Source organism: Rana temporaria, chromosome 5 (genome assembly GCF_905171775.1).
Source record: "Rana temporaria chromosome 5, aRanTem1.1, whole genome shotgun sequence".
NCBI lineage: Eukaryota > Metazoa > Chordata > Amphibia > Anura > Ranidae > Rana > Rana temporaria.
The window spans coordinates 325,417,434-325,994,149 of NC_053493.1; the positions used below are offsets into that span (position 1 = coordinate 325,417,434).

Sequence of the window (576,716 nt, forward strand, 5' to 3'; positions counted from 1 at the left end):
TGTCTTCAAATTTATTACCTATATCTAATTACAAACACAGTCTCTCTTGTTTAAACAATGATTGGCAGCTCGGCCGCATTGCTTGTACCAAACATTGATTTGCTAGATGCAGAGCCATTGTTCACATTGCAGTAAATATTTTAAATATAGAAAAATAAACAATGCTTACAAATGACAGTTTTCATCTAGGCACTCTTTCATGTGTAAATCTCATGCCCCTGACAATGGATGACATAAAAGACACTTCCTAATGACCTCTGTACAACCAACACTTGAACAATACTTTGCCTGATCTGAATACACCATTCAAAAACTTGTCAATGAGGTACAGCATTGTTCACATCTCTATTTTGTGAGGTGTCCAAAAGCATTTGTAAACCAAAATAACATTGTGGTACCCCATAGACAGAATAGTTTAAAAAGGGTGCAACCAACAGCCCAAACCCCCATCCCATGTGTCTACATTTTCAAGGCCTCTGCTGATCACATTTTTAATTTCCTTACCTTCCTGTCTCTCGCTCCTCGTTTCTCACGCTCGCCTAATTACCGCGTAAGATGCGTAATCACGGCGTAAACCTTTTAAACACTCCGCGTATTTATTAAACCCCGCCCTCGTCACCTTTGCGAGGCCCCTAATCAATGAGTTTAGGAAATATGGCGTTAACTGTGTATGTTCTGGATGCGCTCGAAGATTCTCCGCGTAACCGACGTAAACACGTTGTTTGCATTCTCTACACTCCGCGTATGTATTAAACGCCGCCCTCTTCTCCGCCCATGGCGTAAGAATTCATCTTTTCCACGCCCATAATCTCTGTGGGAAAGGAAAGATGGCGATGTCACACGAGCGGGCACGATGCTCTCATGCCACAAGTGAAGGGACAGAGGCAGGGACGTCCCGATCAAGGAAAAGAAGATATAAAGCCACTAATATGCGGTTCCAGGAAATGGTGGAGTTAGTTTACATCATGCGAAAGAAGGACTATGATGGTGAATTAGGGCCATACAAGACCCCTAACCGCCGAAAGGCACATATTATGGACAAGGTGGCGAGGAGAATGCAGAGGATGTTTAGGATCACCAGGTCCAAGGAACAGCTGAGGAAACGATGGTCAGACTTAAAATTGAGGGAGCCACATCAGATGAAGAAAATACTTAAAATTCTGCGTAAAAGTAAGTAAATATATATTGGGGTTGGGGGGGGGGGTGATTGTCTGCAATAATGTGTTGCCATGTATATTTCACCATCTGCCTCCTTGGCCTGCTTGTAATTTTAAAGACATGTTGTCATTTATTTTTTAGGACATAAATAACTACATATTTACAAATAGTGTTCTTAGTAAACAACGTAACATCACATAGTTTATCAGAAAGGCTCGGTTATTCCAGGAACAACACACCTGGACATGGCTCACTGGCCAAAAACTTTGTTTGTAAACATTGTGTAAAAGCTAGTTCTAGAAAAAAAAAGTATGAGAATGGGAAAGGCTAACAGGATTCATTCTAAAAACAGTGGTAATAAAGCAGATGTTTTCACATCTGCAATGCAGAGCACCTGTGTCTCCCCAAATCAAAAATGGGTTTTGGTAGGGTCTCCCAGAAATACAGTTTAGGGGGGACATCCATGTGTGTCACTTTGCTAAAAAGGGGCAGGATCAGAGCTTGCCATATAGAAGTAATTGCAAAATGTAGGTTTGGTGAAAGATAAAAGTAACTAAATGAAAGCATCTTCTAAGCAATGTGTGCGATTTATGCTCTCCAATATCTGTGTGCTGATGAGTCTACATTTTTTTTGGTTTATTTCAGGGGAAAGAAGTCGCCAGCATTTGGAGGAGGCAGAGAGGGCCAGACAAGGCCAAAATCTGCCATCTCAACATGTGGAGGAGGAGGAGGATGTGGAAGGAGAAGAGGATGTGGAAGGAGAAGAGGATGTGGAAGGAGAAGAGGATGTGGAAGGAGAAGAGGATGTGGAAGGAGAGGAGGATGTGGAAGGAGAGGAGGATGTGGAAGGAGAGGAGGAAGGAAGAAAGGAGGAAGGAAGAGAGGAGGAAGAAGTAATTTTGGACTTAGAAGTTATAGCAGATGAAGGGCAAGTGGCGGAAGAACAATTTGGCGAATTGAAAGAAGGTGGATTGATGGATGAAGGAGGAGTCCAAGATGATGGGGAAGTGGTGGAAGAAGGAGGAGTGATAGAAGATGATGGGGAGGTGGTGGAAGAAGGAGGAGTGATAGAAGATGTCGAAGAGGTGGAAAGGAGAAGCCCATCAGGTCAGTGTCACCCTAGCTTGATTCAAAAAAACATATGTAGATAGGCCTCATCGAAAAATAATGTTGTAAATGCCATTTTTAATTTTTTTTTTAGGGGAGGAGGATGGTGTGCCAATATTTTCACGTGCAAGTGCTGCTATAATTATTCAGCAGGTAATGGAGTGCAGCACTGAAATGCACAATATGCGTGAAAGGATGTTTCTCATGGAACAGAATGTAACAAATGTCCTTTTGGAATGCAGCACGGAAATGGACAATATGCGGCAAAGAATGATGGTCATCGAATCTAATTTTAAAAACATTATTGACATGATGGGCCGTGTCAAAGACTGAAACACCCCCCGCCCATCCCCCGCCCCCACAAACATTTTTACAGTTTGAATAATGAATACGCCAAAATTTGAAGATACACACACAGTGTGCCAACATGTGCTATCTGCCATCACAGAATATCTAATGTCTGTGCTTTGTGGGTCCAACCCCCTCCTCCATCCTCAAGTAGTTGAGAGGAAGGGTTTGCTCCCACAAAACACAGACATTGATCACCCATGATGTCAGATAGCACATGTGGCCATTTGTCTGTTGAACCAATGACATTTGGCGAGTTTGCACTGAATGTGTGTATCTTCCAATTTTGGCGTGTTCCAGTGTGAAAGCACACCATGACTGACTGCTGTTGTGAGTTTTTAGATTTTTGGAATTGGATTTTGTTACTTTTTGACCATGTTGAACATTTTGGGATACTATAAAGTTTAGACCATAAAGAATAAACAACGCCAAAAAAATTTAAATATATATATATAGAATTATAAATCTCTCTAATCACTGAATTTAGTGAAGTAGAGATTTGACTCCAAAATCTCACCTAAAAATTTACTTTTAGAAAAACACACCAAAAACAAAAAAAATGGTTAAAAAATTATTGTTTTTTGTGCATAAAAAATATGCCCAAAAAAAAAATTAAGGCGGTAAACACCCCACCAAAAATAATCTATATATATATATATATATATGTAAACAATAAATCTAACTATATTTGATAAAAAAAAAGTGAACTTGTTAATAAATGTAGAATCTGCATAATATTTTTGGTTGAATTACCTGAAAAAAAAAAAAAATTATAAAAATATTTTGTAGACTCCTAAGTACAAAAGCAGGGAGTAATGAAAAAACTATAAAATAATTTTTGGGGTCATGAACAAGCAAAAATTAAAATACTTGACCTCAAAATTTACAAATGGAGTTGCTTCTTATTTCTAGACTCAATACCCTGTTTGTAGATGAGTGAATACTGTGCAAAATGTGGTTAGTTACTAAAAGTGGAGAAATCAATTATGCATTACAATTGAAGAAGTTAGTTAGAGAACCAGGAAGACAGAAAAAGAGAAAAAGCATTAATGACAAACAACTGTATAAAGTCCAATGGTCTAATTATTTATTATTTTTTAGAATATTCCTTTCTTTGGGGGCCGAATTAGAAAGAAATATGATCTGGCATAGCAATGGCCCCCCGACCCATGAAGTACTCAACATATTTGTCGCGTACCTCACGAGCTGATTGGGGGGCCAAGCCAGCGCGACCAGTGTCCAGCCCGGGAAGGGGATCTGAGGGTAGTCTTGCCTCAGAACCGATGTCGGGTAGGTACGTCTGGGAGTGCCTGCGTAAAAAGTTGTGCAAAATGCAGCAGGCAAATACAACGGTGTCCAATTTATATTCCGCCAGATGTATCGATGTCCTGAACAGGCGGAACCGGTTGGTGAGTATCCCAAAGGCATTCTCGACTACCCTCCGAGCCCTGCCCAACCGAAAATTAAACACACTCCTCTCTGAGGTGAGGGTCCTCTGGGGAAAAGGCCGCATGAGGTGAGGACCAAGCCCGAAAGCCTCGTCCGCTAGGAACACAAACGGAAGTCCTTCCACATTATCTTCATCTGGTGGCAATGCCAGACCACCAGCTTGGAGACGATCATAGAAATCAGTCCGTGCGAACACTCCCCCATCAGACATCCGGCCGTTCTTCCCCACGTCCACATATAGAAACTCATACTGTGCCGACACCACCGCCATCAACACAATACTATGATAACCCTTGTAATTATAATAGTAGGACCCCGAGCGGGGTGGGGGCACAATGCGGACGTGTTTCCCATCTATTGCTCCACCGCAGTTTGGAAAATCCCACCGCTGGGCAAATTGGGAAGCCACAGACTGCCATTCCTGTGGTGTGGAGGGTAGCTGTGGGGACAAACAAAAATAGAGATTTAGTACTTTGTAACAAAAACATCCTACAAGCATCCTTGTGACAGTTCACAGTATTAAAATTGCATTAGAAAAATGTGCATGGAGAATTTGGGAAATGAAATATATAGGGCCACTTCATTAAGAGACTCCACAGCCCTCTGATGGGGACAATAAAAGTTTGAAGGGGGGGGGGGGGACACAAAAAACAAAAAGTCCTGTTTTAAAAAATGGCAAGGTGGGTTTGTCCCTAGGATAGCATGCTGGACAGGTTAATATTGGGTAAGGGACAAATATGCAGGTAGGCCAAGAATAAAACATGTAAAGCTGATATCAACATGCATAGGGAGAAAAGGTAACGTTAGTTAAACACACAGCATATCTGGGAAAATAAAAATAAAGTTAGTTGGCCACATTATTAGAGCCAGGAAACTTACCTTAATATACTCCTCATGCATAACTTTGATGATGGCAGCACACGTGTCCGGTATGATGACCCCAAGCGCCTGCGGAGAGATGCCTGTCGAGAACTTGAGGTCCTGCAGGCTCCTCCCAGTCGCCAGGTACCGCAACGTGGCAATAAGCCTCTGCTCGGCCGTGATGGCTTGGCGCATCACAGTGTCCTGCCTCGTGATATAGGGGGACAGAAGTTCCAGCAGACTGTTGAATACGGGGTCCGTCATGCGGAGAAAATTCCTAAAGTCATTAGGATTATTCTCCTGGAGTTCCCTAAGCAGAGGCATATGTGAGAACTGGTCACGCTGGCGCAACCAATTCTTGGTCCAGAAACGCCTCCGCCCCCTGTTTCTGGCCAAAGTACTGGACAAATGAACATATCCAGCAGCCATCCCATAAACAGCACCAACTCGCGAAAATTGACGCTGCTGCTCCATCATGGCTTCAAACCGGCCGGCTGGTCAGTCAAGAACACACTGAAACAGAAAGCACTCGCAAATCCAGCACTACCTGCGACAAACGCGTGACAAACAGATACGAGCGCACAGGATGCAACTGCTAAAGCAGAAACAACCTGCTTGCCTATAGCCGAATGACAACTACGTTACCGCAAGCACACGCACTGAACCCGTGAATACACGCTGTCAAAGCCTGGAGACCGAGAAGCGCGAATCAGCTCTAACCAAACCTTCACTAACACGAGCAAACCCGTAACTAGCAAAAGAGGAACAGAGGGCGGCGCCATTAACTTTGGTCTTCCCCTTTATAGTGACGTCGTACGTAGTTTACGTGCACGCGTTCCGGTACGACGGGAATTTGGTCCGCTGGTGTGTACACGCCAGCGGAACAAAACACAAATCAGCCTTGTACGCCGGAAACTGTCGGGCAGACAGTTTCCAGCGCACAGATCCGGTCGTGAGTACAAGGCCTTAAAGTCATCTGCTGGAAAACATGAGAAATCTATTTCACAGTAAACACCTAGAGAGTCTGTGAAAGAAATCAAACAAAGGGTAACATGCATAATCTGCAAAAATAAACATTCAATAATAACACGTGGTTTTATTATAGAAACTCTTATGCTGCGTACACACGATAGGTTAGTCTGAGGCCCCGTACTCACGACCAAACATGTCTGCTGAAACTGGTCCGCAGACCAGTTTCAGCAGACATGTTTGGCCGTGTGTTGGCCCGAGCGGACCATTTTGGGACGGATCGGACAGGTTTCCAGCGGACAACTGTTTCCCGGACTTGTTTTAAAACAGTCCGCTGGAAACCTGTCCGCCCGGACATGTACGGTCGTCTGTACAGACCTACCGTACATGTCCTGCCGCCCGCATCCCTCGCATGCGTCGAATGACTTCGACGCATGCGTGGAAGCATATTTAAGGCGGCCCGCCCACGTCGCCGCGTCATTGTCGCGGCGACACCGCGTCATCGACGCGGCGACACCGCGGACACGCCCCGCGTAATGTTTACGCGCGGGCTTCTGTTCGATGGTGTGTATAGCCATCGAACAGAAGTCCCCGGGCAGTCCCCGGCCAGACATGTCCGATGGAAACGGTCTGCAGACCGTTTTCATCGGACATGTCCTGCCGTGAGTACAAGGCCTGATGAAAACGGTCTGATGGACCGTTTTCATCAGACCAAACCGATTGTGTGTGGGCCCCATTGGTTATTTATCCATAGGTTAAAAAAATAGGAACTTGTTTTAAAATTATCTGATGGATAAAAAACCTATAGAAAAAAAAAACGATTGTCTGTGGGTACGTCCATCGGTTAAAAATCCGCGCATGCTCAGAATCAAGTCGACGCATGCTTGGAAGCATTGAACTTCATTTTTTTCAGCACGTCGTTGTGTTTTACGTCACCGCGTTCTGACACAATCGGTCTTTTAACTGATGGTGTGTAGGCACGACTGATTGTCAGCTTCATCGGATAACTGATGGAAAAATCCATCAGACCGTTTTCATCAGACTAACCTATCGTGTGTACAGGGCATTACATTAATTAGAATTTCCATATACTGTATACATCCCCTGTCCTCAAATTTTTACAATATTAATTTACAAATGAAGATACCCTCAATTGTTATGTCTATCCTTGCAGCTGGTACCCTTCCTAACTGCTGAAATTACAGGATAAAGCACCTAAAGACAGCATTGGTTTCACGTTCTCTGAGAACACAGCATACACATGTAATAAGCAAACATAGCTGCACTTTGGTCATACAGTGTATTATTACAATTAATATTTAAAGTGTTTGTAAAGGAATTTAAAAAACAACAAAAAGAACTGGCTGGTGAGCTGTATTGGATTTCTGCCAGACATATAGTTTGATATTGAGGACAAATAATACATTATTTTGTCTCATTTGACCATAACACCCTTTTCCATGTGGCCTCAAAATGTTCAAGATGCATTTAAGGTGAGACTAAAATGGAATTATTTGGCCTTAACACCAAATATGTCTGGCGGAAATCCAATAGAGCTCACCAGTCAACTAACACCATTCCTACAGTATGGAGGTACAGAGGTGGTAATATCCTGCTATGGGAGTGTTTCTCTGCAGCAGAGACTGGAGCATTTGTCAGGATAGGAGAAAAATGGATGGGGCAAAAATACATCAAACTCTCAAGGAAAATCTACTGCCCTCTGACAGAAAACTGTCAATGGGAAGAAGGTTTCCTTCCAACATGACAATGACCCAAAACACACAGAACAAATTACCACACTGTGGTTGAAGGAGAAAAAGATGAATGTCCTTTCATGACTTAGTCAGAGCCCAGACTTAAAGTGGAGGTTCACCCCAAAAACGATTTTTTTACATTAAAAGTACAATAGTTAGGACATTTCATTTTGGCAGTTTTTTTTTTTGCTCTGTACTTACCTTTATATCCGGATTTTGTCCAGGGCTTCCGCGTTCTGACGACTTCGGGACTGGGCGTTCCTATCCCAGCCTCAGGGTTCCGATGACTGCGGGACTGGGCGTTCCTATCCTCCCGTTCGATGATTGACGTCTTGTGAAACAGGTGACCTGTCGCACAACCCGCGTCACGCGTGTCACCAGATTTCCGGAAATACCCGAGCTAAGAGTCGGCACTATACGGTGCCTGCGCCCGCCGTGTAGAGCTGACTGCGCACGCGCCGTATAGTGCCGACTCGCAGCTCGGCTCTTTCCCGACGTCTGGTGACCCCACAATCCATACCAGACCCGTATCCAAAGCACGCTACCCGGCCAGCCAGGAAAGGAGTGGGGATGAGCAAGCGCCCCCCCCTCCTGAGCCGTACCAGGCCGCATGCCCTCAACATGGGGGGGTTGGGTGCTCTGGGGCAGGGGGGGCCTCTTCCCGACAACACTGGCCGTTGGTTGTCGGGGTCTGCGGGCGGGAGGCTTATCGGAATCTTGGAGCCCCCTTAAATAAGGGGGCCCCCAGATACCGGCCCCCCACCCTAAGTGAATGAATATGGGGTACATCGTACCCTTACCCATTCCCCTGGAGGCAAAGTGTTAAAAAGTAAATAAACACACGACACAGGGGTTTTAAAGTAATTTACTGTATTAGTCTGTTCCGGTGGTCCCCCTGTCTTCTTTAGCTCTTTTAGCAGGGGGGGCTTCTTCTTCATTGCCGTCTTCTTCCGTCTTCTCCGCTCTCCGGGGGGGTTTTCTCCACTCTCCGGGGGGGTCTTCTTCCATCTTCTCCGCTCTTGACTCGGCGCTCCCCGGTTCTTCTCCCGCTCGCTCTCCGGTGCCTTCTCCTTCAGGGCTGGCCGCCGCTATCTTTGTGTGTTAGCTCAATTACTAGCGGCGGCCAGCACGCTCTTCTGTGACACAGTCCCATCATGCTAGTGGGTAGGTACCGGAGCATGATGGGACTGTGACATCATAAGAGAGGCCTATATAAATCGGATGCAAACCGCGCACCCGTCATTGCAGCGAGAAAAGGCGTTGTGTCAACATCAGAAGAAGGCAGAAGAAGAGAAGAAGACGTCACAGAAGAGCGTGCTGGCCGCCACTAGTAATTAAGCTAACACACGAAGATAGCGGCGGCCAGCCCTGAAGGAGAAGGCACCGGAGAGCGAGCGGGAGAAGAACCGGGGAGCGCCGAGTCAAGAGCGGAGAGGATGGAAGAAGACCCCCCCGGAGAGTGGAGAAGACCCCCCCGGAGAGCGGAGAAGACCCCCCGGAGAGCGGAAGAGAACCAGACGGCGGTGAAGAAGAAGCCCCCCTGCTAAAAGAGCTAAAGAAGACAGGGGGGGCCCCCGGAGCAGACGAATAAATTACTTTAAACCCATGTGTCGTGTGTTTATTTACTTTTTAACAGTTGCCTCCAGGTAAATGGGTAGGGGTACGATGTACCCCATATTCATTCACTTAGGGTGGGGGGCCGGTATCTGGGGGCCCCCTTATTTAAGGGGGCTCCAAGATTCCGATAAGCCCCCTGCCCACAGACCCCGACAACCAATGGCCAGGGTTGTCGGGAAGAGGCCCTGTCCTTATCAACATGGGGACAGGGTGCTCTGGGGTGGGGGGGCGCAGTGCGCCCCCTCTGCCCCAGAGCACCCAGCCCCCCATGTTGAGGGCATGCGGCCTAGTACGGCTCAGGAGGGGCGCTCGCTCATCCCCACTCCTTTCCTGGCCGGCCGGGTAGCGTGCTTTGGATACGTGTCTGGTATGGATTGTTGGGGGACCCCCACGTCGGTTTTTCGGCATAGGGGGGGTCTCCTTACAACCCATACCAAACCTAAGGGCCTGGTATGCTCCTGGGGGGGGGGAACTCATGACGTTTTTTTATTTAAAATTTGGCGTGGGAGTTCTCCCTCTCAGGATTCATACCAAACGCTGCAGCTAGAATCTAAGTCGGATCTCCCGTCGCTTCTATGACGGCTTTGTCTCCATCGCGGCAAGCCAGCTAGGCGCTGGCTCCCGCGATGGGGCTCGTAGGTGGTCAATCTCGCCGAGAAAGGGAGCGAGATTGACACAATATCGCGGTCACCTACTGTAGGAGATATGAAAGAATTCAAAGAATCAGATACGCCAGAATTTGTATAAGATACGACCAGCGTAAGTCTCCTACGCCGTTGTATCTTAACTGCATATTTACGCTGGCCGCTAGGGGCGTGTATGCTGAATTACACCTAGAAATATGTAAATCAGCTAGATATGCCTATTCACAAACGTACGCCCGGCCGTCGCAGTACAGATACGCCGTTTACGTAAGGCTTTTTCCGGCGTAAAGTTACCCCTGCTCTATGAGGCGTACCAATGTTAGGTATGGACGTCGGAACAGCGTCAAATTTTTCACGTTTTACGTCGTTTGCGTAAGTCGTTCGCAAATAGGGCTGGGCGTCATTTACGTTCACGTAGAAAGCATTGGCTTTTTGCGGGTTAATTCGGAGCATGCTCGCTGGGATACTTTCACGGACGGCGCATTCGCTGTTCATAAAAAGCGTCATTTACGTGGGGTCACAATAAATTTACAAAACACACGCCCACATCTTCCACATTTGAATTACGCCAGCCTATTTACGCTACTTTGCTTTGTGAATACTGCACTTGCCTGTCAAAGTTGCGGAGGCATAACGTAAATAGGATATGTTACGCCCGCACAAAGATGCGCTCTCCTACGTGAATCTGGCCCTAGATGTGCAAAGTTAGTAGAGACAAATCCCAACTGACTAAAAGCTGTAAAAGTTAAATGTAGTCCAATAAAATACTGACTTAAGGGTGGGATTCTTTTTCAACTCAGTGATTCTGTTTTTAAATTTGTTTTCTTTTTTTTTCTGACCCATTGGTGTTATATCTTTCACTTGGATGTTATAAGTTAAACTAGAATATACAGCTGGATGAACACAAAAACTGGGTCTGTCTTCATTTCAGACTGCAACACAACAAAATGTGATTATTTTAAAGGGGGTGATTCTTTTCTATACCCACTGTATATAGGGGGAGGTGGATCAGTAAAACAAAGTACCTCAATATCAAACATTTCTATGAGGTATCCTTGTGTTCTATGGTCACAGTAGAGCCAGCTGGTAGAGTAGTAAATTGTCAGGATTCTCTATTTCCTGGTGCCGGTGGGTGCAGGCCTCTTCTCTCTTGCCTTGCTTGAGACCTAAACTGATGCTGAGGAAGTATCTGTGTTCAAGGAGCTCCTCTAGAACACATAGGGGGCCTATACAGTTCAACACTGAGATGAGGTCTGTTCTCAAGAACTAGAAGAGCTCTGGTAGTTGGGCTGGGTTTTGGAGCATAAATTGTATCCCTACTTTGATGACAACTAAACATAAGGGGTATACTTTGCTCCATTCCAACAGAGTAAGGCTTCGCCATCTACATCATGTCCAGCGTCAGATGTGTTTAATCAGTCAGGAGAAGGATGGAAGCTCCATCAAGTCTATCATTCCTAACACCACGCTTTCTGCGTAATTTCCTCATTTACCCAGGAGAAGTGACTCCTGCAGAGGATGTCTTGCAGATTTTTTTCAGAGCTCTCTCTGTTGCCTGGAATTCTATATTCATCTATATTTTCAGGAGTTCAGTGGGTGACTACCAGAGGCTCAACTATAACTTTCAGGGCCCCAATGCAAGAAACCATAAAGGCCTCCTAACCCCACCTTCATCTGAGTCCCTGGCATCTAGTTCTAGGTGGTCATCCATGGACCTCCTCCGAGAAACCCTGCCTCCTGCGTTTCACCTGGGGCAGGCATCCATCACGCTCTGTGACTGCTGTGTCCTTTGGAGACAGCTGACCACAGGTCACGACAAAGGCCCATCAGTGCCGCCTATCAGTGCCACCTATTAGTGCTCATCAATGCCCCCTTTCAGTGCTGCCTATCAGTGCCTCCTCAGCAGGACTCTTATATAGCACAGAGCCTGCACTGACCGTTCCCCCCTTCTCGCATGGATGGGAGAGGAGAGAGCTGATCTGTGTGTGCACTGCAGGAAGTATGAAGCCCAGCAGCTGAATGATCAAATTCAGCTGCTTAGCTCCACAATTCCTGTGGTGCACACAGGAGGAGAGGGGTGGGAGGAGAAGAAGAAGATTGTCTCTCTCCTCTCCCATACGTGCGAGGGAGGAAAGAGAGAACACTGTCAGTGGAGGCTGAGAGAGAAGCTCTCAGGTCAGAGCTCTGCAGCCAGCATCACTGGGCCCCCCTGACAGTGGTGGAAAGCCAGGGTCCAGTTGCAAGTGTGACCTTTGCGACACTGGTAGTTACGCCAGTGGTGACTACTCTGTACTATGGTACTGAATATAGGATTGCTGTAACTGTACCATGCAGGTCTTTGCTGGCGGTATGGTTTCAACGTTAGTGCTGCTATTTTTGATTTTCACCATCCTCTATCGCCTGAGAGTGGAGAGTCTCTACTAGTACATCAGCTGTTTCTGTTTGCATGCTATAAGATGGGTCTCGTGTTGCTCAGAGGTGTGTTGGAATTTTGGAATCTGTAATAGAGGCATATTGCCATTTACTTCTGTGGCCCAATCTTTGAAGTCCTCTCAAAAATGAGGGGCTTGTAAAAGCGACCTGAAGTTCTGATTGTGTGCAACGGATGTGGAGTCTGAGGGCCAAGATGTGCTTGAGCTTTCTGAGCTATGCTGGTGAACACTACACAGAGTCTGACGGTATCTCCTGAGTGTCTGTTGATCACCTAGGAGTGCTGGTCAGCTCCTTGTGCAGTTGCAGCTTGCCTCCCATCTTTGTCAGTACCTTGATGGATCTAGATGCAGGAGGTCTGGCCGTAGATGAAACTTTAAAATAACTGCAAGTTGTGCCGGTATTGGATTAGGGTAGGTTCCTGTTGTCTCCTGACCTAGGCATAGATGGTAAAATGATCAGTTGACTCTTTTGAGGTAAGGAGTCATCATACCAGCACAGAGCTCTATCTTGTGCAACCTTTTACCTCCATGGCTTGCGAACCCCCCCATATCTAATGGTTAATCCAACCCAGACCACCAAAAATAATTAGACAAGAATGCATCCCTATTTGTAAAATCTTTTCTAAGGAGAAAGTCAGATCTAGATCCACATTATGATTATTGAGAAACTGGGATCCACAGTTTATCTTGAGTTTAACATTTAGTGTTTTATGTTAGTATTTGTTCGGCTGGACAACACAGTGAATGTTGCAGATTAGCATCTTCTGATTGGCTGCTTGGAATGTGTAATAATACAGTGGCTCTCTATGGAAAATTACATTTTGAAGACTGATATTTCTCTTAGAGCTGAATAGACCTATTATACTGAAGGAAAATATTTGATTGCTTTCAAAACTCAAAGAAGACACAGTTAGGATATATGCTTGCATTCCAAATGCAGTTCTACTGTCTTTTCTAGAAGATGACACTTACTGTGAACTTGAAATGAGAGTCTACATATGGACATGTACACTTTTCGTTACACAGTGCCATGATCTTCACAAATTTGGACAGACAAAAATCAACCAAGACATAGGTCGAAAAAACATCTGCCAGATCTGCATTAAAATCCTTGCCTGTACTTAGCTCTCAAGGGTTTAGATTTGTGCATTCCTAGTCTACATCGACAGTTTTCATTTCCCTGAAAGCCAGTCTGCAGGTAATTCAATATAAGTAATAGTTGTTTATATCTGTGTGTTATCAATGTCTACTGCAACCTGTTGCTAATATGCATTTTCTGCTCAGTTTGCCTCTTTTCAACATCAAGTCTAATATCATTCTTTATCTCAGTTAGATCCTAGTTCTAGAGCTGGGCCTTGTCTTGTAACTGACAGGCTGACAAGTATTGTCCATGTTAATTATGCAGAATTGCATCCATTCTCAGTAACACAGAAAGGTTTCACAGTATGATGTCCTCTCCTCACTGCTGTTGACAGTCAAGTCAATGAATCCACATCAGAATCCAGCATTTTGAAGAAATTCTGTTCATAGTTAATTTGTATGAATTCAACAAACACAGCATTTCAAAATTCCTATTTTTGATTAGTAAACCCCTGTAATGTTTATTGATGGTATCAGCAGGTTTTCTTCATCTTAGAACTGAGATAATTAACAGATAGACAATATAGATGTATTTATTTCCAAAGTAAAACACAGAAAATGCTCTAAAGTTAAGGTAGTATTTTAATAGAAAGCTATTATATTTTCCTTAATGTGTGTCTGTCAGATGTCAGCTAGTACTTTGTTATTCCTCTTATAGACAATTTGTCTGCCTAAATCCTTTCATCTTTTGTGAAGAACTGAAATATCGCTCCAGGCTTTCTCTACAGTAAACTAAGATTCATTTTACAATGTTGTATTTTTTTTTCCATGTGAATAGTGTTCTTAAACTTGTATACTACACATTTTATCACTTTTTCTTTTCATTGTTTAAAACAAATGAATGTCTATATTTACTAAATAGTTCACGTAGTCCAGATTTATAGAACTTGAACAACAACGTCATTTTGATGCTTAATGTATTAAGTTTGTACATATAAAAAAAGATTAATGGAGGTCAAAGGAAACAAATAGTCATACTGTATTTCACACCCCTATAAGTTGTAAAATATTTAACTATACAAGGCAGTAAATATATTGTCCATAGCTTGGCATGTAGATATTTGTACCCATCAATGCATTACATGATGATTTATCAAAATGTCAAATATATTGACATTCATTTGACAATTGATTAGTGGGAGGAGTGGTCTTGGGAGGCAGTGGCATTAGATAAGAGGACTTTGCGCTCCAAAGTGGAGCATTTCCCAAAGTTCCCAAGCAACCAGGTGGTTGTTTCAGTGGAAGATAAGAGTCAATGAAGTACTTAGGAATCAGACTCACATCCGACTTAAACTCCTTGTTCAAAACCAACTTTCTCCCGTTACTAAATTCGATCTCAGGAGACCTAAAGAGGTGGAACCCCAAATTTTTCTCCTGGTTCGGAAGGGCGGCCATATTGAAGATGGTGGTACTTCCACGTTTACTGTACCTCTTCAATGCTCTCCCAATCCACATCCCAAACTCCTTCTTTGCCAAACTACAATCAGCCCAGAGGGGATTTCTCTGGTCACATAAAAAATCTAGAATCTCACTGAAAATTCTTCAATTCCCCAAAAGTAGGGGTGGTTTAGGCCTTCCGGACTACAAAAAGTACCACTTCGCTTCCCACATTACTAGGGTGATAGATTGGCACTGTAACGGCTCAAACAAAGACTGGGTGCAACTGGAACTAGCCTCCTCCCCACAATCTCTCCTTTACTATCCCTGGACCAAACATTCGAAATCCTTCAAAAGCTCCACCAACCCCCTCAAAGCTAACACCCTAAAAATTTGGCACAAACTAGCTAGCCCTTACAATTTAGCATCGATCCCAGGCCCTCTGACACCAATCACGGGGAACCCTGACTTTCCTCCGGGACAGAATCAAAAGTTGCTTCCACTCCCTACCCCTCCCAAAAGATTTCTGGCTACTCACTGCATATCGGGCAATGCGGTTAAATCTTTACCCTCCCTCCAATCCGAATTTGGAGACTCTGCACCGACTCCGTGGTTCTACTTGCAGCTCAGGAGTTTCCTTGTGAACAGCAATCACAAAACCTCCTATATCCGGGGTCTAACACCCCTAGAAGAAATATGTCGCAAAAGATCACCTGTCCTTAAAACTACATCTCTGGCATACAAATGGCTGGTCTCTCGGGACTCACTGGACACAAGTAGACACAGGGAGAGATGGGAAAGAGACCTGGACAGACAAATCAGTGAGCGCCAATGGGAAAGGGCCTGCATATTTGCACACAAGTGTTCTTTAAGCACCAAACACCAGGAGACCTGATATAAGGTTCTTACGCAATGGTACATTACCCCTGTGAAAGCTCATGTATGGTCCCCGGGGATCAATGACACCTGCTGGCGCTGTAAAACAGACCTGGGTACATTCCTACACATTTGGTGGGGATGCCCTCTGATCCGCAGTTTTTGGGATGTTGTATCCACGTGGATCAAGCACATAACCGACACAAAAATCACCCTGGATCCCGCAGCATGTCTCTTACATATTAATTCTTTTTCAATTGAACGCTATAAGACATCCTTAACCAGACATTTGCTCATGGCGGCAAAATCTTTAATCCCACTTTATTGGAAATCAGATAAAGTCCCGGGGGTCAGTGACTGGCTGGGTAGGGTGAGCTACATCTACAAGATGGAGGAATTGGTGGCAATGAAGAACGAACGTAGTTCTGCCTTCATTGAGATCTGGTCCCCCTGGGTAGCTTTCACATACTCAAAAGAGTTTGAATCACTATCTCCCCGTTAACTTAAACATAGCTGGCCTCACCCTTCCTGTCTTGATACTGTAGACTATGTACTATAACCTCTGTATAATGCAATACCTACCGAGAAATCTAATATAAAGTGACAACGTCTGATATGGTACCCCTTTCATTGTTCCCCTTCTCCCCCATTCCCTTCCCCCCCTACCCTTTCCCTTCCCCTCCTAACCACATATTTCCCTCCCTAAATGCCTTTATAATCTGTAATATACAAGTCCTATTATAAGATATTCAGCAATATTTGTTATACCCAAGAACATCTAATGTATACTTCATGTGAATGTTATTATCCATTGATCTTTGTACGATCATTCTTTTGTTCTAATAAACCTTGGATTGTGAAAAAAAAAAAAGATAAGAGGAACAAGATGCCTTTGCATCCTCTTCTCACTTCTTGGGCAGAGCAGTGATGAATACAAAGATTTCCTTTCGGGGTATCGCCTGCAGCATGGATTACCTTACACTGCTACATGTAAGTTTATAAGGGGTGTATTTTGCTGCAGGTAGAATGGTCTTATTAATTTTAATGGGGGTCCGCCATCCTAGGGCTCTGCTCAAAAGTATTTAATCTATACATTATTATTTTTTTCACCTGCTCTTTGCATGCTTGGAAAAAAGGGAATTATCTATATGATATATTTTTTATAGGTGTATGTTGCAGCTGTGTTCTATGTATAATAACATATCTGCATATACAGTCTTGAGAAGGTGGACTTTGTTCCAAGAAGCACCAAAAACAGTATCCATATAATACATGGATGGATAGTCGGCTGCTGGTTTTGCCAGAATGCTCGTCCCAAAGTCGGACGGGCTGCCATACACACAGGCCGAATGTCCGGCGTTTTATTTACCCGGCATTCAGCACATGTGTACGGTTCTTTAGCCCAGAGTTTTTAATTAAGATCAGGATCCTATAGCTTTAATGTGTTTTGGGGAAAAGTTATGTTCTGCAGGATCAGCATCAGCATTCAACAAGGTGTTGGCAATGTTCTTTGGAGATTTTGGTCCATGTGGACAAAACAATGTACTGTAATTTTAATAACCATTTACGCAAAACCTGATGGATCAATGGATGCTTGCGTTCTATGCCACACTGAGTATTTAGTCATCCAGTTGTGATGATACAAATTATTCTGTTGTTTGTTCACAGGAATAGAAGCTAAAATGGGCTTCTGCTGCTTTAAGCCATCCGGTTCAAGGTTAAATGTATTTTAAAGTGGTTGTAAAGGCACAAGGTTTTTTACCTTCATGCATTCTATGCATGAAGGTAAAAAACCTTCTGTTGGCAGCAGCTCCCCTAATACTTACCTGAGCCCCCTCTTGGTCCAGCGATTTCCAGCAAAGCCTGTCTGGGGACACGCATTCCTGATTGGCTTTTGGCAGCAGTGGGAGCCATGGAGATAGAGTGGACATGGCAGAGCCACAGCTCCATGTCTGAATGGACACACAGAGCGGTGACTCAGCACGGGTGACCCCATAACAAGCTGCTTCCTGTGGGGGCACTTGGCAGAAGAGAGGGGCCAGGAGTGCCAACCTGGGACCCGAAAAGAGGAGGATCCAGGCTGCTTTGTGCAAAATCACTGCACAGAGCAGGTATGTATGACATGTTTTTTTTTTTTATCAAAAACATTTGACTTTAATATAACTTTAAATTTATCTCGGAAAAAAAACAAGTGTGAAAGTGACAAACTAAAAAGTTTTGGGCTTCCCGCAAGCTTGAACAGGTCTGGCCCTAATCCAGTGACCTCTTTCATTAACAAGGTGTTTTTTCCTAGTCAACAAATGCTCACTGTGAGTTTAATGTTTTTTAAACTTCTCTCAGTAATTCTAGAGACTGTTGTATGTGGTTTGAACAGTCAATCAGTGACTCTGCCTCACAGAAGGCTACCGCAAATAGGGGGAAACAAAAGGGAAGGTGGTTTGAGCTCACACTGGCTAATAGGTAAAGATGTTAAATGTGCAAGGTAGGAAGGGGGTTAGAACAAATGCACTTTATTTCACAAAAGTTTTATTGAGTTTTTGATTTGTAAAACAACAGGTGATAGTGTAAATCATATGCATACAATTACACTTGGTCAGTTTGAAGGAAAAGGAGGGATACAAAGTAGAGAGAGTAAAGAGCAAAATATAACCTGAAGGTCATTACAGCTTGTGATAACTCTTCATGCTTATCGATGTAGCCAAGGTTGGGAAATATACACCCATGCAAGGAATTCATCTTTAGTAGATCATATAACAATTATGTGTGGAGGGGATGGAGAATATGTTTGTTAGACCACCCCTCCAGGGACTGTACAGTAGAACAGGGGCACTTTAATTACACAAAAATGTAGGTGACTTTACTTTTAAAAGGTTAGACAGTGCATTTTAAAAATGACTTAAATTAAACACACACACTTTAGAATTTAGAATCAAAGAAAAGTGCAGTGCTCCAACACTCCAAGCACTCCCCTCGTATCCTGGAATCAGGTGCTGGCTTGGAGTCCATCATTCCTCTATGATTAAGCCCATTGGATGAAACCTGTCAGAGGAGTGGCCCTGGGGGTAGGACCAAGTTCTGAAGCTTGTTAGCTAAATTACATTTTGCCTGAGAAGACATCATCAGTGTGCAGCTTTTCCTTTTAATTATACTACTGATGAATATGCTTATGTTATTAAAGTGTTCAGATCTTCAAACATTTATAGCTCTGATATAGCTGGTATGAGAAAATTGACTGAAAATCTAACCAACACCAGTAAGCAACGTGTACAGAAATAGGTGATTATTATTTATGTCCTTTTTAAATATTTCTGTCCATAGATAGTGAGAGATTGTTCATTTTTGTAGCCAAGACACCAAGACTGCAATATAGAACCGTTCTCTTTATACAATGGAATTAAAGGCAAGGAAAACAACTGCTTTGCCTGAATATAAACATACAGTTATAAAACAGCAAACACAACTACAAAATAAAGTTAATACATACAGCAAAGCTTGTAACAGGGGACAAAAAAAAGCCCATAGTAATCTGAAAGAGGAATATCTTGTTTAAGCCCTGGTTCACACTGATGCGCTGTGGGAAAGGCACAAGATTCACTGTTTCCCTACATCAAATTGCACTGCGTCCATGCGATCTGCTGCTCGTGTCAATGTTAGAGTAACGACACCCCAAAACAGATCACAAAACACGGTGGGATTGACAGAATTGCATTGCATGGGTGTGAACACCAAACAGACAATGCATGTGATGTGTATATGGCAGGTGATGTGCGATTCACATGTGATGTTCCGCATGTAATAGTGTGAACCCATGCTAAATGCCTATGACTTTATTCCTTCTATAATACAATTATCTGTGAGCATTTTAAAGGCCTAGGATTTATTTTGAAAGATTTGGTTTGTGCTTCTCCTCTATTTGGCTTTCACTTAAAAAGACAATCTGACTGATATGTGGCCTAGGGGAATTCTCCCATTTGTCAAAAGACCTTTCATATTCATGTTAAATACAGCACAAGTAGGGCATTTTCCCTGCCTCATAGTCCTTTCACTAGATCTGATGTGATCATAGGAGCTTATAAGAACAATTTATCACAACCCTGTTGCCAAATTGCATAGCCAAAACCTGATTAAAAACTAGAGGCAGAATTATATCTTTCCAATGCTGTTTACTCGTGGGTCTTTTATGATTTTACTGTACTGTATAAATATAAAGAGTTCCTATATTGTTGTCAATTATAGCATATATTTTACTCATCAGACTTAAATTACAGCTCAAGCAAATATGAAAAAATAATAAAAAGAAAGTTGTTGACCGCTTTTATTTATAGTAGTTTAAAAACGCAAATTTGGTTTTATTTCATGTCACAGTAGAAAGGAAATGTATTCACATGGATTGTGAAACAATATATTTCTTTTCCAGCAAAAAAGTGAAAACATCAAAGAAACATATTTAAAAAGCTAAGAAAATTACTTACAAACACCTAGATTTATTATTTCATAAATAGGCGCAACAGGCTCCATTAATAATAAAAAAAATTAAAAAAACAAAAACAAAATAAAATAAAAAGATTAAATACAGACACAGTATGGAGAAACAATAACACATCGCCAGATATCAAGGTTATAATTTAGCGGTTCCCAATCTGTTTCTGCATCTAGTAAAATAACATGTAAGCATTTGGCAGTCTTTATACATATAGGGACATAATAACATTTACTAACAAATACACAATAAGTGATACAAAAAGCCATTTTAATGTGGTACAAAATAAATGTGTTTGCTTTCAGTAGAGCCCACTGTAGAGTTTGCCAATTTTTTTATTTATTGGGAAGGAATTTTTCCTCTGAGATATTTTTGAAAATATAGACATATTAAGCAATAAAAAAAGAAGCAAAAATATGAATGTCTGCCAATTCTAACCATATTTTTTCCCAAAATTTACCACCTGGAATGTACGATTTTGAAATTTAGTAATTTAGCAACAATAACATCCACATTTTATACTCTAGGAGAAGGGACACTCATGCTATGTACATCCTTGCTATGAGTGCTACATCAAGCCTTTAAGAAAGTCTTTTGTAGATTTTTTATAAATGACCTTTGTGAAAATCATTGTGATCTCCATGAGTTTTTAGTCGAGATGACAGTTGCTAAGGCAGCTTACTAGTTCAGCACTTCACAGCAAAACCGATATATTTGAAGAGTCCAGATTTCTTTAGTAATCGTCTTTCAGTAAAGGGAAAGTAATGTTACATAAAGAAGTTTCAAAAGAGAAGCAAGACTATTTTTCCCAGAGTGGATGGTCCACAAATGCAAAATGTCCTAAGTGCTTAGCAACTTGAATTTTTCTAATAAACTGCAGATCTGCCTTGGTCACGAAATGCAATCCTTGACAAAGGTCGTCCCTGCATTCTTCCTCTGAAAGAAATTCATTTTCTTGGCTTGTGTTTTCAAGTTAGGTACAGTGCCTTGTCTCTTTGCATGTTCCTATAGAAAAAAAAAATGAATTAAGTCTTGGTCAACTAGATGCAACCTTTTTTGTCTGGTAGGTGGCAACAGACAATTGTGAGCTTTATTTATATGTTATATCTAACTGATAAATGGCAAAATTATAAGATATATGATCGTAAAGTGTATGTATAGCTAAAACTTTTTGTTTTGGATAGAATAGGGAAGAGTTAAAACCCTCTATGTTGTTTTTTTTACATCTATGTCTTGTCAGGTAGATATCCCTTTATTACCTGTTATGAAGACGCCTAATCACCCCTCATTGACAGTTGTCATTGAAACAGATATCCCCATTAAAAAAACTCACCTTCACCTCTTGATCTAGTAACAGCTCTAAAACGTTGGATTTTCTGTCACCTTCCAATGATAACTGTCACAGTTGCTTGTACTCTCAGGCCTCGTACACACGACCAGTTTCCTCGGCAGAATTCAGCTTCCGACCGAGATTCTGGCTGAATTCTGCCGAGAAACCCGGCCGTGTGTACACTTTCGGCCGAGGAAGCCGACGAGGAGCTCGGCGAGGAAATAGAGAACATGTTCTCTATTTCCTCGTTGCTCTATGGGAGCTCTCGCCCCGCCGAGCTCCTCGGCGGCTTCAGTGCTGAACTGGCCGAGGAACTCGATGTGTTTGGCACGTCGAGTTCCTCGGCCGTGTGTACGAGGCTTCACACATACTGTCCACCCATTAAATGACTGATATCATAACTGATGACATGTGCAGCACCATGGCAACTACAGATCAAACAGAGGCTAAGATGGAAGCTTCATTGGCTGTAAAGGATAGGAGGGTTTAGTTCCGCTTTAATAAAGTAATAATTAATGCAGGGCTGCATTAATTGCTGTCTTGTATATCTGCCTGTTGTTCAGCTTTAATGACTGTTTAACAAAAACAGATCTATTTACCAGAAAAGTAGATAACTTTGGCATATTAAATAGTCATTGATGGAGATGCAGTCATGGCCAAAAATGTTGGCACCCCTGCATTTCTGTCAGATAAGTGGAGAAACAAAAAGCTAAATCTGACACATTCCATGCAAAACGTTTACAATGGACTGGACAAAATGATTGGCACCTTCTCAAAATTGTAAGCAAAATTGAATCCCAAGTTTGCGATGCTCCTGTAATTTGTAATTAAACTCACCTGTATGAATTAGCAGGTGCTGACAATATAAAAATCACACTAGTAACACATTAAAATTGTGAAAGATGTACTCAACCTTTCTGTTGTGTGTCTCTGTGTGCCATAAGTAGTATGGAGAAGAGAAAGAGCAGCAAAGAACTGTCTGAGGATTTGAGAACAAAAATTGTGTAAAAACATGGACAATCTCCAGGTTACAAGTCCATCTCCAGAGATCTTAATGTTCCTGTGTCCACTGTTCACAACATTGTTAAGAAGTTTACAGCCCATGGCACTGTAGCTAATCTCCCTCAACGTGGATGAAAGAGAAAATTTGTTCAAAGATTGCAACAAAGGATTGTTCGAATGGCGAATAAAGAACCTAGATCAACTTCCAGATAACTTAAAGCTGACCTTAAGGCACAGGGTACAACTGTGCAAGCTCCTACTACACCTCACCATCTGAATGAAAAGAGATGCTATGGTAGGAGACCCAAGAGAACCCTATTGCTGACAGAAAAAGAAAGCCAGATTGGAGTTTTCCAAAATGTATCTGAGGAAGCCAAAATCCTTTAGGAAGAATGTGCTGTGGACAGATGAAACAAAATTACAGTTTTTTGGTCAAGCCCATCATCCTGTTTTCAGAAAAGGAAAGGAGGCCTTTAAAAAAAAGAATACAGACCCTACAGTCAAACATGGTGGAGGTTCACAGCAGTTTTGGAGTTTCTTTGCTGCTTCAGGCCCTAGGTGTCTTGACCATGTGCATGGCATTATGAAATCTGAAGACCACAAAAAGAATTCTAGGGTGCAATGTAGGGCCCTGTGTCAGAAAGTTGGGTCTCTGTCAGAAGTCATGGGTCTTACAGCAGGACAAAGACTCAAAACACACATCAAAAAGCACACAGAAATGGTTTAACACAAAACACTGGTGAGTACTGAACTGGTCGGCAATGAGTCCAGATCTAAATCCCATAGAGCACCTGTGTAGAGATCTCAAAACAGCAGTTGGGAAAAAGAACCCTTCCAATCTGAGAGACCTGGAGCAGTTGGCCAAAGAAGAGTGGTCCAAAATACCAGTAGCTAGGTGTAAGAAACCCATTGATGGTTACAGGAAGTGATTGATTTCAGTTATTTTTTTCCAAGAGGTGTGCTACCAGATATTAAATTGAGGGTGCCAATCATTTTATCTTGTTTGTTTTTTTGTGTGAGTTTTGTGTGGAATGTGTCAGATTTGGCTTTTCGTTTCTCCACTTTTTTTTGTGTCCTACCAATACAAACAGAAAAAATAAATATTTGAATGTCTAAACATTTGTAATTGCAGCCATTTTCTGGGTAAAATGGTGCATTATCTGACAGAAATGCAGTGTTGCCAATATTTTTGACCATCAATGTATGCAGCCATTCTCATTTCTGTTTTTTTTTTGTTGTTGTAGGAAATAACCACTTGGTAAAGTAAGAAACTGATACAAAATGCAAGGTGCAATGAAAAATTATTGTAAATATTCAAAAGCAGGGACTTTACCATCAAAGTCTGATTGGTGAAATAAAAGTGTGGGTCATTTGTTGCAACTCTGGGTTTCCTCATAAAGTGTAAGGCCCATTTCACACGGTCGGACCGTTCAGGTCCGCCTGTCAGTTTTGTCAGTGGACCTGAATGGCCGCTCTATGCAGTCCTATGGAGCGTCGGATGTCAGCGAAGACATGTCCGCTGACATCCAACCCGATCCGCCAAAATCAGACAGATGGCGATACGTCCCCATCCATCCATGGTGGATCGGATCGAGTGAGATCTGATGAAAACGGACATGCTGTCCGTTTTCATCAGATCTCTCCATAGGAGACAGTGGCGATGCACAAGCCCCTCCCCACTCAGTAAGCAGAGAGGGACTTGTCATCCACCGGCTCAGTGGAGATCAGCGGAGAGATCTCCCGCTGAGCCGGCGGGAGCTGGCGGACTCTGTAGCGACGAAGTCCGCCTCGTGTGGAAGTGGACTAAGGCCCCTTTTACACATTTCACACATCCGTTGATGGATGGAAAAGGGACATCAATGCATCTCTATAGAAAAAACAGATGTAAATGGATGATCATCCATTTAAATCCGCTTCTGTCAACATACAATTTTTGGAATGGATCAAAGCTCTATTTTTCTTCCGTTAAAAAAATGGATCAGATAAAAAATGGATGTAAACGGACAAATAGTCAGTATTTTCATTAAAAAAATTGCTCCAGGACTCAAGTGGTTAAGGACTTTAGCTAGTGGATATAAAAAACTGATGTAAAAAACGATGAAAAACATGTAAACTCCATTTGTTTTTTTTCTTTGAAAAAATGTGACTGAACAGATGAAACAAATGTTCCACATGTGTGAAAAGGTCCTCAGGCTCTTTACATCCTTAATGTAAGTACTGGTATTTCAGTGAAATGACTGATTCATACACTAAAGTAGATTGTTTAGTAAAAGTATCCTTCAGTTAAAGTTTAAGTGGAAAGGAAGCATGTGGAGAAAGTACGCATCCCTTACTAAAAATGAACAAAGCTTACTCCTTCCTTTTGTTTTTTGTTAATGCTACTTTTACTTATCTACTAGAAGTATCTGAAGCCAAAATTGTTTTTTTTTCTAGCTTTGGATGGAGTAGCGGTGGATTAGAACTCCTGTCAGGGAGATTCACTCTCTCTTTTTGTCATGGTGTCTACAGGATAGGAAGTCAATAAAACTCTTATCAGTTGGATTTTTGGGCAATTGCATCTATCTATCTATCTATCTATCTATCTATCTATCTATCTATCTATCTATCTATCTATCTATCTATCTATTGTATTAATATTGTTTATATTGTGTCTTTTCTACTATGAAACATTTCTATTTATTATATATTATTTCTATATATTAATGTATAAAAAGTATACTGTAAACCTTTATAAATAAGTTGATCTACAACTAATAACTAGGTTCCTAAGGCATGTGAGTTAGAGAGTGTTGTCAAACATTAATAACATGAATACAACACTAGAGTGTGCTGGTAGCCTGCTCACCCACTACTGCAGTAGTCATTGTTCCATTCTATGGCCTGTCCTGGAGGATTTCGGCATCCTGAGCGGACGTACTCCATTGCTTGAGTAACAACCTGGGCCGCTGTAGATGTTGGGTTGATAAGATTCTGGTATTCTGACTGAAGATTAAATCCCTGAGTGAGAGAGAGAAGGAAAAAAATATTGTATAATTAGTTACAAAGAAAAAAAAATGAATATGCCGTGCACAACATAATGTTCAAGACATAAAAGATTCAATTAAATGTAATTTTACTTTCTGCATTATCAATATATTGGCATCAAAATATACAATGCACAGCAATTATGTCTCTGTATGAAAGAAAAGTTCACATAGAACATAAACTGGTTTGCATAGAAGAAAAACAAAACGTTTTAAAAGAAAAGGAGACAAAACAATCAACACAGCAAATGGAGATATATTCCTCTGAATCTATGTTTTTCACATGAAACTCAAGGATACATTGCTTGTTAATTTTCAAAATATGCAACAGAATCTTTTTGAAAAGAGATTGGCAGCAGGTGGCTGAGTGTTTTATTAGGCTACACCTATTCATGCATTGTTCTGAAAACCCTTTTTCTTCATTCAATCACAAAAGGACCATCTGCTTCCTTTATACTTACACTTCTTTTTCAACTAACAAAAAAAAAGCAAAGCACTATACTAGTTATTTGAATTAATGAGGAGCAAATAATAATAAAACTCCACACTGTGGTGTAAGAAAAATGAATAGCTTGCCTACGGTTTCAAAATAACAATTAATTTTGAATATGTATTTCTGCTGGTCTACGTAATTACTAAATTAGTCCACAAAAACATATATATATATATATATATATATATATATATATATATATATATATATATATATATATATATATATTACAGTATGTAATATATCAAGAGGATATGATAATCAGAAATAGAAATGTATCCATACCCATCACTGTGTGCACTATTATTATCTAGAAAAAATCTAAGGAGGAAAATCATTCAGTGGCTATGGAAAAGTTTAATCTGATAATTTAGACCCCTTGTGAAGCAGCCTACATTGCCACGAAAACTCCCTCTCTTGGTTCGTTTAGCGATTAAACTCTCAAGAGTGATTGACATGCCTCACTTTTCAGAGGGTGTTTGACAGTTGGTGAGAAGGTGTTTTAACCCTTAAAAGCCCGTACCACTATGCCACAACAATGTGTATTGCATGCAGTCATGAGACAGTTGCAATGCTGCCCCATTCACTTGGAACGTGGCGGAGGGAAAAATATTTGCCTTAGCAAAATATGTGTATACCACCATACATCTGCCTATGCAGCTTAGGGCGGGTAGTTGGGGGTGATAAAAATGTAGCCCAGCCACCTTTTATTCTCCCTTTCAACTGCAAGTGTAAGCAAAGTCTTATAATGTTTTTAAAAAAAAATGTAATCTTAGCAATATGTCGTAACATTTAAAAGAAAAAAAAAAACTTGTTCCTATGTTTCTTGATTTTAAAACAAACAGAGAACAGAAAAAGAGGAACATAAATTACAGGTATCTACCAATAACATCATCAGAGGTTCAGTTTATACATTCCCTTCATCATATAACCTTGCCTCTGCAGTCTCATATTTCTTCATATTATTGACCGTCATTGGCCCATCCCTGTTCATATTACTCCAATTCCTAATCCTTAAGTTTACCAAATACACACATTCAGGCATTTAGATATCTAGTCCCCCTCCCCTCAAGGCATCCTCTTGTCCTTGAGCCGGGGGGAGAAACTTTCTATCCCTCTCTTAATCTATCTCGTTCTGTTTCAATTAATCTTTTTACCCCCTATCCCCCCCTCCCAAAAAAAAAAAAGACCAAGCAAAAAAAAAAGGGAGAAAACCCCCAAGCAACCGCTCCCTCTCCTCCGCACCCCCCAGTTCCACTTCCTCCTCTATTCAGATTACGTCTATAATGGTTTTCCCCTCCTCTGAGTATTTGAAACGATTCCATTCCGCCCACGTCTCCATATAGACCCCCCGTTTCTGCCGAGAGGTCCAGACCAAATCCTCCATCCTATTCAAGTCTTCTACTCATTTAAGCCACATCCCTACTGACAAAGGCTGGGTCTGCTTCCACATCACTGCATTCAAGAGATGACAAACTACCGACTTCCTATACCGTCTGACCGAAATATCCGATTCCTGTAGGAGGTAAAATGTCCACTCCTCCAGTAGCTCCTCCTCTCCACTTTTGCGCTATTTTCCGCACCTCCTTCCAGTAACTCTGTATTCTAAGAAGCATGGTTCCTACATTCTATTGCTACACAATGGTTTCTATTCCTTCACATGATGCAAGTCTATGCGTCTAATTTACTAACGAAAATGTGTGTACAACATCATAATCATGTGCCTACAAACCCAGCCAAACCCTCATGCAAAGATGGGAATGAACATATATGATAGCATATATATGGTTAATTCACTGCCAAATGTGGGTTGCTAAGCAGCACACCCTCTGGTGTCTGAATGTATGCTAAGTGGCATATGTACAATAAAAATGTTCTTATCTCTGTTTTTTTTGGGGGGGAGGGGGGGTATTTCTAACATCTGGTAGCAATTTTGCACTTGCATTACATGCAGGAAGTTATTACTGAAAGGTGTGTGTGAAAATCATAGAAGGAAAAGAATCCATAGTGCATGCTTTGTGGTGGGTAACAACGTCTTACATGAATAAATAATAGGTGAATAATACATTTTAGCCCTCGTTCACATTGATGTGGCTTTTAAATCATGCAACTTCATCTGAAAGTGCACAATTTCAAACATGCATGTCAGTGTGACTTCAGGTGTGACTTTGAACATATCTGTGCAGCTTTATGCACAGATATCTATGCAAGTTGCATCCAAAATCACCAAAAGTAGTGCAGGTACTACTTTTTCAAAGCAATGCATCACTGCAAAGTCAGCATCACACTGATTTTAACAGTGCCATTGCTGACAATAGGGTGCAACGTTTCATGCTATTTGACCTGTCAAATTGCATAAGTCTCTCCAATGTGAAAGAGGGCTTAAATTCAAACTTGGTTTATGATAACCCTTAGCATAAAATTATGTAAAGGTAACTAAATTCAATCTTAGATATAATGTCTCTCTATGTCTGCCTATCTAATGTGACATTGTTGGGGACTGTGGCTAGCCCTAGAATTAGAGTACTGTGCGATTGTTTAGTTAGAAGAAGAGTCATTGATGGGCAAGTATTTCTATATGTATGAGCGATTCGAGCTGACAACTTTCAGCAACATAATAGCCCCTTACTACTATGACCCACTATTAGACAGAAAACATCCTACAACTCCTATTTATTAATTAAAGTGGAACCTTGAAAAAATAAATGTTTAGCATGCATGGTTTTGCTAGAATGGCTAGAAAAGACTTAGAAGGAAAAAAATCATATTGTTTTTTTCTGGCAGACCTCTTTTTCCAATGCTGTCGGCAGAACATACACAGTGGCAGTGTACACTCCCAGACTCTGTAAGAGGCTGAAAGATTGTTGTCAGACACCAAAACTTATATCAGACTTCACAAGGACCCGCTGAATGCTAGACATGTGCACACTGAAATATTTTGTTTCGGAATTTCGTTTTCGTCCAAAAAATACATTTATTTAGTTACTCCCGAAATCCGTTTTTATTTATTTAATTTTTGGTAAAAAAAAATGCATTCGCTTGAAAATTTTACGAAATCTTTAAAAAAATAAAAAAAGAAGATTCGACAGAATCTTAAAAAAAAAACAAGATTTGACGGAGCAACGAAACTGTACGATGCCGCAATCATACATTTCCGGTCGAATGTTCCGTCTACAAGCTATAGAAGAATTATAATGTATGACTAATAATAATTATATTTATTATTATCAGTCAACCAACATTAGAATTCTTCTATAGCCTATGGGCAGAGTATTTCATCATAAATGTCCGCTTGCTGCGATCGTATGTTTTTAGCTATTTCGTCGAATCTTGATGTCTCTCCATGTCGAATCTTTTCTCTCTATGTCGAATCTTTTCTCTCTATGTCGACTCTTCTTCATGTCTCTATAATGTCGAATCTTTTCTCTCAATGTCGAATCTTTTCTCTTTATGTAGAATAATATTGGACAAATAGAGTTAGAGTTAGGCACATTCGACTGCAACGAAAGCGAAAATAAAGCATTTGTTTATGTCGGATCTTTCGTTTTTCGTTTTCTGTGCTTTCGTTATCGTTTGTTAAAACAATAACGAAAATACCTGAAATTCGGACGAAAATGCATTCGGACTAAAACTAATGCACATGTCTATTGGATACTTTCAAATACAAATTAAAATCCCTAGTAGACCAGGCATATAGAGATAAGTTCATCAATCCAGGAGAATATCAATTCTTGTATAAGGAACTTTTTTATACATTCATATTTCTACCACCTGCCAAAGGTGCACAATGATCCAATTTGTCCACCTGGGAGGTCAATCTTTGCGGCTATGGATAGCATTTTGAGCGGTCTGTCCTAATATGCAGATTGATTTTTGCAAACTATATTTTATTTTCCTACCATTTTATGTCTGTGATTCCTCCCATCTGTTGGATTCCCTGTTGCACTACACATCTCTTACACTTGGCTCTCTCTCAATGTCACTTTCTTGCCCACATCACTCCAGCATGACGTTGGACTCACGGCATTAGGGCATTTTTTTAGCACCAGAACCTAACCTACATTACCTACAGGCCCAGTTCATCTTGGATTGTACGCAATTATGCTTGGAGCACAACTACTTTAAGCATCTTGGTGGTTATTACTGCCATGGGTGCTTCCTTTGCACCTTGTTATGCCAAATTCAACATGGGTTGGTGGGAGAAGTCATGCATCTGGAGAAGTAACCCCTTTGCTTCTCAGATTGTCTTCTACAGAAGATGTATCGATGATGTGAATGTTATATGGGATGGTCCTCCCTTTTTCATTTCCCCTTTTGTCCAGTACTGTAAGAACAATAACATGGGCATCTCGTTTACTCATGTACATGATACTCAAACTCTTGTGTTTTTGGACATAAAAACATTCCATGCGGAGGGCCGGATTGTGTCTAAGACACATCTTAAGCCCTCAGCAGGAAATTTGTATTTCCATTTAATGAGCTGCCACCACCCCAAATTCTAGCAGAATATCTCAAAGGGACAATTTTATAGACTGAGAAATAACTACACACTAAACAGTGACTACAAGGCACAAGGGCAACTCTTAAAAAAATGTATGGGCAAGGGATATGACTCTGACGTAATTCATAAAGCCTTTTTGGAGTGCTAAGCTCCCATCACCAATTGGGACAAGCTGACAACTTCTGTTACTTGGTCAGAGGTCAAGTTCATTACCCAGTATCACGATCAATACAAAAAAATGGAACACATCATTAGACATCGCTGGGGTATTCTTTTACAAGTTAGGTCCAACCCAAGGGTCATCTATTGCAAAGCTAGAAGTGTAAAAAATATGGTAGCCCCAAGTAGGAGTCCTCACTGTACTACTTCAGTCAGAACATTAACCACCTTTTTCAATCTGATGGGTATGTTTCATTGTAAAAACAAAATCTGATGTAAAATGTGTCGGTTCGTCCTGCCACGCCAGAAGAGTTTTAAAGATAATTCAGGTAAAATCTATCATATCAACCGATTCTACAGTTGCTCAACAGAATATGTTATACAGTATATTGTTTGACATGTCCCTGTGGCCCCCTATATGTAGGCTGCATTATTCAGACAGCAAGGGCCCTATTCGGACAACATCGGAGACTTATTGAAAAGGGATCAGATGAACATAGCGTCCCTAGCCACTTCCTTCATGTCCATAAAGAATACACTGAAGGGTTAAAAGTCTGGGTGTTGGAATCTATCCCTCCTTGTTAGCTGAAAGGTTCCAGAGGTTATGCCGTAGGGAAACCTACTGGATTTTTTTCTCTTGCGCCTCAGGGTTTGAACGAGGAAATAGAAGTCAACAGAATTCTATGATACCTAGAACCTAGATTCCAACTCACAACTAACAGTATGTCTCCTCTTCCCCCTTCCCTTCCTTCTATTCCTTACCGCCCCCTCTTTTTTTTCATTTTGACCAATTACTACCTGTATACTATCATAGATATATCATAGATGCAGGCATACTATCCTGCCCATTTTCCTTTATTCTATTTTATATACTTTTTAGCTTGTTGCTCGCTGTGCTATGGGTACACTTGTGCCATGCTATGACAGCTATCTATACAAGTCGGAGATTGGATTACAGCTATAGATCGCTGCACTAATGTCAGATTGTTAATACAGCAACTCCAACGTGAGCTGTGTACTAATGTTGTGTACCAGGCTTAATACTCAGGTGTAGTTGTTCTGTAATGATATATTGTGTATATGTATATATATATATATATATATTTTTTTTTTTTTTTTATTTATATAAATCTCGAATATATGTTTTGTAATTTTTTTTGGCATAGGCCACTTTTGACAGACGATTGGGTCCGCTTGTCAGTTTTTCAGACAGACCTGATCAGACCATTCATTATTCTCCATGGAGCGGCGGATGTCAACGGACATGTGTTCATTGACACCCGTCGACATCTGATACGATCCTGTCCACTAAAAACAGATTGATGGGAATTTGATTGGATGCCAGTCCGATGGAAATGGACAGGTGGTCCGTTTACATCTGACAACCCATAGAGGACAGTGAGTTGTGTCCGTGTCCACTCTGCATCAGTGGAGTGGACAAGGACCTGTTATCTGCCTGCTCAATGGGGATCAGTGGAGAGATCCCCTGCTGAGCAGGCGGATCTGCTGGCGGACTCCGTCAGTGTTGTTAGGGGGCCTTACATATAAAAATCTGTGGTTTTAGGAGTAAACATCAGTCTTATTGTGTGAACATTTCTCAAACAGATACCATTGGAACAATGTTTGGACATGCTGTCCTCTAATATAATGGGGGAATAAATATTATTGTTATATATTAGGAAATGTATACTATTCAGTGGGCCATGTACGCATTTTTAGCTGCTCCAATTGTTTTCGAGGAGTTCTTGTCAAACACTGCTACGGCTATGGCTACGGCAATAAAAAGTACACACTAGCTTGACCTTTTGGCATATGGCATGTATGATACGACAGTGCTATCTAGAGTTTGAGACCTTAATAACTAAGGAGGAATGTCTTATTTGGTAATGAAGACTGGTGAAAAATCAGAACTTTTTGTTTCTTGTTTTTAAAAACTAAACAAACAGGTTTAGCAGTTGGGGTAAAGGGTAGTGGGGAAGGTGGGTTCTCAGAGAAAAGTTTTAAGATAAGCAAGTAGCTGAAGCAACACATGAGTTTTAACAGGGGTCAAGTCCTGGGGAATAAAGTGTGGGAACTCCCACCCAAGATCCACTCCTCCACCAAAAAAAAATGATATGCTCATATGCATAATTACTAAAACGCATGTTTGTTTTTTTTTAAGCAAGTTCTTTCTAAATCCTGCGATAACTCGCGGCAGACCTCCGCAATGTCTCCTGGGAACAATGACAAAAGCTCCCAGGAGACATTGCGGCATCGAGGAAGTGACGGAATACACGCACACTACCCGATTAATCCATATACAGGAAGCGGGCAGTAACATAAAGGATTACTAAGGTTCACCTGCCCCTGACAGTGAGTCAAGCTGGGCATCGCCGCTCAGTGAAGGATTGGCTCGGGTGGCTCGGCTGCTTTAGTCCTGCGTTCCTGTTGTGAAAAAAGTGCAGGAACTCCGTTCCCACGCATTCCCGCAGGACTTGGGCCCTGAGTTTTAATTTAAAAACATATTTTAAAATGCCAGGCTGATATTCTAAAATAATACATTTGGAGACAACACAGTATGCACTGATCTTCATAGTTTTCCTACTATTATTTGCCCAATACCCTTATTTTGATTCATGTTCTCACATATGTTCTTTGACTTTTACACTTCCACTTTTGAATTGATATACACAATCTACTGTTGAAGTTAAATATTATTTTCAGTCCTTATAAAGCAGTCATGTATATTGCTTTAGTAGCAAAAAATAGCAGTGTTAACGTGTTGGAAATCTGTTGGAAAAAGCAGAACCCCTCAGGTCGAATAATAAGGCACATTTACAGCAGGAGTCAATCCTGTACGGGAGAGATTGCTTTGTCAAGGTCATTGTAAGAAAAAAAAAAAGGCAGAGCTTTACTTTAATTTATCTAGCGTAAAGTAAAAATATTTCCAATATACATTGTTAAATAGAGAGAAAGACTGCATATAGTGACTAAAGAGAAATATGAGATTTGGTCATATAAACATAGCTACATATTTTTAAAGTGTATTGTTGCATTATAAAGGCTATATGTGAGCTCTCTTGTTATTATTGGCCTTGATTCAGTGAATATTTCAACCACTATAGATGGTTTTAACTCTTCTGGTTAAAGTGGAGTTTCCATCCCCAATTTTTTTTTCATTATTGTGCTCATTAGACCTAAAAAAGAATACAAGAAAAAAAAAACATTTTTTTACTCAACTGAAAATGCCTGTTGCTATTCAGTTCCACAAAATCTGCCTTTGGAATCACCTAGGATCCTGCCATCATCTCCCTCTAATGCTCCTGGGAAATGTGTGTCATCATTTCCCAGGATGCAGTGCGCTACCCAATTATCACTCCCCATCCAAGACTTCCAGGAAGTAAGTGCTTGTGGGCTTCACAATGCCCACAAGCAAAATGACAACGGTGTGGACATAGTTTTATAAACTATCTTTTTAGAAAAACTATGCGGAGCGGCGGCGGATTGTAAAATAGTAAGTGACCGGATTTATATTATAAAAACGCATGATGAAAGGACATACATTTAAAAAATGCTAATTGTGGTTGGAACCCCGCTTTAAGTACCACTCTCAACTTTTACAATAGAAATATAACATTACTTTAAAGTAGACTTGGATTTAAAAAAAATCATGTTTCTCACAGCGATGCCCCACTAGGGAGATATTAACCCACAATTTTCAACCAGGCAATTTGAGGGGCTCCAGGGGGCTTGTTTAATTGGGAGGAAACTGGCTTTTCAGTTTCCTCATTGCTCTGAAAAATGCACTTTGGGACTTGAAGCCTGGAGATTTCTTAGAGAACTGGGTGGGATGAAATCTGCAATCCTGGGTCCAGATCTTTAGAACTGCCAACACACTAATTGGTCAGGTGTGTGCTGGTCTTTTTGTAGACACTTGACAATGGTTCTGGGCTCCACCCTCCCAAGGAGTCCAGATGTGCAAGGGAGAAGCCAGAGAGTGCATGTGTGCACTGGGAAAGCCAGAGATCCAAACCTGAGGGTCAGAGCAGTGTGAGGCTGCTATCTATGTGGATAGTGTTGGCAAGGAAATGGTCTGTGGGAGACAGACTAGGACGTAAAGTGGAAGGCCTGAGCATCACTGTGGTATGGGTAAGCCAGGAGTGCTACATGTATGTGAGCCTGGAGGCTGAAAGTGTATTTTCTTTGGATGGAAATCCTAAAAACTCTTGTGAGGGAAATCTGGGCCACTCTGTGAAATTCTGTTGCACAGAGCAGGTAAGCATAACATGTTTGTTATTTAAAAAATAGGTTTACAAACACTTTAAGGAATCAATTAATGTGCCACACTACATTTTTACTAATGAAAGGTGGATTGTGTATAGTTAATCATGATGCCTTACACCAAGACTTAGTCAACTTTAAACCATATGACATCACTTTTCATCAGAAAATTAAGGCATTATACAACATCCAATTTCATTATAGCGAAGCACTCAAAAATAATGTAAAATGCCCAGCAGGCTTGTTTTGTGTTACAAAAAAAAAGGGCTACACATCTTAACATCATATTTTTCAAGAAGTTTAAACCCCACAGCCTAAATGTAACATGCAGGGCATTTTGCATGTTTTTGTTTCCTGGATGCTGCCATTTTGGATTTAGTTTATACCACAATACTTACAGAGGAAAGACACTTTCTGCTCTAATAAGCATGAGCTGAACAATAAAAATCTGCATAATCCCCACAAGCTGAGAATGCTCAGAAGACTGCCTTTACCACCAATCAACTGTCCAACACTGAGGTGAGGTTGGTATGGGGGGGGGGGATTGCAAATCATGCACTCCAGATGGACTCACAGGCTGGAACAGGCTATTATCTGTGGGTAATAAAAGAATGCTACTTCTGTCAAAGTAGAATTTTGCATTTACAGCAACAAGCAGAAAGTGGAGAGGAGAATAAGGCAGATTTCCATATGTATTTATGGGCAGGGAGGGGTCCTAAAAAAACACATAGTACATTTACTTTAAGCTTTAAAGAGGGTGATCACTAGATTAATTGTGCTCTCATTGCTGAACTATGATAAAAAAAATTAAATGGGTAAATGTATCCTGGGGGGGGGGGGGGGGGGGGGGGGGGTGGGTATTGTAATCCCCTTTTTTCACTACAGATATTTGGGTAGATGAATGTGAGAGAAGGTTATGCATAATTCTGAATTTGTATACTGATCAAGGTTCTTTCTCGTCCCCCTAATCAGTACATATCTTTCATTGTGCACATCTAGGTTCAATAAACTGTACAATGTTACCATACTGCAGCGTACGGCACTGGCAAGATGTGAGTTATTTAAGCTAATTCTAGGCAATCAAGCCATTTAAATCTTCCCTCAAACATTCGTCACCTTTGTATCTGTCCTTTGTCAGCTTTTTTATCTACACAGCTGTATTTAATAATGATCAAAACCTTAACAATTTCAAACTGATGCTTGGGGGTCCAATTAGAAGTTCTATCTGCTTTGCATTGTAATTCTGGAGAAATTAGCAATTGTTTTAAACTGGTATAATTAACACAATTCATTTCTGCACTATATGTGAAAACAACTAGTCTTAATGCTTATGTTTTTTTGTGCTGGAAACATGGAATCTGAATACAGAGGGATACATTTAACTATTCTGAATATTGTTTAGCTAGTTGTATATACTACATTACATACTACAATATTGCCCTTAGACCCCATTCACACTGCCAACACCCATAGCGCCAGAGTTGCAGCACTAGCAGTCGAGAAAGGGTTAATACCGCCGGCAATGCGTCGCGTATTGCCGGCGGTACCACGGCGCTGCCCATTGAGTTCACCGCTGCTAATGCGCTCCAAAGAAGCTGCTGGCAGGACTTTTTCTGACACCCTGCCAGCACACCACTCCAGTGTGAAAGCCCTCAGGCTTTCACACTGGAGTGAATAGAGCAGCAGTTTAAGGGCGGATCGCAGGCGCTATTTTTAACGCTATAGTGCCTGCAAAATGCCCTCAGTGTGAAAGGGGTCTTAGGTACCGTAGCTTCCCTGATGATTATGTCAGATTTTTGCGTCTCAAATCGGTACATTGTTTTGCATAGAAATTTGGCGTTTTATATTGTAGGCCTGTAATTCTTATGAATTTTGTACTTTTTGAATTTGCCGCAGGGCTCCGCCCCCGTGCGTCGTGAAGCTCACAGGGAATGGAGCCCGCCACACAGAGGCATCGGGTGGAGGAGACAGCCCGCGGACACAGCGGGGGGGGGGGGCATTGCAGAATCCTGGGGACAAGGTAAGTAACCTGCACCAGGATCCTGCAATGCAATCCCAAATGTGGCTCGGGGGTTACCGCTAATGGTACTGATATTTAACCCCCGAGCCACACTCGGGATTACCGCCAGGGAGGTTAAGAAAAAAACAGCAAATCAACAATTATCTTGGCTTTTATAAGTTATCTAAGTTGAGATAGCTAGTGAGTTTATGGTGAGAAAGGTCAAAGGGAATCAAAAAGCTTTCCACTGAAACATTGTATAGTACATGTCTTATTGTATGATAGTGACAGGACTGGAGCATGCACATTTAAAACCTTTAAAACGTCAGTGATAGCAATAATTAATGCAATACAAACACCTAGAGCTTCTTGTACAAACCTTTTGTTGTGTTTCTAGTCCCCCAGTAGCTCAATTGTGCAAAGCTAATTTTAGCCCTGGCACATCCTCCTGCTTTCCACACCTTACTATTAATCATTGCGGCTCTCTATTGAATTTGGGGTGTCTTGGAAGAAGGAAGGAGGGCAACTTTTTTACATCAGCTTCAGATGTTTCTAAGAACATTTAGAATTCAGTGACAGATTTATTTGACCTGCAGTTGATCTACTACTGACCTGCATTCAACCTGCTTTAAGTTGCTTTTGCATCCCTGTAGGCTTGTATAGGGAAAGAAGCAGTTTTGATGCAAACAAAAGCCCTAGATTGTTCAGCCAGATTTCAGGGTTGATTTACTTAAAGCAAATAGACTTTGTGGGGTTTATTTACTGAACCTGGAGAATGCAAAATCTGGTGCAGCTCTGTAGAGAAACCAAACAGCTTCCATTTTTTTCTTGTCAAAGTTTAATTGACCAAACTGAAGTTAGAAGTTGATTGGCTACCATGCACAGTGGCACCAGACAGTGGCCAGTGGCATCGACTCTCCAGTTTTAGTAAAGCAACCCCTGTCAGTGCAGTTGCTCCAGAAAAAAATAGCCAATCACATGTAAGGAAAAAAAAAACATAATTTTTGCTTGCACATGATTGGATGATGGAAGTCAGAAGAGCTTACCCTAATTTACTGAGCTCTGGAGCAACTGTGCTTGCAGAGTGCACAGTCTATTTGCCTTTATTAAATTATCCCCGATGTCTGTTGCCACAGAGTTGACATTGTCACTCGATTTGGTAAGAAACAGCTGGCTTGAGTGATGATTATCATGTCTCCAACCAGCTTTAGGGCATTCATAGGTTTGAGGGTTACTTGATAGCACAAGTTCAAACAACGACTAAGCAATTAGTCTTACAGCACTGTGTCTATAATATAGGGATTAAACATTCCTGTGCAATTCTTTATGACTACACTGCATTTAAAAAATAAATGTATGGTTGATGCAAAGTAAATGATAATGTTTTATTGTTTTATCACTGCAAATTTGGGGCCAATTACTGGTTCACAGCAATTATGCCATTGAAGAATTTAGCATTTTAAAGTTGGATACACACGATCCGAAAATCCTGCTGAACTCGTCGAGATTTGGACATTTGCTTTACCGGAGAATGACAAGAAAAGTAATGGCATCCATCTACCATTACACTGACAGAGTTCAGAGTATTTTTGCACCTGGAGTCATAGGTGGTTGTGTATAGCCACAACCAGAAGCCTATACAAATCAAAGACAGCCTGACAGATGCCACTGCTGTATGTACACATTTTGCATCCAGGGTTGCTCATCTGTCCCTGTCCACATGTTACTGTTCAGATGTGCATACAGCCATGGTATCAGTCAACCTTTTATTGAAACAGGCTACTGTACATAAACACCTGTGACTCAAGGGCTCAGTAATACAATTGATTGTGTCAGTGTATGGCCACCTGTAACTGCCTTTTTGAGTCCCAAGGCACTCATCTGTAGCTGTTATACAGAAAAGACTACTGCATTGTTGTTATGAAAGAAGTCCCATCATGTTCCCGTGTCTGTGAGCATATGTAGCTTCTTCACTGAGGTTTGACAGGGAAAATCAAGCTGACCATCTCCCATCTAGGCAACCCAACCAAAAAGCTACTGCATGGATAAGTATGCTGCGTTGTCCTAAAGGAAGTCCCATCATGTTCCCATGTCTCTGAGTATATGTTGCTAATTCACTGGGGAATGACAGGGAAACTAAGCCAGCCATCTCCCATCTATGGAATGCAACCTAAAGTTTTTGTATGGAAAAGTCCACTGCATTACCAGCCAATATAGTCCTATGTAATAAAATAAAGGCACTTCCTTAAAGGTAGAACAAGTAGGAAAACCTGTTAAAATTTTAAAACCCCATTAAATAGTAGCTGGCACCAGACCATTTTAATATCCCCAAATGATCACATTACAACAGTAATCAGTACACCAAAGATCCAATCATTAGATAATCATACCAATGTATTAGATAAAACATTTTTTCACTGAACTCATATTTTTCTGCATTACTCATTATTATTTACAATACATCCTGACAATTTCATACTTTTCTTCTGTACTTTACTGTTTACCAGATTGCACACAGTTCATGAACAAATATACAATTCTACAAGAAAATAAATATCACATAACGAAAATTGTTTACTGAAGAGACATATTTGTACATTTCACACTTAAGATGTGATTCCAGCTCTATGTGTCAGATTTAGAATAACAAGCTGCTGGCACAGCAAATAAAGATTGTAATCAACAAGAAAGCAAAAGTCACGGCACAACATTTTTCAGAATGCTATCAATTTTATAAATTCACAGTATGTACAGTAAGCTTTCAGATGCACGATCCACAGAAAAAACACAGGACCATATCCATACATGCTTGAAAGGATAAACAGATATGAACGAACAGGATTGTGCAAATATGTACAAGTTATTTAGGTATATGGCTCCAGGATTAGAGGATTTTCATCACTCCTCAACAAGAACTACAAATTATAATTTGACCAGCTGACTGGTTAAATGATCATTTCTGTACTGTATATCCTTTGTATCTGGGACTTCATTTTGCCAGTAGCAGATAAAAAAAGAGGTTTTAGGTTGAATAAATGTGTCCAGGTATTCAACAGTTACCTTCCATTTTCAGTTAAAATGTGGCGTATAAATACAAGTTTACAAATCAGATTCTATCTTGGTATAAAAACTTACCTAATTAAAGGCATTCCCTATACATTCCTGAATATTCTAGTCATTCTTGATACTTATTTACTGTGGGTGAAGCCAGGCACAGGCAAGTTAACTGATCACAATTTGCTGAAGGAAGAAGCACCCACTATTCGGGTAAGGAGGAGGGGAGAGGTGTAATTTGGTCTTTGGGGATGGTGTAAGCCACCATGGTACATGTTATTGCTTAAGTATGACAGCAACATGAAAGACGGTCTAAAAAGGTGGCCTTTAAGTAAACATTGCATGCAATATTTGAGCAATGTAACATGTCACATTCAAGTAATAGCAATTTAAGTAATAGACATGAGAAGTGCTTGTGATTACTGGCTAATATTTTTCATCCCTATGTCTCCTCATTTTTCAACCCTATGTCTCATCAGAAATTATTCCCTTTTTACTATTTAGCACAGCCAAATGTTAAAAGAGGAAACGGTTTGGACTTCTCACGGCAATGAGAACCCCTAACCTTTTACCCTACTTTTCCTCTGTAATTTCAAATAATATGAGAAAAATGCCTTCTGGTGAAGTGAACATTGTTTTTAAATTTCTAGGAGCAGAACAGTTTTAAAGAAAGTAAAAAGGTACTAACCTGCTGCATTGCTGGTGAATGCAAAGCTGACTGACTCTGCATCTGTAGCTGGTTATTAATTGACTGCTGCATTGACATTGACTGGTGTTGCTGCATGTGCATATGCTGGTGGAGAGGTGGACTCATCTGATGAGATGGAGGGGGAGAAACAGCCATGCTTGCTAGAGAAACAGTCACTGGCATTTGGTTGTTGGGTTTGGGAGCTATATTCCTGTTGATTCCAGGATGCATGTTGGATAAATGTGGGTTCATTGTTGACTGTTGGTGATAAGGGGAACTGAGATACAGTGTAGAGTGTGCCTGTCCGGGTCCATGGAACACGGGAGGCTTTGAATTCATCATCTGAGATGGCTGTGATGTCTTATTATCAATAGGATCGTTGTAGCTCTATTGGGAAAAAAAATTACAATGCTTAAATGACTCAATAACTTTACCGTATTTACAAAGCCAATCACATTAGAGCTAATATTTTTCTAGGAAAGTTTAAAAATGAAGGTACAACTTTAATCACAAATGACCCACAGTTTTCTCTGTATACATAGCATACTTGTAGTACACTGTAAAGAAGTAATTATTTTCACATCTTGTTGGCTAGGGAATAAGAACATTCTCTTTGTGGCCAAAGACTGTATTTTTATGGTTTACAGTATTTCTTAAAAAGCTTGCAGTGATATTTTATTTTTGTTACATGTCATGTTGTATTTAAATTGAAGAGATGGTGATCATAAAAGAAACCGTTACTTGAAGCTATTTACTTTAGAAGAGAAAATCAGGGCAATTATGAAAACAGATGATATCAGCATTTACTGTTCTTGGCCTTGTAATATCCAAGTAATGTTTGGACTGGAATTTTTTTTTACATTTTGGTCTCACCAGTAATATGGAAACTGGACAGAGAATTGTTGGGGGAATTTACTTTTAGCACAACCTACTTGGAAGGTGATATAATAAAGAAGGTAACATATAAAAGAACATAACTCAATGCGCTTTTTCTTGGAAAATAAAACTAACCGTACTTAAAGTTGGGTACAAATTTTTTAAAATGGTTAACTAAAAAGTTGACATAGGCCTGCCCTATGTCTTTACTGAGGCCCCATACACACCATCAGATTATCTGCAGATTTTTGTCTTCAGATTTACCAAAACCATGTAGTACAAGGGCCTGCCTGATTGCATACAAATTGAAACTCTAAAGGTTTGACCTCATATTATATGGTTTTGGTAAATCTGAAGACAAAAATCTGCAGAAAATCTGATGGTGTGTATGGGGCTTTACACTTATTAATTGCCTAGGAAAAATGTCCTCACAGTAAGAATGGTATCCTAATTAGGGATGAGAAAAAAGTACCAAGGTTCGGTTCGAGGCAGGCTTGCAGGAAATTAATGAAGTTTGGGTGCTGATTAACCTCTTCAGTTCTTGAAGATTTACCCCCTTCATAACATGGGCATTTTTTGCGATATGGTACTGCGTTACTTTAACTGACAAATACGCTGTTGTGCGTCGCTGTACCCAGATAAAATGTATGTCCTTTTGGTGGTATTTGATCACCTCTGCGCTTTTTTTATTTTTTACTTTCTGCTATAAAACATACCCAATAAAAGATAAAAAATAAATCCTTCATCAATTTAGACCAGTGGTCCTCAACTCCTGTCCCCAGGACCCACTACCATGCCAGATTTTAAGTTTTACCTTAGGGAGATGCAGACTAGAATACTGCAATCACTGAGCAGGAAATTATATCACCTGTGATGTATTTCAGTTATCTTGCAAACCTGGCCTGTTAGTGGGTCCTGGGGACAGGAGTTGAGAACCACTGATTTAGACCATTGTGTATTCTGCTACATATTTTTGTTAAAAAAATCCCAATTAGCGTATATTGATTGGTTTGCGCAAAAGTTATAGCATCTGAAACTATGGGATATCTTTTTTTTTATTTAATTATTTTTACTAGTAATGGCAGCGATCAGCGACTTATAGCGGGACTGCGATATTGCGGTGGACAAATCGGACACCTAACTGACACGTTTGACACTTTTTGGGGATCAGTGACACTAATCCAGTTATTAGTGCTAAAACATGTGCACTGTCACTGTACCAACAAAACTGACGATCAATAGCAGAAAACAAATACTCTTGCGCACAAGTGTGTGCCTAGCTTGTGCTTACTCACGGTGTGGGAGGTGCTTTGACTATAGGGGAAGACAAAAATCTGTGTTCCTGCTTTGTATAATCAATACCTTCCCTTCTGACAGAATGTTAACCTGCCTTGTTTACATAGGTAGATTGTCATTATGCCTGTGTACTGTGTAATCAGCGGGTGTCGGCAGACATCAAGTCTGCGGTACCTGCCGCTGGGTTCCCGCTGTGTGTGATCACAGCAGGAGCAGGTCGCCAGTGGTGCACGCGCGTGCCCCAGTCCCGCAAGTGTCAGATCACATACTAGGTACTTGATCTAGCACAGAACGGCTGTCCTGCTGTAGTAAATGTAGGGTGGGCGGTCTGCAAGTGGTTAACTGACAATTGCAAGGTTGTGCGATGCTGTACCCAAATAAAATGTATGTACTTTTCCCCCACAAATAGAGCTTTCTTTTGGTGGTATTTGATCACCTCTGTGTTTTTCATTTGTTGCACTTTTTTTTTAACCACTTCCATACCGGGCATTTTCACCCCCTTCCTGCCCAGACCAATTTTTAGTTTTCAGCGCTGTCGTATTTTGAATGACAATTGCGCGGTCGTCTGACGTGGCTCCCGAAAAAAAATTGACAATGTATTTCTCTTCTGCATTTAAATGCCTGCCTGTTTGACCTTTTTTAAGTTTGGCCCAAAGATCCTTTTTAAGGATGGGCAGGATTTAATCAGGCCTAAAATCTCCCTGGTTGATCACTAGTCAATGCTAATCAGTCAGTTATACTTCCAATGTTGCTTTTTTTATATTGAAAGATATTTTATTTTCTGGAAGGTGTAAATGCCTCTTTTGCCTTTGCAAGGATCAAAATGCTGACTAACCCTTTAAAATATAAAATAAACGAAAACTATACCTGTGCAGTTTGCCATGAAATATTTATATGGATTGAAGTTTAGTATAACCACTGAAGTTGTGATGTTTACTTAATGTAAACTGCTAGTTCTGGTTAGTGAAAAGATCATTAGTGTGATAAATTGCATGTTCAGTGGCCGGAATTTTGATTGATCTTCATCTACCCCCTCAAGGGGCTGGCAGCACATTACAAATTCAATTAATGAATGCATTGGACTGGGTCAATTTATGGAGTGGATATACATTATTTCTCAGGAGTAATGTTTCACTAAAGAATGCAGTTTATACATTTCCACAATGTAAACATGCACTGAATAGAACAACATGCCTTCATCAAATCATTTAAAAATGAAATACTGACTTTAATTAAAATAACACTTAACCTCACAGTAATAACTCAAATACCTACAGCCAGCTGTGTATATATTTATATGTATATAATATATATATATATATATATATTTTTGTATAAATATTTTATTATATAGTTTTATGTGACAACACTGAAGAAATGACACTTTGCTACAATGTAAAGTAGTGAGTGTACAGCTTGTATAATAGTATAAATTTGCTGTCCCCTCAAAATAACTCAACACACAGCCATTAATTTCTAAACCGCTGGCAACATAAGTGAGTACTCCCCCAAGTGAAATGGATCATGGTGAGGTGCACATTCATGTGCACCTCACCATGATCACAAAACAGAAGCCAAAACTAGACATGGGTGTCCATAGAAAAGACAGTATGGGGAGTCTTTATCATATGGTTTGTGCTGAAGAATCTCTTCAGTAGTTCTGCACTGAGCTATTTTTTTTCCTATTAATAGGATGACTTGGTATAATAAATACAAAGTTCATATGTACCGTAGTTATAAAGTAAAGTAATATAGGAAGAAAGTCAAAATGTAACATAATAATTAGTGCACTTTAATTTACTGCTTTACTCACACAATGTAATTTGTTTACTTAAAAAAAGTAAAATAAATCTAATCAAAAGGCAGTGTTTAGGTATGAGTTGTGTGTTTGTTCTGAACAGAAGTGGACAAATGTAACAGCTTCTGTTTGTCAGTAATTATTAACAAAGCAGCGGGTTTCTGCACCGTATGTGTCCTTACCAACCACTTGACATCACCTGGCCCATGTATTTATGTGGGCGGGGACAAGGGGATGACATCAATGATTAAGTATGGCCACATGATCATATTTGGGCAATAATGTCATCATTATCCCTGCCCCTTCCTTTAAATTGCTGATGACAGCTCAGGAACCTGTCATTAGGTAACTGACCATCATTGGGTTAGGGTCATCTCTTATTTTCTTTTGGTGGGCATCAGGCATCATGGATGTACATTGTGGGATATTTAATTTTTTTTCAATTTCAGGATTTGTCAAATGCTGTGTCTTTGTTTTTATTTAAACTTTTTTTAGTGAATGAGTAGGAGTACTGTAAATAAATATGTTTTCTCCTTAGAAGAGGATTTCCTGTATATTTCTGTGAAAAACTCCACTAGAGGACTTGTGATAAAACTGCTAAAGCTTGCTTCATGTCTTTGTCGCAATATCCCTAATAGAGTACTCTATAAGGAGAATGTGCTACATATGGGAGTCCCAGCATGTTTGGCAGTTATTATCACCATACTGAAGATGCAAGAGATCAATGACAACCTTAAAGATCAGGAAGAGAACTAATCCTTACACATATCTATTAACCACTTAAGGACCGCCTCCTGCACATATACGTCGGCAGAATGGCACGGCTGGGCACATGTACGTACAGGTACGTCCTGTACTAGTACCCAGACGTGGGTTGTGGGCGCGCACCCGCGACGCATGCCCGCGACCCGGTCCGAAGCTCCGTGACCGGGACCCGCAGACCCGATTGCCGCTGGAGTCCCGCGATCGGTCCCCAGAGCTGAAGGACGGGGAAAGAGCCATGTGTAAACACGGCTTCCCCGTTCTTCACTGTGCCGGCTGCATCGATCATGTCATCCCTTTTATAGGGGGACACAATCGATGACGTCACACCTACAGCCACACCCCCTACAGTTGTAAACACACTTCAGGGAACACATAACCCCATCAGCGCCCCCTTGTGGTTAACTCCCAAACTGCAACTGTCATTTTCACAATAAACAATGCATTTTAAATGCATTTTTTGCTGTGAAAATGACAATGGTCCCAAAAATGTGTCAAAATTGTCCGAAGTGTCCGCTATAATGTTGCAGTCACAAAAAAAAAATCGCTGATCGCCGCTATTTGTAGTAAAAAAAAACTAATAAAAATGCAATAAAACTATTCTCTATTTTTTCAAAGCTATGAATTTTGCGCAAACCAACCGATAAACGCTGATTGCGATTTTTTTACCAAAAATAGGTAGAATACGTATCGGCCTAAACTGAGTAAAACTATTTTTTTTATATATTTTTGGGGGATATTTATTATAGCAAAAAGTAAAAAATATTGAATTTTTTTCAAAATTGTCGCTCTATTTTTGTTTATAGCGCAAAAAATAAAAACCGCAGAGGTGATCAAATACCACCAAAAAAAGCTCTATTTGTGGGAAAAAAAGGACGCCAATTTTGTTTGGGAGCCACATCGCACACTCACATGTACACTCATAATCAGGGCATTGATTATCAGTCTCCTGATTATCAGTGAAGTCCCAACAGTGCTGCCATTCAGTGCCTCCTCATCAGTGTCACCTATCAGTGTTGCCTACCAGTGCCCATCAGTACCACCTATTAGTGCCACCTATCAGTGCCAATCAACACCCATCAGTGCTGCCTCATCAGTGCCTATTAGTGCTGCCGATCAGTACAGCCTAATGAGTTCCCACCAGTTCCTCTTCATCAGTGCCCACCCGTGCCACCCGATCAGTGTCCACCAGTGCAGCTAATCAGTGCCTATCAATGCCCATCAGTGCCTCATATGTTCCGGCTCATCAGTGCTCATTAGTGCCTATCAGTTACCATGAGTGCAACCTCTTTAAAGGGGTTGTAAAGGTAAATGTTTTTTCACCTTAATGCATTCTATGCAAAAAATAAAAATCCAGTGGTGATTAAATACCACCAAAAGAAAGCTCTATTTGTGTGAAAAAAAAAATGATAAAAAATTTGTTTAGGTATAGTGCTGCATGACCACGCAATTGTCATTCAAATTACGACAGAGCTAAAAGCTGAAAATTGACCTGGGCAGGAAGGAGGTAAAAGTTCCCAGTAGACAAGTGGTTAAGCTGTAAGTTAAATATACAATTTATTTCCCTTGCTGCTTATTTTGCATTAGCTGTTATTGTACTGGAACTGTTGCCTACATTGTGGAATCTTCTGACACACAAACTAACACAGAAAAAATCAAGAGAACCCAAATGAATACCAATAGTGATCTGCCCTAAGCTGCTAGGATACATAGGAATAAATGCTCCAATTATCATCCACTCAGAACTAAATTGTTACTTTCATTACACAAACAGCTAAGTTGTAACTTGTTTTGAATCTCAAACAATATTGGTTGTAAAAAATGATTGCAGTAAATGAGTTTCCCATTTTTCGGTTATGGGATGTTACATAATATTGGCAAGCCATTTAAGTAGTACTGGAAGAATGTATGGCATAAATATTTGACATTACCTTGGATACAAGACTTGCTCTATATGCAGCCAACTGCTTCAGATACTCTTTTTTGGCAGATTCAGTTTTCTTCTTATACACCTGCAAATAACACACATTTAAAACATTTAATCATACAAAGCTTTTCAAATATCTTGAAAATCTATTGACTCTTCATTGAGGCATCTTGATGAATAAACCACAAGGATCTTACTAAGTCTAATGCATCTCTAATAAAGCAATATAATCTGGCAATGTTGCAGCATGACATTTGGGGCTTTTCTATAACAAATAGGCCAGTTTCTTAAAAACAGAATTAAGGTTTAGAAATGGATTCTTAGAATTTGATTGGTTTTATGAGAAATGCTGACATTTTTATTCCCCAAATATACTTTATTTTGTCCCCGAGTTTTGTTTGTACTTTGCCCCTAAAAATGCCAATTTTCTTTAGGAGACATTGCTTAATCTGAATGTATAATGTTTTTGCATATTGTTATTGTGCCTAAAAAAAAAAAAATTGGTATCTTATATTCATTATTTTGAACAATGAGGTGGAGATTGAGGCACACTCTGTCCACCTTAGAAATGTTAATCTTAATTTTTTTCAAGCTTATGTCTGGTACATATTAATATAAATACATAGAATGATAGGTTATGAACACCAGAGAATCTCCACTATTCTAGTTACTGTAGATTTCATTCTACCTGTTTTTTTTTTTTACTTCCTACCATCAGCCATATGCATATATGTGTCAGGGAGGGCTTAAATGCTGGCTGCCACATATATTTATACAAATTGGGGCACTGTCCTGTGCTGGAGCCCCAGCACTGTGTGTGGTCACTACTTACAACTGGGAGTTGGGAACGGGATCCCCTGATCACAAGACCACTGTGATAGCCAATAGCAATGATCGCAGCATAATTGGCAGCTCACCTACCAGCTGAAAGGGGTTAATGTTATATAGTGATACCAATGAATACCTTGAAATATCATGTAATTATCTCTATTAGCAGGGGTTTTATTGCTGGATTATTGCACTAGTGAATTAAAGTGTTGCAGTGCTATAAACCATAAGCCCAAAGTTTAATAGTTTGTTGTAACCAGTATAACAAACCTCCAGATGCCAGGCGCTAAAACATTACATTGGGGCAAGCTATCTTTAAAGCCCAAGACATTGGCCATTTATAGAGTGATTAAGCAACGTGACTAGTGAATGTGTGAGCGCCAATAACGTGTAACTGATTTGACTGACATAAAATGAACGGTATTTCTGTGGCTCCAAGAAAAAGACATCAGTTTGTGGGCTCTGAGGATTTGTCAGCTCATAAGTGTAATTCTGCCTCTTCATATCCCTGCTGCTTCTAATTTAGCAGGACAGGCTTATAATTGAAGCAAATTAACTATTTACTCTTGCTACTTCTACCAGGGGAGGGAAGGACATACCAGCAGGACAGAATGCGTGGGAATTAAATCCTTCTCACTTGTGTCAAAATTGCCCTTCTATAACACATTAGCAGTAATTTCATGAGGCAGCAAACATTGGAATAAATACTGAAGAATAAAATAATGAGGTGTTGCTGTTGAGTCAAACAGCTCTAACTAATTTTATGGCATATGGATTATAAAGACTAAAGAGAGGCATATGTTACAATACTCTAACACTGTGCTTACACGTGATACCTGATCATTAAACTCCTGCTAGGATCCCTGAGTCTATATTTTTTTATCAAGATTATAGGTTTAAACATCATTAAATAATTATCCATATATAGGTGTATTTATTACTACAGCACAGAGAGCAGTCAAAATCTGCAAAATGCTATAGCCTATACCAGCCAATCAAATGTTACCTTTAATCAGTTTAGAGCTCTCAGAACAGTTAATCGTGATTGCTAAATGTTTGCTATTGGTTACTGTGTTTGCTACATTGTTTTTTTTTTCTTATGAAATGAACCCGATAATGTTTGCAAAGTAAAATTCTTATGCAATTGCAAATCCTTGCTGATTCACTGATGTAAGTAAATCAATTACAGAGCAAGACACCCAGGGAGTGCAGCACATCAGGCTTTGTTTAACCTAAACTGGAAAGATTTTTGCTCAGTGAAACCCTCACAGCTATTGATAAAAACCTATTGTGTGAACCATTCATAGACTTTCATTTAAATAAGTAAAGAAGTCATCCACAGCCAAAAACTGCATGCAGATATATTGGCTGACATATATATTTAGATAATTAAATGGATGACTTTTATATTATGGCATTTAATCAATATTTCTTGAGTTGACTATACTTACGCACAGACATGCCACACACAAAGACATCAGATTTCTTTTAAATGCTGCATTTAACTCAAAATACAGCATTATGTTTACGCTCTTAGGCCAAACATATGTACATTTGTCTCTTTGGCTAAAGCTTTCAGCTTGTTGATAGTCATGTAAACAAGGCCATTTTGTTTGCAATTTGCCAAATCTACTACAGCCATACTGTGCTTTTAATTAGAAACGCAAAGAGAACATTGTACACTTCCATCTGGTTTAAGTTCAACCTTGCTTTCATTTTTCACTTAACAATAATTTTTACAAAAGGAAAAAGGAAAATGACATTAGTGGTCCCTGTGAAATGTTAGACTGGTCTAAAAGCTAGAGACATGTTAAAACTCCCATGTGTATGCAGCTAATTAATGAATATAGTACGTCTTGTATGTAAGGAACTGCTCAGCAACTGCCTGGTAGTAATTAAACGGCTGGCTGCAGACTACAACTTTGTGTTCCAAATTATGACTACTGTACTGATCTTAATTAAAACTTGATTTCACCTAGACAGGTAACTGTAAATGGTAATGTTAATAAACCTATTAATAATGTCATTTTCAGTGTTAGTTAAGTGTATGCAAAAGCAGAATGTCTGTAAGTGCATTTTAAACAATGCTACTGCATTATTTTTATTCTTATTTGTTAATAATGTGTGTTAAGTAAAGGGGTGATTCTAACAAAGTAAATATTCCAATGTCATCGCCACAGAAACTTTGCAGGGTTTCATAAGAACATACAAATAAAACTGACTGTAATCAGACCTTCAACACAGGCAGGGTTTCTGCTGTATACAAAATCATTTTATTCAAAAAACTTTTTATTTCATTATTACATCTTTATTATATGCCTTAGGAGCCATATAATGCAAGTGAACAGGTAAATGACTGAATAAATCAATTAATTAAATCCACAGTTTAACCACTTAACAACCACCCGCCGTCAAATGACGGCGGGCGGAATGCTCTATTGTTCCGACAGGACGTCATATTTTTAAAAAAAATGGGATATTTATTATAGCAAAAAGTAAAAAATATTGTGTTTTTTTTCAAAATTTACGCTCTTTTTTTGTTTATAGCTCAAAAAATAAAAACCGCACAGGCGATCAAATACCACCAAAAGAAAGCTCTATTTGTGGGGGAAAAAAGGACGTCAATTTTGTTTGGAAGCCATGTCACACAACCGCGCAATTGTCAGTTAAAGCGACGCAGTGCCGGAAGCTAAAATCTTGTCTGGGCAGGAAGGGGGTGTATGTGCACAGTAGGTTAAAGAAAGGGAATATGATCTTTTGATAGCTATTCATATGGAAAATAGCTACCTACTGTATAGGTATGTCCTTATTACATTTTAAGAAATGAAAATCTTCCAGAGCTAAAGTATGGTTTAAAAAGAAAAGTGTATATGTGGCATAGTGGAGCTAGGTCATGATGTAACTGTGGGTATGGTCCAACTGGCTACAGTTATTATAATAAACCTGTCTCAGATCTAGACAATTCAAACTAAACATATGATAAAAACATTCAAAAGAAGGTACACTTAGTAAAAACCATGGGGCAAATTCATGTACCTCGGTGCATATCTCCGCCGGGCGCAGCGTATCTAAGAAACACTACGCCGCCATAACTTATTTTTTTTCGAATCCTCAAAGAATTTGCGCTGTAAGTTACGGCGGCGTAGTGTATCTTTGGCGGCGTAAGGCCGCGGAATTCAAATGGATGTGATAGGGGCGTGTTTTATGTAAATACGTCGTGACCCGACGTAAACAACGTTTTTTTTGAACGGCGCATGCGCCGTCCGTGGAGGTATCCCAGTGCGCATGCTCGAAATTAAACCGGAACAAGCCAATGCTTACGACGGTGACGTCATTCTACGCAAATCCCTATTCGCGAACGACTTGCGCAAACGACGTAAAAAATTCAAAAGGCGACGTGGGAACCACGGCCATACTTAACATTGAGTACGCCTCAGGGGTAATTATACGCTGGAAAAAGCCGAACGCAAACGACGTAAAAAAATGCGCCGGCCGGATGTAAGTTCGTGGATCGCCGTAACAAGCTAATTTGCATACTCGACGCAGAATTCGATGGAAACGCCACCTAGCGGCCGCCGAAAAATTGCACCTAAGATCCGACAGCGTACTAAGACGTACGCCTGTCGGATCGATCCGAGATGCAGTCGTATCTTGTTTTGTAGATACAAAACAAAGATACGACGCGCAAAATTTGAAATTACGCGGCGTATCAAGAGATACGTGGGAGTAATTCTTTTGTGGATCTGCCCCCTTATATCTAAGATGCAATAACTTAAAGCTACCAATCAAATATCAGTTTACTAAAGTCACATCAATGGAAAGTCCTCTGTAAAAAAAAAAAAGAAAATAATAGTACAAATCAAGGTCGGCTGTGTTCGTAATGTGATTGATGTGCGAAAGAAGTCAGTGAGAACCTCAGTATTTTGTATAAGTAGCTAAGCATAAAAAATATTGGGCCAGATTCAATAAATTTGACTTCAAAAATAATTTCTCTAAAATATATCTATTATGTCTTCTTCACAAAAGGGCATCTTCATTATTTGCATCGTTAGCTGTGCATTTGCTTTTATTATAAGATTTCTACTTTGATGACAAAAGAACAATAAAATAAAACCTCATCTAAAGACAGATCAATACTGTAAGGTATCATTCTATTACCACAAATTATGGTTAATTCATCTTTTCAATATAATTATTTTCTTTCTCGCAGTCATTTTCCATAGAACAATGTATTGATCTTACAACAGCATTTGTCTCCTTAAGAAAACCCAACGTTTTGTTATTCAGTAGAATACATCATATATATATATATATATATATATACAGTACAGACCAAAAGTTTGGACACACCTCATTCAAAGAGTTTTCTTTATTTTCATGACTATGAAAATTGTAGATTCACACTGAAGGCATCAAAACTATGAATTAACACATGTGGAATTATACATAACAAAAAAGTGTGAAACAACTAAAAATATATTTCATATTCTAGGTTCTTCAAAGTAGCCACCTTTTGCAGCAGACACATCTCTAGAACTGTTTAGACTGTGTGAATCAGGCCTTCATGGTAGAATATCTGCTAGGAAACCACTGCTAAAGAAAGGCAACAAGCAGAAGAGACTTGTTTGGGCTAAAGAACGCAAGGAATGGACATTAGACCAGTGGAAATCTGTGCTTTGGTCTGATGAGTCCAAACTTGAGATCTTTGGTTCCAACCCCTGTGTCTTTGTGCGGCGCAGAAAAGGTGAACAGATGGACTCTACATGCCTGGTTCCCACCCTGAAGCATGGAGGAGAAGGTGTGATGGTGTGGGGGTGCTTTGCTGGTGACACTGTTGGGGATTTATTCAAAATTGAAGGCATACTGAACCAGCATGGCTACCACAGCATCTTGCAGCGGCATGCTATTCCATCCGGTTTGCGTTTAGTTGGACCATCATTTATTTTTCAACAGGACAATGACCCCAAACACACCTCCAGGCTGTGTAAGGGCTATTTGACCAAGAAGGAGAGTGATGGGGTGCTCATCAAGAGAATGCCAAGAGTGTGCCAAGCAGTAATCAAAGCAAAAGGTGGCTACTTTGAAGAACCTAGAATATGAAATATATTTTCAGTTGTTTCACACTTTTTTGTTATGTATAATTCCACATGTGTTAATTCATAGTTTTGATGCCTTCAGTGTGAATCTACAATTTTCATAGTCATGAAAATAAAGAAAACTCTTTGAATGAGAAGGTGTGTCCAAACTTTTGGTCTGTACTGTATATATATATATATATATATATATATATATATATATATAAATACCATAACCTGCCCAATCAGAAATATGCATTTAACAGGATATAAGGAAATGCAGTTAATGTTAAAGCAATAAAAAAAAAAAAAAAAAAAAAAACATATACTGATTTTATTTAAACTGAATATACTTTGGTTATAAAATGTTTGTGATAACTTATGTTGCAAATTGCATACTAACTTGCTTTTCTGAATAACATAAAAAAAACTCCACCAAAGATAGAATTTAGTTTAGAGTAGTAGTGATGGAGGGACGCACTACTTAAAATGATAAAGCACGTCCAGTGAATAGTCAACTGTGCCGCAGATAAAAATAAAACAAACAAATGTTTTTTCAAAATTTTCAGATTTCATGCCAAAAAGTCACATATGAAATACACATCGAGTCAGCACTTAGCAGCTTAACAATGAAGTGGGCTAAACAAGGTTTGGAGTAGTCAGCCATTGTTTTGTGCTAATGGTGCTTTATAAAGACTTTAGGACATACGGTAGTTATCAAGCGTAAATGTAAAAAGTTATTTCACTTTGCCAGAAATTCACTTTACTTCAAGCCTGGTTTTTAGGATAATTTATTAAATGTTTTTAGATTTTACAATACTGATGTTGTTTTTCAGTGAAGTCTGGCAAATTGTAGGGAAGACAATGACTGTTGTTATTCCTCCATAATTTGAATCCACCAGCATTTTAAATTAAAGTGCAAGTAAACCCTAACAAGGAGCTTCTCTTATTTGATTCCCTTTTGGTCTGTTAAAGCTGAACTTGGGGAAAAACAAAAATCCTCTCCTATTGTGGGGGCTGACCCTCACTGCAAGGATTAAATGCTCACTGATGTTTAGGGTCCTCGAAAAAGCATCTTTGGGCCCCATACACACTAGGCATGCATGCATACTGGTGCAAAAAATATGTCATGTGGTCCCGATATTTGTTATCAGGTGCTTGTCTCCCACCTGGAAGTTCAGGAAAGCGGTACATAGGAAGGAAAATGTGTCTGTAAACAAAAACGGTAGGTGTTTCTGAACTTTGTGGGGAGAAATTGTTCTCCTGTGTTAAACTAATTTCCATTGTGTTGTTAAAAAAAGATGAGGTTACTACTAAGATGAACTACTTTAATTATGGAAACCATAGCTCTCTTGTTCTTTTTTAAGGTGGGACCTTATCCTTAAGGCAATAAGACTAAACAATAATGTATGTAAGTCGCAGAGAAATGGTGGCATGAGAGGCTGGTTCCCCTTCAGGAATAACAACAAGAGATAGTGTTGCTACTGAAAGCAGTGGCTGAGAGGTAAATATGCACAGCATGAACAACATCTGGGTAGTGGTAGTGAAGAGTAATTTCCATCTGGCGTACTGGAGCTGGACAGTGATGGAAGAACAACATGGTTAGGTGGAGGGCTGAAATCTCCTTAAGAAGGAAGGGGGTTCTAGGCCTCAGTGCCACTATATCTTTGTATAAGTTCAATTAGGGTTCTTTACAGGACAAGGTCACCAACTAAAATGCATACCTTACAAAGGTGATTGTAACAAGGAATATAACCTTGTGAGAGTGGACGAAGTATTATCCCTAATAGGTACAAGTGATTTTTTTAAGTATCTAGAAAATCTAAATTAAGGTCCCATGGAGAAAAAGGAAGTTGTACATGAGAAGCAACATGAGAGACACCATATATAAAAGTCTTAACCAATTAATGGTAGATTAGCAGACTTTGAATAAAGATCTGAAGGGCCAAGATTTTGCCTTTATTGATAATCAGGGCCAAATGCTGATTGAGGCAAGATTGTTCAAAGGTTAGGATTCCTCCTACAGAGTATTTACTGGGATGAAATTTGCTTTCCTTACACTGGGCCAAGTCAACAACATTATATATGTGATGGTAGACCTTGTGTGGAGGGTAGACTTTCTAGTTTTTAACAGTGTGGACATTACTGAATCATAGAGACCCCTGTCTCTTAAGACCTGGGTTTTAACAGCTATGAAAGGTAGACAAGGCTAGAATGCTTAGTTTTGTCCAAGTTAGAATCCTTTCTAAGTCTCTTGCCAGAAACAGATGTCTGGTTCTTCTCTGATATTTGATGTATGCCACTGCTATGGAATTGGCTGAATGAATTCTGTTTGATTCCTCTGATGACCATGTCACCTCTAACAACAAGGTATCTAGAACTCCTTTACATTAATTCAGGCTGGAATCTGTTTTTTTTTTTTTTTTTTTTTTTTTTTCACGTCAGACTCTGCTCACGTATGATCGTGGGACAAGCTCACGGTTCGACCGCCCTTAGCGTCTCTCTTGTGGCTTCGCATCATCCGTGGAGTTTAATTTTTTTTTTTTTTTTCCTTTATATTAATTATATATTTAGATTCCTTTTCTATTATACGGTTAGAGATTTGATGTTTTTTGAGCCATTCATTATTCTTTTAGCGATTCATAGGTCTGACGACATTACTTACTATTATATCATAACTAATCCCTTTTTTTTTTTTTTTTTTTTTCCCCCCTTCCCCCCCCCATCCTGGATCTGTGTGTCATGCAATCTTCTATTTGGTTTCTCACCTATCTACTTCTGTCATTCCCCGGACAAACTTCTCTGTAGATTTAAACACTTTCCATTTTTCCCAAATCGCCCTGTATTTGTCCTCTTCTCCTGTCTCTCTACAGGCAAGATACTCCATCTCTTCTATATATTCCATCCTTTCTATCCACTCTTTAATTGATGGCCTCTTTGGAAGTAACCAATTTTTTGGGATCAGGGCCTTTGCTGCGTTTAGCAACACTGGGACCAGAGTTGTTCCATATTGTTTTTTTTTTTTTTCAGTTCCGTGAAACAGACAGGTCAGCGGGCTACAGGGAATCCTTTCTCCTGTTATTTCTACCGTATATTCCACGATTTCTTTCCAGTATTCCTGTATTCTCGGGCAGTCCCACCATATGTGCATATTTGTTCCTTTTTGTTTACAATCTCTCCAACATAACTCTGAGTTATGTGGGTGAATCTTACTCATTCTTGATGGAGTCAAGTGCCATCGAACCATGCATTTATAGTTTGCTTCTATGGTGGTAATATCCGAAGCATAGTTGTATACTGCTCCTATCGTTTGTATTTTATCAATCTTTATGCCCAAGTCGTTTTCCCACTTTTCTAAGAAGGGAAGTGTGTCCTGGGTCTCGAGCTCCGTTAGTATCCCGTATGCTTTTGATATACCATGTTTCAGGGGCTTGTCCATATTGCATATTTTTTCTATTGGGTGTAGTGTCTTGTCTTCCCTAATCGGTTGTGCTAGTGTGCTCACAAAGTGTTTTAGCTGCAAATACTCCCATTCACTCATCCTTTGTTCCCCTTCTCCTATCTTTATATCTTGTCTTAATTTAATTTTTCCCCGTGTGACAATGTCTTTTAATTTTTTCTCCCCCAATAACTTTCCAAAACGTGTTCCATTACCTGGTGGAAAAAAATTTGTGCCTGCTAATGGGATTAATGGGGAATTATACTCCCATTTTTCCCGTCTAAATAGTATATCCCACACTCTAAATACATTCCTTGTTATACTATGTGTATTTGTGCCCAATTCCCTCATTTTTGGTGGTATCCATATATTTCTATTTAATTGTGTGCTACTTAATTTTTCTTCCATTTGTACCCATTTTTTTTTTGTGTGTGTATTTGACCATTCTATCAACCTAGCTAAATTAACTGCGAAATAATATCTTTTTATGTCAGGGAGCCCCAACCCCCCTCCTTTTTTTTTCATGCTCAACAATGAATAGCTTAGTCTAGCCTTTTTACCTGCCCATATGTATTTCAAGATTACTGTTTTGATTACTTAAAAAAAACTTTGTGGTATTTTAATTGGGAGCATTTGAAGTTTGTATGTAATCTTCGGTAATATCATCATTTTAAACGCATTGATCTTACCTATCCAAGAAATGCGTTTTTTTGCTAGATTTTTCAGATCTTGATTAATGTCGTTAATTAAGGGGACAAAGTTAACCGAGTAAAGTTTTTCAAGTGTTGATGTAATTTTTATTCCTAAATATGTTATAGCTTCTTTCTCCCATGTAAATGGAAAATCTTTCTGTAGTTCTTCTGCTTCTTTTTTATCTATCCCCAAATTCAAAATTACTGTTTTAATCGGGTTTATTTTAAAATTTGATAGTTCACCGTATCTTTTTATTTCTTTTATGACATTAGGGAGGGAAACCCTAGGTTTGGTCAGATATAGGAGTATGTCGTCTGCGTACGCCGCCACCTTATGTTCTTCATCTCCCACTCTCACCCCCCCTATATCCGGGTTTTCCCGGATTTTTGCTAACAAAGGTTCCAGAGCTATTACATATAGGAGAGGTGAGAGCGGGCACCCCTGTCTGGTTCCATTTTTCATTTCGAATACAGACGACATACTCCCATTGACCTTCACCCTTGCCGTCGGGTGACTATATAAATTCTTTACCCATTTCATAAACCTTGGTCCCAGGCCTGCGTTCTGTAGAGTTTCCATCATAAACCCCCAGTCGACTCTGTCGAATGCTTTTTCAGCATCTAATGACATGAGTACGACTGGGGGTTTCTTTTTTGGATCGTGTTGTAACACCAACAGGGTCCTTATGCTATTATCTCTCCCTTCTCTGCCTATTACAAAGCCTGCCTGATCTGCGTTTATTAATTGCGGCATTAAACCCTTTATCCTAGTTGCTAATATTTTCGCATATACCTTCAGGTCTGCGTTTAGCAATGCTATTGGTCGATAGTTGGAGCACAGAGTTCCATCTTTTCCTGTTTTAGGGATAATAGAAATATTTGCCAATAGGGATTCTTTTCTCATTTCCTCTTCCTCTCCTATTTTATTAAAATAGTTACACATCTCTGGGACCAGGAGTTCTTTAAATTTTTTGTAATATTTAATCGGCAGGCCATCAGGGCCTGGACTCTTACCACTCGGTGTTTCCTGGAAAGCTCTGTATATCTCATCTTGCGTTATTGGAGCCTCTAGTGATTCAATATCCTTTTGAGGGATTTTAGGTAATTTCACTTCTTTTAGGTATTCCCTAATTTTCGTTTTTCTAGTTTTTTCCTGCTCTTGAGATTCGTTGAGCCTTATTGAATATAATGAGCTGTAATAGGTCCGAAAAGAATCCGCAATTTCAGACGTCTTATATTTCACTAGGCCGTCTTGATTTTTTATTTTTTCTATGTAATTTTTTTTTTTTTTTTCCCTGGATATTTTAGCTAAGTATTTCCCTGGTTTATTCCCCCATTTATACCTCTCTTTTCTAACGTTTTTGAATATGTCCCTTGTTTCAACCTTCATCAAGTCTCTGAGCTGGGCCCTCTTTATAAGAATTTCTTGATATATTTCACTTTCCCCTCGCTCTTTATGCGTTTGCTCCAGTTTAAAAAGCTCATTTGTTAAATTTTCCATATTTAGTTTTCTTATCTTTTTTTTCCCTGCTCCTATCGAAATTAGTTTCCCTCTGATGTATGCCTTGTGGGCCTCCCAAACCGTGGCTACGCTTACTTCGGGAGTGTTATTGAGAGTAAAATATTGATCCAAGTCAGTTCTCACTATGTTATCTACCTCGCTGTCCTCTATAAGTTCTTCATTTAAATTCCATGATCCTTTTCTTTGCTCTATCTCTTTAAATCTAATTGTCAGTGTTACAGGGGCATGGTCTGAGATTGTAGTTACTCCTATTGATATTTTAACTACCTCTTCTAGTAGCTCGTGGTCTACCAATAGATAGTCCAGTCTTGAATATGTTCCATGCACAGAGGAGTAATAAGTATAGTCCCTTTTGTTTGGATATGCAATTCTCCAAGGATCTATTAAACAGCAGCTGTGCATTTTTTTTCCTAGTATTCTTAGCTGTTTAATATTACGCCTCTGTGCCCCGGACGTGCTATCCAGTTGGTAGTCCATTGAAAGGTTGAGGTCTCCTGCTAATATTACATGTCCACATTTAAAATCCATTAAAGCATTCAAAATCCCCCTCAGGTATTTGTGTGGTTGGCTGTTTGGGCAGTATATGTTTGCTAACGTGTATCTTTTTCCTTGGAGTACTCCTTTTAAAAACAAATAACGGCCTTCGGGGTCTACCTTCCTATCTTCTACCGTGAAAGCGATGTTCTTCCCTATTCCTATGGCGACCCCCCTAGCTCTCTTCTTTGGGGAGTCCCCATAGTACCAGGTGGGAACTGCCCGAGAATACAGTCTAACACTAGAATCCAATGTTATGTGGGTCTCTTGTAAAAAAACTATTTCAGCTGAATACCTTTCGACCTCTCTTAATATCATATGCCTTTTTTCCGGGCAATTGAGGCCTCTTACATTATATGTTAAGAAATTTATGTTTGTCATTTCTTTCTTTTTTTTTTTTCCTTCTATCTTTCTCCAATGCTTGTGTTTTTTCCTGTTGCATGACACACAGATCTACGTCCCCTTTCCTAGTCCTCCCCTCCCTTCTCCCACCCGAACCCCCTCTCCCTCCCCTCCCTCCCCTCCTCCCTTCCTCCTCTCCCCGCCACTCCTGCCTTGCCCCTGTGATCTTTGTATGGGGCTTTCTCATCCCCTCCCTCTCCCCCCCTCCCTTCTGATCGATCCTTGACCCTTCGGTCATTTGGAGCTTTTCCTGTTTGGCGCTCTAGGCGCTCTTTTTGCTCCTCCCGCTAAGGTGGAATTCTTTTTGGCCCGGTCTCCTATCCCCCAAAAATGGGAACTCTGGGGAAGGAATACTCTCCAGGGCCCCCCCTCGCCCGCCCAGCTTCCGTTGTTTACTATCTTTGAATCTCCCTTTCCCCCCCCCCCCCCCCCCCCCCCCCCCCCCCCCCTTCCCCATCGCCTCAACATTATTAATCTCTCTTTGGTATTGGGATATCTAGATGCTGACAAAATTCTGGAACTTCCTCTAGGAACCTCAGTCTTGCAGAGATACCATTTTTCCTGCCAATTAGGCAGGCCGGGAATCCCCAATTGTATTGTATATCATGTTCCTGCAGGATTCCCAACAGGGGTTTTAAGCTTCTTCTCCTTTTTAACGTCTCTTGTGACAGGTCTTGGTATATTTGGATATTATGTTGATCATATTCCAATGGCGACTTCCCTCTCAGTTTTCTCCATAGTTGGTTTTTCTCTTCCCAACTTTCAAATCTGACAATAATGTCCCTTGGATAATCTTGTACTCTCTCTCTCGAACTCCTTATCCTATGTGCGCGTTCTATTTTTAGTGGGGAGGTTGTTTCTCTCTCTAATATTGGATTACATACTTTTCTTATTATTTCTGGGAGATCCTCAGCTTGTGTTGTTTCTGGGATTCCACGTATTCTGATGTTCTTCCTTCGATCTCTGTTTTCTTGATCTTCTAATTTATACGCCTGTTCTCGTTGGATTATTTTTAATGCTTTTATTTCATCCTCTAGTTTTTTAACTGAAGTTGCATTACAATCGACTTTTTTCTCCACTTCTTCAACTCTTTCCAGTATATGCCCCATATTTCTCTCCATTTTTTCCATTTGCGATTTAAGTGATCTCTCTAAAGCAGCAAACATTCCCTCCATTTCCCTTTTTGTTGGCAAAAGTGTCATGTCCTGCGTTTCGTCCTTATTTCTTTGTTCGGGGTCTATTTCTTTATCTTTGTCTGTTTCTCTGTCTTGGTCTGTTATAGTCTCTAATAGTGACTCTGAAAGTGATCCTGCGTCCGCCAAGGTACTACCAGTCCCTTTTTTTTTATCTTCTTTTTTTTTTCTTTCCTTTTCTGCTTGAGTTCCTCTAGTGGTTATTGCTTTCTCTATTTGTGGGTTGTCTCCGTTTATCCCATGTGTAACAAATTTACACATCGGGCCTGGACTTTGACTTAAGCGGGGGCCCTTTGGGATTGCCCCGCCTCTCGCTCCTTTTCCCCTAGTGGCCATCCTTCAGCCCTATCTGTCATACAATAGCCCTGGGTGTATATCCTTCTTGCCGCACCTGAGATGTGCCTGCACACTTTACCGGTATTTTATAAAATGTCCGTTTTACGGTAGTGGAGAGTGTATGCTACATGTAACAATACTTATTCAGCTTACAGACAGAGAAAGGAAAAATATTTGCTGCTTTGAGTTATACTGTATACTGTATACAACTTTCTTACATAAATGTTTATCCGTTTTTAGCCCCGTTCTCTACTCGGTCATATATATGCTGTAACCAGTAACACACAATGTGAACTATATAACATTACTGTCTTCTCGTGGAGTTCCACGTATGCTCCACAAAAAAAAACGGATCTCACTGTATCTTAATGAATCCTCACAATAGGAGAGGGAGAGATAGCGGGGGAAGCGGCCGCCAAATCCAAATGATTACAGGTACAGAGAACAACATTAACAGGCATATATCTCTTATGTTACTTATTGTTGTATCTCTGTGTCAGTCCCGGCTGTTGGCCCTCTAATACCAGTGTCCCTTTAAAATCCTCTTTCTTTTCTCTTTTCCTTTTCCCTTTAGTTATTAGATCTTAGTCCGTATTAAAGCCTTGTACTCACCATTCTGATGAATATGAACTACTCACCGTTCTGGTAGTTTTCAAAGGAAATAAAATGCCACATATGAACTGCTGCTGTTTGTTTCGGATCTTACCCTCCTGTTACAGGGATTTGTAGGGCTAGATGTGGGCTCAATCTTTTCTTTGCTTTTGGTGGGGTGGGTTACTTAGGCTGCAAGACAACGTGGTGTTGCTGATGTTAGGTCTCCCTTTCATCTGCCTCTGACCTGCTTGCGGGACCTGTTGATATGCACAGCTTGCCGCTGACCACCCCACTACTGCCCAAGACACATCCCCAGCGTGGGAACCCGCAAACTCTGCAGAATTAAGAGGGCACCATACCCAAAAAAAAAAAAAAAAAAAAAAGAAACTTTCTGTTGCGTCAGGGGGGAGCTCCGGTCCCCATTCGCGTCACTGCATCCTCCCCCCACTCTGCACAGAGTGGCGTAGTATCGTCTCCGAGTACCGCTCTCGCGATACCACACACCCCCGTCGCCGCCGCTGCTCAGGGAGAGAAGCCGCAGCGCACCCGATCGCGCACCTTCCGTGCACCGCGGACGTCCGGGAGATCTCCGGCAGACCTAACCGAGACGATGAGGGCGAGGACTCGGCACAGAGACCGCATTTCCAGGCAGGGGAGAGGGAGGGGGGGCGGTCTATCAGGGAGGGGGAGAGGTCCGGCTCCTATGCATCAGCTGGGCTGGAGAGCGAGGGCTCCCATCTAGCTGCTCTTCCACGCTGACCGCGCCATTCCAAGACTCCTCCCTTTCTGTTGTTAAATACTTGTTGTTAAATACTTCCAAGAAAGCAGGAAGACAAATTTTCCTGACTCCAGAGGTGGATTCTTAAACCTCCAAGCCAGAGGTAACCTGATATCTGTTGTCAGGCAAATCAGCTTGTTCAGGAATTTAACTGATATGTCCTATGATGATGGAAAGTTGTATGGTGGGGCTCTGGAATGAAACTGGGGAGAATTAATCAACCTCAAAGGAGGCTACCATTAAACCCAGAACTCCCATGAAATATAACAGAATTGAACAGCTCCTAAACTTTTGAGTCTGAGTGGTGGAGAAGAGAGTCAACACAGGTCTGGTCTATGTCTAGAATAAATCCAAGATATTCCATGCAATGTGTCAGTTCCAGTGCAGATGTCAGAATCAAACAGAACTTTTTCAAGGTCTGGGCTGTCTGCGAAGAGCAGAGAAGTAGAACTATAGCAAGTAGCCCCTAAATCTTGCCCCACATCCTTTGCCCAGACATCGGAGATGCTTGCCAACCAGGTGTCTCCAAAGACTAACAGACATCCCCCTAATTTGGAATCAGGGGGCGTCCCTAATGCCAAAGAGGACTTGTCTGCAGGTTTGGAAGATTTCAAAAGGCCAAGGTTTGCAACAGAACTGGGCCCTTGTCTTAGGTCTGGCCTTAATGTGTGAAGCCTGAAAGAAATTAAAGGAACACTTTTCAGCTTCAGAGGCAAGAGGAGCTTTGTCAGGTAGGGCTTAGGCTTCCTAAGCTGGGATAAATGAGTACTTATACCACCAGTGAAGTTCTTTAAGACTATGACTCAGTAATCCAAACCCATTTAGATATAAACTGACACATGCAAAAGTACTTACACCTAGAACACTAGTACAGGATCTTTGTAAAGATGTACATGATCTTTGTACTTGCAAACCACTGGCATATGCAGAATTTAGCTTACTATTTTTATTCCTAAAGCCCTGTACACACGATCGGTTTGTTTGATGAAAACGGACCGACGGAATGTTTTCATCAGACAAACCGATCGTGTGTGGGCCCCATCGGGTTGTTTTCCATCGGTGAAAAAAAAATAGAACATGTTTTCAAATTTACCTATGGATAAAAAAACGATAGAAAAAAACGATCGTCTGTCGGTCAAGAATCCACGCATGCTCAGAATCAAGTCGACGCATTCTCGGAAGCATTGAACTTAATTTTTCTCAGCACGTCGTAGTGTTTTATGTCACTGCTTTTGGACACGGTCAGATTTTTGACCGATGGTGTGTAGGCAAGACTGATGAAAGTCAGCTTCATCGGATATCCGACGAAAAAATCAGATATCCGATCGTGTGTACAGGGCTTAACAGTTTCAGACTATCTTCACTATACACCAAATTCAATATCCTTCAAAACACTGATGATATGCAATGTAGAGTAACCCATAACAATCAATTCAATATTAGTTTACTAACTTCAGACCAGTCAGCGGTAAATAATGCTACACTGTAAGCTGTAGGTTACTGCACTATGAACACTGCACTCTCTCTTATTTAATAAACTTGTGTCTTTCCAAGTGTAGAACATATAAATATGCAGTATATTTTTAAAAACATACAACCAAAATAATATCTGCTATTTCAACCCCTTATTAAATCAAACACTTAGCTGAAAGAAAAATAACAAGACTAATTTAGACCAGGTGGTATTAAACTATTTTAATCAATGACTAAAAAAATATGTAGTAAAATGGAAATACTTGCTGTTGTCCATGAAAAACGGCTTTATAACACATTTCATTTTTCTGCTGGCTTTGTCACTTGCTGTCATAATATTTGACTCTGTGTTGAATTAGATTCTCTCTGTGTGTTACCTGCACTCTCAGTGAGTTAATCATAGTTTGCATGCTGTAAATTACTCCGCCATCACATTAGGTTATGCCCTTTCTCTGTTAATTATACTCTCTTTAACCCTTAATCAATATATTCTGAGTACATATTTACTATACACCTAAAGTATTTAGTGGATTAATGTAGTTATATCAAAAGGGTAACCAACTAATAAATAATGGCTGTTTTATTCTAGCACTGGATTGTAGAATTATTATAATTTACTGTATGCTTACATTTGTAGTTTAAAACTATCAATGTGTGCTATTTTTACATTTCTGTATTGCTGTACACTAACTGAATCTTAAGCTATGATATAGGCTTGCTGGCTAACAATAGTCTAGGAAAAAACTGTATATACCCCACTATACTCAAAAGTCACAATTAGTAACTAGATTTTATAATAAACGAAAAAGTCTTCATCTATCATTATGAGTAAAATTAAGAGAGGAACATTGAATGCCCATGTCTTGTATATCAGTGGTCATCAACCCTGTCCTTAGGGCCCAATAACAGGCCAGATTTTATGTATTACCTTGGGGAGATGCAGACTAGAATACTGCAATCACTGAGCAGCAAATGATATCACTGTGATGTATTTCAGTTATCTTGCAAACCTGGCCTGTTAGTGGGCCCTGAGGACAGGGTTGATAACCACTGTTGTATACCATTTATTGTACTGCTGAGCCTCTCAGTCATTAAAGTTAATGTGAACTCAAATGTGAATATTTGCAATCTTATTGAGAACAACTAAAAATGTTAAGTATCTATAAGCAATACTTTGAAAAATCGACACTTTGTCTTGAATTCCTCCTGAAAAATAGCAAAATGCTTCCTGTGCCTTTAGCCTTATATACATATCTCTGCATTATTAATCCATTAGTCCTCAGAAAAAATGTCATCAGAGGGAAGCTCTGACATAAGGAAGCAAAGACATGCCACTACCAAGATGGCTGTCTCTACAGAGAGACTGTATGAAACAAGACATGGTAAGTTAGTAATAGGAAAAAGATAATTTCCAGGGAGACAACAGGCCATACTAGTCAATAGTCCTTTGCCCTTTGCTTGCCTTTTTTGGGCACAACTTTGACAGTGCATGATGAGGTCTTCACTAGGAATGAGCTTGGATTCAGTCCAAACCTGGAAAGTGGTTGTTATTACTAGGCTGCAGGAGGGAGATTTCCTGCCCCACAGCTGCATGTATACAAAGGAATAGGTATGCTTATGACATCATTGACCTAATATTAGTTGTCATTGCTGGGCAGTTTTTTGGCTTCAGGTTTAGACGAATGTGTGTTTGGACTGGACCCAAGCACTAGCTAAAGCTCACCACTAGTCTGCACTTGGTGAAAGTTAAATTTAGGTATAGATTAGAGTTTCATCCCAAAAAAATTGTTATACACATTGTCTGTAACATTTGTACAGCATTACAATTAAGTAAATATTGCATTTACCAGCACATTCAATACAAGAAAGCTATGCAAAATCAACAAACACGTTTTACTGGAAATATTAAACAATAAAAAAGTGATGCTACCTAATCATAATTTCCCATCTAAATGGTGTAAGCAAAAAAAATAAATCTTTGCGATATGTGAGTGTAACTTTCATGGCATTACCCAAATGTAAAAATATAAAATTATATATACATAAATATAAAATTTAAATGCACAATATATATACAGAAGTGTTGTGTGCAGCGTACAAATACAAATGCCACAATAACAACTTTATAAATATGTGCAAATACAAACCATGCCACAATTAGTGAATGAACACTCGTGTATCCATAAATAGTAATGCTGAATAAAGTGCTTTAAAAGTTTATAAAGTGCCAGTCCAGAACCAACGTGTCTCTTCACCAACACTGCCGGTAATTATATGCCGGGGTACCAGGGCATTGAGTAATTATAACATACAGTGTGTTCCTGGATGGATCACCAGGCAAAAATAAAGGAAGTAAAGGCTAAAAAAAAATTATGCAGCCACCACATTTAACCACTTGGGATCCGCCTGCCGTCAATTGACGGCTACAGTGCGGATCCCAATTTCCAAACCGCCGTCAATTGACGGCCGCCCCTTAGGGCGGTCCCCGCGCGCGCTCCAGAGCGCGCTGCGGGGAAAATCTGTGTTGGCCGTGTCCCTCGGACACAGCCAATTACAGATCGCCGCGAACGGCCAATCAGAGTGGCCGTTCGCGAGGCGATCTGTGCGGCCAATGAGAGAGGATCTTATATGTAAACATATGAGATCATCTCTCATTGCCGTTTTACACAGAGACAGCGGTGCTGTCTCTGGAGAGGAGACGGATCTGTGTCCCTTGTACATAGGGACATAGATCGGTCACCCCCCCAGTCACCCCCCCTCCACCTACAGTTAGAACACTAAGCAGGGATACATTTAACCCCTTCCTCACCCCCTAGTGTTAACCCCTTCAATGCCAGTCACATTTATACTGTAATTAGTGCATATTTATAGCACTGATCGCAGTATAAATGTGAATGGCGCCAAAAATGTGTCCGATGTGTCCGCCATAACGTCGCAGTCCATTAAAAATCGCAGATCGCCGCCATTTCTAGTAAAAAAAATAATTAAAAAAAAATAATTCTGTCCCCTATTTTGTAAGCGCTATAACTTTTGCGCAAACCAGTCGCTTATTGCGATTTTTTTTTTTTTTTACCAAAAATATGTAGAAGAATACGTATCGGCCTAAACTGAGAAAAAAAAATGTTATTTTTTTTTAAATTGGGATATTTATTATAGCAAGAAGTAAAAAATATTGTATTTTTTTCAAAATTGTCTCACTTTTTTGTTTATAGCGCAAAAAATAAAAACCGCACAGGCGATCAAATACCACCAAAAGAAAGCTCTACTTGTGGGGAAAAAAGGACGTCAATTTTGTTTGGGAGCCACGTCGCACGACCGCGCAATTGTTAGTTAAAGCGATGCAGTGCCGAAAGCTGAAATTTCACCTGGGCAGGAGGGGGGTATATGTGCCCAGTAAGCAAGTGGTTAAGGATTGGTAATCTGACATATATTATAATTTTGGTTGGTGATATTAATACTACTTTAAGTCAATAAAGTTTCACCTCATTCATATTCAATTAGTTTCTATGACAGATGCACAATCAGTGGGGTTATCACTAGAGGTGTAGAGCATGTCCACTTTGCAAAATGAACATGTACTTACCTTAGTGAATGAGGTCAATGAGGTGCTTTACCTCATTGACTAAACTAAGTAAAAATTCACTTTGCAAAATGGAAATGCTCTACTCCTCCAGTGATAACCCCACTGATTCAATTTGCAGCTGTCAAAGAAACTAAAGTCAGCATATCTGTGTTTTTAGAGCTGTTGCAGAAACACTGAAAGCAGAAAAAAAAAATTGTTCTCAGACAAATTTATTTCCAATTTAACCCTCTATTAACTTCCTGATATACCGTATTTGCCGGCATATTAGACGACCGGGCGTATAAGACGACCCCCTAATTATACATTTTTTTTAACGATTTTTTGCCTGTACTCGCCGTATAAGACGACCCCCATTCCGATGCTTCATATTTCTTTCTTCTGGAGCCATATTCTTCATTCTTGCTGGAGCTGGAGCCAATTACGGCAAGCGGTGTATTCTATTAATGAATACAAAGCCTGCTTGGATTGGCAGAAGCTGTAACATCATCCTCCCATGCCTCTCTGACTCTTAAAGCCAATCTGATCAGGCTACTGTATGTAGGCACTTGGATTGGCAGAGGTTGTTACCCCAATCCATGCAGGCTCTGTATTCATTTGAATACATCGCTCACCAGGATTGGCTAAGCGGTATATACTGTATGTATTCAAAGCGACATACAGTATTACCACACATCCAGCAGGCATCCGAGCAGCTGACCCGGTGCATTGCCATGAAATGAGATTTGCCATGGAATGAGATGGTCCGCCTCCATCTCATCCTATTGGCTCACTCATGTCACGTGACAAAACATCAGTCACAGCTAGGCTATCATAGGGAGAGGATCTCCTCTCCCTGTGATAGCCCGATAGCACTGTCAGCAGCGTGCCTCCCGCCAGCGCTAAGTACACCCCGTGCCCGCAGCTCTACTCCCCGATTAAGTACACCCCGCGCCCGCAGCTCTACTCCCCGATTAAGTACACCGCGCGTCCACTCTACTCCCCGTCCCCCGCACCCCGCGCCCGCAGCTCTACTACGCTACTAACTACGCCAACGCTAGTTCTACACTAATAGCGTAGTTAGTAGCGTAGTAGAGCTGCGGGCGTGGTGTGCGGGGGACGGGGAGTAGAGCGGGCGCGGGGTGTACTTAATCGGGGAGTAGAGCTGCAGGCGCGGGGTGTACTTAATCGGGGAGTAGAGCTGCGGGCGCGGGGTGTACTTAGCGCTGGCGGGAGGCACGCTGCTGACAGTGCTATCGGGCTGGCGGGAGGCACGCTGCTGACAGTGCTATCGGGCTGGCGGGAGGCACGCTGCTGACAGTGCTATCGGGCTGGCGGGAGGCACGCTGCTGACAGTGCTATCGGGCTATCACAGGGAGAAGAGATCCTCTCCCTATGATAGCCTAGCTGTGACTGATGTTTTGTCACGTGACATGAGTGAGCCAATAGGATGAGATGGAGGCGGACCATCTCATTCCATGGCAAATCTCATTTCATGGCAATGCACCGGCGTATAAGACGACCCCTGCTTTTTGGCCAGTTTTTTTTTGGTGTAAAAGGTAGTCTTATACGCCAGCAAATACAGTACATATATATCACTCATTAATTCGTTTCACTTTTACTCTCCTTAGCTTTTGTTTTGCCATGTAAAACAAATACTGCTTTCTGTAGTGTAACTGCTAAAAAAAGTACATACACAAAATGTTGTTTGAATTAAGTTTGCCATGCTTTGTACTAGGAACATTATTTTAGTGTCAAAATAAATAGCAAAGACTAAACTAAAATTAGCACTTTATACCATTTTTTAATAAAATAAAATATTATTTCTGCAATGTTCATGTTTTGGCCTTTTAAAATATATAGGAAATCGAATAAATCCTTTAAAACAATAAAACTTAAAGAAGGCCATTTTGTTCCAAAAATATATGCTTTAACTTCTGTATCATAAGATATTGCTGAATTAATAGGACTATATAGCCAAAACATAATAATGGCCCTTGCAGCCAAACTGGTGAATATTGATCTGGATAATAATGCAAATATTTTAGGGTTAGTTTATTATTTAAAACAGCTTTTCGGTTTGCCAAGAAAAATACAAATGGTGCCATAAAAAGTGGGATTTCAGGCAGTCTTAATGTATGTTTTTTCACCATTTGATATAACTACAATTCCTTAAAGCACAACAGGCATTTTCTTTTCAGAGAACAGAAAGAAACTCGCACAAGTTGGCATAATATTTTGGGGGCTGTTTATGTTCCCACACTCAGTAGATATTCAGTCGTATGCACAGTATGAAAAAATCTTGCATTCAGAGAGTTAAGAAGAAATATGAGCAACCTATAATCAGTTTGTCTTCATAATAGAAAGAGTACACATGGCAGCCAATGGATCACAATGGCTTTTCTGAGAACAGAACTTCTGGATGGCTAAAAACACAATGGTTCTTATGACCATGTTGGGAGTATACCATTATTTTATGAAGCTTAAATCTGTGAGTCTGTAAGACTGTGATAATATTTATTTTACAGAACATTTACCTGTTTCTGTTCCTCTCCGAGTCCATCCCACATTGAGGCTACAATTTTGGATACCTCCCCGAAAGTAGCATTTGGATTTTGGCCTTTTATAGCTGCTTGTGTATCTCGAAAGAATAATGCATAGGCAGACACTGGCTTCTGTGGCTCGTTTGGGTCCTTCTTCTTTTTCTTTTTAGGTGTTTTTGGCTTCTTTCCCATGTCAGGGGCTGGCCGCTTTTCTGCTGCACTGATCTGTGCACATATTAATACAATTTAAGTCCATTAAACAAATATAACAGCATGTAATGTTAAAATTCTATTGCAATAATAGATATCTAAAAAAATAATAATTAAAGTGTATTTAAAACTGAAGTTTTGGGTACAGTGGATATGTTTTAAAACTCTTGTCAGGTTTTTCTCTGTGGGAAATTCACCATCGTGACTGTTGGTACTAAGACAGTAGGCGATGGGAAATCCAAACTACAGTTTTCACAAAACCATTAATAGATGGAAAATCTTTCAGTGGGGGCCCTTGTTCCTTTGAGAACTGTGGCATTTTCTCCCATTATTGTGCCCTTGAAACAGATTGTGAAAGGAAGTCTCTGAAAATGGACACAAACAGCAAAAAAAACAAACAAAAAAAAACTGACAGGGGTCTTACCTATTCTCTAATATATCCAATAAATAATTTTGGCTTAAAAAATAGAATCCTAGGTTTAAGTTCACTTTATATAGTGGGCCAAGGTAGCCCAAATGAACATCCGATATGTGTGCTGTTTTGTATTGTATATACATTGGCTAGATACAGTAAGTGTTCAGTACAGTAAGCACAGTATTCCAGCAGCATGACAGGCAACTTCAACCTGCTACCTGAATTAAAGAGTCAGGTTGAGTGCTTCTCTGCCATTCAGGAGAAGGCTTGTATTTTTATCAGTTAATACAAGACTTTCTGTGATTGTCTGAGGTGAAGAGATGGGCAAATGATGTCATGATTTCCACCCAGACCAATCAGAGAAAGCCATGTATTTACTGAAAAATACAAGACTTCTCTTGAATGGCATAGAAGCATTTAGCCTGACTCTCTAATTGTAGCAGCAGCAGAAGGCATGTTGCCCGTTCTGCTGCTGGAACACAACACTGCTTACTGTATGTAGATAGTGCTACTACAGTATATTACAACACACCCAGTGGCCACATTGTTTAGTAATGGAAAGTTTGTTTGGGCCAAACCGTTAACTAAGCCATAATTTTACTGTTGTAATGAGAAGAAAAGCATCTGACCATGTGGAAGTATATTGGACATATTATCTGTATGAATATTAGGGCCAGCCACAGATGGTTTGAATTCTGCTGAGCCAGCCAAGATTTGTACCATGTATGAGCAGACTGAATGTACCAAGTTGATCGATCAAACAATTGGTACAATTAGCCACATGTGAGTGGCTGCACACAAAGCTGTGTTGGGCACCAGGGGTTCAAGGTTTTGGTTAAAATCAAGGGTTATATTTAGGGGTATATTTGAAATTTAAGGTTAGGTACTTGGTTAATTATTTATTTATGTGTGTCATTTCGTAGCACAGCCCTTGAAATTTAAAAAATACAGGAAAAAAATTACTAAAGAAAATGAATAAACCCATTCTTAAAAACAAGAAAAAGGCAGAAAACAAACCAATGTACACTGAAAATGCAGAGAAAAAAAGTTTGATGCTTTGTAATAACCTCTCAAAGCCATTCAGGTCATTTACCGGAAGGCTGTTTTACTTAATGCCCAACTTTTTTCCTTAAAGTTTTGTGTTTAGGGCTTTATATTTTTGATATGACTATGTGTTTTTTTCTGTCTCTTGTTCTGTTGATTGGAATGATGCATGTACAGTGTGTTTATCAGAATGATGTATGTGTAAGATGCTTATGAAAGATAAATTGTTATGTATTGCAGCACAGCTTGTGTTTGTTTTCTTGTGTTATTGATGGTGTTGTCTTCGCCAACTTCAGGAGATTCAACATACCCTATATTTTTTATTTTATGTTACATGTGTAACAGTGTACTATAACAATCTTAACAATCTTAAAAAAAAGATATATTTCAACAATATGTTAATATTTTTTAAATAATTGTTACTAATTATCAGCATCAAATATCCTTGTAAATGGCATATGGCTCTGGTTGACCTAATGGACAATCTCATTGCAAGCTTCCTAGCTAAATAAGTACTGGAATTGCTTATTTCATATCTTTAGCATAAAGTGTATCTAAATCCAATACTTTTTTAGTTTTGGATAGTGCGGTGATGGGTTAGAATCTCTGCCCAGTTGTCATTGTTGTCTGTGTCCCTGCTGGGGAGAGTCTCTCTCTCCATTTGTTCTGGTGACCAAAATACTGAACAGAAATACATCTAAAAGGGTATCTCCTCCCCACTTTGCAGCAACTTCCTCTTATTTGCCATAGTGTCTACAGACCAGTGACTGAAGGGAAATCTCATCAATAAACATAGATGCCAAAAAAATGGTTCCTAGCTGGTTCCTACCCTTCCTAGCTCTATCAAAAAAGTTTTGTCTTTAGATAGACTTTAGATATCAAACCTGGTTCCTAGCTACCCTTCCTAGCTCTATCAAAAATGTTTTGTCTATAGATGGACTTTAGATATCAAACCTGGTCTCTAACTGTTTCCTAACCTTCCTAGCTCTATCAAAAAAAGTTTTGTCTTTAGATAGACTTTAGATATCAAACCTGGTTCCTAGCTCTATCAAAAAAAGTTTTGTCTTTAGATAGACTTTAGATATCAAACCTGGTTCCTAGCTACCCTTCCTATCTCTATCAAAAAAGTTTTGTCTTTAGATGGACTTTAGATATCAAACCTGGTCCCTAGCTGGTTCCTAACCTTCCTAGCTCTATCAAAAACAGTTTTGTCTTTAGGTAGACTTTAGATATCAAACCTGGTTCCTAGCTACCCTTCCTAGCTCTATCAAAAAAGTTTTGTCTTTAGACAAAGTAAAAGAAAAGTAAAAAACTATTAAAGCATAAGTCAAAAAGACTAAGTTTAGCAAAACATTTGCAAAAGATTTAAATGATTACTGCAACAATGAAACTATTACTCGTGTAAACTGTAAAGCTGTATTTGGTTTCCAAAAAGCAGAAATATTTAGTGACAGCTCTGACAATAATGGATTGAATAGCTATTCCAGAGTTTTAGTTTTACACATGATAACAATTATATTAAAATACTTCATTTACAAGGAAATTGTGATTCTATTGGTAGATACAAAATTGTACTTCTAGTATACACACTGTGCCTGGAAAAATGTGTAATGTAATTACAGGCTATCATTCATAGAAAAATTACAACTTTTTGTTTGCTTTTTGTCTGTGGTCATGTAACACTGTTTTTTTTTAAGTAAAGTTGTGCCAAACTATAATAACGTACGCTAATACAGAAAGCCTATTATGTAAGCACAAGAGGTGAAAATATCAAATATTTCTAATGGTTTACAGATGTCACCAAGATGACATTTCCTAACAGTACCATGTATAATCATGTAATAATAATATTTTCACTACATTAGCATTAGTTGACTTAAATAAAAGGCACAAAATATGAATAAAATATGAATAAACTCAAATGTGTTTAAAATAATATACAACTATTGGTAATTCAATTATATAAACAAACATAATAAAATAAAAAATAATGATTGTCTTTTCAAAAAATACTGAAAAGCACACTCCAGTCAATATAATATTTACCAATTCACCATAAAACAAAAACACTGCTAGAAACCTTTAGATGGGAGTTGACATTTTCTGACTCCTGCACAGCCTGCTAATTTCAGGGCAGTCACATCACTCTCAGAGAAAATGAATATTTTCAGTTGTTCAGCCTTGGAACTATTATGAAGTCAGAGTTCGATAATATCAGTTTCCATCTAATAGTTTTTTTTTTATGCAGGTATTTTGCATTACGAACAGGTCCCTTTTCTTGCATTTATTGCATTCACAATTTCTTAGTTTTAATCTGATCTTTGGTTCTGCCATACTGGATCAATTCAGGCCAAGCAGCCACTGGTTCCCATCTTAAAGTGTTTCCCTACAGCACAGCAGATCCATGCAGAGAACAGTACCTAACTGTTATTTTAAGTATTAATATTTGTTTCTAATCTTTTTATTAATTTTACAATAGAAAAAAACATTACAAGATATAACATTCAAAATCACATATACTTGAAACATTCCTATAATATGCATACCGCAAAAAAAAAATTCTAGCCCATTTTAAGGGCTTGAGCAAGTCAAATGCTGCCTTTTGCAGCATTTATGTTTGTATGTGAAGAGCATTGAACAACAAAAGGCAGCAATTGTATGCATACCCTTAGTCAACCCCTACTGCAGTCTTCTGGAATTAGTGCATACAGAGAAAAGAGAGTTTCGGTCTGTGGTAGATGCTGGGGAGTAAGGCTGGCCATAGATCATTTTTTTTGTTAGCCAGCCGAACTGAATGGATTCAAGTTGGATGAAGGAATCCTCCCCACTATTGCAGTCTGAAGGTGGGGACTCCTACACTCTCAAAATACAGTGATCAGTGCTGCAACCGACTGGACTGAACACACATTTTCCAAAATTCCCATTCAAGAGGAAATGATCGATAGGTTGACTCCTCTCAAATGGGAACAGCCATAGAAGGATCACAATTTAGCCAATCTCTGCTGAACTGGCCAAATTTCAATCCATCTACGGCCACCAGGTAGTTTCCTACATCTCTTAGGGACTCTATTGGTGAGTCTTGTGTACCCTGAATTCCTGGGTCTGTATAATTTATGTGGCCATCAAGAGTGGCTTCTATTCTCCCTGTTTATTTATTTATTTAAAATTATTGCAAATGTTAAGGGAGAGTTATAACACAAAATGTAACATAACCACACACTTACACCCACCAGGGGTTATGGAAGAGAAAGCTCACTGTTCAAAAAACATCAATAAATTATGACTAGGTCTAGAAGGCCCCACATATAACTAAGATATACCTTTTAAGCAGGCAAACTCTTTAAAGTGTTTGTTACCCTAAAGTCCCGTACACACGATCGGACCTTTGTCTGACCAAATTCACATCGGAATTCTGACGGAATTCCATCGGAGTAAAATAGAACATGTTCTCTATCTAAACTCTGATGTAACTCATCGTAATTTTTAATGGAATTACTCCAATGGGGCATACACAAGGTCAGACTTTTTCCATCGGAAATTCCGATCGTGTGTACGGGGCTTAACACTTCCTGATCTGTACCTGCTGTACCATGTACTTTAATGAGAAAGTATCCTGTTCTCTTTGTATTGCTTCCTTTGTGTGAAATCCCTGGTGTTCCTGCCAGTCTCTCTGTTTTCCTATTAAAAACTGACCACACTAAGCAGGCGAGCACATCGTGGTCAGTTCTCTGCTGGGAACTCAGGCTGCTCTCCTCCAATGATCAGACTTGTCCTGACACACCCCCTCAATGAACTGAAGTTTCCCAGTGCCGGCAGCACTAATGCAGCCCCAGACCATGACACTCCCACCACCATGTTTGACTGTAGACAAGACACACTTGTCTTTGTACTCCTCACCTGGTTGCCGCCACACACGCTTGTAACCATCTGAACCAAATAAGTTTATCATCAGATCACAGGACATGGTTCCAATAATCCATGTCCTTAGTCTGCTTGTCAGCAGCAAACTGTTTGTGGGCTTTCTTGTGCATCATCTTTAGAAGAGGCTTCTTTATGGGACGACAGCCATGCAGACCAATTTGATGCAGTGTGTGGCGTATGGTCTAAGCGCTGGCAGGCTGACCCCCCACCCCTTCAACTTCTTCAGCAATACTGGCAGCACTCATACATCTTTTTCCCAAAGACAACCTCTGGATAGGACGCTGAGCATGTGCACTCAACTTTTTTGGCTGACCATGGCGAGGCATGTTCTGAGTGGAACCTGTCCTGTGAAACTGATGTATGGTCTTTGCCACCGTGCTGCAGCTCAGTTTCATGGTCTTGACCATCTTCTTAAAGTCTAGGCCATCTTTATGTAGAGCAACAATTCTTTTTTTCAGATCCTCAGAGAGTTCTTTGCCATGAGGTGCCATGTTGAACTTCCATAATGAGTCACATGACACCGAGGAGGGAAAATGGCTAATTGGGCCCAGTTTGGACATTTTCACTTAGGGGTGTGCTCACTTTTGTTGCCAACGGTTTCGACATTAATTGGTGTGTGTTGAGTTATTTTGAGGGGATAGCAAATGTACACTGTTATACAAGCTGTACACTCACTACTTTACATTGTAGCAAAGAGTAATTTCTTTAGTGTTGTCACATGAAAAGATATAATAAAATATTTACAAAAATATGAGGGGTGTACTCACTTTTGTGAGATACTTTGTATATATATCTATATATACTGTATATAGATAGATATATAGATAGATATCTATATATATATATATATATATATATATATATATATCATCCATGATAGCCAGCAAATTCTGAAAAAGTTGCGAGAACTATCATATTCATGACCCTTGTTTACATGTAGTAAATACTATAAATTTACTGTAAATGCATTTAGTATGTCAGACCCATTGCAACATTATGTTTTAGTTGTGAGAGATGGAGTTCCAATCAACCCTATGGCAACCAACATTCTTTTGACTCCCAGAATGCATACAATATCAAAGCCACCACATCACAGATTAAATTGAGAAAGCAACTTGGAAAAATACTACATTTGTGAGAAGAAAGATTTTTTTATTGCAGAAAAAATTGGTTGATTTATTAAAGGAGTTGAGAATTAATATTCACTTTAATTATTCAGTCATGCATAAGCAGACTCCTATTTCTGTAGTTTATCTGTACATGATTGTGCATGGATTTGCTCTTCATGCAGTTGGATAATAGAAATTAAATTATGCACAATTTATTGTGTGAAGATTATTAGCACAACTATGCCTTTTCTGTAATAAAGGCTTCCTACTATTCTGCAAGATTCTTTCACATGTACACTGATCTGTCAGGTGCTGGAATGAATGAACTCCCATGGATGCATGGAGTTTCATCATTCCTGTCTTGCCAATTAAGATGCGCAAAGATTCTGAAACAAAAGTAGGTGGGGCAAAGATACTAGTGTCCATGATGGAGCTTAAGGATGTTGCAGTATTTGAGAACTTAAGTAAAATTAAAGTCTTGTTTTTTTTGTTTAAAAAATAACAAATATCTTATATACTTACCTGCTTTGTGTAGTGGTTTTGTAGAGAGTAGCCCAGACCCTCCTCTTCTCGGGTCCCTCACCGGCGCTCCTGGCCAAAGACCCCCACAGCAAGCAGCTTGCTATAGGGGCACCCGAGCCAAGTCCCTGCTCTATGAGTCCATTCAGAAATAGAGCTGCTGCTCAGCCCTGCCCCCTATCTCCTCATTGGCTCACTGACTTTGATTGGCTGTGTCTCAGCCAAATATGCCTGAATTCAGACCTGAAATTGAGTCAAAGACGCACAGGACCCCTGTGCTATCGCCCCGGAGATATGTGAACCATCACCATTGAGAGCCGGTCACACTTTCCTGTCATGTGAATCACATAAGTCTGTCTAAACCCAGCCTGAATGAACCAAAACAGGTAAGCACATGGAGAATTCTGACTTTGCCCTGATTTCAACTGCTGCATTCTAATTGTAATTCAGTGATTCAAAGCATTGGTTTCCGGTGATCAGCATTTTCAAACATCCAGGTAATGCCAAGCATCCAGGAACTACTATGTACCTGAGCAGTACGAGTGATAGCTTCCATGTTTTGTAGGAACTGTTTTTCCCCCGTTGCACAAATATATTAAAGACAATCATTAGTAAAAGTATAATTCACTACCAAATAAAATCCACATAGCATTAATTTCTTAACTTGAATCCTCCGACCTAAAGACAAGTGTACAGTACATAGCATGAAAATGGAACATTTCTTCCAATTGAAATTCAGAGTGTTTTATCTGAGGACACAGCATTGCCTCAGGATGTGTGCAAGCTTCAACTTAGTTTTGCATTTACATAGCTCAGAAATTTCTTTGGCACAAAAATCTTGGTAAATACACGCCTAGCTTTGCATTGTTGTGGGAGACATATGTTTTCTCAAGCATATGCATTTAGTTTTTTGCTATGAGGGCCTCAAATCTTGTTACTTTGTACCCTGCAGTCTTTCAATTACTTTCTCAGGTTCTTACAGTCATATTTTTTCTCTCCTATGTTTAATCATAAGCACACACTTCTGTCCTTTACTGAGAAAGCATTCCTGTATGACATATGGCAGAGACATAAGTTATTTACCATAGTAGCATGGGAAGAATGCTATAATTGCAGTGAAAATTAGTGCAATTGTGCATAAAATACTGCAGGGAGGGAAAGCTCATGGAAAATGTCACACTGTTTGCATAGCAGAGAATTAATTAAAAATCTGATATTTTATCACATCATTATAGAAAAACAACAATGATATGACAAATGTTATGTGCTAATGCATAATTAAAAAAAATTAAATGATAGCTGCTTAGCTGTTGTGAAAAAAATGCATAACATTTTATTCCCAGAACTAAAAATAATAAATACCCTAAAGCCAGACCTAAATTTTAAACAGCGCTGCTTCTTTTCATGTTTTTTTTTTTTTACTCTTCCAGTTGTCTCACTGTATTATATACAGTATGATTATTATATTTGGTTTATATATGTGTTTGGGAAAGTTACAGGATGATCATTTGTACAAAAGGAGCCGCTATTACTGTATTTATGACTAGGGCAACAAGCTTCATACCATTCACGAGTCACCCCAAACTTGGTAATGCATTAAATAGGATTCCCTTCAATGAAAAGCCCAGTTAATGATTTCAACAGTGGCGGCTAGTGCTCAACATTTTTGGGGGCGCAAACAAACGAAAAAAAAAAAAAAAAACATCAATTGCAGCCTCACTGTGCCCATCAATTGCCGCTACTGTGCCCATCAATTGCCGCCACTGTGCCCATCAAACGCAGCCACTGTGCCATAAAATTCTCACCACTGTGCCATAAAATTGTGCCATGCCATCAAACACAGCCACTGTGCCATGCCATCAAACGCAGCCACCGTGCCCATCAATTGTCACCACTGTGCCATGCCATCAAACACAGCCACTGTGCCATCAATTGTTGCCAATGTGCCCATCAATTGTCGCCACTGTACCCATTAATTGTCACCACTGTGCCATGCCAAAACGCAGCCACTGTACCATCAATTGTCACCACTGTGCCATGCCAAACACAGCCACTAAGCCATGCCATTGTCGCCACTGTGCCCATCAATTGTCGCCACTGTGCCATGCCATTGTCGCCATTGTGCCCATCAATTGTTGCCACTGTGCCATGCCAAACTCAGCCACTGTGCCATCAATTGTCACCACTGTGTCATGCCATTGTCGCCACTGTGCCCATCGATTGTCACACCCCGTGCGTCCCCTGGTTAACTATTTGGAAGCCGATTACAGCCCCCAGGCTGTAATCGTAAAGCCTATCAGAGTTGCTGGCTCTGATAGACACTTCCAAAGCCAACCAGCTGCCGTTATTCAGATGGCCGGCGCTCACCAGGGGGCCGGCCATCTGAATAGTGGGCAGCGGTGACAATACATAGATTCATGCAATGCATGCATCTGTGTATTGTTTTTCAGTGGCGATGCAGGAGCGAGAGGGGGCGGCGCTCCTGCGCCCTCTATGGACGCACCACCACTGGATTTCAAGTCCTGACTCTATCATGTTGTGGCCTACTGCACTTTTATGCAAGCGGCTGACACAGAATATGTGTTCATGATCCAAAGCTTGTTGAAGGACACTCTAAATCCAGTTGTCATTTTTATTTTTATTTGTACATCTAAGATATCAATTTTTTTTTTCTTCACTTTTTACTTCCTCTATATTGTACACTTGAAGATGCAGAGCAACTGTAGTTATTTGCCTATATAATCTGTTTCAACCAGTGTTTCAAATAGTGTTTGGCCTAGAAACTACACATTTTCTAGATTTAGCAGTAAATGGTAATTACAATGTTAAAAAAATGCACAATCAGTTTAAATGACAACTACATTTTCACTTAAAATTGTACCTTTGTAATACTAGACCCAGCAGCCTCTGAACACATGCCATTGTGTTAGCATAAAGTAGTAGAGTCTAAATGTTTTTTTTTTACTTTAATGCATCCTCTGCCTTAAGGTAGAAATTGCTCCACTACCTGTCCTATCCCTCACCATCCTAAAACACCTACTTGGCTCTATGTCACTTCTCCAACACTGGCTACTGCTCCAGTTTCACTCCCCTCGTTTCCTGCTTTCAGATGAGAAACTGAGGGAAGTGGACCCATAGGATTCTGCTGCTATCAGTCAAACTCTTGTGAGAAGGGAGCAGGGGCATGGCTTACGGCCACTGAATGTGTCACACACACAGCTTGGCACAAGAACCAGCGGGAGCACACATGCATGTTTAAAAACCCCAATCCAGCAATACTGCCTGCAGGTCTCCCATCTCCAAACAGCACCCTCTAGTGGTGCCTAGGAACCACATAGACATGTCATGCTGTTGGAAAACAGGCTACATCTGGAATGTTGCAGGGACAAGTGCAAATTCTTAATATAGTATAGTAATAGTAAGCCTGCAAAAAATTAACTAGCTAAGAAAAGATGAAGAATGCAAATTTGGCAAATATTTACATTAAAGTAACAATCTCAGACAAAAATTCTTCATACCTTTGTTGTATCATCCACTTCATCTTCATGGACTGAGCTAGATGGCGAAGGTGTGGCAGATTTACTCCCTGGTGGGGAAGGAGAATTATGTGCAACGCTGTTTCCTCCAATATTTAAACCAAGCTGAGCACTAAGTTGTGATTGGTTGATGGTAGTCAGCTGACCAGGAGGCATCATAGCCGTTTGTCGCATGTCTTGAGTCTGAACTCTTGGCCTCATATTTGCCATTTGTGAGTGAGAATACTGATTTCTGTCTGAATTCTGCAAATCCTGCATCTGTTCAAAAAGAAGACAATTTCCAAACAATAAATTTAGATGTAAAAAACATGTTTAAGCATAGATATTTATGGGTTACACAATGCATATTTGATTTGTTAGTATAAAAAGCATAGTCATACAAACACAAGGTTGTGAGAGGGAAATTTCAGATAGAGATCTTTCAGATGCATAAATATTTCAGCCATTTTTCTTTCTCTAGTGTTTATAAGCTAAGGTCATCCGTTGATTGTAACAGAAAGGTATACAAATGGATCATGTGATACAAAAATGTCAATCTATGTATGGCTACTTAGAATTTTTGGGATAGCTTTTTTCTTGCCAAAGTTTCCAATTCATGCAACGCTATTATTGTAGTAACTATCCAACGATGTCTTACTATAAAGGTTCTCTACTATTTTTTGACAGTTTTAGATCAGTGTGTATATATATATATATATATATATATATATATATATATATATATATATATATATATATATATATATATATATATATATATAACCAAGAATAGCAAAAGAAGAAAGCTGTAGTTGTTAAACTATTCAAATTCATCTAATGTGAATGATAATAGGTGATTGTGGAAGACACAATAGTAATCTATGGATTGTGCATGATTCAAAACCACATAGAAAGTTTAATGTTTTTCAAATAATTTCCAAGAATGTTTCACCACTAAGCCTATTGCACAAAATACTGCCTCAGAGGAGCCAGTCACATCACTCATGGCCGCTTTCCAGCTCTGATAGATGTCTTGTGATCTCCCTCTGGCATCAGGGGGAGATCATGTGACCACTCGTCTCCTCTGCAGAAGCCAATCATCGGAGCTGGAAAGCGTCCGTGAGTCACGTGCCCAGCCTGAAGACAGCTGATATTCGGTATTTACAGAGCTAATATTTAAATACAACATACACAGTGTGCTATGCCAGCCTCTAATAGGGGGGCTGGCAGTGACAATTTTGATATTTTAATATTAAAATAAACGCAGCGGGGGGTGGTGCCAGCTGGAGACAGACAGAGAGGACGCTGACAGGGAGGAAGGAGGGGGTGAGGGGGAGAGAGGAGAGCAGAGAGCAGGCAGCCAATCACATAGGGAGGCACTTTGACCACGGTGATCAGGGCGGAGCTGCGCTGGTTATTGTGGTCTGTTTAGACAGGCCATACAGGAAGTGGTAGGTTTCACTTTTTTTTTTTTTTACAGTTTAGAGGGGGGCAGATTACATAGCACAAGCGTTGTGCTGTGTAATTTGCTTTAAGGAACCAGAATCTACATTTCTTTTTTTGGGGTTAACAAATGCTTTAAGACAGAGAGTAAAAGAATGCACCCTCCATACACATGACTACAGATGTATGTTGTGATTTATCAAAGTGTGAAGAAAGTGCATTGTACTGAAATAAAATATCTGATTTACTGGACAATTACATATTCTTTCTAGTAGGGTTTATTAACCAACGTTTAACATTTAAAATGAATCTGATCAAAATTATTAACACTCTCGATTCACTGCAAATAAAGAAATTACATACGCCATTATTATCACTTCTGGGGACTTTTTTGTAGTTCTTGGGAACCCTGCTGCAAGTAAAACATTAACTGCAAATACACATTCTAGCTATTTGCCAAGGTGCGGACACTGAATGATGTAAATGCTCTGTGTATGTGATTTAGTTATTATAGCATTTGCCATTTTTTACTGGATATATGCTTTTATTTTTTTGCCCTGTACTAAAGGATGATGATGTCTGGAAGATTTCTGAGGGCAATTACGCTACCTTTCTTTGCTTTTTTATTTTAGTCTTTATACTAAATAAAAGTATCTGTTCTAGAAACTACAGAATACTGCATATTTAGCTACATAAAATGGTATAATAAATGTATATATAATTTTATACAGTTCAAATGCACACATACATAAGATGTACAGTGTGTATGGATATATATATATATATATATATATATATATATATATATATATATATACATACACATATATTGCTGAAAGGAAATCCCTTGACAGAAGCAGCGTTGTTTTCATATATAAGGAGGATCTGCTTTATGGAAGATTACTAAATCCTGTTATGATCTCGATGAAATCACTTTCTTCTCTGTATGTCACTCACCATGTGGGATTACCAGCCTGTACATTTACTGTAGCCTTTCAAAGTAAGTACTGTATAAAAATAAATACGTATACCAGTTTCACTTGCAGTCAAATATGTTCCTTGCAAAGCTATCATTAACTCTGCCTCTAGCAGACAATCTATATCAAAACAGTTGTACACATAAAGCTCTAACTACATCTTGACTGAATCTTTTTTGATCCAGCTGTTTTACTGAATAGCAGTTGGTGAACAGAGAGCAAGAACATGGGTAGCCCTCGGGCCCTGTTTGCTAATGTTACTCACCAGCTGCTGCTTTCTGTGGTGTTAGCAGGCAAGACCTGGATGAATGCCAGTTTCAGCAAGAGCAAGAGACAGTGAAGCATCTTTGAAGCCCTTTCATTTACCCCTGTCTGTCATTGCTTGACACTGAACATTGTTGAGTTCTGTCCCCAAGGCTACTAAAAGATCATGCCGGAGCTGAACTGTGATCAGAGTGGACCCTACTGCAGGAAGAACTTGCTTTGGGGAAAACGCTTTGAAAAAGTACACTGAGAATAAAACACTTTCAAAGACTGTCATTAGATATGTTTTATTATTCAGTATTTTAATGTATGATCCAGTTGTAGATCAGGAGATCCACAAGATGTGTTAAAATACCATCAGCCATTCTGTTACTTGTTGATCATTACTGATTTACAGGAAATAGCCTATACAGCTAACCACTACGTTAAGACAGTGAAGTCAATTTTATAAACGTTGGACATTACGGATTGGCCTAAACCTTTTGGATTGTGGATGAGTAGATCAACAAGGATGTTTATGTCTTGAGTTTATTTATAGGTTGTATTTCCTTTAATCCTTTCCCTTCAACACGGAAGACTATTAGATAAAGAGAACAACACCACATTTAGGGAAAATAGGCTGTGAAAATTAAGATTTTTGCCTAAACTTTTGCTACACTTTCTTTTGCTACACTTGCTAATATTATCCAAATGTAGGAGGAATTTCAGATTAGTTAAAATATACGTAGGGGAAGTAAAACATGTAAACATGGTATCTATTACCAATGTTTTCTACCTCAATGTCCACATTTCAAGTAAAAAATTCAATACCCTCCAAAACCCCAAAGGCTCTAGTCCTAAGCTTTCAAAGAACATAGGTTCTATGTGTACACAATACTTTCCTGACTTCATATATCTAAATCAAACGCCCTCCTTTTCTCCCTCAGTGCGTTCCCATGTCAAAACAGTGTGCCACAAAATACATATGCTACTTAAAAGTATAACTTAAGGTAAAGGTTTTTCTTTCGTTTTGGTTAGAGTAGAGAGGGATTAGAACACCTGTCAGTTTTTATTGCTGTCTGTGTCTCCATTTACCCTCTCTATTTGTTCTGTTTACTATTATCATTGAAAGTGAAAGTAAAAGAAAATCCTACATTTTGGGTTGTCCCCGGAAAAGTAATAGAGTTGAAATCTTCCAAGGGGGACACTAGTTCTGATGGTCTGGGGGTCCCCAAGGAATTGCCCTAATTTGCAGGGATTTCCTCTCACTTCCTGTTTGGATATGGGACAGGATGTGAAGGGAAATCTCAAAAATGGGGCACAGATGGCGAAAAATTATTTTACAGGGGTAATACACCTCACTTGCTCTATCGAAAAAAAAAAAAAAATGTTGCCTATAGTTTTACTTTAAGTATGCTTAGCTTTTTCAGAAATGTCACATTCCTCTATTTGTGCTATGAGAAAATTTACTATTTCATGATAGAAAACACCATGAGGTTGATTTACTAAAGCTGGAAAGTGCAACATCTGGTGCAGCTCTGCATAGAAACCAATCAGCCTCCAGGTTATTTGTCAAAATTTAATTGAACAATCTGAAGTTAAAAGCTGATTGGCTATCATGCACAGCTACACCAGATTTTGCACTTTCCAATTTTAGAAAATCAACAACTATGTGGTTGAATTTTAAGTAGGATATTAGTAATGATAGTCTGCATCCCTGAAAGTTCCAGTGTAAAAACAAAGTCATAAGTAGTCTTGATATATAAGGCTAAAACATAACCCTGCTGTAAAAAAAAAACAGCTTTAAGCCTCGTACACACAATTGGATTTTGCGACGGGAAATGTGTGTTGACAGACTGTTGGCCTAAAATCTGACCATTTGTAACTTCACCGGACAATTGGTGTTGAATTTTCTGCTGACAGATGTTGGATGGCAGGTTTTAAAATTTTCTGCAGACAACGGTCTGTTGTCAGATTTTTCGATCATGTGTACACAAGTCTGTCAGACAAAAGTCCAAAGTACAAACGCGCATGCTTGGAATCAATGTTCACAAACACGACATTAGCAGAAGGTGCCTAAACGATGGCGCTCAAGAGCTGAAAAAACATGTAGTACATCTAGTGCGTCACTACGTTTGTGTTTGTTGGCTGACAATTGTGTGCTGTTTGTATGCCAGACAAGTTCCTGGTCAATGCCCTTCAGACAAAAGTCAGACGCTTTGTCTGTGGAAAATCTGATCGTGTCATAGCTGCTTTAGTCATAGCTGCCTGCTGGATTCTGCCAGATTCCATTAAATGCACACCATAAAGAGAATTTCAGATGACATTAACCAGACATACTTACCTCATAAAAGAGCAGAAAAGCAAGTAAGCAAAAAACAATACATAAAACAAAAAATAACTATTGTTTAAAAGCATATACAGTAAAACCTTGGTTTGAGAGTAACTTGGTTTGAGAGCGTTTTGCAAGACAAGCAAAATGTTTAAATACATTTTGTCTTGATATACAAGCGATGTCTTGATATACAAGTAGCGTCATGTCACAACTGAGTATAAAAGAGAAGAGAGGCGCCTCTAAGTGTAGCAATATGGTTACATTTAATGAAGGTACAACATTTAGCAACATATTCCTACACTTAGAGGCACCTCTCTTCTCTTTTATACTCTGTAGCTCCTGCTGGATTTTGCTTCTAACCCCCTTGTGGAAGCTTCCATTTGTGGATGGACATTTTATGGTTACACAACCTATCACATTGCAATAATCTTTTTAAATGGACTATAAACTGAAGGACCTACAAATAAATGGTTGTGGAACAAATCATTTGAGTTTCCATTATTATATGGGGAAATTTGCTTTGCTATAAGTGCTTTGGATTACAAGCATGTTTCCGGAATAAATTATGCTCGCAATCCAAGGTTTTACTGTAATACAGCTGTCACCCTAAGCAAAGACAGCTAAATCAAAAATCATTTAAGATAACGGTAATTGAGTCCATTGGGTACTCTAGTATGAAGTCGGAAAATTCATTACACTTCACATTCTAACAGAATCTCCTTCTCTTCGATTCATTGTCACTCCCTCTATGCCATGGAAAGAAAAGTGTGGCATATTCCATCCATGTATATCTCTATAATGCTTAGAAGCAATCGATAAATGTTTCGCCTTGGGTATACTGTAGCTCCATCACAATTAGGTTCTACAATTGACTTATATCCCTGTGGGGTGGCAACTTTGAGGTACTGTAAAATGCACAACAGGAACATGTATATATTAGACTGGTGCAAACCATCATTTTATCAGTGTTCTGTCTTTTAAAGGAAAACTTCATTACAGTTTTGTGTCAATTTAGCAAGAAGAGTGGTGACACATTTCAGGTGTTTAATGTCTTCTTCCTGTACAATATGCCCATCCCTATTCCAGAGTTCCTGGCAGAATGAAGATTATACTTTTGGTGCCAAACTTACAGGTTCTAGGGAGGGGGGAAGGGGTTGTCGACTTGTGGACTAAACAGAGCTGGTGTGCGTTCCAATACAGGCTTTGGAATTCAGAGAGCAGATGCCATAACAATAGTATTATGGCTGCAACAAGTAAGGTGATTATGAATGTCAACAGCACTGTGAAAGTGATGCATTGTGGAGACTGTTTTTATGAAAACCCCTATGGCTGTGTTTCATATATGTACTGTACATATACACACACTAATAATGAACCCCATTGAAGTTTATGGGACCCGAATGTGAAAAATCAAAAGTGCCCATTTTGAAGGCTTATATGCAAGTAATTGGGCATACAATGAGGGTCCTGGGGGACATGTATCAATGAATTAAAAGTTTGTAAAAAAAAATCATTTTTAAATGAGCAGTGATTTATTGATGCTTAAAGTGAAAGTATAAAATGGAAAAATTCCTTTCAATATAGTGCCTGGGGGGCTGCCTGTAAATTAGCACATCTGTACTGTGTATAGAAGCTGCTGCAGCAATAATTGCATTTATAAAGCCCAAAAAATGAAATTTTCCCATCAAGCTTTCTTTATTTTGTATGCAACAGCTTGGGGAGCCAGTCTGTATGATGAGGCCACAATGTAGTGCACAGAGAACACGATTAGAGATTTTTTGGATAAATTCTGGTGTCTCTACCACAGACTTTGGATTTCTACTTCTGTAACGGGTGCGGAAAAATTGTTCTTTGGGTATCAGTGGTGCCTTCACACTGTAACCATATAGAGGTACTCTTGATGAAAGCAAGAATTGGCCTTGCTGTCAAAAATTGCAATGATATGCACCTGTCACCAGGTGTGGAAAAATAGTTTGACAGTACATGCCCAACATCTAAATGCAAGCTTGTCAAAGCTGCTGGCTCTACAACTTCTGCCATTCCGCCTGGTGGATTCTGCCCCTTTCAATTTTCAGAATGTGCTGTGCCACAATGGCAGGTTACCAGCCATAACAGCCCTCTACTATCATGTGGAAGGCAATATTGTGGCATCAATGGGAAAGGCAGATGTGACAGAACCCACTGTCACTGTGTGTTTTGGAAGGGACTGGGGGCGGGCCTCTTACCCACAGACTATGGGCCAGAAAATACTGGAGACCTGATGCTAGCATTGAGATAATGTAATGCTACATCCCTTATCCCCCCCCCCTTGTTGCTGTGCCTAATTGTGTTGATTCATGACACATAGACAATGGAGACTGGACTGGAGACATCTCTCCGCAGGGGGGGTGTTTTGAAAGGCTGCCTGCTTATCATAATCTCATTAGGTTTATCTGTAGCCTGTTTCAATGTACACATGTTCAGTTCCCATTGGTTGTTCCTTGCCCCCCTCCCCTCTTAGACAAGGCTAAGGGGAGTGTCCCTAACTGTGTGTAAAACTGTATGTTTTGGATTTAATAAACAGTTTAAGCTCTGCATGTTTAACCCTCAACACCTGTGTGGATTGTCTTGTGATTGAGGTTTTAAGGGCTGGTTATGGCGAATCTACAGGCTGCAGGTGCGTTTGGAGGACAGGAGACACAGGTCTGGCAGATGTGCCCACATGGGGTATCTGAGATCCGTCACAGCAGTCAACTGAAAAGTTCACTTTACGGCTGACACAGTTCACAGCACACTAGGTAACTCTGCTGGCAACTCTGAAGGATGCAGGACAGGGCTCAGTGCTGCAGCTTGTGTACCCATGTCTCAATACAGCTAGTGGTGATGATGCCAGATTGGTCAGCTCTACCCCTTCCTATTACTCCATGCCCTCCTCTGCTGAATTGTCCGATGAACCTCAAGTACCCCCTAAGCCTTCAAAGAGCTATTCAATGAGTCAGGCTAAAAGGTGCCATGCAGTACTTCAGCTAGTGTGTCTAGGGGACAGGAACCACACCAGAGCAGATTCTTGCAGCTCTGCAGGAACAGGCCCAGAGGGAGTTCACGTCACTCCAGCTGGAGCCAGGAATGGTTGTGTGTGATCATGGCACAAACCTCCTGTTCGCCCTTAAACAGGGAAAGTTGACACATGTGCAATGCCTGGCACACATTCTCAATTTGGTGGTGCATCGTTTCCTAAATAAGTACCCAGGGTTGGAAGATCAACTAAAGCAGACCAGAAAAGTCTGTAGCCATTTACTCAATCATACACAGCCAGTGCTTGGCTGAAATTAATCAAGAATTCAACCTGCCTGTAAACCGCCTGATTTGTGACATACAGACCAGGTGAAACTTGACTCTGGCAATGCTGCAGCAGCTACACATGCAGTAGATGGTTGTCAACGAGTACCTGTGTGAGTATGGCACAACAACAGGCTCAGGCCAGCTCAGCTTTTTTCCCCCATGCCAATGGCTGCTCATAAATGATGCATACACTGTACTATCACCATTTGAGGAGGCCACAAGGATGGTAAGCCGTAACAATGCATGTATCAGTGACACAATCCCTGTTGTCCCCGAGATATCTGCTTCTCATGTCTCCACAAATTTGCGATGCATGGGCTCCCTCATGTTTCAAAGCCTGCAAAAAGGACCCAAGAACACGTGGCATAAAGGAAAAGCATCAAAAGTGGTTGGCAACCCTCCTTGACCACCGTTATAAGGGGAAAGTCTAAGGCCCCGTACACGTACGCAAATATTTCTGAACATGTTTTAAAACATGCCCGCTGGAATCCTGCCCGTCGGACATGTTCGGTCGTCTGTACAGACCTACCGTACATGTCCGAGCGGCCGCCATCCCTCGCATGCGTCGAATGACTTCGACGCATGCGTGGAAGCATTGAACTGGCAGGGCCGCGCACGTCGCAGCCTCGTCGCCGCGTATCGAGTACGCGCGGATTTCTGTATGATGGTGAGTACAGCCATCATACAGAAATCCCCGGGCAGACATGTACGCTGAAAACGGTCCGGCGAACCGTTTTCATCGTACATGTTTGCCCATCTGTACAAGGCCTAAGAACTCATTGCGTCCCCACAGAGAGTGCAGAAGATGAAATTACTTAAGGACACCTTTAAATAGGTATTTATCGATAGTTTTTTCCTGACTAGAAGGTTACAGTGTCGTTAAAAATTTAGTTTTGAGGCTTCTGTTGGTCAAGAGAGGAGCAGTGGAGAAGGCGGCTGCCTAATGCCGCGTACACACTGTCGTTTTTTGTCTTGTAAAAAAACGTTGTTTTTTCTCATGGAAAAAAAACAAAGTGTTTCAAACTTCATTTTTAAAAACAACGTTGCCTACACACCATCGTTTTTTCAAAATGCTCTAGCAAAGCGCAGTTACGTTCAGTACGTACGGCGGCACTCTGTTCCATTCAAGCTTGCGTCATAACTTGCTTCTGGGCATGCGCGGGTTTAAAAACATTGTTTTAAACTTCGTTTTAGCCCACATACGATCATTTTTTATGACACAAAAAAACGTCATAAAAAATTGAAGCATGTTCACATTTTTTTTTGTCGTTTTTCAGAAGACATAAAACGACGTTTTCCCCACACACGGTCATTTTAAATGACGTTTTTAAAAATGTCGTTTTTTTTCATCACAAAAAACGACCATGTGTACACGGCATAAGTGATGCATTTCTGAATTGATTTCAGCAGTGTCTGCATTACATGGTGGAGAATTATCTAGGGGTGAAAACAGAGATGAAGAGCTTTTCAGTCAATGATCCAATGGCTTACTGAGTCATGAGACTAGACCACTGGCCAGAACTTGAAGAGTATGCTATTAAGCTGCTGGGCTACCCTGCATCCAGCGTGCTTTCCGAATGGGCATTCAGTGCTGCTGGAGGTTTTGTTACTGATCATAGAACGCGTCTGTCCACAGACTCCCTGGACCATCTGACTTTTATCAACATTAATCAGTCCTGGATTACCAGCAGCTATGAAGTCCCTTGTGCCCATGTCGCAGATTAAGTGTTTTGGGGATGTAGGATCTCTGCAGGACTTATAGACTGCATTGTGTTGTAGGTGTTGATTTTATCTGGAAGAATGTTTTTGGTGTAGGTTTCATGGGCACAATTAACACCTAAAGAGCAATTTTCCACACCTGTTTGACAGGGACTGTATTTTTTTCCCCGCTGCAGCAGATGGGGTAGAGAAATCTGCTGGCTATAATCCACAGCTGGTGGTGTGCTGCTGGCAGATGTGCTGCAAGTACCTGGGAAACTCTGCGCTATACCTTTATCCCTGTCAGTGGAGGCTGCTGAGAGGTCATGAGGTATAGCAGGGAGAGACTGAGGTGAGTAAGGAGGAGGGACATATTTGTGCCCTTTTGTGTGGCTTTTAGGTGCTCTTGCCAACAGGCTGAGGGGTGGGAGGTTAAAAGCCTTGTCAAGCATGTGGTACCCAAATGGTTGGTGCTTTTGCCACGCTTGAGACAAAGTTTGCAAATAGCAACAGTGCGATCGGCTGCACATGTACTAAAAAAGGCCCAGACAGATGAGCTGTGGGAAGTGGGCCGGAGATAACAGCTCCACAATGTGATGGAATAGGGTGGCTGCTCTCTACTCTTCCATGATGACTGCCTCGTTGGGGTTGTGCCTCACCCTTACTTTCCTCCTCTGCTCTATCTGGCACCCAAGTTGAGTCAGTGACCTCATCATCATCTCCTTCATCCTCATTACCACTGGAGACAACTTGGCAATATGCTGCGGCTGGTGGAACATGACTGCCAATTTGTATACCAGTGTTCACCCCTCTCTGTAGGCTCATGTTCCTGCTTTCCATAACCTCAGAGTCGGAACCATCATCTGAATCAAGTAATGGATTGTCAAGGAGCAAGTGGCTGACGCTGTGTTCAAATAACTCCGCGGACTCCTCAATGCCATGCTGTGGAATAGCTGTGGACAAGGAGGCAGATTTTGCCACTCTGGCAACTGCAGGGGACTGCACACTAGTCTCTGCTTGGGTGATGGAGGATGAGGACAGTTTGGTAAGCCAGTCCACCACCTCCTCTGCATGCTGTGGCTGGATAGCATGGGCAACATCACTAAACAGAGGAAATGATGCCTTGCCTGAGGACTCACCATGTCCATCTTTGCCTGTGAACACATACACTGTTGGCATTAGAGTGACATTGGAGGGTTTGCCTCTCCTTGCTGTCCTCCCAGACATAATGAGGGAAGTGGGGGGTACTTATTATCAAAATTTAATAAAAATGTGTAAATGTGTAGGTGAATGCACTTTAATCAGTGGAAAGTGGTGTTTGGTGCACTTTAATTTGAGTATTCACAACACAGACACACTAAACGGATACACTATAATGTACTGTAATATACTGCGTCAAACATTCAGTAACACACAGAACTATATGGCCTTAAAACTTGCAGCAATGCACAGAACTATATGGCGTTAAACTTGCAGTAACACAATGATGAACTATATGGCGTTAAACTTACAGTAACACAATGTAATATACCGAATTAAACTTGCAGTAACGCACAGAACTATATGGCGTTAAACTTGCAGTAACACACAGAAATATATTGTGTTAAATTTGCAGTAGCGCATAGAACTAAATGGCGTCAAACTTGCAGTAACGCACATAACTATATGGTGTCAATCTTACAGTAACGCACATAACTATATGATGTTAAACTTGCAGTAACACACAGAACTTTATTCTGTTGAACTTGCAGTAACGCACATAACTTTATGGCGTTAAACTTGCAGTAACGCAAAGAACTATATGCCGTTAAACTTGCAGTAACAGTTTCTGATCCTACAATCTGAATGTTGCAGCTGAAATCGAGACTCATCAGACTAGGCAACATTTTCCAATCTTCTATTGTCCAATTTTGGTGAGCCTGTGCGAATAGTAGCCTCAGTTTCCTGTTCTAAGCTGGCAGGAGTGACACTAGGTGTGGTCTTCAAGATTCGATGTGTTGTGCATTTAGAGATGCTATTCTGCATACTTTGGTTGTAACGAGTGGTTATTTGAATTACTGTTGCCTTTCTATGATCTCAAACCAGTCTGTCCATTCTCCCCTGACCTCTGGCATCAACAAGGCATTTTAATCCACACAGCTGCCACTCACTGCATATTTTATTTTTTTTGGACCATACTCTGTAAACCCTAGACATGGCTGTGCGTGAAAATCCCAGTAGATCAGCAGTTTTTAAAATACTCTGACCAGCCCATCTGTCACAAACAACCATGCCACGTTCAAAGTCACTTAAATCCCCTTTCTGATGCTCGGTTTGAACTTCAGCAAGTTGTCTTCACCATGTCAAGATGCCCAAATGCATTGAGTTGCTGCCATATGATTGGCTCATTAGCAATGTATGTTACCAAGCAATTGAACACATGTACCTAATAAAGTGACCAGTGAGTATAATGATATTACACTAAGAATTTTTGTTTATGCATTCTTGTGACAGCCCCTTGGGGTGTGTAGGTTGATTCTCTAACCCCTCCCTTTTCCCATCACTTGAGTAATAGAGATTAATAATATGTTCTTTATATATAAGAGATTTGGATGTATATACACCAGGTTTTTTTTTAAGAAGGAGGCATGTCCCCTTAATTGCATCAGTTGTTGTCATGGCATCCATTTGAACCAGATGAGTTGCATGGCATGTTAGATGCTTTGATTCCTTGGTTGATGTACAATGTTGTTACTACCTTTTGTTTTGTGGATATGTACTTTTTTTTTATCCTATAATAAAGTGTTGTGGATACTACACTAGACATTTGCACCCATTTGTTTAATGAGTTTATTATAAGGTGGTAAGGAGAGAGAACATGTGAAAAGTAGCTAAATGCCCAAATTGCTGGCTGCTTAAGAAAATATAAAATAGTCATATACAGTCATATATAGTTAATTAAAAAAGAGAAAAGGGACCACTATACAGTTATTTATGCTAAAAATAATTAAGCTGGCCATATAATAATATAAATAATTTTTTTTATAGTTTTGCACAGTAAATTTAACATAATTTAGTATATAATATTGCATAAAAGAGTCCTGTTAGTCATTTTAATAGTTATTTTAAGCAATTGTAATCAAAGAATTATATTTTTTTATCTATCCATCTATCTATCTATCTATCTATCTATCTATCTATCTATCTATCTATCTATCTATCTATCTATCTATCTATCTATCTATCTATCTATCTATCTATCATCTATTTATTATATCTATCACATAAACACACACATTTTAAAATTAACCACAACCCTCAACATTTAGTGTAAAATGTATTTCATGAATACCAATTTCTAAAATAATATTGTTATTATACTGAGATGTTCTTTGAAAATGTGAGAGGACTTTGATCTCTCGTCATAAAATGTATTTGCTACAGGGGTTTATATTATAAACTCTGAAGTTAGCATACATCTCCTTTTTATACTTAAATATAAATAAAGAGCATACAATGTCATTTTTCCTTACAGTGTCTTTTATGCTTTTATGTTTTATATGAAAGGCCAAAGGTCTAAAAACTAATCAGAAAAGTCCTTGACTGCTATTCACCTTCATTATAATAACATTTTCTTCAAACCAACATAATCATGAGTGGTTATTAAAAGGGTTAAACATATTAAACGTCAAACAATTTCCCTTGATTTAAAGTTCTAAAAAGAAACAGAATAGGCTAACTTTCTGAATTATTTAAATCTTTACTGACTGATCGGTGAACCGTGAAATTAGAAAAATGTCGTTGTTAAAAGGGCTCTTTGCTTCTTATAAAACTTTAGCTTAAAACTATGAACTTAAGGCCATTTGAAGAAATGGGATTTTATCCAGAATACATGCTGTTTAGAGATTAAAGGTTGCCGTAATTAAAACTTTCTTCTGCAAACAGAAGATAGTATATTATTACATGGGGAATCTGTGTGTTTAGCTAAGAAATTAGTACAGTAGCTGGGTCTTAAATTTTCTGATACTGCAGCAAAGTTCACTCATTTAGCTACACTCATCAACTAATTAGCATTTAGAACAATTGTTTTACTCTGAGTAGGTTAATAATGAGCTAATTTTCTCCTACTCTTACACTAATTTTATTAGTCTTTAGAATAGAAGTAAACTGGTCATGGAATATGATGCTGCGTATTAGCTAATTAATTTTCCCATTGTATTGATTTTGAAGTCAGTTTTTTTGTAAAAAGAAAAACAGTAGCTTGCCATATTCTCGTTTTGTAATGTGTGTGGATTATGTATATCTGGATAAAGGACTGATTTATAAGAGAAGATAATTATTTTACCATTATAAACTGATTTTAATCTTTCTGTATATTGAAATCTGCCCATAATAATCAGATTCTACCTAATGGTATAATGCAACCAGTAATAGTTAGCATTTTTGACATATGCACTTTCTATAGCACAAATAGGCACATTTGGTTTTAAGATCATCTGTTTTCAATGGCAACAGAGTTGGAAACTATATAAAAGTATGTATTGTATATGTATTTCTGGTTAAAGTAGTTGTAAACCCTTACATACATTATACCCACTGAAGTGACTGTCCTCAGGTGATACATAGAGATGAAACTATATATAAGGTGTACCTGTTTATCTGCAGTGCTCTCTCTTTTTCAGCCATTCAAAGCATATCATTTACAGGCATACCCCACTTTTAAGTACACAATGGGGTTTATTTACTAAAGCTGGAAAGAGCAAAATCAGGCTCACTTCTGCTTCCAGAAGCAGGGGGTAGGGATATGATGATTAAACTGCACAGCATAGAGCATAGAGCTGAGTGTAATCTGATATCTAATTTGAGGGAAAGGACAACCCTCTCTACACAGTCTAATACAGAAACATGCACATTTGAGGCTGTCAATCACCTTATGACTGAAGGAGGGGAAGCCGGGATTTTCTGGTATCAGCGTAGACTGTCAGAAGTGACTCATGCAGATAGTAGAGGAATGACAGAGCAGGCAGAAATCACACTAGATGCTTAGGATAGAGGCAATTGCATGCTATAGAAGGATATTCTTTGTTCATTTTTAATTTCAGAGGTTTACAAGCGATTTAATCAGGCTACTTTACTAAAGAACTGAGAATGTTCACCCAATAAACTGTGAACATTAACTTAACCATCCAATCACAGGAAAAGTAGGTCCCTTTTTACTTGTTCTATCTGTATATGATTGGATAATTTAATTATGGGAACATTGCCAAGTTCTTCAGTAAATTAGCCTCTATTTGTATCTGAAGACATTTTATTCCACTTAGAGTAGAGAAAGGCTAGACCCTATTTGGGGAGGTTCACCCTCTCTACGTCTCCCCATGATCACTGTCACTGGGATTGAAAGTTAGCATAAATCAGAAATTTTCTTGTCTCAAGGTCAGAAATTGAGAGAAAAACTTTTAAAGGGGATACTATTTCTGTCGATAGCTGTGTAGAAAAAAGCCTTTCCTTACTATGGAGAGATCTCTCACTTCATAGTGTGCTTTGAGATAGGAAGTTAAGGTGAATGTTTCCTATTTGACACAGACAATAAAAGTAAAAATGTGTGTTTGCAGACCAAACATTCACTCTATAAAATGCTGAATTCCTAAAATTCATCCACTTTGTAAAATGTGCTGGATTACTATGGGTAAGGTGCATGTCAGATGTGAACTTACCTCTTTAATTTATAGTTTACATGTTAACTGAGTAACAGGAGCATAGCTATAGCTATACTTCCAGTACTATGATGCTAGACCTTTTGGTCTCAGCTTCTGTAGCTGCAGAGTTGCATGCAGGGACTGTGCCGCCCCTCTCCTCCTCCTGCCCAATAACAAAGAACTTTGTATTTTGTGAACCCATGCACAAAATACAAATCCTTTCGTTAAAGAACAGTGGAGGGGAGGGGTGGGCAGAATTTCTGTGTGTGTGAGAAGACAGTGTCTCTCCTGTCAGTGCGCCAGAAGTATAGTGATAGCTGTACTCCCGAACACTCAGTATTACTGTCAAAAGAACTAATTCCATAAGGTGGCATGCACCTTTTTATACTTAACTCATAGTAGGCCAGCAGATCAATATTTTGGAGTTCAGCTTTAACATTCAACATAGCCATGACTCAGAATCACAAGAATATTTGTTGCTGTACTTTTAAATATTGTATAGTCATATTTGGGAATGCATTCTGGGAAACATCATGGGAAGCATTCAATGCAATTTTAGGAATAATATCAAGGCTGTGATAACTGCTCGAATTACATTGAAATAATGTTACATTCTTCTCACACCTCTCCTCCTTCTGGATAATCTCACATCCCTTCCTCTCTACATCCCACTTCCCCTACTCCCCCTACTTTTTTCTCTCCCTTTTACCACTTGTCTTTATCTCCATTACCATTCTTGGTATTTATAATTTTTTTGTTTACTCCATATGCAATTATCTGCATCAGCTTCATCATTTTATGTCTGGACTGCAAGACTTTTAACTACTAGTAAGCTAATTTGTACTCATACGCATCCTCCCTTCTTTCTGCATTTTGATTCCTATTCTCACAAGATCCTACTGATTACCTACTGGACTCCTAGTTTATTATACTGATGTACCAATGATTCTTACTGGCACTTTCTAAATCATTGTAACTGGATGCTTTCCCAACCTCTGCTGTACCAATATATCTGCTGGTTGTTGCTTGTTCACATCCTATGTTCAAAACAAATAAACATATTTGACAAGGAAATAATGTTACATTCAACAAACAGACCTATATTAGATGAGTACATAACATTAGGGCCATGTTATAATATTCCTGATGTTAGGCACTGTTTTCTAGGCTACCAGTGCCAGATTATGAGCAGCACTGACATATTCACAGAAGCCTCACAGATAGGACAGAGGAAGCAGGTGTAAGTTTTCTTTTGCACACGTGTTCAATTTACTTTCTTAATTGTTTTGATAAAGATGCATCTTGTCCCTTCAGGAATGAAGATTGACATTAGTGCTACAAATTGCCTACTATTAGGCAGGAACAGGTGAGATGAAGGGAAATTTACATATTAATACACACAATTATGCACATTTTCTACAAACAAGACTTTTGAGGAATCAGCTGTTTGTGTAGATAAATATCTCTGATGCCAGATGGAAAAATAAGTCACACTGAAGCCATTAGTGTGTTCACAGCTTATGAAAATGACTAGAGTATAGGCTATAATTTTGACATATATTTTTTTAGTGTATATACCCCCTGCAGAAACTGAAAGGCAGATGTTTTGGACCATTATTTGTTTTGACAAACAGTGACAAACAGCATTATTCACTCACATCACAGCTTTATGAATATTGTTCACATGATTATTGATCAAGAATGGATAATTCTATTTCACTCAAAGGGTGATTACTCAAACAACAGCTATAAAATGAGTGGATTTTCATTTTCAACCAGCTGATGTCTCCCAATTTTTGGCACGTTTGTACCCAGCTTAAGGCTGTAAAATAATTGATATTGTCATATATTAATTCTATTTGTGTTTAAGATCGCCATAAAGATTACGCAAAGCTACCTGTGCAGAAAGCTTGGCGTTTACGGTATACCCTTAACTGCCTAACTTAAAGTGTACTCCCCTTTTTATGGGAAATAATTACAGCAAATAAAAAGATAAAATACATTATATGATTGCTATAGAGCCATATTATAATTTAATGTTATTAAAATTAGCTTTTCAATCTGCAGTGTTATTATTTTCTGTAAAATTCAATTTCATATACAGAACCTCCCCTGAAATGTTGTTTCCTGTTTGTGATTGGTTGGAAGAGATAAGTGAGATTGTAGATATCCCCTGGAATAAACATTTTATTTTGGCACGATACTCCCAAAGGGTTAATCATGTCTAAGGGGATGCTCACACTGCAACTTTCCTCATTAGAATGCTGCAAGTGTATCAGCTGATTAATAATGAAAAAGTCACTCCCATTCAGATTCACTCTACACATAGAAAATAATTTTTTCTTCAGAGCAGCAACAGGTATGAATCTGCAACAAAGTTTCTTAAAATACATGCAATGTAAATTGATCATCCAGAGGGGATTTTGTTTTTATCAACAAAATTGGAGTTACTCTTTAAGGTATTAATGATGCAAGCTTTTGGGGTAACTTAGATCCCTGCTTCAGGCTTTTAAAATCTCATAAATTAATACAAAGTGTTACAAAGAAAAGCAATAAAATACATAATATTTAAAAAATGCAGTTTTTTCTCGACACATGTGAGTGGTAAAGGATATTGTAAAGTGTAATGCCGCGTACACACGACCATTTTTCATGACGAGAAAAATGCAATTTTTTAAATTGGTCATGAAAAACGGTCGGGTGTATGCTCCAGAGCATTCTCGATGAGAAAAATGGGCAATTTTTTTTTAGAACCTGCTCTATATTTTCTCGTCGTTTTTCATGTCGTGAAAAACGGTCATGTAAATGCTTTAACGATGGGGAAAAGAAAATGTGCTTGCTCAGAAGCAAGTTATGAGACAGGGAAATTAGCAAAAGCAGCCCAAAGGGTAGCGCCATTCGTCGTACGTGTTGTCGTACGTGTTGTACATCACCACGCTTTGCTCAAACATTTTTTTTCACAAACGTGTGTGTGCAAGGCAGGCTTGAGAGGAGTCACGACAAATCGCGTCAAGAAAGAACGGTCGTGTGTACACAGCATAAGGCTATACAGATAGGTATGAGTTTAAAGTGTTATTGGGGTAATTGACTCAAAGATAAGAAATTCGACACACTGAGCAAAATTTGGTTGGTCCTTGCTGAACCAGCTGCATTTTGATCAGTGTAAAGCCAAATTTTAGCTTTGATAACTATAGATATATTCTGTTTAAAACAACCAAGTGTGTCACAAACGATAGCTGTATTTTAATACTGGTTGTACTTAGTTACTTCTCTGATGTTTGAACATTTCAAAAGGAGTATCACTTGAGGCGGCAAGTGTGCTTTATTTCTTATCTGTACGTCGCTTACCCCAATAGACCTTCTAAATGGATCCCTGCGTAGTACGGCCTAATGTTTTACAACAGCCTTTACCACTCACATGTGCCAAGAAAACACAGTTTTATTTATTTTTTTATATTTTATATTTTACTGCTCCTCCATCTAACTATGTAGAAATATGTGGGTTTCAGAACCACTTGCTGGAAATGTATAAGGCTTGAAGGAGAGAGTTATCCCAAAAGCTTGCATATTTTACAACTTAAGTTAGCCAATGGCTAACATGATACAATATTCTACTATTGCTCAAAACTACTTATACAAGATTATTAAATCCAAAACAGAAGGTTGCAAAAAACAAATACCAATACTTGCCTTTAGTCTGTAAAAAGGATTGTTCCATAACATTGAAGATGGCGTCTTTTCAAGCAACTAAAAAGTTAAGAAATGGGATACTTATAATGTTGCTAAAAAAACATCAGTTTTATTGTTTAGAACTCATGTTGATCATGGATCTTTTATCAACCATTGAAATTTACTTGCATAATTATGAAATGTAACATGTCAGTGTTTAAAGCTGAATTTTAATATGCTTACTGTATATTTTGCCTTCTCTAGTTCCTCCCTTCCTGCTCATCAACATGCTAAAGAAATTTTCAAATAAAACCTTTCCATTTTAATTAAATATCTTGTTTTATACACAGTAACATCATCATTTGGTCTTTGTGATTCTCTATACATTGCAGACAGATCATGGCTCATGCTGGGCGGGCATAGTGCTGTGTATATTTTCATGAAAACATCTTATCACCATGCCTCAGTAATCCTTTTTAGAGCCCTCAGCTCTGATGCAAGCAGTAAGCTGGCTCCTGATATGCGTTATAAAAACATCACAACTTCTTCATGGGTGGTTGTCAGTCTAGAGGAGTGGGTGTTCCTAGGTTGTCAACAGTTGCATGCAGACTGATCTAAGTAACAGCCACATGTGATGCTGATCGTCTACAATAAATTAAAATGGAGAGCTAGGGACAGTAAAGCTGAGGAGGAAAGTGCTACATACTGATTGTCCTCCAGCCAGGAAATGGGGCGGGCTCTATTTGATTTGCTACATCATCTAATGGACCTTGTGAGAGGCTTGCATTGTGCAGTAAAGTTAGATTAAGTAATTTCTGTACAGAAGATCCTGTGTACATGTGCTACACTGAAGGTAAGGCTGTAGATCAGCATTAACTTAGTTTTCATTACATCCATATATCAGTCTGTGAAGCAGAGTTTTAATACAAGTCAATAGCAGAAATAAATAAAACAATGCCAAATAATGAGGTCCTCTCCCCAAAAACTCACAGTGAACCTTTCATGTACATTGTATATTATATGAAGGTAGAGATTCTGAGTGTAGCTATTACTGTATTGATTTCACTATATCAACAAAAAACAATTCTCAGGGGTCTTCTAACCACAATGCATGTATTAACGCGTGTTGTGTTGGCAGGTCACCATCATCATTCATTCAAGAGGTTTTTAAAGGACTTTGTTGAAATGTATGTGAATTTCAAACTGCATTTCAATGCACCCAAAGTGATGATTTTTTTTTCAATATACTATTGGTGGGAACAGAAATTATTGAAATCCATGGACTTGTTGATGTCATTGGATGCCCTGAAGGTTCAAGGGCTACTATATGCTTCAGCAAAGGTAGAATAAATGCCATATCCACAGTCTCTACAAAAGCCACATAAGTAGTGGTAGGTAGCAGTTGTTATGCCCTTCCAAGAGAGATACACAACATTCTGGTTAATATTATCTTTATGTCAATCATAACATAATCCACACACACACATCTACTGTAATATAGTTTGTACACTTCCATTTGTGAGTTTATCCATGAATAAATACTAGTAACATAAGTAACCAGTAAGCAGCAACATTAAGTTTGAAGCTTAGAGACTTTTATTTTAATGGTTCTTTAGAGAAAGACATTTGTAACCTTTAAAGCTGGAACACTAATTAGATTTGTGTATGCAGAAGCATTCTCCACATAAAGTACATTTCTATAAACTAATGCCAGTCTTTTTATTGTTACTAAGAATTGGACTTCTCTGAATTTAATGTCGTTACACCAGGTTCCAAACCCCTAAATGTTGTAATGTGCTTTTAATCTCTAAAATTGCTATGTTGACAGAAACATTTATAAACATTGGCTATGTGAATTAGGCAAGTAAATTAGATTTCAGAGATGATGATTGGCATGACAAATAGTGGATCTTCAAATAATTCACATTGAAGCAAACAATGAATCTTCTTCTGAGCAAAGATGGTATGAAACTTCATTTATCCTGTGTGACCAGTGAGCAGAGGTTGGACTTTAATGAATGGAAAGTAGCAGCAAGGTCAGTTTTTAAAAGCCTCCCAGGCTGAATATTTGACATCTCAGAACATTAAAACAGCTAGAATGGTAATTATTATTTTGGCAGTCACTCCATGGCTTTGGGAGTTTAAAATTTGCCCTGAATAAAAAAAAGTAGAATACGATTTTATTTACATTATTGTTGCATAGCAAAAATGTAAAACCAACTTGATAATGATGTAATATTTGTAGTGGGATTTTCTGCAGAAAATCCTTATCTGTATACATGATTTTTAAAGCAGTGGTGTAGGAAAATCCCTTTTACCTGAGTTATATATTGTGAATGAGTGATGGTGACGCTCTGTGAAGCTAAAAAATACAACAAGGGAATATTACAAAACCCACCAACTGGGTAAGTGGACCCTTAGGTGCAAAGTTAGATAAGGGTGAAGGTGAATCCAAATAAATAACAAAATATATGGCAACAATGTATCAAAACATATATAGCAAACTATAATAATAATGTGAACTAGTGCAATGGTGTAAATATACAAAACAGCATATAAATAAGTGGACTGCAGTAGAAAGTTCACTACAAACACAAAAGCGTGAGAGAACACCACACGTGTAAATAAAGTACAATAAAGTCCATTTAAATAGTGATTCCAGGGGAAACCAAAATCCAGTGTTTAGGAAGGGCAGACTTCAGTGCAGACACCTCTTGTGGTACTAAATGCTCACCTCAGAGCTATAGCACAGATAGCCCAAAGTACCACAGGTGTATCCTCAAGACTGCAGCAAGACTGATTATAGCTGGGAAGGGACTCCTCATCAAATTGGTGTAAAACAGGGAAAAAGAATAAACGAAAAATAGCGTAATCCTGTGGGGTTGCTTAGAAGAAAGACTGATATATCACATATACACGCACTCACATGGAGGCCATGGATAGTGGGCCTATCTCCACGAACACCGAGTTCGTATCCTGATTTTGTCTGTGTACTGAAGGGTCACTGGATATGTGAAAGGAGTCACTCTTCTAAATCTTCCACCTCCTATCTTGACCCGTGGTATCCGGTATAGTACTCAGAGTGTATGGGTGGAAGAAAGGAGAGGGAGACCCATAGTGCAGTACCGCATATAACATTTATTACAGGCTAGTTGCAAAGTAAAAACTCACATTTAAAAACGGAAGGGCGAAAATCAAAACCCACGAGCAGCGAGCTCGTCTCTCCGCCGTCAGTGCGTGTCGGATGGCGGAGAGACGAGCTCGCTGCTCGTGGGTTTTGGTTTCCGCCCTTTCGTTTTTATCTTGAGGATACACCTGTGGTACTTTGGGCTATCCGTGCTATAGCTCTGAGGTGAGCATTTAGTACCACAAGAGGTGTCTGCACTGAAGTCTGCCCTTCCTAAACACTGGATTTTGGTTTCCCCTGGAATCACTATTTAAATGGACTTTATTGTACTTTATTTACACGTGTGGTGTTCTCTCACGCTTTTGTGTTTGTAGTGGACTTTCTACTGCAGTCCACTTATTTATATGCTTGTTTGTATATTTACACCATTGCACTAGTTCACATTATTATTATAGTTTGCTATATATGTTTTGATACATTGTTGCCATATTTTTTGTTATTTATTTGGATTCACCTTCACCCTTATCTAACTTTGCACCTAAGGGTCCACTTACCCAGTTGGTGGGTTTTGTAATATTCCCTTGTTGTATTTTTTAGCTTCACAGTGCGTCACCATCACTCATTCACATTCCTCCCTTTTCTGTTAAGGACAGACTATCAGGTGATCGCAGCAGTGCCCCCTAGAGTTTAGTATCGATAGCGCAAGAGTTTTACCACTTTCATTTGAGTTATATATTAATTACTTAACTTTATTATTAAATATATTAGCAATACAAATTGGAAGAGGAAGAGGAAAGGAGTAGCACTGTGAGCCAATCAGGTTTCAAAAATCTGTGCAATGTTCCCAGTTTACTATAGGGAGCTTGCTGATTGGAAGCGAGTGAACAGAGAAGATCTCATTAGTGAACTGCTGCTTTTTTCCTATCAAATTACTGTTCTTGATTAAGCTGTATTGGACTGCAATGGACAAAAATAAAAGGTCAAGATCTAAAGAATATCTAGGTTGTAATACTAACTGAACATGATTACGATTTTTTTGACAGGCAAGACACTTTATATATCCTTCAACTGTGTATTCCACTTTTTTGCCTACCTTTATATTTTAAGCCCAGGTCAGATCATTTCTGTGGGCCTGATTCTCAAAAAAGCTGCCTAACTTAACTTTCAGCAGTTAAGTTACACTGACTTAAAATCTCTACCTAAGTGCCCGATCTTCAAAGCACTTACCTAGAAATTTCAGGCCGTGTAACTTAAGTGCCGCCGTCGCAAGGCGGTCCTCCTCTCCGGGGGGCGTTTAAAATTTAAATGAGGCGCGCTCCCGCGCCGGCCGTACTGTGCATGCGTGTGACGTAATTTTCCCGACGTGCAGCGCGCGAACGTAATTGACGCCGGGCGGCTTTGAGAATTGCGACGGGACACTAAAGTTGCGACGGGTGAAAAAAAATATACGCGCCGGGAAAACAAATAATTATAAAAAAAAAATGACAGCGTCGCTCAGCATGCATTCCTGAGAGGGAGAACTCCATGCCAATTTTCAAAGAAAAAACCGGCATGGGTTCCCCCCCCCAGGAGCATACCAGGCCCTTAGGTCTGGTATGGGTTGTAAGGAGACCCCCCCTACGCCGAAAAATCGACGTAGGGGGTCCCCCTACAATCCATACCAGACCCGTATCCAAAGCACGCTACCCGGCCGGTCAGGAAGGGAGTGGGGACGAGCGAGCGCCCCCCCCCCCTCCTGAGCCGTGCCAGGCCGCATGCCCTCAACATGGGGGGGTTGGGTGCTCTGGGGCAGGGGGGCGCACTGCGGGCCCCCCCACCCCAGAGCACCCTGTCCCCATGTTGATGAGGACAGGACCTCTTCCCGACAACCCTTGCCGTTGGTTGTCGGGGTCTGCGGGCGGGGGCTTATCGGAATCTGGGAGTCCCCTCAAATAAGGGGGCCCCCAGATACCGGCCCCCCACCCTAAGTGAATGGATATGGGGTACATCGTACCCCTACCCATTCACCTGGAGGCAAAAAGTAAAAGTTAGTAAACACACAACACAAGGGTTTTTAAAATAATTTATTATTCTGCTCCGGATGCCCCCCCTGTCTTCTTTATTAGCTCTATTACCAGGGGGGGCTTCTTCTTCCACTCTCCGGGGGTCTTCTTCCACTCTCCGGGGGGGGTTTCTTCTTCCGCTCTCCGGGGGGGGCTTCTCCGCTCTCCGGGGGTCTTCTTCTCTCCTCGCCGCTCTCCGCTGTTGACTCGGCGAACCCCGGTTCTTCTGCAGATGTCCGGTGCCTTCTTCTTCAGCGCTGGCTGCCTGCTATCTTTGTGTGTTAGCTCAATTAGTAACAGGCAGCCGGCGCGGTCTTCTGTGACGTCACCTTCTTCTCTTCTGTTCTTCTCCCCTCTTCCGATGTTGCCTCGTCGCCTCTTGTCACTGTAATGATGGAAGCGCGCCTTGCATCCCATTTATATAGGCATCACCGTCCCATCATGCTCCGGTAGGTACCCACGTGGTGGGTGCACGTGGGTAGGCACCCACCACGTGGGTACCTGCCGGAGCATGATGGGACGGTGATGCCTATATAAATGGGATGCAAGGCGCGCTTCCATCATTACAGTGACAACAGGCGACGAGGCAACATCGGAAGAGGGGAGAAGAACAGAAGAGAAGAAGGTGACGTCACAGAAGACCGCGCCGGCTGCCTGTTACTAATTGAGCTAACACACAAAGATAGCAGGCAGCCAGCGCTGAAGAAGAAGGCACCGGACATCTGCAGAAGAACCGGGGTTCACCGAGTCAACAGCGGAGAGCGGCGAAGAGAGAAGACCCCCGGAGAGCGGAGAAGCCCCCCCCGGAGAGCGGAAGAAGAAACCCCCCCCGGAGAGTGGAAGAAGACCCCCGGAGAGTGGAAGAAGACCCCCGGAGAGTGGAAGAAGAAGCCCCCCTGGTAATAGAGCTAATAAAGAAGACAGGGGGGGCATCCGGAGCAGAATAATAAATTATTTTAAAAACCCTTGTGTTGTGTGTTTACTAACTTTTACTTTTTGCCTCCAGGTGAATGGGTAGGGGTACGATGTACCCATATCCATTCACTTAGGGTGGGGGGCCGGTATCTGGGGGCCCCCTTATTTGAGGGGACTCCCAGATTTCGATAAGCCCCCGCCCGCAGACCCCGACAACCAACGGCAAGGGTTGTCGGGAAGAGGTCCTGTCCTCATCAACATGGGGACAGGGTGCTCTGGGGTGGGGGGGCCCGCAGTGCGCCCCCCTGCCCCAGAGCACCCAACCCCCCCATGTTGAGGGCATGCGGCCTGGCACGGCTCAGGAGGGGGGGGGCGCTCGCTCGTCCCCACTCCCTTCCTGACCAGCCGGGTAGCGTGCTTTGGATACGGGTCTGGTATGGATTGTAGGGGGACCCCCTACGTCGATTTTTCGGCGTAGGGGGGGTCTCCTTACAACCCATACCAGACCTAAGGGCCTGGTATGCTCCTGGGGGGGGGAACCCATGCCGGTTTTGAATTTAAAAATTGCCGTGGAGTTCTCCCTCAGGAATGCATACCAAATGCCGTCGCTTGAATGGGCTTTTACAAGGTGTGACTAACTTTACACATTGTAAAACCAGCCCTAGTTTTGCGCAAGCAAATTCGGAACTTACGCAGAAATCACAATGATGAAATGCTTTGAGAATCTGCTTAAGTCCTCATTTGCATACTCAAAGCTGCATTTCAATGAGAAATGCCCCCAGTGGCGGATGCGGTACTGCATCCTAAGATCTGACCGTGTAAGTGTCTTACACATGTCAGATTTTCTGCCTAACTTTGGAAAAAGCCTTTTGAGAATCGTTTCCAAAGTTAGGCACAGACTGAACAGCAGTTAAGTCTGCGTATCTCTTTTGGGAATCAGGCCCTGTATTCTTAACTGTGCAAAACTCATTTAGGAATTAATAGTAGGATACATGAAATCTGAAATGAATGTAGCTCCAGCATCTTATATCAAAAACACTTGGTCTGCAGAACAGGCATGCTCTGTCCATAGCATGGTCCAGCTGCCAACTGTGCCTTCAAAATACAGACTGCTGCAGTATGGGATTTATTTTAAAGAGGTTTTTAAAGATCAATGGTCTGTAGTAGACCACACAAATAATCAGAAACCATGTTTTGTCAGTAACACGGTGTATAACTGCAGAAAGATTTCTGATTGCTTTTTTTACATTTTTACACATAATTGTTTCTTTGTATGTCTAAAGCGACCCATGGCAACATATTCATTTTAATCTTATTCTGTATTACAGACATTTCAGGTTGCTAGTGAAACACCAGACACATAGGGGTTTATTTACTAAAACTGGGGAGCGCAAAATCTGGTGCAGCTGTGCATGGTAGCCAATCAGCTTCTAACTTCAGTTTGCTCAGTTAAGGGTTGACAGTAAAAACCAGACGCTGATTGGTTTGTATGCTGAGCTGCACCTGATTTTGCACTCTGCAGTCTTAGTAAATCAACCCCCCCCCCCCGTTTTAACCTTCCTTTAATGAGAAAACTGCTTTAAATGCCTTGAATGAAAAGCAGAAGATTTAATCATTTAACTGTGGGTACATTTAACCACTTAAGGACCGCCTCATGTAAATATACGTCAGCAGAATGGCACGGACAGGCACATGCACGTACCTATACGTCCTCTGCTTGACGTGGGTCGGGGGTCCGATCGGGACCCCCCCCCGATACATGCGGCGGTCCTTAAGCCTCGGGGAGCGATCCGGGACGACGGCGCTATTCGTTTATAGCTGCCACGTCGCGATCGCTCCCCGGAGCTGAAGAACGGGGAGAGCCGTATGTAAACACGGCTTCCCCGTGCTTCACTATGGCGGCGCATCGATCGAGTGATCCCTTTTATTAGGGAGACTCGATCGATGATGTCAGTCCTACAGCCACACCCCCCTACAGTTGTTAACACACACAAAGTGAACCCTAAATGTTAAAGCGCCCCCTGTGTTTAACTCCCAAACTGCAACTGTCATTTTCACAATAAAGAATGCAATTTAAATGCATTTTTTGCTGTGAAAATTACAATGGTCCCAAAAATGTGTCAAAATTGTCCAAAGTGTCCGCCATAAAAATGCAATAAATGCAATAAAACTATCGCCTATTTTGTAAACGCTATAAATTTTGCGCAAACCAACCGATAAACGATTATTGTGATTTTTTTTACCAAAAATAGGTAGAAGAATACGTATCGGCCTAAACTGAGGAAAAAAAAAATTATATATGTTTTTGGGGGATATTTATTATAGCAAAAAGGAAAAAATATTGAATTTTTTTCAAAATTGTCGCTCTATTTTTGTTTATAGCGCAAAAAATAAAAACCGCAGAGGTGATCAAATACCACCAAAAGAAAGCTCTATTTTTGGGGAAAAAAGGACGCCAATTTTGTTTGGGAGCCACGTCGCACGACCGCGCAATTGTCTGTTAAAGCGACGCAGTCCCGAACTGTAAAAACCCCTTGGGTCTTTAGGCAGCATATTGGTCCGGGGCTTAAGTGGTTAAAGTGTGCAAATAATTGAAACAGATGAAACTAATTATTGTTTTTTTTTTTTACTGAAGAAAAATTGATTGGCCAGGCTGGATCTTATCATTATATATGGTATCTGCATACACCCATCTAAAAATTTCACAATCCCCGCATTATAGTGCACATTTGCCCTGTGAACACCAATGAGTTGACTTACTGAAGGCAAATATACTGTTCACTTTGCAAGCGAAATTGCAAATTTCTCCCAGAGCTTAGTGAATAAGATGAAGCGCATGTGCAGGCAAAAATTATGCTTTTTAATTGTCCTTGCATGTGATTGGGTATACTTTGCAAAATGAAATTTCACCATATTCACCAACACAGGGCAGCCTACTTCAACCTCCTACAGAAAAATCATTCATCAGGTTATGACCTGTATGTTAGATCAGTTAGCTATAGTCCCCACAAGACCTCAAATGTGTATCCTTTTATCCTACATATAAGCATATACACCAACCACCTGCCCAATGCTATTCTCCTATAACCTATCATCAAGGTGCAATGAAGCCTAGGGGAGACTAAGGCATCCACCCTCACAAATCTCAAGTCCAAAGGCACAGTCCCCCTCCTCTTATTGTCCCCATCATGAGTGTCACATGTGAGCTGCATCACAACGTGTTATATTACAGATGTGGAATCAACAATAGCTGTAACATCATTAAGTATACACACCTCAATATACTTAGGCTTGTATAACTAGGAGACAAGAAAACCAGGTACACAATATACAGCAATTTACTAATTTCTCATACTAGCCTCTAGCATCAAACTAAAGGTACAGGTATCTCTACAGGTACAGATATGACAATAGGAATAATCAGATAATAAGAGAAAGATTCATGGCCAGCCCTGGGTGCTCAGGCTTCTCCTTTCTGTTGCCTCTGTGCCTATCACAGGGAAGCTTTGAAGTGACTGCAGCCTGAATGAGCTCACAGCCATGTAAGGCCTTGTACACATGATAGGTTAACCAGAAGACAACGGTCTGAAGTTCCGTTGTCCTAGGTTAACCTATGAAGCTGACTGATGGTCCGTCGTGCATACACACCATCAGTTAAAAAAAGATCGTGTCAGAACGGGGTGACGTAAAACACAACGACGTGCTGAAAAAAAACGAAGTTCAATGCTTCCAAGCATGCGTCGACTTGATTCTGAGCATGCGTGGATTTTTAACCGATGGTTGTGCGTACTAACGATTGGTTTTGACCTATCAGTTAGCAATCCAAAGGTTAAATTTTAAAGCAAGTTGGCATTTTTTTAACCTAAGGTTAAACAACCTATGGGGCCTACACACGATCGGTTTGGACTGGTGAAAACGGTCCATCAGACCGTTGTCCTCTGGTTTACCTATCGTGTGTACGAGGCCTAAGGAGATGATAACAAGTTAATGTAATGACACAGAGAGCACAATATTGTAATTATATACATGTAATTGATATAATTCTATAGTGATTGTAGAGGCAGCTTCAGGTATGGTCCTGAAGAAGTGTAATGTGTTATCTGTGAAATGCACCAAGAAAGATCTTAACTTCATTACCTCATTAAAATAGAAACATTAAAAATGTATGCCTTAAAGCTGGTGCCCATAGTGCTACACCTCCGCCATTAAAAATGCACATGTGTGCAAGTTCACCAGCTAATATATATATATATATATATATATATATATATATATATATATATATATATATATATATATATATATATATATATATATATATATATATATGTGTGTGGGTGTGTATTTACAATTTTGCTGTTTATGATTTTAAACTGTTGGGTGATGTTGTCACAATGCCATGGCTGATTTGTCTTGTGTGCACAACAAATATTTCTCTATGGGACCTTTTTTCCATTGTGTTTCAACCCTAAATATTTGCTCCTATATTTCTGTAATATTGAAGATAAGCCCTATGAATGTTTAATCAAATTTTAAATAATGGTCTTATTTGCAAGTCATCATTACAAATACAAAAAATAAAAAACAAACAAAACTCCTGGGGCTAAAGCTCTTTGCATAAGCACTGATCTTCTATGTAAGGTCATTCATCATTCAGTATTACTGGGCAGTTTTTGTTTTTTACTAAAGACATTCAAGGTCATTAATAACAATAGATACTTGATCATCATTTAAACATGACTTGACAGTGGCTTTGTCCATGAGGAGCTCAGTGCATTGATTTACATGGATCTCATTATATCTGTGATTTGTCATAAGACTCTACTGATCATCTGAAACTGGACAAACATAAATCAGTCTTATTTGGCTAAGAATGAGCAATTGATTGTTAGAGCTGTATCAGTGTGCAACTAATAAAGGCTTACACTATGGTGTATTATCACAAACAAGGTTGTTTATCTGAATGCTGTTTTCACCTATCAGGTAGTATCTGGTTGTATATGGGAAACTAATGAGAAATAGAAGTTGGAGGTTTTGCTGCGCCGGCTATTAATATTTTCGAGCATGAAAGCAGTGGAAAATGTCCATTCAATCTGAAAACAAACATCAGCTTGTTTTGACATCTGATTACAGTGCTGAATGTTCCAATATTGTTTGAACAACTTGTAGTTATTTCATTTTTTTTCTCATTATCTGCCACTATAGATTTCCTGCTATGATGTACCCATGCATCTAATATTTATTACCTCATGTCATTAAATATATACTCATATACCATGCCAGTGTTATGGAAAATCGAATAATGTCCTAGTCAAAATGATATTACCATATCTCAGGGAAAGAGTGTACGGTGCCACATCCCATATATACTAGAACAACGAAAGAGGAAAAACTATTCCCAAAAAATAGGGGACTTTGAAGGCATCTTACTATAACCAATAACACACTGTCAGTAAAAAAAAAAAAATGTTGACAGATTAAAAAGCGGCGGAGGAAGACCCCAATTACCGCATGGAAATGACATACAAGTACGATAAAATTTGTACAAATGCATAAATAGTCTAGATGCTAACACATCCCTCTTGTCTGTGCCGATGCGTTTCACAGTCAAAACTGCTTAATCAGGGACACCGCAGAAGCATCTAAAACAGGGGGAACATGTGCTGAGACTGGCCAACCAGGCACTTCAAAGTCCCCTATGTTTTAGGGAATAGTATTTCCTCTTTCGTTGTTTTAATAATGTCATAGTCATCATTATATAGGCAGCTTTTGTGCATTTTTTTTCTATTCTCTACACAAGCCCAAGTTTAACTTGGGCATTAATAGGGAACTGCAGAATTGACAATACATTATGTCCTATCAGGCCTGTTTCTAAACCTGAAGAAATAAATTACCACCTGATTGCACAATTTCCTAAATTTAGGTACATGATATCAATCAGACTCACAATGAAGGACAACTTGATCAAAGCAATAGATTATAATATACTTTGCCAACCTTAAAATCAGTGTACAACCTAGAAGTATGTGCATACAACTATAACAGCCTTGCAAATGACTGAATCCCAGGCTGCTTTGACAGGTAAAACGTTAACAACAGCGACCTCCTGTACCTTTTCCTATTGGCCACTAAGGCTGTCCATCATAGTGATGAGCCAACGGGAAACTGTAAGCTTGAGGCGAAAGCTGGCCATAGATGGTTTGAATCTCAGCTAGTGCAACAGGGATCAGCTGAGATTTAAACCATACATGGGCAGGCTGAATGTACCCAAGTTGATTGATCGATCAACTTGGGTACAACCAGCCTGTTGGATTTTACATGTGATTATTGCTAGCGGCTATTATAGCCACTAGAAATAATCACTGTGTTCTCCTGGCAGGGACGGCTCACTGTGTCCCCCTGCTAGAGAACACAATGGTTTGGTTGCAGGAAAAAAAATCGTCCATTTTTGGTTGGCTTTAGTGGCAAGTGACCATGCTGCGTAAAAGTGTCAAAGTATAATGGCTTGGTATTGACAGGAAAGTTTGTAAGGCTGCAGCATACATGTTTCCCACTGTGCTGCTCACAATTTTCCTTTTAAAAGCCCTGTTTCTACCAAGATGGCTTCCTCCACACAGAGCATAAGAATAAAAGAAATATCAGCTGCACGGTGACCACAGGTAATACTAGTGACCAATCGTATGCCTTCTGCCTGCTTTTTTCGACACTGCTTCCAATATCAGTTGCATTTCGAGAATGCAATTCTTAACATTTTAGTACAGTAAGATCATGAAGAAGATTAACCCACAGGGAACTCAATGGATAATTATCATCAATGAGTCATTATCATCAGTTGCATTATAGTTGGTACTTAAACAATGCACTGTACACCATGGAAAACATTGTGTTGGGATAAATTATAAGCGGCAAACATAAGAGAAAAATGCATGTAAATGCAAAAACATAGTCACTGACTTTTCAGATAAGGGTCAGTTTCACTTAACAGATTATCACATTCTTGTTTTATTGTTTTATATATGTTAATCAATAGTAAATTAACAAACAATCTATTATAAATTAGTGTGCTTAAATACACTAAAGCCAGCAATTAATTACTAGAATAATCTGACACACATGACTGCAGAGAAATGTGCTCAGGCAGTTAAGCAGTATGTTAAATGGCAAATTATGTTAAGCTAATACAAATGTAATAAATCTTTTTCGTGTTGTTCCAGATGTTCCCAAGAAAAAAACAAATGAGGATCCCAGTCAGCACTGTATGAATTGTACTATACAGGTGTGATCTGTCCTGGAACCTGCACAGATACAGGCTCCATGCACACTGACTTAAAAAATGTTGCTTCTCCAGGAGTTTTGTGTTCTGCCTGTAGAAGCAACTCAATGTTATCCTGTGCGTCCATGTACATTAGGACCATTATGCAGGTTAAGGACTTGCCCCTTTTTGCGATTCCGCTCTGCGTCGCTTTAACTGACAATTGCGCAGTCATGCGACGTGGCTTCCAGACAAAATTGGCGTCCTTTTTTCCCCCCACAAATAGAGCTTTCTTTTGGTGGTATTTGATCACCTCTGCGGTGATCTGCTAATTTTTGCGCTATAAACAAAAATAAAGCTACAATTTTGAAAAAAATTCAATATTTTTTACTTTTTGCTATAATAAATACCCCCCAAAAATATATATAAAAAAAACTATTTTTTTCCTCAGTTTAGGCCGATACGTATTCTTCTACCTATTGTTGGTAAAAAAAATCGCAATAAGCGTTTATCGATTGATTTGCGCAAAATTTATAGCGTTTACAAAATAGGGAATAGTTTTATTGCATTTTTATTAATAATTTTTTTTTACTACTAATGGCGGCAATCAGTGATTTTTTTCATGACTGCGACATTAACGGCGGACACATCGGACAATATTGACACATTTTTGGGACCATTGTCATTTTCACAGCAAAAAGTGCTATACAAATGCACTGTTTACTGTGAAAATTACAATTGCAGTTTAGGAGTTAACCACTAGGTGACACTGTAGGGGTTAAGTGTGACCTCGTTATATAGTCATAGAAACTTTTATCTAAAATGTAAAGGTGTGTCGACTAGTCTGGAAAACTGCGGGGAGAGCTTTGGCCTGGAATCCCGGACATGTCTAACCTTGCAGTGTTTCCCCATAGGAAAACTGCCGTGTTTAAAACCATCCGGAATCCCGACGGGAAAATAGAGAGCAGGTTCTCTATTTTCCCACCGGGATTCCCAGCTATACAAATGCACTGTTTACTGTGAAAATTACAATTGCAGTTTAGGAGTTAACCACTAGGTGACACTGTAGGGGTTAAGTGTGACTTCATATGTGTTTCTAACTGTAGGGGGGTGGGGCTAGACGTGTGACATCAGTGATCGTCTTTCCCTATATCAGGGAACAGACGATCACTGACACTGCCACAATGAAGAACGGGGAAGGTGTGTTTACAAACACCTCTCCCCGTTCTTCAGCTCCGGCGACTGATCGCGGGACACCGGCGGTGATCGGGTCCCCAGGTCCCGCGGGCGCGATCACGGAACTTCGGACCGTGTCACGACCCCTCGACTGGGCTTAAAAAGACACGTACAGGTACGTGATTGTGCCCAGCCGTGCCATTCTGCTGACGTATATCGGCGTGAATGGGTCCTTAAGTGGCTTCTAATGGGCCCTTAAGAGGCATATTTTGAGTTTAACGTTTAGAGGCAAAAAAAACTTCTTGTACACGTCTCTGATTGGATCTTGCAAGCAAAAAACAAACTCTTCTAAACTTGTCTAAACTTTGTACAAAAAATGCTATTTTTTAGGCCCAGTGTGCATGGAGCCTTAAAGGGTGAACTGCTAAAGCCCCGTACACATGACCGGTTTTCCTGCGGGGAAAACTGCGGGGAGAGCTTTCGGCCGGGAATCCCGGCCGTGTGTATGCTTCCTCACAGGAAAACTGCTGGGAATCCTGGTGGGAAAATAGAGAACCTGCTCTCTATTTTCCCGCCGGGATTCCCGATGGTTTTAAACCCGTCAGTTTTCCTATGGGGAAACACTTCATGGTTAGACATGGCCGGGATTCCGGGCCAAAGCTCTCCCGCAGTTTTCCAGACTAGTTGACACACCTTTACATTTTAGATAAAAGATTCTATGACTATATAACATGTTTAAGATTCAATACATTTAAAGGCTACGTTAACCTTTTTGAAGAAAATAGTCAGGTTAAAAAACTCTCATAGATAGATTTCCCCCATCATGTCCTGACACACTAGGATGCTTCAGCCTTTGGGACAAGAGCAAATTCCCTTCCACTGCAACAAAGACTCTCCATTCTCAAATTCCCACCAATATTCTCTTACTGCTGAAGCCCCTTTTCATCTCATTCTAAGCTACAAAAAAATTGCCTCCTTCTTTGAGTTTAGTTGTCCAATTTAGTTGTCCTTGTGATATTCACTATTTATACAGTGTGTGTGTCTGCTACAGATAGGCATCCTGCCCATTCAAACCATTCAAAATGCAGAGATTACAGGGCTAATCAATAATCCTGCTTATGTTTGCTTCTACTTCTTTTGCTAGTGGCAATTTGTATCAAAGGCTTCACATTGGAAAACTGTAGGTCGCACAGGAGGGTTGATTTACCAAAGGCAAAGTGCAGTTGCTCCAGAACTTAGTAAATGAGGTGAAGCTTCACTTTGCAAAGATTATCCAATCACGTACAAGGAAAATAAAAAAACAGCATTTTTGCTTGCACGTGATTGGATGATGGAAGTCAGCAGAGCTTATCCTCATTTACTAAGCTCTGGGGCAATAGCACTTGCAGAGTGCAACTGCACTTGCAAAGTGCCCAGTCTATTTGCCTTTAACCACTTGAGGACCGCCGCACGCCACAAAGTGGCACGGCGACAAAATGGTGGAGTGCTCGCGACCCGGTCCACTTCAGCGGACCCGATCGCCGCTGGTGTCGGTGTTTTTCAAAATTGTCGCTCTATTTTTGTTTATAGCGCAAAAAATAAAAACCGCAGAGGTGATGAAGTACCACCAAAAGAAAGCTCTATTTGTGGGAAAAAAAGGACACCAATTTTGTTTGGGAGCCACGTGCAATTGTCAGTTAAAGCGACGCAGTGCCGAATCGCAAAAAAGGGGCCAGGTCCTTTACCTGCATAATGGCCCGGGTCTTAAGTGGTTAATAAACCTCCCTTTTGATCTGCAAGTTTTAAACAGCATTACCAGAAATATGAAAGGTGCCCATTTCATGATGCTGATCTTATAACAAAAGCACTTCGTAAGTGTGACCAAAACTGGTCCATAGCAGTTCTAAATACAATGCAGTGCAAAGACATTGCTTGAGCTACACGAGGAACTGCACAAAGGCACACACAGACATAAAGATTTAACTACCAAACAATCTTTCTCTCCACTGATCCATGACCTATATTAAAGCTCATATAGGCCAGGCATGTTTATGTAGAGATATTTTCTGCACTGTTTTGCCTAGAAATATGATAAACAACTTGCAGGAAACAGGAAATGTTTGTAACAGTAGCGATCGTGCCCAATCCAAGCATTTTCAGCATATTTGTAAGATTTCCTTATGCAAGAACTGGTTCCAAGGGTAACTATAACTGACAATGTTAGTGGATTAAAGAGGGTCCAATCTTTCCCCATTACTGACTTACTATGCCTTCTTCTGCCCTGTGTCTCTATGTGGAGGTAGGATATTTGGTAGCATTTTGCTTTCTCCTGCCAGAGTCTTTAGCATGGAGAACAGTGAGCACCACAGTAGTGACATCACCAGATTTCACTTCAATTCCCTGACACTAGCAGTCAAAGGCAGCAGTGTCTTAGATCTCACATTACAAAGTTATAGGAATGTAGACATAAATGTACTTTCTACAGGTTCCCTATAATGTAGCATATATCACTTGAGTTTAGGTTCACTTAAATGAGAGGAAAAACCTTGAAACCATGGAACTGTCAGTCACAATGTTCTAAAAATATAGACTTGGGGAAGAAGTGCTTTAAACTCATAACCCATGTCACTATACATTTGTGTGATCCTTAATAGGCAATCGTAATGGAGGCCAAGGATCACAAAAGATTAGATGAAAGCCTTGTAGATGCACTGTCTATAAAGATACTTGCCTAAAAATATTTTTCAATCTCACCTTGTACAATACCTATCGAATGTTAAAATACTCTACCATATATAAAGTATTTACACCTTCTTACTCATTGTGTTAGTCGTAAATGTATCCAATGCTGACCTGGTAACTATGCCAAGTCCTTCAAAAACGTCCCATTAGGGATGCCAAATAGGCAAAAAGACTGTGCAAGTGCGGTTGCACTCATTTTCCCCAGAGCTTAGTGAATGTGGTGAAGCTTAATTTTGCAAAGAATATTTAACCATGTGCAAAAGAAAAAAAACGCTGTCTTGCCTGCACGTGATTGGATGGTGGAAATACAGAATACAGAAATACTTTATTAATCCCAAAGGGAAGCAGAGCAGAGTTTCACTACATTCACTAATCTCTGGGGAAATAAGTGCAACTGTACTTACAAAGTGCACAGTCTATTTGCCTTTAGTAAATCAAATCCACTGGCTTTTAAACACTATATTACCAAAAGTATTGGGGCGCCTGCCTTTATGTGCACATGAACTTTAAAGGCATCCCAGTCTTAGCCCGTAGAGTTCAATTTTGAGTTGCAGCTATAACAGCTTCAACTTTTCTGGAAAGGGTGTCCACATTGTTTAGGGGTGTATCTATGTGAATGTTTGACCATTCTTTCAGAAGTGGGTTAGTGAGGTCAGTAGAGTTTTTGCTCTAATTCATCCCAAAGGTGGAGGGGGGTTATGGTGTGGGGTTATTGTTCAGGGGTTGGGCTTGGCCCCTTAGTTTCAGTGAAGGGAACTCTTAAGGCATCAGCATACCAAGACATTTTGGACAATTTCATTTTGGGAACAGTTTGGGGATGACCCCTTCCTGTTCCAACATGACTGCGCACCAGTGCACAAACAAGGTCAATAATGTATTGGTATGCTAATGCCGATGCTCTAAGAGATCCCTTCGCTGGATCTAAGGGGCTAAGCACAACCCCTGAAAAACAACCCAACACCATAAACCCCCCTCCACCAAATGTTTTGGACCAGTGCACAAAGCAAGGTCCATAAAAACAAATGTGCTTGTCGAAGAATGATCAAACACACAATCCTAAACCTTGTGGACAGCCTTCCCAGCAGAGTTGAAGCTGTTTTAGCTGCAAAGTGTGGGCCAACCCAATATTGAACCCTACGGGCTAAGACATTAAAATTCATGTGTGTGTAAAGGCAGGCGTCCCAATACTTTTGGTAATATAGTGTTATGTTTTTGTAATTTACTTATTATTCTCTTAAATAAACAGAATCTTTCTTCATCAGGGGTATTCTCTGTAAAGCAAAATAAGATAAATATCCTAACAAGGAGAGTAAAAACTACCTGCATATTGCCATAACTAAAAGATTGGTTTTGGGTGGAAGTTTAAGCACTTTGCCTGTAAGTACACAACATTTTTAAATGCAAGATTTAAATTTATGTGCAAATAAACCCTTATGTACACAATGTTGGCTTAATTCATGTGCATTGATGTTGTAAGGTATTAAAAACTTTTACAATTTATATTTTTAAACCTTACTTGTACTGACCATTTCACTGAATTATTCTTGGCACCATTATGTTGGTCTATGCATTTTTTTAAGATTATGCTTCAAAGAGACTTACATAAAAATGTTGATGCCTTTGCTTTGAAGAAAATGTATTTTCTTTTTTTTTTCTTTTAGTACAACACATTAACATCAAATATCTTGTGTAGTAAAATGATTCAAGCCCCTGGAACTCAAATAATTTTCTAATAAAAAATGCATGAGAAAAATAAATGCACTTTATGTTCCACAAGAAAAGGCAGTTTCAACAGACTAATACTCAAAGAAAATTCATTTTATCAACCAGCCATTCCATTCTTTGGTGCTGTTACAAGCTCCTTGCAGTTGCTAAGCAACCATAATTCATAGTACCTTTTAATGGATACTCTGCTACTGGTGAGAACATTAAGGTGAAGAGAATAAATGCCTTGGGTGAATCTTGAAATCTTTCATTATGCATGTCATTCTATTTCTGTAATGCTATAATGCTGAAATGTTTCTGTGGCAGGAAACTGAGTTGTGGTAATTGCATATTCCACTCATATATGTTTTGTAAGCAGAGCAGCACGTACTTGTCTAAAATGAGTTATTTCAAACATGATTGAAATTGGCCTTTTCTACTCCTAAAGGTAGTAAATAAATCTAAAGGGAAAAAAGAAGTAGCTCTAGTATAAAATGATGGAAATTTCTAGAAAGAACAACACAATTTTATAGCATAAATAAAATGTAATTACATGGGACAGTAATCAATCACACAGCAATATATAAAAACGCACAATGGGAAATATAAAAACATAAAACAATGCATAGGGGGTAAAAAGTGAATTATCCTTAACCCCAATTTACCAGCTTTAAGTCCAAATAATAAATAGTTTAATGTTTTAATAATACCAATTTGTCCTCAGAGTATTCCTGCCCATGCTGTTTTTCTATATGCCATATCTTATATTTCTTATAACGATAATAGATTACAGTTCAGTATTTTGTAAAGCAATATAGAGTAAATAATACTGTATGTTCAAATTATATCCTATTATTACAAACAAGGCTGGATTTGTTTATATTGATAAAGCACAAGATGTTTCTATACACTTAACCTAAAATACTGTTATTGAATTAATTGCTATCTCATTAGAAACACAAAGCAAAGCACTATATTTTAGGCTTTACAGTGTGACAAATAAAGCAGATAGACAATATAATTTATCAAAGTAGCAAAAAAAAATGCTAAACGTGACCCACCTAGCAGTAGGTCACAACCAATAACCATTTGTGCAGATGAAAATGGTCTAGCTGTAGCATTAAATGCAAATGACTATTTGCTGGATATTTAAAAGAAAGATTTCAGTCCCATTACAAACATGTTTAATTGTGTTTTTCTTCTCTAATTTTCCTGTTGTAATAACCCTATGCCTTGTTTTACTTGTTTATATTTTGAAAGAATTGTATCTTTAGGAATGTATGTGAAACTAGTATTTTTAATATGCATAAATAGTAGAAGCAATTTCAGCTTTATTGCTTTTTTTTTTACAACGTATAATGTTATATGTATTATTCAACAGCCTTTACTGCTGTTTATTAGGTTAGATGTTTAATAAAATACTTTTTGTGAAGGGCAACAGTTTATAATATTTTCTATATACAATCATAACAGGTATATTATTTTAGCGCCAGTTTATTATGTTCTGTTGCTTGGGTTTTCATATGGGTTTACCAGAGGGGTAGAAAATGTTTAATCTTTAAAGCTTATGTTCACTTAGTTTAGCCATGTTCACTATGAACATTTGATTAAACATTTAAAGTGGTTGTAATTCTCAGACATAAAATATGAACAAAGCACACCCTTCTATATTGTGTAGTTGTCTTAATTCAGAGCACTAAGTGTCACTTATGTCTGCTGCCTCTTTCCTCTGCTATCTTAATGAGTCACTTCTAACAAATTTTTCTGACACCAAGAGAAAAAAGGTGACAAGGGAGGGAACACACAGCCTGTAATTGACAGCCTCAGCTCTGTTCCTGTGCGTTGTCTGAAGGGGGGTGCATCCTTTCCCTCCAATCAGCTCTCACTGATCTCTGCAAAATTAAATTTCAGCTCCATGTCCCTGATTTCTAAAAGCTCAGAAATTATTTACAAATTCTAAATTTTGAACACATGTAGAGGAGAGAAGACTACAGATAAACAGGTACAACGTATGTAGCAAGATTTTTTTAATCTCTGTGTATGACCTGAGGCTAATCATTTCACTTGGTATACGTTAGGGTTTGCAACCACTTAATAAATATATATATACATAGTTAGTCAGGTTGAAAAAAGACACAAGTCCATCAAGTTCAACCATAAGAAATAAAATAATATAATCGTACAATCACATATACCCATTTCTATACCCACAGTTGATATATATATATATATATATATATATACTTTGTGTATATATATATATATATATATATATATTGTGACAGGAAGTCAGGGAAATCTGTGGGTGTTGTCACAAACGGGACATACATTTCTGCCTTGCTTAGACAATACACTAATCATTATTAGGCGTCGGCTGCGAGAAGATCCAGACAAGGTCTAAGGGCGTTGAAAGACTCCAGCTGTTCAGAGTGAGGCAATTAAGGCCTCTATAAGAAGTCCAGAGGGTTACCACTAATTGGCTGCATCACTCCTAAGGCTGTGTGAGTAGGAGAGCAGTGCCAGAAGGTCCTCGGTGGAGGTGAGGAGATGATTGATTTTTCTGTGTGATAAAAATCAAAAGACTATTGTTTTGTGCTGTATGACCAGCACTGTCTACCCAGCAGTAGGCTGTGTTAGACTTCATAGATAGGTTCCTGTGTGGAAGGTAGATGCCCAGAGTGGCTAGGATTTTTTTAATGTTTGATTTTGTTTATGCTGTTTGGATGCTTGCAATTGTTTTCCAGCAAGATGGAAAAATAAACCAGAAACTTTGTTTTCAACCGTCTTCGGCTGCCAGCTAACCCCTCACAATATATATATATCTATATATATATCTATATCTATATATAGATATATATATATATATATATATATATATATATATATATATAAAGATATATCTATATACATATATTATATATATTTCTTTCACTTGCGCTTGACTGGAGGATTACAGTGAACGCAGCTTCACTTTGTTCACTTGCAAAGTGAACAATCTCTAATATGCTAGCAAATATTCACCGTGAAGTGCTATTATATTACCGGTAATACAAATGAGCTATGTGAAATGTCAGATTGTGACTTCCAGCCAACCAAGGAATATGAGGCAGGAACCCCAACATGTTGAAATTCAGTAACCTGAAGGTATTTTATTTTCATGGAAACTATTACAGTACACACAGTACTTTAGGGGTTATACACAGTACTTTAGGGGTGGGCCTTTTGATTTATTTTGTATTACCTCACCATGACCTTAAAGGATAGGTTTACCTGTGGAACATGTTACAGGTACCACCCGTTTTTAGGGTTAAACCTGTAACATGTTCCAACATTTGCAGCCTCTGCCCACCGTATTCCCCCTACCTGCAAATGGTTGTGCTGTCCCCCTGGACAAACCCTACACCATAGGGTCATTAAAGCCACATCCTGTACTGATGAGGGCTAAGAAGCCTCAAATGGCTGTATGCAAGTTGGTGTCAGGAACATGCTGGCCATATCACAGCTGAAATTCCGAGGCACATGGAAATGCACAGATGCGGGTCTGCAGGTGCTTGTCCTGCTGTGCAATAGCCATTGACTCTGGTGCCAAGTGGCCTACATAAGTGCCGCAGCTTCACTAGTCCATTACTGTCTGCTGATCTGCAGCTGTACCCATGTTCCTGTATCTGATCCTGCTGACTTCTGTGTTTGACCTGGCTTCCTCCTGACTTCGCTTGAATGCTACCTGTCCTGACCATGGCTTGTCTCTGAACTTTGCTCTGCCTTCTGCTTATCTGTCTGATCTTGTGTTCCCAACCTTTGCCTGTACCCTGACAATTCCTTACCTGACATCTATGCCTGCATCTGACTGTCTGTTTGCTGAACTGGCTTGCCTGACCTTGCATTCAGTTGTTCTTCTGCCCTGTCTGCACCTGCATTGCTTCCTCTGGATCTTCTTTTGCTGTGGGCCACCAGTCTTCCTGCACCTGCTACCAGTCGCTGTCTCCTGCTGCCTGCTGTCTACCAGTCATGGGCCTGCTGTTCCTGCTGTCATCTATTGTTCCAGCTATCTGGCCAACTCTGGTGACACACCTGCTACACATCACTACTTCCAGTGGAAGACTACACAGGCACCCATACCTCACCGAGTTCTCGCAACCACTGTGGCAACATCAGTGGTTCCTGAGCTGGGGCTGTACGAGAGGCCTCCCTCTGCATGTCAGGCTCAGTCTCAAGGTATGTGACAGTTGGTAATAGTGGCTCTGTACACTTATGACTATATCTGTGCTATAGCTAAACGAGAAAAAGGGAATAATTTGCATAATTGAGACAACTTATCCATAAGCAAAGACTGAGCAAAGACTGAGCTCCTTGTTTTTGGGTCTTGCGCTGGACGTGAGCACATGTAAATATCTTTTAGTATAGGAGTATCTCTATGAAAAGTATGAAAGTCTTTAGATGAAAATTTCACCCAATGATTATGTTTTAGGTTTAGATAAAAGCTGGTTAGTTGGCTTACCCACTGGCTTGTTATGACCTTCTGTTGTGTCCTTATTAATGTAAAAGAAATAGAGAATGCAGTAAAATAATGGAAGATATGCTAAGAGATTCTAAAGGAAGTAAATTACCATAAGTATTCTTAAAGATAAATTATTCCTTCCTGCCAACATGGTTTCCTGAATAACTGATGTCAAACTAAATTGACCAGTTTTATGAAAATCCAACACTACATTAAGGTAAGACAAAAATATGCATATGTTTTTAATCTCACAGCTGGTTATTACAAAAAAAGAGCATGTATGGCATTTTAAAAATGATAAAATAAGTAAAAATAATGTAACCAAGTAGTTGAAGGACAAGGAAGAAAAACATCAATGTTAAAAGCAAATTTCACAACTTGGTCATAAGTTCTAGTGCTCAGCAACATGGATTGGTTATCTCCAATTCTCTTTAACCTGACCCTGTGATTACAGGGTCAATTCTAAAAGGATGCCAGCCTGTAAAATAAGATGTTGTAATACTTACCTTTCCGACAGCCTGTATCTTCACATTCCACTCCTTTGCTAATCCCTGAACACTGCAGGTATTTTACACTTTTGGGTGTATGAATACCTGCTTTTTTCACTGCATGCTTTTGTTCCTTCTGCCAGCCCATATGTCACCACAGAACGTATGAGCTGAAGGGAGGAACCTTAGCGTCTGGTGACAGGGTCCCTTTAATATTTTTGTAAATGTTATTGTTTGTTGGAAAGAAAGGTGTCTAAATGTGCAGAAGACATTATATTAAGCAGGGTCACCTGTGAAGTTGATATTTCACAACAAAGTGGTGTAACAAATCTGGGCAATAATTGTCTAAAAAAATCAATTTATTTAAATGCAAAGTGGGATACATTTAGTGTATTTTGAATTTGAAAACTATCTGAATGTACTTTTAAACAACAAGCTGAAAATCAGATAATATCTACTGCAAAGCCTGGCAATTTAACTGCTTAAGGACCAGCCGCTGCAGTTGTACTGCGGCAATGTGTCTCGATCCCGCAAATTGCCGTCATTGTACATTGGCTTGTACAAGGCGATTTGTGGTCGTCCACTGGACAGCGGGGACGCCAGTCAGAGGGTGGGGAAGACTCGATGTCTGCCACAACCCGCGATCATTTCCTGCAGTGACAAAATAGGGATCTGCCTGTGTAAACAAGGCAAATCTCTGTTCTGACAGGGGAGATCACACAGATCCTGTCTTTCTGCTGTGCAGAAAGATGGATCTGTGTGTTTCCCCAGTCATACAGTCCACCATACAGTTAGTAAACACACCCAGGGAACACATTTAACCCCTTGATCACCCCGGATGGTAACCCCTTCTCTGCCAGTGTCATTAGTACAATAATTGCATATTTTTAGTACTGATTACTGTAATGACACCAGTTCCCAAAAAAGTGTATTAAAAGGTCAGTTAGGTATCTGGTCTGTCTGCCACAATGTCGAAGTCCCAATAAAAACCACTGATCATCGCCATAACTAGTAAAAAAAATAACAAAAAATAAAAACCGCAAAGGTGATAACATACCACCAAAAGAAAGCTCTATTTGTGGGAAGAAAGGACATCAATTTTATTTAGGTACAGCGTCGCTCGACCGTGCAATTGTCAGTTAAAGCAACACAGTGCTGTATCGCAAAAAATGGCCTGTCATTAAGGGGGGAAATCTTCCGGTCCATAAGTGGTTAATGGGCCATATTAATATCAAGTAGAATAAAATAGAAAAAGTACAATTGGACCACTGTTTATTTCCTGATATCATAACTATATGTGAAACGCATGTACAGTTTCGGGCCCCTAAACAAGAACAATAGCAGAACTTGAAAATATTCAAAGATGGCAACTTGGTAAAGTTGCCTATAAATTAGAGATGGTAGTGGGAAGATCCAAATTACATAAGCATGCATTTATTTTTTGGCCAAGGTCACATGTGGCATTGCCCTTATATCACTATAACAATACAATGTGTTGGGCAAATCTAAACAGTTTCATTATTTGCCAATTTAAATGATGATGTTCAACAGTATAAGTGGTGATGGTGTCAAGGTCAATAAATGGGCATCTGCAAAAATGACATTAGTATTAGATTAAGAGAAGGTGTAATGATATTTTATTCTAAATTCTGCTTACCAAGTTACTATTTTCATATGTTATAAGTGTGGTGCAATGGTCAAGGAGTATGGGTAATATCAAGTAGTGTTAATGCCATCTTTTTGGGAGAAATTCAGATTTAGGTGGACCTACTCTATAAATAATTGCTATAATAAAGTGGCACTAAAGAGCAAGGTCTGCTTAATACATCTGGCCACCCCTTTCCAATTCCCTATTACCACTTGCTACCTTATTGTTTGTATGTCCTATTACTACCAGAAATAATGAAAAAGTGCATAAAATATATTTTTTTATGTTGCAGTATCCTATTTATTTTTTTAGTTTTGTCACCTTTGGATGTTTGACAAAGTGAAGAATTTGGATTAACAGTAAACTAAATATTACTTGGAGTAACTGAAGTTCTTACACAATGGTTAACGTAGAAACAGAACTTCTTTGACTGATTTATATGCTCTTAGAGATTCTTCAGTCCCCCAAAATAATTAAAAGTGACCAGCTACAATTTCTGTAATAAAAGAACACTTACCTATCCAGGGATCCAGCGCTGTCTGGACTCGGGCTCATTCTTCAGGTTCCTGGCACCATCATGCTAACTGTAGGAAGCCAACTGTGACTCCTGCAGTTTCATAGCCAGCTCCCCACTGCACATGTGCGAGCCATGCTGCTCTCTCTGATTTGGTCCCACAGCCTCCTGGGACTTATGAAATGTCCCAAGAGGCTGTGGTGATGCCTAGGTGCTGGGCAGAGGTGGGAGTGTGTACCCAGTGTAACCAGGTACCCACTGCCCAAAAAAGTGTTCAAAAGTTGAGGGAGGAGGAGGCTGAAAACGTACCATTAGGAGTGAAGTTCCGCTTTAAGTTGTCATAAGATGGCATGCCATAAATAAACTTTCAATTTTAAATTACGTTTTCTTGCCTAGTTTTTACATAAAAATGTGCCTGTTATATATGTCTTTAGAAAGTTGGTTTTTAAAACCCATAAATAAAATATGTCCTGTTCACTTAGAAGTAATTATACCATATTTGAAAACCTATTAACAGACCACATGATGTGCCATTAGTGCCTAGATTATAACTGTAGTTTTACTATGCAAACTTCAACAAATGAAACAGGTCAGTGAGTCTCTAATGGTGCTTTTTATGATATGATTTGGGATATTGAGTTATTAGTCAAATAGTTTTTACCATTACAAAGACGTGATATATTCATGTGTTAGATCACTACACGAAGTATAATATTTGTCAAATTAGACTAAAATGTTTAAGGGTATTATGCCAATGGGCTGCCCATAACAAATATTGTTAACCAATTTGATATCTTGGGTATTCAAATGTAAGGTGCCCTTACACTTACTATCCAGCTGCTATGTTTTGCTTAACTATGTGAAATAAAGTATACACTAAGTTTTCTCAAACATTTCACTCTTTTTTTTTTTTTTTTACACGTCTTAATGGTTTTTAAACACTGATTTCCAAATTGAACCAACCAATTGTTCTTCTGGTGCCTTTGAACTAAAAATGGGAATATTAGTAAATCAACCCCTATGGTACTGAATTATTTTATATTTGCTTGGTCAATGTGTCTGTGTTCAAGGGCCTCACTTCCTGTACACAGTCTAAAAATAGTGCCCTTGAGCAAGAAACCAAGTTCATTTATGAGTATTGGTAATGTGACAAGTAGCATGAACCTTATTTTTTTGCGATTGTTGGTATATCAACAGGCATACTATGTATTTTTTTGCAGAGCCACTGATTGAGCACAGCGGAACCCTACTCGCCTGATCAATCTTTAGAACAATAATAATCTTTATATTTTAACAAATCTTCTGTCTATATCCTGGAATGGAGGGAGGAAAACAATTTACCAATGACGGAGTAATCTACTAATGCTGCAGTATACAGGCATTTTTCTCTGGCTCATATCATTGCCATGAAAACCTAGTGTCAAACCTAAATCTTCAGTTTCTTGTTGGCTGATCTGTCAAAACCAAATAATCCCTTTACACTGACATTTTTGAGAATGAAAACATTTTTTTTTCCTTCTCAGAATCTGGAATTTGACCACATTACTACTGTAGTAGATTGTATTATTTGTTCCAGCAAATGTTATTTTCTATTAGACATTGTGAGAATACCCACATAATATTTTAGGCAACATAAAAACACATTTTAAAGGCTTTAAAAAAAAGTAATAAGTCGAAAAATGTTAGGCTCTAACTACTGTAAACACTAGGAATGACAAATTAGGGAGATGCTCACGACATGGAAAACCTGAAGAATTACAATTTGTGTTTCGGATGTCATATCAGATATTTTGTACTAAGTTATTGAATAAAATGGAACAATTTCTAAAATAAAAGGCGCGACTGATAAAGCTATGATAAATTGTGCAAAGAATATCTAATTATTCATTGCCTTTATCCCCTGTCACATTGTCTAAAAGCATTTCTTTTTACACAATGTGACATCCATTTCATTTCAGACTAATGCTTGCCTTATTTGATACTGAAGTAATTAGAGTTGACATCATCTATTCTTTACTGTCCTAAAAGAACTTGCAGACGGGTCTGCTGTTATGTTTTATGCATTACGGGAGCAAAATGCCACAATATTTTGGAAATATTTCTTCAGAAAACCGTAATCAAATTGTTTGTAATCAAATTTTCTGCTGAGCTTTGAAAGCTGCATTATTCAATATGCGACTGATTCTTTTTTTCTGTAATAGCAACATACTGTATTAGAAATTCATGCAGCTTTAATGTATCTCCATTTGCTGATTTACAGCATTCCCAGTAGACCCTAGGAAAAAATGCTTTCCTTCCATAGGCACAGCGCAAAACATATGTATGTGTGGGTTGTCAAAGCAGTGATGTTTGAATACAAAGAGAATTGGCTCTGTCAGTGCAGAAATGCAGCAATTAAAACATCTATTTCAGCCCTGTTGTTTTTTGTCTATTTGCTTTTTCTTATTTGTTTTCTATTGTTTTTTAACCATGTGGTAACAGTATGTCTTTTTCTTAACAACATAAAAAAATAGAAGGGAAAATTATGCTACTTTTATTATGTACTTAAAATGATAAATTATTCTGCAGACCACTATTGTAAAACACGTTGTCAGCTTGTTCTGGCTTGATTTGTTACAATGTAGGAACACAGCTATTCTAAAAATTTGTCAAGATAAGGAACATAGGATATATGTTTCAGTTAGGTTTACATACAATTCAGTATGGTCTGATGATGAAGTTTAATATGGAGTTAACAACTTTACAACTAAGGAAGCTGCCATCTTAGCCTCTGTTTGATCTGCATTTGTCATGGATTTGCACATGTGGTCAGCTATAACACCAGCCATTTTATAGGACTAACATAAGCACATGAGAAACTGTTATCATTCAAAGTATGCCTTATGCCCCGTACACACAATCAAAATTTCCGATGGAAAAAGTCAGACGGACTTTTTCCATCGGAAATTCCAACCGTGTGTATGCCTATCAGAGTTTTTCCATTGCATATTCTGAGGAATTCTGCTGGAGTTTAGATAGAGAACATGTTCTCTTTTACTCCGATGGAATTCCGTCGGAATTCCGATGTGAGTTTGGTCGGGCAAAAGCCTGATCGTGTGTATGGGGCAATACATGTGACTGTTTTGTAAAACAGTTAAATTGGTGGGTTAATTCATCTTTAGGTTCACCTCGATCTAAACAGCCAAGAAAGACACTTGATGGTACTTAAAGCGGAGATCCAACCACAATTAGCATTTTTTAAATGTATGTCCTTTCATCCTACGTTTTTATAATATAAATCCGGTCACTTACTATTTTACAATCTGCTGCCGATCCGCATTGATATTCAAAAAAGATAGTTTATAAAACTATGTCTACACCGTTGTAATGTTGCTTGTGGGCATTGTGAAGCCTACAAGCACTTACTTCCTGGAAGTCTTGGATGGGGAGTGATAATTGGACAGCGCACTGCATCCTGGGAAATGACACACATTTCCCAGGAGCATTAGAGGGAGATGATGTCAGAATCCTAGGTGGTTTCAAAGGCAGATTTTGTGGGACCGCATAGCAACAGGCATTTCCAGATGAGTAAAACATTTTTTTTTTTTTTTACTTTTTTAGGTCTAATGAGCACAATAATGAAAAGAAAATTTGGGATGGAAACTCCACTTTAAACGCACCTAAACACAAAAACAAAATATCTAATACTTTGCAGTTTACCTGTGTTTAGATGAGGTCACTGAAATCATTTTTTTTCCAGGCTTTTCTCCTTTATTTTCACATGGTAACCCTATGAGTAACTTTTTTGTCCCTGGGTGGCTATGCTCACTCCTCCATTGTAACAATGTAGGGAACAATGTGGTTGTCACTCAGGCTGGATGTCAAACATGTCTGCCTTGTTTCATCCACATTGCATGGTATATGGGGGAGTGGAAGCTACCAGAAGTAACATAACAATGTTTTATGCTTGCAGTTTGCTTACAGGAAATGACAAGGGCACTTATTTTTGCACGATCAACACAGATTTCTCTATTTGCTGTATTGTTCCAATGCAGTCACCATATTTAAGAACCAGTAAGATTTACTAAAACTGGAGCACTCAGAATCTGTGCATAATAGCCAATCAGCATCTAACTGCAGCTTGTTCAATTAAACTGTGCCAACAAAACCTGGAAGCCGATTGGTTTCTGTGCAGAGCGGCACCAGATTTTGCACTCTCCAGTTATAGCAAATCGTCGCTAATATATTGCAGTTTTGTTCTTGGGTTTAGCTATCCTTTAAAATATACATTTATAGTAACCATCTATCAGCCTGGCAAATTTTGCATTTGCCAGTATTGTTCATAAGGGTAAAGGTTTGGGGTTGGGTTTGGGTAGTTTTTTGAGGTGCTCAATCTCAATTAGCAATATGGTAGGTTTATTTTATAAATAGGTGAAAACTAGCACATGCTCAAGGATCACTTAAGCTGTAAGCCCAACATTAGGCTTTAAAGTAATTAAAAATTGTCTATAGAATCACCAATGGCCTCCCATTTTTTCAATACAGACTAGAAACCAAATATTTTAAAGAGGGAAGTTAGGTTATGTTTTCAGTATTTCACAAACCATCCTTAAAAAAACACAACCTGGGTGGAGGAGTTACATAAATGGCAAAAGAAAGAAGGGTTCTGTTTTTTCTGAACCTATATAGTACAGCTGTGGTCAAAAGTTTTGACAATGACACAAATATGTTTTTAGATCTTTTTATCAGATGCTACTATGGTATACTGAAGTATAATTACAAGCATTTCATAAGTGTCAAATTCATTTGTTGACAATTACATTTATGCAAAGAGTCAACATTTTAAGTGTTGACCTTTCTTTTTCAAGACCTCTGCAATTCGCCCTGGAATGCTGTCAATCAAATTCTGGGCCACATCCTGACTGATGGCAGCCCATTCTTGCATAATTAATGCTTGGAGTTTGTCAGAATTTGTGGAGGCTTTTTATTTTCACCCGCCTCTAAGATTGACCAAGTTCTCAATGGGATTAAGGTATGGGGAGTTTCCTGGCCATGGACCCAAAATGTTGATGTTTTGTTACCCAAGCCACTTAGCTATCACTTTTACCTTATAGCAAGGGGATCCATCATACTGGAAAAGGCATTGTTCCTCACCAAACTGTTCTTGGATGGTTGGGAAAAGTTGCTCTGAGGATATTTTTGTACCATTATTTATTCATGGCTGTAGTCTTAGGCGAATTTGTGGATGAGCTCACTCCCTTGGCTGAGAAGCAACCCCACACGTGAATGGTCTCAGGATGCTATACGGTTGGCATGACACAGGACTCCGATGGTAACGCTCACTTTTTCCTCTTCAGAGAATATTTTTTCTGGATGCCCCAAACAATTGGAAAGGGAATTCATCAGAGAAAGTTACTTTACCCCAGTCCTCAGCAATCTAATCCCTGCACCTTTTTGCAGAATATCAGTCTGTCCTTGATGTTTTTCTCAGAAAGAAGTGGTTGCTTTCTGGACACCAGGCCATCCTCCAAAAGTCTTCACCTCACTGTGCATGCAGATGCACTCACACCTCCCTGCTCCTATTCCTGAGCAAGCTCTGCATTGGTGGTGCCACGATTCCGCAGCTGAATCAACTGTAGTGCCAGAAGGTCCTGGCGCTTGCTGGACTTTCTTGGGTTCCCTGAAATCTTCACAAATGCAGTGGAAATGTTTTTTTTGGGGGATTAAGTTAATTTTCATGGCAAAGAAGGACTTTGCAATTAATTGCAATTCATCTGATGACTCTTTATAATATTCTGGAGTATATGCAAATTGCCATCATAAAAACTGAGACAGCAGGCTTTGTGAAATTTAATATTTGTGTCATTCTCAGAACTTCTGGCCTTGACTGTACAGTGGCTTTTATTTGGAGCATTAAAAGGTAAATACATAACTGTGATTCTTGAAATTCATATATGACATCCCTGACAATCGGCATATACTTGAGAATCATAAATTAGCAACGGGAACAGCCTTTACAATGTCTGACATATTTTGTTATTAACACATACACCATCAAAACATAAACAGATTATCTTACCACTGAAAGGGAGTTTGAAATTAGAGACCCATCCTGACCCAGCATATTTGATACTGTAATTGCTGGCAGATCCATATTTTGAGGGTGAAATTGAAGTAGGCCATTCTGGTTCATGGGATGACACATCGAATGGTATCCTGACTCTGCCTCTGACAATGACACCAGTGAATGCTCTGGCAGTGATGGTGGTGTAATAGGTGGAATGTTAAAATCTTCATTCTCTAGGCTATGTCCAGGGTAAGACTGTAAAAGAGAACATAAAATATATCTGTCACTGTAACCGCAAATACAACAAGTTTTACAAGCTAAGTTATTTTTATTCTAGAAAAGCACATTTTAGACCCTAAAAGATGATTGTGCTGCTGTTTTAATGTTGATTTTGGAACATTATCCCCCCAAAGGCATAACAAAGTCTGGCATTTGTAGAATTTCCATTAGGCACTTTTCTTAAGAACCAAAAATCATTTAATACATTCCTAGGGCACCATTAAGTTGTATTGTTGCTGAATATCTGATCTGAGGAAAACAAATGTAATTTCTTGAATGTACATGTGATCCAAAAAGGTTTTACCTTGTTGCCAGCATATGCAATTAAAAATGGTTCAAGGAAAATTAGCTTGAGGATCCTAGAAATGTTAATAACACAGAAACATTTACTACATACTGTATATACTGTGTTTGTGTATGTATATATATATATATATATATATATATATATATATATATATATATATATATATATATATATACAGGGAGTGCAGAATTATTAGGCAAGTTGTATTTTTGAGGATTAATTTTATTATTGAACAACAACCATGTTCTCAATGAACCCAAAAAACTCATTAATATCAAAGCTGAATATTTTTGGAAGTAGTTTTTTAATTTGTTTTTAGTTTTAGCTATTTTAGGGGGATATCTGTGTGTGCAGGTGACTATTACTGTGCATAATTATTAGGCAACTTAACAAAAAAAAAATATATACCCATTTCAATTATTTATTTTTACCAGTGAAACCAATATAACATCTCAACATTCACAAATATACATTTCTGACATTCAAAAACAAAACAAAAACAAATCAGTGACCAATATAGCCACCTTTCTTTGCAAGGACACTCAAAAGCCTGCCATCCATGGATTCTGTCAGTGTTTTCATCTGTTCACCATCAACATTGCGTGCAGCAGCAACCGCAGCCTCCCAGACACTGTTCAGAGAGGTGTACTGTTTTCCCTCCTTGTAAATCTCACATTTGATGATGGACCACAGGTTCTCAATGGGGTTCAGATCAGGTGAACAAGGAGGCCATGTCATTAGTTTTTCTTCTTTTATACCCTTTCTTGCCAGCCACGCTGTGGAGTACTTGGACGCGTGTGATGGAGCATTGTCCTGCATGAAAATCATGTTTTTCTTGAAGGATGCAGACTTCTTCCTGTACCACTGCTTGAAGAAGGTGTCTTCCAGAAACTGGCAGTAGGACTGGGAGTTGAGCTTGACTCCATCCTCAACCCGAAAAGGCCCCACAAGCTCATCTTTGATGATACCAGCCCAAACCAGTACTCCACCTCCACCTTGCTGGCGTCTGAGTCGGACTGGAGCTCTCTGCCCTTTACCAATCCAGCCACGGGCCCATCCATCTGGCCCATCAAGACTCACTCTCATTTCAGCAGTCCATAAAACCTTAGAAAAATCAGTCTTGAGATATTTCTTGGCCCAGTCTTGACGTTTCAGCTTGTGTGTCTTGTTCAGTGGTGGTCATCTTTCAGCCTTTCTTACCTTGGCCATGTCTCTGAGTATTGCACACCTTGTGCTTTTGGGCACTCCAGTGATGTTGCAGCTCTGAAATATGGCCAAACTGGTCGCAAGTGGCATCTTGGCAGCTGCACGCTTGACTTTTCTCAGTTCATGGGCAGTTATTTTGCGCCTTGGTTTTTCCACACGCTTCTTGCGACCCTGTTGACTATTTTGAATGAAACGCTTGATTGTTCGATGATCACGCTTCAGAAGCATTGCAATTTTAAGAGTGCTGCATCCCTCTACAAGATATCTCACTATTTTTGACTTTTCTGAGCCTGTCAAGTCCTTCTTTTGACCCATTTTGCCAAAGGAAAGGAAGTTGACTAATAATTATGCACACCTGATATATGGTGTTGATGTCATTAGACCACACCCCTTCTCATTACAGAGATGCACATCACCTAATATGCTTAATTTGTAGTAGGCTTTCGAGCCTATACAGCTTGGAGTAAGACAACATGCATAAAGAGGATGATGTGGTCAAAATACTAATTTGCCTAATAATTCTGCACTCCCTGTATATATATATATATATATATATATATATATATATATTAGGGAGCCATTGCTTTGTATAAACGGAGATCCATTTTTACCATAAATATTTAGCTGTATACATAAAAACAAAACAAAAAATACAGCCAAAAGTTGAACTCTAATAAAAAAGAAAATGTCCCAATTATTTTGACATACCCAAAGCACTATTGAAGCAGCAGTAAAACCTTTTTCCACAACATGCACTTTACTTCTGGTGAATGTGGGCAAGCACTCTCCAGTAAAGACATGTAAAGTACTGAGTGTACAGCTTGTACAACAGTGTGTATTTGCTGTTCCCTAAAAATAACTTAACACACAGCCATTAATGTCTAAACCACTGGCAACAAAAGTGAGTACACCCCTCAGTGAAAATGTCCAAATTGGGCCCAAAGTGTCAATATGTTATGTGGCCACCATTATTTTCCAGCACTGCCTTAACCCTCTTGGGCATGGAGTTCACCAGAACTTCACAGGTTGCCACTGGAATCCTCTTTCACTCCTCCATGATGACATCACAGAGTTGGTGGATGTTAGAGACCTTGCACTCCTCCACCTTACATTTGTGGATGCCCCACAGATGCTCAATAGGGTTTAGATCTGGAGACATGCATGGCCAGTCTATCACCTTTACCCTCAGCTTCTTTAGCAAGGCAGTGGTCATCTTTGAGGTGTGTTTGGGGTTGTTATCATGTTGGAATACTGTCCTGTGGCCCAGTCTCCAAAGGGAGGGGATCATGCTCTGCTTCAGTATGTCACAGTACATGTTGGCATTCATGGTTCCTTTAATGAATTGTAACTCCCCAGTACTGGCAGCACTCATGCAGCCCCAGACCATGAAACTCCCACCACCATGCTTAACTGTAGGCAAGACACACTTGTATTTGTACTCCTCATCTGGTTGCCGCCACACACGCTTGATACCATCTGAACAAAATTAGTTTATCTTGGTCTCATCAGACCACCGGACATTGTTCCAGTAACCCACGTCCTTAGTCTGCTTGTCTTCAGCAAACTGTTTGCATGCTTTCTTGTGCCTCATCTTTAGAAGAGGCTTCCTTCAGGGACAACAGCAATTCAGACCAATTTGATGCAGTGTGCGGTGTATGGTCTGTCTACTGACAGGTTGACCACCCACCCCTTCAACCTCTGCAGCAATGCTGGCAGCACTCATATGTCTATTTCCCAAAGACAACCTCTGGATATGACTCTGAACACGTGCACTCAACTTCTTTGGACAACCATGGCGAGGCCTGTTCTGAGTGAAAGATGTCCTGATAAACCACTGTATGGTCTTGGCCACCATTCTGCAGCTAAGTTTCAGGGTCTTGGCAATCTTCTTATAGCCTAGGCCATCTTTATGTATAGCAACAATACCTTTTTCAGATCCTCAGAGAGTTCTTTGCCATGAGGTGCCATGTTGAACTTCCAGTGACCAGTATGAGAGAGTGAGAGCGATAACACCAAATTTAACACACCTGCTCCCCATTCACACCCAATACCTTGTAACACTGAGTCACATGACACAGGAGAGGGAAAATGGCTAATTGGGACCAATTTGGACATTTTCACTTAGGGGTGTACTCACGTTTGTTGCCAGCGGTTTAGAAGTTAATGGCTGTGTTGAGTTATTTTGAGGGGACAGCAAATTTACACTGTTATACAAGCTGTACACTCACTACTTTACATTGTAGCAAAGTGTCATTTCTTCAGTGTTGTCACATGAAAAGATATAATAAAATATTTACAAAAATGTGAGGGGTGTACTCACTTTTGTGAGATACTGTATACTGTCTATGGGCAACTCACTAAGAAGCGTCAATAAACACAACTTTTTCAGTTCAGTGTACAAGTTTCTTTCCCTGTTGTGTATCGAATGAATGACAATGTAAAAAAGTATCTTTTGACATAAAGTGTGGATATTCTCCACATCTTTATTTTTAAAATATGTTTTTATAAAATGTGCAAATCAAAGTAAACCTGCTAAAATCAATGCTATATTAGCAACACAAAATGAGTATTATTAAAATGTAAGTTTCTTAAAATTCTCAATTTTTTTCCAGAATAAACCACATCACAAAAGCAATTACTGAATGTAGATTCAGTCACTGTAAGCTATGGCAGTTCTAATTATTACCCTTCAGGTTTGTTAGTACATTAAATATGACAGCAGCAATTATAATGTTACTATAGAAAGAAAAGTATGTGGCAAAATATTGGAGACTGGCTCCAGTGAGGAGAATAAATACAGTTTTACATCACGCAAAACTTACAGTGCAATCGTGTAAATGCCTCCATTTTTCTTAGGTGGAAGGGGGAAGGGATTATAATGTTCTGCTGTACTTTTCGTTGTGCACTGCTTGCATTAAATTACGATATGACACAAAGTGTCGCTCAGGTATCCCATGACATTGGCCCTCTAAACAGTCAGACAAATAAAGTCTCAGCATGAGTTGAACAAACTTTAAAAATCTGTCCTCTCTTTTATTCAGTCAGGAAGTGTGGATTTCTGTGGATCTGTTCTTATTATTTCTGGATCTTACAAAAAATTTATGATGTTACTATTAAAAATTCCAGTGAAGTGCATCATTAGTCATAGAGACCCTGGTTGTCCTGACATATATACAAATAATGTGTGATGGCATTTTAAAGTGTTACTAAAACCACAACAGTAAAATCAGCCTGTATATGCAGTAAAGCATGCTTGTTGTAATCACTGTGGAACCTAAGGGGGTAATCCTCTGCATTGTGTAAAAAAGCTGTTTGATCCTGTCTTCTCTGATCCTCCCATTTTTCCACTGTTCCCAATCCATCTCCTGATAGAAAAGAGCTGTTGGAGTCACTCTGCACATGCTCAGTTTCGTGTGTATTGCTAAAAAGTTTTTTTTTTCTTGGGAGGGTGCATGTGATCAGCACAAGGCCGAACGGCACTGTCCAGTCAGGGGGTCAGGGGTCCTACAGCCTCAAAGGACAGTCAGAGTAGAATGAAAACACCTCATACAAGCTTTAACCAGATGCGGATAGAAGTCACAAGACTGCTATATACTGCTGATGAGAAAAGATACTGTATTTAGATATTTATATTTACTAAAATAATTGCATTTCCATGTTTTGTGTACTGTGGGAAACCAGATATAGTAAATGTAGTGTTCTGGATTTAGTAACATTTTTAATATAAATATTAGGGTTGTCCCGATACCACTTTTTTAAGACTAAATACAAGTACTGATACTTTTTGTGACAGTGACGCACTGATGGCTGGCACTGATAGATGGAACAGACTGATGGGTACTAAAAGGTGGCACTGACTTGGCTGGCAGTGGCACTGATGGATGGGCACGGATAAGTGGCACGCACTGATGTCTGGCACTGATTGATGAGCACTGATAGGTGTTACTGTTGTAGCAGTGCACTGATAGGTGGCATATATTATGCAGCACAGATATATGGCACACAGTGATGGCTGACAGTGATAGGTGGCACTGACTGATGGCTGTCAATGACACTGATGGGTGGGCACTGACGGATGAGCACTGACGGATGGGCACTGACAAATGAGCACTGACAGATGAGCACTGACTGATGGCTGGCACTGATGGATGACACTCATGGATGGCACTGACTGATGGCTAGCAGTGGCACTGATGGATGGACACTGACGGATGGGCACTGACTGATGAATTGGCACTGACTGATGGCTGGCACAGATGGATGGCACTGATGGCTGGCACTGAATGATGGATGCACCCTGACAGATGGATGAGCACTGACAGATGGCACTGACAGCTGAGCACTGACAGGTGGCTGGTACTGATCGCTGGCACTTATGGGCACTGAAATAAATTACATGAGAGGAAAATAACTAAACTATTTTGCTATACTGCCTCTGATGCCCATCTTGGTACACCCTGCATCTTGTTACATCCGGCCCATATAGTTCGGGCTGGGTGTACCAAGATGTCCGCTGCTGGCTTAATGTGGCCGAGTGCAGGGTGTACCAAGATGGGATTCGGGATGTCCAAGCACTGACGGCAAAACGGAGCATCACTTCAGTTACCGAATGTGACAGCTCCGGTCACCAATCATGATGGATAATGCGGCTGCACCCTGCACCCCTGCCAGGCAAGCTTACCTGCTTGAGGACTCACTCTCCGCTCTGCCCACTGACTCCGCCCCTATTGCACGCCACCTCTCTCTCCCATCCCAGGTATCGGATTAGGCATCGGGAGCATTTGTGCGAGTACAAGTACTCGCAACAAATGCTCGGTATCGGTCCCGATACCGATACTAGTATCAGTATCGGGACAATCCTAATAAATATGCTTCCAGACTCTTCCAGACCATCTTCAACAAATATGTGCCACGTTTCCCCCACACTTAATGCAACATTTTTTATGTTTAGACCTAATTGCTATTTGACATATATGTTATTTGAACAAAAACGTGGAAACATAACTTAATTATATACCAAAAATTGCATATGTTTGGAATTATGGTCAATATAAAAGTGGATATCAAGGCTCAGCACTCTGACAGCCAAAACATACAACTCTGAGATCTGTTAGCCAATGCAAGGTTTCAAAAAGCGAAAAAAGTGGAAAAAAAATGTTTCTTCTTTTTGTTACTGTTAAATGACCACAAACCTTCTTTTTCATCCTCTTTTCTCTGCTGTTGGTGGGCAAGGACTAGCAGTTCATTGATGTCATGGAAGTGATGTTTTACTATGCTAAGCTATATCCAGTAGACTGTCCAATGGAAAGATGTGGAAAGGGTGAATACGCTCTGGTAATTTCAGCAGCAGCAGCAGCCAAAAAGTGTTGTCAGCCCTCTGCTGAAAAAGATGTAATGAAGAATGATTTGGCAAGATCACCGGGTAAATTCAGAGGGACAGAAAGGAAGGAAAACATATAATGAGCATATTGTATTGTGTAATGCACAATTCACAATGATTCTAATATTTGCTGGGGGCTTGTTAATACTTGTGGCTGTCATTGCTGCTACTCTAAAAAAAATATCCATGGTGGATCACTTTTCAGAAGCTTTTGACAGGCAGCTTGGAGGTGATATTTCACCTCCAACACACCTGTTTTAAACTTGAAGGGTCACAACACCACTCCGCAACTGCATGCACTACACACATGGTTGCAGGGTGGTTGTGGCATGGCCCCATTCACTGAAATGTGTCGTATTTGCTGGTGTACTGCCCACCGAAGGCAACCTATGGTATAATTTTTGACACAGCCGTGAAGCAAACCATTGCAACCACAGCATGTATACCACCCCCTCTGGCCACCACTTTCGGTTAAGGGACAGTCAGGGGGTGGAAAACACAAATCAACTGCCTCTTTTTTTTGTCCCCCAGCCGCAAGGGTAAATGAGACCTAAAAGTCCAATCCTTCCAAAAAGAATAGGTCTCTGGGACTATTGATGGCAAAATCTTTATTTCTTGATATTTCAGCTCCTTGGGTAATGCTAATATATATATATATATATATATATATATATATATATATATATATATATATATATATATATATATATATATATATGTGTATATATATGTGTATATATATATGTATATATATATATATATATATATATATATATATATATATATATGCCAGCCACAACAAATAAAATGGCAAAACAAAGCCTAAAAAAAAAATCTTACGGACAAGACACAGCACACTGTTCATGATTGATTCATATTTTATGGTTTTGTATTGTTCATGGACATTTTCTATGTAACAGTTCTATATATTATATTTTAAAGTCATCAATAAAATAATTTTTTATTGAAAAAACATGCTGTGCCTTAAAAGTCGCAGTATGCTAATTAATTGTGTTGTCTATGTTTAAACTATATTATACTTTTTAATTTTTTAAAACAATTTAAAGTGTTATTTTATATCCGTTTTTTATTATTTATATCTACAATATACAAATATTTGATACACAAAGGAATCACAAAGTGCTATGGGTAAGCTAACAAAAGGGCTCAGCAATGGATGCATGCCTTTGTCTCACTTTGTTGACTGAATATTCAATTAGCCATACAATAAGGTATAAGCCATTGCTTATAGGTCATTCACTCCTGTTTTAAATTATAGCTTAATTTATGGAGCCTGCAAACAAAAATAGGGTTTTAACTGGCTTACATTAAGATGTAAAAAGGAACTAAAATCTTCACCTGCTGGTGGGATGAAAGGCTGTATAATAGTTTCATGCAATATTCCAATAATGCAATAGTAGGAGGAGTCTGCGCTGTGATTACACTAGTGACAAACAATATAATTTAATGGACGAGGAAAAAGTGATAGTGGAGGGAGGGGGGTGGATGATGGAATGAAAGGAATAAACGTGTGAAAATGCAGCAACAATATCTTACACAGGGGTGAGACTAATCCTATTGGGACCAAGTGATGAACCACAAGGGGAATAGGTAAGTGAAGGAGTGATCTACCTCATGTGTATTCAAACACATAGGGTGGAATGAGTGAAACTCAAAACAATAATATTCACAGTGAGGTGAGGAAATAACTGATGTAAACAGCAAATGAAATAATGCCAAAAACCAGTCAGTGAAACGGTGCAGCCCAATCTTCAAATCATGCAGCCAACACCATAGAGTGAAGTAACCAGCTTACCTCTTAGTTGATACTCACACGTGAGGCAAATGGCTGATACCTCTGGTTGGTTGGATGTCCTTTTTGACAGATTGCAATGTTGAACCATGCATGTGGAGAAAGAGTGAATGTATATTGTGGGTAGACTTCCTGTCACTCCAAGGACAGACAACGGGAACTCTCTAGGTTGCAGTACACTTACACAACTCACATGGGAGCGGAGCCGGGCGCAGGAGCGGAGTAGAGGAGCCGGGCGGAGGAGCGGAGTAGAGGAGCCGGGCGGAGGAGCGGAGTTGTCACCCATGTGTGTGCTGCACAGTGTGCTGTAAGGGGCTTTGGTGTGAGCGCTTTCTCCGGCTTTCTTCTTTTCTGCTCTTGGACATACTAGCAGGCTGGAGTTTCCTTGATGTGTGCAGTGCAATGGATGTGAGGTTTTATCCAGCACAGGCGGTTGTGTAAGTGTACTGCAACCTAGAGAGTTCCCGTTGTCTGTCCTTGGAGTGACAGGGAGTCTACCCACAATATACATTCACTTTTTCTCCACATGCATGGTTCAACATTGCAATCTGTCAAAAAGGACATCCAACCAACCAGAAGTATCAGCCATTTGCCTCACGTGTGAGTATCAACTAAGAGGTAAGCTGGTTACTTCACTCTATGGTGTTGGCTGCATGATTTGAAGATTGGGCTGCACCGTTTCACTGACTGGTTTTTGGCATTATTTCATTTGCTGTTTACATCAGTTATTTCCTCACCTCACTGTGAATATTATTGTTTTGAGTTTCACTCATTCCACCCTATGTGTTTGAATACACATGAGGTAGATCACTCCTTCACTTACCTATTCCCCTTGTGGTTCATCACTTGGTCCCAATAGGATTAGTCTCACCCCTGTGTAAGATATTGTTGCTGCATTTTCACACGTTTATTCCTTTCATTCCATCATCCACCCCCCTCCCTCCACTATCACTTTTTCCTCGTCCATTAAATTATATTGTTTGTCACTAGTGTAATCACAGCGCAGACTCCTCCTACTATTGCATTTATTTTTTGTCCTTCATTGGAAAGACTCTTTTTTGTCTGCTGCAGTCCCCCACTCCTAGTCCATTTCTCTCCTTCCCCTCTGCCACCCCCCCATCCCCACATTTATCCACTACAGCGCAGGAGTTTCACCTAGAACCATAATATTCCAATAATAATTCCACTGTTTTGGAAATTCAATTCAAAGGAGTAAAGCTACCCAGGGTCATAAGAGAGTGCTTCCCAGACTTGTGAACGATTCATGAATGATCTTTGTACACAGTGAAAGGTTTTACTTTTTTTGATAACCAGTGTGTTTTGATTGCATTTTGTTCTCCCACGTCTAATGTTATTAAATTAAACGCTTGTGAATATGTAATATACCGTATACCGCAGAGCTCATTAAATACATCTTTTACTTTGTAGACATTTCAATATTATGATAATATGTTTCACAGAGAACAGTTTGAGAAGTTTAAAAAGGATGAACCTTATCTTTAATTTCTGAATGGAATACATTGAGAATGAAGAGTCTTTTGTCTCAGCATGACTTAGTCTCAATAGTTTTAGAACTTAATGCATTACTGTGGAAACCTGGAGTCCATTACATAAATCATTTCAACTCTCAGCAAGAATTGTCCAACAGTGCCATTGATATGTTTAAGTCAATGATCCTGAAAACAACTTTTTGTCTTATTTCACATGTTCGACAACACTAATAGATCATCTTCATTTAAAAGCACTCAGCAGGCTAATTTATCAAGCTGCAGTTATCAAAACCATATTATCTTTCAGGGCACAACTTTCCTTTTATCTCTCTCAACTGTTTTGTGCAATCTACCTTGGACACACAAGGCATTTTTCATGTACTGAAATATATACTGTATATATAAAGTGAATGTATTTATCCCATGGCCATAATAGTATTGTCAGATTGTCAGCAAAAAATAAAATGCATTTGAAACACCAATGTTGTGATTTTAGGGGTATTAATAAATAGGCATGGGGTTTTCTATTTAAAGTGAATCATGCAGGTTTGAGATTTAGGGCACCAGACAATATATGTGCAGTTCAGCCCAGGAGAATTTTTTAAACAATAATGCACTGCATGGCGAACATGGGGGGGGGGGTCATAGAGTACTTTTTTAGTGCTAGCGCTTTGAGCAATGAACCCCTTTGCTGTCTTTCGTTCTTATTGGAGGTTTTTTATAGCACTTCATTTTTTGTTTGCTGTCCGATTTACAGTAATCCTTCTTTTTTGCAGGAAGGCTCCCCTTCAAAAAAAAATTGGGCTTTCATTTCATTTATTTTTATGTACTATCTTTTTATGTACTGTATTTAGATTCTTTAGGTCAAATCATTCACTTACTTGTTACTAAGCGTCTGTTCTTGGAGGGGAATTTAGTTCACAGCATGCAGTTGCAAAATTTGAAAGGAAGAAAAATTATGTGCAAGAACAGTGTGCACCTCACTTTATATCACTAAGTAACACCCTACCCTGCACACTTTGGGGCAGATCCACAGACAGAGTACGCCAGCGTATCTACTGATACGCCGGCGTACTTTCAAATTACCCATGTCGTATCTTTGGTTTGAATCCTCAAACCAAGATACGACGGCATCTGGGTTAGATCCGACAGGTATTTGTCCTCGTACGCCTTTCGGATCTAAGATGCAATACTTCGGCGTCCGCTGGGTGGCGTTCACGTCGTTTTCCGCGTCGGGTATGCAAATTAGCTATTTCCATCGATCCACTAACGTACGAGCGGCCGGTGCATTATTTACGGCGTCTTTAGTCGGCTTTTTCCGGCGTATAGTTAAAGCTGGTATTTTGCGGCGTATAGTTAGACTTGCCATGTTTAGTATGGCCGTCGGTGAATCGAGATGGACGGAATTCACGTCTAAGTTAAAAAAAATTACGTCGTTGCAACGTCATTTAGCGCAATGCACGACGGGAAATTTAGAAACGGAGCATGCGCAGTTCATTCGGCGCGGGGACGCGCTTCATTTAAATAAAACACGCCCCCTAATCGCCGATTTGAATTCCGCCGCCAGAGATACACTACACCGCCATAACTTATGGCGCAAAATCTTTAAGGATTCTAAATTACACCAGGTAAGGTACGGCGGCGTAGCGTATCTCTGATATGCTGCGCCAATCTATTTCTATGTGGATCTGGCTCTTTGTCTTTAGTTAATTTAGGCCTAGCATTGCTATCCAAAACTGTCCTGCTGCTGGCCAATTTTATGCTGTTGTATCATCTTCAGTCTCCTAATGCTTGCAGTAAAATACCTGCCTCCACTTTTTTTTCTCTTGTATAATTCAGATAATTCTCCCTCCTTAAAAACATCCTTATGCTGTATCATCTGCAGTCTCTAAATTCTTAGGCTGCATTCACACCTAATCGCTGCGTTTTGTCCCGTGAATTGTGGCGACAAATTGTATCGTTTGGTAGCACGATTTGCGGCGACAAAACGCTACGATTTTAACCCCCATTAACCCCCAGGTCCACATCTCCTATGCCGAACGCCGAAGCCGCCTGAAAAAAAGGGTGCGGGACTTGTTTGGAGCTTCAGGCGTTCGGCGTTTCGGCGTTCAGCGTGGAGATGTGAACCATCTCCATAGAGGGCAATGGTATTTGTCCCCTCCAGCGTATCGAGCATCGGGCGTAAATACACCTAGGTGTGAATGGAGCCTTAATGAGAGCTTTATGGAAATGGGGTAGTGGCAGAAAAGTTTTGTATCAGCAGTAACAGGAACAGCCATGGCAAACTACAGGCTAATTTCTCGTTGCCAGTGAAATTACTTTTCCCTCTAAACTTAAATAATGAATTCCACAGGCATATATGTGCTATTAGTGTACATTGTTGCTGAGCCTGTCTGTGAAAATAACACAGATTTGTAACACTATTCACAGTGTTAAGATATAGCCATGCATGTTATTTAGAAGATTTGCATTTTCAGTGTTGTCCTTAAAGCTACATGAAAAAACCCTCTGCCTGATGTGATATTTAAAAAAAAAAATTGCATTGTATGTGTCCCCCATGGCAGTGCCCAACTCCCCATGCCTTTTTGACATTAGTGACTAATGTATACAAGCCCCATAAATGGCCAGAATTTAGCATCAAGATTCATCCCCTTTAAAAGCATCGCAAATATTGCAAATATTGTGTGACATAACAAATTGCAACTATCACAATTTTATTCCACAGGGTCTCTGCTTAAAAGATTTAATGTTTTGGGATATAAAATGTGTTATTGTGCATTTTAATATGTGCAAAAAAAGGCTCTGGCAATGAAGGTTTAATTATAAACCTAATGATTAAAACTCCATTTAATATTTAATATGTTGGCACTGATGGCATGCATATATGCAGCCTCTTGGCCCCAAGTGGCGCATATTTGTGTATCACATTGCAAACACAGATGTGCTGAGAGCGCACGCCCTGCGCACTCCCATCACAGTTATTGGCTAACGGAAAGCTTTCAGATCATGTGACCGCTGGGGCCGCCAATCACGGTGGTCCCATGATTATAGACCCCACCTCCCCGCATCTGAAAACCCTTAAAGGGTGGGAAGGTTGCTGATGACACTGTCCTTATACTCCCTATGACATTCTAATCAAGAAACCCTTAAGTCAGATGTGCAGGAGCAGACTTCAGAATGTTTTCTGTTAGTCATAGATCTCCTTTACGGGCTGTGCAATAGTCAGAATTTTGTTTAGCTGTCTTAAGCTGGCCATACTTGAATTAAAATCTGTCCGGTTCAGCAGGAATTGGCTGAATTTTGATCTATGTGTGGCAGGCTGGTTGTACTGAAGTCCATCCATCAATCATGGATTTTTTTGTGATCACTGCCAGTGGCTGTAGCTTGAGAGGGACCCCCCCCCCCCCCATCAACACTGACTGTCTTCATGGGGAAAGTGAGCAATTTTATTTCCTTCAGTCCATGGTTTAAGGAAAGAAGATTTGTTTATATATGGCCTGCCTTAGTAGTGTAGATGTATTGCCCTCAGGGCTTCTGGTTGTCCTGACCACCAGCTGAAATGATTCCTGTATGCCTAAACAGGCCATAGATTATGCAGTTTTCTTTCCTTCCACCATGGTTGTAATCCTGTATGCCTAAGGCAGGCCATACTGTAGATTATGAAATTGTCTTTCCTTCCATCCCAGGTGGAAGGAAAGCAATTAGCTACATTTCCCCATCAACACAGTCTTTATTGATAGGGGAATCCCTCTCATAATGTTATTGTGTTCTGCCAGTGGGGAGTGTGGTAGAATACGATGATTAGTGTTGCCCGCTATAGCCAGTGGCACTAATCATTTGGGAAAAAACAGAGAGGCTGGTTGTACACAAGTCGACTGATAGATCGACTTGTGTACAAGCAGAGTGCCCATACATTTATCGAAATTTGGCTGGTCCCTGCTGAATTTCGATCCATGTAGGACTGGCCATACACTGATAGATGTTTTTTCATTCAGCCTGAAAAAACACAATAATACATTTTCTTTACGTTAAGATCAAGGACAGTAGAGAGACCCCATAAAAATGTTGCTATGGGGCCCCATTATCTGTAGTCACACCCCTGCGTATCACTTAAGTATGGACGACACCGCTAACTATATAAATAATGCCTCAATCTATGTTGCGGAGATGCACTCTCTGGACTTGTCATGACCTGTGTCATGATATATATTTCCAAAAATGTATGTGTGTGAATGGCTATATACAGCAGAAGCACTTGATGGTTTTATCTTTCAGAATTGTTATAGAATGTCTGGTTTGCATTTAGGCTTTGACCCATAAAGGAATCTATAGTAGTAGCAGGTTGCCTGTGTTGAGGCTGAGTGTGTTCCATGTTGGGAATCATAACACAAAAGTTCTGCTGCTCTGTTCTTCTTGGCACTCTCATTTTCTCTACCCTTTCAGACCTTGCCACATGGTTCCCATTAGGTTTATATATACAGACAGACAGGCTGGCAGGTAAACAGTTTTACTACATTATTTTTAATGTACACTCCTGGTTGAAAAACTCATGCTAAAAAAATCAACCCTTCCTAGGAATTATCAAAACTCCAACAACATAAACAATAGTAAGTTGTGTACTCAAGTGAAGCATCTTTTTAATTTTGAATAATGAAGATGTCAAGCCAAATGCTAGAGTAGTTTAACTTAATTAGATAGTCTATTTTTACAGGCAGCCTTTTATTTCTCATTGAAAATCTAGCTTCTCTATGCAAGGCAACAAGAGCAATTCTGTCTATAATGAATACCTCTGGGACTATATACACTAATCATTACAATCTTGCACTGAAACTGGTTTAGTAACTAGTTTAGGCTTGCAAGACTTTGTTAGATTAACTCAATCAATCAAAGCATAGCTCTTTTATCACGGAATGTGATCTAAAAAAGAAACCATTTAATTTAAAGATAACATTTACACCTTAGCTGAACACATTTTTACATCTACAGACCAGAAAACCTTCCCAAGTAAAGCTTTAAATGCACAATTTAATAACATTTAACGGTTTAATAGAAATAAATTATTTTGCCATTTTTCTGTGCAGACTGCTTATAAAGAAAAATATAATTTTTACTTAACTGTAAAACCCTTTTCTTGAAGTACATCACAGGACATAGGATTGTCTAATTCTTAGACCAATTAGTTATGCTCCACCTTCAGTTGATTGGAGACTTTGAAAAGCAAGGCTGAAAATCTAGCACTGCATTACCCTTCCTACTCCTAGCATGTCTTTAGTTTTGTAGCAAACAATACAGGAGATTTAAAGACGGTCACACATGTATCAGAATTCAGCAAGGGACTGACGAATTTACTTCTGTTGGACCTCCCCGTCGAATAAAAGCCACTTGATCAGTGCTACAAGCGATAGGCTGCAACACTGATTGACATCAATTGATATAAGAAGAGAAATTGTTTATGGCATCATCACAGTATAATTTTTTGCACATACCAAAATATATCAAAACTTGGCCAAAACATCTTTAAAAGAAAAACCTTACTCCTAAATTTCATCCTTTGAGCTATGTATAAGGCAAAATACTCATACTGAACCAAAAGAAAGACATTTGGAAAATGACACCAACTTATTCCCAAATTTCTTTCTTTTGGTTAATTTCTCGTTAATATAGGTGACACCCACTACGATTTGGGTTAGGCACCGCTGTTTCATGTGGGGAATCCTGGGGCCACCTGAGTAAATTACTCATATCATCGATACATGTACAAAAAAATCCATGCTAATGGGATAACTCATGCTGGATTCCAGCTCAACATAATCAAATGCTATATATTCCTATGGATGGATTTGTAAATAGGTCAAGAAAGTACGGTATATCTAAATAAGTTGTTTGGTATCTTGTTTGAACTTTTGAATCTCTTATGATGAAACAGGCCCAATGGTGTAGGGTGTCTAATGCCGCGTACACACAATAATTTTTCAGCATGAAAAAAACATAGTTTTTCAGCATGTCCAAAAAACAACGTTTCCCCAACTTCATCATTAAACACGACGTTGCCCACACACCATCGTTTTTAAAAAATGATCTAGCAAAGCGCGGTGACGTACAACACGTACGACGGCACTATAAAGGGGAAGTTCCATTCGTCTTTGGGCTGCTTTAGCTGATTCCATGTTAGTAAAAGACGATTCACGCTTTTCTGTCTGTTACAGCGTGATGAATGTGCTTACTCCATTATGAACGGTAGTTTTACCAGAACGAGTGCTCCCGTCTCAGAACTTGCTTCTGAGCATGCGCAGGTTTTTACGTCGTTTTAGCCCACACACGATTATTTTTTACAACCCGAAAAACGACATTGTTTAAAACGACATTAAAAAATGCAGCATGTTCGATCATTTTAAATGACGTTTTTTAAAAACAAAGTTTTTTTCATGCTGAAAAATGATCGTGTGTACTCGGCATTAGATTGCTGGCTGTTCAGAGTTTGGCCCAGATTCCTAAAGCGTCCATTATATCAGTTCAAATACAATTGTTTATTCCACATCTATTATCAACCTTCCAAATAATTTTTTACAAAAATGATTCACCATAGAGGAAAGAACTGTGCAAAGTTCCAATGGAATAATTAGTAAGCATCATAGGCAACAGGCTATTTCATGATGGATATTTTATGAACAGTTCAGTATGTAATTTGCTGTCAATGCATTCCAAAGCCTTGCTCCTTTATATAGACAGCAATGTATAAAAGACACGACAGGGATGCTGTATTTATATACAATGTAAATTAGAGTCCTCGAAATTAGACTTCAGGTAACAAAATTCAAAACAACATCTCTCAACATTGTCTATTTCCTTGTTTGTAGAAAATTTGACGCGGGAACGATGTCCATACTTAACATTGCGTACGCCTCATAGAAGCAGGAGCAAGGTTACGCCAGAAAAGCCTTACGCAAACGACGTAAAAAAAATTCCGCCGGGCGCACGTATGTTTGTGAATCGGCGTATCTAGGTCATTTGCATATTCTACGCTGAAATCTACGGAAGCGCCCCTAGCGGCCAGCGTAAAATTGCACACAATTATACACCGGCGTATTCAAGTTACGTCGGCGGAGGAAGCCTATTTTTTTAACGTATCTGCCTTTAAGAATCGGCGTAAAGATACAACGGCGCAGATTTGAAATTACGGCGGCGTATCTGGAGATACGCCGCGGTATGTTGTTGCTGAATCTTGCCCTATATATTTAATAACAAAAGAGGCTAATAAGATACAATACAGTAAAAATCATATTGACTATATTTTCCAATTCATCTTAGATCCAATATTTTGTCAGCCATGGGTGGACCATGATAACGCTTAGACATCCCAAGGCCATGTGGCTTACACCCGAGAGTCCTCTAAGCATATAGCTAGGTAAGACAGACTGTTATTTAAAAAATGTATGGACAGCTTAAGAAGTGGTCACTGGAATCAGCTGATTGCCATAAGGCCAATGTGGTCCTAATACAGGCATACCCCACTTTTAAGTACACAACGGGACCAGAGCATGGATGTAAAACGAAAATGTACTTAAAGTGAAGCAATGCCTTTTTTCACTTCTAGGCTGTAGTGGGGGTGCCAGGGGCTTTATTGGGGGCATCAGGGGAACACTCACATGTAAATAAGCTCATCTGATGCAAGGGGGGGCCGCTCCAATCCATCCCCCGGACATCGCACTGTGCACAAAGGACAGTGCTATTGAGAGGCTGGATGGCATTCTGTGGCTGACAGGGAAGCCGGAGGGGATGTGATGTCACCGGAGGTGGGGAGGCAGTCAGGATACAGAAAGAGCACACTGGAACTAGGCAGGCTAAGTGCTCAGAACTTCAGTTCCGTCGAATGCGGGTGTACGGCGCAGGAATATTTGTACTTATGAGACACTTAACGTACACTCGCGGGCATGTCCGTACTCGCGAGTGTACGCAAAGTGAGTGTCCGTAAAGCGGGGTATGCCTGTATTTAAAAAAGAGCAAATATATATACCTGGAGACTACAGGATAGTCAGTCTAATATCAATAGTGTGCAAACTATTGGAAGGGATGATAAGGGACTATATCCAAGAATTTGTATATGAAAATAGTCGGCCAGATTTACAGAGCAAGTACGCCGGCGTATCTACTGATACGCCGGCGTACTTTCAAATTTTCCGCGTCGTATCTTTAGCTTGAATCCTCAAACCAAGATACGACGGCATTTGGGTAAGATCCGACAGGCGTACGGCTTCGTACGCCTTCGGATCTTAGATGCAATACTTCGGCGCCCGCTGGGTGGAGTTCATGTCGTTTTCCTCGTCGGGTATGCAAATTAGCGATTTACGACGATCCACAAACGTACGCGCGGCCGTCGCATTTTCTAACGTCGTCTGTAGTCGGCTTTTTCCGGCGTATAGTTAAAGCTGCTATTTTGCGGCGTATAGATAGACGTGCCATGTTAAGTATGGCCGTCGTTCCCGCATCGAAATGTGAATTTTTTTTTGAGTAAGTCGTCCGTGAATAGGGATGGACGTAACTCACGTCTAAGTTCAAAAAATGACGTCGTTGAGACGTCATTTCGCGCAAAGCACGGAGGGAAATTTCTGGACGACGCATGAGCAGTTCATTCGGCGCGGGGACGCGCTTCATTTAAATGAAACCCGCCCCCTGATCGTCGATTTGAATTCCGCCGGCAGAAATACACTACGCCGCCGTAACTTATGGCGCAAAATCGTTGAGGATTCGAAATTCCGCCAGGTAAGGTACGGCGGCGTAGCGTATCTCTGATACGCTGCGCGGATCCAATTCTCTCTGGATCTGGCCCAGTATCATTATAAGTAGTCATTGGACATGCGCACACTGAAATATTTCCTTTTTGTTCCGAAAAATTAATTAATTTAGTTACTCCCAAAATTTGTTTTTATTTTATTTTTTTCGTTAAAAAATGCATTCATCTGAAAATCCGAATTATTTAAGGTCGAATCTGTCCATCGAATGTTCTAAGAACATTCGACAGAGCAGCTAAACTGTACGATGCCGCAATTGTAAATTTCCGGTCGAATATTCCGCCTACAAGCTATAGAAGAATTCTAATGTTGTATAACACTAGTAATAATTATATTTATAAATTATTATTACTAGTCAACCAACATTCAAAATTCTTCTATAGCCTATGGGCCGAGCATTTGACCGCAAATGTATGATTGCGGCGTCGTACAGTTTAGCTGCTTGTCGAATTTTCATAGAACTTTTGACAGACACCATAAGCCTTCAATGACAGATTCGACGTTTGTATGTTTTGCGCTACTTCGTCGAAGCTGCCAACTAGATAAAGGAAAAAGGAAGACCTGTGGACGTGGCGTATTTGTATTTAGCAAAAGCATTTAATACACGTCCGAATAAATGCTTAATTTCCAAATTAAGGTCTGTTGGCTTAGCCCGTAGGGTATATACCTGGGCAGAGAACTGGTTATGGGTAGCAACCAAAGGGTGGTGATAAATAGTGTGTACTCATAATGGTTTAGTGTGGTAGGTGTGGTATCCCAAGGCTTTGACCTTGGACCAATTCTGTTAAATTAATTCATTAAACAAGTAAAAAAGGCACAAAACACAGGTACCTCAAGTAGTGGTACCCAATAGTCCAAGGGCAAAGGTAAGAAGCTGTGTATATACACATATATATGCACACATAGAACTCCATCCTGCATGGATCTGATGTGGTGCCAGCTTTACAGGACTTGCTGTGACTGCAGTCCCACTTTCATCTCTTCAGCCCAGCAACCGGATTTGAATGCAACTTACCTGTTCTCCATGTGAGTGGATGTTGTTGTTTATTAAATTATTCTTATGAAACATACTCAGAGGCGCCCCTCTTCTTGTTTTTTTGTTAAATGTATTCATAAATGTTATAAAGGTTGGTATTAATAGCTTAAATTGCAGTGTTTGTAAAAGATACAAAACTAAGCAGGGCAATTACTTTACAGTAAGATGTAGAAACCTCACAAGAAGACCTTAATAAAATATTGGGATGGGCAAATACATGGCAAATGAGGTTTAATGTTAAGAAGTGTAAGTAAGGCATATGGCCTAAATTTGAGTAACACTAAGAGGAGGGTCAGCATCACTGCGGCGTGCAGTAGATGCAAAGCGTTACTTGGGTTTTTGGTGGGGTGATTTTTTTAAAATGTTTATTACTTACTGGATTGGTGGGTTGGGGGGATAGGGTTTGTCCTGTAGGAGTATAGAGGAGGGAGATCTTGTCAGAGCTCAGTTGGTGCTTGTGCCAGCATCAGACTTTCTCCTGCCCTCCTTCCCTTGTTTTGGTCTGTGAGAGCTTCCTGCCTTTTTTGAGGTGCTTGACTATATTTTGTGGGTTCTCTGAGCCTACACTTTAACTTGTTGTTGTTTTGGTATTTTCTTATATCTTATTATAGCAGCTGTCAGGGGGTCCACTGGGTCTGAGTCCAGAGAAGGGCGACAAAGCTAATAAGGGACTAAAGGAACTCAGTTACGAGGACAAACTATAAGCTCCCTAGAGAAGACACTTGAGAGGATATATGATAGCGATATACAAATACTTTAATGGTAGTTCTAGCATATGGAGGAAACTATTCAGTTTCAGGGAGCTTAAAGGGGTTGTAAAGGTAATTTTTCCCCCTAAATAGCTTTCTTTACCATAGTGCAGTCCTCCTTCATTTACCTCATCCTTCGATTTTGCTTTTAAATGTCCTTATTTCTTCTGAGAAATCCCCACTTCCTGTTCTTCTGTCTGTAACTACACACAGTATTGCAAGGTTTTCTCCCTAGTGTGGAGAAAGCCTCTTGAGGGGGGAGTTGGCGAGCAGGAGTGTCATTAACACAGAGCTCCTTTCTCTATCTGCAAAGTAGAGAGTGTCCTGACTTGCCTGCTCGCCCCCCCCCCCCTCAAGAGGTTTTCTCCACACCAGGGAAGAACAGACAGAAGAACAGGAAGTGAGGATTTCTCAGAAGAAATAAGGACATTTAAAAGCAAAATCGAAGGATGAGGTAAGTGAAGGACTGCACTAAGGTAAAGGAAGCTATTTGGGAAAGAAATACCTTTACAACCCCTTTAAGAAGACACAGGGCCACTCAATGAAATTGGAAGAGAAGTGGTTTAGCCTTAACCACTTGCCTACTGGGCACTTCCTTACCTTTCCTGCCATGGCCAATTTTCATCTTTCAGTGCTGTTGCACTTTGAATGACAATTGCACAGTCATGCAACACTGTACCCATATGAAATTTGTATAATTTTTAAGAGCTTTCTTTTGGCAGTATTTAATCACCAGTGTTTTTTTTTTTTGCAAAACAAAAACAGTTTTTCTTAGTTTCTGTTATAAAATTTTGCAAACAGGTAATTTTTCTCCTTCACTGATGTGCACTGATGAGGCTGCACTGAAGGGCGCTGGTAGGCAGCACTGATGGCCACTGATAGGCATCAATGTTGAGCACGGATAGGCAGCACTGATGGGCACTGATAGGTGGCACTGATGGGCAGTACTGATGGGCACTAATAGATGGCACTGATAGGCGTCAATGATGGGCACTGATAGGTGGCACTGATAGACAGCACTGATAGGCAGCACTGATGGGCACTGACAGATGGCACTGATGGGCAGCACTAATGGAAATTAGTAAATGGTGAGAGAGTGTGTCAGATGCACAAATCACAATACAGTACAATAGACATAACAAGGTAATAATCAGAGAAATCCCATAATAATAATCCCTAAATAATAGAAGGCATCAGCATGTGCTTATACATCATTCCCAGGATAGATGCTTGATGTATGGGTCATCACAGGACAGGGAAGACTGCTAGCTGCTGGGAAAGGTGAGTCATTTACCTAAAATATTTTTTTCCAAAGAAAGTTATAGTCTGCCATGTTGTTATTTGCTTTATTAAAGTAACATTATATAATGGATCTGAATCATGGTCAAAATGGATAACTATGGGCAAAAAAGGCACTCAGTGGCTTTTCTGCTGCCGCACAAGCAACAAGACAGCTTAGCAAAAAGAATTTAGCAACCACTAACACATTCCAATGGTATCAGAGCATGGTGCCAAGCAAATCTTTGGGATAGTCTTGGGAAATATCATTAATTTTCACTGTATGTTCATGTTTATGGCATTATTCCAAAGTTAGCTTTCTCTAAAAATCATTTCAAGAATAGTACTGTATTATTTGCTTGCAGCAACATAAGAGAAACAGTAGTGAACCATATGTTGCTACTTAGCAAATTTCTATGTAACTCCCGAGGCAATGAGTCTAGATGGAAGTTAACCCTTCAGTCTTGAACAGAATGTCCGAAAGTGTTGAATAGGCCTATGCACACAAATAAAGGTTAATAGACTGTACATTAAAAATCTAACAAAGCTCTTATACTGTGCATACACGCAGTGCACTGTTACCTAAGCTGTGGTACTATGGAAGTTATGGTGGTCGTACAATACTGAGATAGCATAAAGTGTATATGTTGACACCTAAAAATGGTCTATAGTAAAAAAAATACTGGAGTGCAGACATTATATATACTTTTCTTGTGGAGCCCCTCCATTTAAGGCTGTTTATTGAACTATGACTTCTGTCCAAAATTATTACTGTACTAGGTCTAATCCCTGGCATTGCCATCCCAAAAATGTTACAGACCATAAAATATGGAATGGACTATTAAATGACATGGGAAACTGGAGCTTGGGCTTAATGCCAATGTTAGTGGCATGTGCATAACCTGAGAATGGAATGCAAAGACTGCACAGGAAAATGCAAATCAATAATGTACATGCAAACACTAAAATGTCCCTTCAGGCCTAATTCTAGGTACGCACACTGTAAGTTTTTTTGTTCAACCCATTGGGCTGAACAAAAAACATACAGATTGCCGTACTAACAAAACCGATATTAATGCAGCGATTTCGCCCGCTGAGCTAATGTGTTCTGAAAGGGACACTGCCTTCCCACCAGAAAACATTGCATGCAAGCGCTGATCAAATGCTGGCCTTACAGCATGCTTATTCAACATAAGTCGGTTGTAAGACCAACCTATGTTGGATGAGGTGCTATACACATGGACTGAAAGTCATCTGGTTCCTGCAGAAATTACATTTTCTTGTCAAATTTTGGCCCGAGTGTAACCAGCTTTAGCAGCTCACTTTAAAGTACAGAGCTAAGTACAAAGAAGTTAGGATTTGCGAATAACTAGTTTAGTCTATTTATCACTGAAAATAACACCTGCTTGCTATTTTTCATCAGATACACAATTTGAATTGCCCGGGTTGGTAACAGTTTTACTTAACCACTTGCATACCGGGCCTATTCTGGCACTCCTCTCCTACATAGAACCCCCATACATTATATATGTTTTTTTTAGCAGACACCCTAGGGAATAAAATGGCGGTCATTGCACAACATTTGCGCAATCATTTTTCAAGCGCCTTTTTTTTGGAAACATTTATAAAAAAAATAACAAAACAGTAAAGTTAGCCCAATTTTTTTGTATAATGTGAAAGATGATGTTACGCTGAGTAAGTAGATACCCAACATGTCATGCTTTAACCACTTAAGGACCGCTCACTGTATATATACGTCATTTTTTAAAAAGATGGATATCTCAGTAACAGCAGCAGCTGCTGCCACAACCGAGATATCCATCTCTTCAGTGAGCGGTCCTGTCAACGATAACGGCGGTTCGGCGCTTACCGGAGCCGTCGGCAGCGGCGAAGGCGATCGCGTCCTCTCCCCTGCTCGGCTGGGATATGAGTAAGGGCAAGATTTCCCCCACTCGTCCCCATAGCATAGCAGGGTGGAAGTGATGTCAAAACGTCACTTCAGTCCATGCTTCTTAAAGCAATATTTTCTGGTTGTCAATTTTTCAAATGACAAATTTTTTTATTTAATTTTTTTGCATTTTAGTCTAAATATGAGATCTATTCACTGCGCCCTGACTGGGAAAAGCTTTGCCCAATTAGGGCTTAGAATGCACTATTTAGCTCACAGTGCATTGCAGTTCATTCGGTGGGAAACAGTTTGAATGGGTGAAAAGGCAATGTTCAGGCCAAACTTTTGCTCGGCCCGAACCGTTCACCCAACTCTATGGATGAGTGAGTGAATAACTTGTATAGCGCTGCAAATGCGAACTAAATCGCCTCAAAGCACTTGTTTCCATCAAGTGTCATCCTGATCCTTCAGAAGAGGTGGGTCTTAAGTTTTTTCCTGAAGGCCTGATGGTTTTCTTACATACGGATGTTTGTGGGTAGAGCGTTCCATAGCCGTGCTCTTTGAATTGCAAATCTTTGTTCTCCCTTCGTTTTGTAGCGGGACTTGGGGATGTGGAGGAGGTTTTGGTTGGTTGATCGAAAAATTGGGGGTGTAGTGTTTTATTTTCTTACACAAGTATTGAGGAGCCTTTCCTTGTGTGCATTTGTGGGTAAGACAGAGGGTCTTGAATGTAACCCGATCCTTTATGGTTAGCCAATGAAGGGCCCTCAGGGAAGGGGTGATGGATTCCCAGGGTTTTTTCCCCATTACCAGTCTGGCTACCGTGTTCTGGATGACTTGTAGGCACTAAATCTGGTATTTAGGTAGTCCTATGTAGAGGGAGTTTGCGTAGTCGAGTCGGGAATTGATGATTGTTCCAACTACTACTGCTATGTCCTCTTCTGGGATGAAGGGGATGAGTCTGTGTAGCAGGCAGAGGAGATGGTGAGATCCACTGACTATTGTTCCTATTTGTGCGTCCATCGACATCTCAGAGTCAAAGATGACTCAGAGACTTTTGACTTTGGTGCTCGAGGGTAATGGTCTGTCCAAGGATGCTGGGTGGTGTCCATGAAGTCTTAGCTTTTGTCTTTGGGTTTGCATGGAGGAGAAGTTTCTGTTTTGGATCCATTGAGTTTGAGGGAGCTCTCAGTCATCCAATCATCGATCAATGTGAGGCATTTTTCTAGTCCATGATATTGGTCTTTTTTCCGGTGATACGAAAGTAGAGTTGAGTGTCGTCAGCATATGAGTGGTAGCACAGGTCCTGTTTGCTGATGATTTTGAGGAGTGGGTGGAGGTAGATGTTAAAGCGCATGGGTGACAGGGGTGATACTTGAGGGACTCCGCAAGAAACTTGCATGAGTTTCAGAGGTGAAGGCTCCTAGTTTTACTGTCTGAGAAGGATTTTCTAGGAAGGATGTGAACCAAGGTAGATCTGAGTCTGTGACTCCTGGTACTTCTTTAAGGCGAATGAGTAGAGTTTTGTGGTCTACAGTGTCAAAAGCTGCACTGAGATCCAGCAGCACCAGGAGACATGATTCTCCGTCATCTGCTGCTTCGAGGGCGTCATCCCATATTTTGAGAAGTGTTGTTTCTGTGCCATAGCCTGGGTGGAAGCCTGATTGTAGTGGGTCCAAGAGTTTGTGGGTGTCCTAATGGAGTTGTAGCTGTTGTACTACTGCTTTCTCCATGAACTTGGAGAAGGTGTTAAGACTTGTTACCGGTCTGCGGTAGTTTGGGTCTTTGGGGTCGAGGTTGGCTTTTTTTAAGAGGGGTTTGATTATGCCTTGCTTGAGGGAGATCGGAACAATACCTTCTTTGAACGATTGGTATACGAGATGTGTTATAGTGGGTGCCAACATGTCGGTACATTCTTTCAGGAGTTTTGTGATTGGTGATGTGCTGTCTCGGAGGCTTCTGATGATGTTTTTGGTGGTATCGATGGTGATCGGCACCAGTGAAAAATGTGTCAATTGTATAATGTTTGTATGCTTTGGTTTAGTGATTGGTATACGAGATGTGTTATGGTGGGTGCCAAGATGTCGGTACATTCTTTCAGGAGTTTTGTAGAAATTATGTCAATTGGTGATGTGCTGTCTCGGAGGCTTCTGATGATGTTTTTAATGGTATCGATGGTGATTGGCACCAGTAAAAAATGTGTCGATTGTATAATGTTTGTATTGATTTCCTCTTCTTGCTTTGGTTGAGTGAGGTTGGTTGTTTTTTTCTGTTAAATAATTTCACGAATGTTTTCGATTTTGTCGATAAAAAAAATCCGATACAGAATTCTTGAGTTTCGTTTGTTGGAGGCTCTAGGCAGGTAGGGTTCATAGTCTGAGTGACTAGTTTGAAACGTTCACAAGGTCAGTTAAGGGCTTTTGAAATGGTGTTTGAGAAATGTTCTTTTTTTTGCTTTGAATATTGCTTTGAATATTGCTTTGTGATATTTATTTGTGAGTGCTTTGTAGTTGGTGTAGTTTTCCTTTGTAGGGTTTCTTCTCCAGGCTCCTTCCGCTCTTCTGCGTTTTTTCTTCAGTAATGTGAGAGTGTCATTAAACCAACCCTGATAATTTAGGCTTGCTATGGTCGGGACTCAACAGGGGGAAGGAGCCAGGAGAACAGGCAGGGGACCCGAGAAGAGAAGGATTGGGGTCGCTCTGTGTAAAACTATTGCACAGAGCAGGTAAGAATAACATGTTTGTTATTTAAAAAATAATATATGGGTTTACAATCACTTGAACATACAGTGCATGAACATGCCACCACACTTTCCTTTATGTAAATGTTTTTAGTATACATAGTGAAAAATTTTCCTATGTATACTAAATTATCTGGAAGGTAACAGTTTGCATTATAATGACGATCACTCACTAAGCTTCCGCGCTTCATAAGTAAGATGACAGTCAAATTCTTTAATACAATCCTCCATCTTAAACAGTTTGAGCCATGTATTTATTAATAATTAGGGAAAATAATAATAATAATAATAATAATAATAATAATAATAATAATAATACTTTAAAGTGTTACTAAACCCATAACGGTAAAATCAGTCTGTATATGCAGTAAAGCATGCTTGTTATACTCACTGTGGAACCTAAGGGGTTAATCCTCCGCATTGTGTAAAAAGACTGTTTGATCCCATCTTCTCTGATTCTCTCCTTCTTCCGCTGTCCCCAATCCATCTCCTGATAAGACAGAGCTTTTGAAGTCACTCTGCACATGCTCAGTTTTGGTGTGTAATGCTAGAGAGTTTCTTTTGTTCTTGGGAGGGTGCATGTGATCAGCACAGGGCCAATCAGCAGATAGAGGGTCAGGGGCCTCATAGGACAGTGTTGAATGAAAAATCCTCCTACAATCTTTAACCAGCCACTGATAGAAGTCACAAGACTGCTAAACACTGCTGATGAGAGAAGGTATTTAGCAGTTTATATTTACTAAAATAATTGTATTTCCATGTTCTGTGGGAGACCAGATATAGTGAATGCAGGGTCCTGGGTTTAGTAACACTTTACCTACTGTTAGTACTAAAGTATGTAAAGGTCAGTAAGTGGATTATGTATAAATGATAAGATAACATGTAATACAGTGGGGATCGAAAGTTTGGGCACCCCAGGTATAAATTTGTATTAATGTGCATAACGAAGCCAAGGAAAGATGGAAAAATCTCCAAAAGGCATCAAAATTACAGATTAGACATTCTTATAATATGTCAAAAAAAGTTAGATTTTATTTCCATCATTTACACTTTCAAAATTATAGAAAACAAAAAAATTACGTCTGCAAAAGTTTGGGCACCCTGCAGAATTTATAGCATGCACTGCCCCCTTTGCAAAGCTGAGACCTGCCAGTGTCATGGATTGTTTTCAATCATCATCTGGGAAGACCAGGTGATGTCAATCTCAAAGGTTTTAAATGCCCAGACTCATCTGACCTTGCCCCAACAATCAGCACCATGGGTTCTTCTAAGCAGTTGTCTAGAAAACTAAAACTGAAAATAGTTGATGCTCACAAAGCTGGAGAAGGCTATAAGAAGATAGCAAAGCATTTTCAGATGTCAATATCCTCTGTTCAGAATGTAATTAAGAAATGGCAGTCATCAGGAACAGTGGAAGTTAAAGCAATATCTGGAAGACCAAGAAAAATATCAGACAGAACAGCTCGCAGGATTGTGAGAAAAGCAATTCAAAACCCATGTTTGACTGCACGATCCCTCCAGAAAGATCTGGCAGACACTGGAGTTGTGGTACACTATTCCACTATAAAGAGATACTTGTACAACTATGGTCTTCATGGAAGAGTCATCAGAAGAAAACCTCTTCTACGTCCTCACCACAAAAATCAGCGTTTGAACTTTGCAAATGAACATATAGACAAGCCTGATGCATTTTGGAAACAAGTTCTGTGGACCGATGAGGTTAAAATAGAACTTGTTGGCCGGAATGAGCAAAGGTATGTTTGGAGAAGAAAGGGCACAGAATTTAATTACAATAACCTATGTCCAACTGTTAAGCATGGGGGTGGATCAATCATGCTTTTGGGTTGTGTTGCAAGGAAAAATGGATTCAATAAAATTTCAGCAAATTTTGGATGGTAACTTGATGCCATCTGTGAAAAAGCTGAAGTTAAAGAGAGAATGGCTTCTACAAATGGATAATGATCCTAAACACACCTCAAAATCCACGGGGGATTACATCAAGAGGCGTAAACTGAAGGTTTTTCCATGGCCTTCACAATCTCCTGACCTCAACATAATTGAAAATCTATGGATAGACCTTAAAAGAGCAGTGCGTGACAGACAGCCCATAAATCTCAAAGAACTGGAGGACTTTTGTAAAGAAGAATGGGCAAAGATACCTCAAACAAGAATTGAAAGACTCTTGGCTGGCTACAAAAAGTGTTTACAAGCTGTGATACTTGCCAATGGGGGCAGTACAAGATATTAACTCTGCAGGGTGCCCATTTTTTTGTTTTCTGTAATTTTAAAGGTGTAAATGATGGAAATAAAATCTAACTTTTTTGACATATTATAAGAATGTCTAATCCAGGGATCTTCAAACTACGGCCCTCCAGCTGTTGCGGAACTACACATCCCATGAGGCATTGCAAGACTCTGACATTCACCGACATGACTAGGCATGATGGGAATTGTAGTTCCTGAACAACTGGAGGGCCATAGTTTGAGGACCCCTGGTCTAATCTGTAATTTGATGCCTTTTGGAGATTTTCTCCATCTTTCCTTGGCTTCGTTATGCACATTAATACAAATTTTTACCTGGGGTGCCCAAACTTCTGATCCCCAATGTAAGGTAACAAGAAAACACTAAAATTAAAAAAAGGCTATTTACTGATGGATTCATATCTAAAAGCCTCATGCAAGTTTGAAAAGGTGTTAAAACTGTATTTACATGCACATGGCTCTCAATCTGTAAAGTAAAGCTACATAATAATTAAATGCTATCATCATACGATTACTGTTTAATAAACAGAGAAATTAGCTGTAACTTCTATAAACACCAATCAGTATATCTGTACATCCAGCAGTAATGGAAATCTAGTTACAATATTTCTGGGTCTGATGTTTTTAGAGGCCAGGTTTTCAGAAAATCCATATGTATGCAAATATATTCTATTATTACTGAAACTGCATAATTGTATGCAAATGTAATACGCACATATGTTGCAAATAAACTGCAAATGCTAAAATAGTTGTGGACAATGTGGAACAAGATTTCCACTATGCATATATAGCAGGCAATAAATATTCCTATGGACAGGCAACCAACTACATACAAATAACTATAAAAATACCTACTTTTATTCAGTTGGCCTGACAATGAGATATTATTTGAAAAAAATCCATACTTGCAGTTTAAAGAATAGTATGCACATATGCAGGTAGAGTTCATATGAATAGTTGCATACATATTTTACTTTATTACTTGCATGCGTGCTGTATATGGATTTAGAACTTAAAATGGCACACTAGTTACATATTACTCGACTACAATATTCTAATGTGTCAGAGTTGTAATATTACCAAATGTAAAAATATTATTTATGTATTGGCATCCTTGCTGGGGAAGGTTTTCTTTCAATCCCATCTTTTAAATCCCAACTCCAGCAAAATCTTTTTAAAGCATTTGAAATAGAGTGTGTAAGAGCTAAAATCTCTGCCATCCTGGGATACTTCTCTTACAGTGAATTTGAATGGTGTCAGGTAAGAAAGTAGGTGTGGGAAAGTCACCTGCCTTCATATACATTTGATATGAATGATAAAGTAAGAGGTGGTAGATCCTCAACACAGGCAGTCATAGAAAAAAAAATGCTGTAGCTGTCTGTGTCCCCATGAAGTTATTTTTTACCCCCTCTACCAGTCTAGGCAATGGGTATCAGACAGAAGAAGAAGAAGCAAAATTTCCTTTGTGGGGACATTGTGCATTAAAAAAATTTAAGTGCAATAAATAATGGATCACTGAAGAAGTAGATTACAAAAATAATTAGGTACAGAAAACCACGTTATATCGAACGTGTTTCAGGGGTCACACAAATGCTCCTTCTTCAGGGTTTTGGCGCATCAGTGTGTTGTCAAGTGTTATTGTGCTATTTAGTGGCACCTAGCCAGGGAAACATCATTGGGTAGGTCATTGTGATTGACGATAAATTTACATCACTGGACATCATGATTGAGGATGAATTTACATCAGGGGACATTGTTTAAATATTTGATGTAATTTTATTAAATGGTGTAGCTGTGTTTAGTCATGGCATAGCTGTGTTTATTTACATTTTTAATTGTTGGGGGGAATAATTAATAATGCATACAAGTTTACCCCTGTATTGCTCTAGAAAGGGGCTGGTATCTGTAGGCTCATTTATTCTAGTGCAACATTGTCGGGTGGCGGGTCATTGCAGCGATGGGTTCCCGTTATCAGGCAGCAGGTCATGAACATGATAAATCATGAGCCATTATTTACATTTTATTTGCAATGAAGGACTTTTTAATGGCGTTAATGGTGTTTTTTTTACGTTTAATGGGCAATGGGTAAGGTGTACTAATATACCTATGCACTCATTTTGTTTGGGGAACGGGTATCTGGGGGGACTCTTATTATAAAGGGAACTTCCAGATTCCTATCAAACTTCCTCCATACCAACCCTCACATCCTCTTGGGGCATTGGATGTGGGGAAGAAGCCCTTGAGTCTTAACACTGTGACAAGGTGCCTTGGAAGGAACCCCACCCCCATGTTGAAAGGTATGTGGCACAGAAAGGAGGGTTTCACACTAAATTCTCTTCCTTTCTAGGTCACCCAAACAAGCTGGATAACTGAATAAGGGTCTGATTAGAATCTTAAAGGGAACCCATTACTTTTTTCCTTTTTTTTTCGTATATTGTCTTTAAAAAAACAGAAAAACGGCATGGAGTCTCCCCTAAAATTTCAACCAGACACTTATTAGATCATACAAGAAAAACAAAATGGAAGGCGCAAGCACCTAGTGCATTACCAATGATAATTTAGTGAATAAAAAAATCATAAAAAGTGGGTACTTATCAGGGCATGCAGCCTGGGTGACAGAGAAAAGGAGGGCATGAAGCATGAACCAAATCATGCCTTTGGGGGCTACCTTGCAAAGGAGAGTGACAAAGCAACCCCCACCTTACAAGGAACCTTGTCCAGGTGTTGAGGGGAAGGGCCTCTTCTCCAAATCCAATAACCCAGGGGTAACACTTACCCATTCCTGCAAAGTGTTAAAAGTAAATAAAGACACAGTGAAAAAGAAGTGTAAAAAAATAAATGTCCCACAGTGTAAATTCATTGCCAATCGCGTCCTCTCTGTAGATCCATCATCAATTATGATAACCACCACTCATTGATATTTCCCTGGTAATCTCCTGTAATGTAGCCTGGTGACCTTGGATGATATTATTGACAATATACGGTCGTGACCCAGGCTTCTTTGTTTACATTCTAACAGCCATGTATTCAAGTAAGTGAACCAGTCAAATACGGTTTGATTCACCAAATTGTGAAAGTTCCACCCAAACCGAATCTAAACCTTCATCCAGAACATTGTTTATATAGGAAGATGAGTGTAACACCACTACATATAACCTTGCAGTGCAGTCTGAAGCATAGGCCTTTTTTTTTACAAGGAAAGGGAACAACTTTACAGAGGGTGATACAAACAGTGCAGAAAATAATTGAAGGGGTTATTTATGGAGTATTGAAGAATTGGGGAAGAGGAGGTGCTTTTGGAGAGCTAATAATATTCTGAAGCATGGCTCCCATTCTGAAAATGCTTTGTTTACAGTATTACCTTCTGGCAGGCGATTTAGGAGCACTTAGGAGCACTTCCACTCATACCACCAGGCTGCAAAAAAGCTTCTTTCCAGAGTCTATATGATTTGTTTGGCTTTTTATGGTTAAATTAAATGTATAGTATGTATATATCATGTTAGTTGTGTGTTGTTTTTAGGCAAATAGTGTTTTATGTGAGATTTAGTATGTGATGTCTTTTATTGTGAGGGGCTGCATTTGCATTTTATTTTATGATGTTTTTTGTAAAATGATAATACATTTTCCTATTCTGATTCAGCTAAAGGAGATATGAGTTTCAGAGTTCATAAAAGTTACCATAGTTTAAGCATTTTGGTCAGGCTAATAATATTGCCAGAAAAAGGATTTGGATAAAGAGTCAGCTAAGCCGTAAATAACCATTGTCAAGTAGCAGTTTCAACATGTAAAAAAAGTTGAAATTCAATCTTAAAATGAAAGACATTGCAAATAAAGTATTGCATTATTATTATTAGTATTATATATTTTTTTAATTATTATTTACTTGTATGGTCACATCTTGAACAAGGAATACAGTTATGGGCTCTATATCGTAAGAAGGACATAGGAAATTTGAAGAGGGCACAAAAGCAATAAGGTTATGGAGAAATAAATCTCCCCTAAACGCACCAGAGGGAAAGAATCAGAAAAGCTCACCTAAACTTCCCCTGATCTCCAGTGTTCTACCATTGAAATCTGGAATGATAGGTGAGGCTTGGCTTATCCAAAGAGGGTAGTGCTTTTTGTCACTTGGCCAGAGGTGCAAAATGGGCCAAGGAATTATGGGGCTCCATAAAGACAAAAATGTATCAGAAATGATGGAGGCTCCGTAAAAGGCAAAACATTTAATTTGAAGATTACAGCTGGCACTTACAAGCACTATAAGGTGCCTGCACTTTAACAGTATTGTTAACCTGCCTACTGACTGCCTGGTCAATAACCATTTGGATTGTATCGGAGAAATGGACAAAGTATATTATGAATATATCCACTTATATGATAGTATAATCATCTGCATTATCTTGAAATTTGGTTTGGGTATGAAACAAATAACATTTTGCTTTGTTCCAATGACCAATGTGGCTAAGCATATCACTAAATATACTTTTCCCTTATTCCCTTTAAACATTCCCTTTAAACATGGAAGCAGCTCTACTACCCCTTTCATTATAAGGAATTTGCTGATCTTATAATGTAGACCTCTTTAAAATTGTGTTAGTTTCCTAATAAGCAATTTGTAACTTGCATCCTGCCGTTCTGTTTTCATGCCGATAAATTCTAGATAAAAATGCTCCACAAAAAAAGTGCACTAGATCCCAGCTTGTTTCTTCTATCTAATTAAAACATTCTGTGACACAAGCAGCTTAAAATGATTAACTCATCTGCAGTTACAAATCCAAATAAGCGGCACCTGTAAAGAGTTTATCCCTAAAGGTAAAAACAACTGTTTAAGGAGGATCATGCTGGCAAAACAGCTGCTTACATGCTGGAGAGGCAACAAGGTAATATTTTACAGCAAACACCAGCTCTGTGTTTTTTTTTTCTTTTCTATCGGTCCTATCTCATTAAGTGGCAAAAAGGCTTAAATGCTTTGTTGATAAATTATGATAATTCCTGATTGCAGCAGTTATGGATAGTGCCACTCATTTGCAATGCAGCTCTTTGAATTTGTTTAATTACAATTTGAAACAAGGCATAGAAGATTAATTAACCCACCTGGCTTGCTGGCACGTAGTCCTGGTTTGGCTCTGACATACTCATGTACATGTTATCACCGTCAAACTGCAATATAAAATAATAGTAAAATGTTTAGCAAATAAACTCCTTTCTTTCTCACTCTCCAACAGTCCAACAAAACACGTCTTACATTTCATTGAAGGCAGTAGCAAAAAAAAAAGTATTATTTTCTAGTTTTGTTTTTGCATTTTATTGTGACACTCATTGAACTGGCATGTCAGTGATTTGCGGTAATTAGTGCAGTAGTAATTATACCAAGCAAGCAATAAATGAATGGTTTCCTTTCATCCACAATCTGTTACCAAACAAAATGGATCAGTGTGTGTATACCATGTATAGATATTGCTGCTGGGCCTAATGAAGTGCTAAATAAATTGCATAGTTTCTCATGGGAGAAGGCAAAGAGTAGATTAGTTACAAAATGCATAATGATGTATTCCACTGTCTTATCTTATTAAAACAATGTATTTCTTAATACCGATTTGTAAATCAAATAAATAGGAGTGTCATGCAAGATTACAGTGAAGGGAGAGGACATTTATTTAGAGAGCCATGCTATTCATCCATGAAGCAAGTCTTTGTCTTATAAGAATAGTGGAACGGGGAACAGAGCTTGCTGTATTGGGCACAGCATGTGACATCAACCTTCCTTGCAATAGAGTGATTATGTATAAATTGTAAAACTGAAACAAAATGAACTAAACAGGGGTGTAACTAAAAGTCACATGGCCATTGTGTAAAAGCTGAACAGAGACCCCTCATTACTCCAACAAAACCTCTTTTAAATAAATTAGGGTGTAGCATGTTTTTCTTTCCATAGAACTAATGGGTCAACCACCAACTATGAACATAAGAAAAAAGTTTTATTCCATAGGAAATAAACTTACAGTAGCTAAGTAGGGAAATTAAAATTGAACTGTATGACCTCATTCACTAAGCTAAGGGAAAATTCTTATGCAAAGTAAAAATTCCAAAAGGAACAGCCAAATGGCCTTAAAGTCTTGATCCAATCTCATGGGCGTACACCGTTTCTTTAGACAGCTGTTGGAATCTAGGAATGGACAATGAAAAACAAAAGGGGGGTGGGGGGTCCTCCACATCATGGCTGAAGCAAGTATGTTTTTCTTTTTACTAAAAACTTTCAAAAGAAAAACTCAACATATTTCTCATACATTCTGTCAACTAAAAATCTATTGTGCACAAAGTTTTGTGCATTAGAGGGAGATACACACATATGTTCTAAAAAGTCTGTTCCATACCCATCCCCAGTCAACCTTCATTCATAAAGAAACAAGGCTTAGTGGTCTCAATTGCATCCCCAGTGGATATCTGTCAAGTCTCTTCTTTGCCTTTGTTCAGCGAAACAAATCACAGATTTGCTAGAGAAGTGACAAACATGAAATAGAGCTCTTCTCCCCTTCAACATGCTTAGTCACTATTGTAACAGAAAGCTTGGGAAAATGCACAGGCCTATTATGCTTTCTATACACACCAGCAAAAAAAATATTGAAAAACTGATGCTTGAAGTGGTGACATCTTTATAGAAAATGTTCTGCCTGAGGTAGTACGGTCATACTGGCATTGATTATACCACTTATTTTAATGTTTCCATCTGTTTAAGTATTATTTGCCATATCACCTGCCAGGAGCTATCAGCAGAGATCCCTTTTCCTGTTCATTATCAATAGAAGATTAAGAAATCCCTGATGGATGCTGAGTGAATGTAGTTAAAGAGGCCAAGCAAACATTTATTCTAACTCTACTTCAGCCTAATAACTTCTAACAGAGCTATTTAATTTACTAGCCCCATTTGCCATTGTTACTAATGATTTAATAATTAGGAAAAAGAAAGTTTAAGCTATGTTTAATTCTTTCATTTGTGCAAATTGAAAATAAGTGATCTGTTTTTGGCACCTATACAGGGTAAAAAGAGCTGTAAAAAGCTGATCAGCAAAGTATTTCAAAGAAAATATCTTTAAATATTGGGAGATATTAGAAAGATGCACAAAAGGGAATCGAATAAGCCTGAAATTACTTATAAGGATTGTTCACAGCTATAATAACAAGATGGACAAAAATTCAGTGGATAGCAAAACACAAGTATATTTACCACAATAACCTTAACCCAAAGAGATATGAATTTGAATGGAAAATATAGTTGGGCAATGTAGGGATTAAAGGGGTTGTAAAGGTAAAAAAAAAAATCCCGAAATAGCTTCCTTTACCTTAGTGCAGTCCTCTTTCACTTACCTCATCCTTCGATTTTTACTTTTAAAAGGACGCCCACTAACACACAGCTCCTTTTTCTATCTGCAAAGTAGAGAGTGTCCTGACACTCTCCACACTTGAGGACAGGAGGGGATACTCCTGCCTGTCCTCAAACATGCCACTACATTTTGTGTTAAAGTTTTCCCTTCCATCTTTGAGAGATTTTTAAGTTCTCTTTTGGAGCACATATAACCATCCTGATGGTTTTAGTTCACTTCAGAACTGCTTCTCTCCCCATACAAGTTCGGAATGTAAAAGCAGATGTAGCACGTCAAATCCAGGTCAACTGCACCTACAATGAATTCTGAATAATATCAGAATCATCTCAAAAGATGTTAAAAGCACAGTTCACTTGCTCATCGAATATCATTGACACAGGCCATGAAGCTTTCTCACATCTTAACGTTTAATATCTTAAAATCCCATACAGGGCTTAAAAAGCAAAACTATGTTGAAAGACATGTGACTTGGTTTGGTACAAGAAGTCTGGTGCATGCTCACTGCCTGTTCTTTTTCCCTTTCTGGCCACTCAGGCTGAACGTGTGGATAACAGTCTGGTTGGAAATGTAGGAGAAATGTAAACCCGCACCCCTACTGAACCAAAAACAGGCTGGGTTTAGAGTTGAAAGTGAACCTAAATCTCATTCCTACCTCCTACCAGAATGGTAAAAAAGCCCTAGTTTATTTCTTGCTGTCCTTAGTTATCATGAAAATGCTCGTAGCTTTTGTTTAAAAAATTTTGTAAGAATTTTTTTTATGAAAAACCCCTCCCACCAGTTCCTCACTACACTTACCACTATGACTGTCAGTGCCCACGCAGCCAGTGCAGCAGTTCGGGTATCTGAAACCCCATGCTTTTCTACCATTTCTTTCTGTAAGGCTTCCAGGATGGATCAGAGCAATGATCTGTTCCCGCACTCACCAATCAGAATCACTCTGCCCTGTCCCAAAAGCACTCCAGAAAGGAGAAGAGCAGAAATTTCAAATCCCTGGATTGCTGCACCAGCTGCGTTAGCAATGGAAAATCATCACCATGGAGTGACCAACAGAGACCAAGGGGGCGGGGTGAGGTGAACTTCAAAGGTGTTTTATATTCACAGCAGACACTTTTGTTTTATCACATCAACATTGTACTACAATACAAACAATTGTTTTTTTCCAATCCAATATAAGCTTACATAAAAAAATATCTCTCTTTGTGTTGTGAGTGCTGTCTGTCTGCTGTCTATCTCTTTCAATAACTTCCTAGATTCTCTGCATGTTTTGTGGCTTCTCCTCCTATACAGGATATCAGATGGTATCTTGCTGCCTTTAAGCAGTGGTTCCTGTACTGATTCTGCCTCCTGAAACACCTTCTCTGAACACCAATGTAGATCAATAGGCAGGCTCTGTGAAAGGTGTGACACAGCAATGACTACTCACAGGGCATTGTGAATACATGTCACAGAATTCAAGGAAGTAAAGTCGCAGTCACAAAAAAAATCGCTGATTGTTGGCATTAGTTGTAAAAAAAAAAAATTATTAAAAAAAATGCCATAAAACTATCCCCTATTTTGTAATTGCTAAAAAAAATTGCGCAAACCAATCAATAAACGCTTATTGTGTTTTTTTAACCAAAAATATGTAGAAGAAAATGTATCGACCTAAACCGAGGAAAAAAAATGTTTTATATATTTTTGGGGATATTTATTATAGCAAAAAGTAAAAAATATTGTTTTTTTTTTTTTAAATTGTCGCTCTATTTTTGTTTATAGCGCAAAAAATAAAAACAGCAGAGGTGATCAAATACCACCAAAAGAAATCTCTATTTGTGGGAAAAAAAGGATGCCAATTTTGTTTGGGAGCCACGTCGCACGACCTCACAATTGTCAGTTAAAGCGACGCTGAATCATAAAAAGGGGCCAGGCCCTTTACCTGCATATTGGTCCGGGTCTTAAGTGGTTAAAGATCATCCAGATTTATATGAGTAAACTAGAAATAATTCAAATACAATGTGAAAATGAATATACTGTATGATTTAAAATTTTGCCCACATACATGCTTTAGGCAAAAGCGAGCTGGAGCAAAAGTGAATTGCCACCAACAAAATGTCAGCTTTCAAATGACACAAGCAGTGATTGGCTGCTAGAGAAAAACAGTTAAATGTATGTTTTTGCTGCTGTCGTTTTTTTAAATACAACCCTGTGGTATTTAAGTGCATTCATTCTGGATACCAATAAGAACTCACTGCATCAAGTAATTATTTATAAGTATCTATCATTTTTTGGGAACTTTGCCAGAATGGTAACAAAACTTCACGGACATAAAAAGAAAGTTTATAATAAATTCTTCAACATATATTGGGATTTATGAGATCCATGGAAGAGAGCTTGCCCTTACTCAAATGTAAATTAAATATAAAAAATAAACAAGCACTCTTTGAAGTTAATGCATTTCACACATCATAAACTATAGTAAATTACATTTTACTAAATTGCAAACAGAACTGGAATGTGAAAGAACAATGTTCTGTTATATTGGATGTGTGAGATGTCATTTGAGCCTTAGCACTTTGCAATGATTCTAAACTGAATATATTAAACATAATGTTTCCATAATAGAGAAAACAATAAACTTTTTATTTTATTTTTTATTCCATTTTACCTTCATAAGATTTAATTTATCCATGTTTTGTGCATGTCTCCTGCAAATTTATGCACAATGCTTTTCAAACTTCTTGTTGATTTATCAGAGTAAAACTGTATTTTTCTTTCTGAGTTACATGGCTCTTCTGTAGGGCAATGTTCAGTACACACCGTGCAACAGAATGATCAAAAATAGTGAATGCCTAGCTAGGCAAACACAACAATGAATATAAAGTAAAAATGTCTGCTAGACTTCATTACTTATAATGAGGGAGCTAAGATGCTAAGATAGAGCTAAGTTCATCTAGTGCACCTAGTAGCCATACACCCATAATTATTTTGTGTCTTGATCAACATAATGAAATCTCTGAAATACATGCGAAGTGGCATTTTGTGATGAATGCTGGGTGAAAAGTACAACTAAGACATGTGTCTAGACTTAGTTGTGTTACCATGGGTTATATAACAGATATGCAGAGTCCTCGGCACTCAGTACACGAAAAATGAATGCTTCTATTGAAACAAGATAAAAAAAAAAATTCTCAGCTTAAAGTTTATCTATATCTAAAACATTTTTCTTTGTTTTGGAGTAGGAAAGGATTAGATCTCCTGTCTAGTCTTAGATCCCTTTCACACTGGGGCGGTTTGCAGGTGCTATTGCGCTAAAAATAGCGCCTGCAAACCGACCACCTGCAACAGCGGCTGCTGTTTCTCCAGTGTGAAAGCCGCGGTGTGCTAGCAGGACCGCTCCAAAAGTCCTGCTAGCCGCATCTTTGAAGCGGTGAAGGAGCGGTGTGTTTGCCGATTCCTCCACCGCTTCTTCCCATTGAATGCAATGGGAAACCGCGGCAGAAGCGCTGGCAATGCGCCTCTGCAGAGGGAGATGTCCTTTCCCTCCACTCATGGCTCTGATTACACTGAGCTCTGTGCTCTATGCTGTGCAATATGTGACATCAGATGCCCACCTGCTGCTTTCTGTAAGCTGAAAAATACTTTGTAAATTGTGGCTTTAGGAGGCTGTAGAGAAGAGAAGTCAGCAGATAAACAGGTACAACTTATGTAGGAGGGTTTTTCCATCTCTGTATAACCTGAGGCTAGTCATTTCAGTGGGTAAATGTAAGGGTTTACAACCACTTTCAGTTAAGTAGATGAATGCTAGCAATTTTGGCAGCGTTTTATTGTTGTTTGTTCCTTGCTTCTTGTCTAGTAAAAAGATGTCTCCAGAACAGAAAGTGAGGGAACATTTCTGTAATGGAGCACCACATAGAAGTAAAACCTGACAGGGTTTTTACCTTCCACCATTCTATCCAAAATAGAAAATAAAAGGTTTGAGAATAAATACACCCTAATATTAGCCATGGTAGATGTTCAGTTGGGAAAAATAGTGTATGTCAAGTTAAACAGAACCATCTATAAAGATACAATAAAATTGTCCACCACGCATTACTACTTAAAGCCACATTCAGTCAAACTGCTAAATACACAATTTAGAATTCACAAATAAGAGCTGTTATACAAGCCAAAAGATTTGTAATTTCATCCATCAATTTGGGGGATTTGCTGTCAGACAGCAGAGTCAGGTTGATGACCTGATTGTCTCTACTGCATTTCAGTAATGCACCTTGGAGACCACCCCGTCCTTGTGCCTGTGACCAAAAAGTAAAGGAGCAGCAGCAGATAGATGAGGTTGTGCCACTGCTCTATCCTCCTGTTAATCCCCTGAACAGCTTGATTGGCTCATATTGCTGCCCCTCTCTCTCCAAGTCTGAGAACAGCTGTAGAGAGAAATACAACGAGGAGAACTAAGCAATTAAAGGGGTTGTAAAGGTAAACATTTTTTTCCTAAATAGCTTCCTTTACCTTAGTGCAGTCCTCCTTCACTTACCTCATCCTTTCATTTTGCTTTTAAATGTCCTTATTTCTTCTGAGAAATCCTCACTTCCTGTTCTTCTGTCTGTAACTCCACACAGTAATGCAAGGCATTCTCCCTGGTGTGGAGTGTCGTGCTCGACCCCTCCCCTAGAATACAGGAGAGTCAGGACGCTCTCTACGTTGCAGATAGAGAAAGGAGCTGTGTGTTAGTGGGCGTCCTGACTCTCCTGTAGTCCAAGGGAGGGGGCGAGTACCACACTCCACACCAGGGAGAAAGCCTTGCATTACTGTGTTGAGTTACAGACAGAAGAACAGGAAGTGAAGATTTCTCAGAAGAATTAAGGACATTTAAAAGCAAAATCGAAGGATGAGGTATGTGAAGGAGGACTGCACTAAGGTAAAGGAAGCTATTTAGGAAATAGTTTTTTACCTTTACAACCCCTTTAATTGCTTAGTTCTCCTCGTTGTATTTCTCTCTACAGCTGTTCTCAGACTTGGAGAGAGAGCAGCTTCTTAGTGCTTATTATCAAATACCAGCACATGCTAATAATCTACCTTTGAGATCACTTAGAAAATCACTGAAGTACCTTTCAGATGATACCAACATCCAGGAATTACCTACGCACAAGAATAGGGGCAGAAGAAGTTTAAAGGTTCACCTTACATTTAAAATAGGGTGAAACATGTTCCAATACCTACCCCACTCAACCCAGATCCCCCACCATAACAGCAGGCAGGGGTTCCTCTCCCCTATGGCCAATGTCATATTCAAAATAGATGAGGCTCCACCCACATAGCCACATCATTCTCTCACAGCAATCTGTGAATGAAGAAACGACAGCCACCACAGCAGATGGCTTGAAGTTCTCAATGTTCTCAATGTTCTCATAGTCCATTTACACTTCCTCCAGCTTTCAAACAGGAAGCCCATACAAAGGTATGGGCAGAATGCTGGAGTAAGTGTCTACAGGAGCCTGATATTACACCCATGACCAACTGATAGCAGGTGCATTGCTTTGCAGGTTCCTGTAAGAAAAATAATAAATGCACAATTTTTTTTTTTTTTAAATATGCACATTTATTATTTTTTCCACAAGGGTGAACTTAGCCTTTAACAGGTTTTGTGTTTATGAAAGCCCTGAACTTGAAAGAGACATTGTCCCCAGACCATTCATTTTAACAAATATTCTCCCTTAAGGTTATATGTGCTTTGAATCTATTTTTACATGTTATTTACCTGTGAATACCTCCCTCAAGCTTGGAGCTTCTGGGTGCCACCTTATTGGATGTAAAGTCAGCAAATCCAGCAAACTCAGAGCTGTCACTTACGTAAAATTCTATAATATTCCTCTTGCCCCAGCAGCTACATAAATCGTCATGTAGGGAGGGACGGACATCCTGCACCAGCACAGAGTTTACTTAGACACTCCCATGGGGGGGAGGGCTTTGATGTGCAAGGAGGGAGGGGGCTATGCTAAGGAATTGACTGGTCAATTTTTCTATCAAGTTTACAAGGCACATTGCATGTGAGTAAAAAAAAATTTATGAAAAGAAAAAATGCAAACAAGTAATAAAATACTTGATTGTTCCGTTGTTTTACCTGCAAGTTTTAAAGTTAGTGACAAGGTATCTTTAAGGAGCAAATCCAGGCAAAAAGGGAAATGCTATCTAGTAATTGCAGTATGTTTTCTAAATGGGGAAAGTTCTCTCATTTTACTTTGAGTTAAGCCAGCCATACATGGATTGAACTTCGGGCGGTTCAGCAGGGACCGAGCGAACTTCGATCCACGTATGGGCAGCAAGGTTGAAAGAAAAAAAATACTCATCTATAGGCTGCCAGGCTGCCTTATGTGTAACCCCTCCACAATATAAACACACACAGGTCCATAGAGAGTCAATAAGAATGTAACAATTGAGGTCAGTGTTGTGTAACTCCTTTCTCTCTGCAACCTGCATCACATTCAAACTTCCTAGGCAGGTTTAAATAGGTTGAAGGATTTGGGTGGAAAATTGTCAGCCCAAGAGCACTGGCTGTCAAAATACAATAGCCATGGTGAGAGATTTGTCTATCTGTGCTTTGTAACATGGATGGAGAAATCTATAAAATTTTCCCCATTCAGCCTGCAGATTGCAGTAGCTTGCATACTACTCAAATGAAATTGTAAATGCAGCCTTTGGGCAAAGAAAGGAGACCTGTTGGACATGGTGGTCTTAAACCTCAACTTAAAGTTACTGGTTGCTTCAAAATGCAGCTGTTTACCTTAAAAAGGCACCAATCAATCAGTCTATACCCCAGCTCTAGTACCATTCAAGTCTGATTTTAACCAGGCCCCTTCATTCCACTTATAAGTTGCTGCTGTAATGGCTTATGTAAGAAATAGCTATAAAGTGCCATATGACACCTGAGGCTCCATGCACTCTGGACGTTAAAATAACGTTCTAAAAATGCAAGTAGCTTTGCAGTGAGTCTTTCAAAGTCTTTTAACGTTTTTGCAATAGTTTTTATTAGCATTTATTGGAATTTTTTTATTTTTTTCCCTTTTTTTTCAATGGATCAAAAACATTAAAAACGCAGCTGAGCTATTTTTTTGAACGTTTATCAAACTTTATCAGTGTTTAGCGTTTTTAGCATTCTTTGTGGTCAGAAAAATGACTCCTGATCGCGTTTAGGGTGTTCAGAAAACATTCCATGAACTTCACTGCTGATAAACGTTAAAAAACTTCCATGTGTGCATGGACACGTAGGATAACATAGAGGGGAGCTTCAGTATGCATGGAGCCTGACCGTTCTAAAAACTATCCTTCAGGTTGTGCCATGGCAAGTGGAAAACTGTATGGGGTAACACAAATATGGAGTAGGCATTAAGCAAGTCACATAATTATTGAAATAACTAAGAATATTATCTATCTTCTCTGCATCTCTCCTTCGCAGTATTATTTTCATTGCTATAGCACAGCTCTTGGGTCATGCAAGTAATAGTACATACAATGGCATATTTAATTAGAGCAACCCTGTTCTATGCTGTCCCCTTCCTGCAATCACAAAATGCAAAAATGTAACTATAAATCAGGTAACTTTCCTCTTTACTGTGATTGGTATATAAAAGTCTAACAATACAGATATGGAATATAGTATATTGTAACATATATACAATAGTCCTCCTAGAAAAGCATTGTATTTATACTGTAGAAGCTTAATACCAGATTTTACCAAGAGCTGCATGTGAAATCTGCAAACCACATCTCTATTGCTAGGAAAACCTTAGACTCTAGGGTCTTCCTAGACTAATAGTTACTTCTCAAATAGTTCCCCCAAAAAACAAAGCATTCCCTTTAAGTTCCTATCAAAGCATATTCCATTCTACATGTCTGTTTCTCTGCATATACAGTAACTGAAAGCTGTATCATAAAATTTCATGCTGAATTAAATTGTTGCTCATGCTAACTGATCTTTATTGTAAACCTGTCATATAAGGTACGCACTGAAATGGTTACAGGTTCTACAGCAGAGACCCTGCAGAGATCACTTTTTTAAATCCAAACTGCCATTGCTAAGCAATCAGTAGTGGAATGCAAGTGATTTCAGCCTTTTATTTAAATCTCTTAGGCAGAAAGCTGTAAAGAAGCTTTCTATTTGTATACTTTTTTTATTTGCTGTTGTCCAATTGGATTTTAGAAAATCGAACCCATTGACTCAAAGCCAGGATAATTGTGTTGGTAACATTGTTTCTGGTAAACATACAAAACCCATATGTATTTGAGCAGGTTTTGTAGGAATACAGTGCTGTAAAATTAGCAGGCTGGATTCTGCTTTACCATGAAATTCAGTGTCTTTGACAGGATTATTCAACAGATTTATCAAGTAGCCTCAGGAGAAATCAGTGCTCATCTGAGCTCATCAATAATACATAAAGAAACGAAACAATTAACTACAAATAGGTTATCCTACTAGGAAACATATTAACTAATATAGAATTCTTTTATGTGACCACTTGTAACAAAGGAAAGAAAAAGCTTTAGGATTAAAGGAACAAATGCTTTAATACAGCACACAAAATATGTTTCTAATTACTGGTATATGTACTGAGCATTTTAATGTCATTTTCAAATGTCATATTGTAACTAGTACATGTAATAAAAATTACTTGGTAATGTTGGAAACATGACATAACCCATGGTTATCAAGAAGACATCTGGTCTTTATTTTATCTCTTCTACACTAAGTTTGTAATTAATCTCAAAGTAATGGTCATACAGGGAAACCAAGTTTTTCTAAAATAAGACATATGTTAGCTATGAATTGTAAGTAAGTATGAACTGCCATAGGCTGTGAACTGTGAAACCAGACTTATCCTAGCCCTTATGGTGGTATAAACAATTAACCAAACAGGCTGGAAATTCTCCCTGTACAATAATGCACACTTCCAGCTACCAGAAGTGTAGATTATCATTTTGTGGCTTTAGCACAACAATAAAAGCCTGATGCCTGATATTGTGATTATTATCTGCTTTGATTAAGTCATATAAAGTAATTCTAAACCCAAGAACAAAAATTTGTTATACTGCAGCTTACCAGTTCTTAGCAGATCTAGTGGCTGCATTTGTTTTCTTTTGTTACGCCCACTACACACAGGCAGAATGTCGGGAGACATTTGTCGTTCCAAAAAAAAAAGTCTGACATTCTACCCATGTGTATGTCGGTCTGTCTGTTTGGACGTGCATGCTGGAAAAACCAGCGGCCGACTGGCTATGGCTATGCTGATCTGAGTGTTCTGGCAGGGGGGCTGTCCCCCTGTCAGAACACAAAAGCTTAGCAGAGGAGATCACTGGACTAACCTGGCATGGTTAGTACAGTGGCTCCAACAGGAGTTGACAACCCGCTGGGTTACATGAAAATAAACTGTAGTATGTACCCATTTTTAGTCTAAGCACATTTTCTGCAAATACAGAAAAATACCAGTTGATCCTACCAGGATCCTTCCAGGAATCAAGTATTATGTGCACTGAACTGGAATCTCAAACAAATCAGCTTTCCCAGTTCTATTCTGTGGACTACTTATGTTATGGCATTCAGAAGGGGGTGTTTGTGGTCTAAATCAGGAGCGCAGCTTCAGATAAAAACATTGGGCCAGATTCACATAGAACTGCGGCGGCGTAACGTATCGTAGAGTTTTCATCGCAAGTGCCTGATTCACAAAGCACTTGCGATGAAAACTACGCCGGCGGCCTCCGGCGCAAGGCGGGCCAATTCAAATGGGCGTGTGCCATTTAAATTAGGTGCGCTCCCGCGCCGGACCTACTGCGCATGCTCCGTTTCCTAACTCCCGCCGTGCTTTGCGCGCCGTGACGTCATTTTTTCGAACGGCGACGCGCGTATTCCCGGACGTGTTACGCAAACGACGTTAAATTTTAAATTTCGACGCATGAACGACGACCATACTTTAGACAGCAATACCATTGCTGACTAAAGTTAGGGCAGGTCAAACGACGACTAACTTTGCGACGGGAAACTAGACTAGCAGCGACGTAGCGAACGCGAAAATCCATCGGGGATCCGCCGTAACTGCTAATTTGCATACCCAACGCTGGTTTACGACGCAAACTCCACCCAGCGGCGGCCGCGGTATTGAATCCTAAGATCCGACAGTGTAAAACAATTACACCTGTCGGATCTTATGGATATCTATGCGTAACTGATTCTATGAATCAGTCGCATAGATAGAAACAGAGATACGATGGCGTATCAGGAGAAACGCCGTCGTATCTCTTTGGTGAATCTGGCCCATTGTTCCTCTATTGACGTCATATAGCAAGTGATCATTTTTACCATGGCAAAGCAAGTGTGTTATTGGTAAGATTTCCAGGTAAAAATAAAATAAAAAAGACCAGAAAAAAAGAAAAGGAATGAAGCCACCACATCTAAGGACTGGTAAAGCCGTAATATATAACATTTTGGTTGTTGGGCTTAGATACACATTAAATTTATTATTTTGTAAATAAATATTACTCACATTTGATATGTAAGTAAAACTAGACAATAAAAAAAACTTCACAACCTCAACAAAGCCTCTCTTGGACCTGCAGCACAAGCTTGCTTTTCCAAGCATTTGTAATGGTGAACAGAATGTCTTTCAATGTTATTAGGGTTTAACATTTATATGTGGACTTTGACTGTGGACATTTATATGCAGACTATTTTATTTTCCCAAATCTGGTTTTATCTCAAAGATCTGGTTATGTATATACATTTTCTGTTTCAATGGTTTTATTGAAATTTTACAGAGAAAAAAAAAGGAATACAATCTCGAATTCAAAAACAAGTACAGTATAACAAGGTTTACAAAATCCAGAGTCATCCGAACATTGAGTTAACATCCCAACAGTGCAGTGAACAGTGTTACAGGTTCCCTCATTCCCATGATGTTATCTCAGAGCCTCTTGGAGATTTAGATAGATGTATATACATTTTCAACTTTGATTCACTAAATACTGAGTTTGACATAAGGGGGTAGATTTACTAAAATTGGTGCACACAGAATCTAGTGCAGCAATGCAACAAAAAAACAATCAGCCTCCAGTTAAGCTTAATTGAACAGGCTGAAGTTAGAAGCTAAATGGTTACAATAAGCAGCTTCACCAAATTCTTTGTGCACCAGTTTTAATAAATCTCCCCCAATGCAACTTTGCAGTAAGGTGTAAAACAATAATAAACCAAATATATAATAAATATACCAAGTATGTTTTATTCAGTAGCCTTTGTATGTAGTGCAAGAGAAGCACCCGCAAATCCCAGAAGGCTTCCTGTGTCAATGTACATATCTATGATTTAGATAGTGCTAATGGATTTTACAGTGTAATCAATGAAGCCATGAGGCTCCACACAATCTATGGTCTTTTATAAATTTTCCTAGACTATCACCACTAAAGATCACAGTACTGGCAAGAGTTTACTGTATGATGGAGAAGCCGGGAACATTTGTTATGATTTTTATGCCTGGCAGGCTTTGTTGTGTTCTATAAAGATAAGATAAGAACTTTCAGGTCTACCTTGGGCTATCTAGTCTTGCTGTGTTAACCATTATCTGTGGGTTTTTAACTTGTGTTAAAGAAGCTGTTTTGTGGAAATTAAATCAGATGTTAATGGTGGTTTACAGCTGTTGAAAGGCTGCAATATGAACATAGAAAGTGTTGTTGACTACAGAAAATTCCACCTTTTTCATACCAAAGAAGCTTATTTTAAGATAATTAAACCATATGATGCAGTAACCTTAAATCTAGCAGTCATGTCACGTTTCTAGTGCAAGATTATGTATTATTTTACACTACTGTGCTTTTTTTTTTTAATCAACCAGTTATTTTTCTAATTAACATGACAGTCACATTTATGCCTCGTACACGCGATCAGTTTTTCCGACAGGAAAACCGCGGTTTGTTTTCAGTAGGAAAATGGGTGAAATTTGTCTTGCATTCACACGGTCACACTATCCTTGTCTGAAATTCCGAACGTCAAGATCGTGGTGACGTACGACGAGCCTAGATCAATGAAATTCAATAGGCAGTTCTGCTCTTCTGCTTGATTCTGAGCATGCACGTTTTTTCTCCCCTTGTAATTGCATACAGACGACCGCGATTCGCGATAGGAATTTTTCCTGTCATGAAAATTAAGTTAAATTAAATGCTCTCAATCTTTTCTTGGCAGGGAAACTGACAGAAAAGTGTGATGGAGCATATACACGGTCGCAATTCCTGACAAATACCTCACATCGTAATTTTCTTGTCAGGAAAACTGATCGTGTGTACGAGGCATTACAATTCACAATCAATGCTGTACCAACCAAGGGGTTCAATTTTATAGACTGATAAACTCTCTCTACTGTATAGGTATACGGTATGGGGTGACAATGCAGTCCATTAGTGTAGCATGTACAGGCCACAATTTGATGCTCCAATCTTCTGCACCCCATAATAATTTTATGCCCCAGCATTACTATGGTAATGAAAATGTAATTACATAGAATTCACTAGAGGAGAGTTGCTCACAGAAGATTCTTTGGGATCAGTCACAGAAGCTGTTGAAGACCAGCACAACTGCTCTACTCCGAAGAGCAGCACAATTGCTCTACTCCTCGTGTCACCAGCATTTACTATATAGTGTGCTCTACTTAATTGTAAGTCTAGCTACTTTATTAATGTGGGACAGTAGAGAACAGGAGAGGGACCACCTGGATCAGGGGCCAACTGCAACTGAGGCAACTGTAGTCTATATACCATTGCAACAGACCTAATTGTGACTCTCATAGGCTCCCCAAGACAATTGGCCTTCCATAAAGCTAGAGGAAGTTTACAGTAAAGGTAGCTACTATGGAAGGGACCTGTGGAAGTGACTAGAACTCTAACTGCGCATGCAAGTAATGGTATTACTGATGGCTGTTATAAAATAGGGAGCTGGCGAAGTACTTCCTCTAAACCTACTAAATCAAGAAAAGGGAGTCATTTCTCCATCCAGAACAATGTAAATGGTTTTTATTCTCCTGCACATGTTTTACGTTATTTAATCGTTACAATTTCATAAAAAAAAAAAGCTGACATGCAGCAGTGCTGGATATGTTAAACACACAAAGATGACAAAAACATTCAAAGAGAATTTATTTCTGTGACTTGAGAAACTACACAACTTGTAAATCTTGGCATTCATGTTATGTATTTTATGTGGGTTAATGAACTGAAGATAAAAGTAGAAATAGAATAAATACATGATTAATTTACCAACAAGTTAATGAAGACTTTATTAAATAATCCATGAACCTCTACAAATGATTAATAAGCTTACTCTACTCAATATCTATATAGAGTTTCATTAGTGAAAATAAAGCTGCACACATTTATAACATGAATTCAATATGTACATCTATATAAATAAATTTTTCTTAATTAAAAAAATAAATACATTGTAGGTTAGTTGTATATTGTCACAAATGTGTTTGTTGGAAACAACTGATGACATATTATGAGCATTAATAAGGTTGTAGGGGTAGCATTTCAGAAAACACCATTCTGACACACAGAAGACTTAGAAATGGGAGTAGAAGTGAAAAATACCCTACCCAGGTCTGTGGTACTTGGGGAACCCCAGACCTGGCCCTGATTCAAGTTTAGTTGCCTGTTTCCCAAGCACAGGCCTAGCTCTCTGGATACTGCCTGTAAACCTTTTATATGAAAAATATGAAAAAGCAGTGCATGTCATTAAAGGTTCTTTTTTTCTAAATAGGTTCCTTTAAGCTAGTGCATTGTTGGTTTACTTACCTTTTCCTTCGATTTCCTTTCTAAATGTTTTTTTTCTTTGTCCATCATCCGAGCAGTTCTGGCTGGGGGTTAGTCTGTGTGCTCGCCCCCTCCCTTGGCACTACACGCTGACTAACCCCCAGCCAGAATGGCTTGGATGATGTGGGCAAGCTTACTGAGGAGAAACAGGAAGTGGGAAATTCAGACAAAGAAAAAAAAATATTTAGAAGGGGAATTGAAGGAAAATGTAAGTGAACCAACAATGCACTAGCTTAAAGGAACCTATTTAGAAAATAAAAAACAAACATTTACAACCCCTTTAAGTCCTATATGAGAGAACTGACAGTTAGCCGTAAATGAAGATGTCACTGCTTATATGTTTCTGGCAGGGAATGACTGGGAAACATTCTCATGGGGAAGACCACTACAAAGCTGTTGTTTTTTTAATCAATTTCCGTGGGCTAAAGAAAGTATATCACACAAAGGTTATGTTATAGTGCTGCAGAGATTGGTGCGCATGGTCAAAAGTGACACAAATTTTCACGCCTTCCAGAATCAGCTTCCTATGGTGCTTAGTATTTAGTCACATGACAACTCAGACTTGGGAAGGAAGTTGGCAGTGGTGATTGCAGGTCAGATTGGAGAGCAGGTAGCTATGCAATGCCCACAATGTGCCACTGAATGTGGGTCCTGGTAGGATCAATGCCTCAATGGTGAGTTTGGCCTTTCATGAGATACATCCTCACCCTTCATCAAGCACTCCTCTGATTGCTATGCTTGCTGTTTAGGTGTTGTATCAGCCCAGAGTACCAAGCTTCAAGAATTAGAAAAGATGAATTAACACTGCATAGGCTTTCAGTTGGTGGCTTCAGAGTTCAGAGTGAGCACATTCCATAGTTCTGTTTTTTTTTTGTATTTTCCCTTCATTGATAATTATGATGATCTCCATGACATGACAAGGTTATTCCGACACTTGTTATGTAATTTTAAATATTTTTGTGTATAATAACTGTTAGAAGAATTAGGTTATAGGGCCTTGATTCATTTGACAGCATTTGAAAGCTATACTATATAGGTAGTACATATTAGTAATAATAAGAAAATGAGAGGACACCATTTTCATTGTAAAGCTGATATATTTTCCTTTTGATATTTTTGAAAAAGTATATGTACATATAAAATATATATAATGCAAATATATATAATGCAAAGGAAAAAAACTTTTTTTTGGTAACAATCAGATCCACAGAAAAAATTGTATATCTGTTTTATTACCAAAAAATGAAAAACTGTCTAAAAAATTGGTAATGCGTTTGTGTTTTTATATAAAGCCAGTCTCCCAAACTACTCTGCTTAATGCTACAGGCCAAAACTGTAGCAGTTGTCCCTCATCCTATATTAGGCCTATAGCTAAAGAGTTTAGCAAAATACTGGCAGCATTTACACAATTGGGGCATGGAAGGGAATGTATTCATTGTTTTTGGTCACATATCTTCTGCCCCAGTCTTTCCTACATTTATTTGTTACCCAACCCCTATCAGACTCACATAATTTCAACAAAATAGTCTTTCTTATTAGGGCATCTTTCATGGTCTACAGGTTCTATTTCGTTTTCTAATTGTCAATAAAAATGTTGTTGTGGTTCATTTATAATTATATAACTATAAAAACATGTTCACCTCATTAACATGACAAAACTCTGACTAATTTTAAATAATAAGAGCTATTAGACAAACAATCTAAGAGTGAAAACGCCAACAAGTAATAGTAATCTGAAACAAAACCATAACTATTTTTTACATTTATGTAACCTTCTTTATGAAATACCCACATTCTATTCCATCAGTATGTTTGCAATTGAACAAGATTAGCATTAATTTAAGTCAAAGTGCAACACTGCTAAAAAAATACCGGCAAGAAATAGAACAGCTATTTGGACTAGCCATTTAAAATATATGTGACATTTTTCTTTTATGAATCACTGTATAATTACTTTACAAAAGACATCTGCAGGTGGAATTAAACTGGCAAGCAGCAATAAATCATTCCTGTCTTAGATTTTAAAGACAAGAGTTGTAGTTTTTATGAAACACTGGTCTTGTCAAGCTTTCTCTGTATATTAATCATAACAGTGTTTCTTGTACATTGATACCTACCAGGTGAGGATATGTCATGAAACAACTGTGTCTTGTCACCTCAGCTTAGTAATGTCATTTAGCTGATTACTGTCAAAATTGTAGAATACTGTAGCTGCTAAGCAATTAAGAAACAACTTGCTGAAAAAAACATTATATTCTTTTAGATTAAAAAGTTGGTAATTCATCAATAGGGATGAGTTCAGCAATGTTCTGATTCCTAGCCTAAACCTGCCCTCGGCTATCCTGCTATCAGCTTTCTGTTGGGATTGTCCTGCTTGGTTCGGACTAGGATCCAAACATGCCTGAGCTAAACATGCCTGAGCTTATCCCTGATCTTCAAATATACTTAACTAAGATGTTTACCTATTTTCATCGTAATGGGAGAGAAGCTAATATGCTATTCCAGCATATGAAATATTGCCAAACTATCAGTCTAATTTAAAGAGGAACTGCAGTCTGCTCACATATTTTGTAATAAAAACATCTTTGCCATTCGGGAGCTTCCCTCCAACCACTTTGCAAATTATTTTATATATACTGTGATTCTGTACTTGCCAAATATGTTGCAGAAATCTCCCTTCACTAAGTCTGTCTGCATTCATTTTAACTGTGGGCAGCTGAAGCTGCTGCCTGTTAACTTCACACCTCCAGCTCTGCTGCCCTGCAGCTCTGATTGGCCCTCTTATGACTCATCCCCCTCCCTTCCTGGCAAAATTTCACGAGAGTGAGAGAGAGCTGTGCATGATGTCATAAGCCTAGGCTAATGACCAGACAAGAAACAGACAAGAAACAGGAAGTGGGTTCTATAAGGTATTTACTGGCAGAATTTTTTTTACTATCCAAAGTTAAAACAACAAGGGCAGAATATTTAATAGATGGAAAGTTGAAAAAAATTACTGAAGAACCACTTTAACCTCCTGGGCGGTGTTCCCGAGTCTGACTCGGGGTGAGATTTTTGGGCTAGGATCGGTAACCCCGAGTCAGACTCGGGCTCGCCTCACTGGATGTACAGGGAGTTTTACTTACCTTGTCCCTGGATCCAGCGATGCCACCGCGCTGTGTGAGCGAGCGGGACCTCGCTCGATTCACACAGTGCCTCCGTGTGACGCCGATCTCCGTTCCCTGCGACGTTACGACGCACAGGAGCGGAGAACGGCGCCAAATTCAAAAAAGTAAACAAACACTATACATACAGTATACTGTAATCTTATAGATTACAGTACTGTATGTAAAAAAAACACACCCCCCTTGTCCCTAGTGGTCTGCCCTGTGTCATGCATGTCATTTTATATAATAAAAACGTTTCTTTCTCCCTGCAAACTGTAGATTGTCCATAGCAACCAAAAGTGTCCCTTTATGTCAAAAATAGTTTTAGATCAGCTAAAAAACAGCGATAATAAATTATAATCACTTGCAGAATTGTGCGATAGCGATTTGTGGGGAAATTCGTCATAAAAAAAAAAAAAATAATGACAGCAACAATTCTGCAACTGAGCAAATTTCAGTGATTTTGATTTGATTACATTATTGAATAATTTTTATTATAATTATATTATTATTTGTTATAATTATTTATAATTATTTATTATATTATAATTTATAATTTTGTTTTTAAAAAAATGTCATACCCGGGATGCCTATTAGAAGCTTGTTTGGTCAGATTTAAGTGAGTTATTTATAAAAATGACAGACCTACAATATAAAACGCCAAATTTCCTTGCAAATAATGGTACCGCTTTTAGCATGTTTTTTCTGAAAGAATCATACCGCCAGGGAGGTTAAAGACAAACCCCAGCCAAAACATTGTGGGGCAGATCCACAAAGAAATTACGCCGGCGTATCTACTGATACTCCGGCGTAATTTCAAAATTCCCGCGTCGTATATTTGTTTTGAATCCTAAAAACAAGATACAACGGCATCTGGGCTAGATCCGACAGGTGTACGTCTTCGTATGCCGTCGGATCTAAGCTGCAATTTTTCGGCGGCCGCTAGGTGGCGTTCCAGTCGAAATCCGCGTCGAGTATGCAAATGAGCTATTTACGGCGATCCACGAACGTACGTCCGGCCGGCGCATTTTTTCCATCGTTTGCGTTCATTTTTTTCCGGCGTATAGATAAAGCTGCTATACTGAGCCGTACTCAATGTTAAGTATGGCCGTCCTTCCCGCATACAATTTTGAATTTTTTACGTCGTTTGCGTAAGTCGTTCGCGAATAGGAATTTACGTAGAATGACGTCACCGTCGTAAGCATTGGCGGGTTCCGGTTTAATTTCGAGCATGCGCACTGGGATACCCCCAGGGATGGCGCATGCGCAGTTCCAAAAAAACGTTGTTTACGTCGGGTCACACCCCCATTAGATCCATTTGAATTCCGCGCCCTTACGCCGCGAGAAATACACTACACCGCCGTAACTTATGGCGCGGATTCGTTGTGGATTCAAATTTAAAAAGATAAGTTACGGCGGCGTAGCGTATATTAGATACGCTGCGCCCGGCACAGATGTATATGGATCTGCCCCTATATTTTTTGTTGTAGATTACAGTACGGATTGACCACACTCCCTATTAAGGTGTATTACCTACAGAATGTTCAGGGTTATCGACACAATAGGGACACATACATAAGATTATAGTGTACTGTATGTGTTATGAATTTTGAACATTTTGAATTTGCCACTGAGCTCCGCCCCCATGCATCGCAATGCTCGCAGCCCGGCACACAGAGCATCAGGCAGAGGACACATCCCGCAGACACAGCGGGGGGACATTGCAGGATCCTCGTGACAAGGTAAGTACACTGCACCAGAATCCTGAGATGCAATCTCAAGTGTGGCTCTGGGTAACCACTAATGGTAGTGAAATTTTACCCTGAGCCACACTCGAGAATACCGCCAGGGAGGTTAAGTAATTTAAAGCTGAACTGGGCACAAAGACCAACTGGTCCACTCACTATAGGATGCCTGCAGAAATATACAGGAGGAGGTGTATACCCAGACACCCAGCACAAGGAGAGGGATCAGTAGTGACCAGTCTTTATTACAGGAAGCACCTGTTAAAAAGGAAAAGTTTCCCACTGGAATACTGCATAGATCTGGAAAAAAATACACAAAACACACCAGGGTTCAGGTAAGAAAGCCCATGCATCTTTTGCTTAATTTTTTTTTTATCCTATTGAACATATTTACTAAGTAGGTATGAATCAGTAAGAGCTAACTAATTAAGATATAGGTAGTCACAGTGTTATGGCTAGCACCACTAACTAAAAGTGTCAGGTAAGCTGTCTTGGTGTTAGGATGCCAACACTCACAAAGAGTTAGCGCTTTTTTTTACACTATATACAGAGTTGAATCAAAACCCACTGCTTATGTAACTGGTTGTCAAACAATACAAATGTTAATTTATTGAGGCAAAAAGCTGGGTACAGATTCATATACTGTATGTACAGCATGTGAGCTGTTATATATAACAAAAGTTTTTTTAATGCTGGTGGACCAGTCTTCTAACTTAGCCATTCCTATCAGAGAGAACATGAGGTTCTCTCATTTTGACAGCAAGCTCTCTACGTTAGATTGACAGCACAATGCAATGCATTAGGGTCCAACTGGCTCCTAGTGCAGGGTTTTGACAGAATCTAATATAAAGACAGATTAAGGTATTTGTACTGGCAATACTTGTAATGATTTTAAAGAATACCCAATTGGATTATATTTTTTATTTGCCTGGAGCATAACTTGAAGTAGCATATAGTGCTGGGAAAAATATGGAGGACACTGAAAATACCAGTTTCCTGGCTATATCTGGCTTCAGAACTTTCTAAGTCGCTAGAGTCAATAACTGAGAAGATATTAAAGTCGCTTTTAGAATGGGAGGTATTCAATGGTATTCTATGTATTTGCCTTATAAACTTCGGTCAAATGAGGAAAGTGCTTGAATCTATTTAGTTGCTAAGCATCCTACATAACCAATGAACTTTTAACTACTTTAATACTGAAATTAATATTTAATACAAAATATTTCTATAAGTATTTTTCTAATAGAAAATATTTTTTTCTGAGTTAACTGTGTGGTTACTTTACAGTATGCAATAGTTTTAAGAAACACAGAGATTAATACAGTGTGTACTTTTTTTTGACCACTTTAAGACCAGGCCTTTTCTGACACCTTTTTTTACTAGAAACCTACTTAGAACCCCTGATCGCTGTTTACGTATGCATGTGGGACAATGGCGGTTGTTTGTCTTTGTGTGCAAGCACGGGGGGAGGCATTAAATTTTCATTTTGATGTTTTTGGGGCTTTTTAACACTGTTTCCTTAAAAATAAATATAACAAATTTACTTTTTATTGTTGTCACAAGGAATGTAAACATCCCTTGTGACAGCAATAGACAGTGATGGGCACTCTTTATGGAGAGATCTGGGGTCTATTAAACCCCAGATGTCTTCTCTGCCCTTAAAAACATCTTATCACAAGATTGGTGTGATCAGATGTCTTCACTATTTAAAAATGATGCAGTGAAGTGAAGTGAAGTGAAGTGATTAAAATTCTTGCTTCTGGGATCCTAGACCATAGTGGTGATCAGAGACAAACTGGTCTCCGATTACCTCTTTTGTAACCTGCCACAACCACCAGATCAGATGACTGAGAGACACCGCTGGGACGCAGACAGCGCACAGCGCCGCAGCCAATTACTGTCGACAATCACCGCCGCCAATCATAGACACAGAGAGCTCTGCAGCTGCTGCAGGGAAATTGCTCAGTGTCTGCTATTGGCGCCGCACGTCAGCTGTGTTTGGAACATGCCCCACAGCAACATGCCCCAGCCTGTATGTCTGTCTAATCGTGGGGATTAGAGAACATCTATTTTTTTTTCGGAAATCTTGCGCTTGTCCTTGCCTGGGGGGCCAAATTGCCAACTGAGATGGGGGCCGTATAGAACCGGACCGCGGGCCGCAACTGGCCCGCGGGCCGGACTTTGGACATGTCTGGCTTATACAATATATTTGAAAATGTATAAATATTGATGCGCTGACTTCTTGAGGCCCTAAAATGCCAGGGTATTTAGTAAAAGGCATGGTGAGTTTATTGAAATTGCAATTTTTTGCTACAATCTCTTAGGGAAAATTAAGAAAATAAATAAAATGTTTTTTTTTTTTTTTTTACAAAGTTGCCATTAACATATTATTTCTAACACTTAGCATAGGCATACTTAGAAATACACCCCAAAACACATTTTTCTTTGCCTCCAGAGCATGGGGATACTATATGTGTGAGACTTTTCAAAGCCTAAATGCAGAGAGGGGCCCGCAGTCCAAGGACAGCACATTTGGGCTTTCAAGGAGCATAAATTACACCTAAATTACACAATATTTTCCTTACTACCTATCACATTTTTGGAGGTCCCAATGACCCCATTTTGAAAAACAAACACTCCAAGTTAAATGTCATTGTTTGCCACAAGTTTTTGGAAGATGCAGGAAAGAAAATGAAAATGCATTTTTTTACACAAAGTTTTCAATTAATAAGATATTTCTAGCACACATCACAGGAATACTTAGAATTACACCCCAAAACACATTCACATGTTCTTCATACGCCTCTTGAGTGTGGCAATACCACATATGTAAGACTTTTTTACCTTTTGGGCTGATTATATACTGATTATATACTGGACATTGTATTTGGTGTATCACAACGTGGCTTATGCCGCGTACACACGACCGTTTTTAATGTCATGGAAAAAAAAGTTTTTCTCGACGTGATTCTTGTCAAGCCTGCCTTGCATACACACGATCATGAGAAAAAATGCTATAGGAAAGCGCAGTGACGTACAACACGTACAACTATAAAGGAGAAGTTCCATTCTAATTGTGCCACCCTTTGGGCTGATTATGCAAATTTCCCTTCTTATAACTTGCTTCTGAGTATGCACGTTTTCCCCGTCGTTAAAGCGTACACAGAAAAAAGAGAGCAGGTTCTACATTTTTAATGGTAATTTTTTTCGTTGAGAAAAATGCTCTGGAGCCTACACATGATCGTTTTTAATGACCAATTTAAAAAATTGCATTTTTCTTGTCATGAAAAATGGTCGTGTGTACGTGGCATTAGGCACAGCACTACCACCACCTTCTGTTGCCAAAATTCCTCCAAATTAAACCAATTTTATCAGCTTAATCTGACCAGAATGCCTTGGCTTTCGTTAGATGAGAAATAATGGGTTTACCCAGTATGATACATCTGAAATAAGATCTGCCAAAAAGCATTCAGAACCCTTGCTGCAAACATTTCCATCCCCTTTATTGTTTTTCATTTTGTAACTGAACCCTACAGGCTGTATACATACTGAGCATCTGGTAAAGGTGCAAGTTTTTTTTCCTAAATTGCTACGACTCAGTGGTGAAAATATAAAATAACAATAAAAATGTGCAGTTCCCTGTTTACTATCTAGGAAAATAATAAAAATATTATTAGATATTAAATAGAAACAATCTTGCATGTTTTCGATCTGAGGTGATTGAAGGATTTCTATTTAAATGCAAATTTGAATTTGAAAAAGGGTCACTATTTAGTGCAGTGAGGAGAGAAAGAGCTAGAAAATAAACTCTGGGCACAAAAGTGTTTTCAGGTAAGAACATTGCGGTTTATTTAGTTTAATACTGAAAGCAATAACCACAATCTATTTTCTTTGATCAGTCCACAGCGGTTTATGAATCAGTGCAATGCCTGTATTTATGTAGCACTATGCTACTTTGGCGAAGCCTATATTTCTCAGAGTAGATGTTTAACCTCCATACCCTTTTCTTTTACAACAACAGCAAACTCATAGCATGTATAGAGGGAAAAAGATATCAAATAATATCTGTTGAAAAAAGAAATAAACAATACTGGATTATTCAACCCAAATTCCACTGGGATCCTAAATGCAAGTATTACAATGTAACAATATGAAAGGAAAGAACGGTACAAAATATCAGTTGTATAGATTTTTATATGGTTGTATGTAATATGTATTATATATTTTGAGTGTTTGGAAACTATAGCTTTATTCAAGGGGAGACATAATACAGAACATAAAGAAACAACATTTTTTTTTACAGTTTTTATTAAATACACTGTTTCACAGTATCAATAAAATGACTGAAATATGGTGCGTATTATGTCGGAAACAGTCTTCGAAGAAATGGAAATGACTGCATTCTATTGATTCAGGCATGGGATCTTTAGACATAAGTCATCAGAACTGACACTTTCCAATACATAAAATGTGACATCTGGTCTTACAAATGCACTATCCCAGCTGTAAATCATCATAGAGGAAAACAGTTCAATGTCATTCCAGCCAGTGTAAGCCATGGTTTACAACGGAGAGATAAAAATAGTCATACAATTACCATGACACCTAAACCACTTTTCTACTGCAGTATTCTATGTTCTAATTCATCTTGGGGGACATACAATCAATTCTAAACAACTGCTGCAGTTTCCTAATCAAATAAGCAGTCTTTTTATCATTCCCCTATTTTATTTTACAATGCGTTTCCTAGCTCCTATTGACACAACTTCTTATGCAATTGCCACACAAACCCACTAATTTACCATGTTCTTAGAATACTTATCTAGAAATAATATCATCATAATGATGTGTATTTAATGAGCCTAAAATGCTTGGAAGACATATGCAATTTATCATACTCTGCATGTGTACTGAAGAATGTGTTGGATATTTTTTTATTTTGTTTTAACAGGCTTCTGTTGTATATTATAACTAATGTTTGTTGTATGGAAGATGTAAGATCTACAAATACCTTTGATTACAAAGGATATCTGTGAATCAAACTGCCGGTGTGTGCTTTGAATGTAGCATGGGATAATATCCTCTTTTTGATATTCTAATTAGTTAAGCCTTTATTAATTTTTAATGACGTGTCCAAAAAGAATTTTAAATACTGTTCAATGATTAATTTCATGTTTATTAAAGAGTGAACAGTTTACGAATAACATACTTAGCCCTAATTGCCTGCTCAAATACTACTACAGAATATTTTTCTTCATGTTTTGTGCTGTTGGATTACATTGCTAGAAATAAGATGCAGTAGTATCATTTGATCTATGGTTTATATAAGAAAAGATAATCATGGTCATGGAAATGTAAAAGTTTACAGGTTTTCAGAAACAGAGTTCCATAGGAGGTAGCATTGTAATGTTGAGCAGACTAATACATTACAGAAATTGCTTTTACGTTTTTTATTTTAATTTATACAAGCAACCTTTGTTGAATAAATACTAGTAGAAAATCAAACACATAAAAAATGCATAAAAACCACAGAGTCAGAACTGTCCATGTCGCTTAGTACACAAATGATAATCACTAAGCATAAAACACAGAATACCACGAGCAGTAAACATCAGTGGTGCAGTTCAAGTGACTGCTTTAGGGACTTGGGTAGAGAAGTGCCTAGTGTGAAATGCACTGCAACTCCTTTACATGATTGTATAGATCCTTACTATGTAAAAGGAAATGGTGACAGACAAGACCATGCATGCCCCACTGAGTATTAAGAGTAGAAAGGGGAGGGACATGTTCCCCAAACTGTAAAAATGCATAAAATCCCTGAGCTCCAGCCTTTTCTGACATCTATTCCAATACCTACCATCTCTATATAGTGTTCTTAAGCTGGCCATACAGTAGGGACTGATCGCGTTTCGATCCATGTATGGGCTAGCTAGCTCTACACAAGTCGATTTATCTATTGATTTGTGTACAACCAGCCTGTCGGTGCCGCTGGGCGCATTTGCCGCTTCCATTGATTTTCTATGCACATATGCAAATGAGGGAGATACACCGATTCACGAACGGCGCATAATACACAGTTTGCGTAAGTCGTACGTCCGACGTAAAGTTTTTCCCCAAATAGGAGGCGCAACTCATGCAAAGGTATGGACCAGGGAACAGAGCCGTCGTATTTTACGTTGTTTATGTAGTACGTGAATAGGGCTGGGCGTAGGTTACGTTCACATCGTAGGGCAGTGATCCGTCGTATCTTAGGGAGTAGTTCTGACGTGATTCTGAGCATGCGCACAGGGATGCGGCCACGGGACGGCGCATGCGCCGTTCATTTTAAGTTCCGACGTGATTTTGAGCATGCGCACAGGGATGCGGCCACGGGACGGCGCATGCGCCGTTCATTTTAAGTACTTCTATGGCGCTTGCCCCATCATTTGCATGGGGTCACGCCTCATTAGCATGGCTCACGCCCACGTCCACCTACGCTGGCTTATGCCGAGGAAACCCAGCGTATCTGTCACGGAAGCATGAATCAGACGTACAACAATAGATAAATGAAATAGGAAGGCTTTATTGAAAACCAAACAGCAAGGTAAAAGTCCAAACGGATGATCAAACAGTGCAGAGTCTTCCACCGGAGCCAGGGATCAGGAGCCAGAAGGATAGTCCGAACGAAGCCAGGGATCAGGAGCCAGAAGGGTAGTCTGAACAAAGCCAGGAATCAGGAGCCAGAAGGGTAGTCCGTGGAAGCCGGGTCGGTAACCAAAAGCAGCAGCACAATCTCAGGAGCATGTGAATACAAGAGGACCAAGCACGGAACTGAAGCAACAGACCTCCTATATATATGCAAGGCATCCAGCTCCTCCCAGTGGGAAGGAGGAGCCGCAGGGTGTGGTAAGTTATAAGAAGCCCAGAAACCAACATGGCCGCCAGCACATGTCAGATGAAAGAAGCCAGCAAGAGGTAAGACCATGACAGTATCTTTAAGAGCGAGTGCTTTGTGAACCCAGTGCTCGCCTCTGTGCGCTGCGTCGGCGTAGCGTATATTAGATACGCTACACCCGCATAAATATGCGCCGATGTATGTGAATACGGGCCTACAAGTTTGGAGGGGGTCCAATATGCTATCAAAATGCATATACAATTAATATTATAAACTACTATAAATAGGATTTCCCTTTCCAAGTTAATATAAAAACTATAATAATTGAAGCCAAACCCCAGAAATCTAAAAAAAAAAAAAACTAAAGTGGTTTCCCAAACATTTCAAGGGGTTAATGTTTATTATTGCCTAGGGTACCAGGAAAAATAGGAATTCCGACCTACTGATAGGGAAAGAAGGACGTTTGCCTATGCCCAGGAACTGAATTGCCTGATCCACCTAACAATGGTGGAACAGGAAGCAGGATGCCCTCCACTAGGGCACACAGGTAGAACAAAGAGGGATTAGGGAATATGAAAGGGTTTCTTAAAGAAAAGAGCTGCCAACTCAGAAAAACACCTAACAAATGTAAGAAAACTTCATATGAAGCACAGATATTACCAGGTTGAAATCCCAAGGTGTCACATGAGGTTGATTTGGGGGATTTATAGGAGCAACTCCCTGAAGAAAGGACTTGACTAGGGAGTGTGAGTCAAGAGATTTTTAAAAAACAATGATTAAAGAATATGTCCATTTAGGGTTCTCATGGCTTCAGTCTGGTCAAGGCCAGGCTGGTTAAAAACCTAAATATGAGTGATAGAGTATTCCCTGGGACTTAGCTTCCTGTTCTCGCACCAGGCAATGTAAGTCTTCTATGTGCAATATTAGATGTTTTAATGGGAGTTGAATTTTCTTGCTCTGAGTAAGGTGGAAATAACTGTAAGAACAGATAAATCATTAACTCCAGAAATTGAGAAGCATGATGGAATGGGGGCCTTGAGCCAGTAAGTACAGTCTGTTTGAAAGAGGGCACAGGTTGTTCGTCAGAAGTATGAGCATGTCTGTGTACCATGGTATTTGGCTAATGTGATGTGATGAGAATGAGAATCACCGGAACTCTCTCCTCCTCTATCTTCCAAAGCAGTTGAGGGTGGATGTTCATTGGAGGAAAGGAATAAATTAGCTTAAATTGAGTCCAAGGAATTACCAAAGCATTGTCGTTGAACCTGGAGGCTAAGGATGTCCACAAATGTTTTAGACATTGGTTGCTTAGGAAGTCTGCCTGCCAATAATGCAGATGGCGGAGAGAACTGGAATGTTAGATATGAATTTCCATCAGACTTGTTTCTTTATGGCAGCCTGACTTCTGTTGACCCCCTGATTGTTTATGTAGGCCACTGCTGTGGCATTGTCTAACTGCACCCTGGCTTAGTAACCTTGCAGAAGGGAGGTCTAGTGTTGTAGAGACAATCAGATGGTTTTAAATCAGGCCATACATGATTTATTTTTTCTGGTTTAACCAGCGGGTTGAAAAAATAAAACAAGCCAATTCCTTCCCACTGAGCTATTGTATTCTGCCGTGGGGAGCCTTCCCCACTGGCAGAATACAAAGATCAGTGCTGCCTGCTATAGCCGGCGACAAAGATCATTCGGGAAAAATTCAACAATATAAATACATTTACTTGTGTACAATCAGCTAGCCCATAGCTCCTAGCTTTTGGATATCCTGTACTGACATTTTACTATACACAAAAGAAACATAAAAAAAAATCTGCTGCATGTTGTGTGCCTGAAAGGAAGCCAGTGTCAGATAATGGGAGCCATGTCATAATAGAACATTGCACCAGGACAAGAGACTGCAGCCTTACTGCAAATCTCTAAAAACTCTTAAAAGACCCTTATTAGGCATGCAGCTTGGCTGGTCAGGAAAGCGGGTACAACTAGCATGCAACACTGAGATGGTACCTTGCAAGGGGAGGTAGTCAAGCCCCCCATTGCAAGGCACCTCTCCTCATGTCCTGCATCCAACTCACATGAATGGGTAAGGGGTACAAAGTGCCTCTTGTTATTTATTCACAAACACAAAGTGTAAATAGTCAATAAAACACCCACTCTGTTGAAAAAAGTACTTTATCAGAAACTAAAAAGAAATTCACTGGATGTGTCATGACCATATTTGGTCAATGATGTAATCTAGGATCCCCAGCGCTGCTGTGTACACCACAGCAGCATCAACGATCTGTCATGTCATTTAGCGGCTGTATGAGTATAGCCAAAAAAATTACAGATTTCTGGCTGATGTTTGCTTACAAAACATGCTCAGTTTGTTTACTCGTTTGGCGAACTGTGGACAGGTTTGGTTTCGATTCAACCTGAAACGAAGCTTATCTCTACTCTGAATTTCTTAAAACAGAACTCCAGGCAAAAATAGTCCATTAACCACTTCCCGACGGCCGTCCGACTATTGACGGCCGCAGGGTGGTTCTACTTCTTCGGAGCGCCGTCAATTGACGTCCGCCCCTTTCCGCGTTCCCCGTGCGCGATCCCGAGCATGCAGCGGGGAACTTCTGTTCTGGCCGTGTCCCTTGGACACAGCCAACAACAGATCGCGGTAAATAGCCAATCTCAGCGGCTATTTACAGCGCGATCTGTGCGGCCAATGAGAGATGATCTCAAATGTAAACATATGAGATCATCTCTCATTGCCGACTCTCCCTCCTCACACAGACAGCGCGTGTGAGGAGAGAGAGAGAATCTGTGAGTGATACAAAAACGTTACAAAGTTACAGTTACAAATCGGTCCCCAATCAGTGCCCAATCAGTCCCCAATCAGTGCCACCAGTGCTACCTGTGCCACCAGTGCTACCTGTGCCACCAGTGCTACCTGTGCCACCAGTGCCCACCTGTGCCATCTGTGCCCACCTGTGCCACCAGTGCCCACCTGTGATCAGTGCCGCCTCAGTGCACATCAGTGCGTATCAGTGCCCACCTGTACCACCAGTGCCACCTGTACCACCTGTGCCCACCTATGATCATTGCCCACCTGTGATCAGTGCCCACCTGCCGCCTCAGTGCACATCAGTGCGTATCAGTGCGTATCAGTGTCCACCTGTGCCACCAGTGCCACCTGTACCACCAGTGCCCACCTGTGATCAGTGCCCACCTGCCGCCTCAGTGCGTATCAGTGCCCACCAGTGCCACCAGTACCACCAGTGCCCACCTGTGATCAGTGCCCACCTGTGATCAGTGGCCTCCTGCCGCCTCAGTGCACATCAGTGCGTATCAGTGCACATCAGTGCGTATCAATGCCACCAGTACCACCTGTGCCACCAGTGCCCATCTGTGATCAGTGCCCACCTGTGATCAGTGCCCACCTGCCGCCTCAGTGCACATCTGTGCCACACACCTGTGAAGTCGCCAGCAACAATGTCAAAACGTCTCTTTTCCGCCGAGCAGGCATATGCAATTATTTCCGCGGCTGACGAGAGCAACGGGGAGCTCTCGTCTTCCGATTCCCAATTGGATTCCGATTCGGACGTAGACTATGAACCAGTTTACACCAGTGGAACAGCGACAGGCTCAGAGGGGGAAGATGGTCAGCCCGCCAAAAGAAGGCGCTCTGGTGAGGAGGCAGTGGCATCCACCAGCACCGTCATTCCATCCACCAGCACCGTCATTCCATCCACCAGCACCGTCATTCCATCCACCAGCACCATCATTCCATCCACCAGCACCGTCATGCCATCTACCAGGACCGTCGTGCCATCCACAAATACCGAAGTGCCATCCACAAATACCGAAGTGCCATCCACCAGCAGCGAAGTGCCATCCACAAATACCAAAGTGCCATCCACCAGCACCGCAGTACCTCGGCAGCAAAGGCCAAGGACCCATGCAAGCCTTCCCTATGCCCTTCAGTACCCCTTGTGGCTTTCTCCAAATTCCGGAGAAGCCAACATTCCCCCTTTCACTGCCCAGCCAGGAGTCCAGGTGGACACGGAAAATTTTTCCCCAATTCATTTTTTTGATTTATTTTTAACTGAGGAACTGCTATCTAGCATTGTGGCCCAGTGCAACTTATATGCCCAACAATTCATTTCCAACAATCCGACATCGTATTATGCCCGTCCCTTCGAGTGGAGAGACCTAACAGTGGAGGAGTTCAGGATTTTTTTAGGCCTCACCTTTTGCATGGGACTCAACCCAAAAAATGAGAAGCATTCCTTTTGGTCCAAACGCCCCATTTATCACATGCCAATCTTTTCGGCAACAATGCCCAGATCCCGATATTTCATGATCATGAGGTTCCTCCACTTCAACGATAACACCCAGTGCCTTCCCCGAAATCATCCAAATTTTGACAGGCTTTTCAAAATTCACCCCTTTTTTAATTATTTTTCTGAATTATTCCCCCAAATATATACCCCGGAACAACACATATGTGTAGACGAGTCCCTCGTTAAATTTTGTGGCCGACTGAAAATAAAACAGTTTATTCCCAGCAAAAGAGCCCGCTATGGGGTGAAGATTTATAAACTTTGTGAATGAGCCACAGGGTACCTGTATTCCTTCTTGGTCTTCGAAGGGAAGGACACCCAGCTGAATCCCCCCGATTGCCCAGACTACTTGGGAACAAGTGGAAAAGTGGTTTGGCAACTTATCACCCCCCTCCTGGATAAAGGATACCACCTGTACGTGGACAACTTTTATACATCTCTTCCCCTGTTCCACAACCTTCATCGGAAGCAGACCCCGGCTTGTGGCACGGCAAGAAAGAACAGGAAAGGCTTTCCTCAAAGCCTTGTGAATAAGAAGCTGAGGAAAGGGGAATCGGCAAGTCTGCGCAACAAGGAGGTTCTTGCAGTGAAGTGGAGGGACAGAAGAGACGTATACATGTTGTCCTCCATCCACAACGATTCCTTTGTAGAAACCCGCAGAAGGCGTGGCACCACCATCCAAAAGCCAACATGTATCCGGGACTACAATTCATTCATGGGGGGGGTCGATTTTAACGACCAAATGTTGGAACCATACCTTGCCACAACGCACGTACCATTGGTACAAAAAAGTAGCTATTTATTTTTTTCAATTGGCCGTCTACAATTCCTATATCATTTATCGTAAGTCCACCCAAAACCCCCTACCCTTCCTTGGCTACCAGGAGGAAATCACCACTTCCCTGATATTCCCGAACGACCTACCCCAAAACATTCGATCAGATATTCTAAGTAGACTCTCCGAACGACATTTCCCAGATAAGGTCCCTCCCACAGCATTAGGCCGACAAGCTCAAAAAAGATGCAAGGTGTGTGCCAGTGAAGGAGTCAGACGAGACTCAGCTTACTATTGTGCCGATTGTCCTTCCCAACCAGGCCTCTATGTAACTGAGTGTTTTCGACGTTACCATACCAAACTAAATTATTAATCCTCCATTCCTGCCTTTACTCACCTATACACCCCTTATGCCAATGCCTGCCCTGTAACTGACCCCGGCTTGTTTTTCGACCATGATTCTGCCTAACGATTTTGTAATACCTCTGCCTGATTTGGAATTGATCCTGGACTGTTTTTCGACCATTCTTCTGCCTAACGATTCTGTAATGCCTCTACCTGATCTGGAACTGACCTTGGACTGTTTGACCATGTTTTTGCCTGCCTCATGGACTGATCTTGTACCCTGCTACTGGACTAGTGGGAACACAGGGGTCTCACATATGTGAGGGGCTCCAAAAAAGTTTTTCTGGATGAAGAAAACTTTTTTGTTTTCTCATCCTAGATTAGGGTCTGGTTGCCTGGAGGCTTCAAAGAGATTTGGGTGGGAGAAGCCTCTACCCCTGTCCCCATTCTGTCCTGAACGAGGCCCTACTTCTGCCTGCTGCCTGTAGGACCTATGCCATCATGCCTCTGCCTGTTACATGAACTGACCACCTGCACTAACCCTGACGTGACAGTATCCCTGCCTGGACGTTGCTGACCAAGTCCCTGCCTGGACCAGTGCTATCCTGCTGTGTAGAACTGCGCCACTATTACCACAGGTAATCTTTTGTTTTTTACACTTTGCTCAGCATAATGTATTTTGGGATGCAATTCTTGGTATGTGCATGCTATGTGTCTCTGGAACACCTGACGGTGTTCCTTACATGTTGGATCTCTGTATGTGGTCAGGTTGTGTAGAAGTCTCACACATGTGGTATCGTTGTACTCAGGAGGAGTAGCAGAATTTATTTTGGGGTGTAATTTTTGCTATCTAAATGCTATGTGTTGGAAATATCTTATAAATTGACAGCTTTGTGTAAAAAAAATGTGTTTTCATTTTTTTTCCACATATTCCAAAAACTGCTGGAAAAAAATAAACCGTTCAAAAGACTCATTATGCCTTTATAGATTATACGTTGGGGTGTTAGCTTATAGGTAGTCAACTAGTTAGATGTGCAATTTATGCTCCTAAAACCCCTGATGGCGCTCCCTGCATGTTGGGCCTCCGTATGTGGCCAGGCAGTAAAAAAGTCTCACACATGGGGTATCGTTTTACTCAGGAGAAGTAGCAGAATGTATTTTGGGGTGTCATTTTTGCTATGTACATGCTATGTGTTGGAAATATCTTATCAAAGGACAACTTTGTGTAAAAAAAATGCGTTTTCATTTTTTTTCCACATATTCCAAAAACTGCTGGAAAAAAAATAAACCGTTCAAAAGACCCATTATGCCTCATAGATTATACGTTGGGGTGTTAGCTTTCCAAAATGGGGTCACTTTGTGGGTAATTCCATTGTCCTGGTGTTCCAGGGCCTTCAAAAGTGTAATAGGTAGATAGTGCAATTTATGCTCCTAAAACCCCTGATGGCGCTCCCTGCATGTTGGGCCTCCGTATGTAGCCAGGCAGTGAAAAAGTCTCACACATGGGGTATCGTTTTACTCAGGAGGAGTAGCAGAATGTATTTTGGGGTGTCATTTGTGGTATGCACATGCCATGTGAGAGAAATAAGCTATTTTTAAATGAAAAATACAAATCTTAATTTTGCAAAGTATTCTGGGAAAAAATTACAACTTCAAATAACTCACCATGCCTCCTACTAAATACCTTGGAATGTCTACTTTCCAAAAAGGGGTTATTTGGGGGGCATTTGTACTTTCCTGGCTTGTTAGGGTCTCAAGAAATGAGATAGGCCTTCAGTACATCAGGTCTGATCAGATGTGACAATTTTTTATGATTTGCACTATAGCTTGTAGACTCTAAAACTTTCACACAGACCAAATAATTTCCAAAAAAATTGGGTTATTTTTATCAAAGACATGTAGCAGTATAAATTGTGGCCAAAATGTATGAAGAAAAATTAATAATTAGCAAAATTTTATCACAGAAACTAAGAATAAAATCTTTTTTTTTTCAAAATTTTCGGTCTTTTTTCATTAATAGCGCAAAAAATAAAAAACCCAGAGGTGATCAAATACCACCAAAAGAAATCTCTATTTGTATGAAAAAAAGGACAAAAAAATCATTTGGGTACAGTGTTGCATGACTGAGTAATTCTCATTCAAAGTGTGAGAGCGCTTAAAGCTGAAAATTGGTCTGGTCAGGAGGGGTGTTTAAGTGCCCAGTAAGGAAGTGGTTAAAAGATAAACAACAAAAACTGTTTTTAATACAATTTTCACATTTACTCAGGAAATTTTCTATGCAGCCTCTTTTTATGTTCAGCCTTCCTCAGCATTTTCTAATGCCAGCATTTTTTAACTAATTACATCTGTGCTCGGGTCATCTTAGAGCCAGTGTGGAGCCTGTGAGTGAACAGTGAATGAAGAAGCAGCACAGCGATTCTCTCATCTTTCTGTTATTCTGCTTTCTCCTCCTATCAGTAATTAATACAGTATGCTTCTTGTTAGCATATACACTAATTGGCTCCTTGTTCTGCTTGTTCGTTTCACACTACAACCCTGCTATACAGAAACTGCAAGAGGCTGATACCAGTTCCACTTACACTAAGAAAATACATTTAATGATGATATTAATTATTAAAGAACTGCATTCATGTGTGTCTTTTGTTTCTGCATAGAGTTCATCACAAAATGCATATATTTACAGTATATATATATAAATGAAAAGCTTTTCAAAATTCATTATTATTCAACATTTATTTTACTAAATTTTAAATTTGACCTTACTTCTTAAAAGCATATTTACAGCCCAAGTAATCCTTTCTGTAATAAAAATAGTTCTTACTATTTTAATCATCCTCTGATATAAAAAGCATTTAAGAACTACAGATGCACAATACCGGTTACAAGGTTATCATATATCGTGGATACACACTGAGCCCTCGTTTTTCCCTTGCTAAAATGTATCACATACTCCATGTTTACAGAAGCCATATTAAAGTAAGATTAAATAACAAACAGAAACAAAGCATTGATCTTGGATTGATTCTCACTGTTGGAACGCCAGAGGGCATCATGTCACAAGCCCCTATGGGCAGCAAATTGTTTTATTTGTTACGCACTAGCAATACATAAGGATAACCTGAATAGAGAATTCAGCTTACTATTTAGCAGTTTCTGACTAATTTTATTAACCTGTACATCAGAAAGGATCAACCCCCTTTGGGTTTAATTAGAAGAAAATTCAATTTAAATCTAAATGTCAACAGTGGTTACTAATTATGGCAAGGCTCTGGTCGAGACATCCCGTCTGCAATCAGGCAGTTCCCTGGTAACAATTAACAGCTCTTTTTGACTTAAGTGTGCAACAGATTTTTTTTCTTCTAAATAAACGTAATTCAACATGGGACACTGCTAATATTACCGAGCACCTACTGCTAGGTGCAGACATGCAGAAGAATATGCCAAATTAAATTACACCAATTCCTCAAACATATAGCTGAATAATAAGCAGCTAAAAAACTAGGTCAGGGTCCCAAGCAATAGGCCACATCCCCTCCCCCAACATGCAAAATAAATATCCTCACAGTCTCTGAGAGAAAATCATTCTTTTGTTATGCCCTTTGTCAAGAATACATTATTACAAGATGATATTTATTTCTACAATCTTTGCAGCTGTGAGCAGAACCAAATTAATCTTTCCAGAGCCGATTTCATTTGCAGTTTCAAGATTATGATTATAAAATGTAAATTAATGATTAAAAAATGGTAAATGCAAAGAAATAAAAATGCAATCTTTTGTGTATTCAGATTTTCTAAAGTAAACAGCTTAGATCATTTAAAATATAATAAGATCCTCGATATATGCAGATTTAAAAACTGAAGGTCATATGAGAACATACAAATTTATTAGAGAAACAAGATAATAATAAAGAAAACTTTACATATAGTGTAATAGCTCTTTAACAGAACTGTGTAACAAAAGTCATAACACACAAAATTCTGCAAAGTATATATATATATATCTATATCTGTACACACACACACACACACACACACATACATATATATATATATATATATATATATATATATATATATATATATATATCATATTATCATATGTTATGCTATGAACATTTAAATAAAAACATGTAATCTGCAAATACATGTTTTAAACAAATAACTAAATAAGAAATTATAACTTTTCTTATCCTTAAATTTTCTAACACTAATAATTTAACAAAGTTGAATTGTATAATAAATACTAATTTTAATTAAAAATAAAACATAACCTCTAATTGCACAGTATCAACATAAACGCGCAAAGAGAATCATAAACATTAATGTACTAAATGTGATTAATAAAACATTTCTTCTCTGCATATGATGTATCTGAAGTAAACCATAACTAATTGACTAGTCTAAGCTAATTTTGCAGTTTGTCAAAGATTTTACACTTTATATGGTTTAATCTCTATTTCACTTGGACTAATCTAGCAAATCATGCAAATAAGAATCCCCCTTCTACTGTGCCTTGAGTGTCCTCTTTTAAAAATGGAAATTAACATTTATTTTCTCTAAATTATTTTAGTACATTCTAGTTCTATTCAAATAAATTGTTCTCACTTTTTATTGATAATTATTAAACTAATAACACAGATTTGATTATAGAATGAGGTGTAAGTATTTTTTCTTAAAAAATATCTTAACAAAAGCCATTCTTTAAAAACCACTTCCAGCCCAAGGCCGTCATATGATGTCCTTGACTTTCAGTGGGGATATCTGAATGATGCCTGCAGCTACAGGCATCATTCAGATATCCTCTTTTTCAACTGGCGATTCTGTGCACCATAAGAATGATCATAGCGGCAGTTCCACCACTTGATCATTCTTACAAGGGACGGGAGGGAAAACAACGCCCCTCCAGCCGCCATCCTGTGCTTCTCTGGGCTCTCCCGTGCCATCGGGGACTCAGAGAAAGAATCGGCAGCTGCCAAATGATGACCATAGAGATTTCTGACCCTGACCCTCGGAGGCCCGGCGCAACTTTATGACGTCGGGTCCTGGCTGCAATTGTAAACAAAGCCGCAATCGCTGGTGGTAAGCATGGGTTTGTGAATTTTTTTTCATCTCATGCTTGCCAGCCTGGAGGAGAGATGTGGGGTATTATTGACCCTGCATCTCTCCATAAAGAGGACCTGTCACAAATAATTTCTATTACAAGGGATGTTTATATTCCTTGTAATAGGAATAAAAGTGATAAAAAAATGACTTGTTCCCCCGGCATTTCTTTTTTCTGTTTTAATTTTTTTTTTATTGAAAATTTGCAATAATGGACAAACAAGTCCAGAACAAATTGGTGTACAAAAGACACTGACCATTAGGTGACAATACATTTCACACATTAACAACGGATTATCTAGTGGTTTCCATCCCCTTCACCTCCCGCACCCCATCCGGGATCAATCTGTGCAGGAAGTAGCCAGGTCGGTTCACCCAAAGAGTAAAAAACATTAGCAGAGATTCCCAAAGAGTAAAAAAAATTAGCAGAGATGTGGGCAGGGAGTCAGGCACTTGTAAAACGGAGCTCTGCACCATCAATGCTGAAAGCTTAAAAACAAGCTACCCTGTGAGCCCAGGTAGGAGAGAAAAATCAATCCTACTCTGGCTCAAGTGGTCAATTTTGTGGTAAAAAACAAAAGAACCCCAGCCAAGGAACAATGTATTAAATGCCTGTGGGGGTTCGTGCCTGCACCAGATGCAGGTAAAGGCCAAAAATAAGAAAGGAGGAGATAGAGAAGGAAGGAGGCAAGGGGGGGATAACTGAAAAGAAGAAGAGGGGCAGGGGAGGAGGAGGTACATGGAAGGCTAGTGACAAAGGGAAGCACGGACATGGCATTGGATTGGTAGGTGTCCTGCATTCAACATACCAGGATCAAATAGGAACTCTGATTTGTGTGGCCCAGGGTTTCCAGGTGAGTTTAAATTTGTCAATCAGATGGTGTTGGAAATTTCTCTCGTGGACATCATCCATGAGATTTTTTTGTTTAATTAATCGATAGGAAACTGTCGGAGATTTCCAGACCCGGGCAATAGTCATTTTGGCCCCTAAAAGAATGAAGCGAATCAGAGTCTGAGTTGGTTTGGGGGTTTTAGGGTTTAGATGGTTGAGCAAAGCAATTGTAGGGTCTTGCTTAATCGCAATTCCAATGGTTTTTGCAAATTAGATTAAACATTTTGTTCCAGTAAACTCTGATTCTGGGGCATTCCCACAAGATATGAAGGAGAGCCGGCATTTCCTTCTATCAATCAACTTCTCATGAACCGTCCTGCTGGATAATGTTGGCTTGATCAGTGCATGCAGCCAATAAGCCCGCTGTCACAAAACAATGACACAGAGGGGAAGATTCCTCCATCCACCTCCAATGTGTGGAAAGGGAATTAGGTACAGGACTTTCATTCATCTTGCTAGCTGACCAAAAATAAATGGTACCATGTAATGCAAACATAGGTCACCTTCTCCCATACCCAGAAGTACTTGTTATTTCTCTTTGTAACTGAACAAAGCATTGGGGGAGTGAAGGGGAGTTAAAGGGGTTATAAAGTCATAATGTTGTTTATCTTAATGCATTCTATGCATTAAGATAACATGTCTTCTGTGTGTAGCAGCCCTGCTCAGCCCCCTAATACTTACCTGAGTCCCCTCTCTATCCAGCAATGTCCACGCATCCCTTGGCCATCTGCCTCCTGAATGGTTGAGACACAGCAGTGGCGCAATTGGCTCCCGCTGCTGTCAGTCAAGCTCAGTTAGCCAATCAGGAAAGAGAGGGGACAGGGCCAAACTGCAGCTTTGTGTCTGAATGGACACTGAGCTGCAGCTTGGCCCGGGTGCCCCCATAGCAAGCTGCTTGCTGTCGGGGCACTCAACAGGAGGGAAGGGCCATGAGCTCCAGTCAGGGACCTGAGAAGAGGAGGACCTGGGCTTCTCTGTGCAAAGCCACTGCGCACTTCACTTCAAGTATGTACAGATGGAGAGCACAGTTGGTAAACTAACCTGTTGCTTTGCCCTGGATAGGCAAAGCACATATCTACTTTGAATTTAAGTGATGATTCAATGCATTTATTTGGCATAGACAATATATCACATACACATATTTCCCTTCATTGTCATTAAGCAGCCTTCCCAAGACTACAATACATAACAAAGTATTAAAATTGTTTTACGCATCAATGACTTTAGACTAAAAGGGGAAGTACAACTTTCCTGCACATATCAGCTTATATGTGTGTTTATATGGTTAGCTTTGACAGTCACGGGGGAACTGAACCAAAGAGGGGAGGGTGTGATTGAAAGGATGTTGGAGAAAAGGTTTAACATGACTGTTTCCCATCCAATCTCTTCTTGACATTTTTTATCCTGGAATGCTCCATTGTTTACAGTCTTTACATAATGTCACAAAAGATTATTTCAATACAGCTGCCTGCAATTTATTGTAAAGTGTTGGTGTAATTCCTTAACTGTGGTTTTGTTTAAATGTGTGCAACTATCTTACATCAGGCATTCTAATGTATAGAGCTACATCAATTCTCCAGTTTATTTTTCTGACAATACTTATATAAATATAACAAATATAAAAGCTCATATGGTATTTAAGAAAATCACATCTTAGTTTTGCAACTATCATCACAGTTATATTTCCAGGCTTATATTCACAAAATGTATATTTAAATTATCCTTTAAGAAATCTTAAACTTTTTTTGAAGTTCATAATTTTCACTGCTCCATGAAATAAAAGTGTGAACTCTCAAAAAGACTGTGCACCCATATTGGTACATACCACTGAAAAAAATATTCTCCTTTATACCACAAATAAATCAATGATGAAATGAGAAAAAAAATGAAGAAAGCGCTATTAAAGCATGTGAACATTCATACATTCACATGCATAAATATAAAGATGATATAAAGGTCCACTAATAAGAGTATTGTGATCGTAATTATCTTTCCATAAATCACCACCAGCTTTCCAAGCAGAGGTATATTATGTGTTGGGAAAATCAAGTACATGGCCGTGCTCAAATTTTTGTGTGTGCACATAGTGCAGATTGTGGACCAGTGCACAGAATCAGGGCTGTGCATGCATCTGAGTGTGCTGGTAATGCACATGAGCACAAATTTACATGTTCGTTCAGCACTGGCATTTAGCACCCAGTAGCCTAGTTAAAGGGGTTGTAAATCTTTGTGTTATTTCACCTTAATGCAACACCTTGCAATGTCCGACCCCCCAGCCCCCCATTTTACTTACCTTATCCCCGAGTTTGCATGGGCGGGTCCCCACTGTCGCTCTCTCCACAGGTTCCCAGCTGTTGATTGGATAGATTGACAGCAGCGCAGCCATTGGCTCCCGCTGCTGTCAATAACATCCAATGATGTGATGAGTCTCGGGGGGTGGGGCCGAGTCTGGCATTCAACATTGGATGCTGAATGCTGGACTCTGGAGCGCGCCTGCAAGGTAACCCCCTCGGGAGAGAGCTTCCCAGAGGGGGTTATCTAATGTGGGGAGGAGCCACGAGAGCCACAGTGGGAACCCAGAACAGGTGGATCGGGGCCACTCTGTGCAAAATGAACTGTACAGTGGAGTATGACATACTTGTTATTAATAAAAAACCTTTAGTGTCACTTTAAAGCTCTATAGAACTAATAAGATCTGCTGAGTAGTCATCAGCTTCAATGACTTGTCACCAGACCTGCATCCTGATTATCTTGTGCTTAGATCCAGCTTGCCTCCTGGCTCCACTTGATACTGATCTCCTGTTTCTGACCTTGGCTCATACTGTTACTTCATCCTCTGCCTGCTGTTTTTGTACCTCTTCTACCCATCAAGCCATGACTAAGCACTGACGCCAGTTGGCCATACTGATTTTTGTGGGCTTGCAGTGACTGTATGCACAGTTGAAAATAAAGACATCTCTTTTAAAGAAAATTTTGGAGAGCGGCTGTCCAGCTTTTGTTCTTTTATTTTTGCTACCCATCAACCCTGGCCTGCCTTCTCACCCTGCTTCCACTTTCCAAATGGGTGCCTCATCTGTCCGGTTGTTTCTGACTCAGGCTTGTCTTGACCCTGGCTTTGATACCTGCATCTGGATGTTTCTGTTCTCCATCTGTGTTACTGTATTCTGCAAAAGTTCCAGTCTAGCATTTACAACATCTCAGCAGGATCCATGCTGTCTTCTGACTGTTCACAGTGTCAGGACCTACCACAGACACCTGTGCCACTTCTTGTCGTGCTACACACTGCTACACACTGTAAGGGAAGCCCTCTCCTCAGCTTTGCCTCTACCAGGTACTCGACATTATGGTTATAGTTCAAGCTTTTTTAAATGTTATCACACATTTATATGATTATTTACACAAAGCTGAACTCTTTTAGATGAGTATTTAAAAAACATTAAAAAGACTATAATGTTATCTTTTACCTTATCTAGGGGCTTAGTTCTAGTTTATGTAAAGCCAATCCTACATATGTAACTGATCATAATGTGACAGCATACAGATAATATTATGTCATTATAGACTTATAGCTGCTCTGAGTATGCTAGCCACTTCTCAAACCCTAAGTTGTTCAGCAGTTTATAATCCTGCTTTTTAATGACAAAAAGAATTGCAATATTCTTATAAATTTCAGATGTATCATTTTAAAATAATATTGGAAAAGTTACTGTATTTCTATTGGGCCACTGGCAACTTGCTAGCCAAAAAAAGTCAAAAAAGCAGTCACATAATTTTTCTATAAAGTTTCTATTAAATATTAATTATGTAGCAGCAGACTTTACCTTAATTCACAGGAATGTATTAAGTATTCTCTCTGTATTAAGTACACTCTAAAACAAATATACTTCACTAAAATAACTTCTAAACTGCAAGGTATGCATATAAGTACAACATTAAATTTCATCCCACATTACCCAACAACATCTAAAGTTTCTGCTCACCTATTGGTAGTCATTATGTAGAAATAATATAATAAATATCTGACACTGTCTTCTGGCCCCATTTCATATTCAAGCACGCAAAAAACATTGTCAAAGATTGTAATGTCGCGTACACACGATTGGTTCGTCTGATGAAAACGTTCTGATGGACCGTTTTCATCAGACGAACTGATCGTGTGTGGCCCCCATCAGTTTTTTTCCCATCGGTGAAAAAACTTAAGCCTCGTACACACGGCCGAGGAACTCGACGTGCCAAACACATCGAGTTCCTCGGCCAGTTCAGCCCTGAAGCCGCCGAGGACCTCGGCGGGACGAGAGCTCCCATAGAACAACGAGGAAATAGAGAACATGTTCTCTATTTCCTCGCCGAGGTCCTCGTCGGCTTCCTCGGCCGAAAGTGTACACACGACCAGTTTCCTCGGCAGAATTCAGCCAGAAACTCGGTCGGAAGCTGAATTCTGCCGAGGAAACTGGTCGTGTGTACGGGGCCTTAGAACCTGTTTTAAAATGATCTGATGGTTAAAAAAACGATAGAAAAAAACGATCGTCTGTGGGGAAATCCATCGGTTAAAAATCAACGCATGCTCAGAATCAAGTCGACGCATGATCAGACGCATTGAACTTCATTTTTCTCAGCACGTCGTTGTGTTTTACGTCACCGCGTTCTGACACGATTGTTTTTTTAACTGATGGTGTGTAGGTAAGACTGATGAAAGTCAGCTTCATCAGATATCTGATGAAAAAATCCATCAGACCATTTTCATCGGATGAACCGATCGTGTGTACAGGGCATAAGGCTACATGTAACATGGAAAACTTTATAGGGCCCAGTCTTACTTAAAGCGTAACTCCACTTTTGTAGAGAAAAACACATCCCCCCCTGGGTGACCTATGTACATTAGACTGATTACAACAAACTGTGTTGCAGATTCCTACCTTTTGTTTTTCTGAAGACATCCCTGTTTTTTCTTCTGTGCCCATTTACTGAGTGAGTCTAATGCAAATGTAGGTAACCTCAGCCCTCCAGTCCAATGAGACATTGCAAGACCCTGACAATCACAGGCATGGCTCCTAGAGGCAGAGGCATGATGGAATTTGTAGTTTCACCACAGCTGGAGGGCCAAGGTTGCCTACCCCTGGTCTAATGGTAGTGGTTTCATAATTATCAACCAGCCGTGCACTTGTAGGGCATGAATGAGGAAAGCTGCAGGACCTGAATCCCTTTAGACAAGTTCCTATTGGGAGTATCTCACCAAAAAATATTTTTTTCCCCAGGGGATGCCGGAAATCTGACTTATATCTAAGTGTAGACTTCTAGGAAAATCAGTGAGCCAATCGCACAAACAGGAAATTATGTTTTTGGGGGTAGTCAGTACACATTCGGTGTACAGAACAACTCCAGGTAGCCATATTGCATTGCATTTTCAGAAAAATTGCAACGGCTGCAGTTTGAAAAGGAAAGATAATTTTTTTATTCATTCAATTACAAAAATAGTTGTGTTGCAATTGTATACGCTATAATATTTTTTCTTTATTTGCAATTTGTTTCCCCTTGAAAGTGGAGTTACCCTTTAAGCATTCTGTTCAGCCGTCACTATAAAAAATTATACCCATAATGCAAGGATTACATTTTTTTTTCAGGGGAAAAAAATAGGCAATACAATTTAATTTATTGCTTGCTTTTACAGGCTTCACTCCTGCCCTACAACCAATCCCTTTCCACTGCCTATCCACTCACGGCCTCTGATGTCATTATGCACAATGCAAAATAAGCAAGATACAACATAGAATTGCACACATTTTATTAGCCCTGACCGAAGTTCAGCTTTAAATTTAACTTCAGTCTAACTTAAAGTGATAGTAAAGCTTTGTTTTTTTAAATAACAAGCATGTCATAATTACCTGCTCTGTGCAATGGTTTTGCACAGAGCAGCCCCAATCCTCCTATTCTTGGGTCCCCCACTGGCGCTCCTGTCTCCTCCTCTGCAGTGGGTGCCTCCATAGAAAGCTGCTTTCTATGGGGGCACTCCTGCGGGCTTACTTCTCTTTACATGATTTGATTGATAGCAGCAGGAGCCAATGGTTTTTGCTGCTATCAATATGCCCAGTGGGGAGGGAGAGAGCAGGAAGAGCCGCTGCTCCCATGAACAATACTGGATCGAGAATGGGTTTAGGTAAGTATAAAGGGGGCTGGGGGAAAGCATTCTGTGACACAGAAGTTCTTTTGCATAGAATACTATATGGTAAAAAAAAACCTTTAGACTTTAGGAACACTTTAACCACTAGCCGACCGCGCACCGTCATTATACGGCGGCAGGTCGGCTCTCCTGGGCGAGAGCCCGTAGCTATACGGCGGCTCTTTGAGCCGCCACTAGGGGGCGCGTGCGCGCCGCCGGAGGCGCGCACGCGCGCCCCCGCTCGCCCCCAACTCCCGTGCGTGTGCCCGGCGGGCGCGATCGCCGCCGGGCACACGCGATCGCTCGTTACAGAGCGGGGACCGGGAGCTGCGTGTGTAAACACACAGCTCTCGGTCCTGTCAGCGGGGGAAACGCTGATCTTCTGTTCATACAATGTATAAACAGATGATCAGTGTTTCCCCTAGTACGGCCCCCCCCCCCCCCACAGTAAGAACACACAGGGACATACTTAACCCCTTCCCCGCCCCCTAGTGTTAACCCCTTCACTGCCAGTGGCATTTTTATAGTAATCCAATGCATTTTTATAGCACGGATCGCTATAAAAATGCCAATGGTCCCAAAAATGTGTCAAAAGTGTCCGAAGTGTCCGCCATAATGTCGCAGTACCGAAAAAAAAATCGCTGATCGCCGCCATTACTAGTAAAAAAATATATTAATAAAAATGCCATAAAAATACCCCCTATTTTGTAAACGCTATAACTTTTGCGCAAACCAATCAATAAACGCTTATTGCGATTTTTTTTTACGAAAAATATGTAGACGAATACGTATCGGCCTAAACTGAGGAAAAAAAAGTTTTTTTATATATTTTTGGGGGATATTTATTATAGCAAAAAGTAAAAAATATTCATTTTTTTCAAAATTGTCGTTCTATTTTTGTTTATAGCGCAAAAAATAAAAACCGCAGAGGTGATCAAATACCACCAAAAGAAAGCTCTATTTGTGGGAAAAAAAGGACGCCAATTTTGTTTGGGAGCCACGTCGCACGACCGCGCAATTGTCAGTTAAAGCGGCGCAGTCCCGAATCGCAAAAAGTCTTCTGGTCTTTGGGCAGCAATATGGTCCGGGGGTTAAGTGGTTAAAAGTTAAGTATAGATTTGCATATATGACACTGCCTACATACTCAGGGCTTTTGTGTTTCACATAGATATTGCTTGAGTAAACACTGCTGACTACGGTGCAAAATCCTTTTCTTGCCAGTAAACTGTTCCTCTAGGAACACTAAATTCTGAGCCTGTGATTTTTTAGGTCAGAGATATTCAACTCAGACCATTGGAGTTTTTCTGCATTATGTTGATCTTTTATGCAGCAAATGTATGCATATCTCCAATCAGTCAGTGAGCTAATCTTCAGTTTGGCTTATGATGTCAAAGTTTTATATTACCAGAAATGTAACATGTATGGTATCCAGTAATATATAAAACATGATAAGCAATTATTACATACATTATAAAATGGATTTTACTATTAAATGATCACTGCCAGGCTGAGAAATATCTGTTGATGATTGTTAAAGTTGTGTAAACCCTAACAGAAATGTCTCTTATTTGCTTTTGGGTGTACAGTTGAAATTATTTTGTTATGTCTGTTTGACCACTCCAAACAGATAACTGTTGATCGTATTAGAAATTTACATCTGTACTGTACATATCTTTGTTCTTATCACAAGCAGTGTAATTAGCCCTTCTAGCTGTTGGGACTACAGAATGGGTACAGAATAAAGCCCCGTGGGCCGAATGCCGGGCAACATTGGCCGGTTCAATAGGAATCGGCCGACATTTGGCCCGTGTGTATGCCAGCTGATCTGACAGAAGCCAGCCAATTGGCCAGCTTCTGTTGGGCAAGCATGCTGGAAAACCAGCAACCAACAAGCTCCCGATTAGCGCACTCAGCCAATGGCGTTGATCGGAGTGTTTTGGGGTTGGGCCGTCTCCCTGTCAGAACACAACATCTCAACGGGGGAGATTGATGTACTAATGTTGGATCATTAGTATAGCATCTACGATTGGAGATAACGTTTTTTTTTTTTTTTCGTTCAACCCGCTGGGTTTTAGTTTTGGACAAAATAAGAAGCTATATAATCTTTCTCAGGATTTTATGTTTCTATCTAAATCCTGAGTCAAAACACTTACAAAGGTTACTGTTACTGACTGGACTTTTTGGCCTAGTGATAACCGCTCTCCTCACTTCTTGTTTTGATGCAACAAGGACAGGAAAGTAGCTGAACTCCATTAGGACAGCAAAAAACACGACGGAGGCATTCTATTTTTAAATCAAAGAAAAGGTTTTAGTTGGAGCTATACCTAAATTCAATAGCTAGGCCTCAATACTGTTTACTAATTTATCTTTCTCCCTCATATTCCTATGCAGAATCAGTATGCAAAGCTGTCCCCTCCCCAAACTTGTATTTGCCCGTCGACCCTTTTATAAGTCTACTAATCACTAGAATATGGCACTGGGAAAGCATTGTGAAAATTGGTGTTCTTTAAACACGCAAAAATGTAGATTTCCAATGGGCCATGTATTCAGTGGAAGCAGAACTAAAAGAGCAAATTCAAGCACTATATTGAGCTTTAAAACTACATTAGCTGAAAGTGCTGATATTCTTTAATAATGTTTCTCACAACTATTGCTGTGAATCAGCATAAATGCTTTACTCCTGTGTATAGGCTGGCAACTGATGGTATAGGGCAGGGATCCTCAAACTACGGCCCTCCAGCTGTTGTAGAACTACACATCCCATGAGGCATTGTAACACACTGACATTCACAGACATGACTAGGCATGATGGGAATTGTAGTTCCTGAACAACTGGAGGGCCATAGTTTGAAGACCCATGGTATAGGGCAAATTTGTAAAATACAGTAAAGTGAAAGAATTCTTACATCTTTTCTGGCTCACTGACCAGTTTTGCTCTCTGAAATTAGAAATTGTATGCCTTTGTACATAAGTATATTTTACCACTTGCTGACTGCAATACGTATACATACATTTCTGTATAAAAGTGGTTTACCAGGATAATGGCTGAAGCTGTCAGCCATGCCCTGGTATCTTTTTTTTCAGCAGGCGGCTGGCCTTCTCTCGAAAGCATTACAAGTGGCTCATGAACCGCTGGAACACTTTCAAAAGTGGTGGGAGGAGACGTCACCCCCTCCTGCAGCTCGCCAGCTGGTCACAGAGGCGGTATAATACGAGATCATCTTCGATTGTCTTTATGGCCTTGGAGGACCAGAGCAACTGCCACTCCTGGTCCAGGGTGGAAGTAAACTTTTTTTTAAGCAAAAGATAATTTTGTTTTTTAAATATGCGTTTAAAGGTAAAGAAGAGATTTGGGGTCTTTTTGATCCCAGATATTTCCACAAAGAGGACCTATTATCCTTATTTCTATTACAAGGGGACAGTGTAAAAATAAAAAAATATGAAAAATATAATGTGAAAGCGCCCCCATCCCTCCGTGCTTGCACTCAGAAGTATTTTATAAATTTTTATTTTTTTTAACTTAATGCTACTTATTTATTTACCTATATATTGCTATATTTGTCCCATAGTTAGGAAAATAAGATAGTTTGGCATTTATGAACCATACATATCAGGGGGATGGCAGTGTGACTGACCAATTTATGCAACTAAAAAAGCTCTGCTTTTTACCCCAGTAGTTTAAACTAATTAGGTAAAAAAATAATTCTGCTGGCTATCATGAAAGTGTGCTGGGCACCCCTTTGTACTGTTTTATTTATAAAATAGAGTTGGTGATTGCAGAGTTCTTAATATCTCATAGAGCGAGAGACACACTGATATAAATAAAATAAATTCAAAAATTTAAATTGCTAATGTGACATCACCAACAAATAGACAGTAGCTCATATACTGTAGTAATGTGTACAATATAAAATTGGGGGGAAAATGTAACTTATCTACAACTACAAAAATAATAAATCGCAATGATGCAATGTTCTGGTACCAGCTCTCAGATGTACAGATGTTAAAGAAGAGAAGCCTTTGGCAAATACTGTATAAACGTTTATTATCACCCAGAAACAAGTATCTGAGCTGAAACTTGAATCTGGATCATATTAAAAAGCCTTATTGTCTAAGCAAATGCATCCAATAGATGGCAGAGAGAATAGGAATACAAGAATATGGTAATGCAAACAGACAGATATAGGCCAGTCATTCTACCTTTTTAGTGCTTGGTATAAAAGAATTGTCAGCAGTGCACAACCTTAAAATCACAGTACCAAAATAACACTCAAATACACACCATTGACTAAAACACCTTGCTCAAAGCGTATGATATATTGTTAATACTGTAAAACAAAATAGTTAATTTAATGGGAAATATTTAAAAAAAATCAGACTCGGCCAATAAACTGTACTTAAAGCCAGTTGGCTACTTTGGAACTTGGACCATTCACAAAATGTAAATAATGACATAATTGTATGCATCCATAATGCTACTGTGCAAGCTGACTTCCAATCAGATATAAAGCTACACAAAAATGCAGCTCTGTAATCATTAAAAGAGAAGTATGGAGGTTTTTTTCAGAATCATGCTTACCTAGGTGGATGCAGCATCAGTTCGATATTGCGTCTGTCCCCCCTGCCGACTCTAACACTGAGAACCGAGTGATCAAACACCCCCGATTGCTCAGTTACCAGAGCTCCCTGAGCAGAGAGTCTCTCTGCTCTGCTTCCACCGGCGCTCACTGGAGCGCTGGGCTGTGGAGGGGGTGGGAGCGGCTAACCCAGGCTCTTTCAGTGGCTGACTGAGAGGCTAAGCCGGGTACAGGTCCAGGCATATGGGTGAATAACAACTTGACTATTGCGATCTTACCCGAGTCTGGACCAGCTTTGTGACGTCAGCTGACAGTGGGCTTCAGCCTGCTGAAAACACGTCACAGGAGTGCAGAAATAACTTTTGCTGTACTTCTCCTTTAAATGCAAGCCATGTAAGTACCTGAACTTGACTGGATATCATCTTACAACCTGTATAGAAGATCTAACACAGGGGAGGAGAAACAGAACAAGAATCCAATTAGGTGTACAGCAGTGTAAGGAGCATGCTGATATGAGGAGAGACCAGAGTGACACTGGAGAGGACCTGTTAGTGAAAGAGAAATTGCAGCAGAGCTGTGTAATCCTCTGGACTAGATATGCATAAATACAAATGTTTTGGCAGTGAAAACAGATTTGCTTGTACGTTTTTCATCTGTGTATGTAACTTTTTGCATGGAGTTTAGCTTTAAATTAGAAAAAATGTTCTGGACCTTTAAATTATTTACCCAACTGTCTGTTAAATGATTGGTGCTTGCCCCTCTAAGCATTTTAATGCTGTGCTGAAAGTAGTACTGCCTTGTAATATCAATGCCCCATGCTCCAATTTCTTCTGCACATAAAGGCTTCACTCCTTGGATGTAAAATATAAAGAGTGATTGATCCATTTATCTTAGCACTCCTATTTTTTCTGGTTTGGGTTCTTCAGGAATTGCAGGGCCGAACAACGCACACAGGTACACATCTGGTGTGCACCACATACACAGCGCTCCTCACAATGTAATAATGACCATCATTTCGTGTATACAGCAGTCCCAATCAAAGAAGAAGAGGGCACAAAAAGATCCGAAAACTCCAGCTGCTCCGATAACAGATCTGGGAAGGATCCACTCACATGTAGAAGAAAGCACAAGCAGGGCACTGGAGTTAGTAGAATCAAAGCAACACTATTTATTAAACAATAGCAGACTTATATTTTAAAAGCACTTTATCCAGCCTGAGGTGGAACATGGAGGAATCATCAAACAGCAAAGTGCATAGAAACTATGGTCGATTATGCAGTAGCAATTGCCAATGGAGACACCAAGGTGGGCAGACTGGCGGCATCTATGGCCACAAGCGAAGGAGGCTAGCTGTCAGATGCACTGGTTGATGTCTGATGTGGGTGGGCCACTATGCATTTCAGGGGCCCTGCCCACTTTGTTAAGCACTTGAGCAGCGGCCCACCACCCTCAGACTTCACGCAGTGCATCTGACAGCTAGCGCCAATGGAGGCACCAAGACGGACAGACTGGCGGAGTCTATGACTGCAAACAAAGGCCGCTAGATGTCAGATGCACTGGGTGATGTCTGATGTTGGCAGGCCACTATGCATTTAAGGGGCCCTGCCCCCTTTGTTGAGCACTTGAGTAGCAGCCCGCTGCCCCCAGATATCACACAGTGCATCTGACAGCTAGCGCCTTGGTCTGGTCACCTTGGTGTCTCCATTGGCGCTGTACTATCAATTGCTACTGCATGATTGGCCAAAATTTCTAAATGCTTTTGCTGTTTGATGATTATTCCATGTTCCACCTCAGGCTGAATAAAGTGCTTTTAATGTGCAAGTGTGCTATTGTTTAAAGCGGTAGTTCACCCTCTCTGACTTGATTTTACCATCGAGACAGGCATTGTAGCGCGAGCTACAGTATGCCTGTCCCGATTTTTTTAACCCCGGACTCACCTTGTAATTGTAGATTGTAGATTTCGGCTCCCGCGGGGAATGGGCGTGCCTATGGAGAGGGAGGATGATTGACGGCCGGCCCTGGCACGTCACTCTCCCCGAAGACAGCCGGAGTAGGTCTCGGCTCTTCACGGCGCCTGCGCACAGGCTATGCGCAGGCGCCGTGAAGAGCCAAGCCTATTTCGGCTATTTCCGGAGAAGCGTGACGCGCCAGAGCCGGCCGTCAATCATCCTCCGTCTCCATAGGCACGCCCATTCCCCGGTATCTTCGATCTACGAGTACAAGGTGAGTACGGGGGTAAAAAAATCGGGACAGGCATACTGTAACTCGCGCTACAATGCCTGATTTTATGGTAAAAGAAAAAAAAAAAATTTGCGTTGATAGGGTGAACCCCCGCTTTAATAAATGGTGTTGCTTTAATTCTACTAACTCCAGTGCCCTGCTTGGGCTTTCTTCTAATTGGCAGGGCCAGAATGATGTAATCCCTGTGTAAGCGCACATGCAAGTTCATTCATTCCAGCATGGTAGGCCAGCCCAGTATGTACCCTGAGCTGTGAAGTACATTGTAAATAAGACAGTGAACAGGCAGGTAAGTTTGTGTTATTGCAGAACAAACATAGCTTGCCTCTTCCACAATATAGAGCCTTTCTTTTGGCAAGTTCTTTAAATGTTTATCTCCTCATTAAATACAATATCAAGCACTTGCAGTTTCCCCTAACATAACTGTCAATCTTATGACTACATGGTAGAAACAACTATAATTCTGCACATTTTAACATATGCAAGATATGTTTTAAAAAAAAAAAAAGTAATTTTTACTCTTTTTCGCTGTGAGCTCCATTAATGCCAATCTCAAGTAAAGTGGACAAGCGCACAGCACACTATGTACTGTGTGTAGCTCATTTTGTACAGTGGCAGTCAATTATTTCCAAACATCTGCCTGTGCTTATCATTCAAACTGGTAAGTGCTATCCAGCGGAATAAGAAAAATGTAATAACCTGTATAAACACATTATATAGTTCACATAAGTGGGCAGATCAAATATTTAACTTGAGATCATTTAGAAAATTTTAAGCCATGGGCATGCTGCATTGACTTGAGAAAATAATAACGTAAATAATGATACTTTTTTTTAAATACTTCTTATACTTTTAAAAAAAAATGTTTTTCATGTTAATTGCTTTATTGGGCATACTTAAAAATGTCTTAATAAAAATAACTATAGATATAAATATTAAACCCCAACTGTCTATAATATATCCCTCCATCAAACCCATCTACTGTCTTGATTTACAATTTAGATCTCCTGGGTAAGCATGCCTTTACATCATGCCTTTTTTAGTCTGCTGATACTACTGAGAGTTAGCCTCTGCCCTACTGAGATATTTTGTCTGTACACTTATGTTTTACTATGTCCTGCTGAGCACTCCTGAGTGAACTTTACATAATGTGACACTATGTGCATTACCCCTACTATACAAGTGTTCATAGCATCTCGCTAAGTTCTGTTTCCCACTGTGTATGTGTTTGATATGCCCTCCTTTGTTACCGACTCCACCATTTGTTTCTGCTGACTGTACTATATATGTCCAACAATCTGCTTGATGTATTAATGCATGCCAAATTAAAACCGTTGTCGTTTTTGTTTTCCTTTGTTGTTCAGATTCTAACTTAAAAATATGTCATGTAAAACGTGCTATAACTATAATAGGGAGGTGATAAAAGCAGGCATGTAGAGGTGTATATTAAACAAGGGATCTTCTATTGATTTGTATTAAAAAAAAGAGCAGAGGGTCAGTGCAGACACAGTGTTCGCATCCATGGGCTGACTCCCTGTTCTGTGCCAATGGGGCAGTAATTGATCTTTTACAGTCATAGTAATAGCTGGTGGCTTGTGCTGTTGGCATTCCATTGTTGTGAATAATGAGTACCACTATTCACAACAACCCAAGCTACTAGCTATTACTATGACTGTAAAAGGTCAATCACCACCATGCCAACACTAGGTTGGAAGTCAGCCCATGGATGCACCTATAGAAGATAACAGGCATCCTACCTGCCTGTTATCCAGGTTACTCTTCACACCCAGCCAGCAACATTCAACATATAACTACAACACATTATAATTGTTGACCTACTCTAATTTTAGGGAAGTCATGGGAATCTGGTGAGTTTTCCTGAATGATGGTGGAGCACTGTGATGATATGAAGCACAGAAGATACAACACTGCTGCATATTACATGCACAAAGTACTTTGGTTTATTTACAGAGCACAGTTTTTAAATATAATGCACATTTTTTCTATTTTAAGGAGAAGTCCAGCCTGAGTTATTTTAGTCTGGGCTTCTCCTTTGGGTCACAGGAGTGCAATTTGTTTTCAGTGGAGAGCGGTGTCTAAAGTCCGCTCTCCACTGATGTCACTGCCATCAGTCGGGGCAGCGTGTCATCCCGACTTCCAAGTCTGGATCCGTTAGCTGCCTTGATTGATGGCAGTCTCAGCGTCTCAGCAAGTGGCTGAGACGGCTTCCCCCCCACCCCTCCAATGCTCAGCTCTCCAATAAGTGTAGAGAAATAGAGCAGAAGCAATGCTGACTGACAGTCAGAGCACGGTCTTGAATTTAAGGGACCATCAGAGTATGGATATTTCTTTATGGATACTTTATTTAAAAAGGATGTTTACAATAGTAATAATGCTACACAAAACACTGTGATTATTAATTAATTTTAGTTTGTGATTATTACATTATGGTTTATGAGCGCTGTACATTGCAACACTTTATTCAACATAGTGAAAGCAAATTCAAAGCAAATCCAGCTCAGACCCTGAGTATAGCCCCATCTAGTATTATCACCCTCCTACGTCTGTGTGCCACTCAGTCGCTGCCCACTCTCCTGTGTGCCTGGCTGTTACTTCCTCTCTATGCCTGTCACTCAGTCCTAATTATATATTTTTCACCTTCCTAGCAGCGAGGTTGGATAGAGGTAGGGTAGGTGTCAGCATGGGTCAAAATCAGACCAAGTGATCAATGCATTAGGTACTCTTAAGGATTTCATAATGATTTAAAATTTGTAGAGATTAATTTTTTTAGGCCTATTAAGTCTACAATGGCACCTAGATTATATTTTATAATTGCATAATTTTACATTTATCTGGCATTTAAAACTCACTGAGCCTTATTTGCCATATAGCTACCCAGTCAGCCAGTCTGTCTAGGTGTGTTTGTAAGTTGGACTTCTTGCAGGGACTATATTTAGCTACATGGCTGTGTGTCATGTTCAAACACAGAAACCATACTCTGAACCCCATGGTAAAAAGTAAAACACAATTTACAACCTAAGACCTTTCAGAATTTCAATCACTGATGCCAATTTCTTACATGCAGAATCAGTTTTCACTTAATTTACAAACTAAGTGTTGTAAACCAACAAGCTGAATTTACAAATACACCATCCTCCATATTCATATGCCTAACATAACAGCTATACAAATATTCATGAACATATTTCTTTATAAAAGAAGGTCAGAATAAATTATATTTTTTTCATCATGATCAAAAAAAATCAAGTAAAAAACATAAGAAATTAAAACATCAAGCTACTGGCTAGAAAAAAAAGAGAATAATTGCGTTCACACCATCCTAAAAATATAATTATTTTTTCATTGAAAGCAAAAATTTCAGCTAACTGTAAATTGGAATGCTTTACAGCTGCCATCTGTGACAGCTCAAAGCTGTTGGGTTCTGGTGATTTCTATTTAGATTTGTTTTGGAATGTTGACAAAATGGCTGCCAAATTCAATATACCATAATAGTCTAAATGACTGATTGTTTATAGGAAAAAAAAACTAAATGGAAAATGCCTTTATAGGGTCTTCTTCTAGCAGGCAAATTATTTTGTTCTCCAAATGTAAAATGTTATGGATAAAACAATTTATATTGAAACGATTGCTGTTTTCAGAATGAAGCCATGTTGATAGAGTTTCATAAAAATTACCTGGCTGGCATATGAAACATATCATAGATTATTATCTTACCGATATGCTAGTGAAAGATTTTAAGACAGATTCACAAATGTACTTTTGTAAGGCACTAGAATAAGGGTTGGACGGGTGGGGTGAGCACACTTTCCATAAAGCACACAAAGACAAGTATTATTATGACTTGAATTTCCAACTCTCACAGGACTCTAAAAATAAATACCTTTTTTGAGAAAAAAAAAATACTAGCTGTGAACTGAGCCTATTGACTGTTATTGACATGATTATTGGTATGAAGCAGGAAGACGATAAAACAGGGGTATGGTAGTGGAGGGAGCTGAGTATGGTGTGGAACACATGTAAATGAGTCATTATGAACTTTGTTGGATCCTTTTTATTTTGGAACTTTGGGAATGTGTAGTGGTGTCGTGAATCATTTATTTCCCTATGTATTATGGTCATACTTATAAAAATAATTCATTTTTTTTATTTTTCTGTTAGTTAAAATATATCAAATAATAATTCTCATTTTGAGCTAGGGATGAAGATTTGGGCACCTTTTCTCATTTTACAGGTTTTTGGTCTGCTGCTTCCAAAAGTTATTGTACATTCCCATTAATGTATTTTGATTTTCAAATTTTGTAAATGTTTTTCATCTTTGACGTCTAGACATGCTAATACTTTTTTTATTGTCATGTTAATACAACTAATAATGGAAGGGGAAAAAAATATTATATTAATTTATAAGCCTCATTTACTGTAGTGCAATAAGCAACTTGAAAATAAACATGTCACGTTTCCCTCTGCAAGATTTACAAAATATGTCATTCTCTGCATGTCATTTTTCAGACATTTAAAATACTTTGAAGAACAAGTTTGTCATGTTCACAATAGTCCAAAATTCTGTTTGCTCTATTATAATTTTGTTAGAAAATGGTTGACTATATACTATATAGATAACATACAGGTAAAATGGCAAACATGAGTAAAATGCAAAAAACAACCATACGTTTCTGGTAAGCAACCACTTTAAATCCTTGCCGTATACATGGCCTTTTAATCTAAGAAAGGGTAGATCTTCAAACAAAAGTTTAAATCCAGCATATATGTGAACAGGAAACAGAATTATTTGACAAACTAAATTCTCTCAATAAACATTAAAGACCAAGTTTACCTTTACAAGTAAATAATAAATGCACATATTTTTGCAGGTAAAAAGCAGATAGGTGCAATATCAGGCTCCTGCCGAGACTCCTACAGCTATCTGCCCACACCTATGTACAGGCTTTCTGTTTGAAAGCTGTAGGAAGTGTCAATGAACTATGAGAGTGCTCACCAGAGTCCTTGCAGTTCATTGACAGCCAGTCAATGCATCAGTGGGTTCAGGGAAAAGATCCCCTGCCCGCTGTCATGGGGGGGATGCGGGGTGCAGGCAGGTGTTGTACAGTAACATGCTACATGATACACCCTTAACACGTGTGTAACAAAATGTGAGCTTAGCCTTTAAATATTTTTATTTCTTATGCTGCTGGGATTAGTAAATAGATAGGAAGTTATATTACATTTACTTGTTTTAGACATTGTTTTTTGTTTTTTACATCTCTTAGGTGGTTATTAGACTCTGCCAAAATGATGTCATACATCCCATGAGTCCTCATGGCATTTTTCTCTTTCATCTGGAGGAGAGGAGAAGATGCTTTCTCTTCTAAGCACACTCATGTGCCTGCATACCTGAGATAAGGGCATATGGATTCCATGAAGCAAATGCTACATGAATTATCTGCCCCTACTCAAGATGGCCATGGCTAGATAAATGGATGGGTGGGTTTTCGTTAAATATCAAAAATGAATTAAATAGCATTTTCAATTTGTGATTCTCAGATACAGTCAAGTTCTACTTTAAGATACAAGCTCCCGGAGTACAAATAAAATACTGATAAATATTAAAACGTAATATATTTTCAGAAGGTTTTTTATCTTAATGCATTCTAATACTTACGTGAGCCCATCTCAATACAGAAAAATGTGTACAAGTGTCTCGGCTGTCCGGGACTCTTCCTCCTCAATGGCTGAGAGAGCACCTGGGTTGCCATTGGCTCTGCTCAGGTGCCCCCATAGCAAGCTGCTTGCCGTGGGGGCACTCGGCAGGAAGGAAGGGCCAGGAGCACCGAAAAGGGACCCGAGAAGAGGAGGATCTAAGTTGCTCTATGCAACCACTGTACAGACAATATGACATGTCTGTTTTTTTTAAACCCACAAAATTAGACTTTAGCATCAATTCAATACATTAATTAACCGCTCAAGGACCGGGTCACGCATATATACGTCGACACAATGCCTCCTGTGGGCAGATCCACATATATATACGCCTCCTTTAAGATGTGGCATTGTGGGCACGCGCCCGCCGCAAGCTCCACGAGTCCGACCGCGGACCATTTGTTTCACAGAGAGGAAGAATGGGGGAAATGCTGATGTAAACAAGGACAGGACACTGATAACAGCTCCCTGTAATCCGGAGCAGTGATCAGTGTCGTGTCTCACACAGCCCATCCCCCCTACAGTTAGAAGCATTCCCTAGTACACACTTAACCCCTTCAGCGCCATCTACTGGTTAACCCTTTCACTGCCAGTGTAATTTTTACAGTAATCAGTGCATTTTATAGCACTGATCGATCGCTGTATCAATGACAATGGTCCCAAAATGGCGTTAAAAGGGTCTGAAGTGTCTGCCATAATGTCGCAGTCACGATATAAATTGCTGATCGCCACTATTACTAGTAAAAAATAATCGTAGACGCTATAACTTTTACGCAAACCAATCAATAAACACTTATAGTGATTTTTTTTACCAAAAATATGTAGAAGAATACATATCAGCCTAAACTGAGGAAAACAAATGTTTTTTTTATATTTTTGGGGGGCTATTTATTATAGCAAAAAGTAAAAAATATAGCTTTTTTTGAAAATTGTCGCTCTATTTTTGTTTATAGCGCAAAAAATAAAAACCGCAGAGGTGATCAAATACCACCAAAAGAAAGCTCTATTTGTGGAAAAAAAAGGATGTCAATTTTGTTTTAGAGCCACGTTGCACGATCGCGCAATTGTCAGTTAAAGCGACGCAGTGCCGAATCGCAAAAAGTTCTGTGGTCTTTGGCCGACCAAATGGTTCGGGGCTTAAAGGGGTTGAAAAGGTAAAAAAAAATCCCCTAAATAGCTTCCTTTACCTTAGTGCAGTCCTCCTTCACTTACCTTATCCTTCGATTTTGCTTTTGAATGTCCTTATTTCTTCTGAGAAATCCTCACTTCCTGTTCTTCACTCTACACAGTAATGCAAGGCTTTCTCCCTGGTGTGGAGTGTTGTGCTTGCCCCCTCCCTTGAGGGGGTGAGCAGGAGCGTCAGGACACCCACTAACACACAGCTCCTTTCTCTATCTGCAACATTGAGAGCGGCCTGACTCTCCTGTAGTCCAAGGGAGGGGGCGAGCATGGCACTCCACACCAGGGAGAAAGCCTTGCATTACTGTGAAGAAATAAGGACATTTAAAAGCAAAATCAAAGGATGAGGTAAGTGAAGGAGAACTGCACTAATGTAAAGGAAGCTATTTAGGGGAAACATTTTTTGATAAACAATGTTTTTTTTTATATTTCCTTACACCTTTTCCATTTGAGAAAGCATTTATTTATTTTGGATAATACTACTTTTTTTTGCTATACCTGCCCAAGGAATAATGTAATTTATTACAATCAAAAACAAGCCTGTGGTATCATTTTGTTACTCTTACCATTAGTGGAAAATCTTGTAAACAAAATGTGCCCATTTGCATCATCAATAACTGTCAAGTTTTATGTTGTTTATGAATCTGCTTCTTGTCTACAGAATCTCTTTACTCAGGGGCATATAGACAGTGCAACCTGTTGCATTCTCCATACAGAAGAATCACATTACAACTCAGAGTGGGATTTGTTATACAATTACATTCTTTTGTAGCTCAAATCTGCCATATGGATCTGACAGATAAAAACATTGCTTGTATAATGTTACTGTTGTGTTTATACAGCTAGGACTTTGGTAATTAATTTTTGTTCCTATACAAGTACTCATGTCTCTACATGTTTTATATACCATCTCAAATTAATTATTTTGTACTTTTGTAAAGCCGTATGTGTTTTAATATTTATACATTTTATCCCTACAAATGTACAAATGTAACCGCACATATCCTAGCACAGGTAAGCTTAAAGGTGTTGTAAACCCTCATTTAAAATAAATAAATAAATACCAAATACGTCTGTACTTACCTGCTCTGTGCAATTGTTTTGCACAGAGCAGCCATGATTCTCTTCTTCTGGGGTGCCCCACCACTGCTCCAGGCCCCTCCTCTTCATCGGGTGCCCCCACAGAAAGCCTCTTTCCATTGGGGCACCCATGCAGCCCCACCCCCCTTCAGTGTCACTGGGTTTGATTGACAGCAGTGGGAGCCAATTGCTCCCACTGCTATCAATCTGTCTAATGAGGAGAGAGACAGTGGCTGGAGCTGATGTGGTCATGCACATCGATGGATTGGATTGGGCTAAAACAAGTATAAGTGGGGTCTGGGGGGCAGCTGGAGCACCAAAGTTTTTTCACCTTAATGCATAGAATGTATTAAGGTGAAAAACCTTGAGGCTTTGCAACCTCTTTAAATGCATTCCAGATCATTTTAACAAGCAAATGTCAATGTAGTTTAAAACCATACGTATATGTATATTAAAATGTTCAAGTAAAAAAAATAATGACAAGAATTGTAATAGGTATAATAAAAATGAATGGCAACAAAATGCTAAAATAGAAATACACTTAAAGCAGAACTCCAGGCGAACATTTTTATAAAATCTGCTTGGAAAAAAAAGGTCACATGCCATCATGTCGATGAGGAAAGGGGTCTCTGCCCCACAACCCTGGGCTGCGGTTGTGGGGGTCTGCAGGCAGGGAGCTTATCGGAATGTGGAAGCGTCCTTTAAAAAAAAAAGCCCCCAGATCCCAGCCCCCTATGTGAATGAGTATGGGGTACATAGTACCGCTACCCACTCAACTAAAAGAACAGTTTAGTGTAACAAAAAATATGAGGAAGTTCTTGGCAAGTCCTTTATTAAAAATTAATAATGTCCCCCAATGTAGATCCAATGCTCCTCTCCCGACTAATGCTCCTATCTCCAGCTCCCATATATGACATTTCTTATATAGCTATGAGGCGTGACCATGCAGTGATGTAATCCAGAGACCCCACCCCCTTGTGATGTTACCACCCCAGGCATGATGGGTATGTGATGTCACAAGGTGGTGGGGTCTCTGGCTGACATCACAGATGGCTATGCCCCAAAGTTATATAAGAACTATCTGAGCTGACAGCATGGTGGGAGCTAATGTAGGAGGAGGAGCGTTTTTTTTCCGTGGGTCGGCACTGACGGAAGACATCGTAATTGACGTTGGAACTACCACGGGGGATATTAGTGATTTTTAATAAAGGACTTGTCAAAAAACGTCTCATGTTTTTATTACACTACATTGTTTTGTTTTTTTGAGTGAATGGGTGGGGTACCCCATACTCATTCACATGGGGGCTTCCAAATTCGGATAAGCCCCCCACCCACAGACCCCCACAACCACAGCCCAGGGTTGTAGGGAATAGGCCCTTGTCCCCATCAACATTAAGAGAAAGTGCTTTGGGGTGGGGGACCCCAACACACCCAGCCCCCCTAGTTGAGGGCATGTGACCTGGTATGGTTCAGGAGGAGGGGGGCACTCTAGTTTTCCCTCCCTCCCCCTTTCCCCCTTTCCTGACCTGCCAGACTGCATGCTCTGGTATGGATTTTGGGGGGACCCAAAAAAGAAAACAAAAAAAGATAAGACAATCAAACTTCCTATTAAAATTATGTTGGTCATGAAAGCAAATAAGGCTAAATCAGTCACAGTGCTGCACCACAATTTCACATGAAAATGCTCTTCAACAAGTTTTTCTAGATAGATCGAGTGCAGATATATTTTCCTCCCCTTTGGCATCCATGGGCATTAAACGTATTCACAGGCTTTACAGTAATTAACAGCCCTTCACTGGAAAACTGCCAACAAGTCCAACACCCTTCCTTTGAACACTAACAAAGTGCATAAGTAATTTATGTTGGATTAAATATCCCTAACAGGGACCCTTAAGTAACACAATCATTTTAAACAAGCACCACATGTATGATCTTGCCAAATGAAAATGTCAAACGGTGATACAACCTACTAATAGCACAACGTCCCTTCTTCTGTGTTTTATGACATTAAATATTATTAAACATGGCATGTAAAAAAGTTCTTAGATTGTGGCATATGGGAGAAAAATTATTATGTATTTCCAATGAATTCACTTTTTTTAATCATTGTAATGTTCGAATAATTTATAACTAGGCTTTCACAATTTAATTGTATGCTGTGCCTTACTTGCATTATAATACACAATGGGGATGATTTACCAAAGGCAAATAGAATTCTGCAAGTGCAGTTGCTCCAGATCTTAGTAAATGAGGTAAAGCTTCACTTTGCAAAGAATACCTAATCACACGCAAGGAAGGAAAAAAACATAATTTTGCTTGCACATGACTGGATGATGAAAATCAGCAGAGCGTCCGCTCATTTACTAAGCTCTGGAGCCAATGCTCTTGCAGAGTGCAACTGCACTTTGCAAATTGCACAGTCTATTTGTATTTAGTAAATAAACTCCATTATGTCTATACAATGAAGTTATATTGTAAACGTTGATCTGTATTTTCAATGTGCTTATGTTAGACCGTGCAGTCAGTATCTCTCCTGAGTAATCAAGTCAAAAAATAAATGACAGGATAAAGACGCTAAAGACTGTGGGGTTGATTTACTAAGGGCAAAATGACTGTTCACTTTGCAAGTGCAGTTGCACTCATTTTCCACCAAAGCTTGGTGAATGTGGTGGAGCTCTGCTGATTTCCATCATCCAATCATGTAAAAGCAAAAATTCTGTTTTTGTTTTATTTTCTTTGCACCTGATTGGGTATCCCTTACAAAGTGAAGCTTTGCAGCTTTACCACATTCACTAAGGCTGGCCAATGGAATAAGAAAAAATTATAGTGTATGGCCAACCTAAGTTCTTGGTAAAATTAGCACAACTGCAGTTGCAAAGTGCACAGTCTATTTGCCTTTAGTAAATCAACTTCTATATTTCCCTTTCTGAAAATCTTTTGGCAGAGCTCTATCCATACACATATGCTGAGAGAGGATGAACAGCAAAGCACAGTCACTGGGTGATGTTACTGAATTGAAAGCATAGAATGCATACCATGGCTACACCCATGTTCATATGCTGTATAACCCAAACATAAAAAACAAGGTATTTAAAACATTAACAAATGTTTTTAGGATTATTTATGCTAACTTTTTTTTTATATTAGGATACATATTTTGAAAAGTAAAAAAAATAATGGGAAAAATTACTTGTAAAAAGTTATGGGAAAAAAGTAAAAAACAGACAGGTGTCCGTCCTTTGTACTCATTTCCCCCCACTCGCAGGATTAACATTTTTTTCTAATGTTACAATTTTGTGTTTGTACCTTTGTTTGTTGTAAAAAGAAAACAATAACGGCTTAAAGGCTACAAGGGCCTAAGTGGAATGTAGCCAAGAGCCAAAGAAAAGAATGGTACACGGAGCCATTGTACTCTCTCCTTCAGCACTGTGCCAACTCATCTTCCAGCCCATTATATGAAATTTAATTTAACCTGCTATGCAATTAATTCAGATGTTCAGCCTATTTTTCTCATGGCAGAATCACTCACACAATGCCTTATTTAAATATTAATCAGTCCTCTTTCAATTAGGACTAATTTGCTTCACAGGGTTTCTCTCATCTTCTGATTGCAGGAAAATGGAGGTAACTTGCAACGTTTGAGTATAATTAACATGGTATTTTTATAATACTGATACATCAAATAGGACCTTAATGAACCCCGCTGATTCCATTTAGTAAAGCATGCCTCAAAGTTATAATCAGGAGAAAAGCCACTGCCATCTGTTTAAAATACTAAAGAGCAGGATTTAAGCAGAATTGTTTCTCATAACTGCCTACTACACAGGTCTAAAAAGTCACTCCTAATACTGACTAATTGCTGTTAAATTGAAATGTATTTCTTGTGTATGTAAACAGACATATTATTTTATTTGCATCGCCTTCTTATTCTGCTTTGCTGTGGATATGTAAAATGATCAACTCATTTAACTATATTTTTTTTCCAATGCAAACAAGGAAATTTGATCCTCAGTGCACCCAGCCAGGTTTTTTATACATCTGCCATGTGGATAACCTCTTTTTAATGTTTGCAGAACATGTAGAATTAAATCGCAATAAAAGCAGATAACATGCAAGTACATTGGCATATGCTGTCCGTTTGTTAGTCACTGTATGCAAAAGGTAAACAACTTAACATTTACACAAGGATAATTGTTCTCAAAATGTTCCATCTGCTCTGGAGAAGGTTAAAGTTCATTTGTGTGTTTTGTGCTGGTGTAGCTAGGGAGCAGTAGTAAAGCCTGCTTATTCATGTGGCTAAAAGTGGCCAATCAGACTTTGAAGTGGGGTTTCAGATACTTTTTTTTATATTTAGCCCCCCTTCCCTGTACTTAAAATGTTTTATTTTTTTTACTTATCCTTCCTACGCTCCAATGCTGTCCCCAACTTTCTTCTTGAACCAATGTCCGCAGTCCTTTTTGGACAGAACAGCCATTTCATTCTGACAATTTTCTGTGAGTCTATCAATCACACATCCCCATACAGGTTGGATTGACAGTAATCTAGAACTACAACCCCAATTTCAAAAAAGTTGGGATGCTGTGTAAAGTCGACATAAAAACAGAATGCAATGATTTTCAAATCTCATGAACTGATATTTTATTCACAATAGAAATTAGAATACATATTTTAGACTGAGAAAATACCATAAAAAAAAAAAAAAACATAGGGTAATTTTAAAATGAATGAAATACGTCTCAAAAAAAGTTGGGTCAGGGAAAAAAAAAGCTGGCAAAGTAAGAGGTACTAATAAGAAAAAGCTGGAAGAACATTTTGCAACTAATTAGGTTAATTGGCAAAAGATCAATAACTTTGAAATCTGGAAATATATGTGTTACACAGGGTGGCACCGTGAGCACATCAAAAATATATCATGCCACATCCTCACTATGACCCAAAATTGAAAAATGCAAGAAAATATAGACTTTTTAGACACAGAAGCTACAAACTAAATATATTAAAAATGCATAATTTTACTGAAAATACATAAAATCACAATTTAAAGGTTAATAGTATTAACAACAAAAACAGATGCTATGATTTTGCTCAGTAGATTATTACTTTCCAAGGGTTTGGTGAAACATCCCAAACTCTCTTTTTAGAGGTAATATACAAAGTGTAACCTAGTAATAACACTTCTAAGTCAGGGATTGCCACAACCCAGGATAGCTATATCTGGCTCTACATGTTTCGCGACTATGCGCTTCTTCTGGAGCTTTAGTACAACTGAAGAGATAACATAGAAGAAATCCAACATGATAAATTTAGAAAAACACACTTCACTTGTAATAGTTTAACATTTTTGTACCACTTACAGAATTACAGATATGAGAATTAGTACAGGTGGATGGATACGAGGAACGGTCAGTGGAGCAATGGGTCCTAAAAGTGGATGCGGGGGCACATCTAAAGGCAACAAACAAGGATGCGTCACTGAGGTACATGAACAGAGGTATATACTAATTATACTAAATTACAATGATTTTAACTGAGCACTTTCATGATATGCTCTGTGTTCTTTTAAGAAAGTTAAATTGTAAGGTAGATAGTGATACTCCACTAATATATTAGGGATTCATTATAAAAGCCCAGAGACAAATCTGCAATGTAAAAACGAAAGACTAATACATTTAAGGGATATAGATGTGTCACATTGTCCATAACCTATGTGTCTCCAAAACCTGGGAGGTTGCTGCCATCGATTTCAAAATTACCTTATTTTTTTCCTTTCAGTTTAAATATATCACATGTGGCCCTTATTTCTTTACGCCTATACCAATCCAACTGTTTTCAAATCCGACATTTTGGTTGCCAAGTGAATAGTTGATAGTTTTGTTTCTGATTTTTATGTCTTTTGTTTGATCTTATACGCCTGGGTATGCCCAATAGGCTTTGCTTTGTACCTTAACCTCAAAATACTTTAAAAAAGAGTATCTTTAATATTTTTATATATATATATATATATATATATATATATATATATATATATATAAAATATGTTTATGGGTTTATGAGATTTGTAAATCATTGCATTCTGTTTTTATGTCGATTTTATACAGTGTCCCAACTTTTGTGGAATTGAGATTGTATTATGTGAGCGCTGCTTAATTTAGCAAGAATGCCCCCCCCGACACTGTCAAAGGAAGACAAGGAAGCTGTTGTGATGTCAATAGACGCTAGAAGACTGCAGGAAAAGGTATGTATACCTTTTATAATAAATAAATAAATACGTAGGGGGGGGTAAATACTTAGTTATGCCTTCAGACAGTATCCACGTGTCTTATATTTTTATTTTTTACTACAGTAGCTACTTCAGCAGTTACAACGCATTTCAACTTGCCATCAAAATTAATTGGGTAGTCAAGCAAAATGTTTATTAATTAATGTCACATTTAGGAGACAGTGCCATAATTCTGTGTGACAACAGACATTGTTTACCCAAAATTAAACTTAAATAAAAGTATACCTGTTTAGTAGTCAAATGTAAATTTCTTGAGATCTATGCAGGTATCCCTAAAATCAAGATGATATAAACTGCAAGGAAACAGTGTGGGCCTCAAAGTAGCTCCTATCAATATTATGATATATTATGGCTAATATATCCATGAGAAACTCAAATGGAACCTGTAACATGTGGTGTCTGTAACCACAACTACTGTTTTGTCTTACCTCTCTGGTACATCTGCCACCTTTTACCCCATTAGCTCCAGCTGCAACCTCAATGGTATTCTCAAAACACCAACATAACTTTCTGTGACTGATGCTATCTACTCATCTCTCCACATAAGGCCAATGAAACTCCCCAATAACTCTTCCTGGTCTGTGTGGATCATCTCACACTACAAGGAATGTGATAAGAAGTGTAAGAACAAAATCAGGGTGGCTAAAAAAAAAGACTACGAGAGACACATAGCAGAGGAGAGTAAAAAAAATCCCAAGGAATTTTTTTGATATTTTAACAGTAAAAAAGCAAGATCAGAGCACATTTCCCACATAAAAGATGATGGTGGGGGGGATGGTTATAGACAATGCAGAGAAGGCAACTGTACTAAATGCTTTCTTTGACTCTTTTATGCAGGAAAAAGATGGGTATACCGACCACACAAGTATTGTTAGTAGCACATCACAGGGCATAAAGTCATGGCTAACAGAGGCCGGAGTCAAGAAAAGACTAGATAAGCTTAACACAAATAAATCACCAGGACCAGATGGCTTACACCTGAGAGTCCTCAAAGAACTCAGTCGGGTTATAGGCGGACCACTATTCCTAATCTTTGTGGACAGCATACTGACAGAAATTGTACCAACTGATTGGAGAAAAGCCAATGTGGTACCAATATTCAAAAAAGGGCAGATACATATTCCCGGTAACTAAAGACCAGTCAGCCTAACATCAATAGTAGGTAAATTATTGGAGGGGATGATAAGGGACTATATTCAAGAATTTGCAGAAGAAAACAGTATTATTAGTAGTAATCAACATGGAACTATAAAGGGTAATTCCTGCCAGACCAATCTGCTAACATTCTATAAGGAAGTAAGCTGCCATTTAGATAGAGGGAGGCCTGTGGATCTGTGTATTTAATACAGTTCCCCATAAACACTTAATCTACAAGCTGAGATCTGGGAAGAAATCTGTTTAATTTATTTATAAATTATATAGAGCACAGGTGTCAAACACAAGGCCCGCAGGCCAAATCTGGCCCATCAGGCCATTTCAATGTGACCCTCGCACCTCTCCTGCAGCTGCAAAAGAGCTCCAGCCCTCCGCTGGTCCTCCTCCAGACCCTTACTTTCTGCTTTAAAGCAATTCATCCAGCTTCTTCCCAGAAGAAGCATAAGGAAAGGGGTATACACTATGATGTAAGGGAGAGTGGAGGACTCAACTTCTAAAGATGGGGTGGCTCTTGACATCTAATGTAAGGGGAGGGGATGCACTGGACATCTAATCTTACAGATACAACCAACCCTTTTTGAGGGCAATCATAATGCTGATGCGGCCGACGATGAAATTGAGTTTGACAAGTCTGATATAAGGATGGGATAAATGGGGGGCACTGTGGTGTAGTGGATAGAACTTTCACCTAGCAACAAAAGGGTCGCTGGTTCGAATCCCAACCATGACAACACCTGCCTGGAGTGTGAAGGCTCTCCCTGTGCTTGCATGGGTTTCCTCTGGTGTGGGGGCACTTAGGAGGGAAGGGCACCTGAGAAGAGGAGGATCAGGGCTGCTCTGGGCAAAACCACTGCACAGAGCAGGTAAGTATGACATCCGACTTTCCAATCACTTTAAGCTGCGCATGGGGTTATTTACTGTCAGGGCAATACAGGAGTGGAACTCTCTTCCACAAGTTTTGGCATCAGCAGGGAGTATTGATATTTTTAAGACATGCATTTTAAAGAACACAACATACAGGGATGTGGGAAATTATTATAGACACTGCCACACGTACACACACACATGTTGAACTGGATGGACAATTGTCTTTATTCAACCTTACCTACTATGTAGCTATGTAAAAAAACAGCCTGTTCTGACATACCAACATTTTTGCACATTATAGTTGAATTGCCCATGCACACCATCCCTGCTGATCAGCTGTCGCAGAGAGTGAAAAAGCACTTTTTCATGTCAAAGAAGATATTAGGAATGACAGGAAGGTCTGCAAACATCACAACAGATGTAAATTGACTATGAGCATTGAGAACTGGTCTGCTTTGAACTCTCTCCTGGGCAGATCATTTTGCTTATCCATAGTAGCCATGACTGTCTACAGTCATCCATAGATATCCACAAATAACAATGAAATATTCACACAGATACCTCTTTTCATATGTCTAAAATTACAATGCAGTGAATGGCAAAGCTTAGACATTCCTGCTGGGCAAAATAGATACTTCAAAGACCCATACAGAGATAACAAAACAAGTTAAGAAATGAATACACACTACAAAGTTGATAACTTTACCACCCTGCATCACAATATCAAATTTTGCAGAAAGTTGACAAAAGTGCTGGAGATAGGTGTCCTTATATCAACATAGTATTGAGTTTTTGGGTTATATATCATCACAGATGCACTTCATTATTTCCAGAAATAACATTTTGTAAATTGTTTACAGATATTTATATAAACTGATATAAATATTAGACATATTACCAGTTTGTAATTTTTTTTTTTTTTTACTGTAGTGTACTTTGGTACTGGAGTTCACAAGGCCACATTTTTAGTTCTTTAGGAGGTAGTGGACCTCCTAGATGTCTTCCCATACCTTTACAAACAATTGCACAGTTTATATTAGCCTTTGAAATCCATTCCTTCATCTACTGTTCACTCCACCATTTGTGCCTCCTCCATCTCCTATACCAATTTCCTTTATCCCACATGCCCTAATCCAAACCCCCAGACCGTATCTGTACCATGTTGTTAAACAAACATCTGCACCACCAAATATTAAATTTAAAATAACAGACATGAAGCTGTAAACAGTGTTTTCACGTCTTTAATTGTCTGGCTGAGCTGAGACAAGCTCTTACCTCTGACACTTCTCACTTTCATTTTGCAAGTGAAGTTGTGCTTTGGAAGGAAAAGCTTGCTCTTCCCACAGTTCAAAGCTATAAAAAAAAATGTTAAACAGCTTATACCATCTTCATGTGCATAATAGGCTGGTAAAGTAAATTTGCACTTTGCAAGAAATCGTTCCCTGAGGCTGGGTTCACACTGGTACGATAAACACTCCAACGTTGGGAGCTCATGTCGCATGACGTGTGCAAATCAATGTTTCCCTATGAGAGCCTTCTTAACTGGTCCGACGCAAGTCGGTCCGACTTTGAAAAGGCTTCCTGCACTGCTTTGGTCCGACTTTGGTCCTACTTTAGCCCATTAAATATTATTGAAGTCAGATCAAAGTAGGATGCTTGTCCTAACCATCTGACTTGTGACATCCGACATGATTACAGCAGCAGTAAAAGGAATTTATGTCACTCTGGGATGGTTTTGATTGGTCAAAGGACAAGTCGTACCATCTCAAAGTCGGAGCAAAATCTTATCTTGTTCATTTAAGTCAGATGGAAGTAGGACCGACGTAGAACTGATGTAGGACAGATGCAGAAGGCAAAGTAGGATGATAGTCGTACAACAGTCGTCTCGTATCAGTGTTAACCCAGCCTTAGTGTAGTGAATGTGGTGAAGCTCTGCTGGCTTTCATTATCCAATCATGTACAAAAATGCTATTATTTGTCTTGCAAATGATTGGGTGTTCTTTGTAAAGTGAAACTTCACCACATTCACTAATTTATGGGGCAAATTCCCTTGCAAAGCTCATATTCCCTTATAATATGAAAAACCTATGTTCCTTTAGTAAATCAACTCCTTTGTTTCATTCTCCTAACTGGCTAGTGAGAAAGAGCATTTGAATGTTGGGCCTCCCATACATTTTGTCACGAAAAAGCAGAAATAGTCATTCTCTGTGGCATTATTACCATGCATACAGTGAGGTTGATTAAAAGTGTATCTAAACACAAAAGCAAAAGTTTAACATATTGCAGAAAACCAGTCCTTCAATGTGGTAGCTGCATTTGTTTTCGCTTGGTAATTCTGCACATAACACACTTCATGTCCTTGGGTGGCAATGATTAGTCTCTTCACTATATCTATTGAGGGAGCCAAGGTTGTCACTAAGCTGCTGGTTGATTTGGATCACTAACCACCCATTCACCCCTCATTTCCATTGAATAGAATGACTTATTATGTCATTTACAGAAAGTAGCTGGGAAAACTGATAATATTGTTTTATCAGTTCAGTGTGCAGAAAGGTGCAGTTATATTTCTGCACACTTGAAAATGTACTTATCCTGAAAAAAGTAAACTACAACAGCAACCACTACATCTAAGACCTGCTTGGCTGCAATATATTATACCTTAGTTTTAAAATTTAGATAGCTCTATGTTTCAATCAAATTATACAAAGTTCCTATAAACCTAGCTGGTCCAAAAAAAACGATTTACTTTACTAGCAATTCCAGTAGCTGTGTGCATTGCATAATGTGTTTGCAGCCTTAGCTACACCCAGTATACAGCACTATGTTCTGGTAGTGGGACAAGAACTTCCCATTATATTCTATGAATGCATACAAAGCTTCCTCTGATTGTATGAGGCAGAGAGGTGGGATGATGAAGTCACAAACTCCACCACAGCCAATCAGAGGAAGCTTTGTATTCATTTACAGAATGCAAAGCTTCTTCTGAATGGCTGAGCAGTGCTCAGCCTGACTCGGGATGGAAAGTCCTCGTCCCACTGCCTGAACACAGCTCTGTACACTGTATGTAGATGAGGCTACATACAGTTTATGCAGCACACACAGCCACCACAACTGTTAATGTAAAGTAAATAGTTCATTTGGACCAGCTTGATTAAAACAAAAACTATTAAGGGTTAAGTGAAACATGGAAACAATTAAATACAGGGTCTAATATAAAATGCATTTCTTGTATTGCCTCTCCTACATATAATGAGTGAAACTCATAAAAGCAGTTGGAACTCTGATAACATGTTTACTTGGTTGCCAATTATGTAGTAAAAGTAATTTTGATGGCTGAGAAAGCCATTCAGTCACATCTATATGTGAATGAAGGTGCTGTTATCACATCTAAATGTAAATGAAGGTGCTTTTACAGCCTCCTTCAGCTGACATTCCTACGTCATATATCCTGGATTTACTTGTCCCTCCCTGGTGCCTGGAACCACCATGTGGGGTATCCAAATGGTTAAGTATGCACCTGAAAGCACTTAGCTATGAACACCTCTAGGTTCACAGCTATCAGAGTTTAGATGCTAAAGTCTGTGCTTGATCAGCTACAACTGTGTGCAGAGGTGACATTGGGGATCTAATAGACCCCGGATGTCTCCTTATAGAGAACGATTCATCTGCACCAAGCTATCACATATGCTGTGACCCCCCTTGCGACAGCAATATAATTAATTGAAAAAAAAACTCCCCCCACTTTTACTGATATGCTGTAAAGGCTTTTAAAGCATCAACAAGTTTGGGTGCTGCAGTTTCTCACCATTTCATGGCCACGCACCATTTTGAGGCTTGGCATATTCTATTTACTTGATGCAACCTCTTCTTTTATATTTTATTAAAAAACTGGTATTTTTTTGTGTTTATGTGTACTACAATTATTTGGAGTGTATTCTTCATGAAATTTTAGATTTGATAAGATAAACAGTAGTGCAATTATGGTGTGACATAAATAATTGAAACTACAGCCTTTTAATTCTACAGGGTCTCTGCTTTTAGAAAATATATAATGTGTAATATAATCTGTAGGCCTAAAATGTGTATTTTAAACATGTGTGCAAAAAAATTGCTCCGCTAAAAGGGTTAAATAAATTGAAATTTGAGTAGAACTTGTTGAGAGTCAGTATGGCAATAATGAGCAGATCTAAAAGACATTTCAATGGTATTGCTGAAGCCTCTGTGTGAATTCTGTTCTTTGATAAGTCGTAACAAAGGATAAAATAACATGCTGCATCTAAGGGATACAATCTTTTTTCAAAGCCTACTGTGGCAAGTTAGTTACACAATACAAACATGGCATTTATACCATCATACAGACTAGTATCTTGAAAGCTGATTGGCACTTTATTTTATAACTGTGTTTATTGTGCATCCTTCTGGTAATTTTGTGAGAATTGTGACATAGCATGTATGAGTATTTATTATGGGGGGGGGGGGGGGTTATTCTTATAAATAATACAAAAAAAAAATGAAAGTGTGTATGTTTCACACAGATTCATATTATAGTCTGTCATCTTTCTGTGGCAGGTTAATTAGACCCTAGCGTGGTTGCTATGGGCAACACTGTTAATTACTCCATATCTTCTTTTTTAAGGACGACTTTGTATGTCACACCATTACAGGTGCTAGAATTCATTAATGAATCACCAAGTTCACAAAAAGCAGAAAGCTTAAGATGCTGTGAAGTAGTGAAGTTAAAGTTATTGTAAAGTCTTACATTTTTTTCAATAACAATAACAAATATGTTATACCTACCTGCTCTGTGTAGTAAATTTGCAAATAGCAGCCCAGATCCTCCTCTTCTCGGGTTCCTCTTCGTTGCTCCTGGCCTCTCCCTCCTGTCGAGTGCCCCCACAGAAAGCAGCTTTTTTCGTATTTGGGCCCATTTTTTAGAGATCCTGGTGTGCTGGTGACATTTCCTCTTTCTGACAGGGGTGCAGCCCCCACCCACCAGATCACTCGGTCAGCGCTCTCAGCCAATGGCCAATTGGCAGACCTTTTTTGGTCATGCCCTATTGGCAGAAGCTGGCCTAATTGCTGGCTACTGTCCGACCAGCTGCAGTACACATGGCCAAATGCCGGCCGGTTTCTATTGAACCGGTCAATGCAGCCTAAAATTCGGTCCCTGTTTACTAGGCTTTAGACAGTAACTGGCTGCAAAGAGGCTGCAATGAATCCAGTAAGCAGCACTGTAATACAACAAAGGTAAAAAAAAAAAACTCATGTTGACTGCTTTCTAAATTCCACTGTATATATAATGCTCAATTCTGCTGTGAATTCTCATCCTCTTGCATCTATGTCTGCCAAGACTCTGAACTGACAATCAAAAAGCAGTGGAATGGGTAATATTATCTATCATGAATAATCACTTAAAATGAGCCATGGTAGAGGCAAGCTCTGTTGCTATCCAGAAGTCAGAATGGACCAATATTTTTCCATAAATGCAAGGTAATAGAGGCCTGCAATTATATGTGCAGCAGTATTTTTTTTTTTTACAGCATAACTTTAAACATCCCCGTATCTTAGAATAATTGAATTGGATTGGATTTTTAATTGGATTGGAGCTCTACTTGAATTCATACATGATGCTACCTTGGCTTAAAAGAAAATGTACATAAAAAACTGACTTCCCTGCCATTATAGATGAAGCATTAATAACTGAATAAGAAACATGGTAATAAAGGTAAAGCATCATGCAATACATGATAAGGTCTAGATTAACCAAAATACATACACAAATATTGCTGCCTGAGCAAACTGCTATGGGTCAGATAAAACACATTTATTATATTAAACCCTATGAATGCTTTATGATTAGCTGAATATTTTATCAAATTAAACCACAGCCATGCATACAGCAGTGAATAATTTGATGTCTGCTTATACATGAAAGAGCATAATATATTAGAATATATAGAATTTAAAGAACGTTTTATTAAGAGCCAATTGCTTTTTTGTATATACTGTAGTATACAGTAAATATCTATGAACAGATTCAAATGCTATAAAAAAAACTATACAAGCATCTGTTCTGTGCGCCATTGGGCCCTTACTGACTTTCTCTCATGTGGATGATTTTTGTATGTATTTATTTATATAACATTTTTAAAGGGGAAAACAAGGAGCCGAGTACGACATTCCAAAAAACTGAATAATACAATAAGATGTAAAATGTTTTTATGCCTCATTCCCATTTCAATGTTTTAAATGGTATACATTTTTAACTGGTTTGTACTGAAAAGCAAACCTTACACATATATAGACACCATTGTGCAACTCCACTGGCTGCCATAGTGGAGACATTCTGCCCAGCACAAATGATGCAACCCAACTTTTCATATCTTATTTCTTATTAATTCTGCATCTACCTCCTGGTTCCTGTCCTAGTTATTGTTATGGCTGTTACAGATAGCTGCACTGCCACTTCAAAGCTGCGCAGAAAGTGTATGATCTGTCCACAGAGAAGGAATGCCAGTTTACACATGGCCCAGAGCTTAGCTAAAGAGCAAACAAAGTTGCCTAAAGGCAGCTTTTTAATGATTCAAGAGCCCTCAATCTGGGGCACTGTATCCAGAGACACATACCACAACTTGTGAAGATTTTAACCCGGGACTAAGCTTCACCTCCAGGTTGGACAAGTCAAACTCTATACTCTCCAGTGTTCCGGACAATTTGTATTATGTGTTATTTAAATGTACTTTACACATTATTATGAATTTGAGATGGTCACCTAAAAAGATGTGCTACATGCACAAAAAATCCACAAAAGCACTAATTAAAATTGTGTCACTTTTAAACACGGAAGCATGATTGGGACTGTGGCTATTTTGTAAGAGACAATTGAACTACAGATGCATGCACAACTATTTCATTCTTACATGCAGATCTGACAAATGTAAAGTAACTATACATACTTACTAAATAAACAAAATAATCTATTCATTTATTTATTCTCAATAACAGAGCCACAGTGCTTTGGTAGCCTATCATATAACTGCTGCAAGATTTGTACTACAAATGTGGGCTTATTTCATAGTGTAAAGGGCACTGACAATGGGCAAAGAACCAGAATCCATAAAAAATCAAAACAAACATATCTCAGGCTACCATTGTCAGGTCTGATTGGCTACTATGGGTTAGGTCAGCCATACACAAAGCAAATTTCTTTTGGGTTCCTGGGAAAAAAAACTGCTTGCTTTCCACATCAACACAGATAGTGTTGACATAGGCTCACCGGACATGGGTTTAGATATTAACCCATAGCTCTTTTTCACCAGTATTCCTCTGTAAGGGAATCTATTAGAAAGTCCACCCTTCTGCATAGGTTTTTGTAAGTACATTAACCAACAATAGAACAATTAATGTAAATAATCTTATCAGTGCTGATGTTTTAAAAACTTTTTTTTCTATCTATGTAATTATATTGTGCTAAAACACGATTGGTCAACTGAGTTCACACAACTACTTTACACCTTAGTAAGCCCAGTAATTGTTCACTTTGCAAAGAGTACATTCTGAGCGTTTATTTTGATATGTGCGTAGTATCATTTGGTATATCATTTAGTATATTAGCCTTTATGAGTTGACTGACTCATTGAAAACAATGCACTACCATTATAACTCATATCCTATCTCTCGACAACTGTTAAAGTTTAGTCAACATGTCTTTAGGGGGGATGGAATAAGCAGAATCCCTACTAGGTTTTTATTGGTGTTAAGGCTTCCTCTTGGGGACAGTATTTCTTATTTTAACCAATGTTACTGGAGCAGAAAGTAATGGGGATTTCAATAGTTTATGGTTAATATTGAAAAAGGAGGTAATTTTATGTTGAGTGTATTAGTTGTAAATCTCTATATGTAATACAAATGTCACATCAACAATTACCAACTCAAAACTTGTGCTTGCTTAGCCACTTGCTGTCCATAGAGTCGCCCGAACACTTTTACTGCACTGTAAAGTCAGCCCCCCTTCCTTCCTCACCACAGTTTCTGGGTTCTCTCGTTCCTTTGGAGAGTCAGGCCCCGTACACACGGCCGAGGAACTTGACGTGCCAAACACATCGAGTTCCTCGGCCAGTTCAGCCCTGCAGCCGCCGAGGAGCTCGGCGGGCCGAGTTCTCCCATAGAACAACGAGGAAATAGAGAACATGTTCTCTATTTCCTCGTCGAGCTCCTCGTCGGCTTCCTCTGCGAAATTGTACACACGGCCAGGTTTCTCGGCAGAATTCAGCCAGAAACTCGGTTGGAAGCTGAATTCTGCCGAGGAAACTGGTCGTGTGTACGGGGCTTTAGGGACCACTGTAAACAGTTTCAGGATGCCAAACTGAGCCTTTACTCCGAGACTACTGAACCTGGAAGTGACAAGCCTTTCTTCACTTCTCTGGCTGCTGCGTCTAGGGAAGCAGGTAATCAAGAACAATCTGGTCTAATGGAATACTGATGTCTACATAAAGAGAACCTATCAACTGCCCATACTATCACAGAGATTGCAATAAAATTAAATGAAAAAAGTAACCCTCTCTCCCTGCGCACATGTGTGCATGCAAATGTGTGCATAGGACATGTATGAGTAACAGTGATTGCTCCACACATTTTAGGTACTGACACAAACATCAGAGTAAAAGCAATAATGGTAGGGCCATAATTCATGGTTAACTGTAAATTGACCACTTGTGGACAATTTGCAGTACTGTAGGCACACGTAATTTTAAGACGTGACACATCTATTTACTCCATATATTTTGTTTTACCAAACAATGGGTATTGCATTGTGCTTGTGTGCAATAAAATTGATTGTGGTGCATTTTTGCTGAAATATGCACTTGATAACTAGCTAGCAAATAATATCAAAAAAACAAAAACAAACCAAAAAAAAAGAAAAATTTAACTACCTCCATTGTATTCTGAACGACATCTGGCTCTATGAAAATCTGTATTTTTTATTAAGTTATTTTCTAGCAAAAAATGCAGATTTTAATATTTGTGTGAAATTTAAACAATTGCCCCAGGAGCAAAATAGTTAGATTTTACAATACTTTCCCTTTACAGGGGCAGACTGTAATGCCCCGTACACACAATTGGAATTTCCATCGGGAAAAACTCTGATGGATTTTTCTGACAGAATTCCGTTCAAGCTGTCTTGCATACACAAGTTCACACAAAATTCCGACCGTCGAAAACGTGGTGACGTACAACACTACAACGAGCCGAGAAAAATTTACTTCAATGCTTCCAAGCATGCGTCAACTTGATTCTGAGCATGCATGTTTTTTTCATCGGAAAAAAAGAGAACATGTTCTCTTTCTAAACTCTGAAGGAAAAACGTCAGATGGGGCACACACATGGTCGGAATATCCGATTAAAAAATTCCGTCTGACTTTTTTCATCGGAAATTCCGATCGTGTGTACAAGGCATTAGCTGTATTTCCATAGGGCAAATAACAATATGCACTGTGCAGTAGTCTATAGTGACCAATCATTAATATTATATTTTTATTAATTCATTAAAACATGAATATTTTACAGTTACTGTCATTAGTAAACAGAAACATGTTAAACTCTACCTCCAATTGACAATGTTTCTGTAAAAATGGGCACAGAAAAGTTTTCCAAAAAGGAAAATCATTTTTGCCATAGCCAAGGATGTTATGACTGTCATATGTGTTTGTTGAATCTTTATTACATTTTAAGAGAATTCGGCCCTTTTGGCCACTGATGTACAAACAAATAAACAAAAAGAAAAAAAAAAACACTAAGGCAAATACTATGAGAATGTGTGCAATCATAACATTACAGTATTTCCACAATAGGCTCTAATCGAAAAATCAAGCTGTTGTCTTGGCAATGACATCACATGATGTACTATAAGTGACTTGTATATAACCCTTTAACATTCTGAAGAGAATAAGCAATTACAAAATAGCTGTCTACCTCTTTGTAATTAGTTTTCTCATTAAAATAAGCAGAACTTTTCCTCTGTGCAGAATCATCCATATTCATGCTCTTCTGTTTTGAAAGATTACATCAATTCATTTTTTATACTGATCACATTTGCCTATTCATGTTGAAAAAAAAATGGAAATTCAGTTTTTCTCCTGAATCCTTAAACAATTTATTTTAAAGATGGTATTTTCCAAGCTGAAAATATGCCAGCTGCTGATGAGGCTACTGCATTCTACAAATTATATGGCTTATATATTCTTTTGATGCATAGTGTAGCTTAATTTTTACACATGCAGAAGCACAATCTGCAGTCTCTAGCAGCATCCCCCATATGGTGGTTCAGGAACAGGATTTCTGACTGGGTTCCTACTTCCCTTTGACACATTCAAATGTCTCTTTCTGTGTCCAACTGTGTCCTGTTTAAAAATGAAAACCATATAAGAAATGCATTTAGAGAAGATACAGGAATTACATTCAGCTACAATGTTTTTCAGCGGTCATATCTTATATGACTGCTACATCCACCAAAAAAAATGTTATTAATAAAAATTAGAGGATTCAAGCCGAATTTGATTAGTCAAATCCTTGCCAGTATTGCCAAACTTGGAATAAACCAAGCCCATAGTTAATTCCGCTTTCTTGACTCGGAGTTTAACGCTCCTTTCAAAAAATATCTGCAAAGGTGTAGACATGCTGGGTTAGGGTAAGCATATGCATGGAATATTTTTCAGATTTTTAAACCTTAATAGTACACACTAACAGGTTTTTTTTATGTTCAATGTACTAAGTATCCGATATTAGCACAGTGATCTCCCCTGCTAAGCTATTGTGTTTTGACAGGGGGACTGCCATTGGCTGAAAGTACTATTTGGATGCCAATCGGCAGATCTTTTTTTTTAGTTGTGCCCCTTTGACGGAAGCTGGCTTTTGTCATACCAGCTGCCGTACACATAGGCCCGCATGTTTCTATTGAACTGACCGATGCCGCCAGATATTTGGCCCGTGTGTACATCCCTTTAGGTCAAGGGAGTTTTTGTCGCCTACCTAACTAATGGATAACCATCTAATAAAAGATATTAAGAGTCAAGAATCCAAAACAGATCCATTTCATTTTCCAGTCATATAGAATGACAGACTTGGAGCATAAATTGTTGGTGTTACATACACTTGGTAAACATTGGCAATCAAGTAATGGCTATTAAGCAAGAATTGAGCAATAATTCACTGCAGTAAATCAGATATCAACATCCATTAGACTACTCTAAAATGCCCGAAGCAGAAATATGATTGGACAATGAGGGCAACTACATCGTTAACTTCTGAACCTAATTTTATTTAATTCCACTAGATGTCTTTTAATTTCAGTATGGTGATTGACTAAATTCCAACACCCAATAGTTATATTTATTATCTCATCACAAGAATGAAGCAGATCTTAAAGGTTGCAGTTGCTTTAACAATGTCTTGCTGATATGTTACTTTATTCAGCACAAGATGTAACAAAACCATTGAGATTCCCTATGGTATTAATGATTTAAGTGGTTGTACAAAGCACATAAATTTGTCTGATGCCAGCAAAACACGCAAGTCTGTATTTTCATGAAAGTATAGAGTGTTTGCATGACCTACATTTTGTAAATGCACTTTTCATTGTTTTAAAAACACAGACTTTCTGTATTTAATATAATCCTACAAAAGCAATTTCAAAATTGCTTTCCTTCTCTTTCCATTTGACTATTTGTCTAAATCCCCTGACACAACACATTACTGTTATATAACTGATGGTCTTTGTTTCTATATAAATCATCAAACAGTGTTTTACATATATAGGTTTGTTAAAAAAAATAAGTCCTATTACTGAAATTGAAAAGAACAAGTGTGCAACAAAGTGCTTGATTATTAGGTTATATTTCATCACTAGGCTACTACATCTGAAATATAAACAAGCATAAGGGGTAAAGGGCACATGATAGTTGCCCAGAAACCCCCCTAGGGTATGCACATTGATTGAAAAATAAAGAAAGTCTATTTCATTGGTGTCAATTTACAGGGCAAGAGCATTGGAAGAGTTGGAAGAGTTTTCCAAGTTTTCCATGTGGCTCTCATAATGTAATGTATATATAACTAAGGAACATCTACAGTACATTTATTAAACATTCTCAGCCTCTGATTGCTAGCAATATCTCCTTTTCACTTTAAATTTTGTTCACAACATCAGTTTATTCATTAATTTTGCTCTCTGTTTTTTATTTGTTGCTTTTATTGTTAAAGTGTAAGTCCACCCTAACACTAAAATCCCTGCATTTACAGACATTCAAAATCTAACACTAACCTATCTAGCCCTGTAAAGAAGAAATAAGTATACATACCTATTTTGAAGCCAATTCGATCTGTCTCCAGCGGCGGGAGCTCTGCAGAGGACACAGCAAACAACGGCTGTGAAATTAATGGGGAGTGATGTCACCTATAGACCTACTATCAGGCTTTCGTTGTCGGCTACCACCTCTGCACCCGCCTCCACAGAGAAGCCGCAGCTGACAGTTCAGAGTGGGATCGGGTCAGATCGGCTTCAAAAAAGTATGTATACTGATTTCTTCTTTACAGGGCTATATAGGTTAGTGTTAGATCGTGGATGTCTGTAGATGCAGGGGTTTTAGTGTTAGGGTGGACTTCTACTTTAAGCTTAGTTATCAAAGTGACTGATTTGAGAATTACATGTGTTGCCCTATAAATTCCAATACGTTTTTTAAACATTTCTATTTGGTTTTGTTATTAAAATCAGGTTTATAGACCACGATTAGTCATGCTAAAAAAGGAGAATACAAAGTATAATCTAATAACCCATATAGATACAGGTGACTACACATGCCATGATAATCCATTTGATTTAAACAGAACCATATACAGAAACTGCCACTGTTGAAGTCACGTGAAATCTTTCAGTTGCTGGTCTGTAATCCAACGTCATACACTGTTTCCCAGATTCTAAGTGTGCAGTATGCCTTGTGGTAGTTAACAGACAGCAGCATCAGTATGGTCCAATCATTTCCCCAACACCCTTTCATATTATCTTCTGAGTTCACAGAATTACTTTCCATTAACTAGCTCTATATAAGCTTTCACAGCGATTTTGAAAATGACCAGTTCCAGACATTTTTAAACAGGCATGCCAATGTACTCCAAGTATGCCACTGGTTTCTTTAAATTGGACAACATAGAAGACCTGTGGCCAATGGCCCCTAATTGATAAGTCAACATGGTAACCACTTTTATACTGTATTATGCTCCTCCTCTCTCCCTTTTTATCATACCGGGAAGATGTACGTATTAGCAATATGGAGTTCTAAATAGTCTTGTCATGTGTAAACAAGTGAGTTAGAACTTCATGTTCAACCTTTGTTCAACTTTACTGGGTGAATACCATAAAAGGTATTTGTTTTTCGAGCAGTAAGTCTTCCTATAGTCCAAGATACAGTTTACAGTTTACATTAGTAGACAAGAGAAGGAGGATAAAGGTCCAGTAGAATTCAAAAACCCTTTTTAAGGCTACATTCACACAATTTGTAGGCTTTTTTGTGGAGAGTTTGTGCCCCAATATATAGTCAAGTTTTTATGTTTTGTTTTTTTTGCCAATGGAAAGCACTAAATGAAGGACACTAGTTCTTACAGGCTAAAAACACCTGAAAAAACACATGGAAAAACTTGATTGGTGCATTTTCAGGTAGTCCCATCAAGGTCAAGGGGTCAAGCCTCAAAAAGAGCTCATGTAGCTCTTGGAGCATCAGGCTTCGAGCTTCAAGGAACTGCATTCTCATATGTGAACTGCCACCACTGAAATAAATGGGATTTTAGATATTGAGCATTTTGGAATTTTGAACTACAGAACGCTCAGGTGTAAATGAGGCCTTAAAGTAAACCTGTCAGAAGAAGGTACAGGGTAAGCCCCTGATGACCTTATAATGCCAACTGCCTGGCTGCTATATTGACTTTTGGCTTTGTGACTTTGACCTGAAATATGTACGCAGATGAAGAAAGTAAGAGTAAAGTCACAACTTTTTCCACCCATACTTCTTTCAGGTCAGTGCTTCAAAGTACTAAAGTACATTCAGGCACATATCATTACCAGGAAAAGATGTCAGCAAAGGCAGCCTCTGTTTATCTAATAGAAGGTTCTCTTTGAACCTTCAAAGGAATGGTGCATGGTAAATCAACTAGAAAGTAGGATTGTTTTGGAAACCTGCATAACTATATTTCTATGCTCCCATTTGCTGTATTTCCCAGCTAGGGAGCATTTATACATTCAGTATTGATGCTTTAACATTCTACTGTGATACATTATAAAACTCTTGTTCACAATTTATGTTGCTGCTATACATTGCCTAAAGAAAAACACAAATGCATGCATATAAATAGTCAATTAACAAAATAAGACATTTAGTTTAATTAATAATGCTCATAAAATGTAAATGTTTTTGCCAAGCAGCCCAGTTTAATGGAACTATTTCTAAAGCTTTAAGTGCAAAGAACAATAAAACGATTCCAATGGCAGAACACTGAGTTTCAATAAAGTCATATGATTATATTGGGGATGGGGGGCTTCTTTATTGCCTGCTAGTCTGCTGGTAATGTTGTTGGTAGTCTGTATAAGAAGCAGGGCAATGTAAATAACATTTAAAATATAACTATATATATGATGCAGTCTGTCATTAGCATTAACTAATCAGTTTTAGCATCCCTTCAATTTTAATATCTGGAGATCCTACCAGAAGAACTATTATTTTTCTACTTGATGTCAAAGGTTGACAACTCTGTGGGGTGGATTTACTGAAGGCAAATAGACTGTACACATTGCAAGTCCAACTCTAGCTAACACATTTTTATAGAAAGCTTTCCTGAGAGGCACATGGAGGGTTCCATTGCCCATTTCTCAATATGAAAATGCTTGTAGCCTGAACCCTGCAAATTCAATAGTTTATGCCACTAACCCAGAACAAGTATGCAGATAAGAAGTCCTGCATTTGTTCTGTTATTCCTGATCTGTATACTTGTTTTAGGTCAGTGACCTAAAAGATGGAATCCAGAGGGTTAGCAATAATACTTAGTGAATGGCAACTTCCATATTTCTCTTGGGGAAGCTTTCCTTTAGAGCTGGAGCAAGGCTAGGTCATTACATGAGACTTGGCACAGTTCTACTCTAGCCATGCACATTTATAAACACAATACTTTATGTACAAGGATGACAAAATAAAAAGAGTGTGGGTTTGATTTACCAAAACTGGAGACTGAAAAATCTGGGGCAGCTCTGCATAGAAAATAAAATTCTTTTTTTTGTCAAAGCTTAATTGAACAAGCTGAAGTTAGAAGCTGATTGGCTACCATGCACAGTTGCACCAGATTATGCACTCTCCAGTTCCAAAATCAACCCCTGTATAAACTATATCACTTTCCTGACTGTTTTGGAAATAATGCAAAATATCCATGTACAAAGAAAAAATTTAGGCTACATTCACACTTGAGTGCAGAGTATGCAGATGATTTTGAAGGCTTTTTTTGCAAATTTTTCTTCATGCATTTTAAGAGTGTTTTGCTGTACAGCAGCTGCTTTGGGTCAGGATTGCATTTTTTGACCACATAGACTTTTATTGCAGGAGCATCTGAAAACTATGTGTAATATGCATGTTTGAATGATTTTTCAGGTGCTTCTATTGAATTGTATGGGGATAAAACTTCCCAATTTTCCCGAAAAGAAGCTACTGTACTTTTTTGAGCAATAGGTGTCTAGTGACAGGTGAGTGAGCACTAAGGTTAAATCAGGTACCATTTACAACAGCAGCATTTTTAATGCTGAGCATTTTGTATATTGAAAAAGCTCAGGTATGAATTGTGCTGTAAACTTAAACTCTGGGGATATTAAAAAAAATATACCCTTGCAGTGGGGCTCCTCCCTCACTGCAAGTTTTTTTTTTTTGCTTAGTATATGATTTAAAAGTGTTTTTACGTACCTTATCCCTCACTCCCCTCTCAGTCAGCACTCTCCTTTTCTCGCTTATGCTGTGGGTTGTGGGTGGGCCCTCAGTGCCCTCATTTACAATACAGTACTGCTGGTCCTGCATTGTGTGTGATGATGTTAGAGTGTGACTGACGGATGAAGTAGCTTTTCGGGTACCAGTTGTATGGTGTGAGGGAGCCTGTGGGAGTGAGAGATAAGGTAAATAAAAGTGCTTTTTAAAGGTAACCTAAAATGAGCAATTGAAGAAACCTCACTGCAAGTATAGTTTTTTTTTTTTTTTTACTTTCAGATTTAATTTTTCTTAGTTTTACCCTAATGACCATTTTATTTGACTATTATACTGCTATTTCAAACAAGCAAAATACTGCTTGAGATCAGAAATGAAAGGAATGCATAAAAAGTTAGTCCAATAATTATTTGTTTTTCAAGATTTAATCTAGCTGTACACAGCTCGACTTTCAATCGATTTCCCCATCCACGCTAATTGTAAATTTTTTATTCAGCAGCCAAGGTATCTGCAACTACCTAAATGCAGTGACACTACAGAAGTATGACTGCATCTGATAGAATGTAATCACTGATCGGCTGATCATTTTTCATTCTGTTCAGTCGACTTGTGGTGAGCAAAGTGGTGCTAGCAGTCACGCACAGCTCAGATTTTGTCTGATTCAACAGGAATCGCTATTTGGCAAGCCTTAGTTGGCCTTCATTTCTCCAAGACAGCTCTACATCCTGTTTACTACAGTTCAAGGTGATGCACTGCATCCCCACTTATCTTGTATTTAGGGCACCTCATTTTCCAGCCAGGAAAAATCATAGCATGCAGTGTTGGGCAGGATGCCTACACTCACTCTGCCTGGGCAAGCTCCAGAGACCAAAAGGAAAAGAAAAAGCATCCTGACAAGCATACAAATTTAGTAGAAGACCAGACCCCAGGCCCTCTGGTTTTCTTTGACACAATATGTACTACCCACCTACCCTACTACAGAGCTGTTTTAGTTTTCTACAGTCTTAGGCCCCTTTCACACATGAATGTCTTTTTTCACAGACTCTGTTTGCTTAGCAGGGACCAATCCGTTAATCCCTGCTGAGCCGGCGAATGACAGGTCAGTCTCCACTCACTGTGGAGAGACGGACTTGTCAGATCCTTGCTCTTTGCTATAGGAGATCGGATGAAAATGGATCCGCCCTATTTTCCAGACGGATGGAAAATAGGGTTTTCTATCCATCTAAATTTAGCGAAACGGAGAGCATGTCAGCAGACATGACACCGCTGACATCCGTCACTCCATATAACTGCATTGAGCATCTGCTCAGGTCCACTTAAAAAACTGACAGGTGGACCTGAACAGTCTGCATGTGTGAAGGGGGCCTTAGACGTTGTCCACCCACTTCTTTCTGCTTTGTTCCCAAACTAAGGTCTCCAACATTCAGTTCTGAGAGACAATCAGTATCCAATGAGGATATCACTTTTTACAAAAAAGGCCTTACAATCCAAGGAAAGAACGTGCATCAAACCTACTAGTAAAACCAAAATATCAGTTTGAGTGTCTGCACCACTGCCAAAAATGTTTACAAAGCTATTCCGCCTTCAGCCTTGAAAGTTGTCATGTAGCACCCACAATTAGAATACACTGTGCTATGCCTACCACACTTTAATAAACTCTGCCTTTAAATAAAGCTTGTATGAAGGAAGAATAGGGAGTTGCAATTTTTAACTTCCTCTTGAAAGTTCAAGTTATTTGGCTGCTATGAAGACCTCTGACTTTAGTACTTCCAGAGTCACTAACTCAGAAGTAATAGGCATATCAGGAAAGTCAAAAGTCCTTACCCAGGTGAATAACTGAAAGTATCAAAGTTGGAGTTTTAGCATATTACTATTGTGTTCTTACAGGGGGGATGCCCCATCAGAACACACTGATTAGCGCTCGCAGCCATTGGCTTTGGATTTACAAACAAGTTGGACTTGCGAACGAGCTCCCGGTACGGAACTCATACGTAAGTAGGGGAATTACTGTACTATATTGTGCAACCACTTTAGCTTTTAGACAGAACTAGGTCACATAGCATGGTTATAAGATTTTTTGTTTTCTAGTCTGATAATTTAAACTCCATTTTGTGAATATTATGATTTGTTTCTGTTATTCCTTTAGAGGGTAATTATCTGCAAAAGTGCAGTTTCAAGGGTGTTCTCTTACTAACCAGACCTCACATACTCCAGAATTCTTCTAAGTACTTGGAGAATGACACACTTTCACATCCAGCTTCCTAACTGTTGTCCACAGAATCCACAGAGTCCACAGAATCCACATTCTCTCTGTTACTTTCCACATGCATGCATTGAGGTCTTTCCCAGCAAAACAATGATATTTCTTTGACTCCCAAGAACCTACCCTCACATGGTGTGTAGGGAAAAGAATCTGGGAATATGAAGTTGTGGGGGCTGCTCTACATAATTAAAACTGCCCTCTCACTACCTGTCCGTACAAGAATTTTAGAAGCATTTTGAGTAAAAAAAACATTGTTTCTTGCTATAGGAGCAAGGTGAAAGAACATATGACTGCTAAGACAAAATCTAAAAGGGGAGAGTGAATTTTGGAGAAAAATTTGAGACATGCTTATACAAATTTGTGAAGTGATCTTTCTGATATTGTTGTACTTCAGAGAAAAGTCTGCCCTCTTGGAATTGTTTGTTCTTTACCCAGCCATGGTATTCCTTCTGGTGCCTTCCCCAAAACATATTACAATTAACGCTTAGAATGAAATTATGTTCCAGCAATGGCAGATTCATGACCTACAAAGTCAGCTGTAGAAAATCTTATGCAGGTGCAGAAATTTCCCTAGAAGACTCCCCATGAGAAATGAAAAGCCTGTGTTGTTTCAGCCTACTGGCATTCACTGAAATACCACTTTTGGGTGGACTGACACTTTTACCACCAATCTTTTCTGACAGCCAAGCAAATGTGAATTCTGCAACATGTCAACATTACAACTTGTGTTATAGTCTTTAATCCCCAAGAAGACAAGGGAGAACATCCATGGCCCGTTTATTAACCATCAGCCATATTGTGTTGTAATGTCAAATATGCATCTGTTTCGTTTAAAACCAAATTAAAAGTGGAGTGGTATGAAACTGCTCCGATATTCTAAATATTACGACTAACATTTATTTAAGCAATATGTTATGAAACATATTATATACAATGTAAATGCAATGTATTTGGAATGCATTCCAACATCTGGTAAAATAAGATCCTTTTGCTGCTGAATTGCTGAAAACACCCCTGACATTCTACAGATGTGTATGCTTAAGATTTCGTTACAACCCAACTGCTTTCAAGATCCATTTAAAATACATTTTTTCCCTCAGTATATTTTTTTCTCCTCTCAAGTGGAAAAATTCTACCTAGAAATCATTATTCAATGACACAGAGTAAACTTGACATTGCGAAAGGCTGCATAAAGGAAGTGCATTCAACTGACTTGTCAAAACTTTTCATTCAAACATTGCTGTCAGTCAGGCTCATTGTCTGGAAGCACTATAACAAATAGTTGTCTTGTCAAGTTTACAGTCATTTAGTTGCTGCTTATTGTCAAGTACCAAAAAATAAACACAATAGCTATTTTGTTAATTTTGCAACATTTTAACCCGATTAGGAACAACGCACATTTTAGCAACATGTATTTTAGAAAACATATATACAGTTTCAGACTAAACGCATATAGCCTGATTAAAGCAAACAATGTGATAGAAGCAATGTGAGCAATATAAGCATCTCTAAAATCCATTGGACTGGAGTAAGTAATTTGGTTGTCAGTTATTCCACATAGCGATTTTCTGACAAATGTCTTTGTGACATAGGCAATCACACCCAGTGCTTTGGATAGAAGTACACACTATAGAAGTATACAATTTTTGTTCATTGTTGATGTTAGAGGTTTACAACCATTTTTAACACCTTTATCAACTCTGTTCAGATTTCTTCTCTGAACTACAGAGCACCTGGGAATGGGGAAAGGGAAAGTAATCTGTAGTCTTAAGGCTACTTTCACAATGGGGCCCCTTTGCTCTGCGTTAGTGGTAAAATGTCGCTCATTTTAGCAGATTTTTACTGTCATTTAAGCTGTGCTTTTCAGGCAATTTTAACCCCTGATAGTGGCCGAAGAAAGAGTTAAAACCACCCGTGCTGCTGCACTTTCGAAGCACTTTTCATATACAGCGCTCCCAAACTGCCCCAAAGATGCTGCTTGCAGGACTTTTTGTATTGTCCGCAAACACACCAACCCAGTGTGAAAGCACTTGTGGCTTGGGAGGCGGGTTTTAAAAAATCCGACCGTCTGTATGCTCTGTCGAACAATTGTTGTCAGAATTTCCAACAACAAATATTGGATGGCCATGCTCTCAAATTGTCCGACAACAAATGTATTCCGTCGGATTATGCGATCGTGTGTACACAAATCTGTCGGACTAAAATCCAAAGTACAAACACACATGAACCAATGCTAAACATCAGACAACCTCAGCAGAAGTTGCCCAAATGATGGCACTAAAGAGCTTAAAAACAATGTAGTTTTGTGTATGTTGGCTGAAAAAGTTCTACCATCTGTATGCAGAACAAGTTCACGGCCAACGCCCTTCAGACAAAATTGCAAGGATTTGTTTGATGGAAGTCCGATCGTGTGTATGAGGCTTTAGAGTGACAACATTGCTCCTCCACAGACATAGGGGTTTATTTACCAAATAGACTGTGCACTTTGCAATGTGCAGTTGCACACTGCAAGAGCAGTTGCTCCAGAGCTTATTAAATTAGCAGGAGCTCTGCTGACTTCCATCATCAAATCATGTGCAAGCAAAAATTCTTTTTTTTTATTTACCTTGCATATGATTGGGTAATCTTTGCAAAGTTTTACCTCAAATACTAAGCTCTGGAGCAACTGCACTTGCAGAGTGCAACTGCACTTTAAAAAGTGCACAGTCTATTTGCCTTTAGCAATTCAACCCCATAGTATGATCATTGGGCATCATAACCCCAGGACTGGAAGTATGTTAATAGCAATTTCACCAGGTGGAAACAAGAAAAAAAAACACCTAAGAAAATAAAACGAATTCAGTTAACACACCAAAGGACTGGTAAGCTGTACCATGTTAAAATTTTGTTAACGGGTTTGGGTAAATTTTGAAAGTATGAGATATAAGGTTTAAAATAATTGTTATAATTCCTTGGAAGAGATTAAATGTTTGAGTAAACTTGCTTAAACATGGTGGCTTCAGAAAAGAAAGGAATGTTACATCAATTATTTGTTAATGTAAACCAACATATTATCCCAGGTGAGGTCTATTTAAACTTTTTTTTGCCTTTGAACAAATAGGGGCCCTGAGGCTTTTCAACTAGTGTTTTAACCTACTTACATGATAAAGCTTCCTTTGGTTAAGAATACATTTTCCCTGGGTCAGATTAACTCCTTCGTCTGCCACTGCAGCTAGAAATACAGTGTGCAGTAAAGTTGTAGACCCTTTGACAGCAAAAGACTAAAACTAAACATACCAGCACATTAGTGAGGAAATTAAATACCGTGCAGAAGCTTATTTTCTTGCTGTAAAATGAGACTTTGTTTCATGAGGGAAAAAAGACGTTTGTAAAAATTTGAAGCAGTTTAACTGTGGCTATAACAGCATCAATACATGCTACATAGCCCTGCATTTTAAAGAAAGAATTTTGTAATTAATTAAAACAATTTTATTACATCTGTTCACTCGCAATGAAATAACGTTTTTAACATTGTTAACACAAAGGTAACCATTGTCATTAGTTGCAAGTAGTACAGTACAAAATTACACATAGTACAGTACAAATTACAAAGTCACACACAAAGGCAATGTATTGGTCCTTTTGGATATTATCATCAAGTAGATGTGGAGGCTACCTTCGTTTTTATATTGCAGGCTAAGAAAATGTTAACAAATACAGAATTCCTGTTGATATTACCAGAAATGCAGTGTTCTTGTTACTTCCAATGAGATGAACTGGAAGAAAAAACAATCTTATCTTTTTTTTTTTTGTGTAAACTACTTATTTTATCACCATACACAGATTGGAATGGGTACCATTGAAATCAATGGTTGCGGCTTGTCATGCGACTCAAATACTGTAACTGCTGACTTTTAATATTAGGACACTTACCTGTCCACGAATCCAGTGGTGTCGTCACCCGAGGCCTATTTCTCAATCGGTTCTCGGGTGCTGAAAATCTCGGTTAAGGAAAACTGTCAGTGAAGCCTTGCAGTTCCCTACTGTGCATGCAGGAAGCACGCTATGCTTTGTGAATGGCCTGGCGGTAGGGGAAGGAAGTCAGAACTTCTGAGTTTGCTGCGGCGAAGTAAGCCAGAAGTGCAAGCGTGTACCTGTCAAAAACAGGTATCTCCTCCCCCCAAAAGATGCCAAATGTGGCAGCGGATGGGGAGGAGGTAAAAAAGCTTCCCCTTTTGGGTGGAGCTCCGCTTTAATGTGTCCAAAGTCGCACAACAAGTCGCACTAGTGTGAACAGAGCCTAAATCCCAGTATTACCAAATGAAAATAAAGGGAAAGAAAACTCTTTTGCATCCATGGGCTGGTAATCTACAGTTTATTTTAGCTGTAGTGATGATTATATTTTATTGACATTTTTTGAAAAGTTGTACAACAGGTATAAGAAGATGGAAAGGGATGAGAGCTCAGTCCAAGGTCCTTATTAAAATGTATCACAAGAAAAAGTATGAGTACAGATCAATGTACAGTAAGTAACACAAAATTAAACCCTATAAACAAACAAGAAATCTTGTTACTAATATGTTAAGTCAGAGTGTACACTTTAATTGGTCATTTAGGCGCACTAATAGGTGAAGACATGGAGAGAGACAATGTACAAGGTATAAAGAGAAGAAAAAGAGAGAAAAGGTGAGAGGTAAGAAAAACAATAGTCTGGTCTGGAGCCCCACAATACCAATACCAAGAGTCAGAACATAAACTTACCTAAGAGATACTGCCATTGTGCTCTTGTTAGGCATTTAACATTTTCATGTGCCTTTAGAGAGGAGTGGATTCTGTTCAGGTGTTCTTGCCCCTAATTTATCCACTGCTATAAATATATATGCTCCAACTTGGAGACAAATATAGAGTAACGAGGAGCCTTGGCGAGGCACTGCTGCTTCCACATATATTTGCAAATGTGTGCAACTAAACCATCTGTTTTTAATGTGAATTGTTAGACAGGATATTTTTTTTTTTTTGCAGTTTGGCTGGTAAGCATGATGGGAAATGTTATGTTTGTTTGTGATAGCCCTTGCAAAGCCCTTCCATGAGCACCTTAATGCAAAGGCTAATCATAAATTGAGAAGGTTAGCATTTTCTTGTATAGCTTATTCAATGGATATGACATGGGGACATATTGGATGCTTTCCGCTGCTACTGTGCACCTGCTGGGCATCTAATGTGTCCCTGTGCCTTAAAGGAATAGTGGGCACCCTCCAGACATACTTGCTCATAATTTATCCACTGCTTTATATGCTCCAACTTAGAGACTCTCAAATGAAGAGTTAGGGCCACAGTATACAGAGAAGCCTTTGCAAGGCACTGCAGCTTCCACATATATTTGAAAATCTCTGTTTCTAATGTTATTTGTAAGACAAGGTCAGTTTGTTGTTTGCTTTTTGCATGCTACAGGTACATTTTTTTGGAGCTCTATAACTAAGCCCCCGGGGGGCAGGGAAAATGCATCAGGGGGGATCAGGCTTTGGAGAAGTGCAAGGCTGAGGCCGTTCACATTTCTTTACACCTGCTGAGCTAATGGTGTGCAGTGTCTCTCATTCCCTCATTCTTCACTGCTTTCTGGATCAAGCACAAGACAGCCTGCCCCTTACATTGCTGTGAGACACCAGATTATTTACCAGAAGAGCAACTTGATCAGCACTGGGTTACTACTGGAAAATGTTCTGTTTGTTTGTGATTAGCTAAGCTTAGATAAATGTAGCAAACGTAAATTGTGTTGTGGAAGATCCACACTCAACTGTGAGTTTGGGCCATGTAGTCTTAAAGACCATTTACATTTGAAGTCTACATTTTAGAGCATCAGAGGAAAAATACCAAATCTACACTGGCCATTGGGGAAAAAATCATCCAAGACATAAGAAAAAAGAACCTTGATTCTCATAATATTGTTAACTAAATATAGCCTGGAGGTATCACTGCATCTTTATACAGTTCATTTTAGTTTTAGATATGCTTTAAATGCAGAAATAAATATGGCATTTTGGTTGCCAGCCTGTGTTTTGAACATTATCTACCAAAAGTTGAATGCTAGTTTTGGCCATATTAATAATAAGTACTGTATTTGCTGGCGTATAAGACTACCTTTTACACTTAAAAAAAATGGCCAAAAAGCAGGGGTCGTCTTATACGCCGAGTCAGCTGCTCGGATACCTGCTGTATTTGCGGTAATACTGTATGTAGCTTTGTCTACATTCAGTATATACAGCTTAGCCAATCCTGGTGAGCGATGTATTCAAATGAATACAGAGCCTGCTCGGATTGGGGTAACAACCTCTGCCAATCCGAGTGCCTACATACAGTAGGCTGCTCGGATTGGCTTTGAGAGTCAGAGAGGCGTGGGCTGATGATGTTACAGCCTCCGCCAATCCAAGCAGGCTTTGTATTAATTAATAGAATACATCACTCGCCATGATTGGCTCCAGCTCCAGCAAGAATGAAGAAGAATATGGCGCCAGAAGAAAGAAATATGAAGCATCGGAATGGGGGTCGTCTTATACAGTGAGTACAGGCAAAAAATTCTTAAAAAACTGCAAAATTAGGGGGTCGTCTTATACGCCTGGTCGCCTTATACGCCGGCAAATACGGTAAATGAGACTTTGGGTGCTTGGCTAATTTAACAACCATCCACTACATATTGGGCATTCAAGTAATGTAATTATCATCACACAATCCAGCCTGAAGGTTTGCAGAAACAGCTTGTTTGGTTAGGCATGGCTGTACCAGAAAATTGGAGAATACAAATAGAAATAAATACCATGTACATGAAGTAGTTGAGAGTTAGTAACAACTACTGGTCTAGTAGTAAAGTCACTACAAATGATTCTACCTGAACAGAACCATAGAAGAGGATTGGCAATATGCACCCTTCCTTTTTTCAAAACTCTTCTCTAACAAACTAAATGTCATTTGAATTTTGGGTTTAAAGTAGACCTTCATTACCAAGAAACAGTTTTCAACCCTCTCCCCCTTTTCAGTTCTAAAACTGGATTATTTTTTTTGTTTACTTTTTTTTAATTAAATTGTTTTTGCTCAAGTCCATTCTCACATCGGCAAGAATGACGTCTGCCCTGAACCAGCAGCCTCCAAGGATATCCAAGTCAGAAATTCCAGGAGGCATCAGCCTACAGACAGTGGCTAGAAGAGGGCAGATCTGCCAGGACATCATCAGGTGCCAGCTGCAAAAACCCAGATGAAACAACCAGCTGCCATTTACATCAGAGAGGAATAAGGCAATGTGGGAACTGGTGTGAAGCGGGGGTGTGGCTGATCACAGCAGGACAATGGTAAAATTGCTGGCCATGTGAGTATGTTATTTGCACATAAGGGCATCAAACATTAGGGTCAATGTTGTGATTTTCACCAGGACCTATTTTCATTGCCCGCACACACATGAAAACAAAAATATAAAGTGTGGCATATAACCTACATCTTTTTTGTAAATTATCCAATAAACATACATCTATACCAGCTTACTAGGTTAAATTGATGTAGGAAGAATAATGAAAAAGCATACTTTTACAATTTTTTTCTAGTCTAAGTGCAAAATGTGTCATTATGAATGATTACAAAAATAATTTTAAAATAGGTATGACCAATTTGCACTAACATACTTCGGAAAAAAAATTATAACTGCAGTTTTATCATGAAATTACATTCTGCACAAAAGACATTTTGAGCATTCTGCACTTTATCTTTCTCTTTCCCGGGTCATTAAAATTTATATTTATTTGCAGACCTAGAACAATAGCACAGCTGCTGCTTATTTGCACAGGGATAGCCTATCTAAAGGTGCTTTGCTCATTTGCTACTCAGATAATACAGGAACATGACTAAATGTTTACATATAAGCATTCAGATTGCCATGGTAAGAGCTTGACTATTAACTCAAACAGGCCTTTATTTATGGAGCCAGAAACATTGGAAAAGTGAACAATCATACATTCATAAGTCAAAACCTCATAAACTTATACTATTACATATTTGTGGTAAGACTAAATTTAAAAGCTTTTTCTGGCAGCCTGTATTAGTAATTATGTGCTGCAAGTAAAAAAAAAACAAAAAGCAAATTAACTGAATACAACTAGTAAACTGTAATGTGACTGCATAAGGTCTCTTAATGCATGATTGAGCATACCTTTCAAGTGCTCTGTACTGCAAGCAATCTTTTGTATTTCCAGCCCCTCAAATCAGCCTTAGGCTCACTCTTTTTATGTAGATTACTTAGCACTTACATTCAGGAAGCACTGCTCTAAAATTTGCACGAAAAAGCCATGTGTGGAAAATATTTTAAATGATGTGAACTTAGTGTTAGAAGTAATCACTACTTAGAAAAGAGTTTAAACAAATTGAATTGATTGTGCTATGCCATATATAATACAGCTCACTATTTAACTAAAAAATGTGTGCAACATAATAAAAATGTTATTTATTAGTCAATACATCACAGAACAAATGATGAAAAAACATCTCATCTTATGAAAGCAGTTTTGACTTAATTTCAATTAGAAATGAGCCTAAGCAAATTAATAAAAAACAGAATATCTAATTGCAGTTATGATTACCAAAAAATACTTTTGATTTACTTTGTTAAATTTTAGAATTCTGTTTATTTCAGTTTAAGGAAGATCTATCATTATAATTTCCTTATAGCTCTGTACCCTATGGGAGATAGAGAAGGTAAAGATCTGATATTCTAATTTTTAACAGTTCTGTCCCCTATGGGACAGAGTAAAGCCCCGTACACAAAGACATGTGCCATTTTAAAAAGAAAACAGCCGACATTCTGCCCGTGTGTATGTCAGTCTGTCCGACAGAAGCCGGTCGTTCGGCTGGCTTCTTTCAGACTTACATACTGGAAAACCATGCTGAAAAACCAGTAGCCGACTAACTCCCGATCAGCGGTACCATGTCAGAACACAACAGCGGGGGAGATTGCTGAACTAATCTTGCATAGTTAATACAGTGTCTCCGACCGGAGCTGACAGTTTACCCAGCTTAAATGCAGTACTTTGTCTCAGTCTGCACCCTGGCTAGCTGCAGTGGCTATGGGAATTCAGAAATTCCAAGTGGGGGTCACCATGTCAGCCTCTGTATTGCTGTACTGTAGGTGCATGTCTCAGGAAGGTGCTCTGAGCTGAGACAAGCTGCAGTTATGATGTACCCATCTCCTTTATAGTTGTTGTCAAATCAATCGCAGCAGGTGGTGAAGGTGCAGTTTGAACCTCATAGCAGGGTTAGAAAGCACCTGGCAACATGAGACAAAGTACAACTTGTACTTTGTCCCATAGGTGACAGAACTGTAAAAAATCTATAATGTCAGATCTTGTTTAACTTGTCTTTATCTAAATGGCTTATTGATGCAGAAGAGTTACAACTGTTATTTAAGTGGTTTTCCACCTGTGCTCTCCATGCTGTTCTGACCCTTGCAATGTAAATCTGTGTTTAGATGTGTCCTGAATGTTGCATCCAATGTTTGGGCTTGCACAAAAGAAAGCCATATCTGCAAACCAAAGCAGGGAGCACTCAACAGAGGTTAGAACCCTCATCAACCACCTCCTTTTTTTAATCTTTGTGTTAGTGTTTAAGGTACCCATACCATTCAAATTAGGATTCCTTACATTAGAGCTTTTAGTAAACCAGATGGGTGCAGCAACCCATTACTTATAACACCAAATGGTATCTCATGGATGTACATTGACAGTACATTGTAAATGCATTCACACACAATTCAATTTTATGCTATAACAACTTCTCATTTAAAAGCTTGTTCTCAGTGACACTGGTACTATATATATATGTGTGTTATACAAATGCAGTGGTGTCTACAGTAAAAAAATAATCTGCAAAAAGTAAACATTGAAATATGCTGGTTGCATATAGTGCAAATATAGTTACACATATATTTTGTAGAGCCACCAGTGTATATCAGCTTTATAAACTGAAGTGAGTTGGTTCTATTTTTTCAAGGCACATTAAGTTATGTTAATTAGTGTTGGTTGCCATGGCTTAATGTATTTTGACCTTCACATTTTCCACATTATTCAGTTTATTGCAGAAAGATGCATGTGTCCAAATGAGTATATGTTACAATGCTCTAATGTAGGCATGTCAAATGGATGTGTTTAGGTGACATGCAGCCCTTTCTTTCTTTATTTTTGGCTTTATCAACCGGTTGATAAAGACTGTTTGCCAATTGATAAAGTGTATTTCCTTACACTATTGAGCATATTATTAATTCATAAATCTCAGGGGAAAATATTGTAAGTTATCATTTTTGCTATAATGTTATAAGCAAAGTGCATTTATCTCTTCTAGAATTGTGTTTGTGTGGGCCCTAAGTAGAAATGGTCTATGCAAATCATCCCAGAGTTTCATTTGAGTCATTCCTGCTTTGGTTTCTTCCATTCTCATTACTTCTCACATTAACAAGATGTAATCAGCTGCCCAATATTAGACTTTAAGCCAAATAAATCATTTTATGTTCTGCAGACAAAGACAAGGCCATATCAACTTTTATATAGATCTGCAATTGCCATGGTGCTGCACATTTGACCAGCTATAACACTGAAAGGTCAGCTGAGAGCTGACATAAGCACAGAGGCAAGCCTTGAATGTAAGCTATAGTTATAATGTAACAGAAAGAAATATTGGTATATTTGACTAATTAAAATCATCGGATGTTTCTAACGTATGCTTTCTTTTGGGAAACTGGTGGGTTTAGCTCTGCTTTAAAGTGGATGTAAACCCAATTCATGAAATTTGAGCTGGGCACATACAGTATATCTGCAGTATTTTGTTATCTCTCTTCAAAGAGCTAAGCCCCTTAGCTCTCTCCTGAACAGTCCTTCTGTTATCAGCCTGATAATACCTGACAAATTCTCTGACACATCAGATAAAAGCAGCCTGAAATTTCTGTCAGGGGAAGTTGCTAAAAAGGATTAGCAGGGAGCTGGCCCTGTTACAAAACACCCCTGAGAGTCTCTGCCCATGATGAGAGGGGGTGTGTGCCTTTCCTCCAATCAGCAGTTTTAGCTATCTTGGCTTTATGCCCAGACATCACCCTCTGTGTTAAGCAGGAAGAGAACATTTCCTAACACGATCTGAACTTTCTAGTATATAAATGTGAAGACAGCAGATATACATGTAAAACGTATGTAGGGAGATTTGGTTAATCTCTGTGTATCATCTGAGGCTGTTCACTTCACTGGGTGTATGGAGGGTTTACATCCACTTTAAGAATCAAGAATCATCATGCTGTTTAAGAGTATAACAATATCATAACAAACAGTAATAAATTAAAAATGTAAATTTTAGGGGGAACAATAATAACTGAGGGTGGCTTCCCAGCTCATTTGACTGATATCCCCCAAAGTACAGCTGATCAAGCAGGGTCAGTAGCACCCCAATGATATAGCCACCCGATCCAACCATTTTTAGCTGTCATTTTATGTTCATGGTTACATAATTCTTCATTTTACTTCAATGACAATTTCCTTATTAGTTTAATTTCCTGTGTAAGGTTCTTTTTGTTTATTCAGCTGCCAAACCTCTAAACATGGCAAACAACAACCGACAGTTTAGAAACAGTTGATGTTCTCAGACTTAGTCTATAAAGGTGGTTTGTAAATGGCAACAACATTGTAAACATTTGCACAAGTCTTGTTTTGCCATCCAGAGGGACAAAACTGTAGGAGTTGCAAGAGATTGAACTTGATGGACATTGGCCTTTTTCAACCTTGATAACTAAATGGTTTGACCACTGGGGTGGGACTTTTTCAGGTAGCTTATGGCATAAATGTACCTGCTTGTGTTGTATTTTTTTAGTCAACAGACAGCTGTTTCTGTGAGATAAAAGTGGCACTTGCTTAATATGCAGATCAAAAAACATGTACCATCAAATGTGATGATGATTTGTCTTTGTAAAGTTTCTAAACCTTAAAAAAAAATAGAGTGACATGTAGATGGCTGGAGTATTTACAACTAATTTCACTAAAGAAGGCAGTTGAGTTTATGGTCACACATCTAGAACCTCAAAACCATTCAATTCTATTCACTGGGAGGAGACAATTTGCAGTAAAATTCAAGTGCTAAAGTTGCCCACAAAAAGTAGATCAGTGGTTCTCAACCTCAGTCCTCAAGTACCCCCAACAGGCCATGTTTGGGGAATTTCTCTTAGATAAAACATCTGTCCAAAATACCAAGCCATTGACTCTGATTTAAAGCACCTGTGCAAGATAAAGGAAAACCTGCAAACATGGCCTGTTTGGGGATACTTGAGGACTGAGGTTGAGAACCACTGAAGTAGACACTTAAAAGTTTCAATAGTTCCCAAATAAAAAAATGTACATTGATCTTCCTATTTCTCTGTATTTAAATGATATACATATGTTATATAGCATAAATAAGTGGCTCAAGTACCTTTTGGCAGTGTTCATATACTGTGGTCATGTGACATCACTAGCTCACTCACTGTGAGATCTGAAGGCAGAGCAATAAAAAAAATGCTGTGATGCAGCTAGTACACTTCACGGCAGGAAGTCTACTGTGTCTACCCATGCTTGCGAAGCACCAATTCGCTCCCTGGATAATGTGAAACATGTCCCTCAAGCTTGAGGAATGTGTTTTAAATGGGGTGGCAAGCAGAGAGAGGAGGCTTCTTTAAATCATTCTTGTAAGATGCAACCTGCTAGATTACATGATCACTTCAGTCTGTGCATGGGGGAAAGGGGTGGTTGGTGGGTTAGGTGCAGGAGACAGTGTGGGCATGTCAATGATTCTGGAGTCAACCCCGTATCTGGCCACAAGATTCATGTGGGGTGGGTTGCAGAAAAAAAGGAAGTTAGCAGTTTTCTTTAAATATACTTGTGGTGCATGCACAATGATGGTGGCAACTTCATGGCCAGAGCTACTATTAGTTTGCCACTGACAACAAGGAAGTGAAGAGAAATTGCAGGATGAACCAGGCATATACAAATATAGAGAACAGGCTCAATTGAAAGCTGTCACTATAAGGTACAAAACTATGTTTTAAATATAAGTACACTTAAAAAATATTTAAGTTTAATGACCCTTTAATGGTACCATTCAACCAGTTTTGCCAACAATCATGTAAAGAGGGCATCATATTGGATTCCCTTTAAAGTGGAGTTCCACCCTGAATTTTTTTTTTTCAAAAATCCTAAAAAAAATTTAAAAACTTATTGAATTTTTTTTCCTTATACTTACCAGAAATAGCGGTTGCTATGCGGAAGTCCGTAATCTGCCTCTTCATCGTCCGCGGTGGATCTTCTTCCTCCGTACTCCTGCGGTGTCTTCCTGTGAATGGGGTGCGCTGCCTTCTGGGAACTGTGTGTATCCCAGAGAGCAGCCAGCACATTCACAAAGAGCCGCGCGGCTCGCGCATGCGCAGTAGGAAACGGGTAGTGAAGCCGCACGGCTTCACTGCCTGTTTCCCTTACTGAGGATGGCGGGGCCGGGAGCTGCTAGCATCGAGGTATCGGACTCGGGACAGCTGACATCGCGGGCGAGTAAGTGTCCTTATTAAAAGTCAGCAGCTACAGTGTTTGTAGCTGTTGACTTTAAAAAAAAAAAAAAAAGTGATTGCTTAGCACAGGCCCATACAATACATAGCTGTAAAAAAAAAGCTATCGAAATGTTTCTATTAGCTTGTATTTAAAAATCTAAAACAAATCTAAAAAAGCAAACTGAATCTGTTATGTATATATGATTGTGAGGTAGAGTCCTTACATTTGGAAGCTCCTTGAGGGCAAGGTTTGATGTGAATATAGACGTAAAGAGCTGCATAAATTGCCAGCGCTATATAAATACCTGTAATAAATAACTATTAGCAAAGTCTCAATTTAAACATTCAATAGTTTTTAATCAAGAGCTGCACTGTGTTTTCTGTTCATTTAGTTGTCCTTTTTTTGGTAAGAAATAATTTTTCAGCTAACAGCATGGAACATATTGAATTACACTACTATTCTGACTATTTTCTCTAATAAGTTTTCATTAGTGTTTGAGGTCAGATGAGTCATTTAAAAAGCTTAGGAATACATGCAAAAAGGTTGTGTTTGACATCTCCAAAGTTCTATTGTGAGAAAAATAACAATTAAGCTGTATGGGACAAAAAAACAAAGTAACAGAATTCAATCATTACACAGCGATGAAAGCAAGACACCTGCTGTCTCCTAACAAAGCAGAAGGACAATTTACAAAGAACAGATAAAATGCCTTTCAAGCATTTTATTTCAGTATTCTTTCACCCAACTTCACAACACAAAAAAACTCTGTTACAGGGATTTTTAGACAGTTAATTATTCCTACATTTAATTACCTGCAACAACTTAGACAAAAAAAAACAGGCACACATAAACACATAATGGAATATTTATATAATTAAGATTAAAACAGGATATTCTGCATGTATATTATAAAACTGAATGTACTACTGGCTTAAGAACTGTATAAGTGTAAATTGTATGAATGATAACAAAAATGTTTACTACAGTGACATGGCGGTACTAAAATGAAAAAGAAAAGCTTTTTGAAAAAATCCATCGAAACCTACATACTACTAAACCATCTGTTATTTAGTTACTGTTAAAAAGTAAAAGGCATTGCAATAAAATATCAGCTATAAAAAATTACCTAAAGAAAAACCCTAATATATACAGTACTGTAAGGCAATGTGAAGGAATTGAAGAAATGTAGTAAAGTAAGAATGCTTTCAAAAATATATATTTTAATTGTTTATTTGTATTAATTTACAAAATGCAAAGTGAGCAAACAGTAGAAAAATCTAAACCAAGTCAATACTTGATGTGACTACCATTTGGCTTCAAACCAGTGTAATTTCTTACACTTGCACACTTTGTACACTTGCACAAAGTCAGTGATTAAAGTGGATTTAAACCCTCCATACACCCAGTGAAGTGAACAGCCTCATATGATACACAGAGATTAACCAAATCCCCCTACATAGATTGTATATGTATATCTGCTCTGTTCACATTTATATACTGTTTAGAAAGTAGAGATCCTGTTAGGAGATTTTCTCTTCCTGGTTAACACAGAATGTGATGTCTGGACATACAGCCAAGATAGCTAACATACACACACACACTCTCATCATAGGCAGAGACTCTCAGAGCTGTTTTGGAATAGGAGCTGCTCTCTGCTAATCTATTTTAGTAACCTTCTTTGACAAAGGATTCAGGCTGCTTTTGTCTAAAAAGTCAAAACATTTCAGAAGTTCTCAGGCTGATAACAGAGGAACCGTTCAGAAGAGAGCTATAAGACTTAGCTCACTAAAAAGAGATAACAAAATACTGCAGATATATGTGCCCAGGTCAAATTTCATGAATCGGGTTTACATCCACTTTAATGTAGGATTAGAGTCAAGATTATAGTTGACCAATTACAGTATACCAAGCAGTTGCTAATGATCATTAATCTCATATCTAGTTAGGAGCAAGAGATCAATGGTTCTGGAGCCACCCCCGAATCTGGCCACAAAAGTAATGGGGGGTGGGTTGCAGAAAAAAAGTAAGTGAACAGTTTTCTTTAGATACACTTGTGATGCATGCACGATGATGGTGGCAACAATATGGCCAGGGCTACTATTAGTTTGCCACTGACCACATGCAGGATAAACCAGGCATATACAAATAAAGAGAACAGGTTCAATTGAAAGCTGTCGCTATAAGGTACAAAACTATGTTTTAAATATAAATAAACTGAAAAAATATTTGCGTTTAATGACACTCTAATGGTACCATTCAGCCAGTTTTTCCATCAACCATGTAAATCATATTAGATTTAATTTAAATTGATTGTTAGCACAGGCCCACCTATTACATGGTTGTAAAAAAGAGCAATCAAACTTTTGTAGGATTAGAGTCCGGAATATGATTGACCAATTATACCAAGCAGTTGCCAATGATCATCAATTTCATATGTAGGTTAAAACACAGTCATTAGCTGAAACATAAACAGCTGTGTAGGAGGCTTATAGCTGGGTGAGGAAGAGGCAAACTCTGATACCAAGGTGAGGTTGTAGAAGACAGTTGTCACAAGTCATACACCATGGCAAGACTGAGCACAGCAATAAGACACAAGGTAGTAATACTGCATCAGCAAGGTCTCTCCCAGGCTAAGATTTCAAAGAAGACTAGGGTTTTAAGATGTGCTGTTCAAGCTCTTTTGAAGAAGCACAAAGAAACAGGCAACACTGAGGACCCCAGATGCATTGGTTGGCACAGAAAAATTAATGCAGCAGATGAAAGACACATGATGCTTACTTGACCTTCCCTTCTACATTGGGGACAGTGCCATCAGCAGAGAGCTGGCACAAATCAGTGGGACCCAGGGACACCCATCCAGAGAAGTCTGGTCAGAAGTGGTCTTTATGGAAGTATTTAGGCCAAAAAAGCCATACCTCTGACGTGGAAACAAGGCTAAGCAACTCAACTATGCAAAAAAATACATAGGAACTGGGATGCAGAGAAATGGCATCAGGTACTCTGGACTGATGAGTCAAAATTTGGTATATTTGGCTGTAGCAAGAGACACTTTGTTTGGGCTGGAGAGCAGTACAATAATGACCGTCTGCAGGCACCAGTGAAGATTGGTGTAGAGTCCTTGCAAGTTTGGGGCTGCATTTCTGCAAATAGTGTTGGAGATTTGGCCAGGATCAATTGTGTCTTTAATGATGAGAGATACGGGCAGATACTTATCCATCATGCCATAATATCAGGGAGGCAAGTGATTAGCCCCAAATTTATTCTGCAACTGTCATTAGGAACTATCTTCAGCATAAAGAAGAATAAGGAGCCCTAGAAGTGATGGTTTGGCCCCCACAAAGCTCTGATCTCAACGTCATTAAGTCTGTTCTGGGATTACATGAAGAGACAAGGGGATTTGAGGAAGCTTACATCCACAGAAGATCAGTGGTTAGTTCTCCAAGATGTTTGGAACAACCTACCTGCCGAGTTCCTTCAGATATGTGAATTAAGCTATGACTCTCTTTAAATCAGAATATAGTGAATTGGTTGCTTTCAGGCAAATTGCGATTTCCTGATATTCATAAATCCATGAATGCCTATTCAACTGTCCCACATTATGTATCCTGATTTGCTAGATTGTCAAAGATATTCTTTGCGGATTGGGCAGTTTGGCACTTATATTTTAGAAGAAACAGAGACCTGGAAGTATCTGATTTGCCTTTAAAAAAAAAAAATTAACGGAGTGCCCACATGATCGTCTATCCAATCTAAACAATTTGGAAGGAAAATTCAATCTGAATTCTCTAAGAAAAAACGTTTCTAGACATGCTTGAGATCTTATTTAGCAACAACAGTAACCACAATAGTGACTTTAAATATATAATTAAATAATAGCATTTCCAATAGAAACATACTCCTAATTTCTATATTAAGGAACCCAGTTTTTGTTCCAAGCTGCCAAGGTTGATTGTAGATTGATTGACTGATTGTAGATTACAGAACTCTTCTTCTTAAAGGTAATTTAAGGGTTATGTATGCAGTTAATATCTGAGCTGAACAGATTCCCTTTTTCTTTTCTTAATTGTATGGTACCAAGGAGGGTACTATTAATAAAACAATCTGTCCCAAAAGTGGTCTTACCTATAATTTATAGTATACATAGAAGAAAAAGTGCAGGCCTCCCAAGGACCAAGACTTAGAAAATTAACTGGCCATCCACCCTGAGAAGGGCTGGTAAAAAAAAAAATCAGAAATGCTAACTGTAATAAGTAACCATTTCAATATATGCAGTTTTAAACTATTAGTTCTTGAGCAAAAACAAAAAAAATATGAAGCACTGATGTGAAAAAACGTTTAAACTATAAAATATATGATGCTGCTCTGCTAATCTATTCTGGTCAATCTCAAAAAATGTCAGCTAATCATAATTTGGAATTTCTGTCCACAGAGGGTAATCTTCTGATCAATAAAAAAACGTTAAAGGAAACCTGCCAAGAAAAAAATATGTAGGCTGTCATTGCTTAGTTCTCCTTCCAAAACAGTATGCCTGGTTGTCATGCAGACCAATTATTTATTTATTTATTGCTGGCACCCACAATTTACACAATGCTTTACATACTGTACATTCACATCAGTCCCTGCCCTCAGGGAGCCTTCAATTGAAGGTCCCTATCTTACATATATACATACATACATGCACACAAATTTTTAGAGACATTTTTAGACATGCTCTTTCACAACGCTCTGAGCAACTGGCCTGGAACAAATACTGTAAGCAGTTAGGGACATCAAAGTGTGCCACTACATTCTTGAAAAAAAATCTGCAAACCTACTGTGGGTCAATGAATTAAAAATATTGATCACATTAGCTTGGCATAACAGCCAGAAAACTAGCAATTTTAGACAGAAGTCAGCAATTGCACCCCCAGATATCTTTCAAATTAAATTTAAGGCTCAATAACTATGTGAAATAATGTTGAGTTTTAAAGCTGAATTGCTACTTTGTCTGAACAGCTTAGACTGTTAAAGTAAGTTGAAAAAGAACAGACTTGCACCCGGTAAAAATAAAGGAGACAAAAAAAAAAAAAACAATGCAGCAACCACATCTAAGAATTGATGAACTGCTATTTGCTAATTATTTTTGCTTTTGGAATTAATACCACCTTAAGCATTAGTTTCCTAAAAACTCCTACACAGCAAACTCAGACTGCTAGAGGGTTATATACAAACAATTAGGGCTCTCTTGCTTTCCACAGTGCTCCTTGGAAATGCTTGTGAGATAGGAGAACACAGAAATTACCCTGTGATTACTACGTCAGTGTCCAGTCAGATGACTGGGGCTTGTTCTGGGCCACTATGTATAGCTTATTTGCTGTAAAAAAAAAGTGAGGTCTTAGGGCCTTTTTATATATGTGGGTTGCTGTAAAGTACGGTAATCCATCTTACACGAGTCGGTGCACTAACCATGCCAATCATTTTAAATGCAAACTAATGCAACTCTACAATTCATCTGCCCTTGAATGCATTTCGTATAGGCTGCCTAGTTTAATGCACTAAAGGGTGTGTTGTGGTGCATGGATTCTGTCTAGCATGGTGCCTGGATTGCAAGACTTGATAAGCAGAATTAAAAGCTTTTTGACCAATGTGTTTTATTTGAGTTCCTAAGATTAAGCCCTAATAAATCAAAGTAAATTTGGGGTATAAGTTTATGGAAGTTATCTTCTTTTGATACCCTTGACATTACAATGAGCAAAGGGGACTTAATAAGTAACTATTTAATTTTATCTGTAGAACTATGTGTCTATAAGTCATGCTTTGCATTGTAGGTTTGTTTTAATGTAAAATTTGCGTACAAAGTTCTAATTGTTAGTACTACTTACTACTAGTACTATAAAGAGTCAGGCCACTAGTTTAATTAATAACTATAATAATAGGAATATACTGCATCTGTTAGAAAAACCAATAACATAAATCATTCCTTACTGAAATTCTCTTATAAAATAACTTCCTTTTATAAGTGTATGTCTTGGGATGTGAATTAAAACATATCTTCTACTGAGTAATTTCCCCCCTAATGTTCATCTACAAAATAAAATAGCTTCAAATTAAAAATATTTCAAGCTTTCAGTAGTTCAATATTAACAGCTAAGCAAATTGGCTCAGGTCAAATGACCAAATATAAAAATGAGATCACTAAATATTTCTTGCTTGGCAGCTTTGCAATAAATAATGTCTTCCTAACCAATCTGTACATTAAGCCTCTTTTGTGGCCTAGAGCCACTTCCTTGTGCCTGCACCCATTACAGCGTATCCATAGAAACTGACACATTTATTTCTTGGATTAGTCTGCCATTGAAAATATTAATATAATGCCGTAAATGGGGATTTAATCTAATCTGTTGATGGTAGAATGAAGTTAGTAAAAAGTGGAGTGCCATTGCAGCATGAATCATTCATTAGCTTGAAACATTAACTAAACAATCCACCATATTATAAATTCTTCCAGAGCTTCCACAAGCCATGGTGTAAAATATATTATGTCATAAATCTTCTGCAAATACTAAAACATGAGAGGATCTGTCTGCAAACAGAGGACCAAATCAACTCTGACAATCCTGCACCAAAAATACAATGTGAGATGGCACAACCTACAGTAATATGAAAATCACCTGACACAGGCGTAAAGAAAACACTCATTTAAAGGAATTCACAAAGTGTCAGACCTCGTACACATGACCGAGGAACTCGTCATAAATGAAACATCGTTTTCCTCGACGAGTTCCTTGTTAGGCTTGTCGAGAACCTTGACAAGCTTTCTTTGCGTACACACTGTCAAGATAAAATCTTGTCGTTCTCAAACGCGGTGACGTACAACACGTACGACGGCACTATAAAGGGGAAAATTGATTCCACTGGCGCCACCCTTGGGGCTGTTTTTGCTAATCTCATATTACTGCATGTTAAGTAAAAGTTTGGTGAGAGACGATTCACGCTTTTCAGTCTGTTACAGCGTGACAAATGTGCTATCTTCATTACAAACCCTACTTTTACAGAAGGCACGCTCCCATCTCAAACTTTATTCTGAGCATGTGCGGGTTTCTAAGCATACACATGAACGCGTTTCTCGTCGTAAACCAGCCCGACGAGAAACACAACGAGGAAATTGAGACTCCCGACAATTAGTCAAGTTCCACAACAGTTTTCTTGACGAAAAACATACACACGACCGTTTTCCTCTGCAAAAAAGCTCTGCCACCAAGTTTCTTGATGGATTCTGTCGAGGAAAACGGTCGTGTGTACGAGGCCTCGGATAGCACATTTGTCACGCTGTAACAGAGTGAAAAGCGCGAATCGTCTCTCACCAAACTTTTACTTAACACGCAGTAATATGAGATTAGCAAAAGCAGCCCCAAGGGTGGCGCCAGTGGAATCAAACTTCCCTGTTATAGTGCCGTCGTACGTCACCGCGTTTGAGAACGACGAGATTTTATCTTGACAGTGTGTACACAAAGAAAGCTTGTCAAGATTCTCGACAAGCCTAACAAGGAACTCGTCGAGGAAAACGATGTTTAATTTATGAGTTCCTCGGTCGTGTGTACGAGGCCTAAGAGATTGGAGTGCTGGCTTAGTCTGGATACAGTATTTGCTATATGCTGTAAGTGTAAAAATGTTCATGGACATGAAGGTGTTTTGAAGTGATGTTAGGATCTGTCGCTAAAGCTTGCTTTACTTGAAGCACTCTGGACCCTACTAAAGAGCACTTTTATTCATTTTGAGGCAATTGACCTTCAGATGAACTCTGAAGTTAGGAGATCCCTGGAACCCCCCCAAACAGTCTGACCTTTAGTTTATGCTGAGTATATATTTTTGCAGACACAATAAATTATTTAGACTGCTCATGCTTGGTGATGGTGTGGCGCACTTTCAACCCAAAGCCAAATTTTCAGTACAAAGTCTTAGCTAAATTTAAATGGAGTACTTTATTCAATTTGTTGATGCCATTAGGATGTCAATCTTTCTGCTTTGCTTGTCTTCTGAGGAGATTGCTCTGTGTCTAAATGTTCAGCCTATTAAACACTTGTATTTGGAAACACACATTGTCCCATGTCAAAGATCACTTACGTTTGTCCTCACCACCTTTCAAAATAAGGGTGAATGCATACCAATTTTACATTCTTGAACTTTCACAAAAAGAGCAAATGTGTTGTCCAGTGTGAGATTGAATAATAGTTTAATAATCTGGAACAGATGTCATACAGATCTGTTAGCACTGTTAGCTCCTATGATTTTAATTTAACCCCCCTGGCGGTATTCCCGAGTCTGGCTCGGGGTGGAATTTCAGAACCAAGAGCGGTAACCCCGAGCCAGACTCGGGATTGCCTCGCAGCATCCACAGGCAGGGAATTACTTACCTTGTCCCTGGATCCTGCGATGCCTCTCCGCTGTGTGATCGAGCGGTGTCCTCGCTCGATTCACACAGTGCCTGTGTGCCGCCGAGCTCCGTTCCCTGCGATGTTACGACGCACGGGGGTGGAGTTCGGCGCCAAATTAAAAAAAGTAAATAAACACAATACATACAGTATACTGTATTCTTATAGATTACAGTACTGTATGTAAAAAATACACACACCCTTTGTCCCTAGTGGTCTGCCCAGTGTCCTGCATGTACTTTTATTAATTAAAAACTGTTCTTTCTGCCTGGAAACTGGAGATTGTCCATAGCAACCAAAAAGTGTCCCTTTATGTCAAAAGTGGTTTTAGACAGCTAGAAAACAGCGATAATAAATTATAATCACTTTCAGAATTGAGAGATAGCGATTTGTGGGGAAATTCGTCATCAAAAAATAAAAGTAATGACAGTGACAATTCTGCAACTGAGCAAATTTCAGTGTTTTTGATTTGATTACATTATTGAATATTTTTTATTATAATTATATTATTATTTGTAATAATTATTTATAGTTATTTATTATATTATAATTTATGATTTTGTTTTTCAATTTTTATTATACTCGGGATGTCTACTAGACTCTTGTTTGGACAGATTTAAGTGAGTTATTCCTAAGAATTACAGGCCTACAATGTAAAAAGACAAATTTCCATGCAAAATAATGGCACCGCTTTCAGCACCTAAAATCTGAAATAATCATACCGCCAGGGAGGTTAAACAACCAGGATAAGAAAAAAAGGTCACATTATAACTCTCCATGAGTTATGATGGGCTTTCAAGTGTGGTGTATTTTACACACATTTTAGGTGGCTTTTATCTACTTAATGATTTGTCCTCATAGAATGTGTATTTTGCTGGAAAACTGCAACAAGCAGGATTCTTAGAGAGGTGCCCCCAAGGCATACAATATTTTTACATCAAAAATAAAAAAAATTGTATATATTTGCAGCTCAACTGACAAAAAAACATAGCTCGGATAGAATTGTCCAAAACAGTCCAAAAATACTGTTTGCTAATTCCCAATGATCCTAATCCTACACTGCAGAAAGAAGCATACCGGTCAGTACTTTGGGATTTATTCAGGGCATTTCTGTAGTACATCAGTATCCTACAGCAGTGGTCATCAACCTTGTCCTGCAGGGCCCACTAACAGGCCAGGTTTGCAAGATAACTGAAATACATCACAGCTGATATTATTTGCTCCTCAGTGATTGCAGTATTCTAGACTGCATCTCCCCAAGGTAATACATACAACCTGGCCTGTTAATGGGCCCTGCAGGACAGGGTTGATGACCACTGTCCTACAGCAAGCCATAATATTCAAGCCTACCTTGCAACTGAACCCGTGTGAAGTTGCATAAAGGCTGGTTACAGAGAACTTAAAGTAAACTCAGCTGACTTTATGATTTTAGCACAGTTGTGCCAGTTGAGCAATAAACACTGCACAAGATGCAAGCCCTGCTACAAAAGTAAAGAAGAAGTTGTGGTGGGAATGGGCTGTTAGTCTAAGTTAACTCAGCAGAGGTGGGAGTGGTTTATGGAATTTTAGGTTACAATGTTGGGGATGAGAATGTAATACACATACTTAATTTAGTTGGAACTTATTTTACTGTTGGATATAGAGCTGACAATCTTTTACAAATATCTATAGTTGAGATCCTGCCCTTGAATTATCTTACAATATGATGTCCCTTCACCATTATACACACATAGAATGATAGCCTGACTTCCATTAATATATAGTACATACATTAATGAGGTTGGCCACAAACCACTTTTTCAAAATGTAACTTTCAGCTTACATGTCCAAATATACTGTCTATATTTTTAAACATCCTACGACCTCAAATGTATCATAAAATCTTGAATGTGAAACACTACTACCAAGCATAGAATCACTATTATCGTGAATGAGGTCAGATGAAGAAGCCATTTTGCAATCTGAGACAGTCTTGTGAGAAAGCTGTCTATCACAACAAATACAGTCCAAAACATTGCATTATGAAAACCTGATCTGATTAGCAATATTTTATGGTAAATATATTTATAACCTATCCTGACAATGCATTGTGCATTAAAAGCTAAAGTGTTTTAAACTCATTGTTTTCGATTTCCTCCTAAACATTGTAAAGTATTCATTTGTATGATATGATTAATGTGCAATTAGAGTGGTTTCTAATGGGAAAATAGACATTCATAGCATGTCTAGTGAAAGCTAGCTTATTAAATTTGATGAGTCTAAAGCTGGCTTCATAAGTCAGTTCAGCTATCAGCATAAAGATACAAAAAAATGAAAATGATGAATAAATAAAGTGATAAAACAAAAAAATGAATCCAATATACAAAGCAGAAAACACACAGGCATATAAGGGTGAAAACAAAATTTCTCCCCATCCAAACCTAAACCTTACTTAAAGCAGACCTTCAGTAATTTTTCCAGCTTTGCATCTATTAAACCTTCTGCCCTTGTTTTAACTTCGGATAGCAAAAACATTTTTCCTGCCAGTAAATACCTCATACAGCCCACATCCTGTTTCTTGTCTGGTCATTAGCCTAGGCCAGTGATGGCAAACCTTGGCATCACAGATGTTTTGGAACTAAATTTCCCATGAGGCTCTGCTACACTGCAGAGTGAATCAGCATCATGGGAAATGTAGTTCCAAAAGATCTGGAGTGCCAAGGTTCGCCATCACTGGCCTAGGCTTATGACATCATGAACAGCTCTCTCTCACTCTCATGATAGTTTGCCAGGAAGGGAGAAAGAATGAGTAATAAGAGGGCCAATCAGAGCTGCGGGGCTGCAGAGCTGGAGGTGTGCCTTTGTGTGTCTGTGTAAATACAGGCAGTGAACAGGCAGAAGCTTCAGCGGCCCACAGTTAAAATGGATTCAGCCAGACTGAGTGGAAGGAGATTTCTGCAGCAAATTTGGCAATTACAGAATCACAGCATATATAAAATGATATGCACAGTGGCTAGAGGGAAGCTTTAGAATGGCAAATATGTTTTTATTACAAATTACAGCTCCTCTTTAAGGCCACGGATGAATGTTTTTTTTTTTTTTCGTTCAGCCAGTGGACTTAAGTTAAAAAAAAATGAATGGCTTTCTCCATGCTGCCACTGAAAGAAGATTTTTTTTTCCAACAAGCTTGTTCGATAGTTGATGAAGAAGTTGATCTTTGGATTGACTTCTGATGAATAGGAGCAGCCACATAGTTACATAGTTAGTCAGGTTGAAAAAAAATCACAAGTCCATCCAGTTCAACCACAAAAAATTAACGGACAAAATAAAAAACATAGTACAATCCCATACACCCAACTCCATAGCCACAGTTAATCCAGAGGAAGGCAAAAACCCCAGCAGAGCATGATCCAATATTCTACAGCAGGGGAAAAAATTCCTTCCTGATCCCCCGAGAGGCAATCAGATTAACCCTGGATCAACTTTACCTACAAATCTTAGTACTAATTATATTATGTACATTTAGGAAAGTATCCAGGCTTTTCTTAAAGCAATCTACTGAGCTGCCCAGAACCACCTCTGGAGGGAGTCCGTTCCACATTTTCACAGCTCTTACTGTGAAGAATCCTTTCCGTATTTGGAGATGAAATCTCTTTTCCTCTAGACCTAAAGAGTGCCCCCTTGTCCTCAGTGTTGATCATAAAGTGAATAACTCAACACCAAGTTCACTATATGGACCCCTTATATATGTGTACATGTAAATCATATCCCCCTTATTCTCCTCTTCTCAAGAGTGAATAAATTCAGTTCTTCTAATCTTTCCTCATAGCTGAGCTCCTCCATGCCTCTTATCAGTTTGGTTGCCCTTCTCTGCACTTTCTCCAGCTCCCTGATATCCTTTTTGAGAACTGGAGCCCAAAACTGAACTACATATTCCAGATGAGGTCTTACTAATGATTTGTATAGGGGCAAAATTACATCTCTCTCTCTGGAGTCCATACCTCTCTTAATACAAGAAAGGACTTTGCTTTGGAAACCGCAGCTTGGCATTGCATTTTGCATTTTGATCTCAGACCCAATATAATTTATTAAGATAAAAAGTAAGGGTCCCAACACTGAACCTTGGAGTACACCACTGATAACTGATCATTTGTCCAGTCCCTGCTAAAGTGGCCAAATTTCAATCTTTGTATGGCCAGTTTTAGTCTGTGACAAGAACAACCTTATTAGGATCCCCAGTACAATCAGCCTGTAAACAACCTGTTCTAAAGATTTAGAATTATTTTCCGTAGTTAATTGTGGCTTCACTTTAAGCATAATTCCACTTTTGTTGAGAAAAAAACATTCCCCTGATCTATGTACATTACAAGGATTTTAAAATCTTTGTTGCAAATTCCTACATTTTGTTATTCTGAAGAAATCACTGTGTTTGTGGAAAAGTGAGTCCAATGGGAGTGGTTTCATAATTATTAATCAGCTGTGCACCTGCAGGGCTCTAATGAGGAAAGCTTCTGGGCCTGCATCCCTTTAGATGTGATTTCCTATTGGAAGCATCTTACCAAAAATGTGATTTTTGTTGCAAAGATGTCTAATATCTGACTTGTATATTAGTGCAAGCTTTTCAGAAAATCAGTGAGCCAATCACACAAGCAGGAAATTATATTTCTAGGGGGGTTATGTACACATTCTGTCTACAGAACACCTCAAAGTAGCTATATTGCATTGCATTTTCAGAGAGCTGCAGATTAAAAAGGAAAGGTAATTTCCAAGTAATTTCACAACTATATACGCTATATTGTTTTTTCTGTATTTACTGTTTTATTTTTCCCACTAAAGTAGAGTTACCCTTGAAAGTACATTTCCATTTTTGCAGCCAAACTCTGATAATGTTTAGTTGATACTTGGAATAGACTCCCAGCAAAGGTAGCAAATTAGTCAACAGTAAGTGGATTCAAACATGTTTAGGACAAGCATAGACCTATACCCAGATGAACAAATAAAAAAAAAAACATGTATAAATATATATATATATATATATAAAAGTGTCAGACTTGATGGACCATGTGTTCACTTTAATAGGGCTAAATGAGTGCAAGCTATTAAAAACAACAATCCAAAGGTTCCAGTAATGCTCTGAAGTCCAGGTCACTCTATTATGCAAATCCTAACCAGGTACTGTGGTAGAAAGTTGGGGCCCAGCCCCTTCCACTTCGTTTGCCTCATATTCACTGGTCTGTCAATATGATGGTGTCTTCACTCACCAGTAGTGAGGCATAGGAGGGAATGTACCTGAGCTCGAAACCACAAGAGCTGGAGTACTGGCACTATTGGGACACTCTGTACAATATGTAAGGATGTATGCAAACACGCACAGATGCTTCAAAGGAAAGGAAAAAATGGTAGTCGGCTGCACATATAAAACCACCTTTATTGTAGATGCTTGAATGAAACGCACAACCACAAACTACAGCAGAGGAATACAGAAAACAGCTAACATGTTTTGAGCTTACAAAGTGCTTAATCATAGCTGACACACAATTGCTTGCTTTATTTAACTTTCAAGTGCTTTTTCCTTTTTGGACCTATGCTGTCGGCCACATCAGGACAGCTTTTTTGAATGGAAACACAAAAGCGGCTTGAAGCAGATTGAATAGGGAGGTCAAATGTAGCAAAGAAAAAGGTTAACTGCAGGTCAAATGAAGGAAATCGAAATGACCATGGAAACGTCTCAAACTACTCCTAAATGAAAACTAAATTCACCTGATAGTGTACTGCATTTTACCACCAATACAATACCTTCTACTGACCACCCTGTCAGTTGAAAGAGGAACTTCACCCTGAAAGACAATTTGGGTGTACCTGACTCCAGCTGGCTCCCTCTACCACTACACTACTGAATAGATATATATATATATATATATATATATATATGGTTTTTTTTTGTCCCCTTCTTTCTTTCTTGCCTAGGTAAGGATATCACTTGAAAATGCACCAGCACCACAATCAAGGGGACTGAAGTTAGTTTTTATGTTGTTAATAAGTATAGGTACACACGTTAATTTTTTTTTCATTCAACCCAGTGGCTGAACAGATAAAACTGAGAGATCACCGTACCAACTAAGTGATGTAGTGTGGCGATCTCCCCTGCTGTGCCTTTGTATTTTGACAGGAAAGGTTCCCCCGCCAGAGCACACTGATCAGCACTGGCAGTCATTGGCTGCCATCACTGGTCGGCTGCAGGTGAGCTGCTGGTTGCCCATTTGACAGAAGCTGGACGTAAGACCGACTTCTGTCAGACGGCACCTGTACATACTGTACGAATGTCAGATCGTGTGTATGCAGATTGAAGTGTCATTAACAGGCAAAATAAATTTGTGGTGTTCAACAAAAAAATGTATTCACTGTTTATATAAACCAACATGGTAACAAAACTATATAGTGTTAAATGTGTTTTATGTTCCAACTAAGCTAGCCTTGTATATTTTATTCTTTAAGTATCTCAAACCCTCTTGAAAACTGAAAAAAGTCCAAAACCTCATACATTTAAAAACATATTCTTAGTAGTTCCAGCTATGCTTTTTTCCCAATCGGAAACATAATCCTGAAGCCAGTGAAATGAGCAAAAAATGTATTGAAGATGTAGAGAAGTGATACAGTCAAAATCATTAAGATGCACTATAGATCATAATTTCTCAACCTGGCATCTATGTATTCCCAGCAGGCCACATCTTAAAGACCTCACAGTGAGAGAACATGTGCAGTAATTACATGCCTTACCAATTAGATACTTTCACCTGTGTACAGGAAAGCTTCAAAACATGAGACTTTCTGTTGAACATTGTGTTGTTTCATTTTAAACAGCTGTGACATTTTAAAGTACAAGGACAGCAATCACAAGCCACACACAAAACTATTTTCTTTGAAAATCTTGGTTTTCCGATATGGAAATAACTGTAATTTCACAGAAAGCCATACAGCAATACTATCATGTTGAAAGCAGCACTCGTTTAATAAGAATGTTGTTTGTTGAGTGTTGTTGTCAACCTTTGGGCCTGTTCATATTATAAGCATTGGGTTGCATGAGGCAGCCTTCCTTAATGCCCTCCCAATGCATGGAGAAGACAATTGGCACTGCTCTGCAGTGGTGGACAATGAAAAAAGTAGACATGCATTACAATTTTTAAAGCCAGCATGTTGCAACACAGTACACTGCATCACAACACTCTTCAGTGAACAAAGATGAATGAAATGTCATGTCATTTCAATAAAGCTAAAAACAGAAAATCATAGCCAACAGTGTAATGCATCAGTAATGGTGCATCAGCACTGATCCCACAGTATAACATAGCTGCTGATGTGAATAAGCCATAAAATAATTAATTAGCTTTGTATTCTAACCTATATTGTGTTCATAATTTGCTCCCCTCTATCTTGCATAGTCCTTTTCATCCTCTTTTTGTGATGCTATAAGGAGATTTAAAAACATAGGAAAGTTAGATTAAAAAGAAAAGATAAAAGGTGGGACTGGAAAGAGCTACATTGATCCATGCATAGTTATGCATTGTTCCTTTTGTAGAGAGCTGACTGTCCTGATGTACACAGAGGAAAGCTAAGAAAAGTTCATGATCTAGAACAGAACAAGAAAGTAATTTTAAAGCTTCCAGGGTCCTACTACAGCTGCAGTACACCTGGGACACACTTAAGCCTAGTACACACGGGGCAAATATTGGGCAGCATCAGCAGGTTCAATGGAAATCGGCAGACATTTGGCCCATGTGTACGGCAGCTGGTCAGACAGAAGCCAGCCACCTGGCCGACTTGTTGAAGGGGCATGACCGAAAAAGCTCTGTCGATTGGCATCCAATCAGCTCTCTCAGCTAAATGCTCTGGTGGAGGGGAGCGTGTCCCCATGTCAGTGCACAATAGCTCAGCGGGGAGATTGCTGTACTAACACCAAATAGTACAGTGGCTCCTTCTGAGCTCTTATGTTTTTTTTTTCCGTTCAGCCCGTTGGACAGTGTTGGGTTGGGTTGTGTGTACTACATACTTTACCATCTGACTGTATAATCTTCTTTAGACCTGCCAATGACAATATAGTGCAAGGGTCTGTCTGACAGCATACAAATTGACTATATATACAGTATATATGATTTAAAGGGTAAGGACATTTTCAAATAAAGCATGCGTACCGTTGTTTCCCATAACTTGTGAATTTAATAAACCCCTTGTGTGCTTGAATACACAGTAGAACCCCCTAGAAAATGGGGATCATCTCCTTTGTGTCTCTTGCCTTGAAAGAAAGCATCATAGAGGATAATGGTGTTCACGTCGTTTTCAAAAATGAAGTTTTTTCGGGTTGTAAAAAATTATCGTGTGTGGGCTAAAACAACGTTTTAAACCCGCACATGCTCAGAAGCAAGTTATGAGACGGGAGCGCTCGTTCTGGTAAAACTACCATTCATAATGGAGTAAGCACATTCATCACGCTGTAACAGACAAAAAAGCGCAAATCGTCTTTTACTAACAAGGAATCAGCTAAAAGCATCCCAAAGGCAAATAGAACTTCCCCTTTAGAGTGCCGTCGTACGTGTTGTACGTCACCGCGCTTTGTTCCTCATTTTTCAAAAACAATGGTGTGTTGGAAAAACTTTGTTTTTTGGACATGAAAATGAAAAATGAAATATCGTTTTTCTCGACGAGTTTCTTGTCAGGCTTGTCGAGAATCTTGTCAAGCTTTCTTTGCATACACACTGTCAAGACAAAATCTTGTTGTTCTCAAACGCGGAGACGTACAACACGTACGATGGCACTATAAAGGGGAAGTTCCATTCCATTGGTGCCACCCTTGGGGGCTGCTTTTGCTAATCTCGTGTTACCGTGTGTCTCATACTTTATTCTGAGCATGCACGGGTTTCTAAGCATACACACGAATGTGTTTCTCGTCGTAAACCAGCCCGACGAAAAAAAAAGGTATTTTCCTACCATGATGCGAACCAGGATGGAGACAGCGTATGAACGCAAAATTGATTATGTCTCCGGTTAGTGTTCTCTGAGTCGAAAAAAAAACCAGCCCGACGAGAAACACAACAAGAAAATTGAGACTCCCGACGAGAAAAAAGAGAACATGTTCTCTTTTTTTCTCGTTGAGATCCACAACAGTTTTCTCGACGAAAAACATACACACGACCGTTTTCCCCCGCAAAAAAAGCTCTGCCAGCATTTTTCTTGATGGATTTTGTCGAGAAAAACGGTCGTGTCTACGAGGCTTCATGCCATGTACACACAACCATTTTTAATGGTCTAGAAAAAACAGAGTTTTTTTCAACCCGATTATTGTTAAGCCTGCCTTGCCAGCCTTGTCTACACACGATCGTTAAAAAAAAATGCACTAGCAAAGCGTGGTGACGTACAACACGTACGACGGCACTATAAAGGGGAAGTTACATTCAGATGGCGCCACCCTTGGGGCTGCTTTTGATGATTTTGTGTTAGTAAAAGTTTGGTGAGAGACAATTCACGCTTTTCAGTGTTACAACGTGATGAATGTGCTATCTCCATTACGAACGCTAGTTTTACCAGAACGAGTGCTACCATCTCATAACTTGCTTCTGAGCATGCGCGTTATTTTCACGTCATTAAAGCCTACACACGACCATTTTTTACGACGTGAAAAACGAAACAACGTGAAAAACTTTTAATGCCCATTTTTAATGTCGCGAAAAATGCTCTGGAGCCCACACACAATAGTTTGTGTATGCAGCATTATAGGTAGGGGATTTTCATTCAATGATGAGCAGCTGTTTTAATACATTTTAAAGTAAAACATTAAAATTACCTAATTCCTTTAAATAACATACTTGGGGGATGACACACCTGCCTCTGAAGTGGCGAACCTGTAGGATGTGTATGCTATATTGCAGTAAAACTGACATTTTGTGAAAGAAAAAAATGCCATTTGTGGTAAATTACATTTTGCTACTAGCTTTTTTGTGGGGTGGGTCCATACTGTTTTTTTTTTAAAACAAAAACAAGCCATTAGAAAAATGTGTTCTACTGAAAATTGCATTTTTACTCCACAAAATGTCAGTTTTGCTACAGAACATCCTACAGGTATGGAATTTGGAAAGAGAAGCACATGAGGGGGACCTCAAATCAATGTGAAACTCTTATGCCCTGTACACACGATCGGTCCATCCGATGAAAACGGACTGATGGATTTTTTCATCAGTTATCCGATGAAGCTGACTGATGATCAGTCGTGCCTACACACCATCGGTTAAAAAACCTATCGTGTCAGAACGCGGTCATGTAAACCACGTACGACGGCACTATAAAGGGGAAGTTCAAATCCAATAGCGCCACCCTTGGGGCTGCTTTAGCTGAATTTGTGTTAGTAAAAGACGATTTGCGCTTTTCTGTCTGTTACAGCGTGATGAATGTGCTAGCTCCATAACGAACGCTAGTTTTACCAGAACGAGCGCTCCCGTCCCCTAATTTAGTCTGAGCATGCGTGGATTTTTAACCGATGGACGTGCCTACAGACGATCGTTTTTTTTCTATCGGTTAATTAACCATCAGATAATTTTAAAACAAGTTCCTAGTTTTTTAACCGATGGTTAAAAAAACAATGGGGCCCACACACGATCGGTTAGTCTGATGAAAACGGTCCATCAGACCGTTTTCATCAGGCAAACCGATCGCGTGTATACGGCATTATCCTTCATTAGGCTCTGATATGGAAATCAAAGGGGTACCCCAGGTCATGATAGAACCCCGGTCAGGCAGCTTTTTAAACAAAGGGGAGGGGATGCTGCCTGATGTCACTGACAAAATATTGTTATGATGTTAGCCAGCATACCCACTGCTTTGTTTACATTCAGCTGATGGCTAGGAATCTTCTTGGTAGCAGATTGATGGGACTGTGAATGTGTCACTGGTTGCTAGGACACTAGCTACTACTGCCTTTAAGCAACCAAAAACATTGTATGGGAATCTTTCTCATTTAGCAGCTGTAACACCACAGCTAAATATTCCTGCTGCAGCTGTAGGTTCGGTTATTATGTTTGCCCATTTACCCAAACCAAACAGCCAAAGTTCAGGTTGAATCGTACATCAGTCCAAAAATAAATGATGAAGGTAAAAAAAACTGGATACTTGACAAACATTAGTAATGTCCCAAGTAGTTTTGCCAGATGCTGAAAGACATGCAGTTCTCTGCATGAGAAAAGATGGAGTCAGGTCCTAAACTAGTGTTAAAAAGCTGTTCTGGCTTATAGCTTACCATTAGAAATCCCCACAATTGCCAATAGCCCAACTGAAAACCAAAATTAATAATATTTACCGTATGGAGAAAATTTTCCACACACTATACAACTCCACACACTTACTGGAAAAGAAATGGAACCCTTGGTTTAAACACTCAGAATTCCTATTAAATCCTGGATAAGCATCAATATCCCTACCAAAATCACTTAAAGGAATAAATAAAAAAAACAAAAACAAAACAAGACCTTATTCAAATTTGCCTCCTGATTACATGCTTAACACTGGTATTAACTATAAGAAAGATTCTGTTTATTCATTGTATTTATTTTGTCATAAACTACAACCATGATAACTCGAATACATTGCATTTCTCTTGTTCCATGATTTATTGTATTGTACCATTTTTTTTGCACTCAATAAAAAAGTTTGTAAACAAAAAAAGCTGTTTTAAGAGCTTTCATTACATAACATTTGCTAAAAACTATTTGGTGATCATTTGCTAAAGACTCTTTGGAAGTGAGAAGACAGTCAATGGAAAACTCAATGATATGGTTATCATGCATGCATTACATGCTGGGTCAGAAGAAATGGTAGCAGCAGTAACATTTGGCAGCCAAAAATTTATTTAAGAACATGCTTCATCAATCTATGACAGCCTAATTTTGGCCGTACATAGCCCCCGAAGCTGTACTTCCTGTAATAATTGCATAATTAAAATGACTATGAGAATGCTAAATGTTATACATAAATTCATCAGTACCTCAGTCTAGTCTGATTCTGGTGAGTACAACTGGTACAAAATTCAACCATAAAAATACAGATTTTTTTCTCACTGATATGCATACTTGTACTTGATTGGCAGAACTCTCGAATATTGCAAAAGACCTGAATCACAAACCTTTTTAAAGTCTATGGGACACAAACTTGAAGAAATCAAAAGCGCCCATTTTGAAGGCTTATATGCAAGTTATCGGTCATAAAAAAAAGGAATGGGCGCCCAGGTACTGCTCTGGGGGACATATATCAATGCATTTTTTTTAAAAAAGATAGTTTTTACAGGAGCAGTGATTTTATTGATGCTTAAAGTTAAACAATAAAAATGAAAAATTCCTTGAAATATAGTGCCTGGGGGGTCCCCATAGTCTGCCTTTAAAGTGGCACATCTGTACTGTGTAAAGAACCTGCTGCCGGGAAAAGGCCCTTGTACCTATCAAAAGAAATTGACAGAGCCCACCCACTGCAAAGCTCCTCCCCATGCTGAGGGCATGTAGCCTGGTAAAGTTCAGGGGGCGCTTGCTTGTCCCCTTCCCTCCCCTTTCCTGTCCTGCCAATCTGCATGCTAGGATAAGGGTCTGGTATGGATTTAGGGGGATCCCACAACATTTTTTTTATTTTGGTGTTTCCCCTTAAAACCCAAAGGGCCTTGTATGGATTGAGGGGACCCCATACCATATTATTCACTTTTTTCTATTGCCGGCAACGTTTTTTCTGCTTTTTAACAACAGATATGCACTACGTAGTGCACAGTGGGGCCCCTCAGCATGCCAACATTCCGCTGAGTGCCCCGCAAATTCGGGTGTTTGCTGAACAGGCGATGTTCAGGCTGAACTTTTGCTCAGCTTGAACTGTTTGCCCAACTCTAAACATTAGGCTGGAAACATCTTATTGTGCCAAATGGCTCAGTGTAAGTAAACAGGTAAGCACTTTGGCACATCAAGCTGAACCTGCAAATCCAAATGGCCATGTTCCTTAAAGTGTATGTGTTCTAAGGTGTATTTAGATAGAATATGAAAGTGTCAAAACTCATGACAAGTATCTATTGCTGTCGGTGTCCCCTAAGAAAACTGCTCTGATACATTTGACCTGAAGACAATTGTCTCTGGTACAGGAAGTGATGGGAAATTCAAAGCATCCAGCACAATTGGTTCTAAAAATCTAAATGGATGGTATAGAGCTTTTTCTCCTGCTGTTTTAAAAACGTCACCAGAAGTGTTTCATGCAGGCATATGAAAAGGGGCCTTTAAGCTGATGTCAATCTAAATAAAAATTATATGATTCATGGGTATCACCTACAGAAAAGAATATACTTTACAATCAAGAGTAATATTCTTATATGCAGTGGAAATATTCTAAAGTTTGTTACTGCTGAAGGGAAGGAATTTTGAACCTATGAATGATTTCATTTCAACACACAATGGAAACACTGGCTGTGTAGAGGAAGAAGTGTTGACAGCCATCAACCACCTTTTTGCAGATGTTTTATGTAAAGTGTAATATGAGTGTCAGGAGTATATTTCAGCTCATATAAAAAAGCAATTGTGAACACATAATTGAAGTCTGCTTCTCTACCATGCTAAAGAAAAAAAATATTGCAAAAAAAAAAACATGAGAAATACTAAATTATTCTGAAGGCAATTTATGCAACAGATTTTCCCTTGTGTTATTTTCCTGCATTGTGACACATAATGGAGTGCAGATCTAGATGATTGCTGTGATAGATTTTTCTAATAAAAAGTGATTTAGCCATTACAATCATGCATTGAATTTTACTGAGCAAATCATTTCTAGTATGCAAAATGTTTCTTTAACTTGCAGAAGGAGGTTGTTCTCTATTATAGAAAGACATTCCATGTTTAAGAATGTCCTAATCACAGATGTTTACCAGTCTTCTCTTTGTGCGGGCTTGGCCAAGCAGCAGATGTTTTACTGATGGTTTGGCATCCCAAAATGTATTTTCTTCAAGCGTCCAATGTATTTGCTTCAAGCGTCCAATTAGATTAAAGCAAACAGTCCTTTTCAGTTTCCCCTTAACACAATTGGCTGTCTTAAATGAAGACTGGTGGCCCTGGCTTAGGCCCCATGGACAGAGAAACATATTTCAAATGCCTGCTGAGCACTGCTATGATGTTGGATATAAAAGGCTTTTAGATCTAAACTGTTAGGCCCCGTACATACCATAGAATCCATCCGCAGATAAATCCTGTTTCCGCGGATATATCTCCCCTGGGATGGATTCCAGCAGATCGAATATTTGCTGACATGCAGAACAAATCCATCTGCTGGAGTCCATCCCAACGGATGGATCCTCTGGTCTGTACAGACTCACCGGATCCATTCGTCCGAAGGGATCCCCGCATGCGTCGTAATGATTCGACGAATGCGTGGAATTCCTTATATGACAGCGTCGCGCACGTCGCCACGTCATAATCGCGGCGACGGCGCGACACGTCATTGCCAGAGGATTTCGGCGCGGATTTCAATGCGATGGTGTGTACACTCCATCGCATGAAAATCCGCCGAAATCCTCGAGAGGATTTATCCGCGGAAACGGTCCGCTGGACCGTATTCGTGGATAAATTCTATCGTGTGTATGGGGCCTTAGGGTTGATTAGGGGAAGCAAGGGTTAATAACAGGTTAACCGATTGCTGACCAGCTGCCGCAGTTATACGGTGGCAGGTCGGCTCTGCTGGGCGAGATCACGTAGATCTACATCATCTTGCCGAGCAGCCAAAAGATGGTTGGGACTAGGTAGATTTCTCCTGATTAAAATTTCAGGAGCTTTCAGTGGAGAAATTGGGATATTTACAAAAATAAGATTCTTTCATTTTGGATTTTGTAAGCAATTAGAATTTTCATTTTGAGAACCAGGAGATTATATCTTAAAATAAACAAAATGACTAGAAAAGATGGTGATTTCACAAAGTTGTTATAAAAAATAATTTCTGTTTACAAAACCCCAATAGGATGTAAAGCCATATGACTTCCATTACACAAAGGTGAACATTTAGGCAATGTAGGCAAACAAGACCCTAAATTAAGGCAAGAGAGACTTATTTTATCTTTTAGAAACCTTAGAAAACAAACAAAAACATGTGTTTAAATTCTAATAGGGAAGCAACTATTTGGTTATTTAAGTCATTCATTTTAATGGTTATACTTTTTTCTTTACTACAACAAACTTATGTTTGGATCAAAGATTTAGTCATATTGTGGAAAAGCAGGTTCTTAACCCTGATATGAGGTTAAAGTATCATGTGATTTTATTCAAGCAGAATTTAACTTTAGAAAAATGTACAGATGGTAGAAAAAGTATCCCTTAAAGTGTCATTAAACTAAAATATTGTTTAATTGTGCTTGCCTCTAAAATTATAATCTGTATCTTTCTAAAGCTGTAAACCTTTTAAGTTCTCTAACTTAGTAAATACCTGGTTGATCCTCCATCTCTGTTCATATTCTAATTGTCTACGTTGAAGCAACTGCAGTCCATTCTCTGGCTGTTGCGTTACCTTTAACTAGTTGCCGACCAGCCGCTGTCATTCTACGGCGGCAGGTCGGCTCTCCTGGGCGAGAGCCCGTAGCTCTATGTCGGCTCTTTTAGCGGCCACTAGGGGCGGGGGCGCGCGCGAGCGCCCCCGCTCCTTCGTGACTCCCTTGCGGGTGCCCGGCGGGCGCGATCGCCGCCAGGCACCCGCGATTGCTCGTTACAGAGCGGGGACCGGGAGCTGTGTATGTAAACACACAGCTCCCGGTCCTGTCAGGGGGGGAAACGCTGATCCTCTGTTCATACAATGTATGAACAGAAGATCAGTGTTTCCCCTAGTGAGGCCACCCCCCCTACAGTAAGAACACACCCAGGGAACATACTTAACACCTTCCCCGCCCTCTAGTGTTAACCCCTTCACTGCCAGTGGCATTTTTATAGTAATCCAATGCATTTTTATAGCACTGATCGCTATAAAAATGCCAATGGTCTCAAAAATGTGTTAAAAGTGTCTGAAGTGTCCGCCATAATGTCGCAGTACCGAACAAAAAAATCGCTGATCGCCGCCATTACTAGTAAAAAATATATATTAATAAAAATGCCATAAAAATACCCCCTATTTTTTTACGAAAAATATGTAGAAGAATACGTATCGTCCTAAACTGAGGAAATTTTTTTTTATATATATATATTTTTGGGGGATATTTATTATAGCAAAAAGTAAAAAATATTCATTTTTTTCAAAATTGTCGCTCTATTTTTGTTTATAGCGCAAACAATAAAAAACGCAGAGGTGATCAAATACCACCAAAAGAAAGCTCTATTTGTGGGGAAAAAAGGACGCCAATTTTGTTTGGGAGCCACGACCGCGCAATTGTCAGTTAAAGCGACGCAGTCCCGAATCGCAAAAAGTGCTCTGGTCTTTGGGCAGCAATATGGTCCGGGGGTTAAGTGGTTAATGCACATTCTCCACACATATACAGAAAAATCCCATTGAGTTTCTTTCTTCCTTTGCCAGTCAGCTTTAGGGGTGGGCTCCAGCACTTTGTCTGAGGTGTCCTACCTCTCCATTCCTCTCTGCCCATGTGATTACCTTGTCATGTTGCAGGGATAATTCTTCTCCCTGTTAGCCAGTCAGCACTGTGCAACCACGGGAAGAGTCTTCAGACTTCCTGAAGTGACATCAACTAGATGTGTCATTGAGTTCTTGCTTTCTCTTCCATATTTCACAGTGCAGAAGCAAACAAGTAGGAGAAGTCACATGACTGTGGTACATCTATTTCAGTAGGAGGTATTTGAAATACATATTTTGAATTGTAACATATATAATTCTATATGGTAAATTAAAATAGGAGATATTAAGTACTTGCTATGTGTTTAAAAGGCTATAAACTCCTCCCCAAAAACCTTCACTACTAATGATACTACTACAGATCCTTGCAATTAAAGAGGTTGAAAACCTCAATTTTCACCTATAGGTAAGTCTATAATAAGGCTAACATATAGGTACAGTAAATATCTCCTAAACATGCGCCATACTTTGCACTGTGACGTTGATGTCATCGGCACATGTGCTGTGAAGAAACGGCCCTCTTTTCCGTTCCTTCACTAGTAAGTGCTGTGACTGGTGGCTACCGCATGCATGCACAGGAGTGACATCATGCGTTTATAGGGTTTACCTCCAGGAATGATTTTTCTTTTGATTCTGAGGAAAGGTTTGACTGTTTTACTTTTTTCTAGACTAGGCATAGTAACAGGTTGCTTGACAGCAAGCATCACAAGCTATGTTTACCTTTCACATTTGCTGCTGCCGTTCTACTTTTCATAAAGTTGTCGCTTGCTGAGGGCTGTGCATGTTCCCCAATTGCCATGTAATATTGTTCAGGCTCAGTGCTTGGCAGCTCAGGCAGTGAACACTGGACTGTGGGAAGAAGGGGGAATATCACTTGCTCCCCCATACTGTGGCTTATTGGGTATTAGATCAATGTGATTGGGGAGACCAGGGACGTGAGCATAGTGTCCTTATAGTGCTTTCTCTCAAGCAAACCTGTTACTTTGCCAAGTTCATTCTTTAAATATAATTCTTTTTAAACTATGTCTAAACAAAACATAAAACCTACAGATAGAAAGCTTGCTTATTTTATTATTGTCATACAATATCAATTAGCCAAATTAATCCTTCATAGGTGAACATGAAAGATTGGCTTTGCAGAAAACAGAATTAATTAGCAAGACTATATTATGCTGTTATCTGACTACACATTCATAAAAAGCTTTGCATTGCAGAAATAAATGTGCAGTGCTTGTTAAATCCTTTTGTGGGTTTTAAGTCATTAGTAACAGACTATAATTTGGAAGAAAAAAAAAACGTTATAATTCAATATATGGAGATATTTTCCTAAACAGTAACTGAGCATCGAGACATGGAGAAAGATACAATTTCTGACTAATAACAGTCATGACAAATTGCTTTGCTAATGGGTGTTACACACTGAAAGTGCCATAACTGATTAAACTACAATTTCCCACTCTCTGATAAAGACAGACCAGGGAACTCCAGCCGTGGACGACTCTAGTGTTGTGCTAAGACCTTTAAAGTACAGTATGGCACTCCAAAGAAAAATGGTACACCATAAATTCCATGTGAATACAGTTATGCAGGCTTAGTATGCCCAGTATCTTTTACAGAAACTGGCACAGCATAAGACAGAAATCATAGTAGATTTTAAATCTGCATTTCTAAATTTTTAAAAGATTTGTTGTTTTTTTACACTGCACTTGCCTTCAGAGTAGCATTCTGGTAATGCTACGATTGTGCCTCTTATTTAAGTAAAGTCTTTCTTTCTTTGGTTAGACCCCTTTGTTTGTGCAAAATTGGCAGCAGTTCAAATTCAAAGTGCTTCCATTCATTTAGTGACCAGTAAACCAATGTCATTCTAGTTCACATCAGTCAGAATGTTAGGACTTAAACAACATAAAAGGCTGGCCTTTCCTCTCAGGGGCTGTAGGAACATTTTTTGTCTGAAGCAAATTAGCATTGGATTTTTTCAGCTAAAAAATACAATCACTTATTTATAAGCATTGCACACATACAGATATCATGAACATATAAAGCAGAAATTCAATTAAAAAAATTGAAATTGTCCACTTAATTACGCAAGCTATGAAAAAAGTTGTGATTTTCTCATACGCTGCAATATCCCTTTTCTCTATAGAAAAGCAAACACAATTTTTATTGTACTTGTGCTACAATAGAACATCAGCTGACATAAAGAGAAAGGTCAAAGTGTGATCCGGATGCAATTTATGTCAGTATAAGAAGATCTCTTACTGTCCAACATCCAAAATGTGTGGATGTATGAGACGTGCACATTGTTGGCATAGATAATTATTATGGTCAAACAAAAAAATCTATTAACTGGTTTGCAACTCTTTATCTAGTTCCCTAATGCTCACCATGCTCAAGGCAAAAACGTAAATGTCCAAAGGTGATGCAGCAATTATAGAATACCAATGTACAATTGTGTATGCAATATAAAAAAAAAACTTTTTTTAAACAGCGACTTTATTTTTTGCCTTCATTTTTTTTCCATTTCTAAAGTTTGACACATTACTGAATATAAAATAAGTAAAACTAAAGCAATTCTATGACCAAATGACCATAATAGGCCCATATCTTTGTAATGCTGAGCAACAATAGCCCATTAGTAGAAATACATTTAAAATGTTATTAAATATATTAGTTGTTCATTATTTCACCATGTATGAAAACAGCAAAGACAGAGTGTGTGACAATTCATCATTGTTCTGAAGATGATAAATGTTATCCATTGCTATTCTGATTGACAGAAAAATAACTGCTGGCAGTAAGGATTTGCACAGACAGTTCCATTTCATGATTTAATCCTTATCTCCCCAAACCATGCATCTACATTTGTATAGCAAAAATATACATACACATTTGTCTGGTAGACTTCTGGACAATAAATAGAAAACTTTGCGTTTCCTACATCCATCTACCTTTGTTGGCCAATGTTCACTGAAGTTCAAGTGTAGCATATTATTCTCTGATGAGATTATACATGAATTCTTCAGTTCTGTTTTTACAGTTCCTAAAAGCAGTTTAAATATCACAGTTTCTGAGTGATCGTAAGGGCCACCTAATCAGGAAACAAATTTGTTTTTCATAGGACCCATTACTTCACCCATGAGGTTACTTTCATAAAATAAATATAAGGGAGTTGCCATGTCTCAACCAGGGCAAACACTACGCTATTAGAAGTTAGTGAATGAACTGGACAGCAGATGCCATTTGACATTCTTTATCTCATTCCTTTGAGGGCCCGGAAGAAGAAAAACATTTATATTATTGGTGTGCCTGCATACCACAAACTGATATCTCAGCATTAAAATGGTCCCTAGCTTGTTGAATCTCTTGCAGATTCCAGTGTTGAAAATGGGAGATTGTGGTACACACATGCAGCACAATTAGGAGACTTCTGAAGTGATGACTATGTATTTGCATTAGGTCACAAAGCACAAGCATGGACTGTGCACAGGTAAGAGTAATGCTGGCCATACACTTATCACTTTTTTGATTAACCATTCGGCAGAGTAAAGAAAACTGAATGTCTTCCCCATCCACACAACTGAGGTGAATCGTGGAATCCTCCCCGTTGTGTCACTGTATTCTGACAGTGAGGACTCCTCCACTGTCAGAATACACTGATTAGCACTGTAGCTGATTGGACACAGTGCTGATCGAAGCATAATTTTCTAACAAGCCTATTCGAGAGCAGTCAATCCTTAGATCAAACTAAGCTTTCGAATTAATCGGCCATAGATGGATAGAAATTCAGCCATTCCCTGCTGAAACGGCTGCATTTTAATCCATTTACTGCCATGTTTAAATTGGGGGGCTTCCTGGTGGGGAGGGGTTACTTTACAAAAAGTTCAATCATGCTTTAGCACTCATATGGCATCATATGCCTTAACCTACTAATGTGTTTACATTATCCATTGATGATAGAGATGAGGAAACAATGGCATGTCTTTGAGCAAAACTAAATACCTGAAATGGACTTTCTAAATATGACAGCTACTGTTCTCACTGGGGACATCTTCTCAGTACATAAACCTGCAGACTTGGCTTCCAGACTGTAAAGGTCTCATATATCTCATCCCAAAACATTCCTGCCGTGTACACTGACCCTATCATTCGCATCCCACATGAAAAATTAGGATTCATCAGACCATGCAACAAAGTTCCTATTCTAGTAATCGATTGCCAAGTTCTTCAAGGTGAAGATGTTCTGAGATGTTTAATTTTACGAAATATCTTAGATCAGGCATTATCCTAATTTTAATGTTTGTTAGAGCAACAACTGAGCCTACTGACCAAGTCTACATACTTTATGGAAGTTGCAGCTAAATCATTCTTGGATTGGATATTTACATTAACTTGATGATGCACTTAGAAATGTGGCAGCTACAAGTAATTTAATCTATCTTCTTCTATAAAAAAAATACTGTTTTGGGGTGCCTTTGTCATTAATGCCATACATAAGTGGAAGAATTTAAAACAGCAAGTCTCCCACTCACTTCAAATAATCCTAAAGCAGTGCAGACACAATAATGGATTCAATTTGTATATTTGCCCTCTAAGCTTCAGAAAAAAGTAGAATATAGAAATGTTTTTGTGTAGCCTACAGTTGCCTTTCAACGAATGCATGAAGATATGGGATAAATTAAATCCACATGGGGGAGTGTGGCAACCCCAAGAACTCTGTTAATGTATTGATCTTTATTATTAATATCAGTCCCATTAACATGCAACTATATTTGCCCCTCTTAATGCTAATAACTGTGAATAAAGATATGAGTACTGTACAATAAGATGTATATTTAGTTTACTAAATAAACCAGTCATAACCAATGAATTGGTCATTTCTTGCAAAGGTTAAATATAATTGTGTTTACAAGGCAAAGCTTGCATGAAATTTGTAATAATTGTCTTCATCAGCCACTAATAGTTCATACAGCTACTGAAAGCACAACACGTGAATAATGTAGCAAACCTAGAGAAATGAAAGTAGGCGGTGCATTCTTTTTAAGGTGATAACCTTTGTTGTGTTTATTAGCAGGACTGTAATGCATTATTAACATGCAGCAGCTGTACCTGAACTGATGCCATGTATATAACAGACCTTTATGGCCATCAGGGGAGAGGGATAGAATGCATTTATTAACCAGGAGTCATGATTAGCACATGATGTGAACTTTACTAGACAAATTATTTATTGTTGCTGTATTGTATTGTTTGTAATTAACTTTAATTCTAGATTTAACTAGTCTAGTGATAAAAAATGCAACCAAATTAGAATGCTGCAGAGTAGAAAAATCCCAGAAGATTTGAACATTCTGATAAAGAATTGTATGTTTTTCTAATTGCAATCTGAATTTTTGATACGTTTAATGCTGCTTATTTAATATGCAGTTGCATTTTCTTTTTTTTGTTTTTTTTCTTTGGTTCTTTCATAATTAATTCTACAACCAGCTCTTTAAAATTAGATTTTTGCAATAAATTTCAAGAATTAAGCTTATAAAAGTAACAGCATGATTTACTTCAAAAGCTCAAATCTGGCAAAGAAAAGATTACCCCATTAGCCTTAGTAACTGAACAGAGTACTGAAAAGTCCATTATGAATAGTCTTTTATGCTCTAGCAGAAAGTCATTAACATAAAATAAATCATTAGCTTTGATATTAAGCCTCCACTGTGAAGAGGTTTTTATTAATAATGGTCATGACTGCATCTGTCAAATGGTGAAATATATTCTTTTTTTGTGTAAAGAATGTCATCATTTTGCATTCAAGGTTTTCTGAGGGGTGAAACCAGACCAAGGTTTAAATAATGCATTAGGCTGTAATCCCCTAAATCAACAACTGAAACAAAAAGAAGAATAAAATGGAAACATTTGTTTTTTTCTTCCCTTCAGATTTTTAAGCATCTATATATTGGATATGCTTGTTCAAAAAGAATATCTTTTTTTTATATCATTAAAAAAAATTGTTCACAGTACTGACACATAGGCTACACAGATATGACTGAGCACAACCAGTTGTTACTATGATATCCTTGATCAAAAACTTAAAATATCAATAAGAAACCACAGCAGACTCTCCTTCTAAAGCCCTTTTTAGGATCCCAGCCAAGGTTCTCAGATGCAAATAAAAGTTTCAGAAGCTTAGTTGCATAAACACAATCATGCTGTGCTTTTTAAATGTCCCTACCGATAACTAGTTAGCAGGACAGTCTGCAATTTCACTGATCCAAAAGCTGAAGGTTTTTGACAGATTCCCTTAGCTTGATGTGGCATACATACTGATAATTAGCTTGTTTTGATATATCATAAATGGAGCTTTCTCTGCAAAAAAGTATTTTGCTCTCTCCGTCATAATACTTCAACTCGCCAAGATTACTAACGGTTTGGAAAAGAGAAGCTCTTTTAATGTTGTGGGCAAGGGAAGCAAATCAAACATTGGATCAAAAAGAGTCCTTGGAAGCTCAATGACTAGAAATTATAATACTGTACATTAAACAAAAATCATATTGAAGAACAGCTGAGGCCATTAAAACAGACTTTTATGAACCCATCTGACATAATGCAATATTGATTTAAACAGCTTAACTCAAACCACGTACAAGATATATTAAATCAGCCAGTCATGGCTGAATGGAATGGAAGTATTTTATGTTGCTATAAACATGGGTAATATGATTTACATGGCAGTTTTCAAATACCATATGTAAATATGCTTAAAATGGAAATATTACTAATTATTCAGCATGTAAACACTTGGGAAATAACAAGAGTTGGACAAGTTGTGAAAAACCATAAGGGTCATACAAAAAATCAGGAGCATCTGCATACACAACTAGTTCTACTTGCTTTGTGCATCACTTATCTGTTTTTCAACAAGCTTCAGTGCACACAATTTAGTGCAACGGCAATACATACTGGGGTTGATTTACCAAAGGAGTACAGCATTTCAGTTTGCAAAGTGAATTTGAAAGGGGGTTTCAACCTAACTTACTGAATATGGTAAAAAAAACACTATACAAAGAATTCCCAGTCATATAGAAGAAACATGTTTTCTTTCATATGCTTGGGTGAAGTAATTTAGCAGATCTTCACCTTATTCACTAAGCTAAAGGGAAAATTCCCTTGCAAAGTAAAAATGCACTTTGCTAAGTGAATAGCCTGTTTGTCTTTAGTAAATCAATCCCACTTTCTGACATTTTTTGTGACAGTAAAGTCAACTATGGAAAACAATTGTGCAAACTCCAGGAAAGGAAAAACTGCCTGAGACTATTTTATAGAAATGAGGGCAGGAAAGTAAAGTTGTTGTCCAGTGCAACCAAACAAAGTCCATGTTTTTTAGAGGTAGGTTAGAAAATTAAAACTATCATGATTGTTTGCTTTTTTCGAAATAAATTATAAATAATACCACTAAAATCACATTGCCTGATATTGTTACTGGAAAAAACTTTTTCTTGGACAAGTCTAATACTTTTTCTGGAATTGACCATTGCATGATCCTCTAGACCAGGGGTCTCCAAACTACGGCCCGCGGGCCACATCCGGCCCGCCAGGCCATTTCTTCCGGCCCGCAGCGTGACTCCTTAGTCCACCTGTTAGTTGTGGAATCTGCGCTGCATATTCGCCCCAGGCAATATGCAGCGCAGGTCCCGCAATCCCTCCCGGCATCTCACTGTGTGTGTTGGCTGCTGGGACCACGGCATCCCAGCAGCCAATAAGGTGTTTAGGGCAGACCCGTTGCCGCCTCCCTGCTCCCGCCTCCCGCCTCGCTGTTAACCAGTAACGAGTGTGCAATACCAGCGGGGCGGGAGTCGGGAGATGCAGCAGGTCTGCACAGCCAGTGACGGAGAGTGGAGACGCGCTGGACACATGCAAGGAGGGGGGCTGATACACTTGAGTGGGGGTGGGTTGAATGGCGCTGATGGGGCACAAACATCTGGGGGCTGATGACTCTGATGGGGACACACGTGGAGGGGGTCTTCAGACCGATTTGGACACAAATTTTGGGGGGCTGATGACTCTGCTGGGGACACACGTGGAGGGGGGGTTGTAGACTGATAGGGACACACATTTTGGGGCGCTTATGACTCTGATGGGGACATACATGTGGGGGGGGGGGGGCTGATGACTGATGGGGACATAAATGTGGGGGGGGGGGGCTGATGACTGATGGGACATAAATATATATATATGGGGGGGGGGGGGGGTGATGACTCTGATGGGGACACAAATATCTGTGGGGTCTGATGGGGACACAAATGTGGGGGGCTGATGATTTTGATGGGGACACAAATATCTGTGGGGTTTGATGGGGACACAAATGTGGGGGTGCTGGTGGCTCTTATGGGGACACAAACATGTGAGGAGGGGGGCTGATGGCTCTAATGGTGACACAAATATGCAGGCGGGGGTGGGCTGTGATGGGGACACAAATGTGCAGGGAGACTCGGATAAATGATGGGGGGGGCTCTAATGGGGACACCAATTTGTGGGGATAGCCTAATGAGTGATGGGGACACAGAAGAATGGGGACACAGATGAATGGGGAGACTGATGGGGACACAGATGAATGCGGAGACTGATGGGGACACAGATGAATGGGGAGACTGATGGGGACACAGATGAATGGGGAGACTGATGGGGACACAGATGAATGCGGAGACTGATGGGGACACAGATGAATGGGGACACAGATGAATGGGGAGACTGATGGGGACACAGATGAATGCGGAGACTGATGGGGACACAGATGAATGGGGACACAGATGAATGGGAAGACTGATGGGGACACAGATGGATGGGGACACAGATGAATGGGGACACAGATGAATGGGGACACAGATGGATGGGGACACAGATGGATGGGGACACAGATAAATGGGGACACAGATGATGGGGTCACAGATGAATGGGGACACAGATGAATGGGGACACAGATGATGGGGACACAGATGAATGGGGACGCAGGTGGATGGGGAAACTGATGGGGACACAGATGAATGGGGACACAGATGGATGGGGACACAGATGGATGGGGACACAGATGAATGGGGACACAGATGGATGGGGACACAGATGGATGGGGACACAGATAAATGGGGACACAGATGATGGGGTCACAGATGAATGGGGACACAGATGAATGGGGACACAGATGATGGGGACACAGATGAATGGGGACGCAGGTGGATGGGGAAACTGATGGGGACACAGATGAATGGGGACACAGATGGATGGGGACACAGATGGATGGGGAGACTGATGGGGACACAGATGAATGGGGAGACTGATGGGGACACAGATGGATGGGGAGACAGATGGATGGGGAGACTGATGGGGACACAGATGAATGGGGACACAAATGAATGGGAAGACTGATGGGGACACAGATGAATGGGGACACAGATGAATGGGAAGACTGATGGGGACACAGATGAATGGGGACACAGATGAATAGGAAGACTGATGGGGACACAGATGATGGTGACACAGATGGATGGGGAGACTGATAGGGACACAGATGAATGGGGAGACTGATAGGGACACAGATGAATGGGGAGACTGATGGGGACACAGATGATGGTGACACAGATGGATGGGGAGACTGATGGGGACACAGATGATGGGGACACAGATGATGGGGACACAGGTGGATGGGGACACTGATGGGGACACAGATGAATGGGGACACTGATGGGGACACAGATGAATGGGGAGACTGATGGGGACACAGATGATGGTGACACAGATGGATGGGGAGACTGATGGGGACACAGATGATGGTGACACAGATGATGGGGACACAGGTGGATGGGGACACAGATGGATGGGGACACAGATGATGGGGACACAGATGATGGGGACACAGATGATGGGGACACAGGTGGATGGGGACACAGGTGGATGGGGACACAGATGGATGGGGACACTGATGGGGACACAGATGAATGGGGACACAGATGGATGGGGACACTGATGGGGACATAGATGAATGGGGAGACTGATGGGGACACAGGTGGATGGGGACACAGATGGATGGGGACACAGATGGATGGGGAGACTGATGGATGGGGAGACTGATGGATGGGGAGACTGATGGGGACACAGATGATGGGGACACAGATAAATGGGGACACAGATGAATGAGAAGACTGATGGGGACACAGATGATGGTGACACGGATGTAAAGCCTCATGCACGCTGGAAGTTTAGCCCCGCTGCATGATGCTCCAGCGTTTAGGTGCCAGCAAAGAATATAGGAGCACCATCCAATCCTGCTGTCAGCAGTAAGTAAAATTCTATTCTATTCTTCTTCTGTGGATTTATTTATAAATTATGTTTCCGGCCCGCGAATATGTGTAAAATATAGAATGTGGCCCTCGAAGTAAAAAGTTTGGAGACCCCTGCTCTAGACCAGGGGTGTCAAACTCAATTTCATGGTGGGCCGCATCAGCATTATGATTGCCCTCAAAAGGGCCGGTTGTACCTGTAAGATTAGATGTCCAGTGCATCCCCTCCCCCTTACATTAGATGTCAAGAGCCCCCCCCCACCATCAGAAGTTGAGTCCCCCACTCTCCCTTACATCACAGTGCACCCCCCTTTTCTTATGCTGCTGCTGGGAAGAAGCTGGATGCATTGCTTGAAAGCAGAAAGTAAGGGGTCTGGAGTAGGACCAGAGGAGGGCTGGAGCTCTCCTGCAGCTGCAGGAGAGGTGCGAGGGCCACATGAAATGGCCTGGAGGGCCGGATTCGGCCCGCGGGCCTTGTGTTTGACACCCATGCTCTAGACTGTTCTCTAGCTCCATGCCTGCATACAAACTCTATGTACTTTGCTAGATCTTTACAGGCGCATCACTCTCAATGCTTATTGCCTCAAAGCTAGTATGGGGCCTGGGTTTCAATGGCTCCTCTTCCTGCATTCATCAATAAACACATATTGAAAACCACAGCAATCGCCAGAATGAAGCTAGTGTTATTTCTTTCTATAGTGATAATCTGTGTAGTTATCTTTGCAAAGTCACTTTTACAAGGATTTTATGATAAAGTAATACTGGAAATGTTATAATAGCACTAAATTGGTAAAATATCACTAAAGTAGGCTAAATAACAGCCAAGAAAAAAGCAACTTGTGAATTGAGCTTCATTTCCTTTCTAAATCTTTGAGCCAGACCAATAATGACATACGCAGAGCTTACACATGCACATTAATAAATCTGGTGCAGTGTAAAACAGGCAAAAACAACAAATCACCAAAAATGTGTTATGCCACATACACACGATCGGTTCATCCGATGAAAACGGACCGATGGATTTTTTCATCAGATATCCGATGAAGCTGACTTTCATCAGTCTTGCCTACACACCATCAGTTAAAAATCCGTTTGTGTCAGAATGACTTGATTCTGAGCATGCGTGGATTTTTAACCGATGGACTTGCTCCATCGGTTAAATCGGTTCTAAGTTTTTTCACAGATGGGAAAAAAAACGATGGGGCCCACACACGATCGGTTCGTCCGTCAGACGAACCGATCGGGTGTACACGGCATTAGATTTTACCAGTCTTGTGGTATTTTGAAAGTATAGTCTAGAGGGCAGTGTGATGTCTCTGGTGACATTGCCTTCCCAGAAGACAGATAAAAGGCACTGGCTATGTCACCTGGGCCTAAATAGATGAGCTGGTAGATAGAAATTTAGGAAAGGTATGTTTTTTTCCAAAAGAGTAGGTTGAATATAGGTTTAGTCATTTTAATTTATGAGAGAAGAGTTACATTTCACCAACAAACAAACACTACAGTTGGGGTGAAAGGTCCACTTTAAGGGTCAGTATTTCTATGGTATTCAATTTTCCAATAACCAAATGAATTCCTTCATAAAAATACAGGCTTGTTGGCATCTAATAAAAGTAACCCCTTAAAATAAGTGCAGCTCTTAAGATGGTGTAATGCTTTTGCAAAAATGTAAGCTTTTGTGAGGGCTAGAGCATGAGGAATCAAATCATAACAAGGAAAACTCTCAGATATACTGAAAGCAGTGGGTAGTTCAACCCTCATATACTGACCCTTAAACCATAATTATGTTAGTTCCCCTTGGAAATCCATAGGATCCTATGTCCAAGCTGTACATTGGTCCTTGACTCCATCTCAGGTCTACATTTAAATCCATCCTTTCCTAGCACCTATTTGTAAAATGTCACTGCATCTACTGCCCTGTGAATTTGTGGCATTTAAAAACTGAATAGCAGAGAGGGTTGTTAAGTGAAGGGGGGGACTTAATCTTTATTTAATCTGAGCCTAAGATCCACAGAGCTCCACAGGGTCACAAGGACCCATATGAAGACAAACGCAGATACATGCAGGCACCAAAGGCTGCCTGCAATTTATCGCTGTTGTTGCCTAAGAAAAACATAGGGCAGGTCAGGTTCACTTTAATGATGCAAAATGGTTTATGATAATTTATAAACTTTTGTGTAATTCCCTTCTACTTTCCACACCAAATGTCAAAAGGGCTTAAAAAACAGTTCCTTACAAAGTACTATAAATCAGACAAGGTCAATCTTATATTATGGTATAATTCAAAATGAGAAACACAGCTAAGGAATCAACTAGAAATCAGCTATAGTAAGTAAACTATCTTTCTCTTCCTTCTCAATGAATACATGTTCTAAGCTTGCTGACAAAATGCCTTCAGTCTAAAAAGCTACCCTAGGGTTATTCTGAGTTCTTCTGAAAAGCTGTTGTTACTATCTGTCAAGAAGAAACTATTCAAACATATCAAGCCTGATTTAATTTCCAGCGATAAAAATAATGTATATATGTTGTTTTTTTTTAGATATGGCATTTGGCTACATTCCAGTCTCTTACAATTTGTAGCATACATATTAGTTCAAATAAAATGCTTTTTTGTAGGACTGGACAAATTCCGTGAGCCAGAAATCCCACATACTTAAAAATTATAGAAAGCATCTAACTTTTTCGAGCTCTTTACATTCTTGAAAATCAAAGCAGATGTTTAATGACATCTTAAAAAAGTGTGCTGCTAAAATTAACCAGTTGAATTCTTTGTTTAGTACTTTGTCCATCATTGTTATTATGTTCTGTGTAGGAGAGTTACAATTGTTTGGGCTTAGATATTGTAGTTTTTCCACTCACCTGCACTAAAACAGAATTGGCATGTTTTTTTAGACTGCAAGCCTGACTTTCTCAATATGCATGTTCCCAACTGCATTGATGCGTCTGCAAACTATTCTGAGCAATCAAAGTGTACTCTTCAATACACTTACATTAGTTATCTATTTTGAATTCACTTTTCATGTAGGAAAATGCATCACTGTGGGCACTGATATCACCTTAGTGAGCAGGAAGATCTACCAATGCTGGTAGTCAAATTGACTTTGCAGTGGGACCAAGAAAAAACTGTAAGTTCAGATCTAATAAATAAATACTGCACATATGTGTTGTAATAGGAGGCCACAGTTCTACTTTGCCAGATATAGAAACAAAAACAGAACAATATAAGTGCTTGCAACCCAAAAAAAAACATGCTCCTGTCCCTTTAAGACACAGGATATAGCACAGTGATTCTGCCATATCAATTGTCCCTTTCTATGTTCTACAATACTTGGCTGATCCTGCCTGTTCCTGTCTTCCCCTCTGTAAACTGACAACATTTATCATGGCACAAAAATTACTGGAATGTATTTTCATGCTGGAATTCAGTACTCTTAACTGGCAAAATCATCCGATGTTTGACTGATAATTCCAACTGTAGACTGTAAAGACAAAGACTAAAATGCCACACCCAAACTGACAGTCCAAAACGTAAAACAAACAGCCAACATGTTTTATTTAGAGATTATGGGGCGTCCCTTTTATCAGGTCAGTTAGCACATGTCAATGATATGATGAACAGCGTGTGAAAGCAATATATGGTAATATCTGCATAAAATTAAGATCACGATTCTCAAAAATGTATTTATTTAAAGTTATTTTCGACACAAAACAGAGCATATGTGCTTAAATACAGTATATGTAAATCTGACGGACTGTTTACATGTTAAATTTTAAAAGCCGCAGCAAACCTGCTGACCTTACATGCTAACTAAATGTGAAAATCAGAGGTGTTCTGTCACATTAGCAAGCATGTAGGGTTTGCTGCTGCTTTTAAAATTTAACATGTAAACAGTGTCAGATTTACATATACTGTATTTAAGCACATAAGCTCTGTTTTGTGTTTAAAATAACTGTGAATGCTAAAACTCCGTTGGGTGTAACAAGATGTCCGCTTCTGCACAGTAATGTTAGTGAGGAGTGTGGGGTGGAGCAAGATGACGGCGATGAAATGTCACTTCCTGACGAGACAGCCACCACCGGGTGTACAAAGATGGCCGCCGCTCCGGAGCTAGGCCGAAGCCGGGGACTTTCCTATGGCCGCACCCGAAAATCATGGGTCATCCAGCCTGGAGATCGCAGGGGGGGGGGGGGTGAATCAAGATCACAATCTTTTTGCAAATAAAAAGTGCAGCTCTAATATCTATCTATATATATGATGCGTGTTTGCTTGTCCATGCTGTGTCTGTGTCAACTTCTATTTTTGCACCCTCATGGTTGATGTCATATAAGAAAGATTAAAGCAGGGTAATTCCAATTAAAGATCTGTAATACTTTATAGCGTTGCAATAACATTGTTATGTTGTAATGAAAGTCCCGTACGCACGTTACGTCCGATTGGACTTCGTCAGCCGTTTGCGGCTGTACACCACGGCTACATGCCATGCTTTTTTATGGTTTTAATCTTATTCGCTATACCAGACGGTAGTCCTCCAGTGGATTTCCCTATGCCTATTGTCCAGTCCAGGATTTTTGCTGTATAGTGAAGTTATTTACCCTTGGAATAAAATACAAACAGTCTACACTGAGATCGTGTTTTCTGTTGTTTTTTTATATCTGATCAGATTAATTACCACTCTGCTGGATCCATCCGCATCTTCTCTCCTATGCTGATACCAAGCTGTTTTGACCAGTTGATAATGCTAATGGCCCATCCCATCTGATCGGATTACATACCACTCTGCTGGATCCATCCGCGTCTTCTCTCCTATGGTGAGACCAAGCTGTTTTGACCAGTTTTTAACACAAATGGTCCATCCCATCTGGTAAGGAAGCATTTCTCTTGTTGGTGGAGGTTACATCACTTTCGTTTGAAGAGTTTTCGCTATATCACTGGGTGTCACCTTCAGTTATTTTTATATGGACTTTCATTGCGCAGCACTTACATATTTTTTTCATTTGCTACATTTGAGGTCGTGATTACCTTTTTTTTGTGTTCAGCTTGCAATATTTTTAGTTTAACTGTATTATTTGTGCGCTGATTGTTGCTTTTATTGTTGCAATAACATTAACTAAGTGTTTTTTTAAGTTATATGTGTATTAATTTTTTACAGAATTATTGTCCAGCCTCTAATATTGGGGCAGCACAGCGGCTAAGTGGTTAGTACTTCCACTTAACAGCACTAGGGTCAGCAGATCAAATCCCAATCATGACACTACCTGACTGGAGTTTGCATGTTCTTCCTGTGCCTGTGTTGGTTTCCTCTGGGTACTCGGGTTTCCTCCCACACTCCAAAGACATGCTGGTAGGTTAATTGGCCCAAGTATGTGTTTGTATGAATGTGAGTTAGAAACCTTAGATTGTAACCTCCTTGCGGGCAGGGACTGATGTGAATGTTCATTAAATACATTATGTAAAGTGCTGCCTAAATTGACAGCGCTACACAAGTACCTGTAATACTTAATAATAATTTTGCTTGCATCCAGTTCTTACCCTCTGTGCTGTTAGCCCCCATTTCAGCTGCATGATCTGCTCGCTATAGTTACATGTTTTGATGTCAGTAGACTTTTTTTAAAGGTCTTGCATTTTTCTTTTCTTTCTTTCACTCTTTCTTCCTTAATTTCTTTCTTTTTCAAACTATAGTCATTTACAGCAATGAACCCACTTTAATTTTCTGTTTTCACAGCCAAATGTGGAAGAGTCTCTATGTAATTTCTCTGGACATTGATTTCGATTGTGTAAATTGGGCTTACAATTGCTACAGTAATAGCACATCAGTGATAGCCATTCAAGTGGTACACAGTCCATGAAATGAGATAATAAATCACTACAAATCTTTCTGCAAAAATGTGCCTATTACAAGATCCCTAATGATGCTTACTCTAATTTATCATACATTTTACAATTCTGTTTTAGTGTAGAAATTCTGTCCTGCAGTGGGCCCAGATTCCTTGTGATCCTTAAGGGGATTGGCCCATTAAAAAACAACATAATTTGCCTTATGACATTTCTGCTTTCAGGATCTAAAAGCATAAATACAATTTAATACCCGAGTTTCACCAACTTGAAAAAGCCTCTGTTATAATCCGATTGTAAATTTGGCAAACGTTTATGGTCATTACTCCCCCCCCCCCCCAAAAAAAAACATGGGAGCATGTTCAATGTTTGTACTTTCTGGCTACTAGATATTAGGAAAATGATGATCCTAATATTCTGTTTTTTAGGATGGTAAAATATTTTTCTTCCATACAGGTCTAGTTAACCCCCCTGACGGTAAACCCGAGCGCGACTCGGGGTTGGTTTTACATGTTAGGATCGGCAAACCCGAGTCGCGCTCGGGCTGGACGGGCTTACCTTTCGCTGGATCCACAGGCTTGGTTTACTCACCTTGTCCCTGGATCCAGCGATGCCACCCGCTGTGTGAGCGAGCGGGACCTCCTCGCTCGATTCACAGTCCCCGTGTGACGCCGATCTCCGTTCCCTGCGACGTTACGACGCACGGGGACGGAGAACGGCGCCAAATTCAAAAAAGTAAACAAACACATTACATACAGTATACTGTAATCTTATAGATTACAGTACTGTATGTAAAAAATACACACCCCCCTTGTCCCTAGTGGTCTGCCCAGTGCCCTGCATGTACTTTTATATAATAAAAAATGTCATTTCTGCCTAAAAACTGTAGATTGTCCAAAAGTGTCCCTTTATGTCAAAAATGGTTTTAGATCAGCTAGAAAACAGCGATAATAAATTATAATCACTTGCAGAATTGTGCGATAGCGATTTGCGGGGAAATTCGTCATAAAAAAAATAAAATAATGACAGCGACAATTCTGCAACTGCAAATTTCAGTGATTTTGAGTTGATTACATTATTGAATAATTTTTATTATAATTATATTATTATTTGTTATAATTATTTATAATTATTTATTATATTATAATTTATAATTTTGTTTTAAAAAAAAAAATCATACCCGGGATGCCTACAAGACTCTTGCTTGGTCAGATTTAAGTGAGTTATTTCTAAAAATTACAGGCCTACAGTATAAAACGCCAATTTCCTTGCAAAATAAATGTACCGCTTTTGGTACGTAATTCCAGACAGAATCATACCGCCAGGGAGGTTAATAAAAAACATATCTTTTAATGCAAAAATGCTTTTTCATTAGATAATAGTTGTCTATTAGGTAAAGTCTCAAGTAGCGTAGAAAAATAAAGAGATATAGTTACTAAAATTATTTAACTTGTAACATAATGAGATTCACCTAGCCCCTGAAATATTATATGCATAACATAGGGAAGATGACAATTTTTTTTTGAGCCTGCTGTAATGCTTAGTTAGCCCATGCAACTATCCAGTCTACTGCTCTTTGAACTACTAGTAAACATCAACACTCTAATGAAGCCTACCTTAAAGCAGGCCTAGTAGTAAACTGTAGAGTTTGCTTCCTTAGATCTGAGCTCCCACCCACTATGCAAATCGATCCCTAAAATTACTTTAAAATGTAAAAACGTACCTGTAAAGAAAAAGTTAGACTATATACTTACCTTATCCCTGTCTTCCATCTTGCAGAGCTTTACATCATCACCCTTCCTCTGAGCTCCCTGGGAAATTATAACATTCCAGTACAGTGCAAGAGCATGTTCTTATGAGATCTGGACTACCCTGCATTCCCCAGGATCTCTCGGAAGCAGCGTGATGGCACCCTGGCCTAAATGCTGGGGTGTGAGATAAATATATAGGCCCGGATTCACATACATCGGCGCATATTTATGCGGGTGTAGCGTATCTAATATACGCTACGCCGACGCAGCGCACAGATGCAAGCACTGGATTCACAAAGCAGTCGCTCCCACTCGCTCTTAAAGATACGCTGGGTTTCCTCAGGGTAAGCCAGCGTAGGTGGAAGTGGGCGTGAGGCATGCTAATGAGGCGTGACCCCATGCAAATGATGGATTGAGCGTCATAAAGATACGAATAACATACGGCGCATGCGCACAATCACATCGGAACTACTCCCTAAGATACGGCGGATCACTGCCTACGACGTGAACGTAACCTACGCCCAGCCCTATTCACGTACTACGTAAACGACTAAAAATACGACGGCTAGTGTTCCCTGGTCCATACCTTTGCATGAGTTGCGCCTCCTATATGGGGAATAACTTTACGCCGGACATACGACTTACGCAAACCGCGTATATTATGCGCCGGGTGCAACTACGTTCGTGAATCGGCGTATCTCCCTCATTTGCATATGTGCATAGAAAATCTATGGGAGCGGCAAATGCGCCCAGCGTAAATATGCGTCCACGATACGACGGCGTAGGAAAGTTACGTCGGTCAGATGAAGCCTATTTTCAGGCGTATCTCAGTTTGTGGGCACGGTGCACAGATACGACGGCGCATACTTACACTTACGCGGCGTATCTGGAGTGCTTTGTGAATCCGGGCCATAATCTATGTCTTTCCATACATGCACATTACTATTTCATAATCTTAGGTAGTGATTTCTACAGAGGGAGGGGGCCCAGATCTAAAGTGGACCTTACTAGTAGTCCCCAGATCAGTAGGTAGAACCGTTGCATTTCACTGTTAAACTAAGAATTTCCTATGATCTTCGGTTTACAAAGCAGACATTCTTACTGAAAGCAAGTCAGTTATAGGAAATATTTTAGGTAGTGTAAATATAGCTCTTTTAGGTGGATGATTATTAACCACTTCCCTACCGGCCCATAGTAAAATGACGTCCACAAAGAACCCCTGCCGTTCAGAGTGGACGTCATATGACGTCCTGGGTTTGTGGGGGGGATATCTGAATGATGCCTGCAGCTAGAGGCATCATTCAGATATCCTTCTCTTGTGCCGGCGATTCTGCACAACGTAATAACGATCATAGCCGCGGTTCCGCCGCTAGATCGTTCTTACAGGCGGCGGGAGGGGACATCCCCCCCCCTCCCGCCGCCATCCGGTGCTTCTCCGGGCTCTCCCGTGCCATCGGGGGCCCGGAGAACGAATCGTCCGGCGCTCGCAGGAAGCATAGAGATGACTGGTGACCAGATGGTCACCAGTCATCTCTATGACCGTCGGAGGACCCGGGCGCGATGTGATGACGTCACGCCCGGGTCCCCGTAAGTAAACAAAGCCGCGATTGCGGCTGCTAAGCAGTAGTAAGCATGAGATTGGTGAATTTTTTTTCACCGATTTCATGCTTTCCAGCCTGGAGGAGAGATGTGGGGTCTTATTGACCCCGCATCTCTCCATAAAGAGTACCTGTCACACACATTCCTATTACAAGGGATGTTTACATTCCTTGTAATAGGAATAAAAGTGATCAAAAAAAAAAAAAATTTAAAAAAAAAGTGTAAAAAAAGAAATAAATATATATATAAAAAAAAAAAGAAATAAAATGTATTTTTTTAACGCCCCTGTCCCCGGTAGCTTGCGCGCAGAAGCGAACGCACACGCAAGTCCCGCCGACATATGTAAACGCCGTTTAAACCACATATGTGAGGTATCGCCGCGTGCGTTAGAGTGCCAGCAACAATTCTAGCACTAGATCTCCTCTGTAAATCTAAACTGGTAACCTGTAAAAAATTTCAAATCATTGCCTATGGAGATTTTTAAGTACCGAAGTTTGGCGCCATTCCATGAGTGTGCGCAATTTTAAAGCGTGACATGTTAGGTATCTATTTACTCGGTGTAACATCATCTTTCCTATTTTACAAAAAAATTGGGCTAACTTTACTGTTTTTAAATTTTTTTAATTCATGAAACAATTTTTTTCCAAAAAATTATTGCGCAAATACCGTGCAAAGATAAAAGGTTTCAATGACCGTCGTTTTATTCCCTAGGGTGTCTGCTAAAAAAACATATATAATGTTTGGGGGTTCTGCATAATTTTCTAGCAAAAAAATTATGATTTGTACATGTAGGAGAGAAGTGCCAGAATAGGCCTGGTATGGAAGTGTGTATAACTGCCCTGTATGGAAGAGGTTAATATGCAAAATATTGTGTATGTATTGTATTGTACACAGCAGGGATACGCAATTAGCGGACCTCCAGCTGTTACAAAACTACAAGTCCCAGCATGCCTCTGGGTGTCATGCTTGTTGCTGTCAGAGTCTTGCTATGCCTCATGGGAATTATAGTTCTGCAACAGCTGGAGGTCCGCTAATTGCAAATCCCTGGTATACAGCATGCATTGTGAGCATTGAAAATATTATGGAACTGATGGGACTTTAAGCATTGCCATTCAACTTTTTCTTCAACATTGCTGCTCTACGAATATCTTGTGCCATGGTTCATACAACATGCCCAGTTCACTTATCAAACAAATATGTCTGAATAACTGTAGCAGTAGCAGACTGTTATATCCCATTATGCATTGATGAAAGCAGAAAATATGCAACCTAAAATATAAAAATGGACTTGACTTTGGACATCCTTAATGGAAAAATCAAGTTCTATTCAAGGGAGATAGTTTCTTGTGCTGTCCAATTACTCACATTCAGCAAAGAAGCATATTTTAAAAAGATGAAAATTGCACCTGTGCTGAACCTCAACTTCTTACCTATATCTGTACAATAAGCTATGCATTAGCATTTTTGTAAAAACTGGGTCAGATTTCCTTTTATTGTGTGTACCTTATTTTTGTTTTTAAAATAGTTCTCAGACTGGCTATAATCAACCTAATCCTTCTCTAATCTGAGGACTCATCAAGAAAATTTGGACCATTTAGGGGTACGCCTTGGAGGCATTCCAACAGGTACATCTAATAGCAGAACTTGTGAACGAGAAAATCGGATAGGCTGTACACCCACACAATTGTGTTAATTCAATCACTTTTTTTGAAATATTATAAAAAGCACTAGATGGGTTCCTTTTTCCCTGATTGTACCCATCTATTGCTTTTATGATATTTTAATAAAGTGACTGAATCAACACAATTGTGTGGGTGTGCAGCCTGTCTGATTTTCATGTTCACATGTGACTGCTGCAGTGGCAGTGTGTGCGCCCCACTCCATGGAATTCACTTTGACTCACAGCTGATGCCAACTCATCTGTGAGCAGCGGGATTACTTTTCACTTACTGTAATAGCAGAACTTTTTTTAATTTTTCACATCGCCTAAATAATAAATCTGTTGAAATTGTGCAGTGAAGCTGCTCATTGGGGGAATTCCATCATAATCAGTTAAAAGTCCCAGCATTCTAGAGGTTGGGAACCATTCTCTAGTTGAAAATTATGGGATGTGGACAGATCTACACTCTTAAGCCCTGTACACACGATCGGTCTGTCTGATGAAAACGGGCCGATGGACCGTTTGTTTTCCATCGGTGAAAAAAAAAAGAACATGTTTTACAATTTTCCTATGGATAAAAAACCGATAGAAAAAATCATCTGTGTGGAAGTCCATCGGTAAAAATCCATGCATGCTCAGAATCAAGTCGACGCATGCTCAGAAGCATTGAACTTAATTTTTCTCAGCACGTCGTTGTGTTTTACATCACCGTGTTTGGACACGGTCTGATTTTTGACCGATGGTGTGTAGGCAAGACTGATGAAAGTCAGCTTCATCGGATATCTGTTGAAAAAATACATCGGATTAGATTCCATCAGATATCCGATCGTGTGTACAGGGCTTAAGTGATCGTGGAACTCTTCTACCAAATTACCAGGCAACTTTTGTCCAAGCAACAAGTGGTGTAAGGATTGTTCCCTTTTCCATGGGAACACAGAAGACTCTCAATACATTGAAAATTGTCTGCCAGTAATAATAACCACTTTCAGTGATCACACATCCTCATTGTCTCCTGGAAGAATGTTGAAAAAAGACTGGCAGCTGATAATCAGTTCAAGGTATGTTTTAATCATTATGAGAAAAACTTGCATTCACCGGCCTACCTACAAAATGTTTTTTTATTTTTATACTGGAATTTATCCTAATGTACATGGATGCCCTGCCAGACAAATTATCTTAATCTTTATGATCCTAAATGTGATCTAGTAAATATAAAGATTTGCGTACTCTATGGTGCTAGAACCACCCTATCTGTGAGCCCAGCTTAGCCTCAATCATTCACATAAGGGGCATAAAGGGAAGGTTACATATACGTACATACGTTATTATATCTCGTTAAATGTGATAATGAGATGTGAATGATCTCTTTAAATGTTATATGTGATGAAAATGAGAGCAGCAGAACTGTCTTTGTGGGTTGAGATAGTTTTCTAAGGTACAGTAAGCGCTTATCAGATTTGCCTGTCTATTTTCTGGCCTAAGGCTACACAAGCGATTTTCAGTTGCACAACTTCGTTATTGATTCTCTTGGGAGTGATTCAATCTTTGTAAATCATGTGGATCTTCTACAATGTCATCATTTCAAAATGTAACTGCATCACAGAAATGTTTAATGGCCTCTGTAGATCGGAATATGCTTTTTCCTATAGTTTGTTTAAACTCTGCACAACGAATTCCATGAAATTTTGCAACAATCCCCCAACAATGTCCTGCCACTGTACACACCAGTGGCTGCAAATTTGGAAAATATTTAAGAACTTACAGATTATATATTATCTGTTTCACTCAACTTTCAGTATTTAGAGATTATTTCAAACAGCAAATCAAATTCAATCAACTTTAAGAAAATAAAACTTGTGTCACCTAATTTCCCAAGTCCGCATACCACCGAATCAATAGCAGTTTATTAAATTGAAAATTCCATGAACAGATTAAAAAAAAACAGTAATTTGTGGGTGATGGAATAGAATGACTCTTTGTAACCACACATAGCCATTAATGTAGTGAAAGTGAAGAGCAGAAATGTTCAATGATTTTATGCTTGTGCATTCAGTCCATTCATCTATGAAAGGTAATATCTTAAATACAAGTCATCTCTGACAGCATAATGGCATGTTTTGGAAAGATATGGAAAAAATATCTAAAACATTGCAAGCTTTGATGGAAGCCTTAGAATAACTAATAACCAGAGCTTAGAATGTAATACAATCTCTATAACCATGATGCAGTGCAGCCAGGACAGTAAGCACGATCACTTATAAGAAATGAATGTATATTAATTGCATATGTTGCGCAACAATACGTATAAATGCCAACTTACAGGGGGCAAGCTCTTCTGGCAATGTAATCTTTAACACATCTCCACATGCTTTCATTACCCTGAGAGGTAAAATATCTGTATGAGTCGAAAGTGAAGGGGCTGTAGACTTCATTTTCTCCTGAAGGAGCTTAGCCCACGAAATCTAGTGTACATTTCTTTGAGGCTCACCATAGGGAGCGGTGTAGACCATTATTTTCTCTCCTACTGATAGCAGGGGTCAGGCTCCCTCTCATCGGAGAGACTAACATCTGCTAGAAGTGTCAAAATATCATTATACTGCTATCATTTTTATGGGAGTAGATGTTTCATAATACGGAGCAACACTGCACAAATACAGTGTGCACCAAAGTCTTGCACATCACTCTCGTTAAATATGGAAAAGCCCCAAGAGCAATCTGGCTACATCAAATATGCTTTACCATAACAGTGGAATCTATCTAAATTTGTCTCTTGCTTTTGTCAATTGCTATTTTCAATGTACTGCTGGCTGCGGTGCTACGTAACGTAATATTTAAAGAAGCCGTTTATTGATTAGTGGCTGCTATTTGATAGCTGGACAAATGTCTCATAGGTAGCTATCCCTCAAGCTACAAGCATTACAAGATAGGCGTCTCAATGAGTTTGTCCACGTTGCTATCACATCTCCTGCTATTTGAACCACTAACCAACCAGTACCAGCCCATTTACCGCACAACTGGAATAATCTGACTTTCTTGTGCTTAATAATTACTAAAAGCCTAAGCAGGAACGTTTGTTTTTACCTAGAAAACTATTTTCTATTGCAGCAAAATTGATTACAAATACAAACATGTCAAGTTAAAACATAATACTCAGTATTAATTAAGTGTATACAAAACAAACAAAAAAAACAGCAAACAAAACACATTATTGACGACAAAATGGAAGCAACAAAATAAAATCCATTCCTGGTGTAGCGCAATTGCTTATGCTTTGTATTTAATGTAGTGTAGTGCTTTCTGATCCATGTCTACAAATGTATTGTTACTCAAGGGCAAAAGCCTCTTCATATAACCTACTGTATTAATGGAGTAGGGATCTAGTTGAGACAACATAAAATAGAATCAGTTTTCTGGTACATGGAAGAAATGATTGTAATTACAGATATGATGTAACTGCTCTTCTTGAAGTACTGTGCTGGAGGTATAGTAATTAGTGACTTTTCTAATGTTGATGACATATCTTGTTACAGCCTGTAAGGTCACTGAACTCAATTACATTACTTGGATATTGTTACATTTAAGTACATTTGTGATGAAAGCAATTATAACAGAAGCCTATTTTCTAAACAAATTAGAAATATTTCTCATTGCCAGGCTTAAATGTAGCATAATGCACCTTGCATTGTCTTCCGATCCATTTTTATTTAATGTGTGTTATGAAAACCTGCTAGCCTCTGTGTACCGCAACAATCATTTGCATTAACAGAAACCTGATTAGGAAGGTTATTTCAGCAAATCCTTTTGAAAGTGGAAAGAATTTAGATGCTGTAGGCACTATGTAGTAAATGTACTGCTACAGAGATTTGTAGCCTTTACAGTATGCAGTAATGGACGCAGGCCATGCTTAATGTATCAGCAACACGCTTAAATGAAGGTACACAGTCCACTAGATGCCAATTACTACAAATACATTGTGCAGGTTCAGCGACTGTAGAAAGATCTGAAGACGGAAGGTCATCACTTCATATACATAAGGTATCTACTGCAAAACTTAAGCTGACATTGATGTACAAATATTATTTTATCGCCGCCAATCTTTGGAAAATAATAAAATAAATGTAAAAAGGTTGTACGTGCAAGGTCATCCCAGATTATGGTAAAATCAATGGCTGCCTAATTGACTTTTTTTTTTTTTATTGCAGAGTAATTATGACTGTTAACAAGTGAACAGTAGCAAGTCCACTCCGAATAAGCAATGCCAAACTTTTAATGTGCAAGTCCCACACAGCACTTTCCCTGGCACAGTCGTGAGCCTGGAAAGCTGCCCTTGTCATGTAAGTGTTTTGTGCTAAACAAGCTATTTTTATTCATGCACACAAACCTCATCACAGTGCAGCAGAGTGTAATTCATGCATAGATTTTCCTGCTGCCACCCTACAGAGATGGAGCAATAGGGTCTCAGTCAAGACATCAAATGACAAGAGGCTTCCAAAAAAAAAACTGTGAGCAAGTTAAATCCCAAGGCGGCCATCCTGGCCAATGAATATAATAATAGTAATAAATAATGACTGTTGGCTCAAGCTCAGGGATGTTTAACACACTTCTTGCCTTGTGATGTTTGCAGTGGGAGACCATTAGCCCAGCACAAAAAAAAAAAAACACCCCATAATGACAACATCCCAAGTCACATGGTCACTCAGTAGTAAAGTAGATCAATCTCACAGAAAGACGGATAACATTTTAGGTGACACAGGAAAAACTCACCAAAACCTAACTGGACAACAGCAGGAGCAGCAATAGCTTAATAAATGCTTGTAGTTATCTGCAGGCAGTAAATGTAAAGTGGATGCTGTCAATGAGATCACAGAGCAAATGTCACAATAGAGAAAGTCAGCTCATTAGGCAGAAGGAAAAGATCTATAATCTGGAGTTATCCTAATTTAATGGGAGAGCTTGTGTGTTGCCCCCCCCCCCCCCCCTAAACAGATCATCCAGCACATCAAGTGCAAAGTGCAGGTCAAGCAATTATAGGGTGTTACAATGTGCAGCAATAGTAGTAAGAATACAGTGCATGGCTTTGTGTGCATGCCTGGGAAAGGAAGCAGGGAGGAGAGAAGGCAAAGCAAAGGCAATGTATACAAAAATAAAATAAAAGACGTGAAATCACCTTATTACAATAGTAGGGGTCCAAACAGGGGGATGGTCCCAAACAGGGGGTGTCTGGAGCTGCAGCCGCCTGTGCTGGATAAAACCTCACATCCATTGCACTGCACACATCAAGGAAACTCCAGCCTGCTAGTATGTCCAAGAGCAGAAAAGAAGAAAGCCGGAGAAAGCGCTCTCACCAAAGCCCCTTACAGCACACTGTGCAGCACACACATGGGTGACAACTCCGCTCCTCCGCCCGGCTCCTCTACTCCGCTCCTCCGCCCGGCTCCTCTACTCCGCTCCTCCGCCCGGCTCCTCTACTCCGCTCCTGCGCCCGGCTCCGCTCCGCGCGCACTACAACAAAGTAGCCAATCCGGTCTCCGCACGAGTTTGGGCACCGCTGGCTCCGTTCTCTCCGCTTTTTTTTTTTCCTTTCCCGCTGTATGATCTCTTTAACTTGCCGGACTGTTGATGTTCTCCTGCTCACAGGGGACAAGGGGACCTGGCAGGGAATGTGATTCTCTCCAGCCCTCGGAATGGCTGCCCCGTGCAATGACTAGAGGAGGAGGAGGGGGAGAGAGAGGAGGAGGAGGAGGGGGGAGGGGGAGGAGGGAGAGTGTGTGTATGTATGTATATCACTGTGTTTTCAGTTATTAGACACGTTGGATCTGTTGACTTGAGCAGCGCCATCTACCGGCGGAAGAGAACTTTCTCTTTGTCCTGTGAATGGCGTGTTTTACATAGAGCTCCGATTTCACAAAGAGGGCTCCGTGCGGCCCGATCCTCATCACCGCCGCTGTGTTCTATGTTCCTGTCAGAGAGAGAGAAGGGGGCTTGTAGTTCTACCTTCAATGTACGTAAACTACCCCCCCCCCCGCCCCCACCTACAGGGTGATGTCATACAACTCAATTCATGCACATGGTTCTAAATACTGTACACAATTAACACACACTCATAGGTTTTGGCATTAGGGCCAATTCACAGCACATGCAGTCCTGTCTAGTGCATCAGAAACATGCATAGTGGGTTATATGGTGTGTGGTCAGTTCCAGAAAAAAAGTAGAGCATGCTGTATTTTATTTCTGCACTGGACTTTACCAGAACGCACCGAAACGCACCAAAAAAGACACTGGAATACACATGTGCTTACTCAGGGCTGGTTCACACAACATGCAGTCCAGTGCGGGGTTTTTTCTGCATCAGAAATGCATCAATAATAGGTTACATGGTTTCTAATTGCATAGTTCAACAGTACATGCCGCATGTTTTTCTGCACTGAACTGTACTGGAACGTGGTAAAACACTTAAGAAAATGCACTGGAACGCACATAAATGCACCAGAACGAACATATCTCAGTTTAAGGTGAAGAAAAAAAGAGGGGGGGGGGGATGTACTAAAAAGCATCAAAAACACACCGGAGACACTTCAAAAACGTGCATGCAGAAATGTATCTGAAACGCATCAGGACTGAGTTTCTATAGAGTAAACTGGCCATTAAGGTTACGAAAAAAGAGGGGGGGTGGAATGCACTGAACTGCATCAAAAAAGCACCAAAAACTCATCAAAAACACACTGGAAAGCATCAAAAACGTATACACATATATATATATATATATATATATATATATATATATATATATATATATATATATTATACATACATACAGTATCTCACAAACGTGAGTACACCCCTCACATTTTTGGAAATATTTTATATCTTTTCATGCGGCAACACTGAAGAAATGACACTACACAACACTACACTGGAAAGTAGTGAGTGTACAGCTTGTATAACAATGTAAATTTGCTGTCCCCTCAAAATAATTCAACACACAGCCATTGACGTTGGCAAAAAAAATGAGGACACCCCTGTCAATATTTTGTATGGCCACCATTAGTTTCCAGCACTGACTTAAAGCGGAGCTCCACCCTAAAGTGGAACTCACGCTGATCGGAACCCTCCCCCCTCCGGTGTCACATTTGACACCTTTCAGGGGGGAGGGGGCGCAGATACCTGTCTAAAGACAGGTATTTGCACCCACTTCCGGCCACACAGTTTCGGGTAAACTGCGGGCAGAACGTCACCTTCCGTCCTCCCCAGTTGTGCTCTGGGTACACTCGGCTCCCAGAGCACAGCAGGAGCCAATCAGCGGTGCAGCGCAACTCGCGCATGCGCCGTAGGGAACCGGGTAGTGAAGCCGGAGCGCTTCACTTCCTGGTTCCCTCACTGAGGATGGCGGGGGGGAGCAGCAGAGTGACGAGCGATCGCTCGTCCTCTGCTGCGGACGGCGCTGGACTCCAGGACAGGTAAGTGTCCTAATATTAAAAGTCAGCAGCTGCAGTATTTGTAGCTGCTGGCTTTTAATATTTTTTTTTCATGGCACATCCGCTTTAACCACTTCAATACAGGGCTTTAAAACCCACCTCCATACCAGGCCAATTCTGGCACTTCTCTCCTACATGTACAAATCATCATTCTTTTGCTAGAAAATTACGCAGAACCCCCAAACATTATATATGTTTTTTTAGCAGACACCCTAGGGAATAAAATGGCGGTCATTGCAACTTTTTATCTTGCACGGTATTTGCGCAATCATTTTTCAAACGCCTTTTTTTTGTAAAAAAAAATGGTTTTATAACTTAAAAAATAACAAAACAGTAAAGTTAGCCCAATTTTTTTGTAAAATATGAAAGATGATGTTACGCCGAGTAAATAGATACCTAACATGTCATGCTTTAAAATTGCGCACACTCATGGAATGGCGCCAAACTTCGTTACTTAAAAATCTCCATAGGTGACGCTTTAAAATTTTTACAGGTTACCAGTTTAGAGTTACAGAGGAGTTCTAGTGCTAGAATTTTGCACATGCTCTAACGCACGCGGCGACACCTCACATGTGTGGTTTGAACAACGTTTACATACGTGGGCGGGACTTACTTGTGCATTTGCTTCTGAGCGCGAGCTACCGGGGACAGGGGCGTTTTAATTTTTATTTATTTATTTATTATTTGACTTTTTTATTTATTTTTTACACTTTAAAAATAAAAATAAAAATTTGATCGTTTGATGTAAACATCCCTTGTAATTATTAATAGTGTGTGACAGGTCCTCTTTAAGGAGAGATGCGGAGTCAATAAGACCCCACATCTCTCCTCCAGGCTGGAAAGAATGAGACTGTGTAAAAAAAATCACAGATCTCATTCTTACTAGCCACAATTGCAGTTTGTTTACTTACGGTTACCCGGGCGTGACGTCATCACATCGCGCCCGGGCCTCCGACGGTCATAGAGATGACTGGTGACCATCTTGTCACCAGTCATCTCTATGCTGCACATCCGGTGGACGGCGATCATCTCTCCGGGCCCCCGATGGGACAGGAGAGCCCGGAGAAGCATCGGAAGGCAGCGGGAGGGGGGGGATGTCCCCTCCCGCCGCCTATAAGAACGATCAAGCGGTGGAACCACCGCTATGATCATTCTTACGGTGCGCAGGATCGCCACCGGAAGAAAATGATATCTAATCGATGCCTCTAGGAGCAGGCATCATTCAGATATCCTTGCACAAAGTACAGGACGTCATATGACGTCCACCCGGGATAACAGATCCCCTTTTTGGACGTCATATGACGGCGTGCGGTTTTAAAGTGGTTGTAAACCCTTACTTACTTAACTTAACTTGACTTAACTTGCACGGTTTAGAAGATATCCCCCTGAATCTGCATGTGCTGAAGTCGTCGGCATATGCGCACTGAAGCAATCACAGCGCCGGAGCCCGCGATACCCGATGTCACCAGCTGGAGCGGTGAACGAGGACCACTGCGGGGGCTTTAATCTGAGGTAAGTAATACATAATGAGCTGGTATGCGTTTCTAGGGTTTATAACCACTTTAATCCTCTTGGGCATGGAAATCACCAGAGCTTCACAGGTTGCCACTGCAGTCCTCTTCCACTCCTCCATGACGACATCACAGAGCTGGTGGATGTTAGAGACCTTGCGCTCCTTGACTTTCCATTTGAGAATGTCCCACAGATGCTCAATAGAGTTTAGGTCTCGAGACATGCTTAGCCAATCCATCACCGTTACCCTCAGCTGTGATAGTATAGAGTTGTGTTTGGGGGTCATTATCATGTTGGAATACTGCCCTGCGGCCCAGTCTCTGAAGGGAGGGGATCATGCTCTGCTCTGCTTCAGTATGTCATAGTTCATGTTGGCATTCATGGTTCCCTCAATTAACTGTAGTTCCCAGTGCTGGCAGCACTTATGCAGCCCCAGACCATGACACTCCCATCACCATGCTTGACTGTAGGCAAGACACACTTGTATTTTCATTCAGTATGTCACAGTGCATGGTTCCCTCAATGAACTGTAGCTCCCCAGTGCCGACAGCATTCATGCAGCTCCAGACCATGACACTCCCACCACCATGCTTGACTGTAGTGCATGATGTTGGGGCTACAGAAGGAGTACCTGTGGTGGAACAGGGGGAAACTAGGTGAGGAGTACAAAGACAAGTGTGTCTTGCCTACAGGAGGACTTTCCTATCAAGGCCCCCTTTATCTAGATAGCATTCCTGCGGGTCTGCCAAACACACATCCTGCCTTTACAGAACGAGCAGAGGATGAAACATCTTCAGGAGACCTTGAAGAAAAGTGTGTGTAACGCATTTCCAGACCTTGGGAGGTTACCATTTGCTGGTGTTGGACAACGTGCTTTTTGAGGCTTCGTTCAGTCAGCGCAAGAGCGGTGGAGCGGTCAGCTGACCGATGCCTTTAAACAATTTTTCAGTCAACAGCGCCAAGATCTGATATGTTCCAGCAACCATCGCCAGGGTCTGCATTATATGGTGCAGGAATATTTAGGGGCAAGAGTAGACTTGGAGACCTTTCCAACAGAGTATCCACTGATTTACTGGGTCTTGAGGTTGCTCAATATGCAATTGAGCTACTGGCCTGTCCTGCATCCAATGTGCTTTCTGAAAGCACATCCAGTGCTGCTGGAGGGTTTGTAATGGATCAATGAGTGCACCTGTCCACAGACTCTGTTGATAGGCTCACATTTATAAAAATGAATCAGTCCTGAATCAGCAGCTATCAAGCACCCTAATGCTGATAGACAGAAAAGAGAGCCGCTCAGATGTGAATGTCTTCAAGGTAATCACTTCTCACAGAACCACGGGTGCAGGCAATGCACGTATGAGGCAAAACAAAAGAAAGACTTCTTCTGGACAGCCGCACTCCGAATAAAATTGCCTTTATTGTAAAGTCCGAAATCCAAAAAAACACTACAAGTCACAGCACACCGGTCAAGCTGACACGTTTCACACTATACTAGTGTTTAGTCATAGCTATGACTAAACACTAGTATATCCGAAGAAGAAGACATTAGAGCATGCAGAGCAATTCATGTGAACATTCTGGTCAATGTTGTTCATGCAGTAGTTTGCTGAAATCTACATATATCAACAATAGACCCCCCTGCAACAGTAAATCCTCCCACGCAGAGGCGGCTCTCTAATTAGGCAAATTAGGCGGTCGCCTAAGGCCTCATACTCACAGGGGCCTCACGGCCGCCTAATTTGCCTGTGATCAATACTAATATATATAACGTCATTGGATCTCTCTATTACCCCTCTCTCTTTCTCACCTCCCCCTCTCTCGCATTGGCTGAATATGTCTGATGGGTGAGGAGGGTGCCTTGGAAGTGGTGCTGATCACCTGTGTGCCAGATCCGTGCATTTTCTGCAGCCATTTTTCTTGCTTGAATTAATTTTCCCATTATGGGCGTGAGTGGGGCCTCATGTCTATGTTTTGCCTAAGGCCTCACAAAGCCTAGAGCTGCCTCTGCTCCCACGCAATAATAAACTCCCTAAAAACACAACATCCCCTAGCAATGATAGATCACCATCAATAGACTCACCAGCACAACCAAGTGCCCCTTGCCAATACGTACATTCTATGCTGGAGGTGCGGAACTGCATACTACAATGTTCCAGTTGAAAAAAAATCCTGACTGTACATATATAAACATTAAAATGGCATTAACCCCTTCCCATCCTGCCCTGGCATCCCTTTAACTGGGTCTTTACTTCCTGGGGGTGTGAAGGACTGCCCAATCATGTGGCCATTGTGATTGGCTGTCACAGTTACAACATGATCTCAAGACCATCTTTTAGGCTTCCGATCATTACCATAAGCCAGGAGCTGTCTTTGACAGATTGGTCAGTGTGCTAAGACCATGTAGTGATTGCGCTCTGAGCACAGAAACCTCAGCCATCCATGGAGACATATGTGAGGTGCGTGGGCCTTGAAGCCCACCCTATTTGCCACTGCCCATATGCGTTACATGAGCAGCAAGAGGTTAAGTGTTTTAAGTACTGTGAGCAGCTCATTGGCGCTAAGCAACAGTGGCGGCCCGTCCATAGGGGGCGCCTGGGCGCCGCCCCCACCCCCCCAAGGCTGCAAAAAAAATATGTCTGATGGGTGAGGAGGGTGCCTTGGAAGTGGTGCTGATCACCTGTGTGCCAGATCCGTGCATTTTCTGCAGCCATTTTTCTTGCTTGAATTAATTTTCCCATTATGGGCGTGAGTGGGGCCTCATGTCTATGTTTTGCCTAAGGCCTCACAAAGCCTAGAGCTGCCTCTGCTCCCACGCAATAATAAACTCCCTAAAAACACAACATCCCCTAGCAATGATAGATCACCATCAATAGACTCACCAGCACAACCAAGTGCCCCTTGCCAATACGTACATTCTATGCTGGAGGTGCGGAACTGCATACTACAATGTTCCAGTTGAAAAAAAATCCTGACTGTACATATATAAACATTAAAATGGCATTAACCCCTTCCCATCCTGCCCTGGCATCCCTTTAACTGGGTCTTTACTTCCTGGGGGTGTGAAGGACTGCCCAATCATGTGGCCATTGTGATTGGCTGTCACAGTTACAACATGATCTCAAGACCATCTTTTAGGCTTCCGATCATTACCATAAGCCAGGAGCTGTCTTTGACAGATTGGTCAGTGTGCTAAGACCATGTAGTGATTGCGCTCTCAGCACAGAAACCTCAGCCATCCATGGAGACATATGTGAGGTGCGTGGGCCTTGAAGCCCACCCTATTTGCCACTGCCCATATGCGTTACATGAGCAGCAAGAGGTTAAGTGTTTTAAGTACTGTGAGCAGCTCATTGGCGCTAAGCAACAGTGGCGGCCCGTCCATAGGGGGCGCCTGGGCGCCGCCCCCACCCCTCCAAGGCTGCAAAAAAAAAAGAAATGAAAAAAAAATGAAAAAAAAAGGTCCCTTTAAAATTTTTTTTTTTTTTTAAGTTCTTTAAGTTTACTCTGCTAGGGCGCTGGCCACTGTGAACTATGGGAGCGTTCATGTCACTGCAATCCCGTGATTGCAGGCGAGACGCTACATTTGCAGGGTTTTGTGTTGATTCGAGGCGCAGAGCTAATAGCCCCAGCACTCTCATTGGTCAGACTTCTGCCTGTCTGTGTGTCTGACCATTAGCAATCACTGTAGGACTTGGGAGGTGCTTCCCCCCCCAGCAGCCGTCTTACTTTCACTTTCTGTTCTAGTGAAGTCAGGAAGACTGTAGCTGGAGGGACTATTTATTTTTTCCTTTCTGCTCCTATGTGGATGTACACTGGCTGCATTTGAAGTACTAGGCTCACACACTGCCTGCCTCCTTGACTCCATCCATCTCCATGTGACAGCCAGCAGTGCACACTGAAAACAGAGAAGGTACAGTACACGGAGGGTCAGGCAGGGGGGGAAGTAAATGTTTCACTGACTCCTGATAACAGCTCACTGCACACTAGGCTCAGCCTTATATATTGCAGGAGATAAGGTTCTTCCCCTGTGACAGGTTACCCTCAGACTGCTGCTATCTCACTGTTTATTGAATTTGAGGACATAGGTTAACTCTTTACTTCCCTGCATTTGTTTTGTTGGTTTCTCTGATTACCTACTGGAGGTAGGGTATGAGCCCAGGTTCAGACTACTGCGATCTAAGACATGGCATGTGATTTGCACCCGCACTGCGGTGCGAATAGCATGCGATGTCAGTGAGATGTGAGTTCAGCCATACAGTTGTTTGGCTGAACTTGCATTAGATTCGCAGGGAAAAAAAGTGCAGGGACTTATTTTCCCCCCACACTGAAATTGGATCGCATGGGTGTTCTCACCTATGCGATGCGATTTCTGTGTGAGTTCACACTGCGATCTGTGAACCGATCTGGGGGTGCCATTTACATTGTAATGACACCCGCAGCTGTTCGCAGAGGGCAGTATGAACTGCCAGCAGGAGAGATGCGATGCGGGAACCAACACTGAAATCGCACTGGTTCCCGCATCACAATCAGTGTGAACCCAGGCTAAAGGAGAAGGATCATCTCATAAAACCAGGGCTGGTGCTCCATGCTTCTAGATTAGAAGCATCCAATATTTTAGAATTCAACTGTTTGTTAAACCTGGGTGTATTACAAGGATGAGGATGATGATGACAGGTGTATTATACAATGATGAGGATCGGTGTATTATAGAATGATGATGATAAAGATGATGGGTGTATTATACAATGATGAGGAGTATGATGATGATAATGATGGGTGTATAATATGGGGATGACGATGACGGGTGTATTATACAATGATGAGGAGTATGATGATGATAATGATGGGTGTATAATATGGGGATGACGATGACGGTGTATTATACAATGATGAGGAATATGATGATGATGATAATGATGGGTGTATAATATGGGGATGACGATGATGGGTGTATTATACAATGATGAGGAGTATGATGATGATAATGATGATAATGATGGGTGTATAATATGGGGATGACGATGACGGGTGTATTATACAATGATGAGGAGTATGATGATAATGATGGGTGTATAATATGGGGATGACGATGACGGGTGTATTATACAATGATGAGGAGTATGATGATGATAATGATGGGTGTATAATATGGGGATGACGATGATGGGTGTATTATACAATGATGAGGAGTATGATGATGATAATGATGGGTGTATAATATGGGGATGACGATGATGGGTGTATTATACAATGATGAGGAGTATGATGATGATAATGATGGGTGTATAATATGGGGATGACGATGACGGGTGTATTATACAATGATGAGGATGATGATGATGATAATGATGGGTGTATAATATGGGGATGACGATGATGGGTGTATTATACAATGACTGGAGCATCAGGGTGTCAGACAGTGTTATTGAGTGTGCCACATCATGTCAGTTTTTTGTACTTCCGACTCCGACTCCTCTGTATTAATATGCGAATGTATTTTATACATTCCTTGAGGGAAAGAAACGCAACCTACCACAGGACTACTGGCTGGGAAGCCAACAGTCTACTGTATTGCACAGTTTAAGAAAAAGACAAACACAATGAAAATAAAGTTTGATAAACATTTTTTTCCCATAGTCATGTTTAAAGTTTAAGCTAACAATCGGAGTTTACAAGTTTTTATAGCCTTAGCTAAATGACAGCAGTTTTTCCAATGGTTTACAGCTTCAGTCTTGAACTATTGGCCCTCCATTCCCTTCACTTATACAAGTGTCTCACTCTCTAGTCCTGCAAAAAACATATTTATTTAATCCCTTATCAGTGAGAGGCTAGGTTACACATGGACGCTGCGTTCCCTGTAAAAGCAGAACACAACACTATGGAAAGTATAACTATTGCAGCTCCTAATTGTGCGTTGCGTGCCATATAGTGAAGCACATGAAAAGCATGCTTCTTCACGGTCACTTAACGTGTTCGTTTTGCGGTTACGTGAGGCACTGCATGCATTGGTCTTTATTCTTACAGTAGAGAAGTCATTTAAACTTGCTTTTTTTTTTTTTATTCCAATCTAAATTTAGTAGGAGTCGGAGTCGGTGCATTGTTTGACGACTCCGACACCGACTCCAGGTACCCAAAATTTCCCCCGACTCCGACTCCTCGACTCCGACTCCACAGCCCTGGCTATATACACCCATCTGTATATAGAGACCAGCCTCCATCATCACTGACTGCAGATATACATCATTATTATTGTATTTATTTTATTTCAGGTACTTCTATAGCGCCGTCAATTTACGCAGCGCTTTACATATACATTGTACAGTCACATTAGTCACTACCCTCAAGGAGCTTACAACCCAAGGTCCCTAACACACATTCATACACATACTAGGGCCAATTTACACAGGATCCAATTAACCTCCCAGCATGTCCTGTTACTGTATACATAGCTGTATACAGGACAGATGATGTATATCTGCAGTCAGTGATGATGGAGGAAGGTCTCTATATACAGGAAGGAATGTTGGTGTATATAGCTAGCTGTATACAGGACAGATGATGTATACCTTCATACCCTGATCTGTGAGGCTGAGCTGTATATTCTGTCCTGTGATGCTAGGGCTGTATACTCTGTCCTGTGATGCTAGGGCTGTATACTCTGTCCTGTGATGCTAGGGCTGTATACTCTGTCCTGTGATGCTAGGGCTGTATACACTGTCCTGTGATGCTAGGGCTGTATACTCCTGACACTATGGGTGGAATACAGGGGATGGTGTGGGTGGAGTATGTAAGGGGTGGGGCTTATGGGAAGTGGGAGGGGTCAAAATGAAGGGCGGAGTCTTGCCCCCCCCCCATCCTAAAACTTCACCAGCCGCCACTGCTAAGCAATATTCTTATTCTCCAAAAATAATCTGTACTCATCTGTTACTTATTGGCCCTGTAATCTATTTTTCATGAATTTAAAATGTTCTACTTCCTTGTTACGTCCTCCATAAATTCCATCTTGGGAGCAAGCAAGAGAGGGTGGCTACAGTACATTCCCACATACATACAGTGGGAGTATAGAAAATAAAACTAGCCACCTTCTAACAGTAAGTCAGATCACAGCAGCAAAAAAATAGTTTGGAGATTTGGAGGAAGCTGATAGCAATAGAAGGTACCCTTTTGAGTTAAGAATACATACTTGAATATATTTAAAAAAAAAATTAGTGCCACTTCAATTATTCATCTTTAAATCCTTGCTTATTTTCCTGTTACAGCTGATGCCATGACCAATGCCCAGGTTTCCTGTTTTAGGGTGGCTTCTTCTTCTTGCAGTGTGTTTTGAAGCCACCATTGTATGGAGAAAGTTGTGTCTCCAATATTATATTCTTTTGTGTGTACAATAGAAACAAACAGTCCCATAATATATAATTGCAGGATACTCTCCTGCTCCTCCCTCTCCTCCTCTTCCTTCTTTAAGCTAGCAGACTGGCTCTAGATTGCACCATCCTCAGTCAACTCTTTCCTGTGAGGACCAGAAGCTCAAGGAAGCAGAGAGAGCAGGAGCCAGCAGTATTGAAAGTTGTAAACTGCAAGTGCTGGGGTAAGAATTTTAATAAGTAGTTTAACCACTTAAGGACCGCCTAACGCCGATATACGTCGGCAGAATGGCACGGCTGGGCACAGGCACGTACCTGTAAGTCGCCTTAAGAGCCCAGCCGTGGGTCGCGTGCGCGCCACAGGCGGCACTCTCGTGACCCGGTCCGAAGCTCCGTGACTGCGGGACCCGCAGACCCGATGGCCGTCGGTGTCCCGCGATCGGGTCACAGGAGCTGAAGAACAGGGAGAGGTGTGTGTAAGCACACCTTCCCCGTTCTTCTCTGTGGCAGTGTCACTGATTGTCTGTTCTCTGTTATAGGGAGCGACAATCAGTGATGTCACACTTACAGCCACGCCCCCCTACAGTAAGAATCACTCCCTTAGGGCACACTTAACACCTTAGCACCCACTAGTGGTTAACCCCTTCACTGCCATTGTCATTTTCACAGTAATCAGTGCATTTTTATAGCACTTTTCGCTGTAAAAATGACAATGGTCCCAAAAATGTGTCAAAAGTGTCTGATGTGTCCGCCATAATGTTGTAGTCACGAAAAAAATCGCTGATCGCCGCCATTACTAGTAAAAAAAAATATTATTAAAAATGCCATAAAACTATCCCCTATTTTGTAAACGCTATTACTTTTGCGCAAACCAATCAATAAACGCTTATTGCGTTTTTTTTACCAAAAATAAGTAGAAGAATACGTATCGGCCTAAACTGAGGAAAAAAAATATATTTTTATATCTTTTTTTTTTTTCAAATATAGTTTTTATTAAAGTTCGAGAAAGGGCCTGACCCCAAATTTACAACATAAACAGTTAAACCAACGAGGTCGCAGCCTCACATCTTACACAGTACCGTGAATGCTAGAGCGGAGTAGGATAATCATCAATACTTGTGTGAGGTATTCCTACCCTGAGATACACAATCCTCTTAGAGGTCCACTCCTGCTTACGTCATTATAACATTACAGTGCTGCGGCACGTATATGAGAAGGGTCTCCCTTTCTCGTTTTCCATTTTCTTTATACAACAACCAACATTTATTAAAATACAAAATAAAAATTATAATTAGGGTAGAGAGAACTAGGAAAAGTAAGGGGCAGAACCGCCAAGTAAGGGGGGGGCAGGTTCAAGAGAAGGGGGGAAGGACCGCGACAGGGCGAGGGCGCAGAGGGATGGGGCTGTATCGAAGCGCTAAAATACTATGTCCCCCAAAAGGGCCATCCCCTCATTGAAATGCTCCAGGTCTCTGTATATCTCTCATTATTATGTTATGCTGTGCCGTGAAAATCAAGTCTTCCATTTTTTTTATTTCCTCCACCTTCCTCAGCCAACACCCAACAGTCGGTGGGCACTGCTGTTTCCAGTAGAGGGGTATGCACGCCTTAGCGGCATTTAGTAGGTGTCGTAGTAGTGATTTTTTGTAAGCCTTGGCTGAGATCTTGGATAGGTGCAGTAGGAAGAAAGATGCATCTGCAGGGATCTTGTATTCCGTAAACCTTTGCGTTATATTGCGTATGTCATCCCAAAAGTTCTGCAGTCTTGGGCAGGACCAAAAGATATGCAATAGGGATCCCTTGTCTTCCCCACAGCGCCAGCATAGGTCTGACGCCGTCGGGAAGCATCTGTGCAGTCTGGTGGGTGTGAGGTACCATCTAGTGAAAATTTTAAAATTTGTTTCCTGGATTTTAGTGCACATGGAGGATTTGATGGCAAAGGTGATAATCCGTTGTTTTTGGGACTCTGAACATGAACAGCCAAGATCGGCTTCCCATTTCTCCAAACATGGAAGATGGGGTTGTTCAGCAGGTGAATTTAAAAGTGATTACATTTTAGACAGCGTCTGAGACAACGGCTCGGACTCCGAGCAGTAGTCCTCAAACGTTGTCTGTAGGCGAGCAAAGGAATGCGGGTTTGGGATTGAGTGCAAGAAATGGTGTAATTGGACAGCCCTCCAGAAGGGAAGGCAATAGTCACCGGACATGTCAGACAATTCCGAAATGGACACCCAGCGACCAGACGTAACAAACTTGGAGTTTGGGTGACCTAAAATTGGAAACAAGGGTGAGGTCTTCGTCGTCAGCTGCATTCGCAAGGCTACCTGGGTGCTGTGTCGCAGTGTTGGTCCTATCAAAGGGTGAGATTTTAGTCCCGGGGGTAGAGAGTTATAGCACCATAGCGCGCTTTTCAGATTTTATATATTTTTTGGGGATATTTATTATAGCAAAAAGTTAAAAATTAAATTTTTTTCAAAATTGACGCTCTATTTTTGTTTACAGCGCAAAAAAAAAACTGCAGAGGTTATTAAATACCACCAAAAGAAAGCTCTATTTGTGGCAAAAAAAGGACGCCAATTTTGTTTAAGAGCCACGTCGCACAACCGCACAATTGTCAGTTAAAGCGACGCAGTGCGGAATCGCAAAAAGGGGCAAGGTCCTTAACCTGCATAATGGTCCGGGTCGTAAGTGGTTAATGAGGCGCGTTTCTTTTATTGTGCTCAATGGGATAAGCTAAAAAAACTACTTAACCACTTGGGATCCGCCTGCCGTCAATTGACAGCTACAGTGCGGATCCCAATCTCCAAACTGCCGTCAATTGACGTCCGCCCCTTAGGGCGGTCCCCGCGCGCGCTCCAGAGCGCGCTGCGGGGAAAATCTGTGTTGGCCGTGTCCCTCGGACACAGCCAATTACAGATCGCCGCGAACGGCCAATCAGAGTGGCCGTTCGCGAGGCGATCTGTGCGGCCAATGAGAGAGGATCTCATATGTAAACATATGAGATCATCTCTCATTGCCGTTTTACACAGAGACAGCGGTGCTGTCTCTGGAGAGGAGACGGATCTGTGTCTCTTGTACATAGAGACACAGATCGGTCACCCCCCCAGTCACCCCCCTCCACCTACAGTTAGAACACTAAGCAGGGATACATTTAACCCCTTCCTCACCCCCTAGTGTTAACCCCTTCAATGCCAGTCACATTTATACTGTAATTAGTGCATATTTATAGCACTGATCGCAGTATAAATGTGAATGGCGCCAAAAATGTGTCCGATGTGTCCGCCATAACGTCGCAGTCCATTAAAAATCGCAGATCGCCGCCATTTCTAGTAAAAAAAAATAATTAAAAAATAATAATTCTGTCCCCTATTTTGTAAGCGCTATAACTTTTGCGCAAACCAGTCGCTTATTGCGATTTTTTTTTTTTTTTACCAAAAATATGTAGAAGAATACGTATCGGCCTAAACTGAGAAAAAAAATGTTATTTTTTTTTTAAATTGGGATATTTATTATAGCAAGAAGTAAAAAATATTGTATTTTTTTCAAAATTGTCTCACTTTTTTGTTTATAGCGCAAAAAATAAAAACCGCACAGGCGATCAAATACCACCAAAAGAAAGCTCTACTTGTGGGGAAAAAAGGATGTCAATTTTGTTTGGGAGCCACGTCGCACGACCGCGCAATTGTTAGTTAAAGCGATGCAGTGCCGAAAGCTGAAATTTCACCTGGGCAGGAGGGGGGTATATGTGCCCAGTAAGCAAGTGGTTAAAGGACTTCTTCACATAGGTATTGAAAAAAAGGTTGTTGGGTCACATTTTATGAATGTTTAATGACCATTCATCAACGCCACGCACAATTGTCAAAAGAGAGAGGTTTCCATACAGCAGTTTGGCCTTGCTTTGTGTCACGGCAAGCAAAAATAATGCTGCCTGCAGTTTGGCTATGCAACCACCTTCATTCACTTTTTTTGGAAACTATAAACACCCTGTATGGTATTTAAAGCACGTTTGAGGTACAGCTTCAAAAAATCACATGTGATCATTTCCCATTTTAAAATAGTAAATAAAAAAAAAACTACAGGGTTTTTAAAAGTGTCGTCTGATGAAACTTGAATGCCTGTGCAACATGTCCGAAATGGTCATTGATGCTATAGGCATGTACGATAAAGGCCGCTTTAAAATTCAACGCCTGTGTGAACTTGACATTGCTTTCAAATGCTCCTTGTGATTGTCCCTCTTTTGAAACCAAGTCCATCTGACCCTCCTTCATCCTTAGTTGTCCTTTTTTGGTCTGATGTGTATACTTTTATAAGGCCTTTTGCACACGGACCTGTAAGCTTGTGCATGAATATCTGCGCATGATTGTACTCGGAATAGGCGGGTGGTCACGTAAAATCAAGTGTGGTGCATAGGCGTATCCAGAAATAAAATAAAAATTTGTCTATACAAACACAAATTTTTATGAAGTCTGCATTTTTATAGGATGTTCCGCTGGCTGCAGTGACAATGGCAGTGGGATTTCACTAACAACATCACAGTGGCATTTTATGGTTTCTAATTTAAATGAAAGTCTATAGAATAAAATATTGGTATTTACATTTTCTGCTGTTAAATGAAAGTCTTACCTTGCCCCAAAAGTAGTCACATGTTAGGGTTGGCTAGAAAATATTTAAAAGTTTTTTTTACAGTTTTTTTCGATATTTGCAAACACCCATACACTATACTCATGCTTGTGCGAGCATTGACTTATACCCAACTACAGCCATGCATCGCATTCATGTTTATATGTGACTGGACGCAGCACCTGGGCTTTATGGGGGTAAAACATGCCAGAATTTACAATGCACAAGCTCAGGCACCCTTGGGCAAGAGGCCTAAAAAAAAAGTACCTTTTAACTATCAAAGATGTTATATTGTAGTAAAACTTTCTTACAACCTCTATATATATATTTTTAAAAGAATAACGTTTATTATATTTTCAAGCATAGTAAAGTGTGAATACATAATTTGAAAAGACACATCACAGTGTCATAATACTTCCAACAAAATGTCATGACCATTTTTGTAAAAACTTTTCCCTATACTCTCTGATAATAGTATAGTGCTGATCAAACTTCAATTAATTGCTGTGGCATAGTGTGGATAATGGCACTGTCATCCATGTGGTATTAGCTCCACAAACCACATTATGTCAGATTAATTTACGCCTGACAAAGTCATTTATTTTTGGTGAAACATGTTGGGTTTGGGATTGGATCTGCTGTTTACTAATATCAGACTGTCTAAGAAAAAATATTTTTATTCTTAGCCAGCAAGATTGCATATTAGACAACAACAAAATATTGGATATTAAGATGCAAACTCTTCAAAATTAAATATTTATTAGAAACTGATTAGTGTCTTTGAAAATGTATTAATGTCAGTTGCTTTTTAAAGGTAGAGCCAGTGAATAATGTTTCGGCCACATTAACAGCTTGGTGAGTTTAATTGTATTTTTATATTTTGAAAAAAGTGATGTTTGAAGCCAGAGTGGGTTACATCACCTATGCTTATCTATTCTTCAACAAGAACATTATGTAGGTGCCAGGCAAGTCCACCATGAAAGTAAAGTTTAAAACATGTACATTTTTTCAAAAAAAGTAATTCAAATCCATAAGTACATAGAAAATTACAGATACAAAAATAAAATACTACAGGTTGCATGTTTTGAGTAACATAGGAGGTCTAGGAATAGAATTATTGCTCTTGCTCTACCGATTGCGGTGATACCCCACATGTGTGGTTTAAACACCGTTTTCATATGCGGGTGCTACTGTACACACGTATGCGTTCACTTCTGAACGCGTGCTCGGCCTCGATTTGACGCTAGCAGACAAGCTCGCTGCTCGTAGGAGATAAGTACAGTGTTTATGTTTTTATGTGAGTACCCTTGAACTGTTTTATCAATAAAATCACAAAATATTTAAAACGTACTACACTATCTGCAATCCCCTTTCTTTTGCACCTTGCTGCCACTGAGAGACAAAGACTAAGCTTACAATCTATTGGCCCAGGTGCCCAAGAGAGGAACTCTACCCCAGGCTTATTTTATATGCGAACAAAACAAAGGTGCACCAGCCTAGTGTATTACAGTTAAAAGATTTTAATTAAATTAAAATATATACAGGGCCTACTCACAAGTGTAGTAGAAGAAATCGCAGTGAAGTATGATCAACATATGCTGCAGTGAGAAGACATCGAACCACACTCCGACTGATCATGGAGAAAGTGAAAGAGTCACCGCAGGCTGACGCGTTTCGAAGCCCAAAGCCTCTTCATCAGAGCCCAGCAGCTCCATGATCAGTCGCAGTTTGGTTCGATGTCTTCTCACTGCAGCATATGTTGATCATACTTCACTGCGATTTCTTCTACTACACTATCGAGTAGGCCCTGTATATATTTTAACTTAATTAAAATCTTTTAGCGGTAATACACTAGGCTGGTGCGCCTTTGTTTTCTTTTTTTTGTTTGCCACTAGGATATCCCCATCCACGAAGGGCAGCAAGGCCGGTGGCGCCGTTGTTGGTATCATCCTTATGGACAATTGATTTTTTGCACTATCCTCTCGTGCGCAGGAGAATTTGTTTCCTTATTTTATATGCGGTTGTCTCATTACCGCATGGTAAGATGCCACCCACACCTAGGCGTATAGTCACACGAAGAAAAGATCTGTATCTCTCCAGCACTTTGCACCATTTACACATTGCAACGTAGTAACGGCACAGCGAAAGGATTGATCCATTGTTGCTTGTTCACGATTTGATTCCATTTGCACTTTTAGATTCATTGGACTGTACATACTATCATTGATATTTGCTTTGATTGCAGTCCTTTGGACAGAGATTTTATACACTTTGCACCAAGGAGTTTATTTATATTTATTTATTTTATTGTCATTTTGTACACTGTTATTGTGGTCTCTGCACAATTTTAGTCTGCAGATTTTGCACACAGTACGGTGGAGTTTGCAGTTTGCTGCTTATGTACACAGCTCATTTATTGTATGTTGCACTTTATTTATATGTTTGCACCAGTTGTGTACACTTATCATTTATGCACATAGCACTTTATATGTCTGGATGTTTGTTTTCCAGTCTATGATTATCCCAGCTTGTATGCACTTTCATCTATTATGCTAGAAGCCTATTCCTTTATTTTTTTCCTTACTTTAGCCTAGTGGCACTGTATTTTCTCTTGGGAACAGCTCAAGTGTTCTTATTTATTTTACCTTTTTTTTTTTTTTTTTTAACTGTTCTTTTAGAAAAATAAAAATGTGTCACTTTTATTCCTAATACAGGGGGTCCCCGACTTACGAACGCCCGAGTTACGAAGTTCTCATAGGTCCGAACTGGGTGCTGTGGGGACCCTCTGCCATTTTCCGTGGACCGTCTGCTGTTCTGCACATGCGTGGCCAGACAGAGCCTCAGGAAATGTTGGAAATGTCCGTAATTGGTCGCGCATGCGCAGAACGGCATTTGACGGAACATTGGAAAACATCAGAAATGTCCGTAATTTCCGTAATTGCCGGTCTGCGCATGCGCGGACGACTTACGAACATTTCCGAGCTACAAACAGGAGGAAAGTCCCTAACGGGTTCCCTGTACAAGGAATGTTAAAATCCCTTGTAATAGAAACAAAGCATGACAGGACCTCTTAAATATGAGATCTGGGGTCAAAAAGAAATGTAATTTAAAAAACATATATATAACATATATATATTTTTAAGAGCATTGGAAGTGCCATTTTGACGTCGCTTCTGCCCTGCGGTGGTATGGAGACGGGTGGGGGCCATCTCCCCCTTGCTTGTTTCCATGCCACTGACGTGAAAGGATCTGAACGCCTCTGCCGACGGCTCCTGCGAGAGCAGCGGAGAGTGGCAGGAAGGGGGGCCCTCTCCCGCCGCTGTTAAAACTGATCTTGCGGCGAATCCGCCGCAGAGACCACTTTCATCGGAAAGCGGACTGGAAGTGGTTAATCTGTGCAATATAGGTGCTAAATGAGTGCCAGTTATCCACTGGCTTCTTATATATCTTGGGAATAGCATTGATATCCTAAAATATGTTATTACATGCATATTTGTGCAATGCAAGAAGCCTGCTTTTGGAATGGTGAAGGCATTTATCCTGAGCCATAGGAAGCAAGTGGGCTTCAAATTTTTGAATATCTGGTAATTTATCTTTTGCACTTGCTTTCATTTATTTTCAAATATTGAAATATCTATTCTTGCCTTGTAACCAAGTAACTTGTTGTAGCCTCTCCCTGAAAATGCTCCTGTAGCATTTTATGGTTTAACAGTGCTTAGTTAATATAGGTTACAGCACACAGTACTTCCATTAATTGCCAGGCAATAAACAAAAAAACGATATGTATAGAAGACCTTCTATACAATGTTAAATAAACATAAAAATTTTCTTATTTTTTACATTTTTCATCAGCAGAATTGCAAAAGTAATATAGTATCTTGTTCTATTTTACCCACTTTGTGATTTGTATTATATTTGTGTTCTTTGCTTTGCAAGTACGCCACTCTACCACTTAACCTCAAAAAGTCAAAAACAATTTATATCAGTTCTGATTCATTGCAAATGCTTGATTTAGTAGTCTTGTGTATATTAGAGACAAAAAGCAGCATTGATATTTTTTTTATACCTCTATTTAAGTGGCCAAAATACATTGCAGGTTTCTGTTTTTGTGTTTTTCTTCTGCATATTTTTTTATGAAGTTGCCTCCTATTGTTATATATATATATATATATATATATATATATATATATATATATATATATATATATATATATATATATATATATATATTGTTAAATATGTATTGTTTTAAATTCAGAGTGTTAGTATCATACAAATAATAGTCTTTATTGAGTATAAACATAGCTAATATTTCCTTCTGCACTTTATCCTCTCATTTAGTTATTGTTTTTCTATAATTCTCACTTGTTTTGCTGTTTTTCTCAACCTCTCATGGCATATGCTTTTAGCCAACAGAAAGCCAACTCTGTACACCTTAGCTTCAGATGTTTTTTCTTACTTTGTGTGAGATTAATATTATTTAAATGTTTTGGATAATATCCTTTTATATAGGTTATTTTATTGATTGATAAATGGGAAATTTCTTTGGTAAACGTGTTAACATAGGACAGCCTAGAAATCTAGGACTTCACATCACTCCACGATATTTTAATTATGGCCCAAATGGCTGTTTACTCCCCAGGACATGGGACTAGGCATGTGCATTTCGTTTCGTTCCGAATCGAAATTCGGACGAAAGTTTCATTATTCGGACATTCAGATGCATACGAATTCCCAAATTGCAATATTAATGAATTTACCGAATCCGAACAAACGTTTTCGATTCCGAATCGAAAACCCGCGGACGAAATTCGATCGGAATTCGAAAAAAAAAATATATATATTCGATCGGAATTCGAAAAAAAAAAAAAAATTGAATTCGAAAACAAATTCTATTCGAAAAGAGACTATTTGTTTTCGAATCCGGTCAAAATATTTTCGAATTCGACCGGATTTTTCTAAAATTCGGTCGAAAACTAACGAATTCCCGAAAACGGTCTAAATATTTCCGAATTCGACCGGATTTTTCGAAATTCGGTCAAAAACGAACGAATTCCGAAAACGAATTTAACACATGTAACGAATCTAACTTAACGAAATTAATTAAATAACGAATTAAAACGAAACAAAACAAATTTTTCCCTTTTGCACATGCCTACATGGGACACATAATCGGATGTGCTGAAAAAGCCCACAGCCCATTAGCCTTTGCGTCTAATGGAAACATAAGAGAACCTCTGTTTTAAAAAGAATAGTTTCCACTTTTTGTTTTGAGTCCTAGATGATACGTGGCCTTTTATTGGCTTAACAACATTTTTTAAAGTGTTGAAACATCTATAACAGATTAAAATATAATTTTTTTTAATACAAGGTATACTTGGGTCTAAACCCAAGAACAAAAATTAATTGTTAATATAGTGCAGCTTACAATTCTTTATATGTGTTGGCTGCATTCTTTTTCTTTTTTCAGGCTTTTCAGTACTTTTTTAAAGTAAAGAAAAATACTTTTTAATCCTAGTAGAAATCCAGTATCCTTGCAAAAATTCTTATAAGCTATATTTGTGAACTACACAACCTATCCTTCCTATGTAAAATTGATGAAGAGAGTGGGGAGTGTTTGTAGTCCAAATTAGGGAAACAGTCTAGGGTGACAACTCAGCTTCTTCATATATAATGCAGTGAGTGTGCATTGTCACTCTAGGACAGACAGTATCTCCATATGAAAATAAAAGGCAAAATAGCCTTAAAGGCTAAGCTCACCTTTTCCAGAAAATAGCATATCCCCCAGTAGATATTAAAAAATATGTGCAGCTTTCTAAAATGATCATTACTTTTATTGTTTTACCCATAGGTCACTTGCCCCCCCCCCCCCCATAAGCCTGGCTTGTTGATAGGAGGTGAAAACTGTTGGATGCTTATTGCCAGCATTGCAGGTGCGAAAAGTGATGTTTTTTGAGTCAACAAGGCAGAATGTAGGGGGTTGCTGACTAGGGTTTTTTTTTTTTAGCCAGGCTTCTGAGGTCATACAGTTCCCAAATGGCATAAAGAAGGGGTTCACAACCAGGGTTCTTTAAGAGGTTGCTGGGGATTCCTTGAGCAATGAGTAATTTTTGCCTCTCAGATAAGTTCCAACTGACAGCATTGATCTTTTTAGCTATCTGTGAGGGGGTACATTTTTCCCAATGACCAAAGTGTAAGGCCCTGTACACACGATCAGTCCATTCGATGAGAACTGTCCGAAGGACCGTTGTCATCGGTTAACCGATGAAGCTGACTGATGGTCTGATGTGCCTACACACCATCAGTTAAAAAAACGTCCAACGCGGTGACGTAAAACACAATGACGTGCAGAGAAAAATGAAGTTCAATGCTTCCAAGCATGCGTCGACTTGATTCTGAGCATGCGCAGGTTTTTAACAGATGCTTTTGCGTACTAACCATCGGTTTTGACCTATCGGTTAGACGTCCATCGGTTAAATTTTAAAGCAAGGTCTAAAATTTTTGTCCGAAGGATAACTGACCGATGGGGCCCACACACGATCGGTTTGGACCAATGAAAAGGTCCTTCAGTTCGTTTTCATCGGTTTGGACCGACCGTGTGTACGCGGCCTAAGAAGCATTCTTCCTACTGACCATCACACTAATGTATCATGAGTTGTAGATATAATAATTGTAGCAAGGGTTCCCTGACACCAGAAAGTTATTTCAAGGGTTCTTCTTTGTAGAAAAGGTTTAGAAAGTCTTTGCTATAGGTAAAACAAAGAAAATAATAATTATTTTACAAAGCTGCCCAGACTTGTAATATACAATCAGGTCCCTGAACTGCATAGCCTATTTTCTGGAAAAGGTGAACTTATCCTTTTTAAAGAAAAAGTTTGAAGTGGCCACATCTAAGGACTGGTGCACTGCAATGTATAAAAACTTCTGTTTTTGCGTTTAGCACGCACACATGGCTTAAAATAGAACTATAACTTCCCGTTAAAAATTATGTTTGCAATTATAAGTACATCGGGCCAGATCCTCAGAGCGAGTACACCGGCGTATCTACTGATACGCCGGCGTACTTTTAAATTACCTGCGTCGTATCTTTAGTTTGAATCCTCAAACCAAGATACGACGACATCTGGGTTAGATCCGACAGGCGTGCGGCTTTTGCCTTCGGATCTAAGATGCAATACTTTGGCGTCCGCTGGGTGGCGTTCACGTTGTTTTCCACTTCGGGTATGCAAATTAGCTATTTCCGACGATCCACGAACGTACGAGTGGCCGGCGCATTCCTTTACGCCGTCTCTAGTCGGCTTTTTCCGGGTGTATAGTTAAAGCTGGTATTTTGCTGCGTATAGTTAGACTTGCCATGTTAAGTATGGCCGTCGTTCCCGCGTCGAAATTTGAATTTTTAATTTTTTTTGCGTAAGTCGTCCGTAAATCGGAATGTACATAAGTCCCGTCTAAGTTAAAAAAAATGATGTCCTAGCGACGTCATTTAGCGCAATGCATGGCGGGAAATTTCGGGACGGCACATGCGCAGTTCATTCGGCGTGGAGACGCGCTTCATTTAACTGAAACCCGCCCCCTAATCACCGATTTGAATTCCGCCGCCAGAGATACACTACGCCGCCGTCACTTACGGCGCAAAATCTTTAAGGATTCAAAATTACGCCAGGTAAGGTACGGCGGCATAGCGTATCTCTGATACGCTGCACGGGTGCAGATCTCTGTGGATCTGCCCCATCGTTTTTACAATTTTTTCTTTGTCTTCCTGCTAAGTCCCACAAATACCTGTTGATCCTGCCAGTGAAAGCCACATAATGAAGCTTCCATAAATGGTGTGGCAATAATGTTGCACTGCTCCTGAATTGGCAGCCGATTAGCAACTGTCATGTAGGCGGTGACTGTTGCACCACAGTTGCACTACAGTGGGATGAATTTTTTTTCAATGGGAGTGGTTATCAGCATTGTCACTGCTGTTTAAAAAGAATGCAGCCTGATAGTCCGCACCTGGCTACATTTAGTCCCACCCACTGCTTTCTGGTTTGGCAGCACTGCTTATGTTGCTGAAAACCTCCCTCTGTGAGCTGCAATTTTTCATTTACTTAAAGTAGAAGTTCACCCTAACACTAAAATCCCTGCATCTAAAGACATCCACAAACTAATACTAACCTATCTAGCCCTGTAAAGAAGAAATCAGTATACATACCTTATTTGAAGCTGATCCGACACGATCCCATGCTGAGCTGTAAGCCATGGCTTTGCTGTGGAGGCGGGTGCAGAGGACATATTTGACAATGGAAGCCCCATGGTAAGTATATGGGTGATGTCACTCCCCATTCATTTCACAGCAGTTGTTGGCTGTGTCCTCTGCAGAGCTTCCACCACTGGAGACCGGATCGGCTTCAAAAAAGATATGTATACTGATTTCTTCTTTACAGCGCTAGATAGGTTAGTGCTAGATCGTGGATGTCTATAGATGCAGGAATTTTAGTGTTGGGGTGGACTTAAGCCGCGTACACATGACCATTTTTCATGTCATGGAAAAAAACGAGGTTTTTCTCAACGTGATTCCTCTCAAGCCTGCTTTACATACACACGATCGTGATAAAAAATGCTCAAGCAAAGCACGGTGACGTACAACACATAAGGCGGCCCTATAAAGGGGAATTTCGATTCGAATGGCGCCACCCTTTGGGCTGATTATGCTAATTTTCCATCTCATAACTTGCTTCTGAGCATGCACGTTTTTTTCCCCCATCGTTAAAGCATACACACCACCGTTTTTAACAACCAATCTAATTTTTTTTATTTTTCGTGTGTACGCGGAATTACACTATAATAAAGATTGTACATCAAATTGGGCCAGATCCACAAAGAACTGCCTATCTTTAGGCAGGCGTAGCATATCTCAGATACACTACGCCACCGTAACTTAGAGCGGAGGTTCCTTATCCCGAAAGAATTTGCGCCGTAAGTTACGGCGGCGTAGTGTAAATGTGTCGGCGTAAGGGTGCGAAATTCTAATGACTAAGATGTGGGTGTGATTTATGTTAATTCATCTTGCCCCCACGTAAATGACGTTTTTTTTAACGGCGCATGCGCCGTCCGTGGGGGTATCCCAGTGCGCATGCTCGAAATCACGTCGCAAATAGTCAATGCTTTCGACGTGAACGTAATTTACGCAAAGCCCTATTCGCGAACGTTTTACGCAAACGACGGAAAATTTTACGCTGTCCCGACATCCATACCTAACATTGCGTACACCTCATAGAGGCAGGGGTAACGTTACGCCGAAAAAAGCCTTACGTAAACGACGTAAAAAAATACGCCGGGCGGACATACGTTTGAGAATCGGCGTATCTAGCTAATTTGCATACTCTACGCGGAAATCAACGGAAGCGCCACCTAGCGGCCAGCGTGAATATGCACCTAAGATCCGACAGCGTACTAAGACGTAACATCTGTCGGATCTAGCCCACATTCAGGCGTATCTTGTTTTACAAAACAAATACAAAACAAAGATACGATGGCGCATCGTATAACTTACGCGGCGTATCAATAGATACGCCGCCGTAAGTTCTTTGTGGATCTGGCCCATAGTAACTAGATTTGGGACTTATTTAGACTGTCATATAGGTACATTTAGTTGTACTTTAGGCATAATTCCAAAGTGTTTCTTAGTTAGCAGGCTAGTTTTAGACCCCTCAAATCATAGCAGGTTTTTGGGAAGATTGTTGGGTTGCTAACGTACTGTAGGCTCGAACATTTGTTTTTTGTGTGCGTTCTTAGTTTTTAATAATGATTTTCATAAAAAAAATGTGCATGACACTGCACACTATAATTTAAAACAGTTAAAACACTATTAAAACTTTTTTTTAAATAAAAAGCTATACTTTCAATACATGAAAGTGTAATGTTCAGCCAACATGGGGATGAAGCATACACTATTCAATCAGTTACATTTTATTTCAGAAGACCAAGAAATTAAATTAGATGTGTCCCACCGATAAGGGGCAAATGTGATATAACATGAGTGATGAGCTGAAGTGTTGCATTTACAGCCTTAGTTAGGTTAGGGGAAGTCAGGAGGCTGACTAGCAGATGGTATAGGATGAAAGTATAACACTGAGAGAAACTGCTTAGTGATAAAAACTTGCAGCATGTGAAGAAAGAAGTGTACCTAACAGTGAAATATAGATAATAGCCCAAAGAATAAAGCACACTGGCAGTGTAACATTTTCTGGTGTAATAGGAGAGAGCTTCTAGCAATAAGTCAAGCGCTAGAAAACATACTGTAGTAATGAGATAGAGAAATCAATTTGGAAAGATGATAAAGGGACAGTGATAAATGGGAGCAAACCAGTGAAGAGGTACACAGAGGTAAAGGAAGACTTTACAACATCCCCAGACTGTAAAAATAATACATATTTCATTGACTTGTTTACAATGAATTCAGTTTTAGCCCTTATTACTTTAAGTTTCACAAATGGACTTTATTTTAATACGATGTAAATCCAATGCAAAACAATATTTTTTCCAAAGATTAAACAGTCATAATTTGCTTAAAGTAGATATATACCCTAATTGGTTGGCATTTCGTTTCCTAATGCACAGTCCATTAGAAACAATTGCAGTATGTTTTCCTTAACCGCTTAAGGACCGCCGCACGATCATTTACGTAGACAGAATGGCATGGCTGGGAAAATAGGTGTACAGGTATGTCCCCTTTAATTTGCCACCGTGTGGTCACCGGTGGTGGTGCGCTCGTGACCCTATCATGAGCTCCGTGACCATGCCCGCGGGATCCGTGGACTCAATGTCCGCCGGTGTCCCGCGATCATGTCACAGAGCTGAATAACGGGGGGATGTCAGTGTAACCACTTAAGGACCGCCTCCTGCACATATACGTCGGCAGAATAGCACGGCTGGGCACATCCACATACAGGTACGTCCTGTACTAGTACCCAGCTGTGGGTCGCGGGCACACGCCCGCGGCGCGCTCCCGTGACCCGGTCCGAAGCTCCGTGACCGGGACCGCGGGACTCGCGGATCCGATTGCCGCTGGAGTCCCGCGATCGGTCCCCGGAGCTGAAGAATGGGGAGAGCCGTGTGTAAACACGGCTTCCCCGTTCTTCAATGTGGCAGCGATTGTGTCATCCCTTTTATAGGGGGACACAATCGATGACATCACACCTACAGCCACACAGTTGTAAACACACTTCAGGTCACACATAACCCCATCAGCGCCCCCTGTGGTTAACTCCCAAACTGCAACTGTCATTTTCACAATAAACAATGCATTTTAAATGCATTTTTTTTGCTGTGAAAATGACAATGGTCCCAAAAATGTGTCAAAATTGTCCGAAGTGTCCGCCATAATGTCGCAGTCACGAAAAAAATCGCTGATCGCTGCCATTAGTAGTAAAAAAAAAAAAAAAAAAAAAAATGCAATAAAACTATCCCCTATTTTGTAAATGCTATACATTTTGCGCAAACCAACCGATAAACGCTTATTGTGATTTTTTTTACCAAAAATAGGTAGAAGAATACGTATCGGCCTAAACTGAGGAATTTTTTTTTTTTATATATATATTTTTGGGGGAAATTTATTATAGCAAAAAGTAAAAAATATTGAATTTTTTTCAAAATTGTCGCTTTATTTTTGTCTATAGCGCAAAAAATACAAACCGCAGAGGTGATCAAATACCACCAAAAGAAAGCTCTATTTGTGGGAAAAAAAGGACGCCAATTTTGTTTTGGAGCCACGTCGCACGACCGTGCAATTGTCAGTTAAAGCGACGCAGTGCCGAATCGCAAAAAGGGGCCTGGTCTTTTACCTGCATTTTGATCCGGGTCTTAAGTGGGTAAACACAACATCTCCCCGTTCTTCCTAGTGACATGTCACTGATCGAATGCTCCATCTCATCTGGAGCAGCCATGTCACTTGTAGCCACACCTCCTAACAGTTAGAATCACTCCTTAGGACACACTTTACCCCTTTAGAACCCCCTACAGGTTAACCCCTTCACTGCCAGTGTCATTTTTACAGTAATCAGTGCATTTTTATAGCACTGGGCGCTGTAAAAATGACAATGGTCCCAAAATGGTATCAAAAGTGTTCGATGTGTCTGCCATAATGTCGCAGTAATGATAAAAATTGCTGATCGCCGCCATTACTAGTAAAAAATGAATTATTAATAAAAATGCCATAAAACTATCCCCTATTTTGTAGACGCTATAACTTTTGCGCAAATCAATCGATATTTACTATAGCAAAAAGTAGAAAAATATTGATTTTTTTTTCAAAATTGTCCCTCTCTTTTTGTTTATAGCACAACAAATAAAAGACAGCAGAGGTGATCAAATACCACCCAAAGAAAGCTCTATTCGTGGGAAAAAAAGGACTTTTGTTTGGGAGCCACGTTGCACCAACACGCAATTTTCAGTTAAAATGACGCAGTAGTGAATCGCAAAAAGTGGCCTGGTCTTTGGCCAGCCAAATGGGGCTTAAGTGGTTAAAATTATATATTTTTTTTTTCATCCGTATTCGTATCTCAATGCTGATTGTTTCTCCTAGAATCTTTCAGCCATTTTCTATCTAAATGCACTCACTCCAGCACTGAGTGCACATAATAAAGCAAGAGAATGGAAATCACTTGGCCCTCATTGCTTGGGTCACTTGGTTCACTTGGTTACAGCCTCCCCTCCAGTGGCGTCTCCAGCTTTCATATTTAGGGGGGGCACATGGAGGGACAGGGACAGAAGTAGGGGGGCCAACTATAAAATGCAATTATATATATATCTCCTGGGGCCCTTTACTACGATCCCCCAACGGGCCCTTTCACATGTTCTGCAGTGAGCTCCCTTCCTACTATACTGGGGCCCCCCGGGGTGGCAGAAAACAAGAGATATATGTCACCAGCACACCAAGTAAATATAAGGGTCCAAAGCAGTGGGAGAACTCTCAGGGTTGCAAAGTTTGTCTTGCCACCGAGGCCTGGTGTTCTGCCACTGTGGGGTTCCCCAGCTGTCCTGTCCCTGCTATTGACAGCGCTGGTCTGGCATCTGTCTCCTTGGCAACGGCGGCAGTCTATTAGGACCTAGTGCTGGTGACATAATGGGTGCATGCAGGGGAAGGCTGGCACTATTGGTTAGAGAGATGAGCCCCCAGCTGGTCACCTAGCAGCAGTAATGCTGTATAACCTTCTCTGTTGACATGCTGATCAGGATGTGATCCAGGTGATGCTCCCAGACAGATCTAATAAACACAGCATTTATTAGCATCAAGAGTACAGCCACATATCAATCAACCGTATGTTCCGCAGCCATGTGGGCTCTATGCCTGTAAAGTGTGGGCTTTGATCAATAAAATCACTGATATTTAACACTAGGATTTGACTGGGAGCATCACCTGGATTGCATCCCGATCAGCATGTCAGAGAAGGCTCTACTGCTGCTAAGCAACGTGCAGGGAGCTCAACTGTCTACAACCAATAGAGATGGGCCTGGGTGTGTTTGAAATCCCACATGCCCGATCCCGCCAGGAAGCCGACACTCCACAGTGCTAATCACAGGCAGTGAGACATTTCCTGATCTGTGCAGCTGCAGACCGGAAAATGTCTCACTGCCTGTGATTGGCGCTGTGCAGTGTGGGCTTCCTGGCAGGCTCAGGCATGTGGAATTTTGAACATGCCCAGCCCATCTCTAACAACAAATTGTGCTGGCCCTCCTGTACATCAGTCCCATAAAGTAATCAGCTCTGGGTTCCAATGTGCTGCCGCTGCTGCCAAGGAGACAGAGACCGGCGCTGTGAATAGCCGGGACAGGACAGCGACTCTGGTTGTTCCAGCACTGGTCCACACTGGGAGGATTCCCCCATCCACCTATAATGTGTAGATGGGGAATTGGATAATTTCTTTTTTTTTTTCATTCAACCTAATAGTTGAATGAAAAAAAGTGATCAATGTATGGGCTGCCTAAGAGCTAAGACCAGCCATAGACAGTTTAAATCTCAGCTGGTTCAGCAGGAACTGGCTGAGATTTGAACCATTAATAAGCAGATTCTCTTATGATTATCACTAGTGGTCGCTTGCTGTATAGCCACTAGTGATAATCACTGTTTGTCGGGAGAATACAATTGCTGGGCAGGAGGGATATTCCCCTGTCACCACTGTCTGTGTTGATGGGGGAATCATGCAAGTTTATTTCCTGCAATCTGTGGATGTAAGAAAGAAATTTGCACTGTATATTTTCTGCCTAACTGAAAGTGAAAGTAAATTGTGAATGTCTTGAAAGAACAGAAGAGGAGGAGGGAGACAGATGGGGAGAGAAGGGAGGGAGATAATGCAGTCGAGTGATTACAGTGTACTGCAGTCTGCAGTGCACACACTTACCCACGGTCCAGGCTAGAATCTCAGGCATCATTCACACACAGCCAAGAATGCTGCTGATTTTCATATTTCCCGCCCACACATCCCCTCTCTTCAGATACAGCACGTTTTTTTACAAAGTGAATTGCCTAAATTTTTTTCAGCTACAGCATGAAGGGGGTAAATATGTTGTGCTTTGGTGCACACTACTTTACCTCAAGAGTATGCAGTGATGTGCTGCAAAGGTCAGCATTGCAGTTTTAGCAACAAGTCTTTGCTGTTGCCTCAAGATAATAAGAAGGTCCTAGTATGGTAAAGTCAAATAAAATATACCTCTTTAACCACTTCAGCCCTGGAAGGTTTTACCTCCTTCCTGACCAGAGCACCTTTTACAATTTGGCACTGTGTCACTTTAATTTGTAATTGCGCGGTCATGCAATGATATCAGTACCAAACAATTTTTTTCCCCACAAATTGAGCTTTCTTTTGGTGGTATTTTATCACCTCTGCGGTTTTTATTTTTTGAGATATGAATGAAAAAAGACTGAACATTTTGAAAACAAAATGTATATTTTCTTCTTTTTGCTATAAAACATACAATAAACTCAATTTTAGTCGTAAATTTAGGCCAAATGCATTCAGCCAAATGTCTCGGATAAAGAAAAAATTCAATAAGCGTATAATTATTGGTTTGTGCAAAAGTTATAGCATCTACAAACTAGGGTAAATTTACTGAAATGTACGCATCTTTTAGTTAATGACTGCCTATCTCATTTCTTGAGGTGCAATAATAGCAGGGCAGTACAAACCCCCCACAAATGACCCCATTTTTTTTAAGTAGACACCCCAATGAATTTGCTGAGAAGTATGTTGAGCACAACATTTGTCACAAGTGATTGAAAAATGCCCAATTTTTTTTTTACACAAAGTTATCACTGAAATAATATATTGCTCAAACATGCCATGGGCATATGTGAAATCACACCCCAAAATACATTCTGCTGCTTCTCCTGAGTACAGGGACATCACATGTGTGGGACTTTTTGGCAGTCTAGCTGGGCACAGCACCCCACCCCATTATGGATGGGAGTCTGCCAATTTGGGGCAATCCAGACCAGGAAATATTGACTAGATTAAGAGAGGGAGGTTGCAGCAAAAAGAGCCTGGACAAAGTGGATTTTTTTTGCAACTTCAGATGGCAGCAGATGTATACTATCATCCGGAGCTGCTCTGTACAGTCACTGTGCAATCTTTCTATTTCAAATCTTGTCTTTCCCTCTTATGCTGCAGCCTAACCAAGTTAGTTACATAGGGCCAAATTCTCAAAAATCTTGCTTAACTTAACTTTAGGGAGTTAAGTTACACTGCCGCAATTTTCCGAAATTAAGTACCGATTCTCAAAGCACTTACCCGGAAAATTGCGGCAGCGCAACTTAACTCCGTCCGTCGCAAGGCGTTCCTAGTTTAAATGGGCGATTCCCATTTAAATTAGGCGCGCTCCCGCGCCGGACGTACTGCGCATGCGTGTGACGTCATTTTTCCCGACGGGCAGCGCGCGAACGTAATTTACGCCGGGCTTTGTGGATCGCGACGGGACAATAAAGTTGCGTCGGGAAAAAAAAAAATACGCGCTGGGAAAAAAAATTCAAATTTAAAAAAAAATTGCGGCGATGGAAAAAAAGGTCTGATTTTAAATGGTGTACTAAATTTACACATTGTAAAACCAGCCCTAGTTTTGCGCAAGCAAATCGGAACTTACGCAGAAACCACAATGCTTAAAAGCTTTGTGGATCTGCTTAAGTCCTCATTTGCATATGCAAAGCGGCATTTCAATGAGAAATTCACCCCAGCGGCGGATGCGGTACTGCATCCTAAGATCTGACAGTGTAAGTGTCTTACAGATGTCAGATCTTCTGCCTAACTTTGGAAAAATCCTTTTGAGGATCGTTTCCAAAGTTAGGCACAGGGATACGCAGGCTGAACAGCAGTTCCGCCTGCGTATCTCCTTTGAAGATTTGGCCCATACTGTCCTGCCACTGCACAATAGTTGTGGCTATTGTCTCTGAAATAATACACTCTAATGTTTATTGTTAAATCAAACATGCTTTTGTCTCTTTCTATTTGTTGTGTATTCAGGTGCTCGTTATAATCCTGACAATAGCCAAATTCTACCAAACACACACCTGAAAACGAAATTTAGAATATTTTGAGAGTAATTTATGATAGAAAGATAAGAGAAGGTTCACAGAATGTGAGGTTGGAGTTTTGAATTGTGTTTGTTCACTTGGTTTCATTATGTTTTTAAAAATGTAAGACAATGCAGTGTAGCGCTGTGAAAAAAGTGTGTGTGACAAAGTGTTGTCTACACTTGTGGTGCTCTCTGAAGAGTGATCCCTAAGTGCCGGACTGCATTGTTCGAGGTTGTGGGTTAGTTGCATGTGACCCCAACTCATTAGTGCCAGCCGAATGCAACAGGAGGTATAATTGTCTGGGAAGCATTGTGGCTGAGGCTTGTGTACACCCTTGGCTGATACTTTTAAAGCTAAAGGGGAGCAGTTGAGGGACAATAAAAACATGACTCATGGTTTTATTTCCCTCCAACCACTAGTGTAAATATGCCCTGAAACTGTTTTACTACTGGCCAATTTCTATGAATTTGAGGGCTTTAGCTTTACTTTTATAAATAATTATCATCCATATAGCCTTTAGACAGATTGTGGCTGTGTCTACTCTTTAATTCAGAACTGGATAAAATCAGGTGTCGCAGGCAAAATAACCAACAAAGGCATTTTTTCAAGTTGAAATTATTCAGATAATACTATTTTATTTAGGCTAATGTAAATGTTAAAACAAATCAATTACTGGTTTTGTTGCACTAAGGCCTATTGTCTACAAGAGTATGTCTAATATGTGCCTTTGTAATATTGTCAAGATGGAAATGGTTACTAACTGTAATGTTTTTGGCTATTATGTAAGACATGTTTGTCACATCTTCTATAACATGTATGGCCATAAATAAAGATGGAATGATAAAAAAAAATCAATTACACATTCAAAATACATGATGCTATAATACGGGTATTGGAAAGGAGAACCTGGGGCTGCCCCAAACATGCCCCTAGCCAAAATAAAGTGGAAGGGACTATCTCGGAACCCAAGGATTGAGTAGAATTATATTTAAAATATAAAAATGTATTAATAGAGAAACATTATTAAAACAGGGGAGGGGGAAGAGATTTTAGATAATTTTAAAAAAGTACTAAAGACAATCAATCATTACAGCGGTGCATGATTCTTAACCACTTCAATACCGGGCTTTAAAACCCACCTCCTTCCCGGGCCTATTCTGGCACTTCTCTCCTACATGTACAAATCCTCATTCTTTTGCTAGAAAATTACTCAGAACCCCCAAACATTATATATGTTTTTTTAGCAGACACCCTAGGGAATAAAATGGCGGTCATTGCAACTTTTTATCTTGCACCGTATTTGCGCAATCATTTTTCAAACGGCTTTTTTTTGTAAAAAAATTGTTTCAGAAATTAAAAAATAACAAAACAGTAACGTTAGCCCATATTTGGTAATATTAGGAGGTGTGGTATGTCCTGGGGGGGTAGCAGCCTGTGCTCCGCTGTGGAGCACAGGCTGCTACCCCCCCGGGACATACTACACCTCCTAAGCTGCAAGGCTCCTAACCCTCCGGTCTGCCCTTTGTTGGACAGTGCAGTGTGGCTGTCCTGTAGTAGGAATCTATTTTCCCCCAGGCTTTCTCCACCTGCCCTCTGCCTTGCTGGTCCCGTTTCTGTTTTTCTGTTTTAATTTTCAGAATCAGCAATTTATTCACGCTGTGGCCCCTCTACATCATTAGGAGATTCTTTTTTCTCCTCCCATTGGGCTTACCAACGCATCACTTGGTACCTCTTTACTTGTGATTCCAATGATCCGTGATGAATCGGATGGCCACCAACCTACTGACGTATACAAGTAGCAATATCTTCTTGTCATAAAATCTCAAAGCTCGTCCTGAAGAAGCCATAAGGCGAAACGCGTTGGCGAGATAAATATATTGCTTTATATGTATTTATGTATTTTTCTCAACATTTATTGGAATTTATTTGTATATTTGTATTTTTGTAATTAAATCTATTTTTATATAACTCAAAATGTCCCTGTGATTGCCTTTGAAAGTCCGCCATGTCACTACCTAGTGTAGTACAACCCCTTTTTTTGAATCATTGCGGAGGCCTTTCGCCACTTTGGCGGCTCCGCATGGTTCTCCTATGACGAGAATTTTTGTCAAAAATTGGCAGTTCACCCCTCGTTGCACTGGGGGGCTAAAGACGTGGGTTTATGGTTGAACCTTATGCTGCCACCAAGGCCCCAGTTCACCCCTCGTCCCTTGCCCAATGCTCAGAGTCCTGTTCGGAAGGGTGTATGCTTTGCATTTAATGAGGGTCAATGTAAATTCTTATTAAATTGTAGATACAGGCATGAGTGTTCTTATTGTGGTGGTACCCACGCGGCGAGCAGATGTTTTCGTAAAAAGCTGCCGCAAGTTCCTCTCATACAGGACCCAGGGACACACATGGGAAAGGCCCCGACTCCGGTGAGCCTGGCAAAAATGCGCCCCTGGCTCGAGCGCTATCCAGACCTCAGGATGGCGGCTCTTCTAACTGAAGGTTTTGCGAATGGTTTCTTAGTGCCATACTTTAAGGGCCCAGGGTGTGTACCAGTAAAGAATTTGGTATCTGTATCCATGCACTCTAGCATAGTACTTGAAAAAATTTCCAAAGAATTGTCTGAGGGTAGGGTTGCTGGTCCCTTTAATGACCCGCCGTTCTCGAATTTTCGGTTGTCCCCGTTAGGCATTGTACCCAAAAAGGAGGAAGGGGCGTTCAGACTGATCCACCACTTATCTTATCCTCCGCATTCGTCACTGAATGACGAAGTTGCCTCTGTGGAGGCCCCGGTCTGCTACGCCTCATTTGATGAGGCTCTGTGTCTTTTGAGACAGGCAGGACAAGGGGCTGTACTAGCGAAGGCCGATATTAAGTCGGCTTTCCGCCTTCTTCCCGTGCACCCGCAAGGTTTCAATTCCTTGGGGTTTCAATTTTTGAATCAATATTATTTCGACAAATGTATGCCAATGGGGTTTTCATTGTCATGCTTTTACTTCGAGGCTTTTTCCTCCTTTTTACATTGGGTCGTGTCGGTCATTATCCCTCAGGGCCTCATCCTGCATTATCTGGATGACTTCCTGTTTCTAGGTCCCGGGGGGTCATCAGTGTGTATGGAATCATTACAGGTTTTCTTTGACGTTTGTCATGACTTTGGAGTGCCATTGGCACAGGAGAAGACAGTTTTTCCCACTACGGTTATCGAATTTTTGGGTATTACTGTTGACTCTGAACGAATGGAATTCAGGTTGCCACAGCAGAAGATACAAAAGATGAAGTCAATGATTGCAACCTTTCTTGCAAGAAAGAAGGTGTGCTTAAAGGAGGCACAGTCTTTGCTGGGGCTTTTTGCTTTTGCGGCCAGAGTCATCCCTATGGCGAGGGTTTTTTCGCGCAGGTTTTCTTTAGCCATAAGGGGCATGGTGAACCCTTACGCTCATTTTCGGATTTCAAAAAGCATCAAGGATGATCTAAAAATATGGGATGCCTTTTTAAATGATTTTAATGGCTCTTCGGCCTGGCAACTAGACTTTATGAATAGTTCTCAGATGGAGTTCTTCACTGATGCAGCTGGCTCTTCTGGGTTCGGGGCTTTCTTGAATGGGCGCTGGTGCGCCCAGTCCTGGCACCCTGATTGGCTTCAGAAGGATATACTTCAAAATCTAGTTTTGTTAGAACTTTTTCCAGTGATAGTGTCGGTGGTTGTTTGGGAAGACATCTTTAGGAATCGTAGAATTTTAGTTCATACAGATAATAAAGGTGTCTTTTTTGCCATCAATACTCTGTCCTCTAAGTCTGATCCCGTTCTGAAGTTATTACGTTTCCTTGTACTACATTGCATGAACTGTAACATATGGTTGAGAGCTGAGCATATTGCAGGTAAAGAAAATAACATAGCAGATTCTTTATCTCGTTCACAGTTCAAGAGATTCCGAGAGTTGGCGCCATCAGCGGATCAACATGGCACCCCTTGCCCAGACTTCCTCTGGGGCTTAATTTGGGAATAATATTCCGGAATCTCAAGGCTTCAGTGGCAGAAAACACCTGGAGGGATTATAGGCTTTCATGGCACAAATGGTGCTCGTTCTGTCAACCATTGGGTTTGGATCCATTATCTGTATCTTCTTACGTGGCTTTGTCTTTTTTGTCCTTTCTCATTCAAGCTAATTTTTCTCCGGCTTCCATAGGTAAAATGTTGGCGGGAGTTTCGTTTTTCCTGAAGTTTGCAGGCCTTCCTGCTCTTACTACCTTCTTTCAGGTCACTCAAGTTCTGAAAGGCCTTAAGAGGTCTAGGCCCTCAATGGATAATAGGCGTCCCATATCGATCCCCCTTTTGATCGACCTTCTGGGGATTCTCCAAGATGTCTGCTCATCTAGTTTCGAGTCTTTTCTTTTCAAGGCCACTTTTTCTATCGCATCTTTTGGAGCCCTCAGGTTAGGCGAGTTCACAGCAGCAAACAGAAACTCTTTTTCATTTCTCCGTTTTTCTCATGTCCAGTTTGACGACGGTTCGATTCGCCTTTTTTTGTCCAGGTCCAAGTCCTCTCAGGTTGGTCAGTGGTTTTCCCTATCTAGATCTCCTAATGAGGCTATTTGTCCTGTGTTGCATGTTCGTAATTATCTTTCGGTCAGACCATTTGGTATCGATTCCTTTTTCATCCACGAAGACTTGTCCTCGTTAACAAGGTATCAGTTTTCAGCTGTGCTGGCCTCCTGTTTGAAGCGTTTGAACCTATCTGGGTATCGTTTTTCTTCCCATTCTTTCAGAATTGGGGCGGCCACCACAGCTGATGCCCTAGGTTTTTCGGAGAGTAGGGTTAAGAAGGTGGGAAGGTGGGGCAGCAATAGAAGTTATATGTTCGTCCCAGTCTTCTAACTCTATGATTTTCTTTTCAGATTTGTCCAGGACAATCGCTTGGGTCATAGGTCACTCCTACGTGTTCTGGGCTTACAAGCACTCCGGATCCAGATCATACTCTGCCAACTTGGGACTGGATCCCGATTTATTTTTAATTTTATGGTCAGGTGTTAGAGGTATGCGGTGGCGCAATGTCAAAGACCACCTAGTTTATTTGTCCTCTATCTGGCCCCACCCCCAAGTAATAGTTATCCACGCAGGGGCTAACGACTTGGGTAAGTTTAACACATGGGACTTGTTATGTGAGATGAAAAGGGATCTCCATTCCATAGCCCTACTGTTCCCGGGGACCGTGTTATCATATTCCGAGATGGTTCCCAGGCTGTTATGGTCTCCGCAAGGCAGCCTTTTTTACATAGATAGGATCCGTAGACGCCTTAATAGGACAATCCATGGGTTTATGCCTTCCATTGGTGGCTCTTCCTTTCGCCATTTCGAATTGGAGGGTTTTTTGCCCGGGTTATTTCGTGAAGACCAGATTCATCTGTCAGGCATAGGCCTGGACATTTTTAATATGGGCGTTCAGAACATGGTCGAATCAGCCACGGTGGTGGGGGGGCCTCGGCCAGCAGCTTCGCGGTTGGCCTCGGCCGGTGGGGAGTAGTCGTCCAGCTTTTGCTGGATGGACAGCAATTAATTTTATTTTAAAGTATAAAGTTTAGCCAAGATGGCCTTTTGTAATTTAATTTATTTATTGAGAATTTTTGTAACCCCACCCCCACATTTTATGGATGACACCGTGGCCAATTTTACCAAAGCTAAATAAAAAAATGTTGTATCAAATTGTTGTTTGGTCTCTTTATTAATACCTCTGTACTAGCCCATGAGAGGTTACAGCAGTATGCTAAACCTGCATGGGATAGCGCAGAGGGAGAAGTGGGCTGCCGCGCTCCTGGGGTAGTAACAGCAGCTGATTGGTTAGTTGCGGCAGCCCCCTTCCCTGATAGGTCCGTTCGCGTGAGGCATTGCCCGCGCTGAGCGAGCCTATATAAGGGAGCGGCTGAGGCGATTCGCTCAGTCACGTCTCCTGACGAGCAGCGACGCCCACCCGCCCACCCTTCCCTGTCATGTTTGTCATAATAAGTCATGTTGTCGTCCGTATTGGGGGAGTAGTCGTCCAGCTTTTGTTGGATGGACAGCAATTAATTTTATTTTAAAGTATAAAGTTTAGCCAAGATGGCCTTTTGTAATTTAATTTATTTATTGAGAATTTTTGTAACCCCACCCCCACATTTTATGGATGACACCGTGGCCAATTTTACCAAAGCTAAATAAAAAAATGTTGTATCAAATTGTTGTTTGGTCTCTTTATTAATACCTCTGTACTAGCCCAAGAAAACAAACAAAAGAGCAGACCCTGGGTATATTTAACTACAGTAAAGAGTTGTGACATGTTGAGTGTGTTACCTTAGAGCCTAAAGAGTGGGCCTGGCTAAATAGAACATGATAAAATAAGACTCACTCTATGTATATGCTGTCTAAAAAAAAAATCTAAGTTCCTTTACCCACAACATACCTCATAATTATAGTGTCACGTGTGGATCATAATAAAAGATAAACTTGTATAAATGTTGGTAAATTGTCTGTATGGTTTATGTCACTTTTCTTGGTGAAAGAACCACTGGTGGTTCCAAAACTTTGCACCAATGCTGTATGACATTCTGAACAAACATCAACAAAAAAGGTTATTTTCATATTAGATTAAGGTGTGATGGCAACATATCTTGTCAGCATCAGTGGTCAGTGAAAGGAAATTTCCTCAGTGTTGGTGGTCAGTGGTGGAAAAAAATGTTATAGCATTAGTGTGTGTAGCGGGGTCATCCTGTCAGAGTATAATGACAGGCCATCCCCGCTTGAACCTTATTCTTGCTTGTAAATATTTAAGATACCTTTAAGAAAGTTATGCATTGTGGGACCGCAAGTAGCAGGAGATATGGACTCCATTGACTCTTAGGAGAAACAGACTACACTTCACCACAATGCCCAGCGTCACTTGAACATGTGACACCTCCACACAGACTTATGGGGAGGTTACTTAAGGAAAGGGAGTGGCTGTTTTTGCTCTCTCGGGACCTGCATTCTTCACCTCTGCGGAGCTGCTGACACAACACAGTTGTGCTGCTAGGCCAGAAGCCTGGGCCTAGACCCACCGAGAGACCAGCCATCCAGAAGGAAGCAAGACTCCAGTATCCAGCCAGTGTTTCCGGAGATCGAAGAGGCAGCCTAGCTGACAACTGAAACAGAGGAGCATCCTCGTCCAGGATCCTTGTGCTGCGGAGCAGTGTTCTACCAATGCGCCTTCTGAGGAGAATTCAGGCAGATCGGCCTGTCTGGTGAGAGAGCACACGCTCAACTCCTACTTCCCCTTCAGACAGACACCTTAGTGCCACCTCACAAGCCGGAGACATATGTTGGCCTCCCGCTGAGACTTGGAGGCATTATTAACCATTTAAGTGTTCATAGAAGTGACTGATGCTGACGAGCGATCAGTTCACCAACGTTTGCTGTTCCAGATACTCTGTTGTGTAGCTTCATTCATCAATTGCCACTTATGGATTATAAGTTTAACGTGCACTAAACGGCCGCAACGTGAGCTCTAACTGTTTGAGTGAATGGTACCATTCTTTAGTTTAGGTCTTTAATAGTGTTGAGCAGAATATGCCATATTCGATTTCGCGATATATCTCGAATATATATTCGAATATTCGAGATATATTCGCTAAATTCGAATATTCGTGATATTTTATCGAAATTAATTGAATGCGATTTTTCGCTATTGCGAATGCGAAAATAATTGCGATTTTTTTAATAACTGCGGTAGGAGCGCTCTGATTGGCTCAGAATATTCGTGATATTTTATCGAAATATCGCAACATGCGAATGCGATATTTATTGCGCAATTTCGAGATATGCTGGAGGAGCGCTCTGATTGGCTCAGAATATTCGTGATATTTTATCGAAATATCGCAACATGCGAATGCGATATTTATTGCGCAATTTCGAGATATGCTGGAGGAGCGCTCTGATTGGCTCAGAATATTCGTGATATTTTATCGAAATATCGCAACATGCGAATGCGATATTTATTGCGCAATTTCGAGATATGCTGGAGGAGCGCTCTGATTGGCTCAGAATATTCGTGATATTTTATCGAAATATAGCAACATGCGAATGCGATATTTATTGCGCAATTTCGAGATATGCTGGAGGAGCGCTCTGATTGGCTCAGAATATTCCTGATATTTTATCGAAATATCGCAACATGCGAATGCGAAATTTATTGCAGATATTTCGAAAACTGCTGTAGCAGCACTCTGAAATCGAATACGTATGATATTTTAACCAAAATACATATTGCGATTGCGATTTTTCGATCGCGCATGCGCAATTGCGCGAACAACACGCGACCATTTCCTGGAGCCTTGCCAGTTTCCAACTTATGATCGCAGCGCAATCACACAGCAACATGGTTGGAAGCAATTTCACTAAGTCTGAGGAAAAGTTGCTGATTTGTGTAAGTATTTTGACCACTGTTATTTCATCATCTTCAACTGCATTTTAGTCTAGTTTAAAAGTTAGTATATATGATCAGATATTAGTATTTCACAAAAAATGTGTCTCCTGCTTTTACAAAACTACAAGTCCCAGCATGCCTGGACAGCTGCAGACACCCTGGTTGGCAAATGTGTATTTAGGCACTTTTCCTTGTTATTTAGCATAATGAATTTAACATTATATTGGACATAGGACGTATGCGAACGTCCTGACTTCAGTGTCCTCAAGGCCCAAGGACGTTCGAATACATATTGCCCTTTAGATGTTGCAGAACTACAACTTCCAGCATGCCTGGGAATGCTGGCACTTCTAGTATTGTAAGTTCTGCAGGCCCACATTTTTCAGGCCTTTATGCACGGGTCTCTAAACTGTGGCACCCTAGATGCAGCAAAAGTAAAATTCTTAGCATGCACTGACAGACCGTGGCTGATGGGAGTAGTAGTTTTGCAACAGCTGGAGGTGGACTGGTCTTGAAACCCAGAGTTAGGTAACAAACCCGTAGTGTTTTGCAACCATTCTGCCTCCAGCTGGTTATTTTCTGTTGAAAAGCCTGTGGCGTGCAAAACACAACCCAAAAACTCCACCCGGTGCAAGGAAAAATTTGCACACACCTAAAGAGTGACATCACAAAAAACTGCGACGGTTGCATACGTCAGTGGTCCTCCGAAAAGGTCCCGTCTCTGACCCCCCGGGGCGTTAGGCTCCTAGGCTCCTGACAGGGAAAAGAGTTACTGTGGTCCATACAGCCGAAGCCATATGGACCCATCTCGGTCCAAGCAGCGCAATCAACACGCGAACAACACGCGACCATTTCCTGGAGCCTTGCCAGTTTCCAACTTATGATCGCAGCGCAATCACACAGCAACATGGTTGGAAGCAATTTCACTAAGTCTGAGGAAAAGTTGCTGATTTGTGTAAGTATTTTGACCACTGTTATTTCATCATCTTCAACTGCATTTAAGTCTAGTTTAAAAGTTAGTATATATGATCAGATATTAGTATTTAACCAAAAATGTGTCTCCTGCTTTTACAAAACTACAAGTCCCAGCATGCCTGGACAGCTGCAGACACCCTGGTTGGCAAATGTGTATTTAGGCACTTTTCCTTGTTATTTAGCATAATGAATTTAACATTTTATTGGACATAGGACGTATGCGAACGTCCTGACTTCAGTGTCCTCAAGGCCCAAGGACGTTCGAATACATATTGCCCTTTAGATGTTGCAGAACTACAACTTCCAGCATGCCTGGGAATGCTGGCACTTCTAGTATTGTAAGTTCTGCAGGCCCACATTTTTCAGGCCTTTATGCACGGGTCTCTAAACTGTGGCACCCTAGATGCAGCAAAAGTAAAATTCTTAGCATGCACTGACAGACCGTGGCTGATGGGAGTAGTAGTTTTGCAACAGCTGGAGGTGGACTGGTCTTGAAACCCAGAGTTAAGTAACAAACACGTAGTGTTTTGCAACCATTCTGCCTCCAGCTGTTTTTTTCCTGTTGAAAAGCCTGTGGCGTGCAAAACACAACCCAAAAACTCCACCCGGATGCAGTGAAAAATGTGCACACACCTAAAGAGTGACATCACAAAAAACTGCGACGGGTACATACGTCAGTGGTCCTCCGAAAAAGGTCCCGTCTCTGACCCCCCGGGGCGTTAGGATCCTGACAGGGAAAAGAGTTAGCAACGCATATCTCCCCTATACGTGTATCCTGTGTTGTTAATAATATATTCATAATTATGCAAATGATAATGGCTGCTATATTTATGCAAAAAAGGTGGCGACCGAAATGGCAGGATATAAAATCTTTCATGTTACCCCTGTCATTGATTAATAAGGCGAGAATGCTTCCAATTGTTGAATAGCATACATTTACGTCATATATCCATAAGGCTGTCAACAGAAGTATTACAATATACTTTGTTCTTCATCTTGCAGAAGTTCCTGGAAACAGGATACGATGAGCTGCGGAGGCAGCCAGAGAAAAGGGCTGTGGTCAGCGCCCTAATCGCTGACTTTGGCGGCCAACATGACCACAAGGCCATTGTTAAGAAGTGGTCTGACCTGAAGAGGCGCCAAATGGTTCATGTCAGACGTCTTCGGGCTAAATATCATCCAGGTAAGTTATTGTTGACAGTTATGTTTTTTTTTAAAAAAGTGTATTTTGTGCGTGAACTCGAAAGAGAGAGGAGCCAGCCTGCAGGAGTTGGGAGGCCTCCCCCAGAGGCAATCTGCCACCTTTCTCCATGCCCCGGTTGGCAATGGCGGGTGTGAGGGGGTCCTCCCAACCCAACCTCGCATAGCACACCCACCAGGGGCGGGGCTGAGACCACCAAACTCAATTCACAGGTAGCCGAGAGCGGGATCCGAACCCCTAGCTGCAGAGGTGAATCAGTTGTCAGTGCAGTGGCAATCGCGTGGAGCCACCGCAGCTCCTTTGGTGACAGTTATGTAAGGTCATATGTAATTCATGTAAGGTCAGATGTTGTTAACCAAGATGCCATGTTGTGCTAACATATATCACCACCGGCCAAGGTATTCATAGTACTGTTGAAAAAAGACATGGGGCAGCAGACAGGAACACAGAAGTTATGTGGGAACATAATTTTCCCATTGCTTTGCATGGGACTTTAAAGAAAAACCCCGACCATGGCAAGTGGGGGTGGGTAAGGTTTAAACCACCTATCCTATGTTTGTGGCTGACATATAAGTAACCTGTGTGCCAAGTTTCATATAAATATCTTTAGCCGTTTGTACGTGATGCTGGAACATACATACATACATACATACATACATACATACATACATTTATGCACACACACACGTTGAGTTTTATATATATAGATTACCACTAAATTCCTGTGTTAGGAGTGGGGTTGTTATAGTAATCCCGTGTGCTCCATCAGGCCCTTTTTTTAACATGAGATGGTCTGAACAAAACAAAGGAGACAAAAACAGCTCATTTTAACATGGTTGCATCCCAGCTCACGCTCAGTCCCCTGTAGTGCCCACAAGACCCTTTAATATAACATTGTCCCATTGGTTAACTGTCTATATAAATCAATTTGTATTCATATACAATACAGCAGAGTACACAGAATTTGCATACGTCATTAGAAAACATTTTTATAATATATGAACATTGTGTTATTATAGGAGCTCCAATGCCAGTTATCCGCGCCAAGCGCAGAAGGCGCCAGGCCGATGAGGAGGAGGAGGAGGATGCGGCAGAGGAGGATGCGGCAGAGGAGGAGATGGATGAAGAGGAGCAGCCAGGGCCCTCCCACTCCCCAACCCCAGCTCCTGCTGAGGAGCAAGCTGAGGAGATTCCCCCCCCCACCACCCCAACTTCTCAAGCAGAAGAGCAGGAGGAAGAGAGCGGTCCTGTGAGCCTCGCTCAGGAAGGTAAATATGTGCACAATGATTAATAACATTTCAACAACAAAATGTAGATATAAAAATGGACAACATATAAAGCGCACCTGTCAGATTGTAGAACCATAATATGGTATTGATGCTAGAAGTATACAGGTAGTGCATAATTATTAGGCAAGTTGTATTTTTTGAGGATTCATTTTATTATTGAACAACAACCATGTTCTCAATGAACCCCAAAAACTCATTAATATCAAAGCTGAATTTTTTTGGAAGTAGTTTTTAGTTTGTTTTTAGTGTTAGTTATTTTCGGGGGATATCTGTGTGTGCAGGTGACTACTATTACTGTGCAGAATTATTAGGCAACTTAACCAAAAAATAAATAGATACCCATTTCAATGATTTATTTTTAACAGTGAAACCAATATAACATCTCAACATTCACAAATACACATTTCTGACATTTAAAAACAAAACAAAAACAAATCAGTGACCAATATAGCCACCTTTCTTTGCAAGGACACTCAAAAGCCTGACATCCATGGATTCTGTCAGTGTTTTGATCTGTTCACCATCAACATTGCGTGCAGCAGCAACCACAGCCTCCCAGACACTGTTCAGAGAGGTGTACTGTTTTCCCTCCTTGTAAATCCCACATTTGATGATGGACCACAGGTTCTCAATGGGGTTCAGATCAGGTGAACAAGGAGGCCATGTCATTACTTTTTTTTATTTAATACCCTTTCTTGCCAGCCACGCTGTGGAGTACTTTGACACGTGTGATGGAGCATTGTCCTGCATGAAAATCATGTTTTTCTTGAAGGATGGTGACTTCTTCCTGTACCACTGCTTAAAGAAGGTCTCTTCCATAATCTGGCAGTAGGACTGGGAGTTGTGCTTGACTCCATCCTCAATCCGAAAAGGCCCCACAAGCTCATCTTTGATGATACCAGCCCAAACCAGTACTCCACCACCACCTTGCTGGCGTCTGAGTCGGACTGGAGCTCCCTGCCCTTTACCAATCCAGCCACGGGCTCTTCCATCTGGCCCATCAAGACTCACTCTCATTTCAGTAGTCCATAAAACCTTAGAAAAATCTTTCTTGAGATATTTATTGGCACAGTCTTGACGTTGCAGCTTGTGTGTCTTGTTCAGTGGTCGTCGTCTTTCAGCCTTTCTTACCTTGGCCATGTCTCTGGGTATTGCACACCTTGTGCTTTTGGGCACCCCAGTGATGTTGCAGCTCTGAAATATGGCCAATCTGGTGGCAAGTGGCATCTTGGCAGCTGCACGCTTAACCTTTCTCAGTTCATGGGCAGTTATTTTGCGCCTTTGTTTTTCCACACGTTTCTTTTGTTTGATGATCACGCTTCAGAAGCTTTGCAATTTTAAGAGTGCTGCATCCCTCTGCTAGATATCTCTCTATTTTGGACTTTTCAGAGTCTGTCAAGTCCTTCTTTTGGCCCATTTTGCCAAAGGAAAGGAAATTGACTAATAATTATGCACACCTGATATAGAGTGTTGATGTCATTAGACCACACACCTTCTCATTACAGAGATGTACATTACCTAATATGCCTAATCGGTAGTAGGCTTTCGAGCCTATACAGCTTGGAGTAAGACAACATGCATAAAGAGTATGATGTGGTCCAAATACTCATTTGCCTAATAATTCTGCACTCCCGGGATGTGTTAGACACATAACAAGTGTATACACATGATAATGATTGATTAATAAGCAAAAAAAATATTTTATTTATTTGGTAACGTTCTTTGAAATCCAAATGTTTTTTTATTATATCCTAACAGTAGCAAGAAAGATGATGCAGCAGCACGCGCTGCTAAAGAAGACACATCTGAGGATTAAGGGAAATCATCAACAAATTCGCTACCTGGTCCAGCAAAATACGCAGCTAGACCAGCAGCAATTAGAATATCTTGCTGAGCTGGAAAGGCTTCAGAAGCTCATGCTCAGCTATGTCTGAATTAATTTTTTGATTAAAAAATGTTATTTTTTGGAAATGTTTCATTTCTTTTTGAGATCGATTTTTAGGTTTTTCAACACATCTAACTTCACATCGAACAAATCAACATCAACACATCTAACTTCATAATAAGCAAAAACATTTTATACTATCATTTTATTTAACACAAACCTAGGACAAACTAAAGCACACGGACACAGACACGACGAACACAAAATAAACTGTTGAAAAATGAACATAACAAAAGCAACAATATATGTATATATATATATACAGAGAGAGAGAGAGAGCAAGAAAGAGAGAGAGAGTGCAGATTTGCTCTTGCAGACAGCCTAATGGTTGCAGTATAAAGGCCGCAAACCAGGGTTTAACATAAGGTTAATTGTTTTAGTTACACTTGCTGTTACGATCCGGTCTGGTAGCTTGAAGCGGAGGCTGTTGGTGAATCCGCTGTGCCAGAGAGGTCATGAAGCTTTACTCAGCATGGAGGCAGCAGCAGTAGTATTAAAATATAATGTAACTAGACAATGCATTTCCTGAGGAAAATGCGAGTGGGAATGCTGAATAGCTTAATTGCTGAGCCCCTTGCCAAAGACATTCACCATAACCACTACACTATCTTTAGGACACACAGCTTCTTTCTCTATCTGCAAAGTATAGAGTATGCTGACTTCCTGGTCGCCCCTCCCCCCTCAAGAGGTTTCCCCTCCCCCCCAGGTCAGTGAGGAGGAATATTGCACTGAGGTCAGGAAAGTTATTTATGGAAAGAAATAACATTACAAACGCTTTTAATTCACAGATCAAATACATGATTTAAGCCTCCAAACAAAGCTTAATAAATCCTCAACCGTACATGCGATCGATACAACGACTACACCGTTTGAAATACACGGCCCTTGTGAACGCATTGATATGAAATTTATGTTGATAAACTTAAAAATGTGGCCATGTCTGCGATTTAGAAAAGAGCGTCTTTGTGAGTTTTGCAGCAACATTTTTTAGATAATTTAACATGAGAGTCTATGAGACATAATTTCTGGCTGTTGCTCCAATAACTAAAACTAAAATACGTATCGCAGAATTGATCACATTGCCAGAAACCAGACAAGCATAGCTACGTTTTGATATAAAAATTGTGTATGAAAAGTAGATCTTGTGGGCGTGAGACCATTTTGTTTCCCCTTTTTGTAAAGATATTTTTAATTACAAAGATCTCCAATGTTAAGGTCACATGACAGACTCTAAATCCCCTCCATAGGATTACATTATAACCTATCGCATTTTTGTGAAAAATTCGCAAAACGTAAATTGCGTTTTCAACAAAAAATTGTAAACGATGACGATCTGAAAAGTCATAGCCGGATAGCTAAATATTTTGTGACCGCTTTACAGTTTTTTCAGTGTCTGTAAGTGAAAGTATGAAGTAGCTGAAACTTTTGGCAGGGCATGTGAATTCAAAGGGGAAAAGGATGTTCTCATTGACTTCAATGTTAAAAAAAGGGTCTAAAAGCTTAAAATTTATAAAAGTGTAAAAAGTAGAAAAAAACTTGAAGAAGTCCCATCATTAGCTGAAAGAGACGAACATTTTTACAGTTGAATGGTCTCAATAGCTGAAAGTATGCCGAAGTTACGCAGAACCAAAAAACGTAAGGAATAATAAGATTACTAAATTTACGTATATCAATACTGGAAATGTTTATTAAAGCATTCACACTAATTAAGATTAATACATTTACGGGTATCCATACTGGGAATGCTTATTAAAGCATTCCCACTAAGTATCACACAGGCATGATTTACAAGCAGTAGTGGTAATAGTAATACATAGCATAAAAACACTTGGGGAATACTTTACAGCATCAGTAGTGGTCATAGTAGTCAATAGTGTACCAAAAAATTGGGACACAGGTGTCTTGACTGAGCTGTAATAGTAGTAGTAGACATTGACAATACAGTGTCAAATCACTCGGGCAAGAGGTGCCATGATGAACAGCAGTCTTAATAAGAGTATATAGGGTGTGAAATAACTGCTGACATAGGTGTATTGACTGGGCAGCAGCAGCAGAAGCAGCAGTAGTATTAACAGTAGTAGTTGATACAGAGTCATATCACATGGGCAGGAGGTGCCATGATGAACAGCAGTAGGAATAGGAGTATATAGAGTGTCAAATAACTGCTGACATAGGTGTATTGACTGGGCAGCAGCAGCAGAAGCAGCAGTAGTATTAACAGTAGTAGTTGATACAGAGTCATATCACATGGGCAGGAGGTGCCATGATGAACAGCAGTAGGAATAGGAGTATATAGAGTGTCAAATAACTGCTGACATAGGTGTATTGACTGGGCAGCAGCAGCAGAAGCAGCAGTAGTATTAACAGTAGTAGTTGATACAGAGTCATATCACATGGGCAGGAGGTGCCATGATGAACAGCAGTAGGAATAGGAGTATATAGAGTGTCAAATAACTGCTGACATAGGTGTATTGACTGGGCAGCAGCAGCAGAAGCAGCAGTAGTATTAACAGTAGTAGTTGATACAGAGTCATATCACATGGGCAGGAGGTGCCATGATGAACAGCAGTAGGAATAGGAGTATATAGAGTGTCAAATAACTGCTGACATAGGTGTATTGACTGGGCAGCAGCAGCAGAAGCAGCAGTAGTATTAACAGTAGTAGTTGATACAGAGTCAAATCACATGGGCAGGAGGTGCCATGATGAACAGCAGTAGGAATAGGAGTATATAGAGTGTCAAATAACTGCTGACATAGGTGTATTGACTGGGCAGCAGCAGCAGAAGCAGCAGTAGTATTAACAGTAGTAGTTGATACAGAGTCATATCACATGGGCAGGAGGTGCCATGATGAACAGCAGTAGGAATAGGAGTATATAGAGTGTCAAATAACTGCTGACATAGGTGTATTGACTGGGCAGCAGCAGCAGAAGCAGCAGTAGTATTAACAGTAGTAGTTGATACAGAGTCATATCACATGGGCAGGAGGTGCCATGATGAACAGCAGTAGGAATAGGAGTATATAGAGTGTCAAATAACTGCTGACATAGGTGTCTTGACTGGGCAGCAGCAGCAGCAGAAGCAGCAGTAGTATTAACAGTAGTAGTTGATACAGAGTCATATCACATGGGCAGGAGGTGCCATGATGAACAGCAGTAGGAATAGGAGTATATAGAGTGTCAAATAACTGCTGACATAGGTGTATTGACTGGGCAGCAGCAGCAGAAGCAGCAGTAGTATTAACAGTAGTAGTTGATACAGAGTCATATCACATGGGCAGGAGGTGCCATGATGAACAGCAGTAGGAATAGGAGTATATAGAGTGTCAAATAACTGCTGACATAGGTGTATTGACTGGGCAGCAGCAGCAGAAGCAGCAGTAGTATTAACAGTAGTAGTTGATACAGAGTCATATCACATGGGCAGGAGGTGCCATGATGAACAGCAGTAGGAATAGGAGTATATAGAGTGTCAAATAACTGCTGACATAGGTGTCTTGACTGGGCAGCAGCAGCAGCAGAAGCAGCAGTAGTATTAACAGTAGTAGTTGATACAGAGTCATATCACATGGGCAGGAGGTGCCATCATGAACAGCAGTAGGAATAGGAGTATATAGAGTGTCAAATAACTGCTGACATAGGTGTATTGACTGGGCAGCAGCAGCAGAAGCAGCAGTAGTATTAACAGTAGTAGTTGATACAGAGTCATATCACATGGGCAGGAGGTGCCATGATGAACAGCAGTAGGAATAGGAGTATATAGAGTGTCAAATAACTGCTGACATAGGTGTCTTGACTGGGCAGCAGCAGCAGCAGAAGCAGCAGTAGTATTAACAGTAGTAGTTGATACAGAGTCATATCACATGGGCAGGAGGTGCCATGATGAACAGCAGTAGGAATAGGAGTATATAGAGTGTCAAATAACTGCTGACATAGGTGTCTTGACTGGGCAGCAGCAGCAGCAGAAGCAGCAGTAGTATTAACAGTAGTAGTTGATACCGAGTCATATCACATGGGCAGGAGGTGCCATCATGAACAGCAGTAGGAATAGGAGTATATAGAGTGTCAAATAACTGCTGACATAGGTGTATTGACTGGGCAGCAGCAGCAGAAGCAGCACTAGTATTAACAGTAGTAGTTGATACAGAGTCATATCACATGGGCAGGAGGTGCCATGATGAACAGCAGTAGGAATAAGAGTATATAGAGTGTTAAACAACTGCTGACATAGGTGTATTGACTGGGCGGCAGCAGCAGCTGAAGCAGCAGTAGTAGTATTAACAGTAGTAGTTGATACAGAGTCATATCACATGGGCAGGAGTTGCCATGATGTACAGCAGTCTTAATAAGAGTATATAGAGTGTGAAATAACTGCTGACATAGGTGTATTGACTGGGCGGCAGCAGCAGCAGAAGCAGCAGTAGTAGTATTAACAGTAGTAGTTGATACAGAGTCATATCACATGGGCAGGAGTTGCCATGATGTACAGCAGTCTTAATAAGAGTATATAGGGTGTGAAATAACTGCTGACATAATTGTCTTGACTGATCCAAAGGAGTCATGGGAGAAAATCATGTGGTCAGATGAGACTATAATATAATTTTTTGATCATAATTTCACTAACCGTGTTCGGAGGAAGAATAATGATGAGTACCATGCCAAGAACGCCATCCCTAATGTGAAGCATGGGGGTGGTAGCATCATGCTTTGGTGGTGTTTTTCTGCACATGGGACAGGGTGACTGCACTGTATTAAGGAGAGGATGACCGGGGCCATGTATTGCAAGATTTTGGGCAACAACCTCCTTCCCTGAGTTAGAGCTTTGAAGATGGGTCGAGGCTGGGTCTTCCAACATGAGAATGACCCAAAGCACACAGCCAGGATAACCAAGGATTGGCTCTGTAAGGAGCATATCAAGGTTCTGGCGTGGCCTAGCCAGTCTCCAGACCTAAACCCAATAGAGAATCTTTGGAGGGAGCTCAAACTCCGTGTTTCTCAGCGATAGCCCAGAAACATGACTGATGTAGAGAAGATCTGTGTGGAGGAGTGGGCCAAAATCCCTCCTCCAGTGTGTGCAAAGCTGGTGTAAAACTACAAGAAATGTTTGACCGCTGTAATTGCAAAGAAAGCCTACTGTACCAAATATTAACATTGATTTTCTCTGATGTTGAAATAGTTATATTCAGCACTGTAAATACATCAGGTCCGGGGCTTCATCAGGGAATGCATGGCAAGGGACCCTTCAGCGCCCTGAACCGACGACGGGTGCCAGAAAGTCACCGCCGATCCAGGACTCATTCATCTTTATGAATGTGAGTCTGTCCACGGAGTCTGTGGACAGACGGGTCCTCTTGTCCGTGACCACCCCACCTGCCGCGCTGAATGTCCGCTCAGATAGTACGCTGGAGGGGGGGCAAGACAATAACTCCAGCGCATACTGAGCGAGCTCGCGGCAGGTGTCCAATCTGGCAACCCAGTACTCCATGGGGTCGTCGGTGCTCATACTGTCAGAAGCACCGACGGACGCCATGTAGTCTGCCACCATGTGGGCCAGCCGCTGGTGGTGACTGCTGCTGCTGCTGCTGGTGGTGGTACTGGGTCGCTCGGTTTGGAAGAACATCCTCATCTCTTCCATTAGGTCCCCTGCTCGGCTGCAGCTGGGTGCAGCCACCTGCTGGGTGAGATGAGGGGGGACAACTGGAGGCCGGGGAGTTGCCTGCTCCAACCGTCTGACAATGGCTGCCTGCAGTTCCTCCATCCGGTGCTGCCTCCGGCTGGCTGGGATGAACTGCTCCAGTTTCCCCTTGCACCTGGGATCCAAAAGGGTGGCCATCCAGAAATCATCCCTCGTCTTGATGGTCTTAACCCGGGGGTCCCTCCTGAGGCATCTCAGCATGTGGGCAGCCATGGGGAAGAGCACAGCCCGCTGTGACTCCTCAATGCTGGCCAGGTGAATGAGGTGCGACTCTTCTTCCCTGAGGCGCTGCTGGTCAAACTCAGACATGCCCAACCCCCGGACTATCGGTGCCCCCAACACCGGCTCTCCCTCCTGACCAGGCCCTGACTCCGGGACGACACCAGCAACCACCTCCTCCTCCTCTTCATCATCATCCTCCTCCTCCTCCTCCTCCTGGTCCTGGCCCTGGTCTCGGTGGAGCATTGCTGACTCCTCCTGCTCCACCAAGGCACTCTCCCCAGCCTCGAGCAGGCGATCTAGTGTCCTCTCCAGCATGAACAGTATTGGCAGCACGCTATTGAGGCCAATTTGCTCACTGCTGACCATCTTGGTCGCCTGCTCGAAGGAGGACAACACTTGGCAGACCTGGTTTATCTGCCCCCACTGCGCACAGGCGATGAAAGGGAGTTGTGGTGAAGCCCTCTCAGTGCCTAGTTCCATCAGGTACTCCCTCACCGCCCTTTGCTGCTCCCACAACCTCTTCAGCATGTGGAGGGTGGAGTTCCACCGCGTCACACTGTCCACAATCAGCCTGTGAAGGGGCAGATTGTACTTCCGCTGCAATTTGGACAGGGACGCGGTAGCGGTTGGGGAGCGCCTGAAGTGGCTGGCAATCCTACGCGCCTTTGCCACAATGTCACTCAACCCTGGATAAGTGCGCAGGAACTTCTGCACCACCAGGTTGAGGACATGTGCCAGACAGGGCACGTGCGTCAGACTGCCAGCATGGAGGGCGGCGAGTAGGTTGCTGCCGTTATCGCAGACAACCATACCTGGCTGGAGCCTTCGGGGTGTCAGCCACTTCTGGACCTGAGCTTGAAGTGCTTTCAGCACTTCTTCTGCAGTGTGTCTCCGGTCCCCTAAACTAACAAGCTGGAGCACGGCCTGACAGCGCACGTGCCCCACACTTGAGTAGCTACGGGGGCGCTTGCTGGGAGGCTCAGCAGCTGCGGAGACAGTGGCTTGAGGGAGACCAGCAGTTCTCCCCTGGACACCCCGGGGCGGCACCACAAGATCGGTTGCCGACGATCCCTCACCGACGCCTCGGAAGGAAACCCAATGGGCCGTGAAGCTGATGTAGCGTCCCTGCCCATGCCTGCTGGTCCAGCCATCCATTGTCAGATGAACCCTGTCGCTGACAGCGTGATCCAGCGACAGGGTTACATTCTGCACAATGTGCTGGTGTAGGGCAGGGACACCAGTCCTGGCAAAGAAATGGCGGCTGGGGACACGCCATTGGGGTTGGGCCTGCTCCAACATCTGCCTGAAGGGGTTGCTGTCAACTATGTTGAAGGGCAGCAGATGTTGGGCAATAACCCTTGCCAGGAGCCCATTGAGGGAACGCACACGTCGGTCTCCAGGGGGGAAGGGAGTGGTGCGGTCAAAGGCGTCTGAAATCGACGCCTGGCGCCGGACGGCAGTGCGGGACACAGACGTGGAGGGTGCTGTGGAAGTAGAGGTCTGGCTGCCGGTACCAGTACCTCTACTAGAGGGAGCGGGGGGGCATGACCTGCTGGAAACAGATGAAGATGTGGCAGGGGCTGCTGTACCCTGCTCACTTGTGGTGGTGGCGCTGCTACCACCACCACGCTTCATCTCGTCATACAACGCCCAGTGGTTTATCCTCAGGTGCTGGTTCAGGGCTGTGGTACCCACCCGAGCCAAACACTTCCCTCTCTTCACCCTCACTTTACAAATCCGGCAGATGGCCACGGTAGGGTTGTCTGCCACCAGGGTAAAGAAATTCCAGACAGGTGACTTCAGCACCGCCCTCCTGTCAGATGGGGTGACGCTTACTTGCACCTGCTGGGATTCGGTGCGCACAGGTGGAGCTGCCTGCTGCTGCTGCTGCTGCTGCTGCTCCTCCTCCTGACACCTCCTGCTGCCATCACCAGTGGAGACCCTGACGATGGTCTCCCTGGTGGTGACCTGGCGCACCGTTTCACCAGGGTGCCTACCTTCCCCGTCGTCACTGACGTAGTGAGCCGACGCGTCAGATGGCAACCATGATGGGTCACCCTCTTCGCCCCCAGAGATGTCAGACCAAGGGCTGAGATGTGTTGGTCTGAGGGAACCACGTGACATGGAGCCTCTAGCCTGGCTCCGCTGTCCCCTCACCCACGCCTGGGTCTGACTAGGTGCTGCTGTTTCCTGCACCAAAACAGCAGCACCAGTTTGAAGGGATGTCTCTGGGATACTGCCAGCAGGTATCCCATCCTCCTCATCCATCCCTTCAAAAAGGTCCTGACCATCAGGACAGAGCTGGAGGTCTGCCTGATGCATGGCCTCCCCCAAGAGATCCCTCTCACTGTCGCTGTCGAACAGTAAGATGCTGGACTCTTGGGGGCTGGGGGGGGTAGTACAGGCAACGGTGTAATGGTGGTACTACTGTGAGTCGGGACCGACGACTCAGTGGCACTGCTGTGCCCCATGTAGTCCACCACTACTTGAGCCTGAGATGGCAATATCGGGCGGCTGCCCGATGGGAAGAACTCCCGGATCAGGCGTACTCCCCTTGCACCCGATCCTCTACCACTAGTAGGGGCACGAGAGGTACCCCGTGCTGGCAGCGATCCAGCACTGGGAGTAACTCCCCTACCCCTGCTGCCACGGCCACGGATGCCGCTCATAATTGCTGATATGTGTGTGGGGGGGTTAAACTTTATTGGGGGGGGAAAATGTGAACAAAATGTGTTTTTGTGTATTTTTTACAAGACAGGCACGCAGACAAAGACGTACACAGACAGCTACTAAACTATAAGAAAAGTAGTACACCAGACAAGGACTACAAAATTAAAGAAAAAAAAAAAAAAGCACTAAACAAACACTAACTTTTTTTTTTTTTTTTTTTTTTAAACACAAAACACAGACACTAAACACACACTAAGCTAAGCTAGATGAAATAAATGTACACTAACAGTGTGTACACTTACTACACAAAATTTAACTAAACTGAACACAAAACTTAGCTTTTATAAAAGCTCTTTAGGGAAAACTAAACAAAATTTGAACTGAGATGCCTATCAAATATCACTGAACAGCGAACCTGCAAGATCTAACAGTAACACAAGATGAACAAAACTTAGCTTTTAGAAAAGCTCTTTTATAAAGCTCAGCAAAATGTGTTCTGAAATCTCTTGCAAATATAACTGAACAGGGAGGATTGCAGGATCAAACAGTAACACAAATGAAAAAAACAGCACAAAACAGCACAAAACGTAGCTTTGAAAAAAGCTCTTGGGTCTATTGCTTTGAAAAAAGCAGTTGATATACTGGAAAAGATCCACTGGAATCACTAAATAGCAATGCTGGTGATGATCTAAATCAATCAAGAACAAAGACACAGGAAACCAGGAAACCAGGAACACAGAAACAGCCTCCACACTCTATAGCAAGCTTCTGAATCTGCAATGAAATGGTGCTGGGAGTGAGCTTATATAATGTCCATGCAGGCAGGTTCCTATTGGTTGCTAACCTGTGACGAGTGTGGAAGGAGAACTCTGATTGGCTCTGATGCAAAAGGGCGGAGCAAATAATCGCGCAATATTCCTATTGCCGAATATTCGCATTGCGAATATTCGGCAATATAAAATGATCGCTTCAGCTACTCGGCCCAATGGCTCTAATCATACCAGCAATGCTTTCAGACGTCTATGGAGATCACTAGGATGTGATCTGTTTTAAAAATGAAACTGTAAAAATCGCTCTGATGCGGAAGATCGGGGCGAGGAAAATAATCGCGCGATATTGCGTTTGCCGAATAATCGCATTGCGATCTTTCTGGAAAATTCAATGAACGCTTCAGCTACTCGGCCCAGGGTCTCTAATGATACCAGCAATGCTTTTAGACGTCGATGGAGATATCTAGGATGTGATCTGATTAAAAAAAAAAATTGTAAAAAATCGAATATTCGGAATTGCGAATATTCACCGCGAATTTCGAAATATAGCGCGATTTCTCGAATATGCTATATTCGAGTCGAATATTCGCAATGCGAATATTCGTGAGCAACACTAGTCTTTAACTGCTGATATTAATTGCTGATTCCAGTAAGGGCCCTTACTGAATCACAGTGAGTCATTACCTGCCAGTTGCTTGTGATGTAAATCTAAGCCTGTTTGCTAAGTTCACATAAAAGTAAACTTATCTTTTCTGATTTAATTATATCAGCTGTGTGGAGTGTATTTTCTAGTATGGAGGGACCATCCAAAGAAAACAGGTAATACTATTGCCATATTGTGTGCCTGCTATTGTGATCCCAGCCAAGCAGAGGTCACAATACCCTGCAATACCAGACTTCTGATGTGTCAAGGAAGAGTTCGAGTAAATTAAATAGGGGTGAGCCAAGTCAAACAGAGTGGATCCCAAAACAAACCAGCGGCTCCTTCGGGGGTAGCGCTACATGTGGGGGCTCGTCCGGGATTCTTCTCTTCAAACCACCAGAAAATCCCCTGATACTGAACCCCGCCCTTACCAAGATCAACCATGGATGCAGCCGCTGTAACTGAATGGTGCATAGAAGAAGATGTTTCAGTAGATAAAGGTCTAGTGGTAGAAGTACGGGGAGAAACTTGGAGTGAAGGAGAAGTACTCTCAATCCTAAAAGCTTTGTCCTCAGATCAGAAAGTCTGGGTGACTAACTCAAGGGTGGACAGCGAACACCCACACACCTATGCTCCATGTGAATGGAAGTATGGAGTTCCGGACTGTTTTAAAGTACCTAGTGTGGAAACCATAGATATCACGAAACTTTTCTTGTCACTACCTGAATCAGAACCAGACACTCCCTCTTCCTCTAGTGCAACCCCTTCTACTTCCTCCAGCATTCCAGCACTTGTTGGGGCTTCAGGACAAACCATGAAGGGGTCTATCAAAGCACCACTTAAGGACTTCAACCCACGAGTTATGTGCTGTCATGGAGGAGATTGTAGCCCAGTGCAAGAAAGATCCTTCCGATTGTCTGACCACCGGGTATAGGAAGCTAAGAATTTTCTCTGGAAAACACCCTGTGCCCTCTTCGGAAGACAGGTTTGAGGAATGGATGGATCATGCCGTCCAAGCTCTAGAAGAGTGGGGGATCCCAGAGAAGAACAAGAAGCAGAGGATTATAGAAAGCCTCAGAGGGCCAGCCCTAGAGGCCACACGCAACCTCAAACATAGTAAAGACAATTGCACTGTCCAGGATTATTTAGATGTTCTACAGAATGTGTTCGGAAGGACTGAAGACCTTAGTGAGCTTCGCTGCCAATTGGAGCATTGCTTCCAAAAGAAGGGAGAAAAACTGTCTGAGTTTGTTAGCCGCCTGGATAAGATCCTACACCGGATGCTGGTAAAGAAAGGGCTAGGTTCAAAACAAATGGATAAAATGCGCTTTCAGCAAGTGATAAGGGGAGCCCAACCAATGGACCCCATTGTCTTTAAGTTACAAGCTCAAAAGGGAACTGAGGTATTGAAGTACCACGACCTGGTTCGGATCATTCGACAGGAGGAGGACCTCCTAGATCAGAAGAAAAAGTACCAAACCCCGGAGACTCCTGCACGAGTGCGTGTCATGGCGACTGAGGACATTGATCCCAAAGTTGAATTCCTGGAGTCACGAGTGTCTCAGTTGATGGAACTGGTGGCCGCTCTATCCGGCCAGGCAGGGTTTTACTCTCACCAACCTAAGAGAGATAAAACCGAGAGGACCCCTTATGGGCCCTATGACCCACAAAATAAACCAAGAAGGTTAATTTCCTGTTTCAATTGTGGAGGCATAGGACACGCCAGAGAAGTTTGTCCCAGCCCCTACCAACCAATGTACAGGCCGGCGTAAAACTTCAGAGGGCCGCGGTGAAGGAGTCAACCGGGAGCCCGCCTATCTTAGACAACTCCAACTTGAAAATTGAAACAGGGGGACGGAGGTAAAAAGAAGAGCCCCCTTTTAGCCCAACTCCCAGCTCCCGGCCCCGTGACTGGATATGGGCCAAAAGAAGCCCACACAAGAGAAGAGTGAAAATACGAGTTACAGGAGAAAGCGGAAAACCTACACCTCGGATGTTTCCTACAAATTTGGTGGGGCCCTCCCCGTTAGTGCCCATTCAAGTGGAAGGGATTTACACCATGGCCCTCTTGGATACTGGAGCACAAGTAGCTCTTCTGTACAGAGACTTACAGTAGCAGTACAGTAGCTGAAACCTTTGACACCTTGGCGATAGTCTGCCCCCGACCTCCAGGGGTCCACAAGAGCTCCCTTATCATAGGAACAAACACAGCTTTGGACCGAAGACTCCTGACCCCCTTAACTGAAACAGCAGGGACCTCAGCTCAAAGGGTCCATCTAATGTTAAGGAGGGTGCACCACCAGCTGGTGATGGAGGGGAAAGCCCCGGAACAAGGAGTAGGAAGGGTTTGGCGGATAGGAAAAACCATGAGGATCCTGCAGCCTGGAGAGGTGATCTGCCTCAGGGCCTCCGTCAAGCTTACCTGGTCCCAGCCAGGCCCGTATCTTGTCCTTGAACCCGACCCGGATAAACCCTCAGAGGGATTGGAGGTGATACCCGAAGTGATCCCATTGAAGGTACTGGAGAAGAATGGTGGGTGGGTATCCGTCAACATATGGAAGCCCACCACTCACCCTGTAGAAGTGCCAGCCAGAGTGCTACTAGGCCGGGTACACCAAGCCACCCCCGTCAGCCCTTCCCATTTGGGAGAGGGTAAAAAGATGGAAGACCCCAAAAAGAGTCACCAGCCTGACGGCGCTGAACTTCCACCAGGATGGAAGGAGAGAATGGAAGCTCAACTTAGCAGGTGGCAGAAGATATTCTCAAAGACCGAGTTTGATGTTGGATGCGCAAAGAGCGCCACCCACCGGATCCGGCTGAAGGAAGACAAGCCTTTCAGAGAGCGAGTCCGAAGAGTTCCCCTGATGGATTTGGAAGACCTCAGGGAGCAGCTTGCGGAGTTGAAAAGGACCGGAACTATCCGAGAATCCAGAAGTCCTTATGCTTCTCCTATATTGGTGGTGAGGAATAAAAACAGCTCTCTGAGGTTGTGCATCGACTACCGAACCCTCAACAAGTGGACTATTCCTGACCAGTACACTACCCCTTGGATCGAGGATGCATTACAGAGTCTGTCAGGAACTAAGTGGTTCAGTGTTATGGACCTGAAGAGTGGTTATTATCAAATTCCCATGCACTCTGAAGACAGAGAAAAGATGGCTTTTATTAACCCAGTGGGTTTCTTTGAGTTTAATCGCATGCCTCAAGGACTATGGGGCGCTCCAGCCACCTTTCAGAGATTGATGGAGAAAACTGTGGGTGACATGAATCTGATCGAAGTATTGGTGTATCTGGATGATGTCATCGTGTTTGGAAGACTCTGGAGGAGCATGAACAGAGATTGGAAAAGGTGCTAAAACGGCTGCATGATGAAGGCCTGAAGCTGTCTAGAGAGAAATGCCGGTTCTATCAATCATTTGTTCACTACTTGGGGCACATAGTCTCTGCAGAAGGGATATCGACAGACCCCGAAAAACTGGAGGCAGTCACCTCCTGGCCCAGACCCACCAATGTGACAGAGTTGCGGTCATTCCTGGGATTCTGCCAAACCCCTAAATGAGTTACTTAAGACAGAGGATGAAGATAACGCTTCCGAGTCTGTGAAACCAGTGAAGCTCCACATAGGCCCTCAAAAACCCAAAGAATCCATCTGTGATCAACGAACCCCTGAATGTGAGGAGGCGTTCCTTCAGCTCAAGAAGAATCTGACTACTGCCCCTGTTCTGGCCTACGCGGATACATTCAAACCCTATGAGTTGCATGTGGACGCCAGTAGAGAGGGACTGGGCGGAGTGTTGTATCAAGAGCACGGTGGTAGTCTGCGCCCAGTGGCTTATGTGAGCCGGAGCTTGACCCCGTCTGAAAAGAACTATCCCACTCATAAACTCGAATTCCTAGCATTAAAATGGGCTGTTGTAGACAAACTGAGAGATTACCTATATGGAGCTGAATTCGAGGTGAGGATCGACAACAACCCACTCACCTACCTGTTCACCACCGCCAAGCTGGATGCAACAGGACATCGAAGGCTGGCAGCCCTCTCAGTCTTTCGGTTTGAAGTACCGCCCAGGAAATAAGGATGCTGATGCCCTCTCCAGGAGACCCCACGAGTCAATAGCCCCAGAAAAGGAATGGACTCAAATATCCTCCGAAGGAGTGCGGGCACTGTGCCAAGGGGCTGAACTACAGGAAAAAGGAGGATCCTGAGCTGAAGAGATAGGAATTTTGACGGCAGGGGTGCCCAAGTTTTATTGTGATATAACCCAAATGAAGAGCAGAGATTTGCCTCAGCTAACAAGGAAGGATCTAAGGCAAGATCAAAGAGAAGATTCTCTGGGCAAGCTAGTCGCAGAGGCTTTAGAGAATCGAGACAGGAAGATGCTCCTTGCCAGCCTTTCAAAGGAAGCGTGGCTGGTGCATAAAGAGTGGGACAGGCTCCAGAGACAGAGATATCATTTTGCCCCTGTACAAATCATTAGTAAGACCTCATCTGGAATATGCAGTTCAGTTTTGGGCACCAGTTCTCAAAAAGGATATCGGGGAACTGGAGAAAGTGCAGAGAAGGGCAACCAAACTGATAAGAGGAATGGAGGAGCTCAGCTATGAGGAAAAATTAGAAGAACTAAATTTATTCACTCCTGAGAAGAGGAGAATAAGGGGGGATATGATCAACATGTACAAATATATAAGAGGTCCATACAGTGAACTTGGTGTTGAGTTATTCACTTTACGGTCAATACTGAGGACAAGGGGGCACTCTTTACGTCTAGAGGAAAAGAGATTTCACCTCCAAATACGGAAAGGTTTTTTCACAGTAAGAGCTGTGAAAATGTGGAACAGACTCCCTCCAGAGGTGGTTCTGGCCAGCTCAGTAGATTGCTTTAAGAAATGCCTGGATTATTTCCTAAATGTACAGAATATAACTGAGTACTAAGATTTGTAGGTAAAGTTGATCCAGGGTAAATCCGATTGCTTCTCGGGGGATCAGGAAGGAATTTTTTCCCCTGCTGTAGCAAATTGGATCATGCTCTGCTGGTTTTTTTGCCTTCCTCTGGATCAACTGTGGGTATGGAGTTGGGTGTATAGGATTGTACTGTGTTTTTTATTTTGTTTTTTGTTTTTTTGTGGTTGAACTGGATGGACTTGTGTCTTTTTTCAACCTGACTAACTATGTAACTATGTAACTATGTAACAGGCTGCAACTCCATCAAGGGGTGGTCTACCGAAGGGGCCCCTCTAATAGTCCCGAAGAGAAGTGGCAGTTGTTTTTGCCCAGTAAGCACAGAGAGACTGTACTAGCCGCACTTCATGACCAGCATGGCCATCTAGGCCCCGAGAGAACTTTCCAGTTGGTCAGAGACAGGTTTTACTGGCCTGGCATGAGGGCTGAAGTTGAAGCATATTGCCATTCCTGCATCCGGTGTATCCAAATGAAAACTTTACCCCGCCAAGCTGCCCCAATGGGCCATCTTCAAAGCCAGGGCCCACTAGAGTTAGTGTGCATAGACTTTCTTTGTGTGGAGCCTGATCTAAACGGAATAGGAAATGTTCTGGTAGTGACTGACCACTTCACCAGGTACGCCCAAGCATACCCAACCAAGGATCAGAAAGCCTCAACAGTAGCTAAAGTATTGGTGGAGAACTTCTTCGTTCACTACGGATTGCCACATCGAATCCACTCTGACCAAGGGAGAGACTTCGAAAGCAAACTGATCCAAACACTGCTGGGTTTGTTGAACATTAATAAAACCAGGACCACTCCTTACCATCCTCAGGGGGATGTCCAGCCTGAGCGATTTAACAGGACCCTTCTGAATATGCTGGGGACACTGAGTTCTGAGGAGAAGCAACACTGGAGCAAGCACATAGCAGCCATTGTGCATGCATACAATTGCACCATGAGTGACACGACCGGATACTCACCATACCGGTTAATGTTTGGACGAGAGGCTCGATTGCCAGTTGACTTGGCTTTTGGAATATCCTTGGATCATACTTCTGCTGCCTCTCACAAAGGTTATGTAGACCGTTTGAGGAGAAGCCTAAAGACAGCTTACGAGCAGGCTCATGCTAATTCTGAGAAGCGGGAACACAGGAACAAACGGAACTTTGATTTGAAGGTCCAGATTCAGGACCTACAGCCAGGAGACCGAGTTTTGCTAAGGAACCTGGGTATTCCAGGAAAACACAAACTGGCTGATCGCTGGAAGTCCCAGCCATACATCATCTGTAAACAGCTTCCTGACCTCCCCATGTATCAGGTCAGACCCGAAGGAAGTGTAGGCCCTCTCAAGACCTGGCACAGGAATCACTTACTGCCTCTCACTGAAGCTGTTCGACTACCCCCAGTCACCGATTCCCTGGATCTGCCCTCTACGTCCAAACTCTCTGGGCCAGTTACTAGGTCTCAAGCAATACCCCCAGAATCTGATGATGAGGAGTCCGAAGATGAATGGATAGGGTCAGAGTGGTTATGATCTTCTCAACAGCCAGAGCCTAGTACTTCGTTCCTGCCCTCATCTGAAGTGACAAGTAGTGGGACACTTCGGCCAGAAGCCCCTGAATTCATACCACAGTCTGAGCTTAATGAAGTGTTGGAGAGCGATGTTGATCTGTACTCTGCAGAAGAATTCATGGAGGCCTCAAGCCCACTACATAGAGACTTAAATGCTTCAGAAGTTGAGAAATCAGTTGTGTTAGAAACAGAGGATAATCCTGTTCTTTGAAACAATGAAATAGACTTTATTCTTCCTAGCTCTCCAATACAGGAAGAACCAAAGGAAAGAAGAGCCATTCATCCCCCTAAGAGACTGACCTATAGCCAATTGGGTGAATGTTCCGAAGAAGCTATCCTCACCTTCTAAAGGTCTAACGCTCTGTGCATTCCTCCAACTATAAATTTAGTGGAGGGTAACCCCTGACACATCTGAATCTAATACCTTAGTGTTAGCAAACAGTGAACAGGGTTGCCTGCCCATACCCAACGATTGGTGGGAGGTTCCCCTGTTCACTCTGTGTCAATCAATGTGTTGTTTAGCTTTGAGCAACGTGAGAAATGATACACAGAAATTATTGCCTTGCATGTTCTAACAAACTTTCTCTGCTTGTATTTTGAAAAGCATGTACCAGGATACATACTGTTGCCCTCTTTGGGGACCAAAGATTTGAAGTGGGGGGAGTGTGTAGTGGGGTCATCCTGTCAGAGTATAATGACTGGCCATCCCCGCTGGAACCTTATTCTTGCTTGTAAATATGTAAGATACCTTTAAGAAAGTTATGCATTGTGGGACCGCAAGTAGCAGGAGATATGGACTCCATTGACTCTTAGGAGAAACAGACCAACCTTCCCACAATGCCCTGCCTCACTTGAACATGTGACACCTCCGCACAGACTTATGGGGGAGGTTACTTAAGAAAAGGGAGTGGCTGTTTTCGCTCTCTCAGGACCTGCATTCTTCTCCTCTGCGGAGCTGCTGACACAACACAGTTGTGCTGCTAGGCCAGAAGCCTGGGCCTAGACCCACCGAGAGACCAGCCATCCAGAAGGAAGCAAGACTCCAGTATCCAGCCAGTGTTTCCGGCGATCAAAGAGGCAGCCCAGCTGACAACTGAAATAGTGGAGCATCCTCATCCAGGATCCTTGTGCTGCGGAGCAGTGTTCTACCAACGCGACTTCTGAGGAGAATTCAGGCGGATCGGCCTGTCTGGTGAGAGAGCACACTCTCAACTCCTACTTCCCTTCCCCTTCAGACAGACACCTTAGTGCCACCTCACAGGCCGGAGACACATGTTGGCCTCCCGCTGAGACTTGGAGGCCTTATTAACCGTTTAAGTGTTCATAGAAGTGACTGACGCACGATCAGTTCACCAACGCTTGCTGTTCCAGATACTCTGTTGTGTAGCTTCATTCATCAATTGCCACTTGTGGATTATAAGTTTAACGTGCACCAACCGGCTGCAACGTGAGCTCTAACTGTTTACAGGACTTCCCGCTAGAGGGCGCTCGCGAGTATAGACTGCCTAGTTTAGTTAAGTGAATGGTACCATTCTTTAGTTTAGGTCTTTAACTGCTGATATTAATTGCTGATTCCTGTAAGGGCCCTTACTGAATCACAGTGAGTCATTACCTGCCAGTTGCTTGCTTGTGATGTAAATCTAAGCCTGTTTGCTAAGTTCACATAAAAGTAAACTTATCTTTTCTGATTTAAATATATCAGCTGTGTGAAGTGTATTTTCTAGTCTGGAGGGACCATCCAAAGAAAACAGCTAATACTATTGCCATATTGTGTGCCTGCTATTGTGACCCCAGCCAAGCAGAGGTCACAATACCCTGAAATACCAGACTTCTGATGTGTCAAGGGAGGGTTGGAGTAAATTAAATAGGGGTGAGCCAAGTCAAACAGAGTAGATCCCAAAACAAACCAGCGGCTCCTTCGGGGGTAGCGCTACACGGTTATAGCATTTTTAGCAGTGATGGTTTGTGGTAAGAACATTCATCAATGTTGGTGGTCTGTGGAAAGAAAAATCATTAGCGATGGTGGTCAGTGGAAGAAACAATTAATCATCGTCATCAGTGACCAGTGGAAAAATAATCATCGCCATTGGTAGCCAGCTGGAGGAAGATTCATTAGTGCCAGTTATCAGTGGGAGGAGAAAATGTCCTAGCATCCATGGTCAGTAGAAAGACAAATTGTTCCAGCGCCAGTCATCAGTGAGAAGAAAAAAAATCACATATATAAAGCATAAATGCATGCTGTGGTGTTAATCAAAAAGGCAAAATATTACAAAATATTACAAAAAGGCAAAATATTACATATGTATAAGTGTGGAATGCTTTAGCATTAGTAGTAAAGTGTTAAAAATCATAGACTAACTATGAGAAACACAGTAATCACAGGAAAATACAGCAATGGTCAGGAAGAAAATAAAATTATTTTATTTGACTTTTATATTTTTGTAGTCAATTAACCTTGACATCTAAAATGTATATAGAATAATTTTCTTTTCAAGATAAAGGGCCAGATTCACAAAGAGATACGACGGTGTATCTACAGATACACCATCGTATCTCTGACTTACACTGGTCCTATCTATGCGCCTGATTCATAGAATCAGATACGCATAGATAGGGCTTAGATCTGACAGGTGTAACTGTGTTACACTGTCGGATCTTTTTTTCGATTTAAAAATGGCGCCGGGGGCGTTCCCGCTGATTTACGATAAATAATATGTAAATCAGCGAGATACGCAAATTCACGAACGTACGCGGACCCGACGCAGTCTTCTTACGACGTTTCGGTAGCGGCGTACCCGTCGTATACTTACCCCTGCTTTCATCAGGCGCAGCCAATGTTAAGTATAGCCGACGTTCCCGTGTCGAATTTAAATTTTTTAACGTCGTTTGCATAAGTCGTTCTAGAATACGGATGGACGTCGTTTCCGTAAGCGTCGAAACCACTGACGTCCTAGCGACGTCAGTGGGAGCAATGCACGCCGGGAAATTCCCCGGACGGCGCATGCGCATTTAAATCGGCGCGGGAGCGCGCCTGATTTAAATAGTACACTCCCCTAGCCGCGGAATTTGAATTCCGCCGGGGGATTTAGGATCCGCCGTCGCAAGTTTGGAGGTAAGTGGTTTGTGAATTAGCCACTTGCCTCCTAAACTTGCGGGAGCGGATCTTAATTCACGTAGATCGAGCGGATCTATAGATCCGCTGAGCTACGTGAATCTGGCCCAAAGTGTGAATTACTGATAGGTAACTAAAACTAGATGTCTAAGTATAATAGAAGAATAAAAAAAAAAATACATAATTTTTCCCACCTTTAACCTCTGCATAATAAATGAAATATCACTCTGCATCTCTTGAGTGAGTGAGTGAGTGAGAAACTTATATAGCGCAACACATGCAAACTGAATCGCCTCTGGGCGCTTGGTATCCATTCCCTGGGCCCTCAGAAGAGATGGGTCTTGATCTTTCTCCTGAAGGCCAGGTGGTTTACCTCCAATCGGATGCTGGTTGGTAGAGCGTTCCATAGTCTGGGTCCTTGGACCGCAAATCTTAGTTCTCCTTTGGACTTGTATCTGGCTTCGGGTATCTGGAGTAGATTTTGGTTGGTGGATTGCAGAACGCAATTGGTGTTGTGAGCTTTTACTTTCTCGCATAGATATTGGGGGGCATTTCCCAGAATACACTTGTGCGTTAGACAGAAAGCTTTGAAAGTGATTCTGTCTTTTACGGGCAAACAATGAAGGGATCTCAACGAAGGTAAGATTGATTCCCATGTTTTTTTCCCAGACACAAGTCGAGCGGCCGTATTTTGAATGACTTGCAGACGAGTGATTTGGTATTTTGGGAGTCCAAGATAAAGGGCATTTGCATAGTCAAGTCTGGAGTTGATAGTTGTTCCCACCACGACTGCTATGTCTTTTTTTGGGATAAAGGGAGCGAGTCTGCGTAGAAGGCGCAGCAGATGGTGCGATCTGCTGACTACTGACCCTATTTGTGCATCCATTGTCATGTAGGTGTCAAAGATGACTCCGAGACTTTTGACTTTGGTGCTGGGGGTGATGGATTGACCCAGAATGGGCAGGGGCGTCCATGTTGTTTGCGGGATGAATCTTCCGATTGGCCTGAAACAGGAGAAGTTCTGTTTTTAAGCCATTGAGTTTAAGGTAACTCTTTGTCATCCACTTTTCTATCAAAGAAAGGCATTTCTCTAGTCCAAGATAATGATCCTTTTTGTTGCAGATGCAAAAATACAGTTGTGTGTCATCTGCATAAGAGTGGTAAAGTAACTTCTGGTCACTGATGATTTCAAAAAGCGGGCGGAGATAGATATTGAAAAGAACAGGCAACAGAGGGGATCCCTGGGGGACTCTGCATGACACTGTGCGTTTTTCAGAAGTGAAAGGGCCCAATTTCACTATTTGTGATCGGTTTTCCAAGAAGGAGGAGAACCACGATAAATCATATTTCGTAACTCCGGCTACTTCAACTAGCCGTGTCAGCAATAATTTGTGGTCTACCGTATCAAAAGCTGCGCTTGGGTCCAGCAGTACTAGAAGACAAGATTCTCCTTCGTCTGCGGCCTCAAGAGCGTTATCCCATATTTTGAGCAGTGCTGTTTCTGTCCCGTGACCAGGACGGAAACCGGACTGGAATGGGTCAAGTAATTTATGGGTGTCTAAGTGATGTTGTAGCTGTTGTACAACTTCTTTCTCCATTACCTTGGAGAAGACATTCAGGCCTGTTATGGGGCGACGGTGGTTAAGGTCTTTGGGGTCGAGAGTGTTTTTTTTTAGAATTGGTTTGATTATACCTTGTTTCAGCAAAGATAGCACCACGCCCTCCTTCAATGACTGGTTTATGAGCTGAGATTGTATTTACTTCCTCTTCTAAATTCCTGCAGCAAGAGGTAAAACAGCTAAGTTCTGGGAAGCTGATTATGCAGAGGAAGTCCACTAATGACTTTGTTGCCAACATATGCACATGTGGCTACAAAATGGAGCTGTGCCACTGCCTCACAGCAAATTATCCAGACTGGCTGCAAATATTAACATAAATAGATATGTTAATTCTTTCTGTCTTGTTAAAACAAGAAATAAACACTTGTGTACACATACTAACCAGCTCCTGAATGTTAGTCTAGAAATGTAAAAAAAAATCTAAGAAAGTGCTTGATTTTTAATGCCTAAATTGAGGAAAATCTGGAGTAATAAAACAGGACACAAGACTGTGCCAAAATCTAAGGACAAACCAGGAAAAATAAATAAGTCACCTTTAGATTGTAAAGTTGTTAATTCTGTGGGAACCAAAGTGTGTTGTGCTAGTGATGATAATAAAATGATAGGCAAACAAATTTTAGTAATAGGAGACAACCTTTAATGCCATGTGGTGTTGCATGCTTGTAGAATTTGCCGGACTTTGCTTCTTCAAGACACTAGCCAGTGTCCCCTTTAGCTCACACACCCAGTATGCTGACTTCTATGACCAAGAGGGGGATTTTAGCAACACTCAGTCTCAGGGATCCCTTTAGGGGGTCTGTATTCACAAATATCCAGGGACAGCTGTCCAACTTCAAAGCGACACTCTATACCAGTGACATAAGACCAGATCCATAGACTTCCTCCCACAGTCAGCTTGCACAGGAACCCTGGGTTTTAGCTTGCAGGCTTCAGGCCCTCAGATCTGCATTCTGAGGCCACATGGCCTCCTCAGAGGTGGCCTAGACTGGACCCTGACCCCATGTTCTCTTAAGTTATAAATACAGTCACTCAGCATCCCCTTCTAATTGGCCAGAGTTGTATTTGCATCCATGCTCTCATCTGCCGGATTTCCTCCCACTGTCCAGTATAACTCACTACAATTGGATCAGTGTGAAATCTCCAAGACAGCATGAATCAGCATCAGAGCACACTGAGCAGACCTCACTCATCAATCACGGCTCTCTGTTAGGCAGACTGCATCTCCATTTTTTTATCTGCCTTTCTGTTAAGCCAAAAACTATATACACTCTCTAGCACCTACCTAGGGCGCTACACATATATCCCATACGGAGGAATAGCCGGTGGTAAGTTGGTAAAAACACTTATGCATTGTAAGGGTGCTGACACAAGCCGGAATCTGAAAGGGTCCAGAAGGCGGGCCAGACAGAAACAGCAGAGATCCATAAAAGCTGCAACAATAAATGATAAATATCACCAAATAAAACCCCAAAACTTGGGAAAACCAAAAAGCAACACAAAACAAATAAAAGATGCAAAAAAAGGAACCCCCCTCCAAAAAACCCTACCTAATCTTTACTATATACAATGCCTATCTGGCGGCATGGCCGTACATTCTTCCAGCATCAAGTGAGCAGTGTCAGAAATGCCGCTGGATGGGCTACATTAAATACACTAGAAACAGAAATAGGAGGAAACTCCCCACTATGGAAACCAACAAGTCTGGCCCTGTTGAAGGGCTATCAAAGCTGCAGCGCACAATTATATGGATTGACGTCCTCCAGCCCCACCCTGTTGGATCTCCCACTGCGCATGCAGGGAACACCAAACCACTGAAACATGGCAGCGGTAATGTCACATGTATGTGCAGCGGCACTGGGGTAATCCCCAAAGGTAACCAAGCAGAACCTTCCAGTCTGTGAGTCTGCTATGGATAGGTGTACATGTCATTAGGCAGCAGTGACCGAAGCTACAGAGAGTGGAAAGCAATGTAAGAGCAAATGTCTGCTTAGAAGCCCGAGGAGAGCAGCTGACTTAAAGACTTAAACTGCCTTTGAGAAGATTGCTGTTTGGGAAGCATGTTGGTATGAGTTACTGCAGCCCCTTCCACTGGTAAGGTTTTGTGCGACCTACCAGCTTATGTGCAAAAGCTGCAATGACTATGACAAGTTTAAAAGCGTAAATTCCTCGGAGGAGAAAAGATCTAGTGTGGTTGGGAAAGCCACTAAACCTGAGGTGAAAAAAACCCTACCCTACCAAGAGGTGGGTATGTGTTGCCAGGAGTCCACAGCTTCAATAAAGATGCTGTAAAATGCCTCAGAGAGATTGGAGTGTGCTTCAGCATGCAGGGAAGTGCCACCAGGAAAGTTGTCCAGTACCATGTTTAGCATGCTGCCAATGGGGATATGGTGTTGTGTGTGCCTTCTGTTGTGCAATACCACAGGATATTGCTACTGAGCAAGAGTTGCTCTCTGCAAGCTCAGTCTCAAGTACAAATGTGTCTCAAGTCACTCCTGCCAATGGTGGAAAAATCCAATTAAGCCTACAGGGGTGACAGGGGGCATGTTGTGCCAGTTCTTCTTTTGCCCAGTGGTACATAGGTAAAATGGCAAGTCCACAGAAAAAAGAGTTGACAGTTTTATAAAAACCCCAGCTCTCCCAAATAAAGAAGGTGAAACATCCAGTAGTAATTGCTAAGAAGTTTTTTTAAAAGGGTAGGGGTGCTGCTGCATTTGTTGATACATCCGACATTAGAGAAACTGACAATGAAACAGTCTGCCGTGAAGTGGGAGTGACACAAATTTTTTCTCTGTGCAGCTATCCGTATCATGGGGAGGCAAGTTTTTTTTAAAAGGGAACCTGAAAATATAATGTCAGATGAAACAAATATGTCCATAAAAACCTCCAAGGGGCCCAGAGTGACAGAACTAGATATTTGACAAGTTAACTTTGGTGCCACACACATGGGTGAGAGTGTTCTTTCAATGGCAGAAGAAAAATGAAGTTAAGGTATGCCTGGGTTAAATGAAACAGCTACAGACTGATGCCTCGTACACACGACCGGGTTTCTGTCGGGCAAACTGCCATGAGAGCTTTTGGACCGGAAAACAGGCCATGTGTATGCTCCATCGCAGTTTTCCCAACGAGAAAATTGCCGGGAAAAAAAGAGAACCAGCTTTCTTTTTTCCCGTCGGGATTCCCAACTGATTTTATCCCATCAGGAAAACCCGATTGTGTGTATGCTTTTTTCGAGGAGAAGAAAAACGTGTATTCTCAAAATCAAGTATGAGACGGGAGCGCTCTTTCTGGTAAAACTAATGTTTGTAATGGAGATATCACATTCATTACACTGCAAATTATTACATCATTTAATGCAGCGCATGAAAAGCATGAATCATCTCTCACCAAACTTTTACTAACAAGAGGATCAGCAAAAGCAGCCCAAAGGGTGGCGCTGTTTGAATGGAACTTCCCCTTTATAGTCCTATCGTATGTGTTGTACGTCACCATGCTTTGGAAAGGTGGTATTTGGCCTGAACGTGTGTTTGCAAGGCAGGCTTGAGAGGAATTCTGTCTTTTTTTTCCTGCCCAGAAAAATGGTCATTTGTACGAGGCATCACAGTATTAAAAATGTGGTAATGCAGCTTGCAGAAGTGATTTATGAAAGGCATCAGGCTATTGTGTTAGTTAGGAATTAGGTTACCTTCAGCTGTGGGGCAGTCCCTCAGCAATGAAGTCCCTCAGCAATGATGTCTCTTCACATGTTCAGTAAAATGAGGGTCCCCAAGAGGATACCAAGCATGGATTTGGGGTTTCCTTTTTATGACAGACCTGTTGGCCGAATGTTCAGCTGTTATATACTTCTGTGTCTTCTCCTCAGATGGATGGGATGGTATAGCAGAGTATCATTCATTGGATTCATTTATTACAGGCTGTATTGAACAAAGGTGGATGAGATTTGGATGGGTTGGTACATTGGTACATTGTTTATTAATAATGTTAAAAATGGTCTCACAGTCCACTGCTGGATTGCTCCCAGGTAATTTTGTGTATGGATGATACCCCAGAAGACTTGTAATTGGTTACAAGGTTTTAGAGATGTTGGAGGCCTCTCTTTACAGCATTGTGTTGGAAAGCATTACATCTTTTCAAGTCCAAGGTGCTTATAGTCCAGGGCATGCTGCAGAAACAGACAAAACAGAAGGACCAAGAGATGATGAAAAGTAGCAAAAATGTCTATGTTATTATTTGTTTGTTTATATATTTTGTATGTTCTAAAATTATTGATTATATTGCTATTTATTGTTGTTAGGTATTGAGTGTTGAGTACAGTGCATTGCAAAAGTATTCACCTCCTTGGCATTTTTATCGTGTTTTATTGCCCACAACTTTGAAGATTTTTTTATTGTGAAGCAAACAACAAATAGGACAAAATAACAGAAAAAGTCAATGTACATAACTATTCACCCCCTTATGTCAATACTTTGTAGAGCCACCTTTTGCGGCTATCACAGCTCCAAGTCACTTTGGATAAGTCTCTATGAGCTTGCCACATCTTACCACTGGGCTTTTTAGTCTATTGCTCCTTGCAAAACTGCTCCAGCTCCTTCAAGTTGGATGGTTTGCGCTTGTGAACAGCAATCTTTAAGTCTGACCACAGATTTTTTTATTGGGTTGAGGTCTGGGGTTTGAATAGGCCATTCCAACACATTTACATGTTTCCCCGTAAACCACTCAAGTGTTGCTTTAGCAGTGTGTTTGGGGTCATTGTCCTGCTGGAAGGTGAACCTCCGTCCTAGCCCCAAATCACACACAGAGTGGTACAGGTTTTGCTCAAGAATATTCCTGTATTTAGCACCATCCATCTTTCCCTCAACCCTGACCAGTTTCCCTGTCCTGACTGCTGAAAAATGGTGGTGGTGGATGGTGTTCTTTGGGTGATGGGATATGTTGGGTTTGAGCCAGACATAACGTTTTTTTTTGATGGCCAAAAAGTTTAATTTTAGTCTCAACAGACCAGAGCACCTTTCTCCATACATTTTGGTCTCTCACATGCCTTTTTAGCAAACTCAAAACATGCCATTTTGTTTTTTCCTGAATGTAATGCCTTTCTTCTTGCCACTCAGCCATAAAGCCCAACTCTATGGAGCGTACGGTTTACGGTTTATTGTCGTCCTATGTACAGATACACCAGTCTCTGCTGTGGAACTCTGCAGCTTATCCAAGGTTACATTAGGTCTCTGTGCTGCCTCTCTGATCTCTGCCCTCCTTGCCCGGTCCGTGAGTTTTGGTGTGTGGCCGTCTCTTGGCAGGTTTGCTGTTGTACCATGTTCTTTCCATTTCGTTATGATAGATTTGATGGAGCTCCTAGGGATCATCAAAGATTTGGATATTTTTTTAGAACCTAACCCTGACTTGTACTTTTCAACAACATTGTCCCTTACTTGACTAATAAAGTGGACTTTTGGCGGTACAAGTAATTAGTGTAAAAAACTATAAATATTTAGAAGGGTTTTTTTTTGTTATTAATCCCTTCAGTGGTTAGGCGTTACCTTAGCAGACATGCAGTGGTCGCCACAGGGAATAACAGTGGGAAACAGAGAAGAGGTCATACATAAACGCTGTACCCCAGTGTGTAGCTACCCACTGAAGGGATTAATAAAAAAAAAAAACCTTCTATCTCTGTCTTCTCGCTGAGGTGGCTACTTCCTCTTCAGCGTTCAGCTCCCAAGCAACCTGCACCCGGAACCTTTACCTAGTCTAAGGGAATCTGGGGATACAGTGGACGGGTCACCTCGCTGTCTACCTCTGACCACTGTTTACCAACAGATGGGGACATTATTCAATCTTTTATTATTTTATACAAAGAACAGCTACCATATGCCCAGGAGGTTGGTTAGGTAACAACGCTGTATATTTCTTATTCTACCACTAGCGGTCGGACCAACGTTTTTTCGGAAACTTGATTGATCCACTTCTATGCTCCTGATGAAGCATCCTGTACGCGAAACATGTCGAGAGAAAAAACAAGACTTACCTTTTCACATATTTAATCTCAGCTTCAAGAACCAAAAAACTATACATACTCTCTGATGCTATATGTCCTCATGTTATGAGTGTATTTGCATAAGTATAAGCTTCTTTACCTTGTGTTATATGTACTGAGATTATATGTTGATATTATACGATTTTATGGAATTGTGTATACAATCTTCTTTATATGTGTTTTCTATTAATAAATATTTATAGTTTTTTACACTAATTACTTGTACCGCCAAAAGTCCACTTTATTAGTCCAGATTAATTTCCATTAATTTCCATTTCCCCATTTCCACATGATTGGGATGTTGGTACACTAAAATAAGTTGCATTCACAGCCAGTAGCCGTCCTGTGTTATATGCACATTTTGGCAAGTTCCAGTTTATTAATGATCCCTTACTTGTTTGGAGAGTTCCTTGGTCTTCACGACATTGTTTGGTTAGGGCAGCCTCTTGCTTAGGTGTTGCAGCCTCTGGGGCCTTTTAAAAAGGTGTGTATAGTAATGACAGATCATGTGACACTTAGATTGCACACTTAGGTGGACATAATTTCACTAATTATGTGACTTCTGAATGTAATTGGTTGCACCAGAGCTTTTTATGGGCTTCATAACAAAGGGGTTAAATACATATGCACATGCCAATTATAATTTTTTTATTTCTGAAAAATTGTTTTATGTATATAATTTTCTAATTTTACTTCACCAACTTAGACTATTGTGTTCTGATCCATCACATATAATTCAGATTCAAAAAACATTGTACTAAAGGCTGTAATGTAACAAAATAGGTAAAAAGCCAAGGGGCTGAATACTTTTGCAAGGCATTGTATATTTACATGAATAAATAAGGATGCGCTCGTATTAACTCATGTGCAATGTGAATCGTACATATACAGTAGGTGAACCCGATTTTGTGTCAATCTCGCTCTCTTTCTCGGGGAGATTGAGCACCTACGAGCCCCATCGCGGGAGCCAGCGCCGAGCTGGCTTGCCGCGATGGAGACAGAGCCGTCATAGAAGCGACGGGAGATCCGACTTGGATTCCCGCCAATTCTACACGTGTGCGGCGTTTGCTATGAATCCTGAGGGGGAAGTCCCCGCCGGATTTTAAATAAAAATCCGGCATGGGTCCCCCCCTCAGGAGCATACCGGGCCCTTAGGTCTGTTATGGGTTGTAAGGAGAGCCCCCCTACGCCGAAAAAAACGGCGTAGGGGGTCCCCCTACGATCCATACCAGACCCGTATCCAAAGCACGCTACCCGGCCAGCCAGGAAGGGAGTGGGGACGAGCGAGCGCCCCCCCCCCTCCTGAGCCGTACCAGGCTGCATGCCCTCAACATGGGGGGGTTGGGTGCTCTGGGGCAGGGGGGCGCACTGCGGCCCCCCCCACCTCAGAGCACCCTGTCCCCATGTTGATGAGGACAGGGCCCCTTCCCGACAACCCTGGCCGTTGGTTGTCGGGGTATGCGGGCGGGAGGCTTATCGGAATCTGGGAGCCCCCTTTAATAAGGGGGCCCCCAGATACCGGCCCCCCACCCTAAGTGAATGAGTATGGGGTACATCGTACCCCTACCCATTCACCTGCAAGAAAAGTGGTAAAAACACAAATAAACCACACAGTGTATTAAAATATTTTATTAGTCTGCTCCGGAGGCCGCCCCCTGTCTTCTTTATTAGCTCTTTTACCAGGGGGGCTTCTTCTTTGACGTCTTCGGGTGGGTGGGGGCTGCCGTCTGGTTCTCTTCCACCGCCGGGGGGGGGTGGCTTTTAAAAAAGCCCCCACCCCCCCGGCGGGTTTCCTCCGGCGTCTTCGGCGGGGCTCTTCTCCTTCCGCTATCCCGACGGGTCTTCTCCGCTATCCGGGGGGTCTCGCCGCTCTCCGCTGTTGACTCGTCGCACCCCGGTTCTTCGTCTCGCAGTCCGGTCCCTTCTTCCGTGCTGTACGTCTTCTTCCGTGCTGCGAGTTCTTCTTCCGCGCTGTGACGTCATGTTCTTCACTTCTCTTCTTCTCCCGATGTTGACTCGCCGGTCCTCCTCGCTGAAATGACGGATGCGCGCCTTGCATCGGACCTATATAGGCCTCACAGTCCCATCATGCTCTGTACCTACCCATGTGATACCTACCCACGTGGTAGGTACGAGCGCTCGCTCGTCCCCACTCCCTTCCTGGCTGGCCGGGTAGCGTGCTTTGGATACGGGTCTGGTATGGATCGTAGGGGGACCCCCTACGCCATTTTTTTCGGCGTAGGGGGGCTCTCCTTACAACCCATAACAGACCTAAGGGCCCGGTATGCTCCTGAGGGGGGGACCCATGCCGGATTTTTGTTTAAAATCCGGCGGGGACTTCCCCCTCAGGATTCATAGCAAACGCCGCACACGTGTAGAATTGGCGGGAATCCAAGTCGGATCTCCCGTCGCTTCTATGACGCGCTTTCTGGGATGTGCTGTCACTATTCCAGTGAGTGCAAGATGTCGGCGAGATCTCGGCACCATGTCGCCGAGTATCAGCGTGACGCTGTCGTGCTAAAAGCACAATATCACAAACACCTACTGTACAATCAAGCAAAAAACCTAGTGAGAAAACTCTTAATATATATGTGAGTAGATCATGAAAAAAGTCCTGATGATTGAATCAGTCAGTCTGCAGTGCTCCTTCCCTAAGCTCTCACTTCAATGTGATCAGGTTACAACAACCTCCAGCAGCGATCAGATGTTTCCAGTTTCATTCAGTCACATGCAAAAGAGGAAGAAAGGAAACATAGCGCAATAGTGTACCATATAGTTGTGGATAAAGGTTGCACTTAGTGCACTCACGTATCCTCGCTTATAATATAGACAGGGTATGTTGCCGCTCAGTTTAAGTGGACTCCTCATTCGGTATAGACTTCCGATGGTCCGTCACTGTAGGCTCCTCCCCCACATGTATCGTCACTCGTCACGTGACTTAGTCATGGGTTCAGTCATGATCTACTCACATATATATTAAGAATTTTCTCACTAGGTTTTTTGCTTGATTGTATATGTACGATTCACATTGCACATGAGTTAATATGAGCGCATCAGTATTTATTCATTTATCATTTGGTTTAGTTCACCGTTTTTTGATTGCTGCTGTATTATTTAGTTATTTTTTGTGTGGTTTCTTTGAGATTATTTGTTAGTAGCGCTGTAGTTCTTTTTCACTCTATTTTGTATATTTACATGTCTACATTTTTTTTATATAGATATTTTTACTTTCAGTGCTGCACTAAATCAGTTTATTATTGTTTATTATAGTATTTAGAGAGCAAAAAAGTGCAGGACTTTAAATGAAACACCCTAGATAAGTATCTCCATCCCTAATCAATTTAAAGTGGAGGTTCCACCAACAAAAAAAAAATATTTCACCAAAAATCTAAAAAAAAAAAAAAAATGAAAATTTTTTTTTTACTCACCCTAAATAGCTGTTGCTATGCGGAAGTGCCAAATCTGCCTCTTCATCGTCCGCGGTGGATCCTCTTCCTCCTCCTACACTGGGTGTCTTCTTGTGAATGGGGCGCGCTGCATTCTGGGAACTGTGTGTGTCCCAGAAAGCAGCCGGCCCATTCACAAAGTGCCGCGCTGCTCGCGCATGTGCAGTAGGAAACGGGCAGTGAAGCCGTACCGCTTCACTGCCTGTTTCCCTTACTGTGGATGGCGGTGCTTGGAGCTGGTAGGATCAAGGATCGGCCTCGGCGGGGGCAGACATCGCTGGCGGCTAGGACAGGTAAGTGTCCTTATTAAAAGTCAGCAGCTACTGTGTTAGTAGCTGCTGACTTTTATTTTTTTTTTAAATGGAACATCCGCTTTAATAACAAAAAGGAGGAGGTTCGGGACTTTGAATAAGGGACATTAGTGGAACAATGGATCAGTTTGAAAAAAGCTAATTTAATAAAATGAGCACAAGTTATACAAATATCTTGGCCAGCAGGCTCCATATAAAGATATAAGATAACATCAAATATAAAAAATAGCTAAGTCACATCATATATGATAACGTAATGCATCTAGGATGGCCTATAGATTAGAATGGTCACCAAAAAACAAAAAAACGCGCTAGTGGCCCCCCCCCCGCCCTCTGACCCTAGGCAGCAGCTGGCGTGCGAAAACACAAAGACAAAGTAAACAAAATAAAGCCGCGCCACAAACAGTCTGTTTAGATACACAGTCTATGAGGGTGTAATTTGGTCCATAGTTGATTAGATGGCACTTGTATAGTCACGGGTTATTCAGATACAATCCTGGCAATGGTAGCTCCTACGTTCCACACCACCCAGTGACACATATACACAAAGTGACCCTCCACCGGAAAGAAAAGCCGCTTACCAGAAGGCAAGCGGTTAGGGCAGATGGCTATAACCCAGCCTAGGCCTTTAATCCTTGGATATTTTCACCAGGAAGCCCTCCATCCCCTGAGCGTGATGTTCCTCAGCTCCACCGTTTAAATATGGACGAGAAAAGAGGTGCACATAGCGTAACTAATGCACTTTTTTCGGGTTTTCTGTGGTGGGATCGGTCCTTTGTGGTTCCTCCTGTAATTTGACCAGACTAGATTTTTCCCATAACGCTCCAAGTACTCTTCACTGTTCAGATATTCCCAGGGCTGATCTTTATACCGAGATGACACATCAAACGTTTCAGGTGGGTTGATTAGAATGGTCCATTGTCTTGACGCGTTTCAGCAACTATATTACCTCATCAGGAGCAATGCATATAGCATACTTACACATTAAAGCACTCAATGTGCTGGTGGCGCCATACCGGCAGAAATCACCCTGCATTCTGGAGCTGAGGGGACATGGAGCCCCAAGGAAACCGGACCCCAACATTGAACCTCCAACGGGATGGTAAAGCCCACACTGGCACTATAGATGATGCTGGGAGGTGGCCTTGGAAGTGTCTATGGAAATATAAGGGAAGAAAGTGTAGGGAAGGTAAGAAGTATGCAATTATATAAGCTCGGGGTGATGAGCATTGTAATGTTAGGTAACTAAAAATGGGATAAGACTGTATTAACCAAATCTGGAAGTATAAATGAAGGTGAAGGGAGGATATTAAAGTGTAGGATGAAGGCATGTGTTATGTAATGAGCACATGGATATGGTGTATGTATAGAGAGGTGAGTGGTTAAAATGATTATAAAGAAGGAGCCACTATCTCCAACTAAGATACAAAGAAATTACCTGATATGTGTCAAAACCACACTCCAAGTGGTGAGGTGTAGTGGGGAACTCGGCATCAGCAACCAGCGGACAGTAAGGATGCTCAGACCACGTGGGGAGCTATGAGGGATCCCAAATCACCCCAGGGATATGCCCCCAGCAACACGCTTGCGTGACTATAATGAGGGGAAACCCATGCCTAGAGTGGCCGCTGCCACCCATATCAACGAGAGGTCATCCCCTCCACGAGCACGCCATCATATGGAAAGGGACGCCGGCACAATTGCGTCAAAGGCAACGTCACATGCACAGCTTCCAGCGTGGCGCCGATGAGTACCTGGACACGCCCGCCCAAGCACAGCACACCAGCTGGGGGGAGAGGAGGGAGGGTGCCAGGAGCGCATCGCAGCCCCCGGGCATAAGGAGACAAGTAGACAACAACAGCCCACACAGCGCCACCAAGTGTAAGCTACATAAAAAGAAAAAAAAAATTAACATAAATGGACCATAGAAACAGAGAAAGAAGAAAAAAATTATCACAAATATTAAATTACCAATAAAAATTGTGTATGGCATAAGAATATAGAATGAGCTTTCTTATATGAGTACAGACATTTTAGGAAAACATTCATCGGACATCCACCCATGTGCCTCCATCCCTAATTTGGTAGTATTTAGAGAGCAAAAAAGTGCGGGACTTTAAATGAGACACCCTAGATAAGTATCTTCATCCCTAATCAATTTAATAACAAAAAGGAGGAGGTTTGGGACTTTGAATGAGGCACATAAGTGGAACAATGGATCAGTTTGAAAAAAGCAAGTTTAACCACTTAAGCCCCGGACCATATTGCTGGTCAATGACCGGGCCACTTTTTGCGATTCGGCACTGCGTCACTTTAACTGACAATTGCGCGGTCGTGCGACGTGGCTCCCAAACAAAATTTTTTCCCATAAATAGAGCCTTCTTTTGGTGGTATTTGATCACCTCTGCGGTTTTTCGTTTTTGCGCTATAAACAAAAATAGAGCGACAATTTTTTTAAAAAATTCATATTTTTTACTTTTTGCTATAATAAATATCCCCCAAAAAAATATAAAAAACTATTTTTTTCCTCAGTTTAGGCCGATATGTATTCTTCTACATATTTTTCCTAAAAAAAAATCGCAATAAGCGTTTATTGATTGGTTTGCGCAAAAGTTATAGCGTTTACAAAATAGGGGACAGTTTTATGGCATTTTTATTCATATTTTTTTTTACTAGTAATGGCGGCGATCAGTGATTTTTATCGGTACTGCAACATTATGGCGGACACTTCGGATACTTTTGACACATTTTTGGGACCATTGGCATTTTTATAGCGATCAGAGCTGTAGAGCCGACCTGCCGCCGTATAACTGCGGCTGCTGGTCGGCAAGCAGTTAATAAAATGAGCACAGGTTATACAAATATCTTGGCCAGCAGGCTCCATATAAAGATATAAGTAGAAAAAAGTTTCCCCTCAAGGGCTGGACTTTGTAGGCACAGATTGTATAACCACAAAAGGGTAAAAAATTTAATATTTATTTGTACAAAATAGGACATAGAAAAAATTGATGTATCATATAAAACGTGCAGCCATATAACAATGGAATATGCAGTACATGAAAATACACATGGGTATGCACATCATACAATGAAGGATTCCTATGTGTTAAGGAGGCGAAACTCCTTCTTCAGGATGAATTCACTGTTTGTTTTTATACTGTAAACTAAAATACAAAAGCAATACATAAACTTATAATATTTTGAATCAGAAAACATTTTCAGATCATCAAAATGGCAAAAGATGGATGAAAAAGGGGTATAGGTATTGAATACATCAAGGCGGAGGCATACTTACATAGACACGCATGCATGGAAGTCCGCAGCGGAAATCAACAAAAAAAAAAAACACACAAGGATTGGAGAATATCCACAGGACCCTAAAGTCGTGTGAAAGGAAAATTGTATCCCAGAACGGGATAAAAAAAAGGCAAACAAAATAGATCAGCGTATTGGCGGCCATGGAGCAAACCAGGATCGCATCCGTCCAGAATATAAAGAGCTGATTATGTGGAATCTACAAACAAAAATAATTATAAATCTCTCAAATATCTATGAAACTATAAATTGTTCCACAATTCCAGCAATTTAATATTAAATCAATCTTATAAAGATTGTAGCAAAGAAAGAGGCATCAGTATTCATATCACAATACCACATTGAATAATGGTATTTTTTTTATTAATTATTGGTTAATTTCATATAGGTTATCAATATAAATATTTACCTCTAAAATGTCCTGTGTATTTCAAGAGAGAATATCTTGTTGCATATCCGATTCATTGGTCAGACAAAGAGACCTCTTTGAATAATCTTGGCTGTGCACCTGGCCAAGAAATAATATTGCCAAGCAGTAATCCTATACATGGGATCCAAACAGAACCCTAATATAGTAGTCCAAAGAAATGGAACAGCCCACAGATCTAGAATGCAAAGAAAAATATAAAAGAAAAAGAACCCACTAATGAAAACATACTGCATGCAAAAACCACATTTGGTCAAAGCTGCACTTAATAACCTCAAAATGAATAGAGATATATTTACCCTCTGCAAGAGAAAGGTCAGTGTCTGCCACTCCTCAATTGTGAATGCTGCAGACTGGATCACCCAGAGTCCATCCCTTCAATAGGGATTGATCTGAAACAGATCACAGTGCAGCTGAAGTGTGTAAAAGATTAAACCAGTTTTGGAAACCCTATTCTTAGCTCGAAAGGTGATTGCTCAGAGATGGATGCAGGCCCTACCCCCCACGCTACCGATGTGGAAAAAGGCTGTTAATGACACCTTGCCATTTAAGAAGCTGATTTACACACACAGGGGAGCCACACAAAAGTTTTCCAAGGTTTGGGATAGATGGCTAGAGGATGGGGAGGCGTGTGTCTAATCATGACATGCCCGGAGGTTGTTCCATATTAAAATGTTCCTTTGCCCTGGTGACCATGTAATACTATGGCTAGAGGTATATGAGTGAACAAGATGAACATGCATTTCACCGTATGACATTGTATTTTTATTGACAAATGTGATGGACCTGTTTTGTATTATGTGCTTTGACTGAATAAAGTTGGTTTTTCCAAGTAAAAAAAAAAAAGATTAAACCAGTAACACATCAGAGACTGGACAGAGCGGTCCTCCGAGTGTGCGGTGCACAGCGCCACCCACTTGCCATTGCAGGGAGGAGTGACGTACTGCATCACGTTCCCACCAGCACGCATGCGCGGCTAACCCTGTTCACAGAACAGCGCGAGATTGCGGAATGGAGAGATAGCAAACCCCAATCCCAACTCGATCGCATGTCTGTACTTAAACAGACAAAGGATCCAGGTCAAAAAATCGCAAGTGTAATGGTGGGAACAGATGGGAATACATAGGCTAAAAAGCCTATGTATTTTAGATTACAGTATTAAAACATACAGTGCCCTTTCCCCTCAGCTACCGACGCCATTACATGAGGCTGGGGGGCAAGATGGCGCCTCCGCCCTGGATGACACACTACCCCTTGAGGTGTCCCAAGAACAGATAGCAGACCTGTTTGAGAGGCCAGATGATGCTCCACAGCCCACGCTGAGTGAGATCCTGCAGGCAGTGCAACGCTGCACCACGTCTGTGACTGCATCAGTAGATGGCCTAAAGCTGCAGTTTGGGGCCCTGACGGAAACAGTGTCATTTATCCAGCATGACATCCAGAAAATTAGAGAACGCACCACGGCGGTGGAGGGGCGAGTTAGCGAGGTGGAGGACCAGATGCCCCCCCTCATCAGAGATACCAGAACAGCGCTGCAGCAAGCGGGCCAGGCGAACGCAAAGACGGATGACATCGAGAACCGCCTACGAAGGAACAACGTCCGCATAGTTGGGCTACCGGAGAAGGTGGAGGGACGGGACCCCACGGCATTCGTGGAGTCATGGCTCCAGGAGATGTTTGGTGCAGAAGCATTTACTACACTTTTTGCGGTGGAGAGGGCACACCGCACGCCACCCAGACCTCTCCCGCCTGGTAATCCGCCGAGGCCCATGCTCGCCAGGCTTCTCAATTATAGGGACAGAGAAATAGTGCTCAGGCTGGCGCGGGAGAAGGGGACTGTACACTATAATGGAGCAAGGGTCTCATTCTACCCGGATTTCTCCGCAGAAGTACAGCGCAGGAGAGCTAAATTTGCCGATATAAAGAAGCGCCTACAAAAAATTCCAGTAACATACGCCATGCTGTACCCAGCCAAATTGAGAGTCACAGTCAGAGGCCAAGCCACCTTCTTTGAATCCGCAGCGGATGCTGCGGATTGGCTGGACCGCAACGAACAAGATTTGCGCAGGAGAAGGGACGTAGACGAGGGGGACTGAAGTACCAAACTACACTCAGTGGACTAGGTATGACACCTGTTGTGGGAAATACCTGTTATTATTATCTTTAAATGCGGGACATTGCTATTTCTCTTTCCAGTTGTGTTTTTGGCAGCGCAAGCTCAGAGCTTTTGGACAATGACCCTTCCAAGGTTGGAATCAGAGCGGCAGCGGGGGAGGCCCCCCCTCTATGTCGCACACGTTAGAAAACGACCCCAAGGTCGGGAGTGGACTGTTAGGTGCCAGGTTGGCACAGAGTCCCGGAGACAATGTTGTCTCATTTTTGTTTTTCTGCTGTTTTTTGCTCACCTCACTACACATTATGCTGCTTCCCCTCCCCCTTATTATATTTTATATGCCTCCACCCACTTCGCACATGGACTGATACAAATGGGCATGCATCATTTTTTCTGGACTCCAGTGCTCGAAGTGGACTTGTGACACTGCCGCCATGCGGCGTTACCATTAATCCCCACCAGATATGGCTACCACAACCATAGTATCATGGAATGTCCGTGGTGTCAATGACCCCTTGAAACGTACTATGATTGGCTCATGCTTGAGGAAGTTCCATCCCGCTGTGGTAGGTCTCCAGGAGACGCACCTCACGAAGGACACCATTGGGTGCCTGGGACTTTCCTGGGTGGGCAAGGCATACCACTCCACACACACCTCCTACTCTCGGGGGGTGAGTGTTTTGGTTCACAAATCCTTGGCCTACCAGGAAATAGACTCGGTAATAGACTCCCAAGGGAGATATGTTTTTTTGTATTGCAAACTCTATACTGTGACAATGATACTTGCTTTTGTATATATTCCCCTTCTCTAGAGAGGTTATACAATGTCTCCTGTCATACTTAGCAGATAAGCCTGATATGCCTGTTATGATTATGGGGGACTTTAATGGATGCCTGGACCCTAGGCTAGATAGACATCCGCCAGCCATACCACCATTGGGGGGCAGAGGCACCATTTTGAGCCGCCTGCTAGCGGAGGTGGGCTGGATTGATGTATGGAGAGCCAGACACCCGACGACCAAACAATTTTCTTGCTTTTCTAAGACCCATGGGTCGCTTTCACGCATTGACCTCTGCGTGGGGTCCACCCAGGTTCTGCACATGGTATCCAAGTCGGAATACCTCCCTCGAGGGGTATCGGACCACTCACCCCTGGCAGTACACCTTGTTACCCGCCCGGCCTCCTCCTTGCCCAGAGCCCCCTGGAAATTGAACGCATTTTGGTTAAAACTCTTCACCTCACATGAGCGAATAGGGCAGCAGATAGGAAAATACTTCGCGGAAAATGGCCAAGTGGGTGGTGCAGTCGAGGTGTGGGATGCATTTAAGGCCTGTCTTAGGGGCACATTCATAGCTGAAATCACAGCCGTTAAACGTAACTCCGCAGCACTTCTGGAGCAGGTCGGGGATCAGGTGCAGAGACTGGAACTACAGTACGTGACAGACCCCTCGGACTCCGCGAGGGACGCTTGGATGTCGGGCCAGGATTCCCTGGACCGGCTGAGAGCGTCCACCGCGGAAAAAAAAACGTTTTTTCACCAAGCAGGCTTACTACGAGGAGGGGGAAAAGACTGGCAGGCTATTGGCCAGGATTGCCAGGTCCCAACAGGCGTCCCCGGCCATTGGAGCGATTCGTAACTCTCAGGGGCGGCTAGTGAATGATCCAGAGCAGATAGTTGCCGCGTTGGCGACCTTCTACATGGATTTGTATAAACCTTGTGACGGCTACCCTGATAGTGAGCTACAGACATACATAGATGATGTGACCCTCCCGGTGTTGTCCCGACAAGCCCGCGCTGCGATGGACGCTCCCCTGACCCTTGACGAATTAACGGAGGCGGCCGCCTCCTTCCCTACCTGTAAGGCTCCGGGAGACGATGGCATCCCTATGGAGGTCTACACCCAATACGGGGGGGAGATTCTCCCCAAGCTGCTAGAGGTCTTCAACGCTGCTTTTGAACAGGGGAAGCTCCCTCCATCCATGACAAGGGCCAACATCATTCTTTTGCTAAAACCAGGCAAAGACCCCCTTGACCCAGGCTCGTATAGGCCCATATACCTGCTGCAGAGCGACGTAAAAATTCTAGCCAAAGTACTGGCCATGAGGGTTAATAAGATCATCCTATATAAAAAGGAAAAAAGTGCGCTTACCAATATAGAAAATAACAAAATAGTGAACAAGCTGCTAACTCAAAAATGTTATACTAACATAAAATCTTATACAAAAAATGGAGTAGCGCTATAAAAAACATAAATTGAAGGCCTTCAAAAGACAGAAGGCTGAGTGAAAAACCAATGTCAATCAATGTAGGGTGATACACCTCAGTGAAAGTAAATTTGAATAGTCCAAGTGAAAATCAAATTCGGAGCATCACACCCCAATGTAAAACAAAAAGGAAGAAGACTGGCTCCAACATGGAAATGCAACTTGCTGACCCTTACCACAAAGAGAGGTCCTAACGGACCTAGTCAAGCTGAAATCACTGGGTATGCTGAAGTAGAACTTGTCTGTATAGACGGTCCCTCCAGGGGTCACCAATCCATCAATGTAGCAACCAGAGAAAAAAAGAAACTCATATAGTGTAAATCCGTGTAGGTAAAACACATAGGTGCATCCCCCAGTGACTGGCAACAGACAGTGTGAACATGAAAACAACCACCACCGGTACACACACTGACCCTTACCAGAGCCTATGATCCCACAGGATCAATCAGAGCATAGGGGATGTATACTGTAGGTAGCAATGGAGCGTCTCAACCAATGATGGAACGGGAGGAACAGCAGGTCCGATATGTGAGAGGAGGAAAGAGAACTCACATGGTGTAATATCGTAAGGATGTTTAATAAAAAAGGGTAGTAACACTTACAGTTTAAAATGTAAATAACAGCAGAGAAAGAGAAAGCCGGCCGGCGTATCAGAACGGGTCCTCAAATCGCGGTGACGTCAGCACGTCGCCTCCCAACGTTTCGTCTACTCTAGACGTGGTCACGGGAATGAGGAGACGTTCTGCGTCACCGCATATGAACGTAGGGTGGGCGGGGAATCAATTAGACAACAGTCTCTGAAGATCGCCCGTCCGCCATCTTACTCGAGGGCAAAAGTCAGGGAAAACTAATGTATTTGCAGCATATAGTCCTACACTGCCAAAAAAAAAAAAAAAAAAAAAACATATCCAACTACGGAAACTTTAGATAATACCATCGAAGGAACCATGGAGGGAACCATGTGTATACAAAACTAAAAAACATTACTACTAGACAAGAAAAAAAGGTAATATAAAAACACTAATCAATGTCCTCTGAGACTGGTATCTAATTGGCTAGCCCAATAACAGCATGACATTCAAGTACAATCAGGGGATATATAAAATTGAAAAACATACATTGACAATAAATATATTGACAAAATAATCATCTCAATTTAGTGCCTACTCAGCGGACCAGATAGCACCATCGCAATTAATTTTAAACCTTGATGTTTATAACAAATACAAATAATGACTGTACAGTGCTATATATATATGGACAAACCAAATACAGCAAAGACAAACATGGAGTAATCCAATGATTGCCAGTAAATTGCAAATATAGATATGCTGTACAGAAAAAATACTATTATTAAAAAACGTAAATATTAAAAAAACGTAAATATTAAAAAGGATAAAATGTCTTAAAAAAACGTCTAAAAAATAGTAATAGAGGTAAATGTCATGCACCTAAGCGTTATCAATAAAACAATTGACATCTACCTCTATATTCATACCATGAGGTTCATAACATTTTAATTGGTGAATCCACATCATCTCTGACCGTGAGATGCTCCTCACTAGGTCACTCCCTCTCCAGTGTGCCTGAAATTTTTCATTCCCCAGAAAAATTGTACCCGCAGGGTCCTTATTGTGGGCCAACAAATAATGTTTGGACACAGAGTGATTTGGAAAGCCACTATAGATGTTCGTGAGATGTTCATTCAAACGTATGTGGAGGGGACGCTTAGTTCTTCCCACATATTGGAGTCCGCATGGACATTGAAGTAGATATACCACTCCCACCGTGGAACAGGTGATAAATGTTTCAATTGGAAACCTCTTGTTTGAATATCTAGATCCAAAACTCATCGTTTTCTTAGAGATTTGGCGATTAACAGCACAAACATTACATTTGCCGCATTTGAAAAAACCCACCAGGCCAGATAAAAACATGGAAGGAATCCTGGGTGGGTCCAAAACATTGGGTGCCAACTTGTCCTTCAAGGATGTTGAACCCCTGAAAATAACACGGGGTCTGTCAGGCAGTATAGCACCCAAGACTTTGTCACTCTTAAGTACATGCCAGTGTTTACCGATGATGTGTTTAATACTGGCATGTTGGCAGCAATAATCAGTCACAAAAGGAGTTTTGTAACTGCCCCCTTGATCCTCTCGGGGTTTGATACAGAGTAAATCCTCGCGATTGGTGTTGGTCACCAAATCCAAAGTGTCATTCAAGGAATTTCGATCATAACCCTTTTCAACAAAACGTTCTGTTAGAACTTTAGCCTGATCAAGGAAAATATCATGTTTACTGCAATTCCTTTTTAAACGAAGGAATTGCCCCTTCGGCACAGCTCTAAGCCAAGTGACATGATGACAACTGTCACTTGGTATAAAAGCATTTCTGTCTGTACTCTTAAAATAGGTGGCAGTGGTGAAGCCATCACTATCTGCAGAAATAGTGAGATCCAAAAAGTTGACTTTATCCTTACTGGCCTCATATTTGAGTATAATCCCCCTATTGTTAGTGTTAAGGAATGTCATAAAGGCAGATAGTTCAACCTCAGACCCTGTCCAAAGGAGGAGGATGTCGTCTATGTACCGAGCCCATAACCGAATATGGGGCCTAGTACCAACACCAACGACATCCTCCTCCCATTTGGCCATGAATAAATTGGCCAAACTCGGGGCATATTTGGCCCCCATCGCCACTCCCTTATCCTGCCTATAATATTGGCCATCATGCCAAAAGAAGTTGTGGGACACGGCATATTGCAATAACTCCATAATATAAGAGATTTGGGCAATCGGAAGTCCTGAGTCCCTTTCGAGAAAGAATGAGACAGCCTCCAATCCCAGATCATGGGGGATTACAGTATACAAGGAGGTGACGTCTGCAGTCACTAGCCATAAATCTGGTGTAGGTTGAATGTCAGACAACAGATTTATAACCTGTCTGGTGTCTTTTATGTAGGAAGGCATATTCTTCACCAAGGGCTGAAGAAAAAAGTCAATATATTTGCCCACCCGGGACGTCACGGAGTCGATGCCACTGACTATAGGGCGTCCCGGGGGGCAAACTGGGTCTTTATGTATCTTCGGAAGATAATACATTATAGGCACCCGAGGAGCCTTAGGGACCAAAAATGCCTTTTCCTTTTTATTTAAAATGTTAAGACGGAAGCCTTTATTTACAATCTTGACCAGAGCTTTCTTATACCTGTCTCCCGGATTGAGGGGGAGGCGAGTATAAGTATCACCATCGTCAAGGATACGTCTCATTTCCGATAGGTAATCGTCTTTATTTAGGACCACAATACCACCCCCTTTATCCGCCGGGCGGATAACGAGGTTCCTGTTAGCACACAGAGACTTAATTCCCTCCTCCAAACTTAATTTACATCTAACTTTCTTGGTATTAAGATTATCAAGATCTTTGAGAGTCAAGTCTCTAAATATCTTAAGAGACGCCGGAAGTTGACCCGGGGGATTGTACGTGGAGGCATTAGCCAAACCCGAATGCACATAGTTGGAAGTCATGGTAGTAGAGGGATTAAAGGGGTTGGAAGAGACATAACGCTGGATATTTAGTTTACGTATAAACTTATGAACATCCATGTATGCTCTAAATTTATTAATGTTTCTTGGAGGGGCATATTTCAATCCCTTGTCAAGGACATATAATTCCGAACTGGACAAAGTGTGGGAACTAAGGTTAAAGATACCAGCCCCTACTACGTTTTGGTCCTTTTTGGGCTTATTATGTTTGCCCCCTCTGCTCCCTCTTTTAGTTCGGCCAATCTTTTTGTTCCCTGGCCTGCCTTGGGAAAACCCCAAATGGATTGGGTCGAATTTGGATAACTGGGGTATCCCAGTTCATAAGTAGCTGGGGGTGCACTTTGGCTGGTAGAGGGGTCAGAGAAAAATTTTTGACTATCAATATTCTCCAAATTTCCTAGCGGAAGAAAGCTATTATGGGTAAGCACATTGTAATCTGGCTCAAAGGTCCCAGTGTAGTGCACTACCTCATTATCTGTATATCTCTGTGTCACATTTGGATGAGGACCTAGAGTATACGGATTAGTATGTCCCAACTCCTGAGAAATAGGTTGTCCACCAACAAGATTCGGTGGATACCCTGGGGGTGGGCCATTGAAGGTGCCTCGACCCCGTGGGTCCATGACAATTGGTCTCCCCAAAGTGCCTTGTGCCCATGATTGACCATAATGAGGTGGTGGTGGGCCAAATTGTCCACGTTGGTTACCCCTCCCTCTCCCCAAATATGGGGCATATGGTACTGTCTGTTTCTTAGTTCTCTGATGGCCCTTTGGGGTGTTGTTAGGATTGGTGCGACCCATACCTCCTCGACCCTGAGGCACATTTGAGCCACTAATGATATTACTGTTTGGCACAAAATAAGAAGGAGTGACTTCCATTGCTGGATTCAAAGAAGCGGTGGCTTCAGCCAGTAGTTTCTTTTGCCACTCAAAGACGGTGTTACTATGGTAATCTCCAAAGTCTCTGTTGAATTTCTTCTTTTTTTTAATTTTTTGCTCCCTTTCTTCTTTTTCAAGAATTTTGAGGAGGCTTTGAGTTTTAACTGTATATTCCTCACTGGACATAAAGGGGGTTAATTTCTCCTTGATAAGTATAATTTCTTCATCCAATCTTTTAAGTTTGGTGGTTTTACGGTCTCCTAAAAACTTAAGTAGACTAAGACCAGAATCATTAAAATACTTAAACCACCCCTCCAAGTCAGTGTCACCCTTTTGGGGGGCGATTTCCCACCTCAAACTCCTGGGAACCATCTCCTGCTTGATATAAGCATCCAGAAATACAACGTCCCACTGCGTATGGAGCTCTGCAATGGTTAGATTTTTGAGTCTCATAAAGAGGCCGCCCAAATCATTATCTCCCTCTTTAAAGGTCTCAAATACCCCCTCTGAATTAATCCCACGAGTGGCTCTGAAGGTAAAGATATCCATGAGGGCTGTAGTATTAGTGCTTATGACAAACACAAAGTAGCTGCACTATATGTGTATACGAACAATGGATATAAAAAGGAAAAAAGTGCGCTTACCAATATAGAAAATAACAAAATAGTGAACAAGATCATCCTATCCATCATCCACCCTGACCAGGCAGGTTTTATGCTTCGCAGTTCCACCGCCACCAATCTCCGCCGCTTGTACCTAAACATGCAGACCCCTTCGGATTCCGTCGGCCAAAGGGCACTGTTGTCACTTGATGCCAATAAGGCTTTCGACAGTGTCGGCTGGCGGTATCTGTGGGCGGTATTGGCCAAGTTTGGCTTTGGCCCCAATTTTCTAAGATGGGTGAGACTATTGTATGACGCGCCCCAGGCGGCCATACGGTTGTCGGACCGGATGTCTCCTGCCTTCGCTTTGGGCAGGGGGACCAGGCAGGGTTGCCCCCTGTCCCCTCTGCTCTTCGCCCTGGCGATCGAGCCCCTGGCGGCTCTGGTACGGGATTGCCCAGCAGTAAAGGGCTTCCGCTACGGAGACATGCATGAGAAGCTCATGTTGTATGCCGATGACATGCTCCTGTTTTTAGAGGATGCTGGGGACTCCCTGAGCCAGGTGATGTCCCTTGTGGTGAGGTTTGGACATTTCTCGGGCCTCACCATAAATTGGACTAAATCCGCGTTGATGTTCTTGGACGGACCTCCTACGACCGAGGGCGGCCCCTCAACCCCCGTCCCGATAGTGCCCTCTTTTAAATACCTGGGGGTGCATGTGTCCCCCAATGTGACTGACTATAGCCGATTGAATATCTTTCCCCTATTGACCAGGTTTAGAGACAAAATCCACATATGGAATAGGTTGCAAATGTCCCTCGCGGGTAAGACTAATCTCATCAAAATGATCCTGATGCCGCAGTTACTATACCTGCTCCACAATTCCCCGATAGTCATCACCCTTAAAACGTTTAGAGTGGTAAACTCGCTCTTTAGACAACTGTTATGGCACACTAGAGCCCCCAGGATAAAGCTGGAGCAATTGCAACGCCCCAAGGAGGGAGGGGGGCTGGCACTTCCTAACCCATGGATCTACTACCTAGCTGCGCAGCTACAGCACCTGATTGGTGCCATGTCCCCGGTCCCGACGGGTTCCTCGGCCAGGCTTCTGCTGTTTGGCTCTGGGGCCCGGTCGATACCGGAGGGTCTAGAGGCTCAGCACTTTCAGAAGCCCAATAGGAAAATGCCCACATATATACTTACCCAGAAGGTGTGGAATAAGGTGAGGCAGCTGCAGGGGGTCACGGGGTTTACTGAATTTAGCCCGATATGGGATAACAACACGTTCACTCAATTGGCCAAACTGGATCAGGGTCCCAGGTGGCGCCTTCGAGGTGTCGCCCTCCTCAAACAGATTTTCCGTAGGGGCACACTGCTCCCATTTGACACTTTAAGGTCCAGGTATGCGCTCCCACAAAACATGCCCTTTTACTATGTCCAGCTGCAACACGCAATAAGGGCCCAGGGGAGTGCGGTGGAGTGGGCTCAGTCCCCCACTCCGGTATTCCGCATCCTACGGGACGCATCAGAGACCAAAGGCATTATCTCGCAGTGCTACAATATGCTACTTGACTCATTCTTAGAAGGACACCCCATGAAGGTGGCAGAACAGTGGGAGGCGGACGTTGGGCCATTGACAGGAGACATGTGGGAGGAGGCGATGCAGGTGGTTAACAGGTGCTCCCTAAACGTTGCACAAAAGGTATCGCAATTATACATCCTTCTACGGGTCCACTACACCCCGGTGAAGCTCTTTAAAATGGGCAGGGTCCCCGACCCCCTGTGCAACAGGTGCAGGGTAGGAACGGGTGACTTGATCCACCTGATCTGGCGCTGCCCCAAACTCCACAGGTTTTGGAGGGAGGTCCTGGACACGCTCAACTCTGTCTTCCAGACTTCCGTTCCCCTGGAACCGGTCTATTGCCTGCTAGGAGTATTGGAGGGAGCGGTGGCGGAGGAGATGACTAGAATGGCATTTAATAGAGCTTTATTCCAGGCCAGAAAGGTCATTCTCTTGAAATGGAAGCTGGAGGTACCCCCCACGTTTAAACTATGGGTGGCACATATGGGCAAGATGCTCGTGATGGAAAAATATATCTACCAGCACAGGGGTAGGGCGGGCAAGTTTGACAGAATATGGGATGCATGGCTCGCCACACCAGGTCTGAGCCCTGTGGAGCTCGTTCAGATGAGATTGCTAGGAGGCAATTAAACCCGTTAGAACTGGGAGAGTGGGATGGGAGGGCGCATTATAAAGCAGAATGTATTCATGCATGTTCCTAACGAAGAGATGTATGTGAAGTGTAATGTTTGTAACCTGTATGAGATGTCATACTGTTGATTTCTTGCTTGTTCTGTGAGCAATAAAAACTTTTATGATTAAAAAAAAAACATACAGTGAATTCTCCCTGAAGAAGGAGTTTTGCCTCCGTAACGCTTAGGAATCCTTCCTTGTATGATGTGTATACCCATGTGTATTTTCATGTACTGCATATTCCATTGCTATATGGCTGCACGTTTTATATGATACATCCTATTTTGTACAAATAAATATTAATTTTTTTACCCTTTTGTGGTTATACAATCTGTGCCTACAAAGTCCAGCCCTTAAGGGGAAGCTTTTTTCTACATCAGTTTAGGATGTTGGCCAGTATCGCAACAGAACATTTTTTTGTAAACCATCTCCTTTTATTTTGATATAAAGATATAAGTTAACATCAAATATAAAAAAAAGCTAAGTCACATCATATATGATAATGTAATGCATCTAGGATGGCCTATAGATTAGAATTGCCCGTTGGATCGATGCGTTTCGGCGACTATCTCACCTCATCAGGAGCAATGCATATAATCTGAAAACAAATTACTATATGTGTATGAGGGCCAGTAAAATGTATTAAAGACTCTCCAATTGGGGTAAATAGAATATAAGGGGGAAAAACGAATATGTTGGAGATAGTGGCTCCTTCTTTATAATAATTTTAACCACTCACCTCTCTACACATACACCATATCCATGTGCTCTTCACATAACACATGCCTTCATCCTACATTTTAATATCCTCCCTTCACCTTTATTTATACTCCCAGATTTGGTTAGTACAGTATTATCCCATTTTTAGTTACCTAACATTACAATGCTCATCACCCCGAGCTTATATAATTGCATACTTCTTACCTTCCCTACACTTTCTTCCCTCATATTTCCTTAGACACTTCCAAGACCACCTCCCAGCATCATCTACAGTGCCAGTGTGGGCTTTACCATCCCGTTGAAGGTTCAATGTTGGGTCCGGTTTCCTTGGGGCTCCTCGTCCCCTCAGCTCCAGAATGCAGGGTGATTTCCTCCGGTATGGCGCCACCAGCACATTGAGTGCTTTAATGTGTAAGTATGAGGCAGGATTACCTCCTTCCTCCATATCCTTATTTGTTTTTTCTTATATTCTATTTACCCCAATTGGAGAGTCTTTAATGCATTTTACTGGCCCTCATACACATATAATACATTTTTTTTACAGATAATATGCATTGCTCCTGATGAGGTGATATAGTCGCCGAAACGCATCGAGCCAACAAGCCATTCTAATCTATAGGCTATCCTAGATGCATTACGTTATCATATATGATGTGACTTAGCTATTTTTTATATTTGATGTTAACTTATATCTTTATATGTATCCTGCTGGCCAAGATATTTGTATAACCTGTGCTCATTTTATTAAACTTGCTTTCCACTTATGTGCCTCATTCAATGGCCCGAACCTCTTCCCTTTTGTTATTATATAGTTTATTATAGTTTTTTTTTGGGGGGGGGGGGTTATATAAAGCTAAGACTTAGCATCAAGGATTGAGTTCTGTTTAGGGGCTCTTCTGACCATTTTTTCAACCAAACTAGGCTTCCATTGTAAGGGTTTTCAGCATTACATTAGTACAATAGAAAAAACTCAGCCCCTTGGCTATTTCCTTGGTCAATCAAGGTGACTGCCTGATCAGAATGTCTTTCTCTCAGGCCAGAACACATACACACACTCTTCATTTGTCTGTAAACACCTGTTTTCTTCTGCAGAATTACTCTCCTAGTGAGGGAGAAGCAATTTTGGAACACACTGAATTCCTTTTGAGGGTCCACACCTCATCCAACTCATCTGAATCTTACACCCGATTTACCACCTTTTCAATGCTGAACCAAACATTAACAATATTTATTCAGCCTGTTATTATATAAAATGTACTTATTTTCATTAGGGTCTAGATCTGGTCAGTGGAGACCAGATCTAAATTTCCCTTTCAGCTGTGCAGCAACAGATTAATGCACTAGAAGTGATCTGCTGCTGCAGGGAGAGGAACATAAGGACTGCTTGAGCTTGGTTTGGTCCATCCAGGGAGGAACCAGCAATAGATCCCTATTGGAGTAATCTGTTGCTGAAAGGTAAGGCAAGTAAGGACTGCTTCAGTTTGGCCTGAATCTTCACGCAAGGGGGAAGTATAAAAACATCACTTGTGATGCTACTTTATTTCAAACACTAGAGAAGTGTGTAAAACATGTTGGTGGGCCACATATAAAAAGTCAATTTGGATCATTGCCATTACATGAGGAGGGATTTGAAAGAAATCTCACAAGGCCTATATCTGGTCATCTGGGCTGGATAACCATTTGATTATTTTTTTAACACTGTGGATGGATGTTTTTGTTTTTCTATTATGAATTTGTACTCCCCTGAAGAAGTGAGTGTTGTTCATGAAATACATAGAAAGTGGCTACACTCTAAATTAAGAAATGTGTAAAATATATAATGTTATATGTACATTAAATGGTAAAAAAAATATTGGTGGAAAATATGTGTAGGATATGCTGTATGTACTGTAACATACACTACCATCCTCTTAACATTTTTTTTGTGTTTTTATATGGATGTTTTTTAACCAGGTAAAATAAATGACAGATTCTATGTGCACTTAAAAGTCCCAATTATAATTTTTTCTGCTGTAAACTATGCAGTGTTCAGGCTCTCTGACTAATGGAACCTGATACATGTTTTTCACCAAGCTATATATAAAGAGGAGTATATTTCTGTACATTTTTTTTAACATAAAAGTACTTACAAATATATAAACACATAGTTCTTGTTGGACAACACCATCATATATTTTAATCTGTCAAATTGAACTGTATGTCACATTTTGTATCCTTTTGCAATTGCATTTTCTCTAGAAAATGTATTTAAATAATAGCAATAATTGTCAGCAGAGCTAAAGTTTTCAAAGGTCTAATCTGTACAGCCATCAAACCCATGATGACTCACATGCTGCAAGATGCACCTCATTTAATGTAACAGACCTTTCATTTCTCAACTAACAATGAAAGATAATGGATTTTGTCTCAAAATGTATAAAGATGAGCAATGCTCTGAGCAGAGTTGTCAATCAACACAGAAATCAATGCATTTCTTTCTACATTTTCCATTATAAATACATTTGCAGTTAAGCAACATTCTTATGATTTATTTGTTTCTGTATTTTATGTTTCAGCCAGGTTCTATGGTTTCACATATTGAACATAGTGACCAAAATTATACAAGGCTGTGACATGACAGTGTCATTTCAAGGAGAAAGCTATTTTTTCTTTTTTACTATTATTATTATAGCTGTTATTATTATACACTCTATTCAAGGTCATCCTGAGCTGCAGAGAAAATTTTGCATTATCGTTTATGTCTAAGTATGTCAATAAATCTAAGCTTCTCAATTAGAACTTTAAATCCAGATAGACATATTAAGAATGATTGTTATGTTTGACTTCATACAAAATTAAACATTCTCTTTTTTAAACTGACATAAAGAATATCTTTTTGCAGCAACTGAATTTGTTCGTGAACGTAAATAAACATTGACCTTCAATATGAGTTACGACATTGTTCTACCTTATGAAAGAAATAATGGCAACTATAATATGACATTACCCTTTTTTGTGTTAAACATTTTAACTCTCTTTATATTTGGCAAACCAACCTGAAAGTTTAATATTACAGCACAGTTTTCCTGCCTATGTATTTCCATCAATCAATTATATTACACAGATATTATTTCAGTGCTGTCTCTTTAGAAATGAAATAGCTAAAATGTACTGGTTTCACCTTTAACAAAAATGTTTTCTTTTTTTTAAATAAAAAACTTTTTGATGTTTCCTCTAGAACAAACATTGAAGGTAATGATAAACAGTGTCATCCATCATATAAGCCCTTTGACACCTGCAGAATAGAACTTTACAGCTATGCTATTTTATTACCTTCAAACTTATACCTTATTTTGATACTCAATTTAATTATATCATGTGTACCTTATTTACAGTAAATATTGCCAGTAAACCCTGGATTTACTCTTAGTGTCACCTATTTATTGTGTAATTTTATTGTCAGAAACACCAGATTTATATTTACATTTTTTTTTAAGTAAGGTATATTTTATTTTGATGTTATTTTGGTAGGATCTTTTCGTTTTTTTTTCTGGGTGAGCAGCATGAACAGGCAAAGCTGCTCTCTGTTAGCAGCACATCACCTCACATTATTGTGGTGTTGTTTACTGCACAAAACCTCCACAGTAACAAGCTCATTAAATCACCACATCCTCTATCCCCCTATTGACATAGCTGCTAATAAACTTAGGCTATCCCCTTTTGTCATCATGCCTGGGATGCCTAAACAGAGAGGCAGCGCTTCTTCACCTTGTAGCTAGTAGGGGGAGAGTATGAAGTGTATCTGCAGGCCAAAGTGGTTGGATAGCTGCATACTTGAGAGGTAGGACATGTCTTTCTTTCTCCTTTGGCTGTGGGCATGCTATACAGACAGAGCAAGATGGGAAGGTGGCGGAGTGGAAAACCAAGCCTTCATTCTCATCATCCTCCTCCTTCTCCCAAGTGCAGACAAGCACACTCTCATTAACAGCTGAAAATGCACCCTCTTCTTCCACTTCTGTAACATATAATCCTGCAGTAGCCCCACAAACTGCTAAATTATTTCAGGACATCAGTCACTTGCTGCATTACGATGCACAGAAAATTTTATTTTCCGGATATTGATGAAGAGAGCATAGATGGTGGAGACAACAAACAGGGAAAATCCATTGCCTGTGATGTTCCTGCAGCTGCATCTTACTGGCCAGTGGGCCTATAAGAAGGGTGGGAATGAGGGCCCAGACTGTACCTGGGTCCCTAAGATTGTAGAGGAAGATTGTGAGGGAGAGACACAATATTAACAAGACAGGGTGGCATCAGTGGAAGCTTGCAGAAGAAGGGAGGGGCAGCCATTCTAATCCCCAGATCCATCCCGTAGGTTTCAGCAATGTGATCTTTTTTTTAATACTTGTGCTGCAGACCACACAGTAGTGATTTTCAGCCTCTTCCTGCAGTTTATCAAACTTCATAAATCCACCAGCCATTTTGGTACTGCATGATTGAGGAAGCACCACAAATGGGAACAGCATATGAATAATATTAGTTTACAGCCAAAGGCCTGTAATACTTCTCCTTCCCACCCCCTCTTTCCATCCCTTCCTCCAGTCCACAGGAATATCCACCTCCATCTGCTACAGAATCTGTTGCCTCAAGCAATAGCAATGGCAGTCAGACAAGGTGTTTGGGAGGCATAGCTTATGATACATCAAGCAGGAAAGAGAGTAAGCATGAGGTCATGCTAGGTAGGACTGAGTGTAGGCTTCATGCTCAAAGTCATTAAACCTCATCCTACTATCTGCAGCTACATCCTTGTATAGTGTATGGGCTGCAACTTTAGTGTGAACCAACATGCCCAGAGGTCAGGTATATGATGGCTCAAGCAATGCATTGTGGGACATTCAGCTGGAGGGATTCACACTGAAAGATTCCAAAGTTCAGATCTTATATGAATATCCAAATAGTAACTGTTTGGTCCAAACCTGAATATGGACCCTGCCACTTACTGCATGAGGGTGAAGTGGTGCATATGAATATTGGAAGAAAAATATTCACCACATCATAGCTAATAGTAGTTTTTTTTGTTTATGCCAGTATAAGAAAGAAAAAAAGTATGGTTTTATTGTTTTCATTCAGGTGTTTGATGTTATTTTGCTTATTATTTGACTATCTTGTCATTTTTAGCTTTATTTTATTCTGCTTTTATTTTAGGGCTAATATAGCAACTGTAACGTGAATCTGTTGGTTTCACCACAACAGCTGGTCTTTGTTTGCAGCAGAGCACCGCATATCACTGAGGAGTTGTTAGTTATTTAGTACACTAGAGCACCAAAAAGTGATGACTGGGGACATGGACCTTCATATGTAGGCAGGACATGTTTGCACCTTTTTTTTCAGGTGCAGGGTGAGCCATACAGACACAGCATGTTGAAGAGGTGGTGGAATGGCTAACCAAGCCATCCTCCTTCTCCTTATCTGTTCTTCTCCTCTTCTGTTATTGAGGTTCAGACTTGCTGCCTTTAGAGGAGAGGAGGAAAGTGAGAAAGAGGCAGAGTCCATTCAGGGGCTACTGGCAGAACATTTGGGGGAGCAACTGTCCTATTCTCCTGAATGACAGAGCTCCATGGGTACAGAACATGGTTGTCCCCTGGTCCATTCTCCAGCGCTCAGATGTGTGGGCCTTTTTCAGCATGTGTGTGGCACATGGCTGAATTTTTATTTGCAGTCTCTGCCTCAAGTGGATCAAGCATAGCAATAGCAATGTCCATGGGCACCACTCACATAAATAAACATCTGACCTCTCTCAATGCAGCTCATTGGGAACATCACCAGAAAGCTACACATCAAGAAAGGTTTCTCCTGTTCCACCTCTACTTTCACTCCACACCACTACATTATGCTTTCCCAGCAACCTCCAGCGATAGGGATGATGTGTAACCTGGGATATCAGAGGGCTACCCTATGGCACCTCCAACGAGAAAGAGGGTATACAAGGGGCAACACAGAGTAGGGACAAGCATAGGCAGGAACCTTGCTCCAATTCTGCCAAAACCACACTACCAGCTGTAGTACTGTATAGGCATTTCACTGTCCAATCTGCTAGAGTGAAAAAATACACTGCCAGCCACCCCAAAGCCCAATGTTTAAATACCGCCTTGGCTAAATAAATGGCTTTTTCTTTTTTGTCTTATGTGTTTTTACACAGTACTCTATATAATTATTGGGAGGGGGATTTTCCCCCCACTTCTGAGTAGGTTCACCCCTTGTGTACGTTTTGTGGCCAGTCTGGTTCTCATCTTGGACTGGCAAGTTATTAATATACCTTACATAGGAGATCTTTTTGTAATTTTTTTTGGGGGGGGGGGTGATTCTGAGTTTGGGGTTTTACTTTTTTGTAGAAATATACTATTTTGTATTACTGATCAATTCCAATGCATTTCTGGTGTGGACTGCACCTCTCATATGGCCTGTTGATCTCCCATTGGGTGATGCTATACAGTAGGTGTTTGTGATATTGTGCTTTTAGCAGGACAGCGTCGCGCTGATACTCGGCGACAGGGTGCCGAGATCTCGCCGACATCTCACACTCACTGGAATAGTGACAGCACATCCCAGCAAGCGCGTCATAGAAGCGATGGGAGATCAGACTTGGATTCCCGCCAATTCTACACGTGTGCGGCGTTTGTTATGAATCCTGAGGGGGAAGTCCCCGCCGGATTTTAAATAAAAATCCGGCATGGGTCCCCCCCTCAGGAGCATACCGGGCCCTTAGGTCTGTTATGGGTTGTAAGGAGAGCCCCCCTACGCCGAAAAAAACGGCGTAGGGGGTCCCCCTACAATCCATACCAGACCCGTATCCAAAGCACGCTACCCGGCCAGCCAGGAAGGGAGTGGGGACGAGCGAGCGCCCCCCCCCCCCCCCCTCCTGAGCCGTACCAGGCTGCATGCCCTCAACATGGGGGGGTTGGGTGCTCTGGGGCAGGGGGGCGCACTGCGGCCCCCCACCTCAGAGCACCCTGTCCCCATGTTGATGAGGACAGGGCCCCTTCCCGACAACCCTGGCCGTTGGTTGTCGGGGTATGCGGGCGGGAGGCTTATCGGAATCTGGGAGCCCCCTTTAATAAGGGGGCCCCCAGATACCGGCCCCCCCCCACCCTAAGTGAATGAGTATGGGGTACATCGTACCCCTACCCATTCACCTGCAAGAAAAGTGGTAAAAACACAAATAAACCACACAGTGTATTAAAATATTTTATTTTTCTGCTCCGGAGGCCGCCCCCTGTCTTCTTTATTAGCTCTTTTACCAGGGGGGGCTTCTTCTTTGACGTCTTCGGGTGGGTGGGGGCCGCCGTCTGGTTCTCTTCCACCGCCGGGGGGGTGGCTTTTAAAAAAGCCCCCACCCCCCCGGCGGGTTTCCTCCGGCGTCTTCGGCGGGCTCTTCTTCTTCCGCTATCCCGACGGGTCTTCTCCGCTATCCGGGGGTCTCGCCGCTCTCCGCTGTTGACTCGTCGCACCCCGGTTCTTCGTCTCGCAGTCCGGTTCCTTCTTCCGTGCTGTACGTCTTCTTCCGCGCTGTGACGTCATGTTCTTCACTTCTCTTCTTCTCCCGATGTTGACTCGCCGGTCCTCCTCGCTGAAATGACGGATGCGCGCCTTGCATCGGACCTATATAGGCCTCACAGTCCCATCATGCTCTGTACCTACCCATGTGATACCTACCACGTGGTAGGTATCACATGGGTAGGTACAGAGCATGATGGGACTGTGAGGCCTATATAGGTCCGATGCAAGGCGCGCATCCGTCATTTCAGCGAGGAGGACCGGCGAGTCAACATCGGGAGAAGAAGAGAAGTGAAGAACATGACGTCACAGCGCGGAAGAAGACGTACAGCACGGAAGAAGGGACCGGACTGCGAGACGAAGAACCGGGGTGCGACGAGTCAACAGCGGAGAGCGGCGAGACCCCCCGGATAGCGGAGAAGACCCGTCGGGATAGCGGAAGAAGAAGAGCCCCGCCGAAGATGCCGGAGGAAACCCGCCGGGGGGGTGGGGGCTTTTTTAAAAGCCACCCCCCCCGGCGGTGGAAGAGAACCAGACGGCGGCCCCCACCCACCCGAAGACGTCAAAGAAGAAGCCCCCCCTGGTAAAAGAGCTAATAAAGAAGACAGGGGGCGGCCTCCGGAGCAGAAAAATAAAATATTTTAATACACTGTGTGGTTTATTTGTGTTTTTACCACTTTTCTTGCAGGTGAATGGATAGGGGTACGATGTACCCCATACTCATTCACTTAGGGTGGGGGGGCCGGTATCTGGGGGCCCCCTTATTAAAGGGGGCTCCCAGATTCCGATAAGCCTCCCGCCCGCATACCCCGACAACCAACGGCCAGGGTTGTCGGGAAGGGGCCCTGTCCTCATCAACATGGGGACAGGGTGCTCTGAGGTGGGGGGCCGCAGTGCGCCCCCCTGCCCCAGAGCACCCAACCCCCCCATGTTGAGGGCATGCAGCCTGGTACGGCTCAGGAGGGGGGGGGGGCGCTCGCTCGTCCCCACTCCCTTCCTGGCTGGCCGGGTAGCGTGCTTTGGATACGGGTCTGGTATGGATTGTAGGGGGACCCCCTACGCCGTTTTTTTCGGCGTAGGGGGGCTCTCCTTACAACCCATAACAGACCTAAGGGCCCGGTATGCTCCTGAGGGGGGGACCCATGCCGGATTTTTATTTAAAATCCGGCGGGGACTTCCCCCTCAGGATTCATAACAAACGCCGCACGCGTGTAGAATTGGCGGGAATCCAAGTCGGATCTCCCGTCGCTTCTATGACGGCTCTGTCTCCATCGCGGCAAGCCAGCTCGGCGCTGGCTCCCGCGATGGGGCTCGTAGGTGCTCAATCTCGCCGAGAAAGAGAGCGAGATTGACACAAAATCGTGTTCACCTACTGTAGGTGCTTTAAGTAGTATTTTTAATAGCCATCATTTGAGGAATTCTGAACACTCCTGTTAAGGGGCTCTCCAAGGTGACCCACATACAATAGACGTATGCAACACAACTTTTGTATATCACTTTTGTTGAATACATGTGTTAATCATTGTGTTTTGTTCTTAGTGGTGTGAATGTGCAGTACTCCTCAGATTTCTGAATAAGCCAGCAGTTGGCAAAACATGTTGGGCTGAAGTAACTGCATGCATAACAAACCATTTTGATGTTTCTTGATTTTTTTTTATATTAAATTGACAAAGCTATGCATTGTTGTTTTTTAAACATACTTAAAAAAAATTGGGGGTATTTTATTATAATTATTGTGTTATTTTTAACACCTTTAAAATCCCACCTTTTCCTCCTTTGTTAAAGACCAGAGACAAGTGGTCCAGCAAGTACAGGTAAGGAATCTATGTATAATTCACAGCCCACTGGATGACTTTGCTGGCAGTCAGGAAGGACAGGGCTCATCACTGGAGCTCGTTCTGCCACCCTGCATGCCTACAGGTCATGATGATGGGGCTACATGTCCTCATTCTATTCCATTCCATTTCCCTCTTCTCCTGAGTTGGCCTCGGAACCACTATCCCCTTTAAGCATTCAATAGACTATGCCATGACTCTAAGGCTGCGTACACACGGCCATTCCAAACTGATGAGAATGGTCCGACAGGCCATTTCCATCGGTTCACCGATGAAGTGGCCTGATGGTCTGATGTGCGTACACACCATCGTTCCAAAAACCAATCGGGTCAGAGCGCGGTGACGTCAAACACACAACGTGCTGAATAAAATGAAGTTCAATGCTTCCAAGCAGGGCCGATCCGCCCTATAGGCTCACTATGCAAGCCGCTTAGGGCCCCACAAAGCTGCAGAGGGCCCCCCAAATTACTAGAGGCCCGACCTGGTGAGAAGTCATTTTCGGCCCCTCACCCCGCTTCTCAACTCTCGCATGGGAGAAGAGGTAAGAAGTCAGCACCCCCCGCTTCTCACTTTAATGTAAGATGTCATTTCTGACAGCAGAACACCCCCTCCCCCCGCTTCTCAACTTTAATCTTTAATGTGATATGTCACTGTCGGCAGCGCCCCCCCCCTGGTCATTTTGCTTAGGGCCCCAGGGAGGTCAGGATCGGCACTGCTTCCAAGCATGCGTTGACTTGATTCTGAACATGCACGGGTTTTGAACCAATGCTTTTGTGTACTAACCATCGGTTTGGACCGATCGGTCAGCGGTCCTTCGGTTCGATTTTGAAGCATGTTTAAAATTTTTGGACCAAAGGAAAACAGACTGATGGGCTATACACACCGTCGGTTTGGACCGATGAAACTGAACCTCGGTCCATTCTCATCGGTTTTGTCCGACCGTGTGTATGCGGCCTAAGAGATGCCATACAGTACTGCAGCTGGGTTGCCTAGCAGCCAGGAGCCACAATTCTTTCAGCTCTGAAGAGGCAGGCTCAGAGGTGGTTAACCCAGTTGCAACTTGAGCCAGAAATGGTGCCAATCTGCTTTGTGCCCTCTGTCAGGGAAAGTTGACATGCACATGTCCTCAATATAGTAATGCAGCAATTCCTAGATAGATAGTACGCCTGTTGCATGCTCATGTACATGCTAATTTTTATTTTTGCAAAGGCTCACTGTGAGACATATATTTTAAGATGCACATGCAAATGTATTAGCATGCACATTAAAGGGGTTGTAAAGGTAAAACAAATTACCCCAAATAGCTTCCTTTACCTTAGTGCAGTCCTCCTTCACTTACCTCATCCTTTGATTTTTCTTTTTTTTTTTTTTTCTTTTTAAGTGTATTTTTGTGCGTGTACTCGAGAGAGGAGCCGGACTGCAGGAGTTGGGAGTAGGCAGGCCTCCCCCAGAGGCAATCTGCCACCTTTCTCCATGCCCCGGGTGGCAATGGCGGGTGTGTGAGGGGGTCCTCCCACACAGCCCGCCCTACCTGCTCCGCTTTGAAGCCCAACGGGGCAGAGGGACTCCCTATAAGGGAGTGAGAGGATTAGCCCGCTCAACCAGCCCCATTAGTCCTTCGCCTCTCTTTTAGAGACCGCGTGGTCAATGTGAGTGTGTTAACCCAATTTAGAGTGCGTGTGTAGGTGTGGTGGTTTTTGTGGGAGGGGGGTGGGCGTACTAAGCACAGGCTTACCTTGCATAGCACACCCACCGGGAGCCGGGCTGAGACCACCAAACTCAATTCACATGAAGCCGAGACCGGGATCCGAACCTCTAGCTGCAGAGGTGAATGGCTTGTCAGCGCAGTGCCAATCGCGTTGAGCCACCACAGCTCCCTTTGATTTTGCTTTTAAATGTCCTTATATCTTCTGATAAGTCCTCACTTCCTGCCTGTAACTCCACACAGTAATGCAAGGCTTTTTTCCCTGGTGTGGAGTGTCGTGCTCGCCCCTCCCTTGAGGGGGCGAGCAGGAGAGTCAGGATGCTCTCTACGTTGCAGATAGAGTAAAGAGCTGTGTGTTAGTGGGCATCCTAAATCTACTGCTCGCCCCCTCAAGGGAGGGGGCGAGCATGACACTCCACACCAGGGAGAAAGCCTTGCATTACTGTGTGGAGTTACAGAAAGAAGAACAGGAAGTGAGGATTTCTCAGAAGAAATAAGGACATTTAACAGCAAAATCAAAGGATGAGTTAAGTGAAGGAGGACTGCACTAAGGTAAAGGAAGCTATTTAGGGGATTTTTTTTTACCTTTACAACCCCTTTAAGTGGCACATGCACTGGCATTGGATTTAAGCTATATACAAAAATACTTTCTATATCAAGTGTTTTAAAAGTGAATTTAAACCCTCCATACATCCAGTGAAATGAACAGCCTCAGATGATACACAGGGATGAACCAAATCTCCCCACATAGGTTTTACATGTATATCTGCTGTCTTCACATTTATATACTGTTTAGAAAGTTGAGATTGTGTTAGGTGATTTTCTATTGCTGGTTAACACAGAGTGTGATGTCTGGGCATACAGCCAAGATAGATAACATTGCTGATTGGAGGGTGTTTTGTAATAGGAGCTGCTCTCTGCTACTATTTTAGCAACCTCCTTTGACAAAAGATTCTGGCTGCTTTTGTCTAAAAAGTCAAAACATATGTCAGGAGTTCTCAGGCTGATAACAGAGGAACCGTTCAGAAGAGAGCTATTATGCCGCATACACACCATCACTTTATGTGATGAAAAAAAACGACATTTTCTGTGAAGTAAAAAACAACGTTTTTGAAACTTCAATTTTCAAAGACGAAGTTGCCTACACACCATCGTTTTTCTCACAATGTTCTAGCAAAGCGAGGTTACGTTCCACCACGTTTTTCCATTGAAGCTCGCTTCATAAGTAGCTTCTGGGCATGCGCGGATGAAAAAACGTCGTTTTTGCTACACACGGTCAATTTCTGTGAAGTAAAAGTTGACATTTGAAAAACGACACATAAAATTGAAGCATGCTTCAATTTTTTTTGGTCGTTTTTTAGAAGACATAAAACAACGTTTTCCCCCACACACGGTCAATTAAAGTGACGTTTTTAAAAACGTCATTTTTTTTCATCACATAAAGCGACCGTGTGTACGCGGCATAAGACTTAGAGCTCATTGAAAAGAGATAACAAAATACTGCAAATATATGTGCCCAGCTCAAATTTCATGAATCGGGTTTAGATCCACTTTAAGTTATGAGGCTAGCTTTACTACTATACACTTTTTGGATCTAGAAATTTCCATTACAGATCATCAACTAGTCACCAAGACATTTTTCAAACCAACCGACTGGAATGGTTTCATTCAGGTCGATAGTTGCCACAAAAACTTTTATTAATATTATTAATTCATTCCATTCCATTTGTTTAGATGCGGCATTCTTTATTTCGGATGATTCGTAACTTCGGATAAATTAGTATTCATTACGTTGACAGCCAAATTGAAAAGGAAATACCAATACCTATAATTTAATAGTTAGTTATTACTAGTTAGTAAGTCAGTTAGTTATTTTTTTACATTTTCAGATTTTTGTTCTTTAGAATTTTCGGAATTTCTTTATTTTTGGATTTTAGAAATTTTGAAATTTCGGATTTTTGAATTTCTGAATTTCCGTATCTTCTAATTTTTTGATTTTCGAATTCACGGATTTACAAATTCACCCAAAAAATGTATGAAACAAAAACAAACAATGTTTTCGTCATTGCACATGTCTAGAATATAATATGGAGCAAGGCATTAAGAAATTAAAACATGCTATGCAAAAACAACTTAGAGTATGGTGAGATATAACAATTTTGAAAATGTTTGTAGCAGCACAAATCACACCACGCAGATTGAGGTGCGATGTTAATCATAATGATGGTTAATATGACAAAAAGTAGCAGAGGAATGGTACCATTTTTTTTAATGGGTGTGAATTGGAACCAATGAAAGTTATTATACGAAGGAGACAGCATAAAGTTAAAAAGTAGAAAATAAAATTCTGGACATGAAAGAGCAATTACTGCCATTTGTGGACACCACAGAATAAAAAGGTAGATGTAAGGACCTACAAGAATCCATCATGAAATTTGGTTTGGATTTCAAAAAGAAAAAACAAAAAAAGTTCATAGATTTGTGGTGGACTTTAAGAACCAGCAGGTCTAGAAATGGCAGGACGAGATGGAAACCAACAATGAAAATATGGAAGATATGACACTGCTGATAGAATCAAGAGAATCATCAGTTGATGAAGAAGAGGAAAATGGGAATCATGAAGGTTGGAGTACAGTTACGTTAAAAACAGTGAAAAGGATAACAATAACACATTGCACACATCTCAAAAGGAGAAAGAAACCATCAGATGGAGAGTAGAAGGGAGCATTATCTACCTGATAGTCCACCATACATACCTAGGAATGAAAGGCAAGAGACACACCACTCCAGGTAAGATGAAAAAGCCTCTAAAGGTACACATATGGGTGCACATCTCCGTGAAGCATGTACTGGAAAAAGGAAATGTTATTATAATTCATCCAGCAGATAAGGGAAGAAGTTTGGTCATTTTAACATAACAGAATTATGAGGAGGAAATGAGGAAGTTGCTGGAGGTATTAGGAACATGTAGGATTTTGCCAGGAAACCCCCCCAAAAAAGTACGAGAACATACATGCAAAAAGGAAGAAAAAAATAGGTGTATTTGGTGGAAGAATCTTCTAAACCCCGGTGATATACTATGTATAAAGAATTCATAAGAATGCTAGTAAACCTCCAGGTAGGCCTATAATTAGTGGGGTGGAATCTTTATTTACCAGATTGGGGAAATATATAGATGGATACATACAGCCCCCAGTAACTAAAGGAAAATCTTACTCAGGGATAGGAAACATCTAATCCCTATGTTAAAAAGTAATAATAATGTTGAGAATTGCATTCTAGCTACCATAGATGTAAATTACCTTTACACCAACAAAGGATTAACCTTTTCGCTGCCAGGCCCTGCGCTCCACTTCTAAACTTAGTTGGCCAGACAATTTTTTTAATTTTTCAATTTTTTTTCCCGTACAGCTTTTACAGTATGTAAAAGACCCCCCAAATATTTTATGAAAGCATATGACCAGCAGAATAAAAATAAGGTGCTACTGATTTTTAGGGCACAATGATATTTGCACAGATGTTTATCAAAATCATTATTAGCATATAAAAACAGCACATTTTACAAAATTCCTACTCAATATAAAAGCTAGGCTGTAATGAGTTAATAAATAACAAATATTTGTAAATTTTAAATTGTGCCTTTTTGCGAAATTTAGAAAATCGAACATACGCAAAAATGTAAATATCCAAATTGCTCAAAAATCTATAGGTTTTCATAGGTTTTCATTGTTCACTTACAGCATTCACAGTTTGTTAAACCATTTTTTTTAAGCACATGACCTGTAGAATAAAAATAAGGTGCTACTGATTTTAAGGTCCTGCACTATTTGCACAAATGTTTTTAAGGCCCTGTGATATTTGCACAAATGTTTATCACAACAATATATTCACTAAAAATACTCTAAAATCATTATTAGCAGATATAAACACAGCAAATATTTACAAAATTCCTTGCACATATAAAAGCTTATCCTGTATCGAGTTAATAAATAACAAATATTTGTTCATTTTAAATTATGCCTTTTTACAAAACTGTAAAAGTTGAACGGATGCAAAAATGTAAATAACCAAATTTCTCTAAAAGTCTGAAGGTTTCCATTTTTCCCTTACAGCTTTCAAAGATTGTAAAAAACTCAACAAACCATATATTTTCTGAAAGCACATGACCAGTAGAATAAAAGGAAGGTACTACTGATTTTTAAGGCCCTGCGATATTTGCACAGATGTTGAACAAAGCAAAATCATCTGGAGGTTTTCATTTTTCACTTACAGCTTTCAGAGTTTTTAAAAGACCCCCCCAAGCTATATATTTTCTGAAAGCATAGGACCAGTATAATAAAAGAAAGGTGCTACTAGACATGTGCAATTCGTTTAGTTCCGAATTCGTTTTTTTTTTACAAAATTAATTAATTTGGAAAAAATTTCATGAACGAAAAACCTGTTTTGTAATAGGAGCTGCTCTCTGCTACTATTTTAGCAACCTCCTTTGACAAAAGATTCTGGCTGCTTTTGTCTAAAAAGTCAAAACATATGTCAGGAGTTCTCAGGCTGATAACAGAGGAACCGTTCAGAAGAGAGCTATTATGCCGCATACACACCATCACTTTATGTGATGAAAAAAAACGACATTTTCTGTGAAGTAAAAAACAACGTTTTTGAAACTTCAATTTTCAAAGACGAAGTTGCCTACACACCATCGTTTTTCTCACAATGTTCTAGCAAAGCGAGGTTACGTTCCACCACGTTTTTCCATTGAAGCTCGCTTCATAAGTAGCTTCTGGGCATGCGCGGATGAAAAAACGTCGTTTTTGCTACACACGGTCAATTTCTGTGAAGTAAAAGTTGACGTTTTGAAAAACGACACATAAAATTGAAGCATGCTTCAATTTTTTTTGGTCGTTTTTTAGAAGACATAAAACAACGTTTTCCCCCACACATGGTCAATTAAAGTGACGTTTTTAAAAACGTCATTTTTTTTCATCACATAAAGCGACCGTGTGTACGCGGCATAAGACTTAGAGCTCATTGAAAAGAGATAACAAAATACTGCAAATATATGTGCCCAGCTCAAATTTCATGAATCGGGTTTAGATCCACTTTAAGTTATGAGGCTAGCTTTACTACTATACACTTTTTGGATCTAGAAATTTCCATTACAGATCATCAACTAGTCACCAAGACATTTTTCAAACCAACCGACTGGAATGGTTTCATTCAGGTCGATAGTTGCCACAAAAACTTTTATTAATATTATTAATTCATTCCATTCCATTTGTTTAGATGCGGCATTCTTTATTTCGGATGATTCGTAACTTCGGATAAATTAGTATTCATTACGTTGACAGCCAAATTGAAAAGGAAATACCAATACCTATAATTTAATAGTTAGTTATTACTAGTTAGTAAGTCAGTTAGTTATTTTTTTACATTTTCAGATTTTTGTTCTTTAGAATTTTCGGAATTTCTTTATTTTTGGATTTTAGAAATTTTGAAATTTCGGATTTTTGAATTTCTGAATTTCCGTATCTTCTAATTTTTTGATTTTCGAATTCACGGATTTACAAATTCACCCAAAAAATGTATGAAACAAAAACAAACAATGTTTTCGTCATTGCACATGTCTAGAATATAATATGGAGCAAGGCATTAAGAAATTAAAACATGCTATGCAAAAACAACTTAGAGTATGGTGAGATATAACAATTTTGAAAATGTTTGTAGCAGCACAAATCACACCACGCAGATTGAGGTGCGATGTTAATCATAATGATGGTTAATATGACAAAAAGTAGCAGAGGAATGGTACCATTTTTTTTAATGGGTGTGAATTGGAACCAATGAAAGTTATTATACGAAGGAGACAGCATAAAGTTAAAAAGTAGAAAATAAAATTCTGGACATGAAAGAGCAATTACTGCCATTTGTGGACACCACAGAATAAAAAGGTAGATGTAAGGACCTACAAGAATCCATCATGAAATTTGGTTTGGATTTCAAAAAGAAAAAACAAAAAAAGTTCATAGATTTGTGGTGGACTTTAAGAACCAGCAGGTCTAGAAATGGCAGGACGAGATGGAAACCAACAATGAAAATATGGAAGATATGACACTGCTGATAGAATCAAGAGAATCATCAGTTGATGAAGAAGAGGAAAATGGGAATCATGAAGGTTGGAGTACAGTTACGTTAAAAACAGTGAAAAGGATAACAATAACACATTGCACACATCTCAAAAGGAGAAAGAAACCATCAGATGGAGAGTAGAAGGGAGCATTATCTACCTGATAGTCCACCATACATACCTAGGAATGAAAGGCAAGAGACACACCACTCCAGGTAAGATGAAAAAGCCTCTAAAGGTACACATATGGGTGCACATCTCCGTGAAGCATGTACTGGAAAAAGGAAATGTTATTATAATTCATCCAGCAGATAAGGGAAGAAGTTTGGTCATTTTAACATAACAGAATTATGAGGAGGAAATTAGGAAGTTGCTGGAGGTATTAGGAACATGTAGGATTTTGCCAGGAAACCCCCCCAAAAAAGTACGAGAACATACATGCAAAAAGGAAGAAAAAAATAGGTGTATTTGGTGGAAGAATCTTCTAAACCCCGGTGATATACTATGTATAAAGAATTCATAAGAATGCTAGTAAACCTCCAGGTAGGCCTATAATTAGTGGGGTGGAATCTTTATTTACCAGATTGGGGAAATATATAGATGGATACATACAGCCCCCAGTAACTAAAGGAAAATCTTACTCAGGGATAGGAAACATCTAATCCCTATGTTAAAAAGTAATAATAATGTTGAGAATTGCATTCTAGCTACCATAGATGTAAATTACCTTTACACCAACAAAGGATTAACCTTTTCGCTGCCAGGCCCTGCGCTCCACTTCTAAACTTAGTTGGCCAGACAATTTTTTTAATTTTTCAATTTTTTTTCCCGTACAGCTTTTACAGTATGTAAAAGACCCCCCAAATATTTTATGAAAGCATATGACCAGCAGAATAAAAATAAGGTGCTACTGATTTTTAGGGCACAATGATATTTGCACAGATGTTTATCAAAATCATTATTAGCATATAAAAACAGCACATTTTACAAAATTCCTACTCAATATAAAAGCTAGGCTGTAATGAGTTAATAAATAACAAATATTTGTAAATTTTAAATTGTGCCTTTTTGCGAAATTTAGAAAATCGAACATACGCAAAAATGTAAATATCCAAATTGCTCAAAAATCTATAGGTTTTCATAGGTTTTCATTGTTCACTTACAGCATTCACAGTTTGTTAAACCATTTTTTTTAAGCACATGACCTGTAGAATAAAAATAAGGTGCTACTGATTTTAAGGTCCTGCACTATTTGCACAAATGTTTTTAAGGCCCTGTGATATTTGCACAAATGTTTATCACAACAATATATTCACTAAAAATACTCTAAAATCATTATTAGCAGATATAAACACAGCAAATATTTACAAAATTCCTTGCACATATAAAAGCTTATCCTGTATCGAGTTAATAAATAACAAATATTTGTTCATTTTAAATTACGCCTTTTTACAAAACTGTAAAAGTTGAACGGATGCAAAAATGTAAATAACCAAATTTCTCTAAAAGTCTGAAGGTTTCCATTTTTCCCTTACAGCTTTCAAAGATTGTAAAAAACTCAACAAACCATATATTTTCTGAAAGCACATGACCAGTAGAATAAAAGGAAGGTACTACTGATTTTTAAGGCCCTGCGATATTTGCACAGATGTTGAACAAAGCAAAATCATCTGGAGGTTTTCATTTTTCACTTACAGCTTTCAGAGTTTTTAAAAGACCCCCCCAAGCTATATATTTTCTGAAAGCATAGGACCAGTATAATAAAAGAAAGGTGCTACTAGACATGTGCAATTCGTTTAGTTCCGAATTCGTTTTTTTTTACAAAATTAATTAATTTGGAAAAAATTTCATGAACGAAAAACCTGTTTTGTAATAGGAGCTGCTCTCTGCTACTATTTTAGCAACCTCCTTTGACAAAAGATTCTGGCTGCTTTTGTCTAAAAAGTCAAAACATATGTCAGGAGTTCTCAGGCTGATAACAGAGGAACCGTTCAGAAGAGAGCTATTATGCCGCATACACACCATCACTTTATGTGATGAAAAAAAACGACATTTTCTGTGAAGTAAAAAACAACGTTTTTGAAACTTCAATTTTCAAAGACGAAGTTGCCTACACACCATCGTTTTTCTCACAATGTTCTAGCAAAGCGAGGTTACGTTCCACCACGTTTTTCCATTGAAGCTCGCTTCATAAGTAGCTTCTGGGCATGCGCGGATGAAAAAACGTCGTTTTTGCTACACACGGTCAATTTCTGTGAAGTAAAAGTTGACGTTTTGAAAAACGACACATAAAATTGAAGCATGCTTCAATTTTTTTTGGTCGTTTTTTAGAAGACATAAAACAACGTTTTCCCCCACACATGGTCAATTAAAGTGACGTTTTTAAAAACGTCATTTTTTTTCATCACATAAAGCGACCGTGTGTACGCGGCATAAGACTTAGAGCTCATTGAAAAGAGATAACAAAATACTGCAAATATATGTGCCCAGCTCAAATTTCATGAATCGGGTTTAGATCCACTTTAAGTTATGAGGCTAGCTTTACTACTATACACTTTTTGGATCTAGAAATTTCCATTACAGATCATCAACTAGTCACCAAGACATTTTTCAAACCAACCGACTGGAATGGTTTCATTCAGGTCGATAGTTGCCACAAAAACTTTTATTAATATTATTAATTCATTCCATTCCATTTGTTTAGATGCGGCATTCTTTATTTCGGATGATTCGTAACTTCGGATAAATTAGTATTCATTACGTTGACAGCCAAATTGAAAAGGAAATACCAATACCTATAATTTAATAGTTAGTTATTACTAGTTAGTAAGTCAGTTAGTTATTTTTTTACATTTTCAGATTTTTGTTCTTTAGAATTTTCGGAATTTCTTTATTTTTGGATTTTAGAAATTTTGAAATTTCGGATTTTTGAATTTCTGAATTTCCGTATCTTCTAATTTTTTGATTTTCGAATTCACGGATTTACAAATTCACCCAAAAAATGTATGAAACAAAAACAAACAATGTTTTCGTCATTGCACATGTCTAGAATATAATATGGAGCAAGGCATTAAGAAATTAAAACATGCTATGCAAAAACAACTTAGAGTATGGTGAGATATAACAATTTTGAAAATGTTTGTAGCAGCACAAATCACACCACGCAGATTGAGGTGCGATGTTAATCATAATGATGGTTAATATGACAAAAAGTAGCAGAGGAATGGTACCATTTTTTTTAATGGGTGTGAATTGGAACCAATGAAAGTTATTATACGAAGGAGACAGCATAAAGTTAAAAAGTAGAAAATAAAATTCTGGACATGAAAGAGCAATTACTGCCATTTGTGGACACCACAGAATAAAAAGGTAGATGTAAGGACCTACAAGAATCCATCATGAAATTTGGTTTGGATTTCAAAAAGAAAAAACAAAAAAAGTTCATAGATTTGTGGTGGACTTTAAGAACCAGCAGGTCTAGAAATGGCAGGACGAGATGGAAACCAACAATGAAAATATGGAAGATATGACACTGCTGATAGAATCAAGAGAATCATCAGTTGATGAAGAAGAGGAAAATGGGAATCATGAAGGTTGGAGTACAGTTACGTTAAAAACAGTGAAAAGGATAACAATAACACATTGCACACATCTCAAAAGGAGAAAGAAACCATCAGATGGAGAGTAGAAGGGAGCATTATCTACCTGATAGTCCACCATACATACCTAGGAATGAAAGGCAAGAGACACACCACTCCAGGTAAGATGAAAAAGCCTCTAAAGGTACACATATGGGTGCACATCTCCGTGAAGCATGTACTGGAAAAAGGAAATGTTATTATAATTCATCCAGCAGATAAGGGAAGAAGTTTGGTCATTTTAACATAACAGAATTATGAGGAGGAAATTAGGAAGTTGCTGGAGGTATTAGGAACATGTAGGATTTTGCCAGGAAACCCCCCCAAAAAAGTACGAGAACATACATGCAAAAAGGAAGAAAAAAATAGGTGTATTTGGTGGAAGAATCTTCTAAACCCCGGTGATATACTATGTATAAAGAATTCATAAGAATGCTAGTAAACCTCCAGGTAGGCCTATAATTAGTGGGGTGGAATCTTTATTTACCAGATTGGGGAAATATATAGATGGATACATACAGCCCCCAGTAACTAAAGGAAAATCTTACTCAGGGATAGGAAACATCTAATCCCTATGTTAAAAAGTAATAATAATGTTGAGAATTGCATTCTAGCTACCATAGATGTAAATTACCTTTACACCAACAAAGGATTAACCTTTTCGCTGCCAGGCCCTGCGCTCCACTTCTAAACTTAGTTGGCCAGACAATTTTTTTAATTTTTCAATTTTTTTTCCCGTACAGCTTTTACAGTATGTAAAAGACCCCCCAAATATTTTATGAAAGCATATGACCAGCAGAATAAAAATAAGGTGCTACTGATTTTTAGGGCACAATGATATTTGCACAGATGTTTATCAAAATCATTATTAGCATATAAAAACAGCACATTTTACAAAATTCCTACTCAATATAAAAGCTAGGCTGTAATGAGTTAATAAATAACAAATATTTGTAAATTTTAAATTGTGCCTTTTTGCGAAATTTAGAAAATCGAACATACGCAAAAATGTAAATATCCAAATTGCTCAAAAATCTATAGGTTTTCATAGGTTTTCATTGTTCACTTACAGCATTCACAGTTTGTTAAACCATTTTTTTTAAGCACATGACCTGTAGAATAAAAATAAGGTGCTACTGATTTTAAGGTCCTGCACTATTTGCACAAATGTTTTTAAGGCCCTGTGATATTTGCACAAATGTTTATCACAACAATATATTCACTAAAAATACTCTAAAATCATTATTAGCAGATATAAACACAGCAAATATTTACAAAATTCCTTGCACATATAAAAGCTTATCCTGTATCGAGTTAATAAATAACAAATATTTGTTCATTTTAAATTACGCCTTTTTACAAAACTGTAAAAGTTGAACGGATGCAAAAATGTAAATAACCAAATTTCTCTAAAAGTCTGAAGGTTTCCATTTTTCCCTTACAGCTTTCAAAGATTGTAAAAAACTCAACAAACCATATATTTTCTGAAAGCACATGACCAGTAGAATAAAAGGAAGGTACTACTGATTTTTAAGGCCCTGCGATATTTGCACAGATGTTGAACAAAGCAAAATCATCTGGAGGTTTTCATTTTTCACTTACAGCTTTCAGAGTTTTTAAAAGACCCCCCCAAGCTATATATTTTCTGAAAGCATAGGACCAGTATAATAAAAGAAAGGTGCTACTAGACATGTGCAATTCGTTTAGTTCCGAATTCGTTTTTTTTTACAAAATTAATTAATTTGGAAAAAATTTCATGAACGAAAAACCGTTTAACTATTTTTTCCAAAAAAGAAAATTCAAAAATTTGAAAGAAAGAAAATCTGAAATTCGATAATTTCGAAATTCGAAGATCCGAAAGTAACAACAAAAATTCAAAAGAACAAAAATATGAACAAAAATTGAAATTTCCTTTCAAATTTGACTGTTAATCAACAAAACAAATGCAAATTTATTCGAAGTTACAAATTATCCAAAATAACGAATGCCACATCTAAACAAATGGAACGTAACAAATTAATAATAATAAATAATAATAACATATTTTTATGATTATTATTTATTATTTAATAATTCATTACGTTACATTTGGTATTTCGGATAATTCGTAACTTCGGATGAATTTGTATTCGTTACATTCACTAACAGCCAAATTCGAAAGGCAATTCCAATACCTATAATTTAATAGTTAGTTATTCTTAGTTAGTTATTATTTCCGATTTTCACATTTTCAGATTTTCGTACTTTCTAATTTTTGTATTTATTTCTATTTGTTTTTATTTCAAAAAAATTTTAAAACATATACACAGTTCACATTATATTACATTTGTGTTAAACGTGTACAAAAAATTCACCTTTAAATACACTCAACATTACTTAAATATACATAACAACACTCATGACAACATTTTCGATATGGGTCTATCCTACACCTTTTTATCTTTCTCCTTCTCCTTTATCCTCCCCCTTCTCTTATGCTTTCTCTCCATCTCCCTCCAAAAAAAAGGAAAAAAAAAAAAAAAAAAACCCCCGCCAAGCCCACTTCCCTTCCCTGTTAAGTGTCGAATCATTATTTAATTCCTTAATAAATCTCTGTGGTGTATAGAAAAAAAAAAAAAAAAGAAAAATTTTTACCCCCACCAAACCCCCTTTCTTATTCCCATTAAGTGTTAAGTCCTTATTTAATTCCTTGTTAAATCTCTTGTGATAAAAAAAAAAAAAAAAAAAAAAAAAAGGGGGGGGATTAGAAACTACGTGTGTCTTTATCCTCTACTCCCTTTCGTGATTCCCATCAAAATATCTTTATGTGTTTAACTTTATATTTATTCCCAGTGACTAAATCCATTTGTTTTCATATTCTCTTCCTTAAGGGGGAAAAATTAATTAACAATTCTCCCCTTCAAATCCACTCGTGTGAAAAAAAAAAAAAAAAAAAAAGGGGGGGGGGGAGGGGAGGAGGGGAAGGGAGGGAAAGACAAAGAGAACTTTAGGGGATGACAGCCCTCTCTCTCCAGAGGTACTAAACCCTCAGCCTTACCTACATCCTATCTTCCCTGCTCAAAAGATCTTGATAGAGCTGGGATTGTTTAAAGTCCACCCAGCCTCTCCAGATCCCTGCTTCTCTCTGGTTTATTTCCCAGTACTGGTCTTCCTCCATATTTCTAATTTTTTCTACTTCCCTTAACCATTCTTGTATTGACGGAGCCTGTTTTTCCTTCCATTTTTTCGGGATCAGTAATTTCGTTATGTTTAGTAAGATAGGCACAATTGATGTTTTGTATTTTTTCCTGGGTATGGTTGTTGCATGAAACAGACACTGCCAAGGCTCCAAAATAATCTCTATTTTGCTAATCTCTTTTATTAATTCTAATGTTTGTTTCCAGTATTGTTGAATTTTAGGGCACTGCCACCAGATATGGGCATGGGTTCCCATCTCCCCACACTCCCTCCAACATAAGGGTGAGACCTGGGGGTTTATCTTGTGTAGTTTAGCTGGAACATAATACCACTTAACTAATAATTTAAAATTAATTTCTTTTATCCGGGTATTTATTGATGTTGAATGTACATAATCTACAACTTTATTTCTCATAATTTCTGGTAATATTTGGTTTAATTCCCTTTCCCAGCTTCTTGTTGGGCACATAGCTCCAACTTCTAATTGTGTTATCAGAAGCTTATAGATGGTTGAAATTCCATAACCCCCTGTGTCCGTTTGGTCCACTAATTTTTCCCATACATTTAATTCACCAATCCCCCGGAGTGGTCTAGGAAGAGAACCTACAAAATGTTGCAGTTGTTTATATCTCCAGACCTCCCAAGGGGAGGGCCCATATCTTTCACGGAGTTCATTTAGTGAACAAAGGGCATTCCCCTTCATTACATCCCTCAATCTTAAATAGGGTGCTGTAGTCCATTTTAAATATAATTTGTTGTCCTTCCCCGGAGGAAAGTAATTGTTTCCTGTTAAGGGCATTAAGGGACTATTTTGTTGTAACTGTGAACCTTTGGCTAGTTTATCCCAGGTATTCAATACTACTGAAGTAATTGGTGCCATTGGTTCCGTCAACCCTCTAAACTGCCTTGGGATCCAGATAATCTGTCCCAACATTACCTTGGAGGTTTTTTCTTCCAGATCTACCCATTTTTTAATTTTTTCCCCCTGGGAAGCATATGCCCAGTCTAAAGCTCGCCTTAGAATCGCTGCCTCATAATATTTTTCAAAATCGGGCAGAAAACCCCCCCCCCTTTTCTTTAGTCTTAGTTAGTACCCTAAATGGCGATACGATTTTTTTTGTTATTCCATACAAATCTCTGTATTACTGATCGTAATGTTTTAAAAAAGGTCCCAGGAATATCTATTGGTAAACTTTGAAAAATATATAAAGCCTTTGGAAGGATCATCATTTTGACTACATTTATTCGCCCGAACCATGATAGTCTATGGGCAGGGTATCCTTTGAGTTCGCTATTAATATTATTCAGCAGGGGTATATAATTATCTTGATATAAATCTGTATTTGATTTTGATAGTAGCACCCCTAGATATTTTAACCCCTTTGTCTTCCACTTGAATGGGTACAATCTCTGAAGGTCCCTACTATGATTTGTTGGTACCGAAATATTCAAGATTTCTGTCTTATCCATATTTACTTTTAGATTTGATACTAGGCCGTATTTTCCCACTTCCTCCAAGGTTTTTGGAAGAGTTTGCATAGGATTTGTTAAGTATACTATAATATCATCTGCAAAGGCCGATATTTTGTATTCTTGTCCCCCAGCCTCTATACCTTGAATCTCTTGATTAGTTCTTATCGAAATCAGAAATGGTTCCAAGGACAGCACGAAGAGCAAGGGGGACAATGGGCAGCTCTGTCGTGTCCCATTGAAAAGCCTAAAGCTTTCAGAAAGGGTCCCATTGATTTGAATTTGCGCCGTTGGGATAGAATATAGGGCCCCTATCCATTTAATCATTTGTGGGCCTAAACCATATTTCTTTAAAGTCTGTAGCATAAAATCCCAGTCTAGTCTATCAAAGGCCTTCTCGGCATCTATTGATAGAAACAAGGCTGGTCTTCTGCTTTTTTTGGCTTCGTGTATTAAGAGAACAGTTTTTAAGATATTATCTCGAGTCTCTCTGCCCGGTACAAAGCCTGCTTGATCTTCCTCTATGAGGTCTGGCATAAAGAGTTTTAGTCTTTCGGCTAGTATCCTTGCATAGATTTTCGTATCTTCGTTGATTAAGGATATTGGCCTAAAACTGGAGCACATTGTGGGGTCTTTTCCATCTTTTGCTAAGAGGGATATATAGGCACCAAGGGCTTCTCCCCGTATTTTCTGTCCTTCCCCTATTGAATTCATATATCGGTGAAAATATGGGCACAAGATATCAACAAATTTCCTATAATATAAGGATGTATAACCATCAGGGCCTGGACTTTTTCCCAATCTGCTGTTTTTTATGGCCAACTCTATTTCTTCTCTAGTAATATTTTTATCTAGTCTTTTTGAGTCATCCTCCGTTATCTCTGGTAACTTAATTCCCCTTAAATATTTGCTTATTTTATCTTTTCTATCTTGGATATCCCCAGGATCCTGTACGTCATTTACTCTATATAGTTGTTGATAATATTCCATAAAAATCTTGCTGATATCTCTGGTGGAATGTTTAATTTCCCCCAATTTGTTTTTAATCTTAGCTATATAATTTGGTTTTCTCCTGGGTTTAATCTGTCCTGCCAGCATTTTCCCCGGTTTATTGCCCCATTTATACTGTTTTTTAGCCATTTTATTAAAAATTCGTTTAGTCTCTAGTTGTAACATGTCTCTCAGGGCTTCCCTTTTTTCCAACAACTTAATCAGTACCTCTTTATCGTTTATTCTTTTATGTTTCTGTTCTAAATCCTGAATATCCTGTAATAGTTGTTGTTTTTGTGCTGTCCAAATTTTTTTCCTCTTTGCTCCCTCTGCGATCAATCTCCCCCTCATATAGACCTTATGTGCTTCCCATAAAACAGATGGTGCAATGTTCTCTATGTTGTTTTTTGCAAAAAAGAAATTCAACTCCTTTCCCAAATCCTCTGCTATACTCTGATTATCCAGAAGTGTTTCGTCTAGCCTCCAAGATCCTTGCCTTTCCGGTACATCTTCCAGCTCTAGGCTGATTATGACCGGTGCATGATCAGAGAGGGTGATCGACTTTACCTCTGCCTTTTTCAATCCCTCTAATAACAAATGGTCTAAAAAAATATAGTCTATTCTTGAATAAGAAGAATGCACCTGGGAGAAGTATGTAAAGTCCCTCCCTTTTGGGTACAGGACTCTCCAAGCATCTACCAGGTGCTGCTGATATAGTTTTTGTTTAACTGACCTTAGATGTTTACCCTCTGATCGGAGAGAAATGGGTTGGGTATCCAAACATGGATCGAACACAAAGTTTAAATCCCCCGCCATGATCACCTTTCCCTCCCTAAAGTTCTCTAGCCTTTTCAATACATTTCTTAAAAATAAACTAGGATGAACATTAGGGCAGTAAATGTTCACCAGCGTGTATTCCTTATTAAACAGGTAACCTTTTACAAACAAAAATCTCCCCTCTGGATCTGACTCCATTGCCTTTAAAGTAAATGGGGTATTCCTATCAAAGCCTATGGCCACTCCTCTAGATCTCTTGTCCGAGGAGTAACCATGCATCCATACTGGAAAGCCAATAGTATTCAGTCCCACCTTAGTGGAATGTTTAAAGTGAGTTTCTTGCAGAAAGACGACATTCGCTGTCCAGCTTTTTAATTCTTGCAGTATTTGATGTCGTTTACTAGGGTTGTTTAGACCTCTGGCATTATAACTAACTATTTTTAAGGGAGTCATTTCTCAGATATAAGCAATATTTTTCTGAGGAGAAGTTAACTCTTTTATTTTTCTCTGTGTTGACCCAATCGACTAACAACATAAAAACAAAAATTACTAAACTACACATTCCTTCTTCCCAATATCCCCTCCCTCCCCCCTCCCCCCTACATTGAGTATCAATGTCATATCCCATCCAGCTGTCGCCAAAAGCAGGCGTCCAACTGGTTGGGGTTGGCTCCTAGGGGTCTCAATATGACCTGCCGGTCGCCGGGTCCTCATCCCCACTACGGGAATGGTCCACGGAGGCCGGCAGGGCATAAGCCATCTCACCGTACCCTCCCTAAGAGGACACTCCCTTACTCCCTCCCCTACCTGCAAGAGACTCCCATCTTATTCATTTTTTTTCTTTTTCCTTTTATTTTTTATTCCTTTTCTTTTTCCTTAACCTTTTCCCCCTGTTTAAATACTTAAAGAACACATAGGCCTCTAGACCCTCACCCACGGCTGTTCTCTTAATTGTTTCCACTCTGGGGGTTTTTTTTCCCAATTTTCTATTTGTGGTACTGGTAGGTCCAGTTTTTTACAAAAACTTTTTAAGTCCTCTGGAAATCGCAGTATGGCTGAAATCCCCTGGTTATTTACCGTTAAACAAGCTGGAAATCCCCATCTGTAAATCATTTTTTTCTCCTGTAGTAATTTTACCAGGGGCTTTAATGCCCTCCTGCGAGCCAGGGTCTCTTGTGATAAGTCTGTAAAGACCAGGATCTCTGCACTCATATATTTCACCGGCTCTGAGCCTCTCAGTCCCTGTACAACTTCTTGTTTTACCTTAAAGTCCAGAAACCTTGCTATTACATCTCTCACTATACCTGTTGGTGGGTTAGTTATTCTTTGGACTCTGTGTACTCTTTCAAAACTAATCGGTGCTGTTACTTCTCTCTTTAAGATTTTATTGAACAATTCGAGGATCGTGGTCTCTAGCTTGCTATTATCCACTGATTCCGGCAGACCACGTATCCTCAAATTGTTACGTCTATTCCGATTCTCTTGATCCTCTAATTTATACCGGATATTTCTCATTTCAACCCAATCCAAGTCGATTCTTTCCCTTAACTCCAGAATCGCATCTTTGTGTTCATCTAGGTGGGCTTCTGATTCTTCCACTCTATGTAAAACATTTTGTATATCCGTTCGAGTAGCACTCAGTTCTCTTTTAATCATACCTTCTAAGTGGGCCATCATTTCCACCATATCCTGCTTTGTGGGGAGTGCCTGAAGCTTGTCTATATCTTTCTCCATTTTCTTTTGTAGTGGATCATGTTGTGTTCCCCTTCTCCTATATCCGTATCCTTCCCCTGTACTTCTGCTAGTTGGGTTATTACCTCTGGGGTTGCTACTCCTTGGTCCCCCCTCTGATCCAATTGTTCCGGTACCAAATATGATTTTATAGAATTACTACTGTCAATTGGATTTGTTTTTCCTCCCCTTCTCCCCCTTCCCCCCATCCTTCTGCCTTCTCTAGGGTTACTAGGGCTTGTTTTGGGATACCTATTGAGTTTTAATACCAATTTAGATCTTTTTACTTCTCCTTATGTATTTAGACAGCTCTTTAACACTTTGGAGCGCCCTCCTAATAGGGGGGGGATAATAAAGGGTGATAGAGGGCAAAGGAGTGGTGTTTACCACTTACGGTTTTTACACTTCTTACAACCTCCTACTTTAAGTCCTGAATAGGTATTAGATATTAAATATCAAATACAACCGATATTGCATACACACACACAAAAAAAAAAAAAAAAGAGATAGAGGAAAAAAAAAAAATTTGGATGATAAGCCGCCCCTCCCCTCCACCTCTATCCCTTCTGCATTCAAGTCTCGATGTCTGTTGCGAAGAGAAAAAAGGAAAAGAAAAACAAGGGGGGGAGATGCGGGTAACGTGCCACAAAATTACTAGACGATGCTTTTAGGCAATCCAACAATAGCAATTTTACCCCACCAAAAATAAAAAAATCACTTTGAGTTACCAATTACCAGTAATTACCAATAATTGCCTATACTTTAAGGGCTGGTTCTAGGGCTGGTTCTGGCGTCCAAAGGGAAAAAGAAAAAAAAAAAAAAAACAGGAAAAACTTTCTTCTTTTCTTTTAGTAGTGCTGGTCCAGTCAGAAATGATCAGCAAAAAAGAAAGGAGGGCCAAGGGGGAGCCAATTTGTCACCAACTAAAATATCTATAAGTTGGTTAACTTCTCCCTTCTCCCTAATGTCTTATATGCTTCAAAAAAAGTTCTTTAACATGTTATTCTTTAAATAGTTCAGGGGAGTAAGCCGTCAATATCTTCCATATAAAGTTTTTGGGTTTTTAAATGGACTTCAATAGTCCCCTTTCCTTTCTCCTTCACCACCTTACCACAAACCTCTTCCTCCTTCCTTCTTCCTCACTCTTCTTGTGAAATGGTTTAATAGTCTAATTTCCCCTCTTTGTAAATAGTAAAAAAAAGGAAGAAGGCCTCCAAGTGACCACTTTCAATATTCAATATTCAATATGTCCAGTATATATATGCAATCGCTTAAGTACTCATTTTCAACGGCACTTAGGAGATATAATTAAAGAATCCAGTAATTTTCTAGAGAGTCCTGCAAAGATCTCCTCCTTTACTTTAAGTCAAGCTATATCATATCATATCATGTCCCATATCATGTTTTTTTTTAAAGTCCAGCTTACCCCACGGCTGCTGCCCAGTCTTATCTTTCTTTCCTTCGGCTTCCCACGCTGTGAGGTTTGTAGTTCAATCCGCCTCGATCACACTCTCGTCTCCTTACACCTCCTTTCAATCCGGGCAGTCTAGACTCCTCCTTCACATAGCCATGTGACACTCCGACCGGCCAATGGGAAGGCACAGAACTCGACGCGTCCCTGCACACCCCAGCTCCCGAAGCGGGGTACACAACGGGTCACACGGGGTACACGGGTCACGGAGTCACGAAGCACGGAGCATACGGCTGGCGCAGAGACACCCAGATAGCCCAGAGATCCGACACCCGAGGACCGGACCACCGAGACGGAGCAGCGAAGACAGCGGCAGAGCAGCAAGCAGCACGACACAGCACAGGAAGCCCGGACACAGGTAGAGAGCTTGAAGCTTTCCCGGCTTCAAATTCCAGTCATAGACATAGCTTAGTCATATCCTGAAGGACCGCAAAGACAGCAATAGTGATGGAAGCGGCTGTGGGAGCGGCTAAAGCGGCTAAGGCAGCAATAGTAGTAGCAGAAGTAGTACGGCAACGGCAAGACAGCAGCAACAGGACATTTAGCAGGGCACTAGCCGTGACAATAGAAGCTTACGTACGCTTATTGATAGTAACCCACAAGGAACAGATGCGGGTGCCGGCATACAGGGGGCAATTGAACCAGGCAAATCAGCCGTGTATGGGAGTCAAAACAGGCAGGTAGGTCAGGCATACAGATTATGCTTGATAATTATAGCATGTCCACTCAGGGAGAGACGGCGAGACTCACGGCCTCACACTCTTTGGCGCCATAGTGTGGCTCCTCCTCCCCCTCGCCCAGAGGTCTTTTTAATGGGCCCCATCTAATTTTTGTATTTTTGTATTTAGAATTTTTTTTAAATTTTCTGTTTTTAGAATCTAAGGGCCAGATCCACAGCCAGGCGGCGCAACTTAACTTTTCCCATTTAAGTTACACTGCCGCAAATTTCCCAAGTTAGTGCCCGATCCACAAAGCACTTACCTGGAAATTTGCAGCGGTGTAACTTAAATCCATCCGGCGCAAGGCGCGCCCAATCTAATGGGGCGAGTCCCATTTAAATTAGGCGCGCTCCCGCGCCGGACGTACTGCGCATGCTCCCGACGCAATTTTCCCGACGTGCTTTGCACGAAATTACGTTACGCCGAGTTTTGGGAATCGCGCCGGGTAAAAAAAGTTGCATCGGGAAAAAAAAGAGATGCGGCGGGAAAAAAAAAAATGTTAAAAAAAATTGACAGCGTCGCGGGAAAGAAGGGTCTACTTTTACATGGTGTACTAACTTTACACTTTGTAAAAGTAGCCCTAATTTTGCGTTTGCAAACTAACAGCTTACGGAGACTTCACGAAGGGAAACCGCTTCGTGGATCTCTGTAAGTGCTAATTTGCATACCCGACGCGGAATTTCGACGAGAAATGCCCCCAGCGGCGGCCGAGGTACTGCATCCTAAGATCCGACAGTGTAAAACTATTACACCTGCCGGATCTTAGGAATATCTATGCGTAACTGATTCTGTGAATCAGTCGCATAGATAGAAACAGGGATACAACGGCGTATCAGTAGATACGCCGGCGTATCCCTTTTGTGGATCTGGCCCTAAGATTTTTGTGAATTATCAAAATAATGAATACCGCATCTAAACGAATGGACCATAATGAATTAGAATTTTTCCGAAATAACAGATTTCGATCATAACAAATTACCCAAAAAACAAAAGCAATTGAAATAAAAATCAATAGATTTTTCAGCAGTGCACATGTCTAGGTGCTAATGATTTTTAAGGCTCGCAATATTTGTGCAAATGTTTTCCAAAGCAATATTTTCACAAAAATACACTAAAATTACCAGATACAAGCACAGCACATAGCCAGTAGAATAAAAAGAAAGTGCTAATGAATTTTAAAGCACAACAATATTTGCGTAAATGTTTATCAAATCAATATTTGTGCTAAAAATACACTAAAATCATTATTAGTAGGTTCATACATGCCAAAATTTACAAAACTCCTGCTAAATTTATACTAAATTCAAAAGTTAAAACTGTATGGAGTTAATAAATAACAAATATTTATACATTTTAAATTGCACCTTTTTGTGAAATGGTGAAAACCGAAGGTGCACAAAACAGTAAATAAAAACAATTTACTCTAAAAGGCGGAGGTAATCATTTCTCCATTACAGCTTTCAGAACCTATCAAACCACAGATTTTCTGAAAGCATATGACCTCTAGAATATAAAAAATGTGCTACTGATTTTTTTAGGTTCCACAATAGTTGCGCAATTGTTTTATCAATTGCAATTTTATTAAAAATACACCAAAATCAATATTAGTGGCTACATATCAATATTTACAAAATTTCCGCTAAGTTCCTAGTAAATAAAAAAAATGAAAACTGTATTGAGTTAATAAATAACACATGGTACTTTCTGACCACCATCCGATAACTATGTCACTGACGCTTCCGGAGCATGATGCCAGATCCCGTATATGGAGATCAGATGACTCCCTCCTGCTAGATCCAGAAAATGCATGTTTGATAGCGGACAACCTCTCTCACTATTTCAGAGATAATGACACTGCTGACATGTCCCCTATCTCCTTATGGGCGGCCCACAAGTGTGTCCTCCAGGGTGATTTTATCTCATTGGCAGTTAAAAGACATAAACTCAGGAAGGGCCGCATATCTGATTTATCTAACCGCGTCAAAACCCTTGAAAACGCTCATAAACGTACCTTAGCGACCCAAACTCACGCAGACCTAGTGAAGGCGAGGGAAGATCTACTAGGGGAACTTCAAATAACTTTAAAATGTAAGTTTGCCCTTACACACAAATTGTTTTATGAGTTCGGCAATAAAGCCGGGAAACTGTTAGCATCGGCTTTACAAAAAAAGAAATCAGCTTACACTATACACTCGATCTCCTCCCTGTCTGGGGTGCCAATTACCAAAACTGATCGCATCGCGCAACAGTTCGTCAATTACTTTTTGGACCTGTACAACCTGCCCAAGTCTACTGGCTCCATGTCCCCTCAGGACCGTACGACGCTCATCGACAAATTCCTTACTAAATATGGTCCCTCTCCCGTTTCTTCTGAGAACTTGTCCCACCTAGACGCACCACTTACTGTTGACGAGGCCCTCTTGGCTCTGAAACAATTAAAAGCAGGGAAAAGCCCAGGACCGGACGGTCTATCAACCGGGTATTATAAAGCTTTTGCAGACATACTGATTCCGAAATTTGTGGATGCCTTTAATAAGCTACCTCTAGCTGGGAAAAATCTGCCATAACCTATTTGGGCATCAAACTCCCTGTGGTTTTGAAGTACCTATATACCACAAACTTCTTACCTGGCCTCCGGACTGTGGGGGATGACTGGCTCAACTGGGGCAAGGGTCACTTCTCATGGTTCGGACGGGCAGCGATTTTAAAGCTAAATATCCTCCCTAGGATTTTATACCTGCTGCAAGCTGTCCCGATTAGAATACCCCCCGCTTTTTTCCACTTCATTTAGACTAATCTGTAGAAACTTCCTTTGGGCAGGACGCCCCCCCAGACTTGGTTGGGACAATCTTGTTCTTCCAAAGTAGAAATGTGGCATAGGCCTGCCTGAACTAGTCCTCTATTGGCATAATCACAAGCACAACAAAGAGCTAGCTCCTATGCTTCTGCATATACTTTTTCATTTTTTTCCCGGCAGAGATTTCTTCATCCACATCGATCAATGTGAATGGAGGAATCTGTTAGGTTCTTTCTTTCATTCAGCCCACAGGCTGCACAAAAAAATTAAATGAGGCATAACATTAGGAGTGTGGCAGAAACACAATTTTTTGCCACAATTAATTTTTTTACATAAAGTTGTCACTTTCATGAGATATTTCTTACACACACAATGAGAATACATGAAATTATACCCCAAAACACATTCTGCTACTTCTCCCGAGTATCTCCATACAACCAATTTGTTTGTGCTGGGACTTTAAATGAGACACAGCAAATATGACCAATGAATAACTAGTTTTCAACATTGCTGTTTAATAACTGAATACATATTGCATACAAAAATAAGATAAAATGGTAACAAGCTTATTTGTAATGAATCCATATTAATGTATTTCATACATAATTAAATACAGTGTTGACTAGATACAATCCAAATGGCAATAAGTAATTAAAACATAAATTGCATCAATAAACTTGATGCGTTTCATGACTCTTTGTTCACTTTTTAGACAAATGTATAGTTTATGTAAGATAAAACATCAGGCAAGTAATATACCTAATGATATCTCATAATACATAGGGTAATTCCAAACTCAAAAGCCACCAGAGGGGCTCTAATACTTACACATCAGCTAAGAATAGACATGACAATAATTCCAAATGGTGATTGCCAGGGGAGTATCACCCGGGAGCTATTGAAGTATGAATCAGCAAAAACTCAAGAGGGCAAACAGGAAGCATATTCAATGTTGGTGGGCAATCCATGGTGGCACCCAATGTAGATGCTATAAAAAGAAGTATGCATATAGTATAAAATTATAAATGAATAATGAAATCAAAATGGGTAGTAAACAACAAAAATAATGTGCAATGAGGACTGCAATATACCCGTGAATAGGGCAACCTTTTAGTGAGTGTGTGAAAGGTGTAGAAAGCTGAACCTAGTGGTATAAGGAAGGGAAAGACACCTACGTCTCAAAGTTCAGTCCACAGAAAAAGGAGTGTACCAGTAAAAATAAATACACCGCCAAGTGCTCAGAGCTGAATAAAAAGACACAATGGGGGTTATTTACGAAAGGCAAATTCACTTTGCATTACAAGTGCAATCTACAAATGCAAAGTGCACTAGAAATTGCACTGAAAGTTCACTTGGAAGTGCAGTCGCTGTAAATCTGAGGGGTAGAACTGAAATGAGGGGAAGCTCTGCTGATTTTATTATCCAATCATGTGCAAGATAAAATGCTGTTTTGTATTTTCCTTGATTGTCCCCCTTGGATCTACAGCGACTGCACTTTCAAGTGCACTTTCAGTGCAATTTCAAGTGCACTTTGCCCTTGTAGTTTGCACTTGTAGTGCAAAGTGGATTTGCCTTTCATAAATAACCCCCACTACAGACAACCAAAGCATAAATCACTAGGAGCTTTCATTATGCCATTTAATAAATACTGAATAAGCGATAAACAAAAATAAAATGCAGCACTGGCTGCCATCTAGCAGTAATTTGTTTAGATTTTTAAATTTGGTACAAATTTATTTCAGATTCTTTAACATTTGTTCCTATTGTGATTCAGAATTTTGGATACATCTGGGTTTCCAAATATTGAAAAATGTATCTAAATTTTAATTCGGAACAAAACAAATGCACATGTCTAGAGGACACACAAAAGTAATTATTTTTTGGAGACTTTAGTCTATTTATTTTGAGTAGTAGATGAGAAGTTTAGCATGGGGATCAAACAAGAGAACACTACCATTATGCTACAAATCTTAAAAGTATTGTGAAGAAATTTCACCTAAAAGCCTTCATCTATTCCCCACCTTCCATAGGGCATCTGTAATATGTAGGTTAGGTCTTAGCAAATATGCCAGTTCATATTTGTGCATACCTAATTCTTTCAAATTATTTCAGCACTCAGTCATTCCTTTGTGAGGCATGTGTGAAGAATTGTGTGTTAAATATTTTCAATTAACATTATTGGGTGTTCAAAGTGAATATATGTATGTTGATCATGTATACCTATTTTAAAACACTGTATTGAAATAAAATCAAGTGTATATTAGTTGCCATGGAGACATACCTTTGACGATAAGTTATACAGTAAGCAATTTCAATAGATATTATGACATGCATAAACATCTATCAGTGTGTTAAGGTCATAGGGCCATATTCACATACATTTGCGGCCGTGTAACGTAACCCGTTTACGATACACCGCAGCAAGTTTCCAGTTTTAGTGCCCGATCCACAAAGCACTTACCTGGAAACTTGCGGCGGTGTATCGTAAATACGTCCGGCGCAAGGCGGGCCAATTCAAATGGGCGTGTGCCATTTAAATTAGGCGCGCTCCCGCGCCGGACCTACTGCGCATGCTCTGTTTCGCAATTCCCGCTGTGCTTTGCGTGCAGTGACGTAATTTTTTCAAACGGCGACACACGTAGCGTAATTCCGTATTCCCGGACAGCTTACGCAAACGACGTTCATTTTTAAATTTTGACGCGGGAACGACGGCCATACTTTATACAGCAATACGATTGCTGTGTAAAGTTAAGGCACCAAAAATTACGACTAACTGCGACGGGAAACTAGACTAGTGGCGACGTAGCGAATGCGAAAATCCGTCGTGGATCGCCGTAACTCCTAATTTGCATACCCGACGCTGGTTTCTGAAGCAAACTCCCCCTAGCGGCCGCCGCGGTACTGCACCCTAAGATCCGACAGTGTAAAACAATTACACCTGTCGGATCTTATGGATATCTATGCGTAACTGATTCTATGAATCAGTCGCATAGATAGAAACAGAGATACGACGGCGTATCAGGAGATACGCCGTCGTATCTCTTTTGTGAATCTGGCCCTTAGTGTCAATTGGTTATGTATTTTTTGTAGAACTGATAGATTCATGAGTAAACTTGATAGTAAAAACTTAACAAGGCAAAATGTATGTAAAGTATAACGAAAAAAAAATTAGTCAGAACTTTCATTACTCATGTGGGATTTCCGACGGGAAAAGTTCCCGTTGGAAATCCTGAGGGGAAAGCCGAGAACCTGCTTGGTCAGTCTTTTCTCCTACACACGGCCGGTTTTCCCAACGGGAAAACTGCGATGGAGCTTTGGCCGGGAATCCCGGCCATGTGTATTCTCCATCGCAGTTTTTCCAATATGAAAACTGCCAAAAACCGCCAGGCAAAAGTCCGCCGGTTTTCCCCAGTGTTCCCCAGCCAACACTTCAAGAAGGGGGATCTACAAAAATAGATACCTTGTAAAAGCACAATCCCAGTGAAAAAAAGCACTTCCATCTTCCGGACCAACTCACGGGGAGGTATTGAAGCGGGTGAGATTAAAAGCCAATAAATGTGCTCTTTCTCTGGCATAATCTAAACACAAACATCAGTTGCAAAACATGAATTTACTTAATTATGCATTAGATAAATTGATACTGTAGATAGACAGACAGATAGCTACAGTAGATAGATAGATAGATAGATAGATAGATAGATAGATAGATAGATAGATAGATAGATAGATAGATAGATAGATAGATAGATAGAATATTTCATTATCAAATCTTTGGCTCTTTAATTTGTCAACAATCGTTTTTCCATGTTCTCTTAGCTATTACACAATGTTGTCAATAATTCTAATACACCCCTATCATAGTAATGACTATAAGAATGCTGTTGCATTGAAGCTGTTCATCATTTTTTAATGCAATAATTTATTCATGCAAGAATTCAATTTGCTCTAAAATAGCACGTGTTTATCATAGTCACTTTAGCTGCCAGTTTTGTTCAGATTTGAAGCCATGTACAGTGTGAATTGCCTAATTGCTAAGTATTGTTTAGACCTTTGCTAATACATATTGACTTTATTCATTACATCTGTTTTAGGCAAAGCTGTGAATTCCCAGAGTGCTGGGACCAGTGACAGGTCATATAATAATGAAGCCACTGACTGAGCAGAATGTGAGGCATCTTTATCTCTGTAATAATTGCAGAAAGCTGCATTGATTATTTACTAGTAACAAACATTTCTATCTGCAAGCTTGGTCAATGTTTCATCTTAATACATAACCAAAAATAGTCTCAGACTTACGTTGAACCTCTGCGTATGTCTTATTTGTGTAGTTCACAATTATTACAAAAATAGGAATTTTTGGGATTCTATTTGTAATTTTTGTTTTATACAAGATTTACGCAAATCTCATTGCAAATTCATTTCTAAATGTATTCCATTGGAAAAATAAGTACATCTAGGGAAAAAGTTGGAAAAAGTGTCTCTTGCGTGAAACCACTTTGAAATATTCCATAAAGTGGTTGTAAATCCTAAATATTTTTTACTGTAATGCATTTCTTGCATTAAGGTAAAAAATATTTAGGCATCAGTATTTCCCCTCATCCCCTTTTAACTTACGTAAGCCCTCATTCAATCCAGTGCTGTGCCCATCTGCAGCTCTTCTTTCTCCTAATTTCCTTGTCTCACAGGCTTTTCTGAGGCAATTGTAGCCATTGGCTTCAGCTGCTGTCAATCAAAGCCAATGACGAGTGAACAGGGGCGGTGCCAAATCCCACTGTCTGCACCTACAAATGCAAACAGCAAGGCTCAGATGCAAACCTGCACAAGTGCCATTATAGAGGCTAGGAGCCAGAAGCACCAGCGGGGGAACCAAGAAATGGAGGTTAATGGCAGCCCTGTGGGCAGCTTTGCAATTTCATTGCACAGAGCAGGTAAAAATAAACCTGTACGTTATTAAAAAAAATTAAGCTTTACAATCACTTTAATGTAAAAATGTATGTTCTATTAATATGAAATATATACACATATCCAATAGGAAAACCTATTATTTTATTTTCTCTTTAATGCTATCATTTTCATAGTTAGTAGCTTCAAGTCTTCTTAGAGAGAGGTTTACATACAGTATAATTTAAGTTACAAGGTTACTTTTATTTACAAGTAAATGGCAAACACATTATTTTCTAAATAAAATGCAGGCTATAAAAGCTGTGTAGATTATATTTAGATGCTAGCCTTCAGTATTTACCACAGTGTATTTTTATATTTATTTTAGTAAGTTTGGGCTCTTCTTGTCTTTGCATAGTCTAAGGAATGATAGATTATGTTATTGGTTTGTTAGTGTAAATAGTGGCTAAGGGGTTTGCATAATTATCTTGAAGTTATGGGGATTCCAAGTTTAAATTCTACCAAAGACTATGTTATTCTATGTTCTTTGTGCTGTATATGTTGTCATCGGGCTCCTGTGTTTTCTCCTCCCATGCAAAAACACATTAGTCTTTAGCTTTTTTAACAGCAAATTTCTTCATGAATTTGGTAAGGGCATTATATTTTAAACACCTTTGGAGGCAGCAAATAATGTGAATGATTTCTATAGTGTTTATCTTCAAGGCAAATAAAAAATAGAATTTTGGGGTTGATTTACTAAAGGCAAATAGGCTGATCACTTTGCAGCTGAATTTTCTCTCCTTAGTTAATGTAGTGAAAAATCACTTTGCAACAAATTGCCAATGATGTGCAAAAAAAACAAAACAAAAAAAACTGTATTTTTGCTTGTACATTATTGGATGATGGAAGTTAGCAGAGCTACAGTATATCTCATTAACTCCTTTTTATTAGTTAACTTTAACCTAAATTGTATTCACAATAAATAAAGCTCAACTGTAACTTATGAGTATAAGTCAATTTTAACTGTGCTATGAGGAGCAATTATCATTTTTTACATTACATTACATCACATTAGCTTCTACACAACAGGTACGATTTCAAACTAAGCTTTGGCATTGTTAGAAGCAAGACAGTTTGAAGATAACTTTTTTTCATATAATATGAACAAAAATTATCTCTGTAGGTTAAGTGGTATTAAACCAAAAAACAAAAATGTATTATTCTGCAGCTTATAAATTCTTAAATGTGATGGATTTGTTTTTTTCACATTTGTTTAGGCCTATTCCCTTTATTTTTACCTAGTGAGTCAGCAGGTAATACACTTTTGTCTTAGTTTGCCTTCAGTCTGCTGGAGGAGCAAAAGCAATACCTTTGGACTGCAGCATTGTCAATATGTAGAGAGGGTAGGGTTAGCTGCACTAGTGGATTTACGGTAATAGGACTGGACTAACTAATTAAAGCCATTTCCAGCTGACACTTTATAAGCAGTTACAGCAAAAGTTTTTTACCTTTAGGAAATATGTACATTTACCCCATGAGGATCATTTTCTAGACTTCTTGGAGTTGTAAATAGGGATGAGACAAGGATATCCAGGTGCAGTTCTCGGGCGATTCATTTAATTGCTCCTAAATTCTGAATGTTAATCCAAATCCCACTGAAGTCAATGGAAAACAAATATTTTAAATAATTTCTGCCAATTTTCAAGTCGGATATGCAAGAGATTGTGAAAATAATGGCATTGGGGGGGAAAGGCTGGACACTGCCTTGGTAAATATTTTTATGATTAGTAATTGTTTAAGAATGCTTAATGTGAAATGCAAACATGCATAATTCTTTTAACTAAACACGCCTGGGAGTAATTCCTTAAACATGCCTGTGAGGTGGCACATCTGTACATTGTATACAAAAAGAAAGGTATCCCCCATGGGATTTTTTCGCAGCAATTCAACAATAAAAAAAACTTTTCTATTTGACATAGATACACAGTCACATATTTAAAAAAAAAAAAGATATATAAGACCTGGTCTATACAGTCCAACTCCTAGTCTATGGCGCAATATAGTATGAAAAAGTTTAAAACATGTTCTGAGTATACATAGCCACCAAAATACCCAACGCATTTTGACTAATTATAGTTTTCCTCAGGGGACAACATGGTGGTAATAGACCTAAATGAAAAAAGTAATAGACCAAATGGAATAGGAAGGTCTGTAGTGCACTTCAGAGGTCACAGACAGGAGGCTAACCCAGTAACCTGTATTTAAAATATTCATCATTTTGTTGGAGCAGGCGTGAAGATTAGCCTTCAATTCTTTCTTACATTCAGTGCTTATATGATCTATGTTAGGGAAAATTTGAATACGTAAACCTATTGGGTTATTTTGTTTTCAATATATTTTTCAAAGGTACAAACATACCAAAACAAAAATGATTTTTTCTCTTTTTTTTTGCCTATTTTAAAGCATAGGGAGGATAGTTCTGTTTTCACCTGCTCCATTTCCACAAAACCTGTTTCGTAAGATGTCATGAAGTTGACCCATTCCTGTCCATAATAGCCACTCATCTTTAAAAAAACAAATACGAAAGAGAAAAAAAAACAAAAAAAAAATCCCAAACCAATATATTTATAATGAAAAAGAATATACACCAATGTTTTTACGCAAAAAGATATGTAGCGTTACCCCCGTATGGGCTGCTGAGTGATGTGGCCCACCTGTCGCCCAGCCCGGCATTTCCTTCCAGTCACTCCAAGACAATGAACAAGTCCATCAGCTTGTATTTGATTGAGGGGTTAGAACTTGGATGGTGTTAGGGAATTCATGAGATGCCCAGAAAATGATTCTTACATGTTATGGGACAATTCAGATATTCTCTTTCTGCACAACACTTCCTGTATACTTTCTCTCCTTCTCCCTCCAGTACAGTTCTTTAGGCTCAGATAGCACATTGTTAGGCCTAACTCTGGTTTCAGCCAGGCCTTAACAAAGTTCCCTGTTACAGGCATGAACCGCGGACCCCTTTAGTGTAGCAACAAAAATAGGAAAAGTCTTTAGTGCTAGCTGACTGTTTTGGGGGACTACTGATCTCAGTCAGCCCTTTGCAGACACTGACAGCTCTCCCAACTGCAGCAGCCTGACTTTGCCAGTAACATCTCAGTCTCTCCTGCTGGCTCTACATCCATCTCTGACTACGCACTTTACGACATGCCTCTCACAGCTCTCCCGACTGTGCCTGCCACTCACCGACACATGATGGATCCCTACTGGAGACTTGCCTGGCAGTTTTCTCCACTGTCCTCTCCTGCTCAGGACACCCCTTGGTTTCTATGGGATCCTTTACAGCTCCAAGCCCCTGGCCCAAGGTCACCCCCCAGACTGGGGGGCTCCCTCCAAGGCCCCGACAGCCTAACACTCCATCTCCAGTTCCTCCACTGAACAACTCCTCCCCAGCTGGGCTGACTCTAGGTATTTAAGGAGGCCTGCCCCCTGCCAATCCAGGTTGGGGATTGGTCAGGGCTCCTTAGAACACCCCAAGCAGCTTCACCTTTCTTCCACTCCTACCTTCTAGAAGCCTCTAGAAGCAGAAGGGAGGTAATCGAAAGATGAAACTAGCTATGAGTCACCAGCCTACTCTAAGCCACTCTCAGCCACAGATCAAAACAAACAGGTCTAGCTTTCAGCCAGGCCTGATTAATTTACCTGCACTGACAAAAATCTCAACTCTAGCACCTACTTAACCACTTAAGACCCGGACCAAAATGCAGCTAAAGGACCAGGACAGTTTTTTCGATTCGGCACTGCGTCGCTTTAACTGACAATTGCGCGGTCGTGCGACGTGGCTCCCAAACGAAATTGGCGTCCTTTTTTTCCCACAAATAGAGCTTTCTTTTGGTGGTATTTGATCACCTCTGCGGTTTTAATTTTTTGTGCTATAAACAAAAATAGAGTGACAATTTTGAATTTTTTTTCATATTTCTTACTTTTTGCTATAATAAATATCCCCCAAAAATATATAAAACATAATTTTTTTTCCTTAGTTTAGACCGATGCGTATTCTTCTACCTATTTTTGGTAAAAAAAAATCGCAATAAGCGTTTATCGGTTGGTTTGAGCAAAATTTACATAACTGATCGCTATAAAAATGCCAATGGTCCCAAAAATGTGTCAAAAGTGTCCGAAGTGTCCGCCATAATGTCGCAATCGCAATCGCTGATCGCCGCCATTACTAGTAAAAAACATATTAATAAAAATGCCATAAAACTACCCCCTATTTTGTAAACGCTATAACTTTTGCGCAAACCAATCAATAAACGCCTTTTGCGATTTTTTTACGAAAAATTTGTAGAAGAATACGTATCGGCCTAAACTGAGGAAAATTTTTTTTTTTTATATATTTTTGGGGGATATTTATTATGGTAAAAAATATAATTTTTTTTCAAAATTGTCGCTCTATTTTTGTTTATAGCGCAAAAACTAAAAAACGCAGAGGTGATCAAATACCACCAAAAGAAAGCTCTATTTGTGGAAAAAAAAGGACGTCAATTTTGTTTAAGAGCCACGTCGCACGACCGCGCAATTGTCAGTTAAAGAGACGCAGTGCCGAATCTCAAAAAGTGCCCTGGTCTTTGACCAGCAATATGGTCCGGGGCTTAAGTGGTTGATGTACACTACTGTGCTCCGACTTCAGAAAAGGTTCCTGTACTACTTCAATCCGACTTGTAGGCAACATGTACCCATTGATTTCAATGGAAGTTGCCTCAGAAGTCTGATCACTGTCTTAACTGAAGCAACTATCCAGGAAGATAACATACATTTCCCAGGAAAACCCCTCCCTCCCCCTCCCTCCCACAGAGCTGATTGTTGTTTGATTGGCCACTGGAAAGCCTCCTGTCCTGGAGGCGACTTGAAGTTGCCTTGTACTGTCCAGGAGGCAACTTGAAGTTGCCTTGTAAGTTGCCTGATGATTCATACTCAAGTCGTGTCCAAGTTGCCTCCCAAAGTTGTGCTGGAAGTCGTGTTGCCCCTGTGTGAACCGACTCTTAACATATATTTACTTTAACCATTAAAATCTCTTATAATCTTTAAAGCAGAGTTCCACCCAAAAGTGGAACTTCCGCTTAATCCACTCCTCACCCCCTTACATGCCACATTTGGCATGTCATTCTTTGGGGGGGAGTGGGGGCTTCAGGAGGAGTGGGACTTCCTGTCCCACTTCCTACTTCCGCCCAGGGACCACTAAGGCGATACGTCATAGCGCCTTTTGGCGGCCCCTCCCTGTAGGCGATCGCCTGGGACACGTGACACGTGTCTAATCAGGTAGCGCAGCGCCGCTCGCCCATGTGCAGTGAGTGCCCGGCCGTGAAAGCCGAAAGGTGTCACGGCCGGGTGCCCACAGTTCGGATGGAGGTGCCGGGGAGAGGTGGGGAGAGGAGCGCAGCTCCGTGCTTCGCGTCGCTGGACAGTGGAGCAGGTAAGTGTATGCTTATTAAAAGCCAGCAGCTATGCCTTTTGTAGCTGCTAACTTTTAATAAACATCAAAAAAGGCTGGAACTCCGCTTTAACTTGTTAATGTAATTTCGAAAAGTAGTTTTCATTCCTTTCAAATCTATAGCTTTCATCAAAATAAATATTCCATCAAAATAATACCTAGTAATCCTGCCACAACCTTGCTTAGATAATTCCTGTTATAGGGTTACAATGCTATGTGCCTGCCTCCCATTTGTGCTCCTGTGTTGTCAACTTGTCACATGCACTACTGGTAAAGGCATTGGGGTTGATTCAAAGGTAAATTGACTGTTGACTTTGCAAGTGAAGTTGCACTCTACAAGGAAATTATCCCCAGAGCTTAGTGAATGAGATTTTTTTTATTTTTCAAAGTGAAGCTTCACCACATTCATTAGGAGGTTTATTGTGCAGGCCTGGTCTGGCAATTAACCAGTATCTCTATAAGTGTACTTATATTATGAAACTATTACAACACTAATCTCCCCATACAATAATATCCCAAATTCTGTTCCTTTTAATTCACCAACAGTATCTCTATGCAAATATCAACTGCAAAGTACATATGCTGTGCAAACAACCAAATAATAAACAATTGTCCAATATTGTTCCAGCAATATTATTTCAATGCAGAAATGCAGGTGCAGTCTCTTGCGCCAATAAATTACTTCCTATTAAGCGCAAACAATTACAGCGCCTTTGCAAAAAAACATTATGATTCAAACACACTTGAGATGCAGGTATTCTCAGGCTCCACTGATGTGCTCTCCTCTGCTTCTCTCCTCCTTCCTCTGTTCTTCCAAGCAGTGTTAGATAAAACACTTGGGGGGTTACTTACGAAAGGCAAATCCACTTTGCACTACAAGTGCAAACCACGAGTGCAAAGTGCACTTGGAATTGCAGTCACTGTAAATTTGAGGGGAAGATCTGAAATGAGGGGAAGCTCTGCTGATTTTATCATCCAATCATGTCCCCCTCAGATCTACAGCGACTGCACTTCTAAGTGCAAATTCAAGTGCAATTTGCACTTTTAGTGCAAAGTGGATTTGCCCTTCATAAATAACCCCCTTGGTATCTCTCACATGTAAAAGGATAGACCCATAGCACAATTCGACTTTATTTAAAAGACACATAGATTTGGTTACACTCACTTACAATTCCCATAACTTCAGGTTACATCATTTCCAGTTTCGTGGACCGTACGTTAGAATGCCTGCAGCGCTTCTTGGTACACTCATATGAATGCTGATACATTTTAACCTATTGTAAGTGCAATTTTACATTATTACAAACATTTAATAAACAGCATTTCATTATGGGAGTCTTCTCATATCCTCTTAGGCCCTGTACACACATATGGGTTTCCCAGCTGACTTTTTACCACCGGGAAACCCGAGGGGAAAGCCGAGAACCATCTCGGCAGCTTTTTGCCCTACACACAGCCTGTTTTCCTGGCAAGAAAACTGCCATGAGAGCTTTGGCCGGGAAACCCGGGCGTGTGTATGCTCCACCGCAGTGTTTCCCATAGGAAAACTGCCGGGAAGAAGACAGCCGGGAATCGCGGCAGGAAAAAAGAGAACATGTTCTCATTTCTCCCACCGGGATTCCCAGCGGTTTTCCTGTTGGGAAAACTGCCATGGAGCATACACACGGACAGTTTTCCCAGCCAAAAGCTGTCATGGCAGTTTTCCTGACGGGAAAACTGGTTGTGTACGAGACATTAGAGGTTTTTCTCGTGTCAATACTGGGTGGTTCTTGGAGGACTTTAGAGACAGGCAAAGTTGTCAGCCAGTGATTATCTGTGGCTACTTACATGATTGAGTACATGGTTCCTGCAGCACAGTGGTAATGGTTCTACTCCTGGATAACTATACCATAAAAAGGCGCTTTTTGACTTTCTTGTGCAGACAAGGAATCAACTATTTCTGGTGAGTGTTGTATATACTGACACGTGGTGAAGTGGAGAACATATTGGTACAAGTTTGTAATGCATGTGGGAAATATGAAGTGCTATATTTAATTTGGATATTTTATTTGGATGTTTTTGGACTTTTTATTCAATGTTACATCATTAGGTCGGCATGCTTTGCTACAAATCACTTTCCTTCAGAGATATGTAGCTAACCATGGAGCCATGGTTAGCTACATATGCCACTGGCATAAAACTCTGCTCAAACTCAATTACTAATTGTGATTGACCTACAATTCCTTGTAAAATTATTTCATAGAAAATACATGTGATTCTCTTAAAGTGGTTGAAAAGTCTCATACACACGCTCCCATCACCCATTCTCGTATGTATCAATAGTAAAGAGAGTGTGATTTTTTTTTGCTAAATCTTCTAAAGTACCTTTTAGATAGTAGTTTGTTTGTGCGGTCATATGGTTCAGTCGGCTCTCACTCCCGAGCAGAGGGCTGTTATTCCTCTCTCTCATTTTGAGCTTGTGAGAACTGGTTTCAGTTTCTTCTCAAGTGCATCATAGAGGAGGGGGAGGAGCTGCTACTAGAGAAAAGTTTTACTCAAAGAAAGCAGAAGGAGAGGGGAGGAGCAGTGAGGAGAGCTGCTTCACACACAGAGTACAATAATGACAGGGAGAGAGGGAGGGGGAGAGGGGGAGATGCAAAGACACTGAGGAGAGAGTTGGATGACGGAGGCATGTAATCTGACCACGCTATCATGGATAAGCAACCATGGTAAATGTGGTCAGTTTAAACAGGGGAACACAGAAACAGGCAGGATCAACCAGGTATTGTACAACATAGAAAGGGGTAATTGACATGGCAAAAGCACTATGCTATATCTCGTGTCTTTAAAGGGACAGTATAATTTTTTAGGGTTGCATCCACTTTAATGAGAAATAACCTAAAAAACAATCGACATCCGACATGTGTCTAATTGTATTGTCTTTCTAAGTTTGAAAATTTCTGGATAATATATTTTTTAAATAAAAGATCTTATAAATCCCTAATCATACTATAGCTTAATGTATTTGAGAATATAATTTAGATACATTGGGGTTGATTTACTAAAGGCAAATAGCCTGTTCAATTTGCATAGGAAGTTAAATGTGGTACTATTTCACATTGCAAAGAGTACCCAATCACATGAAGGATAATATAAAAAACTGCCTGTTTGCTTGCACATGATTGGATGATGGAAGTCAGCAGAGCTTCAACTCATTCACTAAGCTCTGGGTAAAATTCACTTGCAAAGTGACCAGCCTATTTGCCCATATATTTAATGTTGTTTCGTATAAAACTCTGTTTTCATGATATTTCCATTCCAATACAAATCAAGTAAAAATTAGGTCAAACCAATACAGGAATTGAAAAACAATTGCAGTATATGACTTGTAGAAAATATTGATGGATTATGCCCTTCAGAGGCAATATTCAGCATTAGCTGAACATATGTATACTTGTTTGTGGTTTAGAAAATAATCAAGCCTTGCTATAATTTTACCAGTGCCTTCAATAATACCCAGGTTTCTAAGGCATTATCAAAGAACATTTTTCAGCTGCAGTTTTAACCTCATTGATTTCTCATAAGCAATGCCTTACCCGTGCATTTCTACTCAAGTTAATTGAAATATAAATTGAAAGTGGACTGAAGAATTATAATGAAAACAGAGAAGATCTTGAAAACAGTGAAAGTATTTTAAAAATAAACCATGCCTGCTGGCAATTTTATGTTTTTGATTATGGCTGGTAGAGTGTTGAGACTAATGGATTTTTTTTTTTATAAACTAGCAAACAGGGAAGGCTTCTGTTCTATAAACAGAAAGGCACAGAATGTTATTTGATTTCAGTTAATTTTCCTTTACCTGATTTGTGTAATTTTGAAGTCCCAGTAATTCGGTATTTATATAAGAAATTACTAATTTACTTTTTACATTTTGGATAATTTACACACAGTAAATTACAAATATATACATATGTTATCTGTGATATAATGTATAATAATGGGTAGCTTAATATCTGCCAAATTGTTGGAAACATGTTGCCAGTCATGGAGGGCAAAACAACCGGTTTACTTATATGTCAGCCCTCACAACAGCTTCTACTAGCCTTTCTTTTATTCCCCCCTTCTGTTTTGTTCGCATAAAGAGTGAGGATAAAAGGAGTGTATATGTTTTAAATCAGTGTTTCTCAACCTTTTTTGAGTTAAAGCACTTTAAGAGATTAGCTCAGTAGCAGGGTGTGTAGGTCCCCCTGGATGGGTCACAGCACAGTGAAGTAGGCACGGACAGACAGAAGTCTGTGGTTACAAGTGCAGGTATCAAAAACAGCAAAAATAAAACAAAACAGAAAATAAACCCTTGCCGCTTTAGGCGTTTAACTGCAAAACACATTAACCTATCTACCTGGTCTGGAACAACCTATCGCTGCCCAAAAACCTGTCTGACACACAGAAAAACAGAGTATTTTAGTCATACAGACTTATTCTCATGACTAAGAAGAATCTGCTTCCCAGTCCTATGCAGGATTCTGGTTCCAGGGTTGAGCCCCTTGTTGAAGCAACCTGGTAGTTTTATAGAGCCCTGAGTGCTTCATCTGGTACACCCTCAATGAGCCCCAAACAGGCTCACTACCCAGCAGAAACCCAAAAGCAATCAGTGTACAAAAACATGTAAAAAAATATATCTCCCATCTTGAACAAAGCCCATACATTTTCCTGGCTTCCTGTCACATACCCCCCCCCCTCTTTTTTCAACCCTAGGGTTGGGACACAGTTTTCCAGGCATGAGTGCACTAGGCACAAAGCATCTGCATTTCCCATTCTAACACAGGGGCAATGTTTCACTGTAAACTGAATTCTTAAAGGGCCAGGAACCACCTATTTAACCTCCTATTGGTCTATTTGTTCTGTGCTATCCACTTTAATGGAGCATGATCTGTTACCAGTTCATATTCTAAAGCCCATTTTATCGCTAAATATTCATTCTCAATGGTGGCATAACTTTCTTCACTGGGTGAGGTGAATGACAGGGTATTCTTCCCCTTTGAAAACCTGAGACAGCACAGCTCCTAACCCAACATTTAATGCATCAGTCTGGATAGAATGGTCGCGGCTGCTAGTACCGCAAACCAAAATTAAACTATGAGGTTAGATAGAGCAGAAAGCGGGGTAGTCTCAGTGACTAAGGATTCTGTATTCTTCTATGGTTTTAGCAAATTCACATGATATATTTGCTCAGGATTTCATCTTCCTGGTTGGCTAATTTTATAATTCATATAGCCCATTTTTTCCAACACTTCATAGGGACCCTGCTTTTTGGCTAGGAATTTACTGTTGACAGTGGGTACCAACACTAACACCCTATCACCAGGTGCAAAAGAATGGACCTGGGCCCCACGATTGTAAATCCTCTGCTGAGCCAACTGGGCTTGCGCCAAATGTTTCTTCACAATAGGCATCACTTGTGCAATTCTGTCTTGCATTTGTACCACATGTTCAATCACATTTCTATGAAGGGAACTCTCACACTCCCATGTTTCCCTGGCAATGTTCAGTAGTCCCTGTGGGTGCCTCCTATACAGTAGCTCAAAAGGAGAGAACCCTGTGGATGATTGGGGAACCTCTCTGATAGCAAACAGATGAGGGAGTAGACAATCCCAATTCTTTCTGTCTTTATAAACCACCTTCCTCAGCATTTGTTTTAACGTTTTGTTAAATCTTTCATCCAGCCCATCTCTTTGAGGGTGATACACGGAAATACATAATTGGGTCACTTTCAGAAGTTTGCAAAGCTTTTTGATTACTCTAGATGTAAACAGGTGCCCTGGTCAGTTAGTACTTCTTAAGAAAGGCCCACACGGCTGAAAAACTGAAATAGCTGTTTGGCAATGGTTTTGGCACAGGTGTTTTGGATAGGAATCTCTTCTGGGTAACGTGTGGCATTGTCTATTATCACCAAGATGTGCTGGTGCCCTCTAGCAGACTTCAGCAAGGGGCCAACCAAATCCATGGTTATTCTCTCACCAAAAGACTGCGGAAATGTGGCATGGGTGCAGAAATCTGACACACTGGACAAGAGGAACAGTATACTTCCACTTCCTTAGTGATCCTATGCCAATAGGATGTCTGGGTGACTCTTTCCTGGGTCTTTTCAACTCCTAAATGTGCCCCAAGAATTTGCCCACAGGCCAGTTCTGAGACAAACTTGTGATAAGGCTGATATAACAGGTCCCTTTCCATGATGAAGTATAGGAGGGCAATCCTCTCATCAGGGTTAACTAATTCCTCATCTAGTTTCATTACATTCTCACAGGCCCTTAGTAAGTCAGTCTTTTCTTTTTTATTTTAGAAAAAGATAAAAAATCCAGAAGTGATTAAATACCACCGAACGAAAGCTCTATTCGTGTGAAGAAAATGCAAAAAAAAATCACATGGTTACAGTGTAGCATCACCGCGCAATTGTCATTCAAAGTGTGACAGCGCTGGAAGCTGAAAAATTACTTGGGCAGGAAGGGGTGTAAGTGCCCTGCATTGAAGTAGTTAAAAACTATATTTTTTTAAAAAAAGTTTGCATTGATACATGTCTTCCAGGGCAGTACCTGACCCCATACCCTTTTTTATGGGCAATTATGGGCAAATGAGGACTTTTGATTTCTCATGTTTATAGACTTCAATGGAGTTTGCAGTTCAGGGTCAAACTGTTCCCCTGTTCGGGAGTTCCTGCTGTGAACCAAACAGGAGGGGTGTTCGGCTCATCTCTAGTAATTACACACACGATTTTAAAGATGTGATTTTTTGCAGGTATGTTTTTTTGCTATAATGTACAATTACTATGTTTGTGCCCACATACAGTATGCCAACCTGTTTATTGGTTGTTGGGAAAAATTCCCTTTGGTTCATTGACCATTTTCTACTATACTGTAGGTATAATGGCCCAGATTCACAACGGAGATGTGAATCTGGGCCGGTATCTCAGCGCTGTGCCGTCGTATCTATGCGACTGATTCTTAGAATCAGTTACGCATAGATATCCATTAGATCCGACAGGCGTAAGTCTCTTACGCCGTCGGATCTTAACTGCAATTTTTTTTGCCCGCTAGGTGGCACTTCCGTCGATTATGCAAATTAGCTAGATACGCGAATTCCCGAACGTACGCGCGGCCGAAGCAGTAAAGTTACGACGTTTACGTTAGGCTTTTCCCAGCGTAAAGTTGCCCCTGGGTCTATGAGGCGCAGTCAATGTTAAGTATGGCCGTTGTTCCCGCGTTGAAAATTTAAAAAGTTACGTCGTTTGCGTAAGTCGTCCGTGAATGGTGCTGGACGTAATTTACGTCCACGTCAAAACCAATGACGTCCTTGCGACGTCATTTAGAGCAATGCACGCTGGGATATTTTAGGGACAGCGCATGCGCAGTTCGTTCCGCACGGGGACGCGCTTCATTTAAATGATACACGCCCCCACCCGCCGAATTTGAATTCCGCCGGGTGATTTACGTTACGCCGCCGCAACTTTACACGCAAGTGCTTTGTGAATAAAGCACTTGCCTGAAAAACTTGCGGCAGCGTAACGTAAATCAGATACGTTACGCCTGCCCAAATTTACGCCCATCTACGTGAATCTGCCCCAATGATGTCAGAAAATAGGGTGTGATTAAACAATAATCAAGACAGACTTTAATAAATAATATCAAAATCATTGATCCACTCCCACTTCTACCTTTCGTTAGGTGTAGGTCAGCAATAAAACACACATCACATACTGTAGGGGAAAAAAATGATGTTGTACCGTATAAAGAATTAACATTAAAAGCTCTGGTACTGATAAGGACATAGAGTAATACAGTAACAATACTCAAGAGGCATAAAAACAGACACATATTAACAGCAACACCTGATACTAGCAAAAAATACGACCTCTGCACAAAAAAAGGCAAATACTGTACCTATCAAACTCAAGACAAAAAGTTAAAACACTCACAAAATGTCTAACTAGTTGACAGTGTAGCAAATATAACCAATCCCAGACTAACAATAGCTTAGTCTCACTCAGGCCCCCCCTATGTGCCTGTACAAGTGTCCCCCCAAATAACTCTGTCAGATGTGGTCCCTCATCCAGTCAGGCCTCCAGTTAAGATCTCCCCCTGGCATTATTATACTCATTCCTTCCATTTGCTATAATTAAGGAATCTCTTCATGAGAAATATATGATTGTAATGTTTAGGCCAATCATATCTTTCTCATGAAAGTGATTGGATGTTAATCAAGTCCACTTGAAATGTGATGGCTGTACAATATTAGGACCTCTCTTTACTATTCAGTGACGAGACATCAGCTGCAAGTATGGGTTCATTAAATCTGCCATCACGTCGGTACATTTGGATAAATAGTCACTCAATTTAGCATAACATAGCAAAAAAGATGCACTGTCTGGTAACTGCCCACCACCCTATTTCACCAGCCCTAAAGGCAAATGGGCACTTTTAATCACAACGCATAACATTTGGCTTTAGCCTGCTTATGAAGGAAACAGAAAAACTGTTCTCTTGGTCCATCTCTCATAATCAACCCATTTAAATATAATAAATGGGATACATTCCCTACAAATATATATTTTATTGTGCAATGCCATTTCTTTCATTCATGATCTGATTTTTATGGTGGTTGTGGATTCAGATGTTCAAAGTTTTGTGAACTATTTAAATACTAATGATATGAATTTGCATTTTACATGCGAGGAACAACCTAATACCATCAATTACCTGGATTTGGTGAGGCATGATGATCCAGTGACTGACTTCACTAGGACGTATAGGAAACGTATAACCAGAAATTTACTTTTGCACACATATAGCTGTCATCCCTTACACCCCATCAAATCGATCCCCAGGGGACAACATTTTGGGTCGAGGAGGAATTGGTCTAATATGACTGATTTTTTTTTTTTTCCAGAATAGATTTTATTGAGAGTAAATAACAATGTGATGCAACAAAGTGACATTTGCAAAGAATATTGTAGATACAGTACAAGTATTTGAAAATCATATTAAAACAGTTCATTTTATTTTCCCCTTATTAACCCCGGTCACCCCTAACGGGATCTCGGCTGTGGCTCGGGGATGGGGAGTAAAGAACAAGTGAGGAACATTAAAAAGAATAAAGATAAACATCTGGTCAGTAATCACGTTGAGTGTCTCCCCCCGCTTCCAGTTCCCTGAGCGATAGGGGTCCCGTACACGCCTTACAATCAAAAGTAGCCTTCCCAGGGGTCACGTATCCCTTTCAAAGAATTTGTAAATGTAACACACATTTCGCAAGTTCATATAGTCGGTCGTGGCAGACAGAGGTAATAAAGGATGAGGATAGATGAGAAGGAGAGTAGAAAAAGATATAGAGTGTAATGGCGACACGTTTACCTAAAAAGTTACATTCATAAAGGAGGTTTTAGAGGATATGTTAGTCAAGTCAGTGAGTAGAGGTCTATTCCGTATTGGGTGCAATGGAGTTCTTATATTGAGTCCAGCATCCCCAGATGAGTCTGAATTTTCCAGTATTGTCTCTAGCCTGGTGAATCAGTTTTTCCATCAGTTTGATTTTGTTCACCCTATCCTGCCATTCTGTCAATGTAGGCGGAAGGGGGTCTTTCCACCTTATTGGGATACATTGAGTAGCAGCATTAATCAAGTGTATTAAGAGTGATTTACGATACATCGATTGGGGCAGAGAGGTGTGATGGAGAAGATACTGTCCTGGGGTAAAATCCGGCGTGTAAGATGTAATTCGAGTAATATGTGAGTGTATCTCCTTCCAATAGGGCTGTAGTTTCGGACAGCTCCACCATATATGTAGTAGAGTGCCTTCCTCTCCTCCACACCTCCAACAAGCCGGAGATACCGTTGGGTAAAATTTGTGCAATTTGCTTGGGGTCCTATACCACCTTGAATAAATTTTGTACCTGTTCTCTTGGGCTGATACATTAATAGAACCCTTGTGTGTATGAGTCCAAATTGAGCTCCAGTCGTCATCTGATAATGATATCTGAAGGTCAGTTTCCCATTTTGCGTAGATGGTGGTCATAGCAGTGTTTTGTGGAGTGAGCCAAGAGTAAATTCCAGAAATAAGATGTCGTTGTGGAGCAGAGGATTCACAAAGCTTTTCAAAGTGTGACAGATCCCTGCACCACAAGTTTGAAGCCTGTGAGTCTAGGAGGAACTTCCTAATGTGGAAAAATTTAAAGCGTGGTATGTGGAAGTCCGGGAATCTCTGGATCATAGCCGAGTGGGACAGAAGTTTACCCCCCTCAAAAAGCTGATGCGCTCGTACTGAAGGTGCCAACCCAGATCTTCTTGGATCCCTAGTGTCAATACTCTTCGGAAAACCGGGGTTGTGGTTAAATGGGGTCATAGGACCTAGGTGAGGAGCCGTGAGCGAGCCTTCATGTGTCTTTCTAAGGTAAGTAAGGGTTGGGCCAATCAAGGGGTGGGATGTACATGACCTAGGAGTGAGTGCCTTATCTATCCAAGGGAGGTGTGAAATCCAAAAACCAACAAAGGCTTCTTCTAGTTCAACCCAGTCTTTTTCCGTTCTGTGGACATGCCAATCTACTATTCTCGTAAGCAAGCATGCTTTATGATATCTAGATAGATCCGGCACTCCCAATCCACCTTTCAGCTTGGGCATAGTCATTCTGTCCCAATTTAACCTGGCTGGACGTCCAGCCCAAAGAAAGCGTCTACATGTGGTTTTGAGGGAGGCTAAAAAAGAGGCAGGGAGTTTAATGGGTATAGCTTGAAAAAGATAAAGAAGCCTGGGAAGGACGTTCATTTTTAGAATCGCCGCCCTTCCGAACCAGGATACCGTGCCTTTAGTCCACATCTCCAGATCCGACTTAATGGTTTGTAAGGCAGGTAAAAAATTTCTAGCATACAGATCAGAGAGTTTAGTGGGCAATTTGATGCCTAAGTATGTTAAGTCATTCGGGTCCCACTTAAAGGGGAAATTGTGTTTGCAGAGGGCCACGACCTCCTGAGGAAGGGACACATTCAGTGCAGTTGACTTTCCGAAATTGATTTTAAAGTTAGAGAGTGCTTTGAATAATTTGAAGTCCTTAAGTAAATTCGGTATGGAGACCAGAGGATTCGTTAAAAATAGAAGGACGTCGTCCGCGTATGCCGCCACTTTATATTGTTTCCCTTTAACGTCGACTCCCCGCACGTCCGGATTATCGCGCAGACGTCTTAGAAAGGGTTCCAAAGTTAAAATAAAGATCAGGGGTGATAAGGGACAACCCTGCCTCGTACCGTTGTGAACCGAGAAGGCGTCCGACAGGCGACCGTTCACCCTAACCTGGGCTGTGGGTGTTGAGTATAGCGCCATGATCATTTGTAGGAAGCACTGGGGCAAGCCAAGCTTACGAAGCGCAGCCTCCATATAGTCCCAGGCCACTCTGTCGAACGCCTTCTCGGCGTCAAGGGAAAGCAAGAATCCCCTGGTCTTTGAGGTCGTCAACCAGCGATGTATGTTTATTGCTTTCGTGGTATTGTCCCGCGCCTCCCTTCCTGGGACAAATCCAGCTTGATCAGTGGAGATAAAATTCGGGAGGAGGGAAAGTAATCTATTGGCCAGTATTTTAGCGAAAAGTTTTAGGTCCACATTCAATAATGAAATGGGACGATAATTTGAAACTAACGTATGGTCCCTCCCAGGCTTCGGTATCAAGGTGATATGTGCTTCAAGTAAGTCTGATCCAGTAGAAGGAGAGAAAGGAATGTTATTGAATGCCTTAACAAAATGAGGAAGTAGCAACTCAGCATGTGCTTTATAATATCCAGTTGTTAGACCTTCCGGGCCAGGGCTCTTGCCTGGCTTCAATTGTTTCAATGCACACCTTGCCTCTTCCACCGACACTGGCTCATCCAAATGTGACAGGTCAGGGATCTGAGATGCCGGCACACCATAATCAGATAGAAAATCATCTATAAGTTTTCCCCGATGTATAGGCGTCCCTGACCCGGACGGAGAAGGTAAGTTATATAGCGATGAAAGAAAAGATGTAAATTGTTTGGCTATCAAGTCTGACCTATGTAGAATCTCTCCTGTGGGGGTGGTGATGGAATGAATCTTATTGGCCTCTTTTTTCTTTTGTAATGCGTGTGCTAATAACCTGCCAGACTTTATTGCCAAATTCATAGTAGAGTTTATGAGTCAGGTTAAATTTGTATTGGAGTCTTTTGTGCAGTTCAGTTTGGAGGTCCTTTCTGGCTTCCAATAAAGCATCAAGAGAAACCACCGATACAGAACGTTTATGAACAGTTTCCAATTTTTTAATTTTGGATAAAGGTTCATCAAGTCTGGCAGATCTGAGCTTGCGCCGTCTGGACATAATAGAGATGATTTTCCCCCTGAGGACGCATTTGTGAGCAGCCCAAACCGATGCCGGTGCTACTTCCTGTGTGGAGTTATTAGCAAAGTATTGTGTAATAGTCTCTGACACTTCAGTAGCCAGGTTGGGGTCAAGCAAAATGGAATCATCCATCCTCCATACCGGTCTACCCTCCAGGATAGCGTCATCGTGATAGGGTGGTGATCTGATAGCACCATAGGCTCAATTGAAGTATCAGAGAGTTTAATCAAATCTTCCTGGGTCACAAAAAAGAAATCAATTCTCGAATATTTGGTATGTAGGTTAGAGTAATATTTATAATCTTTTGTTGTGGGATGGAGTGTACGCCACGTATCATGTAAAGTCAGCAAGTCTAGTTGGGTTCTAATGGCCCTGAGAGCTCGGTAAGTCAGGCAGGAGGAGCCATTGGATGTGTCAAGAAGTGGATTCAGGGGGACATTGAAATCCCCACCTAGGATCAGTATTCCAGATTGAAAGACCGTGAGTCTTTGAACTACGTCTCTAAAGAAGCTAACCTGTTGTGAATTAGGGGCGTAGATATTAGCAATGGTCATTGGTGTTATAAATCTTGCCCTTGATAAAAAGAAACCTCCCGTCTGGGTCTTGTTCGATGCTTTCAACCCGAAATGGACAGTGTTTGGACAGTAAAATGGATACCCCTCTTGATTTCGATACCCCGTTGGTGGCGTGATACACAGTTGGGAAATTGCTGCTTCGCAATGTGGGAATGCTATCTGTCCTGAAATGAGTTTCTTGTAGTAGAACAATTTGAGGCTTTTCCTTCCATAAAGAGGAAAGCAACAAGGAGCGTTTCTCCGGTGTATTGAGTCCTCTTACATTTAGAGAGTACAGTTTCAAATTCATGTTAGAGGTGTCTTGGTCAGTAGACCAGGGGTTTGTGTCAGTTCTGTCAACCATCATCTCCCTAGAGACCTGGAATGATAAGTGGAAACAAGTGAAAGAGAAAAGGAAAGGCGAGAAAAAGGGAGGCTACAAGCCCAGTTAAGTAAGCAAATTAGCAGGACTTGCGAAATGGAGAATTGTACACTAGTACAGTGTCCAATATTCGATTGAAATTAATAAAAAGCCGAACGGCTAAGGGTACGGTGCACCCAAATCGGGTTTACCACAACCAGTGGGTATCAGAGCTACCAGGCCCTACCGTATGGGGGTCGGCCGGACCGAGCCTGGAAGCAGAAATCAGTGAATTTAGAAAATATTAACCAACAATATTTACAATCAAGTAATACCAATGGGATTGTCCCATGTCACCCTAGGACAACTCCCAACATAAGGTAGCATATGCCAGCCATGTTTAAAATAGCTGGCAATGACTATTTCCCAGGGAATATTAATGTTGCTATATAGGAAGGATATTATTCAATACACTGGTGAGTCTCGTAGTGTATAGTCAGGGGTAGCGTCCTTCCAATAAGGTAACATTCGTTCCTCCACCCCCCCCTATTATGACCGGGTTCTCCCATTTCCAGATCAGGCCAAACATAGCACATCCCCCTCTCCCAAGAGCTGGGAGACATGCTAAGATCCCCCGCCAATGAGCTTACTACCTCCCAGTGGTACCCAGAGACATATTGTGGTATAGCAATAGAAACCACACCACTCAATCCGTAAGCATTGCAAGTGAATAGTCTGTATCAATATCTAAACTCTCCCCGCTAAAGCATATCTAAAGCTACTCAGCAAAACAAATGAGAGAGATACTTTTATAACCAAACATATTGAATTGAAGAGGGCATATTATCCAGGTAGTAGAGATTCCAGCCGGAAAACTTACAAATAACCATACCTCTCAGGATAAAGTTCAAGTATATAGAATAAGAAAGCCTCATAGTGGGCTGTAAGACCATGTGAAGTCTCAAGAATGCTTTCAAGTCTATGTCCACAAAGTCTCCCTACGCACAGCATCCATATGGGCTAGAGAACCTATCTGTGAGCAAAATGACAGTCATTACATTGGTAGAGCCAATTATTCCCTGTGTTTTAGACCAGGATCGTGCGTAAAGTCCAGAGGTTCCTTAAATGGACACGGGTGGAGTATATGTGGGTAGGTAATAACAGACTTACCAAGTAAAAATAAAACAAAAAGAAAACATTCTTAGTGATAAGGCAACATTAAGACAGCATTCACTGTAGCAGGGTAAAAGGGTAAAATTCCATCCCTAGTGTTCAGCATTTAGGTTTAATCACTCAGGTTTTAGTGCACTGGGGAGTGCTCCAGCTCTCGTTAGTCTAGCGGCATATAGTTTGTTGTGTTATCCATTCCTGGTATAAAAGAAAGTTTGATTCTCCGCATGTCACGGAAGAGACCCATGGAGTCGGCAGGAAATCCAAAAGAGGGTGATTTGTAACCAAACAGAAATTAACCATAACGCAATACCTCAAATCTCTCCAGGCGATGATGATTATTTGCAAGAGGAGGGCAGCTGCTCACCATGGTGTTATATATGCTGAGGTATTTGTTTTATGAGGAGGGTGCTGTCAGCTCCATCTGATTGAATTAAGCCATCTGTTCTCAGGTAGTTGCGTATCAGACGAAGACACTATCTGTCATATCACAAGGATGTACCCTGTCATAACAATTTTCAAACTGGTTCTGTAGAAAATAGGATGAACAAATAAACTCAAAGAAAGAACATAACAGACTCTTTTCCTTATTCCAGAACCATAAACGGAAAGGCAGGATGTTCTGCCAACAGGAGACTTCAGGTAGGTATTTATTAACGGTCTCTTCGTGCCCTCCTGGCAGCTGGCCTAGGTGAACCTAGGTTATGAGAGCCAGATGTCGTATCATCAGGTGGTACTCCTGATTCTGAGGGAGAGCGCCGACGGCGGTAATTGGTAGACTGAGTCTCCATGGGCTCCATACGCTGTGGTGGCCAGCGATGCACGGATTGACGGTACATTGCATACCATTCTGGTACCGCAATCAAAGGGATCCCCAGGGTGTCACAGAATCTGGGCAAGTCCTCCGGGACTTTCAACATTGCAGTGCGCCCTTGATGAGATGCAGACAGGCAGAATGGGAATTTCCATTTATACCCTATGTTTCTGTCGCGTAGGACATCCAAAAGGGGTCTGAGGTCCCTACGGTGTTTTAAAGTGATACCCGACAGGTCTTGAAAAAGTTGAATCGGTGCACCTTGACAAGTTAATTGCTTACCCCTAGCTTTTCTTAAGATCTCTTCCTTAATTCTAAAATCAGCCAGGCAGCATACTATATCTCTGGGTGGATCCGTGTCTTTTCCTTTAGGACGCAATGCACAATGAATTCTGACAAGATCTATGTCAGTCTGGGGTGGTCTGTCAAGTATGTAATTAAACAGGCCTACCACAGATTGGGAGACAAGGTCCCCCTCGACCGATTCAGGTAAACCCCTGACTCTCAAATTCTGGCGGCGTCCTCTATTATCGAGGTCCTCCATATGTCTATTCATGTCTCTTAATTGGAGAGTGTGATCATCCACCTTCCTTGTAGAACACCTGAGGATGGATTCATGGTCCTCTAGAGCAGTTTCAGTGTGTGAGACTCTATCTGTGAGGGAGCGGAGGTCTAACCGCAACTCTGAGATTGCAGCCGCCAGAGCATCCTTAATGTCTGTTGCCACATTCTTTAAGTCCTCAATGGTCAATGATCTTTGAGCTGTGGTGTTCTGTATTCCCAGAACCTCCGGTCCCACCGAAGCGGAGACTGGGTTCGGTGTCGGGCTAAGGATAATTTCCTCAGGGTCCCTGTGCTGCTGCTGTGAATTACCTGAGGTAATCCTCTGACGAGACGTCGCCATGTTCCCTCTGTTAGCGCGGGACATATCCGTGACTGAAAATGTCACTGTACCGTTATTCTCCCTCGGTGAACGGGATCTCGAGGCAGATGATGACCTTGAGGCCGTTCCCATGTCGGTAAAAGCTGCAAATTTAGGCTGGGTGAGCTGTAAAGGTGGAAAGTTATCCCAGGGTGACAGGAGCTCAGCAGCTAAGCGTCCATTCTCCCTCACGGTCCAGCCACGCCCCCAATATGACTGATTTTTAAGTAGAAGTCAATTAAAATGCTAACAGATTGAGGGAGGATATAATATGTTTGATTACAGCAGTCTATAGACATGCTAGGAGTATGAATAGATAATCATTATTAGGAGATTAACATCATGATGAAATTTACACATTTGAAAAGATTATCTTTTACACCAGATATAGTATATAGTATGACATTTAATAAAGTAAGATCTAATATTAATCATTATCTTCCTATTTTATTCAGCGATCCTATTTATAGGGCAGTTATAAGCAGAAGAGTGAAGTCTGTCTTACAGAAGGCCTTCAACATAGGTAACATAATGGGGGTTGTTTGTAAAAAGGCAAATCCACATTGTACTACAAGTGCAAAGTGAACTTGAAATTGCACTAAAAGTTCACTTGGAAGTGCAGTCACTGTAAATCTGAGGGGTAGATCTGAAATGAGGGGAAGCTCTGCTGATTTTATCATCCAATTATGTGCAAGCTAAAATGCTGTTTTTTATTTTCCTTGCATGTCCCACTCGGATTTACAGCAACTGCACTTCCAAGTGCACTTTCAAGTGCACTTTGCACTTGTAGTTTGCACTTGTAATGCAAAGTGGATTTGGCTTTCGTAAATAACCCCCAATGTGTCCTAGTCTAATGTCAAATCCAAAATGAATGAAAATAATTGGTTAAGAACACAGGGGTTATTCAGATATGGAGAGACCAGATGTTCTTGTTGTAATTATTTTGTGAATTCTCATGAGGTAGTCTCCATGTTCACAGATAGCATATACAAGATCAAACAGTTGGTGAACTGTAATGTACAGTATGTAATATATGTTATCCTATGTGTAGATTATAAGATACAATACATGGGTCACATGACAAGGAGATTGCATGGAAAACAAATAGTCCAATGTAGCAAAACATTTAATAGATTTAAATGATGTGAACGTTGACAGTTAAATACAAATTATTGAATGTGTAATTTTGAATGGGATGCTTCCTATGATTATGGATGTTATTTTCACTATTCCCCTGTTGTCTTCAGGGATGCATTCATGAAAAAGATAGAGGTGCCTTTTAAGTATAGACTGTATAGCATTTATTTAATCAAAAGGTATAAAAACACTCACATTGAGGCAAGTAAAATCAGGCACATCAGGGTAGTCCTGCATAGGTGAGTCACAGTGCACACTGGTCTTGGCAGTGTTCCGTGGTGTGTCCTGTCATAGCCATCCACCAACTCTCTGTTTTGATCGGACCTGAAAAGGGGGCTAGAACACACGTGGACCACAGAAGCAAGTGTGTGACATCAACAGAAATTACGGCAATGCGTTTGAGCGTGCACACTTACTAGGACAAGGACAGTTGAGCTCATTTTTTAAGCAAGGAGTGGCAGGTTTTTATTTTATTTTGGTGGGTCAAAAGACTGATAGGCGGTGGATTTCTATCAAAACAATTTTTTTTCATTACTAGGACTTGTCAAAAAGTGTGTGTGTGTGTTTATTTACTGTTGAAATTACCATGAATACTATGTACCCCTTACTCTGGTTGCCCCCTTGTTTTTAAAGGGGCATTCAGATTTCAATAAACCACAGACCCCCACAGATTTTTTTTTTTTTAATTATATAACATTTTGCTTTGCAGGGAGCAGCCAAGGTGAAGGTGAAACATTAAAAATTCAAAAATCCTTTAGCCACTTAAGCCCTGGACCAATATGCAGCTAAATGCCCAAAGGTGTTTTTACAATTTGGCACTGTGCTGCTTTAACTGGTAATTGCGTGGTCATGCAATGTTGTACCAAAACGAAATTTGCGTCCTTTTCTTCCCACAAATAGAGCTTTCTTTTGGTGGTATTTGATCACCTCTGCGGTTTTTCTTTTTTGTGCTATAAACAAAAATAGAGCGACAATTTTGAAAAAAATGCAATATGTTTTACTTTTTTCTATAATAAATATCCCCCAAAAATATATAAAAAAACATTTTTTTTCCTCAGTTTAGGCCGATACGTATTCTTCTACATATTTTTGGTAAAAAAAATCGCAATAAGCATTTATCGGTTGGTTTGCACAAAATTTCTAGCGTTTACAAAATAGGGGATAGTTTTATTGCATTTTTATTATTTTTTTTTTTTTACTACTAATGGCGGCGATCAGCGATTTTTTTCGTGACTGCGACATTATGGCGGACACTTCGGGCAATTTTGACACATTTTTGGGACCATTGTCATTTTCACAGCAAAAAATGCATTTAAATTGCATTGTTTATTGTGAAAATGACAGTTGCAGTTTGGGAGTTAACCACAGGGGGCGCTGAAGGAGTTATGTTTCACCTAGTGTGTGTTTACAACTGTAGGGGGGTGTGGCTGTAGGTCTGACGTCATCGATTGTGTCTCCCTATAAAAGGGATGACACGATCGATGACGGAGCAACAGTGAAGAACAGGGAAGCCGTGTTTACATACGGCTCTCCCCATTCTTCAGCCCCGGGGAGCGATCGCGAGGGGGCGGCTAGAAACAAATAGCCGCCCCCTCATCCCGGATCGCTCCCACACGATTAACGACCGCCATAGCCATATGTATCCGGGGGGTCCTGATCGGACCCCCGACCCACGTCTAGGCAGGGACGTACGGGCGTGTCGTTCTGCCTGTCCATGCCATTCTGCCGACGTATATGTACTTGCAGCGGTCGTTATGTGGTTAAATACTATTCCTAGGGGATGCCCTGACCCTACCTGCCAAGTGGCATATATGTACAGTATACAACCTACTACAGTAAAACTTACATTTCCCCCCAATAAAATGTGTGTTACATTTCTGGCAAAATGACAGCTCCTGGCAATTTACTTCTGTTTCTAAACAAAGCAGTAGAGGATTCTATTAATCTATAACTGACTCTTGTCCTAAATAATGGTCTGTGTGGGGATACCCCCTCATAATTAACACCAAGCTCTTCAGTCTGTTATCGGTTTTGAGGGGACTCCACGGGCGAGGGGGGGGGGGATATAATAGCTCAGCAGGAGAGATCCCTGAATTGCACATCTTTTTTTTTATTACACCCAATATTTTTACTTTAAAGAAAGTTTAAAGTGGGATTTCTCCACAGGGTCATCAACGATGATTAAAAAAAGAGAACTAGAGAAGGTTGGTCTGTTATTCTCAATGTTCTCAAAGCTTAAAGTAATTGTAATGTGAAAGGTGTTTGTTACCCGTACAAAAAAAAAAACGTACTCACTAATCTTGCTTGCTGCAATCCAAAGTGCAAATCACCCTTGTGTGAAATGTTAAAAATATTAAACAATAGGTGGATTGCGCAAACCTCTAAAAAAACAATTGTGTCCAGTTGATTTTCCACTGCCGTGAGAAATTATTATTATATACTGTAATTATGGAAAATTCTTGGAAGTGCTCCTCCTAACCCCTATTATGTGTTTAGATTAGTTAACTATTATCCCAAATAATCCACTCCAGAGCTTCTATAAAAGGGTATAGGTCTGTGCAAACATATGAATATAATTAAATAAATAATACATTCCCCATATGGTCAGATGTGCTGTGCTCCTAGTGCCCACAGGGTGGTTAAAAGTGCATGTGCACACATGAGTAATCAGCTCATTCCAATACTTTTTCTCCTTACTCATGGATTAACGTGCATCAATTTTTACACAATTTTCGTGCCTACACCACCACCTTATGCAATGGCCACTCACCAGATACAACCTTTTATGTGCCTTTGGGTCATTAATTTGGATAACCACTCCTATTCAATCGATCAGACTGCGGCTTTCCCAAGCAGGCAATACAATTTTGGCTTCTCTTGCTCTATCAATGCTCATACAAAATGGATAGCCATCATAGTGTAGTAAAACTAAACTCTTTTATTAAAAAATCTAAGTTAAAAACACTATTGCACTCACATTTATATGTGCCCTTAGGCTGGCACCAAGCTATTCCAGCCTTGTATGTGGGGTAAAAGTCTGTGTGCCCCTATAATCTCCTCTCTTTTATGTTTCCAGCTTTTGTCTTATTTTTATGTTATTTCATTTTTATTTTCCTATTCTATTTTTATTTCTTTTTCTATTTTATTTTATTTTTATTTTTATTAGCATATTGTTATAATTATTTATTTTGATTCCCATTGATTGTCTCTGAGAACATTTGACGTCTTGATAATAATATTTATTTATAATTTTTAATGTTCAATTTTATATATTTTTTTAAAACAATATAAGAAGGTTGATATGTAGTCCTACTAACAATTGTTTGATGAATATTTTATTATTAATATTAACCATAGTGACTGTCTTAGGCTGTCTTGCGAAATTGTAAAAGCCATCTGGTCCTGTATGCGGGGATACCCGAAACCGGCGGGGAGGCTTCACATAAAGTATCAATGTGGAAAAATTAAGGGGGCCATAACGAAATTACAAACATATTCTTTTGCAACCCAGAAACTTTGAGACCAAGGTGAACGGGCTGACGAATATGGGCAATAAAATATCAGTGAAAATGGCGGATTTCGTACTTCCGGCTTCTCGGAATGACCATTTCCGGACATATGTTATTGGCAAAGAAAACATCAGTTAAGATGGCATATCTTGGACTTCCGGTTTGCGGAATGACCACTCCGGCCACACGGTATTGTAATAGAAACCGGCGGCGGGGGAGAGGTAGTCGGCATTCAGTGTATATGGGACCAGGTCGCAAATAGGGCACAGCATGAGGGTTGGAATAAATGGAGCAGGAGAGCAATCTCCTTAACCCCTGTAGTACTATACATTAACAATAATGGGCAGGCAGAATGGGCAAGGATACCAAAAGCCAAAATGGCGGAACAACAACTTCCGGTTTTGCAGAACGTTGTTTCCAGCCATATGACACCATGATAGGATGAAATAGAAATAATGGGGGTATAAATAAAATGAGAGACATCAATACAGCAGCTTCCTGATGATGCAATAAAGCTTGCGAAACGCATAGAAGCTGCTGGGAGAGGATACACATCACACCCTGTCAAACGTAAGTGAGGCCTGGAGCGCATGTCACCAGAGGAGATTATAGGGGCACACAGACTTTTACCCTGCATACAAGGCTGGAATAGCTTGGTCCCGGCCTAAGGGCACATATAAATGTGAGTGCAATAGTCTTTTAACTCAGATTTTTTAATAAAAGAGTTTCGTTTTACTACACTATGATGGCTATCCATTTTCTATGAGCATTGATAGAGCAAGATAAGCCAAAATTGTATTGCCTGCTTGGGAAAGCTGCAGTCTGATCTATTGAATAGGACTGGTTATCCAAATTATTGAACCAAAGGCACATAAAAGGTTGTATCTGGCTAGTGGCCATTGCATTAGGTAGTGAAAAAAGAAGGATGTTCGGTGGGTGTGCTCTACTAGATCTAGTGCCACATCCAGTATAAGTTACAAAAAAGAAAGGAATTCCCCTAAGTGGACTTTAGAAGCATAGATCTAGATTTTTTTTGTACCAATGTTTTATTTGTAATGACAATTGTTTATTTATAATAACAAGATTTAAAAACGAGAAGTTGGAATGTATACAAATCTGTATATGAAACATCAATGATCGATCATAAAAGCAGATGTCGTCTTTCACCCGATGCATTTCAAAGGAAACAACTTTTTCTTCAGGGGTGTGTTTTAGAAGACATAGACGTGTATATGCTTAGTTTGATGTTACCAGAGACTCATTCCAGGTATCATATTTATGATTAAAACCATTAAAACCAATATAGAAAGAAAAGATAGCGTGCCTCAATGTAGATGGTAGAAGCATCTTTTTCTGTTGAAAAATAACTCACAGGGCCTGTAAGGGCCGAAGAGCCCAGCATGTTAGGAGGGTAGGTACAAAATCACTGGGGCCAACAAGAGGGCAGGATGGCCTTGGATTTGAATTTTGAGGAGCACACAGTCTTGACTTCCAGCTCGAGTGGTGTGGATGCGACCATCCATGCCACTTAAGCTGGATGTCAGGACTGTGTGATTTGTGATTTCTTTTCAGCTGCACTTACTGATATATGGACTCATTGGAATAAGTCGGTTGACTTACTATATCATATACTAGTGGTGGCACTTTATGAATTGTTTTTATGTTTGTTCCATATAATTGTTTTATAGTTTCCACATGCACTTTTAACCACCCTGTGTGGACTAGGAACACAGCACACCTGACCCGTATGGGGATTGTATTATTTATTTAATTATATTTATATGTTTGCACAGACCTATACCTTTTTATAGAAGCACTGGAGTGGATAATTTGGGATAATAATTAACTACTGTATATACTCGAGTATAAGTCGAGTTTTTCAGCACATTTTTTGTGTTGAAAATGCCCCCCTCGGCTAATACTGGAGTCTGTATACCTGCATTAGCACGTGACATGCTGTCAGATTGTGGGCGGGCATCCAGTGTAAAAAAGCTGCGCTGCATTCTCACCCTAGGCTAAGCCTGCATTAGCCCGTGACATGCTTTCACACTGTGAGTGTCCAGTGTAAAAAAGCCACTCCTCGTCCTGTTCCATGATAGGCGGAACACTCGGTTTCCCAGCAGAGACTGTGTTCGGTGTTCCACCTATCACGGACATCCTTGTCCCATGGACGAAGACGAGAGGACGTCCGTGATAGGCGGGACACTGAACACAGTTTCTGCTGAGAAACCGAGTGTTCCGCCTATCACGGACCAGGACGAGGAGCGGCTTTTTTTACACTGGACGCCCGCAGTGTGACAGCATGTCACAGGCTAATGCAGGTATGCAGATTGGCTGACATTTTTACTTTCTAAACACTCAAATTGCTGAACATAGTACAGAGGAAGAAATTAGCAATTATAATTGACTTTGCATTCCGTTCTGAAATGTTCCCAAATTCATTCCACAGGCAGTTTTTATTTTGCACATTTCTGCTGTTCCTGTGTCCTCTTTAAACACACTTGCATTTGGGGAATAGCCTGGTATATGAAAAAAAAATGAAATCAATATGTTCTTATTTGCATCCATCAGCTGGGCTGCCCATGTGAAGCAGTAAAAGCAGTGTCAAGCCTCACCCAGCCGCAAGGTTAAAAATGCCAAAGTCTGCAGTATTAATCTCTGAGGAAAACTAAACCAGTGAGGCGTACAAATGGGCACAGTGAATAGTGCAAATGGGCACAGTGAGGCGTGCAAACGGGCATTGTTGACCCTCTTTTCCACTTACAGTAGCTGCTGCATTCTCACCCTAGGCTAATACTCAAGTCAATAAGTCTTCCCAGTTTGTTGTGGAAAAATTAGGTGCCTCGGCTTATATTCTGGTCGGCTTATACTCAAGTATATACGGTAATCTAAACACTTAATAGAGTTTAGGAGGTGTACTTCCAAGAATTTTCCATAAATTACATAATAATAATTTCCCACGGCAGTGGAAAATTAACTGGACACAATTGTTTTTTTAGAGGTTAGCGCAATCCACCTATTGTTTAATAAAGTGATTGTAAAGCTTTAATTTTGTAATCAAAATAATAAACATGTCATACTTACATGCTCATTACAATGGTTTTGCACAGAAAGGCCCAGATTCTCTTCTGGGGTCCCCAGTCGGCGCCCCCGCTTCTCCTCTTCGGAGAATGCACCATATAAAGCCACTTTCTATAGGGGTTGTTCCCAACCTGCCCAGTCTGCATCTATAGACAGACAGAGCAACTTCAACCCACCCACCCACTCCCTTATCACAGAATTTGATTTACAGCTGTGGGGGGCTCTTGTTGCTATCAGTCTGCCCTGTGAAGAGAGAAAGAGCAGATTTCAAGCACAGCACTGGATCAAAATCAGGCTCAGGTAAGTATAAGTGGATGAGAGGGAGATCCTGTAGCACAGAAGGTTTTTTACCTGAATGGATAGAATCAAAACTTAAAGCAGAACTATAGGCACGTTTTTTTTTCACTTTGGATAGAGTAAAGCCCTGTACACACGATCGGATATCTGATGTAATCTAAACTGATGGATTTTTTCATCGGATATTCGATTAAGCTGACTTTCATCAGTCTTGCCTACACACCATCAGTCAAAAATCCGATCGTGTCCAAACGCGGTGACGTACAACACTACCACAAGCCGAAAAAAATGTTCAATGCTTCCAAGCATGTGTCGACCTGATTCTGAGCATGCGTGGATTTTTGACCGATGGAGTTCCATACAGATGATCAGATTTTTCTATAGGTTTTTTTATCCATAGAAAAAATGTAAAACTTGTTCTATTTTTTTACACAGATGGAAATAAAATCGATTGGGGCCCACACATGATCGGTTTGTCCGATGAAAACAGTCCACCGGTAAGTTTTCAGCGGACAAACCGATCATGTGTACAGGGCTTAAGGGATGGTTATAACCCCTGTCTGATTGTCTGACAATCCAAAATGTGGGATTTTCTGTTACTTTCTCTTTCATTGATAATGGTAACCATGACAAACAGAGGACGAATCTCCCAACAGTGGCACAGACAGCAATAAAAACCTAACAGGTCTTCTAATCCGTCTACATTCTATCCAAAACTAAATTTAGTTATATTTTAAGGCTTTATAATCACGTTAAATCTTTCCAGCAGCAAGGGTGTAATCTTCCTGCTCTTTCTCTTCCTCCAGCTTCCTATTATTGTCAGACATGCATAATAGAGTACCCTGGTCAAAATGTTGGAGCCACAGTAGATTGTAGCTTATTTCACAAATACTTGAATTGTTTATCCCTGGTAGATTACTGTATATAAAGTTTCTACAAAAATAATTCTCTGACCATACTATACCTGTATAATGTCCTGACTAAGTACTGTTCTTAGTCATTATAGATAAACATGTGACCATTCTACAATAATGCAATAACATTACTACAAAAGGGTCAGTAAAACAGGCAGGGACCTAAGTCCAAGCCCACTTTTAGGAGTTTCAGCCTCCTGACCACCAGTTTCAAATGTTTGTTGGCTTTCAGTTTTACATGGAATATTCTCTTGCTGACTCCAGCATTACTACTCAGAACATCACAAGGCTTCAAGTTAAGAGACTTTCAGGAACCCACCAACCAGACTTCATAGGCCTAAAGAAATAAGTCTACTTCCACCTACATAAGTGTGTTACAATGTGCACGCAGTGCACATGGAACAGTGTAACTCTAGTCTTAATGTCTGTCTCTATTTTTTCTGCAAAGATGCCAACGTAATATACACCTTTTAGAGGACTTAAAATGGACCACTGGCCTGATCTAAAATAGTTTGACATCGTTGTGATCTACTACCAACTCTCCAGGGCCCCTTATGAAACATAAGAGACCATCACGCCCAAACAGTAATAACTATACATCATAGAATTTGAGAGGTAGACTTTCAAAAAAACTGAAAAGAAAATTCAGGTCTGTATAAACTGAACAACAAACTCCAAAATGACCCCCAACATAATTAAGTCAACTCTTCCTGATACTAGTACGTACATTTGACATATCCTAGTACTTAAATTTGACATATTATATGAGGATTGTTCTGTAAGTATGTTATCTGTATTGATACCCTTTTTTTTTCTAATGTAGATAAAATGTAATCATATTTTTAAAATCCTATGTACAATGTGTATAATCGTACCTTTTACTATATTTTGTACATCTCATTCCTATACTTAGTTACATTTATGAGTCAGTTTATCCTGCCTCACTTGTGCATTAATGGTCCTTTGAAGCCCTATCATTTTGCTAGAGGATTGATGTAAGCTTTTTGCAGTTAAAATAATTACGAGCCTCATTATCTTGTAATTGAATTTTGAGTATTAGGTTATTTAGTACACAAATTAGAGGAAATTAAAGATTCTATGTTGTTAGTGTCATTTCTTCAAACACTATATTTGAACATTTTAATATTATTTATTTTCTGCAAAAATGATGATACCTCCATACCAGCAAGAATTTGTGCATTTATTAAAAAAAATTTAAAAAAATAAGAAAAAAATTAAGGAATACTAAATGTATTAGGTAAGGAACAAATTTACAGAACCGGGCCATTTTAAAGTTAATTCATTATTAACCACTTAAGGACCGCCTCCTGCACATATACGTCAGCAGAATGGCACGGCTGGGCACATGCACGTACAGGTACGTGCTGTGTTATTGTCCAGCCGTGGGTCATGGGCGCGCGCCCGCACCGCGGGACCCGCAAACAGGATCACCTCTGGAGTCCCACGATTGGTCCCTGGAACTGTGGCTCCGTCATCGATCGTGTGATCCCTTTTATAGGGGGACACAATTGATGACGTCACACCTACAGCCACACCCCCCTACAGTTGTAAACACACTTTAGGTCACACATAACCCCTACAGCGCCCCCTGTGGTTAACTCCCAAACTGCAATTGTCATTTTCACAATAAACAATGCATTTTAAATGCATTTTTGCTGTGAAAATGACAATGGTCCCAAAAATGTGTCAAAATTGACCGAAGTGTCCGCCATAATGTCGCAGTCACGAAAAAAATCGCTGATCGCCGCCATTAGTAGTAAAACATTTTTTTTTATAAAAATGCAATAAAACTATCCCCTATTTTGTAAACGCTATAAATTTTGCGCAAACCAACCGATAAACGCTTATTGCGATTTTTTTTACCAAAAATAGGTAGAATAATACGTATCGGCCTAAACTGAGGAAAAAAAATATTTTTATATATTTTTGGGGGATATTTATTATAGCAAAAAGTAAAAAATATTGAATTTTTTTTCAAAATTGTCACTCTATTTTTGTTTATAGCGCAAAAAATTAAAACCGCAGAGGTGATCAAATACCACCAGAAGAAAGCTCTATTTGTGGGAAAAAAAGGACGCCAATTTTGTTTGGGAGCCACGTCGCAGGACAGCGCAATTGTCAGTTAAAGCGACGCAGTGCTGAATCGCAAAAAGGGGCAAGGTCCTTTAGCTGCATTTTGGTCTGGGTCTTAAGTGGTTAAAAGGTTTTCTTTATTTTAAATATAGAAATTATTCTCATAAGTTAGAACCATCACTGTCTTTAAAATTCATAATTTTCTACCCTGTTCAATTATTTTCTTTTCTTCTTTTTTTTTTAGAACCAAACAAACATTTACGAACTTTTTGGGACTTTTTAGGTAAAAAAAAAGCTTAACAATATCAAAAAACTGTTACAATAAGTTTATCTTTATTGTATCATTAAAAAAAGATTTCTAAACAGTGGCCCAGATTCAGGTACGACTTGCGCGGGAGCAAGTGTGATTTGCGCCGTGCAAGTACGGATTTGCTCCCAGGCAAATTTGCGGGTGACCCAGAAAGCAAGCTAAGCCTGAAATGTGCCATTTTTGCACGGAGGCAGTTTCTCTGCCCCGGCGCAATTAAGGGGCAATTTTGCTCAGGGAGCAACTTGCGCTCTCATGGTTTTCCCTCAGCAAATATGCAAATGAGGAACTGCCACTGATTCATAAACTTGCGCGTGTGAGGAGCATTTTGCTCCCAAAGCGCGCAAGCTGTTTGGCCGGGGCAAACTTGCACTTTATAAAAGCAGGGGCAAGTTAGCAACAGATGGCCACAGGTCAGCTGGAGAGCAACTACAGCAGCACCAAGACGGATGAGCTGAACAAGCAGAGCACCCACACTTTCTGGATCTCACATCTGTGTGCCAACATGCCAGGGGCAGCTACAAAATAAAAAAAAGCTCATAATCTGAGCATCAATAAAATAAAAAAAAAACTCACAATTTTTTTGTCTTTTGGACATCCTTGGCCCAAGGGTGCCCCGGCTCTGGCTCCTCAGACGCCGTGGTGGAGCATGGGGTGGGGATGGAGGGGGGGGGACATCAACCCCTACTTCATCTCTCCTGGCAGGTGGTGCCTGCAAGCCCTCCATGGCGTTGGCCAGGCGGTTGAGGACGGTGTTGGTCTGTCCCAACATCCTCATCTGCCATGTGGTGGTGATCCTCAACTGCCGTCGGGTAAGTCTCCCCTCCTCCCGCACAGCAGCAGTGTTGGCATCCACCGCACCTGCCAACCTGCTCACCTCCGAAGTTAATAATGCAGTGGCATCCTGCTGTTCAACCAGACAGGTCACAATGGCTGCGCAGTTGCCACTAACATCCTCCAGGTCTCATTCTGTCGGTCCCCCCGGTCAGCATGGTGGGTGAGGGCCTGCTGGACAGAGGAGGAGGAGGATGCCAGGCTGTCCGCCACCCGCCTCAGGTCTCCCACCATCTCCCCTATATGGTGGGTCTGCCGGGCCTGCTCCTAGGGTTGCCACCTCATCCCTTTAAAACAGAACACATATGAATTACACAGGTTCTGTGGCTGATTAAGGTGGTAATTGAACTCAAGTGGAGCCTTATCTAAATTAAATCAGCCACAGAACCTGTGTAATTCATATGTGTTCGGTTTTAAAGGGATGAGGTGGCAACCCTACCTGCTCCTCCTGCAGACCCTCACGGAGGCTGGAGGGTACACCCCTAGTTTTAGAAAGAGCCTTCCTTGGAGGAGAGGCTGGGGCACGAACTGAGGGAGCAGAAGGGGAGGGGGTCACACAGGAGGGAGTGACACTGGAGGGGGGGACACTGGAGGGAGGGACACTGGAGGGGCTTGCCCTGGAGGGGGATGATGTTATGGTCGGGGGGTGGTGGGTCGGTCAGGGATGGTGGGATCCTCCTGGAGGGACACTGCTTCCTCCAGATTGAGGATAACAGCCTCCTCCACCACTTCCTCCTCCCTAGATGGACTCTGGCCGATATCCTCCTCCACCAACATGCCCAGGATCTGCAGAGGGCCTGACTGCACCCCATGATGTTCTGGGGATGGCGTGGGTCGCCCTACAGCCGACGACGGCCCAGCCTCAACATCAACATCTGTGGATGACACAAAACAAAAATGTTGCTGGAGCAACACACTTATCATATGTTCCCTTCTACCCCCTCCCATGATACACAGCAGATATGAGAAACAAAAACTTGTTACATGTTCCCTTCTACCCCCTCATATGTTCCCTTCTACCCCCTCCCATGATACACAGCAAATATGAGAAACAAAAACTTGTTACATGTTCCCTTCTACCCCCTCATATGTTCACTTCTACCCCCTCCCATGATACACAGCAGATATGAGAAACAAAAAACTTACCAGTCCACAAGTCCCCAACAGTGGAGTCATAGCCTGGAAGTCCCTCCACCTGCTCCAGCGCTAGACTCTGAGAGATGACCTCCTCCTCGGGATTGAGTTGCACAGAACAGGCTGGTCCTCCTCCGGTGTCCCTGCTGTGCTTTTTAATGAGGACAATTTTGTCCCGGACGCGATGCCGCATGTCCGTGAACTTTTTCTGGATGTCCATCCAAGTCCGGTCCTCAAAGCCCAGGGCATTGATGTCTAAGGTTATCGCCTCAAATATTGCCCTCCTTTGGGCTACGGTAGTATTTTGGCGTTCAGCGCCATACAGAACAGCAGTATGGCGCGTCAGTGCCGCCAGCATGATCTCCATCTCCACTGCCACAAAATTAGCCTTCCTCTTTTTTTTTTTTGGCCGGGAGGTGCCATCTCGCAGAAAAGGGCAAAATTACCTTGCTCAGGGGGGGGGGGGGTGGAACAAGCAGGATGTAATTTTGCACAGGACCTGCGCAGGTCTGCCCCTATTTATTTGCTCAGTGCAAGCAGTTGGGCAAAATTTGCCCTGAAAATAGGCGCAAACCACTGCTGAGTGGAAAAAAGATTTCACTTTCACTTGCGCTGCCTTAGGCCCTGATTTTTGCCTTACAAAGGAGCAAGTTAGCAGACAAAAGGAATCCTGAATCAGGTGGCAATCTTTCCAATTTGCCCCAGCGCAGAGCAAATCAGCTGCTCTTCACATGTGCAACTAATGGGCAAATCTACCTGAATCTGGGCCAATGTATACAGTATGTTTGATGTTCAGTGACATACATACATCCTCTGGTATATCTTTTCCTAACCATAAAACCTAGTTTGCATACAGCTGAACATAATCAAAATGTGATAACCTTGTATCTTATCAAAGTGGTTGATGGACGAACTTCGCAACATTTTTCCCAGACCAATGGCTTCTTCAGGAGAAAGACAGATGTAAATATATGTTATGTAAAACACTGTTTGAGAATATTATTTATAATATCATATAATAACAAAAACTACCATCATCAGTATTAGAGGCAGCCAAGAGTTATAATCCTAAATTCTCCAGGTTACTGATCAAATGAACCAACAACGTGTACAAGAAATCATTATTTTAGCCAATTGGATATATTCACATTTTGGTTGTCATATTGACATTTTAAATATATTTATACAAACATTGTGTAGGCAAGTGTTGGTGACTCTTGTGTCTAAACATACACAGGAGTTAAAAAGACCAAATTTAAGAATTTCTCTTTACATACATCCTTCCATCCTATGCCATGCTGCCAATTTTTTATAATACTGGAATTTGACTGTAAAGTGCACCCCCACAATAGGATTGCTGCTCTTTTTGCAGTATCAAGTGATGGTAGCAGGTATAGGATTTACAGTTGGAAAATAAATATGAAAATGTAAAAAACAAAAATGTAGTTCAAGGTTAATTTTTAGTAATTCTAATGGTAAGTGAGTATTTTTTAAAAGCAGTCATAACAAATAGGGGGGTCACTTTGAGGAGTATTAAATTAAATGTGTCAATGAATATCTCTGAAAATATTTAAATGATTTTTTAAAATACAATAATACCACCAGTTTTTTACTGCTGTGACTTTCTTGCCTGACATTCTGGAAATATATCTAATCTATTTTTGTTTGTAAAGTGAGAATGAAATATTTTTCTTCTAGTATTAGTCATAGTGCAGCTATCATCAAGCAATATGACCTCAATCAATAATTCACACATAGCACTAGTAATCCAGCTTTACTTGACATTGCTCAAGAAAACTGTCAAAGTCCAATGAGTGAGAGCATGGACTACAGATACTTATTTATGGAAGCACATAAAACAGACATTTATTTATGAGTGACATTATTGCTTCATGCAACAAATGCAGTACAAAGGAAAGCAAAAGAGAAGCAAATTCAAGTTGCAAATGTATTAAATATAATTTTCTATTAAGTAGAATATAAAAATTATACAAGCTACAGTTTTAAGTAGGGATGAGTTGAACACCTCCCAGTTCGGTTCGCACCAGAACTTGCGAACAAACAAAAAATCTGAGCAAACATGCGAAAGTCTATGGGACTCAAATGTGAAAAAGTGCTCATTTTAAAGACTTATATGCAAGTTATTGCCATAAAAAAAGTATTTGGGGACCCGGGGACATGTATCAATGCAGTTACAAAGTTTCTAAAACGACTGTTTTTTTCAGGAGCAGCGATTTTAAGAATGCTTAAAGTGAAACACAAAAAATGAAATATTCTTTTAACCACTCTAGATTTTAAACCCTTAATGACTAGAGCATTTTTTACGATACAGCACTGCATCGCTTTAACTGACAATTGCACGGTCATGCAAGAACGGGCCCTGCTGTTAAATATTATTTAAAAAATTGAAATTACATGCCCCTGTTAAACAGGGGCATACAAATTGGGCCTTGGGTGGTGCCCTAAACCAAAAATATGATTGAGGGCACTTTCATGCAAATGTTTTGGACGTGTCTGGCTCTGGTGCCCTTTTGGTCGGGTGTATTTGACCACTTGAATGTTCGCATGGAGCTTTCTGTCCCCATGACGCCCGCACTAGCTTTGCTGGGTGTCATTAACGACGACCAAAGGTCCCACCATAGTAAGTTGCTGATCTCATATCTACTGTTTTACGCCCCCCTTCTGTGTCTTCGTGGAAAAGCAGGGTCACTGCAGCTCTGCCTTTGTATAAATTAACTTATATCAGTCGTGGATGTCCCTGGAAGTATGATAAGGTCTGGATAAGGTCTGAACTATGGATAAGGTGGCTATTCAACGAGACAAGCTAGCCCACTTTGAGAAAACATAGACTCCATGGATAAAATACCTGTCAGAATCCACCTGATCTGGAGGGAGAGACACTAGCACCCTGTATAGCAGGGCCATAGCCTGGTACATAGCCACTATCACTTTCTTCCTGTCTTTTCTCATCTCCTTCTCTACAGGTTTTTCTCTTATCTTTAATACTTTAATGTTCAAAGTTAAGCACAGAATGCCCTGTGCATATAATTTCTTCACTCTTATTTCTTTTTATATTACGCAATAGTTCCCCTTGTTGGGCATGATGAAAATGATACTCAGGTTCACAGCTTACTTTCCAGATTTCACAACTTCAGTAACCTGACTACCGACCAATGAGTGGGAAGCCACCCATGGGCCTGAAAATTATTGGACTGTTTGACTTTAATGTCTTTAATTTCCATAATGTATTACACTTCTGTGTTAATGTTAAAAAAATTACCAATAAAAACGATTGAAACGAAAACTATTGAAACGAAAACGGCAGACTTCTCCTTGCTCCTCATCTGGGATCTCAAACCCTACTATACCTCCAGTCCTCTCAAAAACCTGCACTGAGAGGAATGAAGATATAGCAATAGGTGTCACAAGTACTTGCAGCCAATCTGTTAGCAGTACACCACCAGTTGATTTTAGCAGGCAAATTTCCCTACCCCAGATGCTGAACCGTCAAAAGAAATTCAGTCCCAGTCTTCCACATGCTCAGCGCCTAAATACTAGCTTGGCCAAATTTCTAGCACTGCTACTGCTGCCTATTCATCTGGTAGACTCAGCCCCCTTTTATGAATTTGTGGAATGTGCTGTACCACAGTGGCAGGTTCTAAAATGCCATTACTTTTCACATAAGGCCATTCCAGCTCTCTACTGCCATGTGAAAGGCAATGTTTTGGCCTCATTGGACAGGGCAGTCAGCAGTAAGTTTCATATTACCGCTAACACATGGTCCAGCAGGCATGGGCAAGGACATTACCTTTCCTTCATGGTGCACTGGGTAACTCTGCTGGCAGCTGGGAAGGATGCAGGACAGGGTTCGTTGTTGGAGCTTGTTCCACCACCACGCCTCCAAAAAGCTAGTAGTGATTCTGCCACCACATCTGTATGCCCCCCCTTCCTCTTCTTCTTCTTCTAAGGCCTCTTCTGCTGATTTGTCTTCTGAACCAGCAGTGCTCCCTAGATGCTAAACGGGCTACTCCCCTTTAGGGAAAAAGATGTCATGTGGTGCTTGAGTTGGTCTGTCTAGGGGATAGGAGCCACACTGGGGCAGAGATTATGTCAGCTCTTCTGGGGCAGGCTTAGAGGTGGTTGACAAAATGCCAGTTTCAGCCAGGAATGGTTGTATGCAACAATGGCACAAACCTTCTCTCCGGCCTTCGACAGGGACACTAGACCCATGTTCCATGTTTGACATATATGCTGAATTTGGTGGTGCAGCATTTCTTGACCAAGTACCCAGGCTTACAAGATCTCCTGAGGCAGGCCAAAAAAGTCTGTGGTTCCTTCTGCCGGTCATACAATGCCAGTGCTTGGCTGGTTAACATTCAACAGGAATGAAACCTGCCCATCAACCACCTAATTTGTGACATGCCCACAAGGTGGAACTCAATGTTAGCAATGCTGCAGTGGCTACAGGACAGGGTCAGGGGAGCTTGGCTTTTTTTCTCCAAGCCAGTGGCTACTGATCAAAGTGCATGCATTTTCCTGTCACCATTTGAGGAGGCCACAAGGATGGTGAGCAGCGACAATGCAAGCATCAGTGACACTGTCCCTCTAGTCTTCCTGCTGGAGCACACGCTTTGTGAATCATGGACAGGGCACTTGAGGCAGAACAGCAGGAGGAAGAGGAGGACTTCCTTTCTTCTCAAGACTAGTGTTGCTCACGAATATTCGTATTGCGAATATTCGGCTCGAATATTGCATATTCGAGTATTCACGAATAACTCGAATTTCGCGGTCAATATTCGCTATTCCGAATATTCGTATTTTTTCAATTTTATTTTTAAAACAGATCACATCCTAGTGATCTCCATCGACGTCTAAAAGCATTGCTGGTATGATTAGAGACCCTGGGCCGAGTAGCTGAAGCGATCATTTTATATTGCCGAATATTCGCAATGTGAATATTCGGCAAAAGGAATATTGCGCGATTATTTTCTCCGCCCTTCTTTTGCATCAGAGCCAATCAGAGTTCTCCTACCACAGTTGTCAGAGGTTAGCAACCTCCATAGCAACCAATAGGAACCTGCCTGCATGACCATTATATAAGATCACTCCCAGCAGTATTTCAGTGCAGATTCACAAGGTGGCTAGAGAGAGTGGAGTGTTTCTGTGTGATCTTACAGCTTACAGCATTAGCATTGTGCTTCCTTGCTATAGTGATTTCAGTTCAGATTTTCCAGCTTCTAAACTGCTTTTTTCAAAGCAAAAGACCCAACAGCTTTTTTAAAAGCTCAGATTTGTGTTGTTTTGTCCAGGTTAGTGTAGGTAAGTGTTAGATAGATTTCTGTGTAGTTAGTGTAAGTGTACATAGTGTAAGTGTACATTTCTTTAAGGTAGCTTAGTTTAGAGTGTGTTTAGTGTCTGTGTTTTGTGTAAAAAAAAAAACAAAAAAAGCAAAAAAAATGTAGCTTTAGTTTATAGTCATATAACTTTGTGTAAGTAGTTAGTGTTTGTTTAGGGCATTTTTTTTGTAGTCCTAGTCTTTGTCCTTGTCAGTCAGTGTAAAAAAAAAAAAAAATGTAGCTTTAGTTTATAGTCATATAACTTTGTGTAAGTAGTTAGTGTTTGTTTAGTGGATTTTTTTTATTTTTTGTAGTCCTCGTCTTTGTCCTTGTCAGTCAGTGTAAAAAAAAAAAAAAAACTTTTAGGTGTACTAGTTTTATTACAGTTTAGTAGCTGTCTACGTCTTTGTCTGCGTCTTTGTCTGCGTCTTTGTCTGCGTGCCTGTCTTGTTAAAAAAAAAAAAAAAAAACTTCCTCACATTTCCCCCCCCCAATAAAGTTTACCCCCCCCCACATCAGCAAGTATGAGCAGCATACGTGGCCGTGGCCGTGGCAGCAGGGGTAGGGGAGTTACTCCCAGTGCTGGGTCGCTGCCAGCACGGGGTACCTCTCGCGCCCCTACTAGTGGTAGAGGATCAGGTGGAAGGGGAGTCCGCCTCATCCGTGAGTTTTTTCCATCGGGCAGCCGCCCGACATTGCCTTCTCAGGCTCCAGTAGAGGTGGAGTATATGGGGCACAGCAGTGCCACTGAGTCGTCAGTCCCGACTCCCAGTAGCACCACCAGTACACCGGTGCCTTTAGTACCCACCCCCAGCCCCCAAGAGTCCAGCCTCTTACTGTTTGACAGCGACAGTGAGGGATATCTTGGGGGAGGCCATGCATCAGGCAGACATCCAGTTCTGTCCTGATGGTCAGGACCTTTTTGAAGGGATGATGGAGGAGGAGGATGGGGTACCTGCTGTCAGTATCCCAGAGACATCCCTTCAAAGTGGTGCTGCTGTTTTTGTGCAGGAAACAACCGCACCTAGTCAGACCCAGGCGTCGGTGAGGGGACAGCGGAGCCAGGCTAGCGGCTCCATGACAGCTGGTTCCCTCAGACCACCACATTTCAGCCCTGGGTCTGACATATCTGGGGGCGAAGACGATGGTGACACAACATGGGTGCCACCTGCCAGTGCCTTGTCGGTTCACAACAGCAGTGACGATGAGGAAGGTAGGCACCCTGGGGAAACGGTGCGCCAGGTGACCAGGGAGACCAGCGTCAGGGTCTCCACTGGTGATGGCAGCAGGAGGTGTCAGCAGCAGCAGCAGGCAGCTCCACCTGTGCGCACCGAGTCCCAGTAGGTGCAAGTCAGCGTCACCCCATCTGACAGGAGGGCGGCGCTGAAGTAACCTGTCTGGGCCTACTTCACCCTGGTAGCAGATAACCAGACCATAGCCATCTGCCATATCTGTCGTGCCAGGGTGAAGAGAGGGAAGTGCTTGGCTCGGGTGGGTACCACAGCCCTGAACCAGCACCTGAGAATTAATCACTGGCGGGAGTATGACCAGATGAAGCGTGGTGGTGGTAGCAGCGCCACCACCACAAGTGAGCATGGTACAGCAGCCCCTGCCACAGCTTCATCTGTTTCCAGCAGGTCATGCCCCCCCGCTCCCTCTAGTAGAGGTACTGGTACCGGCAGCCAGACCTCTACTTCCACAGCACCCTCCTCGTCTGTGTCCTGCACTGCCGTCCGGCGCCAGGCGTCGCTTTCCGACGCCTTCGAACGCACCACTCCCTTCCCCCCTGGAGACCGACGTGTGCGTTCCCTCAATGGGCTCCTGGCAAGGGTTATTGCCCAACATCTGCTTCCCTTCAACATCGTTGACTGCAACCCCTTCAGGCAGATGTTGGAGCAGGCCCAACCCCAATGGCGTGTCCCCAGCCGTCATTTCTTTGCCAGGACTGGTGTCTCTGCCCTACACCAGCACATTGTGCAGAATGTAACCCTGCCGCTGGATCACGCTGTCAGCGACAGGGTGCATCTCACAATGGATGGCTGGACCAGCAGGCATGGGCAGGGCCGGTACATCAGTTTCACGGCCCATTGGGTTTCCCTCCGAGGCGCCGGGGAGGGATCGGCGGCATCAGATTTTGTGGTGCCGCCCCGGGGTGTCCAGGGGAGAACTTCTGGTCTCCGTCAAGCCACTGTCTCCGCAGCTGCTGAGCCTCCCAGCAAGCGCCCCCGTAGCTACTCAAGTGTGGGGCACGTGCGCTGTCAGGCCGTGCTCCAGCTTGTTAGTTTAGGGGACCGGAGACACACTGGACAAGAAGTGCTGACCGCACTTCAGGCTCAGGTCCAGAAGTGGCTGACACCCCGAAGGCTCCAGGCAGGTATGGTTGTCTGTGACAACGGCAACAACCTACTCTCCGCCCTCCAGGCTGGCAGTCTGACCCACGTGCCCTGTCTGGCACATGTCCTCAACCTTGTGGTGCAGAAGTTCCTGCGCACCTATCCCGGATTGAGTGACATTGTGCTAAGGGTGCGTAGGATTGCCAGCCACTTCAGGCGCTCCCCAACCGCTACCGCGTCCCTGTCCAAGTTGCAGCGGGACAAGAGCCTGCCCCTTCACAGGCTGATTGTGGACAGTGTGACGCGGTGGAACTCCACCCTCCACATGCTGGAGAGGTTGTGGGAGCAGCGAAGGGCGGTGAAGGAATACCTGCTGGAGCAAGGCACTGCCGGGCCATCACAAACACTCCCGTACATCACCAGTGCGGAGTGGGGGCAGATACACAAGGTCTGCCATGTGTTGGCCCCTTTCAAACAGGCGACCAAGATGGTGAGCAGGGAGCATGTCGGCCTCAATGACGTGCTCCCTATAGTGTTCCTGCTGGACAGGGCACTAGATCGCCTGCTCTAAGCTGGGGAGAGTGCCTTGGTGGAGCAGGAGGAGGCAAGACTGCTCCACCAAGACCAGGCCCAGGACGAGGAGGAGGAGGATGATGATGATGAGGAGGTTACTGGTGTCGTCCTGGAGTCAGGGCCTGGTCAGGAGGGAGAGCCGGTGTTGGGGGCACCGATAGTCCGGGGGTTGGGCATCTCTGAGCGCGAGCAGCAGCGCCTCCAGCTTGAAGAGTCGGACGTCATGGACCCGGGCAGCCATGAGGAGTCACAGCGGGCTGTGCTCTTCCCCATGGCTGCCCACATGCTGAGATGCCTCAGGAGGGACCCCCGGGTTCAGACTATCAAGGAGAGGGATGAATTTTGGATGGCCACCCTTTTAGATCCAAGGTGCAAGGGGAAACTGGAGCAGTTCCTCCCAGCCAGCCGGAGGCAGTGCCGGATGGAGGAACTGCAGGCACGCATAGTCAGCCGGTTGGAGCAGGCAACTCCCCGGCCTCCAGTTGTCCCCCCTCATCTCACCCAGCAGGTGGCTGCACCCAGCAGCAGCAGCAGCAGCCGAGCAGGGGACCTAATGGGTGAGATGAGGATGTTCTTCCAATCTGAGCGACCCAGTACCAGCAGCAGCAGCAGCAGTCACCACCAGCGGCTGGCCCACATGGTGGCAGACTACATGGCGTCCGTCGGTGCTTCTGACAGTATGAGCACCGACGACCCCATGGAGTACTGGGTTGCCAGATTGGACACCTGCCGCGAGCTCGCTCAGTATGCGCTGGAGTTATTGTCTTGCCCCCCCTCCAGCGTACTATCTGAGCGGACATTCAACGCGGCAGGTGGGGTGGTCACAGACAAGAGGACCCGTCTGTCCACAGACTCCGCCACTATAAGGAGTCCTGATGCTGCTGCCACATTATTTTGAAAAGTAATTGCTCATCATGAATTTAAACAGTCACGTATAGCATAGAAATAACGTTAATCAAACTTTTATATTATGAGGAACTATGGTATAGTCAGGCTAAAGCTAATTAAGGCCTGTGTCATTCTGCTTTTCAAATTTAATCACCATGCTACTGCAACTTCAAGCTTTTGTAATTTTGCCACCATATGGGCTCCTACTGCTAAGTGATTATGTACCGATATATTACTCATACTGCTGCTGTCACCTTTTGTCCGAGAGATTTGCCACTTTCTATTACTACTGCTGCTGCTGATGGCACCTCTTGCCCGAGCTATTTTCCATTTTTATTACTCTTACCGCTGCTGCTGATGATGGCACCTCTTGCCCGAGTGATTTGCCATTTTTATTACTCTTACCACTGCTGCTGTTCATGGCACCTCTTGCCCGAGTGATTTGACACTATATTGTCTACAATTACTACTACTGCTGCTGCTCAGTCACGACTACCTATGTCACGAGTTATTTGCCACTCGATACTACTATTACCACTGCTGCTGCTGCTACTGTTCATCATGGTACCTCTTGCCCGAGTGATTTGACACTATATTGTCTAATATTAATACTACTGCTGCTGCTCACGACACCTATGTCACAAGTTATTTGCCACTCTATACTACTATTACCACTGCTGCTGCTGTTCATCATGGCACCTCTTGCCCGAGTGATTTGACACTATATTGTCTACAATTACTACTGCTGCTGCTCAGTCACGACACCTATGTCACAAGTTATTTGCCACTCTATACTACTATTACCACTGCTGCTGCTGCTACTGTTCATCATGGTACCTCTTGCCCAAGTGATTTGACACTATATTGTCTAATATTAATACTACTGCTGCTGCTCACGACACCTATGTCACGAGTTATTTGCCACTCTATACTACTATTACCACTGCTGCTGCTGCTGTTCATCATGGCACCTCTTGCCCGAGTGATTTGACACTATATTGTCTACTACTACTACTGCTGCTGCTCAGTCACGACACCTATGTCACAAGTTATTTGCCACTCGATACTACTATTACCACTGCTGCTGCTGCTGTTCATCATGGCACCTCTTGCCCGAGTGATTTGACACTATATTGTCTACTACTACTACTGCTGCTGCTCAGTCACGACACCTATGTCACAAGTTATTTGCCACTCGATACTACTATTACCACTGCTGCTGCTGCTACTGTTCATCATGGTACCTCTTGCCCGAGTGATTTGACACTATATTGTCTAATATTAATACTACTGCTGCTGCACACGACACCTATGTCACGAGTTATTTGCCACTCTATACTACTATTACCTCTGCTGCTGCTGCTGTTCATCATGGCACCTCTTGCCCGAGTGATTTGACACTATATTGTCTAATATTACTACTACTGCTGCTGCTCACGACACCTATGTCACAAGTTATTTGCCACTCTATACTACTATTACCACTGCTGCTGCTACTGTTCATCATGGTACCTCTTGCCCGAGTGATTTGACACTATATTGTCTAATATTAATACTACTGCTGCTGCTCACGACACCTATGTCACAAGTTATTTGCCACTATATACTACTATTACCACTACTGCTGCTGTAAAGTCTTGCCCAAGTGTTTAGATGCTATCTATTACTATTACCACTACTGCTTGTAAATGTTGCCTGTGTGATAATTACATTATATTTTAATACTACTGCTGCTGCCTTCATGCTGAGTAATGCTTCATGACCTCTCTGGCACAGCGGATCCACCAACAGCCTCCGCTACAAGCTACCAGACCGGATCGTAACAGCAAGTGTGACTAAAATACTGAACTTTATGTTAAACCCTGGTTTGCGGCCTTTATACTGCAACCATTAGCCTGTCTGCAAGAGAAAATCTGCACTTTCTCGCTCTTTCTCGCTCTCTATATCTATATATATATTGTTGCTTTTGTTATATTCATTTTTCAACAGTTTAGTTTGTGTTAGTCATGTCTGTGTCCGTGTTTTTTAGTTTGTCTTAGGTTTGTGTTAAATAAAATAATATTATAAAATGTTTTTGGTTATTATGAAGTTAGATGTGTTGATGTTGATGTTGATGTTGATGTGTTAGGCCCCATACACACGAGAGAATTTATCCGCGGATACGGTCCAGCGGACCGTTTCCACGGATAAATCCTCTCAAAGATTTCCGCAGATTTCTATGCGATGGAGTGTACTCACCATCGCATTGAAATCCGCGCGGAAATCCTCTGGCGATGACGTGTCGCGCCGTCGCCGCGATTATGACGCGGCGACGGGCGCGACGCTGTCATATAAGGATTATGTACCGATATATTACTCATACTGCTGCTGTCACCTTTTGTCCGAGAGATTTGCCACTTTCTATTACTACTGCTGCTGCTGATGGCACCTCTTGCCCGAGCTATTTTCCATTTTTATTACTCTTACCGCTGCTGCTGATGATGGCACCTCTTGCCCGAGTGATTTGCCATTTTTATTACTCTTACCACTGCTGCTGTTCATGGCACCTCTTGCCCGAGTGATTTGACACTATATTGTCTACAATTACTACTACTGCTGCTGCTCAGTCACGACTACCTATGTCACGAGTTATTTGCCACTCGATACTACTATTACCACTGCTGCTGCTGCTACTGTTCATCATGGTACCTCTTGCCCGAGTGATTTGACACTATATTGTCTAATATTAATACTACTGCTGCTGCTCACGACACCTATGTCACAAGTTATTTGCCACTCTATACTACTATTACCACTGCTGCTGCTGTTCATCATGGCACCTCTTGCCCGAGTGATTTGACACTATATTGTCTACAATTACTACTGCTGCTGCTCAGTCACGACACCTATGTCACAAGTTATTTGCCACTCTATACTACTATTACCACTGCTGCTGCTGCTACTGTTCATCATGGTACCTCTTGCCCAAGTGATTTGACACTATATTGTCTAATATTAATACTACTGCTGCTGCTCACGACACCTATGTCACGAGTTATTTGCCACTCTATACTACTATTACCACTGCTGCTGCTGCTGTTCATCATGGCACCTCTTGCCCGAGTGATTTGACACTATATTGTCTACTACTACTACTGCTGCTGCTCAGTCACGACACCTATGTCACAAGTTATTTGCCACTCGATACTACTATTACCACTGCTGCTGCTGCTGTTCATCATGGCACCTCTTGCCCGAGTGATTTGACACTATATTGTCTACTACTACTACTGCTGCTGCTCAGTCACGACACCTATGTCACAAGTTATTTGCCACTCGATACTACTATTACCACTGCTGCTGCTGCTACTGTTCATCATGGTACCTCTTGCCCGAGTGATTTGACACTATATTGTCTAATATTAATACTACTGCTGCTGCACACGACACCTATGTCACGAGTTATTTGCCACTCTATACTACTATTACCTCTGCTGCTGCTGCTGTTCATCATGGCACCTCTTGCCCGAGTGATTTGACACTATATTGTCTAATATTACTACTACTGCTGCTGCTCACGACACCTATGTCACAAGTTATTTGCCACTCTATACTACTATTACCACTGCTGCTGCTACTGTTCATCATGGTACCTCTTGCCCGAGTGATTTGACACTATATTGTCTAATATTAATACTACTGCTGCTGCTCACGACACCTATGTCACAAGTTATTTGCCACTATATACTACTATTACCACTACTGCTGCTGTAAAGTCTTGCCCAAGTGTTTAGATGCTATCTATTACTATTACCACTACTGCTTGTAAATGTTGCCTGTGTGATAATTACATTATATTTTAATACTACTGCTGCTGCCTTCATGCTGAGTAATGCTTCATGACCTCTCTGGCACAGCGGATCCACCAACAGCCTCCGCTACAAGCTACCAGACCGGATCGTAACAGCAAGTGTGACTAAAATACTGAACTTTATGTTAAACCCTGGTTTGCGGCCTTTATACTGCAACCATTAGCCTGTCTGCAAGAGAAAATCTGCACTTTCTCGCTCTTTCTCGCTCTCTATATCTATATATATATTGTTGCTTTTGTTATATTCATTTTTCAACAGTTTAGTTTGTGTTAGTCATGTCTGTGTCCGTGTTTTTTAGTTTGTCTTAGGTTTGTGTTAAATAAAATAATATTATAAAATGTTTTTGGTTATTATGAAGTTAGATGTGTTGATGTTGATGTTGATGTTGATGTGTTAGGCCCCATACACACGAGAGAATTTATCCGCGGATACGGTCCAGCGGACCGTTTCCACGGATAAATCCTCTCAAAGATTTCCGCAGATTTCTATGCGATGGAGTGTACTCACCATCGCATTGAAATCCGCGCGGAAATCCTCTGGCGATGACGTGTCGCGCCGTCGCCGCGATTATGACGCGGCGACGGGCGCGACGCTGTCATATAAGGAATTCCACGCATGCGTCAAATCATTACGACGCGTGCGGGGAATCCCTTTGGACGGATGGATCCGGTGAGTCTGTACAGACGAGCGGATCCATCCGTCAGGATGGATTCCAGCAGATGGATTTGTTCAGCATGTCAGCGAATATCCGATCTGCTGGAATCCATCCCAGGGGAGATATATCCGCGGATAAAGATCCGCTGGCGTGTACACACCATAGGATCTATCCGCTCAAACCCATTTGATGGGATTTATCTGCGGACAATCTCAATAAGAAAGGAAACATTTTAAAAAAATAACATTTTTTATTAAAAGAAAAAAAAATCAAATGTAATTATGCATGAGCTTCTGAAGCTCTGCCATCTCAGCAAAATTCTTTCTCTGCTGTTGCGCCAGCTGTTCATTTTGGAGGTCTAGAAACCGAATTTTCCGATGATTTGAGAGGATTTTGTCATTGATCCTCTGCATGACAGTTTGTTTCTTCTCCATCTTTTTTAAAACTGTTAGGATATAAGAAAAAAATATGTGGATTTCAAAGACCGTTACCAAATAAATAAAATATTTATGTTGCTTATTAAACAATCATTATCATGTCTATACAATTGTTATGTGTCTAGCACATATACTTCTATCATAAATACCATATTATTGTTCTGAAATCTAACGGGTGCGCTTTAAATGCTGTCCATTTTTATATCTACATCTTATTGTTGAAATGTTATTAATCTTTGTGCACATATTTACCCTCCTGACTGAGGCTCACAGGAACCGTCTCATCCTCCTGCTCCTCTTCTCCATCACCCGATCCACCACCAGAAGTTTGGGGGGGGGGTTGCAGCTCCTCCTCTTGCTCCTCAACAGGAGCTGGGGGTGGCGACTGGGAGGGCCCTGGCTGCTCCTCATCCCTCTCCTCCTCTGCATCCTCCTCCTGCTCCTCCTCTTCATCCTCCCCCTCTGCGGCCTGTCGCCTTGTGCGCTTGGGGCGCACAGATGGTAGAGGAGCTCCTATAATAACACAATGTTCAGATATGAAAAAAAAAAATTCTAATAACGTATGCAAATTCTGTGTACTCTGCTGTATTGTATATGAATACAAATTTATTCATATAGACAGTTAACCAATGGGATAATGTTATATTAAAGGGTCTTGCGGGCACTACAGGGGACTGAGTGTGAGCTGGGCTGCCACCATGGTAAAATTAGCTGTTTTTGTTTCCTTTGTTTTGTTCAGACAATCTCATGTTAAAAAAAGGGCCTGATGGGGTACACGGGATTACTATGATAACCCCACGCCTACCACAGGAATTTAGTGGTAATCTATATATATAAAACTCAACGTGTGTGTGTGTGTATGTATGTATGTATGTATGTTCCAGCATCACGTCCAAACGGCTAAAGATATTAACATGAAACTTGGCACACATGTTACTTATATGTCAGCAACAAACATAGGATAGGTGGTTTAACCCTTACCCACCCCCATTTGCCATGGTCAGGGTTTTTCTTTAAAGTCCCATTCAACTCTATGTTAAATACATGTTACTTCATAACGGCTGTAGATATTTCGATAACACTTGGTCACATGTTACTTATATGTCCACTTAAAGTATAGGATAGTTAAATTTATCCCTTAACTACCCCCATTTGTGAGGGTCGGGGTTTTTGTTTAAAGTCCCATGCAAATCAATGGGAAATGTATGTTCGCACATAACTTCTGTACGCCTGGAGATATTTCAATAATACCTGGTACACATATTACTTATATGCCAAATAAAAATATATGACAGTTAAATTAACCCTTACCTACACCCTTATATAAAAGATGGGTTTTTGTTTCAAGTCCCATGCAAGTATATGGGACTGTGGTCTCTTCATTTTCCTCCCCAAAAGATTAAGATAGGAAGACCGGGCAACGCCGGGTATTCAGCTAGTTGAGTAATAAAATACCACCCCTTCCCCTTTAACCCACCACACCACCACTTTAATTCCATGGTTTAACTTGATGGAATAATGATAGAAAAGGGGGAGAAGGTTTCAATTCCCCCTTTTCTCATGGGAAAGCGGCAGGACTTAATAAAATTAGTAGTGACGGTTTAAAGTTTCCCTTTTGGGAACCTAATAGGGCTCTTTAGGTGTAAGCTGGTCCTCGCGTGGCCTAGTTAGCTGGAAAATGTTTTTTTCCCGTTTTTTTGGTGAACACGAGGTGATCACGCGGCCTACACGTGCTTTTCCTGCACTTTTTAGGCCTGTGGGCCTGCTACCAGTTGGTTCAGGAAAAATCCAGTGTTAGTTAGGGGTATATAAGTAGGGTTTCCAACAGCCTTGCTCTCAGTCGCCTCAGTAGACGGGACTGTGGTGTTCCCCTCCCCCCCTTTTTTCTTTTTGTCGCGGCTGCTAATTATGTGGGATGGTCACCTTTGTTTTTTAAAAAATAAATAATAAAAAAAATTAAATTATACAAAGGGTGACAAATCTGTTTAGTTTAGTCGTTGTTGGATACATTTTAAAGTTGGAATATATTTAGGTACAGCCTGAGCCGTAGTGACTAGTCTGTTTTTTAAGTTATTAAAGTATTTATTTAAAATATATGTCTGAAATCCAATAATAAAGCAGCCTCGGCCAGTATTAGTACATTAATGGGGTGTCTTGTTTATTTAGTTTAATTATAGTTAATAAGTGTTCCTGTCTGCTGTCCCATGTCTTTTTTCAACAGTACTTGGGTGGTGATATATGTTACCACAACATGGCGTCTGGGTTAACAACATCTGCCCTAAGGTTAATTACATATGACCTTACATAACTGTCACCAATAACTTACCTGGATAGAATTCATCCCGGATCTGTGTGACCTGGCCCATGTGGCGCCTCTTTAGGTCCGACCACTTTTTTAAGATGGCCATGGGGTCATGTGTGCCGCCATGCACATTGCGTAACTCCCGCAACAGGGAGCTGACAATTTTTTTTCCTGCTGCCTGCGGATCTGGTCGTATCCCTGTTGCAGGAACCTCTGCAAGATGAAGAACAAAGTATATTATAATACTTTTGTTTAAACCCTTATGGATATATGACGTAAATGTATGGTATTCAACAATTGGAAGCATTCTCGCCTTATTAATCAATGACAGGGGTAACATGACAGATTTTTTATCTTGCCATTTTGGTCGCCACCTTTTTTGCATAAATATAGCAGCCATTATCATTTGCATAATTATGTATATATGAGTAACAACAACACAGGATACACGTATAGGGGAGAAATTAGTTGCTATTCATCTGACCGCTATAATTATTTTTTGACCCTTATACTGGGCCTGTACAATAGATTATTTTTTTTCATCCCTATCTTTATATAGGAACAATAATATGTTTGTTTCTTTTGACTTTTTGATGAATTAATTTTGAATAAATAATGGAGTTGATGTTATTTAAAAACTACAACTACCAGCATGCTCTGATACACCATGCAGCTCACCGTCACCAGCTGTACAACAATTATACTTTAACTCCCAGCATGCCTGGACAGTTACTGGCTGTCCGGTAATACTGGGGAGTTGTTTTGCAACAGCTGTTGGCTCCGTTTAGGAAACAGTGCCGTACCAGACGTTTTTTTTTTTATTGTGGAGGGGAGGGTGGCTATGTAGGGGTATGTGTATATGTTGTGTTTTTTTATTTTTATTTAGTGTGGTGTAGTGTTTTTATGGTACAGTCAGAGGGGCGTGGGGTTCACAGTAGTTTCCCGCTGAGGGTTTGAGCTGCAGCGCCAAATTTGCTTCAGCTAGAAGCAGACTGTAAGCCCCAGCCCATGTGAATGTACCCTGTACATTCACATTGGGGGAGAGGGGGGGGGGTTATTGCAGCCAGTTGCATGCAGGGAGTTGTAGTTTTGCAACAGCTGGAGGCACAATGGTTGCAAAACACTGCGAGTTTGTTACCTAACTCAGGGTTTCAAGACCGGTGCGCCTCCAGCTGTTGCAAAACTACTCCCATCAGGCATGGTCTGTCAGTGCATGCTAAGAATTTTACTTTTGCTGCATCTAAAGTGCCACAGTTTAGAGACCCGTGTATAGTGAAAAACTGAGCTTTTGCTGATCGGCCCACAGGCCAACTCTACCTTTTTACCTGCCTGGCCATCCTCGTTTGGCCCTGCCCCAACTCCAGCTAAGCAGGTAAAAAATCTGGGTATAATTTTTGATGCTGAACTAAGCTTCATACCTCACGCAAAATATTGCATAAAATCAGCCAACTATCATCTGCAATTATTACGGAAAATTAAGAATCTTTTCACTCAGCACAACCGTATGATCTTAGTTCATGGACTTATCCACTCTAGGTTAGATTGTTCTAATGTTTTCTTTCTAGGGCTCCCACAGAAGTGGATAAAACGATTGCAGGTTACACAGAATCATGCTGCAAGACTAGTCACAAACTGCCCAAGGCGGAATCACATCTCCCCGGTGCTTAAGAATCTACACTGGCTCCCGATAGCAAAACGGGTTGAGTTCAAGGCACTCTGTCTGGTGTTTCGGGCCTATTGGCAACTAGGTCCGATGTACTTATCGAATATGACACAGCACTACTGTCCACCCAGAGAGCTTCGCTCTACTGACGCCCTGTTAGCAATTATTCAATCTAGTCGATCAGCTTCAAAAGGTGGCCGCCGGCTCCAAACAATGGGGAACTCTCTTTGGAACCAGCTCCCTCATCAGCTCCGAGCATCCTCCTCCTTGATGGCCTTCCGTAAGGGCTTGAAAACACTTCTTTTTTCACAAGCCTACAGATAGAGACTTGGCCTTCCAAGCCCTTAGCAGGACACTGCCTTAATCCCAGGCTGCGGTCCATAGTCAGGGAGTAGGGATAGGCTTTTTGTGCCCTGACACCCCCCCCCCTTCTTTTTATATTTCTGTTTATTTCTTGTCTGTTCCCCTCTTTTACTTAGATGTCCTAGTTTCTTCTTTTTGCTCTTGGGAACTGGATACCCCCAGCTTGTTGGTAAGCGCTTAGACGCAAGTTTCACAACTCACATGCGGCGCTCTATAAGTATTTATTCTAATCCAATCCAATCCAATAGTCGTCTGAAAAATGTGGGCCTACAGAACTTGCAAAACTAGAAGTCCCAGCATGCCCAGGCATGCTGGAAGTTGTAGTTCTGCAACATCTAAAGGACAATATGTATTCGAACGTCCTTGGGCCTTAAGGACCCTGAAGTCAGGACGTTCGCATACGTCCTATGTCCACAACATGTTAATTATGCTATATAGCAAGGAAAGTGCCAAAATACACATTTACCAACCAGGGTGTCTGCAGCTGTCCAGGCATGCTGGGAGTTGTAGTTTTGCAAGAGCTGGAGACACACTGTTTGGGAAATACTAATATCTGATCTTATATCCTAACTTTTAAACTAGTCTAAAATGCAGTTAAAGATAATGAAAAAACAGTGGTGAAATTACTTACATTAATCAGCAGTTTTTCCTCACTGGATGAAAAGTTACTCCCCACCATCTTCGCTTCGCAGTGCAGCACAAAATCGCGATCCGAAATTCGACTGGCAAAGATCCAGGAAATGATCTCCGTTTTCGTGTGTTGTTCGTGCGCCAGCGCATGCGCGGACGAGAATTTCGCAATCATTTTCGCATTCGCATTAGCGAAATTTCGCAATATTGTTTATTCGATAAGATATCACGAATATTCGATTTTGGCGAATATTTCTCAAATATTCGTCTATATATTCGTGATATATCGCGAAATCGAATATGGCGTATTCCGCTCAACACTACTCAAGACCCTCTTTATCCAGATAGCATTCCTGCGGGTCTGCCAATCATATAGGAAGAAAAGAAGGAGGAGGAGGATTGTGTCAGCATGGATGTCGAGGATAACACGTAACAGTCTTCAAGGGATGGTTTTAAGTCCCCAGAAACCCAAGTAGTTATACGCGGCTGGGAGGAGGTAGTTACTGATAATGTGATCCTTAGTGACCCAGAGGACTCAGAATCAAATGCCTCTTCAAACTTACGCTGCATGACCCCCCTGATTCTGCAAAGTCTGTGAAAGGACCCTAGGATTTCTGGTATTAAGGAGAGGGCTCATTACTGGCTGGCAACCCTTCTTGATCTACATTACAAGGGTATGGTTGCAGAACTCATCTTGCCTTTGCAGATGGAGCAGAGGATGAAACATCCTCAGAAGGCCTTGAAGAAAAGTGTGTGTAATTCATTTCCAGACCTTGGGAGGTTATCATTTTCTGGTGCTGGACAACGTGTTTCTTAAGCTTTGTTCGGTCAGAGGAAGAGCAGGGGAGAAGGTGGCCGGCTGACTGATGCCTTTAAACAATTTTTCAGTCCTCAGCACCAAGGTCTGAAAAGTTCCAGCAAGCATTGCTTGTGTCTCCAAGCAGACTTGGAAACCTTTCCAACAGAGCATACACTAAGTTACTGGGTCTTGAGGTTGGACCACTGGCCAGAACTTTCTCAATATTCAATTGAGCTACTGGCCTGTCCTGCATCCAGCGTGCTTTCTGAATGTACATTTAGTGCTGCTGAAGGGTTTGTAATGGATCAAAGAGTGCACCTACCCACAGACTCTGTAGATAGGCTCACATTTATATCAAGCACCTAATGCTGATGTAACTGTTTGAATTTGCTGTTGATCTGGGATCCCTTGAAGACTGCCTATGCTGCCTATCCTATTCCTCCTCAATCATATTTGTTTATTTTTTTTTGACAATCAGAAGTGCTTTATTGAAGGAAAAACATACACAATAATATATCAGCAATACAGACAGTTTGTCAAGTAAGAATAATGCAATACAAGAGTGTGCCAAGCACAAATTTCACATATTAGGCTAGTGCAACAGTACAACCAGGATAGCAACCTGGACCAAAGGGTATGGAAGAGGAGAAGGAACAAGACTGAATGAGCTGGGCCAAAAGTTCACAACCCAGGAAAAGGTAGGGGAAAGGGGGCAAAGACAGAAGAGAGAAGAAGGAGGGATAGAGAGGAGAGAGGTAAAGAAAGAACAGGGAAGGGAGGAGGAAGACAGACCACAATGAACCACTACTGTGATGGTCAGAGAAGGAGAAGCCACCGTATTAGCCTAGGAGGAAGAAGAAAGAGGAACGTATGGCCATCGTGATGCCAGGGAGACGCAGGGAAAGCCATGGAGGAGACTGAGGGGGAAGCCACAGCCGCTGTCTTCACATTCAGTCATTCAGTCTGGGGGCAGTACAGGGTGAGTGAGCCAGCGACCGTGGGGGGAGGGGTTGTGGGTATGGTGTGCAGTCCATCCTGGAGCAATGGGGGGGGTCTGTGGTCAGGTCCGTCTCCTGCCTCCCAGACTGATGGATCACCAGCTGCCACTGGGTTGGAGTGGTATGGGATACTCCATAATGTTGGGACTGCAAATTGTATAAACAAAGGGCCATTTTACTGTCCTTTAGACTTTAGGGGGCCAGACTGTGGCCATTAGGAGTAGAAAAGGTCTCGACATCAGTGGGAAAAAATAATGCCCCATCGTTTGTTTTTAATGTATGAAATTGTGCCCCATCAATAGCTGCTCAAATGATTATAGAAGAGACAAAAATAACAAAATTAACCTTTCATCCTAGCAACCTATCTAGGAGAATGCTACATCTGAATACAATATTTTAGTACATAATAATTTATATCAAATCTTCAAGCCCCTAAAGCATTTTCTCTTTTCTTCAAATAAAGTCTTTACCTTTTTTTTTTATCAATAACAATTTTATTGGTCAAAGGTTCAAGTGTACATTACATACAACCATTCAGTGCCTAAGGCATGCAGGGACAAAATAAAGAGAAAACACATTAACAGTGGCACAGGGAGTATACATTATCTCTGTCTGGTGTTTGCCACTATTCCAGCTTGCCTATCAAAACCTGTGATGCCAACGTGGCAGAGTGCAAGCTGGCAATCGTCCTTACGGACTATCTGCATGTTATGGCTAAACTGAGTAGTGAACTTAACTTCTAAGTATCATAACAGCCTGAGACACTAGGGGTCTCCAAAGATAAAGAGGAAGGAAAAGAGGGGAAAAGAGTAAGAGAATAAGGGGAAGAGGGAGTGTAATCAATTTGGCCCACGTACCTCCTCAGGGGATTGTTGTGAGGCCTCAGCGGAGGGAAGAGGCCAGGCCGGGGAAGACTGCTCACCTTCCTGCTGGAGCCCGCTCCCGATCACCAGCAGGTGGCTCTGCTGGGCGTCGAGCATCTGGAGCTGCGCCGGGATTGAGAAGGAGAGCCGCGGGGGGGACCACATGGCGGCCGTGTATGCGTCCGGCGCCATCTTGGAGTCCCTGCCCGGCGGGAGACCGGACTGTGTAAAGAAGTTCCGGAGGTCCGATGATGAGCCCAGAGGAGGCTGGGATGATCCCCTAGTCGTGGTGGACCTGGTCATCCTGGAGCGGCCCATGGATGGGGGTTAGAAAGTCCAAAACATTGCCAGTAAGGGGAGGGCTGAGAGAGAGCTATGGGATTAGGCATTCCTGTCGGCTTCCGGTCACGCCCCTTACCTTTTTTTTTTAATTACCTACTTCTTCATTGTGTAGTACAATTCAGACCTCACTTATAATGTCCAGGCCCCCTCTTCCAGCAAAGTTCACCTAAACGTATGTAGTGCCTGGTTACTTTTCAGAACCGGTGCTAGTGTAAATTTAGAGGGGTCTGGGGGGAGATATACAAATTTCCATTTCAGATTTTAGTCTCACTCCGAGACAAATTAATTCAATTTAAAATAACACTTAGGAGTTACTATACACCTTATAAATTGTTTAAAATATTTCCATCAAATCCTCAAAACTGTTGGAGATGCGCAGGGAACTTTATACATATATTCTGGACCTGTCCGAAGATAAGGTGGTTTTGGAGAGAGGTCCTGAGAGTAATTGATGAAGTGACGCTAGTCCAACTTGACCTGGAGGCAGGAACCTGCCTGCTAGGACTTGTAGAGGAAATTATGGCCCCTATAGAAAGAACAATACAGGTGGGTTTGTTGCTTTTCTACGAAAGAAAGGCTATAGTGTTAAATTGGAAAAAAGCGGAAGCCCCCTCGGTGGCGCAATAGAAAAATCTGATAAATAATAATTTGTCATTGTATAAAGAGACATACTATAATAGAGGAAATGGGGGAAAGTATAAAAAAATATGGGCAAATTGGACAGAGAATGTGACACCGGCTTCAGGGTAGGGGGGCATGGAAGTGGGATGGAACTACAGTAATGGAAGAAAGGGATAAGAAATAGGTTAAATGGGAATAGGATGTAATGGAATGTTTGTATTAATGTGATTTTAATAAGTAGATAAATGAAAATGTGAAATTAATATTTGTATATGAGAAAGAAAAAATCAATAAAGAGATTTAAAACATTTTTTTTAGAGGGGTCAGAGAGTTAAGTGACTCTGACCAGGTTAATCTGTTTAAATTTGGAGCTTCTGTCCCAACTTTGGCTGTGCTGTGGGTTCATGCTGTAGTTTCTGGGGTGATGGTTCCACCCCAGGCTGACAGGTGGCAGCAGCGAAATCAAGGGTTTGGATGCTTTTTCCCGGCAGCCTATCAGGAGGAGTGTTCCTTGCTGTGCTTGCTGGGGAGGGTTATTTATGGGGCAGACGCCATTTTCTTGGTCTTCTTCCCGTCTGGTGCCCACCTTCAGGGTAGCCATACCACGGCACCCCAGCAAATGGCCTTTCCGGGCCGGGGTGTGTGTGCTATGCAGTGTTCCTGGTTCCAGGACCATGTTGGCACGGAGCATTTAATCTGCGGCTGGGGCCCAGTGATCGACTGGGTGCCCATTCTGATGAGGTCCTGAGCTGTCCGACCTGTTGAAGGAAGCTGTCCAGTGGAGAGTCTGCCTAAGGAGTGCCAAGAGAGGCTGGTGTTCCAAGAGGGGTCTGACCATCCATCAGGGACCAGGGAAAACCGGGTACTGAGAGGCTGGACATGGTCGCCTATCAGTCAGTAACCTAACCAAAACTACCTGAAAGAGATCCGGGTGCTGAATCTGTTAAGGAGGATTCCGGTCCATTATTATCTCCATTATTTTCAACCACTGGGAGGGTCTGTGGCAGAGACTTAACCCCAAGTTCCGAGTGACATTCTGGTTGCCTCTCCGGATGCACTATACCCACTCCAGCTAGAGTGGTGAAACAGAAGTTGTCGTTGGAAGCAAGACTGTTTCCCATCTACATACACCTGAATCTGTTATTCTCCATTTCTGCTATCTCTTTATTCTTCACCAAGTTTTACATTTTTTACCCGGCTGGGTAATAAAAACACAGAAAAGACACCTGTTGTGTGGACATTCCATATACAACAACTCGCATCAAGTACCCTAGACGGCGGAGAAACAGAGGTAACATGTCACCCAAAACAAACCAGAAGCTCCATCAGGGGTAGTGCTACACGTATATGCAAAATTAATCTGTAAAGAAAAAGTTTAAATTTTTACATACCTTACCCTGTCTTGTGCATCTCCTCCTAGGGAGGTTGCTGGAAATTTTAGAACAGAATCTTGCAAAAAGCTACTCCAGTCCATTGTATCTTTCTGCAAGATTTGAGCTGCAAAGTCCACTTTATTGAAACCTGTGATTAGAGAAATACAAACATTTTTCTTTATCATTTATTGATAAACACAGTAATTCAGGAATTCAGAATTATATGGGTTATATGCTGCTGCTTACAGGAAGTTTGGACACTAACAAACAGAAAACCCCCCATTAAGGCCAGACTTCATATAACCCTGCAGTGAACTACATGTCTCCGTTTTTAACCAGTGCTAAGAGGTTGGATGCCATTCCCTCTCTTCAGAAAAAGTTAAATCATATTTACCCTACCCTTTTTAGAATTTAATTTTTTTTTTTCTTCAATAAAGATACTCGTTTCACCAATATTATTGAGTGCCATTTTAAAATTCCTGCCATCGCCATCTTACCATGGTAACAGTTAAGACTGATGGATTGAGCACTGATTCTATCCTCTAGGTGGAGTGCTGTGCATGCATGCTTACTGTTTTTTTTCTTCATTCAGCCTCGAGGAAACACCATCCTGCTGCTCGTTCTACTCTGGGAAACACCAAGCGAATCTTCAGTTCTAGTCCACTGCCTGCCTGTAGTGACTTAATCTACTCCAGCCCTTTGAAACCCTCATCAGCACTAACTACCTAGGTTTGGAAGTATTGGACAGCTTGTCTCACATTAAGCCTAGTCCACCCACACTCCCCTAATCATTCTGGGAGCATATTCCCAGATGGAGCTTATGCCTGCATTCTGTGGACACTATCATTATTGTCATCTGCACACAGTCTAGTTCAGTTCCTTTGGAAAGCTGGAGCCTTCCCCAAGAACACTAGGCCCTTTCTAGATGTTTTTGCCTGGCTAATGGATTATTTGGTCCATAGGGGTTCTAAGCTCTTTCCCTGAGAGAGTCCTATACCCTTGATTGACTGTGAGCCCAACCAAGTCTGCTGCCTCTGTTGTCATTTCTGATTTATATTCCCAACACTGGGGTGATGCTGTTTTTGGATCACTGCGTTCTCCCTCATTGGGGGAATCAGGCTGCTTTTCTAAATCTCAGGTCTTTTAGGCCTCGTACACACGAGAGGATCTCCGCTGGAAACGGTCCGCCGGACCATTTCCAGCGGATAAATCCTCTGGCGGATTTGGATCTGATGGCTGTACACACCATCAGATCGAAATCCGCCTGGAATACATCCGCGGTGATGTGTCGCGCCATCAACGCGGCGACGTGCGCGATGCTGGAAGGTAAATACTTCCACGCATGCGTCGAATCATTACGACGCATGCGAGGGAGGGGAGCGGACGGACTGATCCGGTGAGTCTGTACAGATGACCGGATCAGTCCGCTGGACTGGATTCCAGCGGATAGATTTTGTAGCATGCTACAAAATTTTTATCCGCTGGGAATCCGTCCGCTGGATTTTTATCCGCCGGGAAATGTCCGCTCGGATGTACAGACGACCGGATCTATCTGCTGGAACTGATCCGCGGATCAATCCAAGCGGATAGATCCGGTCGTCTGTACCAGGCCTTAGAGTTCTTGCAGCTCAAAGACCCTTGTGCTACACCAACTATTTGAGGACTTCCTCTATGCAGACTGGAAACACACCTAAATATCATGGGCCTCACCTGAGGCTGTGCCAGAGAATTTTCTTTTGGAGAAGGGTCTAACTCAGGTGTGGCCAACCAGTGGCCCGCGGAGCCCTCTGATGTGGCCCGGGACCTCATGCTCTGGAATGGCGGGTTGGCAAGCAAAGATTGCATGTTGCCGACCCACCATACCACAGCATCAGTGTTGTGATAGGAAGCTGGTGGTAGAGGAGAATAGCGACTGTGGAGCATAGCCCCATAAGCCGATGCTTCCTCTACAGCGCTGGCTTTTGCCACAGGCGGAGTCTATGGCAAAGTTCAGCTAACACGCCGGATAGACAAAGCTGCACTCGCGGTGTGAGTAAACAACAACACATCAGTGTGAAAGCAGTCTTAGGACCTTTTCACACGATCAGCCTGACCAAATGGAACCCTCAATTTACCTCTACAGAGCGACAGATGTCTGTTTACGCCCACCTACCTCCAATCTGAAAAACATTTGTCCCCTTCCATCTGGGCAGATAGGAGGGCCTATAGAGTAGCTGTGACCTGTCATCCGTCTGCTCCGCTTATTGTGGCTCATGACTGGTAACCAAGTTGATTAAGTGGCCCTCGCTCTTCAAAAGGTTGGGCACCCCTGGTCTAAATAATAGATGGTCCATGCCCAATGTTAATATTTAAGTGATCCACATTAACAGAGATACTACTAGAAAAGTCAAAAGTATAATTGCCTAAGTTAACTTAACTAATAAGAAGTTGAACTCTCCCCTCAGATCCCAGTTTAAACTAACAGGGAGTTATTACCTGCATGGTAAATCTGTATCCTTGGATAATATTGATCCTCAGTATTCCCTCTTCCCATAGTGACTTTCTGAGTTACAGAGCAAGTTGGGGTCAGCTTCCACTGCTCCTTTCCCTAGCTGAGTCATGAGCCTCCATTGTGAATCAGATACAAAGGCCTTGCAGGGGGTTCTCTGTCAGGTTCTAGCGACACCACTGGGTGTCCTTCTTGGCAGGTCTGCTTGTCCTACTGTTTTCTGATTAAAACGTCCAGTAAAGAAGGGATCAGACTTTAAATTTATCAACATACAACAATTTGCATAAAATAAGTTATTTTTTAATTTCACATAACATATAATATCCATAAAACCATAATAAAAGGATTGCAATGAGAAAATGCAGTACATCATTATTGTTTAAAACCCAATTTACATGTGAGAAAATGAAAAAAAAAAGGGTATGCTCTCAGGATTTATTGATGTAAGCATATTATATTACAGCCCTTATAAAGAAGCCAGTGTAGCATATCAGTCTTTGCATACAGTCTAAATAGTATAAAGCTCACCATTTAAAGTTTTACATTTGTTATCTTGAAAGAGCAGTCCTCTTATACTCTTAGGAATGAAACATAGAAATATCCATCGAGCCTGCCTGTGTTTTTTTTTTTTCGTATAGATCTACTGTATGTTTGTCTCAGGCATGTTTGAAACCATTTACTGTTAACTGTCTCACTACCTCTGTTGGTCATTTATTCCAAGTTTCATCTACCCTTTCAGTAAAATAATACTGTCTAAGATTAGTTTTGAACTTTTGTCCAGTTAGTTTGAGGTCATATCCCTGTGTTCGTGATTTTGGTTTCATATTGAAAAACCGCTCTCCTGAACCTTATTTAGCCCCGTGATGTATTTAAAGGTTTCAATCATGTCTCCCCTTTCCCCTACTTTCCTCCAGTCTGTACATTTTACGTTCCTGAAGTTGATGTTTCATCCCCCAGATCTTTCACCAGGGGCCATTAAGGGTCCATTAAGGGTGCACAGGCTAGGGTGGTGGTTTAATGGTGTGGGGGAGGAGGTGATGTGTTAGAGCGTGTGACGTGCTGGCAGCATCACGAGATCAGAGCCCACCCACCGGCGCACGTCACACGCTCCGATCTCGTGATGCTGCCAGCTGGAAATGCCGAGTTCCAAGTTTGAATATACGAGGACCGGCCTGTCCCCTTTCCCAGCGCCGATGATCGATGGCTAAGCTCGAGTGAGTGCAGACCGCAGACGGGCTCTTCCCCTCTCCTCTCTCCTTGCACAGACGGCTTATACGGCATTAGCACAATATCATCAGCCACGAGGAGAGTACGGGAGAGGCTGCTGCGGCAACACAGACAACACGGACACAGACACGGGGTGTTGATCTATGTCAGTGATCAGAGGCCGGCAGGAGGGAAGAGAGATCTCTATCCTGTCTAACACAGCACTCTCTACAAGCGGAAGGTGAAACGGGTGGTTGAAGCGAGGCAACGGCATAATTTTCAGCTGAAATCTCCGGCAAAGTCCCTGGCAGAATCCCCCGGATAACGGTAGGCTTTAAAATTGCCTTTTTTTTGAGAGGGGAGAACTGTGAAGGAGGAGGAGAAGAAGAAGGAGAAGCCAGGTGAGGGGGGCATACATGTAAGTGGAGCAGAGAGGGGTGAAGAGACTGATGTACATTCTATGGATGCTGGTCTATGACCCCTGATTATTAGCTCCCTGGCACTCCCTGGCACTTTGGTTTGCCTCCCAGCTCCCAGCTTCTACTTTGAAGTTCCAGGCTCTGGTCTTATGTTGTAAGCTTTAAGCCTTAACCACTTCCAGACCGCCGCATGTATATGTACGTCGGCAGAATGGCACGTACAGGCACATTGGCGTACCTGTACGTCCCTGCCTAGACGTGGGTCAGGGGTCCGATCGGGACCCCCCCCCCCGCTACATGCGGCGGTTGGATTCCCGTGGGGATCCGGGACGCCCCATCGCGATCGCTCCCCAGAGCTGAAGAACGGGGAGAGCCGTATGTAAACACGGCTTCCCCGTGCTTCACTGTGGCGGCTGCATCGATCGAGTGATCCCTTTTATAGGGAGACTCGATCGATGACGTCAGTCCCACAGCCACAACCCCCTACAGTTGTAAACACACACTAGGTGAACCCTAACTCCTACAGCGCCCCCTGTGGTTAACTCCCAAACTGCAACTATCATTTTCACAATAAACAATGCAATTTAAATGCATTTTTTGCTGTGAAAATGACAATGGTCCCAAAAATGTGTCAAAATTGTACGAAGTGTCCGCCATAATGTCGCAGTCACGAAAAAAATCAGTGATCGCCGCCATTAGTAGTAAAAAAAAAAAATTATAAAACTATCCCCTATTTTGTAAACGCTATAAATTTTGCGCAAACCAATCGATAAACGCTTATTGCGATTTCTTTTACCAAAAATAGGTAGAAGAATACGTATCGGCCTAAACTGAGGAAAAAAAAATGTTATATATGTTTTTGGGGGATATTTATTATAGCAAAAAGTAAAAAATATTGAATTTTTTTCAAAATTGTCGCTCAATTTTTGTTTATAGCGCAAAAAATAAAAACCGCAGAGGTGATCAAATACCACCAAAAGAAAGCTCTATTTGTGGGGAAAAAAAGGACGCCAATTTTGTTTGGGAGTTACGTCGCACGATCGCGCAATTGTCTGTTAAAGCAACGCAGTGCCGATTTGTAAAAACCCCTTGGGTCATTTAGCAGCATATTGGTCCGGTCCTTAAGTGGTTAATAACCCGGAGGACTGCTTTTTTTTATTATTCATTTTTTTCTCTGAAAAAAAAAAAGGATCACCTAGATAAGTGTATTGGAGTGACTCCAGAATAAGAACAGAGAGAGAAAGTGACTGCCTACTTCTGCTGAGTATTCTCCAGTGCCCTCTAGAGTGTGGAAAGATAATCAGAAGTCAGGCAGAGAGTGGAATAGGAGGATAAATGGCCCCCAATAAACCCTGTGTAAAACCACAGATTGTGACCCCCTGCACCTCCCCTTTAGCCATGGCAGCAAAGACGGTAAAGACAACAGGGAAACCCCCACAATCCATTAAAAAATCTCCATTAAAAGGGATAACAGCAGAGACTCAGACTGTGAGAGAAGTGGAGGTGGAGTATGCTCCCTCTGGGAAAGACATCTTGGAGGCGATTAAAGTAAGCAGCAAAGTGTTGACAAATAAAATTGATGCCCTGGCAGTAGATGTGTGGTCAATAAAATGTGAGTTCGATAAAATACAGAAAAAAATTGCAGAAATAGAAATTCGCGTTTCAAAAGTTGAAGATCATTTAAAAAAGGATAATAAGGAATGGCATACATTGGAAAAACAAATAAAAGAGCTACAGGACAGAGCAATAGACACAGAAAGTCGCTTAAGAAGAAACAATGTTCGAATCTTGGGTTTGCCAGAGCGGGTGGAGGGAGATAATCCAATTAAATCCCCAGAAAAATAATTAACAGAAGTATTTAATGTAACAGAAGTATCTACAACGTTTGTGGCGGAGAGAGCACACAGGATCTCCTTCTGCCTCCTAAACCAGGGGCACCCCTGCCCTTTTCTGATACATCTACTGAACTATAGAAATAGAGATCAAATTCTATCAACAGCCAGGTCAAGGGCAGATATTCAATATGAAAACGTTAAGTTGTTATTTTTTTCCTGATTATCCGGTTGAGATTCAGCAGCGAAGAAGAGAATATACAGAAATTCGTAGAAGACTGAGGGAGAAAGGGTAAGTACAGTCTGCTAAACCCTAGTAAATTACGAGTGACGGACGGGACACGCACCCTTTTTTTTGAAACACCAACTCTAGCAGTGGAGTGGTTAGATACTAAATAGATGGACTACATTGTTCCATTTTTATTTATTTTTTTGTTTATTTTTTTGGCGGGTGGTGGGGAAGGGAATTGGGTATAAATATGGGGTTTTGTAGGATAATACTGAATAATAATGTATTTTTCTCCCCGTATAGGGGGGATTATATATAAGGAATCACAAAGGTATTAATTAACACAATGATATTGAATAATTATACACATATACTTTTTTTCCCTGTAAAATATGTTTATTTTCTTGGGATAGGAGGGATTAATCGTATAGAATTTTCACATAGATTCGCACATATTAAAATGCTTTCCTCGCCTAAATAGGGGAGATTATATACAAGGAATCATAAAGCACTAAGTAATATAATAACGCAAAATGAGAATATATATTTATTTTAATTTTCTTAATCTGAGAGGACGGTATTGAAATAAGAAATCTAGAACATGTATTTTTCCACCTTGAACAGAAGAGATTTAGCATGTGGAAGTATAAAATACAAATTAATATTGATTAACCACTTACCCCCCGGACCATATTGCTGCCCAAAGACCAGAGTACTTTTTGCGATTCGGGACTGCGTCGCTTTAACAGACAATTGCGCGGTCGTGCGACGTGGCTCCCAAACAAAATTGGCGTCCTTTTTTTCCCACAAATAGAGCTTTCTTTTGGTGGTATTTGATCACCTCTGCGTTTTTTATTTTTTGCGCTATAAACAAAAATAGAACGACAATTTTGAAAAAAATGAATATTTTTTACTTTTTGCTGTAATAAATATCCCCCAAAAATATATAGAAAAACATTTTTTTTCCTCAGTTTAGGCCGATACGTATTCTTCTACATATTTTTCGTAAAAAAAAATCGCAATAAGCGTTTATTGATTGGTTTGCGCAAAAGTTATAGCGTTTACAAAATAGGGGGTATTTTTATGGCATTTTTATTAATATTTTTTTTACTAGTAATGGCGGCGATCAGCGATTTTTTTTTTCGGTATTGCGACATTATGGCGGACACTTCGGACATTTTTGACACATTTTTGGGACCATTGGCATTTTTATAGCGATCAGTGCTATAAAAATGCATTAGATTACTATAAAAATGCCACTGGCAGTGAAGGGGTTAACACTAGGGGGCGGGGAAGGGGTTAAGTATGCCTGGGTGTGTTCTTACTGTGGGGGGGGGGGTGGCCTCACTAGGGGAAACACTGATTTTCTGTTCATACATTGTATGAACAGAAAATCAGCATTTCCCCTGCTGACAGGAACGAGAGCTGTGTGTTTACACACACAGCTCCCGTTCCCCGCTCTGTACCGAGCGATCGCGTGTGCCCGGCGGCGATCGCGCCCGCCGGGCACACGCACGGGAGTCGGCGGCGCGCGTGCGCCCCTAGTGGCGGCTAATAGGCAGGACGTCCATTTACGTGGTCTCGCCTAGGAGAGCCACCTTGTGGACGTATTTCGGCGGTGCAGCGACGGCAAGTGGTTAATGTTATGGATGTTGCTGTATAGGAAAATTATACAGATTCATATTGATTGATTCTATAAAAAAAATTCTTAGTAGGGGGTGTTTTTTTTTTTCATGTGTGTTTATTTAACAGATGTCCAAATAATAGAGAAGGTCCTAAAGAAATATAATAGGACAGATAAATGAGGCGTGAGATTTACAGCCTATTAGAGAGCCCGCCACACGAGGGAATGGAAGGTTGTTTTTTTTCCTAATTTTTGGGGAATTGTGTTGGGTTATGATGGATACTGAACATGAAATAGAGATTATGGTCAGTAAAATAGGGGATAGAAAAAGTTCCTCTCCATTCCCATCCATGAATGGATGGGATTGTACACAAGAGAGGGGAGTGGGGAGGGATAGGGTGGTTTGGGAGGTGGAGTGAGTGTTAGGGGGAAGTATGTATGGGGTTTGCAATGGTATGTTTTAAGTACCCTATGGATACCCCCCAATAAAATTGGGGGGCACAAGATACAATGCCCAATAAAAAAAAACATCTCCCAGCGAAGTTGGTATTAATTGGAGACTTTAATGTGGTTCTATCACCAGAGTTGGATAGACCAAAACCCCCTAAACAACATTCAGCAGATTTGTATAATTGGGCACAGGCGATGGGGGTAACGGAGATTTGGAGATGGAAGAAGAGTATACTCCTGTTTCTCTACCGCCTATAAAACAGCGTCTAGAATAGATCTGACATTTACGGATTCCACAATGTTAGCAGACATCGCAGAAGCCATATATTTACCAAGTGGTCTTTCAGACCACTCTCCTATATTCCTGTCAATACGTATCCGTATCCCAAGAAATGCATCCTTGTGGAGAATAATGCCGGATCATCCTCAGTGGAGATTGTCTGGGATGCGTTTAAAGCATATTTACGAGGGCAATACATATCAAATATTGCAGCGGTTAATAAAAAACAGAAGGTCAAGATACAAGAGTTGAAAATACAGATTGATTCTCAGAAGGAAAAATATGGTCAAGACCCCAGTAGTATTAACTTTGATTAAATGATGGCTGCACAAAGAGATCTATATTTGCATATGGAGGAAATAACAAGATTAGAAATGCATAGAAATAGACAGAATATTTTTGAGCAAGTTGATAAAGGCAGTAGATTTCTGGCAAGATTGGCACAACAAGAACATCAAGCTACAACTATATCAGAAATCGAGGCTTTAAATGGACAGAACGTAAAAGAACCTGAAGAGATATTGGAGGCCTTTAGAGAGTATTATAGTGTGTTGTATGCTTCTTCTCTCCCCTCCGACTTCCGCCCGGGGGCTATGACAGATCTATTGGACGGATAGCCCTCGGGTGGTTGTCGGAAAGGGAGAGGAGAGCATTGGTCTGCCCCATTATGGTTGAGGAGATTATGGAGGTCATACGCACATTTTCGGGGGAAAAGGCACCAGGACCGGATGGAATTTCCGGCAGAATTCTATAAAAAAATATGGAGCAAATAGCACCCAAATTAGCAGAAGTATTTACAAGTGGGTTAATGAAAGGGACCCTTCCAGACTCAATGAGAGAAGCAAATATAACATTAATATATAAGGAAACAAAGGGCCCAAAATGATGTTCATCACACAGGCCAATAGCATTATTAAATATAGACTTGAACATATTGACAAAGATATTAACATTAAGATTACAACCCCTGCTCAGAAATATAATAGATTCAGACCAGACAGGATTAATGCCACAGAGAACAACAGATATTAATTTACACAGGCTCTATACAAATATACATACCTATCATATGCAGGAGGGATCTAGGACAGTGGCCTCTCTAGATATAGAGATTGAAGGCCTTTGATACAACCGAATGGCCTTTTCTGTGGGAAATATTCAGAAGGATGGGAATTCCCATTGGTTTTTATTAAGTGGATCCAAATAATTTATGGAAGACCCATGTCAGCAGTGAAGTTGGGAGGAAAATTAACATCCTTTTTCCGGTTGTACAGTGGTACGATGCAGGGCTGCCCTCCCTCTCCAGCGCTCTTCGCAATAGCAATAGTGCCAGTGGCAGAGGCTCTTAGGACTACACCAAATATTCAGGGACTTCGAGTGGGGGGGCTGAAGGAGAGGGTAGCCCTGTATGCTTATGATATGTTGCTGTTTTTAAGAGATGCGGGTCCATCTTTAGAGGGAGCTCTAGAACTGTTAAATGTCTTTTCAGTATTTACAGGGTTTAAAGTAAATTAGGGTAAGTCCCTATTATTCCCTATTGATCAAGGGGCACAGGAAACCGCTGCCCTGAATTTACCATTGAAATGGATAACGGAATTTAAATACCTGGGTATAATAATATCTAGACAGGTTGAGGATTTTCGAAAGCTGAATTTAGACCCAGTGATACAGGAGCTTGGGAAGAGACTAAAGATATGGGTGACGTTGCCTTTGTCGCTATTGGGACGTGTAAATCTGGTAAAGATGAAGATTCTTCCTAGGTTTTTGTATATATTCAGGAATTCTCCACACTGGGTGCCAAAAAGTTTTTTTTACACAGCTACATGGAATGCTCTCTACATTTATATGGGCAAATAAACCATCTATAATTAAATTAAGTACACTTATGAGGCTGGAGGCACAGGGAGGGTTGGCCTTTCCAGGTATTCATAAATATTATATAGCTACACAATTAGTGATGGCGGGGAGATGGTTAAACCCGGATGGGTATGACTCGGCTACCATGTTGGAAGCAGCAGCGGTCCAATCAGTGGACCGCAGGGATTGCTGTATAGAGGGATTAAAACAAGGCGAGATCTAACCCCTGCAATGAGAACAACAGTTAAAATATGGAAAGCTGCTATGGGAAGAGAAGGATACTCAAAAACTAACTTATCCCCAAATAACCCACTGTGGAGAAATCCTGAATTGCCACATCTGGATTTGATTCAGGATCCAGGAGCATGGACTAGATATGGGGTGAAGAAATTGTCGCAAGTATTACAGGGGGAAAAGTTTCTTTCATATGTAGAAATGAGGCAGCTTTGGAATATCCCCGAGAGTTATGCGTTTAGGTATAGGCAGCTTATCCATGCCTTATTAGCTCAGTTTCCGGAGGGGACCCCGCGATTAATGGAATCAGATTTGGAGCAAATGGTAAACAGTGGAAAAAAGACAACCTCAATTTTCTATATGTATTTAATAAGGACTACATCGCCAGATATAAGTAAATTCAGTGAAAATTGGAAGTGGGATGTTCCAAATTTGATGGAGAAGTGGGAGGAAGTATGGAGGTTCCCATTGCAGATACTGGTATCACTTCAAGATTAATTAATATAATTAAAAATTATACATAGGAGCCACTATACACCATATAAGCTATATAAGATTTCTCTGTCAAATCCTCAGAACTGCTGGAGATGTGCAGACATTCCAGGAGACTTTATGCATATACTTTGGTTATGCCCAAAGATAGTGGTATTTTGGAGGGAGGTTCTGATTCAATGATTGCCACAGTGACATCAATAATTTTGGAACAGGAGGCAGAGATCTGTTTGCTAGGATTGATAGGGGAAAATATTGTTTTAGTGGGAAGGAGAACACAGGTAGGCCTATTATTATTCTATGCTAGGAAAACGATAGTGTTAAATTGGAAAAAGATAGAAGCTCCCTCGGTAGTACATTGGAAAAACGTAGTAAACAGCAATCATTGTATAGGGAGGCATACTGGAATAGAGGACATGGGGAGAAATATGAGAGAGTATGGGCGAGCTGGATAGAAAACCTTATGACAGCGTCAGGATAACTAGGGTACAAGGGGAGGTTAACCATACCATTGAATAAAGATAGAGAGAGGAGTGTAAAAGGTATTTGTGTTAGGTGAAAGGAATGAATTAAAATTTTATGGAGGCTCTAGAAGAGAGTAGATGAATGTAATTTAAAATGGAAATCAAAATGTATATGGATGATTTTATTTTTTGTATGGATTTTATTTTTAAAACGAATAATTTATAAAAAAAAAAAAAGGGTGCACAGGCAATGCCCCCCTATCCAAGCGTCTAGCCCCTTTCAGGATGCCAGGCACATGAATTCCAATGGGGGGGCTTTTAACCCCTTCAATACAGGGCTTTTATACCCACCTCCATACTGGGCCTATTCTGGCACTTCTCTCCTACATGTACAAATCATCATTCTTTTGCTAAAAAATTACTCAGAACCCCCAAAAACTATATATGTTTTTTTTAGCAGACACCATAGGGAATAAAATGGCAGTCATTGCAACTTTTTATCTTGCACAGTATTTGCGCAATAATTATTCTTTTTTTTATCAAAATGTATTTTATTTATTTTTTCCCAAACAGAACAATAAATACAAAAAAATACACATAAAATCAACATACAAACTTACAACATATTGGTCTCAATAAGTACCCCTTACACCAGAAAGAAAAAAAAGAAAAAAGAGAAGATTTCGTCTGTCACTAGTGCTACAGGATTACTCCCTTCAAACTTGCCCCATGTCTAGTTTTCCCTTTAAAATTTAATTCTCCTGGGGGGGCCCAGGGGACAGAACTCAGACCCCCTAACGGTGGGGGGAGGGAGGCGATGGGGCGGGGCAGAGATGGGGGGTACAAGGAGAGAAGAGAGAGGAAGAGAGAAAAAAAAGAGAAAGAAAAAAAAGACAATTATTCCCGGGGTAATAAATTCCCCCTATTGTGTATTTACAAAGTGTAAAAAGAGGGAAGGTCAAATTCCCTACATTGTGAGAGAGAGAAAAAAAATTAATATAGGGGGGGGGGGATCACCCCTATTGTGCATATATTATTATTATTTTAATATTATTAACGTGCAAAAACCCACCTCGCCGACAAAAAAAAAAAAAAAAAAAAAAAAAGAGTAAGTGAAAAAGCCAAGACGATTATTCCGGGGGGGAATAAAATCCCCCTATTGTGTGTTTACAAGGTGTAGATCGAGGGACGATCAGGTTCCCTACATTGTGAAGAAAAAACAGGAAAAAGATCAAGAAAATTAATATAGGGTGAAGATTCACCCCTGTTATGTGTATAATATTATTATTACTAACATTATAAAAGTGCGAACACACACCAGACCAAAAAGAAAAAAAGAAAAAAAATTTAAAAGAAAGAAAAAAAAAATCAAGAGATTTAATATAGGGGGGGAAATCACCCCTATTGTGCATTAATTATTATTATTTTAATATTATTAACGTGCAAAAACCCACCTCGCCGACATAAAAAAATTAAAATAAAAAACTATATAATAAGAAGACGAGTAAGAGGGGGAGCAAATTCCCCTATATTATAAAAAGTGAAAGAAAGGAGAGATTATTATGGGGGGAATAATTCCCCTTATTGTGTATAATAATAAAAAAAAAAAAGGGGGGGGGGAGCGAGGGCATATAAGTCCCGACCACCCTCCCCCTCTATTCCCCTCCATCCTCTCCCCCCTCACCCACCTCGTCGCCTCCTAAACCCCTGTATTCCCTCCATCCCTTCCAGGTCATCTCATATCTCGGCCTGGATTCAACATGAAAGGACCACAGTTCCTCCATCATTCTAATTTTATCAATTTCCTGGAGCCATTCTCCTATCGAGGGCACTTCTTTTTTCCTCCAATTCCTAGGTATTAGTGCCTTGGCTCCATTCAATAAGAACGGGACCAGGGAACCTCTATACTTTTTCCTGGATAGGCGCAATCATTTTTCAAACGCCTTTTATTTTGGAAAATAAATGAATGGTTTCATGATTTAAAAAATAACAAAACAGTAAAGTTAGCCCAATTTTTTTGTAAAATATGAAAGATGATGTTACGCAGAGTAAATAGATACCTAACAAGTCATGCTTTAAAATTGCGCACACTTATGGAATTCTGCCAAACTTTGTTACTTAAAAATCTCCATAGGCGACGCTTTGAACATTTTTACAGGTTACCAGTTTAGAGTTACAGAGGAAGTCTAGTGTTAGAATTGTTGCACACGCTCTAATGCACGCGGCGATACCTCACATAAGACCCCACATCTCTCCTCCAGGCTGGAAAGCATGAGATTGTGAAAACAAATTCACAGATCTCATGCTTACTAGCCGCAATTGTGGCTTTGTTTACTTCCGGGTACCCGCACATGTAGTCATCACATCGCGCCCGGGCCTCCGATGGCCATAGAGATGACTGGTGACCATCTGGCGTATAGCGCGCACCCCAAGCTGAGAAGGGAAGTTTAGGGAAAAAACGTACATTTTGGATGTCTTATCTGGCGTCCTTCGGCAGCCTTGTTCGGCGTCCGTCTGCGGCCTTGCGCGGGGTCTGTCCAGCCTTGTCGGTGTCCGTCTGCTGTCTTGCCGGGCGTCCATCGGCGGCCTTGTCCGGCGTCCGTCTGTGGCGGGGTCCGTCGAGCCTTGTGGGTGTCCGTCTGCGGCGGGGTCCGTCAAGTCTTGTGGGTGTTCGCCTGCGGCGGGGTCCGTCGAGCTTTGTGGGTGTCCGTCTGCGGCGGGGTCCATTGAGTCTTGTGGGTGTCCATCTGCGGGGTTGCAGCGTCGTGTGTTTGAATTTGGCGCGCTGTGCAGAGCCGGATTTCCTGCGCACTCGACTTCACTCGGCTTCTTTCGGCTCCTCTCGGCTCCTCTCGCGTGGCTGGGCCAGGCAGAGCCGAGCGTGGCCGAGCCTAGCCGAGTGCGAAGTACACTCGGCTCGGCTCGGACAATGTCGGAGACAGCGGGAATCGGCGTATATCGCGCACCCACGATTTTCCCCTGATTTTAAGGGGAAAAAAGTGCATGGTATATGCCGATAAATACGGTATTTTAAATGAGGCCTCACTAAATATCTATATAGGGGAGTCAGCACCTCATTTGTCCTGCTGGTGATCCCTCTAGTGATGCATCCTAGAATTCTATTTACTTTTCCCACTGCCTGGTCACACTGTTCATTCTACAATCATCTGAAATAGGTACCTTAAAAAAAATTCTCTGTAGTGACTAACACTGTACCCCCAATATTGTACTCTCTCAACGTATTTGTTTTCCCTAGGTGCATTGTTTTTAGAAACATTGAACTGCAGTTTCCACTGCTTTGACCAATCTTCCAGCGATGCCAAATCATATTCCATGTTATGGACATCTTCAGGGATATTGACCCTATTACACACCTTTGTACCATCATCAAAAAGACATACCTGTACCTTGCCCAACAAACCTTTAGTTATATCTCTTACATATAGATTAAGTAGAACAGTACCTAGTACAGAGTATTGTGGTACACCACTAGTGACTGATCTCTATTCCGAATGAACCCCATTTACTACCACACTCTGGGATCTATCCTTTAGCCAACTGCATATCCATTGAACCACCCAAGGGTTACGTCCTAGCTTGTCCAACTTTTGTATCAGATCATTATGTGGAACTGTATCAAATGCCTTGCTAAAATCAAGATACAGTTCATCCAGTAAGTATTCATAGCACTTCACTTTTTCCAAAATGGATTAAATTAATTATTTTCCTCAAAATTATATAAACAATACCCCATAGGGATGGTATTAGCCAGGTGATTAGCGGTGCCTGGTTTTCTCCAGACATGAAGCTTGCCATTCAGGCCAGAGATGGTCTGAGAGTCCTTCAGGTGCCTTTTGGGAAACCCCAGATGGGCTGTCGTGCCTTTTACAGAGGAGTGGCTTCTGTCTGACCACTCTACCATACAGGCCTGCTTGGTGGAGTGCTACAGGGATGGTTGTTCTTCTGGAAGGTTCTCCTTTGTCCACAGGGAAATTCTGGAGCGATGTCAGAGTGACCACTGGGTTTTTGGTCACCTCCCTGACTAAGGCCCTTCTCCCCTGTATAAAGAATATGTGATTTTGGGGTACGTGGCGCTGCCTCCTAGATAGTGGTATGGGTAGAGAGATAATTGAGTGCTTCCGTGGATTAAATGATAAATTCTGAAAGTTTTTAATAGTGAATTGCACCTCTCAGTGAGTGTTTTTGTTCAAATTAGTGGTAAACCTTCCAAAGTGGTAATGTGCCTTCAATTATTGTATCAAGTGATCGCAAGTGATTCTCCCCTGATCGCTCAGTTTGGCTGGGTTACCAGTTCTAAGAAAAGTCCCGGTCGTTCCAAACTTCTTCCATTTACAGATGATGAAGGCCACTGTGCTCATTGGAACTTTTAATGCTGCAGAACATTTTCTGTACTCTTCCCCAGATCTGTGCCTCAATACAATCCTGTCTCAGGTCTACAGGCAATTCCTTGGACTTCATGGCTTGGTTTGTGCTCTGACTGAATTTACCACAGGCGAACTCCAATCAAGTTATGGAAACATCAAGGATGATCAGTGGAAGCAGGATACAATTGAGCTCAATTTTGAGTGTCATGGCAAATGCTGTGAATACTTATGTACATGGTATTTTTTCATATTTAATAAATTTGCAAAAATTTCATACAAACTTCTTTCACGTTGTCATGATGGGGTATTGTTTGTAGAATTTTGAGGAAAGTTATGAATGAAAATCAATTTTGAAACATAACAAAATGTGGAAAAAGTGAAGCGCTGTGAATACTTTATGGATGCACTGTATGCTATGTCCACAGCACCTCCCTGGTCTAAAACATTTGTAATATAGTGAACAAATGTGAACATATTACACGTTACAGGCTTTGCAAGGAAACCAGCATGGGATATAATTTTTTGCATACAGTCTACCCAGGATAGAAAGCTGTTTAACATGTTTTCGGATTGTTACAGGAAACTGAAAATCCTGTAAGAAATCTAAGTCGAAAGGTAAATCACTAAGCACACTTCTTTTAATTAATGCATAGAGTGTAACAAATCTAAATTTCTTCAATGTTCCAAATAAGGCAATATACTGTACCAGCAACCATTTCAGGCCTAACTCCTTGACCATTTCTCAAAACGAATATCTGATCCTCAAACATACTTGTGTTCATTACCTAAAGTTTGTGTTCACCTGAGGCGATGACGTGTCGCGCCGTCGCCGCGATGATGACGCGGCGACGTGCGCGACGCAGTCATATAAGGAATTCCACGCATGCGTCGAATCATTACGACGCATGCGGGGGATCCCTTCGGACGGATTAATCCGGTGAGTCTGTACAGACCAGCGGATCAATCCGTTGGGATGGATTCCAGCGGATAGATTTTAAGACATGTCTTAAAATATTTATCCGCTGGAAATCCATCCCAGGGGATGAAAATCCGCGGAAACAGATCCGCTGGATCATACACACCAGGGGATCCATCCGCTGAAAACGATCCGCTGAGATTTTTCAGCGGATGGATCCTCTCGTGTGTATGGGGCCTAAGGCCCCGTACAGATGACCGAACATGTTTGCTGAAACTGGTCCGCGGACCAGATTCAGCAGACATGTTCGGTCGTCTGTACAGCCGAGCGGACAGGATTCCAGCGTACATTTGCCCGCCAGACCGTTTTCGAGCCGGCAAATGTTTCTAAACATGTTTAGAAACATGCCCGCTGGAATCCTGTCCTTCGGACATGTTCGGTCGTCTGTACAGACTTACCGTACATGTCCGAGCAGCCGCCATCCCTCGCATGCGTCAAATGACTTTGACGCATGCGTGGAAGCATTGAACTGCCAGGGCCGCGCACGTCGCCGCATCATCGTTGCGGCGTCGCCGCGTCATCGTCGCGGCGACGGCGCGGCCTCGTCACCGCGTATCGTGTACGCGCGGATTTCTGTATGATGGTGTGTACAGCCATCATACAGAAATCTCCGGGCGGGCATGTACGCTGAAAATGGTCCGGCGGACCGTTTTCATTGTACATGTTTGCCCGTCTGTACGGGGCCTAAGACAAACATAACTCGTAAAGATTAATCATTTCCAAGTGAGAGAAAGGAAAAAGGAAAACATAAACAAAAATAAAATATGAACAAATGTTTGCACCATGTGGATCAAGTATCATGAAGAGGTTCAGACATAGAATCTGATGAGAACTCAGAATAGTCCCATAATTTCCATATCTTATCAAAAAGAGGTAGAGTGTCTTCAATCTTAGCAGTTAAGTGTGTCAGCTATGATTGAAAGGACATGATGGAAAGTGGGGGGCGAAGTGGAGAGACATAGCCTAGGGATGGCTCTCTTTGCAGCCAAAAGAACAAAGGACATACGTTTCTGCGAAGTTTTAAGCAATTCCGAAAGGGGCAAGCCCAAAAGGAAGTGCAAAGGTGACAAAGGCACAAGATGAGATAACAAATTCTGTAGGAGCTCTTGAATCTTAATCCAAAAAGGGCCAATGAGAGGGCAATCCCAAAAAATATGAAAAAGGGAACCCACAGACCTACCGCACCTTCAGCAAAGCTTAGAAAGGGTGGGGTCGCGAGCGTGCAGCAAGTCCGGGGTCCTATACCAAAATAACAACATTTTAAAGGCAGTCTCCCTCTGCACTGAACAGCGTGAGATTTTCAACGTATTAGCCCATATTTTCCCCCAATCTAGTAACGAGATCGGGCGTTGTAGTATAGTACACCATTTTTTTACATAGCTATGTGTGAATTCTGTTAGGGGAGGTGTTTCACATAAGATCTTATATATGGATGCGATCTGTTTGGGTTCATAGGGACCAGCTACACATAAAATCTCAAAATCCGTGGGTCTCTCCAGCGAGAGCGAGGGGAATGTAGAAAGAAAAAAATGTTTAAATTGCAGGTAAGAGTACTGAAGGGAGGTTGGAAGGTCATGTTTTGTTTGTAAATCTGAAAATGATAAAAAAGTACGTGTGACCGGGTTAACCAAATGTCGCAGCTGAAAGACTCCAGCTTGAGTCCATGGATACATCCTCCCATATGACATACCATCAGGAATATCCGGATTGAAAAGTACATTCATTAGGGGGGAACATTTGGAGGAAAGGGAGAACTGCTCCACACACTTTCTCCAAATAGCAAGGGTAAACAGCATCGGGGCCAAACACAAAGATCTCAACTGAGGCATAAATTTAGCGGCGGAAGGCCAGAGCAAATAACAGGGATGTACTGGAGCAGTAATCCCCATCTCTATCTCTGCCCACCTGGAAGGGGTCTTTCTAGAAACCCAAGAAGTTAATATACGGAGATGAGATGCATAATAATATTTAACCACTTCCCGACCGCCGCATGTATATGTACGTCCACAGAATGGCACGTACAGGCAAATGGGCGTACAGGTACGTCCTTGCCTTTCCGCGGGTCGGGGGTCTGATCGGGACCCCCCCCCCGCTACATGCGGCGGTCGGATTCCCGCGGGGAGCGATCCGGGACGACGGCGCGGCTATTCGTTTATAGCCGCTCCGTCGCGATCGCTCCCCGGAGCTGAAGAACGGGGAGAGCCGTATGTAAACACGGCTTCCCCGTGCTTCACTGTGGCAGCTGCATCGATCGAGTGATCCCTTTTATAGGGAGACTCGATCGATGACGTCAGTCCTACAGCCACACCCCCCTACAGTTGTAAACACACACTAGGTGAACCCTAACTCCTACAGCGCCCCCTGTGGTTAACTCCCAAACTGCAACTATCATTTTCACAATAAACAATGCAATTTAAATGCATTTATTGCTGTGAAAATGACAATGGTCACAAAAATGTGTCAAAATTGTCCGAAGTGTCCGTCATTAGTAGTAAAAAAATAAATAAATAAATAAAACTATCCCCTATTTTGTAAACGCTATACATTTTGCGCAAACCAATCGATAAACGCTTATTGCGATTTTTTTTACCAAAAATAGGTAGAAGAATACGTATCGGCCTAAACTGAGGAAAAAATTGTTATATATGTTTTTGGGGGATATTTATTACAGCAAAAAGTAAAAAATATTGCATTTTTTTTCAAAATTGTCGCTCTATTTTTGTTTATAGCGCAAAAAAATAAAAACCGCAGAGGTGATCAAATACCACCAAAAGAAAGCTCTATTTGTGGGGAAAAAAGGACGCCAATTTTGTTTGGGAGCCATGTCGCATGAGCGCGCAATTGTCTGTTAAAGCGACGCAGTGCTGAATTGTAAAAACGCCTTTGGGCATTTAGCAGCATATTGGTCCGGGGCTTAAGTGTTTAATAATGTCTGGCGCCGCCAGACCTCCTCTGTGTTTAAGAGCATAAACCACAGATTGTGCAATCCTATGGGAAGCATTATTCCATATAAACTTGAGGCATCGCCTCTGGAGAAGTTTCAACTACGACATAGGGACCGAAGTAGGGAGTGTCTCAAAAGGGTACAACATTTTAGGGAGTATTGACATCTTAAGGACGTTAACCTTGCCCAAGAGAGAGATTGGAAGAGAGGTCCACAAATTTAAAAGACGGGTTATCTCTGCAAACATGGGGGGGAAATTAGCCTGATATAGGGTGGAGTATGAGGTTGTGATATACACTCCCAGGTATTTGAGCGAAGAAGAGCACCAATCATAATTGAACCTATCTTGGGGAGATTTAAGCATGTCTGGTGGTATATTAATTGGTAAAGCCTCTGTTTTCGACTGGTTGATCCTAAACCCTTACAGGCCGCCAAATGTAGAGAGAGTGTCATGTAAAGCAGGTAAGGAAGTAGAGGGGTGAGTAAGAGTCAGTAAAACGTCGTCAGCAAAGAGAGATAGCTTATAGTCCCTCTGTCTCAACGGGACCCCTCGTATGTCCAGGATGCTGCCTAATGGCCATCGCCAAAGGTTCAAGACTCAAAATAAACAGCAAGGGTGACAGAAGGCACCCTGGCCTGGTGCCATTACTTAGGGAGAACCGCTGAGACAGACAAGAGGAAAGCTGTACCTGAGATGAAGGAGTGGAGTAAATAGCTTGCAAGGCTCGAATAAAAGGGCCTGAGAACCCATACCTGTTAAGGATAGCAAACATAAAAGGCCAACTAAGGCAATCAAACGCCTTTTGCGCGTCTAGGCTTAGGACAACTGCTGTCTGCTTAGTTTTGGTCAAAAGATCTATCAGGTCTACAGTCCATCTGGTATTGTCACCTGCGTGTCTTGTGGGAACAAAACCCACTTGATCCTTATGAATCAAGGTCGTCAATAATGGGAAAAGTCGATTGGCCAATAATTTCATAAAAATCTTATAATCCGAATTCAATAATGCAATGGGGCGATAGTTATCTGGCAATCTTTACCCGGTTTTGGAATAACAGTCAAGAATGCATGCAAAAACTGTGTATGGGGGACAGTGCCTTTGAGCAATGAGAAAAACAGAGATTGTAGATGAGGGTTTAAAATGTCCGAGAAGGTTTTATAATAAATATAGGAGAGTCCATCCGGACCTGGGGACTTATGGGCTGGGAGAGCTTTCACTACCTCCGTTATCTCCTCTATAGAGACAGGCAGGCACGTCGCTACAGTACAGGCAAAGCAAACAATTGCTTGGGGCCCCGAGCTGGCCTGGGGCCCCCAACTAGGGTGTCCACATACATTGTCCCGGAATGAAAAGAACACTGGGAACATTCAGGAAATCATGGGACAGAGGCGGACTGAGCCACCAAAGCTTTGGCTCTGGCTATGCCTCCGCCTCCACCTGACTATACACCAAATCACTGGTTGCTATAGCCGCCTAGCATCTGGCAACCAGTGGCGTCACTGCCCAGCTTGAGAGTGGAGGAGGATTTCACTTCCTCCTCCTCTGCGCTAGTGCTTAGGGTTTGGAATTTGCCCGAGACCCGATCAAATCAGTGGCAGCCCAGTAGCACCAATCCCCCTCTCCCTTACTCTCTGCTTTCACAGCTTTGACCAATAAGCGAAGGGGGCACTTCAACTCCATGCACATATTTCCCCGCCTCCACCCTCCCCTTGTGCAGAGCCCGGGATCGTCTGTCCACACTTGGTGGAGGGAGAGAAGTTTCAGCAAACAGCATGGAGAACACAAAAGCAGCAGTGACAGACAGCCCAGAGCCGCAGACATCGGAGCTGTGCAAGAATTCTTCCTCATTATCTTGCTGTGAGCCCCCCCCTCCTCCCCCTTTTGGGCTGCTGTGTGTATAATGACTTTCTGCATCTGTTCACAGTCTCTAGTAACCACACACTATTCACCTTCTGGGGGGGTGTCTGCAGTCTTCCTGGCCAGTGCTCTTTTTTTCTATTAGAGGGGGTGAGCAGGGTCCTCCCATCACCCTCCTGCAGTTCTCCAAGCTGGGGGTCTTTTTTAACTGGTGGGGGAGGGAGGGGAGTTCCTATTTTCCTGGATGGGGGTCCCCTAATATCAGCCCCTGCAATCCTCATAACTGGAGGGGGAAGAGAGGGGGATTCCTTTATTAGGATCCCTTCTTATCACCCCCCCCACACACACAGTCCTCCTAGCTGGGGGTCTTGTTTATCTAGAGTAAATGTCGGCGGGTGTAACGTATCTCATTTACGTTACGCCGGCACAGGCATGTGCTTTATTCACAAAGCACTTGCGTGTAAAGTTGCGGCAGCGTAGCGTAAATCACCCGGCGCAAGCCCGCCTAATTCAAATTAGGCGGGTAGGGGGCGTGTAGTATTTAAATTAAGTGCGTTCCCGCGCAGAACGTACTGTGCATGCGCCGTCCGAAAAATATCCCAGGGTGCATTGCTCCAAATGACGTCGCAAGGACGACATTGGTTTTTTTTTTTTTTTTTTTTTCACTTCAGACTCTACCTCATAGAGCGTGCATTTTATGCTCATGTTCTGCGTGCCAGCCCATTGCATCTCTATTTTGGTTTCGCATCATTAGTGTTGCTTCTTCTTATGTAATTCTTTCTCTCTCTTTTTTTTTTTTGTGTATTGTTATTCTAGTCTTTCTACTCCCTTTACTTTAGAAAGAGATAAAGAAAGAAAAAGACAAAAAATATACCATTACAATTTTATCCCCTTATCCTCCCCTCCCCCCCCTCCCCCCTATCTCACCTTAAACAATCTCTTGTATCTCTAGTTCTCTCTAACTTTTTCTAGGGTAACTTTTTAGATATCTTCCCTTAACTTTTCCGCGTAACTCCATGATTTCTTAAAGGTTCTCCAGTTGTCCCATTTCGTGCTTTGTAAAATGTTGTTGCCCTCTATTCCCTCTTTCAGTTCTTCCATTTTATAGGTTTCTTCGACCGCATCGATCCATTCCCAGATTGGGGGGCACTCCGTCTCTTGCCACCCCCTTGGGATTAATCTCTTTGCTGCGTTTAATAGGTGCGGTACAAGGGTGTTCCTATAGTTTTTTATACCTTCTTGCCCTCCGTGGAATAAGACAACCCATGGGTCCATCTCGATCTTTTTCTTTGTGATCTCTTCCACACAGGACAGTATTTTTCCCCAGTACCTCTTAACCTTAGGGCATCCCCACCAAAGGTGGGCCATATTTCCTAGTGATCCACATCCCCTCCAGCAATCTCCTGTTTGCCCTTCTTTAAATTTTCTTAATTTATCTGGTGTCATATACCACCCCGGTTATGCATTTAAAGCACATCTCCGCAGTGCGGCTGTCTACCGCAGAGGAGTGTGTCAGAGCCAACATTTTCTTTATTGTGACCTTATCTCGCTGTGTCCCAAGTTCCCTTTCCCATTTTTTAATGAATGGAGGTATACTCTGCTCCTCCATCTTTAGTAGAATCCCGTACAGCTTTGAGGTGGTTCCTTTAGAGCTTTCCATGGTACATATTTTTTCCAGTTCTGATAACTGATCTTCTGACCTCAATGGATGTGGGAGTTCTTGGATAAAATGGTTTAGCTGTCGATACCTCCATTCATTAATTTCCATTAAATTATTTTGGAGTCCTAACTCCTGTAGTGTTCTAATGTGACCTTCATTCATTATATCCCTTAATTGTGCAGTGTCCTTTTTAATCCAATTTCCCCCTACTTGTGTTTTACCTGGTGCAAAATAATCATTATTTTTCAGTGCTATAGGGGTGAGTTATATACCTTCTCAGTTTTCCTGTAAACAGTGTCCCATATTTTAAGTGCATTTTTTGTTATCTCATGTAAGTTTTTATCTAGTGTCCTAAATTGGGGGGGGTTCCAAATTATCTTATCCAACCTCACCTGTGATAATTCATTTTCTAATCTTACCCACCTTTTTTCTTTGTTGACTCTGGCCCACTCCACCACTCTTGTTAACACAACTGCGTCATAATATCCCTTAATGTCCGGAACCGCAAGTCCCCCCCTTTTTTTGGGTTGTTTTAACGTCTGGAGTGATATCCTATGTTTCTTATTTCTCCATATGTAATTCATAATTACTTTTCTAAGGGCAGAGAACAGTGTTCTTGGGAGGGCTATAGGGATCATCTGAAATTTATATAAAATTTTTGGTAAGATAACCATTTTACAGTAATTAATTCGTCCTATCCATGATATTGCTCTATTTTCCACCCTTTTTGTTTCTGTCTTAATTTAATTTAATAGGGGGATGAAGTTTATCACATAGGTTTTCCTAATTGATTTGGTTAACAATATCCCTAGGTATTTGAGTTCTTTAACCCAAGCAAACTGGTACTTCGCTTTCAGGAGTTGCTCATCTATCTTACTTATGTTTATACTCATAATCTCTGTTTTAGTGATGTTTAATTTAAAGTTTGAAAATTCTCCATAGTCGCTGCATAAGTTTAATAGGTTTGGGATTGATGTTTTAGGTTCCTCTAAATAGAAGAGGACGTCGTCTGCAAAAGCAGCGAGTTTGTGTTCCTCCTCTCCTATTTTGACCCCCTTTATTTTTTGACAGTTACGGATCCTGGCCAGTAGGGGTTCCAATGATAGCACGAACAAGAGTGGCGACAGAGGGCACCCCTGCCTTGTTCCATTTTTCATTAAGAAGGTTTGAGAGAGGCTACCATTTATTTTTATTTTGGCCGTGGGGGACCTATAGAGGGTGGCAATCCAATCCATCATCCTCTGTCCAAACCCCATTCCCTTCAGGGTGAGCAGCATAAGTCCCCAGTCTACCCTGTCGAACGCTTTTTCTGCGTCTATCGACAGGAGAAGGCCTGGGGACCTCATTGCCTTCATTCTCTGAATTATCAGGAGTGTTCTTACTCCGTTATCTCTTCCCTCTCTTCCTTGGATAAACCCCGTCTGGTCCGGGTACACCAGTTTTGTCATTTCTTGTCTAACTCTCCCGGCCAGTACCTTTGCAAACAGTTTTAAATCTGTATTTAGCAGAGATATCGGCCGGTAGCCCGAGCAACTTCCCGTATCTTTGCCCTCCTTCGGAATGATGGTGATAGTTGCCTCTGATGCCTCTTTACTTAGATTATACTCCTTTCCGAGACCATTAAAATACTGACATCTCCTTGCATTTTTTGTAATACATTGCTGTAAAGCCGTCTGGGCCCGGGCTTTTACCTGAGGCTGAGCTTGTTAGTGCTACTTTGATTTCATTTTCCGTAATTGGCCTGTCCATCCCTTCTGCGTCTATTTGACTGATTTTTGATAATCCTGATTCTTCTAAAAATGCTGTGATCTTTTTTTCTTTCTCACCTTTTAGCCAATTCTTTTGTTCAACCGAATAAAGTTTTTCGTAATATAGTCGAAATGTTTCTGCGATATCTTTTGTTGTGTGTAAGACCTCTCCTTTCCCATTTTTGATTTTATCTATATGGTTCCTTGATTTCTTTTTTTGTACCATCCGAGCCAGATGTTTACTTGTTTTATTTCCCCATTTGTATCTTTCTCTTGCTATTGAATTAAATTCCCTTCTTGTTTCCTGATCCATTAGTTCTTTAAGTTTGTTCCGCTTGTCAACTAGATTCAAGTATAAATCTCGTTGCTTTCCCATTATCTTATGTTGTTGTTCTAGGTTGAAGATCTCCTCTATTAGTTTTTCCCTTTTACTTTTCTCTTCTTTTTTCCTTCTTGCTCCTTCAGAGATCAGGACCCCTCTTATCACCGCCTTATGGGCATCCCACAATGTTGCTGCCGAAATTTCATCTGTCTCATTTGTCTTAAAATACTCTTCTAATTCTTTTTTAACCCTCAATAAGCTTTTCTCTTCAATCAGTAATTCCTCGTTTAGTCTCCAATTTTGATAGGGTCTTTGATTACCTGAAATATTTATGGATATACTAATAGGTGCGTGGTCGGATATCGTCATGGTCTCTATTCTTGTCTCGACCACCATTTCCAACATTCTATGTTCCACAAGAATGTGATCGATTCGAGAATAGCTCCCATGGACCTGGGAATAGAATGTAAAATCTCGTTGGCTCGGGTTAAAGATCCTCCATGTGTCTACTAGTTGGCTTCTATGTAGGCTATCTTTTACTTTTTTTAGTTGTTTCTCTTGGGTTTCAGATGTCTGGTGTGTCTTATCAACCTTTGGGTCCATACAGAAGTTTAAATCCCCACCCAGTATTATCTTTCCCCTCCCGAAATCTTTTAATTTCCCTAATATTCCCAGAAGGTATTTCATCGGGGAGGTATTTGGCGCATATATATTTACGAGAGTATATTCCGCCTCTTCCAGTTTTCCTCGTAAAAAGAGGAATCTCCCTTCTGGGTCTGCCAATCTGTCTGTCAGGACAAACCGTGTCCCCTTCGCTATTCCAATCGCTACCCCTCTGGCCCTACTAGAGATAGTATCTCCATAATACCATATGGGAAAGTCGGGGGAGTATAACCTTATGTTTGATCCTAGTGTAAGATGGGTTTCTTGTAGGAAGGCAATGTCTGTCCTATATCTCTTCAACTCCTTTAACACCTTATGCCTCTTAGATGGGCTATTGAGGCCTTTTACGTTGTATGATAGACATTTAATTACTGGCATCTTTGGTGTTTTTTATCCTTTTCCTCCCTGCCTTCTTTCCCAGGTCTAGGTCTAACATTTTTCTTTTCTTCAGGTTACGCTTTCTTCTGATTGTTTTGGTGAGATAGGGTATCTTCCCTCCCCCGCCCCCCATCCCCCCTCTCTTCCCTCCCTCCCCTCCCTCTCTCTCCCCTCCTCTCCCTTCCCCTCCCTCCCTCCCACCCTCCCAATTTGGCCTATTTAAGACCTCTGAACCATTTCCCATGTCTTGGTTCAGATTTGCTCTAGGTGGGGTCTGAGATTGCCTCTCCCTCTCCCGGGTTATCTACCCGGGACAGGGGGGGGGTACAGGGGCCCCAGGCCAAAGAGAAAAAACAAGTATAGCGAGAAACCGGGGGCCTCAAGAGGGGCCCACAAGGTGACTCCAAGAGAAAAGAAATAATACCAAAGAGAAAGAGAGGGAAAAAAGAAGGGGGGGGGGGCTTCCACCCTCCCCTACCCCCAACCCGGTATGTCAGGGACCTGAATTTCTAATTTCCTACAGAATTCATTCAAGTCCTCTGGGAATCTCAGTGTCGCTGATCTCCCCTCTTTTGTTCCAATTAAGCAGGTAGGGAAACCCCAATTATACTTGATATTCAAATCCAACATCTGTTTTAGGAGTGGTTTTAACAACCATCTCCTTGCCAAAGTTTCTGGGGCCACATCGGTGAATATCTGCAAATCCATCCCTTCAAACACTATCGGGGGTTGTCCCCTCAACTTCTTCCAGATTGCTTCTTTTTCTTCATAGAATCGGAACCTTATTATGACATCTCTTGATCGCTCAGAGGTCACTCTTTTCGGATTTCCTACTCTATGAACCCTTTCAATCCTGATTGGGTTATCTGCAGTTCTTTCCAGTATTGGATTAAATATCATCTGCGTTATTATCCTGAGGTCCTCACCCCTTTTCTCTGGTATGAACCTTATCCTCAAATTTTGTCTCCGATTTCTGTTTTCCTGATCCTCTAATTTATAGAGGATATGTCTTTGTTGTAATTGAATCTGGTCAATCTGGGCTTTTAATGTATTGGCTTCCTGTACTTGTTTCTCTATTTGTTCCTCTGCTGTTTCTATTCTGGAGAACATATGGCCAAAATCGGTCCGCAGGTTCTGTATTTCGGCTTTTATTACGTTTTCCAGTCTTAACAGCATCTCTGCCATTTCTCCTTTAGAGGGGGATTGAGTGTCTACGCTTCGATCCTCCATCCTGCTGCTTTCCAGTCCAGTCCCTGTAGGTCCTTCCTCTATGGATATTTCCCTGGAAGTATCGCTCTGGGGTTTCTTATTTTCGGCCTTCTTTGCTTTATTCACTTGTTGTTGCTTTGTTGTTCCCTGGATGCCAGGGGCTCGCGGACTTTCCCCTCTGGTCACAAATGGCCTTATTGAGCTTGTTGCTGTAGTATTACTCGGAGTAGTTGGAGGTCCCCCTTTTGTTGATCTACTCGTCATCCTGCTCATGTTAGTCTCCTTCTTTCTAATTCTCTTCCCCAGCTTGACCTCTTATTGGTGCAAAGCTTAGATTAATGAAATAAAGCCAATTTGGGGTGTCAGACTAAGTCGGACCCGAGTTTCTGGAGTATATTTGATTTTTTTTTTTTTCCTCCTTCTCCCTTCTCTCCCCTCCTTTCCTCCCCCCACTTTATTTCAGTCGGAGTTGTCAGAATACCACACTCCTGGACCGAATATCCTGGAGATTTCTAATTTTTATTTGATATTGTGTTCTAGCTGCCTTCAGGTCTCCCTCCCCTTTCAATTTTTAACAAGTCCTGTGAGGAGGGGGGGGGGTCTCCAGAGGGAGAACAAGGAAGATCCAGGCCTGATGGCCTGGTGGCACCTGGGATTTTCCAAGGGAGGGGGAATTATAATTATCCTCAGTCCGCGGGCTCAAATGGCCCTTTAGGATTATTTGCCAAAGCTAACAAAAAGCAAAAAAAAAACAACAACAAAAAAAAAGAAAAAAAAGCAACAAATGAGAAGAGGAGACCAGGCTATTTTCCACAGTTTTTGCCTATTCCCAATTAACGGGTAGGTGGTCCCATTCCATCGGTTAATATGTCCTTGTCCACCCCTTTTTTTTATCCCGGGTCATCCAAGGAGATAGGAAGAGATATGCTATTTTGAATCTACCCTTATATGCCTGATCTATTCTGGGTGTTTCAAAAAGAAGAAGGAAGGGGGGGGGGTATAGGTCGTCCACCCAGCTAATAGCCTAATAGCCTGATTAGCCGGTTACCGATAGTAGCAGCTGACTTCCATGTGATTTAACACTGTCTCGCTGATTATCTTGAAGTTCTCCTCTACTCCAACCATTTTGTCCCCAATACTCATATACTGGATAATATATATCATACCATCTCATACCATTTATATACCTTGCAGAGGACTTTATAGGGGGGGGGGAGGGGTTATCTCTTGTTGTCACAGGATTTTTTAAAATTTGAGTTACCTCTGCTCCTTAGAGTCACCTCTCCACCTCCTCACCCCTTTGCTATATTCCAGGTTTTCCACCGGGTCCTTGCCGTACACCAAATCTTCCCTCAGAACCTCAGAATGAAGTGCTTTAAAGTGCTAAGTGCTTTTTGGATTTACTTATATCGATCTAATGTTTTGTCAGTTAATACTTATGTTCAGTTTTTTATCACAGCCAAGAAGTACCATAACACACTTTTGCTTTCCAGATACTTAGGTAACAGCAGAGTAATTCCAGATCTTTTTACTGCATTGATATTATTTTCAGCTCACCTTCTCCTCTCCCACTGGGGGTTTCCCCTACCTTACCTCCGTGCCTCTGTCTTCTGTGCTTATACATGAGGGGGATGCAGGCATCCGGGAGCAGACCTTGGTGTAGGTAGGCGTCCGACTTTTTTGGACCTGGCTGCCTCAATCCTCCCGCTGCATAGTCCGCTCACTGCCTTGGACCTGGCCATCCGTCTCCAATCCTTACCGGCTGTGTGTCAGAGTGGCTACACTGTACATCGTACCCGAGGCAGCGGCAGCCCGTGCAACGCAGTGACCCGCTCCCGCCGATTGCATCCGTGGCATCCAGCTGATCCGCCTTCTGGTAGGTAGGCAGCGTGCGGGCAGAAGCTGCTGCTGTCTGCCGTCTCCTCTCCCTGTCAGCGCGGTCCGTCCGTCCCCATACCCGGCAATCCCGCAGCTCTTCACTCCCCCCACCTACGAGCACGCCACGTCCTCACGTGCACGTGCACGCCATGGCCCCTTCAGCCCCAACGACGACATTGGTTTTGACGTCCAGTGTCCAGCCCCAATCACAGACGACTTACGCAAACGACGTAAATTTATAAATTTCGACGCGGGAACGACGGCCATACTTAACATTGGTTGCCCCTCATATAGCAGGGGCAACTTTACGCTGAAAAAAACTAACGTAAACGTCGTAAATTCACTGCGTCGGCCGCGCGTACGTTCGGGAATTCGCATATCTAGCTAATTTGCATACTCGACGGGGAAAACGACGGAGGCGACACCTAGCGGACAAAAAAATAATTGCATTTAAAATCCGTAAGAGCCTTACGCCTGTCGGATCTAATGGATATCTATGCATAACTGATTCTAAGAAACAGTCGCCTAGATACAACGGCCCAGATTAGGACTTACGACGGCGTACATGGCGTTACGCCGTCGTAAGCCCTTTGAGAATCTGGGTCACAGTGTCCATAAGGGCGCCACCCCCCTCTCTCCAGCCACCCCCTCTATCAGACAGCGGGCAGGGGGGGCACAGTGGGAGCATTTGATGGAACAGTGGCAGCGTTTGATTGTCAGTGTAGGGATCCGGGTAGCTCAGTGTAGGGATCAGGTAGGTCAGTGTAATGTTCAGTGTAGGGATCAGGTAGGTTAGTGTAGTGGTCAGTGTAGGGATCAGGTAGGTTAGTGTAGTGGCCAGTGTAGGGATCAGGTAGGTCAGTGTAATGGTCAGTGTAGGGATCAGGTAGGTCAGTGTATGGATCAGGTAGGTCTGTGTAATGGTCAGTGTGGGGATCAGGTAAGTTAGTGTAGGGGTCAGTGTAGGGATCAGGTAGGTCAGTGTAGGGATCAGGTAGGTCAGTGTAATGGTCAGTGTAGGAATCAGGTAGGTTAGTGTAGTGGTCAGGGTGGATGGAAAGTGATCACAAAATTATAAAATATGAATAAAAGCAATGTGGGAAGCATAAAGATGCTGGCATCTTTATGCTTCCCACATTGCTTTTATTCATATTTTACCATTTTGTGATCACTTTTATTGGCTATATTTACACTGATTTGTAAGATATTTTTATAAATAAAATTCATTGGTTGATCTACACCATATGGAGCCCTCTTTTATATTTCATGCTATGCTGGGGCACTAGTGATTCATCTTGCCCCACCATCACCCCTTCCATGCACCCGGCTGTTGGTTTTCTGCTTGCTGTGGTTCCCTAATTCCTTCAAACGGCCCTGGAGACAGGAGCATTAAGTATTGAGTTTTGTTCACTAGTTAACTTAGGTAAGGCTAAGGAAGACATAAAGGCATCAAAATTAACCTGAGAAAATTGGGTTGTCGAGTCAGCACTCAAGCAGTTGTACAGTTTCCTATAAAAGTCTCCAAAAACCTGAGTCATAGCTTTGGAACAATACGTGGGAGTACCATCCGGCTGCATTAGATGATCAGGAATCAAGAGGAAGGGACGTGGTTTCAATCTGTTAACAAACATTCTTTACGGTTTGTTGGTGTATTGGTAGAACTTTTGTTTAGCCCATAACAAAGATTTAGAAATCTTATTCATATTAAAAGATTGGATTTGATTCCGCTGGGACGTCACCACCCTCAATCGGTCTACTGTGGGGGAATCAAGAAGATGCGCCTCTGCAGCTCTAAGCTGAACCAGTAGCTCAGCTTTTTGCTTCAAAGAATCTTGTTTTAAGCGAGAACTAGCAGAGATGCACTCCCCTCTGAAAAAAGCCTTATGGGCCTCCCATAGGGTGAAAATCTCCGCCACTGAGCCCACATTCAAATCAAAAAATTCGGACAGTTTTTGTTGTAACTGGGCTTGCATCAATGGATCTTTAATCAGGGACTCATTGAGACGCCAATGGCAAGTCTTGGGGGCAGAAGCAGACAATACAATATCGATCTCAATGGGTGCATGATCCGACCAGGTTATTGGGCTAATCTCAGAAGAGACAACATATGGAAGCAGGGGGGCCGTTACAAAGAAGTGGTCCAATCTGGAATAAAGCTTATGAGGCGGGGAATAAAAAGTGAACCCCTTCTGAGTAGGGTGTTTCACTCTCCATGTGTCAAAAAGGTTATGTGATCTAGTTAATTTGCGAAACGAAGCAGACAATTTCTGGACAGCACTTCTTGGAGTATCCTGAAATAAGGCCCGTCAATCCCTGGTCGGGGACATGCACACTTTAAAATCACCCCCCCAAAATCATAAAGGGATGGGAGATTGTTTGCAACCTCTCAAAGACCGTCGAGAGGAAACCAATTTGGCCCACATTAGAAGCATATATGTTTGCCAATGTAAACTGGGTATTCAGGTGACTACAGTCCTGGAGCACAAAATGACCCCCAGGGTCCAAGTATGAGGAAAGGACACGGATCGGACAGGAGCACTTAATAAGGACCGCTACTCCTGCCTTTCCAGATGGGTCAGAGGCCACATATGCTGTGGGAAATTGTTTGGAAGTGAATTTAAAGGAACCCCCAGGTTTGAAGTGGGTCTCCTGAACCATAATCACCTCCGCACCAGAGGATCTGAATTCCTTCAAAGCTTGCCATCTTTTACCAATGGAATTCAGACCCTTCACATTACAGGAGTATATCCTTAAAGCCATAGTAAGTCAATCAAAAATACAGCTACTGTAACAGAAACCATTCCTAAACTGTAAAACAACCATGGTGCATAACACAGTAAAGTACATAAGCTTGTAAGTTGAAATGGTGCAACAAAAAAATCACTAGATACCAGAGCAGGGTAAAAAAAAAAGACCCAAAAAAGAAGGCACACAAAAAAGGAAAAAGAAATAAAAAAAAAACTCAAGAAAAATTTGAAAAAAAAAAAACATAATTGAAAACAATTTTTTTCAAAGAGCCCTGAAGATGAAAAAACTCCAGGGAACCCAGACAACAGCCTGGGGCTTGGGCAAGGGGCATGGCAGCCTGCGAGATCCGAGGGTGAGTCCCCGTCCCATCAGAAGAAACAGTTAGCACCGATCTGTGAAGAGCCATCAAATAAGACATCCGAGGGGCTGTCCATGGAGGCAGTCACTTCCAAAACAAGAAGAATCGAACAAGATGGGACTGTAAATGCAAGAGGTCGTCATGTGTGTGACCAGAAAACAGTAGACGTGAAATCCGGGCTCAGGACTTTCCGACAAGGTCAGGTCAAACATCAACTGACTCTGAGAAACAAGAAACAAAGGGGTGTTGCAAATAGTTCCACTAGAAAAAGTTTCTTCAGGTCTGGAATCTGGAAGGATCAGCCCGTTGTGGAGTAGAGAATGCCTTTCACGATCTGCGTTGCACAGGGGTCCAGATCTTGGCTGGTGTCATAAGAGGCTTGAAATTCATGACAGGAATACTGGACTCCATCTTTCAGGACAGATAGACGGAAGGGGAACCCCCAGCGATAGAGCACTTGATGATTTTGCAGATGGGTGGTAACCAGACGAAAGCTGCATCTTTTTGCTAAGGTAATCGGAGAGAGGTCATTGAAAATCTGTATTTTGGCCTGTTTGAATTCAATGCGAGATTTGTTACAGGTTGCAACAGTGAGGGCTTCTTTGCGCTTATAAAAATGAAAGCGAACAACAATGTCTCTGGGATTGGAGCCAGCAGGTGGTTTAGGAGCTAGAGACCTATGAGCCCAATCAAGGCGCCAATCAATATCTGGTATATGGGGCGCTAAAGTAACGAATAGTCCCAAGAGATACAGATGTAACTCCTTATCAGTGACCGATTCGGGAACTCCTCTTATCCGAAGGTTCTGGCGCCTTTCCCTTCTCTCAAAATCTTCCTGTTGTAGTTGGAGTTGGGTAAGTGTGTGTTTCATGGCCGCATTGTTTTCTTCCAGAACATGCACATATTGGGTCAATTCGTCAAATTTAGTCTCCAGCGTGTCTGTGCGTTCCCCTAGCAGATCAATCTCCCTCCTGAGCACTTGTGTTATTTTACCCACCTCTTTGGTGATGTTATGGGTCAGATCCTGGAGGAGCGATTGCAGCTTATTAACCAGAACAGCAACTGTTACCACCTCAGTGGTCCCCGATGACAGGGCTTGCTGGGACCCGTTGTCCACCGGAGGGATCATTACAGCCGCCGAACGGGGTTCGGCTTGATCCGGCGTGCCGGCCGAGATACTCGAGGCCGGGGATTGTGGCCTATACAGGAAGCGCTCCATATCGCGGTCAGGCCTTGTGAGCGGCACAAATCCTCGATAGATGACTTTTTGGAAGCCGTTTTTGCCCATAAGACGCTGAGGGAAGGCTCGGGCACTCACTCAGTACACTCCTGGAGCTGTGTTGGCTGTAGATGCTTTGCAGGAGCCGTGGACAGTGGAACGGGGACCGGAGCTCTCTTTCTACACGTCCACCATCTTCAGAAGCCGCGCATGCGCCCCCCCGCCGCGATCAGTTTTAAATTCCTTTTTTTCTTTAGAAATGTAATTTTACTGTTGTAATGTTCTAAACACGGGACAAAATTGCCACTTTACAGGCATACTATAGACACCCCCAGGCATGAAATTTAAAGTAATATTATATTTTTATTGTTTCACTTTAACCACTTCCCTACCGGCTCATTGTGAAATGACGTCGGCAGGGACCCCTTCTCCATCCTGGTGGACGTCATATGACGTCCTGCGTTCCCGGCGATCTAGGGCGCGTGTGCGCCCGCGGCGACGCTCGTGACCCGGCGCGGGTGCCCGGCGGCCGTGATTGCCGCCGGGTGCCCGCGATTGTCGGTAATCACGGCAGGAGTGTGGATCTGTGTGTGTAAACACACAGATCCACCTCCTGTCAGCGGTGAGGAGACCAATGTGTGTTCCCAGTACAGAGGAACACACATCGGTCTCTTCCCCTTGAGAGTCCCCTCCCCCCTACAGTTATAACACATCTTAGGACACATATTAACCCCTTCCTTGCCCCCTAGTGGTTAACCCCTTCCCTGCCAGTCACATTTACACAGTAATCAATGCATATTTATAGCATTTAGGGAAATAGTAGTACTCTTGCGCTATCTGTACTGGACACCGGGGGGCACTGCTGCAATCACCTTAAAGTCTGCCTTACACAGAAAAAAATTCAAATATGGAAAGTGATGGTGAAGCGCTGTGAACTAATAATAGAAGGGAAATCTGTATGGTGAATAGGAATAAAGGGCGCTGCCTGAGTGTATTTTTACACCTATGTAATCCTGTTGTGGGTCTACCTAGACCAATGTGGATATGAGTACCCAGCTGGGTGCAATTCACACTAGACTGACTGAGGTCTATGCTGATAAGAGTCCCACAATGCCAATGGGCTGACGGAGCATGGGCTCAAAGGCCGTCAGCTCCACTTTAATGCTGTAAAGTGGGTGTTACTAAATGTTGGAAACCAACAAGAAAGTACTAAAGTGTGCTGCTAGACAGTAGGGTGCCTGAACTGATATATGTGACGGCTAACACAGTATACAGACACCAATATATAAACACTCGCAGATAGCAACAGGTGCTAATAGGAAACAAATAGTGTGAACCCAATGGTGGTTCCAATGTTGATCCAGCAAGAGTTGTATATAAAAATGGAATACAATGACCAAATAAGTAAACCAAACTAAATACTAGCCAAAAAAAAAAAAAAACACAGTAGAATGGATATCATATACAATGATGATGTGTAGTGTATCAGCAACACTAGTCCACCCTGTGATCCACACAGGAAAATGTTTTAAGGAAAGATGCAAATAGCTGGCAGCCTGTGGGAAACGATTGTATGTAATGTCTATAAATTTCCAAAGGGAGATAATGTGAAGATATAGAGCTCTTGATAAGGCAGTAGGAGTCCAGTAAAGGGGTCTGGCTTGTGAAGAAGAGGTGCTCCTATATCACACTCCGACGTGCTCCCGGTGCTCCCCTCAAGGTTCCCCACTCACCAGATAGAGGTCCCCTCTTGGGGTAGCGTGCGCGTATTGCCGGGTCTTATAGACGTTCCTCTGCTCCAGTCTTTCCTCCTTCCTTCAAATGGATTTTAGGCTTCCAATGTTTCCATGGCTTTGCTGCTTTAATTCCTCAAAGGGGAAAAAAAAAAAAAACAGGGGCTCCAATGGTGTGATAAAGTATGACCAGAAGATGTAGTCAAAAAATATATGAAATTTATTTAAAATATACAATATAACATAACCTGCAGTGAAGCTGGCTGCTGCAGCAAGTGTGCCTATGCCAGAATCCACATATAACTCCAATGGCAGAGTATGCAGGAAAAAAACTATATAAAAATATACAGATTAAGCCTGATAGCATAAAATAAAATAAAATGAAAAAAGGGGGGGCCGTTGTCTGCAAAAGAGCAGCTCTGAAGGCTGCTAATAGCCGGCGTAGGTACCGTCACCTGGCTAATATGCACGACAGCGTGTGCTGTCTAAGTGTTTGGCTTGCGTTCCAGCCGAACCACCCGACGTTCACCCGGAAGTGACGTAGCACTTGAGGGGAACCTTGAGGGGAGCACCGGGAGCATGTCGGAGTGTGATATAGGAGCACCTCTTCTTCACAAGCCAGACCCCTTTACTGGACTCCTACTGCCTTATCAAGAGCTCTATATCTTCACATTATCTCCCTTTGGAAATTTATAGACATTACATACAATTGTTTCCCACAGGCTGCCAGCTATTTGCATCTTTCCTTAAAACATTTTCCTGTGTGGATCACAGGGTGGACTAGTGTTGCTGATACACTACACATCATCATTGTATATGATATCCATTCTACTGTGTTTTTTTTTTTTTTTGGCTAGTATTTAGTTTGGTTTACTTATTTGGTCATTGTATTCCATTTTTATATACAACTCTTGCTGGATCAACATTGGAACCACCATTGGGTTCACACTATTTGTTTCCTATTAGCACCTGTTGCTATCTGCGAGTGTTTATATATTGGTGTCTGTATACTGTGTTAGCCGTCACATATATCAGTTCAGGCACCCTACTGTCTAGCAGCACACTTTAGTACTTTCTTGTTGGTTTCCAACATTTAGTAACACCCACTTTACAGCATTAAAGTGGAGCTGACGGCCTTTGAGCCCATGCTCCGTCAGCCCTTTGGCATTGTGGGACTCTTATCAGCATAGACCTCAGTCAGTCTAGTGTGAATTGCACCCAGCTGGGTACTCATATCCACATTGGTCTAGGTAGACCCACATCAGGATTACATAGGTGTAAAAATACACTCAGGCAGCGCCCTTTATTCCTATTCACCATACAGATTTTCCATTTAGCCTGTCCTCTAGGGGACAGTTTTCTAGGAAGGCAGCAGCCTTTAACCTCTGATACTCCAGCGCAGGTTTCTTTACATTTATTCATTTACTCACCCTAGGGTGAGAGCCCATCCGTGCAGCTATGGATATCTTTGGTTACATGAGCAATAGACAGATCGACGTAGGGGGAATTTTCAGTCAGGAAGACATAACCAATAGGCAAGATATGCAGGGGCTGATGAAATCCCTTAGGCACACTATGGAGAAACAACTCCGAGTGTGGTGGGACATCGCCTCATTGGAGATGTACATAAAAGAGAAAATTACCCCGAGACGGCTAAGGTGGGACATACACCCAAATGATAACATCGAAGATGCAGTACTTATGGAAGAATGGTATCTGCTTTTCAACAAATGCAAAAACGAGCTACTACATAAGATAATAGACAGAAGACGTTTTAAACTCAAAATCATTGAGTCAAGTATTGTTGAAATCAAGAGCCTACTGACACCCTTCGTAACCCAACAAGACTATAAAGATAAGATGTTGGAACTAAAAGATATAATCAAGAAATATGATGGAGACATTCAAGCAAAAAAACAGAAGAAATTCAAAAGGAACGTGATCGACTACAAGGAACTTAGAGTTTACAAATGGCAAGCCTCAATGGAAGACCCAAATGAAGATCTTGACGAGACATTGATGGAAGCAAGTGGCATAGATCCAACATTCATCAACTTAGAGGATTTCCCTACCCCAGGGACCAACCTTTTACAATCGATGAGTACACCTGGAAATAGGAATCGGGAGCCAGTGAATCAAGGATGGCACCAACAAAGATCCCGTAAAAAAGTCAGATACCAACATAACAAGAGCCCTGGTAACAGAAGACGGACACCCAGTACCCATAATAGACACTCATCACTATCTGACGAATATTCTGATGAGTATGAAGACACTCCAAGATACCCCCAAACAGATAATCGTTACAATGGGCAACAACAGAGAGGTAGAGGTATCTCCTCACACATGAGAGGGAGAGATAGCAGGGATTTTCGCAGGGGAGGGCCCAGAAACAGACCTCCAGGCCGAGGACAAGAAAGACCAATGAGCCACAACCGAGTCTGGAGGGGGAATGGCAACCGAGGGGCTACCCGTGGAAATACCCGGCGAGAGGAGGACCATCGAGAACCTCGGACAGAAGAACAACGAACAGATCGACGGGATCCAGCATGGGACAACCGACAGATGGGACAATCAGGAGGACCCCTACAGAGATACCCACAAAGAGAAAGCGGCCCAGAGGATGCAGGGGAGGGAAGAAGCAAAAGGCCAAGACACCACTAGGTAGGGGCATTTTCAACCTAAGTGGTGTAGCCCTGACAACAGAGGAAATTAAAATCTTGGACCTTGGGCTTAAATATGCCCCTGATAAGCCTCTGGACCAATTTGAGGTATATATCGATTTTCAGAAATTTTTAAGGAAAATCAATCTAAAGAAATATTTTGTCAATAACATAGAGGAGAATGTGGAAAATGATTCACGGTATAAACAAACAGGACTTAAAAACAACTCCACATTCAACCCCACCAACCCTGGGAACCAATGTGTGATTGCATTAAAAAAAATGGTGGAAAATGACCTTAGGAAATTGGAGAGGAAGATCAATAGGAAGAGTAAAAGTACATGGAAAACTATCAAAGAAATTGGGAATAAACATGAAGTGGTTATTCGTCCAGCGGACAAGGGAGGGGGTTTGGTTATTCTTAGCCTTGGGGACTATGAGGAGGAAATGAAGAACCTCCTATCAGTACCCAATACCTATTTGAAACTGAATGGCAACCCCAAACACAAATACCAAAGGAAGCTTGTAAATCTGGTCAAAAAAGGGAAAGACATAGGAATACTTAGTGTAAAAGAGGCTGAATACCTTATCTCCAACTCCACGAAAACGCCAGTTATATATTACACCCCAAAAGTCCACAAAAATATGACAAAACCTCCTGGAAGGCCAATTATTAGTGGCATCAACTCGATTTTTTCACGACTCGGACAGTACCTCGACACTTTCTTGCAGCCACTGGTGAAACAAGGTAAATCATACCTCAGAGACAGCCTCCAACTGATACAGGAATTGAAAGAGGTGGAGGGAGCAGAGAACCTCATACTAGTCACCATAGACGTCAGTTCTCTGTATACAAGCATTAAGCAGGAGGATGGCATCATGGGGGTAGCTGTAGCCTTGCATGAGAAGACCACATACAGGCAAGAGCAGATACAGTTCATACTGGAGGGACTTAAAATGGCGATGGAGTGCAACCATTTTTGGTATGCTAACGAGTACTACGTACAGACCAAGGGGGTGGCAATGGGGGCACGTTATGCCCCCAGTGTTGCCAACCTCTTGATGAATGTATGGGAGGAAGAATACATCTAAAATGGAAACCAGCAGGAGATTAAGATGTACCGTCATTACATCGACGACCTCTTCATCCTCTGGGATGGAACAGTAGAGGCCTTAAACGAATTCCTAGGGAACCTTGACAATAACCGGTTCAATCTTAACTTTACTGAAAAGTTCAACACAAAGAAGATTGAATACTTGGACCTAGAAATCTATAAGAGTGGCACAGCATTACACACCAGGACATTTTTCAAGGAGTCCGATAGAAATGGATACATCCCTATGAACAGCTGCCACCATCCGAAATGGAAGGCTAATATTCCGAAAGGACAACTGCTTAGGCTTAGAAGGAATTGTGACTCGGAGGATGATTACAACAGGCAAGTCCAAACCATTGTGGGCAGATTCAAAGAAAAGGGGTACGCACCTGAAAGCCTGGAAAAATTACAAACTCAAATTTCACAAAGAGATCGCATAGACCTTCTTAAACAGAAAACACCAGTAGGCCAAGGCCGGAACCAGTGCTCTTTCATTACAGGGTTTAATTCTCAATATAAGGAATTCGAACATATCCTTAAAAAGTACTGGCCCATCCTGAAGGAGGATTGTGTACTATCAAAAATTCTTCCCAACAAACCTTCATTCATCTACAGGAAGGCACCTACCCTTAGGCATCACTTGGTACACAATGTCATCAGTCCCCCTAAACAGGTTGAGATATGCCCAGACCTAAAAGGGTTCTTTAAGTGCCAAAGATGCCTAGCATGCCAAACCCCAACCCCGGAGAAAAACCGAGTTTAGATCTAGAAATGACCAGAAAGTATACAAGATCCGAAACCTCATTACATGTAACACCACCCATGTTACATACGCCATCGAATGCCCTTGCCATTTGCAGTATATAGGCAGAACCACCAGAGAGTTACGTATCAGGATAAGAGAACACATCAACCTGATTAAGAAAGGGTCCTCTAAACATCATCTGTATAGGCACTTTGAACAGTTCCACCAGAAGGACCCCTCAGGCCTTATATTCTATGGTATAGACAGCATTAAAGACAACTGGAGGGGAGGGAATAAAGAAATAGCCGTTTCGCAAAACGAAACGAGCTGGATTTACCGATTGGGAACATTGGTGCCACATGGTCTCAATGTAGACATAGATCTAAATTGTTTCCTAGCCAACCCTTAACCCTCAGCTGTCCTCTGGGGCACTTATACACATACATGGTAATTCCCCCCATTCATATTTGATAGTTGTTCCCTTATCTCCCATAGGTATCAGCTGTCTTTTGGAACAACTTTATAGATATCAGCTGTCTTCTGGGACATATATTTATGACATATCCCCCCCCCCCCTTTTATGACAAACAGCTTTTACACCCTCTTTCCCTTTTATAGATATTATTGTTTGCACATGTAGCATGAGTATTATGCTCACGCCCTCAGAGGCTACATTTTCACATATTCACGGGTACACCTATCCCTTCTTGGGGTATCAGGCCATTTAGATATTTATTCACGTAGGGCTTTCTATGCCCTCACCATTAGTCCTTAGGTTTGTGCACGCATAGAATATGGATGTCATGTATTCTACATGCCATCAGCATCCTTAGGCTGGTAACATAGAGGTATGAATTAGCCTCACTCGGCCACACTTATAATTTACACTTATATTTTATTTAGTTCGTATATCACGTGGCAGTCACCACTAGGATCATACACACATTTTATCTCAATATCTCTCACACATTTGAGGTGTGCACACAAGTCACTTTTTACTTAGAGATCGAATCCATGGGTATATATGGATTTTGTCAGTGCCCTGGCAACATCTAAGTTTAACTCATTAACTCTTCCACATCATCCTGGGAGTTTTTCATACATTATATCCTTATTACTTTAGGACCAATTAGAGGGGTTTACACCTACTTTCCCCATATGACTCTCTCCTCTATATTAATATTAAGACTATATATCTCTTAGGACCACTCCTTATAATTTGAATATATTTTCACTTATGATCCTATGGGTCAGACCTAATCCTATCACAAGGGTATGTCTCTCGTATATAACAGATGTTTATCAGCTGTAGTAGTTGGTTTTAAAAATATATATGTTATTTCATTATGTTTATGCTATGTTCAGCTAAGTTTCTTTTATGGGACACGCCGCGCCGCAGATTTTTAAATCCCAGGGTTTTTCCCAGTGTTTGCGCCCTTAATAGCGGTGCGCTTTTAGGGTATTACTATTGGCTAGCCCCCAGGGGTGGGAGGATCGCAGCGGCCCAGCGACTCCCATAAATTTGATGAGCTGACGTGACACTGACAGGCCTCCGAGGACGAATCAGAAATTCGAAACGTACGTCAGCCTGCGTCACGTGCTACGTCACTTCTGGGTGAACGTCGGGTGGTTTGGCTGGAACGCAAGCCAAACACTTAGACAGCACACGCTGTCGTGCATACTAGCCAGGTGACGGTACCTACGCCGGCTATTAGCAGCCTTCAGAGCTGCTCTTTTGCAGACAACGGCCCCCCCTTTTTTCATTTTATTTTATTTTATTTTATGCTATCAGGCTTAATCTGTATATTTTTATATAGTTTTTTTCCTGCATACTCTGCCATTGGAGTTATATGTGGATTCTGGCATAGGCACACTTGCTGCAGCAGCCAGCTTCACTGCAGGTTATGTTATATTGTATATTTTAAATAAATTTCATATATTTTTTGACTACATCTTCTGGTCATACTTTATCACACCATTGGAGCCCCTGGTTTTTTTTTTTTCCCCTTTGAGGAATTAAAGCAGCAAAGCCGTGGAAACATTGGAAGCCTAAAATCCATTTGAAGGAAGGAGGAAAGACTGGAGCAGAGGAACGTCTATAAGACCCGGCAATACGCGCACGCTACCCCAAGAGGGGACCTCTATCTGGTGAGTGGGGAACCTTGAGGGGAGCACCGGGAGCACGTCGGAGTGTGATATAGGAGCACCTCTTCTTCACAAGCCAGACCCCTTTACTGGACTCCTACTGCCTTATCAAGAGCTCTATATCTTCACATTATCTCCCTTTGGAAATTTATAGACATTACATACAATTGTTTCCCACAGGCTGCCAGCTATTTGCATCTTTCCTTAAAACATTTTCCTGTGTGGATCACAGGGTGGACTAGTGTTGCTGATACACTACACATCATCATTGTATATGATATCCATTCTACTGTTTTTTTTTTTTTTGGCTAGTATTTAGTTTGGTTTACTTATTTGGTCATTGTATTCCATTTTTATATACAACTCTTGCTGGATCAACATTGGAACCACCATTGGGTTCACACTATTTGTTTCCTATTAGCACCTGTTGCTATCTGCGAGTGTTTATATATTGGTGTCTGTATACTGTGTTAGCCGTCACATATATCAGTTCAGGCACCCTACTGTCTAGCAGCACACTTTAGTACTTTCTTGTTGGGTTCCAACATTTAGTAACACCCACTTTACAGCATTAAAGTGGAGCTGACGGCCTTTGAGCCCATGCTCCGTCAGCCCTTTGGCATTGTGGGACTCTTATCAGCATAGACCTCAGTCAGTCTAGTGTGAATTGCACCCAGCTGGGTACTCATATCCACATTGGTCTAGGTAGACCCACATCAGGATTACATAGGTGTAAAAATACACTCAGGCAGCGCCCTTTATTTCTATTCACCATACAGATTTTCCATTTAGCCTGTCCTCTAGGGGACAGTTTTCTAGGAAGGCAGCAGCCTTTAACCTCTGATACTCCAGCGCAGGTTTCTTTACATTTAATAATAGAAGGTGATCTCAATACCTAACAAGTAGGTAACCCTAAAGTGAAATACATAAATAAATAAATAAATAGATACTAGGTGACTATTACAGGGAAAAAAAGGTGAATAAACAACATATAATGTGAACATAAAGTGACACGAATGTACCAAGCTGGATGAACCAGAAACACAGTGGTAAAGGTGCACGGATGTGAACCAAACAGTAGCTTACACAAACTAAAATAACTGTGTACAGAAACAATGTATAACAGAAATACGTGAAAAATTGTCTATTTAAAAAAGTGACATCCCAGAAGACAGTCCGGTGTGGCACGAATGTACCAGGCTAGATAAACCAGAGACACAGTAGTGAGGGTGCACAGATGTGAACCAAAATAACTGTACAAAAACAATGTATAACAAAAATGCGTGAAAAAAAGTCTATTTAAAATAGTGACGTCCCAGAAGACAGTCCAGTGTAAAAGTAGGCAAACTTCGGTGCGCACACCTCTTGTGGTACTAGATGCTCACCTCAGAGCCATAGCACGGATGGCTCAAAGTACCAAACAATGTCTCCCTAGGGAGTGCAGTCACACGGATTGAGGTTGAGATGAAGGGGGCTCCTCATCAAATATTCATACAAACATGGAAGCAAAAATAAATGGATAATAGCATAATCCTGTGGGAAACCTTGCAAATGATATATCGCATATACACGCACTCACATTGAAGCTGTGGATAGTGGACCTATCTCCACGAACACCGCGTTCGTATCCGGAACTGGTATACTGGAGGATCACTGACAGACAAAACAACTCTCACTTCCACCTTCTCTGTATCTTCCACCTCCTGTCCGTAGTATCAGCCAGTGCTCAGGGGGTACAAGATGGAAGAAAAGAGAGGAGTGCCCATGGTGCAGTATCTTATGAAATTTATTAGAGTACAAGTAGCAGCAAAGTAAAAACTCACATTTAAAATTGGGGCAGAAGCAAAACACCTACGAAGTTCCCCTGAAGAAATCATGTGATGTGACGAATACGCGTAAGGGAATAGGAGTTACAGAGCCGACACAGACCGACGGCGATGAGATGAGCTCGCCGCTCGTAGGTGTTTTGCTTCTGCCCCAATTTTAAATGTGAGTTTTTACTTTGCTGCTACTTGTACTCTAATGAATTTCATAAGATACTGCACCATGGGCCTTCCTCTCTTTTCTTCCATCTTGTACCCCCTGAGCACTGGCTGATACTACGGACAGGAGGTGGAAGATACAGAGAAGGTGGAAGTGAGAGTTGTTTTGTCTGTCAGTGATCCTCCAGTATACCAGCTCCGGATACGAACGCGGTGTTCGTGGAGATAGGTCCACTATCCACAGCCTCAATGTGAGTGCGTGTATATGCGATATATCATTTGCAAGGTTTCCCACAGGATTATGCTATTATCCATTTATTTTTGGTTCCATGTTTGTATGAATATTTGATGAGGAGCCCCCTTCATCTCAACCTCAATCCGTGTGACTGCACTCCCTAGGGAGACATTGTTTGGTACTTTGAGTCATCCGTGCTATGGCTCTGAGGTGAGCATCTAGTACCACAAGAGGTGTGCGCACCGAAGTTTGCCTACTTTTACACTGGACTGTCTTCTGGGACGTCACTATTTTAAATATACTTTTTTTCACGCATTTTTGTTATACATTGTTTTTGTACACAGTTATTGTGGTTCACATCCATGCACCCTCACTACTGTGTCTCTGGTTTATCCAGCCTGGTACATTCGTGCCACACCGGACTGTCTTCTGGGATGTCACTTTTTTAAATAGACAATTTTTCACGTATTTCTGTTATACATTGTTTCTGTACACAGTTATTTTAGTTTGTGTAAGCTACTGTTTGGTTCACATCCGTGCACCTTTACCACTGTGTTTCTGGTTCATCCAGCTTGGTACATTCGTGTCACTTTATGTTCACATTATATGTTGTTTATTCACCTTTTTTTCCCTGTAATAGTCACCTAGTATCTATTTATTTATTTATTTATTTATGTATTTCACTTTAGGGTTACCTACTTGTTAGGTATTGAGATCCCCTTCTATTATTAGTTCACAGCGCTTCACCATCACTTTCCATATATTTATAGCATTAATCGCTGTATAAATGTGAATGGTCCCAAAAACGTGTCAAAAGTGTCCGATGTGTTCGCCGCAATGTCACGGTGACAGTAAAAAAATCGCAAATCGCCGCCAATACTAGTAAAAAAATTAATAAAATAAAAATGCCATAAATCTATCACCTATTTTGTGGACGCTATAACTTTTGCGCAAACCAATCAATATATGGTTATTGTGATTTTTTTTTACCAAAAATATGTAGAAGAATACGTATCAGCCTAAACTGAGGAGAAAAAATGTTTTTTTTAAAAAAAATTGTGATATTTATTAAATAAAAAAGTAAAAAATATTGTGTTTTTTTTTAAATTGTCGCTCTTCTTTTGTTTATAGCGCAAAAAATAAAAAACGCAGAGATGATCAAATACCACCAAAAGAAAGCTCTATTTGTGGGAACAAAATGATAAAAAAAATGTTTGGGTACAGTGTAGCACGACCGCGCAATTGTCATTCAAAGTGCGACAGTGCTGAAAGCTGAAAATTGGCTTGGGCAGGAAGGTGCGTAAGTGCCCGGTATGGAAGCGGTTAAGCATTATTAAAATCACTGCTCCTGAAAAAAAAAAAAAAAATTAAAACTTGTTTTTGCATTGATACATGTCCTCTGGGGCTGGACCCAGGTCCCCAAAAACTTTTTATGACAATACCATGCATATAAGCCTTTAAAATTAGCACTTTTGATTTTTCATGTTTGTGTCCCACAGACCTTAGCTATAAGCCTGTTGCAAGTTCTGGTGCAAACCAAACTGGGGAGTGCTTGGCCCATCCCTAGTTACCACAACTCTAAGGCCCCATACTCACGACCAAACATGTCTGCTGAAACTGGCCCGCAGGCCAGTTTCAGCAGACATGTTTGGTCGTGTGTGGGCGCGAGCGGGCCGAATTCCAGCAAACATTTGCCCGCCGGGCCTTTTCCCAGCAGACAAATATTCCTGGACTTGTTTTAAAACAGTCCGCTGGAATTCTGCCCGCTCGGACATGTACGGTCGTCAGTACAGACCTACCGTACATGTCCAGGCGCCCGCCGTCCCTCGCATGCGTCGAATGACTTCGACGCATGCGTGGAAGCATTTTAAAGGCGGGCCGCCCACGTCGCCGCGTCATCGACGCGGCGACACCGCGGACACGCCCCGCGTATTGTTTACGCGCGGACTTCTGTACGATGGTGTGTACAACCATCGTACAGAAGCCCTCTGGCAGACATGTATGGTGAAAACGGTCCGACGGACCGCTTTCACCATACATGTTTGTCCGTGTGTACCCGGCCTTAAGTGTAAATGTGCAAAAAGTAGCTGTGGCTACTATAAAATTATAATTTCATGTGTGACCAATACACAAAAAGGGGACAAGTAGCTGTGACTACTGTAAAAATTCCATGTGTAACCAATACAATGCATAAAAACAAACATTATGCTGTAAAGTGCAGTGAGAAAAAATAAATAATTTAACAGTGGAAATTACATAAAACTTGACATAAAACTATACAGTACAAATTGATATAAATGTGTACATAACATATACTAAAGTACAAATGCGCTCCCAGGGACGCTACGCTCACACGCTCTGCGCATGCATGATCACATATACACATTTGTGGACTTTTTACTTGTAAGGAATTCCTTTTTTATCCATTTTTGTACTGGAGACTCATTTTGAGCCAGAGTATGTGTATGCAGCACTGCAAATAATTACCAATAAATTACCCAAAGAGACAATATTGCACTACTGGAGTCTTTGATTCTTTGCATATCTGCACTTCCTGGTATTGGGGATATCTGATCTGATCAACACCCGGTATTTGTGGAGACTTCTGGAGGGAGACGCTCAGGACATCTGGACATCCCTTTAGTGGATGCCTGATCCAACAAGCGCTTTGTGACCCCCCCCTGAATAAGGGTGGCCACTGGCTTTTTTGGTAAGCCTTTTAACTTACTGTGGTGATAAACTGCTGGCAGAGCTTTCTTGCCAAGTATACTGAGGGTGTGTACGAGACTTTCAGGTTTCTCGACAAGAAATCTAGATGAGAAAAATAGAGAACATGTTCTCTATTTTCTCGTCATGAGATTCTCTGCAGTTTTCTTGCAGAGAAATCTGAGAGTGCGCGGCAGCTTCCTAGGCATAGGTAGGGTGCAGCAAGATGGCGGCGACAGCATCGAATGTGACGAGCGCATGCTTGTCATAAGCGATGACGTCACCGCGCTCTTGCCTTTCTAGAGAACCGCGGTTCTTTTGAAAGGAGAGCCTGTACACTCAGGCGGCAAGAGATTCTTGCCAAGAATCTTGTCAGGAAAAACTAGGGTTTTTTCCTGACGAGATTCTGGTCCGTGTTTACAGGGCTTTAAAGGATTTATTATTTGGCACTGCACTTTACAACTTAACTTTTGTTTTTATGCATTGTATTGGTTAAACATGGAATTTTTACAGTAGTCACAGCTACTTTCACACATTTTTGTATTGGTCCCATATGAAATTATAATTTTATAGTAGTTACAGCTACTTTTTGTACTTTATAGTTATTATATGTTATGTACACATTTGTACTGTATCATTTTAGTGCTGCACTTTATATTTTTACATCTCTATTTAGTGCCCAATATCTGGGTTATCGTGTTCAGCTGCGCAGATATTATTTTACCCATTACCACAACTGCAGTGTGATATCATTTAAGGCACTGTGTCTCTGACCTATAGCCTCACCAGATTTGGAGGTATTTTATAACAGTGCTGCCCACTTTTTTCAGCATCTCCCTGAAGCATTTCCTTGATTCTGGTTCATTTATTCTTTAGGATTTGTATTTTCTAAAATGCTCATGCTGCTTCTTGAAAGTTCCATTGTCAGATTACTAGTTATTTCAGGGGGGCAGCTTTGACAAAGGAAACAAAGCTCTACATTTACCAAGATGACTGCCTCCACATAAAGTCACAGGCCCGGATTCAGATAGCCTTTACGTCGGCGTATCTATTGATACGCTGCATAAGTTCTACGAATTTTACTAAGATACGGCCTCTTACACTGTCGTATCTTAGGCTGCATATTTACGCTGGCCGCTAGGTGGCGCTTCCGTAGATTTCCGCATTGAATATGCAAATTAGGTAGATACGCCGATTCAGAAACGTACGTCCGCCCGGCACATTTTTTTTTACGTCGTTTACGTAAGGCTTTTTCCGTCGTAACGTTACCCCTCATAAAGCAGGGTTAAGTCATGTTAGGTATGGACGTCGGAAACGAACGAACAGCATCGTATTTTACGTCGTTTGCGTAAGTCGTTCGCGAATAGGGCTGTATGTAAGTTACGTTCACGTCGAAAGCATTGACAGTTTGCGGCGTAATTTGGAGCATGTGCACTTGGAAATGTTCACGGACGGCGCATGCGCCGTTCGTAAGAAACGTCAATTACGTGGGGTCACAAGTAATTTAAATAAAACACGCCCACATCATCCACATTTGAATTAGGCGGGCTTACGCTAACACATTTACACTACGCCGCCGTAACTTAGGGCGCAAGTTCTTTCTGAATACGGAACATGCGCCCTAAGTTATGGCGGTGTAGTGTATCTGAGATACGCTACGCCCGCCGATAGATACGAAAATGTATCTGAATCCGGGCCACAGTGTATAACAAGGCATGGCAAGTTAGCAAAGGGGAAAATATCAGCCGCAAGAAACCTACAGGTGATATTGATGATGTGTCCTTTGCCCGCTGTTTGCCTTTTTTTTAGCTGTCATAGTCAAATCATTTTTAGATATAAGATAGTGAAAAAAATCATAGAGATGGGTTTTTTTTTCAAATAAAAAGGATCTCGGCTATTACTTTGTCTATAGTAAGATTATCACTTTAACCACTTGAGACCCGAGCTATTGACAAAAGACGTCAACAGCGCGGCTCTCAGGTGCCAACTGGACGTCTTTGGACGTCTTTTTAAAAGCATTACCCGCGCGCGCCTCTGGGGGGCGCGCAGCGGGTAAACACAGTCCCGGCGCATCGCTGGGGAGCCGATGCGTGTACCTGGTGGTCGCGATGTCCGCCGGGTACACGCGATCGGCGGTGACACAGCAGGTGACAGCAGATAAGTGGAGCTCTGTGTGTAAACACAGAGCTCCACGTGCTGTCAGAGGAGAGGAGACCGATCTGTGTCCCTTGTACATAGGGACACAGCATCTGTCACCTCCCCCAGTCACCCCCCACCCCCACACAGTTAGAAAACACCCAGGCTACACATTTAACCCCTTCCTCACCCCCTAGTGTTAACCCCTTCACTGCCAGTCACATTTATACAGTAATTAGTGCATTTTTATAGCACTGATCGCTGTATAAATGTGAATGGTCCCAAATTTGTGTCGAAAGTGTCCGATACGTCCGCCGCAATATTGCAGTCCCAATAAAAATCGCAGATCGCCGCCATTACTAGTAAAAAATAAAAAAAAATAAAATCATAATTCTGTTCCCCATTTTGTAGGCGCTATAACTTTTGCGCAAACTAGTCGCTTATTGCGATTTTTTTTTTTTTTACAAAAATACGTCGAAAAATACGTATCGGCCTTAACTGAGAAAAAAATAGTTTTTTAAAAAAAAATTGGGATATTTATTATAGCAACAAGTAAAAAATATATATATATTTTTTAAATTGTCGCTCTTTTTTTGTTTATAGCGCAAAAAATAAAAACCGCAGAGGTGATCAAATACCACCAAAATAAAGCTCTATTTGTGGGGAAAAAAGGACGCCCATTTTGTTTGGGAGCCACGTCGCACGACCGCGCAAATGTCAGTTAAAGCGACGCAGTGCCTGAAGCTGAAATTTCGCCTGGGAACGAAGGGGGTTTATGTGCCCAGTAAGCAAGTGGTTAACATCCATTTTACAAGTCAGATGCACTAAATTTAGCGAGTATTAATTTGTAGCCCATGTTAAGCAAATCTCATTGAACAAATGTTAAAATATTTACAGATTTAATCTCAAGTAGATAAAGAAAAGTGAACACTGATCATAAAATCAATTCTATCTGATTAAATGTAATATTTTAATATTATTTGTATTATGGAGGACAAAAAGCATTCATCCATTTCAGATTTATTCAGAACATTCACTAAAGATTAGTTCATATTTCTGGAGTAAAAATATCCCTTCCCCCTCAGTGAAATGAAGCATTATTATATAAAGGTCAAAGGAAACTGAAGAAATATCAGCCATACACACTGACCTATTGAGACTGTAATTAAGCCTTCTTTAAGAAAGACAACATCTATATTATGAAGACTGGATATTTATTTGAATTTTTCATGTTTCATTAATGCAGTTTGCATGAATAGAAACAATGAGACCCTGTAGGAAAGAAATACATAAGAGAGGCAGGAAAAGGGTAAAGAATATTTCACACTGATACAAAAATATTGCAGTTCTGTTCATTTTGTGGTTCTACATGGAAAAAAAGTTGCTTTTATTAGGCTGAATATAATGCACTTAAAGTGGACCTAAACTCAAAAAGTAAAGACTTGAGACTAGGGATGAGCAGAACATGCAAACAGGCAAAAAATGTGTTCGAACACGCGAACACCGTTAAAGTCTATGGGACATGAACGGAAAAAATGAAAAGTGCTAATTTTAAAGGTTAATATGCAAGTTATTGTCATAAAAAGTGTTTGGTGACCTGGGTCCTACCCCAGGGGACATGTATCAATGCAAAAAAAGTTTTTAAAACTAACGTTTTCTTGGGAGTAGTGATTTTAATAATGTTTAAAGTGAAATATTCCTTTAAATTTCATACCTGGGGGATGTCTGTAGTATGCATGTAAAGTGACACATTTTCCCGTGTTTGGAAAAGTCTCTGCAGCAAAATGACAAAGGAAAAAGTCATTTAAAACTGCTTGCGGCTATAATAAGTTGTCGGGTCCCGCAATACAGATAAAAGTCTTTAAAAAAAATTGCATGGGTCCCCTCCAGTCCATTACCAGGACCTTCTGGTCTGGTATGAATATTAAGGGGAACCCTGAACCCCAAAAAAATAAAAAAATTGCATGGGGTTTTCCCCAAAAATCCATACCAGACCCTTATCTGAGCACTCAACACTCCTGAACAGGTCACATGCCCTTAACATGGGGAGGATGCTTTCGGGTCCAGCCTCAGGGGACATGTATCAATGCAAAAAAAGTTTTAAAAACGTCAGTTTTTTCAGGAGCAGTGATTTTAATAATGCTTAAAGTGAAACAATAAAAGTGAAATATTCCTTTAAATGTTGTACCTGGGGTTGTCTATAGTATGCCTGTAAAGTAGCGCATGTTTCCCATGTTAATAACAGTCCCCCCAAAAATCCATACCAGTCCCTTATCCGAGCACGCAACCTGGCAGGCAGCAGAAAAAGAGGGGGGCGAGACGAGAGAGCGCCCCCCCTCCTGAACCGTACCAGGCCACATGCCCTTAACATGGGGAGGATGTCCCCATGTTGATGGGGACAAGGGCCTCATCCCCACAACCCTTGCCCGGTGGTTGTGGGGGTCTGCGGGCGGGGCCCGTATCGGAATCTGGGGACATGGTATGGATTTTTGGGGGAACCCCACGCCATTTTTTTTTATTTGGTGCAGGGTTCCCCTTAATATCCATACCAGACATAAAGGGCCTGGTATGGAATTTGGGAGGACCCCCACTTTTTTTTTCATTTTGGTTCCTCTTAATATTCATACCGGACCCAAAGGGCCTGGTAATGGACTGGGGGTGAACCCATGATGTTTTTTTCAATGACTTTTATCTGTATTGCCGGGACCCGACTATTCATTATAGCCACGAGCAGTTTTAAATGACTTTTTTTCCTGAAGAAATGTCATTTTGCTGCAGGAACGTTTCTAACCATGGGAAAAAATGCACCACTTTACAGGCATACTATATATAGAAACCCCCAGGTACGAAATTTAAAGAAATATTTCACTTTTATTGTTTCACTTTAAGCATTATTAAAATCACTGCTCCCAAAAAAACTGCATTTTTTTAAACTTTTTTTTTTATGACAATACCATGCATATAAGCTTTTAAAATTAGCACTTTTGATTTCTCCCATAGACTTTAAAATGGTGTTCCGTGGCTTTCAAATTTGCCGCGAACACCCCAAATTGTTCGCTATTCAGCAAACAGGCGAACATCTGGCTCATTCCTTATTGAGACCTAGGAATGCTAATTGTGCCTAAGCTACACCCTGAAAAATGTACCTTTCTTTTTCGTATATCCCAGGACACAGAGAATCTTCAAATTCATAATGATAGGATCATGCTGGCTCCTTCAGGTAATTGGACACGGGCAAAAATGATAAAAACAGGAAGAATATAACCAGCCCCCCCCCCCCCCCCGTTAGGTCAGGCTATATTTTTTATTTTGACTAGTTTCTCTGGTGATTGTCATAACTGTGGTCCAATGCCAACTAGCAACATTACAGGAGTGTCCAGTGAAGTGTCCAGGTAACTTTTTTCTGGGCATGAAAAAAACATAGGTTATGGAACCAGAAAATATCAATATCCTAATCCCAGTTGGTTACTTTGAGATTCTAGCTACAAGTTTTGGAATTTAGCTGCTATTTGCTGTAAAAGGCCATTCCTTATACTCCACCAGGACAAACTTGTTTTACAGCCCCAGCCATACTGTTGCCTAAGGTGGTTTATTCATTCAATCTTAACTTGGATATTGTTCTACCACCCTTCTGTTTAGATCCTCAGACAATGGCAAACGACATTTTGCACACTTTGAAATGTGTCTCATGCCATCAGGTGCTACCTAAACTCTGCTGCTATTTGGCAGTTAGATTTCCTCTTTTGCTTCCTGAGGGAAGAAGAGTAATGCAGCTTTTTAAGTCTTCCGTTTCTTGATGGATCTGAAAATGTATTTCTCAGGCCTGTCTTAAATAGTGATATTCCACCTTTACCAGTAAAAGCCCATTCTGCTATGACAGCTGGGACCTCCTGGGCTATTCATCATCAGGCTTTGGTAACTCAGGTTTGTAAAGCTGCTGCCTGGGCTCGTTCCTTTCCTAAGTGGATGAAAATGTCCAACAGGACAACTTCATGTCTGAACTGGTGGATTCCCCTATTAGAAGTAACACATTGCTAGATCTATTAGTTACAAATGATAATGATCTGATTGCAGATGTGGAAATATGGGACAACTTGGGAACTAGGGACCACAGAATTATTACATTCTGCATAAATCATAGGAAAGGGAGGCATGAGGGGAGTACAAGAACACTGAATTTAAAAAGATGATGAAAACAGTATCATTAGCAGTAATCAGCACAGGTTTATGATAGGTCGCTCTTGCCAAACCAACCTGTTAACATTTTAAGAGGAAGTGAGCTGTCATCTGGACAAAGGTAGGCCGGTGGAGGATCTGGATTTTACAAAACATTTGATACAGTCCCCCAAAAACTCTTAATCTACAGGCAGAGGTCTGCTGTCATGGACCATAAGGTTCATTTTGGGATAGAAAACTACAGGGGGGTGTTCAAAGTGTGGTGATATATAACGTATACTCTGAATGGTTAAGGGTGCTTAGTGGGGTATTCTAAGGCTCTGTCCTGGACCCATTTCTGTTTAATTAATTTATAAATGATATTGAGGGTGGGATAAATAGCTTGATCTCACTGTTTGCAGACGACACAAAACTATGTAGGGCAATAATTACACAGCAGAATATAGAAAGTTTACAAGAGGACCTAAAGAATAAATGAATGGAGTGGGCTACTGCATGGCAAATGAAGTTTAATGTTGAAAAATATAAGGTAATGCACTTGGAGGGTAAAAATATAAATGCAAGTTACTCAATAGGGGGAGAACCCCTAAGGTCTTCCAAGATGGAGAAGGATCTAGGGGTCCTAGTAGAAGACAGACTGAGCAATAGCATGCAGTGTCAAGCTGCGGCTACCAAAGCCAGCAGAATATTAGCATACATTAAAAAAGGAATTTACTCCAGAGATAAAACGATAATTCTGCCACTTTATAAAACTCTGGTTTGGCTGCATCTGGAGTATTCTGTCCAGTTCTGGTCACCAATTCTCAGAAATGATGTCCTGGAGCTGAAGAGAGTCCAGAGAAGGACAACTAAATTAATATGGGGACAGATGGACCTCAATTAAGCGCTACATTTATTCTCCTGAAGAGAAGAGCGAAGAGATGGTTGAGAGGAGATATGATGGCGAAATACAAATATCTCAATGGTGATCCCATCATAAGTATGAAACCTTTTCAGTCCCAGGTAATGTAGGAAGACACAGGGCCACACGATTAGGCTGGAAAAGAAGTGGTTTAACCTTAAACTCTCTTCCACAATCGGGGGTGTCGGCTGGAAGTATGGATTATTTTAAAAGACTCATGGATGTGCATCTTAGCGAAAACAATATCCGGGAATATGGGAAAAAAAATTATACACACACACACACCTACACCGGTTAAACTGGATGGACTGTTGTCTTTATTCACCCTTACCATCTATGTATCTATGACGTTTATGTAGCAGAGGATGCTTCATATGGTTGGTGTGTCCTGAAAGTAGCTGTGTGAAGTTCTTACTTTTTTAGGGATGGTGTTTGGTAGTTGGTTGCTGTGTGTCCTCCCCTCATTTCATTGATTTAGGACATTGCTATTGAGAAAGTTGAATTTTTGGTTATCTGTACACAGAGATCCCACCCCTTTTCTCTTTTGTTTCATGGATTTCTACAAAAACTGAATCCCGGCCTTTCTAATATTTGCCAGTGTCCAATCATCTGCAGGTCCCAGCATAACTCTATTGTTATAAATTTGAGGATGCTCAGTTTGCCATGATGTATTCAATGAAAATAATTTTGCAGGTAACCAAAAAGCTGACATTGGCCGTAAATTCCTTCTGAAAAAAATAGCAGTGCACTTCCTGATGAAATGAGATTTGTCAATTTCAATATTTTGTTGCTCATTGTTGCTCTTACTGGAGACTCTGGCATTAAGAAGCAAATCCTTCCCTCTACTAAGATGCCACCTCCAGACAGAGACCCAGTGCAAAACAAAGTGTGGTAGTTTAGTACCGAGGGAAAAGATCAGCTGCAGGGAGACCACAGGCAATATCAGTGATTGATCTTTTGGCCTTTTTGGGCACAACTTTTAGAGTTCAGTTGCTCCTAAAGTGATTGTAAAGTTTCACTTTTTTTTAAATAAAAATAACGAACTTGTTATACTTACCTGCTCTGTGAAAGGGTTTTGCACAAAGCAGCCCCGTTTCCCCTTATCTGGGGTGTCCTTCCTGCGTTCCTGGCTCCTCCCCGTCATTGGGTATCCCCATGTAAAGCTGCTTTCCATGGGGAACCAGTGCGTGATTGTTCCCGAGTCCCGCTGCTGCATCCATTTACACAGACAGCAGGACTCGACCCTGCCTCCACTTCTGTGTCACTTGATTTGATTAGCAGCGGGAGCCAATGGCCAATGGCCTGGATTTTGCAAAAGCGTTCGATACAGTTCCCCACACACGGCTCATGTGCAAGGTAAAGTCTACAAGATTGGAAATATCAGTTTGTAAATGGATAGAAAACTGGCTAAAAGATAGAATTCAGAGAGTCGTGGTTAATGATTCTTACTCTGGTCTAAGGTTATCAGTGGTGTACCCCAGGGTTCAGTGTTGGGACCCTTACTTTTTAATATCTTTATAAACTATATTGGGTCTGGGATTAAAAGTACCATTTCTGTCTTTGCAGATTACACCAAGCTATGCAGTGGAATAACGTCCTTACAGGATGTCTCCAATTTACAAGCTTACCTTGATGCTCTGTCTAATTGGGCGACTATGAGGCAGATGAGGTTTAATGTTGATAAATGTAAAGTTATGCACTTGGGGGCTAAGAATATGCATGCATTATACATACTAGGGGGAGTACAACTGGAGGGATCCGTAGTGGAGAAGGATCTGGGGGTTTTGGTAGATCATAAGCTCAATAATGACATGCAATGCCAAGCTGCAGTTTCCAAAGCGAGCAAAGTCCTTTCTTGTATTAAGAGAGGTATGGTACACTATGTGGAGCTGTTATGGTTTCTTACAAGGTGGGCATTGATGCCGGTAATATTGCTTGTGAATTAGACCCATTAGGACCGTATATATCTGAAACACTGGATTGGGAGTGACTACCTAGTACATGCTGTTAATGATCCCCTGTCATAAGGGGTCGTGGAAATCTGGTAAGGAGCCAATCTATAGACTGGTGGAGGATACATCACTGTTTCTTTTGTACACATTTTTAAACTAATCTGAAATGTGGCACAATTACACAGGTGTTTGACATCTCATTTGTTAAATATTTATGGACTTTTATTGTCACAATTTCGAACTTTCAAATTATTTTATTTTCATATTTATTTAACGTTATAATTTAACTTGAGTTATATGTTTTTTGATCAAAATGTTATTTGGTTTTTCTTTTTTCTTTTTGTATTAATCACCAATATCACTATTATTGAGGGGTGTTGAGATGGCTGCATAGTGCACCCTAGTGGCCATAATACTCCAATGTTTTGATTTAGCAGTAAGCTTTATATACAGTATATCACCCACTTGCAAATGCCTACAACTTGTGTTTGTCAAGGAGGGTTTAGAGGTAGCACGATTTATATTTTTCTCACATCTTTTTTCTTGTATTTATTGTTTACATGGTAATCGCAGCTCCTGGAGTGAATAGACTGTGACTACGTTGCAGGTCTTTTTCTCTCCTACTTTCTATCTTCTATTTGTTATTTAGCACAGTTTCTTTCCATTTTTCCATATATATACATATATATATTTTTATTAAAGGGCCCAGAGGTCCCCAGGGCCCCAGATAGCAACCCCCTTTTTTTTATTAAATTTTTTATTTTATATATATATATATATATATATATATATATATATATATATATATATATATATTTTTTTTTTAATTAAAGGGCCCAGAGGGCTACCCCCCTTTTTTTATAATCTTTTTTATATATTTTTCTTCATTTTTTTTGTAAAGGCCCCCCCCCCGCTTCTCAATTTTCTAAATTAGCGGCGGCACCCCCCCCTCTCCTTCTCAGTTTCAGGTGGCAGCACCCCCCCCCCGGTTCTCTGCTCCAGGGGGCCCATGCCTGAAGCTGTGTAAGGGGCCCCATAATTCCTGATGGCGGCCCTGTATATATATATATATATATATATATATATATATATATATATAGATTTATATAGTTGTGCTCATAAGTTTACATACGCTGGCAGCATTTATGATTTCTTAGCCGTTTTTCAGAAAATATGAATAACACAATAACACAAAAACATTTCTTTCACTCATGGTTAGTGTTTGGCTGAAGCCATTTATTATCAATCAATTGTGTTTACTCTTTTTAAATCATAATGACAACAGAAACTACCCAAATGACCCTGATCAAAAGTTTACATACCCTGGTGATTTTGGCCTGCCCAACATGCACACAAGTTGACACAAAGGGGTTTGAATGGCTATTAAAGGTACCTATCCTCACCTGTGATCTGTTTGCTTGTAATTAGTGTGCGTGTATAAAAGGTCAATTAGTTTCTGGACTCCTGACAAACCCTTGGATCTTTTATCCAGGGCTGCACTGATGTTTCTGGATTCTGAGTCATGGGGGAAGCAAAAGAGTTGTCAAAGGATCTGCGGGAAAAGGTAGTTGAACTGTATAAAACAGGAAAACAGGAAAGGGATATAAAAAGATATCCAAGGAATTAAGAATGCCAATCAGCAGTGTTCAAACTCTAATCAAGAAGTGGAAAATGAGGGGTTCTGTTGAAACCAAACCACGGTCAGGTAGACCAACTAAAATTTCTGCCAGGAAAATTATTCAGAATGTAAAGAAAAACCCACAAATAACTTCAGGTGAAATACAGGACTCTCTGAAAACATGTAGTGTGGCTGCACAAGACGCACAATAAGGAGGCACTTGAAGAAAGATGGGCTGCATGGTCGAATCGCCAGAAGAATGCCATTACTATGCAAATGCCACAAAGTATCCCACTTACAATATGTCAAACAGCACAGAGACAATCCTTAAACCTTCTGGCACAAAGTCCTTTGGAGTGATGAGACCAAATTTAGCTTTTTGGCCACATACATTTGGAGAGGTTTCAACAAGGCCTATGATGAAAGGTACGGAGGTGGATCGCTGATGCTTTGGGCATGTGTGAGCTACAAAAGCACAGGAATATTGGTCAACATTTTTGGCAAGATGAATGCAGTATGTTATCAAAAAATACCGGAGGAGCATTCATCAGCTAGGAAGCTGTTCATGGGATGTATTGTGCATTGGCTACAGCAGAATGGAGTGAAGGTTCTCCTTACCTAAATATCATTGAGCCACTCTGGGGAGATCTCAAATGTGCAGTTCATGCAAGACAGCCCAGGAATTTACAGGAACTGGAGTCTTTTTGCCAAGAGGAATGGACAGCTTTACCATGTGAGAAGAAAAAGAGCCTCATCCACAAATACAACAAATGACTTCAAGCTGTCATTGATGTTAAAGGGGGCAATACGTGGAATTTAGAACTGGGGTATATAAACTTTTTATCAGGGTAATTTCTGTAGTTTCTGTTGTCATTAGGATTTAAAAAGAGTAAACTCAGTTAATAAATGGCTTCAGTCAAACACTAACCATGAGTGAAAGAAAAGTTTTTGTGTTATCATTCATATTCTCTGAAAAATGGGCAAGAAATCATAAATTCTGACATTGTTATGTAAACTTATGAGCACAACTGTATATATATATATATATATATATATATATATGAGGGTGGGACTCTGTGCTATGTGATAGATTGCTGGGTTACGCCAGATTCTGGAAAGAAAGACACACTAATTGCACAGCTGTGTCTTCGGCTTTTTAGTTCTGACCTGACATGGCTCAGAGCCCCACCTACAAACAGGAAGTCTGTCCCGGGAATCAGGTGGGTTCCCAAATCCCTCTGAGAGAAGTCAGAGGCTGTATGCATGTCTGCAGGAGGCAGATGTCCTTAATGATTGAGCAGCAAGACGCTGATTGGAGTAAGTTAGGTGTGTGCTTAACTCTAAGAAACTGTTTGTTCTGAGGAACAGAATTTAGGCCTAGGCTAAAGGCCTGAAACAGCCGGATAGCAAGTATGACAGCCAGGAGGCTAAACTGTTGATTTGGCAAGATACAGGAATGGTGGAACCCCCTGCGAGGGCTGCTATTGTATTTGTGAACTTTTGTGCTTTTAAATAAAAGTGGGCTACCAGGCCCTTAAAAACTCAGTTCTGGATTGGCGTACTCACTGGAAAACGCATCTATCGCTGGAGTCTAATAACCCCAATCTTACAATATATATATATATATATATATATATATATATATATATATATATATATATATATATATAAATTTCCCTTTAATAATAAATGTTAGTCCAAGTATACCAACCAGTAATTTCCAAATGATTGTTTCATAAATGTATGGATTACCTGTCTTTTTTATACCAACCTGCACGTACTTCAGAATCATGTAGTTACAATGGGCCAGATTCACAGCCGAGATACGACGGAGTATCTCAGATACTCCGTCGTATCTCTCAGAGTATCTATGCGACTGATTCATAGAATCATTTACGCATAGATAGCCCTAAGATCCGACAGGTGTAATTGTTTTAGACTGTCGGATCTTAAGATGCAATACCGCGGCCGCCGCTGGGGGGAGTTTGCGTCGTAAACCAGCTTTGGGTATGCAAATTAGGAGTTACGGGTTTTTTGCGTTCGCTACGTTGCTGCTAGTCTAGTTTCCCGTCGCAAAGTTAGTTGTGGTTTTGGGTGCCTTAACTTTACACAGCACACGTATGTGCTGTATAAAGTATGGCCGTTGTTCCCGCGTCGAAATTTAAAAATTCACGTCGTTTGCGTAAGACGTCCGGGAATAAAGAATTGCGCTACGCACGTCGCCGTTCGAAAAAATGACGTCAGTTCGCGCAAAGCACGGCGGGAATTTTGAAACGGAGCATGCGCAGTAGGTCCGGCGCGGGAGCGCGCCTAATTTAAATGGCACACGCCCCTTTAAATTACGCGGGCTTACGCCGGCGGCTGCCAGCGTAGGTTTTCATTGTAAGTGCTTTGTGAATCAGGCACTTGCGATGAAAACTTGCGGCGGTGTAACGTATCTACGATACGTTACGCCGCCGCAGTTCTACGTGAATCTGGCCCTTAATGCTTAGCATAGAAAATTACATACATTTCTATGTGGTAACTACCATGCAGGAGAAGGTAAGCATTTTGCTAAAGAGGTTACATTAGTTATGATTTAGTTTAGGGTCAGTGTAGCATTATGGTGTTTAGCCAGTTATAACTTTTAATTTTTCAAAATCTTATTTTTTAACTATAAATATTTAAACAGTTTTTGTTTTTATTCATTTTTGATTAATTTATTTAAGTCTTATTCAATAAGAGATATGCTGCACTCCAATAACAGTTCTGTCTAGAAGTGTATTACTCTCAGCACTCAGTCCAAAGAGCTTAACCACTTGAGACCCGTGCTATTGACAAAAGACATCAACAGCGCGGCTCTCAAGTGCCAACTGGACGTATTTGGACGTCATTTAAAAGCATTACCCGGGCGCGCAGCTGGTAAACACTGTCCCGGCGCATCGCTCAGGAGCCGATGCGTGTACCTGGCGGCCGCGATGTCTGCCGGGTACACGCGATCATCGGTAAGACAGCAGGGACGTTGCGCTCTCTGTGTAAACACAGATTTCCACGTGCTGTCAGAGGAGAGGAGACCGATCTGTGTCTCTTGTACATAGGGACACAGCATCGGTCACCTCCCCCAGTCACCCCCCTCCCCCCACACAGTTAGAACACACCTAGGATACACATTTAACCCTTTCCTCACCCCCTAGTGTTAACCCCTTCACTGCCAGTCACATTTATAAAGTAATTAGTGCATTTTTATAGCACTGATCGCTGTATAAATGTGAATGGCGCCAAATTTGTGTCAAAAGTGTCCGATGTGTCCGCCATAATGTCGCAGTCCCAATAAAAATCGCAGATTGCCTCCATTACTAGTAAAAAAAAAAACAATAATAAAAAAAAAAAAATCATAATTCTGTCCCCTATTTTGTAGGCGCTATAACTTTTGCGCAAACCAGTCGCTTATTGAGATTTTTTTTTTTACAAAAATACGTCGAAAAATACGTATCGGCCTTAACTGAGAAAAAAAATAGTTTTTTTAAAAAAAAAAATTGGGATATTTATTATAGCAACAAGTAAAAAAAAATATATATTTTTTAAATTGTCACTCTTTTTTTGTTTATAGCGCAAAAAATAAAAACCGCAGAGGTGATCAAATACCACCAAAATAAACTCTATTTGTGGGGAAAAAAGGACGTCAATTTTGTTTGGGAGCCACGTCGCACGACCACGCAAATGTCAGTTCAAGCGACGCAGTGCCGTAAGCTGAAATTTCGCCTGGGAACGAAGGGAGTTTATGTGCCCAGTAAGCAAGTGGTTAATTATAGAGCTCTTCAGAGTGAATCAAGTTGGAGACAGGAGTTTGAGCTGGATGTGCTGAAAGGAATAAACTTCTACAAAAGACTGATATTGGAGCACAACATCTTTCTTCTTGAAACACTTCCAGACCAGGCCTTTTCTGGCACTTTTTGTTTACATGTAACAAATCAGTATTTTTTATATATATATATATATATATATATATATATATATATATATATATATATTGTGGCAAAGTCGCTTGGGTTAGCAGAAATAGTGAAACATGCAGCGCAGCAAAGTCACCAAAATAGCAATAATTATGGCTTTATTGCATAAAAATAATAATACAAACAAAAAGGCCTACTCCAGCTTAGGAGGCTAACTAAACAGTAGTGTCCCTCACTACGGGTTACTGGAGCGGCTATTCCGGCCTCCAGTATAAACAAACAAAAATAATAGTTCAATATAAACAATAAGTTCTGACAGACCTTGTTCCTCAGATACACAGACAGACTTCAGTCTGCCCATCCAGCACAGCCTGGATCTCACACTGAGCTCTCCCTCTCCTAGACTCTATCAGGTTCAGGCTAATTAATAGGGAGAGAGAGGAGGTTTACCTGTTGGACCAGGCTTAACCCTTTCTAAGACAGGGAAAGCTGACCTTTCCAATCTCACACTGACATACCTGGAATCATGTACTCTGTCACATATCCTCCCCCCCAGCTTAACACCTGTGTGGGAAGCGGCCACCTCTGCAAACCCATGTACTCGGGACAGAGCATCTGCGTTACTGTGGAGGAGACCTGCCCTGTGTCGTACCACAAAAAAAAAGGGCTGTAGGGACAAAAACCACCTCGTAACCCGAGCGTTCTTGTCCCTGTTGGTGTGCATCCATTTTAACGGAGCGTGGTCTGTGACCAGGGTAAACCGTCTGCCCAACACGTTGTAGCGGAGTGTTTCTACTGCCCACTTAATCGCCAAACACTCTTTTTCGACTGTGGCGTAGCGCTGTTCTCGGGGTAACAACTTCTGACTCAAATATAGGACAGGGTGTTCCTCACCATCCACATATTGGGACAACACTGCACCCAAACCCACCTCTGAGGCATCAGTCTGGAGAAAGAACTCCTTCCCAAAGTCGGGAGCCACAAGCACGGGTTGGGCACAAAGCGCTGCCCGAAGACCAGCAAAGGCTTCCTCAGCCTTGCTGTTCCACTTTACCGTGTCTGAACTTCTGGCTTTAATAAGGTCAGTGAGCGGGGCAGCCCTTGTAGCAAAGTGAGGAATAAACCTCCGATAGTAGCCTACGATCCCCAAAAAGGCTCTGACTTGTTTTTTCCTCAACGGCCTGGGCCAGTTCTGTATAGCTCCTATCTTGTTCATTTGCGGTTTAACAAGTCCCCTGCCAACCAGGTAACCCAAGTATCTAGCCTCAGCTAGACCCAAGGCACATTTAGAGGGGTTAGCTGTCAACCCCGCTCTTCTAAGAGTGTCCAAGACTGCCTGCACTTTGTCCAGATGGCTTTCCCAGTCTGGGCTATGAATGATCACATCATCCAAGTATGCGGCTGCATATTCGGTATGGGGCCTGAGCAACTTATCCATTAGCCTTTGGAAAGTGGCTGGAGCTCCATGGAGGCCAAAAGGCATAATCCTGTACTGGAACAGGCCATCAGGAGTGGCAAAGGCTGTCTTCTCTCGAGCATGCTTTGTCAAGGGGATCTGCCAATAACCCTTTGTCAGGTCCAACGTGGTGAAGAACCTATCTTTGGCTAATCGCTCTACCAGTTCATCCACAATAGGCATGGGGTAGGCGTCAAACTTAGACACCTCGTTTAACTTCCTGAAGTCATTACAGAACCTGATGGACCCATCAGGTTTAGGCACTAGAACAATGGGGCTGCACCACTGGCTGTGAGACTCCTCTATCACTCCAAGCTCAAGCATTTTCCTGACTTCAGCCCTTACAGCTTCCCTCTTGGACTCTGGAATGCGGTAAGATTTCACTCTTATGACAACCCCTGGTTCTGTAATAATATCATGGGTAATTTCTCGGGTTTGTCCAGGGTCAGGGGAGAAGACATCACTATTCCTCTCAACCAGGCCTCTAGCTTCCTCTACTTGCTCAGGTGTCAGCTCTGGAGAGATTGTCACTGAAGAAGGTGCCTGTGGAACAGGCGGGTTGTCACCCACTGTGGCCATGCAGTCCTCTCTAGCCCTCCATGGCTTAAGGAGGTTTATGTGGAAGATGGCCTCCTTCTTCCGGCATCCTGGCTGACTAATTTTATAATTTACTGGGCTCAGTTTTTCCAGGACCTCATAGGGTCCCTGCCACTGTGCTAGAAGTTTGCTTTCTGCGGTGGGTACTAGAACCATTACTCTGTCCCCCCTTTCAAACTGTCTCACTAGGGCCCTCTGGTCATAGTAGGACTTCTGCCTACTCTGCGCCTGCTCCATATGCTGGCGAACAAGAGGGGCAATCTGAGCCATACGCACCCGCATATCTTCAACATACTGGAGGACATTGGTCCCAGTTACCCCCTGTTCTTCCCAGGTTTCCTTTAGGATATCCAGTATACCCCGGGGATGCCTACCATATAAAAGCTCAAATGGGGAGAAGCCCGTAGAACTTTGGGGAATCTGTCGAACTGCAAATAACAGGTAAGGAAGTAACAAGTCCCAATCCTTCCCATCCCTGCTAACGACTTTTCTCAACATCCCCTTTAGGGTCCGGTTAAACCTTTCTACCAACCCATCGGTCTGGGGGTGATACACTGACGTTTTCAGAGTCTGTACATTAAATAGCTGACATAGCTCTTTCATAATACGGGAGACAAACGGTGTCCCCTGATCCGTGAGCAATGTCCTGGGTATCCCCACCCGTGTAAACATCTGAACCAGCTCTTTAGCAATACTTTTAGCATTAGCCTTGCGTAGTGGAATGGCTTCTGGGTATCTGGTGGCATAATCGAGGATGACAAGGATGTACTGGTGCCCTCGAGCTGTTTTCTCTAAGGGACCCACTAGGTCCATGCCAATCCTCTCAAACGGAACATCAACTATAGGGAGAGGTATGAGTGGGGCTCTCAACTTCGGTCTGGGAGATGCCAGCTGGCATTCCGGGCAAGAAGCACAATATCTTTTAATCCCCTCATATACCCCAGGCCAAAAGAACCTCCTGAGCACCCGTTCTTGGGTTTTCTCCACCCCTAAATGTCCCCCCAGAAGATGAGAGTGAGAGTAATCCAGGATTTTCCGGGTGTATGATGAAGGCACAACCAGTTGTTCAAGCTCTTGTCCCTCATCGGAGGTCACTCTGTAAAGGAGATCATTTTTAAGAACAAAATAGGGATAGGCCTTTCCGGTTACCCCTTCCACTGGTACCCCATTAACCTCCACAACATTACTCCTGGCTTCCTGCAACAGGGGATCATCTGCCTGATCCCGGCCAAAGCCACTACCCGAAATATCCAGGACATCTGTATCCCCCTCGTCCCCTTCACTGGTAGCCTCTGGGGGGGGTTCCGGTTGACCAACCTCTGCCTCATCTTCTGTCTGTCGTGGGGCCCCGCCTCTCCTGGACTGCTCCCCACGCTGATTCAACAGGACTTCCTTGACAGCCCTATTAAATCTTAGCTTGCTCTCCCTGCGTTCCCGTCTCATTTTACCTCTTTTTGGATTAGAGATATACAAGTCAGGATGAGCAAAGGGAAATACTTCATGGACCCCTGTATTTCTCTGCTCCACTTCAGGTTCCCCTTGTTCTCCCATCACAGGGGACTGTAACAGAGCATGAAAATTAGGGAAATTCCTTCCTATTATCAAAGGATATGGTAGACGAGGAACTACCACTGCTACGATCCTTACCAAACTGCCCTGTACTAACACTTCTATGTTGGCAGTAGGATACCGCACAGTACACCCATGAATACACAATACCCCCATGGTTCTATGCTTCTGTATCCAACAAGGTTTTACCAATTTACTGGCTACCAAAGTCAGGGCACTGCCAGAGTCCACCAGGGCCACGGTCTCTTGTTTGTCCAGCAGGACAGGTACTCGGAAGGTATGTCCCCCTTCTACCAGGCCTGCTAAACAACTGAGTCCACAAAAATCATAGGAATCTTCCCCTAGACCACACTGCATGGGCTCAGGAAGATTGGGGCATCTTGCCCTGACATGTCCTTTGGCGCCACACTCAAAACAAGTTATGGAGTTTCTCCTAGGGTGGTCCTCTTTCCCAGGGTTTTGAACTCTAAAGTCTGTTTTGGAAAAACGGGCTCCCGATACGAAGTCTGCTTCCACTCCACTCCTCCGGTCTCCTGTTCTCTGTGTTTTCCCGGTCGTCCTAGAGAGAGATCGGTCCAAATTTTTGGTAGACAGGTACCGCTCCACTTGTGCGACCATACTATCACAGTCCAGGGGATTTCCCTGAGTGACCCACTCTCGGAGGCCACTTGGAAGCTCTCTCACGTACCGGTCCAGTACAAGCGCTTCTATAATCTGTGCAGGGGTTTGAGTCTCTGGTTTGAGCCACTTCCGAGCCAGATGAATTAAGTCAAACATCTGGGATCTTGGCGCTTTTCCTTCTTTGAACCTCCAGTTGTAGAAACGTTGGGCCCTCACTGTGGAAGTCACCCCTAAGCGAGCCAGGATCTCTCCTTTCAGTTTGGGATAGTCTGCAGCAGCCACCTCATCCAGATCAAAATAGGCTTTCTGTGCTTCTCCCAGGAGGAAGGGTGCAATGATTCCAGCCCACTGTCCTGGGGCCCAGCCTTCTCGGGTGGCGGTCCGTTCGAACGCCAGTAGATAAGTCTCCACATCATCATCCGGGGTCATTTTCTGCATACAGCTGCTTGCACGAATTTGGCTTACCCCCCCTGCTGGTGGGTTAGTAGACCCTTGGGTAGTCATCTGATCCAGGGTTGCTTTGAGAACAGCATGGTCTGACTGTTGTGCTTTAGTCAAAGCTTCAATCTGCAAAGTCAGGAGCCTGTTGGTCTCCTGCTGTACTGCAGCTGCTGTAGCTACCTGTCTATTAGTCTCTTGCTGCACAGAGGTAGCTTGCAACAGGGCTTTTACAATATCTTCCATTTTCTGGGTCCTGTACCTTTAAGGCCACTGTAACTGTAAAGTGACCGGTACAACAGCGAACATCCCACTTCTGACACCACTTGTGGCAAA

General features: G+C 40.9%; 1 protein-coding gene and 1 long non-coding RNA gene across 6 annotated transcripts; one reads left to right on the forward strand and one right to left on the reverse strand.

Annotated features, from left to right (window-relative positions):
- Nucleotides 1-18,241: 18,241 nt before the first annotated feature.
- On the reverse strand, nt 18,242-318,760 carry TOX (thymocyte selection associated high mobility group box). 5 transcript variants are annotated; one of them, XM_040354248.1, is made up of 11 exons: nt 318,573-318,760; nt 251,418-251,603; nt 166,885-166,950; nt 132,586-132,828; nt 100,464-100,520; nt 81,085-81,360; nt 70,343-70,573; nt 47,385-47,465; nt 40,722-41,108; nt 25,390-25,541; nt 18,242-21,217 (listed from the first exon to the last, which is right to left on the reverse strand). In XM_040354248.1, exons 1-11 carry the CDS (start codon nt 318,666-318,668, stop codon nt 21,181-21,183), a joined length of 1,812 nt encoding a protein of 603 aa, XP_040210182.1. In that variant the 5' UTR covers nt 318,669-318,760; the 3' UTR covers nt 18,242-21,180. The 5 variants fall into 5 exon arrangements, with proteins under 5 accessions (XP_040210182.1, XP_040210183.1, XP_040210184.1 ...); XM_040354249.1 differs by lacking the exon at nt 100,464-100,520; XM_040354250.1 differs by lacking the exon at nt 251,418-251,603 and having other exon boundaries at nt 318,573-318,759.
- Nucleotides 318,761-362,743: 43,983 nt separating this feature from the next.
- LOC120939665 lies at nt 362,744-364,778 on the forward strand. The gene is made up of 2 exons (XR_005749344.1): nt 362,744-362,786; nt 364,566-364,778. It is a non-coding gene; the product is annotated as an uncharacterized LOC120939665 (long non-coding RNA).
- Nucleotides 364,779-576,716: the final 211,938 nt, after the last annotated feature.

What these genes read in the sequence shown, in the direction of transcription:
- TOX (XM_040354248.1), bottom strand. Translation starts at nt 318,668, where the DNA reads ATGGATGTGAGGTTTTATCCAGCACAGGCGGCTGCAGCTCCAGACACC. An exon ending in TTTCAAACTCCCTTTCAGTG is followed by an intron (nt 100,521 to 132,585) that starts GTAAGATAATCT and finishes TTAACTTTTTAG; the next exon opens with TTGCTTGAAAAGACGCCATC. An exon ending in ATCCTTTTTACAGACTAAAG is followed by an intron (nt 81,361 to 100,463) that starts GCAAGTATTGGT and finishes CTTTTTGAACAG; the next exon opens with ATGCAGGATTTGCAGAATTC.